At 41.0% G+C, this 433906-nt stretch overlaps 27 protein-coding genes and 1 non-coding gene across 38 annotated transcripts; 14 read left to right on the forward strand and 14 right to left on the reverse strand.

Annotated features, from left to right (window-relative positions):
• Window positions 1-23703: 23703 nt before the first annotated feature.
• xbp1 (X-box binding protein 1) lies at window positions 23704-28051 on the forward strand. The gene is given in 6 exon segments (XM_088336616.1): window positions 23704-24074; window positions 24626-24722; window positions 24848-24964; window positions 25035-25100; window positions 25103-25201; window positions 27087-28051. Coding segments are annotated over 6 exon segments (1191 nt in total). The 5' UTR covers window positions 23704-23838; the 3' UTR covers window positions 27663-28051.
• A 17333-nt stretch (window positions 28052-45384) lies between these two features.
• LOC148366178 (uncharacterized) lies at window positions 45385-53648 on the reverse strand. 2 transcript variants are annotated; one of them, XM_088336621.1, is made up of 4 exons: window positions 53373-53648; window positions 50293-50553; window positions 49981-50079; window positions 45385-47249 (listed from the first exon to the last, which is right to left on the reverse strand). In XM_088336621.1, the coding sequence occupies exons 1-4, from the start codon at window positions 53548-53550 to the stop codon at window positions 46564-46566; spliced, it is 1224 nt and encodes a 407-aa protein (XP_088192747.1). In that variant the 5' UTR covers window positions 53551-53648; the 3' UTR covers window positions 45385-46563. The 2 variants fall into 2 exon arrangements, with proteins under 2 accessions (XP_088192747.1, XP_088192749.1); XM_088336623.1 differs by lacking the exon at window positions 49981-50079.
• Window positions 53649-55038: 1390 nt separating this feature from the next.
• Window positions 55039-58365, reverse strand: LOC148366179 (uncharacterized). Its single transcript, XM_088336630.1, has 2 exons — window positions 58050-58365; window positions 55039-55981 (listed from the first exon to the last, which is right to left on the reverse strand). Exons 1-2 carry the CDS (start codon window positions 58234-58236, stop codon window positions 55101-55103), a joined length of 1068 nt encoding a protein of 355 aa, XP_088192756.1. The 5' UTR covers window positions 58237-58365; the 3' UTR covers window positions 55039-55100.
• A 2923-nt stretch (window positions 58366-61288) lies between these two features.
• On the forward strand, window positions 61289-74074 carry LOC148366180 (uncharacterized). The gene is made up of 4 exons (XM_088334997.1): window positions 61289-61474; window positions 64058-66254; window positions 69945-70156; window positions 72575-74074. The coding sequence occupies exons 1-4, from the start codon at window positions 61459-61461 to the stop codon at window positions 73846-73848; spliced, it is 3699 nt and encodes a 1232-aa protein (XP_088191123.1). The 5' UTR covers window positions 61289-61458; the 3' UTR covers window positions 73849-74074.
• A 4714-nt stretch (window positions 74075-78788) lies between these two features.
• LOC148366181 (uncharacterized) lies at window positions 78789-81727 on the forward strand. The gene is made up of 2 exons (XM_088336632.1): window positions 78789-79080; window positions 80831-81727. Exons 1-2 carry the CDS (start codon window positions 78903-78905, stop codon window positions 81559-81561), a joined length of 909 nt encoding a protein of 302 aa, XP_088192758.1. The 5' UTR covers window positions 78789-78902; the 3' UTR covers window positions 81562-81727.
• Window positions 81728-88658: 6931 nt separating this feature from the next.
• LOC148366182 (uncharacterized) lies at window positions 88659-95608 on the reverse strand. The gene is made up of 3 exons (XM_088336628.1): window positions 95373-95608; window positions 93655-93936; window positions 88659-89786 (listed from the first exon to the last, which is right to left on the reverse strand). Exons 1-3 carry the CDS (start codon window positions 95530-95532, stop codon window positions 89113-89115), a joined length of 1116 nt encoding a protein of 371 aa, XP_088192754.1. The 5' UTR covers window positions 95533-95608; the 3' UTR covers window positions 88659-89112.
• Window positions 95609-98507: 2899 nt separating this feature from the next.
• On the reverse strand, window positions 98508-102903 carry LOC148366183 (uncharacterized). The gene is made up of 2 exons (XM_088336633.1): window positions 102478-102903; window positions 98508-99659 (listed from the first exon to the last, which is right to left on the reverse strand). Exons 1-2 carry the CDS (start codon window positions 102665-102667, stop codon window positions 98974-98976), a joined length of 876 nt encoding a protein of 291 aa, XP_088192759.1. The 5' UTR covers window positions 102668-102903; the 3' UTR covers window positions 98508-98973.
• Window positions 102904-109091: 6188 nt separating this feature from the next.
• Window positions 109092-113778, reverse strand: LOC148366184 (uncharacterized). Its single transcript, XM_088336636.1, has 2 exons — window positions 113559-113778; window positions 109092-110972 (listed from the first exon to the last, which is right to left on the reverse strand). Exons 1-2 carry the CDS (start codon window positions 113716-113718, stop codon window positions 110299-110301), a joined length of 834 nt encoding a protein of 277 aa, XP_088192762.1. The 5' UTR covers window positions 113719-113778; the 3' UTR covers window positions 109092-110298.
• Window positions 113779-118206: 4428 nt separating this feature from the next.
• On the reverse strand, window positions 118207-124813 carry LOC148366185 (uncharacterized). The gene is made up of 2 exons (XM_088336635.1): window positions 124591-124813; window positions 118207-122006 (listed from the first exon to the last, which is right to left on the reverse strand). The coding sequence occupies exons 1-2, from the start codon at window positions 124748-124750 to the stop codon at window positions 121333-121335; spliced, it is 834 nt and encodes a 277-aa protein (XP_088192761.1). The 5' UTR covers window positions 124751-124813; the 3' UTR covers window positions 118207-121332.
• Window positions 124814-131158: 6345 nt separating this feature from the next.
• LOC148366186 (uncharacterized) lies at window positions 131159-137648 on the reverse strand. Its single transcript, XM_088336631.1, has 2 exons — window positions 137159-137648; window positions 131159-133038 (listed from the first exon to the last, which is right to left on the reverse strand). The coding sequence occupies exons 1-2, from the start codon at window positions 137463-137465 to the stop codon at window positions 132365-132367; spliced, it is 981 nt and encodes a 326-aa protein (XP_088192757.1). The 5' UTR covers window positions 137466-137648; the 3' UTR covers window positions 131159-132364.
• Window positions 136754-155359, forward strand: LOC148366187 (uncharacterized). Of its 4 annotated transcripts, XM_088336624.1 has the most exons (5): window positions 136754-137416; window positions 142915-143079; window positions 144528-144855; window positions 150062-150343; window positions 153913-155359. In XM_088336624.1, the coding sequence occupies exons 4-5, from the start codon at window positions 150166-150168 to the stop codon at window positions 154887-154889; spliced, it is 1155 nt and encodes a 384-aa protein (XP_088192750.1). In that variant the 5' UTR covers window positions 136754-137416; window positions 142915-143079; window positions 144528-144855; window positions 150062-150165; the 3' UTR covers window positions 154890-155359. The 4 variants fall into 4 exon arrangements, with proteins under 4 accessions (XP_088192750.1, XP_088192751.1, XP_088192753.1 ...); XM_088336625.1 differs by lacking the exon at window positions 142915-143079; XM_088336627.1 differs by lacking the exons at window positions 136754-137416; window positions 142915-143079; window positions 144528-144855 and adding an exon at window positions 147403-147566.
• Window positions 140555-147819, reverse strand: LOC148366188 (uncharacterized). Its single transcript, XM_088336620.1, has 3 exons — window positions 147443-147819; window positions 144522-144803; window positions 140555-143040 (listed from the first exon to the last, which is right to left on the reverse strand). The coding sequence occupies exons 1-3, from the start codon at window positions 147618-147620 to the stop codon at window positions 142247-142249; spliced, it is 1254 nt and encodes a 417-aa protein (XP_088192746.1). The 5' UTR covers window positions 147621-147819; the 3' UTR covers window positions 140555-142246.
• A 5883-nt stretch (window positions 155360-161242) lies between the features above and the next one.
• LOC148366189 (uncharacterized) lies at window positions 161243-165001 on the forward strand. The gene is made up of 2 exons (XM_088336629.1): window positions 161243-161449; window positions 162286-165001. The coding sequence occupies exons 1-2, from the start codon at window positions 161371-161373 to the stop codon at window positions 163290-163292; spliced, it is 1086 nt and encodes a 361-aa protein (XP_088192755.1). The 5' UTR covers window positions 161243-161370; the 3' UTR covers window positions 163293-165001.
• Window positions 165002-175837: 10836 nt separating this feature from the next.
• Window positions 175838-185793, forward strand: spinb (spindlin b). The gene is made up of 6 exons (XM_088336638.1): window positions 175838-175969; window positions 178709-178910; window positions 178985-179033; window positions 179099-179349; window positions 181863-182096; window positions 183887-185793. The coding sequence occupies exons 2-6, from the start codon at window positions 178859-178861 to the stop codon at window positions 184084-184086; spliced, it is 786 nt and encodes a 261-aa protein (XP_088192764.1). The 5' UTR covers window positions 175838-175969; window positions 178709-178858; the 3' UTR covers window positions 184087-185793.
• Window positions 185794-186999: 1206 nt separating this feature from the next.
• On the reverse strand, window positions 187000-211019 carry LOC148366191 (phosphatidylinositol 3-kinase regulatory subunit alpha-like). The gene is made up of 16 exons (XM_088336637.1): window positions 210704-211019; window positions 206025-206481; window positions 203521-203743; window positions 201048-201119; window positions 200856-200972; window positions 198631-198832; window positions 197140-197222; window positions 194714-194831; window positions 193541-193639; window positions 193281-193461; window positions 192053-192178; window positions 191836-191978; window positions 190520-190696; window positions 190368-190442; window positions 188655-188825; window positions 187000-187605 (listed from the first exon to the last, which is right to left on the reverse strand). Exons 2-16 carry the CDS (start codon window positions 206214-206216, stop codon window positions 187416-187418), a joined length of 2169 nt encoding a protein of 722 aa, XP_088192763.1. The 5' UTR covers window positions 206217-206481; window positions 210704-211019; the 3' UTR covers window positions 187000-187415.
• A 3605-nt stretch (window positions 211020-214624) lies between these two features.
• shld3 (shieldin complex subunit 3) lies at window positions 214625-217869 on the reverse strand. The gene is made up of 4 exons (XM_088335182.1): window positions 217781-217869; window positions 217242-217334; window positions 216675-217157; window positions 214625-215275 (listed from the first exon to the last, which is right to left on the reverse strand). The coding sequence occupies exons 3-4, from the start codon at window positions 217128-217130 to the stop codon at window positions 215072-215074; spliced, it is 660 nt and encodes a 219-aa protein (XP_088191308.1). The 5' UTR covers window positions 217131-217157; window positions 217242-217334; window positions 217781-217869; the 3' UTR covers window positions 214625-215071.
• A 178-nt stretch (window positions 217870-218047) lies between these two features.
• On the reverse strand, window positions 218048-223611 carry LOC148366193 (serine/threonine-protein phosphatase 2A catalytic subunit beta isoform). Its single transcript, XM_088336639.1, has 8 exons — window positions 223173-223611; window positions 222141-222179; window positions 221878-222048; window positions 220248-220421; window positions 220082-220171; window positions 219854-220015; window positions 219582-219700; window positions 218048-218629 (listed from the first exon to the last, which is right to left on the reverse strand). Exons 1-8 carry the CDS (start codon window positions 223272-223274, stop codon window positions 218557-218559), a joined length of 930 nt encoding a protein of 309 aa, XP_088192765.1. The 5' UTR covers window positions 223275-223611; the 3' UTR covers window positions 218048-218556.
• A 1993-nt stretch (window positions 223612-225604) lies between these two features.
• Window positions 225605-231710, forward strand: srp19 (signal recognition particle 19). The gene is made up of 5 exons (XM_088336640.1): window positions 225605-225837; window positions 226904-226979; window positions 227061-227132; window positions 227223-227331; window positions 231257-231710. The coding sequence occupies exons 1-5, from the start codon at window positions 225800-225802 to the stop codon at window positions 231385-231387; spliced, it is 426 nt and encodes a 141-aa protein (XP_088192766.1). The 5' UTR covers window positions 225605-225799; the 3' UTR covers window positions 231388-231710.
• A 5106-nt stretch (window positions 231711-236816) lies between these two features.
• Window positions 236817-252703, forward strand: rsph14 (radial spoke head 14 homolog). The gene is made up of 6 exons (XM_088336644.1): window positions 236817-237062; window positions 239064-239166; window positions 241872-241990; window positions 243987-244218; window positions 249260-249396; window positions 250316-252703. Exons 1-6 carry the CDS (start codon window positions 236888-236890, stop codon window positions 250585-250587), a joined length of 1038 nt encoding a protein of 345 aa, XP_088192770.1. The 5' UTR covers window positions 236817-236887; the 3' UTR covers window positions 250588-252703.
• Window positions 252704-257075: 4372 nt separating this feature from the next.
• On the forward strand, window positions 257076-294068 carry LOC148366196 (dematin-like). 2 transcript variants are annotated; one of them, XM_088336641.1, is made up of 16 exons: window positions 257076-257175; window positions 278102-278142; window positions 278209-278289; window positions 278369-278503; window positions 282487-282543; window positions 282616-282781; window positions 283975-284019; window positions 284087-284239; window positions 284301-284419; window positions 284487-284592; window positions 288904-288962; window positions 289026-289068; window positions 289155-289162; window positions 289234-289290; window positions 289359-289439; window positions 291234-294068. In XM_088336641.1, exons 2-16 carry the CDS (start codon window positions 278125-278127, stop codon window positions 291345-291347), a joined length of 1242 nt encoding a protein of 413 aa, XP_088192767.1. In that variant the 5' UTR covers window positions 257076-257175; window positions 278102-278124; the 3' UTR covers window positions 291348-294068. The 2 variants fall into 2 exon arrangements, with proteins under 2 accessions (XP_088192767.1, XP_088192769.1); XM_088336643.1 differs by lacking the exon at window positions 289155-289162.
• Window positions 294069-294799: 731 nt separating this feature from the next.
• LOC148366197 (actin filament-associated protein 1-like 2) lies at window positions 294800-317080 on the reverse strand. 2 transcript variants are annotated; one of them, XM_088336646.1, is made up of 15 exons: window positions 316927-317080; window positions 311617-311751; window positions 311460-311545; window positions 307068-307188; window positions 306774-306994; window positions 305767-305946; window positions 304177-304248; window positions 304038-304101; window positions 302281-302516; window positions 302120-302217; window positions 301952-302054; window positions 301826-301883; window positions 300633-300802; window positions 296637-296747; window positions 294800-295251 (listed from the first exon to the last, which is right to left on the reverse strand). In XM_088336646.1, the coding sequence occupies exons 1-15, from the start codon at window positions 316940-316942 to the stop codon at window positions 295225-295227; spliced, it is 1698 nt and encodes a 565-aa protein (XP_088192772.1). In that variant the 5' UTR covers window positions 316943-317080; the 3' UTR covers window positions 294800-295224. The 2 variants fall into 2 exon arrangements, with proteins under 2 accessions (XP_088192772.1, XP_088192771.1); XM_088336645.1 differs by having other exon boundaries at window positions 301826-301886.
• A 4154-nt stretch (window positions 317081-321234) lies between these two features.
• LOC148366198 (ras-related protein Rab-14-like) lies at window positions 321235-332530 on the forward strand. Its single transcript, XM_088336647.1, has 8 exons — window positions 321235-321392; window positions 321739-321798; window positions 321868-321921; window positions 328045-328222; window positions 328297-328363; window positions 328441-328528; window positions 330171-330201; window positions 330268-332530. Exons 2-8 carry the CDS (start codon window positions 321747-321749, stop codon window positions 330443-330445), a joined length of 648 nt encoding a protein of 215 aa, XP_088192773.1. The 5' UTR covers window positions 321235-321392; window positions 321739-321746; the 3' UTR covers window positions 330446-332530.
• An 805-nt stretch (window positions 332531-333335) lies between these two features.
• On the reverse strand, window positions 333336-376913 carry mak16 (MAK16 homolog (S. cerevisiae)). 2 transcript variants are annotated; one of them, XM_088336650.1, is made up of 11 exons: window positions 376798-376913; window positions 373219-373356; window positions 338976-339043; window positions 338785-338834; window positions 336675-336784; window positions 336544-336608; window positions 335619-335770; window positions 334166-334295; window positions 333975-334097; window positions 333832-333897; window positions 333336-333752 (listed from the first exon to the last, which is right to left on the reverse strand). In XM_088336650.1, the coding sequence occupies exons 3-11, from the start codon at window positions 338988-338990 to the stop codon at window positions 333534-333536; spliced, it is 930 nt and encodes a 309-aa protein (XP_088192776.1). In that variant the 5' UTR covers window positions 338991-339043; window positions 373219-373356; window positions 376798-376913; the 3' UTR covers window positions 333336-333533. The 2 variants fall into 2 exon arrangements, with proteins under 2 accessions (XP_088192776.1, XP_088192775.1); XM_088336649.1 differs by lacking the exons at window positions 373219-373356; window positions 376798-376913 and having other exon boundaries at window positions 338976-339215.
• LOC148366200 (L-rhamnose-binding lectin ELEL-1-like) lies at window positions 339309-351200 on the forward strand. The gene is made up of 7 exons (XM_088336655.1): window positions 339309-339381; window positions 344967-345293; window positions 346585-346620; window positions 346700-346750; window positions 348292-348433; window positions 350866-351020; window positions 351092-351200. The coding sequence occupies exons 2-7, from the start codon at window positions 345272-345274 to the stop codon at window positions 351109-351111; spliced, it is 426 nt and encodes a 141-aa protein (XP_088192781.1). The 5' UTR covers window positions 339309-339381; window positions 344967-345271; the 3' UTR covers window positions 351112-351200.
• On the reverse strand, window positions 353896-353968 carry trnai-aau (transfer RNA isoleucine (anticodon AAU)). Its single transcript has one exon. It is a non-coding gene; the product is annotated as a tRNA-Ile (tRNA).
• LOC148366202 (actin, cytoplasmic-like) lies at window positions 362636-369493 on the forward strand. Its single transcript, XM_088336648.1, has 8 exons — window positions 362636-362777; window positions 362848-362963; window positions 364202-364312; window positions 364388-364472; window positions 364544-364705; window positions 364767-364958; window positions 365062-365243; window positions 369343-369493. Exons 1-8 carry the CDS (start codon window positions 362636-362638, stop codon window positions 369484-369486), a joined length of 1134 nt encoding a protein of 377 aa, XP_088192774.1. The 3' UTR covers window positions 369487-369493.
• On the forward strand, window positions 375763-386139 carry LOC148366203 (RING finger protein 223-like). Of its 4 annotated transcripts, none has more exons than XM_088336653.1 (4): window positions 375763-375956; window positions 381522-381732; window positions 381880-382103; window positions 385239-386139. In XM_088336653.1, exons 2-4 carry the CDS (start codon window positions 381583-381585, stop codon window positions 385471-385473), a joined length of 609 nt encoding a protein of 202 aa, XP_088192779.1. In that variant the 5' UTR covers window positions 375763-375956; window positions 381522-381582; the 3' UTR covers window positions 385474-386139. The 4 variants fall into 4 exon arrangements, 3 of the variants coding, with proteins under 3 accessions (XP_088192779.1, XP_088192777.1, XP_088192778.1); XR_015850555.1 differs by having other exon boundaries at window positions 375770-375956; window positions 381522-382103; window positions 385239-385526; window positions 385667-386139; XM_088336651.1 differs by having other exon boundaries at window positions 375770-375956; window positions 381522-382103.
• A 35059-nt stretch (window positions 386140-421198) lies between these two features.
• ier3 (immediate early response 3) lies at window positions 421199-421977 on the forward strand. The gene has a single exon (XM_088335183.1). The coding sequence runs from the start codon at window positions 421245-421247 to the stop codon at window positions 421677-421679; it is 435 nt and encodes a 144-aa protein (XP_088191309.1). The 5' UTR covers window positions 421199-421244; the 3' UTR covers window positions 421680-421977.
• Window positions 421978-433906: the final 11929 nt, after the last annotated feature.

The raw sequence follows: 433906 nt of genomic DNA on the forward strand, positions 1-433906 counted from the left end.
CTGACTTCAGGACCCACCATTCCACTCTATCGACGAGCTGTCACCCAAATCAGGAAAATAATTCCACCTTTTAAATGTATCCAATTAAAGGATTGGGCAGTTTAAAGCAGAGATAGTAAAATATATTCACCTTTTTTCTTAAAAAAATGGCCAGCAGAAAACAAACAGCTTCAAATACTGTATATACTTGAATAAAAGCCTGAATCGGTCAAGAACCGGAACAGGATCAGGACCCAAATGCGTGACGTTTCTCACACAAGTCTTTTATTTTACGGGAAATGGGGAATGATGCACGTTAGGCAGCAGTCTGGCGTGAAATGATAGGAAGCCAGAGAACGACGAGATCGATACCAATTGCCCGAGCAAATATCGGACAGATGGGGTCGATACCGGACAGGATGAAACAGATAGGATTGATATCAAAACAGGGTATCAAAATTAAACAGGACAAACTAGACGGGAACGAAACTGGAAAACGATATTAAACAGAACAAAATGAACTGGAACAATACCGGACAGGAAATACCAACAGGAAACAGGACCGAGTCAAAACCCACGTCATGCTGGGCAGAAGTTTGTTGACGGACTGACAAAAGGCGAGTAAGAGCATGGAGCTTGAATAGAAGGGAAGCCAATATGTCAACGAGCCGCAGCTGGGGCCATACGGGCGGGGCCAATCGGCGTGAAATGACAGGAAGCCAGAGGCCGACGAGATCGATACCAATTGCCTGAGCAGATATCGGACAGATGGGATCGATACCAGACAGGACGGGACAGACAGAATTTATATCAAAACAGGATATTGAAATTAAAAAGGAAACTAGACGGGAACGAAACTGGAAGCAAATATTAAACAGGACAAAATAAACGGGAACAATAGGAATAGGAAATACCAACAGGGAACAGGACCGAGTCAAAACCCACGTCTGAGTCAGGATCAAAAACAGGTCGGAGCTGGAGACAAATGGGGAGATCAGGAACGGACGGGTAGAAAAACGGGTGCAAAAACGAGCGCAAAAACAGCTTGAAAAACTTGACAGGCGGGAGTCAGGGTCAAAATGCTTGCCTTGTAACAACAGAGGTTTGGTGACGGACCAGCAACCGGAGAGTGACAGTACTGGGATTAAAAAGGACAGGGAACCAATCAGGTAGCCCGCAGCGGCTGGCGCCAAACGAGCGGGCACAGGTGAACCAAATCAGTAATCATGACACTGGGATCAAATTGATACTAAAATTCCAAGTATTGCCCACCCTTACTTTAAACTCAAGCAAGTCAGATTTTTTGAAAAAAAAAAAAAAAAAAAATACAACACAACAAAATGTCAATTTTCAGCGCCACAACAAATAGACTACGAAATACAAAAATAAACTTTACTTCTTCTTTTTTTTATGTTAAAAATAAGCTAACCATGAAACACATTATCCCTAAAATACAAAATAAAATTAACTTTTTATACACTCAACAAATTTAAAGTCAACAGCACAGATTTCACAGAGAAAAAGTCAAATTAACCAATGACGAGATGGAAAAAAAAGCGTCTTGATTGGTTGGGAGCCGGCTCCCGTTGATCACTTCTAAGAGCCGGCTTATGGAGGTGTTTCGTTTGCGAACGACACATCACTACTCAATGTTTTTTTCAGGAGGCGCTCTGCCGCGGTGACGTCACCGGAATAAAAGTTTGACTAAGTTCAAGAGCGTTTTTGTGGTAATAAGATAGTCAAATATAATATTGAATTTTAAAAAAATTACAGTCCATTCTCAATCTCGCTATAATGTATTTCTTACTTGACTCTTGTTCAAAAAATTTCGACCTAAACATAGCTAATTATCAAACTCATTGGTTGTGACATAGATGCCAACCTGTTGACTATAAAAAGTATTAGATTTTTTTTTTAATTTCACGCACAAAATACAATTGCTTCCCCAGAATATTATAAAAACGACCTTGTTTTTCAAAATGCAAATATAATGCGATCGTTGTATTCGGCTTATTCGCGCACATAGGCTTGTGCAATAATGACAAGGGATCATTTACTTATTTATATTTTAATTTGGTTATTTTTATTGAACATAACTTATTATTATGGTATTACCCATAACTTGTAATCGTATACTGTGTTGTGTTATCTGGAAAATGTTCTTTCAACATCAGGATATTTACATTTATTTGATTATTTTGCTTGTTACAATGACTATTTTATTTTATTTATTTTTATTTTATTTTATTTTATTTTGTTTTATGTAATTTTATTTTATTTTATTTTGTTTAATTTATTTGATTGAATTTAATTGAATTGAATTTATTTATTATTATTTTTTTTTATTTTTTTTTTTTAAATTTGCCTTTTTAAAGTCATTTTGCGCATTTTGTCACATTATAATTGGCAATGTATTGGAGAAAAGCAGCCATGTCAAACATATGGCCTGGGAGCTGGATCCGGACCATTGGATGATTTCATTCAGCCCGCTATAAATTTTTGGGTATCTCAAAAAAAGAAGCGTGTCAGGTGGTCATTTCTATCCAAAAGTTATAATTTTTTTAAATAAATGCAACCAAAAGCTCTCTTCGCATGCTTGAGTTTGTATAGCGTTGTGAGTTGGTTCAAGTGTAAAACTGCATTCACTTAACTGTTAAAATAAAGCAGTTAACACATTCAATGCCAAACATGAATGTCTTTTTTACTATAGTTTGTGAATAGAGGCATACATGCCAACCTTTTGATATTCAAAATCAGTACATTTATCACACACTCAGTTTGACCGCGCAAAACACAATCCATGTCCAGAATATTTAAAAAAAAGTCAGTAGGCGATACTTGGGAGAGAAAAGCTGTAGTCTCTTGTCTAAAGCACTGGTGTCAAACAGGCGGCCCGCGGGCCGGATCAGGCCCGCTAAGGGAGACAACACTCAGAGAAGCGCAAGAGAAAAACAAGCTGCAGGTTGAAATATGTCAACTTGATGTTGCCAAAGCCAGGTGCCTCTCACAAAGACACTGTACTTGTATTTATGTCTCTCTCTCTCTCTCTCTCTCTCTCTCTCTCTCTCTCTCTCTCTCTCTCTCTTTCTCTGTCTCTCTCTCTCTCTCTCTCTCTCTCTCTCTCTCTATCTCTCTCTCTCTCGCTCTCTCTCTATTTATTTTTCTTTTCCACCCCTTTTCTTCCACTCTGTGTCTCTTTCACTCTCAGTGTCCCTCTTTTTCTCTTCCTTTGTTGCTCTTTGTCTCTTTCTCTCTCTTTTAACCTCTTTTGCTCTAACTTCCTTTTTTCCTTTTCTCTCTTTTCTCTTTCTCTCTTCCTACCCTTTGTGCTTTCTTTTCTCTTTTCTTTCCTTCTGTCTTTCTATATCTCTTTGGATGTCTTTCTTCCTCTCCCTTTCCTTTCCCCCTCTCTCACGACTTTTTATCTTTTGTTTCTCACGCTCTATCCCTCTCTCTCTTTTTCTTTCTTTGTCCCGCCCTCTCTCCTTTTCCCTCCCTCTTTCTCTTATTTCTTTATCTCTTTTTCTTTCTCTTTAATCTACTAGTCCGGCCCCTGACAGAATGTTTGTTGTGGCCCCCGAGTTGAAATGAGTTTGACAACCCTGGTCTAAAGCGATAGTGGGGCCCAAGGCATAAGCGGGCTAAGCAGCTGCTTAGGGCCCCACAACTACTAGAGGGCCCCCAAGAGTGGTTAACTTTTTTGGAGCCAACGTTGTCCCCAATGTCACTCTGGTGTCCACTCAAAAATACTTCTACAAAAATACAACAACAAAAAACTACACAATAACTACAAAACCAAATATCAAATATAGTGCTTCAAAACAGCGACATATATTATTTTGCTTTCATTGTGAAAATAAAACAATAGTATATAATTACTACAAAAAATTCTACAAAATTACTACTGAAATACTGCTTTGGAAATACATTAATTATACTTCTACTGAAATACTAAAAAAATATAAATACATAATACTATATTATAAAAAATACTAGATAAATATTACTACAAAAATCCCACCACAAGAGGTTTACACACGAAATTCAGCAAATTTCACCTAGAGCGATACTACAAAAATTATTCTAAGGAAATATAACAAAAATACTACAAAAATAAAACTACAAAAAAACTGTACTACAAAAATACTACAGAAATACTACGGATATACAACAATCATTTTTATATGGAAATACTACAAAGAGATAGCACAAGAATACAAAAAAAATACGACAGTAATACTACAAATATACTATCATCATAAAACTACTGTAATAATACAAAAATACTACGGATATACAACAAAAAATCTACTTTCGAAATACAACAAAAGTACTACGGAAATACTAACAAAAGTACTTCGGAAATACTAACAAAATACGACAATCGAAATACTACATAAAACTACTTCATAAATACTACAAAAATAGTTCAAAAATAAAACTACAGTAACACTACAAAAAAATACAGAACTTCGATAAAAATCCGACTGCAGAAACACAAAAAAATAAACTAAAAAACCTACAGTTATACTTCAAAACTAAACAACAAATGAAATGCTTCAAGCAGGGACCTGATATATTATTTTGCTGTAATTGTAGTACTTTGAAAACCAATTTGATGAAACTGTGATTCGTCTGTCCCTGTGTGCCCTGCGACTTGTCAGGAACCAGAATGGAATCTCGGACCCAATTGCGTTTGTTTTCAAGGAATCTTTATTGGATTGAGCTGACAGAGCTTGCTTAGGAAGCCGAGGATTGTCGATCGCTAATAGCGTTGGACGGAATGGCAGTTCCGTGACAGGTAGGCAGGACAGGGCAGGAGAGCAGGTTGTAAGCATGGGGCAGAAACAGGTCGACACCAAAGGCAGGCAGGAATAAAACAGGAAAGGTCTTTGGTACTGGAATCTGGCAAAACACACAGGGAGACACAAGTACGGTCTGACACCCTCCTCTGGCCGCTGACAGTTTAAGAGGAGAGTTCCAGCCAATCAGAGGGCAATTGCCACAGGTGTCTTCATTTTGGCAATCATGACTGGCTGGCAACCAATTCAGGGTGTCCCCTGCCCACTGCCCGAAGATAGAAAGGATAGGCTCCGGCACCCCCGCGACCCTACTGAGGATAAGCGGTGCATATAATGGACGGATGGATTTTTACACTGCTTTTACTTTCTGATTCTATTTTCAAAATAACCTGCCTCGGAAGGCATCATAGTGCTCATGTTGACATTGTTAGGTTTGTGTTTTTGTTACATTACTGCTTTTAACTTTTGCTCTAAAAACCATCGAATTGGAAATCGTAATATTAAACTATCAAGACATGTACCAAAAAAAACGACACTACACTAGAATCGGATCGATACAAAAATTTTATTATTTTCCCATCCTCGCTTTGAAGCCAAGCAACTCAGAATATCTGAAAAACACAGTTTTCACATGAAGATTAAAATAAAATTGTGTAAACATTCCCGAGCTTCTTAGCTCATTTATCAGCTCTAATGAAAAGGGCACTCCCTAATTTGAGCGCCAACCCTGTTGGCTTTTTCCACAATAAGAATGTTTGCCAACTAAATAAGAGTTAAAAGAGTTATAAAAGTGTTTTAATTGCTGTTCTTAGCACGATCCTGGCACGATTACTTCCCATTTCACCTTAGAACTGCATCTGCACAGGATTACATTTCATGAACATGGCTATGCGATGAACTGAGTTAGATCCCCGATGAAAGAAATGGCGAGCACTTCATCTCTGTTTTTGTCAAGATTTATAAATAAGATAGATATTTAGAAAAATATTGAAAGATAATTTGGCTGTCAAGAACCAGAACAGGATCAGGACCCAAACGCGTGACGTTTCTAACACAAGCCTTTTATTTTACGGGAAATGGGGAGTCATGCACGTTAGGCAGCAGTCTGGCGTGAAATCATAGGAAGCCAGAGGCTGACGAGATCGATAACAATTGCCCGAGTAGATATCGCACAGATTGGGTCGATACCGGACAGGACAGGACAGACAGGATTGATATCAAAGCAGGATATCGAAAGTAAAAAGGAAACTAGACGGGAACGAAACTGGAAGCAAATATTAAACAGGACAAAATAAACGGGAACAATAGGAATAGGAATAGGAAATACCAACAGGGAACAGGACCGAGTCAAAACCCACGTCTGAGTCAGGATCAAAAACAACAATTGCCCGAGAAGATATCGCACAGATTGGGTCGATACCGGACAGGACGGGTCAGACAGGTTTGATAGTGAAACAGGATATCGAAAATAAACAGGACAAACCAGACGGGAATGAAAACTGGAGAGAATAATAAACAGTACAAAAATAGACGGGAACGGAACTAGAAACTGATATTAAACAGGACAAAAATAAACGGGAACAATACCGGACAGGGAATACCAACAGGAAACAGGACCGAGTCCAAACCCACATCTTGTTTCGTTGACGGACTGACAAAAGGAAGAACGAGAGCACTGAGCTAAAATAGACGGAAAGCCAATCTGTCAACGAGCTGCAGCTGGCGCCACACAGGCGGGGCCAATTGGGCGCCATGGCAACCGTGACATTGGCTTTTGTCAGTTTTATTGTAAGCAGTACCTACCGTTGAAATGTAAAACAAGTCCAGTTTTTTTAATTTCACTTATGCATTAGTTGTCACTGACTGCAGGCAAGACATAGGACAGGGGTGTCAAACAGGTGGCCCGCAGCCCAGATAAGGCCTTCAAAGGGATTGAATCCGGCCTGTGAGACAACGCTCAGAGAAGTGCAAGAAAAAAACGAGCTGCAGGTTGAAATATGTCCACTTATTGTTGCCAAAGCCTGGTGCCCCTCACAAACGCTGTACTTGTATTTCTCTCTCACACTCTCTCTCTCTCTCTCTCTCTCTTTCTCTTCCTCCCTTTTTCTCTTACTCTCTATCTCTCTTTTTTCACTCTCTCTCTCTCTCTCATTTTCTCTTTCTTTGTTTCTCTTTGTCTCATTCTCTCTCTGTCTTTTTACCTTCTTATGCTCTCTTCCTTTTTCCTTTTCTCTCTCTCTCTCTTGCTTTCCCCTTCACTCTTTCTCACATTCTCTTTCTACCTTCTATTTTCTCTCCTTCTCTCATTCTCTCTTTCTATTTCTCTTTGGATTTCTTTCTCTCTCTCTCGCTTTCTTTCCCCCTCTCTCACTATTTCTCTTTTGATCTCTTTTCTTTTCTCACATTCTCTCTCTCTCTTATCTCTCTCTTTCTCTCTTCCTCCTTTTCTCTCTTTCTTTGTCCCATCCTCTCTCTTTTACTCTTCATCTCTTTCTTTTATTTCTTTATCTCTCTCTTATTCTTTCTCTCTAATCTACTTGTCCAGCCCCCGAGAGAATGTTTGTTCTATCGAGTGGCCCCCGAGTTAAAATGAGTTTGACACCCCTGACATAGGACCTAATTAATTCAGGTCGTTATTTTCAAAATAAGATTGTTTAAACGGTGAGCAGTTCAATCCGGCACGGATGATCTTTCTTTTTGGAGAATACTGCCCCCTGTTGTACAATTGAAGAAGACACACTTATGGTACTGTGTAGCCTTTGCTTTCCTCATCAGTCCGAAGCCAATACTTTCCAAGCAGTAATAAATAAATTACTGTATTTCTCATGTAAAATTAATTTAGTGAAATTGACACTTTTAGTATTTTTTCTAGTATCTATATCACTGGTTCATCAGATCGTGGGCGCTGCCCTTCCTCTTTCCTCCATAAAACTTGCGAGAAAAGTAACACAAGTGGGTCTTCTTTCTGTTCTGGTCCTGAAATGTTCAAGGCTTCTTTTGTTATGTCCTACGCCTCTATAGCTACAGAACTAAATTTAAAGGGTGTCATGATTACTGATTCGGGGCACCTGCGGATGACACCTAAATTTTTAACTGAGTCACTCTGTGTGATGTGACATTTGTCAATGTTCACAGCAGTTTTTGCGAATAAGTCACGGCATTTAGATGGACCAATGACTAACATTTCGGTCTTTTCAGAGTTAAGACGCAAGAAATTGAGTGACATCCACTCTTTTATCTCAGTGAGGCAGGCCTCCAAATTTCCACAGTTTAGTGTGGAAGATTCCTCCAACGGAAGATAGAGTTGAGTGTCGTCTGCGTAGCAGTGGAAGCTGATATTGTACTTGCGAATAATGTCACCTAATGGAAGCATGTAAATGTTGAAAAGAAGGGGGCCAAGCACTGAACCCTGCGGAACACCGCAGGTAACATTAAAGGGCTCAGATGTCATTTCACCATATTTAACACAGTGCGTCCTATCTGAGAGGTAGGATCTGAACCACGAGAGGACGGTTCCTGAGAGACCAATCCATTTTTCCAACCGTTCTAGTAGGATATTGTGGTGCACTGTGTCAAAAGCAGCACTAAGATCCAGCAGCAGCAAAAGTGATGAAGCGCCAGAATCCATTGACATTAGGAGATCATTTGTTACCTTGATCAGAACTGTCTCAGTAGAGTGGTTAGCCCTTAATCCTGATGCATGGATTCAAAAAGGTTATTCTCGGATATGAAAGCATTCAGCTGCTGTGCCACTACTTTTTCGAGTACTTTAGAGAGGAAAGGTAGGTTTGACACAGGTCTGTAATTACTTAATATTTCTGGATCAAGGTTGGGTCGTTTCAGTGTGGGTTTAATAACGGCGGACTTAAAAGCTGCTGGAACTACACCTGAGGAGAGTGATATGTTTATAATATTTAGAACTGAAGGTCCAAGGACGCCAAAAAGACTTTTAATAAGTGAACCTGGGAGCGGGTCGAACTGGCAAGTTGTCGGTTTGGCCGCATTTACCACCTGTTTGAGATCATCAAGTGACAGTTCACTAAAACCGGCCATTTTCCCAAGGCAGCCACCCTGTCGTGCATCTGTAAATTTCAGTCCTTTAATATGTGTGGTATTAATAATTTCTTTAGCAATTTCTTCCTGTATGCATTGAATCTTCTTAGTAAAGAAGACCATTAAGTCCTGAGCAGAGTGTGTCGAACTATCTGCGATAGTCTGTTGCCTTGTAAGCGATGCTACAGTGTCAAAAAGGGCTTTGGGGTTGTTCTTTTGAGACGCAATCACCTTCGAAAGGTAGGCCGATTTTGCAGAGGCAAGGGCCGCTTTATACTTTAACAAGCTGTCACACCAGGTTTGATGGAACTTGTAATCTATGCAGACAAAATTATAATTATGGGAGACTTTAACATTCATATGAACTCCCCACTCAATTCACTTACTATTGCGTTTAGGTCTCTAATTGATCCATTTGGCTTTAATCAACTGGTTGATTTGCCAACCCATAAAAATGGGAACACGCTAGACTTGATTCTGACTCGAGGAGTTTTAACCTCAAACATTATGGTGTTACCGTGTACTACCGTTATCTCGGATCATTATTTAGTTACATTAAAGGTGCTAGCTAAGTGTAGTGTTAAAAAAGCTGAAGTATTTAGCGGACGCAATATAAGCACTGGCACAGTTTCTGAGCTCTTTGAACTCCTTCCTGGAGCAGTTGCGTCCTTTCCTACATACAATGGCTCGATTGACTCACTCATGAATGAGTTCAATACCACCCTGACTAGTGTGCTGGATTCAATAGCGCCCATAAAACTAAAATCACGTCCTAAAAGACGCCTTGGTTTACTGATGAAACTAGAACCCTTAAACAAGAATGCAGGAAATTGGAAAGAAAATGGCGCGCTACCAAGCTTGAGGTGCCGGTCTTCTGGTGATCCCGAGAGCAAAGAAGTGTTCTGCTGGATCGAGAGCGTTCTCCATCCGGGCACCGGTGCTGTGGAATGCTCTTCCCCCTGAGATCCGATCTGCAACCTCAGTGGAAATGTTTAAATCTAAACTTAAAACTCACTTCTACTCCATTGCATATGAATAATAACCTACTCTTCTTGTCGGCTGAAAAATAGTCTGTGTAACATAGTGTACTAATCTGTGAAGCCCTTAGAGACTTATTGTGATTAAGGGCTATACAAATAAAAATGACTTGACTTGACTTGACCTGATTGGCTGTTGGACTCCTTTTAAACTCCCGTCTTCTGAAAGGAAGCCGTCAGACCATCTGCGAACCTATGCTCTCAGCTAGGCAAGCTTTTGTACTCTCCGACACAATCCTGCCCTGTTTCCTGCCTGATACCCGTTGTCGACCTTTTTTTCTGGATCTGTTTCTGTTTTTGCTCCTCTGCCCCGGCCATCGACCTGTTTTCCACGCTGCCAAGGACTACCCTCGCTTGCCACTTCCGAGTTCCTGCTATCGGCTACCCATGACCGACGATCATCGGATCGTGGATTCAAGCACTGTTCTCTTTCTTAATAAAAACTGAGTAAAACGAACGCAATTTGGTCCCGTCTCCGTTCCTGGTCCGTGACAAAGGTAGGTCTTCGAAAATGAGTCCAAGTGGCAAAAATATTTTGGCACCAATTTGAGAAAAATGTCTTGAATACAGTGGAACCTCGCTAGTTCGCGGTTACTGTATACCTGTATTCGTTTTTTAAGCATTTTTGAAGGGGAGCCGCTACTTCGCGGATTTTCAGTTTTCGCGGGTACCGAGGGATTACTGTATAGCAAAATGAACTTCTATTTTCGAGGTACCGTATTTTCCGCACTATAAGGCGCACCGGGTTATAGGGCGCACCCCGAAAAAATAGTTTTTGGTCCTATATTTGACATACATAAGACGCACCGGATTATAAGGCGCTACAATGGGAACGTGGACAAAACAGTCAGATAGTTCAGTCAAGCTTATTACCCCCTTAACATTCAAAAGCTTGCAAAGAAGCAAATACGTGTCGTAGACACGTGCGGGTGCGGTGTCCGTACCATGTCACTCAAATGCATCGTTCCATCATTCGGAAGGTTAAAGTCTTGGGATTCAAGAAATGCCAACCATTCCTTAGTATCTATTTTCTTTTTCGCTCGCAACTTTACTGTGCATATGACAATAAACACTTGGAATTGAGTTTAATTTAGAAAAAGACCCATCACCAAATCATCTAGATCACTCTGAAACAAGATACTGGGAAAATATATAGCCGGAGTAGCTCACCGAAGTCGTTGTGTTCAATAATAATGTGCAACCATGGTCCTCTTATATCCGTGAGTGTAGTAAATCCAGGAGAATAAAATATTTACAAATACAGAATAGTAAAACATGTTTCCTCTATGCCGTAGACAACCAAACTTGCTATTCACATTCATCTTTTTTGGCCAATCAGGCTTTGTTTTTCCCCTTTAGCCTATGCGAGCCTGTAAATGATAAAAAGGATCCGCCCCCTTTACCTCCGAAAAACTTTAGCCAATAGTGATCGATTTAACTGATGATTGGCACATCTTTTTCGGCCAATTGCAGGCTTTGTTTTGCCCCTTTACCCTATGCCAGCCTGTAAATGATAAAAAGGATCCGCCCCCTTTACCTCCGAATAAGTTTAGCCAATAGTGATCGATTCAAATGATGATTGAGACGTCTTTTTCGGCCAATTGCAGGCTTTGTTTTTCCCCTTTAGCCTATGCAAGCCTGTAAATGATAAAAAGGATCCGCCCCCTTTACCTCTGAATAACTTTAGCCAATAGCGATCGATTCAACTGATGATTGACACATCTTTTTCGGCCAATTCCAGGGTTTGTTTTGCCCCTTTAGCCTATGCGAGCCTGTAAATGATAAAAAGGATCCGCCCCCTTTACCTCCGAATAAGTTTAGCCAATAGTGATCGATTCAAATGATGATTGACACATTGGTTAGCCAATAAAACGCCAGTATATAAATCCCAGCATACACCGCGGACTACTTGGCGTTTGGGGGGAAACCTAGTCGGCGGCTGCTGCATTAGTTGCAAGACTTTGCGACTTAATATTGATCCATATATAAGGCGCACTGTGTTATAAGGCGCATGGTCAGCTTTTGAAAAAAATAAAGGCTTTGAGGTGCGCCTTATAGTGCGGAAAATACGGTACACGTTAAAAACTGAATTTAAACCCTTTTTCTGTGTTGCTAGAAGTTATAGTATCACTTGTTGGTGTTCTACTCATTAATGATGTCATGACAGCTTCCCAGTGGATTCAGAGTGGTGACATCATGGTAAACATGCAACATTGTCATCATGAGAAAAGCATCTCACATCATCGTCCTGGGGGCCCCAACGGCGTACCCCCTGATCCCCCCAACCATCCATCCTCAACCTAATTGCTTTATGTAATGACATGGGGCCGTATGGGAGGCCCCATCTTCATCCCCACCTCCTCTTCATCGTCCCGATTCTGGCTTGAAGCATAAGGTCAGTCGCAACAAAGGGTCAATTGAGTCCCGTTTGAATGCTCGCCGTGGCCGTGACTAGCGTGCAATAGTGCCGCTTGTTCGACAAACGTGCGGTTGGAAATCGGAAGAACTTGCGCGATCAAACAACTTGCTTTTCAGTGCCTGATGTTTCTGGGGATGTGATCACTCGATTTCGGTGACTACGGCCATCGCTTTCCCGCGAAGGCACGAAACGTCATCCCTCTCTGACCAGATGTTAGTGATAGGACATCGTCTTTTTTTTTTTTAAAGGAATTAGCGCGGGCAGCATGGCGGCACAGTGGTTAGCGCGTGTGCGGCACAGTTCTGAGGTTGTGGGAACCTCCTGCGTGGGTTAAAATCCAGCTACCGGCCTTCCTGTGCAGAGTTTGTATGTTCTCCCCGTGCTTGCGTGGGTTTCCTCCGGGCACTCCGGTTTCCTCCCACATTCCAAAGAAATGCATTTTAGGTGAACTGGCCTGTCCAAATTGTCCCTAGGTGTGACTGAGTGAGTGAGTTGTCTTTCCCCGTGTGCCCTGCGATTGGCTGGCAACCAGTTCAGGGTGTCCCCTGCCCACTGCCCAGAGATAGCTAGGATGGGCTCCAGCCCCTTCGCGACCTTAATAAGGATAAGCGGTACAGCTAATGAGATGAGATGAGGAATTAGCGCTTTTTGAGGAGTTACTTTTTGCACGAAACGTCATCCCTCTCCAACCAGATATTAGTGATAGGACTTTGTCTTTTTTTAAAGAAGGAATCAGTTACTATTTGCCCTTATCTCACAACACTTACCAAACTGCTTCACCGTATGGGGCCGCCTACACACGCTCATTTGCAGAAAAGGAAGCAACACTAGGAAGTTGTGCTTCCTCGATGTGTGGACAGAGATATGATCAAAGCCACTCCTGCCATCTAATGCTTATTTATCATACTGAAAGCTTTCCCAGAGGCTTGATACTTAAAACTTGCTAGCTATGACTGTGAGAGGAGGTTGTATTCAGGATTCAAGAGTGTCTTTCGTTAAAATGCTAATGATATATTCTTAATAGACTGCAGTGTTCACCAAATTGGTTCAAAACCGGATACCATCAAATCAAATATACGGTTGCAGCCATTTTAGTGGCCCTTTGGAGATACATCAACTGTAAATGAAAAATATCAACTTTTCAGGTAAGTATTCGGTCGATTCTACTCAATCTGACTCTATGGCTTGCTTTTATGACACTGTTCGACAATTATTTGACAATAGTGTGAGTTTTCATGATAGAAACAAGTAAATATGAAAGCTACAAGTGGTGCAATGCATTATTGTATGATGTAGTATTCAAAATTGCACAACTACATAGTTTCTCCCCCATGATTTAGGATCTAGTATCGGAACTATCACACCGTCATTGCCAAGGTCCAGTTCATCTCTGAAGGGTGGGATGACGCTTAGCACTGAAAAACAACGGTGACCAGATGATGAAGGTGCTGTTTCTGAGTCAGATCAGAAGGTTTCTCCTGCTACCGGTAAGCAGGGAGGCCAGTTCTATCTGTCTCGTGTGGGGGGAGCAAAGGACTACTGCGTATTTATTTCTGTATTTCTTTGTCTTTCTTTTTTTCTCTCTCTCTTTGTTTTTCTTTCTTTCTCACCTTTTACTCTTTTATTTCTCACTCTTTCACACTTTCCTTCTTTCTTTTCTTTCTCTCATTTTTCTCTCTCTCTTTCACTCTTCCTCAGCCTCATCCTTACCCTCTCCTTTTCTTCTCTATCTGTCTTTTTGTCTTTCTCACTCTTTCTTTCTCCCTCTTCCTTTCTCACTCTTTTTTCTTTTTCCCACTCTCTTTTCTCCCTATTTCTCTTTTCCCTCTTTTTCTTTTCCCTTTCTCTCTCTCTATTTACTCCCTATTTTATCACGTTGTCCCTCTATTTCTTTCTTTTGCTTTTACTATCTTTTTTTTCCTCACTCTCTGTCTTTCTTTCTCTGTCCCTTATTCATTCTTTCTTTCTTTCTTTCTTTCTTTCTTTCTTTCTTTCTTTCTTTCTTTCTTTCTTTCTTTCTTTCTTGCTCCTGCTTTCACTCTTTTCCTTTATCTTTCTCTCTCTGTCTCCCTCTGTCTCTCTCGTTCTCTACTGCTCTATTTCTCGTTCTCTACTGCGCACTCTCTCTCTCTCTCTCTCGTTCTCACTCACTCTGTCTATCTGTCTGTCTTTCTTTCTCTTTCCCTCGTTCTATTTTCTTTCTCTTCCTTTCACTCTTTTCTTTTCTCTTTCTCTCTTTCTCTCTCCCTCTCTCTCTCTCTCTCGTTCCCTACTGCTCTCACTCTGTCTGTCTGTCTTTCTTTCTCTTTCCCTCGTTCTATTTTCATTCTTTCTTTATTGCTATCCCTTTAACCTTTTTCCTTTCTCTCTCTCTCTCTCTCTCTCTCTCTCTCTCTCTCTCTCTCTCTCTCTCTCTCTCTCTCTCTCTCTCTCTCTCTGGCTCACTCTCCTTCTCTATTGCTCTCCTTTTCCTTTTCTTCCCTCTTTATTCCACAAGTCCGGCCCCCGTGACAATGTTTCCCTACATGTGCCCCCCTGTGCTAAAATGAGTTTGACCCCCCTGTCTTAAGGATTTTGGGGGTGTTCATAACACTATATCATTAACGCCAGTGTTGCAGTTTCTATTTTTGACCAGCAGGGAGCACTACAACCGCATGATAGTGTTGTAAACGTGTATCTGCAGAGGGAAGAATAGTGAAAAAGAAACATTCAAATAAAGGTGGTGAGAAAGGAAGGCCATAAAAAAGTACGTGTGGGGAAAAAGGAATGGCGGAAGGTTGGAAAAACAAAATAAGATCAAGAGGATTAAATGAAGTTACAAAGGAAGAAAAGAAGGAAGGGACTGCCGTTCTCTACCAGGTCACAATAAACACAAACCGATCCCCAGGACTTCTAACCAAGTAACGAAAACGTATTTTGCTAGCAATTTGTGTCAACCCAGTCGAAATCCTGAACCCCAATCAAGTGTTCGACCAAGTTTCTTGCGGATGTGGGAAGGCCGCAGGTCCTGCAAACAACACCGCAGTGCATTATGGGACATGAGCGGAATTGATTTTGGGGGAAGGCAAACAAAATGCAACTTAACCTCCTTTATTTCCCCAGCTGGGCTCCGTCCCAGGGTGTGCCATGGTTTATACATCCCCCGGCCTGCCTCTTGTTTACTGAAAGGGAGGCTCTTTGTTAGTGCCTCGTTCTTCAATCAACAGCTTTGTATGCAGGGGATTATCCGGGTTCTTGCCATCCTTGAAAATGCTTGAATTTTCATATGTTTTCATTGATTGAAGAGTGCTTGAATTTTGGGTGAAGTTATACTACTTTGAGATTGTTGCCATGCTTCACAAAAATCTACTTAGAAATGACTCTGCTTTGATGATTTTGCTTCGCCATTGCATTTCTTCCCTTGTGATTAACGTCAGCTATCATTAGTTTGTATGGCATCGCCCCCTACGGTCCATGCCCAAGAGTACAGGTGAATGATACACCTAAACGTTTATTACTGTATGTCACTATCACCCGGATCGGGAACACCTGTGCTCAGGATTTGGCGCCAACAGCCAGGACAGCTGATTGGCGCACCCTGTCCATTTAAATCCTCAGCTTCCGGAAACAAGCTGTCTGATTGTACTATGCTACCTGTTGCCATCAAAGCCCGTACCTCCGACTTGTTGCCTGCCTCCTGTTTTCTTCTACATGATCTCCGTTGCCGACCCATTTGCGAATTTGCCTACGACCTGCCATGCCCGTCTCACTCCTGATCACTCTTCCGAACACGACGACGCCCTTCTTCTCCAGCCCCGACCAACAACACGACGATTACGCCTGTCCACGACCATTCCCGCCAAGCCTTCGCCCGCCTGTCAAGCTTCGTCAATCCGTCAAACAACGTATCGAAGAATCACGTCTTGTCGTTCCTTCCTTCCAATAAAAACCAAGAAACGAGTGCAAGTGATCTCAGTTTTCCTTCCGTCTGACACTGTAAGGATTATTTATCGATTATGGACATTTCCCATTGGCGAATTGTAATGGGAAGAACTTCCTGTAACTGAAAATGTAAGATACATATTAGTGTTGTTTTACCCAACACCTTTATGAGTATATTTAACAATCATATGTCTTGATAAATGCACACACAAGATTAAAAATCACACATGTAAATCGCAGATATGTTTGACGATCTGCAAAGTACATGTTTACCACTGATAACATCAATTAACATCCTATATGCCGACATTTCTTGGGTAAATTTTATGTAAAATATAAGTATAACCTCATTCCCCTTGTTTTATAACCTTATCTTCTCTGTTCCTTTATCTTCTTGGGTTTTTTACCTTACTGTGAATGTGTGAAACTGGAGTGTCATGCCCAATTTCGTTGTAACACAATATGTTAACCCATTTTGTAACAATGACAATAAAGGTCTATTCTATTCTATTCTATTCTAATTACCAAGCAAAGATTAAAAAGCTTCTACAAGATGCTCTCTATTTTCCCTGATTTATTAGATATTGTTTGGCGAGGATGTCTTTGGTCTCCTTTAAAATATGAAATGGAATGATCTGTATTTTTATAGCGCTTTTCAAGTCAATGACTTCCCAAAGTGCTTTACAATGTGCTCCACATTTCCCAATAGCGGCCGTGCAGCCATGTAAGGCGCTAACCTGCTTATTAGGGGTATTAGGGGTTCAGTGTCTTACCCAAGGACACTTCGACATGTAACACGGACGGGCCGGGATTCGAACTGGGATCCCTTGATCCCAAAACGAGCGCTCTACCTCCTGAGCCACTGCCGCCCCATTAAAAATAAGGCTAGCCAAAATAAGTTAAATGTGAAGTTATGAAGGACTCTTCTGTTACCACCTCTTTGAACTGATGCTATCTGGCAAGGCTACTGGTCTCTTAGAACAAGGACTAACAGGGGCATCACCACCCTAAACAAGTACACAAGACTCTGTAATATAGATATATTTTGTATGGATGGAAAAATGTGTGTTCATATCTTATTTATCAAATTATTTAGGACTTTTGCAGCAAGTCAAGTCAAGTAATTTTTATTTGTATAGCCCTAAATCAAGGCAGCACGGCGGCACAGTTCATGTCATGGGAACCTGTCATGGGTTCAAATCCAGCTCCAGACTTCCTGTGCGGAGTTTGTATGTTCTCCCCGTGCTTGCGTGGGTTTCCTCCGGGCACTCCGGTTTCCTCCCACCTTCCAAAAACATGCATTTCAGGTGAATTGGCCGGTCCAAATTGTCCCTAGGTGTGAATGAGCGAATGAGTTGTCTGTCCCCGTGTGCCCTGCGATTGGCTGGCAACCAGTTCAGGGTGTCCCCTGCCCACTGCCTGGAGATGGCTGGGATGGGCTCCAGCCCCCCCGCGACCCTAATGAGGATAAGCGGTACGGCTAATGAGATGAGATGAGACTAAGAGAACCTTGAAATCACATCTGAGGCTAATTGGGAGCCAATGCAGGTTAGCCAAAATCGGTGTGATGTGATTGGACTTTTTTGTCCTAGTTAAAAGCCTCGCTGCGGCATTTTGTACCAGCTGAAGAGACTTGATTCTGGACTTCGGGAGACCGGAGAGTAGTGCATTACAGTAATCGAGACGGGAAGTAACAAACACATGAATTATAATTTCCGCATCCGACTGCCCTGTAAATATTTTTGCCTATTTATGCTGATATAATTTTTTCTCAGGATATTCTTTGTATCGTATTCTTCCTCTTTTTAGTCTTTGTTACCTGTTTAACCTGGAGTGCCATGTCTAATCTCATTAAAAACAATGCTCACTATGTTTTTATCAATGACAATCAAGACAATTGTAGTTTTCATGGTGCCACTTGTTTGACATAAACTGTAAAAGTTAACCCGGTCTGAGGTGAACTTTACAACAGTATTGTTTAGTGTGTCAAGGAACAGTGAGTAAGGCGTCATAAAATGAGGCAAGCCTACTGTGTTTGGGACTCAGCCGGTACTTCAACTTTTAAGAACTGGTCACACAAAACTAAGGAGCCAGCACTGATCTTTGAAGTTTTTCTTAAGAGCCAACAGACTCCAGAAGTTCCCTGATAACTTTTGAGTGAACCAATGTCAACCCAAAAGACTAACAATGACAGAGTACTTCATTGACAGAGTGTGTGACATTGAGTCTCAGTTCAAATGCACCTACTCAGTGATGGGCTAAGAAGTCTGTGAAAGGAGACAGTGGAGAGCAGACAGAATTATGAAGACCAAAGAACACACCAGGTAGGTCAGGGATAAAGTTGTGGAAAAGTTCAAAGAAGGAATGGGATACAAGACAATTTCTTAACTTTTACACATCTCAGGAGCATATAAAAGTGGAAAGAGCATAAAACCACTGCAAACCTACCAAGCCATGGCCGTCCTTCTAAAGTTTTGGCCTAAACAAGGAGAAAATCCTTGGTCATCAAAGATGAACTATACAACAGGAGTTGGCCAATGACCTGAAAAGAGCTGGGACCACTGTTTCCAAGGTTACTGTAGGTAATACACTGAGAGGTCATGATTTGAAAAAATGCATGGCAAGAAAGGTTCCCCTGCTTAAACAAGCACATGTCAATGCCCATTTTAAGTTTGCATATGACCATTTGGATGATACAGAGGAGTTATGGGAGAAAGTTTTGTGGTCAGATGAGACCAAAATATAACGTTTTGGTCATAATTCTACCAAGGGTGTTTGATTCAGATTCAGATCTACTTTATTGTCATTCTAGTACACGTGTATACAGAACGAAATGTCGATACATCTGACCCGCCCAGTTTCCTTGAATGTACAGATATAAGTAAAAGTTGTATTGTATTATGGCTACGTATAGTATTTTACCATAGTGCCGATAGTGCAAGAGGAGTAGCTAACCAGATGTGCAAAATGGGCAGTCAGGTTAACAAGTCAGGTAAACAGTAACATTAACACTGTAACAATAACGCTGTAAGTACAATAGTGCAGAGAGCAATTGTGCAAGGAGTGGCAAGCTATAAAGAACTGCCAGTAGTGCAAAAAGTCAAATTAGCAGCCGTTTCGATTTAGGTCAACTACCAGTATATGTTAGATTGACCATTTAACAGTCTAATGGCCAGGGGGACTAGACTACTGCGGAACCTGGTGGTCCTGCACCGCACACTGCAGTACCTCTTTCCAGAGGCTAGCAGAGTGAACAGTCCATGATGGGGGTCAGAGGGGTCCCCGATAATGTTCTTAGCATGGGATAGGCAGCGCTTCTGGCCAATGTCCTGAATGGAGGGAAGTGTAGTCCCGATTATTTTCTCTGCTGTCCTCGTTACCCTCCTCACACTACCCCAGTCGGTAGCGCTGCAGCCTCCACACCACACAGAGATACAGCTGGTCAGGATACTCTCTATGGTGCCCCTGTAGAATGCGATGAGGGAAGGTCGGGGCAGGTGGGCTCTCCTCATCCTCCGCAGGAAGTACAGGCGTTGCTGTGCCCTCTTAACCAGTGATGCAGTGTTCACGGACCAGGTGAGTTTGTTTGTAATGTGCACCCCTAGGAACTTGATACTGCTGACAACCTCCACAGCCTTGTTGTTGATGCAAAGTGGGGCATGGTTGGGCTGGTTTTTCCTAAAGTCGACAATGATCTCTTTAGTTTTGTCAACATTCAGGACCAGGCTGTTGTCCCTGCACCAGCCCACCAACTGCTCCACCTCCTCTCTGTAGGCCAGGTCGTTGTCGTCCCTGATGAGGCCCACCACTGTTGTGTCGTCAGCATACTTCACGATGTGGTTTGTGGCGGACCTAGGGACTCAGTCGTGTGTCATCAAGGTGAACAGCAAGGGGCTCAGGACACAGCCTTGGGGGGAGCCCGTGCTGAGGTAGATGACATCTGAGATGTTCTGACCTATCCGCACTGATTGGGGTCTGTCACTGAGGAAGTCCAGCAGCCAGTTCCGCAGGGGGGTGTTGAAACCCAGGAGTCTCATTTTGTCTACCAGATGTTGTGGAGGTAGAAGAATAAAGAGTACAATCCGAAGAACACCATACCTACTCAAAAGCATGGGGGTGGTAGCATCATGCTTTGGGGTGCTTTTCTGCACGTGGGACAGGAGGAGTGCACTGCATTAAAGAGAGGATGACTGGGGCCGTGTATTGTGATATTTTGGGGAATAACCTCCTTCCCTCAATCAGAGCATTGAAGATGGGTCGTGGCTGGGTCTTCCAACACGACAATGACCCGAAGCACACAGCCAGGAAAACCAAGGAGTGGCTCCGTAAGAAGCATATCAAGGTTCTAGCATGGCCCAGCCAGTCTCCAGACCTGAACCCAATCGAAAATCTTTGGAGGGAGCTCAAACTCCGTGTTTCCCAGCGACAGCCCAGAAACCCGACTGATTTAGAAAAGATCTGTGTGGAGGAGTGGGCCAAAATCCCTCCTGCAATGTGTGCAAACCTGGTGAAAGACTACAGGAAACGTTTGACCTCTGTAATAGCAAACAGAGGCTACAGTACCAAGTATTCATATTCATTTTCTCAGGTGTTCAAATTCTTTTTTGCAGCCATATCACACAAATAAATCGTTAAAAAGTCATGCATTGGGATTTCTGGATTTTTCTTTTTAGTTTATCTCTCTTACAGTAGACATGCACCTACGATGAAAATTTCAGACCTCTTCATGATTTCTAAGTGGGAGAAATAGCAAAATAGCAGGGTGTTCAAAGACTTATTTTCTTCAGTGTACATGAGTCTCACACAAACACTTCAACCGAAGTGCCAAAGTGCTTTCCTGTTGAATGCCCCACGTCATAAAAGTGGATTGGATACAAAGCTCAGCAAACGTTTACTCTTTCAAGTTTGGGAACTGGAGGATTTCTGGGTGAGGGGGTTTTCTAATAGCTGCTAACTGAAAAAACGTGTTTGTCCTCCTCGACAGACTTGAATGGCTTCATGTTTTACACAAATTCTTACTTTCCGGTCTAAGCTGATCACAAATACTTTGACCTACATTTCGTCGGATTGTTAGCGAATTCACGCAGATCAACAAAAGGGAATAACAAAAAGAAAATATGTAATGAAGCAAAAGGGAACTGGGTCAGGTATTAATAGCAGGCTTTCCTGAATATTAATAATTATTTGGTAACGTTGATACACATGATATGTATTTGTATAAAGAAAGTATGTCAAACTCCAAATTTTTAGCTTTATTTTTCTTTCATGATTACTGATGTGACTCAGCTGCGCCTGCTCATTTGATGCTAACCGCCACGAATTCTGATTGGCTCCCGGTCACTGTTTGAACACGGTTCTGCCAATCCCCTGTTGTCAGTCCGTCCGCGAACCTCAGTGTACACTAGGCAAGCCTTTGTCAACCCTGACTCCCACCTGTCCCGTTTTTGCTCCCGTCGGTCTACGGCTATGACCTGTTTTGATCCTGACCACGTCTGCTCTCCCGTCCCGGCTTACGACCCATTTTTGATCCTGACTACGTCTTCTCTCCTGTCCTGGCTTACGACTCGTTTCCGACCCCGACCACGCTTTGCTCTCCAGGTCCTGGCTACCGACCAGTTTTTCCGTCCCTGACACCGCCATTGCAATCCGAGTGCGAGAGTGACTTGCCTCCCGCGTTCAGCGAACACCGTATCGTGGGCGCAGCCCTTCCTCTTTCTTTCAAAAATAATGTCATTGCACTGTTTTTATTTAATTTATTATTGACATTGGCCCAGTCTCTAAGCACTACTTAATTTTAAATTAATTCTTATTTAATCTTTTCTTATTTATCCTGGCACGTTGGCCTTATTAAGTATTTACTACGTGTTTATCCCTGAGTGCCATGTCTAATACACAACTATGTTGATATCAATGACAATAAAGACAATAAAGAAAGTGTTGTCTTTTTCCACAGCATGTTTGGGTACTTATCCAGGAAAGTCCCGTGTGTCGCAACACCTTTCATTTGAGTTTCAAAGCAGTTCACCAGATTGCATCATTTTCTCCAAAATCGGGGGTGTCGAACTCATTTTAGCCTGGGGGCCATGTGGTAAAAAGAAACCCTCACAGGGGCCGTACTAGTAGATTAAAGAGGAAGAAAGAGAGAGAACAAGAGAGAGAGAGGGGGAGGTAGAAAGAGAAGGAGAAAGAAATGTGAGAGAGAAACAGAAACACACAGAGAAAGGGAAGGAGACTGATGGAAAAAGAAAGATAATAGGAACGAACGACAGAACGACAGAAAGAGAGAACCAGAGAAAGAGAGAAAATAGAGTGAAAGAGGCAGAGAAAAGAAAAGAAATAAGGGAGAAAAACAGAGAGACAGAGAAAGAGACGGTGGAAATAGAAATATAATAAGAAAGAACAACAGAACAACAGAAAGAGAGAACCAGAGAAAGAGAGAGAAAAGAAGAGAGTGAAAAAGACAAAGAAAAGAAAAGAAGGAAGAGGGAGAAACAGTAGATTAAGATAGATGGACAGAGATATAGAGAAAGGGGGAGAACCAGAGAAAAAAACAGAGAGAGAAAGCAAGAGAGAGGGAAAGAGACAGAGTGAAAACGATGAGTGACATAAAAAAACACAGAAAGAATAAAAGGGAGGTATATAGAGAGAAAAAGAGACACCGTGATATAGAGAAAAAGAGAGAGTGAGAAAGAAAGAGAGAGAAAGAGACAGATAGAAAATAAAATATTATAAGAAATAAAACCGAACAACAGTAAGAAAGAACTAGAGAAAGAGAGAGAGAGAGAGAGAGAGAGAGAGAGAGAGAGAGAGAGAGAGAGAGAGAGAAAGAGACACAGTGATATAGAGAAAGAGAGTGACAAGAGCGATTAAGTCAGAGAGAAAAATAAAAAAGAAGAGAGAGAAAGATAGATGGAAAGAGATATAAAGAAAGAAAGAAAGAAAGAAAGAAAGAAAGAAAGAAAGAAAGAAAGAAAGAAAGAAAGAAAGAAAGAAAGAAAGAAAGAAAGAAAGAAAGAAAGAAAGAAAGAAAGAAAAAGGAAGATAACTCCAGTTGCTTTGCGATTGACACCTGGCTGTCTCAACATTAAGTGGACACATTTCAAATTGCAGCTGATTTGTCTCTTGTGCTTCGATGGGTGTTTTCTCGCGGGCCGAATTAAAAACCTTGGCGGGCCTAATCTTGCCCGCAGGCCGCACGTTAGACACTGGTGTTCCACGTGAACGCACCACCCCACCTTCTGAAATATGATTTTTGTATGAATGAATGAATGAATGAATGAATGAATGAACGAATGAGTGAATGTGATATAAAGCATCACATCAAACATGTAATAACTCACCATTTAAATTTAGATTTTCTTGAGCATTTCCACAAGTTTGTTGTTCCGGAAGATGATGAAAGTCTCCATGCAAATTAGGTAATCATCTAGTCCAATCACAACGCACACTGCAGTGACGTCACAATTATTTCTCAGCCAATCAAATATCACCACGATAGTAGAAAACTCAGCGAAGCTTTGGATCGTATAGCAGAAAAAAAAACGAATCCCCGCCGACGTCGGAAGACCGATCGGCTTGTTTATTTTCAGGGGTTCGCTCGGAGAACCGGGAAAGCTATCGCACAATCATGGTGATGGTCACGACGACGAGCGGGGGCGCACATAAACTGCTCCTCATCTCCGGGAAGCAGAGCGGCGGCACCGCGACGGCGAGCTTCGGCCGCCCCATCTCGGTGGTCCTGCCGCCGGCGTCCGCTTCTCACCAGGCGTCGTCGGACTCCGAGTCCAGCAGCTCGGCGGGGCCGCCGGTGCGCAAAAGACAACGTCTCACGCACTTAAGCCCCGAGGAGAAAGCGCTTAGAAGGTTCGTCTTTACATATCTTTTTAGATATATATTTATATATAATTAGGCTATATGTCAAATGGTGTTTATGACGTTTATTAATATAGGTCAGACGGAGTCATTCAGTATTGATTAATCACACAAAATGGCGGTGACCATTTGCCCACCTGATTAAATAATCCGCTTATTCTACTTATTTTTCTACATTTTTTTTTCCGCCCCCACTTTCACCTTTTCAAATAGTCTACGAGTATTTTTCATCTTACATTATGCTTTTATTTAACGGTCTTTAATTTAGCTTTAACTTCAGTTTTGTGTTTACATTAACTGTTTGAAAGTTCTATTTTCTGCAAGTTAAAAGTTCCGTCAATATATTTCAGTCATTTACCCAAATCGTTCTATCAATCGGACTTTAAAACTCTTATCTTGATCGAGCAGGACTTTGACGTGCATGCGTGGCAAGAACATGGCGGGTGTCAACTATTACTTCACCGCTCCATCACGGAAAGAATGTCCTCACTTATCCCCTGTATATTCACCCTCCTCCACTTTCTCCTCCTCCCCCCACGCAGGAAACTCAAAAACAGAGTTGCAGCCCAGACGGCAAGGGACAGAAAAAAAGCCAAAATGGGTGAACTGGAGCAGCAGGTCCTGGAGTTGGAATTGGAGGTATTTGCCGTCTTTGCGGAATCGCCAAGGCTGTAATTAGTTTTGTCGTTTCGATGACTCTCATTGTTTCAACCGACGTAAAACAGGAGAAACTTGTATTTCCATTTGCATTTTTTCTCCTCTAGAACCAAAAGCTCAACATTGAGAACCGGCTCCTCCGGGAAAAGAACATCAACCTGCTTAGTGAAAATGACGATTTGAAGCAAAGACTTGGCTTGGATGCCATTGACACAAAACAGAAGGTGCGATTATTGATTTAAAGCGTTTCACTTCACGCTCTGAACACCAATTCATGGTTTTCCCTCTTTGTAGGTTCAAGTGTTGGTGTCTAACGGGAACGAAGCAGTTTTGGGAATCGGGTCTTCTGAGTCCGCAGCACTCAGGCTACGTGTGCCTCTGCAGAAGGTGCAGACCCAGCACTCCCAAAACATGAAAACTTCCCAATGGATACAGATGGTCCTGATGCTCCAGACATTGAGGTATTTATGCTGATCATAATCCTGAAAGGGGGATGCCACATGTGCGGTCCCCTTCTCAAGGTTTCTTCATTTTCCTCATGTTGAGGTTTTTGAGTTTTTCCTTGCCCTCATGTTGGTTCCAGATCAGGGGATGGTGAAAAAATAGTCTGTGTAATAACCTGTGAAGCCCTTTGAGACTCTTTGTGATTAAGGGCTATACAAATAAAAATGACTTGACTGAATCGTAGATGGTACAAATGTTATCCGTGAAAAGATCACATTTCGGTACCCTCCCCTAGTAGGGGGAAACAAAACCATGCATGTCAACCTTTTGGCATTAGAAAACAGTAGATTTTTATCTATTTTATGAGCTGTTTAGGCTTAATCTTGCTTCAAAAGAAAGCAGCGGTAGATTTCAAATACTAGTCTCGGTGTTACGATTTTTTTATTTGAGTTTGATTAAAAGCATTCGTTTTTCAGGGGAGAAAAGCAGTAGTCAAATCCATAAAGCGGTAGTGTTGGCAAGAATGCAAAATCACTTCATGTAAAGTTAGATTTAATGGCAACATAACTTAACTTTTCTTGTGCAAATAATGCGTAAAAGTACTGTAATTATTCGGTTTTACGGTAATGTTACCATATTTGTGCAGTGAATCATCGAAAGTTGTCTAGCAATCGCAAAGCATTGGACGCAATTGGAATTGGATCCCGGGCCCTGGTTGTGAGAGCGCTGAATCCTAACCACAAGACCAGTGTTTTTTAAGCCAGGGCATGTTTTTTACATTGGAAAATTTTTGCGTCACACCACTAACCAAAAATGTTATAAAATGACACTGAACAGTATCAGTAGCCTAGATGGTAAGGCGCCCGCTTTGAGACTGGGAGGTTCGGGTTCGCGCCCCGGCCGAGTCATTCCTAAGACTTAAAAAGTGGTCGGCGGCGCCCTCTGTTGGCTGCGGCTGCATCGGCTCGCTACAACGGGTCAGGTGCAATCGACATTTCGTTCTGTGTACATTGTTACACAAAATGACAATACAAGGAAATTAAATTATTATTATGTTTAATTACAACATAATTTATAACACCCTAAGTTTCTACAGCAAAGACACTTGACAATTACATATTTGCAGAAAATGATTCATAAATGTTTTATAACTAGACCACCAGTATTATAGACGACATAGGAAAAGGCACTAGGTTTCATCTCGTTATCAAACTATTCTTAGTCATGGTACCAGAGACGAATATTGGAGAATGGAGAAATAAACACACAAAAGCACAACTGGGGAAAGAACTCTTTGGTGTAGCTGATGATGACTTTGAAGGCCATTAAATAAATCCATTGTAAATGTTGTGTTTGGAGTGAATTGTCTTTATTGTCATTGATATTAGACATGGCATAGATGGTTAAACATGTAATAATTTAGAGAGAAAATAAGATCAAAGACTTTAATTATTTTGGCCTATTTAACCTGCTAAAGAGTGAGAAAACTTAAAACAATAGAACAATGTTGTTGTGTAAAAGAACAGTGCATTCTAACATTGGTGCGACGAAACAATGCAATAACGCTTGTCGTGAGAATACACTTTTAAGTTTTGCGAGCTTGTTTAGGGTGGTGATGGCCATGTTAGAAAACTGCCTTTGAGCCTGTTAGTCCTTTTGAGTTCATAGTTTACGTTTTCAATAAAGGATTTGTATCATGGCGCTACATATTAAACTGCATTTGTCACTTGCATGCTTAGTTTAAGATGAGAAAAAATATATATTTTAATAAAAAATAAGGGGTGTCAGTTATACACTAATAACTAGGGTGGTAGTAAAGTTTTAAGAGGCTTGGCTAAGTCCACTCTGCATTAGGGTGAAAGTTCACCTGGCTAATCTCTTTCTGCCCCTTTCCCTCACCAGTCTGATCTGCTCCTGGGCATTCTGGACATCCTTGACCCGGAGCTTTTCCTCAAGTCTTGTGAGAAGGAGCACGAGGAGCCACCGGTGCTCCTGGTTGGTGGGCGGGATTCAGTACCTGCCGCCTCACCTGCATCTCTGGGGTCCTCACCAATTGAGCTGGAGACCCTTAATGGACTGATCCACTTGGATCACATTTACACCAAGCCGGCAGAGGTTGCCATGGAAGACTTTGAGGAAAGCGACGACGACAGCGTCACGGCTTCCTTTCCCGCTGCTGAGGAGGAGGCTGAAGAAGAGGTGGTCGTGGTGGTGGAGGATGTTTGCGTGAAAGATGAGCCAGAAGAAGTGGTTATACCCTCACAGATGGAGGATTTCCTCTGCATACCTACAGCCGCCTGCTCCACGACGGCCCTCAGCAGCCTGGACAAGGAAGCCTGCCTAACAGATGCCTACAGCGACTCCGGTTACGAGGGTTCCCCGTCCCCCTTCAGCGACATGTCGTCCCCGTTGTGCTCCGAGAGCCCCTGGGACGACGTGTTCGCCAATGAACTCTTCCCCCAGCTCATCAGCGTATGAACATGCTCACAATTTGCCCCCAAACTATATTTTGCCTACAAAGAGTGCTAACGTGTAGCGTCAGAGCTAATAGCTAAGTGTCACTTGTTTGTATTTCTGGCCCAAAAAACACGTTCTCCCTTTTAACTTTTACAGCAGGTCTGTAGCGTTCGCCATGTCGCAATGGCTCATGGGAGATGGAGTTCGCTTCGAAATTGCTGTCCAGTATTGAAAGTATGGGGTGAAGTTGTGAGTGGGAAGGGTTTTGAGGGGAGGGGGTTATATAAATATGAAATACTATTTATTTGTGTATTCTGCTTCGGGGTCGCTGTATGAAATTAAGATTTGAAATGTTGTCTGCTTTCCTTGTAGTCTTTCTGCGTTTAAATAAACTCTGCATTGCAATTTTAGACGTCTTTTGGTTTGAAATGATTGTACCAAGTATGTGTTTTCACTAAGACTGCGGTGTTAGTTCCAAATAATTCGATATCCTTTGAATATTAATAATGAATCATAATATATTATTCCCCTTTACTAACGAGCAGATAGTTCGTACATCACAATTCATGGATCCTGCCAGGGTCTTCGGGGCACCACTTTCTGTGGCCTGTCTTGGGCAAGTACAACACGGCGGCACCCATTCCTCTCCAGGACAGTTTTTAGGTAGGGGTTTGCTTTCCCACCAAACAGTATTGGTTACGAGTAGCATGAGAATCCTGGCTTAGATACAGCACCTTCATCATCTGGTTGCCGTTTCAGAGATGAGCCAAGCCTGGTAGCAGCGTGTGACAATACTGATTTAAAAACCGAGTAATTCATCGTAAAATACGCATTGTTTAGAAACAACCGATGTGATGTTACAAAAAATAGCAATCTGCCTGAGACTGTTACCCAAGATATGCTTCAGTGTGTTCGGCAGGAGCCGGAATGCCACCTTGACTGCGCAGAATGAACATTTGAGAAATCCTCTGCAAAATCCACATGCTTTTAAATTTCTCATTTGAATTTGAAAACATGATCTTCAACAGGGCAGCATGGCGGCGCAGTGGTTCGCGCGTTCCGAGCTCATGAGATCGAACCTCCTGTGTGGAGTTTTCATGTTCTCACCGTGCTTGCCTGGGTTTCCTCCCACATTCCAAAAACATGCATGTTAGGTTAGTTGGTTGATGAGGATTGTCTGTCTCTGGCTGGGAACCAGTTTAGGGTGTCCCCTGCCCACTGCCTGAAGATAGCTAGGATGGGCTCCAGAATCCCCGCAACCCTACTGAGGAGAAACGGTGCAGATAATGGATAGATGATCTTCAACGTTCATACCTTTTTATTTCATGTGCCTCAAACGTGTACTTAGATATTTAAATCTCAGGAAATCCATTTTTTTAAAACACCCAGTATTTTTCCTTGCACCTCTTCCTTTGCCATGTTTACGGTTTTCAAATACATCTTGAAATCTATACCAAAATAGATCACATCAAAATCGTAAGACGAGCTCTTTCCCAAATTCTGCGTGAAACTGACAAAGTACGGTGACCTCGTGCAGTAGTTTGTCTTGGCTATCTTCCGCTTCTGTTATGTAAGTTCTGGGAAGGAGGCCTGCTTGTGTTGCATAATGCGGGTAAAATAGCAAAAGTTGCTCTTCTAGAGAAAATGGGTCCAACTACAATTACGTTGCATATTTCCAAATATTTGTACATTTTCTCTCTAATGGTGGTACATAAAATTGTAACAGTAACCATTGGGATCCCCATTGAAAAACAATTTTATGACATTTTCCACCAAAACAACACACTCAGCCACACATTCATACCATCCGGGATAGAAGAAAAATACTATAAAATTAACATTTTTTGAAAAGGGGTGTGGGGGGTTTAAGTGGAAACTATAACAATATGGATAGTGTGTGTATACATAGACACACATACATAAATACACATTGGTATGCATACACTTACATACAGGCGCTCCTCTACTTACGACCATGCGACTTATGAAAAACGGAAGATGCAAACATTTTTTTGTTTTGTCAAAAAATATCCGGACATTGCTGTCTAGGACATTTGTGGAAAGATCTGAAAAATCTTGCACACAATCACCATCAAACTTTAAAGAACTTTTTAAGGTGGTCAAAATGTCATTGATTACAAAAAAAGGTAAAGGAACTATAATATACACATGGAGTTCTTAAATATTTTTAGGTTGAGAGATATATCTTTGTTTGTCAGGCTCACCTAGGCTCAACTTTGTCGGCCATTTTGTTTCAACAAGTGCCGCAAAAGGTTTCTTTTCTTCCTTTTTTATCTGGCTTTTTGCCCTTTTTGTACACTCTTGTGTCCTTTTTTATTTTCTTTCATTTTCCTCATTTTCTTTCTTTTCCCCTTTTTCTATGTATTTTTTTCTTATCGCTTTCCTTTTTTCTTTCCTTTCTATTCTTCTTTTTTCTCTCTTCTCCTTTTCTATTTCTCTTTCCTCCTATTTTCTTTTTCTTTTTCATTCTTTTTCCATTTTCCCCTTTTCATTTCCCCTATTATTCCCTTCTTTTTTTCTTCTTTTTCTTCTTTCTTTCTCTTTTTTGTTTTTTCCCTTTATCTTTGTTCTCCTTTATTTTCCTTATTATATTGCTATGTTTTTATCTTGTCCTACTTCTATGTTTTGTCTCTCCTTTCCTTCTCCCCTTTTTTCCTTTGTTCATGGTCTAGTCAAAAAACTAGAAGAAAAATGTTGCATTTTTGGTAACTGATTCTCAGTACAGGGAGTTTAATCGTTTTGGGGATTTTTTTAGCACTCTATTTTGGTGGCACTACACAATAGTCATTTAGTAGTAAAATAATACACACTGTCCCTTTAAAAACACCACTGGTAGATTCAAATCTAAACATTTTTTGTTAAGAGTGATAACATATTGCTAAATTATTACTACTACTACTAATGGGATCTTTATGACTTCGGCCTAAGCTAAAATGACTTGAAGTCATTTTAAAGGGTAAACTCAAGTATCTGCAGCTCTGCGGAAGTTCCCCCGCCAGACCACATTGCATGTATCGGTAAGTGATGCATCTGTTCAAAGTATATTTATTTTGGTGTGACCACTAACCATTGGGAATGCCAACAATTTTAATTGGCTGTCAAATTCCATTCTGACATGGGTGTTTAGGGGTGCTTCGTTTTCACTATTAGAAGCCTGACTTGATACGGTGCCTAGCAAAAGTATTCCCCATTGTCCCTTACAGAACAGCCCAAGTTCCTTAAGGTTCGTTTGTGCACAGTATTTTTCATATCTTTCCTTAAATTTTCTATTGGATTGAGGTCTGGACTTGAGCTTGGCCATTCTAATACTTTTATATTGTTTTTTCAAACCATTACATTGTAGATTTTGCTTTGTTTTGGGTCGTTGTCCTGTTGGAAGGTGAACCTGCGCCCAATTTTTAGGTCTTTTGCAGACTCTTGCAGATTTTGTGACAGAACCGCTATGTATTTGGCTGCATCCATCTTCCCATCAACTCTAACGATCTTCCCAGCCCGTGCTGAAGAAAAGCAATCCCAGAACACGATGCTGCCACCACCATGTTTGACGGTGGCGTTTTTCAGGTTGTGCAGTGTTACTCTTACGCCAAATGTAACGATTTGCATTCAGCCAAATAAGTTCAATTTTGGTCTCTTCTGACCAGAGTACCTTGTTCCACATGGTTTATGTGTCTCCCGTGTGGCGTTTGATGGTATACTTTTGAAAAAGGATACTTCTTACCACTCTTTCATAAAGGGCAGATTTATGCTGAGTGCGAATAATAGTGGTCTTATGTACACCTCACCTCAGTTGATTATGCCTGCAAAATATCCAATGTGATCGTGAACCTCTTGGTAGATCTTCTGATTAGTTTTCTCCTTGTTTGGGCCAAAAGTACAGAGGAATGGAAAGGTCTTGGTAGGTTTCCGGTGGTTTTGTACTCTCTCCATTTTTATATTGTTGCTCGCACAGTGCTCAGAAATGTGCAAATGTTGCAAAATCTTCTTGTATCTCATTTCTACTTTGCCATTTTTCACAACTTTATCTCTGACCTGTCTGGTGTGTTCCTTTGGTCTTCAGATGCTGCCTGTTCTCCTCTGAGCCCATCACAGAGCAGGCACATCTAAATAGAGACTTAGTAATAGTCATTTAGGTTAACATTGGAGCATTCAGAAGGTAACTTCTAGAGTCAGTTGGCTGAGCTGAGAGAACAGTGGGACAATATTTTTGCAACACCTACGTTTCATGTGTTTTGTTATTAATATGAGATAAAATAATTAATGTTTGTGTCTCACATGTTGTTGATTCTTCGAAAATATTTCTTTTTTTAATGAAAATATGGCAAAAAAAGTTCTTGGAGAGGCCAATACTTTATCTATGTACTGTATATTCCGCAACGTTTTTGTTGTTCAGCTTGGACAGGGTTTGTAACAGTGTTTTGGGACTTCAAGGCTATTTATGACAAGTTTAGCCAACACTGAGAGCCAAAGTTTGAGAAAAATGGCAGCTGATCAAACAACGCCGGACGTTCACGCAAAACAAACAAGATGTGAAAACTGCTGACAAGGACGCGATAGTCACAGTCGAGCTAGTCAATAAAACAATTTAAAAAAAAAACAATTCAATTCATATGTTGTTTTTTAAATAAACAATTTGAAAATGGGGAAAATCTTGAAATCAAGAGCAGTCATTTAAAAGTTTGCTTTGAATAAACAATAACACAATACCGCGTTTCCTGAGCCTTTAGTGCAGGGGTCTCAAACTTAGTATACCTGGGGGCCGCCGGAGCAGGGAACAAAACTTTGTGAAAGTCTTGGCGAAAAAAAATGAGAAGGTGTAGCACTGGGGCCCGAATGAAGTAAGCTTTTAAACCTGTGGATTTCTTCTTGGCTCTTGGAACCACTATTAGACCACCCTTTTTCAGCTAATGCTTCGAGCAGGAACATAGGAGGTAATGGTGGGGACAACTCCAGGCCAAATTTTGTACAATACCAACGCAACCCTTGAATCACATCTTAAACCGAACAGGAGCGAGTGCAGGTCAGCTAAAACCGGGATAGAGTGATTGAACATTATTGTCTTTTGAGACGTTTTGTGATTGAGGGCTATACGAATAAACATGACTTGACAAATTTGGTCACTTTGAGCCTCCGTCGTTTTTGTTCTTCCTTGTGCTTCGTAGCACTCGTTTTCGGTTGCACGACACAATAAAGTGTCCTTCCAAACACACGTTAAGAGTATTACTAGAACATTTATTTTCCATCTTCGCAACATTGCTAAAATTCGCCCTATGCTGTCCCAGTTTGATGCGGAGATTATAATTCAGGCGCTTGTTACCTCCCGTCTCCATTACTGTAATGCACTACTCTCCGGTCTCCCTAAGTCCTAAATCAAGAACCTGCAGCTGGTACGAAATGCTGCAGTGAGGCTTTTAACTAAGACAATAAAGTTTGATCACATTACCCCGATTTTAGCTTAAGATGTGATCTTAAGGTTCTGTTGGTAGCATACAAAATCATGTATGGACTTGCTCCCTCATATTTTTCAGATTTAATTTCCCCCTATGTTACGGTCCGGAGCCTTTGCTCTGAAAAGGTTGGTCTGCTAGTGATCTCAAGAGCCAAGAAGAAAACCACAGGTTCGAAAGCGTTCTCCATTCGGGCCCCGGTGTCGTGGAATGCTCTTCCCATTAAGATTCAATCTGCAACCTCAGTGGAACTGCCTAAATCTAGGCTTAAAACACACTTCTATTCCATAGCTTATAACTGACCTGTATTTAACGTTGACAATTTCTGTGTATTATTTGTTATTGGAACATCCAGTGCAGCCTGGTCATCCTAGAAGAGGGATTACCTCATGTGCGGTCCCTTCTCAAGGTTTATTTATTTTCCTCATGTTGAGGTTTTTGAATTTTTCCTTGCCCTCATGTAGGTTTTAGATCAGGGGATGGTGTCATAATAGTCTATATAGTCTGGTCTGTGCAGCTCTTTGAGACTCCTTGTGATTAAGTGCGTCACAAATAAGCATGACTTGCTTGACTTAAAGCAACATCTAGTCATCGAATATTACACAGTGTTCTTTTGAGACCTTAGAAATAATTAGGTGATGTTAAACAAGTTAGCATAAGGATAGACAAACAACTGTTCTTTTTACCATGGAGCCGCTGACCTGTTACCAGGGTCGGGTAGGGTTATTTAAAATGACTACATTTTGTGCAGGCTTGGGGAGTAACGGAATACATGGAACGGCAAAAATGATGTTGGCAAGCTGTTTGGATTTATTTTCATTTTGTTTCTGTCGCATTTTATGTTAGTTCAAGTACAATGTTCATTCAAGCAGCGCTTAAATGGCAGATACTCTTACACCATTTTTGTTTTTCGCGATCGTTTTCTTCTTTGACTCAAGTGTTAATGTCCCCGTTATCCACTTTTTATTTCCCTCATCACTAACCGTTTTGGGAGACATCATTATGGGCCGAAAATAGAAACAGAACAAACAAAATCACAATAAAATGAGATGTTGTCCCTCTCAAGTACTGTTGGGATTGAGAAAGAAGGAGATTGAGCAGGTCATCATCGCATTCTACTATTAAAGAGTGTAATTGACCCACCATTTATTCTTCTACTTTGCATTATTTTGCTAAGGCAAAGGCCCGCAACCCACTTAAAATGGGTCCCGATCCATCAGCTGAGAAACACTGCCCTACAATACATCACTTGTTGCATTCAGGGTTGGGAAGGGTTACTTTAACTTGATTACTTTCAATTACTTTTGGATTACTCCAATACCAAATATGCTAATAAAAGACATAAGAAACTAAATATGAATAAAATGACTTAATTTTGTGCAGGCTTGGGGAGTAACGGAATACATGGAACGGCAAAAATGATGTTGACATGCTGTTTGGATTTATTTTCATTTTGTTTCTGTCGCATTTTATGTTAGTTTTGCCGGAGATCAAAGCCAGGAGAGAAAGCTTACCACGTGTTGTGAGTCATCATTTTATTCACATTTAGTTTATTTTGTCTTTTATTAGCATATTTGGTATTGGAGTAATCCAAAAGTCATTGAAAGTAATCCAGTTAAAGTAACCCTACCCAACCCTGCCTGTCACATAGCAAACAAGACCGCACAGGCTTGTGCATAAATAAACACATGCTAATTTCCACACATGCTAACACTTGCTTCATATTTACTTGTTTAAGCATAGTCTCTCTCAATAAAAATGACATTAGCATGTCCAAAAACACAAGTTGAGCTGGATAATGTTTGGTTTTTACATTGCTAGAAAACTTTAGAGTTGTTTATCATTCAACAACAAGAACCTAATACAAATCTCCACAATGTCAATATAAATTAGGACCTTCTTTTTCGACCAAGAAGTAGCTTTCAAGAGAAAAAAAATCCTTAAATTGTTAATTCATGAGTGGACACATGTACAGGAAGCGAAACCATAGCAACGAAGGCCTTGTGTAAGACATGACGCACTTCCACTAAGTATCACCCCAGAAGTCTTCAATATGTCGAGTTTGCTTTCTTAGAAGTTTTCACTTCCAAACAGGATTAAATCATGCATCTCATCTGAAGTGTCTTGGGCACATAGTATGCTTGAGGTGTGTTTTAAAGAGCAGCTTTTCTCCTCTGTTGTTACGGTAACCAGGGATAAGCATCTATTTAGTTGGCTACCATGACGAAGTCGCCGTGCGTCACGGCCGCAATGTTCCACTGCGCCCGGCAGAAAGGAGGAAAAACATGTGACGGGATCAAAATAACAGCCTTTTTTTACTTTCAAGCTACATAAATTCATATAATTTAGTTAACAAATCTTCAAGAAAGACTTAGATGTGTTTAAATAGCACGCTCAAATGAGGTTGGTTGTCAAACTAGACATAAAACAAGGAGACTTTCACATTTTCTCCTGAAAATAATCAAATAGATTAGGATTTACAATGACTAATGTTGGAATTTAACTATCAGAATGTACCGTTTACCAAATAGTTCAAATTAGTTATCTGACTCTATTAACCAAATACAACCTACATTCATTCAACAATTATGCGCGCTCAGGGGCAGGGTGTTTATTGGAGAAGGCTGAAGTGGTGACTTTGGAGTCTGTGTGAAGACTCCTTCTGAAGTCCTTTAGCTTTCTCTTTTTGGCTCACGTCTCCCCGCAAGATGGCGTCTCGGCTCCTCCCATGGGCGTGCCAAGCGGTTGTTTGCGCCCAACGATCTTACAACACAGCGCCTTGTCGTCAGAAAATCCACGAGTCCTGTTGTCAAAATTTCCCACCTAAAATATTATGCATTTCGAACAGCCTGCCCTGACATTGGACTACAGCCCAGTCGGTGAAAATCTTCATTGCATTAAACTGAGTCAATCGTATAAAATCCTTTATTGTCGAATGTATAAAATCCTTTACTAATGACATGTGATTCTAAGTAAAATTCATTATGACACAGCATCAGGGCCAGTAATTAGATCCAAAATTAGGTTTAATACTCTCTATTCTGATTCCCAGCAGACAAAAACAAAAGTAATGACCCAAAATCCCCAAGGTATCTCCACAAACATCACCATCAACCACAGAGAGCTAGAACCTGCACCAAAATGTAAATGTCTTAGGGCTGTCATAGCAGGAGAGGGGTCAGAACCAGAAATCATGGCCAGGATATCTCAAACCACAGCTGGAGGGACAAGAACATAGCAGTAAAATCAAAGACCAGACTAATGCAAGTGCTGGTTACTTCGATCTTCTTCTAGACTCTCACAGAAAAACTGGAAAAGAAAATCCAGGCCATGGAGATGCAATTCTACAGGAAACTTCTAGACATCAGCTACTTGGCCCATGTGACAAAAGAAACGAGGTGCAACTCCATCGGAGGGCAACACGAAGAACTGTTGTCAACTAGGCGCAGACAAGAAACTTCAATGGTATGGTCATGTCGCAAGATCATAAAGACTGACCAAGATAATTCTTCAGGGCACAGTCCAAGGGGACAGAAGAAGAACTGGGCCCACAGCATTAAGGAATGGACTGGTGCCAACTTTGCCACAACCCAAGAACAGGCCAGGGACCATCAACAGTAGAGTGGCTCAGGAGGTAGAGCGCTCGTCTTGGGATCAAGAGATCGCAGGTTCGATTCCCGGTTCCTCCGTGTTACATGTCGAAGTGTCCTTGGGTAAGACACTGAACCCCTAATGCCCCCAATAAGCAGGTTAGCGCCTTACATGGCTGCATGGCCACTATTGGGAAATGTGGAGCACACTGTAAAGCGCTTTGGGAAGTCTTGACTTGAAAAGCGCTATAGAAATTCAGATCATTTCATTTTCATTTCATAGAGAAAGCTGTCCAGAGTTGCATCCTCATTGGTGCCAACAACCCAACTGCGAACTGTGATTCTGATTCCACTTTTCCTGAGCATAAATTGCATCATTGCAACCTCTGTAAAGCTGGCTGTGTTCCGCGTGCACGTACGTGGCTCTCTTACATGCGCTCGAATAAACTCTTAGTTTTTCTTTTTTTGGAGGGTTTGCGTTGGCTTTTGTACTACATAAACAGTCCTTTTCTTACTTCCAACATTTTCATCCTCGAATAAATGGAAACAACTAGCACTCTCCACCATCCCCCAGTCTCCATTCGTACAGCTTATGCGCTGAGTGGCCAGAACCACTATTATCCAGGCTGGGTAAAAAAAATACAAAAACTCACTCAGCATTGTTAACACACACTTAATCTGGTTTTAAACTCTTTAAGGACACCTCAAACTAGGCAACTCATCTCGACCAATTTTACACGTGAGGTTTAGTGCAGGGATGTCAAACTCAATTGCACAAGGGGCCAAAATTCAAAACACACTTAAGGTCGCGGGCCAACCAGGATAAACATTTATTGAACACACTTAAACTGAATGTTTTTGGAACATAAATATGAATAAAAACCGACAAGAATATTACATTTAAACCTTAAATCACTTATACAGTATTTATTATTTTGCTGGAAATAAAAATATCTTGTTAAATTATACAACTTAGAACTTCACTTAAACAACTTAACATTGAAATAACATTTAAATTCCTTTGCTCCTTTGTCAATGTATATATTAAAAAAAAATTAAATATCCCAAGAGATTTTGCTCTCCTTAATATATCTCCTGTCAAAAGTAAAAATGTGAAAATGCTACACAAATTATTTTGTAAAAACGTCGCAACATTCTGAGAACAGGGAGCCTGATGTGCTTACCTTTGGCGCAGACGGAGTAGGGCGAGAGATGGGAGGGAGTGCTTGCACTTTTTGCATAGCTCCACCCATCCCTCCCACTCACCCAATCAAATAACTTTAAGTTCTCTTCCGGTGTTTTGGCGTATTTACAATTTGTTCCGTGGATTCATCAAAAAGTATCTCATTACTCAACACAGATTATATAGTCAGCTTTTATATAAAGGATTCTTTAGCGTTGTACAGCCAAAACGAGTTTTTTTTGTGTGACACCTTGATTGTAAATCGTAGTGAAAACGTGCCCTATATATTTTGAAAAGTACTACTTAACTATCCAGTTTTGGTTTGGCTTTGCGTGTATCTGAACAGGACTAATGGCTCAAGTTTTGAACGAGATGGAGAAAATTTGCATGCAATTATATTTGTCTCTGAGCCATAGGTACTCATGGAAAGAGCCATATATGGCTCGTGAGCCATAGGTTCCCGACCCCTGGTATATATAGTATATGTCATATATGAAGGAATAGGTACAGTGACAAAAACGTCAGAATATGATGTCCAGGGATGAGACTGCGTTGTACATATTGACGGGCCATTAATAACAATAATATAAAATGGTCTTGCGGGCCGGATATGATTACACGGCGGGCCGGATATGATTACACGGCGGGCCGGACGTGGCCCGCGAGCCGGGAGTTTGACACATGTGGTTTACTGTGAAAATTACATTTAAACGGTATAATTTGTTAAAAATTCTCGACACAAGTCCTAACGGGGTATAAACCGCACCCCTAGCCAAGGTGTGAGAAAAATTGAGACTCATAGTATGGTATTATGGCCTCTATAAATCAAATATCTGCACCTCTTATCCTCAGTAGGGTCACGGGGGTGCTGGAGCCCATCCCAGGCACCCCCGTTGCCAGCCAGTCGCAGGGCACACAGAGACAGACAACTCACTTGCTCATTCACACCTTCAAACCTGACATGCATGTTTTTGGAGAATGTGGAAGGAAACCCACATTAGGCACGGAGAGAATATGCAAACTCCACCTGAGGAGGCTGCAGTAGCTGGACTTGAGCCTTGAACCTCCGTACTAACCACCCATAGCCTCGTAACAGCTAAATAGCTGGGTGAGCTAGCAGAGCTAAACCACTGCCCAATCAAGTTCTAGGGGCGTACGCTCACTACACGGTTATTTTGGTCGGCCCGACGGCTTTGTGGTCGAGCTCGAGTGACAAGTTAGCGCGAACCCGAGCGAGTTGACATTTGTCACGCCGACATTGATAAGTGAAAGCGCACGTGCACAGGAATGTTAAAAGGATTCGCTCGCGACTCCCATTCGGTTATATTACACGAAGAGGAATGTAGAACTTAAGTGTTTACCATTGTTTTGTTGACATTTGTGCGGAGGAATTTGACCTGTGAGCAAATATTCTTCCGACTTTGATCCGCACCGTTCCGCCATATTGGGTAACACGGAAAGTCAACAGAGTAGTTTTTCTGGTAAGCTGATGAAGAAAACAGCATGATTCACGCACTTGACTTCAACTAGGCAAAAATGGCTGATACAGTGGAACCTCGGTTCTCGACCATAATCCGTTCCAGAACCCTGTTCGAAAACCGATTTGGTCGATCACCGAAAATCGTTTTTCCCATTAAAAGTAATGTAAAATCGTTTTAATCCGTTTCAACACCCTGAATATTTACCACGAACGTAAACATGAAGCTAACCCAGGCTAACCGTATGTTCGCGTTAGCGTAATCTTCCGTACGAAAGATTACGCTAACATGAACGTGTAAAAATTAAAAAAGGATTATGAATAGGATTTCTTGCCTTTTTCAACCTCTTCCAAAACTTGCGGCAGTTGCTTGCTAATAGCGCTAACTTCCTTAGCCGCATCACGATTTCACAGCCTCCTTATTCTTTACTATCGTACTGATAGTAGATAATGGCCGAACAACTGGGGGGGTTCCCGGACTTGCCAGCGGGAGGGGTCCCTGATGCACAGTACGTGCTTTACGGGGTGAGTCGGTCGAGGAGGCCTCGGAACGACTTTGCCAGGGACTGGCTCACTCTCGCCGCCATCAAGGACGCCATCTGGACCTCCAGAAACCTGCTGGTATGGAGGTGCAGGCAGATCCCCCCCCGTGGCTGTGCTCCAAATGGCTGCAGATACCATACAATCTGCGAGCGGCGGGCCTAGGACGCAGCCATAAAGAAGACTCGTCTGCACCCACGAGGAGGGGGGAGCCGGAGCTACACTGTGGGAGTCCCGGCAGCAACGGCCTGGGTTGTGGAACCCAGAAGGGAGAGGACCCACGCAGAAGGGAAAGGACCCACACAGAGGACTGGAAGAATGCTGCTTGGGAGGGTGGGATGGCAGAGCTATGCCCTTGCACAATAGTATTGCCTTTTACACGCTGGTTAACTACTGTTAAAAGAAAATAACTCTGAAATTGTTTAATTGATGTTGAAAATGTCAGGAAAAAATGTTAAAACGTCATATCGTCACGTCATATTGTCAAATATAAAAAAATTGTGAATATGCTTGATGGCTGTGTTTTGCTGCTGTTGGTGTCGGTGGATTTGTTCAGACCGAGGACAATCGACTTTGGCCTGGACGGATCTATTGACACTAACAAAGATGTTATATAATGAAATTGTGAATATGTTTGATTTTCGAGAAGGTTTGTTCAAACCTCACTTTGTGTTTGCTGTTAAAAACGTAATATTGGAATATAATATTGTGAATGTGCTTAATTGCTGTTGAGATTGTCATGATTGTTTTCTGTTTTTAGTGTCAATAAATTTGTACAAACCAAAAAAGATAGTAGATTTAGCCATGCTGTATTCAATAGCAAGATCAGATATTAGTACACCTCTTTCATATTTAGCTATTATGTCTTTCTTGAAGGCAATAGTTGTACAAACAACTTGTCATGTTTCACCTGTCCTGCTTGCACCGACCTTCTTCGGAGGCATAATAGGGGCTAGCGTACCGGCATTGAACTCCGATTTTTTGACCGAACAGCGAAGGAAGAATTTCTCGAAATTTTTGGTCGAACTCCGATTTGTCCGAACTGAGAGGCGTTCGAAAACCGAGGTTCCACTGTATATATTTGAAAAATGTTCGCCCGGTTCAAACAAAAATGTATTATTAGCGTCTCTTAGTGGTTAAATAAAGAACTCCATTTATTTAAAAAACAACAACACCATATTGGTTTTAATAATGAGCAAAAATACAGCAAACATGGATTTTTCAAGAGTTGTAGGTCGAGAAATTTGTATTTATGTTCGATAACAATAGGCTCAACTAGAGTGGTGACGTGACCTTCTGCCATTTTGTTGATATGAGTACCCTCATAAAACAAAGCATTTTTTCCGATTTGATCGCTTACTTTTTCTTGGGTTTATGTCCATTCTTCATCATTTTTCCTTCTTTACTTTTCCCCGTATGTTTTATTCTTCCAATATTTCTCTTTTTTTTTGTATTGTTTCTTTTCATTACTTCTTTTTTTTCCCTTTCCTTCTATTTTTTTTTTAAATTATATTTATTTTCCTCATTCCTTTTTTCTGTCACGTTTTTCCTTTTATTGGTCCCCTACCCTTGTTTTTTTTCCTCCTTTCTTATTTTCCATTTTTTCCATTTTCTTTTATTTTATTCTTTCTTTCAACAGACTGGCCACTTTGAGTCTCCATGGCTTGTTATCTTCCTTGAGCTTTTTATCACGTTTTCGTTTGCACTACACAATACAGTGCCACCTGGTGGTCATATAGTACACATTGTGTGCAAAAATTAGTTTCGATAACTTTCTACAATTATCATTTTGTTTGTTAATATTTATGGGATTTTCAATGACATTCATGGATTTGTTTGTACTCAAAATGATTTTTTTATATTGTTCCCTATTATTTTTATGTTGAATTTAATTGAAATTTGGAATCTAATATTGCTTGTTTTACTTATTTTGTATTTTAAATCATTTTGTGAGTATTTTCTTCCATCTTATTCTTAAAAATTTAATACTTGTATTCATTTTCCTTTGTGTCAATTTTAACATCATTCAGACCTTATGAACATGCCTTGCCAACTGTTGGGCGTGTTAATGAAAAACCGTCGTTAGTTACAGTTGTTAATTACTTCATTTAAAGTGTAATTCTGTTACACCCAGAAGTAGCACGTTACACTGAAAGTAACTATCTAGTTACAAATGACTATCTACTGTAATCACATTTAAGCCGAACCCCTAAAACTGCGATTACCTTATGTGCTGTCCCTTCTCAAGGTTTCTTCATTCAACACATGTTGAGGTTTTTGAGTTTTTCCTTGCCCTCATGTAGGTTTTAGATCAGGGGATGGTGTCATAATAGTCTTTTTTTGCAATAAACTGCAGCCCTTTGAGACTCCTTGTGATTAAGGGCGTCACAAATAAACACGACTTGACTTCAAAATAGCCACATAATAAAAGAATAAAAAAGGGCTTGGAGAAAACAAGAAGTAGAATAAAATGTGTTCACCAACCTGTGGAATCGTTGAACCCCTCATTTTTTTGGGCTTGTGCAATATTGAGTGACTCCATATCCAGTTTGTCTCTGGGCTTAAAACCACTCAAAGATGTCCTTCTCCGTTTCTGGGTAGAGTCCAAGATGCTATCTTTATTCTCTAGGTAAGGTGTATTGGAAAAATAATTCAACAAATAAAAAAAAAAATAAAAAAATTCAACTCACTTTTACTGTAAATCCTGTACTCACATTTGCCCCATTGATTTTCTGGTTCCTGTATAAGAGCCCCCACATGCTGCCTATCAATTGCTACTAGTGAAACACTACCAAATATGTTAATTTTATTGTACAGGTTGATCAAAAATCGAGCTTTTGTGCATAGTTCATGGTGACGGCAAACAAAAATTAGGCCAAAATACTTCAAATAAGAGAAAAATTGATTTTTTTTTCAGTGTATTGTTATTCCATTCTCCAATGTTTCAATCAAGCAATGTTAGATCCTAATGTTAGTTAGGACCATGCTTCTAGACCCCCATTGAAGTCCACCCAACAGGGTCTCACAAAACTCTGTGTAGGCCAGAATCCATCTTTGCCGGGTTTACCAGGGACTTACATGCTTGCTGTGGAAATAGTTTTGTTACTTTATATATTTTAGATTACTCAAATTGACTTGCTCCAGTATTTTATTTTTTAAAATCAGAAGTACACTTTAAGTTTTATACAGATTCAGAATTAGAGCTTTATCACCACCTGCTGGAAGATGGGGGAAAAAGTACGACGTGCAAGAAAACACGACCACTATAATGAACATTGTCGTGCATCTTGGTTCTTAAACACCACTCGGTCAGTTTTACTCGTTCTTTTTATGCCTTTTGATGGGCGAGTTTGGTTGAGGGCAAATACTTTAGACCAGGGGTGTCCAAACCTTTGAGAAAAAGGCCAGATTTAGATTTGGCATGCTAAAATTGTGTGAGGGCCGACTATTTAGCCTGGCGTTCTTCGAACAGTCTTTCCTCAATTCACCCTCTGTGAAAGGTTTGCAGTTCTTGGCGATTAGCGTCGTGACCTCGTAGCTCGCCTTTGTAGCATTTTCATTTGACTCGCAGGGTCGCGTGAAAAAGTACTGTTATCTTGTTAAACAGCTTCCAGTTGCTTCACCTTTTCACAGTGTTTGTTTCCAGTTAGCTTTTTGCTGACCGCAAGTTTGTCTGTGGCAGTGCCTCTTGATATTATATTTTTTTAAAACAGACAGACTCTTGGGGAAAATTAGGAGGACGTAGTTTTTTCTTTCGGATTCCCGCGAAAAAAAACCCACTCAAATTTCCACTTGTCCTTGAAGCGGCGGCCCTCACACTCAACTCTTTTTTGTTTTGTTTTTAAATTTACAGTCGCAATGTCGGAAATGGGTTGGCCTAAGATTCTCACAAAAAAAAAACAAGAGCAAGGTGGCCAAAGGGCTCCTGCCATCATCTGGTGAAATTTATACTGCGGTCAACATTATTGGTGGGCCACATATTATTAATTTTATAACAGAGGCTGCGGGCCAGTAAGAATTTGATCATGGACTTTGGACATGACTGGTTTAGACACAATTCTTATCGTTCTGTTAGCTTGTCTGCCTTTAAATGCTAACTTACGGCCTTTTTTTCTTCTTCGTTGGTATTTCTCCAACGAGAAAAAGAACTGGAGTCGTAGTGGAACTGAGCAAGCGTGTGGATAAGAGAGTACTCGGTTGGTTTGGACACAAGGAGAGGATGGATGAGGAGAAAATGTTGAAGAGGATCTAAAGAGCAAAAGTAAACGGAAGGCCGCGATTGACCTGGATGGATGGATGGTGTTATGAGTGCACTGCAGGAAAGAGGTCGAAATATAGTGGAAGCTAGAGCTCTTGTTGGTGATAGGAATGAGTGAAGAGGTGTTGTGAAAGGATAGTGGGATGCTTGGACGCCTTCTCAGGGTTACCCCTGCCGCACCTGTATGATGCGGCAGGGGTAAACCGGTGAAAGCTGTCGGGCCCTGCTGTTGAACCGAAGAGTGTGTTGCGTCACCCTGAACCGAGTAACATGGCCGCTTTCTTGTGTCCCATTTCATCTGGAGGGACAAAAGCATGACGGACTCTGGTGTCGAGGTGCTTAACTTGTTTGGGTTATGGCTATTTGGGTTGGCCATGGTCAATTTATTGTTTTTTTTTTTTAAATACTTTTTCATTTTCTTTGTTTTTGTGTATGTGTTTGTCTTGCTGTTGGTCACCCCTCTCGATAGAGATAAATAAATAGATAGATAGATATCTCCAATGATGGAACGACATACGTCTGCTATCTTGGGAGGGTATTTAGCGCAATTTCACTTTAGAGAACCTCAAAATTGAGCAATTCTCTCTTCAAAGGAATGAACATAAAACAACTTAACACACAACAACCTTGGAGTTAAAATCATAATTTACTACAACAAATATTGATAAATACAGTGAATCAAAAGTACGGGGAAAAATAACAAATCCAGAATCAAGATAATCTCTATTCTAAGGACAAGTGAGAAATGTATTAAATAAAATCTTCATTCAACTCTTAGATGCATAAGTGGGGTCCAAAACGACCCCATAGATTTTTTAAGCTTCAAAATTACACAAAGTTGTAATATTCTCATATTCCAGGTATTCTTAATAAAACATGCGTATGGCGTGATGCAATTAGTATTTTCTTTGTCCATAAAAACGCACCCCTTTTTCTCAGTCGTGCGTCCAAGAGTGAAAAAAACGATTTTGAAAATCTGCTGACTCGTGAAACTGAGTGTAATATTTTTCTTGGTAAATTTGAAAGACCTCAGATATTTAGTAAAGTTATTGTTGTTTTACACATGCTCTGACTAAACTTTGCATTAAAACTGGTTTCATTTTTGCGTAAACAAAGAGATTTTACACAGGACATATATGTATTGATAACATTGGACACCATTAAGGGATGTCTCATAGGATGCCAGTTTGTTATTTTATACTTGTCAACTTTACGTGTGTTTTATACGGTTTTTGATCAATTTTGTATGTTTTTTTTTTTTCATTTTTTGTGAGAGCAACACCGTCTTTCCCATTTTGGCTCTAATTCGGATCGTCGCAATCACAGGTAGCAGAAAACAACGTCATCGTAGATTGATAATATTGTCGCAGTGTTCTACATCGTCCGACATGCTTTGAGTAAATGGGTGCTACAACTGTGTTTGTACGGTCTTTTTTTCTTAAATCGTCTAATAAGCGCAAATGCAGTCATTAATAAGGTTGATGTTGACAGGTATGTTATTTTGACTATTTTACTTAACCCTTATTTTGATGATTATGCAGTTTACATCCATGTCACTATCTGCCAATTATGTTGCCGTTCTTTGATATCCACACCCTTTAGGGTGGATGTGCTTTTTGTAACTGAGATTTCATTAATATAACTAGGCTCAGGGGAGGGCTTTTTAAAAGTTTTCTGTAGTCTTTTCCTGTTCTTCTTACAAGTTCGAAATGCGTTGATGTCTTCTCTCTTTATTTTATAGTGTCTACTATAGACTGATCGGTATTTCCAATCATTAGAACAATAAATATGGCCTTGGGTGAAACGTATTGTTAAAAACCCAACCAATGAAATCTGGCCTCATTGGCAGATCATTTTAATGATTATGTTTGGTTATTTTTTAACCAACCATGAGATTTATAAACTAAAAAAAATATTCAAATTGTTTTACTCGTGAAAATAAAATTAAAGTCTGGACTTCACAATTTAAATTATGCAATCCTAATTAATTTTTTTACTAGGAAATATATAAAAGCATTTAAAAAAAAAAAAGTTTTTCCCCTGAAATGAAATGATCAGCATTTATATAGCGCTTTTCAAGTCAATGACTTCCCAAAGCGCTTTACAGTGTGCTTCACATTTCCCAATATCGGCCTTGCAGCCATGTAAGGCGCTAACCTGCTTATTGGGGGTATTAGGGGTTCAGTGTCTTACCCAACGACACTTCGACATGTAACACGGACAAGCCGGGATTCGGACGGTGATCTCTTAATCCCAAGACGAGCGCTCTACCTCCTGAGCTAAAAAACAAGAAAAAGAATAAGCGAAATTATCTGTAAGGGAGGGAGATAATGCGATTAAATCGTAATCTTCCAGTTAAGGTGATAAAATTGAGATCTATTTTTGTCCATATCACCCAGGCAGTCATCTCTAACTATATGGCTTTACCACATTGTGCATTTTCATATGCGACACCATGTTAGCCTCAACACAGAACCTCCTCCCACAAACGGGGCAAGCGAAGGGTTTTTCTCCTGTGTGTATCCGCACATGCGTGAGCATCAGGGACTCTTCGGAGAAAGCTTTTCCGCAAAAGCGGCAGGTCCACTTTTGCGCCGACGCGTGCGTTTTCATGTGCCATTCCAAGATCGGCCTCTGCTTAAATCCCTTGTCGCAAACGGGACATTTGAAAGTCTCTTCTCTGTGCGTGTGCAAGTGGTCGCTGAATTTTTTCGCGCAGGAGAAATTTTTACCGCACACTCGGCAGACGAGAGGCTTGGGCACGGTGTGCGTTTCCATGTGAGCGATCAAGACGATATGGGAAGTAAACCTCTTGCCGCAAACGGAGCAGCTCAGGTTTTCTCCCCTGTGCTTCCTCATGTGTTCAGCCAGGTGGCATTTCTGAAAGAAGCCGTGACCGCAAACGGAGCAGGTGAAGGTTTTGTCGTTGATGCGGGGGTTCTCCTCCAGCGCCGACCAATCGAGAGATTTGTCGTCTTCCTCGCTTTTGACGAGGGTGTCGGTCAGCAACAGGTTGTTTATACTTGAATCTTGAACCTCTTCTTTTATACTTGGGGGCCCTTGGTGCTTTGAACTGGAGCTCCCTTCAAATTCTTCTGTAGGTTACAAGCAACAACAGTGGGAAGTCGTCACAATCTTGTTGTGGAATGTGGATAATATCTAATGATAAGTACCGTATTTTCCACACTATAAGGCGCACCTAAAAGCCTTTATTTTTTTCAAAAGCTGACCATGCGCCTTATAATGCAGTGCGCCTTATATATGGATCAATATTAAGTCGCAAAATCTTGAAACTAAGGCAAGCAGCCGCCGACTCGATTTTCCCCCGAAGGCGAAGTCGTCCTCGGTGTATGCTGGTATTTATATACTGGCGTTTCATTTCCGAACCAATGTGACAATCATCATTTGAATCAGTCACTATTGGCTAAAGTTATTCGGAGGTAAAGGGGGCGTCTCCTTTTTATCATTTACAAGCTCGCATAGGCTAAAGGGGCGAAACAAAGCCTGCTATTGTCCGAAAAAGATGAATGTGAATCACACGTTGGGTTGCACTACGGCATAGAGAAAACATTTTTTACTATTCTGTATTTGTAAATATTTTACTCTCCTGGATTTACTACACTCACGGTTGTAAGAAGACCATGGTTACGTATCATTATTGAACGTGATGGCTGCAAGAGAACTTAGGTGAGCTTTGCGGCTTTATATTTTCCCGGTATCTTGTTTTAGAACGATCTTGATGTTTCTGTGATGAGTCTATTTTTAAACTAAATTCAATTCAAAGTGTTTATTGTCATGTGCACAGTAAAGAACCCCGTTTCCCTGCACAATAAAATTCTTACTCTGCTGTCCACACAATTGCCAGCAAAAAATAAAATGGAAACTGAGAAATGTTTGGCATTTCTTAAATCCCAAGACTTTAACCTTCCGAATTATATTTGGAACGATGCATTTGAGTGATTGGTGACATCGTACGGACACTGTTTCCGTATATGTCTGAGACACGTATTTGCTTCTTTGCAAGCTTTCGGAATGTTAAGGGGGTAATAAGTTTGACTGAACTATTTGACTGTTTTGTCGACGTTCCCATTGTAGCGCCTTATAATCCGGTGCGCCTTATGTATGGAAAATATAGGACCAAAAACTATTTTTTGGGGGTGCGCCCTGTAACCCGGTGCGCCTTATAGTGCGGAAAATACGGTATGTAGGCATCTGGTGAAGGTCGTGGGATGACGTTGTTGCAAGAGGTCACAAGCTGACATGCTGAGGCGACCTTCACGAGATATCCTAACTTTATTTGAGAACACTATAAGAGCCAATGTTGAACGTGTCCCAGATTTAATAAAGGTGTTCCCTTTTTGCCATATCTCCTCTCTGCGTATTTTTTGAGGATACGCCCAACGACGATCTCCCCAAAATCTCGAGTATTGAAGTTACAGTTCTATCGGTATAGTACAAGTTACATATACAGCCCCGTGTCGTAATGTTGGTGGTTCGGCTCTTGAAATGGAGATACAGCGAGGGAAGTTAAGGAAGAGTCTTTACGTGAATACATCACAGGTAAGCAAAAATTGGCGCAGGGTGCTTCCCGTGTTTTCATTCGGTAACGTTTCACTTGAGGTCAGATTTGTAAGGTATCCTTTTGTTTATCCAGTTTTATGCTAAGTACAGTACTAAATAACGAGCTTAACTTCCCAAATGCACAATAATGAACAACAATAACCCCATTACCGTTCCTGTAAATTTCGCTCAAAATCCTAATCCAAGACGTACCCAAAGTCAACTGAATGCTGTTCTTGAAACATTTGGAGATATAGATACTTTTAGTCTCTTTTAAAAAGGTAACACTCTCAAGTTTAGTCCCAAACTAAAACAATCACTGCAAGCGCTACTAACATTGAGTAATCTGAGTTAGAACACACAGAAATAGAAGGTTTTTATTCTCGCCTGAATTGTTTTTGATATTAAAAGCCTGCAAATGAGTGTAGCATGGGCATCTTAGCTGGTAAACAACTGGGACAATAGCTTGATGCCTTGCCTGGACCCAAGTCAAATTTGATTACAACCTGAAAAACTAAACATTGTATTTTACACATTTTTTCCAAGGGTAAATTTAGGCATTGCCAAAAGTGGCCATCTTTAAAAGACCAATTTACAACACTAAAACCTTTTCAATTGTGTATTTTACTTTGGCCAATTTTTTAGACATTGTGAAAGAGTTGTTAACGTTTGAATTCTCTTTCCAGGTCTCTAAAGTGCAAACTTGCGCCAAAAAAAATCGTGCTTAAAAATCAATCGCCAGTGGCGTTACGCTCACTTATTTCAGGGTCTAATTTGAATAAAATAGGGAAATCTTCATATTGATTTATTCAGAATTTTATTGGCTAACCAAAGTGTAAATAATCTTTTGAATCGGTCACTATTAGCTAAAGTTATTTAGGGATAAAGGAGGCTGTCTTTTTAAGCAATGCAAAAAGAAACAAAAAAATATTTTCTATGAATTCAAATAAAACTAGCTGAGTACTTCCACTTTGTTTTTTATGCTCTCAATCACAGCCAAGCTTAATTGATGAACTAGTGTTATGATAAGAGCTCATTTATAATAATAATAATAATAATTTCCTTGTATTGTCATTCTGTGTAACAATGTACACAGAACGAAATGTCGATTGCACCTGACCCGTTGTAGCGAGCCGATGCAGCCGCAGCCAACAGAGGGCGCCGCCGACCACTTTTTAAGTCTTAGGAATGACCAGTCTCCACCTGAACGTACCTCTCTAAAACAAGTTAATTACACATTTTACGTTATCCCTTAATCACACGCACGGTTTTCCATCGCGGACACTGGCATGTCGGGACACGTTAGCTGAGCTGTGCCTCTCCAGCTGCAGCTCTCTCCTGCTTCAGTGGCTCCGCCCCCGGACGCTTATCCAATCAGAAGGCAAAAGGTGGGTAGCAAGAGGATAGGAGGGGAGGGAAGGAGTTTTTTAAAGTTTATTTCATGAGAGCAAACAGTGAGTGGGGAACAAGGAAACAAGAGCGAGAGACTTAATAATCGGCTGGAGAAATGAAAAAAAAAATGCCAATACCGATATCCGTTAAGCCGACAAGTGGGCAGACCTCTATATCAAGACTCACCTTCAGAGTCTGTACCACTCTTCAAAATTGCTTCGATGTCATCACTGTCAGACAGCGGAGCAAAGAAGGGTTCGCCTTGGGCTGCTCCACTATGGTCTTCTTCGGTGTCCATCGTGTGTTGCAAACGACACAATTGGTCAGTATTCATGGGGACACCTGCCACCTCCTCTCCAATTGTGAGGGGCCGTGGATGCTGCAAAGTGACAATGCCCTCCTGCGGCTGAGGAGCAGGTTGTTGGACTTGGTGATGCGGTTGAGAATCTGTAGGACAAAAGAGACACGTGTTCAGTTTATATCAAGGTGATCATTGCACTTCTGTGTTTTTGGTCTTCATCAATCTCATATTAAAGGTAAGCGTAAGATCCTGGCATTTCTTAATCTTGTTTTTTCCTCTACAAAGTCTTTATTACATGTTTGCCCTGGAATGTTATGTTTTATCTCATTACACAATGTTTCACAATGCTGATATATCAATTACAATAAAGACATTTCAATTCAAGCAATCAAGCTTAAATAGTTTTTTTTTGCTACTTTAGTTTCCAAACGGTGTACAGAGACCCCTCACTACTTTTTACCTCATTTATTGCTGGTTTACACCTTCACGGATTTTGAATTTCATGTATTTTGTCTTTTTTGTCATTGATACCAAAGTACAGTGGAATCTCGGTTCTCGACCATAATCCGTTCCAGAACCCTGTTCGAAAACCGATTTGTTCGATCACCGAAATCATTTTTCCCATTAAAAATAATGTAAATCGTTTTAATCCGTTCCAACACCATGAATGTTTACCTTGAATGTTTAACGTAAACATAAAGCTAACCCAGGCTAATCGTACGTTCGCGTTATCGTAATCTTCCGTACGAAAGATTACGCTAACGTGTAAAAAAAAAAAATCAGGTCGTTTACAAGTCATTTAGCACCCAGGTCTCCACAACAAGTGGTGAGCGGTTCATTGGAAAGGGGGCTCCGTTCCAACACCCTCAATGTTGGGCTCCGTTCCAACACCCTGACTAAACTTAAAGCTAATCCAGGCTAATCGTTTGTTCGCGTTATCGTAGTCTTATGAACAGGATTTCTTACCTTTGTGGTGGTCATCAGAAGGCGCTCGCACACCTCCTTCATATTTCGCTATTATTTCTTTCCTAAATGCAATAGTTGTACGCACTACTTTTCTTTTTTCACCTGTAGCAACTTTGGTGCTTGCACTGACTTTCTTCGGAGGCATAATAAGGGGCTAAAACACCCGTACGCCGCTCAGCATCGCACCCTAGCGTACGCACTCACGCATTACCGGCGTTCGAACTCCGATTTTTTGACCGAACAGCGAAGCAAGATTTTTTGACCGAACAGCGAAGCAAGAATTTCTTGAAACGATTTGTTCGAACTGAGAGGCGTTCGAAAACCGAGGTTTCACTGTATTGTGTTCTGCAGACAGCAGGGACTGATTAGGGAGGGCGCTCTTTGAGGGTGTGACTCTGTGTGTGCGACTGTGATAGGCTGGTGTATTATGTCAATCAAACAGCAGCTTCTGTTGTAAACAAAATGGGTTGCATGGTGACCACTGGCTTTTAGCGGCTAGTTACACTGGAAGGAATTCATCAATTAAATCAGAGTCAAAGGAAAGTCAGAAGAGCGCAACGAAATTGTTATCACCAGCAGGTGCTTGGTGAGATTATTACAGGGTTCCAGAAGCGACTCGGAAAATTGCAAGAGCAATGGCGTTGGTATAACCTACTGCTAACGACTAGGCTAACAAAACAACTCTTCGAAGCCACCGCTGCGGACCCTCTATCTTGCCATCACCAGGTCCATTAGTCATAAAACTAATGACATGGATCTACGAAGTGGGAAAGCGCTATATTGAGGACGGTTGTTTTATTCATCGCATGTGACTCAAATAGAGGACAACCGATGCCAGCTTTCTAAATTGCTTTCTTACACTGAAATGAGAAGACCTACAATTTTGTTATAATTTTGCAGTTTGCTGTGTTTTATGGAAAAGTGGCTCACGTCTAGCATCGTGGATGCTAATGTGGAGCTACCCGGCTTCAGCGCTGTGAGGGCAGACAGAGACACAAAAGCCTGCTGGAAGCGGAGAGGAGGCGGACTTGCTATCTACGTGGACACGAGGTGGTGTAACCCTGGGCACAAAGATTTCCATCTGCTGCAGGGACATCGAACTTTTGGCCTAGCGTGTGACGTCATCCACTATGCTGTTGCTAAACTACAAACACACCACCCCGAGGCCATCCTGTTACTCTGTTAATAATCAACACAAAGATGCTGCTAGAAGTGTGAATTTCCCTACGAGGATGAATAAAGTATCCATCTACTTTTGTTTAATTACAATAAAACCAATTATTCAACTGCAATTGTGTGTTGAGTGTATTATTTGTAGATCTATAAGTCATTTTGTTATGGTCGAATACCGAGTCGATAATTACGTCATTTTGAGGAAAGTTTAACCCCTTGGGTGGGGGATTTATGAAGGTGCTACGCCATTTCGCTTTTTTTCCACTTTTCGCGGGTGGTTCTGATGCCTATTGTGTGCAAAAACTGAGGGGTCTCTGTCTATAAAACCTTTACAGGATTCCTGCAGCTAAAGGCAAGTTAAATTCAATACTGTTTATGACTTTTAAGGACTTTAAAAATCAAATTTAAGAACAAGGGGACAAAAAAGATACAATTGAAACAAACAGTTAAAACACATGCGTCTGCTTTAAAAGGACCGACTGAAACTACGTCCCAGTTTGGATGGTTCCGTTATTGTGGTCACTTGAATTATTAAGAGACAATTCATAGATGTTACTAAATATTTTAAGTTCAAGCATGTATAAATCTTAAATTTTTCACATTTTTAGGACTTTAGAAAATTGGATTTAAAACATTTTAATGCCAATTAAAAGGGAGCCAATCCAACCCCAATTAAGGCCTTATTTTCTTTTAGAATAACGAATTTGGAGCCTTTTAAGACTTTTCAAGGATCCACAGGAACCCTGCTTGAATCTTTATAGTTATCTAAGCAACAAAACGCTTCAAATGAACTAAATTCACCTAAATGGTGACATTTTAAACGCACCTTGGCCGTGCATAGCCATCTGCGTCTTGCAAACAGCTCCCAGTTGAATTCGGAGTTGCTCGCTCTCCTTCATCGCTCGACAAAGTTGCTCCTCATACGATGCAACGGTTCTTTCAAACAGTCCGAAGATTTCATCGGCAGCCGCAGCCATTCGATCCCTTATTAAATCTTTCAACATTCTGACGGTTTGAATTTACACTAAAGTCCAAAATCGGCTTCGTTGTAGACATGCACAAATATAAATGGAGATGAAGAACTTGTTCTTCGTTGGGTTACTCCAGGAGTCAATCGGCGATCATGTCAAACGACTGCCACCTAGAGGCAATGTATATAAAACGGCTAAACTAATAAAGTAGTAAAAATCAAATGAACATTTTAAAGCAAGTCATGTTTATTTGTATAGCCCTTAATCCAGGGTTGGGTAGGGTTACTTTAACTTGATTACTTTCAATTACTTTTGGATTACTCTAATACCAAATATGCTAATAAAAGACAAAAGAAACTAAATATGAATACAATTATGACTCACAACACGTGGTTCTCCTTTGATCTCCGGCAAAACGAACATAACATTCCCGGCTCCTCAGAGTTATATTTCCGAAGTGTCCTTGGGCAAGACAGTGAATCTCTAATGCCCCCGATGAGCAGGTAGTTGACGCTGCTATGGGTTAATTAGTGTGTGTGTAAAAGGGAAAGTGTGAAGCACATTGTAAAGCGCTTTGGGTGGTCTTCATTGACTTGAAAAGCGCTATATAAATGCAGATACAATATGATGATGACTAATTAACATGTAAACTGGCATGGTGACTAGCTTAGTAGGGTGCTCGGGAAGTCAAAGATGCGACAAACTGTCTTCAAAATGCATTATTTCGGGAACTAATTGGAATATGCCAATGACATGTACAATATATAGATTCTATGCAAAAATGTGTACTATTTTCTCACTTTTTGTGTTTTAGAATTTAGGTACACCTTTAAAGGTCCTGCTGTTTTCGCTATGTGACAATGGTGCTACGATATTCCCAAGTACTGGTCCTCCATTTTGACTTTTCTGATAAATCTGTTAAGGTTTGGGAAATTTGTCATCAAAGCCTTCGTCTTCAGTTTCAATAATGAGGTTAGGTGAATGAGGCTGTGGTCGCTTTTCTTCTTCAAGGTCGGGTTGCTGATCTGCCGGCTCAGAAATTGAGCTCAGCTGGAAACAACCAAGCCCGAACCACAAGACATGAATCACAAGCAAACATGGGGAGTAAGTAGTGCGTTATGTTGGCAAAGAATAACATCTTAAAAGTCAGAAATATTACTTGCCCTCATGTAGGTTTTAGATCAGGGGATGGTGTCATAATAGTCTGTGGTTTGCAATAATCTGTGGTCTGTGCAGCTCTTTGAGACTCTTTGTGATTAATGGCTATAAAAATAAACATGACTTGACATCCAATATATAGTTCCCAACGTTTTTGAGCCACACTATTTTTTCAAAAAAAACATTTTGAAGCACTGTCCATAAAAAAATAATAATAATAATAATAATCCTGGCATTGTTTTTCTTTTAAAGCTTAAATTATCTTGTTGCTTAAGTTGACATTGAATTACAAAAGAAAACAGTAAAACCTTTACTACCACAATAAACAATAAATTAGAAGCGTATTTCAGAATTTTAATAAACATTCAAGTTCACACACATAGAGCTGTATCTTACACATTCACAGTAAATTTGAAATAACATTTTTAATCCGGAGTGTAATTAAGTCCAGTGTGTGATCTCTTGTGTTTAATCATATTCACCTTTCGCGTAAACCTCTGACCACAAGTGGAGCAGCTGAAAGGTTTCTCTCCGCTGTGTGTTCTCATATGCAGCACCATAATAGATTTGAGGTAAAATCTCTTGCCACAAACCGAACAACTGAAAGACTTTTCTTCCTTGTGTGCGCGCATGTGTATATTTAAGTTGCTCTTATAAGAAAAAGTTTTTCCGCACATGGAACACGGGAACGACTTCTCTCCGGTGTGCATCGTCATGTGTGCGATCAACGCCACTTTCTGAATGAAGCCTTCGCCGCACATCGAGCAACTGAAGGGCTTTTCCGCATTGTGAGTTTGCATGTGCGCGTTCAGACTACTCTGGTAAGAGTAGCTCTTAGCGCACACTGAGCACGCAAAGGATTTCTTCCCTGTGTGTGTGGCGGCATGCGCTATCAGCGCCACTTTTCGAACAAATTTGGCGTTGCAAACGGAGCAAGCGAAGGGTTTTTCTCCGGTGTGTGTCTGTGTGTGACGGGTCAAGCTGCACTTGTAGGCGTAGGTCTTGCCACAGACCGAGCATCTAAAGCGTCTTTTGCCTGTCTCTTTCTCTGAGGGTTTGTCGTCATCCGTGTCACTGGTATCTTCTATAACGTTGCCATGCAACAGGGGAAGTCCTCTGTAACGGTCTCCGATCGAACTGTCAGACGATTTGCGCACTTTATCTTTGTTGTCTTCGCCTTCCACCACCACAACTGTCAATGGAAATTCATCCTCTTCCTCTTTGACGTTAGGGAGCCGTCCATCCTTTTTGATATCATTAACATGAAGGGGCTCTTTTCCTTGACCGTCAATCTGATTGCGGGTATCTGCAAGACACAGACGAATCAACTTAAAAAAATAAAGGCACACTAATCTCATCTCATTAGCCGTACCGCTTATCCTCATTAGGGTCGCGGGGGGGGCTGGAGCCCATCCCAGCCATCTCCGGGCAGTGGGCAGGGGACACCCTGAACTGGTTGCCAGCCAATCGCAGGGCACACAGGGACAGACAACTCATTCATTCATTAACACCAAAGGGACAATTTGGACCGGCCAATTCACCTGAAATGCATGTTTTTGGAACGTGGGAGGAAACCGGAGTGCCCGGAGGAAACCCACGCAAGCACGGGGAGAACATGCAAACTCCGCACAGGAAGTCTGGAGCTGGATTTGAACCCACGACAGGTTCCCATGACATGAACTGTGCCGCACAAGCGCTAACCACTGCGCCGCTAATATTTTATGGAAACATTTGAGATACTTAATATATTTAGTCTTAATTAATTTACTTTCTGATCATTCATGTAATTGAGTACGTATTTTTTGTCTTCATATATCCATTCATTTAGCTGTTTATTCAGTCTCTACATTGTTTCGAATTCCTTTTTTCAGGGGTGTTTTTAGTTTGCAGTTAAAATGTAAATGGTCTGCATTTATACAGCGTTTTCAAGTCAATGAAGACCTCCGAAAGCGCTTTACAATGTGCTTCACACTTTCCCTTTTACACACTAACTAACCGATAGCAGCATCAGCCATACAAGACAACTACCTGCTATCGGGGGCATTAGGGATTCAGGGTCTTGCCCAAGGACACTTCGAAATATAACACGGAGGAGCTGAGAATCGAGCCTGCGACCTCTTGATCCCAAGACGAGCGCTTTACCTCCTGAACTACTGCCGTCAAAAGGTTTTGAGTGTTTTAGGCAAATTTTTGGTAATTTTTGCGGAGAATGCCTTGGCATTGTTTGGCAGGTTGGTTTAGCAATGGTACAAATGGCAAGCAGCCAAAATGGGGGAACTGGTACAAATAACAAACAGAGAGCTAACAGGGGCTAAAGTAGCTGGGACACGGCAGGCTAGGCAGCCGCTAAAAAAGGCTAACAGGGACCGATCGGCAGGAAAACAGGAGGCTGGTCGACCAAAAGCATGCAGTAGGTAGCCAGGATAACAGGAAGCAAACGACAACAAAAAACTTCCATGCCAACAAACACGAACCGAGCCGTAAAAATACCAAATGATTACGGCAGGCTTGCTGGAAGCATAAATAAATGAAAAACTATATGTGTATGGATATGTCTCATGCCACTGAACATTTTAAGGAGTTGGAAGTCCAAAAGTAACCGTAAATGGCTGGGTTAACATACTTTAAGTTCACGTCCAAATAATGTATACTGACATGCGTCGTGCGAGGTTTTGGGAGAAACTGCTATTGTCAAAAAATTGGCATGTATCGAAAAAAAAATTATCAACACTTTTTGACTAATACAAAGCTCAAATAGGCCTTCTTAAATATTCATCTAGAAATTTTATGTATATACAGTTGTGTTATTTTTCTCTATGAACAGTTTTAGGATTTGTAATGTCCTAAGGGGCAGGGGGAGGAATAAATAAATGGAAAACGATATGAGTATGGATAGGTCTCATGCCACTGAAAATTTTGAGGGGGGTGGAAGTCTAAAATAATTCATTAATTACCGATTTATCACACTTTGAGTTCACGTCTAAATAATGTACACTGATATACATGTGTCACCGAAACAAATGCATGCAACGAGGGTTAATAAAGAAAAACAATTAAAATCCAAAGGATATAAAAACTTTTATTGAAATAATTAATTTAAAGGGTGTAAAAGGAGTAGGAAAACGTGTGATTCAAGTATGCAATGTAACAGTAAATATTACGTTTTCGAAGAAACACGAGGGTCGATGTTATTTTCAGTTCTTACCCAGAAAACTGAGAATTATCAACGCATTGTAATCCATGCATTAGCATTTTAAGATCGCTCTATGAAAAATCTCCATTTGTTTGCAGATGTTTGGAGAAATTAACAGGAAACACGAATATAAAAACGTAGAGAATGAAAAGTGGGAAGCTGGTAGTGAATGACATATTACCTTCGATACGGAACACAATTCGGGTCTTGGAAACCGCTTCTGCATTTCTTTGTTTTACGTCATTCTCTTCTTTCTTTGGACAAAGTTCTTCCTCTTCCTTCTCGTCCAACTTTCCCCACATTCCTCCCAAGAATTTACGATAAAATGCTGGAGACGCTAATGATGCACTGTTGTTTGGAGAACGCATCAAATGACTAATGTCGTCTGACTGGTGACGTCATAGTTATTCACAACGACTGTAGTTCAATGACATTTGTTTCCCTAATAAAATACTTTGGATGATAATATCACCGATATAATGAAGGACATGGAAATATATATTTATTTTAAACTCTTTTGCCCATCAAAAAATAAAATAAAATACCTATTCACTGCTACGCACGCGTACATGATGGGCTGCGTTTGGGTATCTACGGCACGCCTTTGGGGTCAAAACAAATGAAACAGTAAACAATAAGGTGCACATACAGTAAATAATTGCAATGATAAACTGTGATGACACATGTTTCCTAATTTTAGGGGGAGGTGTACATTTTAATTGTTTTGAGTTTTTTAGGAATTCTCAGACAACCTGTGTTTTTCTTGCATTACTTTTAAAACTCTGGTACCCCATTCATTTGTTAGGCATGGGCATGTGCGACTGTCTTTCTCTTTTGGCACTTTTTGGGCTTCTGCGCTTGCCGTACCTTCAGCTATATCACCTCGTGCTGAAGATGAATGTAGTCGTGCACAGACGCCCTGACTTGTTTGTATTGTTTACTGAATGCAGGCAATAAACCGAGTGACTGTGAACCCTTGTGTCCCGCATGATTGAGGGTCGTTACAGGGGCTCAAGACCCACTTTTTTAATATGGCTTTTAATTCATCATATCATTTCTATTTTTGATCTGTTTAACTTGTAGGGCAGCACGGCGGCACAGTGGTTAGCGCGTGTGCGGCACAGTTCTGAGGTCATGAGATCAAACCTACCTGTGTGGAGTTTGCATGTTCATCCCGTGCTTGCGTGGGTTCACTCCCACATTCCGGAAAAATGCATGTCAGGTTGATTGGCCGGTCCAAATTGTCCCTAGGTGCGAATAAGCGAGTGAGTTGTCTGTCACTAGGGCTGGCAACCAGTCCAGGGTGCCCACTGCCGGAAGATAGCTGGGATGGACTCCTTCACCCCCGCGACCCTACTGAGGATAAGCAGTGCAGATAATGGATGGATGGATGGATGGAACATATGCCATCTGGTGGCAGGGTTAATGACCCAGTAGTTTTTCAAAAATATATTGTATATATTTTTCTTCATTTTCTAGAAAGAGTACTGGTTGTTAATAGCGAATACATTTCATTTTAGAGAATATACTCTCATGCTTTGTGAAGTAAAGGTACATTTATTTGTATAGGTCTTAATAGGTCTCAAAGGGCTGCACAGTCATACATTTGTGGTAATTACAACAGCCCCTGATCTTAAACCTACAGGAGGGCAGGGGAAAAAAACAATTTGGGGTAAACTGAGAAACCTTGAGAAAGTACCACACATGAGGTAAATCCCCCTTACAAGACTGTGAAGCTGCAATGGATGTTGAGTGGGCACTGTTGTAATAGGGTGGTGGGCCGTCAGGGCCTGCAAGGCCTTCTGTGTTGGCCCAAAGTATATCTGAATAATACATCCATCCAATTTCTGCACCGCTTATCCTCACTAGGGTCAGGGGGGTGGTGGAGCCCATCCCAGCTGAGCAAGGCATATCTGAATCATATGATGTTAATTATATTTTTTCCCACAAATATTTACAAATTGTCTGTCAGCTTCCGTTCACTGCTTTCCCCCCGGTTGCATTGCTTCCAAATGTGTGCTTTCATATTTAAAGGGACAATGTGTAATATTTAGTGCTTCCTAGTGAAACAAAAAAAAAATCATTCTGTTTAAAAAATATTGATTTGAATATTAGGCAAAATTACAGGAACTATCATACCAATGTTAATTTTTATTTAAAAAAATCATAGGTTGGGAAATTTGTATTTATTTTACATGTTGAAATCCCCACCTAGGAGTCGCCCCGATGTTTGTTTGGCATCTTGCTGCTACACCGTACTCTTGGTAGTGGTTTTCCATCGCATTACACAATACTGTGACATCCAATAGTCAAATATTACACACTGGGGCTTTGAGCATTAAACCAATCACATTTCAACCCTTACTTGTTGCCAGGGTCAGAAACCGCCGGTAGAATCTGTTCAGCATAGTAAGTGAAATCTTGGAGAAGATAGAATGATAGATTCTGTGCATTTGTTGAGGAAAATTGGGCTATATTTTTAAATAATATTGCAACTCTATTAGGTTATTATTAATGCTTTTGATGCTGTATGTGTCACTGCTGTGGCTGCAGTAAATGTATTACCCGCTGTGAAATAGTTTGAGGGTAGGAATGATTGGGCCTACTGAAGGCCTGGATGTGAAATCCACGGCCCACCACAATTAACAATGTGGAGTTATCTGGCTAGATTTTCAAGCTAGCCAACTCGGTTTTTTTGCTTTCTTCTGGCTATTTAGTAGGTTTTGTTTTTTTTACTGTTTTAGCCGGATATCAGGTTCCCTTTGAGTTTTTACCTGTTTACCTTCTAGCTAACTATCAAGCTACCTTTTGAAATTTTAGAAATTTGTATCAAACTGGGAGCCTTTAGCACTAATTAGCAACAAAGAGTAGCTCCCGTCTTGAAAAGTTTTGGAGGAATAAAATCTTATTAACAACCAGGGTCGGGTAGGGTTACTATAACTGGATTACTTTCAATTACTTTTGGATTACTCCAATACCAAATAGGCTAATAAAAGACAAAAGAAACTAAATATGTATAAAATGACGACTCACAACACGTGGTAAGCTTTCTCTCCTGGCTTTGATCTATTTGATCTCTGGCAAAACTAACATAAAATGCAAAAGAAACAAAATGAAAATAAATCCAAACAGCTTGCCAACATCATTTTTGCCGTTCCATGTATTCCGTTACTCCCCAAGCCTGCACAAAATTGAGTCATTTTATTCATATTTAGTTTCTTTTGTCTTTTATTAGCATATTTGGTATTAGAGTAATCCAAAAGTAATTGAAAGTAATCAAGTTAAAGTAACCCTACCCAACCCTGTTAACGTACGGACTGACTACTGTAGTTGTTTTCTAGTCACTTTTAATACAGCCGCTAGAGGGCAGCCGGGCGACTTATATCTCAGAACACCAAACAAAGAAGAACAGCAGCGCTCCACAGTGCAGCATGAAAATCAGACAAGAGACGTAAATATTTACCAGAAGTAATTTTGCATACTTCAATTTGCGAGCGACTAGCAACGTTTATGAAATTTGCATTACAATTAAATCGTACGAGGACCACGGTGGTCCGCTAAAACGACTGGACGCTGTTGAAGGATCCAAAATGCTGCACAACAAAGGTCTGAATATTAATTTTCTTCCTTTTTTATCGTTGGCAGTGTTGGGTAGCGTTACTTTAACTGGATTACTTTCAATGACTTTTAGATTACTCCAATACCAAATATGCTAATAAAAGACAAAATAAACGAAATATGAATACAGTTATGACTCGCAACACGTGGTGAGCTTTCTCTTCTGGCTTCGATCTCCGGCAAAACTAACATAAAATGCGACAGAAACAAAATGATAATAAATCCAAACAGCTTGCCAACATCATTTTTGCTGTTCCACGTATTCCGTTACTCCCCAAACCTGCACAAAATTGAGTCATTTTATTCATATTTAGTTTCTTTTGTCTTTTATTAGCATATTTGGTATTGGAGTAATCCAAAAGTAATTGAAAGTAATCCATTTAAAGTAACCCTACCCAACCCTGTATTTGATGAGTGTTTGTGAAAAATGATTTAGGTGATCGAACAAATCGTTTTTTGATCAGGGTTCTGGAACGGATTATGGTCGAGAACGAGGTTCCACTGTATTTGGTATTGGAGTAATCCAAAAGTAATTGAAAGTAATCCAGTTAAAGTAACCCTACCCAACCCTGATCATTGCGTTGCAGCAATCATATTCTTTTGGAACTTGGAGTCATGGTGTTACTCAGTTTTGCGCCCGGGCGAACATTAATTTATAGTTTTGTTGTGTCGGTTGTGTTTTTTTTTTTTTGTTTGTTTGTTTTTGCAATCACCTGTATGCATCGAGATCAGTGGTCTTCAACGTGGGGCACGCAGGGACCAGGTGGTCCCCTAAGAACACCCGAGTAGCCCTCCACTTGGTTCTGAAAATAGCTCGTCAGTTATGTATCTTTGTGATTATCTAGAAAAATTGATTTCTTACTGGCTTGAGAAATCACTGCTATGATCATCCATCCTTTATCTGCACCGCTATCCTCAGTGGGGTCGCGGGGACGCTGGAGCCCATCCCAGCTATCTTCGGGCAGTGGGCAGGGGACACCCTGAACTGGTTGCCAGCCAGTCGCAGGGCACACAAAAACAGACAACTCGCTCACTCATTCAAACCTAGGGACAATTTGGACCAGCCAATTAACCTGACATGCATGTTTTTGATCAGTGTCTTTAAATGCATGACATACACGTCAACCGCGTTGGGCATGTTACTTTAGTAAGGTCATTAGTTATAGTTACTCACTGCTCCTTCCTAAAAGCAATGTAGTAACCGAACCACTTTATAGTAAAAATAACTAGTTACAGGGAAAAGTAACTGTTTCCATTACTTTGAAAAGAAGATTCATGACAAAGAATTTGAAATTTTCTGAGCAGTATTTGAGTCAGTTGAACAAAGAACAGACAGGTGATTGTGTTAAATAACTGATATTTATTGCACCTTACCTGTATCATAAAATAAAAAGTACAATCACGAAAGTAAAAAATAGAGAAATAACAAGATAAAAAGAATACATTTTACACACACATATATATATATATATATATATAAATATTAAAGAATTTATATTATAAACACATTAACACTAAAAAACACAGGAAATACAATTTATAATATATTAAATATATATAAATATTTATAATTCTACAAAAAAAAGATAAAATACAAAACAATTTAATCTTTTCTATGTTGAACAAATTTAAAGTCAACAAAACAGAATCCCCCCGAAAAATCATTATTGACCAATCATGGGAGAAATAAGGCGTTTCGGAGGAAACCAGCTGTTGATTGGTGGGGAGCCAGATCCCTTTGTTTTCTTACAAAAGCCAGCTCATAGAGATGTTTAGTTCACAAACGACAAGGTTCTGACAAATATAAGTCTCACGTTTTTCGCGACTTAGCCCTCACTTGCCTTTTCTTTTGGAGCATTAGTAAATACTATATTCATAATTGCTCTCTGACTTTATGGTGGTCGCTTCTTTGAATGTTGACACGATCCAAAAAGACGTGATGTAAACAACTCTGAGGAGAGCGGAAAACCTCTGAATACGGCGTCAGGTTTTGCAGCCAAAGTAGCTCACCGCTTTTGACAGTTAGTAACAGTAACGGCATGGTAACGGCGTAAAAATTAATTAGTTTACTCCGTTTTAAAGTTATTCTTCCTGCTTCAGTGGCTCTGCCCCCGGTTGCTTATCCAATAAGGAGGTGCAGGTGGGTAGCGTGCAAGACAGGATAAAGGGAGAGAGAGGCTTGGCTGCATCTGGGCCTAAATAACCCAGTTTTGAATACATTTAATCGTCTTATTAATGAATTAAAATACTGATGCCGATATACGTCAAAATTCCCAAATATCTGTGCTGAAAATCGGCCCGACCGTTAATAGGTCGACCTCTACTTGTCAGCCATTTTGATGGTGCAAGTGTGATTCCTACAATCCATTGACAATCCTGTCGCACATTTGTGCCCAGAATATTCTGTTATAATAAAACTTGGAAAAACTGGTCATCTCAGCTCCAGCGATTATTTTACTCGTTTCACAAACCCAGATGGAAGAAAAATCGTGGAGGGAGAAAAAGACCTTCTTTAAATAAAATATAAATACTGTGGTCCAACTATTGTATGTATTTTCTTGTGTTTTACAGATGTTCAGTATGTGGCGGGAAATTCCGAAGAGTGCAGCCTTCAGCAGCTCCTAATCAAAAAGGAGGATGAGGACTTGCATCTTCTTCATAAAGAAGAAGATAGACAGACCCCTTGCATTAAAGAGGAAGTTGTTAAGGTAGAGCTCAGCAATTTTCCACTGACAGGTTTGTCTGTGAAACGTGAGAATGACGACAAACCACCTGAGATGCCACAAAGCAATTTAGACAACCCTGACGGACCACCATCGGACAGCTTTTTGGCTCCACTGTCTGGCAGCGATGACCTGGAACTGACAAGCGATTCCGACTCTGAATGCTCAAAAAAGGTCCCTTTTAACACTAACCACAAACGTCAAAAACCCAAATGTTTTCGATGCTCGGTTTGTGGTCAAGCCTTTGTCCAGGAGAAACATTTGACCAGACACATGAGAACGCACACGGGAGAAACACTTCGCTGCTCGGCCTGTTTTAAAGGGTTCCTTCATAAGCACGCCTTGATTAAACACATGGAAATGCATAGGAGCGAACGAACTGCTAAATGTTCAGTTTGGGAAAAGGGATTTATACAAAAGTTACGCACAGCTATACCTCCAGTTACAAACAACCACGCTGCAGTCGTTACCCAAAAACTTGTTGACAATGAAATATTTTCAGACAATCGATTTCTCGGTTCACCTGCTGTGCTTGATCTTGGGAACACTCACAACACTGATGCAGAATGCTTCGGCGCGACTTCTCCAGCAAATTCTGAACAACCCAACACCATGTCGGACAGTTCGAGTGACACCGCCTTCAGCACAGCCTCAAAGCAATTGAAAACCGAAAAAAACGTTATTAAGAGGCAGGGTCGAGTGACTGTGGAAGAAAAGAAGGAAATAATAGCTAAACATGAATCTGGAGTGCGTAACAGGGATCTCAGCAAAGAATTCGGCGTGCCCAGCTCCACCATTTCGACAATCCTTAAAAACAAGGCGAAAATAAAGGCAGCTGACGTGGCTAAGGGAGTGACAATTTTAACAAATCAAAGAACACAAATCCTCGAAGATGTCGAGAAATTGTTGCTGTTGTGGGTGAATGAAAAAGAGGTCGCTGGTGACTGCGTTCGTGTGGCTACTATTATTGAAAAGGCAAAGAGGTTGCACCAGGAGTTGGTAGTGGACGCCAATGACCAACAGGAACATTTCAAAGCCAGTCATGGCTGGTTCGCAAGATTCGTCAAACGGACCGGGATTCAAACCTATCGAAAAGACGTTGCCAGTTTTAACACAAATACCGCTAGGAAATTCGTTGACGAATTTGAAACGTTTGTCAAAAGTGAGGGATATCTTCCGAATCAGGTTTTTAATTGCGGCGAAGCGAGGTTATTTTGGAGAAAAATGCCCAAAAGAACATCTCTTACGAAAGAGGAGAAAGCGCGGACGGGACACAAGCCGATGAAGGACAAGCTCACGCTCTTATTGTGTTCTAACGCAAGCGGCGATTGTCAGATAAAGCCGCTTTTAGTCTACCATTCGGAAAATCCTCGAGCTTTTAAGCGCAATCATGTGACAAAATCCCAACTCCCCGTGATGTGGAGAGCGAATCCGAATATCAGGGTGACTCGTTTTTTCTTCATGGAGTGGGTAACCAAGGTCTTTGCACCATCCGTTAAGCTGTATCTGCGTGAGAACGGTTTGCCCCTTAAATGTCTTCTCATCCTGAGTAAAGCTTCTGCTCACCCTCTAAGCTTAGAAGAAGAACTGGACATTGAATACGATTTCATCAAAGTCAAATTTATGCCGTCCAATGCGACTCCTTTGCTGCAGCCCATGGGTCACCAGGTTGTCGTTCATTTTAAGAAATTGTATACAAGGGCACTTTTCTCAAGATGTTTTCAGGTCACAAAGAGCACCAATTTGTCACTTTCAAGTTTTTGGAGGGATCACTACAACATCTTCCACTGCATTAACATTATGGATGAATGCTGGAGAGACTTTTCCACTCGTGCTTTGCAATCCGCGTGGTTGAAACTTTGGCCGACTCAAGCGCAAGAGATGGACTTGGTGACGCTCGACGCAGAGGAGGCTGAAATCGTGAATGAAATTGTGTCCATTGGCAGAAGTTTGGGCTTGGAGGTTGATGGACAAGATGTGAATGAACTGGTAGAGGAGGTGGTCGACCGTTGCAACGAACTCACCACAAAGGAACTTCTTGAGCTGCAGGATGAACAGATATAAAGTTAAAGTTCTTTTCTGATTTATGTGCTTTTGTTTTTTGATTGAATACCGGGCCTGCGAGAAGCCAAACCTGTGAAGTTCAATGAGGAATTGAGGATTAGCACGATGCATCTGTGCTCATGACAGGTTTATTCTGCTTACTTATGAAGTTATACAGTGGAACCTCGGTTCTCGACCATAATCCGTTCCAGAACCCTGTTCGAAAACCGATTTGGTCGATCACCGAAAATCGTTTTTCCCATTAAAAGTAATGTAAAATCGTTTTAATCCGTTACAACACCCTGAACGTTTACCATGAACGTAAACATGAAGCTAACCCAGGCCAATCGTACGTTCGCGTTAGCGCAATCTTCCGTACGAAAGATTACGCTAACATGAACGTGTAAAAATAAAAAAATCAGGTCGTTTACACGTCATTTAGCACCCGGGTCTCCACAACAAGTGGGGAGCGGTTAAAGGATAAAGAAAAGATTTATGAATAGGATTTCTTACCTTTGTGGTGGTCTGCAGAAGCAAAAGAAGGGAAACTCGCACATCTTCATATTTTGCTATTATTTCTTTCTTAAATGCAATAGTTGTACGCACTACTCTTCTTTTTTCACCTGTAGCAACTTTGCTGCTTGCACCGACCTTCTTCCGAGGCATAATTAGGGGTTAAAACACTCTGTTCACCGATATTAAAAAGAAAGCAAAAAGGAGTGCGCGCTCACGTGACAACAGTTCTTCACGAGGGGTGGGGGCAATCTACACCCGTACGCCGCTCAGCATCGCCCCTAGCGTACCGGCGGTCGAACTCCGATTTTTTTGAACGAAAGGCGAAGCAAGAATTTTTCGAAATTTTTGGTCGAGAGCCGATTTCTTCGAACTGAGAGGCGTTCAAAAACTGAGGTTCCACTGTATACTATTTTATACACTGTTTTACCTTACGTAAAGTCAAATATACTTGTCCTAAATGCGAAGTCTGGCAGAAGGGTGTCGTAAACCGCGCTTTGCGTTGGAATGTGCCTTTTGTTCCATTCTGTGCAAAGAGCAATTACTTATCACCTCGCCTGGGGGGTTGGAGTGTGTGTCTTGCCCCATTCTGTCCGGAGGGCGATGATCTTATCACCCCTCCTCCCATTCTTCAAAGGAGGTTTGGGAAATCTGCATCGGCATTAGCGTGGACCAATCGGCTGTGTTGAAGAAGATGATGATCGAGAATTCGTCTCATATGTGTTCACAGAGAATGCAGGAATCAATGGCGTGAGAGGGAGCTCTTGTTTATTGGTGCAACAATCTCAACAAGAAAACTCAAAGAATCTCAGATATGCGTGGGTCTTTATAGTTTCAACACAGCATGTGTAAACGGTGTAGCCCGTCCCTTTCACGCGGCATGCACAGGGTTCCGTCCTTATTTGGAAGTGTTTTTAAGTTTATGCCAGTTTATGTGACCTTGCCCTTTGCCGTTATCTCATGTCCTCCCTTAAGGAGGATTGTTAATACTAATTCGTCCGCCTAGACCTTCCCGAAATGTAAGCAACATTTCTCCCAACTGTAAGCAAGTCTTTCTACATGTCAGCAAGTCTCCTGAACAAATGTATGCAAATCTATTCTACAAATGCAAGTTTCTATTCTACAACAGCAGCAGCTTGGTCATGGGGCGTGAACATTTCATCGGCATTGTTATAACATGGGAAAACCCTGGAACTCCCTCGTCTTCTCCACACGATTGTAATTTGGCACAACAGAAAGACCCGATCTGTTCAACTCTTTGATTAGGCTAAATAAATTCATATGTGGACTATACTCGTCGCTCGGCTGATTAAATTTCTCCGGCTTCTGAATATGCTCCAGCTGTAAGGGTTTAGACCAGACACGTGAAGTGTCTTCGGAGTCAGATTTAATAAATGTTAAAACCTTACACTTACAACAAAGAATGTAATTTTTGTTTGTTACTGAGTGATGATTGTTTATTGGATGGCATGTTTGTTTGTTATTTCGACTACCGGTACGGTGCTCAACCTACATCATTCCAACTATTGACCAATAGTTATTACTGCTTTGATTCGTACATCCATTTGGGAGGATCTGCTTTTTATAACCTTTAAAAATTAGATTTTTTAAAGTGAGGTTCATCAGAACAGATTGGAATTTTTGCATCTAGGGGCTATTTGTTTGTAAAATTGTGCTTAATAATAATAACAGCATATAATCTACAAGTTCAAAATTCATTGATGTACTCATTATTTTGAGTGTCAAGTCATGTTTATTTGTATAGCCCTTAATCACAAAGAGTCTCAAAGGGATGCACAGACCACATATTATTGCAAACCACAGTCCATTATTACACCATCCCCTGATCTAAAACCTACACGAGGGCAAGGAAAAACTCAAAAACCTCAACATGAGGAAAATGAAGATATCTTGAGAAGGTACTGCACATGTACAGTAATGCTAATTGTAATTCACCCTGGTCAATCCTGGAAGGGGGATTACCACATGTGAGGTCCTTTCTCAAGGTTTCTCTTTTCTCCTCACACTGAGGTTTTTGAGTTGTTCCTTGCCCGCATGCTGGTTTAAGATCAGGTAATTGTGTAATTTTGTAATTGTAATCCTGTGCAGTCCTTTGAGACATTTTTGTGATTAAGGGCGTCATAAATAAATGTGACTTGACTTGATTTGAGGTAATCTCCCTACCAGGATGACCAGGCTGCAACAGTTTTTGCTATAACAAACAACACACAGATATTGTCAACATGAAATATAGGTCATTCATAAGGTATAGAATAGAAGTGTATTTTAAGCCTAGATTAAAACAGTTCCACTGAGTTTTATTGCTCATAAGATTGACAACGGGTTCCAATTATTTTAGATACTTATTGTACTCCTCATACATGACTCAGAGAGATGCAAGTTAAAGCCAAAGGAAACCTTTATTGTCAATCTCATCATCACTAATGCAAATTCACTAGTAAAAACATTTATTTTATTGCCTTCGAATGTGAAGTGATACATTACATGATATCCAAAAAGCTTTCCCGTAACCATAAGGCCATTTAAAACAAATATGTGCAAACATGGCATTTTTGTGTAACTTTGTTCCCCCCTGGCATGTTTTATATTACTGTTTTTTATTTTATTTGTTTAAATATTTTTCTTTATTGGTATTTTGATGTGATGTACAATCTGAATGTACTGTTTAGATGTTTGTATGGAAATGCTTCTGCGTTTGTTCAATAAAACATTTTTTTAAAAACAAAAGACTTGAATGCTTTTCATGAGGAAAATTAACACCGGAAATTGGTACGTCGCCTATAAATTCCCCCAGAAACGCGTAAAAAGGGTTTAGGGGGGGGGTTTAGGGGTTTTAAGGTTTATTTAGCTTGTTCATAAATCATTATCCATTATCCGTTATCGGTCAGTTCATAATACGCTACAAAGCCCAGGAGCCGGGACACTTACTCTCAGCCAAAAGGCCAAGCTAAGGTCCTAGCCCTAAAGCCTTGCTGCGATCATTGCGAATGCACCGTTCCCGGAGGTACTGCAATACCGGGCCGTTGCGTGGAGTGGACAGAGCAAGAGTTCCTAGGGTACTCTGCAAAAAAAAAAAAAAAAAATCCCTCAGAAGAAAAGCTTACGTGCTAATCAGAGAAGCAATCAAACTGACGGTGTTGTCAAAGGCTAACGTGAATGTTGCAAGTGTCTCGGACTGTTTTCAATATCAAAATGTTGCAAGAATTGATAAGGGAGCGACTCGCTGCAGCTGCAGACGAAATATTCGGATTGTTCGAAAAAACCATCGCGTCGTATGAGCAGCAACTTTTTCGAACCAAAGAGGAAAACCAACAAAACGATCAACCGCTGGAGGACGTTTGCTACAGACAATATGAGATCTGCAGTTTAGGTATGTCCACTAAGATGTGCAACAATTGTGTTTTTTTTTCCACAAAAAAAAAACAAAGTAATAGTTTCTTTTCATTATACGTATATGCACTGCTGGCAAGGCGATATATTACATATAAAATACTTAACAGAACCACATTCGGGGGCAAAACATAATAGAAGCATATATTTATTAAACACCTTTTATTGGGAATCAGTGATTCCAAACATAAATACCTTTCTGCTATTTTCACGAAAACAAACATCTAATTACGTGATGATTTTTGCAATCAACTTTTGTTGGTATCAAAATCAATTAAAAGTCCAGAGTTATTTTCATAAAAATACCACTTCCCTCAAAAATACTTGTATACTCAAATCTTATAGTCAGTTATACTGATACCTCATCTCATTCGCTGCACCGCTTATCCTCAGTAGGGTCGCGGGGGTGCTGGAGCCTATACCAGCAATCACCGGGCAGTGGGCAGTGGGACACCCTGAACTGGTTGCCAGCCAATCGCAGGGCACACAGGGACAGACAACTCGCTCATTCACACCTAGGGACAATTTGGACCGGCCAATCCACCTGAAATGCATGTCTTTGGAATGTGGGAGGAACCCAGATTACCCCGAGGAAACCCACGCAAGCATGAGGAGAACATACAAACTCCACACAGGAAGTCCGGTAGCTGGATTTGAACGCACGCAGGAGGTTCCTAAGACCTCAGAACTGTACCGCACACGCGCTAACCACTGCGCCGCCGTGCTGCCCTACCATTTGAACATAAAGTTATTTCCTATGCCTGAAACATTTTTTTAGAACTACATTTAAAACGACTGATTATTATATTAATACAGTATTCAGTTTCAATACCAATTTATAATAACTTTGAACTTAGTCATGTCAGATTTAAGACAGCCAATACAGATGCAATGTTAAGTACTGATACTTTTAAGGAAATCCTGGCAATGGCGCATGTACCTGTTATCAATGTGTATTTTCGTGTTTTTTCTTGATGTATTTTGTTTTTTGTTGTGTATTTCTTTGAGTAATTTGTTGTGTTCTGTTTTTTGTCATTTTGTCAGGTACTTTTTCATTAATTTTGCGGTGTATTTCTTTTATGTATTTTGTCACAACAAATTCTTATTCAAAAGAGGAGCCAACCAGTTGCCTGAGCTTTGAACTTATTGCTCGATCAGTGATGAATGAATCAGCTACAACACAGTTCAACCAATACATAAAAAACTCAACAAGTTCGCCCTTTATTTTATATGATATCAATACTCGCCTATGTGCAATATTTGATCAAACAATTACTTTGGACAAGATTGGGCCAGCCTGGAGCCATGCATTCATTTTTCGTCAATGTGCAAGTTTTTGCTCAAGTCAAGTCATAATTATTTGTATAGCCCTTTATCACAAAAAGTCTCAAAGAGCTGTGCAGAACACAACAACAAAATAACTAGTAAAACATAACATCAGCTTTATAAAATATTTTTGTGGGAACGGGAATATTTTCAGCAAAATGTGGAAAAAATAAATATGTAACTTGGCTTAAATGAATCCAAATGCCAAATATGATTATACCAACGATAATAATATTGTAATGTAAAGTTCATACTTATTTAAAAAACTAAAAGGGAGCCTGATAGTTAACCAAAAGAGTAAAAGCCGTCTAAATAGCCAGACCGAAAGCTAGATGGCTAGTTAGAAAGGAGGCCAAAATCAAAGGAAAAAAAATGGAAGATTTTTTTTTTTTTAATAGTTACGTCCTTACAATCAATAGTACATTTTATTCATCTCTGTCTGACTTTCAAAAGAGTGATCATTTGGAACTTTCTTTGTGCTAAAACTGACAACCTGTATTAATTTTGTTGAGTGTATTTCATCAGAAAACTAATATAATTTTGAACTTTCAAATGTCGTAAAATACTACTAATTAGACAATAAAACAATAGGGCAGCTGCTGGATTTAGTAAATTTGTCTCATAATATATGGTGTAGCTCTTTCCCAAAATAAAATGAATATATTTTCCTTTTATGGCTCTTTGAGTCATGTTCCCGACCCCTGCTATAATGTATGAACGACCTGTGTTTCATCTTGACGATATCTGTGTATTTCAACATCCATTGCAGCCTGGTCATCCTTGAAGAGGATTTACCTCATGTACGGTCCCTTCTCAAGGTTTCTTCATTTTCCTCATGCTAAAGTTTTGAGTTTTTCCTTGCCCTCGTGTAGGTTTTAGATCAGGGGTGTAATAATAGTCTGTAGTCGGTAATAGTCTGTGGTCGGTACACAAATAAACATGACTTGTTTATTCTTGAGAATGATCAGAAATTATTCACATGCCTTATCAAGATAAATATTATGAGAAAAATAAGTATTGAGGTTGTATACATTATGCCGAAACTTATACATGGTGATCCTGTGTTTTTCAGAGGTTGAACAGCTGATTGACCAGAGAAAAATTCTGCCTGAACCGCAAAGTGGCAACCGCAATCTTGAACAACCTGTTCCGCAGAATCAGACTGTAAAGGAGGAAGAGTTGCCATCGGATACAATCTCTGTGAAAAGCGAAGATACCGAAAATGCACCGCCTGAGAATTCACAGGTTTCCCCGAGCCCAGTTGGAAACCACTGTGAGGGCTCGCCACCAGACGATTCTTTGGAACCACCAAGTGATCCTGACAGCGGGGATGCCGATAAAAACGGGATATGGTCTGAGGAGGAAACGACTCTGGACGAAACCCCTCCTCAAACACACGCCACAAGCAGCGCGCAAAATGCTTTAGTTTGTACCGTATGCGGCAAGATGTTCGTTCTGGAAGAATCTTTTGAAAAACACATGAAAACACACATGGTGGAAAAACCCTTTAGCTGCTCATCATGCGACAAGAGCTTCACTTCGAAGAAAGGGCTGGCAAAACACTTAAAACGACACTCGAGTGAAAAGCGCTTCAGTTGCCCAACTTGTAGTAAAACGTTTAATGTGAAGGAAAATCTAGTTCACCACTTGAGGATACACACGGGAGAAAGACCTTTCAGTTGCTCACTATGCGAGAAGACCTTTGTTTCTAAGAAATCGTTAAAACACCACATAAAAAGGCACATGGGCGACAAAGCCTTCATTTGCTCAACGTGCGGGAAAACGTTTAATTTAGAAGATAATCTGGTACAACACATGAGGACACACACTGGAGAGAAACACTTGAGTTGCTCAATATGCTGCAAAAGATTTTCTTCCAGGACGGGTCTGTTAAAACATACGAGAGCGCACACCGGGGAAAGACCGTACGGCTGCTCTGCGTGCGAGAAACGATTCACATCGAAGGAAGGTCTGGTGAATCACACGAGAGTACACACGGGAGAAAAACCCTTCGTTTGCCCAAAATGTGGTAAGGCATTTAGCGCCAGGAATAACATGGCACAGCACATGAGGACGCACACCGGAGAAAAACCTTACACATGCTCCACTTGTGGTAAAACATTCTCTTATAAAAACAGTCTGGTGGTGCACATGAGAAGACACAGAGGAGAAAAGCCCTTCGGTTGCTCGTTCTGTGAGAAAAAATACACAAGTAACTATGCGGCGATATCGCACATGAGGACGCACACGGGTGAAAAACCTTTCACTTGTCCGTTTTGCAGTAAAACTTTCAGTCAAAAGTCAAACATGGCAGTTCACATTAAATTACACACAGGATCAATATAATCCTACAACATCGTGGCATGTAGTGAACAATAAATTATATGCAGTATGGAAGAAACAAAGATGAAACCTTTTCATTTATATTATTTTTCATGAAAGTGTGTTTTGCTTTGTACATGGTCAAGAATTGTCTTCTGTCGCTTGTTTGCTTTTTTCTATGAAGTTATTTGATGGCAGGCTGATTATTTTTGTTTTTACTACAGGCCACAGAAATAAATAAATTAGTTGGGTGCATTTCAGTTTACCTTATTTCAATATGAGTCGTTCATTCTTCATGAAACATATAACTGTCGTAGACTAAAATTCTAGACGTGAGTCAAGATTTGTTAAAATTCGTGGTAGATTTTTTTCCAAAAAGCGGTAGGCATATTTAAGAGGTGAAAAGCGTAAAACGGCAGTGTTTGCATTTCAATCTAGAAAGGATGGTTATGTTCGTGTGAATCGGCAGAGGTATTTTTCGAGAGAATTTTGAAAGTCTATTGCTGTCGTTGGGTATTGCCTCCACTTCTACATATAACATGGCGGAGGTGTTGACCTACTACAGACTGAAAAAAATGATCAGGCTAGTCAAGAATAATTTGTTATCATTTTATGAAATAGTGAAGTATAGAAAACAAAGTTTTCCATGGATTTAAACTATTGTTTTAAAAAGTACTCATTAAAAGGAAAAAAAATATATCTGTGGGAACAAAAATAAATTTCAGTTTTTCCTCTTTCTTTAGTACGTTTCTCAGATTAGACTTGAAATTCTCCATGCAGTTTGTCATTTCTCGAAACACATTGAACAAGTGGCAAAACACCATGTATTACCCGCAAAAGCCTTTTTAGTGATATATTTTCAGTCTATCGCTCAGTGAACCTTTCAGTGCTGTCAGAATGACCAGTCCGCGTTTGAATGTTTACAGACAGGAGAGTCAAATTGGTTAGTCGTATTCTCAATTTTATGGTTACTGGTGGAAGGCTTTAGTGCTGAATATGGTTCACGTAAATTTGGATGGCAATTGTAAATGAAACCTTTTGAGTGTAGGAGATTTCAAGAGACGACATAAGACTTAGTTTTTACAATTTATTGACAGAGCATGTCATTGCAGTACAGAAATCAAAAGACATGACAGAGTATCAAAAAGAAAGATTATGAATGTGAACAGAAGACAATTAGCACAACTAAACTTGGTTAGTCAGGATTCTTTTTGTTCACAAGGGAAAACGGAACCTCCCCCAACCCTGTGATGTCTCTTTCCAGTCCTCCATCCATCCATCCATTGTCTTCCGCTTATCCGGGGTCAGGTCGCGAGGGCAGCAGCCTTAAAACGGAAGCCCAGACGTTCCTATCCCCAGCCACCTCCTCCAGCTCATCTGACGGGATCCCGAGGCGTTCCCAGGCCAGCCTTGAGACATAGTCTCTCCAGCGTGTCCTGGGTTGCCCCCGGGGCACTCTACCGGTGGGACATGCCCAGAACACCTCCCGAGGGAGGCGTCCAGAAAGCATCCTTATCAGATGCCCGAGCCATGTCAAGTGGCTCCTCTCGTTGCGGAGGAGCAGTGGCTCTACACAGAGTCCCTCCCGGATGACTGAGCTTCTCACCTTATCTCTAAGGGAGAACCCAGACACCCTGCGGAGGAAACTCATTTCGGCCACTTGTATCCGGGATCGTGTTCTCTCGGTCATAACCCACAGTTCATGACAATAGGTGAGGGTAGGAACGTAGATCAACCGGTAGATCGAGAGCTTTGGCTTTCGGTTAAGCTCCCTCTTCACCACGACGGACCAGTACAGGGTCTGAATGACGGCAGACGCTGCACCTACTCTCACTTGTGAACAAGACCCGAAGATCTTGAACTCCTCCACTTGGGGCAAGATCTCATCCCCAACTCGGAGGGAGCATGCCACCTTTTTCTGGCTGTGTGCCATGGTCTCGGACTTAGAGGTGCTGATCCTCATAACGGCCACTTTACACTCGGCTGCAAATCGCTTCAGTCAGAGCTGAAGAATATGGTCTGAGGAAGCCAACAGATCCACGTCATCTGCAAAAAGCAGTGACTCAATGCTGTGGCTTCCAAACCGGACCCCATCATCACCAAGGCTGCGGCTTGAAATTCTGTCCATTCCAGTCCTTTGTGGGAAAATAAATACAAAATATAAAGTGTCAATGTACAAAACAAACATACAGTATATTATATGCATTATTCTAAAGACAGCACTGTACACAGTATTACAGTTTCCATACGTGTTCTGTCTCCCAAAAGTCTTAACGATTGACGACAGTGGATCCCCAATATTTTAGGCTGTACCCCTCAACCATCCTCAGCCATTGTTAGCGGGCCATGGTTGAGAACATGTTCTACAAGTGTCTGATCTCATCAGGAACTCACCCATATCCTCTGTCTCTTCTTCCCGGTGTTCGTTTTCCTCGTGAAAAGCTGTCATTCTCAGACATCATAAGGTTGGGGTCTGCTCTAGTTTTACTGGATATACTTGCCAGTCCTGTCATGATTACTGATGTGACTCAACTGTGCCCGCTCAATTGGCGCCAACTACCGCGGGTTCTGTTTGGCTCCCTGTCAGTATTTGAACCCAGTCCTGTCTGTCCCCTGTTGTCAGTTTGTCTGCGAACCTCAGTGAACAATAAGCTAACCTTTTTTGACCCTGACTACCACCTGTCCCGTTTTTTGCTCCCGTCTGTCTCCTGCTTCGACCCGTTTTGATCCTGACCAAGTCTGCTCTTCCGTCCCGGCTTATGACCTCTTTTGTCCCGGACTACGTCTACTCTCCCGTTCTGGCCTCCGACTCGCTTCCGACCACGCCTTGCTCTCCCAGTCCCGGCTACCGACCCGTTTTTCCGTCCCTGACACCGCCATCGCTCGCTACGGGTGATCCACTTCCGCGTTTGGAGCACCAGCCGAGTACAAGAGCGACTAGCTTCCCGCGTCCCGCGAACACCGGATCGTGGGCGCACCCCTTTCTCTTTCCTCCAATAAAACTTGTGAGAAACGTAACGCAATTGGGTCCTGTTTCCGTTCTGGTCCTGACAGGCTCATGTTAAGATGCACCTTTGACTTATATCAGAGAACCAGTTGGTAATTGGTGGATGTGAAGCTTACCTTTATATTCGTTTGTGAGAAAGAGATTTACCTGGTAGCAAATTAACAATTCAAAACTGATTTAGGAAATAAGTCATTAAAATAATTAGAAATGAGCACACACGTGTTGACATTTTCTAAAAACATGTTCAACCATTTTGCATGAAAAGGTCTATACAGTACAATGAATTAATGACTAAATATTGCAGCTGTTGAGACGATTCAATTGTGACCAGTGATGATAATCCATTGTGACCAACGTGTCAGATGCAGCTGATAATGTAGGAAACAGCAGAGAATCGTACCAAACCAGGGATGTTCAAGAAATATCTGTTACTTTTTCACAGAAATGAGAAGCTGCCTTTTGGATATGTGCTAGTGTTACAGTGTTGTGAGAATTTCAAGTCTGAGCAGAAAAACACACAGTGGCTGTCTAAACTTTTGAGAAAGATTTGGTAAACTGAAAATGAGTGAGGGCCGACTATTCAGCCTGGCATTCCTTAAACAGTGATTAATAAAATCACCATCCCTGAAAGGTTTGTGAAAGGCTTGGCTATCTTGTAGCATTTCCATTTAACTCAGAGTCTCGTGAAATAGCGCTGATTTGCCTTATAAACAGCTTCACCTTTTAACAGCATTTTCCTTGGTTAGCTTTTTTTAAACTTTCTTCCACTCAGTCGCTTTACTTCCACATCCTCTCACATTTAGTGACCCTATAACAAGGGTTTGCAAATCTCCCGCCCCACTTTCTTTGCCCTGCTGTTTCTTAGGGAGTAGAGATAGAGAGGAGGGGATCCCCAGTCCCCTCGCTCCACTTTAGTCGCCTCTTACGACACGCAGCGGACCACGGCAGGCCCCTCACCACAGGACAAATAAGGGGTTGGGTTACAGAATTTCATAACCGACTTTACCAGTTCTGTTGTGGAATAATTCTGACGCATTCATCACAAATATATCTGGCAGCAGTGGGATTCGAACCCACGCCTCCGGAGAGACTAGAGCCTTAATCCAGCGCCTTAGACCGCTCGGCCATGCTACCACTTTGTCAGTTACAGGAATGAGTTTTGTGAAAGGATAGTGGGATGTTGGACGCGTTCGTACGATGCGGCAGGGGTAAACCAGTGAAAGCTGTCGGGCCCTGCTGTTGAACTGAAGAGTGTGTTGTGTCACCTAGACCCGAGTAACATGGCCGCTTTCTTGTGTCCCGTTTCATCTGGAGGGACGAAAGCATGACCAACTTAGGTGCTGAGGTGCCTAACTTGTTTGGGTGTTTGGGCATTTGGGTTGGCCATGGTCCAAAAATGTTTGTGTGTGTTTTTTTGCTATCTTTTTCCCCTTTTTTATTTTCTTTGTTATTGTATGTGTTTGTCTTGATGCCGGTCACCCCTCTTGAGAGGTATGACCAAGGTAGATAGATAGACAGATAGATAGACAGATAGATAGATAGATTTTTTTTTAGTCAGTATGTTTAGTCTAACAGTTCCTTTTGGTATTATATTCTTTGAAAAACAGCCACAGTCTCTTGGCAAATTAGGCAGATGCAGTTGTTTTGGATTTTAGTGAAATAAATAATCCAATTTCCACTTGTTCTGGAAGTGGCGGCCCTCTGAGTCAAATCCTTTTTTTAAATTTACAATCGTTATGTCGGAAATTGGGTGGGCTAAAATTCTTACAGAAATTAAACAGTAAGGTGGTCAAAGTGCTAATGCCATAATTGAGTAAAAATATGTTTGGATTTAGCTAAAGCGATTGAGAAATACTGTATAACTCCCCCGAAACCAGGTGGCGCCCTAGTATTATTTAGCAAACCGAGACCGGAAGTTGATGTGTTTCTTCACCCTTCCCCCGGAAATGATTAACACTGTTTCTCGTCGGTTCTCTAATCAAACGCTTCAAAGGCTAATTTGCTAAGCTAACAAAGCCAAACAATAATAAAGTTTGGGGTGCTCGTTTTTCAGTTGCTTAAAACTGCAAAAATGTTGAAAGATTTAGTAAGGGAGCGGTTGATTGCGGCCGCGGACGAAATATTCGAACTGTTCGAAAACACAATCGCCTCGTACGAAGAGCAACTTTATCGAGCGAAAGAGGAGAGCGAGCGACACCGAAGACGACTGGAGAATGTTTACAGAAATCAATTGAATTTACGACTCCATGGTATGTTCTTTATATTTGTGAAGACCTTCAATAATCAATTTTAACGTTATATGTCTTTTTTTAAATCGTACACAGTGTTTTGACTTGCAGGTTTTGAACAATGGGTCAGAACTGAATTAAAGTGTAAAATGAAATATATGTTTATTAAAATAGAAGCTGCAGTAGTTGGTGGCCTGCTTTATTACAGCAACCTAAAAAAATAATTTGTTGATGTATGTGAAACGATTCTTAATCAAGGTTCACAGTCACTCGGTTTATTACATGCATTCAATAAACAACACAAATAGATAGATAGATAGATAGATACTTTGTTCATCCCCGAAGGGCAAATAAGTCAGGACGTCTGTGCACGACTGCATACATCTTCAGCACGAGGTGATATAGCTCAAAGTATGCCAAGCAAACAGCATGCAAGCACATTGATAGTGTAAAACCTTAGTAATAACAATGGATTGATGGGATAGATACTTTATTCATCCCCGCTGGGAAATTCACATTTCCAGCAGCATCCCATCGCTGAGAACAATACAATAATAAAGCAAAAGGAATACAATATACAAATACCCAATGTGACGTGCTAATACCCACTGTAGCATGTTGTATAGAGTATTTAAATAGTGCTACATAAAATACACACTGCAATAAAAGTACGGTAATATGCAATGTAGGGAGTGTGGTTTAATGTGGGCCTTTACTCTGCCGGGTGGAGTTAAAGAGCCTCATGGCATGAGGAAGAAAAGATCTCTTCAGTCTGTCCGTGGTACAAGACAGTGACAGCCTTTTTAAAGCTTTTAGGTACAACTATGTTAGCTCCCTTTAGGTGAGCCTCATGCTCTTTTCTCGTCTTACGAGTATTTTGAAAATTGATGATTAAACGCAGGGTTGGGTAGGGTTACTTTAACAGGATTACTTTCAGTTACTTTTGGATTACTCCAATACCAAATATGCTAATAAAAGATTAAAGAAACTAAATGTGAATAAAATGATGACTCACAACACGTGGTAAGCTTTCTCTCCTGGCTTTGATCTCTTTGATCTCCGGCAAATCTAATATAAAATGCAACAGAAACAAAATGAAAAGAAATCCAAACATTTTATTCACATTTAGTTTCTTTTGTCTTTTATTAGCATGTTTGGTATTGGAGTAATCCAAAAGTAATTGAAAGTAATCCAGTTAAAGTAACCCTACCCAACCCTTATTGTCCCACTGTCATGCTATTGTTTTGTGCAATGTTTGTTGCTTTCCCCTGGTACAGTCGGTGCAAGTAATTTTCCCTGAGGGGACCACTAAATTCAATCCCATCTAACGACCCTAAGGAAATCCTCAAACATATGATCGTGAAAAGTCTCATCTCATTGGCTACACCGCTTATCCTCAGTAGGGTCGCGGGGGTGCTGGAGCCCATCCCAGCAATCATTGTGGGCAGGGGACACCCTGAACTGGTTGCCAGCCAATCGCAGGGCACACGGGGACAGACAACTCACTCGCTCATTCACACCTGGGGACAATTTGGACCGACCAATTCACCTGAAATGCATGTTTTTGGAATGTGGGAGGAAACCGGAGTGCCCGGAGGAAACCCACGCAAGCACGGGGAGAACATGCAAACTCCGCACAGGAAGTCTGGAGCTGGATTTGAACCCACGCAGGAGGTTCCCAAGACATGAACTGTGCCGCCGTGCTGCCCATGATCGTGAGAAGTGTTGAAGTTAATGTTTTGGCCGTGACACATTAGCTTGTGTTTTGCAGATGTCGAGCCGCTGACCGGTGGTCGGGATGAAATTCAGCCTCTGCTGCAGCTTGGGAGCTGCAGTTCTGAGCAAGCGGTTCCAAAGCGCCTTCGAGTTAAGGAAGAAGAAGAAGAGGCGGGCTGCAGCAATTTGCACCTGAATGGTGTCTCTGTGAAAAGCGAACATCATAAAGACAAACCTGGAGAGTTGTCACTGCTTCCTAAGTGTTTAAGTGGAGACTGCTGTGGAGAAATGCCACCAGACAACTACTTGGCTCCACTATCAAACAGCGAAGACGACGGGGAAACGAGAGACGCTGATGTCGGAATTGACAACAAATATAGGAAATTTTCTCAGGGAAGCAAGACTCTTCAAAAGACACCTTCTCAAACGTCCGCGAGCGCACAGAGATACACTTGTGTTTGCGCACTGTGTGGGGAAATGTTTGCTTTCGAAGAGTCTTTGGCGAGGCACATGAAAACGCACACTTTAGAAAAACGCTTCAGTTGCGCAAAGTGTAGTAAAAAATTTGTTTCAAAGGGAAACTTAGTCAGACACACGAGAACACACACGGGGGAGAAACCATACAGTTGCTCCACATGCGGTAAACGATTTCATGTCAAGGATATTCTAGTACAACACATCAGGACACACACGGGAGAAAAACCCTACGTTTGCTCCACTTGTGGGCAAGGGTTCTCTCAAAAGCATACCCTGGTGTCGCACACGAGGCGTCATAGAGGAGAATGACCCTTCGGTTGCTTTTATTGTGAGAAAAAATACTCGAGTAATTATGAGGCGGTAGTGCATATGAGAACCTACACAGGAACTGAACCATTCAGGTGTTCAGTCAGCGGGCTGCTCTGACTGCACAAAGGCAGGATAACCATTAAAGATTTTCCCTTCCTTATGACTACTACACTGTGACCCATTTATTTATTCATTATGAAGTTCTCTAAATAATCATTTTAACTTAAAAGGACAGTTTGTTTCATTTGACCACTCGATAACACTATATGATGTACACCAGGTTTCTCCAACATGGTGTCCACAGGCACTAGTGTCTCCCCTAAGGACAGCTGAGGTGCCTGTGGACCTGTTCTGAAAATAGTTTACCAGTGCTGGGTGATTGTGTTTTTCCAGTAAGTTATTTTTCTTCTTCTGGACTTGACTTTTTTTTTTAACTCTACTTTCAATAACTAACCTGGTAATAGCATTTTCATCATTTTCATAACATAAGTTATTTCATAACTGCAAATGGTTAGGAATTAAATATTAAAATGTATCGTTTACCAAATTGTTCGAATTAGTTATCTGACTCCATTAACCAAACACAACCTGCATTCACCTACCAATGCGCGCTTGTTTCTTGATGGAAAAGATGAACAAGAAAAGCTGACATTTTCACACGGGGGCAGATTTAATTTCTTTGACAATTTAACTCTGTAAACTCCACCAAAATCGGTCGAATGAGTGTCGTCGGCGTCTCTGGCGAGCCTTTTCTGAAATCCTCTCGCTTCTCCTCTCGGTCCACGTCTTTCCGCAAGATGGTGTCCCGGCTCCTCCCATGGGCGTGCCAGGGAAGCCCCACGTGGGCTCCACCACCTCGCCTCGATGTCTGGAAAACTCAAAACAGCAGAGCCTTTCTCAAAACATTGCCTGCCGTTCTCCGTCATCCGGGCCCCTCCGTGTCTGGATGCGCTGATTATCTTATAAGCCTCACGTCCTGTTCCAGCCATTCCTGTAAACAATATTTCCTAGCAGACCAGGGTGCCCTGAACTTTCACTGCTCATTGAACTTAAGCCTACTAGGTGAAAATCTTCATTGTACTCAATAAATGTAACTTGTATTTAATCTTATAAAATCCTTTATAGTCAAATGTATAAAATCCTTTAATATCAAACAGGATGCCCTTGCACTAATTGGCAACAAAAAGTAGATCTCAGTTTGAAATAGGTTGGATACCCCTGGTGGTATCTAGAACAACCAAAAATGCATGCTAAAAAGCATAAGGAAGAAAGTAAACTATGGAGACCAAAACACACCATTTTATTTCTGTATTTGCCCAGCCTTTTTAAAGCTCTTAGGTACAACTATGTTAGCTCCCTTTAGGTGAGCCTCATGTTACATACATGAGTGCTCTTCTCATCTTACGAGTATTTTAAAAATTGATGATAAAACGCAGGGTAGGGTTACTTTAACTAGATTACTTTCAATTACTTTTGGATTACTCCAATCCCAGATATGCTAATAAAAGACAAAAGAAACTAAATAGGGCAGCACGGCGGCGCAGTGGTTAGCGCTTGTGCGGCACAGTTCATGTCATGGGAACCTGTCGTGGGTTCAAATCCAGCTCCAGACTTTCTGTGCGGAGTTTGTATGTTCTCCCCGTGCTTGCGTGGGTTTCCTCCGGGCACTCCGGTTTCCTCCCACATTCCAAAGACATGCATTTCAGGTGAATTGGCCGGTCCAAATTGTCCCTAGGTGTGAATGAGCGAATGAGTTGTCTGTCCCTGTGTGCCCTGCGATTGGCTGGCAACCAGTTCAGGGTGTCCCCTGCCCACTGCCCAATGATTGCTGGGATGGGCTCCAGCCCCCCGTGACCCTACTGAGGATAAGCGGTACGGCTAATGAGGTGAGAGATGAGATGAGAAACTAAATATGAATAAAATGACTAAATTTTGTGCAGAGGCTTGGGGAGTAACGGAATACATGGAACGGCAAAAATGATGTTGGCAAGCTGTTTAGATTTATTTTCATTTTGTTTCTGTCACATTTTATGTTAGTTTTGCCGGAGATCAAAGCCAGGAGAGAAAGCTTACCACGTGTTGTGAGTCATCATTTTATTCATATTTAGTTTCTTTTGTCTTTTATTGGCATATTTGGTATTGGAGTAATCCAAAAGTAATCCAGTTAAAGTAACCCTACCCAACCCTTTAGCTGAGTTTTAGACTGATATCAGTATGACTACTCAATATCAACACTAAATACCGATAACACATGTTTGTTTAAAAGTATGATTTTTTTTTTTAAAGTAATCTTCAAGTTTTATTTTAATTTAAAAATGTTGAAAAATGAATTTATAAATACAGGATTTCTACTTTATTACATCTGACCAGATTAGTCGTATTGATACACATCGTTATCAGGACCAATTTAAAAAAAATGTTGTTTGTTTTTTAGGTTTCATGGCAGCTTGCTGATGTTGACCCTTAGCACACCTTAGCGGCACCATGACGGACAGCTGTAACCCAGTAAACGGTAGTCAACAAAAACACGTACTATTTAACACTATTGGCGATGACTAGTCGGGTGAGGGGGCTCACCTTGTCTGAAAGCACTAGAGAACTTGAACTGACCCATACCTTCCCACTGACATTGTAAACGGAGTATCCCCATACACCAGTCCTGATCTAAAATCGTACAAAAGTCTGGATGCTGACCAGTTCTTCGTAACTGGTACGCTACGATAAACGCACCCCCGGTGAAAAATGGACCTTGGAAAGGAAAGTACTTTTGAGAATGTTAAAAATATTTACTTAGGCAAATTTACGTTTTATTTTCTGAACATATGTCCCCCGTTCAATCTAATAATTTACCAGTTCATTTCGGCATATTAAGCTTTATGGTAGCGCACTTAAATGCTCAATAAATTTGATATTCGGAAGATTAACTGTTTTGAATGGCTTGTTTACGTAGTGAGAAATGGCAAATGTAAGACACTGACGTAGCTAGTTAGCACTAGCTAAATTATATTGTTATGTTGGCTGTTTTATATTGAGTGTCTTTGACGTGACTGGTACAGTACCTACTTAACATAAAATTGCTCGGAAATACATCAAACGTACCTTGTCAAGAAATTTTGCTGCAAATCCTGGAATACTTGAGAGCTGTCACTGTTGCACCTCGGCACAATAGAGTCCTTTCGTTTGATGATTTGTAGATAAACATCGTCGTCTTCTGTCTTCCTCAAAAGGGCTAAAATTCCAAATCAGGCTTAGAACCTTTGGCACCGCCAATCAATAAATCACCATCGTAAAAAGTGTTGATTATATTTTTCTCTCGTCGTTATTGATATGTATTCTAACTTAAATCCTAATTCAAGTGGGAAAGTGCTTCTGCCGTCCGTCATGGCTCTCATTCTGCTGGGGAAGGCAACGTGCCGTCACGTGCGAAGGGTCAATATTTCACGCTTGAATCCCATTTCCAATATCAATATCAAAACGAGCACTCTCTAGCAAACTGATTGTGACTTGTTCTTCTAAATAGTTTGTAAATAAATCAATTGGAACGTTGTGTCTTAGCTTATCAAGAAAAGGTTAGTAGTTTTAGTAGTATCACTTAGTGCAATGTGGGTGAGCAACAAATATTTACTAAGATTTTAAAGGAAAACAGTATATCCCCGAAATATTTAAGAGAAATAATGTATTATTTCCCCTTTTAGATAGATAGATGGATACTTTATTCATTCCCGGAGGGAAATTCACACTTCCAGCAGTATCCTTGTGTTAAAAAAATAAAAGATATAGAATAAAAAAAAAATACCCAATATAACGTTTTGCTATAGAGTATTTAAATAGTGCTACGGAAATACACACTGTAATAAAAATAGGGTAACATGCAAATGTGGGGTGGGGTTTAATGTGGTCTTTTACTCCCCCGGGTGGAGTTAAAGAGCCTCATGGCATTAGCTGTATACTTTGCAAAATCCTCTATAGATGTAATCACAAATAGTTTCAAAACTGAATAAACCAGACACTGATGGCACAGCCCTCAAATCTATCCCACAATGCTTAGCGTTGATTCTAGGGTATGTCATCAAAAGTGCTGTTCAGAAAATGCTACGGTCTTCTACTTCAAGTTTAATGGCGGTTAGCATAAAATGCTACAATACTCGGAAGCTTTGCATGCTGGGGATGGCCCAGATAAAAACAGCAGGACCACTGGAAAGAGCAACAGGAGACTCATCTGATTTCACAACAATATTAAAAGCACATAGAGACCGGTAGAAGAAAAATGCAAAGACAAAATCTGCATTGCCTTTTTTATCATAACTTATCTAATAGAAAAAGAAAGCTGTCAATTGACCATTCTTCTTTGAAAGAGCACTCGGTTAGCGGTGAGATGTACCCCGGCATGCTGGAAAACCAGTTGATGGCTATATTCAGTGAGAAAGAGTCGTTTTCCAACAGAGATGCGGCACCACCACACTCGAGCCTCAGGTTTAGACAGTTTCTGAACACAAAACTGACAGATAAATGGATGGGCATACTGGCCGTTGTGTAAACAACAAAAAATGTAATTTTTACCATCTGTAAGAAAATTAAAGGCCTGCCTTGTAAGCATCGGGCCATTTGTGACATTCTATTCCAAGTCCTGAAATAAAGAAAACATGTATTCACTTTCTGTGTTGTGCTTGCGCGTGTGTTCATTCAAACTTGCTGGATGGCCATAACTTCCTACACACACTGAGCAACTAAAAGGTATTCCTGTTGTGTGGGTCTTCTTGTGGTCAGCGCATGTTCTTACCTCAATCTGAGCAGCAGAAAAGTTTTTCTCCTGTGTGTTTCCTCATAAGAGTTAGCATGTTTTCTTTCTGCAAAGACGTTTTGGCACAGCTGGAGCACCGAAAAGGTTTTCCCCTGGTGTGTGTCTTCATGTGCAATTCTATACTTCCATTTTGTGAGAATGTTTTACTGCAAACTGAGCAAGTGAAGAGTTTCTCTCCTGTGTGTACTCTGTGTCCTGTACTCCTTAAAAATTGTAAAGGTATCCCTTGTTAGAGACCAGTTACTCAAATCCAACAAAAGATTTACTGATGAAGTGTTTGAGGAGTGACAAGATTGGATAAAATGAGAAATGAAGTTGTGAGTGACAGAACTGGAGTAGTAGTGGAACTCAGTAAGTTTGTGGGTTAGAGAGTACTCGGTTGGTTTAGACACATGGAAATGTTGGATGAGGGGCGAATGTTGAACATTTTTGTTGTTATTTTCTTTGTTTTTGTATGGGTTTGTCTTGCTGTCAGTCACCCCTCTCGAGGGACATGACCAGGGTAGATGGATAGATAGAAGAATTGTTTGCCACCCAAATATCTATTTTATAAGAAAAGGTATCAACGTTGTATCAAGGTGAACAATTATATACATTCTGGGTTTCTATGGAATGACCGTTTAATCAAATAAACAGTTCTAGACTTCACACAGCACATTTCTAATTAAAACCTTTTAGAAACCAAGTATTTTAAGTGCACGAGAGGCTTGAGGAGTTAGGGAAATTTAGTTTTTTATTGCCAAAGCCAGGCATAATGTTGAAATTAGGCATGTAAGCATTGAAAAAGTTCTTAATATTAACCTTGCTCTTTAAATGTCTTGAATATATTTTTATCCTACACTTGAGCGATATTTGTCAAATATGCTATATGAACAATATACAGCACAGATGAAGTTACCGTATTTTTTGCACTATAAGGCGCACCTAAAAGTCTTGATTTTTTTCAAAAGCTGACCATGCGCCTTATAATACAGTGCGCCTTATTTATGGATCAATATTAAATCGCAAAGTCTTCCAACTAACTTGCACGACTAGATTTTCCCCCGAACGCCAAGTAGTCCGCAGTGTATGCAGGGATTTATTTACCGGCGTTTCATTGGCTAACCAATGTGTCAATCATCATTTAAATCGATCACTATTGGCTAAAGTTATTCGGAGGTCAAGGGGCGGATCCTTTTTATCATTTACAGGCTGGCATAGGCTGAAGCGGCAAAACAAAGCCTGCAATTGGCCGAAAAAGATGAATATGTATAGCACATGGTTGACGGCATACAGAAAGCATTTTTTTACTATTCTGTATTTGTAAATATTTTATTCTCCTGGATTTACTACACTCACGTATATAAGAGGACCATGGCTGCACATTATTATTGAACACAACGACTTCAGTGAGCTACTTCGGCTATATATTTTCCCTGTATCTTGTTTCAGACTGAACTCGATGTTTCTGTGATAAGCGGTGCAGATAATGGATGGAATGGAGTGTCTATTTTTAAATTAAACTCAATTCCAAGTGTTTATTGTCATATGCACAGTAAAGTTGCGAGCAAAAATAGAAACTAAGGAATGGTTGGCATTTCTTGAATCCCAAGACTTTAACCTTCCGAATGATGGAACGATGCATTTGAGTGACATCGTACGGACACCGCATCCGCACGTGTTCTCGACACGTATTTGCGTCTTTGCAAGCTTTGGGAATGTTGAGGGGGTAATAAGTTGGACTGAACTATCTGACTGTTTTGTCCACGTTCCCATTGTAGCGCCTTATAATCCGGTACGTCTTATGTATGTCAAATACAGGACCAAAAACTATTTTTTCAGGGTGCGCCCTATAACCCGGTGCGCCTTATAGTGCGGAAAATACGGTACTTCCTCTTACCTGTGAGCAAAGACGCAAAAAATGAGACAGAATTCAGATAACAAATAGCAAGTTAAAAAAAGTGCAAATAAAAATATTTAAGTGCAATGTATAGCCGAATTCTAAATAGAACTGTTCTGCATTATTTTGGCCGATGGAGAGTTCAGAGTCCTGACCGCCTGATGAAAAAGCCGTCATTGAACCTGCTGGTTCTGGCTCTGAGACTGCAGTCTTTTCCCTGACAGCAGCAGGTTGAATAGAATGTAAGATAGGTGCGTGGGGTCACCTTCAATCCTGGTGTCTTTGCAGGTGAGGCAGGAGTTTTACATGTCCCAGAAGGGGCGTGAAGGGGACACCTTACCACTGTTCACTATGCGCTGCAACACGGTGCTGCCCCTCCAGAATGAGGGCATGGTGCATTTGGGGGAATTTTCTTTCCTGAGTTTCGCAGAAAGTACAAGCAACTTCTGACAGACTAGTAAATATATTTTTAAACTGTTCTGTAACATGAATTGTGTTTATTTGGTAATAGCAACAATTATCGTTTACAGAAATGAAAAGTCAGTGACTAGCCCACAAAGCAGATTCCAAAATTGTTGCTAAAATTGTATCCACAATTTAGATAAAAAAAGTGCATTCATTGCTCTTAATATAAGACTAAACATGTGCTCCACGCATACCTCAAAAAACAGAAAAGGACATTCCACCAACAGAGAAAAACAGCAGCGGCCATAGTATTGTGCAAAACAATTATATATTCGTATATATTAGTGTATTATGTTTAACAAAGAGAGCATGTACCAGAACTGTACAGCCCATTCTGTACTTTACAACTAAAACACATTTACAGAAATAAACAAGTAAGACAATAAGCGCAACTGTTTAACATTTTTCATTCTATATGTGCACGCATGTGTATCACTAATTTGTCGTTACGAACAAATCTCTCACCACATTCTAAACAAAGATAAGGTTTTTCCTTAGTGTGTATTCTCATGTGCGTTACCAAATTCGACCTGACGCTAAATCGTCTACCGCACGTTGAGCAGGGGAAGGGTTTTTCCCCCGTGTGCTTCCTTTTGTGTATTACCAAACTTGGTTTCCGTGCAAAGGTCTTCCCACAAATTGAGCAACCAAAGGGTTTTTCCCCGGTGTGCGTCCTGGTGTGACTTTCCCAATGATCTTTTCGAGTGAACGTTTTATCGCAGAATGAGCAAACAAAGGTTTTTTCCTCTAAATAAGATCGATCCATTTTGATGTGACAAACTGAGCAGCTGTGGGGTTTCGTTTCTTGATGCGTTTTGTCACCGGTTGCTCTTTTTCGGAAGCAATTCAAAGGTCCACAATTATTTTCCTTGCTCGTTGAAGGTTCATCTTGAACTTTTGTGATGAAGAACTGAGATTGGAGGTTTTCCATTGCTGGTTCTCTACTGGTACTGTGATGGGGAACGTAGCCCGATTCCTCTCTGTACTGTTCGTCAGCCCCCCTGCGCTGTAGAGGGGGCTGTAGATGCACTTGCAACTGAGGATTGAGGTCTATCTGAGGCTCGTTCAGTCTCTGGACATCTACAGTAAGCAACACAAATAGTCAAGATCACATCAGACAATAATAGATACCGTAAATTCCGGACTATAAGCCGCTACTTTTTTCCCAAACTTCCAACCCTGCGGCTTATTCGGTGATGCGGCCAATTTATGTAATTTTTCTAACGGCCGCCAGCGGTGCCCGAGTACAAAAAGTAAGATTTAGACTGCAACTTCTTAGTTTGTGCACAAATTATATTGGCGTAGACATATCCTCATCATGCAAATTGCAAAAAGAAAGGCACATGACGCAACTTTCAAGCTAAACACAATCGAGCAGTCCGATATAGAAGGAAACAGGGCTACCGCACGTAAACTTTACATAGCAAGCGTGATGCTAGCGTGTTTTTGAATAAGGGAGCGTGGGACAACGTCTATATGACAAAGTCTCTTTCCCATACTGAAGGGACATAACTTTGATGACATCAGTCATAAGGAGGAAGATGAGGACGGTTAACCGTGCTTACTACAAGTACGGTATGTTTTCTTAACAGAGTTGTTTGCTGTGTTGCTAGTAGCATTTTGCTACCCTTCACAGGCACGGTTTGGGATGAAAGTTATATTATTATTAAAGCTTTGAAAACTCACTCGGTGTACCATCTTTCTTTGTAAATATGTGTAAGCATGTATAATATGTATTTGCAACTGTATATTTTTGTAATGTATTTATTTTAGAAACTTATTCTGATATGTTTTGTACGAGCAAATGAGAAAGAAGGGGCGGGGCAAACGCGGGCTGACGGGAAGTGGAGTAAAGGTGAGACGTGTTTGTGGACGCGGCCGACAATAGTGGATATATATTTTTCCCACCCTTACTTCTGGAAATATACACTTTTTTCCTTGGATTACTTTCAACGGCTGTAGGAGAAAATGTAGGTTCGATAATCTTTTAAGTCTTCTTTCGTGATTGAATTAAGTACATCGGGAACCAGCCATGAGGGGGAGCCTTTTATTTCGTCATCCCAAAAGAACTCAGAGAACTCCAGACATAATGCTTTTATAGCTTCAGTTTGAGTACAACCCAAAAGGCGGCCCTAGTCCTCAGTAATCAACACGGAAGATGCTGTCGTACCCTTATTAGGACATGTTGTTCGCCTCTGTTTGCTCAGAGAGTCCTTGAAGAAAGGCCTTGCAGGTCTCATGCCCTTTTAGGGAAACTCAACTATCTTGTCAAGGATCTTCTCGAATGATGTCAACATTCCCTCACTACTGTAAGCAATGTAAGCATGTCTTTCTACATTTCTAAATGTATGCAACTCTATTCTACAAATGCAAGTCTATTTTCCACAACACGGCCACCTGGACTTTGCAGGTCTGCATTAAATGTTTAGTACCGGTATCATTTTCCGTTCATTTTGCAGGCTGTGTTTTATATGGGTTAATTTCGTGTTTGTATTGCGTTTTATCAATGTGGGCGCATGCGGCTAATATACAGGTGTATGTACAAAATCGGTTTTCCTCCCGAACTGTGGTGGGTGCGGCTTATAATCAGGTGCGCTCTATAGTACGGAATTTATGGTACATGGAATAATAAAAAAAGTTTTTTTTCACACAGCAACTGAATATTTTTTAGCAGTGACCGAACTAAAATCTACCAGGAGGTAAGGGATAAGATTGTTACATTGTTCTATTCTGCGTACGGCTTACTTAGTTCCCTTGGGCAGGAGTAAGTGTGAAGCGCTAACCCTTGCTGCCAGAAGTCAAATTGCGGAGAAAAAGATGATAAGAACAGCCATTTATGTCACCTCCGACTCAGTCTTGCTATTAAACGCTGCGATTCTGATCCCAGTGAGCCGATGAGACTTAATGATTGCTACCCACAATCTTCCGCCCAGGAATGGGATTTTTCCGGCCTCAGGATGTTTCATGTGTTTTTTTTTTTAATTTGGCCTTTGCTAATTTTCCTCAACCTCCGCCGGAACAGTTCTACTGCCTGACCAAAGACAATCTTGAGACATCTTGATCGGTTAATTGAACAGATTGTGAATTGGTGCGATCCAGGAAATATTACTCTCATTAAAATAACACCCAATTGCTGAACTGCTCTTCAAAGGTTTCCCTAACGCAAACTTAAACAATTGAATTTGTTTCTCCGTGTATCACATGTTCCTAGCCTCCTCTCTATTCTAATAGTTATTACTTGGTCCTTATTGTCGTGTTTTATTCACTTTTCTTCGATAGATTTTTCGTAAATAAATTCCGATAAATCGTTGAGAGCGTCTTGATTATAATATACAGAAACTTGCCGCGTGCAAGTAGTGAAAATTAAATTGTGCGTGTAACCACACTTAAGATTATGAGATTGATCACAAGGTTTGACAGCGATTTTTCCTGGTAAAAGAATCTATAAACTAACGTGTTGCTCTGAAAGGACCCAAATTTAATATAACAGTGCAAACATCGAGTTTTTCTCAACAAATTAACTTGGCAATTTATTATTAAAATAATTTGTTGACCTCCCAAAACACGCTATAATAAAGGATTTAACTTAACTTTGGATGGTTGGAAAATAAGTATTATTTGGTCATGGTCAGTTTCATTTTCAATCAGCGGTCTGCATCCACTGCTACTCCACTGGACCAGCTCGTCATACTACACCAAAGGTAAACACATTTTTTTTTACCTTTACATGAACCATAATTTGTAGAGGTACAGCAATGTTAACTTTGCGTTGATGGATCAAAGGTGAGAGGGCAGCGGGAAAAACTGGAGCAATGAAAAACAAATTAACGAAACTTTCAGGTGAAACAGAAGCAGGTAGCTTGAGCTGGAACACGTCGATGCCCGGGTGAACGCACAGAGAGCAGATAAAGGTGTGTCCACTGTGCACATGGACCTATGCGGCTTATAGTCAGGTGCGGCTTATGTATATACAAAAGGTTTGTTCCTTTAAAATAATTTAATTAGTGCAGCTTATGGTCTGCTGCGGCTAATAGTCTGGAAATGACGGTGTATTTATTTATAGTATTTTATATATATATATATATATATATATATATATATATATATGTATACTCCGGAGCCATATCCCTAGTGGGAGGTGGCTAGAGTCAAGAACACTTTCATATTTCTGACTCTTTCTGGGAGGTTGATACAGAGGAGGGGATTCCCAGCCCCCTTGCTCAACCCAACTGATGTGTTGGGAGTCATTAGGTGACCAAACCCCCCAATTCCAACTCCTAATGCCGAGCGCCAAGCAGGGAGGCAATGAGTACCAATGTTGTAAGTCTTAGGTATGACTCGGTCAAGGCTTGAACCAGCAACCTCCCAGTCTCGGGGCGGGCGCCCTACCCCAAGGCCACCGAGCTGGTAGTATTTAATAGTATATGCATGGATGACACATGACTAGAACTTACAGATACCATTTTGTTATCTCAATGTTTTCATCTGGAGTATCGTAGTTCTGAAAACCATTATTTCAGGTTTCAATCCCTGCTTTACGCCAATTTCTTTTTGCGAACCCCACCTCGAAACAGATTCATGTTTGTACCAGGGTTCTCCTTTATTTTCTCCCATATAAATTTTCAAGCCTGTCCAAGCAAGCAACTAAAGGTTCCATTTCCCTGCATGCTATTTCATGTTTGACCAGGCTCTTCTGTTGTGTAATTATGCCAACTGAGCATCCAAATGGTTTTTCTCTTTCGTGCATTGCTGTGTGCATCTTCGAATGCTCTTTTTGGAAGAACATGTTCCTGCATGGTGAGCAACGATACGGTTTTTCACCTGTACGTGTTCACACATGTCGAACCGTACAATTTTTTTAGGAAGACTCGAAAACAAATGTCACAGCTTAAACCTTTACGTATTTTTGAAGTTTCCGTTTTGGAGCAGTTCAACAGTTTGTGGATACCTCTATAGTCGGTAAAACTGTCGGGTTGCACTTCAGTGCGGTTGTCCGATCTCGGGGGTCTCAGGTCGTCAGGTGGTCCGGCGTGAGGGCGGAGTTGTGATAATTGTTGTGGCAGATATTTATACCCTTCGCTCTCTATTGAGAGTCCAGGTAGCAGACACTCGCTAAGATCAGCTTTGTAGTCTTCCTCTTTAAAAAGGAAAGAATGCGGACGCTTCGCAATGGAAGGCCGATCATGTAGCGGAGAGGATTTTTTCCCCTGGCAAATTATCTGTTGGATATCTGCAAAACAAAACAAATATGCTTTTGGACAAGACGTTTTTTTTTTTTAATGCGCAACTGAATTTAAAACAGTCATTCATAACATTGCACGGGGCGGCAGTAGCTCAGGATGTAAAGCGCTTGGGATCAAGAAATCACAGGTTCGATTCCCGGCCTATGAGTTGAAATAGATCAAGAGAAGATTAATATGTGAATAATAGAGAAGAAAGACAGATAAAGACAAGAAAGAGAGAAAGAAAAGAAAGAAGGAAATAAAAGAAAGAGAAAGAAAAATACAGAAAGACAGAGAGAAAAGATAAAGACAGAAAAAGAAAGGCAGAGAAAGAGAGGGAAAAAGTCATCTGCCCATTCCTACCTCTCACCCAATCACATTGCTCTGGGTGTTTGGCCGGCGATTGTGGGTATGGGTGTTTACTGTTTGTTCTGTGGGTTTTCATCATAAGGTGTCCCAACAGTTGACATAATTGTTTACTGAGCTTCCATATAAAGGATACCTTAACTACGTGCAGCCAAAACATATATCAGTGTGACAATGTGATAGTAAACTAGTTGAAACGGTGACATATTTATACTTGACGGAACCCGTTGAGGGCAGCACGGCGGCGCAGTGGTTAGCGCGTGTGCGACACAGTTCTGAGGTCATGAGAACGAACCTCCTGTGTGGAGTTTGCATGTCCCCCCGTGCTTGCGTGGGTTTCCTCCGGCCACTCTGGTTTCCTCCCACATTCCAAAAACATGCATGTCAGGTTAATTGTCCGGTCCAGATTGTCCCTAATGAGCGAGCAATTTGTCTGTCCCTGTGTGCCTGGCTGGCAACCAGTTCAGGGTTCAGGGTGACCCCTGCCCACTGCCTGAAGATAGTTGGGATGGGCTCCAGCACCCCCGCGACCCTACTGAGGATAAGCGGTGCAGATAATGGATGCATAATAATGGAACCTGTTGTAATTATTGTGTTGTTACTGCTTCAGGTGGTTTACGATCGGGATTGCTGAATTCACATTTGGGACGATTCAGGAAAATAGCAAAGCTTTCATTTTATCAATCAGAGAGAGGAAGGAGCCTTAGGTTCCCGACCCCTGTTCTAGCACGACTCGTGAAAAACATGTCTTAAAGGAAGACAGAGAAGGACGAGTCCTCACGTTTCATTTGGACAGTTTGGACCGGCCAATTAACCTGACATGCATGTTTTCGGAATGTGGGAGGAAACCAGAGTGCCCAGAGGAAACTCACGCAACCACGGGGAGAACATGCAAACTCCGCACAGGAAGGTTCGATCTCATGACCTCATAACTGTGCTGCACACGCGCTAACCACTGCGCCGCCCCAATTGGCTAAATCAAAGTCAAAATGACGTCTGTATTTCTTTCTCTGGTGGGCAAGATGATCTTGAGGTGTTAAATTGTTATAAAAGGCGTTTTTCGTGACGGTGAACCAACCTTCGACGGGAATGACAATTTGACTCTTGCAAACGGCTTCCAGTTGTCGCCGGTGACGTTCGCTTTCCTCTCGGGCTCGACGAAGTTGCTCCTCGTACGAAGCGATAGCCGTGTCAATGGTTTTCTCGAAAAGTCCAAAGATTTCGTCGGCGGCTGCCATTAGTCGCTCTTTTACCAAATCTTTCTACATCTTAAAGCTTTGGCGGTAGGACTGTGACACAATAACACGAGTAAAGGGCGTGATTGTTTTTGGTCACTTCCGGGTGGTGTTCTGCTGAAAATTGTCCCCCGCGGCATTCAATATCCCCTCTAGCGCAAACGTTATTAAAATAACTCCAAATCTAGTTTTGGGGGTATTGGACGTTAAAACATTTTTATACCTTGTACAAATCATTTTCGAACAAGTTGACAATATTAACTTTGGCGAAATGACACTGCTCTGCAGGAAATGAGCCCCCCCCTCGCCTAAACGTCACTGAAACGACTAACCCTTTACTTACCAAGGGATGCACAGGTAACGAGCAGGGTTGGGTAGGGTTACTTTCAATTACTTTTGGATTACTCCAATACCAAATATGCTAATAAAAGACTAAGGAAACTAAATATGAATAAAATTACTAAACTTTGTGCAGGCTTGGGGAGTAACGGAATACATGGAACGGCAAAAAGGATGTTGGCAAGCTGTTGGGTTTTTTTTTTTTCATTTTGTTTCTGTCGCATTTTACGTTAGTTTCGCCGGCGATCAAAGCCAGGAGAGAAAGCATACCACGTGTTGTGAGTCGTCATTTTATTCATATTTAGTTTCTTTTGTCTTTTCTTAGCATATTTGGTATTAGAGTAATCCAAAAGTAATTGAAAGTAATCAGGCTAAAGTAACCCTACCCAACCCTTGTAACGAGTCAAGTCAGGTCATGTTTATTTGTGCAGCCCTTAATCACAAAGAGTCTCAAAGGGCTGCACGGACCACAGATTATTGCAAACCACAGACTATTATTACACCACCCCCTGATCTAAAACCTACACAAGGGCAAGGAAAAACTCAAAACACTCAACATGAGGAAAATGAAGAAATCTTGAGAAGGGACCGCACATGAGGTAATTGTGGGCAGAACGGCGGCGCAGTGGTTACCAGGCTGCATGGGATGTTGCAATAACAAATAATACACAGATATTGTCAACATAAAACATAGCTTATTCATATGCTATAGAATAGAAGTGCGTTTTAAGCCTAGATTTAAACGGTTCCACTGAGGTTGCAGAACGAGCTACCTCCGGGAACGGTGCATTCGCAATGATCGCAGCAAGGCTTTAGGGCTGGGACCTTAGCTTGGCCTTTTGGCTGAGAGTAAGTGTCCCCGCTCCTTGGCTTTGTAGCGTATTATGAACTGACCGATAACGGATAATGGATAATGAATTACGAAGATAGAACAATAACCCTTAAAAAATCCCCCCCCCCCCCCCCACCAACTTGGTGACGGCAACAACTCCGATCACATTCAACTTAAGAATATCCTCAGTAGGATACGTCCACAAAGACATTGGAGAGACCACATAACAAAAGTAACAAGGTTCAAACATAATATATAATGGCAACTGTGTAAAATGTATCTCATTAAACACACATTATACATCACAAAAAGGGGAACCTATATATCCTTTAAGACCATTTCCCATTCTTAAACAAATTGGACCTGTGAGAATTCTGCTCGAGTTCAAGTGCACGTTTCGGGAGAGTCAGGATTATCTTTCTCCTATGTGGATTTGCATGTGCGAGTTCAAATACTGTTCGCGGGGAAACGTTTTGCCGCAAACCGAGCAGCTGAACGGTTTCTTTGTGTGCATTTTGATATGAAAGGACAGGCTAACTTTCCGTGAGAACTTTTTGCCGCAGAATAAGCAACAGTAGGGTTTCTCCTCAGTGTGTACTTTCATGTGCGCGTTCAAATTCGGTTTCCTTGCGAATGTTTTGCTGCAAATTAAGCGAATGAAGGGTTTATTCCCCGTGTGCAACGTGGCGTCTGCGTGCTTTTCCCGGGAGACTGTTTCGCTGCACGTATCTGCAAGGGTTTCCTTCTTCCTATGCAATATCGAGTGTTTGTTCAAGAGTATTTTCTGTGAGAACAGTTTCAGGCAAACTGGGCATTGAAGAGGCTTTTGGCCATGCCGTGTCATGTGGGCATCCAGGCCCTCTTTTCGTGAGGTTTTCCCGCAAAGTGAGCAAGTAAACGGTTTTTCACCCGTGTGTGCTTTCAAATGTCGAAGCATTTCCCATTTTCGACCAAAACTATTACGCGTTTCTGAGCATTTCGACTTTTTGTTGGTACGGTGTGTACTAGTTTTGGGGTGTATTTCGGTTTCTATATTTGTGAGTGGTTGATCTTGAGCCTCTTCAGTCTTCATAGAGCTGACGGGAGGTGGCAACTCGCTAAAATCTTCTTCCTCCTTTTTCACTTTCATGACAGAGGCTTGCTGATGCTCTACGATAGAATGCTGTTCATGCAGCAGATTGGTTTCTCTCTCTGGGCAATTTATCTGCTGGACATCTGCTGAATAAAAAATGAACTCAGTCTATATGCCAGACAATCTAATATTTCATTTTGTATGACAAAAATCAGGGTTCGTTCACCTTTTTAATGGCCAAATTCAAACACTTTTTAAGGACTTTCAAAGCCAATTTTATCATTTCTCCACAACCATTACGAAGAAAAATCTGATGTGAATCATGTATTTTGCAGAGCCACAAATATATCTGTGATTTACATATGCATTTATTAAGACATATGATTTTAGATCTTGAGTAAATCACAAATATATTAGTTTTCGGAGACTGATCTCTTCCCATGTGGGTGTTGCGTAAAAATAACGGTAAAATTAATAGCCTCAATTTTCACTTGCAGGAAGTTCTTATTAAAATTTTCCACTGGGAAACGCTACCTTATTTTTTTGCATAGCCCATAAATCTCCTTAATTTATATGTATTCATTTTACTAATACATATTTGATAGTGCCTTGTTTGGATGTAGAATGATTCTGGGGGCGAAGACGCTTCATTGGACAATGCCATACTGACTAATACCAGCTGCCGTTAATCATGGGTGGAAAACAATGCAATGGCAAAATGAGGACACCAGAGAGCTCTGTCTGAGTCATTTTAAAACACTTGTTGAGAAACATGGCAACAATTTCAAGCATTTAAATGCACTTTACCAAACTTTTTATACATGTCTAAAGTTTCTTAGTTCTATTACGCTGGCAACTGTGTTGACAGCAAAGTAAGAAATTCATTTTGCAGGGTATCGTGGTTCTTTACTAAGTACGTAAGCAGGCAATGACAAGAACTCAGTCAGACTGCTAATTAACTGCTGCAAATAACAAACAGGAAATCGGAACGAAATACTAAGAACATCTAAAAATATAATAACATAAACCGGTTGAGAATCGTCGCCATTCAAACCCCAGCTCAAAACAATTTCAAACTACCAAAGCGCTCACCTGCACTAACTCAGAGCTACATGCTAATGTAAACAAAACTGGGATGAGCTCAAGCATACGCATCAAAACCTAGTTGAAATAAGTCGCAAATGGAGCGACGAAAGGGGTTTTACTCCTGTTGTGTGTTCTCTCTTCTGTGTGTCTTTATGTGTGTCTTTATGTGTGCCTGCATGTTCCGTTTCCGTGAGAAGAGGCGGCCGCAAATTGAGCATCCATAGGGTTTTTCTCCCGCGTGCGTTTCCGCGTGCAAGTCCATGTTCCCTTTACTATAGAAGGTTTTGCCGCAAGCGGAGCAACGATAGGGTTTCTCCCCCGTGTGCGTTTTCATGTGCAAGATCGCGGTCTCTTTCCTCGTGTAGGTTTTGCCACAAAAGGAGCAAGGATAGGGTTTCTCCCCCGTGTGTTTTCTCATATGGCGGTGCAAGTGGTCATTTCTCTGGAAACTGGCGGGGCACAGGTCGCAATGGAAACGTTTAGGCACTTGCAAAGTTTTCTTTTTCAGAGGAGTGGTCTTCTTTTTGGACGGTTTCAACTGCGAGTTGGTACCTTCGTGCACCGCGTTGCCGTTGGGCATTTGGGGGTCCACGCTGACAGGCGGCTCCGCGTCGTCCTGTAGCTGCGAGGACTGATTGGTCAAGACTCGGTTGCTTACAGAGATCCCAGGCAGTGGCGACTTGCATTCGTCGGCTTCCAGGTTTTCCTCCTTAAATGTCACAGGAAGCGGGGGCTCCTGAATGCAACCCTGTTCATTCATCTGAGTGGATCTAGTTTTCTTGCAAAGAATGTGCTGGACATCTGCAGGACACAGTATCATACAGTTATATTTTATCAATGCCATACTATGCAAAATTCCAGATTTCAGAAAAAGTCTGCCAAGAATTTCAACTCATTCATGCGGAATATCCTGGGACATTTTGTATTACCGTAAATTCCGGACTACACAGGGCACCTGGCAGCCGCATGCTGAAATTTAAGAACCAAACATGTTTTTATACAAGACCGGTGTTCATTTTACCTCTGAAAAGTGATGGGTCCCGGGGACTCGCATGCTCAGAAATCTATGGGTCCCAACAGAGATCTAGGGGTCCCCAAAATTTAGTGTGCTCCATGCCCTTACAAACTGTCGCATTTTCCCTTACAAAATACAAAGAAATCTTTTTTTTTTCCTCAAACATGTTTATGTAGTTTAACATGTTATATTGTACATGTGTTTCCTTATATCATGTATATTGTTAATGAACATTTTGTTGTGAGACACCGAGTTCCCGACATGAGTGAGGTTTATTATAAAAAAAGTTCAAAAATGAAGTCGCTTGGACGTTCACTGTAGAGAGAAAAAAATACATGCAAATCTAACTAGGTAGAATAATACATTTTTTTATTCAAATTATTATTGTTGGTAATATACAAATTAAGAGGGATCACCACAAACCTGTCTTTCTTCATTTTTTCCTTTTATACTTCCCTTTTTTCCTTAACTTTATACAACATAATCATTCGTAATATAATGCATCAAAGGAAGTGAGCCGTTTGAGAGCCGGCTCTTTAATGAGTTGAGCCGAAATAGCCGGTTCTCTAAAAAGAGACTGACTATACAACTCGAACTCGAGATCGGCGTGCAGACGAAAACTCGAACCGCAAGACCAAAACAACACTGGTGGATCTGCCTAACGAAAAGTTGAGTGTGGTAAATCTTTGTTAAAAAATGCTAATGACAATTTCGTGTCAAAAAAGTTGCGTCCCGGGGACGCACGTTGATTTGACACGATGCGTCCCCAGCAAAAATAATGCGTTTAGGACGCGGGCAAACGAGAACACTGCAAGGCGCGCCGCATTTAAAGCCAGGAGCTAAAACAGCCATAAAAATGAAGGCCATTTTCAGTGCCGCTCCGAGTTGTTTACATCGCGTGTTTTTGGATCATGTGACCATTCAAGATGGCGATAAAAAAAGACGAGCACATATCTACTACTGGGCCGAAAGAAAACGCCAATAAGGCCTACATTACTTAGAATGTGAACTCTATAGTTCTAGACAACAGCGCCAGGGCAACCATACCAAGGAGATTAGGTCCAGATTGCAATCCAGACCTGTTTTTTGTGCTGTCATCATAAATTTGTTGCCATGGCGACTGACCAATTTGCATTCGCTTGTCATCGTTCCTCGAGAATTAAAGGAAACTCCTGCGACCTAAAAAAAATGATGCTGTTGATATGAAACAGAAGTGTAACGTTTTTGAATGACCATTTCCACTGCTGTTCAATTACGATGTATGAATTAAGGACTTGATTTGTGGGTGTTAATGTTAAAATATTGTGAGGATGTTGAAAATATGAAATAAAGGACAGTTAAACCTCCCGTTTTGCACTTGTAATGTATTATCTGAATAATGTTGACTAAAACATGGATTTAATTTCTCTCAAAGGGGGTCATATATGTTTCCAGAAAATAGCGCGTGTCAAAGAACAGTTATATGTTTTCCTCGGTTTCTCTTAAAAAAAATAAAATAAAAATAAGAAGTCGCACTGTATTTGAATCTGGAGTTTTAAAATATAGCAAAAGAAGTAGCGGCTTGTACTCCAGAATGTAAGGTCGTCATGTTTATTATTAAAAGGGTCAGAAATGTGAAAATGATTAAAAATACATTTTTTACATATTACCAATCCCTTTAGCATGTCGAGCCAGGCAAATTCGCTTCAAGTGAATGAACTTAACTGTAACTAATTACTGTGTTTCAGTAACGAGCCCAACGTTGCTAGGACGACCAATCCAGTTCTTTCTTGGGCCTCCCGGGATGCTCGCTATCCAGTTTTAAAATGAAAACAAAGGCGAATCGTCACGTGACGTGAACTAAGCGTGTTAATTGGCTAAATAGATAATTCAAAATGACTACCGTCGTTTCTTTTGTTGGACTAAAACGTGGAGTTGATTTTCGATTTTTTTTTAAATAAAAAGTTTCACATTCTAAATCCATTACACTTCAAGAATGTGCTAAAGGTACATTGTAGATAAAAACAGACAATTTCATTGCTTTATGTTGATGACAGTGACAATGAAATTTGAATAATTGTCACGTGACGTGAACTAAGCGCGTCAATTGGCTAACTGGATAAATCAAAATGACTACCGTCGTTTCTTTTGTTGGACTAAAACGTAGAGTTGATTTTTTTTAAATAAAAAGTTTCACATTCTAAATCCATGACACTTCAAGAATGTGTTAAAGATACATTGTAGATAAAAACAGACAATTTCATTGCTTTATGTTGATGACAGTGACAATGAAATTTGAGTAATTGTCACGTGACGTGAACTAAGCGCGTCAATTGGCTAACTGGATAAATCAAAATGACTACCGTCGTTTCTTTTGTTGGGACTAAAACGTAGAGTTGGTGTTTGATGTTTAAAAATAAAAAGTTTCACATTTTAAATCCATGATACTTCAATAATGTGCTAAAGGTAAATTGCAGATAAAAACAGACAATTCAATTGCTTTATGTTGAGGACAGTGACAGTGAACTTTTAACAATTGGGCCTAGAGTGTTTTTAAGTGATTGTGTAAGGTTGTAAACGGTAATAAACGTTTATAATCGTCAAGAGTGAATTAAGTGAACCAACCTTCGACGGGAATGACAATTTGACTCTTGCAAACGGCTTCCAGTTGTCGCCGGTGACGTTCGCTTTCCTCTCGGGCTCGACGAAGTTGCTCCTCGTACGAAGCGATAGCCGTGTCAATGGTTTTCTCAAAAAGTCCAAAGATTTCGTCGGCGGCTGCCATTAGTCGCTCTTTTACCAAATCTTTCAACATTTTAAGGTTTTGGCGGTAGGACTCTGACACAATAACACGAGTAAAGGGCGTGTGATTGTTTTTGGTCACTTCCGGGTGGTGTTCTGCTGAAAATTGTCCCCCGCGGCATTCAACGTCCCCTCTAGCGCAAACGTTATTAAAATAACTCCAAATCTAGTTTTGGGGGGATTCGACGTTAAAACACTTTTATACATTGTACAAATCACTTTCGAACAAGTTGACAATATTAACTTTGGCGAAATGACACTGCTCTGCAGGAAATGAGCCCCCCCCTCGCCTAAACGTCACTGAAACGACTAACCCTTTACTTACCAAGGGATGCACAAGTAACGGGTGTAATAATAACTTTTGTCTTGTTGAAATTCCTGCTGAAATATGTTGTATAGTTTTTGTGTAAGTGTCCTGCAATGATGAGTCCAACAGTGCCACCTGCTGGTATGAGGTAAGGCTTGGTTTGGGTTTTGATCTTGTGACTGGAAGGCGGATGCCGTTGGCAGTCTACAGTGCGCTGCTAACGGTAAGGCACGATCTTTTGGTGCTCCGCAAAAAGTTAATTTTAAACATTAAAACCACAGCTGACAAATCTCTGAAACATGTACATTAATGTGATTGATGTTGTCAAGCTGTTTGGATTTATTTTCGTTTCGTTTCTGTCGCCATTTATGTTAGTTTGGCCGGACGTTGCATGTTGTGCTAAAATGCTAATTCCTCTTATAGTGTTGAAAGCCAGCAGAGGAACGAACCACGTGTTGTGTGTGACTCATTCATTTGCAGGTAAATTGTACCCGTTTTTATACTCGTTATTGTTATTATTTCTATTTTCTCATATATATATAAAAAGGATGATGTTGGTTAAAATCAGTTTAAAGAAAAATATGTTGAATTCATTGCAAACGTTAAAAAACCTCGATACAATCTCTTGTTAAAAGTATCTTGTTAAAATGAATGTAAAAATGTATTGTGATGGTTGATATTCTAAATTGTATTTCATGTAAACTGAAAAGAAAGCTATTTGATATGTTTAGGGCAGTCTACAGCACGCTGCTAACGTGTTGAAAGCCAGCAGAGGAGCTAACCACGTGTTGTGTGTGACTCATTCATTTGCAGCAACTGTAATAAAAACCTCATCCAGTCCAGCGTGAATGTGGATCTTTGGTGGGACGGGTCCACCGCGGTTACACAAGTAACGAGTCAAGTCAAGTCATGTTTATTTGTGACACCCTTAATCACACAGAGTCTCTAAGGGCTGCACGGACCACAGATTATAGCAAACCACAGACTATTATAACACCATCCCCTGATCTACAACCTACACGAGGGCAAGGAAAAACTCAAAAACCTCAACATGAGGAAAATGAAGAAATCTTAAGAAGGGACCGCACATGAGGTGATCCCCTTCCAGGATGACCAGGCTGCAAGGGATGTTGCAATAACAAACAACACACAGATATTGTCAACATAAAACATAGGTTATTCATACGATATAGAATAGAAGTGTGTTTTAAGCCTAGATTTAAACAGTTCCACTGAGGTTGCAGAACGAGCTGATTTTATTGTAATTATCCATTGATTCAAAATCTTCTGTATAACAGTAAAATGAACTATCAAATTATTAATGTATAAAACAGGAGAAACACGTTTACAATTTAAAGTGTCATATCGCAAATCAATGTTTTCAGCTAGCCCAAATATGATTTATATACAAAGTTAAATATTTCCGTGATTTACTGTTCTATTACATTCCCCAAAATATGAAATAGTAAGTTGTTTTAGGCAGCACGGCGGCACAGTTGTTAGAACGTGTGCGGCACAGTTCTGAGGTCATGGGTTCAGATCCAGCTACCGACCTTCCTGTGCGGAGTTTGCATGTTCTCCCCGTGCTTGCGTGTATTTCCTCCGGGTACCCCCACATTCCAAAAACATGCATGTCAGGTTAATTGGCCGGTCCAAATTGTCCCTAGGTGTGAAAGAGCGAGCAAATTGTCATTGTATGCCCTGCGACTGGCTGGCAACCAGTTCAGGGTGTCCCCTGCCCAATGCCCGAAGATAGCTGGGATGGGCTCCAGCATCCCCGCAACCCTACTGAGGATAAGCGGGGCAGATAATGGATGGATAGAAGTTGTTTTAGTAACGTTTGCGCGAGGGGGAACATTTCACGGCAGGGGAACAATTTTCGGTACAACACTGGCGTTCAACTACTTTTTATGCGAGAGAAGTAAAGGGGCGCCTTCGAGTGGCGGCATTTGAAACTACAAGTGTCATGGAACACACATATATTTTGATTGGCTGCGTTGCCCGTGTCGTTACAATCGAAACTGGGGGAAGCATACAAATGCAAATTGTATCAATCTTTCTATCTACCCAGGTCATATCCCTCGAGAGGGGTGACCAATAGCAAGACAAACACATACAAAAAACAAGAAAATAAAAAGAGGAAAAGTAGCAAAAAACAAACACAAAAATTTTTTCGGACCATGGCCAACCCAAATGCCCAAACACCCAAACAAGTTAAGCACCTCGGCACCCAAGTCGGTCATGCTTTCGTCCCTGCAGATGAAACGGGACACAAGAAAGCGGCCATGTCACTCGGGTCAGGGTGACACAACACACTCTTCTGTTCAACAGCAGGGCCCGGCTGCTGGTTTACCCCTGCCGCATCATACGGGTGCCTTGCCCATCCCTTAAAAAGCATCCAAATATCCCACTATCCTTTCACAACCCCTCTCCACTCATTCCAATTAACAACAAAATGGTAGCGTGGCCGAGCAGTCTAAGGCGCTGGATTAAGGCTCCAGTCTCTCCGGAGGCGTGGGTTCGAATCCCACCGCTGCCAGATATATTTATGATGAATATGTCAGAATTATTTCACAACCAAACTAATTAAGTAGGTTTGGAGTAAAGCCTTATGAAATTCTGTAACCCTTCACATACTCTTATTTGTCCTGTTGTGAGGGGCCCGCTGCATGTCGTAAGCAGTGACTTAAGTGGCAGAAGCGAGGGGACCAGGGATCCTGTCCTCTTTATCGCTATTCCCTCAGAAACAGCAAGGCAAAGAAAGGGACGGGAGACCGAAATGTCTTGCAAACCCTTGTTATAGGGTCACTAAATTTGAGAGGATGTGGAAGTAAAGCGACTGAGTGGAAGAATGCAAATTCACTAGTAGAAAATTAATTTCTTTTCTTCCAATTTGAAGTGAAACATTACGCGATAGCTATGAAGCTTTCCCGGAACTAGAAGGCCATTAAAATAAAAATATCTGCAAACATTTTGGCATTTTATGCAACTTTTTGTATCCCCCCCTGGCATGATTCATTTGACTGTTTTGGAAAAAAATAAAATAAAAATTATTCTTTTGCAGTTTGAATGTGTGCCGTTTATCGAACACTGTGGTAAGATGTTTGGTCTGAATGGCAATGTATGTGTGAATGTTCATCTCTCATCTCATTAGCCGTACCACTTATCCTCATTAGAGTCGCGGGGGGGCTGGAGCCCATCCCAGCCATCTCCAGGCAGTGGGCAGGGGACACCCGGAACGGGTTGCCAGCCAATCACAGGGCACACAGGGACAGACAACTCATTCGCTCATTCACAACTAGGGACAATTTGGACCGGCCAATTCACCTGAAATGCATGTTTTTGGAACGTGGGAGGAATACCGGAGTGCCCGGAGGAAACCCACGCAAGCACGAGGAGAACATACAAACTCCGCACAGGAAGTCTGGAGCTGGATTTGAACCCACGACAGGTTCCCATGACATGAACTGTGCCGCACAAGCGCTGACCACTGCGCCGCCATTCTGCGTGTGAATGTTCAATAAAGCAAAAATTAAATACAAAAATAAAATGAAATACTCCACACTGGTCAAAACACTACAAACCAAGCTTTTGCTTCTGCCAGTTTGGTGTTAAAATGTCATTTGTGCGCCAGAATTGTAAAAAAAAAGAAAATAGTCAATCTAAATGGAAGTTTTCCGTGTCACCCCTGATGAAAGGTAAAGAGCGTTGTGGTTAAATGCATCAAAGCGAAAAGATTGGACCAGGGCACTCGTCAGAAATACTCAGGTTTGTAGCACACACAATTAAACGTTTATGAATGTTGCAATCAAGTTCATATTACTTATATCGGTAGGAGTATCTTTTTATTTTCTCAGCTTCAGTTAACTAGTAATCAGTAGTAACACATTTGGTATGAATTTAGCTTTCATAATTTTAAAAATCAACATTTTTAATACAAAAATGAACATTTCTTAATTCTCTTTCAATTTTCAGAGTTTATCTAAATGCAAATATCCTAATTTGCTATAACCTGGCGTAGTAAACTACAAAAGATTCTTAGTATTTTGCAGCTCTGCATTTCACTCCACATCCACATTTTAATTAAAAGCATAACTTGCAACAAATAGGGCTCAACATAGATTGAAAATGGATGTTCAACTCATATTTATTGTAAATTCAAAACCAAAAACGCAATCTCCAGCAAGAGAAAGACATATTTGTGGGTAGGGTTAACCTAAATTTTTATTTCAAGTATTTGTTATTACATAGTAGTTTGCAGTGAACATGCATCATTTACCAGTGATTGTTCATGACTGGGAAAAAAACGTAAACCATTGGCAAGATTGGCTGTTCGGTACAGTATATGCTTTATTTGTTTGAAGATATTACTTCAGTTTTCTCAAATACAGTACGTCTTTTAGTAGTTTACCAACTTGGTGACGGCAACAACTCCGATCACATTCAACTTAAGAATATCCTCAGTAGGATACGTCCACAAAGACATTGGAGAGACCACATAACAAAAGTAACAAAGTTTGTACCAGAACATGTGCAATCATAATATATAAAGGGAACTGTGTAAAATGTATCTCATTAAACACACATTATACATCACAATAAGGGGAACCTAAATATCCTCTTAAGACCATTTCCCATTCTTAAACAAATTGGACCAGTGAGAATTCTGCTTGAGTTCAAGTGCACGTTTCGGGAGAGTCAAGATTATCTTTCTCCTATGTGGATTTGCATGTGCGAGTTCAAATACTGTTCGCGGGGGAAAGTTTTGCCGCAAACCGAGCAGCTGAACGGTTTCTTTGTGTGCATTTTGATATGAAAGGACAGGCTAACTTTCCGTGAGAACTTTTTGCCGCAGAATGAGCAACAGTAGGGTTTCTCCTCCGTGTGTACTTTCATGTGCGCGTTCAAATTCGGTTTCCTTGCGAATGTTTTGCTGCAAATTAAGCGAATGAAGGGTTTATTCCCCGTGTGCAACGTGGCGTCTGCGTGCTTTTCCCGGGAGACTGTTTCACTGCACGTATCTGCAAGGGTTTCCCTCTTCCTATGCAATATCGAGTGTTTGTTCAAGAGTATTTTCTGTGAGAACAGTTTCAGGCAAACTGGGCATTGAAAAGGCTTTTGGCCATGCCGTGTCATGTGGGCATCCAGGCCCTCTTTTCGTGAGAAGGTTTTCCCGCAAAGTGAGCAAGTAAACGGTTTTTCACCCGTGTGTGCTTTCAAATGTCGAAGCATTTCCCATTTTCGACCAAAACTTGCAGAGCAAACGTAACAGCTGGATCTATTACGCGTTTCTGAGCATTTCGACTTTTTGTTGGTACGGTGTGTACTAGTTTTGGGGTGTATTTCGGTTTCTATATTTGTGAGTGGTTGAACTTGATCCTCTTCAGTCTTCATAGAGCTGACGGGAGGTGGCAACACGCTAAAATCTTCTTCCCCCTTTTTTACTTTCATGACAGAGGCTTGCTGATGCTCTACGATAGAATGCTGTTCATGCAGCGGATTGGTTTCTCTCTCTGGGCAATTTATCTGCTGGACATCTGCTGAATAAAAAATGAACTCAGTCTATATGCCAGACAATCTAATATTTCATTTTGTATGACAAAAATCAGGGTTCGTTCACCTTTTTAATGGCCAAATTCAAACACTTTTTAAGGACTTTCAAAGCCAATTTTATCATTTCTCCACAACCATTACGAAGAAAAATCTGATGTGAATCATGTATTTTGCAGAGCCACAAATATATCTGTGATTTACATATGCATTTATTAAGACATATGATTTTAGATCTTGAGTAAATCACAAATATATTAGTTTTCGGAGACTCATCTCTTCCCATGTAGGTGTTGCGTAAAAAAAACGGTAAAATTAATAACTTCAATTTTCACTTGCAGGAAGTTCTTATTAAAATTTTCCACTGGGAAACGCTACCTTATTTTTTTGCATAGCCCATAAATCTCCTTAATTTATATGTATTCATTTTACTAATACATATTTGATAGTGCCTTGTTTGGATGTAGAATGATTCTGGGGGCGAAGACGCTTCATTGGACAATGCCATACTGACTAATACCAGCTGCCGTTAATCATGGGTGGAAAACAATGCAATGGCAAAATGAGGACACCAGAGAGCTCTGTCTGAGTCATTTTAAAACACTTGTTGAGAAACATGGCAACAATTTCAAGCATTTAAATGCACTTTACCAAACTTTTTATACATGTTTAAAGTTTCTTAGTTCTATTACGCTGGCAACTGTGTTGACAGCAAAGTAAGAAATTCATTTTGCAGGGTATCGTGGTTCTTTACTAAGTACGTAAGCAGGAAATGACAAGAACTCAGTTAGACTGCTAATTAACTGCTGCAAATAACAAACAGGAAATCGGAACGAAATACTAAGAACATCTAAAAATATAATAACATAAACCGGTTGAGAATCGTCGCCATTCAAACCCCAGCTCAAAACAATTTCAAACTACCAAAGCGCTCACCTGCACTAACTCAGAGCTACATGCTAATGTAAACAAAACTGGGATGAGCTCAAGCATACGCATCAAAACCTAGTTAAAGTAAGTCTTTCCAATGAAAACACTTAAAAAAAATGCATGGATGTCAGTGAAAAACTGTTACAATACATGGCAAATTAAAGTTTGGGGGCGCATTATACGGTAGTTTATTACCGCATTAATGCAATAATTGGTCAGTCGAAAAATATCTCTGACCATAATTGCGAAACATGGGATGCAACGGGAATAGAAACCAGGTTGCGGCGAGGAGCACACAGAATCGTAACCACTGCACCACCAGTACTATGCGAATTAGCTTTATATAATATCACTCGTTTTATTCACAGTACCAGAGAGGAATGTTAGTGAATAGAGAAAACACAACCTGAAAGATATGAATGCAGAAAAGCACAGCGAGGGAAACAACTTCTTGGTGTATCTGATGATGAATCGGACTTTGAAGAATATTAAACAAATACTTTGTAGATATTATGTTATGTTCATAGTTAACGTTGCCACTTAATGAGTTTGTCACTTACAAAGCTTAGTTTGAGCTGGAAAAAGTAAAACAAAATTTTATACCGGCTTTGAATGAAAAATTAGGCCGTGTGCTTTAAACATGAAGAAATACGGTACCTTACTTCAACTAGTCAGTTCAACCCCTAATTTGGAGTGGTCTGCACATTACAGGTTTTTTTGTAAACCTAAAGTGTTGTTTTGGAGCTAGAACAGGATCCAGTACCAAAAGAGTTTTTTCCAATGTGTGTTAGCATGTGCGAGTCCGCGTGTTCTTTATCCGAGAACGTTTTGTCGCAAATGGAGCGACGAAAGGGGTTTTACTCCTGTTGTGTGTTCTCTCTTCTGTGTGTCTTTATGTGTGCCTGCATGTTCCGTTTCCGTAAGAAGAGGCGACCGCAAATTGAGCATCCATAGGGTTTTTCTCCCGCGTGCGTTTCCGCGTGCAAGTCCATGTTCCCTTTACTATAGAAGGTTTTGCCGCAAACGGAGCAACGATAGGGTTTCTCCCCCGTGTGCGTTTTCATGTGCACGATCGCGGTCTCTTTCCTCGTGTAGGTTTTGCCACAAAAGGAGCAAGGATAGGGTTTCTCCCCCGTGTGTTTTCTCATATGGCGGTGCAAGTGGTCATTTCTCAGGAAACTGGCGGGGCACAGGTCGCAATGGAAACGTTTAGGCACTTGCAAAGTTTTCTTTTTCAGACGAGTGGTCTTCTTTTTGGACGGTTTCAACTGCGAGTTGGTACCTTCGTGCACCGCGTTGCCGTTGGGCATTTGGGGGTCCACGCTGACAGGCGGCTCCGCGTCGTCCTGTAGCTGCGAGGACTGATTGGTCAAGACTCGGTTGCTTACAGAGATCCCAGGCAGTGGCGACTTGCATTTGTCGGCTTCCAGGTTTTCCTCCTTAAATGTCACAGGAAGCGGGGGCTCCTGAATGCTACCCTGTTCATTCGTCTGAGTGGATCTAGTTTTCTTGCAAAGAATGTGCTGGACATCTGCAGGACACAGTATCATATAGTTATATTTTATCAATGCCATACTATGCAAAATTCCAGATTTCAGAAAAAGTCTGCCAAGAATTTCAACTCATTCTTGCGGAATATCCTGGGACATTTTGTATTACCGTAAATTCCGGACTACACAGGGCACCTGGCAGCCGCATGCTGAAATTTAAGAACCAAACTTGTTTTTATACAAGACCAGTGTTCATTTTACCTCTGAAAAGTGATGGGTCCCGGGGACTCGCATGCTCAGAAATCTATGGGTCCCAACAGAGATCTAGGGGTCCCCAAAATTTAGTGTGCTCCATGCCCTTACAAACTGTCGCATTTTCCCTTACAAAATACAAAGAAATCTTTTTTTTTTTTTCAAACATGTTTATGTAGTTTAACATGTTATATTGTACATGTGTTTCCTTATATCATGTATATTGTTAATGAACATTTTGTTGTGAGACACCGAGTTCCCGACATGAGTGAGGTTTATTATAAAAAAAGTTCAAAAATGAAGTCGCTTGGACGTTCACTGTAGAGAGAAAAAATACATGCAATTATAATTAAGTAGAATAATACATTTTTTTATTCAAATTATTATTGTTGGTAATATACAAATTAAGAGGGATCACCACAAACCTGTCTTTTTTCATTTTTTCCTTTTATACTTCCCTTTTTTCCTTAACTTTATACAACATAATCATTCGTAATATAATGCATCAAAGGAAGTGAGCCGTTTGAGAGCCGGCTCTTTAATGAGTTGAGCCGAAAAAGCCGGTTCTCTAAAAAGAGACTGACTATACAACTCGAACTCGAGATCGGCGTGCAGACGAAAACTCGAACCGCAAGACCAAAACAACACTGGTGGATCTGCCTAACGAAAAGTTGAGTGTGGTAAATCTTTGTTAAAAAATGATAATGACAATTTCGTGTCAAAAAAGTTGCGTCCCGGGGACGCACGTTGATTTGACACGATGCGTCCCCAGCAAAAATAATGCGTTTAGGACGCGGGCAAATGAGAACACTGCAAGGCGCGCCGCATTTAAAGCCAGTAGCTAAAACAGCCATAAAAATGAAGGCCATTTTCAGTGCCGCTCCGAGTTGTTTACATCGCGTGTTTTTGGATCATGTGACCATTCAAGATGGCGATAAAAAAAGACGAGCACATATCTACTACTGGGCCGAAAGAAAACGCCAATAAGGCCTACATTACTTAGAATGTGAGCTCTATAGTTCTAGACAACAGCGCCAGGGCAACCATACCAAAGAGATTAGGTCCAGATTGCAATCCAGACCTGTTTTTTTGTGCCGTCATCATAAATTGTTGCCATGGCGACTGACCAATTTGCATTTGCTTGTCATCGTTCCTCGAGAATTAAAGGAAACTCCTGCGACCTAAAAAAATGATGCTGTTGATATGAAACAGAAGTGTAACGTTTTTGAATGACCATTTCCACTGCTGTTCAATTACGATGTATGAATTAAGGACTTGATTTGTGGGTGTTAATGTTAAAATATTGTGAGGATGTTGAAAATATGAAACAAAGGACAGTTAAACCTCCCGTTTTGCACTTGTAATGTATTATCTGAATAATGTTGACTAAAACATGGATTTAATTTCTCTCAAAGGGGGTCATAAATGTTTCCAGCGAATAGCGCGTGTCAAAGAACAGTTATATGTTTTCCTCGGTTTCTCTTAAAAAAAATAAAATAAAAATAAGAAGTCGCACTGTATTTGAATCTGGAGTTTTAAAATATAGCAAAAGAAGTAGCGGCTTGTACTCCAGAATGTAAGGTCGTCATGTTTATTTTTAAAAGGGTCAGAAATGTGAAAATGATTAAAAATACATTTTTTACATATTACCCATCCCTTTAGCATGTCGAGCCAGGCAAATTCGCTTCAAGTGAATGAACTTAACTGTAACTAATTACTGTGTTTCAGTAACGAGCCCAACGTTGCTAGGACGACCAATCCAGTTCTTTCTTGGGCCTCCCGGGATGCTCGCTATCCAGTTTTAAGATGAAAACAAAGGCGAATCATCACGTGACGTGAACTAAGCGTGTTAATTGGCTAAATAGATAATTCAAAATGACTACCGTCGTTTCTTTTGTTGGACTAAAACGTGGAGTTGATTTTTGATTTTTTTTAAATAAAAAGTTTCACATTCTAAATCCATGACACTTCAAGAATGTGCTAAAGGTACATTGTAGATAAAAACAGACAATTTCATTGCTTTATGTTGATGACAGTGACAATGAAATTTGAATAATTGTCACGTGACGTGAACTAAGCGCGTCAATTGGCTAACTGGATAAATCAAAATGACTACCGTCGTTTTTGTTGGGACTAAAACGTAGAGTTGGTGTTTGATGTTTAAAAATAAAAAGTTTCACATTTTAAATCCATGATACTTCAAGAATGTGCTAAAGGTAAATTGCAGATAAAAACAGACAATTCAATTGCTTTATGTTGATGAAAGTGACAGTGAACTTTTAATAATTGGGCCTAGAGTGTTTTTAAGTGATTGTGTAAGGTTGTAAACGGTAATAAACGTTTATAATCGTCAAGAGTGAATTAAGTGAACCAACCTTCGACGGGAATGACAATTTGACTCTTGCAAACGGCTTCCAGTTGTCGCCGGTGACGTTCGCTTTCCTCTCGGGCTCGACGAAGTTGCTCCTCGTACGAAGCGATAGCCGTGTCAATGGTTTTCTCGAAAAGTCCAAAGATTTCGTCGGCGGCTGCCATTAGTCGCTCTTTTACCAAATCTTTCTACATCTTAAAGCTTTGGCGGTAGGACTGTGACACAATAACACGAGTAAAGGGCGTGATTGTTTTTGGTCACTTCCGGGTGGTGTTCTGCTGAAAATTGTCCCCCGCGGCATTCAATATCCCCTCTAGCGCAAACGTTATTAAAATAACTCCAAATCTAGTTTTGGGGGTATTGGACGTTAAAACATTTTTATACCTTGTACAAATCATTTTCGAACAAGTTGACAATATTAACTTTGGCGAAATGACACTGCTCTGCAGGAAATGAGCCCCCTCTCGCCTAAACGTCACTGAAACGACTAACCCTTTACTTACCAAGGGATGCACAAGTAACGGGTGTAATAATAACTTTTGTCTTGTAGAAATTCCTGCTGAAATATGTTGTATAGTTTTTGTGTATGTGTCCTGCAATGATGAGTCCAACAGTGCCACCTGCTGGTATGAGGTAAGGTTTGGTTTGGCTTTTGATCTTGTGACTGGAAGGCGGATGCCGTTGGCAGTCTACAGCGCGCTGCTAACGGTAAGGCACGATCTTTTGGTGCTCCGCAAAAAGTTAATTTTAAACATTAAAACCACAGCTGACAAATCTCTGAAACATGTACATTAATGTGATTGATGTTGTCAAGCTGTTTTGATTTATTTTCGTTTCGTTTCTGTCGCCATTTATGTTAGTTTGGCCGGACGTTGCACGTTGTGCTAAAATGCTAATTCCCCTTATAGTGTTGAAAGCCAGCAGAGGAGGCTAACCACGTGTTGTGTGTGACTCATTCATTTGCAGGTAAATTGTACCCGTTTTTATACTCGTTATTGTTATTATTTCTATTTTCTCATATATATAAAAAGGATGATGTTGGTTAAAATTCAGTTTAAAGAAAAATATGTTGAATTCATTGCAAACGTTAAAAAACCTCGATACGATCTCTTGTTAAAAGTATCTTGTTAAAATGAATGTAAAAATGTATTGTGATGGTTGATATTCTAAAATGTATTTCATGTAAACTGAAAAGAAAGCTATTTGATATGTTTAGGGCAGTCTACAGCGCGCTGCTAATGTGTTGAAAGCCAGCAGAGGAGCTAACCACGTGGTGTGTGTGACTCATTCATTTGCAGCAACTGTAATAAAAACCTCATCCAGTCCAGCGTGAATGTGGATCTTTGGTGGGACGGGTCCACCGCAGTTACACAAGTAACGAGTCAAGTCATGTTTATTTGTGACACCCTTAATCACAAAGAGTCTCTAAGGGCTGCACAGACCACAGATTATAGCAAACCACAGACGATTATAACACCATCCCCTGATCTACAACCTACACGAGGGCAAGGGAAAAACTCAAAAACCTCAACATGAGGAAAATGAAGAAATCTTAAGAAGGGACCGCACATGAGGTGATCCCCTTCCAGGATGACCAGGCTGCAAGGGATGTTGCAATAACAAACAACACACAGATATTGTCAACATAAAACATAGGTTATTCATACGATATAGAAGTGTGTTTTAAGCCTAGATTTAAACAGTTCCACTGAGGTTGCAGAACGAGCTGATTTTATTGTAATTATCCATTGATTCAAAACCTTCTGTATAACAGTAAAATGAACTATCAAATTATTAATGTATAAAACAGGAGAAACACGTTTACAATTTAAAGTGTCATATCGCGAATCAATGTTTTCAGCTAGCCCAAATATGATTTATATACAAAGTGAAATATTTCCGTGATTTACTGTTCTATTACATTCCCCAAAATATGAAATAGTAAGTTGTTTTAGGCAGCACGGCGGCACAGTTGTTAGAACGTGTGCGGCACAGTTCTGAGGTCATGGGTTCAGATCCAGCTACCGACCTTCCTGTGCGGAGTTTGCATGTTCTCCCCGTGCTTGCGTGAATTTCCTCCGGGTACCCCCACATTCCAAAAACATGAATGTCAGGTCCAAATCGTCCCTAGGTGTGAAAGAGCGAGCAAATTGTCACTGTATGCCCTGCGACTGGCTGGCAACCAGTTCAGGGTGTCCCCTGCCCAATGCCCGAAGATAGCTGGGATGGGCTCCAGCATCCCCGCAACCCTACTGAGGATAAGCGGGGCAGATAATGGATGGATAGAAGTTGTTTTAGTAACGTTTGCGCGAGGGGGAACATTTCACGGCAGGGGAACAATTTTCGGTACAACACTGGCGTTCAACTACTTTTTATGCGAGAGAAGTAAAGGGGCGTCTTCGAGTGGCGGCATTTGAAACTACAAGTGTCATGGAACACACATATATTTTGATTGGCTGCGTTGCCCGTGTCGTTACAATCGAAACTGGGGGAAGCATACAAATGCAAATTTTATCAATCTTTCTATCTACCCAGGTCATATCCCTCGAGAGGGGTGACCAATAGCAAGACAAACACGTACAAAAAACAAGAAAATAAAAAGAGGAAAAGTAGCAAAAAACAAACACGAATTTTTTTTCGGACCATGGCCAACCCAAATGCCCAAACACCCAAACAAGTTAAGCACCTCGGCACCCAAGTCGGTCATGCTTTCGTCCCTGCAGATGAAACGGGACACAAGAAAGCGGCCATGTCACTCGGGTCCGGGTGACACAACACACTCTTCTGTTCAACAGCAGGGCCCGGCTGCTGGTTTACACCTGCCGCATCATACGGGTGCCTTGCCCATCCCTTAAAAAGCATCCAAATATCCCACTATCCTTTCACAACCCCTCTCCACTCATTCCAATTAACATCAAAATGGTAGCGTGGCCGAGCGGTCTAAGGCGCTGGATTAAGGCTCCAGTCTCTCCGGAGGCGTGGGTTTGAATCCCACCACTGCCAGATATATTTATGATGAATATGTCAGAATTATTTCACAACCAAACTAATTAAGTAGGTTTGGAGTAAAGCCTTATGAAATTCTGTAACCCTTCACGTACTCTTATTTGTCCTGTTGTGAGGGGCCCGCTGCATGTCGTAAGCAGTGACTTAGTGGCAGGAGCGAGGGGACCGGGGATCCTGTCCTCTTTATCGCTATTCCCTCAGAAACAGCAAGGCAAAGAAAGGGGGACGGGAGACCGAAATGTCTTGCAAACCCTCGTTATAGGGTCACTAAATGTGAGAGGATGTGGAAGTAAAGCGACTGAGTGGAAGAATGCAAATTCACTAGTAGAAAATTAATTTCTTTTCTTCTAATTTGAAGTGAAATATTACGCGATAGCTATGAAGCTTTACCGGAACTAGAAGGTCATTAAAATAAAAATATTTGCAAACATTTTGGCATTTTATGCAACTTTTTGTACCCCCCCCCCCCCCCCCCCTGGCATGATTCATTTGACTGTTTTGGAAAAAAAAAAAAAATTCTTTTGCAGTTTGAATGTGTGCCGTTTATCGAACACTGTGGTAAGATGTTTGGTCTGAATGGCAATGTATGTGTGAATGTTCATCTCTCATCTCATTAGCCGTACCACTTATCCTCATTAGAGTCGCGGGGGGGCTGGAGCCCATCCCAGCCATCTCCAGGCAGTGGGCAGGGGACACCCGGAACTGGTTGCCAGCCAATCACAGGGCACACAGGGACAGACAACTCATTCGCTCATTCACACCTAGGGACAATTTGGACCGGCCAATTCACCTGAAATGCATGTTTTTGGAACGTGGGAGGAAACCGGAGTGCCCGGAGGAAACCCACGCAAGCACGAGGAGAACATACAAACTCCGCACAGGAAGTCTGGAGCTGGATTTGAACCCACGACAGGTTCCCATGACATGAACTGTGCCGCACAAGCGCTGACCACTGCGCCGCCATGCTGCGTGTGAATGTTCAATAAAGCAAAAATTAAATACAAAAATAAAATGAAATACTCCACACTGGTCAAAACACTACAAAACAAACTTTTGCTCCTGCCAGTTTGGTGTTGAAATGTCATTTGTGCGCCAGAATTGAAAAAAGAAAATTGGGAATCTATTTGGAAGTTTTCTGTGTCACCCCTGATGAAAGGGAAAGAGCGTTGTGTTTAAATGCATCAAAGAGAAAAGATTGGACCAAGGCACTCGTCAGAAATACCTAGGTTTGTAGCACACAAAAACGTTTATGAATGTTGCAATCAAGTTCATATTACTTATATCGGTAGGAGTATCTTGTCATTTTCTTAGTAATCAGTAGTAACACATTTGGTATGAATATAGCTTTCATATTTTTAAAAATCAACATTTTTAATACAAAAATGAACATTTCTTAATTCTCTTTCAATTTTCAGAGTTTATCTAAATGCAAATGTCCTAATTTCCTTTAACCTGGCGTAGTAAACTACAAAAGATTCTTAGTATTTTGCAGCTCTGCATTTCACTCCACATCCACATTTTAATTAAAAGCATAACTTGCAACAAATAGGGCTCAACATAGATTGAAAATGGATGTTCAACTCATATTTATTGTAAATTCAAAACCAAAAACGCAATCTCCAGCAAGATAAAGACATATTTGTGGGTAGGGTTAACCTAAATTTTTATTTCAAGTATTTGTTATTACATAGTAGTTTGCAGTGAACATGCATCATTTACCAGTGATTGTTCATGACTGGGAAAAAAACGTAAACCATTGGCAAGATTGGCTGTTCGGTACAGTATATGCTTTATTTGTTTAAAGATATTACTTCAGTTTTCTCAAATACAGTACGTCTTTTAGTAGTTTACCAACTTGGTGACGGCAACAACTCCGATCACATTCAACTTAAGAATATCCTCAGTAGGATACGTCCACAAAGACATTGGAGAGACCACATAACAAAAGTAACAAAGTTTGTACCAGAACATGTGCAAACATAATATATAAAGGGAACTGTGTAAAATGTATCTCATTAAACACACATTATACATCACAATAAGGGGAACCTAAATATCCTCTTAAGACCATTTCCCATTCTTAAACAAATTGGACCAGTGAGAATTCTGCTTGAGTTCAAGTGCACGTTTCGGGAGAGTCAAGATTATCTTTCTCCTATGTGGATTTGCATGTGCGAGTTCAAATACTGTTCGCGGGGGAAAGTTTTGCCGCAAACCGAGCAGCTGAACGGTTTCTTTGTGTGCATTTTGATATGAAAGGACAGGCTAACTTTCCGTGAGAACTTTTTGCCGCAGAATGAGCAACAGTAGGGTTTCTCCTCCGTGTGTACTTTCATGTGCGCGTTCAAATTCGGTTTCCTTGCGAATGTTTTGCTGCAAATTAAGCGAATGAAGGGTTTATTCCCCGCGTGCAACGTGGCGTCTGCGTGCTTTTCCCGGGAGACTGTTTCACTGCACGTATCTGCAAGGGTTTCCCTCTTCCTATGCAATATCGAGTGTTTGTTCAAGAGTATTTTCTGTGAGAACAGTTTCAGGCAAACTGGGCATTGAAAAGGCTTTTGGCCATGCCGTGTCATGTGGGCATCCAGGCCCTCTTTTCGTGAGGTTTTCCCGCAAAGTGAGCAAGTAAACGGTTTTTCACCCGTGTGTGCTTTCAAATGTCGAAGCATTTCCCATTTTCGACCAAAACTTGCAGAGCAAACGTAACAGCTGGATCTATTACGCGTTTCTGAGCATTTCGACTTTTTGTTGGTACGGTGTGTACTAGTTTTGGGGTGTATTTCGGTTTCTATATTTGTGAGTGGTTGAACTTGATCCTCTTCAGTCTTCATAGAGCTGACGGGAGGTGGCAACACGCTAAAATCTTCTTCCTCCTTTTTTACTTTCATGACAGAGGCTTGCTGATGCTCTACGATAGAATGCTGTTCATGCAGCGGATTGGTTTCTCTCTCTGGGCAATTTATCTGCTGGACATCTGCTGAATAAAAAATGAACTCAGTCTATATGCCAGACAATCTAATATTTCATTTTGTATGACAAAAATCAGGGTTCGTTCACCTTTTTAATGGCCAAATTCAAACACTTTTTAAGGACTTTCAAAGCCAATTTTATCATTTCTCCACAACCATTACGAAGAAAAATCTGATGTGAATCATGTATTTTGCAGAGCCACAAATATATCTGTGATTTACATATGCATTTATTAAGACATATGATTTTAGATCTTGAGTAAATCACAAATATATTAGTTTTCGGAGACTCATCTCTTCCCATGTAGGTGTTGCGTAAAAAAACGGTAAAATTAATAACTTCAATTTTCACTTGCAGGAAGTTCTTATTAAAATTTTCCACTGGGAAACGCTACCTTATTTTTTTGCATAGCCCATAAATCTCCTTAATTTATATGTATTCATTTTACTAATACATATTTGATAGTGCCTTGTTTGGATGTAGAATGATTCTGGGGGCGAAGACGCTTCATTGGACAATGCCATACTGACTAATACCAGCTGCCGTTAATCATGGGTGGAAAACAATGCAATGGCAAAATGAGGACACCAGAGAGCTCTGTCTGAGTCATTTTAAAACACTTGTTGAGAAACATGGCAACAATTTCAAGCATTTAAATGCACTTTACCAAACTTTTTATACATGTTTAAAGTTTCTTAGTTCTATTACGCTGGCAACTGTGTTGACAGCAAAGTAAGAAATTCATTTTGCAGGGTATCGTGGTTCTTTACTAAGTACGTAAGCAGGAAATGACAAGAACTCAGTTAGACTGCTAATTAACTGCTGCAAAAAACAAACAGGAAATCGAAACGAAATACTAAGAACATCTAAAAATATAATAACATAAACCGGTTGAGAATCGTCGCCATTCAAACCCCAGCTCAAAACAATTTCAAACTACCAAAGCGCTCACCTGCACTAACTCAGAGCTACATGCTAATGTAAACAAAACTGGGATGAGCTCAAGCATACGCATCAAAACCTAGTTAAAGTAAGTCTTTCCAATGAAAACACTTAAAAAAATGCATGGATGTCAGTGAAAAACTGTTACAATACATGGCAAATTAAAGTTTGGGGGCGCATTATACGGTAGTTTATTACCGCATTAATGCAATAATTGGTCAGTCGAAAAATATCTCTGACCATAATTGCGAAACATGGGATGCAACGGGAATAGAAACCAGGTTGCGGCGAGGAGCACACAGAATCGTAACCACTGCACCACCAGTACTATGCGAATTAGCTTTATATAATATCACTCGTTTTATTCACAGTACCAGAGAGGAATGTTAGTGAATAGCGAAAACACAACCTGAAAGATATGAATGCAGAAAAGCACAGCGAGGGAAACAACTTCTTGGTGTATCTGATGATGAATCGGACTTTGAAGAATATTAAACAAATACTTTGTAGATATTATGTTATGTTCATAGTTAACGTTGCCACTTAATGAGTTTGTCACTTACAAAGCTTAGTTTGAGCTGGAAAAAGTAAAACAAAATTTTATACCGGCTTTGAATGAAAAATTAGGCCGTGTGCTTTAAACATGAAGAAATACGGTACCTTACTTCAACTAGTCAGTTCAACCCCTAATTTGGAGTGGTCTGCACATTACAGGTTTTTTTGTAAACCTAAAGTGTTGTTTTGGAGCTAGAACAGGATCCAGTACCAAAAGAGTTTTTTCCAATGTGTGTTAGCATGTGCGAGTCCGCGTGTTCTTTATCCGAGAACGTTTTGTCGCAAATGGAGCGACGAAAGGGGTTTTACTCCTGTTGTGTGTTCTCTCTTCTGTGTGTCTTTATGTGTGCCTGCATGTTCCGTTTCCGTAAGAAGAGGCGACCGCAAATTGTGCATCCATAGGGTTTTTCTCCCGCGTGCGTTTCCGCGTGCAAGTCCATGTTCCCTTTACTATAGAAGGTTTTGCCGCAAACGGAGCAACGATAGGGTTTCTCCCCCGTGTGCGTTTTCATGTGCACGATCGCGGTCTCTCTCCTCGTGTAGGTTTTGCCACAAAAGGAGCAAGGATAGGGTTTCTCCCCCGTGTGTTTTCTCATATGGCGGTGCAAGTGGTCATTTCTCAGGAAACTGGCGGGGCACAGGTCGCAATGGAAACGTTTAGGCACTTGCAAAGTTTTCTTTTTCAGACGAGTGGTCTTCTTTTTGGACGGTTTCAACTGCGAGTTGGTACCTTCGTGCACCGCGTTGCCGTTGGGCATTTGGGGGTCCACGCTGACAGGCGGCTCCGCGTCGTCCTGTAGCTGCGAGGACTGATTGGTCAAGACTCGGTTGCTTACAGAGATCCCAGGCAGTGGCGACTTGCATTCGTCGGCTTCCAGGTTTTCCTCCTTAAATGTCACAGGAAGCGGGGGCTCCTGAATGCTACCCTGTTCATTCGTCTGAGTGGATCTAGTTTTCTTGCAAAGAATGTGCTGGACATCTGCAGGACACAGTATCATACAGTTATATTTTATCAATGCCATACTATGCAAAATTCCAGATTTCAGAAAAAGTCTGCCAAGAATTTCAACTCATTCTTGCGGAATATCCTGGGACATTTTGTATTACCGTAAATTCCGGACTACACGGGGCACCTGGCAGCCGCATGCTGAAATTTAAGAACCAAACTTGTTTTTATACAAGACCAGTGTTCATTTTACCTCTGAAAAGTGATGGGTCCCGGGGACTCGCATGCTCAGAAATCTATGGGTCCCAACAGAGATCTAGGGGTCCCCAAAATTTAGTGTGCTCCATGCCCTTACAAACTGTCGCATTTTCCCTTACAAAATACAAAGAAATCTTTTTTTTTTTTCAAACATGTTTATGTAGTTTAACATGTTATATTGTACATGTGTTTCCTTATATCATGTATATTGTTAATGAACATTTGGTTGTGAAACACCGAGTTGCTCGACATGAATGAGGTTTATTTTAAAAAAAAGTTCAAAAATGAAGTCGCTTGGACGTTCACTGTAGAGAGAAAAAAATACATGCAAATCTAAGTAGAATAATACATTTTTTTATTCAAATTATTATTGTTGGTAATATACAAATTAAGAGGGATCACCACAAACCTGTCTTTTTTCATTTTTTCCTTTTATACTTCCCTTTTTTCCTTAACTTTATACAACATAATCATTCGTAATATAATGCATCAAAGGAAGTGAGCCGTTTGAGAGCCGGCTCTTTAATGAGTTGAGCCGAAAAAGCCGGTTCTCTAAAAAGAGACTGACTATACAACTCGAACTCGAGATCGGCGTGCAGACGAAAACTCGAACCGCAAGACCAAAACAACACTTGTGGATCTGCCTAACGAAAAGTTGAGTGTGGTAAATCTTTGTTAAAAAATGATAATGACAATATCGTGTCAAAAAAGTTGCGTCCCGGGGACGCACGTTGATTTGACACGATGCGTCCCCAGCAAAAATAATGCGTTTAGGACGCGGGCAAACGAGAACACTGCAAGGCGCGCCGCATTTAAAGCCAGGAGCTAAAACAGCCATAAAAATGAAGGCCATTTTCAGTGCCGCTCCGAGTTGTTTACATCGCGTGTTTTTGGATCATGTGACCATTCAAGATGGCGATAAAAAAAGACGAGCACATATCTACTACTGGGCCGAAAGAAAACGCCAATAAGGCCTACATTACTTAGAATGTGAGCTCTATAGTTCTAGACAACAGCGCCAGGGCAACCATACCAAAGAGATTAGGTCCAGATTGCAATCCAGACCTGTTTTTTTGTGCCGTCATCATAAATTGTTGCCATGGCGACTGACCAATTTGCATTTGCTTGTCATCGTTCCTCGAGAATTAAAGGAAACTCCTGCGACCTAAAAAAATGATGCTGTTGATATGAAACAGAAGTGTAACGTTTTTGAATGACCATTTCCACTGCTGTTCAATTACGATGTATGAATTAAGGACTTGATTTGTGGGTGTTAATGTTAAAATATTGTGAGGATGTTGAAAATATGAAACAAAGGACAGTTAAACCTCCCGTTTTGCACTTGTAATGTATTATCTGAATAATGTTGACTAAAACATGGATTTAATTTCTCTCAAAGGGGGTCATAAATGTTTCCAGCGAATAGCGCGTGTCAAAGAACAGTTATATGTTTTCCTCGGTTTCTCTTAAAAAAAATAAAATAAAAATAAGAAGTCGCACTGTATTTGAATCTGGAGTTTTAAAATATAGCAAAAGAAGTAGCGGCTTGTACTCCAGAATGTAAGGTCGTCATGTTTATTTTTAAAAGGGTCAGAAATGTGAAAATGATTAAAAATACATTTTTTACATATTACCCATCCCTTTAGCATGTCGAGCCAGGCAAATTCGCTTCAAGTGAATGAACTTAACTGTAACTAATTACTGTGTTTCAGTAACGAGCCCAACGTTGCTAGGACGACCAATCCAGTTCTTTCTTGGGCCTCCCGGGATGCTCGCTATCCAGTTTTAAGATGAAAACAAAGGCGAATCATCACGTGACGTGAACTAAGCGTGTTAATTGGCTAAATAGATAATTCAAAATGACTACCGTCGTTTCTTTTGTTGGACTAAAACGTGGAGTTGATTTTTGATTTTTTTTAAATAAAAAGTTTCACATTCTAAATCCATGACACTTCAAGAATGTGCTAAAGGTACATTGTAGATAAAAACAGACAATTTCATTGCTTTATGTTGATGACAGTGACAATGAAATTTGAATAATTGTCACGTGACGTGAACTAAGCGCGTCAATTGGCTAACTGGATAAATCAAAATGACTACCGTCGTTTTTGTTGGGACTAAAACGTAGAGTTGGTGTTTGATGTTTAAAAATAAAAAGTTTCACATTTTAAATCCATGATACTTCAAGAATGTGCTAAAGGTAAATTGCAGATAAAAACAGACAATTCAATTGCTTTATGTTGATGAAAGTGACAGTGAACTTTTAATAATTGGGCCTAGAGTGTTTTTAAGTGATTGTGTAAGGTTGTAAACGGTAATAAACGTTTATAATCGTCAAGAGTGAATTAAGTGAACCAACCTTCGACGGGAATGACAATTTGACTCTTGCAAACGGCTTCCAGTTGTCGCCGGTGACGTTCGCTTTCCTCTCGGGCTCGACGAAGTTGCTCCTCGTACGAAGCGATAGCCGTGTCAATGGTTTTCTCGAAAAGTCCAAAGATTTCGTCGGCGGCTGCCATTAGTCGCTCTTTTACCAAATCTTTCTACATCTTAAAGCTTTGGCGGTAGGACTGTGACACAATAACACGAGTAAAGGGCGTGATTGTTTTTGGTCACTTCCGGGTGGTGTTCTGCTGAAAATTGTCCCCCGCGGCATTCAATATCCCCTCTAGCGCAAACGTTATTAAAATAACTCCAAATCTAGTTTTGGGGGTATTGGACGTTAAAACATTTTTATACCTTGTACAAATCATTTTCGAACAAGTTGACAATATTAACTTTGGCGAAATGACACTGCTCTGCAGGAAATGAGCCCCCTCTCGCCTAAACGTCACTGAAACGACTAACCCTTTACTTACCAAGGGATGCACAAGTAACGGGTGTAATAATAACTTTTGTCTTGTAGAAATTCCTGCTGAAATATGTTGTATAGTTTTTGTGTATGTGTCCTGCAATGATGAGTCCAACAGTGCCACCTGCTGGTATGAGGTAAGGTTTGGTTTGGCTTTTGATCTTGTGACTGGAAGGCGGATGCCGTTGGCAGTCTACAGCGCGCTGCTAACGGTAAGGCACGATCTTTTGGTGCTCCGCAAAAAGTTAATTTTAAACATTAAAACCACAGCTGACAAATCTCTGAAACATGTACATTAATGTGATTGATGTTGTCAAGCTGTTTTGATTTATTTTCGTTTCGTTTCTGTCGCCATTTATGTTAGTTTGGCCGGACGTTGCACGTTGTGCTAAAATGCTAATTCCCCTTATAGTGTTGAAAGCCAGCAGAGGAGGCTAACCACGTGTTGTGTGTGACTCATTCATTTGCAGGTAAATTGTACCCGTTTTTATACTCGTTATTGTTATTATTTCTATTTTCTCATATATATAAAAAGGATGATGTTGGTTAAAATTCAGTTTAAAGAAAAATATGTTGAATTCATTGCAAACGTTAAAAAACCTCGATACGATCTCTTGTTAAAAGTATCTTGTTAAAATGAATGTAAAAATGTATTGTGATGGTTGATATTCTAAAATGTATTTCATGTAAACTGAAAAGAAAGCTATTTGATATGTTTAGGGCAGTCTACAGCGCGCTGCTAATGTGTTGAAAGCCAGCAGAGGAGCTAACCACGTGGTGTGTGTGACTCATTCATTTGCAGCAACTGTAATAAAAACCTCATCCAGTCCAGCGTGAATGTGGATCTTTGGTGGGACGGGTCCACCGCAGTTACACAAGTAACGAGTCAAGTCATGTTTATTTGTGACACCCTTAATCACAAAGAGTCTCTAAGGGCTGCACAGACCACAGATTATAGCAAACCACAGACGATTATAACACCATCCCCTGATCTACAACCTACACGAGGGCAAGGGAAAAACTCAAAAACCTCAACATGAGGAAAATGAAGAAATCTTAAGAAGGGACCGCACATGAGGTGATCCCCTTCCAGGATGACCAGGCTGCAAGGGATGTTGCAATAACAAACAACACACAGATATTGTCAACATAAAACATAGGTTATTCATACGATATAGAAGTGTGTTTTAAGCCTAGATTTAAACAGTTCCACTGAGGTTGCAGAACGAGCTGATTTTATTGTAATTATCCATTGATTCAAAACCTTCTGTATAACAGTAAAATGAACTATCAAATTATTAATGTATAAAACAGGAGAAACACGTTTACAATTTAAAGTGTCATATCGCGAATCAATGTTTTCAGCTAGCCCAAATATGATTTATATACAAAGTGAAATATTTCCGTGATTTACTGTTCTATTACATTCCCCAAAATATGAAATAGTAAGTTGTTTTAGGCAGCACGGCGGCACAGTTGTTAGAACGTGTGCGGCACAGTTCTGAGGTCATGGGTTCAGATCCAGCTACCGACCTTCCTGTGCGGAGTTTGCATGTTCTCCCCGTGCTTGCGTGAATTTCCTCCGGGTACCCCCACATTCCAAAAACATGAATGTCAGGTCCAAATCGTCCCTAGGTGTGAAAGAGCGAGCAAATTGTCACTGTATGCCCTGCGACTGGCTGGCAACCAGTTCAGGGTGTCCCCTGCCCAATGCCCGAAGATAGCTGGGATGGGCTCCAGCATCCCCGCAACCCTACTGAGGATAAGCGGGGCAGATAATGGATGGATAGAAGTTGTTTTAGTAACGTTTGCGCGAGGGGGAACATTTCACGGCAGGGGAACAATTTTCGGTACAACACTGGCGTTCAACTACTTTTTATGCGAGAGAAGTAAAGGGGCGTCTTCGAGTGGCGGCATTTGAAACTACAAGTGTCATGGAACACACATATATTTTGATTGGCTGCGTTGCCCGTGTCGTTACAATCGAAACTGGGGGAAGCATACAAATGCAAATTTTATCAATCTTTCTATCTACCCAGGTCATATCCCTCGAGAGGGGTGACCAATAGCAAGACAAACACGTACAAAAAACAAGAAAATAAAAAGAGGAAAAGTAGCAAAAAACAAACACGAATTTTTTTTCGGACCATGGCCAACCCAAATGCCCAAACACCCAAACAAGTTAAGCACCTCGGCACCCAAGTCGGTCATGCTTTCGTCCCTGCAGATGAAACGGGACACAAGAAAGCGGCCATGTCACTCGGGTCCGGGTGACACAACACACTCTTCTGTTCAACAGCAGGGCCCGGCTGCTGGTTTACACCTGCCGCATCATACGGGTGCCTTGCCCATCCCTTAAAAAGCATCCAAATATCCCACTATCCTTTCACAACCCCTCTCCACTCATTCCAATTAACATCAAAATGGTAGCGTGGCCGAGCGGTCTAAGGCGCTGGATTAAGGCTCCAGTCTCTCCGGAGGCGTGGGTTTGAATCCCACCACTGCCAGATATATTTATGATGAATATGTCAGAATTATTTCACAACCAAACTAATTAAGTAGGTTTGGAGTAAAGCCTTATGAAATTCTGTAACCCTTCACGTACTCTTATTTGTCCTGTTGTGAGGGGCCCGCTGCATGTCGTAAGCAGTGACTTAGTGGCAGGAGCGAGGGGACCGGGGATCCTGTCCTCTTTATCGCTATTCCCTCAGAAACAGCAAGGCAAAGAAAGGGGGACGGGAGACCGAAATGTCTTGCAAACCCTCGTTATAGGGTCACTAAATGTGAGAGGATGTGGAAGTAAAGCGACTGAGTGGAAGAATGCAAATTCACTAGTAGAAAATTAATTTCTTTTCTTCTAATTTGAAGTGAAATATTACGCGATAGCTATGAAGCTTTACCGGAACTAGAAGGTCATTAAAATAAAAATATTTGCAAACATTTTGGCATTTTATGCAACTTTTTGTACCCCCCCCCCCCCCCCCCCTGGCATGATTCATTTGACTGTTTTGGAAAAAAAAAAAAAATTCTTTTGCAGTTTGAATGTGTGCCGTTTATCGAACACTGTGGTAAGATGTTTGGTCTGAATGGCAATGTATGTGTGAATGTTCATCTCTCATCTCATTAGCCGTACCACTTATCCTCATTAGAGTCGCGGGGGGGCTGGAGCCCATCCCAGCCATCTCCAGGCAGTGGGCAGGGGACACCCGGAACTGGTTGCCAGCCAATCACAGGGCACACAGGGACAGACAACTCATTCGCTCATTCACACCTAGGGACAATTTGGACCGGCCAATTCACCTGAAATGCATGTTTTTGGAACGTGGGAGGAAACCGGAGTGCCCGGAGGAAACCCACGCAAGCACGAGGAGAACATACAAACTCCGCACAGGAAGTCTGGAGCTGGATTTGAACCCACGACAGGTTCCCATGACATGAACTGTGCCGCACAAGCGCTGACCACTGCGCCGCCATGCTGCGTGTGAATGTTCAATAAAGCAAAAATTAAATACAAAAATAAAATGAAATACTCCACACTGGTCAAAACACTACAAAACAAACTTTTGCTCCTGCCAGTTTGGTGTTGAAATGTCATTTGTGCGCCAGAATTGAAAAAAGAAAATTGGGAATCTATTTGGAAGTTTTCTGTGTCACCCCTGATGAAAGGGAAAGAGCGTTGTGTTTAAATGCATCAAAGAGAAAAGATTGGACCAAGGCACTCGTCAGAAATACCTAGGTTTGTAGCACACAAAAACGTTTATGAATGTTGCAATCAAGTTCATATTACTTATATCGGTAGGAGTATCTTGTCATTTTCTTAGTAATCAGTAGTAACACATTTGGTATGAATATAGCTTTCATATTTTTAAAAATCAACATTTTTAATACAAAAATGAACATTTCTTAATTCTCTTTCAATTTTCAGAGTTTATCTAAATGCAAATGTCCTAATTTCCTTTAACCTGGCGTAGTAAACTACAAAAGATTCTTAGTATTTTGCAGCTCTGCATTTCACTCCACATCCACATTTTAATTAAAAGCATAACTTGCAACAAATAGGGCTCAACATAGATTGAAAATGGATGTTCAACTCATATTTATTGTAAATTCAAAACCAAAAACGCAATCTCCAGCAAGATAAAGACATATTTGTGGGTAGGGTTAACCTAAATTTTTATTTCAAGTATTTGTTATTACATAGTAGTTTGCAGTGAACATGCATCATTTACCAGTGATTGTTCATGACTGGGAAAAAAACGTAAACCATTGGCAAGATTGGCTGTTCGGTACAGTATATGCTTTATTTGTTTAAAGATATTACTTCAGTTTTCTCAAATACAGTACGTCTTTTAGTAGTTTACCAACTTGGTGACGGCAACAACTCCGATCACATTCAACTTAAGAATATCCTCAGTAGGATACGTCCACAAAGACATTGGAGAGACCACATAACAAAAGTAACAAAGTTTGTACCAGAACATGTGCAAACATAATATATAAAGGGAACTGTGTAAAATGTATCTCATTAAACACACATTATACATCACAATAAGGGGAACCTAAATATCCTCTTAAGACCATTTCCCATTCTTAAACAAATTGGACCAGTGAGAATTCTGCTTGAGTTCAAGTGCACGTTTCGGGAGAGTCAAGATTATCTTTCTCCTATGTGGATTTGCATGTGCGAGTTCAAATACTGTTCGCGGGGGAAAGTTTTGCCGCAAACCGAGCAGCTGAACGGTTTCTTTGTGTGCATTTTGATATGAAAGGACAGGCTAACTTTCCGTGAGAACTTTTTGCCGCAGAATGAGCAACAGTAGGGTTTCTCCTCCGTGTGTACTTTCATGTGCGCGTTCAAATTCGGTTTCCTTGCGAATGTTTTGCTGCAAATTAAGCGAATGAAGGGTTTATTCCCCGCGTGCAACGTGGCGTCTGCGTGCTTTTCCCGGGAGACTGTTTCACTGCACGTATCTGCAAGGGTTTCCCTCTTCCTATGCAATATCGAGTGTTTGTTCAAGAGTATTTTCTGTGAGAACAGTTTCAGGCAAACTGGGCATTGAAAAGGCTTTTGGCCATGCCGTGTCATGTGGGCATCCAGGCCCTCTTTTCGTGAGGTTTTCCCGCAAAGTGAGCAAGTAAACGGTTTTTCACCCGTGTGTGCTTTCAAATGTCGAAGCATTTCCCATTTTCGACCAAAACTTGCAGAGCAAACGTAACAGCTGGATCTATTACGCGTTTCTGAGCATTTCGACTTTTTGTTGGTACGGTGTGTACTAGTTTTGGGGTGTATTTCGGTTTCTATATTTGTGAGTGGTTGAACTTGATCCTCTTCAGTCTTCATAGAGCTGACGGGAGGTGGCAACACGCTAAAATCTTCTTCCTCCTTTTTTACTTTCATGACAGAGGCTTGCTGATGCTCTACGATAGAATGCTGTTCATGCAGCGGATTGGTTTCTCTCTCTGGGCAATTTATCTGCTGGACATCTGCTGAATAAAAAATGAACTCAGTCTATATGCCAGACAATCTAATATTTCATTTTGTATGACAAAAATCAGGGTTCGTTCACCTTTTTAATGGCCAAATTCAAACACTTTTTAAGGACTTTCAAAGCCAATTTTATCATTTCTCCACAACCATTACGAAGAAAAATCTGATGTGAATCATGTATTTTGCAGAGCCACAAATATATCTGTGATTTACATATGCATTTATTAAGACATATGATTTTAGATCTTGAGTAAATCACAAATATATTAGTTTTCGGAGACTCATCTCTTCCCATGTAGGTGTTGCGTAAAAAAACGGTAAAATTAATAACTTCAATTTTCACTTGCAGGAAGTTCTTATTAAAATTTTCCACTGGGAAACGCTACCTTATTTTTTTGCATAGCCCATAAATCTCCTTAATTTATATGTATTCATTTTACTAATACATATTTGATAGTGCCTTGTTTGGATGTAGAATGATTCTGGGGGCGAAGACGCTTCATTGGACAATGCCATACTGACTAATACCAGCTGCCGTTAATCATGGGTGGAAAACAATGCAATGGCAAAATGAGGACACCAGAGAGCTCTGTCTGAGTCATTTTAAAACACTTGTTGAGAAACATGGCAACAATTTCAAGCATTTAAATGCACTTTACCAAACTTTTTATACATGTTTAAAGTTTCTTAGTTCTATTACGCTGGCAACTGTGTTGACAGCAAAGTAAGAAATTCATTTTGCAGGGTATCGTGGTTCTTTACTAAGTACGTAAGCAGGAAATGACAAGAACTCAGTTAGACTGCTAATTAACTGCTGCAAAAAACAAACAGGAAATCGAAACGAAATACTAAGAACATCTAAAAATATAATAACATAAACCGGTTGAGAATCGTCGCCATTCAAACCCCAGCTCAAAACAATTTCAAACTACCAAAGCGCTCACCTGCACTAACTCAGAGCTACATGCTAATGTAAACAAAACTGGGATGAGCTCAAGCATACGCATCAAAACCTAGTTAAAGTAAGTCTTTCCAATGAAAACACTTAAAAAAATGCATGGATGTCAGTGAAAAACTGTTACAATACATGGCAAATTAAAGTTTGGGGGCGCATTATACGGTAGTTTATTACCGCATTAATGCAATAATTGGTCAGTCGAAAAATATCTCTGACCATAATTGCGAAACATGGGATGCAACGGGAATAGAAACCAGGTTGCGGCGAGGAGCACACAGAATCGTAACCACTGCACCACCAGTACTATGCGAATTAGCTTTATATAATATCACTCGTTTTATTCACAGTACCAGAGAGGAATGTTAGTGAATAGCGAAAACACAACCTGAAAGATATGAATGCAGAAAAGCACAGCGAGGGAAACAACTTCTTGGTGTATCTGATGATGAATCGGACTTTGAAGAATATTAAACAAATACTTTGTAGATATTATGTTATGTTCATAGTTAACGTTGCCACTTAATGAGTTTGTCACTTACAAAGCTTAGTTTGAGCTGGAAAAAGTAAAACAAAATTTTATACCGGCTTTGAATGAAAAATTAGGCCGTGTGCTTTAAACATGAAGAAATACGGTACCTTACTTCAACTAGTCAGTTCAACCCCTAATTTGGAGTGGTCTGCACATTACAGGTTTTTTTGTAAACCTAAAGTGTTGTTTTGGAGCTAGAACAGGATCCAGTACCAAAAGAGTTTTTTCCAATGTGTGTTAGCATGTGCGAGTCCGCGTGTTCTTTATCCGAGAACGTTTTGTCGCAAATGGAGCGACGAAAGGGGTTTTACTCCTGTTGTGTGTTCTCTCTTCTGTGTGTCTTTATGTGTGCCTGCATGTTCCGTTTCCGTAAGAAGAGGCGACCGCAAATTGTGCATCCATAGGGTTTTTCTCCCGCGTGCGTTTCCGCGTGCAAGTCCATGTTCCCTTTACTATAGAAGGTTTTGCCGCAAACGGAGCAACGATAGGGTTTCTCCCCCGTGTGCGTTTTCATGTGCACGATCGCGGTCTCTCTCCTCGTGTAGGTTTTGCCACAAAAGGAGCAAGGATAGGGTTTCTCCCCCGTGTGTTTTCTCATATGGCGGTGCAAGTGGTCATTTCTCAGGAAACTGGCGGGGCACAGGTCGCAATGGAAACGTTTAGGCACTTGCAAAGTTTTCTTTTTCAGACGAGTGGTCTTCTTTTTGGACGGTTTCAACTGCGAGTTGGTACCTTCGTGCACCGCGTTGCCGTTGGGCATTTGGGGGTCCACGCTGACAGGCGGCTCCGCGTCGTCCTGTAGCTGCGAGGACTGATTGGTCAAGACTCGGTTGCTTACAGAGATCCCAGGCAGTGGCGACTTGCATTCGTCGGCTTCCAGGTTTTCCTCCTTAAATGTCACAGGAAGCGGGGGCTCCTGAATGCTACCCTGTTCATTCGTCTGAGTGGATCTAGTTTTCTTGCAAAGAATGTGCTGGACATCTGCAGGACACAGTATCATACAGTTATATTTTATCAATGCCATACTATGCAAAATTCCAGATTTCAGAAAAAGTCTGCCAAGAATTTCAACTCATTCTTGCGGAATATCCTGGGACATTTTGTATTACCGTAAATTCCGGACTACACGGGGCACCTGGCAGCCGCATGCTGAAATTTAAGAACCAAACTTGTTTTTATACAAGACCAGTGTTCATTTTACCTCTGAAAAGTGATGGGTCCCGGGGACTCGCATGCTCAGAAATCTATGGGTCCCAACAGAGATCTAGGGGTCCCCAAAATTTAGTGTGCTCCATGCCCTTACAAACTGTCGCATTTTCCCTTACAAAATACAAAGAAATCTTTTTTTTTTTTCAAACATGTTTATGTAGTTTAACATGTTATATTGTACATGTGTTTCCTTATATCATGTATATTGTTAATGAACATTTGGTTGTGAAACACCGAGTTGCTCGACATGAATGAGGTTTATTTTAAAAAAAAGTTCAAAAATGAAGTCGCTTGGACGTTCACTGTAGAGAGAAAAAAATACATGCAAATCTAAGTAGAATAATACATTTTTTTATTCAAATTATTATTGTTGGTAATATACAAATTAAGAGGGATCACCACAAACCTGTCTTTTTTCATTTTTTCCTTTTATACTTCCCTTTTTTCCTTAACTTTATACAACATAATCATTCGTAATATAATGCATCAAAGGAAGTGAGCCGTTTGAGAGCCGGCTCTTTAATGAGTTGAGCCGAAAAAGCCGGTTCTCTAAAAAGAGACTGACTATACAACTCGAACTCGAGATCGGCGTGCAGACGAAAACTCGAACCGCAAGACCAAAACAACACTTGTGGATCTGCCTAACGAAAAGTTGAGTGTGGTAAATCTTTGTTAAAAAATGATAATGACAATATCGTGTCAAAAAAGTTGCGTCCCGGGGACGCACGTTGATTTGACACGATGCGTCCCCAGCAAAAATAATGCGTTTAGGACGCGGGCAAACGAGAACACTGCAAGGCGCGCCGCATTTAAAGCCAGGAGCTAAAACAGCCATAAAAATGAAGGCCATTTTCAGTGCCGCTCCGAGTTGTTTACATCGCGTGTTTTTGGATCATGTGACCATTCAAGATGGCGATAAAAAAAGACGAGCACATATCTACTACTGGGCCGAAAGAAAACGCCAATAAGGCCTACATTACTTAGAATGTGAGCTCTATAGTTCTAGACAACAGCGCCAGGGCAACCATACCAAAGAGATTAGGTCCAGATTGCAATCCAGACCTGTTTTTTTGTGCCGTCATCATAAATTGTTGCCATGGCGACTGACCAATTTGCATTTGCTTGTCATCGTTCCTCGAGAATTAAAGGAAACTCCTGCGACCTAAAAAAATGATGCTGTTGATATGAAACAGAAGTGTAACGTTTTTGAATGACCATTTCCACTGCTGTTCAATTACGATGTATGAATTAAGGACTTGATTTGTGGGTGTTAATGTTAAAATATTGTGAGGATGTTGAAAATATGAAACAAAGGACAGTTAAACCTCCCGTTTTGCACTTGTAATGTATTATCTGAATAATGTTGACTAAAACATGGATTTAATTTCTCTCAAAGGGGGTCATAAATGTTTCCAGCGAATAGCGCGTGTCAAAGAACAGTTATTTGTTTTCCTCGGTTTCTCTTCGGGGGGAAAAAAAAAAAAAAAAAAAAAAGAATAAGTCGCACTGTATTTGAATCTGGAGTTTTAAAATATAGCAAAAGAAGTAGCGGCTTGTACTCCAGAATGTAAGGTCGTCATGTTTATTATTAAAAGGGTCAGAAATGTGAAAATGATTAAAAATACATTTTTTACATATTACCCATCCCTTTAGCATGTCGAGCCAGGCAAATTCGCTTCAAGTGAATGAAAACAATATAATTGTCCTTTTTTAAAAAAAATTGCGTTCAACCAATGCATTGCTGTCTGGTGTGCTAACTCCTACACCCTCGATTTTTGTAAAGAATAGTTTTTTGGATTGTACTCTGGACCAGTTCAAATTCAATTGCATTACTAGATGAGTCGCAGAGAAATACCAGAATAACAAGCGAAAAATACTGCCTTGTTTAGTTAAAGATGCGTCCTTGTTTTTCTGTAAATAATACCATAGTTCCCTGACCCACCCTGAAACCCACCTTGTGCATCTCTCTCAATCCTCTGGAAAATGTTTCGTATCTACCGTTTTTCATAAGTCGAATGGTTGTAAGTAGGGGAGCGTCTGTATTATGACTGTTGAATAATTCTGCATCACTTATAATGTCACACAACCTCAATCCACCAGTAGCAATGGGTGGACATGCTTATATCAGCCCAACAAGCAGAGAACAGGATATCTGAATTTCTCCTCATGCAGATATTCTCCCTACAATTTACACTTGTATCAAAGCCAAATAGACAACTTTAAAATAAAATACTCAAATCACAAAGTCTCTTTATATGCGCATGTTTGGTTTTGTATCACAAGTAGCAAACGGTGGGCAGTGCTTGGGGAAGGGGGCGTGGCTTACATAGCACCACTTAAACTCCATCAATCGGGCAAACGTAAAACAAGAATTTGTGGTAAAAGTGTGCTAAATTTTGGTCCTTTCAAATGGTATAAGTATTTTTTTCAATAAACCACGCCTTGAAAAAAATAAAAATGTCTTGTACAGTACCCAGAAATGGAGAAGGAGATCTTCGAGTGGTTTGAAGCCTTGAGACAAAATGGATATGAAGTATCTTGGATAAGTGTTTGTTTGCAAGTCAAGAAACATGAAGGTTCAAGTCTTTGAGAAGAACACTACTAAATGAAATATCAAATTTAATTTAGTGCTTAAATCATGGACCTAATATAGTATTTTGCTTTAATTGTGAGTGTTTCAAAACCAGCTTGTACACATAAATCTATTTGAAAACAAATATTAGGAAATGTAGAGGTCTGCATAAGCCCAAAAATTGTTATCACGATAAAAAATTGCTTATGAAGTTCACTGCTTCTCACAGGTGGTGTACACAATTTCTTTTTCTATTATTATGTGACTGTTTTAAAGCGTTTTTAGGGGGTTGGCTCCCCTGTGTGTTTATATATGGTCATTTGAAACGCCATAATTTCAGGGGCCAGTAATTTGTCGGAGGGGTTCAAGTAACAGAGTTACACTTTAATCTTTTAAATAAACCAACTAGTAACTGTAACTAATTACTGTGTTTCAGTAACGAGCCCAACGTTGCTAGGACGACCAATCCAGTTCTTTCTTGGGCCTCCCGGGATGCTCGCTATCCAGTTTTAAGATGAAAACAAAGGCGAATCGTCACGTGACGTGAACTAAGCGTGTTAATTGGCTAAATAGATCATTCAAAATGACTACCGTCGTTTCTTTTGTTGGACTAAAACGTGGAGTTGATTTTTGATTTTTTTTTAAATAAAAAGTTTCACATTCTAAATCCATGACACTTCAAGAATGTGCTAAAGGTACATTGTAGATAAAAACAGACAATTTCATTGCTTTATGTTGATGACAGTGACAATGAAATTTGAATAATTGTCACGTGACGTGAACTAAGCGCGTCAATTGGCTAACTGGATAAATCAAAATGACTACCGTCGTTTCTTTTGTTGGACTAAAACGTAGAGTTGATTTTTGATTTTTTTTAAATAAAAAGTTTCACATTCTAAATCCATGACACTTCAAGAATGTGTTAAAGATACATTGTAGATAAAAACAGACAATTTCATTGCTTTATGTTGATGACAGTGACAATGAAATTTGAGTAATTGTCACGTGACGTGAACTAAGCGCGTCAATTGGCTAACTGGATAAATCAAAATGACTACCGTCGTTTCTTTTGTTGGGACTAAAACGTAGAGTTGGTGTTTGATGTTTTAAAATAAAAAGTTTCACATTTTAAATCCATGATACTTCAATAATGTGCTAAAGGTAAATTGCAGATAAAAACAGACAATTCAATTGCTTTATGTTGATGACAGTGACAGTGAACTTTTAATAATTGGGCCTAGAGTGTTTTTAAGTGATTGTGTAAGGTTGTAAACGGTAATAAACGTTTATAATCGTCAAGAGTGAATTAAGAGAACCAACCTTCGACGGGAATGACAATTTGACTCTTGCAAACGGCTTCCAGTTGTCGCCGGTGACGTTCGCTTTCCTCTCGGGCTCGACGAAGTTGCTCCTCGTACGAAGCGATAGCCGTGTCAATGGTTTTCTCGAAAAGTCCAAAGATTTCGTCGGCGGCTGCCATTAGTCGCTCTTTCATCAAATCTTTCAACATCTTAAAGCTTTGGCGGTAGGACTGTGACACAATAACGCGTTGCTGGGTTTTCAACTGCAGTCTTATAGGTGAGGAATGCGTGAGAGCGCCGTCGTGTGGCGGCATTTTAAACTGCATACCTAGTGGTGGAAATTCTGGAGTTGTGGTTATGGTAATACTGTACTGTCTATGCGACTTGATTCATCCTGAAAGCAAATTATTACTAATAATTATTATAAAAAAATAAAAAAGAAACCGTACCTGTAGCATAGTGTGGGTGTCAACGTGGGGCTGCTGCTAGGGCACGTCTACTTCCGGGTTGTTTATTTTTTGTACACAGTTTTTTTTTTATTCCAAACAGTCAGGTTTATTTATTTTACTTATTTATTTTTGGGTGTGATTTTTTTGTATATCGTAAATTTTATGTTGAATTAATGAAGTGCTTTAATTATATTTAATTGAGTTGTATTAAAGTATATTAAAAAAACTACTACTTCCTGGTTGTGCCTTCAGGATGAATCAAGTAGCATAGACAGTATTATGGATGAGTGAAGTCCATCCAAAATCTGATTTTAACAAACTAGTGAATGCAATTCTGAAGCAATTTGTCTCCATAATAGCTAAAATTTTGGAATATAAATGACTAAATCTCAACATATCTCCACCCGTATAGCCTTCAGGGGATGTCATTTCTGGACAGCAAATGTAATAACTCCATACTACAACACTTATCAAAATAACATGTCACACTGTGGTACATAGATTTAGAACAATATATTTAAAATTACCTATAGACCCTTTCATTTGTTTGTAAACAATGTGTGCATATATATATATATATATATATATATATATATATATATATATCTCATCTCATCAGCTGCACCGCTTATCCTCAGTAGGGTCGCGGGTATGCTGGAGCCCATCCCAGCAATCATCGGGCAGTGGGCAGGGGACACCCTGGACTGGTTGCCAGCCAATCGCAGGGCACACGGGGACATACAACTCACTCGCTCAGTCACACCTAGGGACAATTTGGACCGGCCAATTCACCTGAAATGCATTGTTTTTGGAATGTGGGAGGAAACCGGAGTGCCCGGAGGAAACCCACGCAAGCACGGGGAGAACATACAAACTCCGCACAGTAAAGCCGGGAGCTGGATTTGAACCCATTTAGGAGTTCCCCACGACCTCAGAAATGTGCCGCACACGCGCTAACCACTGTGCTGCCCTATATATATATATATATATATATATATATATTTGCTCTTACAACTGACATAACACAAGATACTAAAAATAAATCACATACTTTGAGGGATAATGATTTTTTTAATGTAACTTTTCCATTTTAAAGACATTATTATTCTTACAGTGCCAAAGACGGATTTATACGTCATTTACGTTTTCTCCGCCTACACTCAAAAATGTTATTAAATGCTAGAATAGAATAGCCTGTTTTAAAGTACAATTTAGTTATACATTAAACATATTTTACAATTATAAAAATCATACTTAAATTAAGCGACAGGACATTTTGCTCATCTTGAAAAAATAAATTCGACCAAAATAAAAATAATGAATCAAAACTCGACTTCTAGCAGTCAAATAATACACCCTGTTCCTTTAAGAAATATTTTCCACCAAATTAAGAAAAACATAAGTAAATGAGCCAAATTGTTTAAAATCTGCTAGAAGATTAAAAAAATGTCTCACTTAAAGGGACGGTGTGTAATATTTAGTGCCTCCTAGTGGTACAAAAAAACTTTCATTCAGTAAAAAAAAAACAGTGATTTGAATACCAAGCAAAATTACATGAACAATCATAATAATGTTAATTTTTATTATTTTAAAAATCACAGGTCAAGAAATTTGTATTTCTTTCACATAGCGGAATCCCTACTTAGAAGTCACCGCCACGTTTGTCTGACATCTTGCTGCTGCTATGCCCTTGGCACTGGTTTTTGTTCGCAATAGTGCCATCTAATGGTTAAATATTACACATTGGGGCTTTAAGTATAATTGAGTTACAATTTGTCAGTAAAAATATTGTAAAATTAAAAACAAACATAAGCAACATTTTCTGTCACTAAAGTCAGATTATTTCTCCAAAGAGAATAAATTAGTTTTAAAATTATGTAAAAATGTAAAATCCCCCCAAAAATTGTAACAATGGGAGATGATCATATTTTTTTGCAATTACAGTACACTTCCGTTAAGAATTTTAGTAAAATTATTGTAAGAAAAAAAGAGAAAAAACAGTAAAATTAGTGACATTTTCTGACAATTGGGGTAAGACTATTACACATTTTTTGCAATATGAGTGTAATTTTGTTGTAAAATAACGTAAAAATATCATAAACTTGGACAGAAACTAAAAAAAGCATCATTCTCTGTTTTTTTTAAAGGAAAGTATAATTTCATTATAAATTGATGTAAAAATATTGGATGATTACCCTAAATAAACGTCATTTTCGGAACAGGGGGTAAGAATATCTTTTTATGCAAAAAATGAAGTGAAAATACGTCAATGGCACTGAACAAGTTATCTTGGTTTTCTAAAACAGTAAAAAAAAAAAAATCAGGTTTAAAGTAAGCAAAAAGATCTAGCCCATTTTAGGAAGAATCTTCATTTTTACAATGTAGCTAAAACTATATTTCTTATCGAGCCATCGATTCAACCTAAAAAAAAGATAGTTTTGCTTATTTTAAGAGCCAAAAATTTCCTGTGAGCTAGATAATTTCGTCTTATTTTAAGAACAATTTTCTTATTTTAATTAAAAAACACCATAAAATACCTTAAAGAATAAAAAATGTACGAAGAATTAGTAACATGTTTCCCCGATGAGGTAAAAAATGTTTGCAGTGTGTACCCATTCGTCGACTCAGCACGCTAGCGACGGCGCTTCTGGCTAGCATGTCCAATGTTTGACAACAGTGTTTAACATAAACAGGGTTGGATAGGGTTACTTTAACTTGATTACTTTCAACTACTTTTGGATTACTCCAATACCAAATATGCTAATAAAAGACAATTAAACTAAATATGAATAAAATTACTCAATTTTGCGCAGGCTTGGGGAGTAACAGAATACAGGGAACGGCAAAAATGATGTTGGCAAGCTGTTTGGATTTGTTTTCATTTTGTTTCTGTCGCATTTTATGTTCGTTTTGCCGGAGATCAAAGAAATCAAAGCCAGGAGAGAAAGCTTATTGTGAGTCATCATTTTATTCATATTTAGTTTCTTTTGTCTTTTATTAGCATATTTGGTATTGGAGTAATCCAAAAGTAATTAAAAGTAATCCAGTTAAAGTAACCCTACCCAACCCTGAACATAAACCAACACAAAACACAAAAAGGTGAAAAACTTAACATCCCTGATGCAAATTAAACATTTAAAAAAGGCAGACAATAATGCATTAGCTTTGCATTATGAGTTTAAGTGTATCTTTTCTGAAGAATAGAATGGTGAAAGAACAATCAATGCACTCTAAAAACACTTGGGTCAAAAATAAACCAACATCGAGTCTAAAATGGAACAATTCATTACTTGAATTGCAAATAAAAGACAGGTTTTTTGGTTGTTTCCAGACATATTCCCTTATAAAAAAAAAGAAAACTCTAAAAATTTGCTCAATTCTTTTGAGTAAAATACCTTTTTGGAACTGTCTATCTCATAAAAATTATCTTTTTTTTTTAAATTTTACACGAAAAGCCAATTTCATTTGAATTACTTTGATAAATTTTATTTACCATAAATTCCGGATTGTCAACCCGATTAAAAGCTGCATGCTCAAATTTAAGAACAAAACTAAATTTTATTGTACAAGCCACTCCGGATTTTAAGCTGCAGGCTTGAATAAATATAAAAACAAACTAATACACGTCTATTTCCCCCTCCGAGTTGTTTATGTGACCATTCAAAATGGCGATGACAAAGTTGAGCACATATTTACTACTGCGCCGAAAGAAAACGCACATGAGTGCTTTCTTGTTTCAAATGTCATCCCTCTATTTCTACACAATAGTGCTAGGGCAACCATACTGTTGAGAATAGTGCCAGATTGCAACACAGACGTGTTTTTTTTTTTTTTGTCGTTCTCATTGGTGGTTGTCGTGCTAATGGACCAAATTGCATTTGCTTTTTATTGTTCCTCGAGGATTAAATGAAACTTCAGCGACCTGACATTGACACCGGTGATATCGAAAGAGTAGTTTAGCAGTTTTGATAGATAACATCCACCGTGTTCAATTCAGATTGAGGACCTAGTTTGGGGTTGAATAAATTGAAATATTATATAGTATGTTGTAATATTGAAAAAAATATTGTCAAACCTACTGTTTCGCTCCTGCTATGTATCATATAAATAATGGCAAAAAATTGAATATTTTTTCTCTCGAAGGGCATCAGAAATGATTGCAGACATCACTGCAGTGTTTTATATTTAAATCACATGCGTTGTGGCAAAAAGTGATCGTTTTGATCTTAAACTCTGCATCATACGCTTTTCTTCTAGTATTTTCTGAGTTGATGAGGGTCAGTACAAGTGACTGAGACACAATAGCGGAAGTTTTGATTAATTACACAGTTAATTGGACCTCAGTGAACTTCTCATTCATTTTATTGGTCTATTGTTGCTGGGGAAAATGTTTTTCCCGCCATGAAAAAAGGTATAAGCCGCACAGTGTTTAAGATGTAGCAAAAAAAGTAGCAGCTTGTAGTCCGAAATTTACTGTAGCTAAAAAAATTACAAAACTTTAAAAAGGTTTTTTTCTCATAACAACCCAGGAGATCGGCTCAGATAATTAACTGGTCCACATTTGACCCAATTGGGGTTATTTTTGACCCAACAGTTTTTGGTGTGGTCTTCTTAAAAAGCTGTGGTGAGATGGGAATGTGAGGAACTTCAGCAAAATCTTATTCAACCTTTTTGTGTATCTGCATGTGTCTCGTCATATTGGACCTTTGCGCAAAGCTTCCGCCACAAACCGAGCAAATGAAAGGTTTTTCTCCAGTGTGTACTCTCATGTGTTTGTCGAGACTTTCCTTCCGAGAAAACGTGGTCCCGCAGAATGAACAACTAAAAGGTTTTTCTCCCGTATGTCTTCGCATGTGTTTTTTCATACTTTGTTTGACGGAAAACCTTGCGCCGCAAACTGAGCACCTGAAGGGTTTCTCCCCCGTGTGCGTTCTCATGTGTAACTCCACGTGTTCCTTGCGAGAGAACGTCTTTCCGCAAACGGAGCAACAAAAGGATTTCTCCCCCGAGTGCGTTTTGATGTGTCTCATCCAATGCGACCTACACGTGAATCTTTTCCCGCAAACTGAGCAGCTAAAATGCTCTTTGAGTGTGGGACGCTTGTTACGTTTTCGGGTCTTTTTAGGAGGCTTTTTTGGAGAGCCTTTTGCTTTTTTGTTGGAGTCGGAGTCGCTTCTCAAACTTTCGTCCGTGTCCTCACTTTCTGAAAGCGGTGCCAGAAGGTCCTCTTGAGGTGATCCTTCTCCGTAGTCTTTATTAGGACTACTATGATGAAACTCTGACCACTCAGGTTCTTCTTCTTCACTATTGTCTTCCTTCTTCACAGACACGCCGGTCTGGGAGAACTGGTCAGGATCTTGCTCCTCCTTTTCTTCTTCAAAAGGGGGAAGCTTCAAATGGTCCGGTTCCAAACTGGCTGTCCTCGCTCTATCCTCAATCTGCTGCTGGATGTCTGCAGGGCACACACACACACATGGATTTGATCACAAAGGTCTAGCATGAAACTGTAGAAAAGTGGTCAGGAACCTTTTTGATTCAGAGTCAAAACCAATGTTCATTCTAAGCTCCGCGCGTGCCCAATCGCGCACTGCCCGCATATTCTCAGCGCAGAAGAAAATCTAGCCAGCGCACAAAAATCAGGGCTCCAAATTGCTAATTAAGAAGCGAATTAAGTCAAAGTTACAGTGCATGAAGGTAAAAATACACGGGTTTCCCTGACGCTGTTTTCTAAATGCGGTATTTTTAAGTCAATGTCGAAGTCGAACGAAGTTGAGTAAAGTCTGTAGAGTTTTTCGAGTTCTTCGGCTCGGCTCACTAAAGAGAACCGGCTCTTTCGGGTCCCAAACGGCTCTTCAGGTTGTTTTTGCTTCTTTGATCCCTACACGACCAAATGTTATGTAAAATTGTGCACAAAATGACTTAAAGGAAGGGGGGAAATATAACAAAAAAGAAAAAAATACCAAAATGAAAAAGTAGTGAAAAGCTGAGAAAAAAATAAACAAAAGGAAGACAAAAAAAGAAGGAAAAATTAAAAAAAGAAGCCAGAAAAAAAAGAAAAGAAGAAACAAAGTAAAAAAAAGTAAACAGAGAACAAAAAAAAAGTAACAGCTAGGAAAAAATAAACACAATGAGATTTTTTTAAAGGAATTAAAAAAACAGGGGAAAAAAGAAAAAGTCTGTGTTGCATTCAAATAATTTCCAATTACAGTGGAACCTCACTACTTAGCGGTTCCACCTTCGCGGGTTCAGAGCTTCGCGGGTCTAAAAAATACTAATAATTAAAAAAAATATATTAGTATTTATTTATTTTTTTATTTTAAGCATTTTTGAAGGGGCGTCGCTACTTTGCGGATTTTCACTTTTCGCGGGTGGTTTTGGTCCCCATTAACCACGATAACTGAGGGATTACTGTATACCAAGTCAATCTTGTTGCCAACATTGTACTTGCACTAAAAAATGTGATTAAATACAGTTCTGTATCATGCAACCGACTAAATAAGCCCCCAAAAATGTTAATATTATGCGACAAAAGATACCGGGAAAAAAAAGAAATGAAAATCTTGTGAAAGAATTCTTGTAAAAACAAATGACGTTTGTAGACCGTACAACCTTTGCAATAACACATTAGTCAATTCATTCAAAAGTGAAAAAATGTTTTGCATTGCCGGAAACTCGGAAAAATGTAACGTGTCAAGTTTTGGACATGTTTGATAATGTCTCAGTTGCCACACTTGGGATTGCCTTTGCCCACTGTTGTTTCAAGCGTTGCTCACCGACTTTGTGTGAACGCTCAGACCCGAGGAAAATTACAGGGAACATTAGTTGGGACCCATAGATTTTTGAGCATGCGAGTCCCCGGGACCCATCACTTTTCAGAGGTAAAATGAACACTGGAGTGTGTCACTTTTCAACATTTCTACTATTTGTTGTCACCTTCAGAATCAACAGCGCTCCCCAAAGGATCTTCCATGTCATCGCCGTCTGATAGCAGAGCTAAGGCGTTTTCATGTGTTGAGCTTCCCGTGTGGTCTCCGTCTTTACTGTCGTCATCACTTTGACCATCTGGGTCGGCTCCGTTGAGCGGTATCCTGCTGACACCGGCCTCCTCCTGTTCTTCTTTGACGTAGCGCAGCTTTGAATACTCCCGCTGGGAAAAGGAGTTCCCCGATTTCACGCCCGGGAGCTCACCTTGACGAGCGATCACGTGGTCGACGTCTGCGGTAACATAAACGCGAATTACCACAAATCAATGAAACCCCTGCTTTAGGTAAGTCTCATGTTATGCAATATATATATACATTTCTTGAAGTATGAGTATTACAAAAAAATGTACTTCAAATAAAGGATGCAATTTTTTGTTTATTATTCAAACCAATAGTGTTTTTTTAATGAATTACGTTTTTTAGAATAGTAGGAAATGCTAAATGTTACACAATGTCCCTTTAAAAGGAAATTCACATATTCAGAAGTAAACTCAATTAAAATATCCACAATTACATATTTTAATGGTTTTCAGAACCGGCTCATTTCTTCCCAGTTTGTTAAGTTTAAACTTTAGTACCGTAGACACTCGAAATAAGGAGAGAATACATTAATATTGTTTTAACTTGTAAGCCGAACAGGGAAAGAAGCCTTCAGATAAGGAATTCTCCATCCTTTTAAAGCCCTCCCTGAGCCCCCTCTTTATATTCAATTTTCAAGGTTACAAAAAATAAGTCAACCCTAAGGTGTGTGGATATCAAGTGTTTGAGGGGGTTTCGTCATTTCTTGGGTGTGGTCGAGGTTTTCTTTTATTCTACGATGAACATGGTGAAAGTAAGAAAAGGACTGTTTCAAATACAATCCAAATGCCAACCAAAACCCCACAAAAAGAAGAGTTTATTTAAGCATATCTAAGAGAGACACATACAGTGCTAACCAGAATATCTTAGGTTTCAGTATATTACATGCCAAATAAGTTACTAGTAGGTGCAATAGATTCTCAGAAAACAAAGAAGACCCAGCATTAATAATAGGCACGCTTCAAAGGCTGTGCAATTGGGCAAATAGTTAAAAAAAGCAGTGTCTGCTGTTGACTGTACAAACTCAAAACTATTTTGTATTCCCCAAAAGGTAGGATTTAGCAATCCTAATATGTATTGCATGACAACAGTTTTTATATAACTGTTTCACATCTGTGTGGCATCGAGTCAACCAACGTGTGGCACCTTTCAATTGTTACTTCACTTAATGATTGCTTAACAACATTCCACAATCCATTTATATTTCTTGGTTTTACTTCACAAAAACCATTTGTGATATCATTCCACAAGTTCTCGATTGGATTGAGATCTGGGGATTGGGCTGGCCACTCCATAATATAATTTTTTGGGGTTTGGAACCAAGACTTTGCTCGTCTACTGGTGTGTTTGGGGTCATTGTCTTGTTAAAACACATTTCAAGGGCCTGTCCTCTTCAAGTATCTTGACATACACGAACTGATCCATGATCCGTGGTTTGAAATACATGGGCCCAATACGGGAGTAAGAGAAACATGCCCAGACTATGATACTTGCACCACCATGATTCACGGTCTTCAATGTGTACTGGGGTTAGAATTCAGAGTTTGGGGGTCATCTCACACACACTATCTGTGGCCCCTGGACCCAAAAAGGACATTTTTACATTCCTTAGTCCACAAAATGTTCCTCCATTTTTCTTCAGGCCAGTTGAATGGTTCTTTGGCAAATTGTAACCTTTTTCTGTACATGCTTTTTAAAAGAGGGACTTTGCGTGAGATTCTTGAAAATAAGTTTGCTTCACACAAATATCTTCTAACTGTCACAGCAGTTACAGGTAACTGCAGACTGTTTTTTATCATTGGCTGAGCCTTTGCCAATCTAGTTATTCTCCAGTCCATTTTAATAGTCTTATTCCGTTTTCTTCCACGTGTCTCTGTTTTTTGTACCCATTTTAAGGCATTCAAGATCATTTTAGCTGAACAGACTACACTTTTTTGCACATATTTATAAGTTCTTCCCTCTTCAATCCACTTTTTAAATCAAAGAACACGGTTCTTCGGAGCAGTGTCTCGAACGACTCATTTTCATCAAATGCATGTTCAACCTGTGCTGGCTTCATCGTCCTTATAAAAGCGCCACCGGATTCTCACCTGATTTTGTTTTTGTTCCCCAAAATTGATTAACTCAGAGATTGGTTGCCACACTGCCATTGATTGAACTATTTGCTCAATTGCAAAGCCTTCGGAGCGTGGCTATTATGAATGCTGGGTCTTGTTTGTTTACTGAGAATCTACTGCACCTACTAGTAACTTGTCTGGCAAGTAACTAATAAATATGTACTGAAAACCAGAGTATTCTGGTTTGTCACATTGCACTGCTATTTTTCTGAACAGCACTGTACGTGCACGCTCTGCACAAGCAGCCTAACAGAGACTGAAATGAGATTTCAGCCAGAAGTTTGCGTCAGAGCTAAGATTTTGAAGTAACGGACACCATCTTTAAATCCAATGTGCTGTACAGATGCATTTTGGAAATAAAAATTGAACCTCCACGTGACGCCAATAGAGCGTCCCAATTGGTTGAGAAGAAAATTCAAGATGGAAGCAGTCTATTTGTTGTTGTTTCGACATCAAATTAACTTTTCATTTAAATTAAGCCATTCATTTGTTGTGCGCGTGTGGCATATCGTCTTTCTCGAGCTATAAATATTCTGGATTAAATTGAAAGAGATCGACTACGAAATTAACTTTGGGCTTGTCTTTTGAATACGAAATAGAATTGATGTAGCGTTTCTATCCCTTATAAAAAAAGATCAAATGTAGTGTGTGATGTGTGGACGTTTATACAACCAACCTTCCGCACGTAAGACAACTTGTGTCTTGCAAACAGCTTCCAGTTGCCGTCTGTGTCGCTCGCTTTCCTCCCTGGCTCGACAAAGTTGATCTTTATACGACGCCATCGTCGTTTCGAAAAGCAGGTAAATCTCATCGGCGGCTGCGATCAGTCGCTCCCTTACCAGGTTTTTCAACATTTTGATGATGTTGACACGTTATAAATCGAAAATAGTCCAGATTTTCTTTCGGCTATGCTAACTTTACTCCCCTTTCTCGTTTCTAATGGCGCTATGCGTAGATACCAAACAATCTAGATCCCGTTTGGACCTGGTGACTCGGTTGCTACGTGACGTATGCAAGTCTGCCATCTTGAAGGTGTCACGTTCGCCATGGGAACAAACGTAAACCAGCGAGTGAACTGGTTTTAGCGACTTAAAAAGGAAGTTGTTGAAATCGAAGTCTTTTATTCACACCGCTTGAATAATTTGAAAACTGCCAGGTACCAAAAGCTTTGACTTAGAATTGTTTTTCATTGTCATTGATAACAACGTAGTGAACGTCTGATATTGTTCATATTGTTAGAATATGATATAATGAAATTGGGAATGTGTTTAATTGCTGTTAAAAATGTCGACAAAAAATGTTCAAACCTCATATTGTTAGAAATTTATATAATTAAATTGTGAATATATTTAATTGCTGTTAAAAGTGTCAATAAAAATTGTTCAAACTAAAAAAAGCCCGTTTTGAGGGGTGCTCAAGCACCCCCCAAAGAATTATAGCATTTTTAAAACTCTCATTTCCTTAATAAAGGAAGGAAAGGCTTGAATATGATCAAAAACGCTAGCTTCATTTTCTTTTTTTAAGGTATAACGAAACAAAAAATTGGACAACTCAGCGTCGAAATATTCCACTGCCTTAAAAAATGGTTTAGTCCATTTGGAACCTACCACTGCTCTCGCCCCCCTCCTCGCTTCTCTTTCGCTTGACTAGTGTCACTTGTGGCATAACGGCGGAGTCTGTGGAGGCTCCGGTGTATTACGGTGAGAGTATGTTATATCACTTTTTAAGTGAAATAAAACAAAAACAGCAAGACACTCTGCAAGGAGATCAGGCGTGAAGGATAAAAAACACACAAAAAAGAATGTCAGGATAATTGGAAATAAATGTACAAGGTAGTGCTTGTAGATGTAGACTGACCTGAATTGTAAGTGCATCGAAACAATGGTATGACAAAAAATGGGGCAACGAAAAATTGTGCAATGACATTAGCTGTAACATGTTTACAAAATAAGTATAGAGAAATATAAAGAATAATATCAATATTTTCACAGTTTTGTGTGCTTGTTTATGGTGGTCATGTCCCTAGGGAAGAAACGTACTTTATAATGTTTATTGTTTATTCAAATTTAGATTAAATTTGTTGGTCACTTCCACTGACTGTAACATTTACACACACACACAAACGCAGAATGGCAAACACAGATGCAGCACCTTCCTCATCTGGTCGCCGTTGTTTTTCGGCATAAAGCCTCTTCTAAGTGATGACCTCGGCATTAGCGGGCAGCGGAATGTGACAGTACTAATACTAGATCCGTAATCACTCGGAAAAAACTATACTGGACTAATTAATGCCTCTCACAACAAAAAGCAGTGAAATCTATCAACATTTGAAAGATATTTTAATTATTTGGCTTTTCTTTTTTATTAGAATTAATTATTTGGTCACTTTGATAATTGTTCAATGCAAAAAAGTTTGGGCACAAATTGAGTAACATTTATCTATCATGTATTATCATTATCATCATCATCATCACTGCTGCTGTGATATTGTTACATGTCACTGCCCGATATTGCAGAGGTACGGCTCATTTCGGAAGAGTGGGATGACGCTTCACACTGAAAAACAACGGCGACCAGATAATGCAGGTGCTGAATCTTATTCAGATCAGGAGGCTTCTACTGGCATGTCATGTTTATTTGTATAGCCCTTAATCACAAAAGTCTCAAAGGGCTGCACAAGCCACCAATTTCACATAAAAAAGTCATAAAAACTTCAGGACGACTTTCTGTTTTTTGCCATTCTCTAACATTCATCTCTGGTACGTGGCAAAAATTGTGGAATAATGCGAAATCGAATGCCTTTTTGTAGGTCATCTATATCACTGGTAGTGTCAAACATACCTGCTTAGAATTTTAACACTGAGTTCAAGGTTCGATGACTAGTTCATTGTCAACTTAACGTTTCAAAGTTGAAAGATTCATAATATCGCATCTTGAACCTTTTTCTATTAGCACTGCTAAATGCAATGCATAATTTCCACTGCTACTGGTAAACACGAAAACCAGTTCCGTTTCATGTGGAGAAGCTAACACCTACCCCAAAAACAGCCTGGAGAGGGATGGGCACCGCCAGGCTGTGCTTGCTCAAGAACCATGAACATGATTATCATTTTTATTATTATTAAATTATTTATTAATGTATTTATTTGTGCATTTGTTCCATCACAGTTGGTTTTCCAGCTAATGTTTGGTCACAAGTTAAGCAATAAACTGATTTTTCTCCTCCAAGTGTCCACAAATATTCTACTGACGTGAGCAGCTAACTTCCGCCTCTCTCTTCTTCGACGCGTTTTAGAGAAATGCTACACTCCCGCCACCAACGAAGAAGAAAAGCGGAAGTTTAGCTCAGCAGCCCTTCGACGAGAAGGAATTCGTGCTGTCTTTGTAAACAAATTCAAAATGTTGAAAGAGTTTGTAAGACAGCGACTGATTGCGGCGGCTGACGAAATCTTCGGTCTGTTCGAAACGACCATCGCGTCGTACGAGGAGCAACTTTGTCGTGCCAGAGAAGAGAGCGAGCGGCATCGACAACAACTCGAATACGTTTGCAAGAATCAAATTGGACCACCTGATGAAGGTCTGGTATCGAAATCATAGTGACATACAGTGGAACCTCGGTTCTCGACCATAATCCGTTCCAGAACCCTGTTTGAAAACCGATTTGGTCGATCACCGAAAATCGTTTTTCCCATTAAAAGTAATGTAAAATCGTTTTAATCCGTTACAACACCCTGAACGTTGACCATGAAAGTAAACATGAAGTTAACCCAGGCTAATCGTACGTTCGCGTTAGCGTGCTCTTCCGTACGAAAGATTACGCTAACATGAACGTGTAAAAATAAAAAAATCAGGTCGTTTACACGTCATTTAGCACCTGGGTCTCCACAACAAGTGGTGGTCTGCAGAAGCCATGCTCTATTCACTCGAAAGAAGGGAAACTCGCACATCTTCATATTTTGCTATTATTTCTTCCTTAAATGCAATAGTTGTACGCACTACTCTTCTTTTTTCACCTGTAGCAACTTTGCTGCTTGCACTGAACCTTCTTCCGAGGCATAATTGAAATGAAATGATCTGCATTTATATAGCGCTTTTCAAGTCAAGACTTCCCAAAGCGCTTTACAGTGTGCTTCACATCTCCCAATAGCGGCCTTGCAGCCATGTAAGGCGCTAACCTGCATATTGGGGGTATTAGGGGTTCAGTGTCTTACCCGAGGACACTTCGACATGTAACACGGAGGAGCCGGGATTCAAACTGCGATCTCTTGATCCCAAGACGAGCACTCTACCTCCTGAGCCACTGCCGCCCCCTAATTAGGGGTTAAAACACCTCGTTCACGGATATTAAAAACTAACACAAAAAGGAGTGCGCGCTCACGTGACAACAGTTCTTCACGAGGGGTGGAGGCAATCTACACCCGTACGCCGCTCAGCATCGCCCCTAGCGTACCAGCGTTCGAACTCCGTTTTTTTTTTAACGAAAAGCGAAGCAAGAATTTCTCGAAATTTTTGGTCGAGAACCGATTTGTTCGAACTGAGAGGCGTTCGAAAACCGAGGTTCCACTGTATTTACTTTAGGGATCGACCGATATGGGGTTTTCTGTGATGATACCGATGGTTGGTTTTAAGAGGAGGCCGATAACCGATATTTGGAGCCGATATTCCTTTGCTGTAAAAACGTAAACATTGGTGTAAGAAAATGTCGATCATGCATAAAGAAACGATGGATATTTGTTATAATTTCAAATAAAACTTTAGTAGCTCTCTGAAATATTTTACAGTTAATAAATTCAACACGACTAACATAACTAATCTTTTACCTAATCCAAAAGTTTACAGTGCAGGACATAAAATTAGGCTTAGCAGATACTTGTATAAAAACTCTGATTATCTAAAAGTCAAGTCATGTTTATTGGTATAGACCTTAATCACAAAGAGTCTCAAAGGGCTGCACAGACCACAGATTATTGCAAACCACGGACTATTATGACACCATCCCCTGATCTAAAACATAAATGAGGGCAAATAATACACAAATATTGTCAACATATAATATAGATTATTCATATGCTATAGAATAGAAGTGTGTTTTAAGCTTAGATTCAAACATTTCCACTGAGGTTGCAGATCAAATCTCGGGGGGAAGAGCATTCCACAGCACCGAATTGGCTCTTGGGATCACTGGTAGACCAGCATTTTCAGAGCGAAGGGAAATTAAATCTGAAAGATATGAGGGAGCAAGTCCATGCATGATTTTGTATACTACCAACAGGACCTTAAAATCACATCTTAAGCTAACAGGGAGCCAATGCAGGTTAGCTAAAATCGGGGTAATGCGATCACACTTTCTTGTCTTGGTTAAAAGCCTCGCTGCAGCATTTTGTACCAGCTGAAGGCTCTTGATTTTGGACTTCGAGAGAGGTGTAGTAGTGCATTACACTAATCGAAACGGCAGATAATAAACGCATGAACTATAAAGTGATGTCTAAAATAATTAAATAAAAAATTTACAATCAACATGACTCAAATAAACTTTAAACAAAAGTGCATTGAAATTTCATCAGAAATGGCGAATTAAAAAGTGTGGGCACTCCAGTTTTGGAGCCAGTTTACCAAACTAATGTTATGGTAAGAGCTAATCACTTACACATTCGTGTGCTTTTAATGCTCTCAGTCAATAATAAACAAACATGCTTGTTTGATGAACTAGAATTATGATAATAGCTAATGTATCAGTCGCCACCGGAATGGGCCTTTCTAAAACAAATTAACTATACTTTTTACGCTATCTTTTAATAGCAGACACACTATACCGGACACAGGCATTTTGGGACGGGTTAGCTGGCCCAAAACTTTAACATTTCGGTTCCTGCTTCCGTGGCTCTGCCACAGGTCGCTTATCCAATCAAAATGAGCAGGGTGGGTAGCGAGGGGGAGAGTTAGAGTCCCGACTGCATGAGGGTTAATCGGCTCCGTCAAATTCTCAAATATTGGTGCTGATAATTGGCCTGCCCAATTATATTTTATTTTTTATTATATATTAATTATATTTTGCGAATACCGGCGTGTGAAATGCATTTTCGAGTGTAACTTTGTTCCTAAAACATGAGAGATGGAATCAGAATTGATCATTAGAATTCTTCGTCGGTCCCCATACCCTGCCCACAGCATCCATTGGAGCATGGTCATGCTGTATGATTACTTTTCGAGGGTTTTTAAATTTTCCTCTTACTAAGATAGATGGATGGATGGATGGATGGATGGATAGATACATCCTCGTAGGGAAATTCACATTTCCAGCAGTATCTTTGTGTTAAAAAATAAAATAAGAGATATAGAATACAAAAATACCCAATATAACGTGTGGAATAAAGAGCATTAAAATAGTGTTCTGAAAAATAGACGCTGTAATAAAAATAGGGTAATATGCAAATGTGAGGTTAGGGTTTAATGGGGGCTTTTACTCCCCCGGGCGGAGTTAAAGAGCCTCATGGCATGAGGAAGAAATTATCTCCTAAGTCTCTCCGTGGAACAAGACTGTGACAGCAGTCTGTCGCTGAAGCTGCTCTTTTGTTTGGAGATTATGCTGTGTAGTGGATGTAGTGAATTGTCCATGATTGACAGCAGCTTGTTCAGTGCCCTTTGTATTAAGGTATTCCTAGGTTTTCGATCACAAGATGTTGTAGAGGTTGCCCGCGTAGCTTTCTGTGATTAAGGGCTGTACAAACGTACATGTGACTTGACCTGATGTTTCCTCAGTCCACTACTTGCCCTCTTGATTGAACCTTATTTAGTATTGTTAACTGAGAATCCATTAGCGTGTTAAAATGATCCTCTTCAATTGTCTCCATGCTTCGGTTTTTGCATTGTGTTTTTTGGTTATGGAGTCAAACATGAAAAATAAGCTCGGGTGATTAGCATATCTGCACAATAGCATCACTAAGGGGAAAATTGCCCAAGTTTATCGTCTCAGAGTGAATGGTAAATGGTCTGGATTTAGATAGCGCTTTTCAAGTCACTTAAGACCTCTCAAATCGCTTTACAATGAGCTTCACATTACAGCAAAGACCAGACAATAGTAAAGAAAAAAAAACATTATGGTAAAATAACTGTGCTAAACTTTGTTTTGTTTTGGGTGCATTTTAGGTGTTCAGCAGATAATCGATCCTCCCGAAGAACTTCCCACGAAGCACCAATGGAGAAGTTTCACCTTGGAGCAAGAGAATCTACAACCCCACTTGAGTGAAAAGTCAGAGGATAATCCAAACCCCCACTATGTCACGGCAGAACTGAAAGCTCCCAAACACCCTCCGTTTGAAGAAAAAGAGGAGGCTCCAAAGTTTACCCTCGTTAAAGTAGAAGTGGAAGAGCTAAACGTTAAGTTCCCATTGGCTGTTGATCTAGTGAAGAGTGAAGCCAAAGAAAATGAACCTGAGATGTCACCAAGACATCGGCACAGCACCATTGGAGACTACTGCGAAGAACCGACAGAGGACAACTACTTAGCTTCGCGGTCAGACTGTAACAACAGAGAAAAACTATTAGAGAGCAATGAGGGCGCAACAAGGCAACACGAAAATACTTTCCACAAAAACATGCGAGCAGACACGCAAAGGAATGTTATCAGCTGCCCGGTTTGTAGTAAAATTTTCAGTCAAAAAGGAACTCTAGGGTTACACATGAGAATACACACAGGAGAAAAACCCTACAGTTGTTCTCTCTGCGCTCGAAGATTCACTCTAAAGTCCCACATGATATCACACATGCGAACTCACACGGGAGAAAAACCCTACAGTTGCTCCACTTGCGGGAAAAGGTTCTCGCTCAAGGAAAACATGCTCAAACACACGAGGATACACACGGGAGAAAAGCGCTTCAATTGCTCGTTTTGCGGCAAAACCTTCACGATGAAGTCGCACATGGTGACTCATATGAGAACGCACACGGGGGAGAAACCGTTCAGTTGCTCAATTTGCGGTAAAACTTTCACCATGAAGCAAAACATGACCTCACACGTGAGGACGCACACTGGGGAGAAACCCTTTTCTTGCCAAACTTGTGGGAAAGGTTTCTCTCGGAAGAACACTATGGTCAAACACATGAGGAATCACACAGGAGAGTAAGCCTACCTTTATTCGGACGGTTTTGTCTGTTCAGTGCCAATGAAAATCGAAGATGATAACGTGTAAATGTGCATTGTTTGTTTCGTTCTTAAAGTGGAAGACAACCCAAAAGTGTTTCTGGACATGATATTTATGAGCTACAACTCGTCTCAACATTTTCAATAATACACTGTTTGCAGTGTTCAAGCACAAAGGCAAAATCTGACTGTTTTTGTTCTTGGGGTGGCCATTTTGGAACTTGGTTTGAAAGATGATCACATTGATTGCTCAGGTAACATTCAATCACAGTTCACCTACTTTCTGAAGCAGAGCATGGAATGGCTCGTTTGCATTTTACTTATTTAAATCAATGTTGTTTTTTAATCAATTAAGTATTCCAAAATCTCATTGTAGAAATACAATATTCATAAAGGTGATTCTGATTTTGAAAAACTCTCTGCTGTGATCAATAAAAACAGGTGCATATTGCATTCACCATAAATTCCAATCTACAGAGCACACCTGATTTAAAAGGCATGCACAAATTTAACAAAGAAACTAAACTTTGGTTTTGGATAAGCTGCACCGATCAATCACAAACCAGTGGGGAAATGTCAAGTACAGAAAAGTAACACATTGTGCCTTGATTCAGACACTCCTTTGCGGACTTAGTCCCGAGCTGCCAATCTAAATTAAATTGGCATTAACAAATGCAGGAGTATGACAAAAACATTCTCAAAACTCAATATGCTGCACTGACTAAAATTCAGATGCCCGTACAATCACAAGATAAGCCATGAGACTGATGTTAACATACCTGTCAACCTGTACGGTTATGCCGTACAAAGTACCGTAAATTCCGGACTATAGAGCGCACCTGATTATAAGCCGCACCCACCACATTTTAAGAGGATAACCGTTTTTTTACTTACACAAGCCGCACCTGCATATAAGCCACATGCGCCCACATTTAAATATGTAACACAATCACGAAATTAACCCAAACCCGACTTTGAGTCCCACAATTGTAACTGAATATGAAGTTCACAGTCCAAACACAACAGCCGGCAAATTGAACGTAAATTGATACCGGTACTTAAAATATGACGCAGACCTGCAGAGTCCGGGTCCCGTTATAATCCAAGGGAAAATTATATTTCCAAAGGTAAGGGTGGGAAAAATATATATCCACTATTGTCCGCTGCGTCCACAAACACGTCTCACCTTTACTCCACTTCCCATCAGCCCCCGTTGTATTCGCCCCTTTTTGATTCGCCCGTGGAAAACATATCAGAATAAATCTCTAAAATAAATACATTACAAAAATATACAGTTGCAAATACATATTATACATGGTTACACATATTTACAAAGAAAGACGGTACACCGAGAGAGTTTTCAAAGCTTTAATAACAATATTATAACTTTCATCCCAAACCGTGTCTGTGAAGGGTAGCAAAACGCTACTAGGAACACCCTCGCAACACAAGGAAGCGGGTCTATTAAAAGTCAAGTCAAGTCATTTTTATTTGTATAGCCCTTAATCACAATTAGTCTCTAAGGGCTTCACAAGTTATTACATATAAGAAGATTAGGTTACTCGTATGCTATAGAGTAGAAGTGAGTTTTAAGCCTAGATTTAAACATTTCCACCGAGGTTGCAGATCGGATATCAGGGGGAAGAGCATTCCACAACACCGGTGCCCGGATGGAGAACGCTCTCGAACCAGCGGAACACTTCTTGGCTCTTGGGATCACCAGGAGACCGGCGCTCTCGGAACGAAGGCTTCGGGCCGGGACATAAGGGCAGATCAGATCTGAAAGATACGAGGGGGAAAGTCCATGTATGATTTTGTATAGTAGTAGGAGAACCTTACAATCGCATCTTAGGCTAACAGGGAGCCAATGCAGGTTAGCCAAAATTGGGGTGATGTGATCGTACTTTTTTGTCCTAGTTAAAAGCCTCGCTGCAGCATTTTGTACCAGCTGAAGACTCTTGAGTCTGGTCATCGGAAGACCGGAAAGTAGTGCATTACAGTAGTCGAGACGGGAGGTAACAAACGCATGAATTATGATTTCCGCATCCGACTGAGAAAGTATAGGACGAATTTTAGCAATGTTACGGAGATGGAAGAAAGCGGTTCTAGTAATTTTCTTCACATGTGTTTGAAAGGACAGATCAGGGTCGAAAATGACACCTAAATTTTTAAGTGAGTCACTCTGTGTGATGTGGCAATTGTCCAAGTTCACTGCGGTTTTAGAGAATAAGTCACGGGACTTAGAAGGACCAATTACTAACATTTCAGTCTTTTCAGGGTTAAGACGCAGGAAATTGAGTGACATCCACTCTTTTATCTCAGTGAGGCAGGCCTCCAAAGTTCCACAGTTTAGTGTGGTAGATTCCTCCATCGGGAGATAGAGTTGAGTGTCATCTGCGTAACAATGGAAACTGATGTTATACTTGCGAATAATATCACCTAGTGGAAGCATATAAATGCTGAAGAGAAGGGGGCCAAGCACTGAACCCTGCGGAACACCACAAGTTACACTAAATGGCTCAGATGTCAATTCGCCATATTTAACGCAGTGTGTCCTATCTGAGAGGTAAGATCTGAACCATAATAGGACGTTTCCTGAGAGACCAATCCATTTTTCCAACCGTTCTAGCAAGATAATATGGTCCACTGTGTCAAATGCAGCACTAATGTCCAGCAGCAGCAAAAGTGATGATGCGCCCGAGTCCATTGCCCGTAGGAGATCATTGGTTACCTTTATCAGAGCTGTCTCAGTAGAGTGGTTAGCCCTGAATCCTGATTGCATCGATTCAAAGAGATTGTTATCGGACATGAAATCATTCAGCTGCTGTGCCACTACTTTTTCAAGTATTTTAGAAAGAAACGGTAGGTTTGACACAGGTCTATAATTACATAAGTTTTCTGGATCTAGGTTGGGTCGTTTCAGTGTGGGTTTAATGACAGCGGACTTAAAAGCAGCTGGAACTACACCAGAGGCGAGTGATATGTTTAAAATATTTAGAACTGAAGGTGCAAGAACGCCAAAGAGACCTTTAATAAGTGAACCTGGAAGTGGGTCGAACTGGCAAGTCGTCGGTTTGGCAGTATTCACCATCTGTTTAAGATTTTCGAGTGACAGTTCACTAAAACGGGACCAAGTCCCTGGACAGCCACCATGTCGTGCATCTAGGGATTTGAGTGCTTTAGTATGTGTTGAATTAATATTGTCTTTAGCAATTTCTTCCTGTATGCTCTGGATCTTCTTAGTAAAGAAGACCATTATGTCGTGAGCAGAATAGGTGGAGCTATCTGGGATAGTCTGTTGCCTTGTAAGTGATGCTACAGTGTCAAAAAGGGCCTTGGGATTGTTCTTTTGTGACGCAATCACTTTCGAAAGGTAGGCTGATTTTGCAGAGGCCAGGGCCGCTTTATACTTCAACAAACTATCACACCAGATTTGATGGAAAACTTCAAGCTTGGTAGCGCGCCATTTTCTTTCAGTTTTCCTGCATTCTCGTTTAAGGGATCTAGTTTCATCATTAAATAATAATAATAATAATAATAATAATTTCCTTGTATTGTCATTCTGTGTAACAACGTACACAGAACGAAATGTCGATTGCATCTGACCCGATGCAGCCGCAGCCAAGAGAGGGCGCCGCCGACCACTTTTTAAGTCTTAGGAATGACTCGGCCGGGGCGCGAACCCGAACCTCCCAGTCTCAAAGCGGGCGCCTTACCATCTAGGCTACTGAGCAAGGTGTGCGTCTTTTAGGTCGTAATTTATGCCGGATGGGCGCAACTAAATCCAGGGCATTGGCCAGGGTAGCGTTAAATTCATTTAGGAGTGGTTCGATGGAGCCTATGTAGGAAGGAAAGGACGCAACTGCTCCTGGAAGAATATCGGAGAGCTCAGAAACTGTGCCTGTGCTTATATTGCGTCCGGTGAATCCTTCAGTTTTTTTGGTACTACATTTAGCTAGCACCTCAAATGTAACTAAATAATGATCCGAGATAACTGTAGTACACGATAGCACCGCCATGTTTGAGGTTGAAACTCCTCGAGTCAGAACCAAGTCGAGCGTGTTTCCATCTTTATGGGTTGGCAAATCAACCAGTTGATTAAAACCAAAAGCATCAATTATAGACTGAAACGCAACAGTGAGTGAACTGAGTGGAGAGTTCATATGAATGTTAAAGTCCCCCATAATAATATTTTTGTCTGCGTAGGTTACTAGTTCAGACAGAAGTTCGGCGAATTCGTCTAAGAAAGTTGTGTATGGTCCTGGTGCGCGATAGATAGTTATTACGTCAATTGACAATAGGGGGGACCGCATCACAAGAGCCTCAAACGTTTTGTAATTATTAGAGGTACGTGGATTAAATTTAAGCGATTTTTCAGAGATTAGCGCGACACCGCCACCCTTTTTCAACGTGCGTGCTATATGGCTGCTCTCGTAATCTGGGGGAGAAGCATAATTTAGAGCTAAATACTCATCCGGGCGTAACCACGTTTCACAGAGACCAATACAGTTAAGTTTATAATCACGAATAATATTATCTACAAGTAAAGCTTTAGGAGCGAGCGATCTAACATTCAAAAGACCAAATTTTAGCTTTGAATCATTTGACTTAGCTGTAGCCTTTGTAGAGATCGTCACGAGATGCCGGTTGTGTGCGTTGGGCTTCGGTTGTCGGTTTACTCGTAGAATCGACGAAGAAATGATGGTTGGATTAGACAGATCTTCATGTCGTTGCTCCATCAACTTCACACGCTTCCCTGCACGACATCCTCGCTTCTGTTTTCTATCTTTTCGCCGTCTTCGTCTCCGATTTTTCTTCTTTTTCTTCGGTGGAGCGGGAAAGCAGGGCGAACCCGAGTCCCTTTGGAGCTCATTTGGGATGTCGTGGGTGGTATAAAAAGTGCCCGAAAAGTCGAAATTTAGACACCCACCTAGTCGGATGAGCTCCTCCCGACTGTAGGTCTTATTGGCCACGCATGTATCCAAAAAGGAAAGCAGGAGGACAGTTGTAAGTAGTAGGATAACCGGGTAACAATCAGCCGCAACGTAAACACGCGCCGCCATGTTGGAAACCAGCACAGTCTGAAAAACAGTCTGAAAAAAAATACGGTATTTGTAAAAATCATGATAGACCGTGCTCATCTTCCTCCTTATAACTGACGTCATTAAAGTCGTCTTCCCGGGTATGGGAAAGAGACTGAATAAGCCGCAGGGTTGAACATTTGGGAAAAAAGTAGCGGCTTATAGTCCGGAATTTAAGGTACGTTTTTTATGCATTTTAAGACAAGTACGACGTACTAGAAAATCTGTACGGAAAAACGCAAGTTTGTCAAATCGCATGTGTCTGGCGATAGATTGTGGCTACCTGCCATAATGTAAAGGTTAATGTTAGTGCAGCCTGCGCGAGTTTAATACAGATGCTACATTTGTGCTTATCAGTTAAGCAGTGCTCAAACAAAACACGCTAACGTTTGAGATCGGTGTAAATTCACCATGTTGAGGTTTTTCCTTGCCCTCATGTTGGTTCCAGATCAGGGGATGATGTAATAATAGTCTGAAAAATAGTCTGTGTAATAACCTGTGCAGCCCTTTGAGACTCATTGTGATTAAGGGCTATACAAATAAAAATGACTTGACTTTAAAATCACAAGGAGTCTCAAAGGACTGTACAGACCACAGACTAGTATGACACCATCCCCTGATCTAAAACCTACATGAGGGCAAGGAAAAACTCAAAAACCTCAACATGAGGAAAATGAAGAAACCTTGAGAAGGGACCGCACATGAAAATCCCCCTTCCAGGATGATCAGGCTGCAATAACAAATAATACACATATATTGTCAACATGAAATTTATGTCATTCCTAAACAAAAGAATAGAAGTGTTTTAAGCCTAGCATAAATTTCAACAGATTAGCTGTTTCAATTATCGTTTGCAAAACTGATCGCAGACTATTTTTTAAGTTGAAATGTGGAACGAGGGTCCGACGGGGCGTGGAAAGAGACAGTCAATGCTGTTGTACTGAAGCTTAAACGACATTGACTGCATCTTACATGGAAGTGTCTGCGACCCAACGTCACTCAGACCCTAGTAACTCAGGTCTGAAGGAACTAGGATCTAGTTCCTTCAGACTCTCGTTCCATCAGACCCTAGTTCCTAGTAAATTGAGTTTGAAACTCCTGCTTTGATTAATTCTGGATCCGCATCCAGTTCGGGTAGCTCCAATGAAAGAAACATGATAAGATTTGTTTCAATCTCGCCACAGGGGGCAGTCGTCTGTTTTTAAGTGAAATCCACCCCAAAAGCAACCATCGAAGAAGAAAGTGCGGAAGTTGGTGCCTCTGTTCCGAAAAACAGTCAACGCCAACCGAATTAAGTTGAGCTGACGAATATACGTCAAAAAAATTGATTAAAATAATAAGAAATCAACTTATAATCTCACATATTGGATATCTAAAGGAGTAATGGCGTCCGAGGATGAGAGCAAACAAGACCAACAACTTGAAGCTGCTGACAACGACCGTACCCCGATTTATGTTCAAGGTCAGTCCGCTAGCCTACTTTTTAAATTGAAATATAAATCGGAACAAATTACAGTTCTTTATTATTTTCAAACGACATTTGAAGCATGAGAAAAGTTTAAATTCTGCAACTGAATAAAAGATAGTTTACGTATTAAAAATTGTCCAGATTGTATTTTCCTTTGCAATGTCTAACCCTACCATAAATTATATCGATGTCAAGCTTACAATACTTAAAGGGACAGTGTGTAATCTTTTCATGACGCTGTATTGTTTTGTGCAACCGAAAACGAGTGCTACAAGGCACAAGGGAGAACAGAAACCACAGAGACTTAAAGGGACCAAACATTTGGCTTTTTGCTTTGTTTGGTCCAGCATTTTGCTAAGAGTAAAAAGGGAAACGAGGAAAATAAGGAAAATGGAATAAAGACAACAGATAAATAAGAAAATGGAAGGGAGGAAAGAAGAGGAAACGGTAGAAATAAATAGAAGTATACAAGAAACGAGAGAACAAAAAGAAGGGAAAAATAACAAAAGAAACAAGAGAAAATTAAAAAAAGAAGAAATAAGAAAAAAGCAAGAAAAAAAACAGAAGGAAAATGAAATGGACCCGTCTTTGGTTCCTAGGTGAGACTCATTTTATGTCAAATAAATACAAACTTCTCCACCTACGAGTATCTACATAAATGCACATTAATATCATTGTTCAAGTATTTCTGCACCTTATTCGAATCAATATTGTTTTTTTAAATGAAGTGTTTTACCACTAGAGGCGCTATATAATACACACTGTCCTTTTAACAATTTTAACCCCAATTTTGAGATACAATATGTCTGAAAATGTCTCACTCTATTCAGGCATCACAGATGGTCATGATACACCTCCCGAGAAATCTCAAGGTTCGGCATCAAGCTTTGAGCGCAAAGATCCCCGATGCCCCAATGTAAAAGCAGAAGTAGAGGGTCTTCAGCGCACTCACGTGAAAGAAGAAGAAGAGGACTTCCCACTGACCATCATCTGCGTGAAAAGCGAAGATGACGAAAAAGAATCAGTCGAGTGGCCAAAGCTACAGCATCACAGTCCACGTGGAGGACCGCCGCTACCAGAAAACAAGGAGGAACACGATCCGGACTTTGATCTACTCAAAGAGACCAGATGCTCGGAAAAAACCCCGTCGGGCGATGCGGAAACTGACAGTGAGAAACCGTCCTCTAAAACCACAAAAACATACGTGGGAGAAAAACCCTTTAGCTGCCCATTCTGTGGTAAAAAGTTTGCCCGAAAGGAACATATGCAGACACACGTGAGGATACACACAGGAGAAAAACCTTTTACTTGCTCAACTTGTGGTAAAGCCTTCCCTCATAAGGAAACCATGATAGCGCACAAGAGATCTCACACCGGAGAAAATCCTTTCCGTTGCTCCATTTGCGGTAAAACGTACTCTCGACAAACGCACGTGAACGCGCACATGAGAAAACACACGGGAGAGAAACCTTTCCCTTGCTCCGTGTGCGGAAAAATGTTCTCTCAAAAGCCCAATATGGTCAAACACATGAGAATACACACGGGGGAAAGACCTTTTTCCTGCTTGTTTTGTAACAAAACGTTCCTTCATAAGTCGCATCTGGAATCGCACGTGAAAATACACACCGGGGAAAAACCCTTTACCTGTGCGGTCTGTGAGCAAACCTTCTCCCAGAAGCAGAATCTGGTGTGCCACATGAGAACGCACACGGGAGAAAAACCTTTCAGTTGCCCGATGTGTGGCGGGAGCTTTTCAAAAAGTAAGACTCTGACCGCGCATATGAAGAGGACACACAACAACGAAATAACAATGCTGGGTGATAATCCCCCGCAGTAGCACAACAACTCGAAACAGATTTTCATGAATATATTTAAATCATTTATGTGTTCTAGGAATAGACTCATGTTTGTTATCAATAGTGTTATTATGAGACAGTTACCAAACGCTTAGGAAATCTGTCCACATTATTAAAGGGACAGTGTGCATTGTTTAAAAGAAAATGATTGAATCAGAAGAAAAATACATCAACTATTATATGAATGTACATTTTTTTAAATACTGGTAGGTGGGGAAATTCTTATTTATTTATTTATACCCATCTTGTTGCTAAGTGTACAAGCGTTCTTTTATTTTTTTTGCTTTTTTCTGATTGTTTTCCTTTGTTTTGTTTGTATATTCTTTTTTCTGACTTTTTTTGTGTGTCTCATCTTTTTTTTATTCTTTTTGTCCTCACTTTTTTCTTTGTTTGTCCAATTATTTCTATGTATGTTTTCTTCTTTTTTCTTTGATTTTCAGATTTTTTCTTTTTGTCCTTATTTGATCTTTCTTCTTTTTTTTTTATCTTATTTTCTATTTTGTTCTTTTTCGTTCTGTTTTCTCCCTTATCCCTCTTGTTTTCTCTTCTATTTTATTCCCCCTTTTTTCTGTTTCCTCTTTTTCTTTTTTTTCTCTTTCACAAAAAGCTGGGCAAAAAAAAGAAGCAGGGAAAAACGGTGCATTTTGGTCACTTTGAGTCTCCGTAGTTTGTATTTTTCCCGGTTCTTTTTTTTTTGCGTTCACTCGTTTGTTTCACTACACAATACAGCGACATCTAGTGGTCAAATAACATCCCTGTAATTCCTGTTTCAAATACAATGGCTGTCTACAGATTGCTTCAGACCAAGAGTCTTTAGGAACACGGTAGATTTTAAAGATCTTAACTAGATATGAAGCGAACGCTCAAATTCGAGGGTATAACGTGAGAACGGGCACTTTCTCAATGATTCATCAATCATCGTTCGGGTTCTTGCCAAATCGAGGTAAATAGTGTCACACATCGACTGAATCCGCCTCATGCGCTTTTTAACTTATTTGAAAAAAATAAACTAAAATTCAAAAATGGCTTCCTCCTTTCTTCACCTTACATTTGATCACAACAGTTAAATAGGTCGTTTATTTGATTATTTAAGTTCATCTAAAGGTTGGGAATTAAGGTCAAATGCAGTAGGTTTGAACATTGTGTTTTAGTTAGGGCCTCTTAGTGGTTATAAAACGTAATGACAAGACAATATTGTTTTAAATATCCATTAAGTGCACCGCTTATCCTCAGTAGGGTCGCGGGGGTGCTGGAGCCCATCCCAGCTATCTTCGGGCAGTGGTTGGAGACACCCTGAACTGGTTGCCAGCCAATCGCAGGGCACAAAAAGCCATACAACCACTTGCTCATTCACACCTAGGGTGATTTCAGACCGGCCAATTAACCTGACATGCATGTTTTTGGAATGTGGGAGGAAACCGGAGTACCCGGAGGAAACCCACGCAAGCACGGGGAGAACATGCAAACTCCACACAGGAGGTTCGATATCATGAACTCAGAACTGTGCCTCACAAGCGCTAACCACTGCGCTGCCGTGCTGCCCTTGTTTTGAATGCTAAGCAAAAATATATCAACTATCATGTACCTGTGATTTTTTGAAATACTTGTAAGTAGAGAAAAGTGTATTGATTTTACATATGATTGATACTCACCTGTCTGCTATCTTGCCCCCCAAAAACCAAAAACATTGGTTAAAAAAAAAGAGAAGAAAAACGGTGGAGTTTGGTGACTTGTGAATGTAGGTTTTTTTTCCGTTGTGCTGTTTAGCACTCGTTTTCGATGGCACTACACAACTCAATGACTTCTTGTGGCTAAATATTACATAGTGTCCTAAAAAGTAACACCCCATAAAGGATATTATATTGCTGCATATAAAAAAACTCGTATCTGGTTCTCATTATGAACAATACAGATGCTGCCATACTTAGGAACGATTGTTCGTAAGTTGAATTTGTTTGTAAGTTGCTTCAGTGCTATATTTGGTATGTTTAAGGTTTATATAGTATGTTTAAGGCTTGTATAAGTAACCTGTATTGTTTTCTACTAAAAAATAAACATTTCACAAAATAATATACTCTATAAAGATAAATAAAGTTAAGTTTAACTTACTTTTGGAAGATGCGCTTCAAAGGGTCCTCCGTGGTAAAAAGTGGCCGAAAAAAAGCGTTCCATTTTCTCAACCGCATGAAGCTTTCTTATTCCACTTTCATTTCAGAAGAAACGGCTCGCCTCTTCTTTACACCGACCATATGGAATGGGTGCATGAGATATTAAACAATAAAAATGTCAAGGTTCTAGAGATACAGTATAGAATGTTTACACACTAACTGGGAAGAGGAAACGGATTTCTTCTTCGGGGTGGATGCTGGGTGACCTCTCACAGCGCCACACGCCGGTAGTGGCGGAAAGGAGCACTACAGTAACGTCCTGTACTCGGAAAAAGGTGCACACAATGCAAAATCCAACTTACAGCAATAATTAATTAATAATAATTTCCTTTGTATTGTCATTCTTTGTAACAATGTACACAGAACGAAATGTCGATACACCTGACCCGTTGTAGCGAGCCGATGCAGCCGCAGCCAACAGAGGGCGCTGCCATTTTACCAATTAGGTATGACTCGGCCGAGGCGCGAACCAGCGACCTCCCAGTCTCAAAGCGGGCACACTACCATCTAGGCTACTGAGCTGGTAGCAATGTCTGTGTCTGGATATTTTTCAACATCCTGAAAAAAATGATTATATCTACCGTTTTTCGTAAATTGAATGGTCGTAAGTAGGGCATATTTATGGTTGGTTGGTGGCACCATTTCCTGTGGTGTGTCTTGGGCGAGGACAACCTGGTGGCGCCCATCCCTCTCCAGGCCAACATATGTTTCCACCCGGTCTCGAACCGGGGACCTTTCACGTGTTAGGCGAATGATCCAACTACTTTACTATGGAAACATACTGTATTTGACATTTTTTTTATTAAACTGTTATTTCCACAGATAATTTATAAGAATATACCATGGGAGGGGGGGGTCCTGCCTGGGCCAACTTTGAGAAAAAATATTTGAAAATATTTCAGAAAACCTATTTAATAATAATATTCATTTCTTACTTGAAATACATATATATTTGGTGTTTGGAATTCAGTTTTTCTGGCATCAATTTTTTTTATTATTGAGATCAATTTTAATGTGCAGTACTAATTTTGGTAAAAATAGAAATAAACATGCACCATTCATACATAATTACTGTTGTGATGAATATCGGCGATTCTGGACATGCTTTTCGGATGATGTCATCAAAAAATGTCTCTTTTGTTACCTCGTTCCAAAGTGTGACTCTGTGTGTGTTTTGTAGGATTGGTGAAAAAATTGGATTAATGATTAATTAATTTAACTTAACTTAAACTAATTTGGGCTAGACAAAGATGGCGGCGCCCTGTTCGGCTGTGGCTGCATCGTCTTGCAACTTTTTTTTTTTTGCACGTCGGCCATAAGATCCAGTCTTCGACTCAGTTTTGATGGCGCACAAAGTCGGCTCGAACTGCAGATTAAGATACGATCGCAGTTTTCTTTTTTGCTGGATATGCGATCATCCAGACATCAAGCGCTCGGTGTTTATTAGCCACAGACTGCTATGTCAACAAGACCCAGCGGCCTACAAGGCAGCGAAGCAGAGTGGCAAGACAGCGGCGTGACCGCCGAACGAGGACATCAAGCGCTCGGTGCTACGACCACTTGACATCAAGCGCTCGGTGCTACGACCACTCGGGAGTGTTTATTAGCCACGGACTGCTATGTCAACAAGACCCAGCGGCCTACAAAGCAGCGAAGCAGAGTGGCAAGACAGCGGCGTGACGAGGAAGCGGGCCGGGCTAACAGCTAGGCTAAAGGCTAACCCTTCTAACATTCATTTTGCTCTCCAACGTTCGCGCTCTGGACAATAAACTGGACCATTTAACAACTGGAAGTGGCATCGAACCGCGAGATGACAAACTGCTGCGCTAAAATTCTGACGAAGACATGGTTAATCTTATCTATCCCGCCTGACGTTCAAAGAAACTGTGCGGGTCAGATGTATCGACATTTCGTTCTGTATACACGTGTACACGAATGACAATAAAGTAAATCTGAATCTGAATCTGAATCTAATCCCCACAAATTTGAAAAAAAATAATCAAAGAGCCTACTCATTGCGTGTTTGTTAGGACAAAAACCAAAAACTAATGCTATTAGCAAAAAACACACTTTTGAGACAAATTTTATTTTTGTTTTCTTTTGAGTTCGATGGTTTCTCTTCAGTTCACAAACTGGAAGTACAGATCGGAGTTCAATTTCAGAACTAACATCCACTAATAAGTGTGACTGACATAGCTAGGTCTAATTTTTGCTTATTCGGTATTTGCAGGAGTGATTCGCATGTCTGTGGCATAGCTCTGAGTTCATGGGTTCAAATCCAGCTACCAGCCTTCCTGTGTGGAGTTTGCATGGTCTCCCCGTGCTTGCGTGGGTTTCCTCCGGGCACTCCGGTTTCCCTCATTTCAAAAACATACATGTCAGGTTAATCAGCCAGTGTGAATGAGCAAGTGAGATCTCTCTCTGTGCGCCCTGAGACTGGCTGGCAACCAGTTCACGGTGTCCCCTGCCTACTGCCTGAAGTCAGCTGTGATGGCCTCCATTGTGTTCCTACCACTTAAGGGAAGTTGAGTCATGTTTATTTGAATAGCCCTTAAACACAAAGAGTCTCAAAGGACTGCACCTACCACAGTTTATTGTAAACCACAGACTATTATGACACCATCCCCTGATCTAAAACCTACATGAGGGCAAGGAAAAACTCAAGAACCTCAACATGAGGAAAATGGAGAAACCTTGAAAAGAGACCACATATGAGGTCACCCCCCTTCCAGAAAAAAAGCCAAATTTCTCACTTCTTTGGCCTTCTAACAAGTTTAGCAATTTCAAACACCGTCATCCGATACTGCTTGTATCAGATATCTGAGACCACGCAATTTAAGACTTTTCAAGACCTTTTTTAATGTTTTTTGAAATCAAATTTAAGACCAAGTCCACAAAGAACACAATTGAAATATCTAACCATCCATCCACCTATCTATTTTATGCAGCCCTTATGCTCACTAGGGGGTGCAGAAGCCCACAATTGACAAAAATCAAACAAATTTTAAAAAACACATGAAATAAAGGCAATCTTAAGCAAATTATTATTCAAATTCTTTTTAAATCACATTTTGGTCCAGTTGAATAATTTACATCTGGAAAACATAGCATAGAGATGGATAACCTGGAGCTACAAGTGGTGGGAAACAGCTATATTCCTGACTCTGGTAATCTCTTACCCGATGCTGGTGTGCAGCTAGCCAGCTTAGAAGATTTAGACATGGAAAACGATACATAAAAAGGATGTTTACAGGACTTCCTGGATCTTCAGTCAAGTCTGGCAGATAACTACTAATTTCATAGAACTCTTCTGCTACACGTATGAAGTCTTTTTAGCCTGATGCATGAAAAATGACTTTGAACAAGTTCAAACAAATAGAAATCTTATTAATGTCTTCAAATTTAAGAGACGTATCACTATCAATTAAGGCCTTTTTATAAGAATAATGAATTGAATGTTTTTTAAGACTTTTTAAAGATCTGCGGGAACCCTGCTCCAACACCCCCGAGACCCTTGTGAGGATAAGCGGTGCAGATAACGGACGGATGGTATTTTCAGGATTCAATTTGAGGAGAATGTGGAAAATCACAAGTTGTCAAGACCCCTTCAAATGCTTTGGATGGTCATCCAGCACTTGGATAAGGGTTATGTCCCATGCTTTTGTCTGGGAGGGCTCACCCCTTGCCTTGATCCCTGTGTTAAACAAAACAATATTGGTTTTACTTAAAGGTGGGGAGCGTCCTTTGAAGTGTCCTTCAAAAACTTCTGCTATAATGGATAAAACGAAATATTTGCACAATTACAGATGTTCCATAATATAATACATAATTGTGTGCCCAAAGGGTGTAGACTCGAGCAAAATCTTGTTAATCCTTATAATTTAACGTGTGACAAAGACATATTCAAAATTAAAACGAGAAAAAAAGACCCTGCCCACAAAATAGGGGAAATCAACTTCTCAGTGGTAAATGGTTTGGATTTATATCTACTGGACTGTCTCAGAAAATTAGAATATTGTGATAAAGTTCTTTATTTTCTGTAATGCAATTAAAAAAACAAAAATGTCATACATTCTGGATTCATTACGCATCAACTGAACTTTTTCAAGCCTTTTATTATTTGAATATTGCTGAATTTGGCTTACAGCTGAAAAAAACTCAAAAATCCTATCTCAAAATATTAGAATACTTCCTCAGACCAAGTAAAAAATAATTTTATAACAGCAAAACTAAATCAAACATTTGAAAATGTCCATTGATGCACTCAGTACTTGGTTGGGAATCCTTTTGCACGGATTACTGCATCAATCCGGCGTGGCATGGAGGCAATCAGCCTGTGGCATTGCTGAGGTGTTATTGATGCCCAGGATGCTTCGATAGCGGCCTTCAGCTCATTTGCATTTGTAGGTCTGGTGTCTTTCATCTTCTTCTTAACTATACCCCACAAATTCTCGATGGGGTTCAGGTCAGGGGAATTAGCAGGCCAATCAAGGACAGTGATGCCATGGTCAGTGCACCAGTTACTGGTGGTTTTGGCACTGTGGGCAGGTGCCAGATCATGCTGGAAAATGAAATCCTCATCTCCATAGGGCTTTTCAGCAGATGGAAGCATGTAGTGCTCTAAAATCTCTTGGTACACAGTTGCATTTACTCTGGACTTGATGAAACACAGTGGACCAACACCAGCAGCTGACATGGCTCCCCAAACCATTGCTGACTGTGGGAACTTCACACTGGATTTCAAGCAACTTGGATTTTGCTCCTCTCCAGCCTTTCTCCAGACTCTGGCGCCTTGACTTCCAAATGAAATGCAAAACTTGCTTTCGTCTGAAAAGAGGACTTTGGACCACTCTGCAACTGTCCAGTGCTTCTTCTCCAAAGCCCAAGTCAGACGCTTCTTCCGTTGTCTTGAGTTCAGAAGTGGCTTGACCATGGGAATACGGCTATTGTAGCCCATTTCCCGGACACGTCTGTGAACTGTGGCTTTTGATACCTGGACTCCAGCTTCAGCCCACTGTCTTTGAAGCTCCCCCATATTCTGGAAGCGGCTCTTCTTCACAATTTTGTTAAGGCTGCGGTCATCTCTCTTGGTTGTGCAGCGTTTCCGGCCACATTTTTCCCTTCCAACAGACTTTTTGTGGATATGCTTTGAAACTGCACTCTGTGAACAGCCTGCTCTTTGAGAAATTTCTTTTTGTGTCTTACCCTCCTGATGAAGGGTATCAATGATGGTCCTCTGGACAGCAGTCAGATCAGCAGTGATTTAGTTTACTGAACCAAGCTGAGTGTTTTTAAGGCTCAGGAAACCCTCGCAAGGTGTTTCGAGTTAATTAGATGATTCAGGTGATTAGTTGAATAGCCTACTTGTATACTTTTTCATGATATTCTAATATTTTGAGATAGGATTTTTGAGTTTTCTTAAGCTGTAAGCCAAATTCAGCAATATTAAAATAATAAAAGGCTTGAAATAGTTCAGTTGATGTGTAATGAATCCAGAATGTATGACATTTTTGTTTTTTTAATTGCATTACAGAAAATAAAGAACTTTATCACAATATTCTAATTTTCTGAGACAGTCCAGTATATATGTAACCGCGGTGTACCTGTCCCACCAAAGATCCACATTCACGCTGGACTGGATGATGAGGTTTTTATAACAGTTGCTGCAAATGAATGAGTCACAACACGTAGTTAGCCTTCTCTGCTGGCTTTGATCTCTTTGATCGTTGGCAGCTCGTTGTAGACTGCCCAAAACATATCAAAGAGCTTTCTTTACATTTTAGAATATCAACCATCACAATACATTTTTACATCCATTTTAACAAGATACTTTTAACAAGAGATCGTATAGTGTTTTTTTTAACGTTTACAATGAATTCAACATATTTTTCTTTAGTCTGAATTTCAACCAACATCATCATTTTTATATATCTGAGAAAATCGAAATAATAACAATAATGAGTACAAAAACGGATACAATTTACCTGCAAATGAATGAGTACAACACAACACGTGGTAAGCTTCTCTGCTGGCTTTGATCTCTATAAGGGTAATTAGCATTTTAGCACAACATGCAACGTCTGGCAAAACTAACATAAAAGGCGACAGAAACAAAACGAAAATAAATCCAAACAGCTTGACAACATCAATCACATTACTGTGCATGTTGAGAGAATTAGCAGCTTTGGTTTTAATGTTTAAAATTAACTTTGTGCGGAGCACCAAAAGATCGTGTCTTACCGTTGGCCACTCGTTGTAGACTGCCAAAAACCCCGCCTTCCGGTCACATGTCAAAAGCCAAACCAAACCCTACCCCATACCAGCAGGTGGCACTGTTGGACTCATCATTGAAGGACACCTACATAAAAACTATACAACATATTTCAGCAGGAATTTCAATAAAACAAAAGTTATTATTACACCCGTTACATATATATATATATATATATATATATATATATATATAGTGCTTTTCAAGTCACCAAAGCGCATTACAATGTGCTCCACACTAGTGAAGAAATAAAAACAGCAAAGATCAGGGAATAGTAAAGCTCAAGAATAACCAATAAACAACAGATTACAGAAATCCTTAAAGCTACAAGTCCAAAACCCAGGAGTAGGCAAGACTGGGAATCAAGCCTGCTATTACACCACTATCGACTGCAAAATCTAATACTCAAAGTAACTCTTGATATATTAATGTTCCTTAGGATATTTATTTAAAAAAACACACAGTACTGGATCGTTTTTTTTTATTCATAAAATTTAAGAAAATGTTTAATTAATTGAATACTTTTTCAGGTTCCTCAATGGCTTTTCAGTAAGGGTGAGCAGGTCAATCTGAATATTTTAACTGAGCAAGTACTCATGGGGGGTTAGTGCCCACCCACGGACGCGCTCTGCCCACCAGTATAAAACTGGACGTCGTGGTAAGTAAAGGCAGTCTGGAAAATAATGAGAAATAAAGACAAAGGAAGATTGTGAGGCTTATTTAAGGCTTTTTTTTCGTTTTTTTTTGTCTATTTGTGGTCCATGTAGACCAAGGGTGTCCAAACTTTTCAGAAAGCGGGCCAGATTTGGTAAAGTGAAAATGTATGAGGGCCGACTATTCGGCTTTGCGTTCTTTGAACAGTTTTTAATTCATGAATTCATCCTCAGTGAATAGTTTTCAGCGCTTGGCGTTCAGCAGCACGGCCTCGCAGCTCTCCTTTGTACCATTTTCGTTTGACTCGCAGGGTCTCATAAAAAAGTGCAGCAGTGCCGTTAAAACAGCTTCCATTTGCTTGCCCTTTTCACAGTGTTCGTTCACGATTAGGTTTTTGTAGCACGTTTGGGCTGGCAGTGCCTCTTGAAATTACATTTTTTAAAAACAGTCACAGTCTCTTGGCAAATTAGGATTTGTTTCAGATTTGGGTGAAAAAACTACTCGAATTTTCTCTCAGTCAGTTTTCTTTTTTATTTCCACATGTTGTAAATAGGGTGGGCTTAAAATCTCACAGAAATCCAAAAGCAAGGTGGCCAAATGATTTTATATTGCTTTCAACATAACTGGCGAGCCACATATTATTAATTTTATGACAGAGGCCGAGGGCCAATAAAAATTTGACCACGGGCCGTAAATGGCCCCCGGGCCGGACTTTAGACAAACCTGATGTAGACCTATTGTACATGAAGTATATCAGCTTCAATTAAAAAAATGGTCATTTCAATGAAAACTACTAATTCAAATTAATGTCAGGAACTTTAAGCGAAAGAACAAAGTTAAAAAAAAAGACAAATTCATAAATTTTTTACTATTTTTTTAGTAAGATCAATATCATTAAAATAAGTCAAAATTTGGCTCATTTTTCTGCTTTTTATGCATAAAGCAAATTAAGTAATCCCCTGATTACCTTATGTGTGGTCCCTTTTCAAGGTTTCTTCATTTTCCTCACGTTGAGATTTTTGAGTTTTTCCTTGCCCTCATGTAGGTTTTAGATCAGGGGAGGGTGTCATCATAGTCTCTGGTTTGCAATAGTCTGAGGTCTGGGCAGCTCTTTGAGACTCCTTGTGATTAAAGGCGTCACAAATAACATGACTTGACTGTAAGAGGACATTTTCTTGAACAAATTGGCACACTCCAAAAATCTTTGGGTAAAAAATAACCCAATATTTGGTTGCCGTGCATGTTTTAAACAAAATATCAACCTTGCTATTATTTTGAAAAAAAAATGACAAAACTGCTTTACTTGAAGGGGCATTTCCTTGTAAAATGTCATTAGTGTTGGGTCAAAATCATTTTTTTTCATGGGATTTTTAATTAACAAACAAAACGGGTCAACAAAAAAGCATTTTAAAGCGCTTTGAGGAGTCTTCAGTGGTTTGAGAAGTGCTATATAAATGCAAATTAAATACAAAAAAAGAAAAAATAAGTTAAAAGCTGGGAAAAAGGAAAAAATAGTAAAAAAAAAAAAAATCAAAAAGGAAAAAAATAAAGAAGTAAAATGGAAAAAAGCAAATAAGAAAAATGCGGGGGCAGGGTGTAAAAAGCTAGGGGATTAAAGAAACAAAATAAAAAAGGAAATTCGAAAAAAAAAAAAAACAGGTTTTGTGGGGTCACTTTGTTCAATACATTATTAATAATAATAATGTAATATGCCCTGCGATTGGCTGGCAACCAGTTCAGGGTGTCCCCTGCCCACTGCCCGGAGATGGCTGGGATGGGCTCCAGCCCCCCCGCGACCCTAATGAGGATAAGCGGTACGGCTGATGAGATGAGATAATGTAATATTCTGCACAAAATAGATGAATACGTTTTTCTACAAATCTATTTATTCTACTCAATTAAAATAACGTTGATTTTTCACTCTACTGTGACATTTTAACTCATTTAAACTTTTTTTATACTAACTTTAATTAGAATCCCTGCATGACACAACGTAATGTCTATCAAAGATCTGGACTTTTCAGTGCAACGACAGATACATTATAAGAATAAACTATACATTTTTAAAAAAGCTAATAGTGAAACACATCCCTGAAAAACACTAGAAACAGTACTGTACAAAACCATATTGGGGTAATAATACATTCACGCTGGACTGGATAATGAGGTTTTTATTATAGTTGCTGCAAAGGAATGAGTTACAACACGTGGTAAGCTTCTCTGCTGGCTTTGATCTCGTTGGCAGCTCGCTGTAGACTGCCCAAAACATATCAAATAGCTTTCTTTTCAGTTTACATAAAATACATTTTAGAATATCAACCATCACAATGCATTTTTACATCCATTTTAACAAGATACTTTTAACAAGAGATCGTATAGTGTTTTTTTAACGTTTGCAATGAATTCAAGTTTTCTTTAGTCTGAATTTCAACCAACATCTTCCTTTATATATATATATATGAGAAAATAGAAATAATAACAATAATGAGTATAAAAACGGGTACAATTTACCTGCAAATAAATGAGTCACAACACAAGACGTGGTAAGCTTCTCTGCTGGCTTTAATCTCTAAAAGGGGAATTAGCATTTTAGCACAACATGCAACGTCCGGCAAAACTAACATAAAAGGCGACAGAAACAAAACGAAAATAAATCCAAACAGCTTGACAACATCAATCACATTATTGTGCATGTTGAGAGAATTATCAGTTTTGGTTTTAATGTTTGAAATTAACTTTTTGCGGAGCACCAAAAGATTGTGTCTTACCGTTGGCAGCTCGTTGTAGGCTGCCAAAAAAAAACACCTTCCTGTCGCAAAGTCTAAAGCCAAACCAAACCTTACCACATACCAGCAGGTGGCACTGTTGGACTCATGAAATGAAATTATCTGCATTTATATAGCATTTATCAAGTCAATGACTTCCCAAAGCGCTTTACAATGTGCTCCACATTTCCCAATACCGGCCTTGCAGCCATGTTAGGCGCTAACCTGCTTATTGGGGGGTATTAGGGGTTCAGTGTCTTACCCAAGGACACTTCGACATGTAACACAGACGAGCCGGGATTCTAACTGGGATCCCTTGATCCCAAGACGAGTGCTCTACCTCCTGAGCTAATGCCGCCCCATCATTGCAGGACACTTATATAGAAACTATACAACATATTTCAGCAGGAATTTTAATAAAACAAAAGTTATTATTACACCCGTTACACCTATATGAATATTTGATAGGGGTGCGACTAACAGCTCAGCTTCAAAATAAAAGTTACGTTTTTTGCAAACCTCTATAATAACACACATTAAACATACATTTTTCACAGAAACGATTCAAATCTAAATTTACGCTCTTTTGCGCGTGACACATAACACAAAAAAAACAATTACTTTCATCACACCCTCGTCCACCTCCGCTTTAACTGTGAAAGTCACCGGAGCTCCACTTCCGGCATCCTCCCGCTGTTAGCACAGCTAGCTTAGGAAACCGCAGGCGGAGGGGAAAAAAACGGATCGATAGGAACGCAGAGGTCGACTGCGACTGAGGCGCGACGCCGAGCGTCGTGTCGGTAAGATAACAAACTCATTCGGCGGCTCGCTTTGGGGAATGGAGCCCCGAAAAACTCACTCTTGTCACCCCGGAGGTGTTAGTGTTGTCAACCCGCCGCCTCCTTTGTTCTGTACACACGCTGCGCATTTTTTCGCTCCAATGTTTCCGCAATGGGACGGACATGATTCCTCCCACATGCGCAGGCTACACGTTAGCATAGTTAGCTTTCTGTTCGTCTCGTGTTTTCGTAAAAGGGGGGGAAATAGACAAAATTGTGTTTACTTTTCCTTTGTATGTGTACCGTTCGGTACATTCCGAACATGAGAGGGAACCGGTGACGTCAAGATGGAATACAAAGTGTCGTTTGGCGCAGGAAAATGACGTTATTGTTCATTAAGAGTAAATGGTTGCCAAAAAGGCGTTAGTTATAGTTCCTCACTACTTCTTCCCAATAGTAACGGAGGTACTTTCTTGTAAAAGTAACGTCTTACCAGGGGAAGTAACGGTTACCCCTTTTGATAAGTGTATTTTTGGTAAAATGTCATGTCATGTTTATTTGTGACGCCCTCAATCACAAAGAGTCTCAAAGGGCTGCACAGATTATTGCAAACTACAGACTATTATGACATCATCCGCTGATCTAAAACATACATGAGGGCAAGGAAAAACTCAAAAACCTCAACATGAGGTAAATGAAGAAACCATGAGAAGGGACCGCACATGAGGTAATCCCCCCTTCAGGATGACCAGGCTGCAATGGATGTTGCAATGACAAAAAATACACATCTATTGGCAACATGAAATATGAATTATTCATAAGCTATAAAGCATAAGTGTATTTTAAGCCTACATGTAAACAGTTCCACTGAGGTTGCAGATGTAATCTAAGAGGGCAGAACATTCCACAGCACCAGGGTTCTGAATGGAGAACGCTCTAGAACCTGCGGATCGCTTTCTGGCCCTTGGGATCACTAGTAGACCATCATTTTCAGAGCGAAGGCTCCGGACCGGAATATGGGGGAAATTAAATCTTAAAGATATGAGGGAGCAAGTCCATGCATGATTTTGTATAATACCAACAGGACCTTATAATCACAGCTTAAGCTAACTGAGCCAATGCAGGTTAGCTAATGCAATTCTCTTTGTTGAAATGTTGTGTAATAGTATGGTATAGACAAGAAAATGTCCTTAAACTACTGAGAAGTAAAAAGAAAGAATTATTAACTTTTTTATAAGTTGATCTCTTAATGTTAATCCCCTGTGTACAATGCATGTCATAAAAACCGTATTGGCGTGAATGTTACCCAGGACTTGAATCTTACCGAGGCGAGTCAGACTCTGTCGTTTGTCCAATGCTTTTTCTTTAAATGTTCGTGCATCAAGTCCAGTTTATTTGTGACACCCCTAATCACAAAATGTCTCAAAGGACTGCACGGGTTACAATGACAACATCCCCTGATTTTAAACATGTAAGCAAGGAAAAACTCAAAACCTCAATGTGAGGATAATAAGAAACCTTGAGAAGGGGCCTTACAAGTGGTAATCGCCTTTCCAGGATTTCCAGGCTGCAATAGATTTTGCATTGGGTAACTTAACACCGAGTTACTGTCATGATACACTAGGCCTGCTTTGCAAACACGGCAATTTTGCCGTGTTTTTATTAGCTGAATCCAAGGTAAAATGCTTTTAAAGGTTTTGGTACATGCCCTCGATGGTGCCGTCATTACAGTATGTTACTGCTTGAGACAGACGCTATTGCGCATGAGCGACTCTCTGCAGAGATTTTAATCATGTAAAGATGCCTCACTCTGTTGAAAAATGTGTCTGCCGACAGTAAGCGACAATGAAATTCATTGGCGATTCCTTCTATTATCGATTTTTGTCAACATTGTTGCAGCCAGAGTATACGCAAGTCTCGTCGGAGAGAGATCAGTTCAAAATAAGAGGATAAAAGTTACCATGAAATTCGGACTATAGAGCGCACCTGATTATAAGCCGCACCCAGTAAATTGTTTAAGGAAAAATAATTTCGTACATAGATAAGCCGCATCTAACTATAAGCCGCATGTGCCCACATTGAAAACAAATACCTATGTGTACAATGTCACCATTCACTGAAATACGTCATGCCACATATCATTGGAAAGATTTAACTCATGGGATTCAAGATAAGAGGACCATTTCAAAATATACTCATCAGAGAAATGTCACGTTCAGTGTGAAATAAGAATCACAAAAACTATAAAGCTGAGGTAACTCAACAGTACATCCTCTGGGTCATCTTCAACGTTTTTGAATGTCTGCAAAAATGGCTTCCTTACATCAAGGACAATCCATAGAATCCAACCGTGTAAAATGTTTATTCAAAAACACACGATAATGCCGAGAGATGAATAGGAATCCGCCTCAAAGATTTCTTTTTCGTTGGACATTGCTTCTTGTAATCCTTTCGTTCACCACATTATTTCCGTTTACAAATAAATTCCCATTATTCCCAATTTGGTAATTAGCCCCCCCCTTTCGATTGACACCTTTTCCATGGTTAGGGTCTGTTCATGCTAGTTTTATTCATGCACAAAGAGTACGTTACATTAAACCTCAAGAGATATATTCCACCTGTCTTACTCTTACCTTTACTCCTCAGGCCCCCTGGCGGCCGTTAGCAATAATGCATAAATTAGCTGCATCATTACATAAGCCGCAGGGTTGAAAGCTTGGGGACAAGTCAAAATTTTACGGTATTTTTTTGTGATTTCAGGTTGGACAGAAGCCACAACTTGATCTTTCTAAGAGTGAGTCCACCCTGCTTAGTGTGACTCATTTAAGGGAAAGCCTAATACCTGGTGCCCCTCCCCCCCTTTAGTACCCTTCCCTCCCCCCACAAGCGGACCTCTAACCAGGTGCATGTATGAAGACCCCTTTTAAGAGCGAAGAATCCGTGCGGCCCCAAGCGCACAAAGGTGAGTTTCAGCCTTACTCCCGTAGGCGTCCCTCGGTGCACCACCAGGCAAACGGTGATACATTTGTGCTGCAGGACATTCTGGCGTGTCGGTCAACATAATGAAGAGAAGAAACCCCCAAAAGTAAGACCAGATGAAGGCTACCATAATGGTAAAGTGGGACTGAAATGTTTGGTCTCCTCCGGTAGGAAGCAGAAGAGCAGCATGGGGCCCAGTCCAACCATGTCCCCGGTCAAGACGAACATCGTGGGTTGCCGGATCCAACACATTTGGAAAGACGGCAGTAAGTCGTCGCAGTGGAAGGGGACGGTCCTGGACCAGGTCCCGGTCAACCCGTCCCTCTACCTGATCAAGTACGACGGCTTCGACTGCATCTACGGCTTGGAGCTGCACAGCGACCAGCGGGTCATCGGCCTCCAGGTGCTGGCTGACCGAGTGGGTGAGGAAGCATTGAATTTCCCGCCAGTGAGGCTTCCACCGATTTTGCGTCATAATAGCAGTGTTCAACTACAGTGGCCCCTCTACATACGAGATTACAGTCATTTCTGGAGTATAAGTCTCTCCTGAGTATAAGTCGCACCAGGGCAAACATACATACCGTAAATTCCGGACTATAGAGCGCACCTGATTATAAGCCGCACCCACCGCATTTTAAGAGGAAACCCGATTTTGCACGTACACAAGCCGCACCTGTATATAAGCCGCATGCGCCCACATTAAAACATGTAACACATTCACAAAATTAGCTCAAACCCGGCTTTGAGTCCGACGATTGTAACTGAATTTAAGTACACAGTCCAAAAACCACAGCCGGCAAAATGAACAGAATATGATACCGGTACTTAAGGTTTGATGCAGACCTGCAGAGTCCGGGTGCCCGTTGAAACTAATCCAAGACAAAAAAGTCTATATTTCCAAAGGTAAGGCTGGAAAAAATATATATCCACTATTGTCTGCCGCGACAACAGGTCTCACTCGCCTTTACCCCACTTCCCGTCAGCCTGCGTTTGCTCCGCCCCTCTTTTTTAATTCGCAAAACATATCAGAATAAGTGTCTCAAATAAATACATTACAAAAATATACTGGAGCAAATACATATTATACATTGGTTACACATATTTACAAAGAAAGACGGTACACCGAGAGAGTTTTCAAAGCTTTAATTATAATATTATAACTTTCATCCCAATCAGTGCCTGTGAAGGGTAGCAAAACGCTACTAGCAACACGCTCGCAACACATTAAACGGGTCTGTTAAAAAAAACATACCGTACTTGCAGAAACCGCGGTAAACCGTCCTCATCTTCCTCCTTATAACTGACGTCATCGAAGTCGTCTTCCCCAGTATGGGAAAGAGAATTTGTCATATAGACTTCGTCCCTCGCAAAGTGCAGTTTACATGCTGTAGCTCTGTTTCCTTCTTTAACGGACTGCTCCTTTGCGTTCAGCTTGAAAGCCACGTCATGTGCCTTTCTTTTTGCAATTTGCATGATGAGGATATGTCTACGCTAATTTAATTTGTGCACAAGCTAAGAAGTTGCAGTCTTCCTCGGCGCATATATTCCACCGGTCTAAATCTTACCTTTTGTACTCGAGCGCCGCTAAATTGGCCGCATCACTGAATAAGCCACAGGGTTGAAGGTTTGGGAAAAAAAGTAGCGGCTTATAGTCCAGAATTTACGGTAATTAATTAAGAAGGGATAAACCTATGTCGTACCTGGTGTATTCGTCACATTTTTATGGGAAATGTTCGTTCATCCATCCATTTCTGTGCCTCTTATCCTCACTTGCGGAGAGGGGGCTGTATCCTATCTCACCTGACTTTGGGCAGCTAGCAGGGACAGCCTGAACTGGTTGCCAGGCAGTCTCAGGGCTGGGAGAAATGTGTTAGATAAAAACACCAAAAACATACATGCTATCTTGAAAAGCAATTTTAAATTAAGATAAAATAGAAAACACAGTATTCTAATGTTACACATAAAGTACTCGCATATCTTAGACACTCAAATATGTCAGTATTATGACTGATCAGGGAGATGTTTTATAGCTAACTAGGGTTCATCTGGATGATTGTGGGAGGCTGGGAACGGATTGAATGGTTTTCAGTTATTTCTTATTGGGAAAATGTATTCAAGATACGAAAAATTCTAGATCCGAGCACAATCTTGAAACGGATTACATTCGCATAAAGCGGTGCCGCTGTATAGCGAGGTGCTCGTATATAAAAGGTATGACCGTAACTCCAATTTCTCGTAACCAGAGCAGTTTGCACGTAGAGCACGGGTGTCAAACCGGCGGCCCGCGGGCCAGATCAGGCCCGCGAGACAACACTCAGAGAAGCGCAAGAGAAAAACAAGCTGCAGGTTGAAATATGTCAACTTGATGTTGCCAAAGAAAGGTCCCTCGAACAAAGACACTGTACTTGTATTTCTCTCTCCCACCCCTTTTCTCCCACTCTCTCTCTATCACTCTCTGTGTCTCTTTTTCTCTTCCTTTGTTGCTCTTTGTCCCTTTCTGTCTTTAACTTCTTTTGCTCGAACTTCCTTTTTCCTTCTTTCTCTTTCTCTCTTCCTACCCTTCGCGCTTTCTTTTCTCTTTTTTCTTCTTCTGTCTTTCTATTTCTCTTTGGATTTCTTTCTTCCGCTCCCTTTCTTTCCCCCTCTCTCACGACTTCTCTTTTTATCTCTTTTGTTTCTCACACTCTCTCCCTCCCTATCTTTCTTTGTCCCGCCCTCTCTTCTTTTCCCTCCCTCTTTCTCTTATTTCTTTATCTCTTTTTTCTTTCTCTTTAATCTACTAGTCCGGCCCCCGACAGAATGTTTGTTCTATCGTGTGGCCCCCGAGTTAAAATGAGTTTGACATCCCTGACGTAGAGGGACCTGTGTGTCAACTGAACTCAAACTCACCATCTAAGTAACGATTTGACACGGGGCCTTTGTCGTTTGACGCCAGCACCGGCCCGCGTCACAGACTCGCTGCTGGCCGACGCCATGATCGGCAAGGCGGTGGAGCACATGTTCGAAACGGAGGACGGACCCAAGGAGGAATGGCGGGGGATGGTGCTGGCCCGGGCGCCCATCATGACGTCCTGGTTCTTCATCACGTACGAGAAGGACCCCGTCCTCTACATGTACCAGCTGCTAGACGACTACAAGGAGGGCGATCTCCGCATCATGCCTGACGCCAGTGAGTGAAACGTGACCTGAAATTGCTAGCTGAGTACATTGTCGTTTTTTTTAAAATACGGCGTACTATTACTGTAATCCAGGGATGGCCAACCTTTTCGAAGCAGAGAACTACTTTTTGTTACTGATTGACGCAAACGACTACCATTTTTTTATATCTATCTATCAATCTACCATTGTCATATCCCTAGAGAGGGGTGATCAACAGCAAGACACATACACAAAGAAAAGGAAAAAGTAGCAAAAAACACAAAATAATTGACCATGGCCAACCCAAATACCCAAAACCCAAACAAGTTAAGCACCTCGGCACCCAAGTTGGTCATGCTTTCATCCCTCTAGATGAAAGACACAAGAAAGCGGCCATGTCACTCAGGTCAGGGTGACACAACACACTCTTCTGTTCAACAGCAGGGCCTGACAGCTTTCACTGGTTTACCCCTGCCGCATCATACAGGTGCCCTGCCCATCCCTTAGAACGCATCCAAACATCCCACTATCCTTTTACAACACCTTTCCACTCATTCCTATCACCAACAACAGCTCTAGCTTCCTCTAAACCCTAGTTATAGGGTCACTAAATGTGAGAGGATGTGGAAGTAAAGCGACTGAGTGGAAGAAAGAGGGGATTGGAAGGATGATGATTTTTATATACATTTCTTAAAAAACAATTGTGTTTTTACTGTTATTCCCAGGTTGTAATTATTAGCCAACCACTAAACTATAATGTCAGAAATCAAATTTACTCGAATATCAAATAGCAATAACCCATCACTAGTAAGCTATTTTCAGAACCTTTGCGCGGGCTACCCAGGTGTTCTTCGGGGGATACCTAGTGTTATCTTGTCCGTTTGCAAGGTGGAGGGACGGAGATCGCATACCTATCATGTGTTCTGTTTATTTTTTTCTTATGTCTTTTTATCCTTATAACAATTTATACGCTGTATAAAAATTTTCATACGTGAAAAAAGAGCAGATCTCATCTTGCCCACATTGTCGTCGTCGATTGTGAATATTGTTGCAGTATTCTCTGTAGTTTGTCTTGCTGTGAGTTAATAGGTGCTGAGTTGTGCTTGTAAGGTTTAGTGTGGATAAACAAGAGGAATTTGCAACCATTGGCTGAGGTTGACAGGGATAAGGTTGAGAAGAGACTGTTGCCACGCGAGCACTTACTGTCACCTTTAATGAAAGTACGCACACAAATGACTGCACCATTTTTTCTTTAACTGTAGTAGTTTGCATGAGCAAACTGGACGAACTGATGCTGTCAGTGAGCAGTCACGAGCAAAGAGCAGTCTTTAGTGGAAGCCTCTGCGACTGCTCATGTGGTGGATTGTCTTTCTTATAGCGAGCAAGATTTGTTGCATATAAAACTTCATCCATCCATTATCTGCACCGCTTATACTCAGTAGGGTCACGGGGCTGCTGGAGCCCATCCCAGCTATCTTCGGGCAGTGGACAGGGGACACCCTGAACTGGTTGTCGACCAGTCGCAGGGCACACAGGGACAGCCAATGAACCAGACATGCATGTTTTTGGAATGTGGGAGAAAATCGGAGTGCCCGTGGGAAACCCACGCAAGCACGGGGAGAACATGCAAACTCCACACAGGAGGTTTGATCTCATGACCTCAGAACTGTGCCACACAGGCGCTAACCACTGCCCCAGCGTGCTGCCCGCATATAAAACTTGTATCCCGAAATTCTTGCTTGTAGAGGTGGTTGTTTAAAGTGGTACCGCTGTACATGGAATCAGACCGGTGGAGGGTCATAATGGGATTTTTTTCCGCAGGCGAGAGCGCATCATCGGAGCGCGAGCCGGGCGAGGTGGTGGACAGCCTGGTAGGAAAGCAGGTGGAGTACGCCAAAGACGACGGAGGCAAGCGCTCCGGGATGGTCATCCATCAAGTGGAGGCGAAACCCTCCGTCTACTTCATCAAGTTCGACGACGACTTCCACATTTACGTCTACGACCTGGTCAAGACCACATAAGACCTCCGTCCCCTAAAAGACAGACAACCTTGCGGTTCTCCCGAGGACCCGCCAGTCACGTGGATGTCGCACAAGAAGTTGTCAACCGAGCTTGACGGGACCTCGTCGGAAAGTTGTTGTCATTTTAAGTTGTGTGGCTTTTGTCGGAGTTAGACTTCACAAGAACCCGTATGCCGCCCGCTCATCGGATTACATCCACGACATCGAAGGAGCTCCATGGACCCTTGGGATTGTTAGCACATGTTGTCCAAATTCATTGTAATTTGTTGACAAGCCATCAGGGTTTTTTTGTTACGTTTAAGTTTTATCGGCACCGTTCCAGTTGACATTCCTCAGAGGGGGTTGTTAGCAAGCTAACCGGAGACCGTTGATGACAGTCAAGGAGTCTTATGTAGGATAGCAAACACCATTTATGACCGAGCAGCTAACTTAGTTAGCTTGAGTATCTGGCACAGAAGTTGTCGTTTGAATTTCTGTTCGTAGGTTATGGCTAGCTAGCCAGTCTGACACCACAACTTCTTAACTAGCTTCCTGGACCGCTAGCGTCACTAGATTGCACTAGTGTCATACTCCAAATTAGTAAGTCCTCATTCAGAGTAAAACTGGATTCATATCTCAAGGTCGCTAGTGCTATTTGCGTTGTCAGTTTGCAAAGCTAGCGATCAAGATAAAGACAAAACAGGGAATTTGTAGCAAAGCTAATCAGAGGGCCAGGGAAGCAAACGTTGAAAAACCTTGGACTGGTCAGCTCGCACTCGCCAGTCTTGTAGCATTCCAGAAATTATTCAGCTTTTACAAAACAGGACATCTCATTCTTCACTAATGTGTCTCACCATTAAGTTTTTGGATGTCATCTAGAATATTTTGAATTCAGGCTTTCTAGAACAGTATTCTGTTCTCCGATAGCAAGGGTGCAATGTGGTTTACTGTTGCTATGATGGTTGGTCCTTTAGCTTTTTGTTTTCAGGATGTATTTGATTGGCTTTCTAGACCGTTTCTATTATTTTTCAGCTTTTTATAATAAACAACCATCGCAGAAAAACAAGGTGGAACAAGCATTTGGTTTAGCTGATGGACATTCAAATTCCCAATTCTCCTTTTGGAGGGTGTAATAGCAAAACTTCTGGGAATCAAGCTATCACAATGTTCTTGGTTGTTCTAGAATATCCCTTTTGCTGTTCGGCTTACAAGACCACGCTTTGGTGTCTGGACACGACATGGTCTGAGTTTTAATGTTTTAGAACATGTCTTGTTTTTTCTACTTTAGCACTCGTTTTTGTTACTGGACATTGAAAATGTCCTCAGTTAAGGGTGATGGATGAGAATGCATTTGGTTCTCGGACCTCATGTTCTAAAATTGGTTCGTGCTATTACAATCCATCAGCTATGGGACCCCCGAGAATGCATTATCTTTCCGTTCTTGAACAATCTTTTCGGACCTTGCAAAAAAGATTAGGCAGCGCAGGCTAAAATTCTCAAGACTTTCATACACAACTGGAGAGGTTGCTGAAACATGCGTGTTGTGGATTCATGTGCCATATGTGCCACGTTTTTCTGTACTATGTTCTCTTAAGTTCTTGCATGTTTATATATTTTCTTGTGTTCCCTTTTTTTTACTGTTGAGGACTTGAAGTCGTCGTGAGTTTTGGATGTCGTGTGCCAACTTCATCTTCAAGCTGAGGAGAAAATAAACTTTTTCAATTGTTATTAGGTTTAGTCTTTTGAGTGTTTTAGGTGTCCTTAAAAGAATAAATATAGAATTATTTTCTGTTAATTATGCATAACAATACCCTAACTCAGTACAAAGAGCCTTTATAAATGTTTTTTCCACTGTGCCTATCTTTTATCAACGCTGTTCTGGGATTTGCAACACATTAGGTAAATGTCTGGGGAGGGGAAGTAGAGAGGGTTGGACAGTGACTATGTTGGTCATTGCAGTTCTTTGTTAGTGTAGCAAGAAAACAAAACTATCAATTTAAGGAGAGTCCAAAGGTCGACCCAAACCCCCTAAAAAGATGAAAAGATTTATTCAAACGCACCTAAGATGTACACTTACTCATAACCTGTGGCTGCGATAATGACTGAGCCAGAAGAGGGAGGCAGAGAGTAACAAATCTTCAAATTCTCAGTCGGCACATAAGCCTACCATGCAAAAGATCCTTGGTTTGAGACCATGTGGAAATTTATGTTGGCCTGGAGAGGGATGGGTGCCACCGGGCTGTACTTGCCCAAGACACACCACAAAAAGGGTGCCCCTACGACGCATTACATTTGAACAACCCTTTTTGGATGCATAACGTATATAATCAAGTAACTGAGAAAGGAAACTACCTGAAGGTACATTGTGTTACATTTGACCACTAGATGGCACTGTAAATGGTAAATGGTCTGCATTTATATAGCGCTTTTCAAGTCAACGAAGACCTCCCAAAGCGCTTTACAATGTGCTTCACACTTACCCATTCACACACACACTTACACACCAATAGGGAATCAGCCATGCAAGGCGCCTACCTGCTTATTGGGGGCATTAGGGATTCAGTGTCTTGCCTAAGGACCCTTTGACATAACACGAACCGAACCTGCAATCTCTTGATTCCCAAGACGAGCGCTCTACCCCCAGCCTAATGTCGCCCCGATTCTCAAAAGCAAACTAAAACTAATGCCAAATAAGCTCTGTGTTGCAGCAAGATGCCAGACAAACAAGCGGCGTCCACTAGGTATGGATTCCACTAAGTAAAAAATACAAATTTCTCAACCTATGATTAGAAAATTTCAATTTCATGTATTCTTGCCATTAATTCAATTAAGAAGAACACTAAATAGAGATTTTTTTTTACCACAAGGAGGTGCTAAATATTTCACACTGTCCCTTTAGATAAGCTACAAAATGAGGCAACCATATTGACAAAGTAAGGAACATAATTAGTTTTATTCATCCCGTGTGCTGAAACGTAAACGTGTTTTGCATCATTTCAAAATAAAAGCATGAAGGAAATACTGAAGTGATGTTGAAATGTTATCACCCCGATGGGTAACGGAAGCAACGTGAGCACCTGAGTCCTGGACAAAAGTCTTTGGAATGATGCGCTTCACATCTCACAGTGAATCTTCGCCGCCTCGGTACCGGGATCGAGTCGGCCTCCAGTGAAAAGGAGGCGCGGTCCAAAATCCGTTCGCGTCACAAAGCGAACCGAGGAGACCGAAGTCGGGAATCGAACTTCCGGGGAACGGAAAACCGAAATATTCTCTGTAACTCCATTGAGTGGGTGAGGAAACCCCGATCGTGAAGACGCCGGAATATGGACCCTTGCGGGGGGAAGTGCGCGTCAGCGCCTCTGCTGGCTGTAGACCGGGAACGCGAGCGTGACGTTGAGCGAATCGTTGTGCTGCACCAGCGAGGTGTGCTGGTAGTGCAGCACCAGTTCCTTGAGCGAGGCGTACAAGTTGTAGGGCTCGGCGAAACCGAAGCCCGTGCTGGTCTTGTTGATGACGCAGTGCTTGACTTCGCCCTCCACCCTGGGAGCGTACAGAAGCACACCGCCTGGGTGTCAAATGCGCGGTCCGCAGGGTTTTCCTTGCGCCCGCGAGAGAAAATGAACTGCACTGGATTCTGCCAAAGCCAGGGTCCCCTCCCTTTCTTTCTTTATTTCTTCTCTTTTCTTTTTATCTTGCTAGCTTTCTTTCCTTCTCTCTTGCCCTCGCGTTATATTTTTCCCCTTCACTTTTTCTTTCTCTCCATCTCTGTCTCTCTATTCCTTATCTATATATCTATCTATATATATTATATATCTATATCTCTACCTATATCTATATATATCTATATGCTCAGTAGCCTAGATGGTAAGGCGCCCGCTTTGAGACTGGGAGGTCGGTGGTTCGCGCCCCGGCCGAGTCATTCCTAAGACTTAAAAAGTGGTCGGCGGCGCCCTCTGTTGGCTGCGGCTGCATCGGCTCGCTACAACGGGTCAGGTGCAATCGACATTTCGTTCTGTGTACGTTGTTACACAGAATGACAATACAAGGAAATTATTATTATTATTATTATTATATCTCTACCTATATATACCTATATATAGGTAGAGATATATCTATCTATCTCTATATGTATGTATGTATATATATATATATATATATATATATATTAAATATTGCATGCTGCACTAGTTGATTAAGGTTGACATCTGTGGACACTGTCCGTCTGCAAACAAGTGTCTTAATCGCAGCACAATGTGTTACTTTTTTGTACTAAAGATTTCCCCACTGATTCTACAAACATTTCAAATGACTCCAAAGGGAATCTTGTTCATCCATTCATGCGCGTCACTAAATAGGTGACGAAATATTTGGCTACCGAAGGAATTCATAGTTACTCAGGCCGTCTACCAGCGCTGCGTTGAATTTCCTCACTTTGACATTTAGAGACCTTGGCAGAAATTGCGATGGGGTTTTAATCAAACAGTCAGATTCCCTGGACTGCACGAGTGAGACGAATTTACAGTACTCCATTGTTGGATAACGTTTCCCCCAAAAAACAATATTGAAAATTGCAGGCGAGGAATACTTACATGACGGAGCAGGCGTAGCATCCGGGCTTGCTGCTTTCTCGGACCAGGAAGGTTCCGTCCATGGTTCCACTCAGCAACGTCTCTGCTTGGGTGCGGTTGATGTTGCCTAAACGCCACAGACGCTCGTCGTGGTGAGGAAGGTCCTCCTCGTCCTCTACCGTGCTGTACTCGCTGGGGAACACCACAACACACGAAAACAATCAGGTCGGAGTGGTTCTTTAGATGGAACTTGGCTAATTTGCTAAAATCTATGACGGGAAAGTCACATGAATGACTGAGACTCATTTGAGGTCGCTTCCTGCAACATCTTGGTGTGTTTTGACTTCCTGTTGCATGTTAGTTAAACACTATTATTACCATATTTTCACGACTCTAAGGCACAACCTAAAAATAGTGTTATGTGATATTTCATATATAAGGCGCACCGGACTATGAGATTAGTGGAATCAACACTACAGTAAGGGCTAGGATTGCACTACAAAAAAGTACCATAAATAAATGTCGTATTTGTGCATTAATTGATCAGTCCAAATACAGCAATATATATGATATATGATGCAAGGGGAATCAAACCCGGGTTGCGGAGGACGGCAAATCCCAGATCATATCCACTAGGGATACAGAAAACACACGTTACGGCAGGGGTAGGGAACCTATGGCTCGGGAGCCATATATGGCTCTTTTCATCCCACATGCCGACATTTCTTGTGTAAATACCATGTAAATTATAACTATAGCCTTATCCCCCTTGTTTTATAACCTTATCTTCTCTGTTCCTTTATCTTCTTGGCTCATACCTCATTGTGAATGTGTAAAACTGGAGTGTCATGCCCAATTTCGTTGTCACAATATGTTAACCCATTTTGTAACAATGACAATAAAGGTATATTCTATTCTATTCTATTCTATTCTATTCATGGGTATGTATGGCTCCGAAATAAAATGTAACCGTTGCACATCTATCTCTCTGTGGCGTTCCAAAGTCAAGTGATTTCCTCCCGATTTTGGTCCATATAAAACCGAAGCAACTTAATGCAGAAGTTCGAAAAGAAACCATTTTAACTGATGAATAAAAACGCTGACTTTGATTGGGTGAGCAGTACAGGTGGGCGGATCCCTGCACACAGCGCAAGGCACTTCCTTCTCTCTCACTCTCTCGCTCAGTGCAGTCTACACCGAAAGTGAATATGACGATATGCTTATCATTTGCAGTAATTTGAGACATTTTTACAAAACAACTTTGCATGCACATTGTTTTGAAACCGTTATTAAGGACAAATTTCATGGGAAAAAAATGGCCTCAACACTCTTAACTGAAGGTGGAAGACAAATGGTAAATGGCATATTTACATTGATTTGGGACACAGGATATTGGCATTATTATCATTTCATACATTTGATTAAAACATCAAATGACACACAGTGAAATAAAATGTGCTGAAGAATTAGCTTTTGTCTAGAGAGTGTGTTTGGCAGTATTTTTCAATTTTGTCTGAAAATATATGATGTGGCTCTCTCAATTTCTTTCGAAAACATTTTTTGCTTTTATGGCTCTTTGGGACAAAAAGGTTCCTGACCTCTGTTCAAAGGAATAAGTGTGCCTGATATATGAAAGCTATATTACATAAGATTTTTTAGGGGGGGTGCACCTTGTAGTGCGGATAATTCGGGTGTGTGCCATGACTTCCGGGTGTGTCCCCTGTATGGACTTACTCTTCTGTGGTCTCGTTCTTGAGTCCAAGCCAATCGTTCAGTTTCCTCTGCCGGACCCCCTTTTGAGTCAACCACCTAGGTTCACACATATGCATGTTAGCTTAGCGTCGTAACGGCAGCGTAACCGTTAGCTTGGGCGGCAAAGGGCGTACATGAGGTACAGGTCTCTGGTCTTGCGCAGCTGGATGAGGTCCGGCTTGATGCTGTTCATCTTCTTGTCGATCTCACGGTAGTCGGCGGCCTGTTTCTTGAGGTCAACCTCCAGGTGGCGCTTGCTGTCCACGATCTCGCTTATGCGCGAGCGCAGCTTGTCGTAGTTCTCCATGATCCTGACAGAACAGTTGCAAAGAAGTGATTAAAGGTATTCTCAAACTGCTTTTTTGTTCAAGTAGGAACAGAACGTGTAGTTCCTCCCCACAAGTGTGCCAATATGTTGCAAAATATTACACAGGACAGACTTATTTAATCTAGTCTGGCTTGTTCGCTGTACCATCATTGAGGGAACACAGGACTTTCAAAATGGCGAATCCTATTACTACAACATGTGAGGCCACCTCCTAAACAGACAGTAATTGTAGTGAAAAGCAATTGTAAACAGCTCATTTCTGCTCGATTGTGGCTTTTTGTTTGTGATTTTGCTGAGTGTGTCCGACTAGCTCCCGTTAGCGTCGGGGCTACCGAGGGCTTTCCCGTTTTGTTTGGTCCCAGGTGGCGCATACTGGCTGCTCCTTAGTTTAATCCCATTCGGCTTCGTGTTTATCGCCGTAGCCGTTGCCACCTTTCGTTGTTGGTTCCTGGTTAGCCTGGCTGCCCACTGCATGTTTTTTGGTAAGCCAGCTTTGTGTTTATCCGCTGAGGTTCGAACCCCCTATTGTTGATCAGTCCTGGTTAGCCTTTGGTTGCTGGTCCTAGGGTTTTTGGCCACTTACCCCTTTTTTGGCTTTTCACCCATTATTGCACCACCTGCCACACAACAGCTAAGCATTCTCCACAAAAACTAAACTGTGCTCAAAACATTCGTAACCTCTTTGACTAATTAAGACCTAAACAATAAAGCGACAGAATTGCTAGGGTGCTGGTGTTCCTTATGATGATGACACAGCTCAGGATGACAAAGACAAGACATGCTGTTTTTAAAATGCATTGTCTTGGGGAAATAATTGAAATATACAGCCGAAATTTATGTCGATTTTATGCAAAAACCATGTACTATTTCCTCACATTTTGCATGTTTAATAATGTCTGAATACCTTTAAGAGCAGTGGTCAGCACTTAAGTCATATTCAATTGTTGAGCAAGACTTGCCAGGATACTGAACCAAGCCTACATTGCAGCAGCTATGCTAGCAAATGGAGTACCAGAAGGACTAAGCTTGCTTGCAGGGGGAGGACATTCTCTTGATATGGGCCTAATTAACATGACAACAGCCCTCAGGCTTCCGCTTGAGGTTTTCTCCGCAACAGCCTACCTCTGGATTTCCTTGTCATTGCCCTCACGGCGGAACTTTTCGATGTACTCTTTGCTGAAGCGATCCTGAGTCTGGCACTGCTCCTCGAAGATCTTGATGGTCTCGTTGAAAGCTTCGATGGCCGTGCGCTTCATCTGGATCTCCTGTGAATGGACGGCACTGTCACGACCGATCTTAAGTGAAAAGCGAAAATCTGGCCGTGTGTGTGTGTGTGTACCTGAGAAGTTCTGGTGTATTCCTCATAGAGCCTGTCGTACTCACGGTTCTTCTCTTGGTACTGCAAGTGATACTCTTGGAGCTTCTTGCCTACAGCCTCAATGCTGTCCTCCTTTACTACCTGATCCTAGAGGGACATCATTTGGAATTGAAAATTATGTTTTCAATCAAGTCTGAAGAAGGAAACGACCACAAGACAAGTAAAAAAATGCAAAGTTTGTTCCTAAATATAAAACCTAAAAATTCAGGTATGCAATGTTTAACTTTACAGTTTAACTACACCGAAGCTGGTCAAGCTTGTACAAAGTTGGTTATGCATTTCAATGAAAAGACCATTTTAAAGACCAGTGTTTCAGTGAGATTTTTTTTTTTTCAAGCAAGTAAGCCCAAATTGGTGTATTATTGAGAATCAATGGCATTGCACACTGCAAAAAATAAACAATTAAAATACAGTAATTCCTCGCTATAATGGTTTTGCTATTTCACGGATTTCCATCCTGTTCTGCATTCTGATTGGCTAAACAGTCTTATTATAATTTGACGGTACAGTAGTTATTTGTAAAGATAAACGTCTATACAATACTTTTATTTGTTTAACAAATGCTGGACCCTGCAAATAGGTTCCTTCTTTGGTTTTACTGTATAATAAAGTAATTTCATAACAATTGTAAAATAAAGGTTTCTAATTTACAGGTACTTTCTGAACATAATCCCTGTGCTAAAAGAGGGATTACTGTACTACTGTATTTTATCATGTTTTTTAAATAAATAATGACACAAAAAATATCTTTCTTTTTTTGTAGTGCATTAAAAAAAAATTGGTGGGGGGCTAGAATAAAAATGAGCATATTTTTTTCGGATATGGAAGAAAATTATGCTCATTTAAATAGTTTTTTCTCATTTTAGATAAGAAAAAAATGTTCCTAATATTGACAAATTATCTCCATTGTAAAAAATGACTTAAAATGAGAAAAATGTTCCAATTTGATAATATTTGGTTACAATGTAATGAAAAGGAAAGCGAGTGGATTTTGGATCCAAAGTTTGAAATGTCAAGTACCCAGTGAAGTGGTTTTAAGAATCACATAACAGACGATCCAAAAGACAGGTTTTGGACTAATTCATTAATAAAAACTGATAATAAAATGAATAACAAAAAAAAAATTACAGTTCTAAGTATTTCAAAAACAATAAACAAGCAATCACTTGGACGCATTTGACGAACGTACCTGCTGGTGCTTGGAAACAGGATAGAGCAGCTTGACATCCAGCTTGGGGTTGTACTGCGCCAGAGACTCGTGTCGATAGTGATTAATGAGTTCCACCACCGAACTGAACGTCAGCGGGTCCGAGAAGCCGTACTTGCCCTCCCGGTGGAAGATCTTGATGAGCTTGTTGTTGCCCCCTTTCCTGCATGTGTGCACACCTTTGGTTAGACTACGCCCATCACCTCAGTGGTGGAGGTTATGATAATGAGGAGGACATTTACCTAAGCGTGAGTGTGTAATCCCCGTGCATCTTGGTGGAGGCATCGCGCACCAGGAAGGTGCCATCGGCCGTGTCCCGCAACTTCTCATTCACCTCCTCCCTTAATTGTGAAACGCAAGATTAGCAGCAACCATTTTTCTTTTAAAGTGTGTGTGTATGGTAGGACTGCAACTAATTGGTCGAATAATCAGATCAGGTTTTTTTTTCTTTGCTTAAACTTGGCATCAAGTTGATACAAGTATTTGGAAAATCATAATAAACCCATGGATATTTTATATACATATTTTATGATCATACTGCGGATTCATACAAAAATAAAATTTAAAACCAATAAGCCGCCGTGCTGGGTAAGTAGAGATTTCAATCCATAAATAAACCTGTGCATCAGTTAGGGACAGGCAAATAAATAATAAACCAAAATCAAATAGAAAATTCACCTTGAAAACCAAGAATGGGCTCATTAGCTGCAGAATTGTCAATTGAACAAATATTATGTGACTTTTGGTAAGTTCTTTCAGTGGTCAACTGCAAAGCCTGGAACATATGAACTTCAGGATTTTCAACAGTTTGAAAACAAACGCTGTTAACAACTGATGTTTGTCGTTTTTAACGTTTTAACACCTAACGTTTGTTCTTCGGCCTGCGTGCATTTTATTTAGAATACATTTCTCAAACGCAGTCTGCTCAAGCTCTCTTTTATAGATAAACATACGTGAATATAATGTACAACCATGCCCTCAAAACTGGATTGGCTTAAATGTTACCTAGATCTTACAGAGGTGAGTCGGATTCCAGTTTTTACAGCTGTCCGGCGTGCTCTTTAAATGTTCCTATGTCACTGAACTACCGCCGTGATACGCAAAGTCTGCTTTGGAAAATTTGCAAGTAGTCTTTTTATCCGCTGTATCCAGGCTAAAATCCTCCCAAACTTTAGAGGTTTTGGCACTAATAGTCAATGCTGATGCCGCCATTTCTGTATGTTTATGATACCACTCAAGACAGGGACCCTATTGGCTGTTGCGCATGAGATTTTATTCGTGTAGAGATGCCTCACTCTGTTTAGAAAACAGGTCTAGCGACAATGAAATTCATTGTTGACTATTTACTATTATCGATTTTTTGTCATCAATGTGGACTAATAATTGCAGCCCTAGTGTATGGCAGAGAGTGTTACCTGGAGATGTCGCCCCAGTACCACTCAGCATCGTGCAATGCCATGCTGTTGTTGAAGGTGCATGCAGAGGCGGATGCAGAGGCCGGTGTGGATGGCTTGGCGGGTTTTGGAGGTAAAGCTGAAACAAAGATGGACACGCCGTTTAAGTTCTTGTTTGTTGTTTGATAGAGTGCTGGAAATGTAGTTTAAACCTGGATGTTTCAAGAAGCAAAGTCCAGAAAAAAAGAAAAACAAAGAGGAATCTAAATGTTTTTCTTTACAGAACAGTTTTGCATATTAGTGACTTCTTTAATTGAGCTATATAGAGATTTTAAGGCACATTTTCTTTCTCATTTATTTTTTATCATTTAAGGTTGCTGTATTGAATCTCGAACTTTTTCAGTCGCGGCCGCCGTCTCCTAGCTTGTAATCCTTGCAGCCTCTATCAGCTCGTTCAAGATGTGTGTGCAAGTAGATACATTTTCTCGATTCCCTTGAATAAACTATTCTTTTTGTATCTCTCTTGGAGTTGGGTTAGCGTTTGGTCTGTACTCAAAGCAGGTCTTTTCTTTTATCGTTTTCATGCCACACTAACAAATGGAAAGAAAAAAAACCACGGGAATGAGCATGACGTCACTCTCCAGCAATACCTTCCAACATCATTTCCTACTACCTAATCTGCCCCAAACAGCTTTGCTAAAATTGAGATGAAAGAAGATGCAGTGGAAGATGAAGCACAAGGGCACGTTAAACTCAGTTGGGCAATGTAAGCACATTAACTCTCAACTTTTGTAAGGACACCTTATACAATGCACCTCACCTTTAAGCTTTTTAACTTTCAGGTGAAATAAGACAAAATACTACAAAACACGACTGGCTGGCAACGGGTTCAGGGTGTCTCCTGCCCACTGCCCAAAGACAGATGGGATGGGCTCTACCACCCCCGCAACCCTACTGAGGATAAATGGTGCAGATAATGGATCGATGGATGGACTACAAAACACGAAACCAAAAGTCATTCATTATCTAGCCACTTATTATCACAAGGGCGGCTGGGGTGCTTGAGTCCATCGCAGCGGACTACAGGTTGTGGGATAGTTGGCAGCCAACGGCAAGGCACAGAGACCGACGGGCATTCAATAACACAATTGATCTGCAGTAGATGTCTTTGTTATATGAGAGGAAACGAGAGTGCCCGGAGAAAACTCACTCAGGCACAGGGAGAAAATGCAAACTCCTTGAGGGAGCCAGAATTTAGCCCAGGACCTCTGAACTATAAGGCAGATGTGCTGAATCAGTCATCTGCTCTGCTGCCCAAATCAATAATGTAAATGAGCAAAACAAAAAGGGGTAAAAAAATTCAGATTTTTTGTATACAGTGTTGCTTCACATTTGACTGTTGATACATTCCTAGAACCACAACAAATCATGAACTTGCACAAAGTAAGGCTTAACTTTTTGGGTGGGAAAATAATTATTTTTCTTTTAAGGCCTCATGAAATCCCAAACCACATCCTAAACATTCGTTGCTAACCCTTAATAATTGCTACCTCTTGTACAACCATTAGTGGACGAATCAGCAAAAAAAGGCAACCGCACAGATAAACAGAAGCCCCTGCGAAATGATTGACAATTTCCTATACATCAAAAACACTGCCACAAAACACTTCTTTTAGGACTAAGACCTCTTTTTATCAAACTCTTCCTCTCATTGCAAAGCTGTTATTTGGCACCAGAAATGTACTTTGAGTATGGAGCAAAAGCACTGCTTCTATGCACTGCGATTAAATCCACAATAACCATAGAAGGAAACTAAAAAAAAACACCCAGACATCATTTTAATTTTCTAGCATGTTACTCCTTTTGGACCAGGTAGCATCCTACCTGGACTCTTCATGTTGATGTAACAACACATCATGTCTCGCCCCTTGTGAGCTCCGCGATGTTCCATGTGTATTCGCCTTCAGCGCACGCTGGTCTTAGCGTCGTTTTTTTCGGGCGGCGAACATATGCTCGCTTTTGTCGCGAGTTCTCTTCTGCCACTTCCTGTCGGCGCGGCCAAGAGGCAGCCGAAAGCAGAGCGGCTTGGAGATGTGTGACATCACCGTTCAACCTCCGCCAATCCTGGGGCAGATGTGATATCGCCACGGCAACATCATCCCCTTTCACCAGCCCCATCCAACCTCTACTGCACCCCGGTGAAACGATGATGTAATCATTTCAAAAGCCAATTATTGACTCAGCTCGCCGTTTCTAGCGAACACACCGCCACTTTGGTTTCCTACTGACTGGCTCATTGACTTATAAGTGACATCATCATGACAATGTCAAACTGCCTGAGTGACATTTGTCAGTTATGTGAGCGACAAGATAACGCATCAACTAATTGAATACTTTGGGAATGTTACATTTAGGGCAAGAGAGTGGGTGTGTTAGTATATATATACCTGGAGCAGCCTGGTTCACACTGAGCTCAGTGCAGATCAGAACCTCCAGGACCTGGGTCAGAGGGTCAGCACCTGGCTCACAGCTGTAAGCACAATAATAAGAGTCAATTCCATTACACTTCAGCAGAGGTCTGCAATCTATTTGTACCGCGGACTGGTTTAATGTCTGAAAATATTCTTGCAGCTTAACCCAATAACAAAATTAAATTGTAATAATAAAAGGCCTAAATCCACTATGTAATCACTAGAGCGCTAGGGTTATAGATCAGTGTCTCAACTGGTAGGTCGAGAACCAAAAGTGGATCAGGGACCCGTTTTAGTGGGTCCTGGGCCTTTGCGAAATAAGGCAAATAATAGAAAAAAGTAACAGGACGACATTTAAACTCTTAAAAAACGATGGCGATAATTCACTGGCGCCCGCTTTGAGACTGGGAGGTTCGGGTTCGCGCCCCGGCCGAGTCATTCCTAAGACTTAAAAAGTGGTCGGCGGCGCCCTCTCTTGGCTGCGGCTGCATCGGGTCAGATGCAATCGACATTTCGTTCTGTGTACATTGTTACACAGAATGACAATACAAGGAAATTATTATTATTATTATTATTATATGCAAGTTGACACCCCCCATTACACACCACAGAAAAAAAACAATGTTGAGCATGGTCAAAGCCAGCCACCACGCAGAATACATGAGATGTGGACTGTTAGATTGCAGACAAAGCCACTGATTTGAAGCGCTTTGAATTTCATTGAAAATGCTGTTATTTGAGGATTAAAGAGTATATAAATACTTGAAGTCCTTTAATTTTGCAGGTCATATTGTTTTGTTTTTTAAAACTGTATATATATTCTAATATATGTGGTTTCAACTGCACAATCCTTTCATTGGAAAATTGTGAAAATGAGCATTTTTTTTCTTGATCTGGGATACGGCTTGTAATTAGGGTGCAATGGTGGGTCCTAAAGTCGGACCTGGTAGAGAACAAGTGATCTAGATTACATAGGAAAGGGCCTTAAATTTTATCGCATTACACTAGTTTTACTCATGGTACCATGTGGTACAAGGTGGCTTTGGTTAAACTGTATCCAATAATCCTTTATTAAAAAATTGTACAACGTGGGTGGCGCATTTAATGAAAATAGTGTGATGATCAGATAAAACCGAATGCCTTTTCTTATGTCTACAATCCTCCTGTTCTAGTGGTTAGCACTCTCACCGCCACAATTTGGGTTTGCTCCCCGACTGATCAATCATTGTCCAAATATGGTGATTTACTATGGTAAAACCTTGTGTATGATGTGCAAATAAACTGAGTTTTACCTGGGTAAGGATAAAAACGATACATGCAAAAATAAGGCATCTTTTTTTTTCATTCTGTGCAGACCCGGTACCAAACGACCCTTTCCCTGGTTCCCCAGCCCAGTGGTTGCTAACCACTGCAATACAGTACTTTCAAAATGGATGTGTGTGTGTGTGTGTGTTCACATTGACTAACCCTGCGGTGGTCTGTCTGAAAAGCAGCGGACTGAAAGTTTCGGCCAGACTTCGGACACTGATCTGGTTGCGGGAGGCGTGCACAGAAATTCGAGCGAGGTGTCGGACTACGCTGAGCAGGGTAAGGCCGTACTGGGCGGCGCATGTCGGAGAGCAGGCTATGCCCAGAAGAACTCGGGAGCACTCCTCTGGGTCTCGGACCTCTGAGGTAGACAACAACAGTGAGTTGAGCATACAGGCTGATACAAGGCAAAGGACTAAAATGACTTTTAAAAACAACATTAAACTGATTAAACAAAATGTATGAGTGAAATTAAAATAATCAGCAGATAAATAGCCATAAAACATTCAATTAAAAATGGTCAAAAACACATAAATATATCAATTTTGGAGTTAGAAGTGCTGTAATATAAATAAACAAATCCAAAATAAATAAAAGTTTTTTTTAATGACATATCAAAATAAATCTCAAAAACAGGCATGATCGAAGTCAAGAACCACATTAAAAACTAAGATATGACATAAAGAACAATGCAATTATGAAAAGCAACAAGGGGCCTGAATAAGGAACTACATAAAAAAGGTCTAAACAAAACCAAATACATATCACAATAGGTCAAAAACAAAAACTCAAGAAGACTGATTGTATTTTTATCAGACTGATAATGAAAATATTCACCTCAAGTCATTGATACTGACACGAGATATAAAAACCACTGGTGCATAAACCCCTCCATCAAAAATGACACATTAGAAAAAGAAACAGTAGCGAATGAATAACTTCTGTTTCCTGACTGTAAAACAGCCAGCGTGTTTTAAACTCAATTAAGTTGGGGGCCGCTAAAACTTGGATACGGTTGCGGTTGGGCCAAATGGGGTTTTCCACAAAAAGAGCACTGATAAAAACATTCTGCTGTTCTTAAGGGGACAGTGTTTTGTATTTGTCCACTTGATGTCACCGTAATGTGTAGTGCAACCAAAAAAATGAGTCAACAATTACAGAGACTGAAAGTCAGCAAAGGGCACCCATTTTCAAAGAAAAACACAATAAGGGAAAATTACTTTTTTTGAAAAGGAAGAAAAAAAGGGAAGAAAAAATAAGAAAAAGAGACATACAAGCAAAATGGGGAAAAAAAGAAAAGTAGGGTTGAAGAAAGCAAAAAAAGGAAAGTGGAGCAAAAGAAAAAAGTAAAGAAAAAAAGAATTAAAAAGAAGAGAAGGGGAGAGAGGAGAAGAGAAAAAGACAAAAACGAAATAAAATGCAATTTTCTCTCTTCATTTTTTCATTTTCTTTTTTTATTTTATTTTTATTTTCCTTTTTCTCTTGAGATTTACTTTTTGACTTATTTTTTCAATTATGTCTCTTTTTCTTTTCTTTTTTATTCATTTTTTCTTTTCCCATTTCTCTTATTTTCAAAAGTAATAAGGTGCGCGTTGGTCACTTTGAATCTCAGTATTTTGTCTTCTTCTGCTGTGCTATAACACTCGTTTTCAGTGGCACGAGAGAATACAGCGACATTTAGTAGGAATATAATACACACTGTCCCTTTAACTTTCACATTAAGGCGGGGACTTCAAACTATCAACCTGGATGTCGCAGTTGGCCCCCGGCCGCGAGTTTGAAACCCCCGCACTAAAGGAGGTGTCGCCAACTCCTGTTATTACTATATTGTTACAATATTATTACCAGGTTGCAATTATAAATAGTAGGGTTAAAAAAAGCAAAGTCAACCACTAAAACATTGTTTTGAAAGACACTGATAATGTCAATAATTTCTCATGTAAGTTAGAAATCAAATTTCCTAGAAAATTACTATGACTCATCGCTGGTGAGCTATTTTCAGAACCAGTCTGCGGGCTACTCAGGTGCTCTAAGGGAGCAACCTTGGGGCACCAGATTGGAGAGTCCTGCACTATAGGGTAGCTGAAACAGGTGTAAGCCACCATTGCGAGTACCAATACCCCAAAATTAAGCTGGTATTGCTACTTGCATAACTATCAAGAAAGCACGGGAGAAGTTATACTCTAAAAACTAATCAAGAAAGGATCAAAGTCCTACTAAAACACATTATCACTTGAGGCAAAAGCTCCACAGCTAACCAAATAAATGACAATCTAGGACCCCAACAAAAAGAGACACCAAAAAAACCCAAACCATTAAAAAAGAAAAATGTTGTTATCATTGTGAAACAAATTGATGGTACAGCCCAAACTTTGATGACACACCTTGCACTGCGTGGATCAGGTCAGCCTGCAACAAAGATGGCAGCACGGGCCCAGGAAGTTCCTGCAGGAAGCGTACCACACCATCGCACAGGGCAGACATCTCCATCTGCTCCAGGTCTGAAACCAAACCCACACCACACCGAGGTTACAAAAGGTGGCACGACGGCAAAGGAGCGCGCTTGAATTCCTTACCGGCTTCTGCCAGTTGCCTTATGTCCAAATTGCCTGCACTGATGCCGCGGTAGACGCCAGGATTGTCCAAGCCTGCGTACCAAACAGTCATATTTTTGGGGATTCAAAGTTTTCAAATTTACAATATAGATTTATTCAATAGTTATCTATTTACCATCAAAATAAAGGATCAATGTAAAGTATTTAATAGGACAATGATTCAAAACTGCATGTGCAAAATAAAGGAAGAAACTCTTGTTTTTGTAAAATCCCACTGGATTTTAAGCCGCAGGCTTTAACAGCTTAAACTAATCAGTGGGGAAATGTCTAGTACAGAAAAGTAACAAATTGTGCTTTGATTAAGACATCCGTTTGCGGACTGTGTTGGCAGCTGTCAATCCTAATCGATTAGTGCACCAGAGTCAATATTACTTAAAATTGCATTAACACATACGCAGGAGTGCGAAAAAATATCCTCAAAACAAAACTGAATCCACGGTAATGACTGAAATTTAAAAAATTGTACACACGCTGATCAAGCTCTCATGACAAAGTGATAGAGAGGAGAAGTATTGCAGGGTTCCTACAGTATAAGGCATGTTAAATTCAACGTTTTTAATACCTTGTGACATAATATTTAAGACCAAGTCGACAAAAAAAAAAAAAAATTGACGGAAACAAAACAAAAAACACACAAATATTTCTTGCACACAATACCTGGCAAAGCTTGTAGCTAAGACACGCGTCTGGCCGTACTGAAACCACATCACCATTTTGATAATCCTGTTATTTTAGTTGTGCGATGTTGCCACAGGAGTAAATCAGTGAATTATTTAAAAAGACAACGGAGAATTGTTCCTAAAAAATATACATCTTTTTAAAGTGTTCACATTTTTAAGACTTTCGAAAATTGATTTAGAGACATTTTATTTCCTATTAAGGCCTCAGAATCCATCGCATCCACTACACAGCATTATCTCCAGACAGAAGAGCAGTTTCAGCGACAGACTGCTGTCACTGTCTTGTACTACGGACAGACTGAAGAGATCTTTTCTTCCTCATGCCATGAGGCTCTTTAACTCTACCCGGCAGAGTAAAAGCCCACAGTAAACCACACCACCTACATTGCATATTACCGAATCTTACTGCAATATGTATTCTGTGTAGCACTATTTAGTTATTCTATATAACACGCTACAGTGGGCATTTGCACGTCACATTGGGTATTTGTATATTGTATTCTTTTTGCTTTATTATTGTATTGTTCTCAGCTCAGGGATGCTGCTGGAAATGTGAATTTCCCTTCGGGGATGAATAAAGTATCTATCTATCTATCTATTTTTACAATAATGAATTCAATGCCTTTTAAGACTTCAAAGATCTGCAAAAACCTTGTATTGTTACGACGACATAACCAAATCATTATACATAATTTCTTAGAATATTTCTAACAAGTAGTGTTAGCTGAATTAATATTTTAATGTGGCAGCAGGTGCCAAATTATCGAGTACAGACGCTCCCCTACTCACGACCATTCGACTTACGAAAAACGTTAGATACGAACATTTTTTAGGGATGTTGAAAAATATCCGGATATTCCTGTAAGTTAGATTTTGTATTGTGTGCACCTTTTCCGGGTAGATGACATTACTGTAGTGCTTCTTACCGCCGCTAACGGCATGTGGCTTTGCGAGAGCTCACCCAGCATCCACCCCGAAGAAATCCGGCTTCCTCTTCCTAGTTCGTGTGTAAACATTCTATACTTTATCACCAGCGCGCTAAGAACTTTGACATTTTTATTGTTAAATATCTCCTGCAACCATTCAATATGGAATGTATAAAGTGTAAAGAGGAGGCGAGTCGTTTCTTTTAAAAAGAAAGTGGAATAAGAAAGCTTGGTGCGGTTGAGAAAATGGTTGGATCGCTTTTTTTTCGTCCACTCTCTACCACGGAGGACCTCTGGAAGCTCATCTTCCAAGAGTAAGTTTCACTTAACTTTATTGATCTTTATAGAGCATATTATTTTATGAAATGTTTCTTTTTTAGTACATAAACATACAGGTTACTTATACAAGCCTTAAACATACTGATATAAACCTTAAACATACAAAACGTAGCACTGAAGCAACTCACGAATAAATTCAACTTACAAACGATCGTCCGGAACCTATCTCGTTCGTAAGTAGACTAGCGTCTGTATGTTTTTCCTTGACTTAAAAACCATGATGTTAGGCTGTTACCAGTCTGTTAACTGTCAGCCCGATAATTATTGTGTACCCCCTTAGTAAGTAAAGGATGTAGGCATGTTTAATGACATGACATGCTTTCGACCATCCGCCTCGTGAAAAAAAGAGAAACAAATAATAAGCTGAATCGTCTTGTGAGCCGTGGTGTTTAAAATGTAGAAATAAAGTAGCGGTTTTTAGTCCGTCATCTACGGTGAATTAAATGTTACAGTGTTCGACTTCGGTCATTGCTGCCTTGGTGTACGCACCTTTGCTCTCAATGGCCTCCATCAGTCTGCTCAGGAGGGGCGGAGCCGTGTCAGGTGGGGCAAAGTGTTCCGGAAGATCTGGCAGCGAGAAACCTTCGGATTCCGAGTCGGTTCTCATAGAGGAGGCCGATGGCGGCCTGGGTGGCCGGGGCTTGGGTGTGGGTGGCGACATCCTCTTCCTGCCCACGAATTCCACGTAGGTGCCTGGGAAGTCACCCTTTTCCTGTAGAGAGATCCATGAAATACTTGAATTTGGCGGCCATGTTGGCAGGGGCAACTTCCAGGCAAAGCACGGACAATGAAAATGACGCTTGCTCTTTTTGTTAACAAGACTCTTTCAATAACATTTTCGGCAATAGACGTCAGAGATTTTTCCTCTGGTGAACAGGGCTGCAACGATTAGTCAACGTTGACGACAAAAATAGATACGAGAAATAGTAGACAATGAATTCCATTGTCGACTATTGTGGCCAGACATTTTTATTCCAACAGTGAGGCATTTCTACATGAATATAATCTCTGCTGGAGTCGCTCATGAGCAATATTGTCTGTCTTGAGCAGTAAGAAACAGAAATGATGGTTTCAACAGGAGGTATGCGTACCAAAACTTTTAAAATATGGGAGTATTTTAGCCTTGACACGGCAAATTAAAAAAAATACTTGCAAAGTTTGCAAAACAGACCTTGCGTATCATGGCAGTAACCCGGTGACACACAAACATTTGAAGAGAAGCACAGCAGGCGGTTCAACGAACAGAGTCAGACTCGCCAAGATTCAAGTAACATTCGAGCCAATATGGTTTTGATGACATGCATGATACACTTTATATGTGTATATTTCTCAATAAAAGAGAGCTTGAGTTTTATGCCAGACTGCGCCTGACAAGCGTATGTGAAATTAAATGAATGCAGTCCGAAGAACAGACTTCAGTTGACAAAACGTTAAAAACGACAATCGTTAGTGGGTAAAATACCGTTTGACTTCAAACTGTTGAGGATCGTTAAGTACTTGTGTTACAGATCCACCAAAATGTACTTCCCAAAATTCACATATTTATTTAATTTACTGTTCTACTGCACCTAATTAGCCGATTCTTAGGTTTACAGGAATACATTTTTAATATGGTTTTAATTTATTATTTATTTGCCTGTCCCTAAAAAATGGACAGATTTATATCTTTACTGACCGAGCACTGCGACTTAAAAAATACACAAATTTGTTTTTTGTACTCCTCTACTGCTGCTAATGTGCCTGTTATTGCTTTACAGGGATAGAAAATATTCATTTTAATTTATTATTTATTTAACTGTCCCTAAAAATGGACAGGTTTATTAATGGATTTAAGTCACCAATGACAGAGCACTATGACTAATTTGTTTTAGATAGGGATTTCTTATTGATTTTTTTAACAGACTTATCCACAGACAGACTGAGATCATTTCTTCCTCATGCCATGAGGCTCTTTAACTCCACCCGGGGGAGTACAAGCGCACATTAAACCCCACCCCCCATTTGCATATTACCCTACTTTTATTACAGTGTGTATTTTCCGTAGCACTATTTAAATACTCTATGGCAACACGTTATATTGGGTATTTTTGTATTCCATCTCTTTTGTTTTGTTATTTTTTTTTTTCAACACAAGGATACTGCTGGAAGTGTGAATTTCCCTAAGGGGATGAATACAGTATCCATCTATATCTGAATGAATCTGCAGTTTGTTCAATAAAAAGTTTTAATTTTCATGGTACAGATTTTTCCTGTTTTTATTATCATTGGCAACATAATTAAATCAACATCATGCAAAATTAAAGAAAAATTATTTGGCCAATTGTTTAAACAGTCGGTGACCGGTCGACTATTAAAATAGTCCATAGTCGCTGCCCTGCTGGTGAACCGATGACTGTACTATTGTTAAGACAATTCTGGCTAACAAGAATACAAAGTACCCTCATGCCCTAGCAGAAGAATGTTCTCATGGACCAATAATGAATTTCTTAAAGTTGTAACTGGAGTTCAAGGCTATTTGGATGTGTTAATGACAAAATTTTCTCCATTGCCTTCGATCCTTGTTTTTCTACACATTCACTTACATGATTACATCCGTCCAGTAATAAAATCAAGCCTGACTTAAGACAAGCCACGAGACTATGTTGACTATTTTTGCACCAAATGCATATTGCACAAACCCTTACGATACCGACTGTATGTAACATCCTACATGCCGTCATTTCTTTGTGTAAATATTGTGTAAATTATAACTATAACCGTATCCTCCTTGTTTTATAACCTTATCTTCTCTGTTCCTTATCTTCTTTGTTTCTTTACCTCACTGTGAATGTGTGAAACTGGAGTGACATGCCCAATTTCTTTGTCACAATATGTTAACCCATTTTGTAACAATGACAATAAAGGTATATTCTATTCTAGGTATATTCTCTTCTATTCTATTCTGATAAGATGGCGTTGTCTGCGTTCTGGTTACAATTTCAACAACATATTACCTGTGTGGTTTCGTTGAAGCCAGGCAGCCACCCTAACTCAGAGGGTCGCTCCTCAGCTCCAGTGGCGCAACCAAGCACCAATAGCGCCCCTTTGCTAACCAGCAGCATGTCCCCCACGTGCAGGTCGATGTCCTCCTGACGCTCCTTCTTGTAGTCGTACAGTGCACGGTACTGGAAGCCTTCCGATGCCATGACGGCAATTGGGCGGCTATGGCTTGGCCGTGTGAGTGAGAAAGTAAAATTGTAGAAAAAAAAGGAAGTCCCTGAATGTAAATTTTGCCTGAGAGGAAGAGTTTAGCACGGAGGACCGTCTGGGAGAAAATATGGCGTCTCCCCCGTCTCCATGTTCGTTAAAGTTCTGTCATCCGTTGAGCGCCAGATTGTGTGCAGTGTCTCCATTCATGAACAGCAGTCTCAGTTGAGGTGGAGGCCACATCAGGCAAAGGTCGGTAAACCTCTGAAAAGACAGGAAGTCAAGGAGTGTTATAACTGAAAATAAAAAGGTGACATTACCACCAATAACATTCATTCAAACCCTCTAAACTTCCAAATACTACCCGAAAATGATCATGTAACTGGCTGCTATTATTTATTTTACATCAGTGGTCGGCAACCACCAGGCTGTGGACCAGTACCAGTACCGTGGGTCATTTGGTACCAGACCACACAGAAAGAAAAAGGATTTGCCTTATTTTCTGCTTAAACCGTACTTATTCGTGACTACAAGCCTCTTTTTCACCAGAAAAAAAACTGTCAAAGTTGTGTTACTGTCTATATCAAGGCTTTACAATAATATATTAATGTAGTTGCGCAATGATTGATCAGTCGACAAATTTTGCCGACCTCATTATCTCAGCAGTGGATGCAACAGGAATCGAACCCAGACTACGGCAGTGAGAGTGCAAAATCCTGTATACGAGACTACTAAATTGTAGATGACAAAAGGAAAAGGCATTACATTTTATTTGACCATCTCACTATTTTTACCCAATGTACCACGCTGTAAAGGAATATAATGGGATAGTGTGCAGCCAAAACAACATTGAAAAATGTGGTACCGTGAGTAAAATAGTGTGATGATGAGATACAATCTGATGCTTTTTTCCATGTCATCTATATCCCTAGTGGTCTGGTGATTACACGGTGGATTTGGGTTTATTATTGTCATTATTATTACTAATCTTATTATTGAGCCAGGCCGCAAGAATATACAGGGAGTGCAGAATTATTAGGCAAGTTGTATTTTTGAGGATGAATTTTATTATTGAACAACAACCATGTTCTTAATTAACCCAAAAGTCTCATTAATATCAAAGCTGAATATTTTGGAAGTTGGAGTGGGGCTTTTTTAGTTTTAGCTATTTTAGGAGGATATCTGTGTGTGCAGGTGACTATTACTGTGCATAATTATTAGGCAACTTAACAAAAAACAAATGTATACCCATTTCAATTATTTATTTTCATCAGGGAAACCAATATAACAGCTCAACATTCACAAATATACATTTCTGACATTCAAAAACAAAACAAAACAAATCAGTGACCAATATAGCCACCTTTCTTTGCAAGGACACTCAAAAGCCTGCCATCCATGGATTCTGTCAGTGCTTTGATCTGTTCACGATCAACATTGCGTGCAGCAGCAACCACAGCCTCCCAGACACTGTTCAGAGAGGTGTACTGTTTTCCCTCCTTGTAAATCTCACATTTGATGAGGGACCACAGGTTCTCTATGGGGTTCAGATCAGGTGAACAAGGAGGCCATGTCATTAGTTTTTCTTCTTTTAGACCCTTTCTTGCCAGCCACGCTGTGGAGTACTTGGATGCGTGTGATGGAGCGTTGTCCTGCATGAAAATCATGTTTTTCTTGAAGGATGCGGACTTCTTCCTGTACCACTGCTTGAAGAAGGTGTCTTCCAGAAACTGGCAGTAGGACTGGGAGTTGAGCTTGAGTCCATCCTCAACCCGAAAAGGCCCCACAAGCTCATCTTTGATGATACCAGCCCATACCAGTACCCCACCTCCACCTTGCTGGCGTCTGAGGCGGACTGGAGCTCTCTGCCCTTTACCGATCCAGCCACGGGCCCATCCATCTGGCCCATCAAGACTCACTCTCATTTCATCAGTCCATAAAACCTTAGAAAAATCCGTCTTGAGATTTTTCTTGGCCCAGTCTTGACGTTTCAGCTTGTGTGTCTTGTTCAGTGGTGGTCGTTTTTCAGCCTTTCTTACCTTGGCCATGTCTCTGAGTATTGCACACCTTGTGCTTTTGGGCACTCCAGTGATGTTGCAGCTCTGAAATATGGCAAAACTGGTGGCAAGTGGCATCTTGGCAGCTGTACGCTTGACTTTTCTCAGTTCACGGGCAGTTATTTTGCGCCTTGGTTTATCTACACGCTTCTTGCGACCCTGTTGACTATTTTGAATGTAACGCTTGATTGTTCGATGATCATGCTTCAGAAGCTTGGCAATTTTAAGAGTGCTGCATCCCTCTGCAAGATATCTCACTATTTTTGACTTTTCAGAGCCTGTCAAGTCCCTCTTCTGACCCATTTTGCCAAAGGAAAGGAAGTTGCCTAATAATTATGCACACCTGATATAGGGTGTTGATGTCATTAGACCACACCCCTTCTCATTACAGAGATGCACATCACCTGATATGCTTAATTGGTAGTAGGCTTTCGAGCCTATACAGCTTGGACTAAGACAACATGCATAAAGAGGATGATGTGGTCAAAATACTCATTTGCCTAATAATTCTGCACTCCCTGTAGTCAGACATTGAACCTGTCAGTGGAACATAAAAGGTTGCCGACCACTGTTCTTGATATTATTCTTTTCCTATATTACATTACTTTATCTCAAACTCTGCACGACAGCTGGGTGGTTAGCGCTCAGGTACAGGGTTCAATTACAGCTACCCCAGCCTCCCTGTGCGGAGTTTGCATGTTCTCCATGTGCCTGTGTGGGTTTCCTCTGGGCACTCCGGTTTCCTCCCACATTGCAAAAACATGCATTTCAAGTGTGAATACACGAGTGAGTCTCCGTGTGCGCTGTGGCTGGCTGGCAACCAGTTCAGGGTTGGAAGCAGCTCCAGAACCCCCGTGACCCTAGTGAGGATAAGTGGCGCTGAAAATTGATATCTCAAACTCGAGAGCTACATTACATACTACATACATTTTCTAGATGTATTGTCTGATTAAAGTTATTACAACTTAAAATCTGGAATTCTATGTTTTTCTAAAATTGTAATAGTAAGCCATTGTAACTTCAAAACACTCAACTTTCCTCTATCACGATACACTATTAAAATATTTCATGCTAAGAAAAAAGGAGAGTCAATTTCGTTACACTTTTCAAAATTTTGTAAAAGGATCGACTATATGTGCCAATTTATTCTTAGAAGAGACACACTTGTACAAAAGGTTTAAAAAAGTAATTCCTTCATTAATGGTTATATTCACTTTACCAGTACACTATAGGAATCTCATAGATCATTCTCGGATAGCGGCATCACACATTTTTGCAGACATTACTTTACATCTAGGCCAACTAATATCAGTGAAATTGACAATTATAGACATTCAAACTCAAGGAGCTTTTTTTCATCATTTCTATCAAAAATAGGAGAAAGGTCCATGAGTCAACTCGGGTAATTGTGATCCACTTTTCACTACTTGATCACATAGAGTCATGTTTATTTGTATAGCCCTTAATCCTTATTGCAAACCACAGACTATTATTACACCATCCCCTGATCTAAAACCTACCAGAGGTCAAGAAAAGACTCAAAAACCTCAACATGAGGAAAATGACGAAACCTTGAGAAGGGACAGGAGGTCATCCCCCTTCCAGGATGACCAGGCTGCAACGGATGTTGCAATAATAAATAATACACAGACATTGTGAACATAATAATAATATAGGTTATTCATATGCTATAGAATATAAGTGTTTGAAACCTAGATTTAAACAGTTCCACTGAGGTTGCAGAAATTAAATCAATTTAAATTTTCCTCATTATACTTTCCAGCTAGTTAGTGGAGACAAACTAATCACTTGTAATAGTTTTTCTTTTACTTGCAGCAAAGGGGCTTTGTATCTTTGCTCGTACTGAGGGTTTTGGAGTATTTCCTTGCCCTCATGTAGGTTCTAGATTAGATGATGTAATAATAGTCTGTAGTTTGCAATAGCCTGTGCAGCCCTTTGAGACTCCTTGTGATTAAGGGCGTTTACACGACAACACAAGACCCAGATACAAATATTTAATCATCTAAAGCATTTAAAACGTGATAAAATATTTAGTAAGAGTTGCCTCCGTCCAATATTAACGATTCACTTTAAAACATCGTTTATTTTCCAGAAAGCTTGATGCAGATCTCATTTTTTAGATGTTACGACCCCGTATTGTTTTACTGTACCTTTTCTAGCGTTATCATTTTTTTGTCGCAATGGCTGTGACGTCACGCATCAGCTGACCTACTTTGACGTGCACTAAAACGTTCAAATGATAAACGGTTTTACAATACTATCGTGTATATGCTTATTTAAACGTTTAAAATAATAAAACGGAACAAAAGTGCAAAGAGAAGCGAACACGAAAAAGAATTCGGAAGCAGGAAACCACAATGCGTGCCTTGTTAGCTTAGCCCGTTAGCTGCTGGCACTGTTCTCTTCACCTTTTTAGTTCAAATGTCGAGCAGGACGCGAAGTTAACTTCTTGGTGCGGTGGTGATCCCGGAACTCCGCAGAAATTAATCCAAAAAGAGAAAATATCCAGCAATTTAGTTTATTTTCACTTGGATTTTTCTTGCTCGTGGTCTTCCCGACTGGATTTGGCAGACAGCTAGACAAGTTAAGTTAGCGTAGACACGAAGCACATCCGGCTGGACTGTCATAGTATAACAGATTGTAACCGAGATAAACTAATCAATTGAATATAGTTGTACAATTATATATTTGTATGATATTTGATTTGATAAAATACCACTGTTTATACTCATACATTCGTCTTTTTGTGTGAAGAAAAGAGTGTGACGCTGATGCAACACAGTCCATTATAAGTGACTGGGGATTTTCAAAATAAAACTTAAGAGACCAGATGTTTAATCATGGCACCCGATATCGTAATCTCTTTTCTATTTCTAACACGAATGGCTGCTTGATTGGCAACATATAAATCTTTTGCGCAATAATGTGTTGTCCATTCACTTGTGTGTTCAATGATGAAGACTAGAAAACGTCACAATCGGGTGGGGGAGGCTAGGTCCTGACGTCACATCCGTTAACCTAGATTTTTCATGAGGCAGCATAAATAGCAACAAAGGAGCATGCAAGCGTGGGGGGTGCATGAAGGCACAACTGTCATGAGATCACAATACCTGGCTGATTTTATACATTCACTAGTAAAAATATCCTCTTATTAAAGGAACTTGATGAACACTTGTGCAAATTTGCTGCCACGCTATCACATTCAAGAAGGGTTGTGAGGGTTACTTTAAAAACCTAATCAGATACACTTACTAATTCCCTGTTGAAAAAGGTGTTCAGTGACGTAATCCAAATACCATATCATTGCAGTAATGTAACCTGATTACTTTCGATTACTTGTGGTTTACTCCAATACCAGAAAGCTTTAAAAGACAAAATAAACTAAATATGACTGAACAATAAAAAGGGAATAGAGGAAACCAAGATCAGGTAGTTCCTTGTATTACCTGATAGTCAAACAAAAAGTGTTCACATTTTAACTACGTAGTATACTTGATTGAGCAAAACTAAAGCTTTCTTTTTCACATGGTAAATGAGAAATGCTTTAAGTTCACATTAAAAATACTTCAATAACCCAATATTGTTTTAAAACCCGTAAGTGTTCACTTTCTAAATTTTCAATTTGTGACTTCTTGTCATCTCTCTCTGTCTCTCCAGTGTCAGTAATCGAAATTATCCATCCACTGCTTATCCTCAGTAGGGTCACAGGCATGCTGGAGCCCATCCCACCCATCTCTGGGCAGTGGGCAGGGGACATCCTGAACTGGTTGCCAGCCAGTCGCAGGGCACAGAGAGACAGACAACTCACTCGCTCATTCACACCTAAAAACAATTTGACGCGGCCAATTTACCTGACATGCATGATTTTGGAATGTGGGAGGAAACCCACGCAAGCACAGGGAGAACATGCAAACTCCACACAGGAAGGTTCGATCTCACGACCTTAGAATTGTGCCGCACATGTGCTAACCACTGTGCCGCCGTGCTGCCCTAATTGAAATTATGATGGACACAATTAATCTATGAGTGCACACATTCATGGCCATCCACAACCTTGCCCTTCTCTACCTCCTTCACATTGCCATGCCATCCCGCTCCCTCAGATCATCCTCCTCACTCCATCTCACTATACCGACTTTCCGTCTCAGCTCCATGGGGAGCAGAGCTTTCAGCCGCTCTGTCCCCCAGCTTGGGAACTCATTGCCTCCTGACCTCCGGAATTCTGCCACACTGTCTACCTTCAAATCCGGACTCAAAACCCACCTCTCCAGACTGCCTTTTCATGATTGTCTGCCTCAGATTTTAACTCTACTGTGTTTTTATTAGCTATTTCTTACTTGCTTGTTTTGATTCTTGCTTTACTGTTGTGTGGTACTCTTTGTACAGCGACCCTGGGTGTCCTTAAGGGGCTTTGAAGTAGAATGTGTTATTATTATTATGTATATGTAAATGGAAGACACATGTGAGTGAGTGCATGAAGTGAATCAATGGATGCTTGAAAGAATGCAGTGGAAGAGGGCACATGCTTCCAGGCATTAAATGTCGTGTCATTTCATTTGTTCATACTTGTTTGATGATGTTGTCTCCTTGGTTGAACTTTGATTACATGGCACCTTTTTGTTATTTTTATGAAGTTTTTGGTCATATAGTCATGTTTTGTACTCAGGCACAGGGGCACCTGAAGTGAGAACGCACCGCTGCACATGTGTGGGATGAACGAATGAATAAATGAGAGAGAGAGAGATTTAAATGTATTTTTTTGTAACTAACGGAACACAAATCATTTTTTTTGTTTCCTGATTACGTAACGCCATTACATGGATTCCGTTACTCCCCAAGCCTGCATGCAAATGTGGGTGGATTACATTAAAACTATAACACCCTTTTTATTGTCTCAACGCCAACGACTTGGCAGCTGCCAGCTTGGCCTAACAATGTAACACAGCTAAAATAATCTCTCATGCAGTCGAGTGTTTGTAAGAAAATATGCAGACCTGAATGTTGGCTCACTGTGTAAAAAATGGACATAAATGTTCCCCTACCCACAAAATTTATTTATCTATCTACTATCTACCCTGGTCATATTCCTAGAGAGGGGTGACCAACAGTAAAACAAACACGTACAAAAACAAAGAAAATAAAAAAGGGAAAAAGTAGCAAAAAAACACACACAATAATGTTTGGACCATGGCCAACCCAAATGCCCAAACAAGTTAGGCACCTCAGCACCAAAGTTGGTCATGCTTTCGTCCCTCCAGATGAAACGGGACACAAGAAAGCAGCCATGTCACTCAGGTCAGGGTGGCACAACACACTCTTCTGTTCAACAGCAAGGCCCGACAGCTTTCACTGGTTTACCCCTGCCGCATCATACAGGTACCCTGCCCATCCCTTAGAACGCGTCCAAACATCCCACTATCCTTTTACATCACCTATCCACTCATTCCTATCACCAACAAGAGCTCGAGCTTCCACGATATTTAGACCTCTTTCCTGCAGTGCACCCATAACACCATCCATCCACGTGAATTGCAGCCTTCCTCTTGGTCTCTTTTCTGTTCTGTTTTTGTTCACAATTTCATTTCTCAATTTAACCAATCTTGTCACTCCTAAAATACTCCTAACATACTTCAACATTCACTCCTCATCCATCCTCTCCATGTGTCCAAACCAACCGAGTACACGCTTATCCGCACGCTTGCTCAGTTCCACTACTACTCCAGTTCTGGCTCTTACAATTTCATTTCTCACTCCATCCAATCTTGTCACTCCTAACATACTCCTCAAACACTTCATCTCAAAAACATTTAATTTCCTTCTCCAGTCTGCGTTCATGCTCCAAGTCTCTGCACATACAACACAGTCGTCACAATCACTCTCATACAGTCCCCTCTTAACATCCATACTCATACTCTCAGAGCACCCGAAACCTTGTTTCCTTAATTCACTCTGTGCAATACCTCGCACTCCATTCCACCAGCTGCAGCCACATCACAACCCCAGTACCTAAAGCTTTCAACTTCTTCCAGCACCTGTCCATGCAACCTTTTTTTTCATTCACACGTGATATCCTTTATAAGAGTGACAGTTCAAGATTTACCCCCCAAAAAACCTTATGCCTGAGCTGAATAATGTTTCTTTCGTCCAAGAATTCATTTCTTTTTAAAATTGTCTTTGAATTGGAAGGTATTTGAGTTTGGAAGTGTTAGTGACTTCATTTTCTCCTTTGTCTTCCATTGTTGTTTTTGTACACATTAAGTTACATGTAAGAAACTTTCTGTCCAGTTGTTTAAAAAATAATGCCTGACTTAAGACATAATTTGAAAAATGTCTCATTTATTGTTAAAATATAAATACAGTCGATTTACAACAGTAATGTCAATAGTGTGCTTAACCATTAAAAGTTCATAGAACACATAAACTATAAACATTGTTTTAAAATAATAAAACAAAGAATATGTGGTCACTTCATGTGCATGTTTAAAATGAGCTACAAATTTTACAAGTAGACATACATTTCAAATAAAAATATCCCTTTAAAATTTTAAAAATCCAAGTTCATTCCACATTAAAGTGTTAACTCTACACATTGCCTGTCCGACACAGCTTCAAATAACCTTTGACATTTGTAGGGTTCAGGTTTTACTGTCAATAAATTATTTCATAATTTTCAACCATGTTTTCAATGCAACTTGCAGGAGGTGATCTGAAACCGCTCGTTGCACATCCAAAGTGTAGTATCTTGTTACCATGGCAAAGAACGGGCTGCAACAAAGTCAGAGGCAAAAGATGTCCCCCAAGTTGTGCACGCGCAGCCTGATGTTGCCTGACAGCTGCAGACGTTTTTTCAGGAAGTTGCCCACCTGCTCCGAGTAGGCCACGTCACAGAACACCCAGATTTCAGCCTGCTCGCGCTGGATGTTGGCGTTGCACGTGGGCAAGCCAGTGCGCCGCGCGGCTCTACTCAGCGCCCGCCAAACCTGCGGAGGCGAGTGAGATATAGGATGAGCAAACATCAATAGACAATGTTCCCTGATGGAAAAAGAATGGATGGTATTTGTGGAAATGAAGTATAGTAATCCCTCGCGCTTCGGCTATCGCTCGTTTACTGCTTCACCAATATTAAATTGTCTTAATTGTCATTGATATCAACGTACCGTGCATTGTGTTCTGAGCAGACAGCATGCAGTGAAGGTTATCACAGGGAAAGGTTGAGGAGGGTTTTGTGTATTGGGTGACTGTGTGCTCAACTGTGATAGGCTGGTGTATGCTATCAAACAAAGGGGCGAGGGCACAAGTCAATCTGGCCACCGAAACTGCGGCATGGCGTCAGCTATCTTTTAGCAGCTGGCTACATAAAAACAAAAAAAACTATTAAATCGGACTCTGAGGGAGGTCAGAAGAGTGCAAAGAAATGGGGATCACCAGCAGGTGCTCAGTGGATTATTATCAAGGTCAGAAGTGACTGAAGCGGCGTCGTGAGAAAAGGCAATATCGGTGCCGCAGGTCCGGCCTACTGCAACGGCTAGACTAACAACTCGTAAGACACACCTGCTAAGCCTGTATCTCACCAACGCCAGATCTATTACCCATGATACGGATGACCTGGAGCTACAACTCGTGGGAAACCGCTTCATTTGGGAGAGTTGTATTTTGATCGTTACGGAGAACTGGCCCAAATCAAAGATACCTGATGCTACCGAGCAGCTAGCCAGCTGCTCTCTTAATCACTTTCTTGCACTGAAAGTAAAAGCCCTCTAATTTCGTGTGCAAAACTGTGATAGCCTGGTGTATGCTGTCAGTCAAACAGGTGGGCGGACCCTCGAATTCGATGTACTTTTGTCTAATGACAATAAAGACCATTTATTCAACTGCAATTCTGTATTCTGTTTTTATATGTAGATCTATAGTTGGTATTGTGTTACAGTCTTATACTCTCAATCCGTAATTACGTCATCTGGAGCTAAGTTTTCCCGCTTGGAGAGTTTTATGAAGGGGTTACACTACTCCGTGGTTTTTCACTTTTCGTGGGTGGTTCTGTTCCCCATTAACTGCGATAACCGAGAGATCTCTGTACTTTTGTATAATGACAGTAAAGATTATTCATTCAACTGCAATTATGTGATTTTACTTGTAGGTCTATAGTTGTTATTTTGTTACAACTGTATACTCTTGTTTGGTGACGTCATTTTGAGGTAAGTTTGACCCTTGGGGACTTTTGTGAAGGTGTGACGCTACTTTGCGGATTTTCACTTTTCACGAGGGGTTCTGGTTCCCAATAACTGTGATAACCAAAGATTTACTGTAAATCCAACATAGGGAGAAAATAAAAAAGAAACTGACTACAGTTAAAAATACACACTGCACCAATGTTTGTACCTCTTCAATATCTTTTGTGGCTCCACAGTTGTGCTGACTGATGACCCATTTACACCGTTGGCGCGGGTGCAGCGCATGGACTGTAACAGCCCGTTTTAAATGTTTAGAGAGCAATGGCAAGCTCTGGCGCACATCTTTGGGAGCCAACACCCTCCAGGACCGATGATTCGCTGCAATAGACACACTTGTTTCTTCAGCGGGGGACAGGGTTGCAGTTCCAGAGACACTTTCTTTTAAAGCCTCTTGGTGACGTTTTACATCTGCCTGGTTGATGACAGGGGGTTGTTTTGCAGGTCTAATGGGCAAAGAGCATCGTGGTGATGTGTGCGAGAACCACGGCTTGAAGACAGGAGTAGGCCGGCAAGGGAATGGCTCCAGGAGCTTTTCTGTGGTAGCAATTAAATCACTAAGTCTGCTGGAGCTTTCAAGATGATGGTGAAGAACAACATCCTCCATCACACCTCATCTTCCTTAAAACATATTCTGGAACAAGTTTGGAAGACAATGTCATATTTGCAGTGACTTTTGTTAGATTTGGGTTTAGGAATAACAATTGATTTCCCTTACCTTTAGTTTTGGAAGCAATCATGGAAGCTATGAATATGATAGCGTGAACATTGGCAAAACAACATGATGTATCTCACTTATGGACCGTGATCACTGTTTATTGAATATGGAGGGGAAAAATGAAAATACAACAAAAAATACTTTCTTCAAAAAGTTAAACTGACATGGCATCACATTAAAACAGAAGTCTGATTGGACCCAACGAAATCTAACAGACGCACTGAAAACAGGAGCGTACTGAAATCCTAATCAAAATCTGAAAACAACTTTCTAGATGCTTTTAGTACAATTAAAAACATAGGCTTACGGCATAACGCTAAATTGCTCACTTTAAAATACAGTAATCATTTTGGACAGTAATAAAACTAGTGTATCGTGTTTACAGTGCTGGACGGATAGGCGCTAGATAGCCATGCAAAGTTTAGGATTTAAAGGATTTAGATTAAAAATTTAAATTAATTAAACGGCTAACAGTTAAACAAGAAAAAAGATTAGCAATATCAATCTTAAACATAAATACAGCAATTTGGTAAACATACGTTCACGCTAGCAACGGGATGTTGATTGTTGCTAGCTGAGGCGGACGTCGCGTCGATTCTCGCGACACTTGACTGGCTGAGGAGTTACGTCGCACGACGCGTGCGCAAAACAAATCAATGAGAAGTGTTTCAGTCTAGCGATGACTCCGTGATCACGCTTTAAGTAGACTTGCAGTTGTTTATTTCGTAAATTCTATTTCCGTCCGGATGATTGTTGCCCATGGTTTTGCCAGTTTGAGATATACAATTAAAAAAGCCCAAGACATCTTAATTTGCCAACAAGACATTTTATTTGATACTTGTGTGGTCTCAAATGACAATAATATAGTTGCTGACTTGATGAGCAGCGCTGCAGGTATAACTCACAGCGGGACTACTTGAAGCAAATGGTATTTCTTTCAGTCGCCCTTTTCTAGTTCCAAACAGGGGAAAAAAAAGCACAAATGTGACAACGTGTGGTAAGATGTGATTAGATGGGGAGTTAAAAAGAAAAAAAGAAAGAACTAGGGAGGGATCATAATATGGCACATTTGGTCCACCTTGCAAGTTTTATTATGTCTTAAAAACATGAACAGAAAAAAAGTAAAATCTCGGTTGCACGTGTAGCACAGCGTTGACGACAGCAGAGTGGAAACACGAGTGTTTGTGGACAGGGGGTCGGGAGGGATAACTTCATCTGGGGGATAGGACTCGGCCAATTTGCTTCTTTTCTGCTCGGTACAGTAATGAGTATGTGGGGAGGAACTTGGCGACCGACGGGGGACGGCGCTTAACATTCACAGGAAGTAGTCGGGAGTGCGTCTGGTCACGTGGGGCTCGCCGCGGCGGGGGGCCGGGTCGAACTGAAGGCTGAGGAGGAGAAGACAGACCGGGTTTAATGAAAAATTAGATGCAAGGGTGTCAAACATACTGCCTGGGGTGCCAGATCAGGCCCGCCAAAGGTTTGAATCCAACCTGCGAGACAACGCTGAACAAAAGCGGGAGAACAAACTGAAGTATTCGATATGTCCACTTGATGTAGCCAAAGCCAAGGGCCACTCACAGAGCATCAGTATCTGTGTTTCTTCCGGTTCCTCTTTTTTTTCCTTCACCTCACTCTTTCTTTCTTGCCCTCATTTTATCCATTTCTTTGCCTCTTTTTTCCCCTCTTACTTGTTTTTCTTCCCCTGAACCTCTCTCAACCTCACCCCCCTCTTTCTCTCTCATTCTCTTTCTGTCTCTCATGCTTTTTCTCGTTCTTTCTTTTCTTTCTCACTCTTTATCTCTGGCGCGCTCTTCCTCCTTTTTCTCTTTCACTCTGTTTTTGTTTTCTTTTATTTTTTAATCTTGATCTTTCTTTTGCTCTCTTTAATTTTATGTTTCTTTTTCCCTTTCTAATTGTATGTCTCTCGTTTCTCTCCCTCTTCAACCTAATATCTCTCGTTTCTCTTTTTATCTCTTTATGAATGAATGAAAACTTTATTCAAACATTGAAATAAAAAAACAGAACAAAAACAAGAACTCAACAACAAAATAATATTACATGAACACAAACTGAAGTTTTAGATATGTCCAATTGATGTGGCCAAAGCCAAGGGACACTCACAAAGCAACAGTATCTGTAATATTATAACTTTGTGCATCTCTTTCTCTCTAATTGTATGTATTTCGCTTTTTCTGCCCCCTCCATCTCTCTTTAATCTACTAGTCCAGCCCCTATCACATTTTCTATTGGCTATGTGGCCCCTGAGCTCAAATGAGTTTTACAACCATGAATTGAATGCACGGGTGATTGATCAGCAATCCCGTGCGTAGGACTTACAAGGAGTACTTGAGGGTGTCATCCAGTTCCATGATGGCTGCCTGGTTCCCACAGCGATAGCAGTAGTTGGGCGCACTGAAGATGGTCACCACGTTCTTGTCGTGGCCCCAGTTGTAGCCCTGAGCCCAGAACGCAAACTTAACATGCTGCTTACGCCAAAACTGTAGCCTGGCAACAGGGGCGCCGCGAGCTCACGGCGCTCCGTCACCATGGAAACTGCATTTACAGAAAACACTCAAAAATAGAGGTTTCAAAATAACAGAGCGGGCTACCTCCATGACCAGCTGATGGGCACGTGACACCAGTGTCAATCCGTTGGCGTGGTTGAAGGTTTCTGAGATGTCTTGACCGAAGGTGTAGCCCGCACCCCGGGGGGAAATACCCCAACCGCCGCGGTCGTCGGGGTCCGACCAAAGAAGGTCGCACATAGGGCCCTGCAAGTGAGAGGTCGGTTAAGCACACCGACACATTTCCAGGATTCATCAGGACAGGAAACTCACCTCATGTGGGACCTCCTGCAGGCGGTCCAGAGCTCGTATGTGGTCCAGGGTGTCTATAGAGGGCGACAGACCTCCATGGAGACAGAAAATCTGCAAGAAAAACAGAACTAGGAAATGAATGAACCCCATTTGAGAGGTGGGAGGCCGGCAACCGCGCCCCACCCACCTGTCCGTCGACCAGTGCGGTGAGTGGCAGGTAGTCAAACAGGTCTGTGAAGTACTTCCACACGTTGGCGTTGCCATACTTCCTCAGGCACTCGTCATAAAAGCCGTACACTTGCGTGATCTGCCGGGACTCGTGGTTCCCCCTCAGGATGGTGATCCGCTCCTGGAAACGCACCTGAATGCACCACAAAATCCACTTAAGTCTATTCAAGCTTCCAAAATGGTCATTAATGCATATTTACATAAAGGATATGTGGGTGGATCCCTTAACAATTAGGGTCGTAGGGGCACCATTTCCTGTGGTGTGTCTAGGGCGAGTATAGCCTGGTGGCACCCACCCCTCTCCAGACAAACAACTATACACCACTTATATTGCCTATACCCTTTGTAATCATCTGTCACTATCCCTAATATTTAAATAATTCACAAACTATCCCAAAAACAACTGCCCAAACAAAGATAATATACTCATGTTATTTTCAGAGGTACAATTGTATCTTATTTCTCTTTTGCACTAAAGACGTTGCTGATATAAGCATAGGTGGCTAAAACATTTGGTCTTCGGCTTGATAAATACATAACCAGGAGTATGGTTCACCTATTATTCTAAGAAAGATACAAGCTAAAACTGTAATCATTGTTCCTGCATCATTTTGCCATCACTCAGCATCATAATCTTTTGAGATTTTTTTCAGCACAGATTAGATTTAAATCCTTCCTAATTTAAAATTATTAGCGATTCTTGTTTTTAAATTCATTATGTAATTTTTAGCAATGTGCTCAAATACGTTTGATGAAGTTACCAAACCAAAGTCTCAAAAACCAAAAGAATGGATTACCTATGTACAACAAAATAAAAAGGTTTTAAAGTATCTCCTAACATGAGGATATTGTGCTAAAAGGTAACCAATGTTGTTTTTTTTCCTTTGCTACCATTGAATGCAACTTATTTATCACACTATTGGAATATATAAAGAATTTAAAAAAAGAAATCTATAATAATACGTTTGTGTTTGCAAAGAAGTGTGCACCCTTCTTTAACAACCATGGATGTGATTGCGCCGTAATTGCAATGTTGTCATTTTTATTTGCAGCAATAGAGCATTTCATGGTCCACAAAATGCTTCAGGGACACGCCGAATAGAGTACTACAGCAAAAGATTTTTAAACTAACTTATTTTGATTCCTTTCTCTACATACAGGGCATCACACGGATGAGTGGTTAGCGTGTCAGCCCTACAAGTCAGAAGTGCCAGGGAAAAATCCAGATATCGGCCTCCCTATGCAGTTTGCATGTTATTCTTGTGACTGGTTTCCTCCTACATTCCAAAGACATGCTTGGCAGGTTGATTGGTGTCTTCAAATCGCCCCTAGTAATGAGTGAACGTGTGAATGGTTGGCTATCTTTGCCCAGCGACCGGCTGTTAACCAGTTCACTGTGTCTCTTGCTCACTGCCCAAAGATGGTTGGGATGGGGTCCAGCATCCCAGCGACTGTACTAAGGGCAAAGGGTGCAGAAAATGGATGGAAGGATATCCACATACAAAACCTGCCGTTTTAACAAGGTGGGGATGTCAACCTTTTGTAAATCCTGCACCATGCAACAAATGAGCTGATGTCTAGGGACGGACCTTTAGTGTGACGAGCAGCGTGACCGTCTCCACCGAGTAGTATCCTCTGTCCACATAGTCACCCATGAACAGGTAGTTGGTGTCAGGAGACTTGCCGCCAATCTTAAAGAGTTCCATCAAGTCGTGGAACTGGCCGTGCACATCTCCGCACACAGTTACCGGGCATCGCACCTGAGGACAGGAAACAAGCCCCGTCGATCCATCAAGTCCTTATGCGATTATATGACTGTATTATTATCAGTACGGTATGCTAGAAAACTCACCTCCTGAACGTTGGACTCCTTGGTCAGAATCTCCTTGGCCTGAAGAAAAAAAGTTTCAAAGTCATGAGGCATATTAAGAAGTGTGTACTGTAAAGTAATAAACGGAATGCCAACCACGTGAGTATGCATGTGCTCAGCAAGTATCAAACACACAACCGGCCATTTTACTATGTTGTGTCTTTTTTTCCTGCTTCAGTCGTTTTAGATTTAACAATGATACAGTGGTATGACACATGGTTAAATACATTTAATGATAAAGGGACGGTCTTAGTTTTGATTCAATTTTGGGGGCGTAGGGGTGGGGTTAACATCAAAGATTCCTAATGAAGGCAAATTTAAGTAGAATCCGCTGTCATTTAAAAATATGTCAACAAAAGGGGAGATTTCAGGAGTTAAAATGACGTCGGCGGAATAAACGATACTGATTAGAAGTGATATTTATTCAGCGACATTTAACATCCCGTCGACATTACATAAACGACATTTCACATACAGATCAGTCTTTGACGTTTGTTTGTGTACGTTTTCTTGAGTCTATAATTTAATACAACCCATATTGTAGCATCTTAATGAGCCGTGTCATCTTTATGCAATAATCCGGTGATCGATAAAGGCAGGGCGCGGTACTCAATACTACTCATGTCCGCATATAAAGCAATTTCACAATTTACCAGTTCCGTGTTATAAGACACTTGATACATTTGAAATGAATTGTGAAACATTAGTCGAGTCAGGACTTGTAAATGTGAACGCGAGCGGCAAAAGCGGCTCCGTCTATTGAGTGGGGCGATGGCATATTACGCTCATCGAAACGACGAAGATCGGGACAACCATGACTTGACAAACGTTTGAACGCCAAGACGTCTTCCAAATTGATCCGCTACGATCGGTGTCTCGTTTCGACGGGAACCCATTGAAACCGCTCGCAACCTCCGCACTCCAGAAATTAGTCGTATCCATTTTCGGAATGTAGGCCAAACGCGAGGCCGGTGGAATATCAAGCGAAATTCATAGATTCTCCGCCATACTCACCTTCTCGCAGAGCGTCCTGACTTGGTTTTCCGAAAGCTGCTTGCACTCGTTTAGCTGTTCGATCCATTGGTCTAACTCCTTCGTGAAAGATTTGTCTTCCATGACAGCCGCAGTAGCTCCGCTAAACTAGCTGCGTTTTGCTACCTTGAAAAAAAAAGAGAGGCCTGTTTCGACGCTAGCTAAGTTAGCCTTTAGCTCGCCGTATTGTTAACCCGACACAGTCCAGCCAAACGGGTCACAAAATCGACAATTCCACAAACAACTAACGAGCTGCTCGGTCAAAATTGATCATGATAAACCGACGAGGAGAGATAACAGGCGAAACGGTGTGGATTCGAACGCCCGCGGAGCGTAAGGAGGTCAGATAGTCCCCGTTGCGGCAGACCGTAGCGGCAGAAGGCGGCGGCTAGCCGATGTGCTAAAAGGGCTAGCTACAATAACATCCGGGCATTTCAGCAGCAGCTGAGGGCGGTGCGCAGATGACGTCGTATAGAGGAACAGTGCAGAGGTGGAGTGTGTGTTTCATTCCCTCGCTATTCCACGCTTCAGTTACCGCTGTTTCACTTTTTCGCGGGGAAAAATATTTGATTTAAAAAAGGGATTACAAAAAAAGAATGCTTCACCCCACGAGGAACGTTTTGGACAGCCAAGATGATTAGTGATTGGCCAGTACCTCTTGACTTTCCTCATGTTGAGGTTTTTGAGTTTTTCCTTGCCCTCATGTAGGTTTTAGCAATAGTCTTTGATCTGTGCAGCCCATTGAGACTCTTTGTGATTAAGGGCTATACAAATAAACATAACTTGACTTGACTTGACATCTCTGATGCCGATTGGCCAGTTCATATCATATTGTCTATCATACTGTACTGTGGCCTTACACCTGCTTTACATTCTTCTGCATCTCACTGAGAAGAGTTTGTGTCCCGCTCCATTCATCTCATCTCATTAGCTGCACCGCTTATCCTCAGTAGGGTCGCGGGGGTGCTGGAGCCCATCCCAGCAATCATCGGGCAGTGGGCAGGGGACACCCTGAACTGGTTGCCAGCCAATCGCAGGGCACACAGGGACAGACAACGCACTCGCTCATTCGCACCTAGGGACAATTTGGACCGGCCAATCCACCTGAAATGCATGTCTTCGGAATGTGGGAGGAAACCAGAGTGCCCGGAGGAAACCCACGCAAGCACGGGGAGAACATACAAACTATCTCTCTCTCTCTGTCTCTCTCTCTCTCTCTCTCTCCCTCTCTTTATCTCTATCTCTATCTCTATCTCACTCTCCCAGTCAGTAAGTCTGCAAGTCCTTTTAATGAACGCACAGCCCCACCCCCCCAAAAAATTTACCAATTTAGAATATGTTGGTTGGTTGGATCCCTTAACCACTAGTGTTGTAGGGGCACCATTTCCTGTCGTGTGTCATGGGCAAGTACAGCCCAGTGGTGCCCATCCCTCACCAGGCCAACATATTTTCCACCCAATCTCAAAACCAGGGACCTTTTGCATGTATGTGAATGTGCTAGGTGTAAATTTGCTCTCTCTCTCTCTCTCTCTCTCTCTCGCTCTCTGTCTCTCTCTCTCCCTCTCGCTCTCAGGTTATCGAAATTAAACAGGGCAAACTAGACGGGAACGAAACCGATATTCAACAGGACAAAGTAACCGGAACAATACCGGACAGGAAATACCAACAGGAAACAGGAACAAGTCAAAACCCACGTCTTGGGGGGCAGAGGTTTGTTGACGGACTGACAAAGGGTGAGAAAGAGCACTGATCTTAAGTAGAGGGGAATCTAATCCATCAGCAAGCCACACCTGGTGCCACATGGGCGGGGTCAATTGGGCGCCATGGCAACCGTGACACAACAGACACAAAAGTAACAGACATTACAGTAACTTCTCATTTCATTGACTCAATCTAGTGGAGTAGAGGTACAAGTTGCCAAATAAACGGGACCATGATGTCAAAGAAACTTTTTGAAACACACATTAACATAGTTAACTAGCTGTTGTATTTATATTACAACTATGCAACATCAATTTCATTTTTCATACAATCAAGTTATAAAGGGGCAGTAAGGCGGCTAGGTGGTTAGCACGTCCGCGGGACAGTTCTGAGGTCATGGGATGAGATCAAGCTACCAGCCTTCCTGTGCGGGATTTGCATGTTCTCCCCGTGCTTTCGTGGATTTCCTCCGGTCAGTCCGCTTTCCACCCACATTCCAAAAACATGCATGTCAGGTTCATTGGCAGGTCCAAATTGTCCCTAAGTTTGAATGAGCGAGTGACTTGTCTGTCCCAGTTTAGGGTGTCCCCTGCCCACTGCCCGAAGATAGATGGAATGGGCTCCAGCACCCCCGAGACCCTGGTGACGATAAGTGTTGCAGATAATGGGTGGATGATTACGTAATTAAGAGGGGGGAACGATACATCAGCTCAAACCGGAATTGAATTGACGGAGCTGAAAACGATGCAACACAGTCAGTCTCAAAACAGTTGTGGAAGTGAAGTGTTGTGCGTGAAGAGGGGACGCTTGCGAGTTTTTTTCTTCTTCAGAAAAACAAAATAATTTCGTTGTATTGCCTTTTGCAATAAAACACTGAGGACTGCCAAGGGGCGACACGATCGCCGAAAATGGCACATTTAACGACGAACCCTGCCGACAAGGAACGGTGAGATGTTGCCCTAGCTAGCGAAGCTAGCATTAAGTGGGATTTACCACTATCAGGAATTTACTTCTAATATTTTAAATTTACCATAAATTTTGATTTACATAATTGTTTTAGGCTTTATATTTTGATCAACCGGTTACCGTGTAATTCAGATGTATATTTTAATCCAAAGGCGCTGCGGAGAAGTTTGTCCCTAAGTGTTTTCCGTTGAGAGGCAGCCGTCTAACATGACGTGTTCCAGAAGACCCCTGCAAAACTTAAAATCGGTTTTAAATACTCGAATAATGTTGCAATCTGAGTTTTAAACTTTTGTTCTTACAATGTAGCCTAACTACACGGCCCCTCATGTAAGCTACACCACTGTTATGTTGTTTTGATAAATAAGCATTGTAAACTGTTATGCAAACGTATACGACAATAAACAACCGGTCTATCTATTCGCTTTTAAATTTGTTTGTAATAGGAAAAAGTACATTTTTGATTAGCTGGGAATGAAAACACTACATAAAGTAGTGTTCACCCGAGTCTAAGTAACCCAAAGTCAAAGCTGTTGTTGCCAAGTCTCACAAATTGCCTCCATCCGTCCATGTCTGCGCCACTTTACCCCACTGGGGTCGCGGAGTTGCTGGAGCCCATCCCAGCCATCTTCGGGCAGTGGACAGGGACTTCCTGAACTAGTTGCCAGCCAGTCGCAGAGCACATAGAGACAGACAATTCATCCGCTCATTCACACCTAGGGACAACTTGGAAAGTCCAATTAACCTCATATGCATGTTTTTGGAATGTGGAAACTGGTGTTCCTGGAGAAAACCTACAAAGGAACGGGGAGAACATGCAAAAAACGCACAGAGAGGCTGCAGTAGCTGTAATTAATCCCTGGACTGCAACGTGGGACTGTGTGCTAACCACCCAGCCGACAAATTACATTCCATTTCATAACACAATGTTGTTGAAAATTTACTTATGGGCCACATTGACTGTTGATACCGATATTTATTATAGATTTTGATCATATTGTGTGCAGAAGTGTTTAACAGGTTCTGATGCATTTCGTTCTTTGAATCAGGTTCATCTGCGTTTATCCAGTCTACATCAACAGCAAGAAAACACTGGCTGAAGGACGAAGAATCCCTGCAGAGAGGGTAATAAAAACAACCTTTGTAAAAGTTTTCATGTTTAAATTTCCCTGGTTTGATGAGAATACATCGGGCCTTTACATACAGGCAGTGGAAAATCCTTCCTGTACAGAGATCCGCGATGTCTTGGCAGCAGCGGGCATGAACGTCCTGGTGGAGGTAACCACTTTGTAATTCCTCCTACTTGTGACATACTTTGTATAATAAGTCCCATGAATGGGAAATTTAAGTCATTTGTTCTTTGTACAGAACAAAATGCACCCCAGGGAGTGGAACCGTGACGCCCAATTTAAAGGTCGAGTCAGAGTCCAGCTGAAGCAGGCGGACGGCAGCCTGTGTCAAAACAAGTTCTCTTCACGTAAGTGGACCCATTTGGAAAGTGCATGGGAAGTAAGAAGCAACTTTGTATGATCAGTACCAATTGGCAAGATTATGTCCAAAATTTGAATCCAATTCAGCTGTTTCCAACATAAAATAAACTTCGATTCACATTAAAAACTTGCTGTAGATTAAGTGTCAGAAGGACAACTAAATATCAGTCTAGGACCACAATTCGAGATAAAACTATAGCAGCGTAGACCAAGAGCAAAATAATAGTCAAAAAATACCCGAACCTGAACAAAACCTATGTTTGGAACCAGATTCAAATGTAAAAAGAATTACCAAGATGAGGTTCCAACTCAAATATGGATTTCCTCTTTGAATTGAATTGTCTCTAATGTCATTGATATCAATGATGTGAAACATTGTCCCTTCTCAAGGTTTCTTCATTTTCCTCATGTTGAGGTTTTTGAGTTTTTCCTTGCCCTCATGTAGGTTTTAGATCAGGGGTGTCATGATAGTCGATAGTTTGCAATAATCTGTGGTCTGAGCAGCCCTTGGAGACTTTGTGATTAAGGGCTATACAAATAAACATGACTTGACATTGAATGCTCCAGGGTATAATGTGGAATAGATGGACTTTGAAGAGAAAAGCGATAAAAGACTGTGAGGAATAATATTTACAACATAGTGCTTGGAAACTGGCTTAAGTAATATTAATAATGCAATTAAAAAGAATAGTGTATGGTAACAATAGTTAAATGAAAAGAAGTATAATAACATTTAGCAGCAAAAAAAAAAGAGTCACAAGGCATATATTTTTTCTGTTTCATGCAATAGTGTATATTTTCAGTTTAACCCTTTGGGCCAAAAATTAAAAGTATTTGTGCGAAAACGACTACTGACGCTCCCCTACCCTACGACCATTCGATTTACGTAAAACGGTAGATATGAAAAAAAATTCCGGGATGTCGAAAAATATCCGGACATTGCTGTAAGTTAGATTTTGTATCACGTGCACCTTTTTCCGAGTACAGGACAGTACTGTAGTACCCCTTTCCGCCACTACTGGCATGTGGTGGCGCAGTGAGACGTCATCCAGCATCCCACCTCAAAGAAGAAATCTGCTTCCCCTTCCTAGTTCATGTGTAAACATTCTATACCGTATCTCCAGCGCGCTAAGAGCATTGACGTTTTTACAGTTTAATGTCTCGTGCATCCATTCAATATGGTTGGTGTAAAGTTTAAAGAAGAGGCAAGCCGTTTCATTTGAAATGAACGTGGAATAAGAAAGTTTGATGCGGTTGAGAAAATGGTTAAATCGCTTTTATTCGGCCAAATTTTACCACGGAGGAGGACCTCTAAAAGAAAATAAAGTTAAACTCATCTTTATTTATATTTAATAGAGCATATTACTTTATTAAATGTTTATTTTTTAGTACCAAACAATACAGGTTACTTAAACAAGCCTCAAACATACTTGTATAAACCTTTAGACAAACAAAATATAGCACTGAAGAAACTTTTAACTTTAACTTATCTCTTTCGTATGTAGGGCAGCGTCTGTTCATCGTAAACTGGAAGCAGAGAATAAAGCCTTGATCCATGGCAGTGGGATTAAAAAAAAAGTTAAAAACAGTACAGCAGAATCCAACCCAACTCAGAACCATAAGTGGAATTCTCACAAGAATATAGTTTTTTTCCAAATCTGGATTCAAATAGAAAATGAGGAAGTCATACTTGGGGAAGGACTACAATCAGAAGTAAAACTAGTGGTGGAATGATCTGAAGGACTATGATTATAATTTGATCAGGGCTATCACTTGAACCAAGAATGAGGTTCATCATAGTAGTATGCTAATATGGAAAATCAAGAATCACTGGTAAGCTAACACAATGGGTCTTCCAAAAATTTGCTAAATTGACATATACTGGACTGTCTCAGAAAATTAGAATATTGTGATAAACTTCTTTATTTTCTGTAATGCAATTAAAAAAACAAAAATGTCATACATTCTGGATTCATTACACATCAACTGAACTATTTCAAGCCTTTTATTATTTGAATATTGCTGATTTTGGCTTAAAGCTGAAAAAAACTCAAAAATCCTATCTCAAAATATTAGAATACTTCCTCAGACCAAGTAAAAAAAATAATTTTATAACAGCAAAACTAAATCAAACATTTGAAAATGTCCATTGATGCACTCAGTACTTGGTTGGGAATCCTTTTGCACGGATTACTGCATCAATCCGGCGTGGCATGGAGGCAATCAGCCTGTGGCATTGCTGAGGTGTTATTGATGCCCAGGATGCTTCGATAGCGGCCTTCAGCTCATTTGCATTTGTAGGTCTGGTGTCTTTCATCTTCTTCTTAACTATACCCCACAAATTCTCGATGGGGTTCAGGTCAGGGGAATTAGCAGGCCAATCAAGGACAGTGATGCCATGGTCAGTGCACCAGTTACTGGTGGTTTTGGCACTGTGGGCAGGTGCCAGATCATGCTGGAAAATGAAATCCTCATCTCCATAGAGCTTTTCAGCAGATGGAAGCATGTAGTGCTCTAAAATCTCTTGGTACACAGTTGCATTTACTCTGGACTTGATGAAACACAGTTGTCCAACACCAGCAGCTGACATGGCTCCCCAAACCATTGCTGACTGTGGGAACTTCACACTGGATTTCAAGCAACTTGGATTTTGCTCTTCTCCAGCCTTTCTCCAGACTCTGGCGCCTTGACTTCCAAATGAAATGCAAAACTTGCTTTCGTCTAAAAAAAGGACTTTGGACCACTCTGCAACTGTCCAGTGCTTCTTCTCCATAGCCCAAGTCAGACGCTTCTTCCGTTGTCTTGAGTTCAGAAGTGGCTTGACCATGGGAATACGGCTATTGTAGCCCATTTCCCGGACACGTCTGTGAACTGTGGCTTTTGATACCTGGACTCCAGCTTCAGCCCACTGTCTTTGAAGCTCCCTCAAATTCTGGAAGCGGCTCTTCACAATTTTGTTAAGGCTGCGGTCATCTCTCTTGGTTGTGCAGCGTTTCCGGCCACATTTTTTCCTTCCAACAGACTTTTTGTGGATATGCTTTGAAACTGCACTCTGTGAACAACCTGCTCTTTGAGAAATTTCTTTTTGTGTCTTACCCTCCTGATGGAGGGTATCAATGATGGTCCTCTGGACAGCAGTCAGATCAGCAGTGATTTAGTTTACTGAACCAAGCTGAGTGTTTTTAAGGCTCAGGAAACCCTCGCAAGGTGTTACGAGTTAATTAGATGATTCAAGTGATTAGTTGAATAGCCTACTTGTATACTTTTTCATGATATTCTAATATTTTGAGATAGGATTTTTGAGTTTTCTTAAGCTGTAAGCCAAATTCAGCAATATTAAAATAATAAAAGGCTTGAAATAGTTCAGTTGATGTGTAATGAATCCAGAATGTATGACATTTTTGTTTTTTTAATTGCATTACAGAAAATAAAGAAGTTTATCACAATATTCTAATTTTCTGAGACAGTCCAGTAGATAGATAGATAGATACTTTATTCATCCCTGCAGGGAAATTCACATTTCCAGCAGCATCCCTGTGCTGAGAACAATACAAAAATAAAGCAAAAATAATACAATATACAAATACCCAATGTGACGTGCTAATACCCACTGTAGCGTGTTATATAGAGTATCTAGATAGTGCTACACAGAATACACATCCCAATAAAATACGGTAATATGCAATGTAGGGGGTGTGGTTTAATGTGGGCCTTTACTCCGCTGGGTGGAGTTAAAGAGCCTCATGGCATGAGGAAGAAAATATCTCTTCAGTCTGTCCGTGGTACAAGACTGTGACAGCAGTCTGTCGCTGAAGCTGCTTTTCTGTCTGGATATAATGCTGTTATATATCATGGGGAATCAAACTTTCTGTCTTTTTAATGCGACTAAAACAATTCCTTTCGATGTCCCAGGCAAGGATGTGATGTTCTACGTGTCGGAGATGATCCCCAAGCTGAAGAGCCGCACGCAAAAGGGCGGCGGAAGCGAGAGCAGCTCCCAGCAGAGCGATGGTGGAAAAAAGACCAAGAAGAAGAAAAAATGAAGCCTGTTCATTTTTGCATTCTCAAAATTCATTTCATTTAAGTTCAAAACGATGATTTGCCTCCAGCTGCAAATGACTATGAACTCCTCTCACTTTTTTTCAAATCTGAAAACGTTAACAAAACCTGGAAAAGTATGGCCGCCCATCACGCAGGAGAATTTTTAATCTAGGGTGTCTTCGGTTTTATTGTTAGGATGAAAAAACAAGAGGTATTTTTGGGTTTGATTTATGGAAAGGGTGGAATAAGCATAAATTATGAATTGTTTATCACCCTTAAATGATGGAAATCACCCGTATGGAATAAAACTCAATTTCATAGAGAATATCCTCTGCAATTTGAATCTGTGTTATGTAATTGGTAAATGTTCTGCATTGATATAGCGCTTTTCAAGTCAATGAAGACCTCCGAAAGCGCTTTACAATGTGCTTCACACTTACCCATTCACACACACACACTCACACACCAATAGCATCCATTCAAGGCGTCGACCTGCTTATTGGGGGCATTAGGGATTCAGTGTCTTGCCAAGTACACTTCAACATCTAACACGGATGAGCTGGGAATTGAACCTGCGACCTCTTGATCCCAAGACTACCTCCTGAGCTAATGTCTGAATAAAATGAACAAATAGACCTTATTCAATTATCTGAACGCTTACCACTGTCAACAAAACACTGGAATCATGTCGAAAACCTGAGTACCAAAACCAGAGTTGAACCTGAACATGACTAAAACCTGAACCAAAATTTAATTCAAAACATCTATTCTGTGAATGAGTTTATGGTGTTTGTGAAATTACAACCACTTTTTCTCCTCAAAAATGCACATACCAAAATCATATAAGATATTTATGCAGAAATTGTAAAGATAAGCAAAAATATTTCTCAAATTTTCCTTTGATAACTTGACTGTCGCTGAAATGATTGCGATCATTTTCTGGAATTGTAAACAAAAAAATGTCATCTTTATTACTAATCAACTGAAATATTGCAAGCCTTTTATTTTTTTAATACATGATTTTTGATAATTGTTTACAGCCTACAGGTATGCTTATGATATTGTAGTATTTTAAGATGGGATATTTGAGTTTTTACAATGATCTGCAATGACAAACCATTAAAATACTTTCAATATTTCATCCATCCATTACCTGCATCGCTTATCCTCAGTAGGGCCGCAGGGGTGCTGGAGCCCATTCCAGCTATCTTCAACACACTGTAAGACAATACTTTTCCCCCTTAGGTTTTAAAATACGCAATGTTGTGGCCACTTTTTGAATGAAGTCGGAACTAAGCCCTATTTTTAATAAAGTCCAAATAAATTCAGGAAAATTAATTAAACAGACTAGATATAATGTACAATTACAAATAATACAAAGGAGTCAAAAAGTATCTGCAAATACACACACATAAGTATTTTTAAGTGGGAGTGTGTCACGTACACCTTTGCTTATTTAAAGTAGTAAAAAAGATATTCAATCACTTTGGTGGGCAGTGGGCAGGGGACACCCTCAACAGAAAACACACTCATTCACACCTTGGGACAATTCAGTCACACCTTGGGACAATTTGGACCGGCCAATTAACCTGACATGCATGTTTTTTGGGATGTGGGAGGAGACCGTAGTGCCCAAAGGAAACCCATGAAGGCACGGGGAGAACATGCAAACTCCACAAGGGGAGGCTGCAGTAGTTGGACCTGCGCACCGTGGGGCTGTGCGCAAACCACCCATTCGCCGTGCCGCCCCTTCAATATTACAGTTGATATGTAATGCTTCCAGAATGTGAGACATTTTTTTTCTTGAACTGCATTACCGAAAAACAAAGAACATAGTCAACTATTCTACTTTTTGGAGACGGTCCTGTGCATGGTGACAGTTGAGTTGAATAAACTCAAAGCGGATAAGGATAATAGTACCTGCCCTCTTGTGAAAAGACAAATCTCTTAATTAATTTTCTACAGGTCAAATTCATGTGTGATTAAAAATGTGGCATTCTGCTATGATTGATTAACTGAAGCTTTATTTAAAAAAACAGCAATGAATTATCAAGCAGGAACAACAAAATATCTGCACAGAAAACACGTTGATGTACGATACAATAATATACAAAAACGTGCCCAAAGGGATTGATTCAAGCCAATGCATTTAAATACTTACCTCTATTCCATTTCCCCCCTGCAGGGAAGACCTATTCAAAATCAAAAGCATAACACAGCGTTTTAACCCACAAAGGAAAATTTGAAAAACAAATGGCATTTCGTACTTCCAATTTCAACACAATAATATACCAACAAAGGTAAGGACAAAGTACCAACATTACAGAATAAATTAAGACACCATCACAGTGTATACTGTGACCAGACCAGCAGTTAGTAGATAAGTTACAACCTGCGAATATTTTTGCCATGTTTTCGTTGTAAAAGCAGACTGTTCCGGGGTTTCACACCACATACAGACTGAAGGATTTTTATACATTTGACTGTTGGGGCGGCAGTAGCTCAGGAGGTAGAGCGCTCGTCTTGGGATCAAGGGATCCCAGTTCGAATCCCAGCTCGTCCGTATTATATGTCGAAGTGTCCTTGGGTAAGACACTGAACCCCTAATACCCCCAATAGGCAGGTTAGCGTCTTACATGGCTGCAATACAAGGCCGCTATTGGGAAATGCGGAGCACATTGTAAAGCGCTTTGGGAAGTCATTGACTTGAAAAGCGCTATATAAATGCAGCTCATTTCATTTCACTATAAAGGATTTTATACGATTGAATACAAATTACATTTAATGCAAAATATATTCACTGGCTGGGCTGTGGTGCGAGGTCAGTGCACTCTGGTGGAAAATGTCGTTTACAGGAACGGCGGGATAAGATAATCAGCACATCCAGATGCTGGTGACGCAGAAAGGCCCTGATGATGTAGAAACGCTTGGTGTTGTTTTGAGTACCCCAGACATCGGGACTCTTCTGCGACATGGTGAAGCCCAGGGGGCTTCCTTGGCACGCCCATGGGAGGAGTCAGCCCGCCATCATGCGGGGAGAAGATAGCTAATAGGAGAAAGCTAAAGGACTTGAGAAAAAGGCTTCCCAGAGACTCAAACGTCACTAATTACGCCATTTTCGATGGAGTACACTTAGTTAATTTGTTAATGAAAATAAATATGTCCCCGTGTGGAAATGTCAGCTTCCTGTTCATCTTTTCCCTCAAGAAACGAGCGCGCATAAATTGTTGGGTGAATGTAGGTTGTGTTTGGTTAATGGAGTCAGATAACTAATTCAAACAATTTGGTAAACGGTACATTTTGATAGTTAATTCCCAACAAGACACACAAAAACCCTTACGCGTTGTTCCAATTCTATGTATTTAAAGTTCTCTATAGGCTCTCTCCTTATGATGTGATGATTCATAAGAGGCACCAGAACTTCACGAGGTAAGGACAAAAGGCAAAATATAAGCTGAATCAAAAAGCAATAATATATAATAATAGTAATAATGAATATATTAATACAAATGAAAATGCTTATAATAATTGAACATGAGTATTAAATCAATGGATAGACTCACGGTTAACGAATCCGTTAGCAACATGGGTCATCAGGGCACCAAAGAGGACGCAACTCTGGACATCATTCTCCATTGTGGACGGTTACTGGCCTGTTCTTGGGTCGTGGCAAATTCAGAACGAGTCCATTCCTTAATGCTGTGGGTCCAGTTCTTCTTCTGTACCCTTGGACTCTGCCCTGGAGAATTATCTTGGTCAGTCCTGGTTATCTTGTGACGTGACCATACCACTAAAGTTTTCGTTTGTCACATGGGCTAAGTAACTGATGCCTAGAAGTTTCCTGAAGCATCACATCTCCAAGGCCTGGATTTTCTTTTCCAGTTTTGCTGTGAGAGTCCATGTCTCGCAAACGTAGAGAAAGATGGAAGTAACCAGCGCTTGAGTCTGATCTTTGAGTTCACTACGATGACCTCGTCCATCCAAATGGGTTTAAGCCTGGCAAGTGTGACCGTGGTTTGAGCTATCCTGGCCCTGATTTCCGATTTCATGTGACAGCTCCAAGATATTTAAATTTGGTGACAGGTTCTAGTTCTCTGTGGTCGATGGAGATGTTTATGGTGATACCTTGGGGATTGTTGATCATTGCTTTAGTTTTAGATTTCCATCCCATACTGACATGATACTTTTTCAAGGCAATTGACCAGATATAATAAAAAAGAAAATAATTATGACAATGCTAATAGTAATGAATACTTTCAAGGCATATTTTGAAAGTATTTCACGATAGTATAAGGCGCCTTAACTCTGAAAAGACCGAAATGTTAGTTATTGGTCCATCTAAATGCCGTGACTTGTTCTCAAAAACTGCTCTGAACATTGACAAATGTAATATCACCCAAAGTGACTGAGTCAAATATCTAGGTGTCATATTTGACCCCGATCTGTCCATTCAAACACATGTTAAGAATATTACTAGAACAGCTTTTTTCCATTTTCGCAACATTGCTAAAATTCGTCCTATGCTGTCTCAGTCAGATGCGAATATTATAATTCACGCGTTTGTTACTTTCCGTCTCGATTACTGTAATGCACTACTCTCTGGTCTCCCGAAGTCCAAAATCAAGAGCCTTTAGCTGGTACAAAATGCTGCAGCGAGGCTTTTAACTAGGACAAGAAAGTTTGACCACATGACCCCAATTTTAGCTAACCTGCATTGACTCCCTGTTAGCTTAAGATGTGATTTTAAGGTTCTGTTAGTATTATACAAAATCATGCATGGACCTGCTCCCTTATATCTTTCTGATTTAATTTCCCCCTATGTTCGGGTCGGGAGCCTTCGCTCTGAAAACGCTGGTCGTCTAGTGATCCCAAGAGCCAAGAAGAGATCCACAGGTTCGAGGGCGTTCTCCATTCGGGCCCCGGTGCTGTGGAATGCTCTTCCCCCTGAGATTCGATCTGCAACCTCAGTGGAAATGTTTAAATCTAAGCTTAAAACACACTTGTACTCTATGGCACATGAATAACCTATATTTTATGTTGATAATATGTGTATTATGTGCCCTCATGTAGATTTTAGATGAGGGATTGTGACATAATAGAATGTAGTTTGCAATAGTATTTAATCTGTGCAGCCCTTTGAGACTCTTTGTGATTAAGGGAGTCACAAATAAACATGACTTGACTTGATAGTATAAGATACAACATTCAGCCACTTCATAAAAAGGGCGGTGGCTTAATTTTATACATTTACTTTTTACATTTAAGACATTACAAATGCCATACTAATACATTCCGATATGATTCCTTATTCTAAATAAACGACTACGCAAATGTTGAACTAATCGTCTCCAACCCTCCTGGGATGTTTACTCTCGTTGCCACGCAACGGTTGCCACGTGAAGCGTCAACAACGCAGGATGCGTGACGTCACCACTTCAAAGCAGAGACGCGGTTTCAGAACCATCGTCCCCTTTCTGTGTTGCACTTCTGCTGGATCTAGAAATGACGGGAGTGCATTTAGACCCTAGCCGGGCTCCGGTCGCCTTCGGGCGGCTGGCTATCCCGGAGCTGTTCGCCCAGCTGGTGGAACCTGACGCCCCCACGAGGCTGCGCGCACTCGCGTCCCTCTGCGACCTCACGCACGACCCGGAGCGGCTTTACCAGGTCGTCAGTGAAGGTGCGTATCAGGGTTTGCTGATTTGAGCACTGCAAAAAAACAAACAAAAAAAAAACAAACAAACAAAAAACAGCATTCAAGCTTGTTCAGGTTGACTCACAAAACAATTAGAGGAGATCGGGTACAGTCAAGTTTATTTGTACCGCCCTTAATAACTAAGTCTGGAAGGGATGTAAACGATAGAAAATAAAAGAAAAAGAACAAAAGAAGCAAAATAAAGCTACATAAATAAAAATGAAGAGAAATATTGAGAGAGATAAAGAAATTGAGGGATATAGAAAAATAATCACAGAAGAGAAAAAGAAAGACAATGTGAGAGCAAGAGAGAAGGAAGCAAAAGAAAAATGAAAGAAAAAAGAATGGAAAAAAGAAAAAGAAAAGAAAGAAAAAAGAAAGAAAAAGAAACAAAAGAAAGTACGCAATACTGGGTACGGTTGTAACACTGGTAGTAGACAGTTAAAATAGTGCATGTACAGCTCGTTGGCCACTTTTTCGTTTTTTATTCGTTAATTTTTTTTAAAATATCAAATAAAGTGTGTTCCACTTCATGATTGTGTCCCACTTATTGTTGATGCTTCACAAGAAATTCCAGTTTAATATCTTTATGTTTGAAGTCTGAAATGTGGCAAAGGGTCACAATGTTCAAGGGGGCCGAATAGTTTCGCAAGCCACTGTATATGGAAATACTACAAAATACGACAGAGAGAGTACAAAAATACCAAAAGAAATAATACTATAGTAATACTACAAAAATACTATAATCTGAATACCACTGTAATAATACAGAAATACTACAAAAATGCTACAAATAGACAACCAAAAATATACTTTTGAAATATAAGTACTACAGAAATACTAAAAAATACTACAATGGAAATACATAAAACTTACTTCAGAAATACAACAAAAATAGTACAAAAATAAAACTACACTAACACTACAAAAAAACTACAGAGCTTCAATAAAAATACTTAAAAAATACAAAAACCCTACAGAAATACTTCAAAACTAAATAACAAATCAAGTGCTTAAAACAGGGACCTAATATGTTATTTTGCTCTAATTGTGGTCGTTTCAAAACCAATTTGATAAAACTCATTTATTTAGAAAAGAAATATAACATGTTTCAACTCCAAATAGTTGCCCACCCCTGGAGTAGAACATGGAATTTATGCAAATTAACAAGCTATAGGGCCCCAAATGTAATTTTGCTTAGGGCCCCATGAAGGCTTGGGCCAGTCCTGGTCTTTAGCATATATTACCTGAAACAAGTAGCCCGGCAGCTAGTTTGTTAGCATGCAGCACTATAGTGCAGAGTTCCAGGGTTCAATTCCAGCTCCCGTGGCGTCCTCGTGCATAGTTTGCATGTTCTCCCTGTGCCTGTGTGAGTTTCTTTCCTATCACATTCCAAAAACATGCATGTCAGGTTAATTGACAGTGAATTGTCAGCTGTGATGGGGTCCAACACCCCTGTAACTCTTGTGTGAGGATAAATGGGCAATAAATAGATGGACGTGAAACAAAAACCAGTGAGTAAGAAGTTGGAAATCTTACATGTTTTTGGACCATAAAACTGAGACAGTATCAAGTCAAGTCATGTTTATTTGTGACTCCCTTAATCACAAGGAGTCTCAAACGGCTGCACAGACTATTACAGACTACAGACTGTTATTACACCATCCCCTGATCTAAAACCTACATGAGGGCAAGGAAAAACTCAAAAACCTCAACATGAAGAAACTGAAGAAACCTTGAGAAGGGACCGCACATGCAGTAATCCTCTGTGTAAGGTATACATGAAAAGGGGAGTATCTTAAATCAGTGGCATGAATAAAACTCTCTCAATTGGTCTTTGACTCTTGCAACAACTCCGAGTTACGACTGTACCCGGTCACCCCTGTTCAATTTATATACCCCAAAAATGTTCATGTAAATATTTAGCTTTGTTTTTGTGCACCAAGTGGGAAGAACACAAAATTTTGCGTTATATTGGTTATGAAGGTTTTCTGGATCAGTTGGAGGTTCTGTTGAAGGATGGGGATGCAGCAGTAAGGACCAGAACCTGTGAACTCCTGCATCTTATTACCAGCCACAACATCGCAAGGTAAACACTTGTTGAAGGAACATATCAGGATAACCATTGTCACCCTTCAATAATCAGGAAACGATTATCTAAAAAAAAGTACAAGGTTTTTTAAAATATGGGTTAAAGGTACAGTAATGCTCAAAAGATTCTGAAAAAATCTCTTTTTGAAATACATATTTGCATACCTGTCAAACTCAGCCCCTTGTTAATGATTGCAATTCCCCTTAAGTTAGTTGCCTTAGTTCAAACAAATAGCGTTCTCAGGTAGGGACAAAAACATCTTCTTTCTGCTCCGTATGTCAGGGGGACCAGAACAGAGCAGGAGACCCCAGAGCGTTCGTTACAAGTCTTTTATTTGGGGAAGCGTAAGGGTTAGCGGGAGACGCGATGACCGTCGAACGTCAGCAGCAACGCCGTGAAGACAACTTCGGAACACGTAGCCAATCGTAGCGTGGGACGGAAGCAGGTCGAGTTTACCGGGACTGGAGAGAAGATCGTAGCGTGGGACGGAAGCAGGTCGGATCGGAGGCAGGCAGGCAGAATCAGGTAAACAAGAAGGCACAGGTAATCGGGAGAGTCATACGGGGTACAGAAGTAATCCTCCGACGAAGAGGTCTCCGCGTAGCATGCTTAAAAAGGGAACATAAACCAATCAGGAAGCGCATTCCAGCGCGCCAGATGATTACCCCAGGTGGCTCCACTTGGGTAATCATGACACCGTATTGAAACAAGATTTTTCCTTTGTCATGCGACCTTCTCAAAAAAGGGAAAAACTAAATAAACTGCATTAATAATTAAGATACACTAATGCACATTTAAGGGTGGTACGGCCGCTGAGTGGTCAGCGCGTCCGTAACACGGTTCTGAGGTCATGGGCTCAAATCCAGCTACCAGCTGTGAAGGTTAAAATACAGTTCTAGGTTTTTGATGGCCCTTCCATCGGAGGCGCGTGCTTCCAGAATCAGCCCAGGAAGGAATCACGCTCCACCTATGGCTAGAGGCTCATTTATCGGAAAGCACAGGCATAGAACAACACTTCTGATTGGCTTAAGGGAGGTCACATGAATACAAGAAAAGAATCTGATTGGTTTAGACAGAAAACACATGTTTAAATGAAGTGAATGATGCTGGTTGCTAGATGGCGTGTAATCATGATAAATGAGCAGTAAGGAAAAGAAAAGAAAGGAATGTAAGGAGGAAAACTCTTAAGCAGGCTTCCTGGCACTTCCCAGCACCAAAGCGAAGGCCATCTTAATTGATAGTTAGCGGTCCCCAAGAGGATACAATTATTGCAAGAATACAAACAGGACCTGCTTGTACTAATACGATCCCATACTGTAAGTTAACACCCAATGTAAATATCTTCGGCCTCTACATACCCACACTTTCTTGTGTAAATATTGTGTAAATTATCTTTCTATCTTTTTTAAATTGTTTTTTATACTCACAGCAAAATGTGAACCTGGAGTGCCACGTCCAATTTTGTTGTCATAATATGTTCAACCCATTTTGTAACAATGATAATAAAGTTATATTCTATTGTATTCTATTCTATTCTATTCTATTCTATTCTCATCTCATTAGCTGCACTGCTTATCCTCAGTAGGGTCACAGAGGTGCTGGAGCCCATCCCAGCAATCATCGGGCAGTGGGCAGGGGACACCCTGAACTGGTTGCCAGCCAATCGCAGGGCACACAGGGACAGACAACTCGCTCGCTCATTCACACCTAGGGACAATTTGGACCGGCCAATCCACCTGATATGCATGGGAGGAAACCGGAGTGCCCAGAGGAAACCCACGCAAGCACGGGAAGAACATACAAACTCCGCACAGGAAGTCTGGTAGCTGGATTTGAACCCACACAGGAGGTTCCCAAGACCTTAGAACTGTGCTGCGCACGCGCTAACCACTGCGCCGCCGTGCTGCCCTCTATTCTATTCTATTCTATTCTATTCTATTCTATTCTATTCTATTCTATTCTATTCTATTCTATTCTATTCTATTCTATTCTATAATCTTTGGCGTTAAGGTACTTTTGAGGATAAAAGCATACAAAAGCACATTCAAACTATAATCAAACTATTGTTTCCATTACACCAACCTTCCTCTGCGAAGTTTGCATGTTCTTCCCGTGCTTGCGTGGGTTTCCTCCGGGCACTCCGGTTTCCTCCCACATTCATAAAAGATGCATGTCAGGTGAATTGGCCGGTCCAAATTATCCCTAGATGTGAATGAGCGTGTGAACTATTTGTCTCTGTGTGCCCTGCGACTGGCGGAATGGGCTCCAGCACGCCCGCGACCCTACTGAGGATAAGTAGTGCAGATGATGAATGGATGAATGAATAGATAATGCACGTTTAGTCGTTTATTGTGTAGTCATTCCTCATAAGTGCCACTAGATAAGAGCAAAGTGATTCTTTTGTCCAACAAAAGTTCTTCACTTTTTCTTGAATTAAAATGAGAAAAATCGGTTCATTGCTTATCAGACTCCCTTAATGTATTTGAAAATCCATCCATTCAGCCATCCATCCATCCATCCATCCATCCATCCATCCATCCATCCATCCATCCATCCATTGATTTCTCCTATCCTCAGTAGGGTTGCGTCGGTGCTGCAGTCCATCTCAGCTTTCTTCTGGCAGTGGGCAGGGGGCACCTTGGACTGGTCACCATTGGTGCTTTCTATGCTAAAAGTCAAAACTGATTCGTTTCTATCTCCAGACAGGCCCTCCTGTGCTCACCCCTACTGCCCCGTCTTTCTCAGCTACTTGATGACCCGTCCCCACTCTGCAGAACACGCGCCCACCGCGTAATGAACAGCCTGGCGCTTCTGCCCGCAGGTAGGCAAGTCCCCTTGATGACGCCAACAATCCACACTAAACACTTTATTTTTTCACCTCATCATGAATGAATGAAAACTTTATTTCGAACATTAAAATAAAAACAGGATGAAAACAATGGGTCAACAACAAAATAATGTCACATAACTTGTTCAAAAAGGGGTAGTCAGAAGCAGATGCTTATTTTCCCGACCCCTTTATCTTCCCTATTAAATACATTTTACAAATCCTCTTCTCCTCTTCTGTCTAATATAACAAAATCTCATGGATATACTTATTACATAGGTCAGATATAGATAATTATAATAATTCACATATTTTATACACTTATCTTGATAATACCCATCCCTCGACGTCAAAATGCCGCTCGTTACCAAATATCACTGCGGCACCAATGATAATAACAACAATAGAAATGAAAAAAATATTTATAATAACAGTTATGATATAATAATAGCAACAATAAGAACAGAGTTAACCATAGTTTTAAACGCAGTATTTCCAATCTCACTCATATCCCATTTTCTTCATCCCTGTATTTCACCAGTAATGTTTTTTTCTATTTAAATTTGAACACATGAATAGTTGGACATTGTTTAATCTCATCTTGTAAATTATTCCAAAGTTTGACTCCACACACAGACACACACATACTTTTCCTGGTTGTTCTCACCCTTGGGATTTTGAATTTACTGCAGCCCCTCAAGTTATAATTTCCCTCTTTCCGAGTAAATAACTTTTGGATGTTTTTTGGCACCATGTTTTTGTTGACCGTAAATAACAGTTGTGAAGTGAATTATTTTATTAAATCATCCAATTTTAATAATTTGGACTGCATGAATTAAATATTAGTATGATCCCGATACCCTACCCTGTGTATGGTTCTTATTGCACGTTTTTGGAGGATAAAAAGGGGCTGTAGTGAACTTTTGTAATTATTGCCCCAGACTTCTGCACAATATGTTAAGTATGGCAGAACTACAGAACAATATAATAAATACAATGCATTATAGTTTAAAATCTCATCTCATCTCATTAACTGCACCGCTTATCCTCAGTAGGGTCGCGGGGGTTCTGGAGCCCATCCCAGCAATCATCGGGCAGTGGGTAGGGGACACCCTGAACTGGTTGCCAGCCAATCGCAGGGCACACAGGGACAGACAACTCGCTCATTCACACCTAGGGACAATTTGGACCGGCCAATCCACCTGAAATGCATGTCTTTGGAATGTGGGAGGAAACTGGAGTGCCCGAGGAAACCCTTGCAAGCATGGGGAGAACATACAAACTCCGCACAGGAAGTCCGGTAGCTGGATTTGAACCCAGACAGGAGGTTCCCGAGACCTTAGAACTGTACCGCACACACGCTAACCACTGCGCCGCCGTGCTGCCTAGTTTTGTCACGTGGTGGACCAGAACAGAGCAGGAGACCCCAGAGCGTTCGTACAATTCTTTTATTTGGGGAAGTGTAAAGGGTTAGCGGGAGACGCGATGACCGTCGAACGTCAGCAGCAACGCCGTGAAGACAACTTCGGAAGACGTAGCCAATCGTAGCGTGGGACGGAAGCAGGTCGAGTTTACTGGGACTGGAGAGAAGATCGTAGCGTGGGACGGAAGCAGGTCGAGTTTACCGGGACTGGAGAGAAGATCGTAGCGTGGGACGGAAGCAGGTCGGATCGGAGGCAGGCAGAATCAGGTAAACAAGTCCAGAAGGCACAGGTAAATCAGGAGAGTCAAACGGGGTGCAAAAGTAATCCTCAGACGACGAGGTCTCGGCGTAGCGTGCTTAAAAAGGGAACATAAACCAATCAGGAAGCGCATTCCAGCGCGTCAGATGATTACCCCAGGTGGCTCCACTTAGGTAATCATGACAAGTTTAAAATAAATTTGGCTTTATCAATTATTAAAATGCTTTTAGATACCTTAGTTTCTATGTGTTTGATGTGTCTGATGTATGTATAACTGTGTGATGAGGTGTGTATCATTTGTTGGGTAGGCGCGAAAGCCTTGCAAGCTCTGGTTCCAAAATTGATGCTGAAGCTGGAAGATCAACAGGAGGAGAAGGAGGAGGAGATACAAGCCTTGCTGTTGTCCACGCTCAGTTGCTGCTCCCGATTGGACGCCGGGCCTGCTTTGTCCCATCGTGGGGTTGAACTCATCGGGCACAAACTCTCGCACGCTTGTTCTAACATCCGGAGGGAGGCGGCGGGCGCGATGATGGCACTGAGGTTTGTAGGGCTGTGGAGGTGAACTATATCATGGGAAATGTAGTCATGATGACTATGTGCTGCTATCAGTATAAGCTTTTATACCTGTTAAATTCAGTCAATTGCTTCCCTTGATAATTATTGCAACCCTTATTACTGCGGCGCCTATCTACTAACAATCAAACATTCTGTGTAGGATAAAAACAAAGATAATCTGTTTATACGCTTTTATTTTATTTGCCAAATTGACAACACAAAAAATTCTTTCAGCCTCTTTTTGAGTTCTTTCCCCACTTGCAGTAAATTTAGTGTTGCTGATTATATGTGGCAGTGCGGGATTTTGTAGACAATACAGTATATGATCTACAGACAGTCATTACTCAGTTAACCTATACTTTATGTTGAGAATATCTGTGTATTATTTGTTATTGCAACATCCATTGCAGCATGGCCATCCTGGAAGGGGGATTACTTCATGTGCAGTCCCTTCTCAAGGTTTCTTCGTTTTCTTGATGTTGAGGTTTTTGAGTTTTTCCTTGCCCTCATGTAGGTTTTAGATCAGGGGATGGTGTCATAATAGTCTGTGGTTTGGAAAAATCTGTGGTCTGTGTAGCCCTTTAAGACTCTTTGTGATTAAGGGGTATACAAAATAAATAAACAAACAAACACTTACTCGTTCATTCATACACTCATTCACACATACACTCATTCACACATACACTCACACACTCATTAACACATTAACTCATTCGCACATACTCATTCACTCATTCACACCTACACTCATTCACACATACACTCAGTCACACATACACTCATTCACACATACACTCACACACACTCATACACTAATTTACACATTTACTCATTCACACATACACTCATACACTCTTACACTCATACACTCATTTACACATTCACTCACACTAACACACTCACACACTCATACACTCATACACTCATTCACACATACACTCATTCACACATTCACACATAAACTCATTCACACATGAACTCATTCACACAGACACTCGCACACTCATACAGTCGCACACACATTCACGTATTCACACATTCACTCATTCACACATTCACACATTCACTCAAACACTCACACATTCACTCATTCACACATACACTCATTCACACATACACTCACACTCTCATACACTCATACACTCATTTACACATTTACTCATTCACACATACACTCATACACTCTTACACATTCACTCGTTCACTCATTCACTCATACACTCAAACACCCACACACTCATTCACACACTCATTCACACATACACTCACTCACTTGTAACATGGAGGAGCCAGGAATCGAACCTGCGATGAGCACTTAACCTCCTTAGCTACTACTCTTTTTAAATCAATATATATCTTAATGAATTATATATGTTTTCTTTCTACAACTGTATTTACTATTTTTTACAATTGGGAGGCACTAAATAATAAACACTGTCCCACTAACAACTATGAAACATGAGCACATGAAAAATAAGCATATCAGGAAGTCAACAAGTACAAATCACATCGAGTGCCTATTTCAAGCGCCATTATCAAATCACTATTTCAAGGGGTAAATATTGGTATCAGTCTGAAAAAAAGCGATATTGTCATGGTTGCCAATTGGCTCCGCCCGTTTGGCGCAAGCTGTGGCTCGTTGACTGATTGGCTTCCATCCTGTTTAAGCTCAGTGTGTCAGGAGGACCAGAACAGAGCAGGAGACCCCAGAGCGTTCGTTACAAGTCTTTTATTTGGGGAAGCGTAAGGGTTAGCGGGAGACGCGATGACCGTCGAACGTCAGCAGCAACGCCGTGAAGACAGCTTCGGGACACGTAGCGTGGGACGGAAGCAGGTCAAGTTTACTGGGACTGAAGAGAAGATCGTAGCGTGGAACGGAAACAGGTCGGATCGGAGGCATGCAGAATCAGGTAAACAAGTAAAAAAAGACACCGGAAAATCAGGCGAGTCAAACGGGGTAAAAGGTAATCCTCCGACCAAGAGTTCTCCGCGTAACGCGTTTAAAAAGGGAGCATTAACCAATCAGGAAGCACATTCCAGCGCGCCACATGATTACCCCAGGTGGCTCCACTTGGGTAATCATGACAGAACCCCCCCCCCTCAAGGAACGGCTCCAGAAGTTCCCCAGGAAAAAAAAAATAAAAATAAACCCACGGCACGTCACAGGGTAACACAGAAAAATCAGGAGAGTCAACTCAGAAGAGTCGGACTCAGGGCGGGCATGTTCAGAAGACTCGGACTCAGGGCGGGCAGGTTCAGAAGAGTCGGACTCAGGGCAGGCAGGTTCAGAAGAGTCGGACTCAGGGCGGGCAGATTCAGAAGAGTCGGACTCAGGGCGGGCAGATTCAGAAGAGTCGGACTCAGGGCGGGCAGATTCAGAAGAGTCGGACTCAGGGCGGGCAGATTCAGAAGAGTCGGACTCAGGGCGGGCAGATTCAGAAGAGTCGCACTCAGGGCGGGCAGGCAGCGGAGTCGAAGTCGAACAGGCAGGCATGGGAGTCGAACAGGCAGGCATGGGAGTCATTGCGCAGTCATACGGCCGGAGGTGCCTTAGCCAATTTTGCCACGTCGGAAAGGACTTGCCGAACTGCACATTCTGAAGGGGAATTGCGCTGCTGATTTAGGCTTTTCATAGCGGTCAGGGGGCAAATGTACGAACGCGGGGTCCATTCTGGTCGGAGGATTCTGTCACGGAAGACCAGAACAGAGCAGGAGACCCCAGAGCGTTCGTACAATTCTTTATTTGGGGGAAGCGTACAGGGTTAGCGGGAGACGCGATGACCGTCGAACGTCAGCAGCAACGCCGTGAAGACAGCTTCGGGACACGTAGCCAATCGTAGCGTGGGACGGAAGCAGGTCGAGTTTACCGGGACTGAAGAGAAGATCGTAGCGTGGAACGGAAACAGGTCGGATCGGAGGCATGCAGAATCAGGTAAACAAGTAAAAAAAGACACAGGAAAATCAGGCGAGTCAAACGGGGTAAAAGGTAATCCTCCGACCAAGAGTTCTCCGCGTAACGTGTTTAAAAAGGGAGCATTAACCAATCAGGAAGCACATTCCAGCGCGCCACATGATTACCCCAGGTGGCTCCACTTGGGTAATCATGACACAGTGCTCTTTCTCACCCTTTGTCAGTCTGTCAACAAACCTCTGCACGGCTCGTGTAACTGGTATCGATCTCGTTGTTCTCTGGCTTCCTGTTCCACGCCAGATTTCTGTCTTTCTTGTTCTGCCCAGCGATTGCCGAATCACTGGCGTTTGTGTTAACGTGCATGACTGCCCCATTTTCCGTCAATTAAAGCTTGTGTGAGATATGTTACGCATCTGGGTCCTCCTCCTGTTCCGGTTCTTGACAGATAGTGAATATCTTTTTTTTGTTTTAAGTCATACGTTCCACGGGATGCTAACGTTAGCATAGCGCTAAATCTCCTGCCCGCTGCTATCAATAAACAGCAGCTTGCACACCCTGACGGAGCTTTTATAGTCGCCGACGACTTTAATCAGGCATGCTTAAGGACTGTACTTCCCAAATTCATTCAATACATGGACTAAGCAATTTGGGAAAAAACACTGGACCGTGTGTACAGTAAACATCTAGTTGGATCCGGTCATCTCTGTCTGTCCCTCGCCCCCTCATACACCCCCCCCTCCGGAGGAAAACAAAGCCTATGCAACAGGGACAGTACAAACATCTTCTTTGTTCCTTTATCTCTTTGTTTTCCTTATCCTCACTGTAAAATGTGGACCTAGAGTGCCACGTCCAATTTCGTTGTCACAATATATCCCATGTTGTAACAATGACAATAAAGGTATATACTATTCTATATTTTCATGCACTGAAGTTGCACATACATAAAAGTATGTCTATTTGACTTTCTTAATCTCGATTAAGAAAAGTTAAAACAAGTTAAGTCATTTTTATTTGAATAGACCTTAATAACAATAACTCTCATTTGTTATTAATATACAAATATATATGAGTAAAGCTAAACAATGACAATTATTTAAACATGTAGGTAATGAGGAATAATCTACTGGTAGAAAGTAAAATCATTTGAAAAATGTATTGAACCTTAATGGCTGTCATGTCCTGCACAGTTGTCATGGCATCCAGCTAGCCCCGCCCCTTGACACCGGCTGAGACGCATTGAACTGATTGCTTGTGGAGTACTTTTGGGACTGCCTGTGGCCAGACCATTGCTTTACGATTTTGAAGACCTGTTCATGCCTGTTTGATCCGTGTAAATGCCTAGTTTGTAATTTTGATTACCTGTGAACCTGTTTTGTTTTGTCTTTGGTCCGTTTGTGTGTTGGACAACTTTTATTTCCTAATTAAAGTGACAGATCGTCTACGCGTATGAGTTCCGACTTCCTGCTTCCTTCCGGTCCGTTTCCTGACAATGGCAGACCGTTCGTCTCTATCGTTGTCACTGTTTTCCACTTCCCCTTATCACTCATTTCTTGGGATTCAATAATATGACAAATGGGCAATAAAACACAGTAGATCACAATAAAACTAGATGTGGTCTTGCCCAACACAATTGGAACAGAACAGGATTAGGTAGAGGGCATGTTATATGTGGAAGTGTCCTTGGGCAAGACACTGAATCCCTTACGCCCCCAATAAGCAGGTCAGCGCCTTGTATGGCTATCGCTGCTATCGGTGTGTGAGTGTGTGTGAATGGGTAAGTGTGAACCACATTGTAAAGCGCTTTGGCAGTAGCTCAGGGGGTAAAGCGCTCGTCTAGGGATCAAGGGATCCCAGTTCGAATCCTGGCTCGTCCGTGTTACATGTCGAAGTGTCCTTGGGTAAGACACTGAACCCCTAATACCCCCAATAAGCAGTTAGCGCCTTACATGGCTGCAAGGCCGCTATTGGGAAATGTGAAGCACATTGTAAAGCGCTTTGGGAAGTCATTGACTTGAAAAGCGCTATAGAAATGCAGACCATTTACCATTTTGCCTTATGTTTGAAGCCAAAAGCATCATTGGAAATGTAGTCACGACAGTTTGTATGCCGATCCAGTGTACCGGTGGAGGGCAAGCGTCAGGTGTGCGAGGCAGCGGTACTTCCCGTTTTGGCAGACCTCCTTCGGGACCAGGACGTGGACGTGCAGGCTAACGCCGCAGGAGCTATCATGAACACGGTGGTCATCACTACAGGTGAGGTACGCCCAAACACACGATGTCACAGAGAACTTCGACCAATGTTCCCTCTAATTTTCCACGGGTCTGAGCTTTCACACAAAGTCTGTGAGCAACGCTTGAAACAACAGTGAGCAACAGCAATCCCAAGTGTGGCAATTGGTGTGTCATTAGTAGTACAATACACAACTGTATTTAATCACATTTTTCAGTGGAAGTACAATGTGGGCAACAAGATTGACTTGGTATAATTGGAAGTTATTTGGATGCAACACAAACTTTTTCTTCTTTTTCCCTGTTTTTTTTTCAAATTTTTCTAATTCCTTTAAAAAAATCTCATTGTGTTTATTTTTTCCTAGTTGTTACTTTTTTCTTTTTGTTCTCTATTTACTTTTTTTCCTTTGTTTCTTTCTTTTTTTCTGGCTTTTTTTTCTGAATTTTCCCTCCTTTTTTCTGTTCCTTTTGTTTCTTTTTTTTCTCAGCTTTTCACTACTTTTTCATTTTGGTATTTTTTTTCTTTTTTGTTCTATTCCCCCTTCCTTTAAGTCATTTTGTGCATAATTTTACATCATATTTGGTCATGTTGGGATGAAAGAAGCAAAAACAACCTGAAGAGCCGTTTAGGACCCGAAAGAGCCTTTTAGTGAGCCGAGCCGAAGAAGCCGGTTCTCGAAAAACTCTACTGACTTGACTCAACTTCGTTCTACTTCGACCTTGACTTCAAAATACCGCATTTAGAACACAACGTCAGGGGAACCCATGTATTTTTACCTTCATGCACTGTAACTTTGACTTAATTCGCTTCTCAATTAGCAATTTCGAGCCCTGATTTTTGTGAGCTGGCTAGATTTTCTTGTGCGCGGAAAAGCTCTGAGTATTGCGCGCACACGCAGCTTAGAGGGAACATTGACCTCAACCAATCTGGTCCCTCCCGTAGGCAAGCATCAGTGTTTGGAACTGGACGTCCTCCCGGTCCTTCTGCAGCTCCTCTCGGAACGCAAAGAAGACGTGGAAGAAGAGAAGAGAAGGAAAGCGCTGAACCTGTATTCTCTAAGGGCTCTCACATCATTGGCCGAAGCTCCCGAGGGGCGTCGGCGCTTGCTGTTGCAGCTCCCTCTGCTGGTGCGGAGGAGCGAACCCCCTGAGGAGGACGCTGACATCCGACGCGCTGCTCGGACGGCTGTCAATGTTGTTACTTGGACTCCTTGAGGAAGTTGGGCTTGCTTCTTTCCATTTTTAATGCTAATATACCAACCAGAGGTTAACCGATATTTAGAAATTTGACGGATATCGGTATCGCAGTGTTCATTTTACCTGTGAAAAGTAATGGGTCCCGGGGACTCGCATGCTCAAAAATCTATGGGTCCCAACAGAGATCTATGGGGCCCCAAAATTTAGTGTGCTTCATGCCCTTACAAACTGTCGTATTTTTCCTTACGAAATACAAAACAAATTTTTTTTTCAAACATGATTATTCATGTAGTTTAACATGTTATATTGTACCGTATTTTCCGCACTATAGGGCGCACCGGGTTATAGGGCGCACCCCCAAAAAATAGTTTTTGGTCCTATATCTTCCATAGATAAGGCGCACCGGATTATAAGGAGCTACAATGGGAACGTCGACAAAACAGTCAGAAAGTTCAGTCCAACTTATTACACCCTTGACATTCTCAAAGCTTGCAAAGACGCAAATACGTGTCGAGAACACGTGCGGATGCTGTGTCCGTACGATGTCACTCAAATGCATCATTTCATCATTCGGAAGGTTAAAGTCTTGGGATTCAAGAAATGCCAAACATTCCTTAGTTTCTATTTTCTTTTTCACTCGCAACTTTACTGTGCATATGACAATAAACACTTGGAATTGAGTTTAATTTAAGAAAAGACCCATCACAGAAACATCGATATCACTCTGAAACAAGATACTGGGAAAATATATAGCCGGAGTAGCTCACCGAAGTCGTTGCGTTCAATAATATTGTGCAACCATGGTCCTCTTAAATCCGTGAGTGTAGTAAATCCAGGAGAGTAAAATATTTACAGATACAGTACAGAAAAGTAAAATACTGTTTTCTCTATGCCGTCAACCCAACATGCTATTCACATTCATCTTTTTCAGCCAATTGCAGGCTTTGTTTTGCCCCTTTAGCCTATGCCAGCCTGTAAATGATAAAAAGGATCCGCCCCCTTTACCTCCGAATAACTTTAGCCAATAGTGATCGATTCAACTGATGATTGACACATCTTTTTCGGCCAATTGCAGGGTTTGTTTTGCCCCTTTAGCCTTTACCTCCGAATAACTTTAGCCAATAGTGATGGATTCAAATGATGATTGACACATTGGTTAGCCAATGAAACGCCGGTATATAAATCCCAGCATACACCGCGGACTACTTTCGTGTTCGGGGGAAACTTTAGTCGGCGGCTGCTTTCCTTAGTTGCAAGACTTTGCGACTTAATATTGATCCATATATAAGGCGCACTGTATTACAAGGCGCATGGTCAGCTTTTGAAAAAAATTAAGACTTTTAGGTGCGCCTTATAGTGCGGAAAATACAGTACATGTGTTTCCTATATATTGTTAATGAACATTTTGTTGTGGGCAGCACGGCGGAGCAGTGGTTAGCGCTTGTGCGGCACAGTTCATGTCATGGGAACCTGTCGTGGGTTCAAATCCAGCTCCAGACTTCCTGTGCGGAGTTTGTATGTTCTCCCCGTGCTTGCGTGGGTTTCCTCCGGGCACTCCGGTTTCCTCCCACGTTCCAAAAACATGCATTTCAGGTGAATTGGCCGGTCCAAATTGTCCCTAGGTGTGAATGAGCGAATGAGTTGTCTGTCCCTGTGTTCCCTGCGATTGGCTGGCAACCAGTTCAGGGTGTCCCCTGCCCACTGCCCGGAGATGGCTGGGATTCATTTTCTCCTTTTTTACTTCCTATTTTTCTTAACTTCTTTATACAACATAATCATTAATGCATAGAAGCAAGTGAGCTGTTTGAGAGACGGCTCTTTAATGAGTTGAGCCGAAAAAGCCGGTTCTCTAAAAAGAGATGGACTTTCACTACTCAACTCGGCGTGCAGACGAAAACTCGAACTGCGAGACCAAAACAACAATGGCGGATCTGCTTGACGAAAAGTTTGGAGTGAGGTAAATCTTTGTTAAAAAATGATAATGACAATTTCGTGTCAAAGAAGTTGCGTCCCGGGGACGCACGTTGATTTGACACGATGCGTCCCCAGCATAAATTATGCGTCTAGGACGCAGGGACGCGGGAAACGCTCCTTTTTTTTATGCAACAGGCCGAATAAATATATTTAAAACTGGGTTATTTATCTTTCCGTCTCTCCGGCCTTCTGTCACACACACTACACACCCCACGCCTTTTGATTGGATCAGCATAATATACTATAAGAGTGTCTAAAATAATAATAATTCTCATGGGTGCTTATGGTGAGAACTGACTGTTTTGTGGGGTGTGTTTTCCATCATACAAGTATCTTTGGACCTGCTAAGTATACTAAACTGTTATAAAAAGTCAAGGCATGAGAGGTTGAGCCAGATGCCTCCAACATCAAGCTTCCGTTTGTCTGCCCTAACTATGAGATGTGCAGAACATGTCTGTTTCGTGTTCTTATCAAGATGTATATCCATATGATTGTATCCCCAGTTATTTATTTTTTGGGGTTTTGGTTTTACCATCATAACCTTTCACGACCAGAACGGAAGTAGGACCCAGATGCGTAACGTTAATCACGAGTTTATTGAGATAGAGGAAAGGCAGCGCCCGCGATCCGGTGCTCGCTGGACGCGGGAAGCAAGCCGCTCTCAGAATCGAAACGTGTTCCGAATGCGGAAGTGGATCTTCCGGAGGGGGAGATCGTAGACGGAAAAACAGGTCGTTAGCCGGGATGGGAGATCAGAACGTGGTCGCGGTCAAAAAACGAGTCGTTAGCCGGGACGGGAGATCAAAACGTGGTCAAGGTCAAAAAACTGGTCGTAGCCGGAGACAAACGGGGAAAGCAGGAATAGACAGGTGGAAAACGGGTGAAAAGCGGGACCGAGGGGAGTCAGAGTCAAAAATTGCTTGCTTGTGAAAACAGGTTCGCTGACGGACTGACAACAGGCGAGTGAAAGGACTGAGCTTAAGTAGGACGGTGAACCAATCAGGCAGCCAGCAGCTGCCGCCAACTGAGCGGGCACAGGTGAATGTAATCAGTCATCATGACACATTGTTTATAAATAATGATCCTGATTTTGATGAATTTGCATAATATGATGGTGACAGCAATATAATAACAGCGTTCCACAATAACAATAGACATATGGTTGATAGTGATAACTAAAAAGTAGTAGTCATGATAATCGTTGTGATAATAATAACAAGCTAACTATTAGCTTTACCCATCTATTGACTGTCTGAGGCTTTCACTAGATGCACTCGGATAAACTTCCTTTTTCATCTTTTCTGGGGCTTCCTTTGGCATTTGAAACAGTCTTTTTCTTACTTTCACCATTTTCATCCTGGAATAAAGGAAAACCACAATCACGCGTGATATCGCTATCATTCATCACCACCCCAAACAAGTGCACAAGGAGGTATAAAATATGTATCTTTTTGTATGAATAGAAAAAATAGCATCTTATGCCTATAAAGACAATTCTAGTTCTAATATTGAATTCATGTCCTCAATTTTCATGTCACGGAGAGTGAGTTCATGCCTCGAGGAGTCATCTTATCTGCTCTGATGAGACCTTCAGGGACCTATTGAATTATAATGGACTTTGAATGACTGACCTGCTGCATTCAATGGACACATATCAGGGTCAGTGCTTTGAACGCCGCCCATAAAATTTCATCCGTAATGTCTTGTTTCTCTCTTTGGACCACGGGTCTCAAATTTCATATACTTGGGGACGGCTGGTGCTAGGGTCTCGGCGAGGTTGGGCCAAATCATGTTTGTCACAAGAAAAGCTCTGATAAATATATCTCACGTTCTCAAATATATTTCACTCATTTTTGTACACAAAATAAGATCTAAATATGAAATAAAACATTTAGAATTCATATAAAAAAATAAACCAATCAATCAGTACATACAATACATGAATCCAAAATTTGTGTGGGTTGCAGTTACCGTATTTTCCGCACTATAGGGCGCACCCCCCAAAAATAGTTTTTGGTCCTATATCTTCCATAGATAAGGCGCACCAGATTAAAAGGCGCTACAATGGGAACGTCGACAAAACAGTCAGATGATTCAGTCGAACTTATTACCCCCTTACATTCCCAAATATTGCAAAGAAGCAAATACGTGTCTCAGACACGTGTGGATACGGTGTCCGTACGATGTCACTCAAATGCATCGTTTCAAATATCATTCGGAAGGTTAAAGTCTTGGAATTCAAGAATGCCAACCATTCCTTAGTTTCTATTTTCTTTTTCGCTTGCAACTTTACTGTGCATATGACAATAAACACTTGGAATTGAGTTGAATTTAAAAATAGACACTCCATTCCATCCGTTATCTGCACCGCTTATCACAGAAACATCGAGTTCAGTCTGAAACAAGATACTGGGAAAATATATAGCCAGGGTAGCTCACCGAAGTCGTTGTGTTCAATAATAATGTGCAGCCATGATCCTCTTATATCTGTGAGTTTAGTAAATCCAGGAGAATAAAATATTTACAAATACAGAATAGTAAAAAAATGCCTTCTGTATGCCGTCAAACCACGTGCTATACGCATTCATCTTTTTCGGCCAATTGCAGGCTTTGTTTTGCCGCTTCAGCCAATGCCAGCCTGTAAATGATAAAAAGGATCCGCCCCTTGACCTCCGAATAACTTTAGCCAATAGTGATCGATTCAACTGATGATTGACACATTGGTTAGCCAATGAAATGCTGGTAAATAAATCCCAGCATACACCATGGACTACTTGGCGTTCGGGGGAAAATCTAGTCGGCGGCTGCAAGTTAGTTTGAAGACTTTGCGATTTAATATTGAGCCATACATAAGGCGCACTGTATTATAAGGCGCATGGTCAGCTTTTGAAAAAAATTAAGACTTTTAGGTGCGCCTTATAGTGCGGAAAATACGGTACATTAAAAGGACAGTGTTTTATTATTTGGCCACCAGATGTTGCTGTCTTGTGTAGTGAAACCAATAACGAAAGCACAAAGAAGAAATAAAACTATGGAGACTCAAAATGGCTTTCTGAATACTTTTTGCTCAGGCTTTTGAGAAGAAAAGGGGAAAGCAAAAAGGATAAAAAAGGCAGGAAACTGAGAAAAAAAGTAGAAAAAAGGGAAAGGAGAAAGAACAAAAAATGAAGAACGGAAGAAAAACACATGAAAAAAGAGAAAAGGAGAAAAAAGCATGAGAAGGGAGAAAGAAAAATGAAAACATGGAAAAAAGAAAAATAGAATAAAAAAGAGGAAAAAAGTTAGAGAAGCGAGAAAAAGGAGAAAAGACAGATCGAAAACAGAAAAAAGAAAGAAAAAGAATAGAATGCAACACCAAAAAGAAAAAAAATGAAAAAAATGGAAATTGACTTTTCATTTTAGAGAACCGGCTTCTTTGGCTTGGCTCTTTCGGCTCCCAAGCGGCTCTTCAGATTTTTTGTGTTACTTTGATCCATGAATTACAAATGATTATGTGACATAAATATACCAACAACTTAAATAAAGCAAAAGAAAAGAAGAAAACAAAGACAAAAAGCCAAAAGATACTAAACAAGGAAAATAATTAAATCAAAAAAGGAAAAAAGCAAGAAAAAATAGGTTAAAGGCTAGCCCAAAAGAAACAGAAGAATATAACAATAAAAGAAAAGAGAAATGAAAGAAGCAGAAAAAATGAAGAAAAAGAGGAAAAAGCAAAAAACAAGAAAAAGAAAGTTGAGAAAAAAGAAACAAAATAAAAAAAATAAAAAAGGTGAAACGAGGAACATAAGACTTAAGGTGGAAGTAAAAGATGCTGAAAAAAGTAACAAAAGAAGAGAAAAAGGAATAACAAAATACAAAGAACAAAAACAGGGGAAAAAAAACAAGAAATAAAGAAGGAAAAAAAACGGTTTTTGGGGTCCCTTCGATCAGTACGTTACCAATAATAATAAAATATTATGCACAAAATTAATGCCTTTAAAAAAAATCTACTATTCTACTAAATCATAACTCATTTAAACTTTAAACCTTTTTACACCGGGCAACTTTAAATTCAATAGACCAAACCAAATGTCAATTTCAATCATTGACTTTTCATTTAAACAACAAATAAACCACATAATACAATAATAAACAGTTAAAAAATAAAATTTAAATAGAAGCTAATCGAGAAACACATCCCTGAAAACACAGGAAACATAAATTGCATTTGATATGCCCCTCTGAGGGCTCCCGCACCCCCGCGACCCTACTGAGGACAACGGACGGATGGACGGATGCCCCCCTGAGACTGGTGACGCCACTGTATAAAATACGAAATAAAACATACTTTCCAAACGCTGTTTTTTATATTTAAAATCGAAACATTTCATGAATCATGACGCACAGCATTCATTTATGCCATAAAATATTAAACATGTATCACGTATTAAAGCCCCCCCTTCACTATCACCACCGCCACGACCCCCCCGACGCTACGGCTAATGGACTGGTCCACGAACGCGCGCGCGCCCGTGCCCGCGTTACAAGAGAAGGCGGGAGCGAGTGCGGAGCTTCACTCGCTCGCCCGCTCGCTGGATGCTCCTCGCGCGCGCACGACGCGTGGAACGCGCACGTACAGACGCGCGCACGCAGGTAAGAAAATCACCTTTCTTTCATTCGGTCACGTGATTCACCTCAATGTCTGTTTATGGACGCGCGCGAATCAAGAAAACATAAATTTGCCAGAATTTCGCTCCCCGGCACGGACTTGACGATATTGCGTGAAGTGAACTTGATGAATAATGCGCATGTACACGTGACGACGCGACAAAAATAAATTAAAAAAAATAAATATAACTCGTGTGGGTTGATAACAAAAAGGCGCGCATGTAAGTTTGTCGCGACCGTGAACGCACCTTAACTCCAGCATCATCGTCATTGTGGCGATGATTGACGTCTGGGTGAGAATACAGTGGCGAAAAAACTCGCGTGGGGGGAGAGTGGGTGGGATTAAGGAGGAAAGAAGGATTTTATGTAACATTCGGTCACGCGCATCGACACGCACAGGTAGCTAACTATACACCAAAAATAACGGTAAAACCAACGGTGAGCCGTCAAGGCCGTCAAGGCCTGCAAGACCTTCTCTGCCGGCCTATAAAATATCAGAATCACGTTATGTTGATTATATTTTGTCCATGAATACTTATTAAATATAGCAATCCCTGGGTTCTCCCCGTTAATGAGGACCAGAACCCCCACGAAACGTGAAAATCCGTAAAGTAGAGATAGCCCTTCATTAAAGCCCCAAGGCTCAAATTACCTCAAGATGACGTCCTTCCTAATTGAGAGTATACCAATGTAACAAAACAAATATAGATCTACAAATAAAAACAAAGAACTACAGATGAATGAATGAATGGTCTATATCAGGAGTCGGCAACCCATGACACGCGTGCCAACAGTGGAAATGCGCATTTTTTTCCTGACATTTAGACATTTTCAGTATCCCACTGTGTTATTTAGAGGATTTACAGTAGCGCCCCTCCTCCTCTGCTTCATTGTGAGTGGCGCGGCGCCGAGGAGAGATCAATGTTTGAACCCAGCCACAGAAATATCGGCACATTATAAATGAACGAATCATGACAGCTCCTCCAGCGAGAAAATCTCGTTCTTTCGTGGACAGATGATAGGGGCTTTGTGCAAAAAATGGCCGTGCTGTTTGTGCATTATGCCTCGAGGGCATCGTACCTCGCACATCAAGTGTTACACGTCATTACAAAACGAAACATGAACATGAATTCAAGGATGAGTCTGACATGGCAGAGACATTAAAACGCGCTGTGTCCAGGTACGGCAAACAAACACCGACCCTGAAGACCTTTGTCACTGCTAAAACCACCGCCACTGAAGTATGCTATCACATTGCTCACTGCATAGCAAAGCACAGAAAACCATTTACTGATGGCGAATATTTTAAAGAAGCGTGTGTGTACGTGTATGTGTGTGTGCACGCGTTCCTTTTGTTTTGCTGCTGTTATTTCAAGTTTTGATATTGTCTGCAACAAGATATAAGTGATGAATGGTATGCTAGCTGTCCATATTACTTGTTTTTTGATTGTAGTTTGTAGTTGATGAAGAATGGTTGATTCTGGTTAATTCTTGTGGTAAAACATTATACAATAACGAAAATTGGAGGGCTTCTCCTTTAAGTGTACGAAAGTTATGTAGAGAGCTGCCGGCTAGCATAGCGGACCTTTGGGTTGCGCTAGGTCTCTGTGATGATACAAAATACAACCTTCATGAATGGAGTAGTTTCACACTGAGTTGTAGTTCTAGGTGATCCGTTTGGTAATGGATCTTGCGTTGCTGAGATACAGTCTCAGCAGGGGGGCCTTATTCTGTAGCCATAGCAGTTGTCTGGACCTGCAGCACTCCTATTGCTTTCTCTTGTCAGTCTCTTACCGGACCCGATAACAATCCACGGAGCACCCGGTGATGATCAGCATTTCTTTTTGCCCCCGCTGGCTGACTTTTCTCAGGTCTGGATTGAATTGCTATATTTCTTTTTAATGTAATGTGCTGCTAAAATACCAGCTAAACTGTAGCTGTGCTTCGGAGTTTTTTTTTTGGGTGGGTGGACATATTGTCTCTTTGACTGATAGCACACACCAGCCTATCACAGAAAGTCACGCCCACTCAACACGCACAGCCCTCCATCCCTGCGATAGCATATGCTGTGTATTGTCTGCTCGAGTAAGTGCACAATGAAAATCCGCAAAGTAGCCAAACCCTAATAACTAAACCACGATAGAGCAAGAGGTTACTGTAGAGCCGTTCAACTGTTCACAAAAATCTTTTACACAAATGATAATATCTAAAAATATTTAAAAAATAATATTAGGCAAAACAACTTGATATAAATAAATAAGATAATATACCAAATAAAAAAGACTTTAAAAATAAATAAATATTTGAGTGTGAAAATCCAATAAACACTCAACCAAAGGTACATGCAAGATGCTTCCACTGTCCTTTAAGCTTCAGTTCAACAACAGTGACGATCTCTCCCTACACCTCGTTCCGCATTTCAGGTTAAAGGTGCTGTCTCATCTCATCTCATCTCATTAGCTGCACCGCGTATCCTCAGTAGGGTCGCGGGGGTGCTGGAGCCCATCCCAGCAATCATCGGGCAGTGGGCAGGGGACACCCTGAACTGGTTGCCAGCCAATCGCAGGGCACACAGGGACAGACAACTCACTCGCTCATTCACACCTAGGGACAATTTGGACCGGCCAATTCACCTGAAATGTATGTTTTTGGAATGTGGGAGGAAACTGGAGTGCCCGGAGGAAACCCACGCAAGCACGGGGAGAACATACAAACTCCACACAGGAAGTCTGGAGCTGGATTTGCCGCCGTGCTGCCCCTAAAGGTGCTGTATGAAACTTAAAACTTTTCAACATGTTGACCTCATTTTCTGGCTTGTGTCATCATTGCAGCCTCTGTCGAGCTCCTTATGTTGCGCGTGCAAGTACGTGCATTTTTTAGGAACATTCGGATAAACTCTTTACAATGTGCTTCCCACTTACCCGTTCACACACCCTCACACACCGATAGCAGCATGAGGTGCTATCCTAAAAAAAGAGCAGTCACCTGGTGCATCATTCTCCACAGCAGGGGTGTCATACAGGCGGCCTGCGGGCCGGATCAAGCCCGGTAAGGGATCGAATTTGGCCCGTGAGACAAGGTTGAGGGAAGCGCAAGAGAAAAACGAGCTGCAGGTCGAAATATGTTCACCTGATGTTGCCAAAGCCATGTGCCGATCACAAACGCTGTACTTGTATTTCTTTCTCTCTCTCTCACTCTCTCTCTCCCTCTCTCTCTTTCTTCCTCCCTTTCTCTCTCATTCTCTATTTCTCTTTCACCCTCTCTGTCTCTTTTTTTCTCTTTCTTGGTTCCTCTTTGCCTCTTTCTCTCTTTGTGTCTTTTTACCTCCTTTTGCTCTCTCTTTCTTTTTCTTTCTCTCTTTCTCTTGCTTTCCCCTTCTCTCTTTTTCCCCTTCTCTCTTTCTCTCTTTGTATTTCTCTTTTGATGTCGTTCTCTCTCTCTGAAAAAAGTATCTATCTATCTATCTATCTATCTATCTATCTATCTATCTATCTATCTATCTATCTATCTATCTATCTATCTATCTATCTATCTATCTATCTATCTATCTATCTATCTATCTATCTATCTATCTATCTATCTATCTATCTATCTATCTATCTCTCTCTCTCTCTATCTCTCTCTCTCTCTCTCTCTCTCTCTATCTCTCTCTCTTTCTATCTCTCTCTCTCTCTCTCTCTCTCTCTCTATCTATCTATCTATCTATCTATCTATCTATCTATCTATCTATCTATCTATCTATCTATCTTTCTTCCCCCCTCTCTCACTATTTCTCTTTTTATTTCTTTTGTTTCTCACATGCTCTCTCCCTCTCTCTTTCTCCGTTTCTCTTTCTTTGTCCCACGCTCTCTCTTTTTCTCTCCCTCTCTTTCTTTTATTTCTTTCTCTCTCTTTTTCTTTCTCTCTAGTCCGGCCTACGAGAGAATGTTTGTTCTATCGTTTGGCCCCCGAATTAAAATGAGTTTGACACCCCTGCTCCACAGGATGTGCTGCATCCAAATTTCATTTTGGTAGTAGGCTAAAATACTGTAGATACATACAACATATGCTGTGTTTAGTATGGGGCTAATGTAAGGCTTTTAATCTTTGGGGTCTCCTGACACTTTTATTTTTTTGGTCCAATAGGGCTCTTTGGACATTTTGGGTTGCCACCCCGCATTAGAAAAAAAACATTGTGTCCTTATAACTCAAACACAGATTACGTGCTTGAGTTATGTTATCATTACCGCATGTTGTCGCTTAGTCGGGGAAAGCAGAAATTCTGCCCAACCTACGAAAAGGCTGGCGGCTTATCTGCGAGAGCAGCAGGGGGGCTGACGAGGGGGCGTGCGGGGGGTCCGATGCAGGAATAAAAGTGCAGCCATGTTGTGCATGTGCTGGCGTTTGTTTAATTTAATGGAGGACTCAAAATAATTCCCGTGGAGTATTAAAATCATTGACTTAATTGACAGACGGTGAAACATATTTGCCTGCTTGTAAGCGGCTGCTTAGGGCCCCGAAACCACTAGGGGGCCCCGAGAGTGGTTCACTTTTTGGTGCCAACATTGTCACTTTGTGTGTCTACTTAAAAAAACTTCCATAGGAATACAACAAAAATACTACACGATCACTACAAAACTATATATTAAATACAGTCCTTAAAAACAGGAACCTCATATATTATTTTGCTTTCATTCTGAAAATAAAGAAAAAAAACAGTATAGAATTACTACAAAAATACTATTACAGTAATACTATATTACAAAATACTTCAAAATTATTTACTCGAAGAATACTACAAAAAGACAGTAATATTACAAAAATGCTGAAGAAATATGACAAAAAATATTAACCAGAATAGATGGTAGACCCAAACGCGTAACGTTTCACACAAAGCTTTGTTGGAGAATCGAGGAAGTCAGGTGCAGGGAAACAAACAACAGCGATGGCCGTGTTCGCTGGGCAGGAGGAGCAAGGAGCTCACGCGATCGGAGCGTGGTCAATGTGCAAAAAAACGGGTCAAGTAGCCGAAGCGGGAGATCGGAGCGTGGTCGATGGACAGAACGGGTCAAATAGCCGGAGATGATCGGGAAGTCAGGGACAGACGAGCAGTCGGGGGAAAAAACGGCAAATCAATCAAGTCAAAAGAGTTTGCCGCTGTCGCCTCTATCTCGGTGTCGTTTTTTTTCCGTTGCAAACGAAGCGAGCGGTTTGATGCTACTGTGCGCATGCGTCTGCCGCTTGGGGATTTCCCATCATGCATCATTCCATGGTAGTTGTGTAGTGAAAGGAAGTCCGTCTCTTTTTAGAGAACCGGCTTTTTCGGCTCACTTGCTTTGATGCATTATATTATAAATGATTACGTTGTATAAAGAAGTTCAGAAAAAAAGGAAGAATTAAAGGAGAAAATGAAAAAAGACAGGTTTGTGGTTATCCCTTTAATCAGTATATCACCAACAATAATTTAATGCAGAAAATGAATTCATGATTTGAATAAGAAAATGTATTATTCTACTTAATTATATTTGCATGTATTTTTTCCTTGCACAGTGAATGTCCAAGCGACTTCATATTTGAACTTTTTTTTATAATTAACCTCATTCATGTCGAGCAACTCAGGATCTCACAACAAAATGTTAATTAACAATATACATGATTTAACAAGGCAGCACGGGGACGCAGTGGTTAGCGCGTGTGCGGCACAGTTCTAAGGTCTTGGGAACCTCCTGTGTGGGTTCAAATCCAGCTACCGGACTTCCTGTGTGGAGTTTGTATGTTCTCCCCGTGCTTGCGTGGGTTTCCTTCGGGCACTCCGGTTTCCTCCCGCATTCCGAAGACATGCATTTCAGGTGGATTGGCCGGTCCAAATTGTCCCTAGGTGCGAATGAGCGAGCGAGTTGTCTGTCCCTGTGTGCCCTGCGATTGGCTGGCAACCAGTTCAGGGTGTCCCCTGCCCACTGCCCGATGATTGCTGGGATGGACTCCAGCACCCCCGCGACACTACTGAGGATAAGCGGTGTAGCTAATGAGATGATATAACAAAACACATGTACAATATGACATGTTAAACTACATAAACACGTTTGAAAAAAATATGGTGTAAGATTTTTTTTGTATTTTGTAATGGAAAATCCGACAGTTTGTAAGGGCATGGAGCCCTGGAGCTTGACAGGTATGCGCTTTTCCCATTGAAGATTAAACTTAATAGCATCTACTTCGGAAACCTTCCCATCAGGTCAATCACAACGGAGTAAGCCGATGACGGCAACCGTTAAAAAGACGGTAGAGTTTGGGTGTGCTCAAGTGCGTGTTGGGCCGAGATAAGCCTTGAGGGGACCATATAGACACAAGTACTGTTGAAATGTTCCAAACATAACCGAAAGACTCTCACACACTGCTGTAACAATCTCACGTGGCATCGACGACTGTAAAACCCCAACAATAAGTCATGTTCGCTCAAGCGCCATTAAAACACCGACACACGACTGAATCATCACAGATTTTTGTTTTAATGTTCATACACTCTCCTAACATTCCCAAGGGCCCTTAGCACATCTACACAGTACTAGATGTAAGATCGAGTCTATAGAAATCGAGCCGGACCTGACCCAGCCTACTGGTATAAAAGCCCAAACAAGCCCGAGTAAAGTAAACCTGAAGCTGCAAATAGATAGATAGATAGATAGATAGATATATAGATAGATAGATAGATAGATAGATAGATAGATAGATAGATAGATAGATAGATAGATAGATAGATAGATAGATAGATAGATAGATAGATAGATAGATAGATAGATAGATAGATAGATAGATAGATAGATACTTTATTTATCTCCGTAGGGAAATTCACACTTCCAGCAGTATCTTTGTGTTAAACATAAAATAAATCACTTCAAAAAATAAATAAATAAATAAGCAAAAAAACAACAACAACATAGACGTTCACCAATTTAGGCTATCCCAAATCCATGGGTATGTTCTCAAAACACACGTTGATTCTCAAAGTTTAGTACTCCACAGTCAAGAACAAAGGAATAATCCAATTTCTACCGCAACCTTGATGTGGAGCTCAACGAAGGATCAGATCCTTAATGGATTCGCGGTATGGGTAGATCGCCACTCGGATTAATAGTCCAAGGAATCGAGGAATTTTCCGAAATGCAATGGCTTTTCCAAAATATCTCCAGGTTCAAGGTATAGTGACATCAGAATAATGTCACTCAAGTAGAAACAAAATGTAGTCATCTACATAATTACTTGAGAAAAGTAAGTGCATGCAGTGTCGATCCTCCACGAAAGATGAACCAACTCCCCTAAAAACAGCTTGAGAGAAGCCTGGCCCAACTAAAATACTACAACATGTTCTCACAGGGAAACCTACTGAAACATTCTGACACTCGAGTCAGGTCGATCTTACCTCTAGTCTCTTTTTAGGGCTCTCTTTATCCACTCTTCCATAAAGGGCAGATTTATGCAGAGTATGACTAATAGTTGTCTTACGCACAGATTTTCCCAACTCAGCTGTGTGTGCCTGAAGTGATCATGGGTCTCTTGGTTGCTTCTCTGATTAGTTTTTTTCCTTGTTTGGGCCGAAGGTTTGGACTTAGGTTATGATAGGTTTGCTGTGGTTGTATGCTCTCTCCATTTTTATATTATTGCTCGCACTGTGCTTCGGCAGATGTGTTAATTTTGTGGAATCTTCTGGTATCCCATTCCTGGTTAATACCTATACACAAGGTTATTCCTGACCTACCTGGTGTGTTCTGCTGTCTTCATAATGCCTTCATAATGTCAAGAACCGGAACAGGAGGAGAACCCAAATGTGTGACGTTTCTCACACAAGCCTTTTATTTTACGGGAAATGGGGCAGTCATGCTGTTAGGCAGCAGTCTGGCATGGAATGACAGGAACCAGAAGCTGACGAGATCGATACCAATTGCCCGAGCAGATATCGGACGGATGGGGTCGATACCGGAAAGTACTGGACGGACAGGATTGATATCAAAACCGGATATCGAAATTAAACAGAACAAAAATAGACGGGAACGATACCGGACAGGAAACACAGACAGGAAACCGGACAGAGTCGAAACCTACGTCTTGCTGGGCAGAGGTTCGTTGACGGACTGACAAAGAGTGAGTGAGAGCACTGAGCTTAAATAGAAGGGAAGCCAATCTGTCAACAAGCTGCAGCTGGGCAGGGGCCAGTTGGGCGCCATGGCGACCATGACACATAATGCTTGGCTGATGTGAGAGAACAGGGGGCAATATTTTTACAACACCTACTTTTCAGTTTTTTCATTGTAAATATATTCATAAAAGTTGAAATAATTTGGTTCCACTTCACGATTGTGTCTCACAGGTTGTTGATTCTTAGAAAATATTTTCTTTTTTTTATCGTTTGAAGCCTGAAATGTGGCAATATGACTAAAAGTTGGGGTGGGGGAGGCAAAATGGTCTCTAGCACTGTATGTGTGAGAGGCACCTGGCATGAGTTTGTATGTGCTAGCGTACTATGTATTGCATACAGTATTTTAATAAGTACACGTGTACTTTTGCCTGTGCACGTGAACAGCTTCAAAATGGGTCATCCTAACCTGCTGACTCACGCCTTCAATTTGATGACTCGAAGCTTTTTACAATTGCTGTGAAATCTTCCCGAAACCCCCAAATATTTTCATGTTAGGGTGCGAAGATGAGGACCATGTCCCGCGACGCTTTCAGGGAAGTTTAGGAATTTTTCGGCTCCTCGAGCATCAGCGGAATGCTGGCAGATAGCAGCCCGGTTGCTAGGAGACAGCCGGCAGCACTCCACCAGTCAGCCGGCAGCTGACTAAAATAGAACCTGCAGCTTTTACACGCAAACAAGCCAAAAGCACACTCGCATATCCTACGGGTAAATTCCTACATTTCCCATAATGCATTTTTCCAAAACATTGTAACAAAAAGCATGAAAAATATTATTTTTGTAATTTCTTCGGACCAGGCGAACATATGAGTATGTGTAGAAAAGAACCGAGTCTCTAGGTCAGGGGTGTCAATTTTGAGGTCCGCGTGCCGGATCGGGCTGGTCAAGGGTTTTATTTCGGCCCATGAGATAACACCATGAAGCACAAGAGGAAAAAGAGCTGTAGTTTGAAATATGTGAACTTGATGTTGCCAAAGCACGGCACCAGTCCCAAAGCAACAGTAGCTGTGTTTCATTCTTTCTTTCTTTCTTTCTTTCTTTCTTTCTTTCTTTCTTTCTTTCTTTCTTTCTTTCTTTCTTTCTTTCTTTCTTTCTTTCTTTCTTTCTTTCTTTCTTTCTCTCTCAGACTCTCTCTCATTTTCTCTTTTTCCCTCACTCTCTCTCTCTCTCTTTCTCTTTTTCTCTTTCTCTCTCTCTCTCCCTCTCTCATTTTTATCTCTTTCTCTATCTCTTCCTTTCTCTTTTTTCTCTCTCTCTCACGGACTCTATTTTTCCTAGTTTTTCCTCTTCTCTTCTCTTTGTCTCTTGTTTTCATTTGCTTTTTCTCTCTGTGCTTTTCTCTCTTCCATTATAAATCCAGACTATTTACCATTTACCATTATCTCTCTTTTTTCCCTCTCTCATTTCTCTCTATCTTCTCTCTTTTCTTTCTCTTTCTTACATGCTCCATTTTTCTTCTCTCTCTCGCTTTTTCCTCTTCATTCCTCTTTTTCTCTTGCTCTTTCATTCGCTTTTTTGCTCTCTGTTTTCTTTTCATTTATCTCTCTTTTATTTTCTCTCTCTAATTTTTCTCTCTTTTCTTTCTCTCTCTGTCACTCTCTCTCTCTTTTAAAGGCTCCATCTTCTTCTCTCTCTCTCTTTCCTCATCTTTCCTCTTTTTGTCTTGCTCTTTATTTCTCTTTCTTTCTTTCTTTCTTTCTTTCTTTCTTTCTTTCTTTCTTTCTTTCTTTCTTTCTTTCTTTCTTTCTTTCTTTCTTTCTTTCTCTTTCTCTCCTTCTTTTTTCTCTTTCTTTCTCCCTCCTACTTATGAACGAGATCTTCCGTAAGTTGAATTTGTCTGTAAGTTGCTTCAGTGCTATATTGTGTATGTTTAAGGTTTATATAAGTATGTTTAATGCTTGTATAAGTAACCTATATTGTTTTGTACTAAAAAAACATTTCAAAAATAATATGTTCTATAAAAATAGATAAATTTAAGTTTAACTTACTTTTGGAAGATGAGCTTCAAGAGTTATGTGACTTCCGTGGTAGAAAGTGGCTGGAAAGAAAGCGATCCAACCATTTTCTCAACCGCATCAAGCTTTCTTATTCCACTTTCATTTCAAAAGAAACGGCTCGCCTCTTCTTACACTTTACACCAACCATATTTTAATTAAACAATAAAAATATCAAAGTACTTAGCATGCTGGAGATACAGTATAGAATGTTTACACGCGAACTAGGAAGAAGAAGCCGGATTTCTTCTTCGGGGTGGATGCTGGGTGACCTCTCACAGTGCCACACGCCGGTAGTGGCGGAAAGAAGCACTACAGTAATGTCTTGTACTATTTTTTGACATCCCGAAAAAATGTTCCTATTTACCGTTTTTCGTAAGTCAAATGGTCGTAAGTAGGGGAGCATCTGTACTCAATTATTTAAATAAACCAGCTAACGCATTCAGTGCCAAAAATGAATATATTTTCTGCAGATTGTTTGTGAATAAATGTGTTATGATAGATAGAGATAGATAGATAGATAGACAGACAGATAGACAGATAGATAGATAGATAGATAGATAGATAGATAGATAGATAGATAGATAGATAGATAGATAGATAGATAGATAGATAGATAGATAGATGGACAGATAGATACTTTATTCATCCCCGTAGGGAAATTCACACTTCCAGCAGTATCCTTGTGTTGAATATAAAATAAAAACAAATAAAGAAATAGAAAAATAAAATAAAATAATAATATGAATAAAATAAGCAAAAAAAACAACAACATAGACGTTCACCAATTTAGGATATCCCAAATCCATGGGTATGTGCTAAACGTCGATTCTCAAAGTTTAGCACTCCACAGTCAAGAACAAAGGAATAATCCAATTTCTACCGCAACCTTGATGTGGAGCTCAACGAAGGGTCAGATCCTTAATGGATTCGCGGTATGGGTAGATCGCCACTCGGATTAATAGTCCAAGGAATCGAGGAATTTTCCGAAATGCAATGGCTTTTCCAAAATACATCCAGATTCAAAGTACAGTGACTTCAGAATAATGTCACTCGAGTAGAAGCAAAAAGTAGTCATCCACAGAATTACTTAAGAAAAGTAAGTGCATGCAGTGCAGATCCTCTACAATTTTTTTTAGGTGCGATCTTACCTTTAATCTCTTTTTAGGGCTTTCTTCTATCCACTCTTCCATAAAGGGCAGATTTATGCAGAGTATGACTAATAGTTGTCTTACGCACAGATTTTCCCAACTCAGCTGTGTATGCCTGAAGGTCATCCAAAGTGATCATGTGTCGCTTGTTTGCTTCTCTGATTAGTTTTTTCCTTGTTTGGCCGAAGGTTTAGACTTAAGTTATGTATGCGCTCTCCATTTTTATATTTTTGCTCGCACTGTGCTTCGGCAGATGTGTTAATTTTGCGGAATCTTCTTGTATCCCATTCCTGGTTAATACCTATACACAAGGTTATTCCTGACCTACCTGGTGTGTTCTGCTGTCTTCATAATGCCTTCATAATGTCAAGAACCGGAACAGGAGGAGAACCCAAACGTGTGACGTTTCTCTCACAAGCCTTTTATTTGACGGGAAATGGGGCACGTTAGGCAGAAGTCTGGCGTGGAACGACAGGAAGCCAGATGCTGACGAGATCGATACCAATTGCCCGAGCAGATAGAGGACAGATGGGGTCGATACCGGAAAGGACTGGACAGACAGGATTGATATCAAAACAGGATATCAGAATAATGTCATTTGAGTAGAAGCAAAAAGTAGTCATCCACAGAATTACTTAAGAAAATTAAGTGCATGCAGTGCAGATCCTCCACGAATAATGAAGCCCCCCTCCCCCCCTGCATGAGAGAAGCCCTGGCCCAACTTAATGATTGACATTGAATGCCCGAACCGAGCCCAGGATCTTACCTCTACACCAGGGGTGTCAAACATGCGGCCCGGGGGCCAGATCAGGCCCACTACGGGATTGAATCCGGCCCACGAGACATCGCTCAGAGAAGTGCAAGAGAAAAACGAGCTGCAGGTCGAAATATGTCCACTTGAGCCTCGAACAAAGACACTGTACTTGTATGTGTTTCTCTCCCTCGCTCTCTTCCTCCCTTTTCCTCTCTCTCTTTTCCTCCCTTTTCCTGGCTCTCTAGCTCTCCCTTTTCCTCTCTCTCTCTTTTCCTCCCTTTTTCTCTCTCTCTCTCTTTTCCTCCCCTTTTCTCTCTCTCTCTTTCTCTCTTTCCCTCCCTTTTCTCTTTCATTGTCCCACCCACTCTCTTTTTCTCTCTGCTTTGTCTTATTTCTTTCTCTCTTTTTCTTTCTCTCCAATATACTAGTCCGGCCCCCGACAGAATGTTTGTTCTATCGTGTGGCCCCCGAGCTAAAATGAGTTTGACACCCCTGCTCTACACACTACTAAAATACTACAACATGTTCTCTTATGTTGTCGGTTATTATAATATGTATAGTAGTCAGCTGAAGTACCGGTAGTCTGAATAAGCATAATACTGAAAAACAAAGCTAAAAATTGTTCTGTTGAAATTAGTTTCCTGATCCGGCCCACCTTAGAACAGAAAGTCTGGATCTGTCCCCAGGGGCCGAACTGTGTTTGACACCCCTGCTTCCAAACATTGTGGAACGATAAAATACTAAAACATCTTTCTTTTTTTGTCTTTTTCCCTCCTTCTCTCTTTTGTCTGGATGTAAATTAGCCCGTTAGCTCGTTAGTAGCGGTCACTGCTCGTCTTCATGCCCAGGTCCTGAGACCGTGCAGACCTTCTTCTTTTCAGATTTACGCATAAACAAAGTGAAGCGTCTAATTTAGAAACAAATGCTGACCTTTACAGGTTTTTATTTTACGATGGGTGGGTTCAGGGTCTGTAGGATTAAAGAGGAACGGATCATCGTGAACTAATTGGTAGCTTAGCAACAGGGTTGGGTAGGGTTACTTTAACTGGATTACTTTCAATGACTTTTGGATTACTCCAATAGTAAATTTGCTAATAAAAGACAAAATAAACTAAATAGGAATGAAATGACTCAATTTTGTGCAGGCTTGGGGAGTAACGGAATACGCGGATCGGCAAAAATGATGTTGGCGAGCTGTTTGGATTTATTTTCATTTTGTTTCTGTCGCATTTGATGTTCGTTTTGCCGGAGATCAAAGAGATCAAAGCCAGGAGAGAAAGCTTACCACGTGTTGTGAGTCATTATTTCATTCATCTCATCTCATCTCATCAGCCGTACCGCTTATCCTCATCAGGGTCGCGGGGGGGCTGGAGCCCATCCCAGCCATCTCCGGGCAGTGGGCAGGGGACACCCTGAACTGGTTGCCAGCCAATCGCAGGGCACACAGGGACAGACAACTCATTCGCTCATTCACACCTAGGGACAATTTGGACCGGCCAATTCACCTGAAATGCATGTTTTTGGAACGTGGGAGGAAACCGGAGTGCCCGGAGGAAACCCACGCAAGCACGGGGAGAACATACAAACTCCGCACAGGAAGTCTGGAGTATTTCATTCATATTTAGTTTCTTTTGTCTTTTATTAGCATATTTGGTATTGGAGTAATCCAAAAGTAATGGAAAGTAATCCAGTTAAAGTAACCCAACCCAACCCTGCTTAACAATGATTTCTTTAAGTCAAATGTGACCACGGATTGGGTTGGTGATATTATGGGACGTTGGTGGCGCCACTGGCTGGTCTCTTAATGCATCAACGTGATATTCTGCTCTGGCTTATCGGTTTTCGTAACGATTGGTTGTTAGTGATCTTTCTCTTGAGACTAGCAGGAAGTACACGCGTCCTTTGTGACCTTGGACTAGTCAAATGTAAAGCTTTGTTTTTGCCCATAAATGCATCATAGCGACCTTTTGGGATTTTTTTTGGAACAATTGAATTAATTAGTAAATCGTTTTCTCAAATCTGGAATTTACGATAAAGATCGCTTTAGCCATGGTTAATTTTGGTTTGATTTTATGATATCAAGTATAAATATCTCCAAGATGGACAAAACTTGATCATTTGTAACTTTGGCAAAACCTGAGTTTTATAGTATCATCATTTTGATAAAGAACCCTCTGCAGCTCCGCCAAGTGAAGGGTGTCACGGTTGCCATGGTGCCCAATTGCCCCGCTCTTGTGGCGCCAGCTGCAGCCTGTTGACAGATTGGCTCCTTGTCAGTATTTAAACTCTGTCCTGTCAGTCCCCTTTTGTCGGTCCGTCTGCGAATCTCTGTTTTTAAATACGGTAAGTCCTTTTTCGCCTTTCCTGGTTTTTGGTCCCGTTTGTCTCCCACTACAACCTGTTTTGATCTCGACCACTTCTGCTCTCCCGTCCCAAATTACAACCTGTTTTGATCTCGACCACATCTGTTCTCCCGTCCCGAATAACCATCCGTTTTTGATCTTGACCACGTCTATTCTCCTCTCCTGGCTTTCGACTTGTTTCTGATCCCGACCACGTTTTTGCTCTTATATCCCGGCTACTGATCCGTTTTTCCATTCCCAACACCGCCACCGCTCTCCACGAAAGTCCCACTTCCGCGTTTAGAGCGACCTGCTTCCCGCGTCCAGCAATCCCCGGTTCTTGGGCGCAACCCCCTCCCTTTCTTCTAAAAAAACTTGTGAGAAACGTTATGTGAGTGGGTCCTGTTTCTGTTCTGGTCTGACAATGGGAGGTTTAACCACACAATAACCAAATAAACACAAATGGCCCTCTACATGATAGGTGCTGTCCAGAATGTGAACATTTTCTGCTTGCTGACGCTATTTTTGGTTTGAAACATCATTGTCGCTTCTGTCAAAATTCTTGTGTGACGACGAGCAAATACGTGCATTTCTCAGATGCGCTCGAATAAACATCTTTTTTCGTCTTTTTGGGGGTTTGGGTTGGCGATTGGACTTTATTTGAAACAGTCCTTTTCTTACTTTCACCATTTCCAGGCTACACTAACAGAAAACCGTGAGCAGGCGCATGAAATAACTTTCCCTCAAAAATCTTTCTATTTACACACTACAAAAATAGAACTACAGCAATACTATAGAAATGCAACTGCAGTAATACTCCAAAAATACTACTACAGAAACAACCGCTATTAAATCAATATTTGCTTGTGCTAGCCCACTTTAATTGCTCTGGCAAGTACCATCTAGCCATTCTTCGTCCTTTTCAAATTTAACAGGGGGTGGCACTATCACCTGTCATGAACCAGAACAGGATCAGGACCCAAACGCGTGACGTTACTCACACAAGCCTTTTATTTTACGGAATATGGGCAGCAGTCCGGTGTGGAATGACAGGAAGCCAGAGGCCGACGAGATCGATACCAATTGCACGAACAGATATCGGACATAGGGGGTCGATACAGTACAGTACAGGACGGGAGAGACAAGATTGATATCAAAACAGGATATCGAAATTAAACAGGACAAATGAGACGGGAACGAAACTGGAACCCGATATTTAACAGGACAAAACCTGAACAATACCGGACAGGAAATACCAACAGGAAACAGGACCGAGTCGAAACCTGCGTCTTGCGGGGCAGAGGTTTGTTGACGGACTGACAAAGGAAAAATGAGAAAACTGAGCTGAAATAGACAGAAAGCCAATCTGTCAATGAGCCGCAGCTGATGCCACACGGGCGGGGCCAATTGGGCGCCATGGCAACCGTGACACCTTGGGGAATTACCGCCCCCCTAGCCAATTAGAGTTTGTAAAAACGCTTTCCTCAAGCCAGCTAGAAGGCCCTGGTTTCACCAAATCGAAATCTGCCCGGTTCAAGCACCAGCTTTTTTGACACATATTTTATACTACAGGGCCTGCAGAACTGATTGTGAAGGCCTCCAGGTAGATATATAACCCTGGCCACAAGTAATGGCTAAAATGTGGTTGCTTGAAAATGAAAACACACATTTCAAAGCAACAGAAAGTATTTCAGTGTTCAAGGACCAAATATAATTAACATCACACGATTCAGATGTTTTTTAGGCCAACAGAGAAGGCCTTGCTGGCCCTGACGGAGATGAAAAAAAAAAAACCTTACACACTCACATGTTCGAGAGCCAGGATTACACGCACTTCACAGTCTCCCAAAACGAAGTGACATCAGCCCCCAGACGGCCGAGGACTCATGAATAATAGCTATAACTCATCCATATTTAATAAGTGGATCATGCATGTTTAACTAAGTGAAAGCATGGATCAATAGAGAAGATGAAAAGACAGGCGGGCGTCAATCAAAGTTCATGTTGTACCCAACATATTGTCTCTGAAGAGCGTGTGTGTGTTTATAACACAGGTAATAGACAATCTTTTGTTCTCTTCTGGAATGACGGCATTCTGGAATCCTCTCTTTGTGTTTCATGGGACCATCCAGAGCTGCAAGCCCATTGTGATGTACTTGTGTCTGTGTATCAGTGCGTATGTGTGTTGTTATATAGTATAGTTATAAGGATGAAGATGAGCACGGTTTGCCATGATCTTTACAAGTACCGGATTTTTTTTAACAGACCCGTTTCCTTGTGTTGCGAGCGTGTTCCTAGTAGCGTTTTGCTACCCTTCACAGACACGGTTTGGGATGAAAGTTATAATATTATTATTAAAGCTTTGAAAACTCTCTCGGTGTACCGTTTTTCTTTGTAAATATGTGTAACCATGTATAATATGTATTTGCAACTGTATATTTTTGGAATGTATTTATTTTAGAGACTTATTCTGATATGTTTTCCACGGGCGAATCAAAAAGAAGGGGTGAATACAACGGGGGCTGATGGGAAGTGGAGTAAAGGTGAGACGTGTTTGTGGACGCAGCGGACAATAGTGGATATATATTTTTCCCATCCTTACCTTTGGAAATATACATTTTTTTCTCCTTGGATTATTTTCAACGGGACCTGGACTCTGCGTCATATCTTAAGTACTGGTATCATTTTACGTTCAATTTGTCGGCTGTTGTTTTTGTACTGTGTACCTTATATTTAGTTACAATTGCGGGACTCAAAGTCGGGTTTTGGTTAATTTCGTGATTGTGTTACATGTTTTAATGTGAGCGCATGCGGCTTATATACAGGTGCGGCTTGTGTAAGTACAAAAGCGGTTATCCTCTTAAGATGTGGTGGGTGCGGCTTATAATCAGGTGCGCTCTATAGTCCGGAATTTACGGTACTTTAATAGAGGATTCGTCACGGACTGTTGAAACGATTTGTCGACTAATCAGATAAATAATGATGTTGAAGTAATGATGTGGCGATTGATAATTAACACAAAGAAAAATTGGTTTAATGAACTTTGACTTCTTTTGAACATATGCGGGCCGATACGAAAACGAAATAAAAATGCCCTATCTAAAACCAACTTAGCACAATGTGTCAAGACCAGAACGGAAACAGGACTCAATTGCGTAACGTTTGCCACAAGTTTTATTAAAAGAAAGAGGAAGTGCTGCGCCCACGATCCAGTGTTCGCTGGACGCGGGAAGCAAGTCGCTCTCGCATTTGGACTGTGATCCGAGCGCGGAAGTGGATCTTCCGTAGCAAGCGATGGTGGTGTCAGGGACGGAAAAACCGGTCGGTAGCTGGGACTGGGAGAGAAAAGCGTAGTCGGGTGGGAAAAGAGTCGTAAGCCGGGACGGGAGAGTGTCACGAACCAGAATGGAATCTCAGACCCAATTGCGTTTGTTTTAAAGGAATCTTTATTGGATTGAGCTGACAGAGCTTGTTTTGGAAGCCGATGGTTGTCAGTCGCTAGCAGCGTTGGACGGAAGGGCACTCCGTGACAGGTAGGCAGAATCGATACAGCTTAGCGGGCAGGTCGGCGGCCAGGGCAGGAGAGTAGATCTTAAACATGGGACAGAAACAGGTCGAAACAGGAGGCAGGCAGGAATCAAGCAGGAGAAGTCTTTGGTACTGGTAATCTGACGAAACACACAGAAAGACACAAGTACGGTCTGACAGTCCCCTCTGGGTGCTGACAGCTTAAGAGGGGAGTGCCGGCCAATCAGAGAGCGCGCTCCTGCGCGCCAAACGATTGCCCCAGGTGTCTTCATTTTGGCAATCATGACAGAGAGCAGACGTGGTCGGGATCAAAACAGGTCGTAGCCGGGAAAAAAGGGACAAGCGGGAGTCAGGGTCGAAAAAGGCTTGCCTTGTATAAACAGAGGTTCGCAGGCGGACTGACACAGGGGATTGACAGGACTGGATTTAAATAGGGACAATCATATCACAATGCTCAGTCAGTAGAGACATATATCAAAGAATCAAAGAATAAGCCTCTGTCTATTGTTTTAGGGACGGCAAATATATCAATTAAAATCTAGTAAATATTTTTCTATCCCTGTAAACTGAGAACAGGCTCACTAGCACCAAAACAGTAAACAAAACAAATATGTGCATTTTTTGAAGTACATCCAGTGGTCAACTGCTAAGTCTATAACAAAAGTACTCAACGATGCTCAACAGTTTAAAATGTTAAAAACTGCCGTTTGTTATTTTGTACGTTTTAACAACTGATGTCTGTTCTTTGGAGTGTATACATTTAATTTATAATATGTTTGTCAGGCAAAGTCTGGCATAACGCTCAAACTGTTAAAGTTTTAGGGATGGAGCCATGTGGCGGAAGCAGGAACTGAGGCATGGGGTGCTAGAAAAGAGGGATTGCTTTATTTAACGAAAGGAGGTAGAAAGTGACAAACATGGCTTCACAAAAAAATGGAATGTCCAAACACAACAAAACCAGAAACAAACTGAAAAATGCAAAAGGCAAAATAACAAAGAAACCAGAAACAAACACAAACAAACATATACGAAAACAAACACAAACACGAACACACAAGCAAACAAACAAAGGAACACAGATACAAACACAAACAAACTCATTAGAACAAACAAAGAAAAAGAACGAAAGAAAAACAGACAAACACACAAACAAAGGAACAATGGAAAAACAAACAAACACACAAACAAAAGAACACAGACAATCAAACAAACACAAACACAAACATAGGAACACAAACAGACACACAAAACAAACAAACACACAAATGCACACAAAAAAACACAGACAAAAACACAAACTCAAAAGAACAAATAAAAACAAACACACAAAGGAAACCAAATAAACAAAGAAACAAAGAAGAACAAACAAAGGAACACAGATACAAACACAAAAACACAAAAACAAACACAAACACATGCAAAGGAACAAAGACACAAACAAACACAAAAAACTAACCCAAGAAGCCGTAATTGACATACGGCAGGGGTCTCCAACCTTTTTTAAGCCGAGGTCTACGTTTAGTTGCTAATTAGTTCAAAAGGCCCCCAGTTTGATATGCATTTGTAAAATAACAACTTAACACCTTATTACTACCTTGTTACCATGTTATTACCAAGTTAATTATTTGAAGTAGGGTTAAATACTCAGTCAACCACTAAAAAAATAATTTCACTAGAAAATCACAATGACCCAGCACTGGTGAGCTATTCTCAGAACAGGTCTGTGGGTACCTCAGCAGTCCTCAGGGGGGCACCACGTTGGAGCCCCCTGGCTTACAAAATGACCTACACATACAAACGAGAGCAAACCTACGATAGAACTTCATATTACCGTAAATTCCGGACTATAGAGCGCACCTGATTATAAGCCGCACCCACCACATTTTCAGAGGAAAACCGATTTTGTAGCTACACTAGCCGTACCTGTATATAAGCCGCACGCGCCCACATTAAAAGAATGTATCACAAACACAAAATTAACCCAGACCGGACTGCAAGTCCCGCGATTGAAACCATATGTCGGAAAATGATACCGGTACTTAAGGTTTGACGCAGACCTGCAGAGTCCGGGTCCCGTTGAAAGTAATCCAAGGAAAAAGGTGTATATTTCCAAAGGTAAGGGTGGGGAAAATATATATCCACTATTGTCCGCCGTGTCCACAAACACTCACCTTTACCGGTCCCCACTTCCCGTCACCCCGCGTTTGTTACGCCTCTTCTTTTTAATTGGCCCGTGCAAGACATATCAGAATAAGTGTCCAAAATCAATACAAATAAATACATTACAAAAATATACAGTTGCAAATACATATTATACATGGTTACACATATTTACAAAGAAAGACGATACACCGAGAGAGTTTTCAAAGCTTTAATAATAATAATATATATATAATAATATCATCCCAAACGGTGCCTGACAGGGCAGTTAATGGTAGCAACACGCTAGCAACACGCTCGCAACACAGTAAACGGGTCTGTAAAAAAACATACCGTACTTGTAAAAATCACGGTAAACCGTCCTCATCTTCCTCCTTAGAACTGAAGCCATCAAAGTCGTCTTCCTCAGTGTCGGAAAGAAACAGTGTCATATAGACGTCGTCCCACGCTCCCGCAGCAGGACTCGCACTCTCACTGTCGCTGGAACTTTCGTCCACTCCTGATTCTGTGCCCTCCTCTCCGTCACCAGACCGGCTTTTCGGAACCCGTTGGTGATGGTGGATTTTTTGATGCTGCCCCACGCTGTCAGGATCCAGCGAAAAAGTTGCCTTTCGCATGCGGCCAGTTTTAGTAAAGTTGCAGTCTTCCTCGGCGCATATATTCCACCGGTCTAAATCTTACCTTTTGTACTCGAGCGCTGCATCACTGAATAAGCCGCAGGGTTGAAAGTTTGGGAAAAAAGTAGTGGCTTATAGTCCGGAATTTACGGTAACCATTTTTTAGCAATAATTCTTTTCTTCTGTGTTTTTAAGCGTGTGACAAATCCGCCGCCACCATGATGATGATGCCAAAGGTAAACAAAGATTCAAGTTAGCTGCTAGCATTAGCGTGACACATCTGACTTAAACCTTGGACACAGAGGCCTCAGACGTCCCCGGGCAGTGTGCTGTCACTACGAGGTGGTGCCAGCGGGCCCGGATCGCCCGCTGCTGCCATAGTGGTAGGCGCCAGGCTTGGTTTTTTACGTTATCAATAGTTCTTTCCCGTTTTATGATTCCACCCGTTTTTTCCCCGCATAGGCCCGGGTGGACAACAGCGTGATGGTGTATAAGGACCTGGCGGCACTCCCTAGGGACAAAGCCATACTGGACATCGAGAGACCAGACCTGATGACGTATGAGCTGCACTACAACTACAGTCCACTGGAGGTGTCGGTGAGTCACTGTGTTTGATTTGCACAAAACAAGAGATTCATTTCTTGTCAGAGATCGACATTATTAAGACTATTTAGTGGCTATATTTGCATAGATAAAATACATGTATATAGTTTAATTCTACATGATGGTGGCAGACAAGAACTTACGTCCTTCCTGGGTGAACTCCAAACAGAGAGAGAGAGTGGTTTATTTTGCGTCAGAGAAATCAGTACACACAAGAACATGACTTCAAAATAAAAGAATACAAGATTGATAAACGTACAAGAGATATAATTACACTCATTGTTGAAACGTTACTTTATGTGTGTGTGTGTGTATGAGAAACATTGTTTTTATATTTAGTAATATAAAAACAAGCTAATTACCTTGAGACAGAAATTCAAGAGATTTACATTGAAAACCTGACATTTCTGCTGCTTGATATTACTGTATTTTCTGGACTATAAGGTGCACCTAAAAACCCGACTTCGTCAGAAATTTTAAAGTGCGTCTTATAAGTCGTTGTCCTTTATATCCCGCTAAATACATTCTGACAGTATTTATGCATGTGCGTTACTACATGAGGTTTTATGATATACAGCGGAACCTCGGTTCTCGACCATAATCCGTTCCAGAACCCTGTTCGAAAACCGATTTGTTCCATCACCGAAATCATTTTTCCCATTCAAAATAATGTAAATCGTTTTAATCCGTTCCAACACCCTGAATGTTTACCTTGAATGTTTAACGTAAACATAAAGCTAACCCAGGCTAATGGTACGTTCGCGTTATCGTAATCTTCCGTACGAAAGATTACGCTAAAATGAACGTGTAAAAATAAAAAAATCAGGTCGTTTACAAGTCATTTAGCACCGGGGTCTCCACAACAAGTGGTGAGCGGTTCATTGGAAAGGGGGCTGCGTTCCAACACCCTGAATGTTTAACGTAGACATGAAGCTAACCCAGGCTAATCGTACGTTCGCGTTATCGTAATCTTCCGTACGAAAGGTTACGCTAACATAAACGTGTAAAAATAAAAAAAAGGATAAAGAAAATAATTATGAATAGGATTTCTTACCTTTGTGGTGGTCAGCAGAAGGCGCAGGTGGACGGTGGAGCTATTATTTCTTTCTTAAATGCAATAGTTGTACGCACTACTTTTCTTTTTTCACCTGTAGCAACTTTGCTGCTTGCACTGACTTTCTTCGGAGGCATAATTAGGGGCTAAAACACTTGGTACACCTATATTAAAAGCGAAAGCAAAACGAAGCACGTCCGCACGCGATAACAGTTGGTCACGAAAAGAGCGATCTGCACCCGTACGTGGCTCAGCATCACACCCTAGCGTACGCACTCACGCATTACCGGCGTTCGAACTCCGATTTTTTGACCGAACAGCGAAGCAAGAATTTCTCGAAATTTTTGGTCGGACTCCGATTTGTTCGAACTGAGAGGCGTTCGAAAACCGAGGTTCCACTGTACCTTTAAATGCATTCAGACAGTATTTATGCAAGTGCGTTACTACATGAGGTTTTATGATATATTACCGTAATTATGCAATGATTGATCAATGAAAAACATCGCTGACTATAATCACTAAGCATTTTATGCAATGGTAATCGAACCCGGGTCACAGTGGTGAGCGCGCCGACCCTCATCTACTGGATCTGAAGTGATACAGATAACATATGAAAAGGCATGAGCGTTTATCTTGTTATTACAGTATTTCTACAGTGCCAGAAACCGATGCAAGAAAATTGAGAAACAGAAATTCATCATTGGATACGCCAAAGAGTTGTTTCCCTCGTCGTGCTTTTTTGCCTTTATTTATATCTTTTAGGCCACTTTTGTCATGATTACTGATGCGAGGCACCTGTGCCTGTTCCTTTGGCGCCAACAGCCCTGGTCGCTGATTGGCTTCCTGCCACTTTTTTCTGTTACCAGCGTTAGACCGTCTGCAAACCTATGCTCTCAGCTAGGCAAGTTTTGTACTCTCCGACATTATCCTGCCCTGTTTTCCTGCCTGATACCTGTTGCCGACCTCTTTTCCTGACCCGTATCTGCTTTTGCTCCTCCGTCCCGGCCATCGACCTCTTTTGCCCTGTTTCCTGCCTGATACCTGTTGCCGACCTGTTTCTGGACCCTTTTCTGTTTTGCTCCCCTGTCCTGGCCATCGACCTGTTTTCTCACTGTTAACGACTACCCTCGCTCGGCGAAGTGATACTTCCGTGTTCCTGCCATTTGCTACCCGTGACAGACGATCATCGAATCGTGGAGGCAAGCACTGCTCTCTTTCTTGATAAAAACCGAGTAAAACGAACGCTATTGGGTCCTGTCTCTGTTCCTGGCTTGTGACAGCTTTTCCGTTTTCCCTATTCTTTAACATTTGTTTCGTGCACTGTAAATAATGAGATCAAATATAACGCCTTTTTATAGGTCATTTGTTTGCCTAGTGGTCTAGTGGTTGAGCTTTGGCGTTCTCACCTGGTTCAATTCCCGTTACATACATTTTCCGATTTTGGTCGGTAAGATTTTTGGAATTGAATTGTCTTTAGAGTCATTTATATCAACGTTGTGAAACATTTTATGCAAAGACATTAGACATGGTGAAGATGTAATAAATACTTCAAAGAAATAAACAAGTTAAAAAACTATCAGTTTAGATTGGCAAAAATATTGACAACCTAGTACTCAGGAACCGGCCTAAATTCGAATAATCTATCTATCTATATATCAAAGCCATATCCCCCCCGTGGGAGGTAGCTAGAGTCAAGAACACACTCCCATTCACCAAAAATTCATTCCCATTCGCTCTTCCCAACCTGACACCGAACACCAGGCCCACAGAACAACAATGGGTGAGTTGCTGTGTCATACAACCCTTCATCCGAAGAGAAACCCGACAGCATTCACTGGTTTACCCCCTCCGCATCATATGCGTTGATATCAGTCATTCTTAACTATCCTTCGCCATTCACACCTATCCCTAGCACATAGGTGTCAAACAGGCGGCTCGCGGGCCAGATCAGGCCCGCTAAAGGATTGAATCCGATCCGCGAGACAACACTCAGAGAAGCGCAAGGGAAAAACAAGTTGCAGGTTGAAATATGTCAACTTGATGTTGCCAAAGCCAGGGGCCTCTCACAAAGACGCTGTACTTGTATTTCTCTCTCTCTCTCTCTCTCTTTTCCACCCCTTTTCTCCCACTCTGTCTCTGTCTCTTTCACTCTCTGTGTCTCTCTTTTTCTCTTCCTTTGTTGCTCTTTGTCTCTTTCTCTCTCTGTGTCTTTTAACCTCTTTTGCTCTAACTTCCTTTTTTCCTTTTTTCTCTTTTCTCTTTCTCTCTTCATACCCTTCGCGCTTTCTTTTCTCTCTTCTCTCCTTCTGTCTTTCTATTTCTCTTTGTATGTCTTTCTTCCTCTCCCTTTCTTTTCCCCCCTCTCATGACTTTTTATCTCTTTTGTTTCTCACGCTCTCTCCCTCGCTCTCTTTTTCTTTCTTTGTCCGACCCTCTCTCCTTTTCACTCCCTCTTTCTCTTTTTTTATCCCTCTTTTTCTTTCTCTTTCATCTACTAGTCCGGCACCTGACTGAATGTTTGTTCTATCGTGTGGCCCCTGAGTTAAAATGAGTTTGACACCCCTGCCCTAGCACATACTCTTGTATTTATTAAATTTAACGACCAAATATCCAACCATATTTGGGCCTTCCTCTCGTTCTATTCGTTCTATTTCCCACCACTACTGCACTATATACACTTTTAGTCAAAACGACCTTAGGTTCGCAGGACGGTCTGACGGCTTCCTCTTGGAAGCCGGGGGTTTAAAAGGAGTCAATGAACCAATCAGCGCTCAGAGCTGTTGGCGCCAACGGGGCATTCGCAAGTGCCCTGAATCAGCAATCAAAATACGGTTTTTAGTCTAGAAATGAACTGATTTTCATATTTTTGGTCTTTACTGGTCTTCAAGTCTGGTCTTATTTGTTTCTCCACACATTTTCATAGTCTCCGTTGCAGAGGTCCCTGTCTCCAAGCTCGTTCTCCCCTCCGACCTCTCCCGAGGTGAGACCAGGCTCACGGTTAACCATACTGTATGTCTTTCTGCTTCCTCCTGATCCGTCTCAACTTTTCCAGGAATCCAGAGCCTGGCCGGAGAAGATTTCTCCTGCCTGCTCCTCGCCGGCCTCCGGCGACAGAAAACGCATTAGCGGGAACACCACGCCATCGCCGCATACGCAACGTGCACTCCTCGGACAAAACATACAACCTTCTAAGACAATGCAACATTTCCATAGGCCTGGTAAACTTCTTTTGATTATTTGTATTGTAAATCTAGCCCACTGCCTATTTTAATACAGTGGCCCCTCTACACACCAGCTACTTTTGTTATGAGAAATTGGAGATACTGTCAGAACCAGAACAGAAACAGGACCCAATCGCGTGACGTTCTCACACCTGCCTTTATTATACGGGAAATGGGGAGTCATGCACGTTAGGTAGGCGGTCTGGCGTGGAAAGACCGGAAGCCAGAGACCGACGAGACCGATTCCAATTGCCCGAGTTGAAAATTAACTGGAGAAACTAGACGGGAACGAAAACTGGAGAAAATAATAAACAGGACAAAAACAGACGAAAACTAAACTGGAACGCGAAATTAAACAGGACAACAATAAACGGGAACAATACCGGACTGGAGATATCACAGGAAAACAGGACCAAATCAGAACCCCCGTCTTGTGGGGCAGAGGTTTGTTTGACACTGTTGCTCTTTGTCTCTTCTCGGACCTTCAGTAACTGAAGGATTTTATACATTTGACTATAAAAGATTTTGTATGATCAAATACAAATGACATTTAATGCAAAAGATATTCACTGGCTGGGCTGTGGGGCAGGTCAGTGCAACCTAGTGGAGAATGATGCTTACAGGAACAGCGAGGAACTGGGACAAAGGGCTGATAAGATAATCAGCACTTCTCGACGCAGAGGGGCCCTGGTGACGTAGAAACGCTCGAGGATGTTTTGACCATTTCAGACATCGAGACGAGATGTTTGGAGCCACGTGGGGACTTTCCTGGCACGTCCATGGGAGGAGCCGGCACACCAGCTTGCGGAGGGACGTGGGTCGACAGAAGAAAGGCAGAAGATCGAAAGAGGAGGCTTGACGGAGACTCGAGCGACACTCATTCGGCTAATTCGGCCATATATTCGATGGAGTTCATTTAGCTAGATTATTTAAGAAATTAAATCTGCCCCAGTGTGGAAATGCCGGTCTCTTGTTCATTTTTCCATCAAGAAATGAGCGTGCATTGTTAGGTGCATGTAAGTTGTGTTTGGTTAATATCTAATTCAAACAATTTGGTAAACGGTACATTTTAATATAAAATTTCTAACATAACTGATCAGGTCATTTTGTTTAAATGTTAAAATATAAATACGCTATGTGTGTTATTTAGAATTGGGGAGAAGTTATGACTGTTTCCGTTGATGTTTCAGACAATGGCAGCAACATCTACAAAAAACCTCCGATCTACAGAAGAGGTCCGTCAATCACCTTCCGGTCATTAGCCGTTAGCATCATTAAGCTAATCACGCTACGTTGGTGCAGGTGCCTCATCCTCAGCGATCCCTTCAGGAAAGCACTTGGAGGATCTCATCATCGAGTCGTCAAAGTTCCCCGCCGCTGAGCCCCCCGATCCAAACGCACCCTCCAAAATAGAGACAGAACATTGGCCTTGCCCCCCTTCGTCGGCTGTTTTTGGTGAGCATCCGTTGGGTTTCTTCTTGTTCCCTTTCCTTCATCTTCTGGTCCTCACAACCAGAGAAGGAGAAGGCAAGTCGCAAGAGTGCATACAGTCAAGAAGAAAAAGAAGAGGAGGATGAGGAGGAGGACGATCAAGTTTGGGGTCTGAGAGCTCTTCACAGGCAGGAGCTAGAGAAGGTGGGAAGCAGTAGATTTCGGGTGTCGGTCATGGTGATGGTGATATCGCCTCCATTTTTGTCTTCAGATCCAGTCCAATCTCGGCAGGATCCTCCTCAAGGAGGAACTGAGCAAGTCGGCTTCTCCTCTGAGGAGGAAAACACGCTCGCTGCCGGACCGCAGACTACAAACAGGTACTAATAACCAGTGTTGGGATCGTTGCTGTAAAAGGAATTAGTTATAGTTACTCACTACTTCTTCCAAAAAGTAACTGAGTTATAAACTGAATTACTCTCCATGGGAATTCCGACTATTTTAGAGAACTTCCGAGTTCCGAACAGCTCTTAAGGTTGTTTTTGTTGCTTTCTTTAGGAATTAAATATTAAAATGTACCGTTTACCCAATTGTTCAAATTAATTATCTGACTCCATTAACCAAACACATTCTACATTCACCTAACAATGCGCGCTCGTTTCTTGATGGAAAAGATGGATAATAAACCGGCATTTCCACACCGGGGCAGATTTAATTTCTTAAACAAATTAACTGAAGTGAACTTCATTGAATATGGCTGAATTAGTTGAATTAGTGTCGCTCGAGTCTCTGTCAAGCCTCCTCTCTCGATCTTCTGCCTTCTCTCCTTGGCCCACGTCTTTCCGCAAACTGGTGTGCCGGCTCCTCCCATGGGCGTGCCAGGGAAGCCCCCACGTGGGGTCCACCCCCTCGCCTCAATGTCTGTAAAAACTCAAAACAGCAGAGCGTTTATCAAAACAATGCCTGCCGTCCTTCGTCAGAGTCCTGTTATCAAAATTCCCCAGCCAAAACATTCCGCATTTGGAACAGCGTGACCTGAAGCCCACTCAGTGAAAATCTTCATTGCACTCAATAGATGTAACTTGTATTCAATCGTATAAAATCTTTTATAGTCAAATGTTTAAAATCCTTCACTTTTAATCCCCGCATTACCAATTATTATGTAACATTATGCATGAAATGTCTTGAAAAGGGGGGGGAATAAAGAAGAGAAGACAAATATGAAAAAAAATAAAACATGAAAAATACAATGACAAAAGGAAAAAGAGAGATAAAAGAAGAATAACCACTTGTCATGAACCGGAACTGGAGGAGAACCCAAATGCGTGACGTTTCTCACACAAGCTTTTATTTTACGGGAAATGGGGCAGTCATGCACGTTAACCCAAATGCCAGTGATTCGGCGATCGTTGGGCGGAAGACGTAAGGCAGCAGTCTGGCGTGGAAAGACAGAAAGCCAGAGGCCGACGAGATTGATACCAATTGCACGAGCAGATATCGGACGGATGGGGTCGATATTGGACAGGACGGGACAGAAAGGATTGATATCAAAACTGGATATCAAAATTAAATTGGACAAACTACACAGGATTGAAACTGAAGATTGATATTAAACAGGACAAAATAGACGGGAACGATACCGGACAGGAGACACAGGCAGGAAACCGGGTCAAAAACCCACGTCTTGCGGGTGCAGAGGTTCGTTGACGGACTGACAAAGGGAGAGTGAGAGCACTGAGCTTAAATAGAAGGGAAGCCAATCTGTCAACGAGGCGCAGCTGGCGCCACACGGGTGGGGTCAATTGGGCCCCATGGCAACCATGACACTGCTGATACTTTACATTTTTATATAAACACATTAACACTAGCTGAAAAAACGATGGGAAGGGGTGCTGGGCGGGAGCTCACCTGGTTTGGTCGGCTCTTGTGGCTCACTCTTGGTGCACGTCCAATCCCACTTCAAACTTTAAAATTTTAACAATAAAAAAATCAGAAGCGAGAAGAACAAAATGGAGGGTCCATTAGACTCTTTAATAGTAGATGGCGATGACGACCTGCTAATCTCTTCTTCTTTCTCAGTCCCAGTAGTGTTTGAGAGGGACCACATCTCATTTTTTTGTGATTTTGTTTGTTTTATTTCCTTTTTCATATACTAACAGTCCTAAAAAGGTTAGTTATAAGGGAAAGAAAAAGTGGAAAACTGGGACATTAACAATTGAGAAAGAAACAATTTGAAAAGAATAACTTCTCAGAAACGGTATAATACTTTATATATGGTGATTTTATAGATTAACAAATGATTTTGATAATGATGTATGAAATGATCATTTATTAATATGATTGATTAAAGAAGCGTCCAAAGTTATTTTGGTAATGGTTCTTTTTGTCATGATTACCGATGTGAATCACCTGTGCCCACTCATATGGCGCCAACCGCCGCGGGTTCTGATTGGCTCCCTGTCACTATTTGAACCCAGTCCTGTCAATCCCCGGTTGTCAGTCCGTCTGCGAACCTCAGTGAACACTAGGCAAGCCTTTTTCGACCCTGACTACCACCTGTCCGTGTTTTGCTACCATCTGTCCCCGGCTACGACCCGTTTTTGATTCCGACCACGTCTGCTCTCCTGTCCCGGCTTACGACCCGTTTCTGACCCCGACCACGTTTTTGCTCTCCTGTCCCGGCTATCGACCTGTTTTTCCGTCCTTGACACCACCATCGCTCGTTACGGAAGATCCACTTCCGTGTTCGGATCCCAAACCGAGTACGAGAGCGACTTGCTTCCCGCGCCCAGCGAACACCGGATCATGGGCGCAGTCCTTCCTCTTTCTTTCAATAAAACTTGTGGTAACGTTACGCAATTGGGTCCTGTTTCCGTTCTGGTACTGACACAATTTGGGAGTACATAATGTATGTTCATCAAGCTGTTTTACCTATGTGTACAACTTAGACCACAATGTTATCGATGCTGTTGGGAATTAAACTATTAAAAATGTAGTGTTTACCAAATTGTTAAAATTAGTTTATCTGACTCCATTAACCAAACATAACCTTCTTTCACTCAACAATGCATGCTCGTTTCATTTCGGGAAAATATTGGCAAGAGACTGGCATTTCCACACGGGAGCAGATTTAATTTCTTAAATAATAAACTAAGTGAATTCCATCGAATTAGCCGAATTATTGTCGCTCTTCGTCGAGGCTCTCTCTCGATTGTCCCTCGATCTCTGATCTTCTGAAGTTCTTCCTCTGTCCACGCCTCTCTCCCACGCTGGCGTGTCGGCCACCCCCATGGGGCGGGCCAGGAACGCCCATGTGGGCTCCACCTCGTCGCCACGATGTCTGAAGAAACACAAAACAACACCAAGTGTTTCACGTCATCAGGGCCTTGTTCTCCAAACATCGCCCGCCACCTGCGTCAGAACTCTGTTTTCAACAGAACTAAACAAAACATTCACATTCGGGAACGACGCGACCTGTCATTGAACTCAAGCCTTCTCTGTGAAAAATCTTCGTTGCATTCAACAAATGTAACTTGTATAAAATCCTTTATAGTAGAATGTATAAAAATCCTTCAATGCGTAGGCAGAAAAAGGGCCGGGGCGACTGTTTTAGCCAATCAGAATGCAGAACTCAATGCTGACTGAAAAAACCAAACAGCGTCAAAGTGTACCGCGATACAGCGAGGGATTACCGTACTGTGTTTTATTATGAACTGTAAATTACATAATAGTCAGGCCTTGTCCAATGTTCCCTGTAATTTTCCACGTGTTTACGTGTTTTTTTCAACTTTTTTTAAATTCCTTTAAAAAAAATCTCATTGTGTTTATTTTTTCCGAGCTGTTACTTTTTTCTTTTTGTTCTCTATTTACTTTTTTCCTACATTTCTTTCTTTTCTTTTTTTCTGGCTTTTTTCTAAATACTTTTTAGTAGATCAGGAGGTAGAGCGCTCGTCTTGGGATCAAGGGATCCCAGTTTGAATCCCGGCTCGTCCGTGTTACATGTCGAAGTGTCCTTGGGTAAGACACTGAACCCCTAATACTCCCAATAAGCAGGTTAGCGCCTTACATGGCTGCAAGGCCGCTATTGGGAAATGTGGAGCACATTGTAAAGCGCTTTGGGAAGTCATTGAGTTGAAAATCCCTATATAAATGCAGATCATTTCATTTCATTTCATTTCATTCCTTTTATTTCTTTTTTCTCAACTTTTCACTCCTTTTTCATTTTGGTATTTTTTTCTTTTTTGTTCTATTTCCCCCCTTCCTTTAAGTCATTTTGTGCATAATTTTACATCATATTTGGTCATGTTGGGATGAAAGAATCAAAAACAACCCGAAGAGCCGTTTAGGACCCGAAAGAGCCGGTTCCTTTTAACGAGCCGAGCCAAAGAAGCCGGTTCTCGACAAACTCTACTAACTTTACTCAACTTCGTTCTACTCCGACTCGACTTCAAAAAAACGCATTTAGGACACAACTTCGGGGGAACCCGTGTATTTTGACCTTCATGCACTGTAACTTTGACTTAAGTTGTTTCTTAATTAGTCATTTTGAGCCCTGATTTTTGTGCGCCGGCTAGATTTTCTTGTGCGCTGAGAATGTGCGAGCAGTGCGCCATTGCGCACGCGCGCAGCTTAGAGGGAACACTGGCCTTGTCCATAAAACCTGAAGTTTTCTATTCCCGGTCATTCTGCAGGTGCTTCTACTTCCCAATCTGTTTCTTTCCCAGCATCCTCTGGGGCAGGCCTACCCAGGGTGAGTATAGACGGGAGTGAGTGTGTCCTTGATGTTGCGTTCACGTGCTCTTCTAAATTCCAGTTGCAGTCTACAGAATTCACCCCGTCGGAGAAGCTCACCACAGGTAACCCCCAGGGTCCTTCCACACCTGCGTGCTGCGTTCAAGTGTCCTAATGAGTGCGTGTTTATGTGCGTGTGTGTCTCCCGCAGGTGTTCAGGTAGCGTGTGTCTTCATCATTGTGCCGGCCGTCGGCCATGTTGTGGTGATGTTTGTGTGTTTGTGTGTTAGAACGGCGAGGCCGCGATGGACCGGGGACGTTCGCTACCGAGTGTCCTGGAGCTCAAGGTACAAAGTGTTATTCCGGTGATGTGCGTTTCCTGGGCGGTTGCCTTGACAACTACCTCTTTTGACAGATTTACCCCTACGAGACGTTGGTGGTCAACCAAAGAGGACGGATCAAACATCCTCCGGGGGTGGACAGAACGCGACTGGAGGTGAAGTGTTTTGGGGAGGCAAATCCAAGCGCAGACACACTAGCTGAGTTAGGGGGGTAAAGGTTATTAATAACTACCGTATTTTCCGCACTATAAGGCGCACCGGGTTATAGGGCGCACCCCCAAAAAATAGTTTTTGGTCCTATATTTTCCATACAGGGCAGCACGGCGGAGCAGTGGTTAGCGCTTGTGCGGCACAGTTCATGTCATGGGAACCTGTCGTGGGTTCAAATCCAGCTCCAGACTTCCTGTGCGGAGTTTGTATGTTCTCCCCATGCTTGCGTGGGTTTCCTCCGGGCACTGCGGTTTCCTCCCACGTTCCAAAAAACATGCATTTCAGGTGAATTGGCCGGTCCAAATTGTCCCTAGGTGTGAATGAGCGAATGAGTTGTCTGTCCCAGTGTGCCCTGCGATTGGCTGGCAACCAGTTCAGGGTGTCCCCTGCCCACTGCCCGGAGATGGCTGGGATGGGCACAGTCCTTAAATACAGCTCTCTAATGATGAACTGGTGTGGGTTCCTACAGCCTGTTGGCGCCCTCTGGAGGAGGGTGGCATGCTAGATACTAACATAAAGAAAGATAAATGCTAACAGGAAGGGGGGTTAGCATCCAGTTTACAAATTGTACTTCACTGTGATGATGTACTGGTGTGGGGCTTCCAGTTCTTCTGCCTGTTGGCGCCATCTGGAGGACAGTGGTGTGCTGTATCATAACACTGGACTTTTATTGACATTATACAAATGTACAATAAAAGCGTAAGAAAGCTATTTAGAGAGTGGCTGGCTAGCTGCACACTAGCATCGGGTATCCTCAAAATGAGCCTGCTTTCTACGAACATTATAATTCATCCTCCCTAAATGTAGCAGTTTCCCGTTTCATGGGAAATTAATCCGGCGTTGGTGAAATACAGGCTCTGCAATGCTAGCTTATAAAGGGTATTACGTAGCTTAGCTGTAGGAATGGGCCAGACCCGCAGCCTCAGTCCCTTCCCGGACCTGTTAACAATCCACAGAGCACCCGCTAGTGATCACCATTTTTTTTTGCAGTCTTCTGACTTTCCTCAGAGTCCGATTTTAATCGATGAATTTCTTTTCGATGTAACGAGCTGCTAAAAACAAGCTGTTGCAGCTCTTTCCAGTATTTATTGGTGGATACATTGACTTGTGAACCAGCCTTTCTGTTTGACTGAAAGCATACACCAGCCTATCACAGTCGAGCACACAGTCACGCCCACCCAACGCACATACAACCATACACAGGGTTGAGTAGGGTTATTTTAACTTGATTACTTTCAATTACTTTTGGATTACTCCAATACCAAATATGCTAATAAAAGACAAAATAAACTAATTAATAAAATGACTAAATTTTGTGCAGGCTTGGGGAGTCACGGAATACATGGAATGGAAAAATAATGTTGGCAAGCTGTTTGGATTTATTTTCATTTTGTTTCCCTCGCATTTTATGTTAGTTTTGCCGGAGATCAAAGCCAGGAGAGAAAGCTTACCACGTGTTGTGAGTCATCATTTTATTCATATTTAGTTTCTTTTGTCTTTTATTAGCATATTTGGTAGTGGAGTAATCCAAAAGTAATTGAAAGTAATCAAGTTGAAGTAACCCTACCCAACCCTGACCATATAGCATAGCAACCAATAGCATTTGCTGCTTGCTGTCTGCTCAGAACACAATGCACGACACGATATATACAGTATATATACATTTTTTAATATGGCTCTTTCAACATTTTGGGTTGCCAACCTCAAGCTAAAAAATCTATATTTTCATATGTTTTCAGAGACATTTGTCACGGGAAGATTTTGTCTGCGTGTTCGCAATGACGCCGGAAGAGTTTGAGGATCTTTCTCTGTGGCGGCAGAATCATCTGAAGAAGAGGGCGGGTCTCTTTTGACAGCCACGCCCACCCCGGGGAAGACACGCCCACTCCACACTAGCTGAGAATGAAACTACCATTAGCGTTGGGGAAGCGAGAGCGAGTGTTAGCATTAGCGCAATTATGCTAAAATGATGCTAAAGATTTTGGCTTTCAACTTTAATGAAGAAAGCTAATAATAAAGAGCAAAAGTGTCAAACAGAAGGCCCACGGGTCGAATTGGACCCGCCAAGGGCTTTAATCTGGCCCGCGAAACAACCCTGAGAAAAGTGCAAGAGAAAAACGAACTGCAATTTTGAATATATCCCCCCCCCACAAAGACACTCTTGCTGTTTTTCCATCTCTCCTTTTTCTCTTATCTCGCTGTCTGTTTTTCTTCTTTCTTTCACTCACTCTTTACTCTCTTTCTGTCTCTGTCTTGCTTTTTGTCTCTCCCTGTCTTTCTTTCTGTCTTTTTCTCACTCTCTTTCTCTTCTTGTTTTTTCACACTCTTTCTCTTTCTTTCCTTCAATCTTTCTTTTTGCTCTCTGTTTATTTTACTCTTTCTTTTTGTCTGTCTTGTTCTTTATCCCTCCCTCTTTTCTTCACTTCTCTCTCTTTGTTGTTTCTCACTCTCCTTTTTCTCAGTCTTTCTTCCTTTTTTCGGTCTCTTTCACTATTTTTTCTGTCTCTCTTTCGCTCTTTTTTTTCTTCTTCCATTTCTCTCAAACTCTCTCTTTGACCCTTTGTTGCCATACTTCACTCTCTTTCTTTCCCTCTTTGTCTCTTTTTCTCTCTGTGCATCCATTTCTTTCTTTCTGTCTTTCTATTTCCATCTCTTTTTGTATTCTCTTCTCTCTTTCTTTTACTCACTCTTTTTTGATCACTTTCTCAATTACTTCCCCCTTTTTCCTTTCTTTTTGTCTCTTTTCACCCTCTCATTTTCTCTCTTTCTCTTCTCTTTTTCTTTCTCTGTCCCTCTCTTTGTACCACCTCCCTTGAGTCCCTTTCTTTTTCTTTCTTTATTTCTTTCTAATCCACTAGCCCAGTAAGTTTCTTTCTTTTTTTTTTCTTTCTTCCTTTCTTTCTTTGTTTGTTTCTTCCTTTCTTTCTTTCTTTCTAATCCACTAGCCCAGTGAGTTTCTTTCTTTCTAATCCACTAGCCCAGTGAGTTTCTTTCTTTCTTTCTTTCTTTCTTTCTTTCTTTTTTTTTCTTTCTTCCTTTCTTTCTTTGTTTGTTTCTTTCTTTCTTTCTTTCTAATCCACTAGCCCAGTGAGTTTCTTTCTTTCTTTCTTTCTTTCTTTCTTTCTTTCTTTCTTTCTTTCTTTCTTTCTTTCTTTCTTTCTTTCTTTCTTTCTTTCTTTCTTTCTTTCTAACCCACTAGCCCAGTGAGTTTTTTTCTACAATGTGACCCAAACTTCTATAGGCTCCTTATTTCTAATCTTCTCAGGCACGGTCTCTTTAAAACTCCTATTTCACCAAATTGTCGTCTTAAGCAATAATTTCACCCAATCTTTCAGAATGTCCGAGTAACTCTGATTGCGATATGCTATTCTTGAAGACACATGTTGATTACATTTTTTGCACTGCTAGCGGTTAATTGGTTGGTTTGCAGTGCCTTGCAAAAGTAGTGCCCCCCCAAGCATGTCCCTTCAAAGTAATAGATAAAAAACACAAACTAAAATTCAACCTCATGTGAGACAGGATCAAGAAAGAAACCAATTTTTTTCAACATTTTATATAATGCTAACAAAAAAGAAAAAAAAAGTAGGTGTTGCAAAAGTATTGCCCCCCTTTGAGTTATTACTTTGTACAACCTCACTTTGCTGCAATTACAGGGTATGCCTCTATAAGTTTTGCACATCTGTAACTTGTGCCCCAATCTCAGGTCTCTTGCAGACTCCCTAAAAACGTATTTCAGAATCACCATGTATTTGACTTCATCTATCTTCCAATCAACTCTAACAATCTTCCCAGTCCCTGCTAAGAAAAGCAACGCGAGAGCATGATACTGGCACCACCAGGTTCGACGGTGGGAATGGTGTCTTCAGGGTAATGCGCAGTGTTACTCTTGCGCCTAACGTAACATTTAGCATTCTGCCCAAGAAGTTTAATTTTGGTCTAATCTGACAATAGCACCACATGTTATTTGTTTATCTAATGTTGCTTCTTGCAAACGCCAAACATGGTATTCCTTCAGAAAGGGCTTTTTGCCACTCTTCCATAAAGGGCAGATTTATGCAGAGTATGACTATTAATTATATTGTGCACAGATTTTCCCAACTCAGCTCTTTATGCTTGCAGTTTAGTCTATGTGTTCATGGGCCTCTTGGTTGCTTCTCTGATTAGTTTTCTCCTTGTTTGGGACAAAAGTTGAGAGGGAAGGCCAGTTCTTTGTAGGTTTGCAGTGGTTTTACATTATCTCCATTTTGATAGTATTACTTGCACAGTGCACCGAGAGATGTGTAAATGTTGCTAAATATTCTTGTACCCCATTCATACTTTGAACTTTTCCACAGCATAATCCCAGGCCTACCTGGTGTGTTCTTTGGTCAGGGCAGCCAATATTTTTTGCAACACATACTTTTCAGGTTTCTTTTGTGAAAATATAAAATGATGACATGATTTGGCTCCACCTCACTATTTTGTTTTCCAAGTTGTTGATTCTGAAAAAACATTTTCAGTTTTTTTTTTGATTGAAGTTTAAGGCCCAAAATGTGGCAATATGTCAAAGATTTCTTGAGGGGACAATACTTTCGCTAGGCTTTTCCACTGACCAGGACGAAAATAGTAGGATTTCCTTTTAAATGGACGTCAGAGTTTGCAGACGCAGGATGATGACATCACGTTGTGTCACGTCGGCCATTTTGCATCTTTGCCAAGCCAACCGCCATCATTTTTAAGATATAACAAATAATAGATAAGTGATTTTTGAATAGTTTTGGACTAAATCCCAGTCTTTAACTACATGTTTGATTTCAGGATGTTTTTGCTCCTTTATACCGATTCATTCTTTGTTTTTCGCCTGCTGCATGCGTGATCTTAACATGAGCAGATGGCTAACCAATCAGCATCGAATGCAACATCACTACGTGCTCTCGTCTCCGTTACACGGACGAATGACTTCCTATCGTTCCGATTCATAGTGCTGTCGTTTCTTAAGTGGATGATGAATGTGATGTGAACGATTAACGGAAATAAACACACGATAAAGTTTATATTTGTCAAACTCTTACTCTTGAGATGAGATTTAGAATTAAAAAAAAAACTTTATTGAAAAAAAAGTGATGTTTTTGGTTTTTATTAAGGGTAGGAAGCGCACACACTCACTGATCGTAACAAATGCTTCGGACGCGTTGAAGTCTGTTATTTTCAGGGTTGGGTAGGGTTACTTTAACTGGATTACTTTCAATTACTTTTGGATTACTCCAATACCAATTATGCTAATAAAAGACAAAATAAACTAAATATGAATAGAATTACTAAATTTGTGCAGGCTTGGGGAGTAACGGAATACATGGAACGGCAAAAATGATGTTGGCGAGCTGTTTGGATTTATTTTCATTTTGTTTCTGTCGCATTTGATGTTCGTTTTGACGGAGATCAAAGAGATCAAAGCCAGGAGAGAAAGCTTACCACGTGTTGTGAGTCATTTGATTCATATTCAGTTTCTTTTGTCTTTTATTAGCATATTTGGTATTGGGAGTAATCCAAAAGTAATTGAAAGTAATCCAGTTAAAGTAACCCTACCCAACCCTGGTTACTATGTGTAGAAAACAATAAGTTAAAGGGCACACTTGGCACAGTCATGTGAAAAAACAGATAATATCAATGAAATGTTCTCATGGAAGTCATACAATTGCATCTGGTATCTGACGCCTGGTCTTGTTATATGGTAACATTGTTTTCACGGTCTCAGGCAGCAGCTTTGGTCTCCCATTCCTGTAGAAACAATAGATTTTTGTTACATAGGACCAGTGTTCCCTCTAAGCTGCGCACATTCTCAGCGCACAAGAAAATCTAGCCAGTGCACAAAAATCAGGGCTCAAAATTATTAATTAAGAAGCGACTAAAGTCAAAGTTACAGTGCATGAAGGTAAAATACACGGGTTCCCCTGACGTTGTGTCCTAAATGCGGTATTTTGAAGTCGAGTCGAAGTAGAACGACGTTGAGTAAAGTTAGTAGAGTTTGTCGAGAACCGGCTTCTTCGGCTCGGCTCACTAAAAGGAACCGGCTCATTCGGGTCATAAACGGCTCTTTAGGTTGTTTTTGCTTCTTTCATCCCAACATGACCAAATATTATGTAAAATTATGTACAACATGACTTAAAGGAAGGGGGGAATAGAACAAAAAGGAAAAAAATACCAAAACGAAAAAGGAGTGAAAAGCTGAGAAAAAAAGAAACAAAAGGAAGAGAAAAAAAGAAGGAAAAAATTAGAAAAAAAGACAGAAAAAAAGAAAAGAAAGAATTATAGAAAAAAACACGGAAAAAAGAAGAAAAAGTCAAATTTTTTCCAATTATGTCAAGTGAATCTTTTTTCCAACAATGTACTTCCACTAAAAAATGTGATTAAGTACAGTTCTATATCTTACAACCGACTAAATAAGCCCCCCAAAATGTTAATATTATGTGACAAATTATGTCAGGAAATAAAAAGAAATGGATATCTTGTGAAAGAATTGTTTGTAGGCCGTACAACCTTTGCAATAGTACATGAGTCAATTTATTCAAAAGAGAAAAATCATTTTGCATTGCCGGAAACTCAGCAAAATATAACGTGATGTCAAGTTTTGGACATGTGTGATAATTAATTAACTTGCCACACTTGGGATTGCTGTTGCTCACTGTTGTTTCAAGCGTTGCTCACCGACTTTGTATGAACGCTCAGACCCGTGGAAAATTACAGGGAACATTGCATAGGACCCCCTCAATATGACATCCCCGCCTTTCGACTTTATAGTGTGGAACTAAATTATTTTTTTCGGCCACTCTTTACGGCATACTTCTAACTACAAGACTTAAAAAACAAAATATTTAGCCTTTGATGAGTTACATGCCTGTCCGCTATTGACCGACATCATATAAAATGCTTGTCTGCTTTTGTTTGCGTCTTGGCATCATGAAAATGCCAAATTATGTTGGCTGAACTACCTCCCACAATGCCTTTCCGTTTCTTTATTAAGTTCGGAATCACATGAGTTTCGTAAAGACTTGAGAGTCTGCGATAATTACAGCACATTTTGTACTCTATTTACTATGGGTCCCAAGATTTGCAACTGGCTGAGTTGGACAGGTATGAGATAAACTGGACTTTTGGATTCTCACCTTCCTCCTCTGGAAAACATTCCCGTGCTCGATGAAAAGTGAGGACGGGGCCCGTCTCAGCGAAGTCTTTACCGACGCCGTGCGACGCAGCAGGGGGTTCAGAAGACTTGCCTAGATCGGAAGCAGCCAGGGCAAACCAGTAGAGAATGTTAGAAACTACCAAGGCGAAGACAACAGTCAAAACTTATTTATGTTCAGTAGGAACGAGCAAAAACTAGCATGGACTAAGAAAACCAAACAACAGAGACTAGTAAAAACAAAGAAAGCCGGAGGGAAAACAACCAACCAACAGTTGGACGGAGAGCAGGGTAAACAAGGAAAGATCATGTCGTAAATGGTTTGGATTTATATCACGCTTTTAAAGTCACTGAAGACCTCCCAAAGCGCTTTACAATGTACTTCACACTAGTGAAATAAAAACAGCAAAGACCAGAGAATAGCAAAGCTCAAGAATAACCAATAAACAACAGATTACAGAAATGCTTCAAGCAACAAGTCTGAAACCTAGGAGTGGGCGAGACTTGGAATTTCTATATGGTAAATGGTCTGCATTTAGATAGCGGTTTTCAAGTCACTGAAGACCTCCCGAAGCGCTTTACAATGTGCTTCACACTAGGGCTGCACGATAAACCGAAATCTCATCCGATATTGCGGTGTGACGTCGTGTCCTTATGTAATTTCAACACGTATGAGCAGACAGAAACCCTGAAGAAGCATTTCCAGAAGAGGGCGCTGTTTTCTTAATAAAGCATGTCAATATGATTCATCCTCTTGTCTTCATTTTAAGGTCCGTTTTTGTACTTGTTTTATACATCTCAAATGGAAATGTGAATAAAACAAAATATCATTTTTCTGTAGTTGGGAACATCTCATCTCATCTCATTAGCTGCACTCCTTATCCTCAGTAGGGTCGCGGGGGTGCTGGAGCCCATCCCAGCAATCATGGGGCAGTGGGCAGGGGACACCCTGAACTGGTTGTCAGCCAATCGCAGGGCACACAGGGACAGACAACTCGCTCGCTCATTCACACCTAGGGACAATTTGGACCGGCCAATCCACCTGAAATGCATGTCTTTGGAATGTGGGAGGAAACCGGAGTGCCCGGCGGAAACCCACGCATGCACGGGGAGAACATACAAACTCCGCACAGGAAGTCTGGTAGCTGGATTTGAACCCACACAGGAGGTTCCCAAGACCTTAGAACTGTGCCGCACACGCGCTAACCACTGCGCCGCCGTGCTGCCCTAGTTGGGAACAATCTAGACAAATAACATTCAAAGTTAAATGAAATATCATTCAAAACAACAAAGTGGCATGCCATTTTGAACCGAGGACAACAGGAGGGTTAAGTACTCTCCCAAAAACAAAACTAGCTGTCAGGACCCACTTGCATTACGTTTCTCTCAGTTTTATTGGAAGAAAGGAAAGGGTTGCACCCACGATCCGGTGATCGCTGGGCGCGGGAAGCAGGTCGCACTTCCGCGTCGAGCGATGGCGGTGTCGGGAACGGAAAACAGGTAAGTAACCGGTACAGGAGAGCAAAAACGTGGTCGGGGTCGGAAACGAGTCGTAAGCCAGGAGAGGAGAGTAGACGTGGTCAGGATAAAAAAACGGATCGAAGCCGGGGAACAGACGGGAGCAAAAACAGGTGGGAGTCAGGGTCGAAAAAGGCTTGTCTGGTGTAAACTGAGGTTCGCAGACGGACTGACAACAGGTGACAGAAAGGAGTGGGTTTAAATACGGACAAGGAGCCAATCAGAATCTGAGGCAGTTGGTGCCAAAGGAGCGGGCACAGGGGCATCACATCGGTAATCATGACATTAGCACGGATAATAAACTTTTCTTTTAAAAGCAGACATCGAAATACTGGTTTTAAAAAAATCGACTTTTGTTTAGTGCAGCCCTACTTCGCACTTACCGATTCACACACACACTCACACACCGATAGCAGCTACAGCCATGCAAGGCGCCTACCTGCTTAGCGGGGGCATTAGCGCTTCAGTGTCTTGCCTAAAAGCACTTCGATATTTTAACTCAGAGGAGCTGGGAATCGAACCTGCAACCTTTCGGTCCCAAGCCGGGCGCTCTACCTCCCTTGATCCGATCCAAGTAAAAACATGATCGTTGTAATTAATTCCGATACTTTTTTGCTTTGACGTGTCATGATCATTTAATAATTGTATCTTCCTCCCTTGAGTTTATAAATGCAGCCCAACGATTTTAGGAACTAAAAACGTTTCATTTTTTTAATAAAATATGGCAGCACGGCGGCGCAGTGGTTAGCGCTTGTGCGGCACAGTTCATGTCCAGCTCAGTAGCCTAGATGGTAAGGCGCCCGCTTAAGGCGCCCGCTTTGAGACTGGGAGGTCGGTGGTTCGCGCCCCGGCCGAGTCATTCCTAAGACTTAAAAAGTGGTCGGCGGCGCCCTCTGTTGGCTGCGGCTGCATCGGCTCGCTACAACGGGTCAGGTGCAATCGACATTTCGTTCTGTGTACATTGTTACACAGAATGACATACAAGGAAATTATTATTATTATTATTATTATGTCATGGGAACCTGTCATGGGTTCAAATCCAGCTCCAGACTTCCTGTGCGGAGTTTGTATGTTCTCCCCATGCTTGCGTGGGTTTCCTCCGGGCACTCCGGTTTCCTCCCACATTCCAAAAACATGCATGTCAGGTGAATTGGCCGGTCCAAATTGTCCTAAGGTGTGATTGAGCGAGTGAGTTGTCTGTCCCCGTGTGCCCTGCGATTGGCCGGCAACCAGTTCAGGGTGTCCCCTGCCCACTGCCCGATGATTGCTGGGATGGGCTCCAGCACCCCCGCGACCCTACTGAGGATAAGCGGTGTAGCTAGCTAATGAGAACTACATTTAAAACTTTAAAGTTCAACTGTGTAATACAGTATTTGACCACTAGTTGGCACTGTATTGTCTAATGCGAACAAAACCCAGTGCCAAATAAACACAGCGTGGCAGCAAGTTGCCAGACAATCATGGCGGTGACAACTAGGTATGGCTTCCGCTATGTAACAAATATTTATGAAAAAAAAAAAATATATGTATGATAGCTCATGTATTTTTGCTTATCATTCAAATTATATTTTTTGTTTTTGGACTACTCGGAGGCACTAAGTATTACACACTGTCCCTTTAACAGTATAAAAATAAATACAAATAGTTATATTGCAACCGTTTTAGAACAAAATCCAAGAGACTTAAACCAAAAAGCAATGTCACAAGAAAACAAACACTGTATAAGAAGGTCAACTAGGGAACCAGAGTACCTTCGATATCACAATATTTTCAAAATAAACTCAGAAGTGCAAATAAAGTGTCAATTCTCTCTGGTTGTCTCTGTTGCCACACTGGATTTACAGGTTTTGTTCAGGAACAGCAACATGTTTAACTCGTCACTCTCTGTAAAGTGAGCTTTTCCCCATAATTTTATGTAAATGTTTGGTGTTGCCACAGTTGAAGACCACTTTACCACAGAAATGACACGTGACATTTTCCTTTTCTGTAGTTAAAAACGAAAGTCCACACCCCTTTGCGCTTCCCAGTGTCATTTTTATCTTTTGGTGGACAGCTGGGGGCACAAATTTGACCCTCTTTTCTGCCTGGCAGGCAGGATGCAGCAGCAGACCACGTAACGAGAGGTGCTAAAAAGGTGCCTGTCAGTAACACAATCGGGCATAAACCCGGCGAGAGGGGTTAGGGTGAGAGAGACAAAGGCTGCGCTGTCCACAATTAGAAACGGCACTGCGAGGAAATTGGTTGAGGTGTGAAGTATCGATCCCAGGAAAATAGTATCGATCCGATTCAGTTATTTCCTATGAATAATATCAATATTTGGATTGGTCCACACACACCCCTTACCAAAATCCAAAAGAGACTAATTGAAAACCAGTACGAGGCATGAATGCCCATCATAAAAAATGGAACTGAGTTTCCTGTTGACAAAATGGTTTTTTGGTCTATATGTCAAATAATTTACCTGCGCCCGCTCACTGCACACGGTGAGCGATTGTCTGAAGGACGAGCGTTTATTCTTATTGGCCGCCGACAACAGGTTGGCCTCGGAACCGGTCCTCAAGGGGACGTCTTTCCTGCCCGTCAGCTCCAGTTTCTGAACAACACGGGGTGCTGCTTCACACCACTTTCTACCTGGAATACACCACACACGCACAAGAGATAGGAAGCTAAGTCAACTAGCTGTAGCGATTGGTTATTTGATAACCTGGGTGAAGTCAAAAACATGCAAGAATTTGTGACGATTCTACTAGGTTATAACTATGCTAATGTAGATCTATTGTTTGAAATTGCTATATTACTAGTCATAGAGTAAGGCTGATGCTAGCTAGCCTACACAAGCCAGAGTGGTACCTCTACTTACAAATATTTCTACATACAAACGCTTCAAGTTACAAAGTACCTTGAGTTTTTCAGGATACAAAGTCGAAAATACAGTAAAGTACGTGCCGCCATTCGCCTCTCCCAGAGTTCTAACTGGCACCTGGTGTGTATGCGTGAAACCAGACATGCTCTTCGTGTCCCCTTCCCGCTCTGTAAACCACTTACTGTATGGTAACGTGACAAAGAGCTATCATTAATATTGTACCCCACGAAAGACATGCAAAAAAGTGGACAAGGAGAAAAGAAGAGGAAGAGACTTTCCGATGGATTGTCAAAGGCCGGCAAAAGCAGACGACATTGGATCAGTTTTTCAAGAAACGCCAGGCAAAAAACACTTCTGAGGACCAGTGAACAAAGAAGGCAGTTAAACGAAAAATAATGTTTTATCATTTCCTTTATCGTTTGGGTTTTGCCTACATTATGTGCCTCTCGTGTTCTGTTTATTGTGCGGTAATATCATTTCAATATGTATTTGTTTGATGTTCTGATGCTCTTTTATGATTTATTTTAAAAAATATCAGCCTTTTGCGGGGCTTGGAACAGATTTTGACAATCATAAAAATCTTCCCGCCAATGCCAAGACCAAACCAAAGCCCCAGTAAGGTACTACTTTTAGGTGACGGTAATCTGAGTAAATTTTTAAATGAAGTAACTAGTAACTGTAACTAACTGTTCATCACTGTTCACAAACGCATTCTCAATGCATGGTTTATGCTAAGCATTGCTAATACTAAATTGATTGAAGTAAATTCAAGAATCTGAAAGTCAACTCACTCTGGCTGCTGAAGTTGGCGTTAGTGTACGTCACAGCGGTGCCCTGTGAGCTTTGAAACTGCTGGGCAACCCAGAGAACACATCAATCATAGAGGATTTACAAGCGGCAGACAAATATGGTCCTACCATGTGCTCCAGCACGGGAGTGTTGGAGTAGATGGGTTGCGGTGGCGGAGGACTGGAGCTGGCAGGGAAAGGCTGATCCATGTACGTGTTCAGGGTGCGTCCACTGAAAACGCAAATAGCACAGATGTTAACTGTCATGTGTCACTACAGCGAGGCTAAGTGACATACCCGAGATTTGAGATTTGCCGTTTCTTGCCGTCCCCGTAACAATCCGCCGCCTCCCTGAGGAGGTGCGTCCAGTGCCACTTTTCAACTGCTGACTTCACCTGCGGGTTGCCCATTTTTGTTACCTCACTTCCTGTTCGACCAGCCTCCCGCCCAAAACTGACCTCAAGGACAGCCAGCTGCTCCCCGAGCATGCTCAGCGAGATCCTGTGCGGTCGCTCGCCATCCGGCACCGCTTTCACTTCGCAGCCTCGCAACCGTACCGTGTACTGAGGGGAGCCGTTCCGTGTAGGGCGGGTCCCGCCCCCGGATGCATCCTCCGCAAACATATTGAGGATTCCTGCTTCCACCTGACACAGGAGACTCTGCCACTGACAGTTCATCAGCACGCTCACCACACCTGACCGACAATAAACCGCAGAAAAAACAATGGAATACTGAATAGATACGTAGGAAAGTACAGTAGGTAGGTACAGTAGGTAACTACAGTAGGAAGTTGGGTAAGTAGGTAGGTAGGTAGGAAGGTGGGGACAGTGGAAGGCACAGTAGGATGTGGAGGTAGGTAGGCACAGTAGGTAGGGAGCTATAGTAGGGAGACACAGTCGAGTAGAGAGGTAGGCAGGTACAATAGGTAGGCACAGTAGGTACGGAGGTAGGTAGGTACAGTAGATATGGAGGTAGGTAGGTACAGTAAGTAGGAAGAGTAGATAGACACATTAGGTAAGCAGGTAGCTAGGTACAGTAGGTAGGTGCAGTAGGTAGGTAGGTACAGTGGTAGGCACAGTAGGGTAGGGAGGTAGGTAGGCACAATAGGTAGGGAGGTACAATAGGTAGGCACAGTCGGGTAGGAAGGTAGGCAGGTACAATAGGTAGACACAGAGGGTACAGAGGTAGGTAGGTAGATAGGTACAGTAAGTAGACAGAGTAGATAGACACAGTAGGTAAGCAGAGTAGGTTGACACAGTAGGTAAGCAGGTAGGTAGGTACAGTAGGTAGGTACAGTAGGTGGGTACAGTAGCTGGATAGGTAGAAAGGTAGGTAGGTACAGTAGGTAGGTACAGTAGCTGGATAGGTAGGTAGGTAGGTACAGTGGAAGGCACAGTAGGGTATGGAGTATGCCGTGACTTAATCTCAAAAACTGCTGTGAACATTGACAAATGTCACATCACACAGAGTGACTCAGTTAAAAATGTAGGTGTCATATTTGACCCTGATCTATCCTTTGAAATGCATGTAAAGAAAATTACTAGAACCGCTTTCTTCCATCTTCGTAACATTGCTAAAATCCGTTCAATACTGTCTCAGTCTGATGCGGAAATTATAATTCATGCGTTTGTTACCTCCCGTCTCGATTACTGTAATGCACTACTCTCTGGTCTCCCGAAGTCTAAAATCAAGTCTCTTCAGCTGGTACAAAATGCCGCAGCGAGGCTTTTAACTAGGACAAAAAAGTACGATCACATAACACCGATTTTGGCTAACCTGCATTGGCTCCCAGTTAGCCATAGATGTGATTTCAAGGTTCTCTTAGTATTGTACAAAATCATACATGGACTTGCTCCCTCTTATCTTTCAGATCTGATTTGCCCCTATGTCCCGGTCCGAAGCCTACGATCTGAGAGTGCCGGTCTCCTGGTGATCCCAAGAGCAAAGAAGTGTTCCGCTGGTTCGAGAGCGTTCTCCATCCGGGCACCGGTGCTGTGGAATGCTCTTCCCCCTGAGATCCGATCTGCAACCTCGGTGGAAATGTTTAAATCTAAACTTAAAACTCACTTCTACTCCATAGCATATGAATAACCTACTCTTCTCGTCGGCTGAAAAATAGTCTGTGTAATATAGTGTAATAATCTGTGAAGCCCTTTGAGACTCTTCGTGATTTAGGGCTATACAAATAAAAATGACTTGACTTGACTTGACTTACCTTTGTTCTTGTTCTTTGGTTGTGAAGGTTCTTGCTGGTGGGGGTGAGTCAGAAGTGCACTGGACTGAACAAACAAGCCAAATAACGCTATAAAATGAAAAAATGAAAAGAATCGGGGTTCGTGGTATGCAAAACTTACCCTTCGTGACCACGCAAGAGATCCTGAGCCAGTGTTCTGAACTTCCCCGTCAACGCTCAGTTCCTCGATCACCTATGATCCCAAAACAAATCGATGAACAGAACTAATTTACTACTTACTTTGATAAAGTTACACCAGCGAGAGTGGCTCAGCGGGTAGAGCGCTCGTCTTGGGATCAATAGATCGCAGTTCGAATCCCGGCTCCTCCGTGTTACATTTCAAAGTGTCCTTGGGTAAGACACTGAACTCCTAATGCCCCCAATAAGCAGCTTAGCGCCTTACATGGCTAACTCGCTATTGGGAAATGTGAAGCACAATGTAAAGCGCTTTGGGAAGTCTTGACTTGAAAAGCGCTATAGAAATGCAGATCATTTCATTTCTTGCTTCGGTTGTCAGCCCGTCAAACGAACTTCTGCCCCACAAGACGTGGGTTCTGACTCGGTCCTGTTTTCCCGTTGATATCTTCAGTCAGGTATTGTTCCCGTTTATTTTTGTCCCGTTTAATTTTGTGGGCTTCAGTTTTGTTCCGGTCTATTTTGGTCCTGTTTATTATTTTCTCCTGTTTTTGTTCCTGTCTCGTTTCTCCTGCTAATTATCGATATCCTGATTTGTTGTCAATCCTGTCTGTCTCTTCCTGTCCGGTATCGACCCCATCTGTCTGGTATCACTTCGGGCAATTGGAATCGGTCTGTCCTTCCACGCCAGACCTGCTTCCTAACGTGCATGACTCCCCATTTCCCGTTAAATAAAATGCTTCTGAGAGAACGTCACGCGATTGGGTCCTGTTTCTGTTCTGGTTATGACACTGTCATGTTGTCATGGAGAAGTGAAAGAGCATTCCAGGGGGAATCTTTTGGAGGCTCTGGTGAAATCCAAGGGCAGGAGGATTAAGGTGAATTCTGCAAACTCATGGTGGCCACACAATATAGTGACACTTAAGGGACATTCACTTTACGGTGTATTCACTTTTGTTACTAGGGGTTTAGCTACTAATGGTTGAGTTTTTAAGGAAAAACAGTTTTTTACACTGCTATATAAGCTTTACACAGACTACCTTTTATTGTGTCAAAGCAATGTTTCTTCAGTGTTGTTTATGAGGAAATCCCTGCAGAAATGTACTCACTTTTATGACAGACTGTATACCCTTTTCTCGTGCTAATGTCCATTTGTGTACTGCTCAGGGTTGTGTAGGGTTACTTTAACTGGATTACTTTCAATTACTTTTGGATGACTCCAATTCCAAATATGCTAATAAAAGACAAAAGAAACTAAATATGAGTAAAATGATGACTCACAACACGTGGTAAGCTTTCTCTCCTGGCTTTGATCTCTTTGATCTCCGGCAAAACGAACATCAAATGCGACAGAAACAAAATGAAAATAAATCCAAACAGCTTGCCAACATCATTTTTGCTGATCCATGCGTTCTGTTACTACCTAAGCCTGCATAAAATGTATTCATATTTAGTTTCTTTTGTCTTTTAGCAGCATATTTTGTATTGGAGTAATCCAAAAGTAATTGAAGGTAATCAAGTTAAAGTAACCCTACCCAACCCTGGTACTGCTACACAGTGCTGTGTGCTTACTGACCCGGCGCCACTCGTCGGCCTGCTGGAGGCTGCTGTATCCCAGCACCAGGCTGTCGGCCCCGAGCAGCAGAAGCTTGAGTTGGTGAGGAATCTTCCGGTTGCTTTTCAGCTTGTAGACCGGTTGGCAGCCGCGCAGGCTCAGCTGCAAATGAGGAAGGAGGTCCCGGGCGCATTTGTAGCACTGAAACAGAAAACGTATGCTGAAGGAAAAACGAACGCTTAAAAAAGGACTATGTGCGGTGGCGGGCCGTGGAGTTTACACCAAAGCCTTCGGCTCCAGTCTGAATTGGTTATGTGTCTCTATTAGGGGACTCGTTTTAAGGGACTATCAGTGTTCTCGTTTGCCCGCGTCCCTGCGTCCTAGACGCATCATTTTTGCTGGGGACGCATTGGGTCAAATCAACGTGCGTCCCCGGGACGCAACTTTTTTGACACCAAATTGTCATTATCACCCGATTACTTTTTCTTTTTTTAACAAAGATTTACCGCACTCCAAACTTTTCGTCAGGCAGATACGCCATTGTTGTTTTGGTCTCGCGCCGATCTCGGCCAACGAGATCTCGTTGTTTCGAGATGACATCATTGTTTTAGTGGTTGTCGAGTGAAAGAGAAGTATGCCTCAGTAAAAACAGTTGGTATTAGGTGCAAATCAACAAAAAAATGGTAATTTCTTCAGTGTCGGTAATAAGTCGAAACATAATGCAGAATGTGATAACAACGGCAATAATTCCGGCATGTAAAAACAGTGGAGAAATTCTTCAGATCGTGAAGGCAAAGAAAACACGTGCGTTGAAGCGAACGATTCGACGAAAGAAAATAAAAGAATACTCCTAGCAAGAAAGGGACTTTGCTCCCAAAATGGACTATCTACCCATAGATCCATCCATTTGCATATGATTCATAACATTTAGTTTACAAGGTGATAGTAAGCACACAGAAATGTAAACCATACAATTCAAGCGCAAATATGAACAAAAAACAGGACCAAAACTGAAATTTAAGACTCACAAGCAGGAAGTGGTTCCTGATGATGAAGAGCTGCTTGGTCCACTGTCCCAGCCACCTCCTCCTCCACAGGTACCCGCACAGTCGAGACTCTGGAGGGGGCCTGAGACAAGGCTGAGAGGAACTCCACTGGATGTAGTGAGCTCTGTCCTTTATGTGGTCCTCGTCCTCATCATCGTCCTCGCCGTATGACTCGTAGTAGCTGTTCTCTGACTCCTCTTGGTCTGGAGGAGGTTGTCATAATGTCAGATTCAATGTGTGTTTGTTTATTTGTGTGTAATTGTGTATGTTTAATACCCAGATGACTTGTGCTGTCAGCTTTGAAGGGCAGTGCTTCCTCATATGTATCTTCCTCCTCTCTATTGTTATTGGGAAGAGCTTGAGAACCCCTTGAGGGCGGGTGTGGTACTGCAGGGACCTTAAAAGTAATTGAAACCAGAGGTAAGACCTTAAGCCCAAGTCCGAATTGACCCAATTTTTCGCCCCGGGGCAGGCCTAAATTTGTCAATCATTACATTCGGGTTCGGGCTGGTGTTCTCTCTGCTGACTTTTTCAAAAAACATATAGGTAAATGTCTGGATGAATACGTAATGCCCTGTCACTGTCAAAGATAGTAGCGTTGGCCATGATGTGCAAGAAACACCAAGATTAAATCAGTATCTTGTCACAACTCACTGTGATTTTGCTACGCTACAGGGTTTCAAGTGAGTAGCTTTAGCCACAAGAGACGATGGTCTGCAAAAAACAAAAGTCACCTCATCACAACACGAGCTCATTCTGTACTAAACTCTTGTAATGTCAATCCAAATAACTCCTTCCTGTCTCTGTCTATTATCCACCCCTCATTGTTCTTCCTTTTCTCTCTGCCTCTCCCTCTCACTTAATACGCCACACTAGATAGATAGATAGATAGATAGATAGATAGATAGATAGATAGATAGATAGATAGATAGATAGATAGATAGATAGATAGATAGATAGATAGATAGATAGATAGATAGATAGATAGATAGATAGATAGATAGATAGATAGATAGATAGATAGATAGATAGATAGATAGATAGATAGATAGATAGATAGATAGATAGATACTTTATTCATCCCTGTAGGGAAATTCACACTTCCAGCAGTATCCTTGTGTTGAAAAATAAAATAACAAAATAAAATATAAAGAATACAAAAATACTCAATATAACGTGTTGATATAGAGTATTTAAATAGTGCTACACAAAATACACACTGTAATAAAAGTTGGGTAATATGCAAATGTGTGGGTGTGGTTTAATGTGGGCTTTTACTCCCCCGGGTGGAGTTAAAGAGCCTCATGGCATGATTCTTTAGAACTTACTGCGACTGTGGTGATGGTCGGAATTAACATTTTTCCGCCAATAATAGAAAAGTTAATGTAACCTCCGCAGACACCGAAATACAAAAGCTGTGAATGTTCATAGAGTCTTGTTCATCAGATGGGGCGGCAGTGGCTCAGGAGGTGGAGCGCTCGTCTTGGGATCGAGAGATCGCAGGTTCGATTCCCGGCTCCTCTGTGTTACATGTCAAAGTGTCCTTGGGTAAGACACTGAACCCTTAATACCCCCAATAAGCAGGTTAGCGCCTTTTATGGCTGCACGGCTGCTATTGGGAAATGTGAAGCACACTGTAAAGCTCTTTGGGAAGTCTTGAAAAGCGCTATATAAATGCAGATCATTTCATTTCATCTTATGTCGTTGTCACCACAAATCACCTCCTCTCCTCCCGAGTCCTCACAAATAAAATGTGAAATTTGGGGGTTTTTTGGTCCTGCAAATTCAGGTGACTCGACTAAAACGATTTAAAAAAAATTAAAGATCAGTAGTTTAACTGCCCCACTGGGGTGTGCAAATCAAAACACGTATGTGTATCCATCACGTACACCAAACGTTAATCAGCCGCCATCAGTGACCACTTCCTGCCTCAGTAGAGCTCTCGACCAATAGGAAAGCAGATGGATCAGAGATGGCCTGGTATATAAACATCCTGCCGCGTGCACACACACATGCACAAATACCGTCTCCTCCCAAACCTCAGGAGAACCCTGTCATTAGCTGACCACATCACAACGCAGCCTGCTGTTCTTCTCCGCTACCAGAAAAGAAAGTTCTGGTTTTGGCCCCGTTTTTTATGTTTGATGTCCGTCTTCTGACAAGAACTTAATGGGTCCACCAAAACCTCAAACATGAACCCTGCGCCGGATTCGTCTCCATACGTTTGTTTTGTTTACTTTTCTCGGCTTTGGTCGACTCTCTCGGCTCTCAAAATGGAGCGGCCGGTGGTTAAGTGCTATCGGGTGAACTCAGTTCACTGTTTAGCTGGTCTAGTTAGAAATGTGTCAAAAACATGTTTTAATAACGACTGTGTTGTCAAATTACAAAACAATATGTAGAATTTAGCGACTAAATGTTTAGCGGCTAACAGTTAGCAACTTGACCTTGGCCAACGCTGTGAATACAGTACCCTAAATGCAACCAGGGTTGGGTAGGGTTACTTTAACTGGATTACTTTCAATTACTTTTGGATTACTCCCAATACCAAATATGCCAATAAAAGACAAAAGAAACTAAATATGAATAAAATGATGACTCACAACACGTGGTAAGCTTTCTCTCCTGGCTTTGATCTCTTTGATCTCCGGCAAAACGAACATAAAATGCGACAAGAGACAAAATGAAAATAAATCCAAACAGCTTGCCAACATCATTTTTGCCGTTCCGTGTATTCCGTTACTCCCCAAGCCTGCACAAAATTTAGTCATTTTATTCATATTTAGTTTCTTTTGTCTTTTATTAGCATATTTGGTATTGGAGTAATCCAAAAGTAATTGAAAGTAATCAAGTTAAAGTAACCCTACCCAACCCTGAATGCAACAAGTGATGTATTGTAGGGCAGTGTTTCTCAGCTGATGGATCGGGACCCAAAAGTGCGTCGCGGACCCATTTTAAGTGGGTTGCGGGCCTTTGCCTTAGCAAAATAATGCAAAGTAGAAGAATAAATGGTGGGTCCATTACACTCTTTAATAGAATGCGATGATGACCTGCTCAATCTCCTTCTTTCTCAATCCCAACAGTACTTGAGAGGGACAACATCTCATTTTATTGTGATTTTGTTTGTTTTGTTTCTATTTTCGGCCCATAATGATGTCTCCCAAAACGGTTAGTGATGAGGGAAATAAAAAGTGGATAACGGGGACATTAACAATTGAGTCAAAGAAGGAAACGATCGCGAAAAACAAAAATGGTGTAAGAGTATCTGCCATTTAAGCGCTGCTTGAATGAAATTCAAGAAATAACATTTCTTTTAGTACGTAGCTATTTTTAAGAGGTTTTAGAGGGTGGTTCATATGCAAGTACTGTATGTACAATACTTAAAGTAGTTTTGGTTTTGCTGGTTATTTATTTTTTATTTTTTTCGAAAAAATAAATAAAGGTGTGTCTATTCTAAAAAGTCTGCTTAAAACTGCACAATCCTTTCGTTCGATACATTTGAGAAGTGGAAATTTTTGAGGGTGGAAAGGTGGGTCCTCAAATCAAACCAGTAGAGAACCACAGCCGTAGGGGGTACGGCACGGGCTAAATGATGGTCCACACAGTCTTGACAGCGACACGATGGTCAAAACGTCATCAACAGAATTACTAGAAAAGCGCGTGACAGGCATGAGCTCTCACTTGGTCTCGTCAGGCCCTCGTAACTCACTCTTTTGTTTCATGTCCAATCCCATATCAAAATTTTCATGCAAAAATGTCTACTTGTCTCAGATCTCTCTCGTGGATTTGTTGTTAGAGAGTAAGGAGGGAAAAGAGAAAACCCTCAGAAACTGTAAAATATATATTGTGATTCAAACAATAGGATAATTTCTAAATTGACTAACAAATGATGTCATGATTACTGATGTGACTCAGCTGGGCCCGCTCCTTTGGCGCCAACTGCCGCGGGTTCTGATTGGCTCCCTGACAGTATTTGAACCCAGTCCTGTCAATCCCTGGTTGTCAGTCCGTCTGCGAACCTCAGTGTATACTAGGCAAGCCTTTTTCGACCCTGACTCCCACCTGCCCCATTTTCGCTCCCGTCTGTCTCTGGCTACGACCCGTTTAGGTTCTGACCACGTCTGCTCTCCCGTCCCGACTCACAACCCGTTTTTGATCCCGACCACGTCTGCTCACCCGTCCCGGCTTACGACCCGTTTCTGACCCCATGTTTTTGCCCTCCTGTCCCAGCTATCGACCTGTTTTTCCGTCCTTTACACCGCCATCGCTCGCTACGGAAGATCCACTTCCGTGTTTGGATCACAAACTGTGTACGAGAGCGACTTGCTTCCCGTGCCTAGCGAATCCCGGAACGTGGGCGCAGCCCTTCCTCTTTTCTTTAATAAAACTGTTTCCGTTCTGGTCTAGACAAATTATTGTTATGGTGATGAAAGATTTTGGGGTAAGGGTCTCCTATAAACGTTTGGCGTCTTCCTTATTTGGGGCGGTCGGGGTGGGGGATAATTTGTTTTTCTGTGATGTGATGTTTGTTGCAACATGATTAAGAAGAAAAAAAATAAACAAGAAAATATAAAAAAAATACAACTGACGACAAATACTGTGTGACTTTCATAAGGACACAAACTGCTTCAAATGCTTCTATTTGGCATTCAAGTGTCAAGATGAACTTACCGGATGTCTCGTCCATGCATCTGAATCTCTCGTCGCCTGGTTGGTGGATGACGGACAGCTCATGATGACGTACTCGGCGTCCTCCACTAGCAGAAACAAGGCAAGTGAGAACTTGACAGTAGGCGAATTGACCATCTAAACAACGTTTGGGTCCAACCTGGAGCTTCTGGCGTCTGCAGTGAGGACACCAGCTCCGAAATGGACTTCTTCTGGGCCTGAGCGATGTAGCTCAAGTTCTCAGAGTCCAGAACCGAAAGGAAGGATTGAAGGTCCCACATCAGTTTGGACAAAGCTGTGCCAGACGTGGACGAAATCATCTTTGTCATAAATCACTTAAAACATGTTGACAAGTGTTTCAGATACCAAACACTTCGCCTTGCCTGTAGACCAGGCGTATTGAACTGTATTCCTCAAGGGCTGACGGACAATGGGTCACCGAGGACCAGAATTCTATACTTCTAACTTGTAAGAATGAGAAAAATCCTATAGTTTTCTGACTTTTCATCGGGCCTAGATTATCCGGATTAGGTCATTTCAATCCAAAATTCTGAGTTTTTCAAATAATTCCAAACCAAATGCTCCCTGTGAGCATTAAAGGGTATACTCTCAGCTTTACTAGGCTCAGCCTAGTAGTATGATCTGATGTAGTCTGATCTTATTGCCTTTTCTATTTTGTATTTCTTCTTTTATTCATTTCAAAACTGTACGAAAAAGTAGGGGAAAAACATTTTTTTTAAAGCTCCCACTTGAGTTTGTACACTGTGGTGATTATATTATGTAGTGTATACTACTATGCATGATAAAGCATATTACTAAAAAACTACAGTAACCTAAAAAAATTGAGATTGACCTTATTTTACTGATCTTACAGAAAGTCTGGATTTGTCCCCTATGTTGAGCTGACTTTGATATCCCTGGCTTAAAGGGACACTAAGTATTATTTGTCTATTAGATGTCCCTGCATTCTGTAGTGCAATCTAAAGTGAGTGCCACAATGCACTAGTAAGATTACAAACGATGGAGACTCATATTTTTTCAAAGCCTTTCAAAATGTTTTTGCTTTTTGGGGCTACCCTTAGCAGCAAGATGGCGGACAATCATGTCAGCCCCCTCTACATGAGGCTCATTTCGTCCAGTCAAGTAAAGTTATGTTTATTTGTATAGCCCTTAATCACGAAGAGTCTCAAAGGGCTGCACAGACCACAGATTATTGCAAACCACAGACTATTATGACACCCTCCCCTGATCTAAAACCTACATAAGGGCAAGGCAAAACTCAAAAACCTCAACATGAGGAAAATGAAGAAACGTTGAGAAGGGACTGCACATGAGGTAATCCCCCTAGAAGAAAGGGAGGGGGTTGCGCCTACGATCCGGGGATTGCTGGACGCGGGAAGCAGGTTGCTCTGAACGCGGAAGTGGGACTTTCGTGGCGAGCGATGGCGGTGTCGAGAACGGAAAAAAACGGGTCAATAGCCGGGATAGAAGAGCAAAAACGTGGTCGGGATCGGAAACAAGTCGAAAGCCAGGAGGAGGAGAGTGGATGTGGTCGAGATCAAAAAACGGATCTTTATTCGGGAGGGGAGAACAGACGTGGTCGAGATCAAAACAGGTCGTAACTCGGGAAGGGAGAGCAGACGTGGTCGAGATCAAAACAGATTGTAGCGGGAGACTAACAGGAGCAAAAAACAGGACAGGCGAAAAAGGGATTCACAGACGGACCGACAAAAGGGGACTGACAGGACAGAGTTTAAATACTGACAGGGAGCTAATCTGTCAACAAGCTGCAGCTGGCGCCACACGGGCGGGGCCAATTGGGCGCCATGGCAACTGTGACACCAGGGTTGACCAGGCTGCAATGGATGATGCAATAACAAATGATAAACAGATATTGTCAACATAAAATATAGGTTATTCATATGCTATAGAATAGAAGTGTGTTTTAAGTCGGAATGGAGAATCCTCTCGAACCTGCGGATCTCTTCTTGGCTCTTGGGATCACTAGTCGTGTAAAATACAGACCCATTTGTTGACCTAGGAATATTTCATAAAATGCACATTGATATGAGAGTTAGCGAATGTTTGTTTATTTTTCAAATCATTGTTTCGATGAATGATTTTTTACCACTAGGAGGCGCTAAAAGAAAAAAGTACCGTACAGTTATCTAGATAAAAAGCTATTGAGTGGTCCGAGTAGGAGGAATGATGCTTATTTAGTTAATGCTTTAAGCAGTGACATTGCACACAGACATACACCCCCGGTCGCCATGACGACATGCCTTATCTCCCTGACAATCACATTCTTATCCGAATATCAACATCACTTCCTGTTTGTGGCTTTGATGCACACAAACACACAAAATCCATGTCCGATACGCACAATACAGGAACCGGGCGCAATTTTTGTGTCAGTCTGCATGTGTATGTCAAAGATTTAAGACGCTTTACCATAAAAAGCAAAAGCCTGAAATTAGCACAAAGATGGGAATCCTCTACAACTCTCCAGTGCATGTCAGAGGGTGTGGAGCAGCTTTTTCTTTCATCCCACGTTTGGTAAATATAGCGAAGGAGAAGAAAAAAAAACAAGAAAATAAGGAGGAAGGATAAGAGTAGGTTGGTATTTGTCAGCATCCAATCAGCATCGAGCTTCGTCCCGCCGGGACGCGGTCCGTAATATTATGGTGATGCTTTTGAACGTGCGTCAGATGACTTATCCCAAACTCTTGGACTCATTGTCGGCCTTGAATAAACTCCTCTACCGCTTTAAGAACACGGACGTGATAAAGTACTTCAAAGACAACTAAGCAAAGGTCTTAGAAGATCATAAGGAACACACTGAGACTCTAACTTTAAAGGTCTCTTACAAGAATACATCGAACCTTTATCTGTGAAATCAAAGAGGAAATCTAAAGAAACTGACAAAAGAACCATCGGAAACATCTACCTAAAAATACTTCTTTGAATTACAATGTAAGACTTCTGAAGCTGTGTATCTCAACTGGTGGGTCGCGACCCAAAATAGAGTTGTGGACCCGTTTTCAGAGGGTCGACAGCCTTTTCCCAGGAAAATAAGAAGACGAAAATGGAGGGTGATCACACTCACAATCTCTTCTTCCTGATCAGTCCTTAGGCGTGTCCCAATTGTGGTTTAGAGGGACCACATCTAATTTTATTGTGATTTTGTCGGTTTCATTTCCTTTTTATGCCCCTAATACTGGGTGCCAAAAAAGTTAGCGATAATGTCATGATTACTGATTCGGGTTGGCGCCATGAGCCCTGGTCGCTAATTGGCTCCCTGACACTTTTTAAACCCCCCGGCTCCCTGTTACCAGCGTCAGATCGTTCTGCGAACCTACGCTTTCAGCTAGGCAAGCTCTGTACCTTCCGACAATCTCCTGCCCTGTTTTCTCCTGCCTGATACCCGTTGCCGACCTGTTTCCGGACCCGTTTCTGCCCTGCTCTTCCGTCCCGGTTATTGACCAGTTTTCCTGCTGCCTACGACTATTCTCGCTCGACACGTTCTTGCCATCAGCTACCCGTGTCCGACGATCATTGGATCGTGGAAGCAAGTACTGCTCTCTTTCTCAATAAAACTGAGTAAAACAAACGCTATTGGGTCCTGTCTCCGTTTCAGGCTTGTGACATATAAAGGGAAGGGAAAAGTGGAAAACTGACAACAACGATTGAGTCGAACAAGGAAACGCCTGTGAAATATGAAAATGATTTATGGGAATCTACCTTTGAAACACTGCTGGAAGTTACAGTAAATTGTTTAAGAATGCTATATTTTAATCCTTTTAATAATTACATAATTCAATCATTATCTTGTTATTCTTGATTTTGGTCTTCGGTGGTACTAAGGTGGAATGGTGTGTCCTGATATGTCAGACCAGTTGAGAAGCAATGTTCTGAAGGATATCAAAACCTTCCTTAAAAGACTCCAGGGCCATGAAACTTAACAATAAAAAACTTAAAAAAACAAACAATAAACTGTACTAGAAGCTTCTTAGGAAAAAATGTCTTTGAGAAGTCCTCAAACCCTGGTCCTCAGGAGTCATTCTCTTCAATCTTCAAGGGATTCCTTTTACACTTTCCAAGAAAGTACAGAAATTTCCTTGTGGATGTATGAATAGTCAACTTGTTGTCCCCGAATCAAGTCAAGTCCTGTTTATTTTTCTATCCTTTATTTGAAATGTTTTAAGGGCTGCACAGACTACCAAGGCAGATACAGTTGAGTGCCATCTGCACAGCAATGAAAACTATTATAATAATTTTCTGCATTATAAAGGCGCAGATCAAAAATGAGTATACATTAATAACTGAGAAGTTAAGCAGCATTGACATGGTGAACCTCCTATGTCAACATGATAAATCGACCTGCTTTATTCCTTTTTTGAGGGGTCCTGGGAGGGGCATGTAATTCAAATTTTGGTTAAAGAAAAACAGATCCAATTGAATCGACCTGTAAAGTTAACCGGTCATTTTCGGGTTAATTCAGAAGTTTAAAATAAAAATCGACATGTTCCTATGTAAATATGTGAGTCAATCTAGATATCTTAAGAATCCTCACAATAAATGGACCTGCCAGTGATTATTTATTTCATCCCAAAAATAAACACTGTAAAACTACAGTACACATAACACTTCTATGTAATGCAGTCTAGCAAACATAACTGAAGCTGAAGACCATGTTTTGGTCTGTTCATGCATCTTGACCTTGGAATAATATCACCTACAGAAGCATAGAAATACTGAAAAAGAAGGGGACCAGGTACTGAGCCTTGCGGAACGCCCCAAGAAAAACTAAAAGTCTCAGAGTTTCATATCACTGTATCTATCTGAGAGGTAGGATCCAAACCATGAGAGGACAGTTCCTGAGGGACCAATCACTGAAACATCTGTCAGGAACATAGAGTGCACGTTTTTTTGTGAACCGTCAGTGTCGTTGAAGAAAAATGTAACTTATTATCGAAAAAAAGAACAGGCAAGGAATATACATTGGGAAGATAGATACTTTTCGCTAATGCTCCATTTTTTACTGTTTTCTAATAGTAAATAATACTACTGCCTTATGTGTATTATGAAGTATGGTACTGTAGAGTGAGTTTTTTTTTCAAAGTAAAGAAATTCTAGTGCTTTTGTGAAGGGTTGCTTGCATATCCATTCATTTTAATTGGTGAGGTTGAATTCTTATGCAAGAATTTGGTCACAGAATTATTGACATTAAACTTCCAAGTAGTTTTTGAATCTTCTAAGTCTGGTCATAGTAACTAGTTGAAGAACGTTGTATTACTACTAGTAATCGGTATCTAGTAATATACTAGATAAGCAACCGTGCTAAACTTAAGAGAACAAAATGTTGAGTGACATAAAAACAATATTACGCTTTAAATTCTCTCATTCTAAACGAATTAACACACGCACAAAAATATACAAATATTAATAATAATTATTTTGCGAGACTTACCTTTCTGTTTCTCCATGTTATCTCTTTTAACAGATGATGTTTCTCACTCTCATTACTGGATGTATTTAGGATTAAAACATCGCAAAAGAAAAATAAAAGATAAAACAAAGAAAATCAAAGTCAGACAAAAAGTTGTGTTGTGTCCTCCGAGTGATCTACTTTCTTTGCCACCTTGTAGTGAGTTGTCGTTCGTGAATGACTTGGCTTAATGAACCGACTCATGGATGTGTACAACGGGAGCCGGATTCCCACCAATCAGGAGCTGAATCCCTTCAAGACGCTCAGGCTCATTCAACACTGTCAACACATACATAGCTAACACCAGAGGTGGGCAAGCTACGGCCTGCGGGCCTTTAGGCTTTTTCATGTGACCCACCAAACAAAAATGGTCGATATATAATAATAATATATATATATATTATAGTAAATTAAGTACTTCTCATTAAAAAATATTTTCCAAAAATACTGCTAAATTACTACATAACTTATTATCAAGTTTAGTGCTTAAAACAGGGACCTAATATAATAATTTGCTTTCATACCAAAAAGGAAAAAAATCTTTAGAAATACTACATAAATACTACTACAGCAATACTATAAATAAAAAAGGGACCGCACATGAGGTAAAAAAAACTAAAGAAATGTTACAACAGAATTACTAGAAAATACAACGGCAGTAATATTACAAAAATACTGAAGAAATACTACAAAAATACCTCTACCACACACTAATTGGGTTTTTTTCAGTTTTTTGATCTTGGTTTTCTTTTTTTCTTCTTCTCCCCCCACATTTTTTTCTTCTTCTGTTTCATTTTCCCTTTCCTCTTTCCTTTTTTTTCCTCTTCTTTTTTCATTCTTTTTCTTTTTTATCTTATGTTCTACTTTTTACTCTTTTTTGTTTAAATTTGTTCTTACTTTTCCTTATTTTTTCTTTGCTTCCCTCCCTTTTCAGTAGATTTTTTCCTCTTTTCTTGCTTTTTTTGTTCTTATTTTCCTCCCTATTTATACCTCTTTTCTTTTATGTTTTCTCATTATTTTTCTTTTTCACTTTTCTTGCCTTTTTCTCTTTCTATTTTTGTTTCATTGTCCTTTGTTTTTTTTCTTAATTGTTTTATTCTTCTTCTTTACGTCATTTTCATGTTTTTACTTATGTTTTTCCCTTGTTTTTGCTTATTTTTTCTTCAGTTTTTCGTGGATTTTTTCTTATCTTTTATCCCTCTCTTTTTTTTCTTATTTCTTTTTTTTCTTCTTTATAGCTTGTTACTTCTTTTGTCTTCATTTTATTTTATTTTATTCTCTTTTTTCCCTTTTAATATTTTTTTCTCGTTTCGATCATTTTATTCTTTTTTCTGTTAATTTAAAAGAAGAAAAACAATATTACTTTTTAAATTTATTCTTCTTTTTAATTTGATTTCCAGATTTTTACTTCTTTTTTCTTGCTCTGTTCTTCCTGCTTCTACTTTTTTCCTAATTTTATCATTTCCTTTTTTTAATCTTTTTGTATTTTTTCGCCTATTTTTTCCCCCTCTTTTTGACACATTTTGTGCATGATGCAACACAATAGTTGGCAATATATGGATTGAGGCAACCAAAAAGACCTGAGAGCCGTTTGGATGCCAAAAGAGCCGACTTTTATCAGTGAGCCAAGCTGAAAAAGACGGTTCTCTAAAATGATCCGGAATTTCCATCTCTACTGCTTTGAATCTGAAATAGCAGGGGCGGAGTCAAGCAGGTGACGTCACTCTAGGGCGGGTCATATCAGAGCACAAGCAAAAACAATATACGGTACATATACGGTATATGTCTAAATTTACGAATTTAAAGAAAAAACTTTTTACCCCGACTAAAGGTAACTCAAATAGGTTTTTTTCCTGGCAGAAATGAATTTCTTCTTGTCTGTGATTTCAATACTAGACAACTACCAATTCAAACAAATTTTGCGAAACTGGAAAAGACTTTATGTGCACAACTATTCAGCAATAACGGAGATGTATTACACAGAAATAAGCACGGTTGGGTAGGGTTACTTTAACTGGATTACATGGAACGGCAAAAATGATGTTGTCAAGCTGTTTGGATTTATTTTCATTTAGTTTCTGTCACATTTATGTTCGTTTTGCCGGAGATCAAAGAGATCAAATCCAGCAGAGAAAGCTTACCACGTGTTGTGAGTCATCATTTTATTCATATTTAGTTTCTTTTGTCTTTTATTAGCATATTTGGTATTGGAGTAATCCAAAAGTAATTGAAAGTAATCCAGTTAAAGAAACCCTGCCCAACCCTGGAAATAAGTAATTAATATTTGGACTATTGGTATAAGGAGATCATATGGTCATTTTCGCATCTGATGGACGATAACGGTGTAGTATTAAGTTGTAAACATTTCAAAATCAAACAGACTTCAATCCACATAAATCTGAATTTAGCAAATTGGCGAATGCCGTTTGAAAGCAATTTGTCTCTATAACAGTTGAAATTCGGAAATCTAAACAAATGAACCCCCACAGACCGCCACCTGTTATACCGGAGATGTCAATTTTGGACAGCGAATGTAATAAATACATTTAATTTGAAACTTTTGAAAGACCCCTCAAACTACGCACCCTCAGGGATATTGCCCTTGTATTGAATTAAACATGTCAAAAATATTTATTTTTCTTTTTACTTGATTTATTTACTTTCTTTGCTGTAGCGAGACTTTTAACTAGGAAAGTTTGACCACATTACCCCGATTTTAGCTACCTGCATTGACTCCCTGTTAGCTTAAGATGTGATTTTAAAGTTCTTTTGGTAGAATACAAAATTGCAAATGGACTAGCCCCTTATTTCTTTCAGATTTAATTTCCACCTATGCTCCTGCTCAGAGCCTTGACCCAGAAAAGGCCGGTCTACTGGTGATCCCAAGAGCCAAGAAGAAATCTGCAGGTTCGACCGCATTCTCCATTTGGACACTGGTGCTGTGGACTGTGCTGCCCGCTTACATTTAATCTGCAACTTCAGTGGAAGGGTTTAAATCTAAGATTAAAACACAATGATTGTCAGGACCAGAACAGACACAGGACTCAATTGCGTTACGTTTCTCACAAGTTTTATTAAAGAAAAGAGGAAGGGCTGCGCCCACGACCCGGCGTTCGCTAGGCGCGGGAAGCAAGTCGCTCCCGTGTTCGGATAACAATCCGAACACGGAAGCGGATCTTCCGTAGCGAGCAATGGCGATAGCTGGGACAGGAGAGCAAAAACGTGGTCAGGGTTAGAAACGGGTCGTAAGCCAGGACAGGAGAGCAGACGTTGCCGGGATCAAAAACGGAACAGGTGGGAGTCAGGGTCGAAAAAGGCTTGCCTAGTATACACTGAGGTTCGCAGACGGACTGACAACAGGGGATTGACAGGACTGGGTTTGATTAGGGACAGGGAGCCAATCAGAGCCTGCAGCGGTTGGCGCCAAAAGAGCAGGCACAGGTGATTCACATTGGTAATCATGACAATTATATTCTATAGCTTATGAAGAACCTATCTTTCATTTTTACAACGTCTGTGTAATTTTTTGTTATTGTAACATCAGTTGCAGTCTGGTGATCCTTTTTATTTTATTTTTTATTATTTTTTTGGTTTGAACAAATTTATTGACACTAATAACAGCAAACAAACAATGTGAGGTTTGAAAAACCCTTCTCGACAATCTTAACAGCGTTCAAGCATATTCACAATTTCGTTATGTCTGGCAATATGACGTTTTAACATTTTTTTCTGACATTTTTAACATCTTTGTTAGTGTCAAGAGATCCGTCCAGGCCAAAGTCGATTGTTTTTTGGTCTGAACAAATCCACTGACACCAACAGCAGCAAACAAACAATGTGAGGTTCGAACAATACTTTAATTATTTTTTATTTTATTTTTATTGTTTGTTAGTGCAACATCCATTGCGCCCTGGTCTTTCTGGAAGATGGATTACCTCATTTGCGGTCCCTTCTTAAGGTTTCTTCATTTCCCTCATGCTGAGGTTTTAGAGTTTTTCATTGCCCACGTGTAGGTTTTAGATCAGGGGATGGTGTCATAAAAGACTACAATTCCCAATATTCTGTGGTCTGTGCAGCCTTTCGAGACTCCTTGTGATTAAGGGCGTCACAAATAAACACGACTTGACTTTTTTCCCTCTGTATTTCTAAAGCACTTTCTGTTCCTTTGAACTTGATGACTCTGTATTGTTGTTTGGAATGATGCCAAAATAAATACATTCATATTAAAAACAAATATATCCTGTTTGGTCCCTGCATCTAAGTCACCGAGTCACGCGGATTTACGAGATCATCTCGCGATATTTCACGAGTTTTCATGGGCGGAGAAGAAGTATTGCGGAAGAAAAAGAGGAGGCTTCTTGTTGGAGGCTAACAAACCCATTTTGTTCGTCTGAGCTCCCGCTGCTTTGTCATCTTTCAACGCTTAAAACAAAAACACGGAAAGGAAGGTAAAAAAGTAAATATATTTGAGGAATTATTTTGTTTCTTTGCTTGGTCGTTTAGTATACGTCAGTCTTGATAGCACTATATAGAGCACTAGCGTTTAGCTAGCTATTCGTTAGCACTACTAATATACATTTTTAAAAATATTTCTTTTTGAATTATTATGGGTATTTTTTAATGTTCCGTAAAATATACTTTTTTGTGTTGAATGTTAAGTAAAAATTAAAGCTTGAGGGAAAACACTCGGTTAAGTGTTAGCACCCTAATATAAATGGCCTATTAACGCCGCCCATGACTTTAATCATAATCTAAATTTCATCAGGTTGTTTTTGTTCGTGTTTCCTGTCGTAGGGGCAAAGATGACCGCTGCGCCTTACAACTACTCCTACATCTTCAAGTATATCATCATTGGTAAGACGACATGACCACACCCTCCACACAGCATCAATAGATAGTTTACCTTCGTGTCTCTTCTCTTAGGTGACATGGGCGTGGGGAAGTCATGTCTGCTGCATCAGTTCACAGAGAAGAAATGTATGTTACCTTTTTAATATACAATCGTGTTGCCAAAGTACAGACGCTCCCCAACTTACGACCATTCCGACTTATGAAATGAAAATGAAATGATCTGCATTTATATAGCGCTTTTCAAGTCAAGACTTCCCAAAGCGCTTTACAGTGTGTTTCACATTTCCCAATAGCGGCCGTGCAGCCATGTAAGGCGCTAACCTGCTTATTGGGGGCATTAGGGGTTCAGTGTCTTACCCAAGGACACTTCGACATGTAACACGGAGGAGCCGGGATTCGAACTGCGATCCCTTGATCCCAATACGAGCGCTCTACCTCCTGAGCCACTGGTAGATACAAACATTTTTTTCGGGATGTTGAAAAATATCCGGACCCTGCTGTAAGTTAGATTTTGTATTGTTCACCTTCTTCCGTGTAGAAGACAGTACTGTAGTGCTTCTTTCCACCTCTAACAGCGTGTGGCGCTGTGAGAGCTCACTCATTATCCATCCCGAAGAAGAAATCCTATTTCTTGTTCATGTGTAAACATTCTATACTGTATCTCCAGCGCGCTAAGAACTTTGACATTTTTATTGTTTACTATTTCGAGCATCCATTCAATATGGTTGGTGTGAAGTTTAAAGAAGAGGCCAGCCGTTTCTTTTGAAATAAAAGTGGAATAAGAAAGCTTGATGCGGTTGAGAAAACAGTTGGATCGCTTTTTTTCGTCCATTCTCTATCACGGAGGACGACCTCTTGAAGAGTTTTTTTCAAAACCAAGTTACACTTTACCTAATTTAAATTTATAGAGCATATTATTTTATAAAATGTTTATTTTTGAGTACAAAACAATACTTGTTACTTATACATGCCTTAAACATACTTATACAAACCTTAAACACACAAAATATAGCACTGAAGCAAATTACGAACAATTGTCCGGAATCTCGTCCGTAAGTGGGGCAGCGTCTGTATTGTGGGCTATTTTACTTTGAATATCTTGGGAATTAATAAGGATGTAAAAATACAATCGGTAAATTCACAAAGCTTGTAATCTCAATTTTACACTGAATGTTAAAAGATGCTCAGTGTGAGCACTATTGGTCACATGACACACATAATGTCGATAGTCAAATTCTTTCCAAACGTGTCAATGGTTGCAACAGCTTGCTATCCGTGCATTCAGCTCATGCACGTCTCTTGGAATAGGGGCCACATAGACCAATCCTTTCACAAATCCCCACCAAAAGAACTCCGATGGTGTGGGATCTGGGTGGCCAGAGCATGAGATGGTGATCATTCCTAGATCATGCCAAGGCTTTCAAATGTCTGGCATTGTTGTGTTCAGAAACTGTCTAATCCTGAAAACCAGAATCAACTTTATTGTCATTGTGTGGCTACAACAAAATTACAGTTGCACTCCTGTTGACAAAATATACAATTTAAAGACTAATAACTGAAAAATATAAAGCATTCAATGCTAATATATAAAGTATTAACATCCAATACAAACACTATACACTACTGGGATTTGCACTTAATCCGTATATTCCACCTAAAACTGCAAGTAATCTGTTGTTTACTTGTTATTCATGATCTTTACTTTTCTTTGGTCTTTCCTGTTTTTATATCTTCACTCGTGTGAAGCACAATGTAAAGCGCTTTGGGAGGTCTTCATTGACTTGAAAAGCGCTATATAAATCCAGACTATTTACCATTTAACAAAGTTGACATGACAACTAAAATACCTTCCGTTGCACAATATTTTTGGAAATTAAGTCAAAGTGTAGTTTCGCTTGGCTGCTGAGGATACAGCTGTTTAAAAATGCAACTGATTTTGAAACTTTTGTGAGGCTTGTCATGTCATTAGAAGATTGCCCTGCTTTAGTTGCTTTATTTTAATCACCGTCTTGATTGCTACTTAGCAACGGCAGCAATTCCTATGCTTTTTTCGTATTTCTTGAAACTTGCAAGCTTATTATGTTTATGCTTCCCCTTTTGCATCACTGCAAGCCTTGGGACCCATAGCGAATAAATACAGTACAAACAAATACAGTATTGTTTCGCCGGCTGCTAACGTCTTTGTGAATTACCCGGGATTCTGAACTGAACGAAGAAAGATAAAATCTTAGTGGGAGTACAGCCAACAGCATATCTGTATTTTCATGATGTCGTGACACAAATCAATAGCCGACCGGCATTTTATATCGACCAGTAGCAGACATGTATCTTCGAGACAAAGTCGTCATATGTTCTGACACTGCTAAGTTTGAATATTATACTTTTGTGGGGTGGTGAAATAAGTTGTCCTTGATGTCACATAGTGAGGCAAATGCCATAAAAGGGGGCCAAAAAAACATCTTATTCCATACCTTACAGTTAAATTGACTTAAGCACTGTATTGCGATGGTGTACTTCAAAGTGTGACTCTTAACTTGAATTATATCCTATTTTCTATTAGAATGGATCAACAAGGTTCTTTGGTTAGATTGATCTGATATTTCAAAATTTGATCCAATATATTTTAAAAATATGTACAGCTAAGACTCCCTCACCAGGCCTGGGCCGGTATGAGAGTCTTACATTAACCTTGAACCAAAATGTCACAGTATCACATTATAAAAATTACAACCCCAAAATGGAATTTGAAAGGCATTTAAAGGCAGTAAAATAAAACCGCAATTCCCCTCCCGGTTGAACCTCACCAGTTTGGTTTTTGATACAATATTTATTACTTGGTATATTAATAAGCATTTATATGAATATTGGCGTTCTTCTATTGCAAGTCATTGTATCAAAACAATGTTGAATGCACTGTTAAAAATGTTCAAGCTCGTAGTAATGTCCGTGCATGTTAGAGAAAAGTAAATGGAAAAGATTTAACTTTTAAAGGAGCCGCTTGTTTATGTGCTCACTCAGCTTGTTTTTACGATTCTCTTTTTTGCTCCAATATACATGATGAGGCGGTATTGGTGGTAATTTAAATCTTGGCTGCTTTAAAGGAAACATAATCTGCTTAATCAACATTTTGAATCTTTCGGCCATTTTAAAATTTTAATTTCTCACTTAAAACATAGTTGACTTATTGTTTGCCTCAAATTTAAAAAACGTATATTGAGAGAAATGGAAATAACCATAGAAAAGAACAAAAGTAATGACCAACAATCCCCAAGTTTTCACCACAAATATCACCATCCACCACAGAGAACATGTTGCTGAATGTTAATATCTTGGAGATGTCATCAGAACCAGAAATCATGGCCAGAGTGCCGGTCTTCTGGTGATCCCAAGAGCAAAGAAGTGTTCTGCTGGTTCGAGAGCGTTCTCCATCCGGGCACCGGTGTTGTGGAATGCTCTTCCCCCTGAGATCCGGTCTGCAACCTCAGTGGAAATGTTTAAATCTAAGCTTAAAACTCACTTCTACTCCATAGCATATGAATAACCTACTCTTCTCGTCGGCTGAAAAATAGTCTGTGTAATATAGTGTAATAATCTGTGATGCCCTTTGAGACTCTTCGTGATTTAGGGCTATACAAATAAAAATGACTTGACTTGACTTGAAACCACAGCTGCACTTGCCAGACTTAAACCCATCTCGAGATACAAGAACATCGCAGTCAAATCAAAGATCAGACGTGCTGGTTACTTGCATCTTCCTTTATTCTTGCAAGACATTGACTGTCAAAGCAAAACTGGCAAATAAATCCAGGCCACGGAGATGCCATGCTACAGAAAATTTCTAGCCAACAGCTACCTAGCCCTTATCACAAACGAAATGATGCGCAACAGCATCAGCGGGCACATTGGACCCTATGAAGAACTGTTGTCAACAATGTGCATACAGAAACTTCAGTTGTATGGTCACGTCACATGATTGTCACCAAGATAATTCTCCAGGGCACAGTCCTAAGGGGCAGAAAGAGCGGAACACTGAAAAAGAACTGGGCCTACAACATTAAGGAATGGACTGATTCTGAATTTGCCACGACCCAAGAACAGGTCAGGGGCCATCAACGGTGGAGAAGGCTGTCCAGAGTTGCGTCCTCATTGGTTCCCAGACAACATATGCGGTTAAGGGATCCGTGAACCGTGATATGTCCAGAAGCACTTAAATTGTAGACATCTGGAATGCAACTGGAACATCTAACATTCAGTCTCCTGATCTTTTTCCTTGCATATTTTAATGTTCAGTCATAGTGTCTGCTCTATGAACACATTGCAAGTCCAGGATCGAACGTGACGGGTTGCTTTGTGGATTATAAAATAACTGAGAAGAAAATGCATAACCATTGCATTATAGGTTAGATCAGGAGTCTCCAACCTTTTTCAAACTTAGAGCTACTTTTTTTGTGACTAGTTAGCGTAAAGGAGACCTAATTTGATATGCATTTCTTAACCCATGGATGCATTACCTACCAGAACATTATTCCATTTGTTTGTCCCACCCCTAGTAAACAGTTGTCAAATACATTTGCGTTTGAGTTTGAAATTACCTTTCATTATGACCTTTCTATGATGTTGAAATGTCAAAGAACAAAGTGTCCTGACAAAGGACTATTTGCAGCAACTCATGGCGTCATACTCACAAGCACAATGGAAAAAAATGTAAAAGATCACGAAAAGAAAAATAAGTTTGAATTGATCGTTTTTCATTACTGTATTTTCTGCTCTATAAGGCTTACCTTCTTTTGTAATATGATTTTTTTTTATATATATAAGGCCAGGGGTCTCAAACTCAGTTGAGATCGGGTCTGCTGAAGCTAGGGTCCGGGTGAGGTTGGGGCAAATAACAATTACCACGATAACAGCGCTGATAAAAACATGCTGCTGTTCTTGAACAGACAGGGACTGTATTATATTTGTCCACTAGGTGTCGCTGTAGTGTGTTGTGCAAAGAAAAATTAGTCCCTTGAAGACCATAAACTATGGAGACTGAATGTGAGCAAAAAACACCCCTATTCTTCCCATTTTTACCCAGCCTTTAAAAAAGGAATATTTAATAGGGAAGAAGAAATAAGACAGAGGCTAAAATGGAAAAAAAGAATAGAAAAAAAATGTAGGGGAAAATAAAGCTAGAAAGGGAAACTGGAGAAAAAGAAAGAAAAGCAAAGAAGACAAAAATGAGGGAAAATGCAATTTTCTTTTTTTTTTTCTTAAATTTCACTTTTTTTCTCAATTTTTTGTTTTTCATTTTTATCTCTTTGGTCCTTTTTTTCTTATATCTATTCTTTTCAAAAGTAATAAGTTGGGTTTTGGTCACTTTGCGTCTATGTATTTTGTCTTCTTCTGTTGTGGTTTTAGCACTCATTCTCGATGGCAAGATATAATACAGTGACATCTAGTGGGCAAACTATACACACTGTCCCTTAAACTTTCATATTAAGGCAGGGGCCTTAAACTTTCATCCTGGGGGTAGTAATCGGCAGCCAGGATAAAAGTTTAAGACCGCCGTATAAGGCGCATTAGTCTTTAAGGCACATTGAATTAAAACTACAGTAAAAGCTAGGGTTGCTTAATATATAAATACATTTATATTAAAATAATGTATTTCATAGAACGTATATCAACATTTGATTTCACGACAAAAAATAATTCATTTATAAATGGTTACTGTGTTGTCCCTACTCCCCAGTATCCCTTTTTTGCCATCTACATAGACAAACTATGTCCCGACTACTTGACGGGATTTGTAATGAGTGTTCAAAATTTGGTGTCTGGGCTACTGTCTCTATTTTTTCTTTCTTTTGAGCAACGAACAATTAACATGTTAATGACGAGAGTAGTTGAGGATGACTAGTCTCTATAGGTTTCTCAAAGGCCGAACAGTTAGCTTATGCAGTGTCATTTTATTTTAACAATGTATTTCAAATTTTATCCACTGTATTTTCTGGTATATGGGCCTCACTGTATTTTTACAAGACACACATTTAAATTTCTGGCCAATTTGGGGTTTTTAGTTGCCCCTTATAGTGCGGAAAATTTGGTAAATGTGTTATATCTTTTCTAAAATGCACAATCATTTTCAGATTTTAGAGCTTAGTGTTTGCTACAGAAATATACAAAGACCCCAACCCAACTGAGAACTATTTGTGGCTATCTGAAGCTTTTATTTCTTGCGTTACTAATGAGGAGTTTCATCACTGTGCACAGTCATGGCCGACTGCCCTCACACCATCGGAGTCGAGTTTGGCACCAGGATCATGGAGGTCCACGGCCAGAAGGTGAAACTTCAGATCTGGGACACAGCAGGCCAGGAGCGTTTCAGGGCCGTCACCCGGTCCTACTACCGGGGGGCCGCCGGGGCCCTCATGGTCTACGACATCACCAGGTAGAGGGTGGCACCCTGTGATGACATCTCCAGGTTGCGTTTAGGTAACTCGATGTTGGGGGGTGTTTATGCAGGAGAAGCACCTACAATCATCTCAGCAGCTGGCTGACAGACGCCAGGAACCTCACCAACCCAAACACGGTGAGAACCACTCCATGTCTTTCTATATTCAAAAGGGAATCCCAGCAATACTGGAATGTAAATATGTTCTCGTGCAGGTGATCATCCTGATTGGCAACAAAGGCGACTTGGAGGCGCAGAGAGACGTCACATATGAAGAAGCCAAACAGTTTGCTGATGAGAACGGTGTGCACCTTTTAGTTACTCCGGGTTGAAGTCAATTTTTGTAAAATATGAATGTCCATTTTGGAGTGCTACGAGCTTATATGCTCGCAATCATAACAGGGGAGCTTCTTGAGGGTTTGTCCTCCCCGCATGGCAATGGTCTATTTCAGTGATTGGCAACCTTTTTTGTACCACGGACTGATGTAGTGTCTGACTATATTCTATTCCATTTTTGACAACAACAAAAAAATATATAATAGTAAGTCAAAATTCACTGTGTAATCACTGGACAACTAGATAACACAGGAAAATATATTAAATTCATCTCATCACACTAGTTTTAATCACAGTAGCACGTTGTACAGGGTTGTTTTGGCTGAACTCTTTCCCACAATGCTCCATTACAATGTGGCACCGTAATTAATAAATAGTGTGACGATGAGAAAACATGATGCCTTTTCCTTTATCATCTGTTGCAGCCCGCAAGCTGTAGGTTTTCCTAGATATAATACAAAGTGTTACAGAAATGACTTAAACCAGAAAAAATGGGAACGTGAGTGTGCTGGAGCAAAGAATGGAGTCAACATAAGGAAACGGTGTAACAAAAATGTGGGTGTATTGAATAACAAAAATGGGATGACAGAATAGGAACCCCAACAAAATAATTCTCTGAACCAGACCATGGGAAGTATGCTGGGCAAAAGTACTTGATATAACAGCTAAGAAGGAAACCAGCTCAACTGCCTGACTAAATTGATAACTCAAAAACAAGAAGCAACAAAGGCAATGCCAGTCCAGGGCAACGCATGCTGTAACATCTGCAATTCTAACAGTTATTAGTTAGGATTCAGCGCTCTCACCGCCGGGATCTGGGTTCAATTTTCTTTGCATCTAAATCTAAGAAAATGAATTCAGCATTTTTATGGCCAAAGTACCCAATAAAAAATGCCCAATCTTGGAAAGCTAAGCATGGGCAGGGCTTGGTTAGTACTCAAGAGGGAGACAGCTTGGAAATACAATATTTTTCTCTCTATTTATCTTCTCTTTTTTTTCTCTCTCTCTTCTTTTTTCTCTTCCTCTTTTTGTCTCCTTCTCTCTTCTTTTCTCTCTCTTCTATCTCTGTTTTTCTTTTTCTTTCTTTTTCCCCTCACTTTCTCTTTCACTCTTTCCTTTTTCTGTTTTTCTTTCTTCCTTTTCTCTCTCTCTCTCTCTCTGTCTTTCTGGCTCGCTCTCTATTGATAGATAGATAAATGGAATGAAGGAAAACTTTATTTTGAACATTATAAAATAAAAACGGGACAAAACAATGACTCAACAACAAAAATAATGTTAACATCACATTTTCGAAAAAGGGTATAAAGAAGCAGACGCTTAATTATTAATATTTGTTGAGTGGCGAATAATTGCTCATTTAAGATGATATACAACAATAAAACCTCAGTATAACGCGTATACAAACTTTGAGTTTATTTTTGGTTGAAGAAATGTTTGTTTACATAAATAAATATAATACAAACAAAGAATTAGGCATTTTTTCGTCTTTCGGTACCGTTCCACAGCCCGGTGGTTGCCGACCAATGGTCAATTTGACTATCGGTTGATGAAGCAAGAAGTTGTTTGATGTCTGCATTCTCAAAACCTTGATTTGCATTTTGTGATTTAGGTTTGCTCTTCCTGGAGGCTAGCGCCAAGACGTGAGTACAGGCACCCGTTCACACTCTCGCACAAACACACACTATGATATTGTTGTGGTGGTGCAGAGGCGAGAATGTAGAAGAGGCCTTCCTGGAAGCAGCCAAGCGGATCTACCAGAACATCCAGGACGGCAGTCTGGACCTGAACGCCGCCGAGTCGGGAGTGCAACACAAGCCGTCTGCACCGCAGGGGGGACGGCTAAGTGCGGACAGCCAGCCCCCCAAAGAAGGATGCTACTGCTAACCCACCAAAGGACGGACACGAGGACAGACGGGTAGCTTCTTTTTTGCTTTGCCGGTTCTCCGGGTCTGGAATTGCTAAGAACTCACTTGAATCCCTGATGTCTCGCTATGGAACCCCAATGCAGGATGTCCTCTAATTTCAACACATCTAGTCCAGTGGACTCATTCCACCCCAAAAAAGAAATGAAGGTTTCCTGCATGTGGATATGAAATTGGACCTGTCATATTCCAAAGGTTTTATGACAAAACCTCCAAACGGCAGAGTTCCTTAAAGTCTTCTCCAGCTCTACACTTTAAGTCCAGATGGTCCCGAACTGTTTTGTTTGTTTTGACTGAAGGAACTTCCTTATATTTATGCCAACTCTCATTCCCATACCAAAACGGATTTGTTCGATTCAGAAAAAAACATGATTAGCATCAGTACAGGTGAAAAAAAAAGATAATAATAGTAATACAAAAGACATATTTACATATCTTCTGGACTGGAAAGTATTGCATATCCTTTCAAGTTCAAAATCAATGTGGACTAAATTACGTCCTAAGCAATGTTTCCTTTTTTGATCAGAAAGAACTTGAATAATGACATTCTCTGTCAATTTACCAGATAACGTTCTATAAATATTGCATCTCTTTTTGGAAACCTTTAGTCTTTATGTTCACGGACTAGACGCTCTCATTCTCGGACCACACAAGTTGCCTCAAAAACTCGTGCAATGGATACCAAATAGCTCCCTTGAAGAACGCTCCCTCTGCTCTTGAAGTTCTTCCACCTATTTCAAGTCCACCAAGTCCCCGTTACGCGGACTAAGTATCTACTATAGTCCGGTTTAGAAGAAGATACAGATGCCATCCTTCTGGACTGGAAGTTCTCAGACATGTTTACCTCCATTGTCATACAACAAGGTCTTCTTAGATCCAAGAAACCCAGAACTATAATAATCTCAGACTGGGTCAAAGCTCCAGCCAGTCCACCAGCAATGCTTAATATCTGAAGTTACTTGATCTTTCATTCCCACACCATAAAGATCTCAAATTTGCCCAGCCGCCCTTCTTTGTCCAAGCCTGAAACGGAGCTAATGATGGAAGAATGATACAGGGATTCAGACAGTCCACCAGGAGTTGTTCTTCTGGTCTGAACGATCTAATAAAGACCCACAGGTAGAAGGACCAAAGTCTATATCTTGTTTCTCTAGATTCTGCCTCAGAGTTGTAATGATTCCAAATCCCGGTCCAAAATCTGAAGTTTCAGTAATCCTCATCTCATGCAATTCGTGCACCGTACCACTTCCGTGTGTTTCAATTGCACCTTCCATAAAATCAGTGGCCCAAAGAGAGGACCGACATATTTTGAAGTAACATCAAAAGACTTTTCAACCATCTTAATGGTCTTTTTTTTTTGTTTTCAGGTTTTGTGCAAGTCCTTAAATTGAAGGTTAATTTTCTATTGACCAAAAATGTTCCACTCATCTTTCCCGAAGTAGCATTCCAGATGCGTTTGGCGAGTTTGCTTAATTTCCGGGCATCTGCATATTTTGAGGCTATACCAGCACAGTCAAGTCATTGGCTCTTGGCTTCCCGTTAACGCTGAAGAATTTTCTGTTTGCTGCTTTGATTGGTTGACGGCAGCCCTGACTTCAGTCGGCATCTTTCCTGTGTGTGTGTGTCTAAAAGTATACTAGCAAACGTTCATCATTTTAATCCAACTTTTCTCAAACACAAGTCCTTTAATGTTAAAATCCAGCACTTAAATTCGAGGTCTGCATATTTATCAAATATTTCATCAGGAAAAGCTTAAATCGCACGCCAATCAAGTGTTAATTTATTCTAAACAAAGCTAAGTTTTAAGAGAACTTTTTTAGATGGCTCATTTTGACAAGTAGCATTTACAGTCGGCAGGGGGCGCCGTCTTCACGTCAAACGTAGACAAAATGTGATTATTTGACTTATTTATACTGCACTCAGTTCCCTTCGCGTGCGGGATTAGCATCTATGTAAATAACAGTAAATAGATTCCACGTTTGGTCATCTTATTATGGGATGTCATCACGTTCTTTAAGTGTAAATGGACATTAAAAAATTAAATCAATATCATGAATCATGTTTGTTTTTCTGTGGTGTATCAGTTTGATGTTGAAAAATTAAATAAGTTTCATTTATATCTGATTGGTTAGTTTTACCCACTTCGGATACCAGATACATTTTTTTTATAGTGTCAAACTTGGGAGTGGGATTATCTGTGAGTTAGTTGTTTTTTGTGGCCAAAATCCAAGCACTTTTTAATGGCTTTCAAAGCCAGTGTTTTTAATCTCTCCAGTACAAATACTGGTGTTGATCATGTATTTTGAAGGGCCTTGAATGTATCAGTGATTTACTAATGCAATTCTTGATATCACATGTGCATTTATCAAGACTTTTTAAGATCTGGAGTAAATTGTGAATACGTTTTCTTTTTAGACACATCTCTCCACAAATATATGTTGGGTAAAATTGATTATAGCTTGCATATTTTCAATTGCTTACTGTTACAATTTCACTGGGAAACGCAATCTTTCTCTTCCATGGCCCATAAATGTCTGTCCCTAAATCCTTGCACTAATAATCATTTCATATTGCCCTGTTTAGGTGAAGCATGCATCTGTTCTGCAGGGGGCGATGAATCCTCATAGGACAATGGAATACCAACTAGTGCCAGCTACCGTTAATCACGAGGGGGAAAAATGCAATGGTGAAGTGAAACATCCAGAGCAGTGTCTGTTCTTAAAAATTACGATTATTTCAAGCACTTTTCGATCTTTAAAAACACTGCGTTGAAATTCAAGCATCTAAGGATTTCAAGCACCCATACAAACCCAGCATGTATGAGTTGACTATTTTAAGCAAGTGACAATTGGTCATTAAAGCAACATTTTTAATCGGACACATCAGAAATTACAAATGCAATCTGAATTTCCATTAGCATTATAAAAATCCATCTGTGCGGCTCGTGAGCATCTTTTGCAGGACTATTGATAACGGCAGATTCTGACTGCAATGCCATGTTTTTTGACCGATGTGACACAAAAACACAAAACTACAAACACAAAAATCTTCTACGTGGCGAAATTTTTGTTGGCCGGCTGCTCCGTTTCCTGCTCGTACTCTATCTCCACGTACGCTCGCTTTTTGCGCGCCGCTGAGCCGTTGGCGGGAGATTTGCCTTTGTCGCGAGACTTCGTCTTTATCGTTTCCATGTCTTCATCCTCTGTCGACATTTCCTCGTCGCTCTTCTGATCTTCCTCGTCGCTGCTCGTCCTCAGGTTGTTCATTTCCTGAAATTAGAGGCGACATTAGAACCAGAATGAAATCGTAATTTCTAAGAACTAGTCACGCGTCAAGCGGGCTTAGTACCTCAAAATCACTAAGATCGCTTTCCTCTACTTCGTCGGCAGCGACAAACTCCCTCTTGCCGACATCCTGTGTGGTACGCAACACCAACTTAAGCCAACAAACCGGCAACCGTTTTTGTACCGCGACCCGATCCCCTCACTCACCTCGTCATCCCGTTCCGCTTCCTTCTCGTCTTCATCGCTCTCCTCCTCGGACTCGCTCTCCACGTCCTGCTTCTGCATTGCTTTGTCGAACGCCACGATGGGGAAGTTGTAGATGTCGCCGTACTGGAAAGGAAGACGATACAATTGAAATAATGCGACGTCGGGGTAGTCGGGCTGAGCCGGTTTCATACCGTCCCCTGCTTGAGCCTCTCCAGCAGCTCCTTCTCGATAGCGTTGTCAAGCTGTGCCGCGATCAGGGCTTTTTCCTCTTTTCGCCTTTCCCGACGCTCGACCTTGCGACTCAAAGGGACCAATTTCCTCCTGGAGATGAATGATTGCAATACATTGAGGGCAATCAAATATGGCAAAAGTGAATACGAGAAAATCAAATCCCGTATATTCCAGACTACAGAGTGGACCAAATTTAAAAGGGTTCGTAGTTTAAGGTGGCCTTAAAAACCTCAAAGTTATTTCTTCAATAAGTGCTAACAATGCTTAACCAAGTTCAAAGAGCATATATATTATTAAAGGACTCCTGCCCTGTGCAGAACTACTAAGGTAGCTGTACGCCGGGTAGTTTGGCAGACGCGTTTTGAGTGCCATAAATGATGTGAAGTAGATCATTGTCGACATCAAATGATCTAAAGCGGGGTTGTCCAAACTTTTCAAAAAGTAGGCCGGATTTGATAAGCTGAAAATGTTTGAGGGCTGACTTCAATAAATTCACCCTCCGTGAAAGGTTAGCATTGCTTGGCGATCAGTGCCACAACCTCGTAGCTCACTCTTGTAGCATTTTCATTTGACATGCAGGTGCTGTTAAGACAGCTTCCAGTCAACTTGATATTATATTCAAATAAACACGACTTGAAAACAACCAGTTTCATGGAAAAATAGGCAGATGCGGTTATTTCGGATAAGGAGGGGAAAAAATACTTCAGTTTCCACTTGTCCTGGAAGTGGTGGCCCTCACAGTCAACTTTCCTTTTTTTATTTACAGTTGCCGAGTCAGAAATGGGGTGAGCTAATAGGGCTCAAAGGGCTACTGTCATCATCTAGTCAAATGTAAAAAAAAAAAGTGTCAATTTATAGGTCAACATTACATGATTAATTTTATGACAGAAGTCGAGGGCCAGTAAAATTTGATCACGGGCTATAACTGAAGAAAGGATGCCTGGAGCAATCTTCTGGTGAACTAAAACAATTGTCTTAATAGTACATACTCCGCCTTTAAGGGCGAAACTCAACTTTGTTTTACACAAGCAACAGCGAATTTCAAGATGCAAACTTAAACAGTCATAAAAATAATCTCATTCTCATCCACTTTTTTTTCAAATCAAAAAGGGAAATGTCGTGGACAGAATAGTAACACACCGTGCCACGTTTAAAACACGCCATCTATTCATGCACGCCGCCATTTAGGTGACGAGTCATCAGTCTACCGACGGGAGTCAAAGCTCCTATGTTTAACTGTACACTTAATCAAATTTCTTCATTTTGACATTCAGAGCACTTGGCAGAAATCGAGTGGCATGTCATCTGCCACCACAGGCCTCACAATCCTTCGTTTTAATGATACGGATTCCCAGATATGTAGTCCGGAATTTACGGTACATTCGCTTGGCTTAATGCCACTTGTGTACTTACCGCCTCTTAAGGACTAGCTTGCGCATGCGGATCAAGTACTGCGTGATTTTTGTGAACCTCTGTTTGCATTTGTGTCGGATGAAGCGAGGCCAATAGAGGAGGTTCTCGTCGATTTGCTCCAAAGCTTTCTCATAGTTATTGCTCAGCTTTACCTGCATTGACACAATAAGACCGTGAGCATTTGTTACACACATTTGTACATCCCACAATTTTTTTAAATGTACTATTAAATTCAATGTCAGACATTTCTCTCAAACGGGAAGAGTTGGAGCCAGCCGATTTTACCCATTTTTGAAGGTCTACAGAAAATTTTGTTTTGTAGCTACAGTATAAAGGCACATAAAAACGCTTCAACCCTCATTTGTTCTTAGTTTTTACCGTTGTTTGTAAACGACAGTTGAACATTGCCAAGTTTCTTGAAAATACACATTTTCAAAAAAAAACAAAATATAAGCTGGCAAAATAACATTTTAATTGCAAGAACACCGAACAGGCACGAAACATCATCCCTCTCTGCCCCGACAGTGACAAAGGGTCTTGGCCATCCCCTTTTAGTAAGAAAAGCTCTGTTGGCGCATTGGTCTGTCCATCCATCCATTAATTCACTTTTCTCACCACACTGCGTCACTACGTCTACACGGGGACTGTCTAAACACTCAATTGCTGGATACAGGAAGTAAATTTTATGTGTGGACAAAGATCTGATCGAAGCCACTCCTTCCAGCCAATGGTGATTTATCATACTGAAATGTTCCCAAAAAGCTTTAAACTTAGTGGTGATCAACACCAAACCCTTTACAATAATTTAAAAACAAACAATTTTTTTAAAAAATGTGTTTATACGTTTTGACATTGTTTAAGTTGGTGTTTGTAGCAAAGCATGAAATGTGTATTATACAACAAACTGTCAGTCGGGCTTGCTCACCTTTTCCCACAATCTGGCTGGAAACGCTGCTCGCTCAATCACTTTCATGTATAGGAAACACTGACCTACAACATACAACATTAGGTTACAAGATAACCCATTTTATCCATTCTTGGCGGCGAAATGTTTACCTTTCTCTTCTCGAATGGTGGCATACTGACTGTTGGCCAGGGGACACGACGATCGGTTGCACAGGCCAGTGATGTTGAACTCATTGCGACAGAAACTTTGACTCTTTGTCCTAATAGAAGGGGGAAACTTTTGCTCGTTTTCAATGGTCCAGGAAGACTCTCTCTTACATGTTAACCCATATGTCGTGTTAGGGTTTCAAGTTTTAAAAAAGAAACTGATGTGTCTCAGAGACCATAAAATCAAATTACAATGGGACTATACTGTGTAGTATTAACCATATGGAGTGGTACTCCTTTCATTTCAATTGTCAGGACCAGTGTTGGTAATAACGCAGATATGCAACAGTGCCATTTTTTAATTAACTGGGGAACCCACATTATTTTTCTGGACGTTACACGGTCATTATCGTTACGGTCTATCAAAAGCGATGCGTTACTTAGACTGCAGAACGCCAATGGTCCCCTTGACACCGTTTTCAGCAACTACTCCAGGTTGTTTACGTTACATCTCTTTAGATCATGTCAGCATTCAAAATAGCGACTACCATATAGTTACATAGCGATTAGGAATACAGTATTTGCGGATACGCCGAAAGAAAAGGCTAATGACGGCTGAGTTATGACAGCACAAGATTCGTGTCATTCGTCAACGAAATGTCTGTATAACCCGGTTCTTGGTAGGCTCCCCACCAATCAACAGTTGGTTCCCTCAGATGAGTTTTTTCCCATGTGGTCACAATGCATTTATGGCGGATTCCGTGTTGTTGATTTATTTTTTTTAGAATAAGGTTAAAATTGTTTTGTGTTTGATTGTAGGATTATAAATATTTGAATTATATTTTCAGTGTTAATTGGTTTATACAAAAATCAAGAATTGTTTTTGAGAAGGGACAAGTATGCTCAATGTTAGTCCCCAAAGGGGCTTTTGCAGAAAAAAAATATTCATAAAATACACATTATTTACAAAACGGCACCATTGCAGGGGCTACAGGTGGTCACATATCTGACATCTGATTAAAAAAACTGTTTATGTTTAAAAGAGGACCCCGTTTCACTCTTCCTTTAGTTCAGTGGTTAACAGTTCCAGGCTTTAGTGCCTTGTACCGTAAAAGCTGAAGATTTCTGCCTTGAGAGTTTTATAAAAACTTAAAGTAGTAGGTTGTCTTCCTTTATCTATCTTCCTTTTGTTATTGCACGTTTCATTTTTTGTGGGATGCTCTGCCCCCTGAGATTCGGTCTACAACCTCAGTGGAACTGCTTAAATCTAGGCTTAAAACACACTTATGTTCGATAGCTTATACTGTAAATGACTTATGTTTCATGTTGACAATATCTGTATTATTTGTTATTGCAACATCCATTGTAACCTGATCATCCTGGAAGGGGGATGACCTTATGTGCGGTCCCTTCATTTTCCTCATGTTGAGGTTTTTGAGTTATTCCTTGCCCTCATGTATGTTTTAGATCAGGGGATGGTGTAAAATATAGACTAATTCCCAATAATCTGGTCTGTGCAGCCCTTCGAGACTCCTTGAGATTAAGGGCGTTACAAATGAACATGACTTTTTTCCTCTTTCACCGCACCTTTTAAAGTCATGCAATGCATATTTTTACATAATAATTGGCATTATAGAGATTAAAGCAACCTCAAGAGCTATTTGGGACTTCGAAAGAGCTGCTTTTTTTTAGAGAGATAAGCCCCCCATAAATGAATCTCTAAAAGTAGTCAGAATTCCCATCTCTTCAAGTAAACTCAACGACATCACCTGCAACGTTTCGTATTTTCCCCTTATCATTTCAACATCTTTGACATAGTACAAAATATTTTGAAAATAACGGAATTGGTGACTTTCCATGATAATTGGTTACCTTTACTTTAAAAGTACTTCAGTGACTAACTCAGTTACCTTTCGGGAGAAGTAGTGATTATTAACTCATTCCTTTTTAACAGTAACGTGCCCAATACTGGTCAGGACTGAGTTTAGACCTAGGGTCATAATTGACCCGCAAACAAAAGGTTAGTGGTTCAAATTCCTAACACAAAATAAAGGTTAAGTTATATGCTAATGTTGACACGATTTATTAGGCGATGTATGAAACTGTGACTTACTTGACTTTGTAGGAGCAGAACTGCCGGTTGCCTATAATGTCCCAAATCACCTGCACACATCATGACACAACTGACATTTAACTAAAACAAATATTTGAAGAGTATTATTGTCCAAGTCTCACAAATGTCACCATAGAACGCAACCACTGTCTCGCATAGGTTAGCATGATGCTAATGCAAAGATCACTTACGTCGTCGTGTTGCATGTTTTCTGACTGTTCGTTGCGATGATTTAATCTTCAGACTTCTTCTAAACAACCTGAGAAGTAAGAGAAATGACTCGAAAGAATTTGAGGGAGATTCGATTTAACTTGGTACGAAGCACATGGGCAAGCACCAAGCCACCATTTTTGTTTGCTTGCGAGAATGCGTGACGCGTCGTTCGTGAACGAAAAGCGTGTTTGAGTAGGCTCCCCTCTGATCGAGATTCACGCTCTCTTTTTTTTCTCGTACTTTTCACGATATTCCCCAATGCTTTTATCTTCTGTGACTATGATCATATGTACTGCAGTTTGGTAATTGAAGTTTGGTACCCTTGGGCTTCCATAGAGCATAGGGTGCACACTCAAGAACTACATTAATGGGGATACAAAGTAGGTAAGTAAACAAGAAACGAATGAAACCGGGAATTTATTGATATTCCATTCAAAAATCAACATTACTTATAGGGTTAACTTAACCAAATAACCTCCACAGGGACCCGAGAAAGAGTTGGCTCTTTTCAGTGAGCCGAGCCGAAAAAGCCGGTTTTCAAAAAAGAGACGGAATTCTACAACCCCGGTCATATTTTCGCGAGGTTCGAGGATGCGCACGGGATATCGCGAGATCAAGTTGAATGCAGGATATTTTCAGTTTTATTACTTTATATTGTATTTTTATTTATATGTATATCAGACTGAACATCTCCCTTGTTTTTGAATACTGTATTTTTTCCCAAGAATTTTGGCAGTAAAACTTCAAAAAAACGACCGCAATGCATTTTGGGGCACAGAGCATAAAGTTGTGTATTTTTTTTTTTAATGTTTCTTTTTTATTGAACATCATCATTTCGAACATAATCGCCATAAAATGGCCAAAAGAACACTACGAATAAGAGAAAACAATCACATAAATAAAATTAGATAAAAAGAAAAATAATAATTATGACACGTTTATTCAATACAAGGTGGGATTCTTAAGTACCGGTAAATTATATCCTGTTTGGACTTTGGGAATGTTGTTAAACTTAAAGGGACAGTGTGTCATATTTAGTGCCTCATAGTGGTACAAAATAACTTTCATCTAGTAAAAACAAAATAAAAAATGTTGATTTGAATACTAAGCAAAAATAAACGAAGTTGCCTCACAATGTTAATTTTGACCCCAAAAAATCATAGGTCGAGAAATTTGTATTCTTTTCACATCATGGAATTCCCACTTAGATCGGCGCCATGTTTGTCCGCCATCCTGCTGTGTATCACTGGCCCTCGCTCGTATCAGACAACCCAATGCCACCTAGATGCAGCCTTCTTTTTAAAAACATTGAAACAATGTAAGCCACCAAGAGGACCTGGAGCGACTAAAGCACTCTATTAGTGTAGCCTGAAAATGGGAAAAGTAAGAGAAGGCCTGTTTAAGTACAGTCTAAATGCCAACCCAAATCCCCCAAAAAGATGAAAATAAGAAGAGTGCCAGTAATGTTTACCGCAGTATAAAATAATTTTGTACAAAAAAAATATCACGTGTTTACCAGTAGCCCTTTGGCCACCTTGCCCTTAGCTTTCAGTGAGAATTTTAGCCCCCACCCCATATCCAACATAGCGACTGTCAATAAAGGAAAGCTGACTGTGAGGGTCACCGCTTCGAAAACAATTGGAAATTGGCGTGTTTTTTCCATTGAAATCCGAAACATCTGCGTTTGCCTATTTTGCCTAGAGACTGTGTCGGTTTTCAAAGAATATAATATCGAGAGGCACATCCAGGCGAAACACGCAGACTACAAAAATCTAACTGGAATAGAACACTGTGAAAAGATGAAGCAACCGGAAGCTGTTTAACGGCACTTCAGCTCTTTTTCACGAGACCCTGCGAATCAAATTCAATTGCAACAAAGGCAAGCTACAAGGTCGTGACGGACAAATTATAGTGTACTGATTAAAGTATACTGAACTATCAAAACGTTAAATCGATTTCACTTAAAGTGTGTGTGGCCACCCCTTCAGAATAACTAAACAAGGTTTTTCATCTGTTTTTTGAACATCATGATCTAAAAACCTATGCGGTGCTCCAAAAAGGCCAGACAAGTTTTGAAAAGATTAAACTCAGCTCTTTGATTCAATTGGTGAATCATTTTTTTTTTAGAATAATTGATTTACCACCCATATTCACTACATATTGCAAGAGTATTTGGCAGAGGTGTAGAGATGATGGATAACAGTGGAACGGAGTTGCAGGTAAGTCAGTTGTTTTCACACAGGGGCGGATGTTTATTTTTCCTAACAGCAGAACTAAGTGTAAAACAGGCGACTGCCAAAGAAGTGACGTTGGAGTGTTTGGGAAGACTTCTCCGCTTCGTTTGCTTTCTCTTATTGGCTCACGTCTCCCAGCAAGATGGCGTCTCAGCTCCTCCCATGGGCGTGCCAAGGAAGCCCCCTGGGCTTCACAATCTCCTACACCAGAGCCTTGATGTCTGGTGTCCCAAAACAGCGCCTTGTCGTTCTGCGTCAACAATGTCTGGGTGTGCTGATGTGCTATCAGCAGTACGTCCCGTAAACAACATCTTCCACCACTTATGCATGCCCTAAACTTTCACTACACATTGAATCAAGGCACAGTCAGTAAATATCTATTGCATTAAACTCAATAAATGTAACTTGTAGTCAATCGTATCAAATCATTTTTAGTCAAATGTATGAAAACCTTTAATATGGATGTTAAGAGGGGACTGTATGAGAGTGTGATTGTGCAGACTGTGTTGTATGGTGAAGAGCGTTGATGCAGATTTGAGAAGGAAATGTTTTTGAGATGAAGTGTTTGAGGAGTATGTTAGCAGTGACAAGATTGTATATTGAGAAATGAAATTGTGAGAAACAGAACTGGAGGAGTAGTGGAACTGAGCAAGGGTGTGGATAAGAGAGTACTCAGTTGGTTTGGACACATGGAGAGGATGGATGAGGAGCGAATGTTGAAGAGGATCTACAGAGCAGAAGTCGATGGAAGGAGACCAAGAGGAAGGCCGCGATTGACGTGGATGGATGGTGTTATGAGTGCACTGCAGGAAAGAGGTCGAAATCTAATGAATCTAGGAATGAGTGGAGAGGTGTTGTGAAAGGATAGTGGGATGTTTAGACGTGTTCCAAGGGATGGGCAGGGAACCTGTATGATGCCACAGGGGTAAACCAGTAAAAGCTATCGGGCCCTGCTGTTGAACAGAAGAGTGTGTTGTGTCACCCTGACCCCTGTGACATGGCCGCTTTCTTGTGTCCCGTTTCATCTGAAGGGACGAAAGCATGACCAACTTTGGTGCTGAGGTGCCTAACTTGTTTGGGTGTTTGAGCATTTTGGTTGGCCATGGTCCAAAAATTTTGTGTGTGATTTTTTTTTTGCTACTTTTCCCCATTTTTATTTTCTTTGTTTATTGTCTTTGTTTTTTGTATGCGTTTGTCTTGCTGTCGGTCACCCCTCTCAAGGAATATGACCAGGTTGGATAGATAGATACAGTGGAACCTCGGTTTTCGAACGCCTCTCAGTGTCACGAGGTGAGACCGGACCGGACTAGAACGGAGGCAGGAAGGGAGAACTCAATTGCGTGACGATCAAAACTTTTATTTACCAAAATAAAAGTCGTCCAAAAACTCCGGGACAAAACAGAACAAAAACATTCTTACACTCAGAATGGTCAGGTACAGGTTTCCTCCGACTCAAACTAAACAGGACAGGGCATAACAGAACGGAAAAGGTGTAATGAGCCAACACCCGCAATACCCACAACCCAACCTTAAGTAGCACACAAGCAATTAGCTGATCTGCTTCAGCTGGTGCCCAGGGGGCGGGGCAGACCGGTCGCCACGGCGACCATGCTGGCCATGACACTCAGTTCGAACAAATCGGTGTCCGACCAAAAATTTCGAGAAATTCTTGCTTCGCTTTTCGGTCAAAAAATCGGAGTTCGAACGCCGGTAATGCGTACGCTAGGGTGCCATGCTGAGCGGCGTACAGGTGTTTTAGCCCCTTATTATGCCTCCGAAGAAAGTCAGTGCAAGCAGCAAAGTTGCTACAGGTGAAAAAAGAAAAGTAGTGCGTACAACTATTGCATTTAAGAAAGAAATAATAGCCAAATATGAAGGAGGTGTGCGAGCGCCTTCTGCTGACCACCACAAAGGTAAGAAATCCTATTCATAAGATTACGATAACGCGAACGTACGATTAACCTGGGTTAGCTTTAAGTTTACGTTAAACACTCAGGGTGTTGGAACGGAGCCCAACATTGAGGGTGTTGGGACACAGCCTCCTTTCCAATGAACCGCTCACCACTTGTTGTGGAGACCCGGGTGCTAAATGACTTGTAAACGACCTGATTTTTTTGATTTTTACACGTTCATGTTAGCGGAATCTTTCGGAAGATTACGATAACGCGAACGTACGATTAGCCTGGGTTAGCTTTATGTTAAACATTCAAGGTAAATATTCAGTGTATTGGAACGGATTAAAACGATTTACATTATTTTTAATGGGAAAAAGGATTTCGGTGATCGAACAAATCAGTTTTCGAACAGGGTTCTGGAACGGATTATGGTCGAGAACCGAAGTTCCACTGTATTCGCTACACACATTTCTATCTTACCGAATCTGGCCCTCTGTCTGAAAAGTATGGACACCCTGGACCTAGTAATGAAAAAAACTGGCCAGATATTGTACATCTCCAGGGTTTTGTACAATCCTCTGTTGTTCTCCTCGCAAGCTCAAAACTCATCGATGTATTCTCTTCTTATTAAACTACCGTAAATTCCGGACTATAAGCCGCTACTTTTCCCCCAAACTTTCAACCCTGCGGCTTATTCAGTGATGCGGCCAATTTATGTCATTTTTCCAACGGCCGCCAGCGGCGCTCGAGTACAAAAGGTAAGATTTAGACTGGTGGAATATATGTGCCGAGGAAGACTGCAACTTCTTAGCTTGTGCACAAATTAAATTAGCGTAGACATATCCTCATCATGCAAATTGCAAAAAAAAGGCACATGACGCAACTTTCAAGCTAAATGCAATCGAGCAGTCCGATAAAGAAGGAAACAGAGCTGCTGTACGTAATCTTTACCTTGCGAGCGTGTTGATAGCGTGTTTTTGAATAAGGGAGCGTCGTCTATGTGACAAAACCTCTTTCCCATATTGAAGGAAGACGACTTTGATGACCTGTTATAAGGAGCAAGATAAGGACGGCTTACCGTGATCTCTAAATGTAAGGTATGTTTTTTCAACAGTACCGTTAACTGCGTCACAAGCGTGTTTCTAGTAGCGTTTTGCTACCCTTCACAGGCACGGTTTGGGATGAAAGTTATAATATTATTATTAAAGCTTTGAAAACTCTCTCGGTGTACCGTCTTTCTTTGTAAATATGTGTAACCATGTATAATATGTATTTGCAACTGTATATTTTTGGAATGTATTTATTTTAGAGACTTATTCTGATATGTTTTCCACGGCGAATCAAAAAGAAGGGGTGAATACAACGGGGGCTGATGGGAAGTGGAGTAAAGGAGAGACGAGTTTGTGGACGCGGCCGACAATGGTGGATATATATTTTTCCCATCTTACCTTTGGAAATATACACTTTTTCCCTTGGATTACTTTCAACGGGCACCCGGACTCTGCAGGTCTGCATCAAACATTGATAACCGGTATCATTTTACCTTCATTTTGCCAGCTGTGGTTTTTGGACTGTGTCGGGTATGGGTTCATTTCGTGTTTGTGTTGCATTTTCTCAATGTGGGCGCATGTGGCTAATAGACATGTGCGGCTTGTGTATGTACAAAATCGATTTTCCTTCCGGAATGTGGTGAGTGCGGCTTATAATCAGGTGCGCTCTATAGTCCGGAATTTACGGTACAAACTTATCTCTTGATACACTTACATGTTAACAGTTTGGATCCCCACAAGATTCATGCCTTATTCCCACCGATTTTAATAATAGCTATTCATGCCAACAGGTGTCGTGCTATACCCAAGCTTCAGTTCGAGCCGCATCTGTCATCACAACCACATCATAAAGCAGATGGACGCCGGAGAAGGAAAAAAAACAAAACAAAGTACATTTATGTTTTCACCGTGCAATTTTCAACACGCTCGTCACATCTGCTGGAGGAGGCCCGCGTCGCCGGCTAGCCCGCGGCGGCGGCGGCTAGCTTGCGTGTTTGCGACGTGCACGTGCTTGTCCGCCGCGGACGTTTAAATAGCCGCCACGCTAACGGCGGCGCCTTCACTGGGTGCCCGCGCCAAGGACGCCGTCATCGGGATGAGGATGCTCGCTTTGACCTGTGAGTTTTTGGGGCATTTTCAATTCATTCAGTGCCGGACGTTTGGGAAATGTAGTTCTTTAGCTCTATAGGCAATAGGAAATATAAGAAAGCTTGATCCTTTAAACTCCTTTAGAAAAACAGTCCAACATTGCTCAGTTTCTCGAAAATACTCGTTTCCAAGAGACCTTCGAAAAACAAGAATGCATCTCAAGTCAAAATTTCGCTTTAGTGCTTTGTATTGTTGCATTTGGGATACCTCCGATATTGAAACATCGCTTTCCATTAACACAAGGCAACATGTTTAATTGCTGTTAAAAATGTCGTGAAAAATTGTTCAAACCTCACATTGTTTGTTTGCTGTTAATAGCGTCGTCGATAAAATTGTTCAAACCAAACCAAAAATTGATGGCGGTAACACTGAACGGATGCGTGAACTGTTTCCTGCGATCGCACACTCTCAATCTCTGGATAGAGGAAGAAAAGCAACACAAAGAAGTCAAAGTCAACCTTATTGTCAATTCTGCAGGATAAACAGAGAACTGAAATTACGTTACTCTCAAACCACATGTCTAGGAGCTAAAATAAACCCCACTATGCTAGCACACAATACACTAAGACACATAATTAGACAGTGCGGACACACAAATCATAAAGTGCATAAAAAAGTGGGGGCTCCTCGATGTGTGGTCGAAGATCTGGTCCATGCCAGGGTGATTTATCATACTGAAATCATTCCCAAAGGCTTGATACTTAAGTCAAGTCATATTTGTTTGTGACGCCCTTAATCACAAGGAGTCTCAAAGGGCTGTACAGATGAAAGACGACTATTACACCGTCTCCTGATCTAAAACCTACATGAGGGCAAGGAAAATCTCAAAAACCTCAAAATGAGGAAAATGAAGAAACCTTGAGAAGGGACCTCACATGAGGTAATCCTCCTTCAAGGATGACCAGGCTGCCATAGATGTTGCAAGGACATCAACAGAAAATCCACAGACATCATGAACAGCTAGAAAATATTAGAATGCATATATAATTATAAAAAAACACAAAAATACCATTGAAAATATAAGTAACACTGATTAGCAACCCCAAAGCCTTTAAAACATATTTTTAAATAAACAAAAACAAACCAATTTTTTACTTTTTGGCGCTCAGGGTCAATACTTCTGAAAAGGTACTTCTACGTTATGGCACTGAATGAGTTGATATAATATCACTTAAAATTTGTGCTCCAAGAAAACACCCCAAAACAGTGTAAAATGAGATAGATGACCTAAATGATATTTGTTTTTATATGTTTCTTCAGTGTTTTTTGCGCTTTTCTTCCTCCCTCACGCAATTGGTAAATGCCCTCCAAACACAAATTCATGAAAAACAATGATGATGCTCATGGTGATTGCGATGCTAACCATGTCTTACAGAGGGGGAGGTTGTCTACGCGTGTCACAATGAAACAGCGGTGATGTCATGTGGTGAGAAAATTCATTTTCCCCCCCCTTTTCAACCTGTAGGGGCACTGAGTGTTTAGTATTTGTACTCATATATATTAGGACATATGTATTTATATTTTTATTAATATAATTATTGTTGTTCATTTTAGGAACTTAAACTTAAAACGTTTGTGTATCATTGTGTGTGTAGGATCACTTTTACTGTGAATTTTGGTATCGATCGATGCCCATCAGATACTTTTTTTTGGTAAATGTCACGATCATTAAATAATTGAAGCATCCCCTCTTGATTTTATACTGTAATTGGGATAAACACCGCATAAAATTTTTAGCCACTAAAATATTTCATTTTATTTATTAAAGAACCAAATCGCAAAATTTAACAATAGGAACAAAAAAATTGAAATATTTATATTACTACTGTTTCAAAGAATAATCCAAGAGAGTCTAACCAGAAAAGCAGCAATGTGACAAAAAATGCAAATACTCTCTATCTACAGAACTAAAATACCTTCGATTTCACCATGTTTTGAAACAAATCCATTTAATTAATTCAATTTAAATCAATTAATGCATATAAGGTGTCCATTTTCCCTCATTGGCTCTGTTGCCATAGTGACAACGAATATACTGTATTGGTTTTTATGAAGGAAGTTATTCAGGATGTTATTTAGGGGGAGTTTTTTCATGTGTTTATGTAATGTTGGGTAGTTGCCACAGTAGCAGATGACTTAACCAAGCCAATTACATCGAGCATTTTCTGTAGTTGATGAGAAAGTCCCAACTGCTCTGTCATTTTTAGCTTGTGGAAGTGGGCACATACATTTTGGCCCTTTCTTCTGCCTGGCAGGCATGATGGAGCTGTTGGCCAGGTAGAGAGAGGTGCTAAAAGTTAACTTGTCAGTCACACTCAGGCATAAGCTTACAGAATGAACCTGGAGCACTGGGTGAGAGAGAGAGAATGGATAAATGACCTTTAGTGCCATTACACAAGTATTAGAAATTCTAGGGCTTTTCCTATCAGTGCAAGTATAACACATTAAAAATGTGAAAATGTGCTAAAGGATTAATAAAAACATTTAAAAAAATATTAATGCCTTAGAAGAAATATGTACATAATCACAATTGCAGTTGTACAGAACATTATGTTCAGGAACGGTGTAGATGGATGGCTTTTGGGAAGAAGCTATTCCTCATTGCTCTGATGAACCTGTAGCGCCCCCTGGAGGGCAGGAGGTCCAAAATATGTAACCTGTCCTTCATGATGTTTTCGGCTCTGCTGTGGCACCTAGTGGAGTAGATGCCCATCAGGGCGGGGAGAGGGCAGGCAATGATGCACTGTGCTGCTTTCACTGTCTTCTGCAGCATCCCCGCACTATTTATATTTGAGAAAATCGGTGGAGGAGTGAAGTATCGATCCGAGGAAAATAGTATCCATCCAATCCAAATAGTGGCTTAGTATCGATATTTAGAACGATCCTGCCACCCCAAAGTGACACAAAAGTGGCGATTTAAAGTCGGAAATTGATGGTAAGTGACATTTAGTGTGTGTTTGTTTCCAGAGTCGGGCTTCAAGATCCACTTGGACCACATCTTGTTCAAAGTAGGTGTGGGCACCCGCTGCGGTGAGGGCAAGCGCCATCCCGAAGACGGCGAGGGGGTCTTCTGCGCTTTCCCTTGGTCCGAGTTGGTGGTGGAGGACTTGTGAGAAAACGCACCTGCATACACAGACACTCGGTGGTGGGCAGTGCATTTCACACCTAAGCCTTCAGTAGTGCTACTTCTGAATCCACCCAACCCATTATAACCATTTTATAGTTATAAAACCTTAACTACAGTTACAGCTGGGTCAAATATGAAAAAAAAGCATTATTTAGGAATATAGCAGCATTTTACTCAGTACACAGAATCCATTCTCATTTTTTTCCTTAAGACGAGTTCAATGACTCTGTTGCACCGGTTATCCGTATGTTTCGGTTTCATCAAGAAGTTCTTTTCTATCGAAGCTACTGCTGAAAGTTGAACCTGTCCCGTTATTTTTCAGGAGGGCTAAAGTCTTTTCTTCACTTTTTTGTTCTGATACTTCCATTAAAAACCCCTAGCCAATCATAGTTGCTGAATCCGCTGACATTTTCCTATGCCTTCTAAAAGGCCCTGGCTTCGCCATCTCGAAGTCTGATTGGCTAGACCAGGAGTCGGGAACCGGTGGCCCGTGGGCCTTAAATAGGTATTTTAATGAGTACATATGGCTCGTAGGGAAAATTTAAACAGTGCAACAATATCAAAATTCACATTATCCTGACTGACGCTCAAATAAAACCAGTACTTGGATGGAGGCTACAGGGCTTGGTCCACTATATATAGGACACAATTTTTATTACAGTTTAGACTCAAGATTTCACGCCAACAGCTCCAGTTTTGGCTGTAAATTGCTAAATCATCCTTTATGTGGAAGCTTATTAAACAATCCATGTTCATTGTTGAGACACTTTGTGAAAAAAAGCCACAGAACACACGTTTTACCCAGAAGCTCCAGCAGAGAATTTAGAGCAATTTAATTGTAGAGCAGTAAGAATGGGTGGAGCTATCCACAGCCCGCGCACACTCTTTCTCCTTTGCCCACTCTGTCTGCACTGAAGGTTAATACGTTGGTATACTCGCTTGCAGTATTTTGTGACATTTTTCCAAAAGAACTTTGTTTGCACCTTGTTTTGAGACCAATGTTTGGGACAAAAGGAAGCCTCAACACTCTTAAGTAACTGCAGGGAATGGGACAATTTTAAGTGGTATAATTATACTGATATAGGACACAGGCTCTGGCATTATTATTATTTCATAGATTTGATCAAATCATCTAAAATCACACTGTGAAATAAAATGGGTTGTTTGTCTGGAGAGCGGGTTTAAAATATATGGAGAGGCTCTCTCTCCCTAAAAAAATCCAAAGATTTTTACTTTTATGGCTCTCTGGGTCAAAAATGTTCCAGACCCCTAGGCTAAACCAACAGCTTCATTAAAACTGATGTATGCCTCAGGGCCTGCAGAACTGATTGTGAAGGCCTCGGGATAGATTTCTGACCCTGGTAACAAGTAATGGCTAAAAGGTGATTGGTAAAATCAGAGGTGTCAAACTCGTTTTAACTCGGGGGCCACACGATAGAACAAACATTCTGTCGAGGGCCGGACTAGTAGTTTAAAGAGAAAGAAAAAGAGACAAAGAAATAAGAGACACAGAGAGTGAAAGAGGGAGTGGGAAAGAGAAAAAAAGACACAGAGAGTGAAAGAGAGAGTGGGAAAGAGAAAAAGAGACACAGAGAGTGGGAAAGAGAAAAAGAGACACAGAGAGTGGGAAAGAGAGTGGGAAAGAGAGAAAGAGAGACACAGAGAGTGAAAAAGAGAGAGTGGGAAAGAAAGAAAGAGACACAGAGAGTGAAAGAGGGAGTGGGAAAGAGAAAAAGAGACACAGAGAGTGAAAGAGAGAGTGGGAAAGAGAAAAAGAGACACAGAGAGTGGGAAAGAGAAAAAGAGACACAGAGAGTGGGAAAGAGAGTGGGAAAGAGAGAAAGAGAGACACAGAGAGTGAAAAAGAGAGAGTGGGAAAGAAAGAAAGAGACACAGAGAGTGAGAAAGAGAGAGTGGGAAAGAAAGAAAGAGAGAGAGTGGGAAAGAAAGAAAGAGACACAGAGAGTGAGAAAGAGAGGGTGGGAAAGAAAGAAAGGGAGAGAGAGAATGGGAAAGAAAGAAAGAAAGAAAGAGAGGGAAAGAAAGAAAGAAAGAGAGCAAGAGCGAGAGAAATAAATACAAGTACAGTGTCTTTGTTCGAGGCACCTGGCTTTGGCAACAACATGTTGACCTATTTCAACTTGCAGCTTGTTTTTCTCTTGCACTTCTCTGAGTGTCGTCTCGCGGGCCGGATTCAAAACCTTAGCAGGCCTGATCTGGCCCGCGGGCCGCCTGTTTGACACCTGTGGGTTAAATGCTTAGATATGAAAGCACACTTTTGGAAGCGCAACAACGGGAAAAGAAATGAAAGAAAAACTGACAATTCATAAACAATATATGATTAACATCACATAATTCAGATCGTTTTCAGGCCATCAGAGAAAGCCTTGCAAGCCCTGTGACTCCAATTTCAGATGCAAGAACCGACGTTCCTGCGAGGTTCCTGTCACCGAGATGGTGTTCGGAGAGTATCCCTGCAAGGAGGGCACGCGCTATCTGCAGGTGGCCTACAACTGCGTGGCACAAGCGCCCCCACTGCCACCACCACCCGCGCCTGCTAAAGCTGACAGTATGACGATACACACAAATATGAATATAACATACCACACGAAAAACACACTTTTTGGTGTTATTTTTCAGGTGATGACAAGACCGCTTGAGATGGTTTTCAGTATGGACGCTACTATTTTTCTGATGATTCACAGAAACATGATGTTGTCGTGTAGCAGAATTAAAATTGAATAAAAACGTTTTAATCATTGACTTGTGTGGTTATTTTCTTTTCAAAATACTCAGATACAGCACCTTCATCATCTGGTCGCTGTTGTTTTTGGGTGTAAAGCATCATTCTGCTCTTCAGAAATGAGCTAGACTTCGGCAGTAACAGGCATGTGACAATACTGATACTTGATCGTAATTTAAAACATTTGGCTCCGAAATTTAGAGTATCACATGGTACAATACGGGCAGCACGGCAGCGCAGTGGTTAGCGCGTGTCAGGACCAGAACGGAAACAGGACCCAATTGGGTTGTTTCTCACAAGTTTGATTAAAGGAAAGAGAAAGGGTTGCGCCCACGATCCGGGGATTGCTGGACGCGGGAAGCGGGTCGCTCTGAATGCGGAAGTGGATCTTCTGTTGCGAGCGATGGCGGTGTCGGGAATGGAAAAACAGGCCAGTAGCCGAGACAGGAGAGTAAAAACGTGGTCAGGGTCGTAAGCGAGTCGTAGGCCAGGAAAGGAGAGTAGACGTGGTCGGGGACAAAAAGAGGTCGAAAGCCGGGACGGGAGAGTAGACGTGGTCAGGATCAAAAACGGGTCGAAGCCAGGGGACAGACGGGAGCCAAAAACAGGTGGGAGTCAGGGTCGAAAAAGGCTTGCCTAGTGTTAACTAAGGTTCGCAGGCGGAGTGACAAAAGGGGACAGATAGGTGTGGGTTTAAATAGGGACAGGGAGCCAATCAGAGTCCGAGGCAGTTGGCACCAAAGGAGCGGGCACACCGGTAATCATGGCAGCGCGTGTGTGGCACAGTTCTGAGGTCATGGGATCAAACCTTCCTGTGTGGAGTTTGCATGTTCTCCCCGTGCTTGCGTGGGTTTCTTCCGGGTACTCAAGTTTCCTCCCACATTCCATAAACATGCATGTCAGGTTAATTGGCCGGTCCGAATTGTCCCTAGGTGTGAATGAGTGAGTGAGTTGTCTGTCTCTGTGTCATGCAACTGGCTGCCAACCAGTTCAAGGTGTCCCCTGGCCACTGACCGAAGACAGCTGGGATGGGCTCCAGCACCCCCGCGACCCTAATGAGGATAAGCGGTGCAGATAATGGATGGATGGACATGGTACAATACGCATTGTATCACTTGTGGCTTTCATATTTTTGGTTTAAAAAACGAAACTTTGTGGTGATGACATCACATCCTTCGCTATTGTGAAGCTAAAAGCTCAAAGCCGATTCGTCCAATAAAGAACTTTCCCCATTTATATATTTTTGTATCTATATTCAAATTATTTATCTATTTGAATGACTAAATAACTACACGGATACTTGTGTTTATACGTGCTAATAGACACATTGTAATTGTCGTTGTGAAGCCATCGCCAAGATTACATTTAGAGCTCCCCTAATGACATTTAGACGTGGTGCATTCAGGGTAGTAGGGAACTTCTAAACCCATCACCAAGTGCTGCACATTATTTTTTTTCTTCAATTGCAATATAGTAATCCCTCGTTTTTTGCGGTCAAAGGGCACCAGAACCTTCCGCGGCATGCAAAAATCTACCAAGTATCCTTCCCTCGTCATCTTCGACTTAGCAAAAGTCGGCTGGGAATAATGGATCACAGCTGCATGGGTGCAGCTCATTACAGCCGAAAAGAACAGAAAAAAGCCGTCACACATGACACAATTTTGCTCTCTTGACCCCAGCATAAGTCGACTTGGGATAATGGCCTGTGGCCAAAACAGAGGATTTCATTTCAGGCGGGATGCAATGGTACGCTTCAGCAGAGTGAACAAAAACAAAATTGTGCTCTTCCAGTGGAGTGAAAATAATGGATCGCAGCTTCAAATATAGATTTCATTTTAAACGGGCCAGAACGTCACGCTTCCCAACAAAAGCCCCCTTCTGCTGGTCTTCGCTTGCAGCAGTAGACATCTGGGGATGATGGATCGCACCTGCATGGGTGCAGTTCGTTTTAGGCAGAAGAAATGGTAAAAAGATCCGCGACCCAAGACAAAAATTTGTTCTATTGGCCCCCGCTCTCATCAATAGTCCACTGGGGATAATGGCTTGTGGCAAAAACAGGATTTCATTTCAGGCGGGCCACAATGGTACGCTTCAGCAAAGTTAACTGAAAGAAAAAATAATCCGCTCTTCCAGTGGAGTGAAAAAAATGGATAACAGCCTCGAATGTAAATTTCATTTCGGACGGGCCAGAACGTCACGCTTCCCAACAAAATACCCTTCTGCTGGTCTTCGCTTGCAGCAATAGACAACTGGGGATGATGGATCGCACCTGCATGGGTGCAATTCATTTTAGGCGTAAGGAACGATCAAAAAGCCACCACTCAACACAAATTTGCTCTATTTGCCCCTGCTTTCTTAAATATTTTTCAACCTGTGATGCCTTGAGGGAGCGGAGTTGGTTGGTTGGATCCCTTAACCCCTAGGGTAGTAGGTGCAGCATTTCCTGTGGTGTGTCTTGGGAAAGTACAGCCTGGTGGCGCCCATCCCTCTCCAGGCCACATATCTTTCCACCTGATCTCGAACCAGGGACCTTTCACAAGTTAGGCGGATGTGCCAACCACTGCAGCACAGAAACACAAAATATTGATTTGGATGGTTGGATGGATCCCTTAAACCACCAGGATCGTAGGGGCAGCATTTCCTCTGGTGTGTCTTGGGCAAGTACAGCTTGGTGGCGCCCATCCCTCTCCAGTCCGACATATGTTTCCACCTGGTCTCGAACCAGGGACCTTGCGCATATTAGGCGAATGTGTTAACCACTGCACTACAAAAACACAAAATTTTGATTTAAATTGCTTGGAACCCCTTAACCACAAGGGTCATAGGAGCACTATTCCCTGTGTTGTGTCTTGGGCAAGTACAGCCTCTTGGCACCCATCCCTCTCCAGGCCAACAAATGTTTCCACCTGGTCTCAAACCAGGGACCTTTCGCCTGTTAGGCAAATGTGCTAACCACTGCACTACCAAAACACAAAATATTGATTTGAATTGGTTGGTTGGACCCCTTAACGACTAGGGTTGTAGGGGCACCATTTCCTGTGATATGTCTTGGGCAAGTACAGCCTGGTGGCGCCCATCCCTCTCCAGGCCAACATGTTTTCACCTGGTCTCGAACTAGGGACCAACGGCATGTTAGGTGAATGAGCTAACCACTGCACTAAAGAAAGACTAGCCAAGTACAAAGAAATGAATAGCAAGGGATTTAAGTACGGTACTACTGAAACCCATAACCCTTCTTCTATTAAGGGTTTAAAGAACTGTGATGATAAATAGTGTACCTGTCCTTTGTCTTAGTCTTCTTCACCTGCTTCCCCCAAATTCCCCTGATCTTTCCATTCCCTTGCATGTTGTTACTCGTAAACCTGTTAAGAAGCTGGAAGAGGTTCTTAGTCCCGTGGGGGGTCCTGGAAAGGCAGGGAAGAGATCCCCCTCTGAGAGTCGCCTTGAGCAGAACACAGCTGGCAGGAGAATTCCAACCAAAGACATGGACTCCACAAGAACATCAGAAAGCTTCAGGGCCTCAAAAAAGGCGGACCAACAAGACCCTGGAATGTTAAATGTAGGGGATGCTCGGACCATGTTGAGGCTTGTCTCCAGCAGAAGACAGCGTGTCTGTGACAACAAACCTAAAAATGAACACATGAAGACAAGTGTACATTTACACACCAACGAGGTACTGATTTTTCATTCATTTTCTGCACCGCTTATCCACAGTAGGGTTGCGGGGGTTCTAGAGCCCATCCCAGCTCTCTTCCGGCGGTGGGTAGGGGACACTCTGAACTGGTTGCCAGCCAACCGCAGGGCACACAGGGACAGACAACTCATTTGCTCATTCACGCTTAGGGACAATTTGGACCCAGCCAATTAACCTAACTCGCGTTTCTAAAGGAGGATAACCACTCAGGCACAGGGGAGAACATGCAAACTCTGTACGGAGAGGCTGGACTTGAACCCAGGACCTTCGCACCGTAGGTCTTCGTGCTAATCACCCGGCAGCCATGCCGCCCAAAAAGGTATCTTTGTGATAAATGTCTTGTATTTTTGGCCTGTCACAGTTCACAGTACCCGCAACCGCCTAAGTCGTCGGGGCACCACTTCCTGTTGTGTGTCCTGGGCAGAGCCTATCCCTCTACAGGTTGTATTTTTGGTTAGGGGTTTGCTCCCCACACAAAACAGATAGTACTGGTTTCCATAGTTACCAGTAGCGGGAGAAGCTTCCTGATTTGACTGACACACAGCACATTCATCATCTGGTCGCCGTTGTTGTGAGTGTAGAAGTCCTCCCGCTCTTCATAAATGAGCCAGACCCCCAAACCCTTATGATACTGATACTAGATCCCAAATTTCTGGGGAAAACTCGTTTCTGGGGGTCAGGAAGAAAAAAAAAGCTTTGTTTACATTCACATCGTACAATAAGTTTTGTTTCCGTAGTACAGTGGTTAGCACATTCGCCTGCCATGCTAAAGATCCCTGGTTTGAGACCAGGAGGAAACATTTGTTGGCCTGGAGACAGATGGGCGCCACCAGGCTGTACTTGCCCAAGACATACCACCAGAGGCCAGCCCAAAGCATAAGCGGGCTAAGCGGCTGCTTAGGGCCCTGAAACCACTAGGGGCCCCCCCAGAGTGTTTTTTTGGTGCCAACTTTGTCCCCATTGTCCCTTTGCGTGTCCACTCAAAAATACTTCTACAGAAATACAACAAAAATACTACACAATGACTACAAACTAAATATCAAATATAGCACCTAAAAACAGGGACCTCATATATTATTTTGCTTTCATTCTGAAAATAAAAAATGGTATAGAATCACTACAAAAATACTACTACAGTAATACTATATACTAATGAAGAATGATTTACTCCAAAATTACTACAAAAAACAACTATAGTAATATCACAAAAATACTGAAGAAATATGACAAAAATACTACTATGGAACTACGACCACAATTCTACAAAAATACTACTAAAATACTGCTTTGGAAATGCATTAATTATACTTCTACTGAAATACTAAAAAATGTAAATACATAATACTATAATATAAAAACTACTCGAGAAACATTACTACAAAAATACTACTACAAGAGGTTTACGAACGGAATACTAAAATTACACCTATAGCGATATTACAAAAATTCCCCTATGGAAATATCACAAAAATACAACAAATATAAAACTACAGTAACACTGTACTACAGAAATACTACAAATATACAACAAACATTCTTATATGGAAATACTACAAAACACATCAGAGATAGTACAAAAATACGAAAATAAATAATACTGCAGTAATACTACTAAAATGCTATCATCATAAAACTACTGTAATAATACAAAAACACGACAAAAATACTCCAGATATACAACAAAAATCTACTTTTGAAATGCAAACAAAGTACAACTGAAATACTAAAACAATACTGCTACGAAAATACTACATAAAATAACATAACATTACAAAAACCTACAGAACTTCAAAAAAAATCCGACTTCAGGAATACTACTTGTGTAAATATTGTGTTAAATATTTTTTATCTTTTTTGTTTTTATCCTTGCAGTTAAACGTGAAACTGGAGTGCCACGTCCAATTTCGTTGTCACAATTTGTTCAACCCATTTTGTAACAATGATAATAAAGATATATTCTATTTTATTCTATCTATTCTATTTTGTTCTATTCTGAACAGGACAAACTAGACGGAAACGCTACCAGACACTGGAGATCCACAACAAACGGAACAAAATAGCCGGGAACGAAACTGGAGATCAATATTAAACAAGACAAAATAAACAGGAGCGATAACGGACAGGAAACACAAAAAGGAAACAACCCACGTCTTGCGGGTGCAGAGGTTTGTTGACAAACTGACAAAAGGTGAGTGAGAGTACTGAGCCTGAATAGGAGGGAACAAACTTTGTGGCAATGATGCTACATCCTTCGCTTCATTCTGCTAAATCCTCCTGTTTGAATAGTACATTCATCAATCAAATGAGGATCAACCAAATAGACATTTGTATCCACTCATGCCTGTACATTTGTTTTTATTTTGACTTCCCGTTTGTCAGCCAATCACATTGTTACCGCACTGGTGGAGGAACCTGTTAAAATGCCCGAAGCTACCTGAGTTGCAGCGTTAGCAGGTTTGCCCCTCCCCGGCTTCGCACTTTAACAATATCCCAAAAACAGAGTTGTACCAGCTGTCTCCGCACACCTCCATGCACCGGGAGGCGGAGACATTTTACGACGGACTGAGGAAGTATTTTACTTGAAGGCGTTCGAAAATCACTAGAATGCTCCGAGGGAAACCAAAAAGACTCACCTGTATACACCAGGTAAGCGATTGAATGCACCTGATCACATAGGAGACATGCGGACACAGACTTACCTAAATCTTCATGAAGAGATATAAACGGAGTAAAGGCATACAGTGGCGCGTCCAGGATTTTTTCCTAGGGGTGGGCAGTTGGGGCCACTTCAAATCTTGAGGTGGAGCACCAGAATTAGAAGCCATCATTTCAGGTTATTGAAGTAAGAAGAGAAAACTATTAGAAAGACTTAAGGACACAGGTACTGATATACTTTGGTGTATCGTGTAATATTTGATGTTACTAAGGATTTAATGTCCGTAGTCCATAATTGGCCATGACGGGTGCTGGGCGGTTCAGAGGTTCAAGACGAGCTATCGCAGCCTCCCCGTGTGAAGTTTGCATGTTCTCCCCGTGCCTGTGTGGGTTTTCTCCCACAATCCAAAAATACATGCATGTCAGGTTAATTGCCCGGTTCAAATTTTCCTGGCAACCAGTTCAAGGTTAGGGGCGGCAGTGGCTCGGGAGGTAGAGCGCTCGTCTTAGGATCAAGAGATCGCAGTTCAAATCCTCTGTGTTACATGTCGAAGTGTCCCTGGGTAAGACACTGAACCCCTAATACCCCCGATAAGCAGCTTACATGGCTGCACGGCTGCTATTGGGAAATGTGAAGCACAATGTAAAGCGCTTTGGGAAGTCTTGACTTGAAAAGCGCTATATAAATGCAGATCATTTCATTTCATTTCATGGTGTCCCCTTCCCACTGCCTGAAATTAGCTGGGATGGGCTCCAGCACTCCCGCAACCCTACTGAGGATAAGCGGTGAAGATAATGGATGGATAAAGTGCATAACTGTCCAGTCAACATTTTGAGTTCCACAACAATTTGTCAGGACCAGAACAGAAACAGGACTCACTTGCGGAACGTTTAACACAAGTTTTATTGAAGGAACGATCCGGTGTTCGCTCTCGTACTCGGTTTGTGTTCCGAATACGGGAGTGGATCTTCCGTGGCGAGCGATGGCGGTGTCGGGAAAAAACGGGTCGGTGGCCGGGACAGGAGAGCAAAAACGTGGTCGGGGTCGGAAGCGAGTCATAAGCCAGAATGGGAGAGCAGACGTGGTCGGGATCAAAAACGCGTCGTAAGTCGGGACCGGAGAGAAGACGTGGTCCAGATCAAAATGGGTCGTAGCCGAAGATAAACGGGAGCAGAAACGGGACAGGTGAGAGTCAGGGTCAAAAAAGGCTTGCCTTGTATCATGGAGATTCGCAGACGGACTAACAACAGGGGACTGACAGGAGTGGGAAGTGAGGCATTGATGTTGCATTGCTCAGATGAGTTAGAGAGCTGTCCCGGATGTCATTATAGAGAGATCCCTCTATGTGACTCTCCGATGTATCAACAAGAGAGTCAACAAGTGTCACGGCTGTTCCCAAATCAGATTGTGGGGACTGTAAACTATCTGACATCTCATCGAGACACAGTTCTGAGGACATGCGATCAAATCCAGCTACCAGCCTTCCTGCGTGGAGTTTGCATGTTCTCCCCCTTCTTGCGCGGGTGTCTTCCAGGCACTCCGGTTTCCTCCCACATTCCAAAAACATGCATGTCAGGTGGATAGTCTGGTCCAAATTGTCCCTAGTTGTGTATAAGTGAGTGAGTTGTCCGTCTATGTGTGCTCTGCAACTGGCTGTCAAGCCATTGAGGGTGTCTCCTGCCCACTGCTTGAAGACGGCTGGGATGGGCTGTGCTCCAGCACTCCCGCGACCCTACCGAGGATAAGCAGTTAGGATAATGGATGGATGGATGAATACAGAGTGATGAAAATTAATGCGTACAGGCCCATGACGAAAGACGTAATCATGTCATTGCTCAATAGGCTGGGCGGGGCCGGGGGACTACTGCGGAGGTAAGGAGCAATGCATAACTAATAATTTGGTGATGAGAAGGAGGCACCCTAGTAGAAAATGTTGTTTACAGGAACGGCGGGAACGGGACGAAGGAAAAGGACGATTTGAAATGAGTCAGCGGACCAGCGTTTTACCTGAAGCATGTGAACGCCTGCATGGACCAGCTGGCAGAGATGGGAAGCAGCGTCGTGGCCGTCATAGACTTTCTGGACTAGTTTACAGGCTGGGGGCGTTGCTGCTGTCATGCACTTTCCGGACAAATTTTCAACATGTTACCTAGTGTTTACTATGTTTGTGTACTGTAATGCTAAATGTAATTCACCCCGGTCATCCTGGAAGGGGGATTACCCCTTGTGAGGTCCCTTCTCAAGGTTTCTCTTTTTCCTCACGTTGAGGTTTTGAGTTGTTCCTTGCCCGCATGTTGGTTTAAGATCAGGTAATTGTGTCATTGTAATCCTGTGCAGTCCTTTGAGACATTTTTGTGATTAAGGGCTATATAAATACATTTGACTTGACTTGACAACTGATGCTACAGAAATCTAACAATGTACTGGCAAGCAGTGTGGCCACTGCCCCGCACTGGCCACCACCTGGTGGCACCACTGAAAGCAAATCTAACTGACCGGCCGATTATACAAAATGGCTAAACTCACAAACATTACAGACATACACCAGAATGCACTTGACACACTAAAGAACGCACCATAGACTCAGCTTAATGTATTGCAGACGAACAAGCCCAAGTCAAATTATGTTACGATGTTAACTTTGTAGATATGAAATGAAAAGATCTGCATTTATATAGAGCTTTTCAAGTCAAGACTTCCCAAAGCGCTTTACAGTGTGCTTCACATTTCCCAATAGCGGCCGTGCAGCCATGTAAGGCGCTAAACTACTTATTGGGGGCATTAGGGGTTCAGTGTCTTACCCAAGGACACTTCGACATGTAACACGGAGGAGCCGGGAATCGAACCTGCGATCTCTTGATCCCAAGACGAGCTCTCTACCTCCTGAGCCACTGCCGCCCCAGATCATATCCATTAAACAGACCCGTTGGCTTTTCGCATAATTCATCAACAAATCGAAAGGATTTTTGTTAGTTTGACTCTACTAAAACTAGGGATAGCCCGATCCAAACCATTAGATCGGTATTGAGTCTGATCTGTGCTAAAACGACTGGATTGGGATGGAAATAAACTCCAAACACAACATAAACACAAAATTCAGATGAGATTGCCACCATGTTGCAATTTCTTCTTTGTTGAACTGACAATTTCGTCTTCATGTTTGGAGGCTTCCTTGCAGTTGTGCTGGGTACATCGATGAAAATGACAGTCTAACTTCCGTAAACTTATCAGATCCAAATTGTATTTTCGACTACTCGGTTGTAGTGAATCGAATTGGGATAGGATCCCTACTTCGGACAAGGTCCTGTGACTCCAACCAATCAGGTTTTACAAGACTGACAAAGTGTTTGCCTGGAGGCCTTTTGGTTGTTGTCAACAACTACAAGCCCCTGGTAAATTCTGTAGAGTCAAAACAGAAGAATGTAAAAACGCAAAAACAACAAATACAGCTATGGTTTAGGGTTTTCTTGCAATTGACATGATCCTGATTAGTTCATTGGTTCTGGTGGACAGGTTTAGGTGGACTGAATGGATTTCTAAACAATATTATGTCTTATGCGCTGTTCATTTAGTTTTTTAACAGAGACATAAGCAATTCAGATAATGGATGGATAAATGCCTACAGATGAGTGCAGCTTATTGTAAGTTCTGTGCTGACATTTTCCATATTGATTTCCTGTAGTTTTTTTGTTCCTGCATGAGCAAGGTCCCCTCCCCAGTGTTGCCTACCAATTGATACTAGTTACACACAACCAAATATGTATATATGAGCTGGTCAACTGATTTCAGTATTTTATTTTTTTGTTCAAAACTCAGCTCGGATGCGGGGACATATTTTAGGGAGAATATCTCCATGAGGAGAAATTCAGCTAATTCAGCGTACTCTGTGCTTGAGACAGTGCATCCATAACTGTATCCTGTTGTATTTCACATGCCCATCCTTAGAGGTTATTTTCACATTTTTTATTTAATATCATGTGCCTTACAAAAAAGAATGTCTTTTCAATAAGTTTCAAAATGTCCTCCCCCAGAGATTAAGATAAACTTCTTCATCGACAAACTCTACAAACATAAAAATGCTGTATTTAGACTAGTAAGAGCCCCTTCTAGATAAAAACTTTGGCTTGAATTCCATTGTAAGGATTCAAGGGTATGATTAAAAATCATTTTTGCAGAGGTCATCAACTTTGGATCCTGACTAGAAAGAAGTAATAGGACAAGGGAAAGTGCTGCCCTTGAGGGACCCAAAGTAAAATTGGTGAGCTCAGCCATCTTGGGTGCTTCATCTCCTGAAGGAGGTATGCAAATGTACAAGTCAGAGAAGACTAGATAGCAGACTGTTGGGAATTAAATATCAAAATGTACCGTTTACCAAATTGTTCGAATGAGTTATTTGACTCCATTAACCAAACACAACCTCACCCAACAATTTATGTGCGCTCGTTTCTTGACGGAAAAGATGAACAGGAAAGCGGGGCCAGATTTCATTTCATTATCAATTTAACTCAGTGTACTCCATCGAAAACGGCCGAATTAGTGTCGTTGGCGTCTCTGGGAAGCCCTCTTCTGAAGTCCTTTTGCTCTCTTCTTATTGGCCCACGTCTCCCCGCAAGATGGTGTGCCGGCTCCTCCCATGGGCGTGCCAATGAAGACCTCTGGGCTTCATCTCGGAGAAGAGCATCGCGACGTCTGGAACAACCAAAACAACACCGGGCGTTTCTACGTCATCAGGGCCTTTCCTCGTCTGGATGTGCTGATTATCTTATCAGCCTTACATCTTGTTACCGCCGTTCCTGTAAACATTTTCTACTAGGGTACCCTGACAGCGCACCACAGCCCAGCCAGTGAATATCTTTTGCATTAAATGTAATTTGTATTTGATCGTATAATATCCTTTATAGTCAAATGTATGAAATCCTTCAAGACCAAAAAAGTAGGGTCTGGCCTGGTCATCCCATGTTGAAACGAGTGCAGGGTGATTCGTGACTTGGAATTTGAGCCGGCATCAGAAGATCGGGGTTTGACTTCTCATAATCAAAATCCAGCATGGGGTTTTCTGGTCAACGTTCAATATGAGGTCATCTTTCAGAAATGGTCAAACGAGAAGGAGTCTCCGCCCTGGTGGTTGACAACGGCTCTGGTATATGCAAGGCGGGTTTTGCCGTAGATGACGCCCCACGCATCGTGTTCCCCTCTATTGTGGGGCATCCTCAACATCAGGAGGTAGGACAGTGTCGTTAGGATTGCAAGTGGATCAGAAGATGGAGGAGAGTCCGTTTGTGTGTTGCAGGCCGCGACTGCAGTTGTGTGCCAGGGGGACTCTTTAGTGGGCAATGAAGCTCAACAGAAGAGGGAAGTGCTACAGATCAATCATCCTATCGAACATGGCATCATAACCAACTGGGATGATATGGAGAAGGTGAGGCCTTCATCTCAAAGGAACTTTTGGATAAAGAAACTTACCGATGTAGACCACATCAGCTTTGCTTAGTTTATGGATGGTTTGATATCTGATTAGATTCTTCATCAGGTAAGTCATAGTAATCAGAAAAGGTTGACTCAAACCTGGACTATTCTCATGGGATTGTGATAAAGGGCTGTAGAAACAAACTGACTCTACTCAAAATTTTCATTGGAGACTTTTTACTTTTAACCCCAATAGCGTCTTCAGGTTTTCAGGTCCTCGGAGCTTCGGTCTGCAACCTCACTGTAAGGGTTTAAATCTAGGCTTTAAACACACTTCTTTTCACTAGCTCATTCATGATATTGACTTCAGGAAGCTGTCAACTGGACATTTTGTCATAATCTGTATTTCATATTGATAATGTCTGTGTATTGTCTGTCGATGCCCTTGCAACATCCATTGCAGCCTGGTCATCCTGGAAGGGGGATTAGGTCATGTGCAACCCCTTCTCAGGGTTTCTGTTAAAGTTAAAACTTATATAAACTCTATGTTGGCAAAATTACTCAAATAAAAACAAGCATTAAGGTAAATAAAATTCCCAAGCGGGAGAGCACTGTCGAGTAGCCCATTAGGGCCAGGACCTCGGCAGCACTGGCACCTCCCGTGTGTGAAGCTAACTTTTATTCACACAGGAAACAGAAAAATACACCGGAAATGCGACTTCAAAATAAAAGAGTACAAGACTGATAAATGTACAAGAGATGCAATTAGACTGATTATTGAAACGTTACTTCATGTGTGTGTGTGTGTGTGTGAAAGATTGTTTTTATATTTAGGAATATAAAAACAAGCTATATTCACACAGTAAATTCTGAGAAATATTACAACCAAAACGACCAACCTATCAGTTTCTCCATTCCTCGTGCTCAGGTTTTCGTCTTTTTCCTTGCCCTCATGTAGGTTTTATATCAGGGGGTGGTGTAATATAAGTCTGTAGTCTGTGCAGCCCTTTGAGACTTCTTGTGATTAAGGGTGTCACAAATAAACAGGAATTGAATTGAGCTATGATTTATGACAAGAAATGGTGCACCTTCCACTGTCAAGTGTGATGGTCTCCAATTTATCTGTAACTGAAAAAAGTATATGAACAGTGGAATCAGATTTAATGTCTTAATATCTGAGGCCTTGGTCTGACAAATATCTGTTGCTCAATAAATTAATGGATGAAGCATTTTTTTGGGGGGAAATCCCAGATCTGGTATCACACTTTCCACAACGAGCTCAAGGCCAACCCTGAGGAACACCCTGTCCTGTTGACCGAGGCACCACTCAACCCTAAGTTCAACAGAGAGAAGATGACAGAGGTTAGTCCTGCTCCTTCTACCTTCCCCAACCACATGCACAGCACTGTGCGTTCAATATTCTTGGTGATTCTGCAGATCATGTTTGAGAACTTTAACACGACCGCCATGTATGTGGCCAAGCAGCCCGTAGTTTCGCTGTTCTTATCGGGTCGCACCACAGGTAAGCCGCCGTGATGTTTCTGTTGGCTTGGTGTTTCGGTTTGAAAGGTTTATGACAACAGCTCCTTTCAGGTGTGGTAATAGACTCTGGTGATGATGTCACCCGCATGGTGCCGATCTACCAGAGCAAAATTCTCTCCGATGCCGTTCTGTGCTTGGAACTTGGGGGGAGAAACCTGACAGACTACCTTAGAAAAATGATGACGGAACGAGGCTACGATCTCCCCACCACCGGTAGTATCACGTTATTCATATTTTGAGCTAATGCACTTGATTGGGAATGGTCCTTTCACAGGTCAGCATGACATTGCTCAGGACATAAAGGAGAAACTAGCTTACGTTGCGCTGGATTTCACGAAGGAAATGGAAAAAGCCAGTTCTACCTCTGACCTAGACAAGAGCTATGCGCTTCCTGATGGCCAAGCTTTCACCATCTGCAACGAAAGGATCCGATGCACTGAGCCGCTCTTAAAGCCATCTTTACTCGGTATTAACTGACTTGATTCCGTTTTGAACTCAAACGATAGATATTTAGATACCGTTCTGTTCCTGTGCACAACTTTCTGTCCCGTTTTCATTTTCACGTTCAGGAAAGGAGTCTCCTGGTGTACACCTGACAACCTACAACAGTGTCATGTTGTGCGAGGAGAAGATCCAGAAGGAACTGTTTTACAACATGTTGCTGTCAGGTGGCAACACCATGTTCCCTGGTATTGCCAACAGACTGGAAAAGGAGATGACTGCCCTGGTCCCACCCTCCATAAAGTTTAAGGTGTAGCTTCTTGATGCTTAGGACAAATATGATTCAGCTAATCCTAGCAAAAACAGTCTTTCATAAACTCTGAAATTTGGGAGCACAGAAAGGTCAAACCAAAAATTGAAACCAAAACACTTGATTTCCAGTTGCACAAAGGTCATTGGACAAGGTATATCATTTTTTGGTTGGTGTTTTTTGTCCGGATTAAGTATGTTTTCTAAAGAGTTGGTAATACACCAGACCCCCAAATTATGGCATCCAAGCCTTACAATCTTTTCACTTTGCATTGTGGAATAAGATGTTTTTTTGGCCTCTTATTACGGCATTTTCCCCACTACACGCCATCATTACCAATATAAACTACCGTAAATTCCGGACTATAGAGCGCACCGGATTATAAGCCGCACCCACCACATTTTCAGAGGATAACCGCTTTTGTACTTACACAAGCCGCTCCTGTATATAAGCCGCATGCGCCCACATTAAAACATGTAACACAATCACAGAATTAACCCAAACCCGATTTTGTGTCCCGAGATTCTAACTGAATATAAAGTACACAATCCAAAAACCACAGCCGGCATAACGAACGGAAAACGATACCGGTACTTAAAGTTTGATGCAGACCTGCAGAGTCCGGGTCCCGTTGAAAATAATCAAAGGAAAAAAAAAGTATATTTCCAAAGGTAAGGGTGGGAAAAATTTATATCCACTATTGTCCGCTGCGTCCACAAACACGTCTCACCTTTACTACACTTCCCGTCAGCCCCCGTTTGTTTTCGCCCCTTCTTTTTGATTCGCCCGTGGAAAACATATCAGAATAAGTCTCTAAAATAAATACATTACAAAAATATACAGTTGCAAATATATTTTATACATGGTTACACATATTTACAAAGAAAGACGGTACACCGAGAGAGTTTTCAAAGCTTTAATAATAATACTATAACTTTCATCCCAAACCGTGCCTGTGAAGGGTAGCAAAACGCTACTAGGAACACACTCGCAACATAGAAAGCAGGTCTGTCAAAAAAACATAACGTACTTGTAGAGACCACGGTACACCATCCTCATTTTCCTCCTTTTAACGACGTCTGCAAAGTCGTCTTCCCCAATAGGGCAAAGAGACTTTGTCATATAGACATCGTCACACGCTCACTTATTCAAAAACACGGTAGCAACACGCCCGCAAAGTAAAATTTACATGCAGTAGCTCCGTTTCCTTCTTTATCTGACTGCTCGATTGCTTTAAGCTTGAAAGATGCGTCATGTGCCTTTCTTTTTGCAATTTGCATGATGAGGGTATGTTGTTGCAGTCTTCCTCGGCGCATATATTCCACCTGTCTAAATATTACCTTTGGTACTCGAGCGCCGCTGGCGGCCGTTAGAAAAATTACATAAATTGGCCGCATCACTGAATAAGCCGCAGGGTTGAACTTTTGGGGAAAAAGTAGTGGCCTATAGTCCGGAATTTATGGTATACATCTCAAACTTTGCGGTGTTAGTGTGAATGTTGAGTTACGTCTCTAAGATGCCTGTCAGCTATTGGTCGATGTCAGACAAAATGCTGGTCTGCTTTTGGTTTGTGTGACAGCATTTTAAAACTACATATAAGTTATTGGCTGAACTACCTCCCACAATGCCTTTCTCTTTCTTTATTCAGTTTAGAATCTCGTGCGCTTCGTAAAGACTAAGCAAGTATTTGTTTACTATGGCTGTGTTGTCAACCTTAATAGAGCCAGGGCACTTTTCTTTTATTGAAAAAAATCCTGCGGTACACCACCAGTCTTTGCCGTTGCATCTCTGGTAGAGTTAAATCCAATCACAAGTTAGCTTTCATTAGACCGCACAGGCATACAAACCGGATAATTTTCCACGGCACGGCAATTAATTACTGCACAGTGGTTGAAAAACACTGCACTAAGGGTCCAAGGTCAGCAGGAGTTAATGTTAAAGAAGCAAAAACATAATAACCATGGAAACAAAGCTTGCAATCATCAAGAAATACGAAGAGGGCGCAGGAATCCCTACCCTTTCCAAGTTGCATGGACATGAACAATCCACGAAAAACAAGGAGGCGATGAAAGCAAGGGATTCTTCTTAGAGCATTAAGGTCTTTGCAAGTGGGAGGTTCAGATTATTTTTGTTTTTTGTAGATACTATATACTATGTCTGTCACGAAACGGGTCAAGAAGCAGGAAGTTGGAACTCATTTGCGTAGACGGAGAAAGAAAAGTTGTCCAACACACAAACGGACCAAAAACAAAACAAAGCAGGCTCAAATGCAGGCAAAACTACAGACTAGGCATTTAACGGGATTAAACAGAATTTACAGGAATCTCTCAGAATGTTACACCGAAGTGCAACAAAGTCCAACAAGCAAAACGAGAATAAACAGGTATCAAACAGGCATGAACAGGTTTTCAACAAGGGTAAACATCGATCTGTCCAAGGGCAGTTCCAAAAGGCACGTTTAAGTACCTATAGGAGTACCGTATTTTCCGCACTATAAGGCGCACCGTGTTATAAGGCGCACCTTCAATGAATGATATATTTTAAAACCTTTGCCATACATAAGGCGCACCGCATCATAAGGCGCTATAAGTGCATGCTGGTTTAAGATCAGGTAATTGTGCAATTTTGTAATCGTAATCCTGTGCAGTCCTTTGAGACATTTTTGTGATTAAGAGCTATATAAATAAATGTGACTTGAATTGGCTACGGTAGAGGCTGTAGTTACGTTATGCAACCATTAGATGGTGCCGCGCTAAAGGGAATGCCAACAAAACAGTCAGATAGGTCAGTCAAACTTTATTAATAGATAACAAACAAGCTTCCCACAACTTCATTCACTCCCAAAATGAATAAACAGCCATTTTATTATTTTCTCTGAGGTAAAGCATTTTCGTGACCCATCTTTAACATCTTTGAACGACAGCAAGGCATAACATTTTACTTTTCCTCCATTTAGTCAACACGCAAAAAAACGTCTGATACTGTTATGGTAAATTAAACGTTAGTGCAATCGCAATATAGTGACACTCGTAATGTGCAAAAACAATAACTAGTGCAAAACAATAACAATAAAGCAATAACATAATAACTGTAAAATGTAAAACGTAAACAGCTCATCCTCATGCTTCTTCTACTTCCGCAACATCGATTCATTCATGTTAAACTCTTTTGCTGCTGCTCTATTCCCGTGTTCTACTGCGTGACTGATCGCCTTGAGTTTAAACTCCGCGTTGTAAGCGTGTCTCTTAATAGGAGCCATTTCAGGGTCTTTATACAAACGCACAAATAAAAGAGAATCGTTGTTTAATATTTCCCAGTATGCACAGCGCACTTCTTCTTCTACGCGAAAAATGGAGTCGGTGGCTGCTTCTCTTAGTTGCGAGACCTTGCAATTCAATATTGATCCATATATAAGGCGCACCGGATTATAAGGCGCATAGTCAGCTTTTTAAAAAAAATCTGATTTTATGTTCTCCCCGTGCTTGCGTGGGTTTCCTCCGGGCACTCCGGTTTCCTCCCACATTCCAAAGACATGCATTTCAGGTGGATTGGCCGGTCCAAATTGTCCCTAGGTGTGAACGAGCGAATGAGTTGTCTGTCCCTGTGTGCCCTGCGATTGGCTGGCAACCAGTTCAGGGTGTCCCCTGCCCACTGCCCGATGATTGCTGGGATGGGCTCCAGCCCCCCGCGACCCTACTGAGGATAAGCGGTACGGCTAATGAGATGAGATGAGATGAGATTTTATGTGAGCCTTATAGTGCGGAAAATACGGTAATCAGGAAAATGCAGGTCAGCCGATGTCAAGGGGTGGGGCCAGCTGGGCACCATGACAACCGTGCAGGACATGACAATGTCTTTATTTTAACGTTTTATTTGGAAGACATTAGCTAATTACCATAAATTTCTATCTCTCGCTATAGAACAGTTTCACTTTGCGATCCCTACCTCAGCACGGAAGAATGTCATATCTTGAGGTCTACTATATTTATATTACAACCCATTTTTCTAGTTTGGGGACAACCTAGCAAGGGTAATTTTGAAGGTACCGAGACTGCACAGAAACAGCATTGCATCTAAAATCAGATCGGTCTCTCTGCAGATAATTGCCCCACCAGAAAGGAAGTTCTCAGTCTGGATCGGCGCCTCCCTGCTGGCCACCTTCCCTTCCTTTGAGGAGCGTTGGATCACCAAGAACGACTACAAAGAATTTGGACCTTCCGTCGTACACCGCAAGTGTGACTAGGAACTGTGGCGGCAGAATCTTTAGCTTTTCGGGAAACAATGGCTTCCAAGATTTTTGTGGGAAAAGATTATTGATTGATTTGATTTTAGAGAGAACCAATGTTCCCTGTCATTTTCCACGGGTCTGAGCTTTCACACAAAGTCGGTGAGCAACGCTTGAAACAACAGTGAGCAACCATAATCCCAAGTGTGGCAAGATAATTCATTATCAAACATGTCCAAAACTTGACATTTTGCTGAGTTTCCGGCAATGCAAAATTATTTTTCTCTTTTGAATGAATTGACTCATGTATTATTGCAAAGGTTGTACGGCCTACAAACGTCATTTGTTTTTACAATTCTTTCACAAGATATCCATTTCTTTTTATTTCCTGATGTATTTTGTCGCATAATATTAACATTTTTGGGGGCTTATTTAGACGCTTGTAAGATACAGAACTGTACTTAATCACATTTTTAGTGGAAGTACAATGTTGGCAACACGATTCACTTGATATAATTGGAAATTATTTGAATGCAACACAAACTTTTTCTTCTTTTTTCCTCCTTTTTTTTAAATTCCTTTAAGAAAAACTCATTGTGTTTATTTTTTCCGAGTTGTTACTTTTTTCTTTTTGTTCTCTATTTACTTTTTTCCAACATTTCTTTCTTTTCTTTTTTTCTGTTTCTTTTTCTAAATTTTTCCTTCTTTTTTCTCTTCCTTTTGTTTCTTTTTTTCTCAGCTTTTCACTACTTTTTCATTTTGGTATTTTTTTTCTTTTTTGTTCTACTCCCCCCTTCCTTTAAGTCATTTCGTGCATAATTTTACATAATATTTGGTCATGTTGGGATTAAAGAAGCAAAAACAACCTGAAGAGCCGTTTAGGACCCGAAAGAGCCGGTTCCTTTTAGTGAGCCGAGCCGAAGAAGCCGGTTCTCGACAAACTCTACTAACTTTACTCAACTTCGTTCTACTTCGACTCGACTTCAAAATACCGCATTTAGGACACAACGTCAGGGGAACCCGTGTATTTTTACCTTCATGCACTGTAACTTTGACTTAAGTCGCTTCTTAATTAGTCATTTTGAGGCCTCATTTTTGTGCGCTGGCTAGATTTCCTTGTGTGCTGAGAATGTGCGAGCAGTGTGCAATTGCTTAGAGGGAACACTGGAGAGAACTTCTCATCTCATCTCATCAGCCGTACCGCTTATCCTCATTAGGGTCGCGGGGGGGCTGGAGCCCATCCCAGCCATCTCCAGGCAGTGGGCAGGGGACACCCTGAACTGGTTGCCAGCCAATTGCAGGGCACACAGGGACAGACAACTCGCTCGCTCATTCACACCTAGGGACAATTTGGACCGGCCAATTCACCTGAAATGCATGTCTTTGGAATGTGGGAGGAAACCGGAGTGCCCGGAGGAAACCCACGCAAGCACGGGGAGAACATACAAACTCCGCACAGGAAGTCTGGAGCTGGATTTGAACCCACGACAGGTTCCCATGACATGAACTGTGCCGCACAAGCGCTAACCACTGCGCCGCCGTGCTGCCCTGGAGAGAACCCACCCTAGATAAAAGTCTTTAATTTTGTATTATGGATTTCCAGTTGTATAAAAAATGATCTGTTGTAAACCTGGTGTCCTCAAAAGTAAACCAGGAAAAAAACGCAGCAGACAGTTTTGGGTGCAGGGGCAAATAATATTTCATTTCTGACATGCAATAAAAAGAATTCCCGGTTCTCTAAATAAGTTGATTGTTTTAACACTGTGAGTTCTTTATTCATTTGTGTACTTATTGTTGGATTTCTAACGATAAAAATGTATCAAACGTTTACCAAAATGTTCAAATTAGTTATCTGACTCTATTAACCAAAGACCATTTACATTTACCCAACAATCACGCGTGCTCATTTTTTGAGAGAGCATAAAAGAAAATAATCAAACAGCCTTCAATTCTGCACGGGGTTGGGTTTATTCACAACAGCAGATGAAAGTGTGCCCTCCGGAGACGATTCTCCCACCCCGTTCTCCCCGCATAATGGCGCGCCGGCTCCTCCCATGGACATGCCAGGGAAGTCCCCACGTGGGCTCCAACACCTCGCCTCGATGTCTGAAATGGTCAAAACATCCTCGAGTGTTCCTACGTCACCAGGGCCCCTCTGCGTCAAGAAGTGCTGACTATCTTATCAGCCCTTTGTCCCAGTTCCCCGCTGTTCCTGTAAGCCTCATTCTCCACTAGGTTGCACTGACCTGCCCCACAGCCCAGCCAGTGAATATCTTTTGCATTAAATATAATTTGTATTTGATCGTACAAAATCCTTTATATTCCAATGTATAAAATCCTTCACAATGCATTTAAAATGTTTTGGAGTAACTGACACATATTCATGGTACCAGCCAAGATCCTAGATACTAGTGTTCTGTTTCATTTTGTACTCTTTGTTTGTGTGGTGTTTAGGTTTCTTCAGTGGAGTGTTAGGAAAACAACTCTCCATAAATCTGAGAGTGTGTGTGTGTGTATGTCTTGATTAAAATATATCGAACTGCTAAAATTGATTTCAGGCGCAACCCAAGTGAATCGTTTACATCACTGCTTCTCAACTGGTGTGACTTAAGGACCCACCATTCCACCCTAATGACAAGCTGCGGCCCAAATCGAGAAACGATTTTCATCTCTCAAAGGTATCTGATGAAGGGATTGTGTAGTTTAAGTACCGTAAATTCCGGACTATAGAGCGCACCTGATTACAAGCCGCACCCACCACATATTTAAGAGGAAAACCGATTTTATACATACACAAGCCGCACGCGCCCAGATTTAAACATGTAACACAAACACAAAATTAACCCAAACCCGACTTCAAGTCCCGCGATTGAAACTAATTGTCCTTCATTAAAGTCCACAGTCCAAAAATCACAGCCGGCAAAATGAACGGAAAATGATACCGGTACTTAAGGTTTGATGCAGACCTGCAGAGTCCGGGTCCCGTTGAAAGTAATCCAAGGAAAAAAGTGTATATTTCCAAAGGTAAGGGTGGGAAAAATATATCAGATGAACACATTTACTCACGCAACTCCTTTTTCTTTAACCAACTTTTTAACCCCCTCTTCTTTCCTTGTCTGTCCCTCACCTTTAGCGGTCCCCACTTCAACTCGGCACCCCGCGTTTGTTCCGCCCCTCATTTTTCGTTCAAAACATATCAGAATAAGTGTCTAAAATAAGTACAAATAAATACGTTACAAAAATATACAGTTGCAAATACATATTATACATGGGTTACAAATATTCACAAAGAAAGACGGTACACCGAGAGAGTTTTCAAAGCTTTAATAATAATAATATAGCTTTGACAGGGCAGTTAATGGTAGCAACACTCGAGCGCCGCTAGCGGCCGTTAGAAAAATGACATAAATTGGCCGCATCACTGAATAAGCCGCAGGGTTGAAAGTTAGGGAAAAAAGTGGCGGCTTATAGTCCGGAATTTACGGTAAATATTATAGAATATATTATCCTTTTTTTCCAAAAACAAAATTGCCAGCAAAATTAAAACGACTTCAAGTACCTTATATACTCGCATATAAGCCTCCATTGCATACAAGTGACCCCCTAAAACATATCAAAATAACTTCCAAATATCTATATATCTATCTATAAAGTGTATAGTTAAACATCAATCATTATTCAATTGTCTCAAGTCAATAAAGATTAATATACTAGTAAAAAGTATCAAGTTTTTTAAACCATTTACCTGACCTTCCTGCAAAGCCTCAACGGCAGACACTCATCCGTTATTTTCATTTCGCCATTGTTTTATTCTTGGACTCGATCGTTGTCGTCACTGTTCTCCATTTTGTCTTCCCCTTGTCACTAAATTTCTTGGGATCCATTATTCTGGACAGAAAAAGGAAACAAAACCATCATAATCACAATAAAGTGAGATGGGATCCCTCTAAAACACGGTAAGGAACGTAATCGACCCTGTTTTTTCTTCTTCTTAGGATTTTTTTGCCTAGTCAACCTCATGAAAATGGGTCCTGACTGAATAGTTTACGCTGGTTTACATGACTAGTAACAAACATATACTGGATAGCTGTTGTTTGCAAGTACCTCCGTTCCAATAGTGAAGCAGGAGCATTGTCATTAACTAAATCAGGGGTTGCAAACTCGTGGCCTGGAGACCAATTACAGCCCCCAGGTTGATAGTGTAAGGCCCCCGCCTTAATATGAAAGTTAAAGGGACAACGTGTATTATTTTCCCACAAGATGTCGCTGACAAAGGAAACTGAAAACGAATGCCAAAAGCACGACATTAGACAAAATACGAAGACCTCAAAGAACCAAAAAATGAGATATCAGAAAAGAAAACAGAAAGACCTAAAAAGAAAAGAGAAAAGGACAAAAAAGAAAACAGAGATGAAAATATATAAGACAAAAAGTGAAAGGGAGAGAGAAATGTAAAAAATGAAAAGACAAAGAAGAGAAAATTGAAAATCTTCAATTCCTTTCTTCTTTTTCTTTCTTTCAAATTGTCTTTCTTTCTCCCCATTTTCATTTTTTTTCACGACTTTTCTTTTTATTCGCATTTTCCCCTTTTGCCTCTTCTTCTTATTTCTTCCTCCCTATTTATTATTCCTTTTCCTCGAAAAGTCTTTTCCCCTTCTTTTTGTCTCTGTTTGAGAATGCCTGGGTAAAAATTGGAAGAAAAGGGTTATTTATTTCTAACATTCAGTCTCCATATTTGTAGTCCTCCTTGGACTCATTTTTAGTTGCACTACACATTACAGCGACATCTAGGAGACAAATATAAAACACTGTCCCTTTAAAAACATGTTTTTATCAGCGCTGTCTTTATGAAAACCGTTTGACCTCAATTTCTGCGTCCTGTGTGTTTACAAAATGTGCAATGATCAATTAAATAAATGATTTAAAAAATATATACTTTTACAAAAACCGTTTCATGACTCCCTCTGCCGGACTAAATTGGTACTACCATCCTGCAACTTCACAACGCTCTCCAATGCACTGGTTTGCATAACTTTAGGTCAGGGGTCTCCCCCTGAGGACAGCTGAGGTGCTGGGTCATTGGGATTTTCTAGTCAAATTGATTTTATTTTGTGGTTGACAGGGTCAATTTAACCCTTCTCTCGATATCTCTTTCCCTCTGTCGCCCTCTCCTCTTCTATCTTACCCTCTTTTTCTCTTCTTTCTATCTCTCTCTCTCTCCCTTTACCTCTTTTATCTTTTCTTGTCTTTCTTACCTTCTCTCTTTCTCTTTCTGTGTTTCTTTCATTCTTTCTTTTTCCATTCTTTCTATATTTCTTTCCGTCTCTTTCTCTCTCTCTCTCTCTATTTCTTTCTCTCTCTCTTGTTCTCTTTCTTACTCACACTCTCTCATTTTCTCTTTTTTCTCATCCTCACTGTCTTTCCCTCTTTCTCTTTACCTCTTTCTTTTTCTCATCTTTCTTACCCCCTCTCCTTTTTTCCTTTTTTCTTTCACTCTTCTTGTTTACCCCCTCTCATTCTAACCCCCTCTCTCTCTTTCTTTCTCTTTCATTCTCTCTTCTTTCTACATCCAATTATGAACCTGGTTATAACATAGTAACAACAGAGTGAGTAGTAGGAATCAAATTGTTATTTTAGAAATGCCAACGCTTTGAATAATTGATTTAAACCCTGGTGGCATTCACTAGAAAAAAACTGATGAAATATATAAAGTAAAAAGAAAAATAATAATGATCAAATCACGAGGTGCATATTCTTAAGTATATTATATATAATTTGCATATCGCAGCCCTTCGAGACTCCATGTAATTAAGGGCTATAAAAATAAACATGATTTTATTTGAATGTTTATCATATTTAAAGATTTAACCCCAAAACACAAATTAGTCAATCAAATCTTGAAAAGAGGGATTACATTTTCGATATTTCCTGGTAGATACAAATTTTGCGACGCATAAAATTACATTTATTGCTCGTTTGTCGATGAGTTGTTGCAGCCCTAGTCCCGGTGCCAACCCAGTGAACAACTACTATGTGGAAAATGGAAAGTTGACGTCTAAATCTCTCAATGGCACTGAATTTAATATGGATCTCTGACATTCAAAACCGGAGCAGGAACAAAAGTTTGGTCTTGGTGGGGACATTGCAGCATTCATTTTAAATGATCCCAAAATATTGATGGAGACAAAACAACGATAGCTCAAGATTGGTGGGGACATGTCCCCTCAGGCCGTTCCAAAGACTACGCCTATGGTTGCAATCAAGTTGACTGGACTCAGGTGCAGTTCTGCAGCATGCAAACAGCTGCCGGGGCTTCATTGAGCACGTTATATCAACGAGGAACCTCCAAGACACCAAAAAGGCTTGCGAAACATCACGGGACAAGATTACCCAAATCAGTAAAAGGGGACAGTTCGATTAAAGCAATCTTCTCAGAATCTTGCAAGGACCTCGAATTGCAGAAATAAATCGGGACATCTTTGATAAAGGTACATTTTCAATTATGTTAATGAGAATTCAGTAAAGTCATTTTTATTGTCATTGTGAATTATTGTCATCAGTTTTTCAACAAATTCTGCAACGCTCATTTGCATAAAAAAACCGAGGTATACGAAATAACCCCTTATTTTTCATGTCGCGAGTAGGGCTGTAACTAACTATTTAAATAGTCACCGACAGAGGGCGGTAGAGTAGACAAACATATTACTCTAAATTGTTTGGATTTCTATAGCGCTTTTCAAGTCACTGAAGACCTTCCAAAGCGCTTTACAATGTGCTTCACACTAGTGAAGAAATAAAAACGGCAAAGACCAGAGAATAATAAAGCTGAATAATAACCAATAAACAACCGAATACAGAAATCTTTAAAGCTACAAGTCTAAAACCTAGGAGTGGGCGAGACTGGGAATTTCAATATGGTAAATGGTCGGCATTTAGTAAAAGAAGTTACCGGTACTTCAGAATAATATTATTCAAGTAGAAGTAAAAGTATTTGGTGGAAAATTACTCAAGTACTGAGTAACTGTAGCAACGTCGTATCATTTTTTTCAAACAACCAATCATATAATCAAATTGTCACAGTCCATCTAATCAACAAAGAATACATTAAATTAACAGTAAGATAAAATAATAAACGTAAATTCAAGTACTTTATTAAAAAACAAGTATAAATTAAAAAAATTAAGCACATGTAGCAACGAGCCTCACATTTTAAAGCCACAATCTTTATCTTGGACAGTAAGCAGAACGACAAGCTAGCCCATGAATTAAAAAAAAAAAGACATTGCATTTTGAAGCGGGTGTATCGCACCATTTTTAGGGGGAACATACGTTTGATGTGAGGCAAGGGGTGCTCCTCTCCTGGGTTTCCATAGTCGGAATTGCTAAACGCCATTTTGATTGTTTCATCCATGAACAACTTTTAACCCGGCTAAAATTGAATAGGGTCACGTGACGAGACGGCTACGTTTGATTGGTTAAACATTGTAGACCCTGCCGGAAGTCTCCGTCATAATGGAGACAGAAGTGTACGGGGATTAAGTAACGAGGTAACGACACTTAATGTTGCCTAATGTAGCAGAGTAAAAGTTTTTTTCCTCAAAAAATGTAAGTAAAAGTAAAGGGATTTAGAAATGCCCCTAACTTAAGTAAATGTAACGGAGTAAATGTACTCCGTTACTACCCACCTCGGGTCACAGACTATTAAAAGGAATAATCGAATAATTATTCATTTTTCTTGAATTTAACGTGAATTTGTCATGTGGCAAATGATAATCACAAGAGAAATGGGTACAATGAAACTACAACTTTAATTGAATATACCGCAGATTTGTTCGAAAATTTAGATAAAAAAAAAATGGGCACAGTGTTCGCTTAGTCAGTAGACTCAAAACCATTTGGGGACCGTCTAATAAATTGAAATTAACTTAACAGTTTTTAGTTCTGTAAACCAAGAACTGGCTCATTAGCAGTAGTAAAACAGTAACTAGAACCTACCTTGCGTTCGTTCAGTGGTCAGTCTATAACAAAAGATCTTCACAATTATCAAGTTAGAAATTAAATAGTTTTAACTGACTCTTATTCAGTCTGCATGCTGTTGGAATTAAATATCAAAATGTACCGTTGACCAAATTGTCCGAATAAGTTATCTGACTCCATTAACCAAATACAACCTACAGTCGCCTAACAATTTATGCGCGCTCGTTTCTTGAGGGAGAAGATGAACAGGAAGTTGACATTTTCACACGGGGGCAGATTTAATTTCATTAACAATTTAACTAGGTGTCCTCCATCGAAAACGGCCGAATTAGTGACGTTGGAGTCTCTGGGAAGCCTTCTTCTGAAGTCCTTTGGCTTTCTCTTCTTGGCCCGCGTCTCCCCGCAAGATAGCGACTTGGCTCCTCCCATGGGCGTGCCAAGGAATTGTTTTGCGCCCACTGATCTCAAAACGCCTGCCGTCCTCCGTCAGAGTCCTGTTATCAAAATTCCCTAGTCAAAATATTCTGCATTTGGAACAGCGTGCCCAGTCAGTGAATATCTTGCATTAAACTCAATTAATGTAACTTGTATTCAATTGTATAAAATCCTTTATAGTCAAATGTATAAAATCCTTCAATGCATATAATTTCAAATTTTTGTTAGTCTCCTTTTTTTTTGTGGCGAAATATACGCGTCAAAACTAAATTGGTTCAGATGTTACTCGATTCTACCAGAGGCGAGTCCGACTCAGTTTCCTTCAACTGTCCGATGTGCTTTGAATGTTGGTGTATCACTGATCTACCGCCATGATACGCAAGTACTGTAGCCCCTTTTTATTTGCTGTATCTTGGCTAAAATTCTCAAACTTGGTTGATGACAGTCATGACTGTATGTTACTGCTCGAGACATGAGCGACTCTCAGCAGAGATGCTAAATCATGTAAGATGGCTCACTCCGTCGGAAAAACTTGTCTGGTTACACTAGCCTACACTGGAGTTAATTCTTGACCATTTTTTTCTTTTTGTTTGTCGACGAATCATTGGAGTCTATCGCGTCCTCTGTGATGTAGGGAATGATGTCGGCGATGAAACGACGAGCGGCCATGTTACATTTCTGACCTTCCAAAACAAGACTTTCACCTAATTCTCAAAAACACCATTCCCTTACCCACTTATGTTATCCAGCCTTTCATTTCTGGCTTCAGGGTTTGAGTCTTGTAACATCTTCCAGATATTTTGAACGGTAATATATTTTCTAGTTTCATTTCTTCTTCGTTCCTGCCCAACGGTAAACTGCCACCGACTCATTTGCCTCAGAGGAAAGGTGAGTCTTTCCTTCGTCATTAGTTATAAATACATTTAAGGTTTCCCCCCCTTCATTGCATTTATTTTTTACAGGGTTTGTTGTTAATTAGGTAGTTGCCTTGCATTGCTGACGCTGTTCTTGGTCAGTTTGTGTGTAAAGCGCTTTGGGAGGAAAAGCGCTATAGAAATGCAAAACATTTTCATTCAAAAATTGGCTAAAAAAAGAGGCGCATGGTGGGTAGTGATTGAGACAGGAGAGAGGGAGAGAGGCTGGGCTGCATCTGAGCCTAACTAATTGCCTGCCGAATAAATATAAATGCCAATACAGATATTGGACAAATTCCTGAATATCGGCTAGTTAGATTATCTTTCGACCTCTGATTTTTAATTTAATCCGCCACATTTTCTGGTATGCAAGGCACATTGGATTTTAAGGAGCGCTTTCCGGACAATTTTGGGTTTTTAGGTGCGTCTATAGTCAGGACAATACGGTAGTTGTGTTGCACACTCCAAAGAAGAAGCGAGGATCCGCAGATACTTTGGTTTTAATGGTTACTGGGGACCAGAAGTACTTACTTCCAGAATACATCATTAAAAAAGGTAAATGTCTCATTCTGTTTTATAGTAGAGCAGGTTTACGGGTTAACATGTTTTGCAGCCTATACAAGGAGCACAGTAGTTTAACTGAACAATCGGTGTATTTTCCAGTCTCCCTTGAATTTAATTTTTTTTTTTTTTTTTTTTTTTTTTTTTTAATTCTCTAACAAATTTCCCATGGTTAAAATTTTTTTTTTTTTTTTAAATGCTATAATTTGCCACAAAAATAAATAAAACTTGCCTCATTTTTTTAGCTCAACTCTCCATTTTTGGACCTGATAAATGGCTTCCACCTCTTTTCAGAAATGTATCTGCAAAAGAACGTGACTTTATACTTTTTGAGTGATGTTTATTGTTGAAATCTCTTAATGCCTTTTTCGCCTACTGTAGAGCACGGGTGTTAAAGTCAAAGCCCGCGGGCCAAATGTGGCCCATCACATTATTTTATTCGGCCCGTCTGACCGTGCTGAGAAATAGAGGAAACCAGGACTTGCAGTTTTAAATGTGTCCACTGGATGTTGCCAAAGCCAGGTGCCACTTGCAAATCTCAGTATTAGTATTTGCTGATTACTATTAATCAACCAGAGAACATTGAGGAAACCTATCCAGTTGTTGTTTTAATTAAATAAGACTGGTGCGTTGTTTAAGCCAATACATTTTATTAAAATACACCTGGGTATCTTAGCAGAAGTTTAAAAAAAGCTTAAGCTTCTTTTTACCATAGATATTGAATCAAGTCATATATTTATATAGCCCTCAATCATAAGGAGTCTCAAAGGACTGCAGACTATTCTGGCACCATCCCCTGATCTAAAACCTACATGAAGGCAAGAAAAACTCAAACCTCAACATGAAGAAAATGAAGAAACCTTGAAGGCACCGAAGATCTCTGTCCAAATTTGCTATGAGTATTGTGAGCTCTGAAAGGCCCGACTGAAACCACATCACCGGTTTGATGGTTCCATTATGGAGGACACGCCAAGTTGCCACGAACGTAAATCGGTGAATTATTTAAAAAAACATTTGGTAAATGTTACTTAATCATTTTTAGTTCAAACAAATATACATTTTATTCATGTTTTCACATTTTAAGACTTTGGAAAATTGGATTTAAGACATTTTAATGTTAATGAAGGACTTATTTTTAGAATAATGAATTCAATGCCTTTCCAGACTTTAAGGATCCGCAGGAACCCTGTTCCCATATTCAGGTGAATCATTTCATAAAAAATGAAAAAGACTAAACATCTTTAAATCAATTATTTTTCTTTTTTTTTAAATTTGTGTTTATGTTAAATTTGTCACTTTTCGGTCTTCATGAGTTCACAAAGTTTATTTAACTTTGGGAATAAATGCAATTTTCATTTTTTTATTTATTTCACAAATGCAGTTTATTAACACAACATATTAATTCTTGGCGAACGAAAAAAATATCGACGAGAAAAAAACCTTAATGGTTTTATAATCAAATCGTACATCCCAAAATCATAATTTAATTGTGAGCCTCCCAAAAGACCCCAACCCTCCAGCTAAGGCAGAATTTTTTTCTTTTTTTAATGCCATTTAATTTGCTAGTCCGTGAGAATGTTTTTCTACATTGTGGCTTTTTAGCTAAAGGAGTTTGAGTAGAGCGGTCAGTTATTTGTAGTCGCTCTAGTGAATCAATTTATAGGGGTTTCACAATAAAGGGATAGTGGATAAAACCATTTTTGGCATGGGGGGATTGATAAATGCCAATATACAGTAAATTGCTCTAATGTATAAAATTAATCTGATCATTTTATATATATATATATATATATACATATATATATATATAAAATTTTATTAAATTTTTTTTTACATTTCCAGTGTTTAATATTTGACCACTAGATGGCCCTGTATTGTCTAATGCAAACAAAAACTGGTGCCAGAGAGCACATCATAGCAGCAAGATCCTAAAATAAAAACATGGCTCTGGCCTCCAGTCAGGGATGTAAAACAAAAGGGAAATCTCAAACCTATGATTTGTTTTTAATAAAAAAAAAAAATTTGGTATATTTTTGCCTATTAGTAAAATCATTTTTTTACTGTCGTGTTTGTACCACTAGAAGGCACTAAATTGGGGACTGTCCCTTTAAGGTATTCTCATACTAGCAATTTCTGTTATAAAGTTGACTAATTTTCTGTTTCCAGGGATCCAAAGTGAGGCTTAACCCAATAAATTGAAGCAGACGTTTCCCCTCCAATCGTCTCCATGAATCCCTGCTCCGATCCAGGTTCGCCACCAAGCCCGCCTCCTTATTCGGCCCCAGTGGTCCAAAGACTCGGCGACCAGTCCCCCGCCACGCTTCAGCTCTCTCCATTTCCCGACAACGGCCCCGCTGCGTTCCCGGCCTCCTACCAGGTTTGCGTGGCCGTCCCTTCGCCCGGCCTACGGCCCTCCCCTCCGCCGCCCTCGTCGGCCATCTTGGAGGACGGGGCCCCGGACCTGGAGTGCTGGGTGTGCTACAGTCACTTCAACAACGTCTTCCGCTGCCCCAAAATGTTGCAGTGCAAGCACACTTTCTGCTTGGAGTGTTTGGCTCGCATCAACGTGAAATCCACGCAGCCGGCCGCCATCCGATGCCCGCTCTGCCGGCAGATGACCACTTTGCCCGCCTTGGGTTTGCCACAACTAGCTACCGACGATGACGTGTTGGCATCCCTGCCGCCCGCGATGCAACGAGTCTACAGCATCCGTTTCCAGCGCAATAAGGGGAAGCTGCAAATAGGGAGGTCAGTCTGCATCAAAAATGATATTTTTTTAATTAGAAAAAAATGGAACCCTTTTAATTGATGTCTTTTCTCCTTTTTTGAGTGTCTATTATACCAGTAGTTCTCAACCGGTCTGAATTCAGGACCCACCGTTCCATCCTAATGGAACCAAACAAGTCATGTTTTTGGATATCCCTTTATCACAAGGAGTCTCAAAAGGCTGCATGGATTATGATTACACCATCCCCTGATCTACTGTAGAACCCACATGAGGTTAAGGAAAAACTCGAAAAACCATGGACCAAGAAAAAGCCTTCTCAAATTGGTCTAATGAAAGATTTGTGCAGCGATGGTATAATTTTTTTTTTTTTCCCCAAAAACCAAAACTCCCTTGTACCATATATACCTACGTATAAGCATGGCCGACCCGAGCCTTCATGGGACCCCAAGCAAAATTAGACTTGAGGCCCCTTATTACTTGATCATTTGCATACCTACTAGAACTAATTCCATTTTCTACTCCAGGGGTGGGCAACTATTTGGAGTCGGGTGCCACATCGGGTTATAAAATTTGCTCAGGGGGCCCAGGTTTGGAGACCCATATATTTTCATTTATGAATATACATGCACATTACATTTCTTTTGATATAGATTGATTTCATCAAATTGGTCTTGAAACGATCTCAATTCTAGAAAAGTGATATACTAGGTCACTGTTCACTTCATTTGATATTAAGTTTCAAGCTTTATAGGAGTTGTACTTTTTTAAAGTGTTATTTTTTTCAGTATTGATGTAGTTGGATTCAACAACAGAAATACAAAAAACGTATTGCTACAAATACAAGATTTTTTTTGTAGTTCGGTAGTATTACTCAAATTTTATTTTTGTACTATTTCTGCAGTAACTTTTGGTAGTTTTTCCATAGTTGTAAATTCTTAGTATTTTTGTAGTATTACAGTACTTTTATGATTTAATGTTTTTGTGGTAGTACTCTATTATATTTTAGTATTTCATAGTAGAAAATCCTATATATATTTGTAGTATTTTTGTCGTATTTCCATGGTATAATTTTTGCAGTGTTTTAATGCTTCTGTAATATGTTGTGATTTTGTTGTAATTCTGGGGTAATATTTCCGTTGTATTTGTAACTTTTTTTTTTTTTCCCCCAAATGAAAGCAAAATAATATGAGGTCCCTGTTTTTAAGAACTCCTATTTGATATTTAGTTTTGTTGCGCTTTTGTAGTATTTCTGTAGAAGTTTTTTGTTGTTGTAGACACACGAAAGTGATAATGGGGACAGTGTTGGCACCAAAAAAGATAACCGCTCTTTGGGGCCCCCTAAAGGTCACGGGGCCCTAAGTAAACCACATGCCTTGGGCCAGCTCTGCATATAAGCCTACATCGCGCACAAGCAAACCACTAAAACTAACTTAATAGCTACATACTAAAAATAAATTTAAAAAATGGTAAAGCATGGATCTTGACAAGTTTATATTTATGTAGTTAATATACTTATGGAAAGCTCATAAAATGTTTCAACTATTTACTGTACCTTCTAGCAGACATTCGACACCATTTTATTTCGCAATCAATCGTTCTTTGTCACTTTTTTTTTTTTCTCCCCTTGGCACTAACGTTTTGGGGACTCATTATGGGCAGAAAAAGGAACTAAAACCAATAAAATGAGATGTGGTCCCCTTCAAACGTCCAAATTGACTGAACAGGAAGACATCACCATCTACTGTTAAGGAGTATAATTGACCGTTGATTTATTTTGCATTATTTTGCCAAATCAAAGCTCCGTGACTCAAAAAATGGATCAGCGAGATGCTTTGGGGTGCCTACCCACCAGTTGAGGAACACTGCATTAAACTATAAACTCAAAGTACAGTGGGATCGCGGTTACTGGGGACCAAAACCACCCGCGATAAGTGAAAATCCGCAAAGTAGTGGCGCACCTGAAACATTTTTTTATTTACTTTATTTTTTTTTTTAAATATTTTTTTTAGACCCGGTTAATGGGGACCAAAACCACCCGCTAAAAGTGAAAATCTGTGAAGTAGCGACCCCCCCCCCCCCCCCCTTCAAAAAAATAAATAAAAAAATCTCATCATCTGCACCGCTTATCCCTATTAGGGTCGCGGGGGGGCTGGAGCCAATCGCAGCTGCAAATCACATTAGTTCTCGCAGCTAGCTGCGTTCTTTATTGACGCACGAGCCGAGTGATCCGCCGCTAAGAGTCGTACAGCTGGGCGATTTTACGTCCGCCCGGGACGATCGGAGACAAATTCACGACAGGGTTTTTACTTGCGCACACCGCGGGTGTCGTTCGGTCACTCCCGCGAGCGAGCCCCTAACCCGCGGCGCGGGTACTTTCGGGTGCGATACGCACGACACCGACTCAGTTACAGGGGTCCCGCGCATTATCTTGCGATTACACTATTGCACTATTGCAGTATGTCAGTGATATTGATTAGATTTTGGTTCCTCGTGCAGACCTAACTAGAAAACTCATTGACAGATAAGTCTTTCAGAGTGAATTTTTCATATAAACCATTAGACCGCGAAGCTCTGAAGCCGCGAACCGCGAAGTAGCGAGGTCCCACTGTATTGGTACTTGGCCAGTATCGATACCAGTCTTGGAGGTATTTTACAATGAAGCTGATGCCACACATTGATATTTAAGATAGGACTCATGATATAGAGGAAAAACTATAATGTAGTGCTTTGACTGGCATAAGATATATCACACTTCTTTTTATTGCAACAATAAAAATTTCCCAAAGAGTTGTAAGATATCTTTCAGTTTTGCGCACTTGTTTAGGGTGGTGACAGCCCTGGGGAAGAATCTGTCCCTGAGCCTGCTTGCTCTTGTTTCAGGGGACCTGAGGTCAAATAGTTGGTGGCCAGGGTGAGATGAGTCCTTCATATTGTGTATGGCTCTGCGGTATCGCAAGTCAGCAGTTTCTTTCAAATTGGGCAGAGAGCAGCTAATCATCTTTTGGGCTGTGGTGATGACTATGTCCCCCGGGTGCTGTGTTGTGTTCAAGGTTTATTATCACTTAAGGGGAATTGTAATCGTTGATCAGGGAAGAAATTGGCTGAGGTAGACTGGAATGTATAAAAACTGACACTTGTCCACCTTCCATCCAAAGGTTATCTGAAGGTCAGCGGCGCTGCACGGTGAGGTCCTTGGATGTTGGTCTACCAAGCCCTCAAATCCAAAACGTTGGCCAACCTACGGACGGCGGTGGCGTTGGCGGGGTTTTGTTCAGGCTGACCGGACGCCCGGTGTGTCGAGCGTTGCTCCTCACCTTGTTGCTCTCCATGACCACGGTGCTCACCGGCATAGTCGTCTTCCTGCTCACGTACAATCCCGAACACTTCTAGGACCATTTTCGTGGCCGCTCGGATTCTCCAGCATCATTACTGCTTGTGAGTTGGTGAGTCTTAATGGTGACTGAAAGCTTGGTACCGTGGCAACCAAGATGCTGACTTGGAGATGTGGCACCAAGTCTGAAGACATCTCGAAGGGTTGTGATCATCCTCATGTCAATGACTATTACTTTCCATGTCATCCAAGTTGGGGAGTCATCATGCCTTCTTCTGGGTGAGTAATCCGTTTCCATGGAGACGAAGATGCTGTAGTATTCTATGTGCAATCAGGCTGCCAGTCATCTCCAAGGTAACAAAGATGCTGAATGACTTCTAGGAAGGCTGTCATTGTCTCCAGGGTACTCTGGTTTTTGGACACTGGTACTTGTTTCTGTGGTAACCAAGATGCTGACTTGTTGCAAGCCCTTATCCTTTAAAAGAAGGTACACGATCAATACTCTGAGTTGCTGTGACTACAAAGATACACTTGTTAAAGTAAGAGGCGATGAAATCAGCCCAATAAGTGTTCTAATTTCAATCATGGATCTGAAATGTCTTCTGTGTGACGTCATGTTTTAGACTTTTTTTACTATGTAATAGAAAAATCTTAAATATTTAATATTTTATTACTCTGTACTTTTTTGATGTTTTAAAAAGCTGTAATAAATGTGATTTCAATTATTTGGTTGATATTTTTAAATCCTTCTTCCTGCTGAGGGTTTTGTACAGCAGGGGGTGCTGTTGTAGCACGGAGTTGATAGCATGCTTGGGATCAGAAGGGTAGAGTAACCAAAAATTGTATTCCGGTAAAAGTACCGTTACTTACGAATAATGACTCGAGTAGAAGTAAAACATTGTCATCAAAATAGTGACTTGAGTAAGAGTAAAAACAAGATGGAAAAACCAAACCACTTTAGTACTGAGTTACTAGCAACGTCTTATTGATCTTTAACAAGAAAAGACATTCAATCATCAAATCAAAGTCCATTAACAATAAATTGCTTTTAAGATGAAAATAGATCAAAAGTGAGGTAAATTTAAGTGCTTTAATATACAATAGTATCCAGGGTTGGATAGGGTTACTTTAACTGGATTACTTTCAATTACTTTTGGATTACTCCAATACCAAATATGCTAATAAAAGACAAAAGAAACTAGATATGAATGAAATTACTCAATTTTGTGCAGCCTTGGGGAGTAACGGAATACATGAAACGGCAAAAACGATGTTTGCAAGCTTTTTGGATTTATTTTCATTTTGTTTGTCGCATTTTATGTTAGTTTTGCTGGAAGTCAAAGCCAGGAGAGAAAGCTTACCACGTGTTGTGAGTCATGATTTTATTCATATTTAGTTTCTTTTGTCTTTTATTAGCATATCGGGTATTGGTGTAATCCAAAAGTAATTGAAAGTAATCCAGTTAAAGTAGCCCTACCCAACCCTGATAGTATCAAAGATATTTAAAAATACAAGTAGTACATTTTAAGCTTCAATATTTTTTTTTAATGGGCTTTGCAGGCAGAACCAAGCTAGCCCAGGAGTCAGCAACCCAAAATGATGAGCCATATTGGACCAAAACGATGACAAATTTTTCAGGAGCCGCAAACAATTAAACCTTTCATAAACCTTGGATTGTCCACAACACAAGATTGGCTTACTATTAAAATGACTTAATTGGATGTTGCACATCCCGTAGAGAATGACATGACTGTTGTATAATACAGACTCAAGTTTGACTTGTTACTATTTAAATAAATTACGGACTGTTCCGTTATTTTGATAAAATGTAGGCATTGCAAATGAGAAATCAGAATTTTAAGGATTTTTATTTTCAGCATTGAAAAATACAAAATAATGTGCCCCTTATCCGGGCAAGTGTGCAAAAAAACGCAGCATGCATTCATAAAAATAACCTTTTTGAAAAAGGTAAATAAAATCACGTCAATACTGTTTAATTTCTGTGCAGCTATATTTCCCTTGGAGGTCCATGGTGCTTCACACACACACTCCAGTTTGCTACCTGTGACGTGGATCCTTGAAAGGGGCGGGGCTTGGGCTGCACAGGAGGAGAAATGCGGGATATTTAGGTGGGGAGGATTTAAGTAACTGGTTCAATGTAGTAGGAATGCAGTTTCTTCACAAATTTACTCAAGTAAAAAGTACAGTACTTCACTAAATGTCCCAAAACTTAAATGTAACTCATTACTACTCAACCTCTGTTCCAAACACCTCATGGGCGACCAATATGAGTAATTGCATGTCTGGCCTGTCAGTGTGTCATATGGGATTCACCACCCTCCCAGGCTCATACGGTGCCTCATTAATGTAGTTCACAGACCCCTTGCATGTCACCGATGAATGGTTGCCAAGGCGATGGCATGTTTTGTGTAGATACTTCCTAACATGTACACTCTCGCCGCTAACTGTATGTGTATCGTTTAAGACTTGTGTGCACTTGCTTATCAGGGATTTATGGATTCGGAGTTGTATTTTGATAACATTGATTTAAGGGAAAGTGTGATATTTGGTGCCTCCTAAAGTTAAAATTAAAAAAATATTTTTTTTTTTTTTAAAAATGTATCAACTATTGCATAAACGTGCATTTTTTTTCAAATACTCAAGGTGATAAATTTGCATTTTGCATGATATGTGGTTCATCTAGGGTGAGAATCTTGCTGCTACGGGTACTATGAAAAATACAAAAACCTTGTTAAAGGTTGGGCAAAAAGAAGTAAAATGGGGTTTGAGTCTTATGTGGTATTTTTACTACACAATACAGTGACATCTAGTGGTCAAATGATACGTCACGGTTCATGGATCCTTTCACTGCCCAGGTCGTAGATCCACCCCTTTTTATATGGTGTATTTTGGGCAAGTACAGCCTGATGGCACCTATCCCTCTCCAGGCCAGTTTATGGGTATGGGTTTGCCCTTTCACGTGAAAAATATAGTACTGGTTTCCATGGTTAGCAGTAGCATGTGAACTGTCTTTATCTGACTCTAATACAGCACCCTTGTCATCTGGTCACCGTTGTTTTTCAGTGCCATCCTGCTCTTAAGAGATGAGCTGGACCTCAGCAATGTTGGGCAGTGGCGTGTATGACAATACTGTCCCTTTAAGCATGAAATGTTGCTTCAAAAATTACTCGTTCTTTGGTAGATTTGGCAAAATATGTGTTTACTTTAGGTCAAATTTTACTTAATTCTTTAGTATTTAAAGTGAGCGAAATCATAATTGTTATTTTATTTTCCAAGTATGGAAAATTGTCCTTAGGGCAGTGGTTAGCATATTTGCTCAACATGCGCAAGGTCCATGGTCCTATTTGTCGGCCTGGAGAGGGATGAGTGCCACCATGCTGTAGTTTCCCAAGAAATGCCAAAGGAAATGGTGCCTTTGTGACTCTAGTGGTTAAGGATATACACAGACACACACACATACCTAGAATGAGACGCAATCTGTCATTAGCTCAGGAGGTAGAGCGCCCGTCTTGGGATCAAGAGGTCACAGGTTCGATTCCCAGTTCCTCTGTTAAGTCGAAGTGTCCTTGGGCAAGAAACGTAATCCCAATGCCCCTAATAATTGCCTTGCATGGTTGACTCCCTATTGGTGTGCGAGAGTGTGTGTGAATGGGTAAGTGTGAAGCACATTGTAAAGCTCTTTGGGAAGTCTTCATTGACTTGAAAAACGCTATATAAAATGCAAATCATTTACAATAATGAAAATTTTGTTAATAAAACCCAATATCTGCCAATGAGGTAAGAGCCATAGTTTTGCATTGTAGTGCAGCTAAAAATGTTACATATCGAATGTGTGGCTGGCATCTGTGGCAATTCTTGGCAGTCCCAAAAAAAAAAGCATTGTATTTGAGGTTTTAGATCAGGGGATAGTGTAATAACTCAATTTTCAATAGTCTGTGCAGCCCTTAGAGACTCCCTGTGATTAAGGGTGTCACAAACAAGATTTGACTCAAGAAATGTGTAATATCAATATCTGACTTAAATCTAGACATAATTAAAGTACTGTTTTGCTGTCTTAACATTTGGTAAAGCCTCATTTGAATTCTATCACTCTGAATTGTATGTACGGTATGCAATTTTATGTTGCAGGGACAGACTGAAAATGATTTTGGAACTTTTTGGGGAGGGGCATTCCTCATAAGACAAGAAACTCATTACACTTCCTTGTTCAGAGACGTGGTTAGTCTAATTACCTGCCGGTGGCTTTTTTCCGTTACTTTCCCTGGAGAAGGTACTGCTCATGGCGGCTGGTGTCAAAGGTGTTAGCTATGGAAACTTCTACAGCCTGTCTCATTTGGTTTGAACATTTATGCATGCATACTTGTATGCAATGTTGGACACATAACTGAAAAAAGTAACTCGCTAATTTAAAAACCAATTGACACTGAAAAGTAGGGTGCTAATCTAGTCTGAATTGGATATAAAATCATGTATACTCGGATAAGCCAACCCACTTAAATTGCTTTTAAAAAGCTACACAATAAAATAAATGGGTGTTCATCAACCTGTGAAAGCGATGAACCCTTCATATTGTTTTGGCCTGTGCAATCTTGAGAGCTTGCAAACGAACACTTAACCAAAACACTCCATATCCATTTTGTCTTTAGGCTTCAAACCCCACAAATATCTATATTTCTCGGTACTTTCCGAGACGTTTGCTTTTTTTTTTTCCCCTCCAAACATGGCGTATTGCCAAAATAATTGGCCACAATACAGCGCACTTTTCCTGTAAATTCTGTGCTTAGGTTTGCCCCATCAATAAAGTTGGTTTGAGGTTCCTATTTAAGCCACGTACCCCTACCTACGTCCTATCATTTGCTACTAGTGACACACAACCAAATATACGCATATAAGCTGACCCCCCTGACTTGAGTATTTGTCACAAGCCAGAAACGGAGACAGGACCCAATAGCGTTCGTTTTAATTCAATTTTATTGAGAAAGAGAGCAGTGCTTGCTTCCACGATCCGATGATCATCGGTCATGCTGATGGCAGGCAAGCGGAAGTGGCACTTCCATGTCAAGCGAGGGTAGTCGTAGCCAGCGGGAAAAACTGGTCGATAGCTGGGATGGAGAAGCAAGGGCAGTAACGAGACCAGAAAAGAGGTCGGCAACAGATAGCAAGCAGGAAATGGGCCAAAACTGGTCGATAGCCGGGACGGAGGAGCAAGGCAGAAACTGGTATTGGGCAGGAGAATGTCAGATTGTGCAGAGCTTGCCTAGCTGAAAGCATAGGTTCGCAGAACGATCTGACAGCTTCCTTTTTGGAAGCTGAGAGTTTAAACCGAGTCAGGGAGCCAATCAGCGACTAGGGCTGTTGGTGCCAACGGGGCAGCCACAGGTGCCCCGAATCAGTATTTATGACAGTATTCTGTTTTTATCCTGGTAAATTTAGCTTAGATGGGTGTAAATCCGGTAGGGAGAATATCTACATGAGGAGAAATACAGTGACCCTGTGTCACCATAACTGTATTTAGTTGTAGTTTTATCAACATGCCTACTTTTACTAACAGAAGAAGGGTTGAATGTGACTGAATCATGCAAACTTGTTCGGCAGTTGTAGAACATTGAAATTCATGACTTACATTCCCAAAAAGTTACACAGTAATTCTCTGTAGTAACAACATTTGTGTTATCCTATTTGTTACAGTACTTATCAAGAAAGTTGTGTTCCAGGAACGCGTATCTTTGTAACACATTAGTCCCAGCGCTGTATCCATGCATGCATATTTGTAACATTTTGTGTTCCAGTGGGGTTAACACGTGTGTGCATCTGTTGTATGCGTGTCAGTCAGTTCAAGTTGGAAGTGTCCTGACCGCAAAGCTACGCCCGCCACAAAAATGTTGCTTCGGGCTGTCACTCTGCAGACTTCCTATTTGCTGTACAGTGCGTGTGAGGAAAGTGTTTGAACTTCCAAGAAAATGAATAGTAACGAAATGGTTGTTATAGTGTCGGATCAAATTTGTCTTTCACACGATTCGAGTGCAAAGCATCGCATTATAGCAGGAATATCTTTGCCGTTTGTAGACCGAGGTGTCGACGGTGTGAGTCAGAATGGATTGAAAATATGCCTCACCTCCTAAAAATACGTTTTGACTTTCAATTGAACAGCAGTAAAACTATTTTCAGACCTGCAGCCTATTGGTTATTAATTTTACAGGATGTACTGCATACTCTTGGTAAAGCATGCAAAAGCCAAACAGAAAATGCAAGGGAGATGAGGGAAAAACCATATGGCAGAATGAGCAATGGAAACATGGTCGGGAAATGAAACATCATGAAACAAAACGGGGCAAATGCTTTTTTCTAAACATGGAAAGACATATAAAGGAAAGAAGTCTTCTCCACTAATACTTAATTAAAACATTTATGAAAGGCCTTGGTGCCCGGAAGTCTGGGGAATAGCTTAAAATTGTATCCTCTTGGGGCCTGCTAACTTAATCAAGATAGCCTTCGCTTTGGTGCTGGGAAGAGTTTGCCTCCCTTTGCCATTATCTTGACTTCTCAGTGACATATTGTACCTTTTTGTGTTATGAAGTTTCACTTACCTTATTGCTCATTTATTATGCTCACATGCCATTTAGTGACTAGCATTATTCACCTCATTTAAACATGTGATTTCTGTCTAAACCATATTTTTTTTCCTTGTATTCATGTGATCTCGCTTAAGCCAATCAGATGTAGTGTTCTATGCCTGAGTTTTTCAATAAATGAGTTTCTAGCTGCACAGCGGTGCAGTGGTTAGCGCGTGCGCGGCACAGTTCTAAGGTCTTGGGAACCTCCTGTGTGGGTTCAAATCCAGCTACCGGATTTCCTGTGCGGAGTTTGTATGTTCTCCCCGTGCTTGCGTGGGTTTCCTCCGGGCACTCTGGTTTCCTCCCACATTCCAAAGATGGATTGGCCGGTCCAAATTGTCCCTAGGTCTGAATGAGCGAGTGAGTAGTCTTTCCCTGTGTGCCCTGCGATTAGCTGGCAACCAGTTCAGGGTGTCTCCTGCCCGATGATTGCTGGGATGGGCTCCAGCACCCCTGCGACCCTGCTGAGGATAAGCGGTGCAGCTAATGAGAGAGTATCTAGCCATAGAGGGAGTGTGGTTCCTTCCTGGGCCGATCGTGGAAGCAGGTCTTGGGAGCACGCGCCTCTGATGGATCAATAACCTAATTTCCAACTCAGTATTAGGATGAAGAAAAGAACAGTCTCAAGCTTTAACCTTGATAGGCACCTCTTTAAATAGCTTTCAAATTTCTAAGTATATTTTAACCTTTAAGTTAAATTTTATATAATTTATTTGCAGTAACTGCAGACCGAAGGACAAGGTGTTACTCGGCGACTTGTAAATCCATGCATAATGAGTTTGTCGAAACAATAGGGAATTTGCGAATACTTAATAAAGCCATTTTACCGTGTAACAGTGGCCTTACTGTTTGCAGATTTCTCATGTGATCACAGTTGTACTAACCTCTGAAGAATTTGTAGGTAACAACGAAAAAATACTGGATTTCAAAATGATACAGTATGCGACCAAGAACATTGGAATGAATAACCCAGAAACAAAGCCATTGCATCATTGCTGCTTCACTGCCAAATCGCGATCAGTGCCAGTGAATGTCTTATCGTAATCCCTTTAACTCCTGGCTTCGGCAATAATTTAAAGGGAAACTAGCTTAAAAACTCAGAAGGTCATAAGTGAAGGAATCTCACTGGAAGAGTGCAAAACAAAACCAGAAATGTGCAAGCATAATAAACAAGGCAACGAATGAGAATTTCATCAGAAAGACCAGGCAAACAGGAAAAAGCTAAGACAAGGAAAGGAAACAAGATAAAAACAAAGCATAAAAATGAGGAACTGATGAGTAAAGCATGGAATAGGAAGCTGCAAAAGAGTAGAAGCAATGAAAGATTGGCAAGGGACTCCAACAATTAGATAAGGAAGCAAGAGAGACATAAATAGGAAACCAAGTGGCACAAAAAAACAAAGCTAGATAAGAAGACTGACTGAAACAAATGGCCATGAGAAGAATATAAGAACATAGAAGAATCGTCTAGGTTGCACATTTAGGTAAGAATCAAATACAAAAATCCTAAGACATGGTATGGATTTACATGAGGAAAGGCATCAACAGAAGGACAGAATGAAGAAGTTGAGGAAAAACAAGCCATAGAATGTAGGTGGAAATCATCAAAGGAAGAACACATGGAGAGAATTCGAGTCGAGGAGAGAAGACCAAAAAGGAGCATCAAAGGACTTAAGCAGCAGAAGCAAGGAACAGAAGTCAAGCAATCAAAGGTAAAAGAACTTCTGCAGCGCTCGCGTGCGTCTAAAAATAACATCAAACCACAACAACAAAAATGGAGCCAGTGGCCTGGGGGGAGCAGACCACACCCACATAGGGCCTATTTAAGCAGCCAGCGCGAAGGTGATCTCCAAAAAGCAGAAGACCATCATGACTTCCTGTCCCCCCTGCCAAGTCCTCCATGTACTTCCTGTGCGTCGGCCATCGCGGCGCAGATGCCGAGTCTTGTACCCGCCATCTCGCTGCAGGCGATGGACCCCGAAGGAAAACCCGGATCAGGCTCTGCGATGGGTCCGGCTTCTTGGAGCTCTAATCTTCATGCAGATACTCAATGAGGAGCCAAGTCCGGGTGAGTGAAGGTTTTGATCTTCATTCTTTACAATAGGTCCTACCTAGGAAAGGGAAACTTGTACTCCTATTATTAGTCCTTCCAGAAATCTCCAGTCCATAAGGAATGTTAAGATCTCTAAAGGTCATCCTTCATGAGAAGGGTTATCCCTGCATAGAAAGGTTGTGTTCAGGGGAAGTAAAGGGTAGATGTTATCCAGTGAGGACCTCAGTCCACAGCAAAGTTTCTAGCCCAAGAAGAAGGTTCAAGATAATGTGCTACAGATTATTTTCCAGACATAAAAAGTGTTTTATCCTTGAAGGTTCTAGTGACACTAATTTGTGCATGCCATTTCTGTTGATTCACTCAAGGTACGACGAGCAACCGAAGCGATGAAGGTATCCAGATCAACAACTGTGAGCACAGTTTAACGCTAGACCAGCCATGGGGAGTCAGAGCAGTGTCCGGACCTTCTGAGCCTCCAGTGGACCATCTCGTCAGCTGACACCACTGAAGGATGCAGAACTCTTTGTTCCAGGACATTTCAATCATGTAACATATGTAAATATCACAAATCCCTTAACCACTTGAATCATTGGGGCACCACTTCCTGCGATGTGTCTTGGGCAAGTACAGCCCGGTGGTACCCATCTCTGTGTAGGGGTTTGCTCCCCTCTATGAAACAGATAGTACTGGTTTATTACTGTTTTTACACCAGTTTTTTTTAATATATAATAAATGCTGTTTGTGTTCAAGCATCAAGACATTTTCTTTGTATTATACTGGCAGCTTTGTGAGAGATTTCTTTTTATGGGTATAAAAATGAAATGAAATGATCTGCATTGTAAAGCGCTTTTCAAGTCAATGACTTCCCAAAGCACTTTACAATGTGCTCCACATTTCCCAATCGCGGCCTTGCAGCCATGTAAGGCGCTAACCTGCTTATTGGGGGTATTAGGGTTCAGTGTCTTACCCAAGGACACTTCGACATGTAACAAGGACGAGCCGGGATTCGAACTGGGATCCCTTGATCCCAAGACGAGCGCTCTACCTCCTGAGCTACTGCCGCTCCTTACGTATATCTCGCGTAAGAATATCTGAAGTCTGCTTCGAACCATATTGGCTGTCTTCCCATTCATATTGCCTCGTAGCTTCTGGAGATGTTTTGAAGGTTTATTGATGATTAAATGTGGTATTACATCTCATGCTACTAAGGGAAGTTTCACCTCTGCCCCTAAAAACAGAAATACTCATAGTACTAGCAAGCTATAAGCAATTCAAAGGGTCCTTTTTAAACGGATGTCAGATATGTGACCACCTGTAGCCTCTGCAATTGTGCTGTTTTATTTTATTGTGTATTTTATGTGTCTTTCTGGGGACAGACATTCGCCAAAATTTTATCGTATTTGGTATGGGTTTATGGAGCATACGAGTCCCTTTTCAAATAAACGAAACTTGAATTCAAGGTCATGTCATGTTTATTTGACCCTTAATCACAAGGAGTCTCAAAAGGCTGCACAGACCACTGATTATTACACCAACCCCTGATCTAAAACCTACATGAGGGAAAGGGAAAAACCTCAATATGAGGGAAATGGAGAAACCTTGGGAAGGGACTGCACATAAGGTCACCCCCCCTTCCAGGATGACCATGCTGCAACGGATGTTGCATTAACAAATAAAAGTAAACATTAAATATATAATAATTAAAGTATAATATGAATTAAGAAATTAAAAAAAGTTCTATTTATTTGTGACGCCCTTAAAGTCTCAACGGGCTGCACAGACTAACTACTTCAACACCATAAAGGGAAATATTAAACGTTCCACTTTTTTTAACACTTCGTATGGCGCGCCCAACTGTTTACACTTGGGAAAAGTAATTGCTCACTTTTTTGAGTTACAAACTTATTTATTAAAGAAAAGTCAACAAATCGGACAAGGCAAAAATACTTCGATTGCTATGAAATAGTCCAACGGGCTGAAGCGTGAGCGCCTTTCTTATACCGTTACATGGATTCTGATTGGAGGATAGAATAAACCACCTGCACGTAAGAGTATTCTGATTGGACGATTTCTTTGTTTACATGGTGTGATATACATTGGACACCCTAACCTGACAATAAACACGGAAATAAGTGAGTACACTCTTCCACTAGGGGGCAAGCTAACATAACAATATACTTGAAGGCCGTAACTTTTCTAGCAGATTTCTTTCCCAGGAGCAGAATGATTCATGTGATACACCACAGCAGTTTGATAATAGATAGGAGTCACCTGAGAAGGTTTTTAATCAGAGCCACATTTTTTGGTTCCTGAGAACTTACTGAGTATACTATTGTCAGGTTTTCAATGTAAATCTCTTGAATTTCTGTCTCAAGGTTATTAGCTTGTTTTTATATTACTAAATACAAAAACAATGTTTCTCATACACACACACACACACATAAAGTAACGTTTCAAAAATGAGTGTAATTATATCTCTTGTACGTTTATCAATCTTGTATTCTTTTATTTTAAAGTCGTGTTCTTGTCTGTACTGATTTCTCTGACGCAAAATAAACCACTCCCTCTCTCGGTTTGGACTCCATCCAGGAGGGACGTAAGTTCTTGTCTGTCACCATCATGTAGAATTAAACTATATACATGTATTTTATCTGTGCAAATATAGCCACTAAATAGTCTTAATAATGTCGATCTCTGACAACTATAAAGATATAATTCAAGCCACCCATGAATTCATTTTTTCATTTCATGGACTTTTTATAATGGAGGATTATGGAGGATCTATTGATACTTTTATAAAAAAGGAGCAACGTATAGACTTCGTTAAAGAATAAGGGTAAGACAATAAAATGTTATTTTTCTATGCTAGAGTCTGGTCATCCTGGAAAAGGGATTACCTCATGTGCGGTCCCTTCTCAAGGTTTCTTCATTTTCCTCATGTTGAGGTTTTTGAGTTTTCCCTTGCCCTCATGTCGGTTGTAGATCAGGGGATGATGTCATCATAGTCTATAAGACTCCTTGTGATTAAGGGCTATACTAATAAACATGACTTGGCTTGTAAAATGAGTTTGTTCTGTCCATCAGATGATGAATAAGAAATAGCTTCATTTATTTGTAAATCTGTGCCTCAAAAGACACAAACCTCACCCCACGTCACCGGTCCACCTCATTGGTAAGAACTCTTGTAAAGCCCGCTTTGAAGTAAAACAGATGTCTTCCCATTCATATTACCTCATGGCTTCTTGAGATGTTATTGAAGTTAGACTAGTGATCAAATGTACTATTAAAGTTCACGCTAATTCTGTGAAATTTCTCTGTGGACGGAATTTGCAAAGAAAACAAAGACTGCTGCCTCGAGCTTTTTTTTCAGCCCCAGTCATGTTCGAGATCCGTTTCAAATTTCATGCTTTTGTGAAGTCAAAATGCCTTTTCGGGGATCTTCAAAACATGACGTGTAGCAGCTGGCTTGCCAATTTTGGCCCTATTATGAGCTGTTCTTAATATTTAGAGCCTGCGAGGATGGTAACTCGGGCAGCAAGAGTTTTTCAACTCTCTTAATCATTTGCTTGCATGTCATGATTTTAAGTTGAATTCATACCTGGAAACCGAAAGGGATGGGCGCCGCCAGGCTGCACTTGCCTGAGACACACCACAGGAAGTGGTGCCCCAACGACCCTGGTGGTTAAGGGATCTGTGATTCCAGGATCAGCAAGGTGGTACTTAATGTAGCCCAAAAAGACCACAGCAAGAATTTTGGCCCACTCTTCTTTGCAAAAATGTTTCAAAACTGCCATATTGGAGGGTTTCCTAGCATGAACTGCCCATTTCATGTCACCCCAGAGCATCTCAATTGAACTTAAATAAGGACTTTTACTTTGCCACTCCAGAACTTTCATTTTACTTTTTTGAGTTTCAACATTAATTAAACACAAACTATTTTAGTACTTTAAAAAGTAGTAGGAAGTATGGAAGCTTTCAGCTTTACAGATCATTAAATATCATACCTGTCAACCTGTACGTTTTTGCCGTACAAAGTACGTTTACTATGCATTTTAAGACGTGTACGACCTACAAGAAAATCTGTACGGAAAAACGCAAATTTGTCAATGATGGGTACCATCCGGTATACACCGACTATCACAAAACGGCAAATCAATCAAGTCAAACGACTTTGCCGCGGTAGCCTCTATCTCTGAATCGTTTTTTTTCGTTGCAAACGAAGCGAGCGGTTTAATGCTACTTTGCGCATGCATCTGCGCCTCGGATTTCATGTGGTAGTTATGTAGTGAAAGGAAGTCCGTCTCTTTTTAGAGAAGCGGCTTTTTCGGCTCAACTCATTAAACGGCTCACTTGCTTTGATGCATTATATTACGAATCATTATTGTTGAATAAAGAAGTTAAGAAAAAAAGGGAAGTATAAAAGGAGAAAATGAAAAAAGTGTCATGATTACTAACTCAGATCACCTGGAGCAATCATGTGGGCGCCTTCTGATTGGCTGGCACTTCTCTCTTAAAGGCGCTGCGTCCGGAGAGCAGTGTCGGAGTGTACACTTGTAACTCTGTGTGTTTCTCCTGATATCCCGTTCATATAAGAACTCTGCTTACCCGTTTCTGCCTGCTTCCGATCCGACCTGTTTCCGTCCCACGCTTCGATCTCCTCTCCAGCCCCGGTAAACACGACCTGCCTGACTTCCGCACTACGATTCCGGACTCGTTCCGAAGTTTTCTCCCCAGCGCCGCTGCTGACGTCTGACGGCCATCACGTCTCCAGCAAGCTCTGAACGCTTCCTTAATAAAAGACTTAAACGAATGCTCTGGGGTCCACTGGTCTGTTCTGGTTTCCTGATAAAAAGACAGGTTTGTGGTTATCCATGTAGTCGGTATATTACCAACAATAATCGAATGCAGAAAATGAAGTAATAATTTGAATAAAAAAATGTATTATTCTACTTAATTCTATTTGCATGTATTTTTTCCTTCTACAGTGAACGTCCAAGCGACTTCATTTTTGAACTTTTTTATAATAAACCTCATTCATGTCGAGCAACTCAGTCCCTCACATCAAAATGTTAATGAACAATATATATGATATAGCAAAACACATGTAGAACATAACCTGTTAAACAGCATAAATAAACACGTTTGAAAAAAAATAATTTTGGTGTAAGATTATTTTGAATGGGAAAATACGACAGTTTGTAAGGGCATGGAGCCCTGGAGGTTGACAGGCATGTTATTACATAATTTCACACGTTATTTTCACACGAAACCTTATGTGTGGAATTATTACAGTAAAATCCAGACTATAAGCAAACTTTTTCCCAAGCTTCCAACCCTGCAGCTTATGCAATGATGCGGCTCATTTATGCATATTTTCCAATGGCCGCCAGGGGCGCCAGAGCAGAAGAGGTAAGTGTGAGACACATGGTATGTATGTGTCGAGGATGATGCAGGTTTAATGTAACTTTGCTCTTTGAATTAGCATGAACAGGCCCTCATCATGGAAAAGGTGTCAATCAAAAGGGAAGGGCTAACTACCATTTTGGAAATAATTTTACGAGTCTGTATATTTGAAAACGGAAATAAGGTGGAGAAATGAACAGATTACAAGAAGCGACGTCTAACGAAGCAGACATGCTTTTAGGCGGATTTCTATTTATCTGTCGGTACTATGGTGGGTTTTGGAGTACATATTTTACACGGTTGGATTCTATGAATAGTCCTTGAGGTAACTAAGCAGTTTTTGCCGACATTGAAAGACGAAGACAGCCAGGGGACGTAATGTTGAGTGACGCCGACTTTAAAGTTTTCGGGTATCTTGTTATCTTAATATACTGACATTACTACGCACGTGAGTCATGTAACGTTAGTATACCGTACACTTATTCAGCCTGTTGTTCTCAATATTCTCTTTTTAAAAATTGCTTTTCTAGATGACATGTATGTTTTTGGTGTTGGATTTTTATCAAATAAATTTCCCCCAAAATGGTGACTTATACTCCAGGAGCGACTTACATGTTTTGTTCCTTCTTGATTATTATCAAATAATTAATGTGGCTGGTGCGATTTATAACCCAGACTTATAGTCTGGAAAATATAGTTAAAAAATACTACAAAATTTCTACAAAACTCAACATCAAATTTTAAGTATCTCATAATAAAATGTTAATTAACAATATATATGATATAACGAAACACATGTACAATATAACATGTTAAACTACATAAATAAACATGTTTGGAAAAAAAAATGATTAAAAGATTATTTTGTATTTTGTAAGGGAAAATACCACATTTTGTACGGGCATGGAGGCCTGGAGCGCGACAGGTATGTGAATGTAATGTTGTAATACCATGAACCAAGTCCAGCTAAATAGAAAAATAAAAACATGGCGTGGCCTGAAACCATTAAGTATGCGTTAAAAGCATGAAGTAATCCCAGTTGAGCCCACGCACACCCAGATAACCGCTCAAACACACCTCAATATTTGTGCATGCCAGGTATCGCTTGAAGGCAAAGGTGACCTCCATTATCACCCAATGATGTAACTGAAGTACAAAGGTCGCAATGTCATCTTTAAAGAGCTAATGGTTTTCTATGTGTAAAGTACCAATCCCTATTTGTTTGACTAGTGTGTTTTGTTACTGATGAGTTCAAAGGATATGTATTTCTAAACTACTGTACCTTAATCACATACCTGTCAACCATCACGGCTCCATGCCCTTCAAAACTGTCGTATTTTCCCTTATAAAATACTAAGTAATCTTACACCATTTTTTTTTCAAACGTTTTCATTTATGTAGTTTAACATGTTATATTGTACATGTGTTTCGTTATATCATATACCGTATTTTCCGCACTATAAAGCGCACCTAAAAGCCTAAAAGCTGACCATGCGCCTTATAATACAGTGCGCCTTATATATGGATCAATATTAAATCGCAAAGTCTTGCAACTAATGCAGCAGCCGCCGACTAGATTTTCCCCCGAACGCAAAGTAGTCCGCTGTGTATGCTGGAATTTATTTACGGGTGTTTCATTGGCTAACCAATGTGTCAATCATCATTTGAATCGATCACAATTGGCTAAAGTTATTCGTAACCTCGGATTGGCTAGAGGGCCGAAACAAACCCTGCAATTGGCCGAAAAAGATGTGTCAATCATCATTTAAATCGATCGCTATTGGCTGAAGTTATTCAGAGCCTCGGATTGGCTAGAGGGCCAAAACAAACACTGCAATTGGCCGAAAAAGATGTGTCAATCATCCGTTAAATCGATCGCTATTGGCTGAAGTTATTCGGAGACTCGGATTGGCTAGATGGCCAAAACAAACCCTGCAATTGGCCGAGTTTAGCAATGGCGTAGCAAGCTTAGCAAGCTTGCTAAAGTACACCATAAAGAAACATGTTTTATTAGTCTGTATTTGCAAATAATTTACTCTCCTGGATTTACTTCACTCACGGTTGTAAGAAGACCATGATTGCGTATCATTATTGAACGTGAGAACTTAGGTGAGCTATGCGGCTTTATATTTTCCCGGTATCTTGTTTTAGAACGATCTTGATGTTGCTGTGATGAGTTGAGTGAATTCAACTCAATTCCAAGTGTTTATTGTCATATGCACAGTAAAGTTGCGAGCGAAAAAGAAAATAGAAACTAAGGAATGGTTGGCATTTCTTGAATCCCAAGACTTTAACCTTCCGAATGATATTTGGAACGATGCATTTGAGTGACATCGTACGAACACCGCATCCGCACGTGTCTACGACACGTATTTGCATCTTTGCAAGCTTTGGGAATGTTAAGGGGGTAATCAGTTGGACTGAATCATCTAACTGTTTTGTCGACGTTCCCATTGTAGCGCCTTATAATCCGGTGCGCCTTATCTATGGAAGATATAGGACCAAAAACTATTTTTTGGGGGTGCGCCCTATAACCCGGTGCGCCCTATAGTGCGGAAAATACGGTATATTGTTAATGAACATTATATTGTAAGATACTGAGTTTCTTGACATGAATGAGGTTTATATTTAAAAAAGTTCAAAAATGAAGTAGCTTGGACGTTCACTGTAGAAGGAAAAAATACATGCAAATAGAATTGAGTAGAATTTTCTTATTCAAATAATTAATTCTTTTTCTGCATTAGATTGTTGTTGGTAATATACTGATTAAAGGGATAACCACAAACCTGTCTTTTTTTCATTTTCTCCGTTTATACTTCCTTTTTTTCTTAACTTCTTTATACAACAATAATGATTCGTAATATAATTCAAAACAAGTGAGGCGTAAAAACAAATGAATCCTATGCTTTATTTTTACCTATTCAAATATACATGTTTTTAAAGAATTATCATTTTTTCCCACTAGTAGGCGCTAAATAATTTACCATGTTCCTTTAAAGGTGGTGTCCGTAACTTCAAAAAGTCTACTTGCTGATGCCATCTTCTGGCTGAAATCATCATAAGTGTGTGTCAAATTCCTTTTCTTGCTTGTGAAAATATGTGACTTTTTTAGAGGCGCTCGGATAAACTCTTCCTTTATCATCTCTTTGAGGGTTTGGGTTGACATTTGGACTGAATTTGTAACAGTACTCTTCTTACTTTCACCATTGTCATCCTAGAAAATATGAAAACCGCGAGCATGCGCGTGAAATCACTCTCCTCCCCCCATCCCTCCGAACTACTTTTCCCCAGCGCAATGTTCTCTGTGGCCGGAACACAGAGTATAAAAGCAGATAGGCGCTGTGGAAAACAAATATATAAAGGCTCTTTGAACTCAGTTGAGCAATGGTTAACAGACACTTAATAGGAAAAATATCCACTTAAAAGCTTTAAGGACACCTCAAACTACGCACCCCACCTTCAAAAATCTACGGGTAAAACAGCAACAAAGTATTCATCTCATCTCGTTAGCTGCACCGCTTATCCTCAGTAGGGTCACGGGGGTGCTGAAGCCCAGCCCAGCAATCATCGGGCAGTGGGCAGGGGACACCCTGAACAGCCAGTCGCAGGGCACACAGGGACAGACAACTCGCTCGCCCATTCACACCTAGGGACAATTTGGACCGGCCAATCCACCTGAAATGCATGTCTTTGGAATGTGGGAGGAAACCGGAGTGCCCGGAGGAAACCCACGCAAGCACGGGGAGAACATACAAACTCCGCACAGTAAGTCCGGTAGCTGGATTTGAACCCATGCAGGAGGTTCCCAAGACCTTAGAACTGTGCCGCACACGCGCTAACCACTGCGCCGTCGTGCTGCCCACAACAAAGTATTATTAATGTTTAAAATATAACACTAAAGAAATGAAAAGTAGAAAATATTGCATCGGGACTGATATATTTTAAAGAAAATTGTAAAAACGATCCATAGATACATGAAATATTGAATACAGTAATTCAGTACAAAAACAAAGAAAAAAGACCTAATTAATTAATAGGAATATTTTGAAAGAAAACACAAACAATGAGAGCAAAATATTCTAATGAAACATCAGTCTTTAACTATTATTAATACGTCTTTACCACTAGGAGGTGCTAAATATTACATGATGTCCCTTTTACTTTTTTGGACTTCTCCAGTACCTTCAACACCATACAGCCTCTGCTACTTAGAGAAGGGAGTAGGCTCACACCTTGGAGCATGGATTACGGACTACCTTACAGACAGACCTCAGTATGGAGATAGGGGGGTTGTACATCTGACTCTGTGGTCAGCAGCACGGGAGTGCTCTCTCCGGTCCTGTTCACCCTGTATACGTCGGACTTTCAATACAACTCTGAGTCCTGCTACGTGCAGAAGTTTGCTACGACACTGCTATCGTGGGATGTATCAGAAGTGGACAGGAGGAGGAGTACAGGAAATTGAACCAGGACTTTGTCCAATGGAGCGACGCTAACCACCTGCACCTGAACACCACCAAGACCAGAAAGATGGTGGTGGACTTTAGGAGGCCTAAACCTCACCCGGAACCTGTAACCATTAAAGGAGAATGTGTAGAGTTTGTCCAGACCTACGAATACCTGGGTGTGCAGCTGGACAATAAACTGGACTGGACTGCCAACACAGACGCTCTATGCAGGAAAGGACAAAGCCGACTGTACTTCCTCAGAAGGCTGGCGTCCTTCAACATCTGCAAAAAGCTCCTGAAGATGTTCCATCAAACTGTTGAGGCGAGCGCCCTTGTTCTATGCAGCAGTGTGTTGGGAAGGCAGCACTAAGAAGAAGGATGCCTCTCGTCTTAATAAACTGGTGAGGAAGGCGGGCTCTGTTGTTGGCACAGAGCTGGACAGCCTGACAACTGTGGCTGAGAGACAGGCACTGAAAAAGCTGCTGTCAATCATGGACAATTCACTTCATCCACTACACAGCATCATCTCCAGACAGAAGAGCAGCTTCAGCGACAAACTGATGTCACAGTCTCGAACAGACTGAGGAGAGCATTTTTCCCTCATGCCATGAGGCTCTTTAACTCCAGCCAGGGGAGTAAAAGCCCACATTAAACCCCACCCCCCACACCCTGTTTTTGTCACAGTGTCTATTTTTTTGAACATTACATAAAATAAAGAACATTTATTCTTTATTTTACACAATATATTGGGTATTTTTTGTCATCTATATCTCCTATTTTATTTTTTAACAAAAAGTTACTGCTGGAAATGTGAATTTTGCTACGGGAATGAATAAAGTATCTATCTATCTATCTATCTATCTATCTATCTATCTGTCTATCTGTCTATCTATCTATCTATCTATCTGTCTGTCTGTCTGTCTGTCTGTCTGTCTGTCTGTCTGTCTGTCTGTCTGTCCGTCCGTCCGTCCGTCCGTCCGTCCGTCCGTCCGTCCGTCCGTCCGTCCGTCCGTCCGTCCGTCCGTCCGTCCGTCCGTCCGTCCGTCCGTCCGTCCGTCCGTCTGTCCATCTATCCACCTATCTAACCGAATTCACTAGGTCAGAGCAAATTTCCATCACACAGGTACTAGAATAAACTGGTAATTACACCATATAGGAAGATTCTATGATTAATTTTCCAACTTATATAGATGATAAAATCCCATTTTTATCTATTCACAACAGCCAAAATAGTGGTAGTCAAAAACGATTATGCTTTTAATATTACAGTGTTGTGGAAAGAGTCCTATTTATAGTCTGTGGGTTAAAGTCATCCGTCTACTTCGGTCACACACCCACATTGGGTTATTTTTGTTTCTATTTTAGGAAACAGTTGGTGCACTACCCTTCAAATGTCAATCATTGCTCTTACTCTTTCTAATTAATGTCAACACATCATTTTGTTCCATTTACCTATTAACACTCTTAATTGACAACGTTATGTCATCGTTTCGGTTGGTTATATAATCAACCAGCAGCAGTTGGACCCAATTTTCAGGTTCTGGGACAACGTAAAAATCCCTTTTGAAATTCCCCCAAATCCAGATTTGAACTTGAGACTTTTGATGCTAGTTTTTGAATTTTTAAGGCAAGCAAGTCAAGTAGTTCACCATGCATGTATAAGCCAAACATCAGCTTCACATCCTGCAGACTCAAAACATTTGGCCAATAAAATGAGCCATTTCGGGAAAGAATGGACGGATACACTTGTTGGGTTAATTTGGCCCGGTTTCCTTTGTGCAAACAAGCTTTCGCTGGATTATGAATGAAGTGACGCAACTCACTAAATGTAGTAGTTATATTTTACTGCTTTAAACGAGGTATCAAAACTTTTAATCCTTAACATAACAACCAACCCTAACGCCTAAACCTATATTTATTTAAAAAAATGTATTTCTTGATAGACAAAATCATTTCAACATAACAGACAGTCGTACATGGTTTTGTTTCCCCCCCCCCCCATTTCAAAGAAAAAAATAGATAATACAAACTTCAATATTTGCAATTATACAATATACTCAATATTAATGAAGATTCATCCCCCCAAACGTACAAGCCTCTGAAATACCAAAACTTAAAAAAAAGGGAAAAAAAAGAAAAAAATCAAGACTAAACTAAACAAGAAGGGAAATAAATAAATAAATATATATATATAATAATAATAATAATAATAATTTCCTTGTATTGTCATTCTGTGTAACAATGTACACAGAACGAAATGTCGATTGCATCTGACCCGATGCAGCCGCAGCCAAGAGAGGGCGCCGCCGACCACTTTTTAAGTCTTAGGAATGACTCGGCCGGGGCGCGAACCCGAACCTCCCAGTCTCAAAGCGGGCGCCTTACCATCTAGGCTGAAGAAAATAAGTATTTAAACATCCTGCTATTTTGCTATTCCTCCCACTTAGAAATGGAGGGGTCTGAAATTTTCATCTTGGTGCATGTCCACTGTGAGAGAGATAAACTAAAAAGAAAAATCCAGAAGTCACGATGCATGATTATTTTATTTTCTTCACTTTATGTATATTTGATATATATATGTTATATATACGGCAGCACGGCAGCACAGTGGTTCAAATCCAGCTCCAGACTTCCTGTGCGGAGTTTGTATGTTCTCCCCGTGCTTAAGTGGATTTCCTCCGGGCACTCCGGTTTCCTCCCACATTCCAAAAACATGCATTTCAGGTGAATTGGCCGGTCCAAATTGTCCCTAGGTGTGAATGAGCGAGTGAGTTGTCTGTCCCCGTGTGCCCTGCGATTGGCTGGCAACCAGTTGAGGGTGTCCCCTGCCCACTGCCCGATGATTGCTGGGATGGGCTCCGGCACCCCCGCGACCCTACTGAGGATAAGCGGTGTAGCTAATGAGATGAGACACAGGTGTTCAAATATTTATTTGTAGCTGTATCACACAAAAAAATCATGCATTGTGATTTCTGGATATTTCTTTTTAGTTTATCTCTCTCACAATGGACATAATCATAATAATAATAATAATAATAATTTCCTTTGTATTGTCATTCTTTGTAACAATGTACACAGAACGAAATGTCGATACACCTGACTCGTTGTAGCGAGTCGATGCAGCCGCAGCCAACAGAGGGCGCCGCCATTATACCAATTAGGTATGTCTCGGCCGAGGCATACCTAATGCACCTACGATGAAAATTTCATGGAGGGGTCCCTCCATGATTTATAAGTGGGAGAAATAGCAAAATAGCAGGGTGTTCAAATAGTTATTTTCATCACTGTATGTATATATATATATATATATATATATATATATATATATATACATACATATGTATAAAATGTGGGTATCTGTATATTTGAATATGTTTATGTGAATATGTATGAATATATATATTTATCCAGGTGAAAGCATTCATATGGGATTGTATGAGTTTATATACATAAAGGATTGTATACGTTTATTTGCATGTATATCGGTTTATGTATGTACATATATTTATATTTGTTTTGTTTTTGTAAAGTGGTGAGAGCTCATAAGCTATGCTTCTTCTCACTCCTTTCTGAATATGTCTTGTTTTCTATTACTTCGTTTTGTCAAGTCAAGTTTATTTGTGACGCCCTTAATCACAAGGAGTCTCAAAGAGCTGCACAGACCACTACATACTATTATGAGACCATCCCCTGATCTAAAACCTACATGAGGGCAAGGAAAAACTCAAAAACCTCAACATGAGGTGAATGAAGAAACCTTGAGAAAGGACCGCACATGAGATAATCCCCCTTCCAGAAAGACCAGTTGGCAAAGGATGTTGCAGTAACAAATAGTACACAGATTTTGTCAACACGTTATTTATAAGCTAGAAAATATGTAGCTTCCTCATTTTCTTTTATTCCATTATCACATCTTTTCATTTCCCGAATTTTTTTGACAATGATCAGGAAGGCTTGCACTGCTTGCGATGCATATTCAGAATAGATAAATGACAGCAACAACAACCCTTGTGTCTATTCGATATACCGTATTTTCCGCACTATAGGGCGCACCGGGTTATAGGGCACACCCCCAAAAAATAGTTTTTGGTCCTATATCTTCCATAGATAAGGCGCACCGGATTATAAGACGCTACAATGGGAACGTCGACAAAACAGTCAGATGATTCAGTCCAACTGATTACCCCCTGAACATTCCCAAATATTGCAAAGAAGCAAATACGTGTCGTAGACACGTGCAGATGCGGTGTCCGTACGATGTCACTCAAATGCATCGTTCCATCATTCGGAAGGTTAAAGTCTTGGGATTCAAGAAATGCCAACCCTTCCTTAGTTTCTATTTTCTTTTTCGCTCGCAACTTTACTGTGCATATGACAATAAACACTTGGAATTGAGTTTAATTTAAAAATAGACACTCCATTCCATTCATTATCTGCACCGCTTATCACAGAAACATCGAGTTCAGTCTGAAACAAGATACAGGGATAATATATATAGCCAGAGTAGCTCACCGAAGTTGTTGTGTTCATAATAATGAATAATAATGAGAATAAAATATTTACAAATACAAAATAGTAAAAAAATGCTTTCTGTATGCCGTCAGCCACGTGCTATACGCATTCATCTTCTTCGGCCAATTGCAGGCTTTGTTTTGCCGTTTAAGCCAATGCCAGCCTGTAAATGATAAAAAGGATCCGCCCCTCGACCTCCGAATAACTTTAGCCAATAGTGATCGATTCAACTGATGTTTGACACATTGGTTAGCCAATGAAATGCTGGTAAATAAATCCCAGCATACACCGCGGACTACTTGGCGTTCGAGGGAAAATCTAGTCGGCGGCTGCAAGTTAGTTGCAAGACTTTGCGGATTAATTTTTTTCCATAAATAAGGCGCACTGTATTATAAGGCGCATGGTCAGCTTTTGAAAAAAATAAAGGCTTTTAGGTGCGCCTTATAGTGCGGAAAATTGAACGTTTGGTCAGGAAATCTGTTTCGCATTGTCAGAAAATGATCCAACAATGTCAAGACATGTGAAGTTAATACTGTGTTTTAAGTCAATCATATAAATACTGCATGTTATTTGACTAATACTGGTGGAATATGAGTTTGGGGATCAAAGGTTGCAACTCCACCACAGGGGGTCTTCCCCTCCCAGGAGACCGGACCCGAGAGCTGGTAAACATCTCACCTCGCGAGGTTAGTCTGAATTTGTCCAGCCAGAAGGCAATAGGGCATATCATAACAAGAAGAACTGGATCAAAATCTTGGCAAGTCTCAGCTCAACAAGCTGCCAGAGAACCTTGCCAAGTCAGCAGCCAAGCTTTATCAAGTTAGCGGCCAAACCACTGGGACAAAGCCAACGACTTCAGAGAAGCCTCGGGCCACCAACAGTCAATCTCTCCTTCAACACTCTGCATCCTGTGGTCCTCTTCCCAACTGGGTCTGAAGCTACAGGGATTCCTCATCGCTCTGCAGCCGAGGACTTAAAGATTGGGCCTTCATCTTCATCGACGCAGAACTTCGCAGAACATCTCGTTGTTGCTAGTTATTGGTATTGGTGTGACGTTAAAGGGGGAACTCTATCAAAATACAATAACGCAGGGGTGTCAAACTCATTTTAGCTCGGGGGCCACACCATAGAACAAACATTCTGTCGGGGGCCGGACTAGTAGATTAAAAACAAAGAAAAAGAGAGATAAAGAAATAAGAGAAAGAGGGAGGGAAAAGGAGAGAGGGCGGGACAAAGAAGGGTGAGAGGGTGAGAAACAAAAGAGGTAAAAAGTCGTGAGACAGGGGGAAAAGAAAGAAAGAAATACAAAGAAAAATAGAAAAACAGGAGAGAAAGAGAGAGAGAAAGAGAGAGAGAAAAAGAGAGAGAGAGAGAGAAGTAGAGAGTGAGAGAGCGAGAGAGCACGAGAGAGTGCGAGCGAGAGACCGAGAGAGCACGAGAGCAAGAGTGAGCGAGAGAGAGCGGGAGAGAGAGCGAGAGAGCGAGAGAAATACAAGTACAGCATCTTTGTTCGAGGCACCTGGCTTTGGCAACATCAAGTTAACATATTTCAACCTGCAGCTCGTTTTTCTCTTGCGCTTCTCTGAGTGTTGTCTCGCGGGCCGGATTCGATCCCTTAGCGGGCCTGATCTGGCCCGCGGGCCGCCTGTTTGACACCTGTGCAATAACGTAATAATCAAGACAACCTTGTCTATCCAAATGGCGCCAGTTTAAGTTTTCAACTTCTAGTTTGGTTTTATTTTCTCATTATTGTTCTGTTTTCCTTTTAAGCTTCTTCAGTAGATGATTAGTAAACGGAAAGTCCAGAAATCCAAGAGTGTGTGTTTCTTGATTAAAGTATATTGAACTATCAATAACGGTAAAAAGAATTCACCTTAAGTGTGTGTAGCCACTGAATGATTTTATACATTTGACTATAAAGGATTTTATACGATTGACTCATAATGCAATGAAGATTTTCACTGAGTAGGCTTTCGTTCAATGACAGGTCAGGCAGATGCAGAATATTTTGTCTAGTTCTCTTGATAACGGGACTCTGACGGAGGACGGCAGGCGTTGTTTTGAGAAACGCTCAGTGTTGTTTAGAGTACCCCAGACATCGGTACGCTCGTCTAACCCAGGGGGCTTCCTTGGCACGCCCATGGGAGGAGTCGGCACAGCATTATGCGCGGAGAAGATGGCCAATAGGAGAAAAGCTAAAGGACTTCAGAAGAGGGCTTCCCAGAGACTCCATCGTCTCTAATTCGGCCGTTTTTGATGGAGTACGCTTAGTTAAATTGTTAGGGAAATAAAATCTGCCCCTGTGTGAAAATGTCGGCTTTCCTGTTCATTTGCCCTCAAGAAACGAGCGCACATAAATTCTTGGTAAACGGTACATTTTGAGGGCAGCACGGCGGCGCAGTGGTTAGCGCGTGTGCGGCACAGTTCTGAGGTCTTGGAAACCTCCTGTATGGGTTCAAATCTAGCTACCGGACTTCCTGTGCGGAGTTTGTAGGTTCTTCCTGTGCTTGCGTGGGTTTCCCCCGGGCACTCCGGTTTCCTCCCACATTCCAAAGACATGCATTTCAGGTGGATTGGCCGGTCCAAATCGTCCCTAGGTGTGAATGAGCGAGCGAGTTGTCTGTCCCTGTGTGTCCTGCGATTGGATGGCGACCAGTTCAGGGTGTCCCCTGCCCACTGCCCGATGATTGCTGGGATGAACTCCAGCACCCCCCGCAACCCTACTGAGGATAAGCGGTGCAGCTGATGATGAGATGAGGTATATTTTGATATTAAATTCACAACACCACCCAGAATAACTAAACAAGGTTTTTCTTCCATTTTCCTGACATAATGATCTAAAAACGTATGTGGTGCTCCAAAAAGGCCAGACTGTCACGAGGGACCGGACCAGAACGGAGGCAGGAGGCAGGAAGGGAGAACTCAATTGCGTTGACGATCGAAACTTTTATTTAGTAAAATAAAAGTCGTCAAAAACTCAGGGACAAGACAGAACAAACAGGCTTTAACTAAAAACGTGCAAACACAGGTTTCTTCCGACTCAAACAAAACAGGACAGAACAAAACAGAACGGGAAATGCAGACAGAAAATGCAATGAGCCAGCACCCGCAAAACCCACAACCCACCTGTTAAGTAGCACCCAAGCAAATTAGCTGATCTGCTGCAGCTGTGCCCAGGGGGGCAGGGCCAGCCGGTCGCCACGGCGACCATGCTGGACACGACACAGACAAGTTTTGAAAAGAATAGACTCGGCCCTTTAATTCAATTGGTCAAAAAAATTGTTTGTTAGAATAATTTCCCTACCACCCTTATTCACTACATGTGACAGAAATAAACCAGAAAACCGGGAACTTGAGGGTTCTGGATCAAAGAATGGGGTCAACACAAGGTAATGGTGCAATGTTCATTTTACCTGTGAAAAGTGATGGGGCCCGGGGACTCGCATGCTCAAAAATCTATGGGTCCCAACAGAGATCTAGGGGTCCCCAAAATTTAGTGTTACCGAGGTTGAAATCGTAAATAATATAAATATATATATCCATTCAGTTTTAATCATCAAATTATGAATTCATTTTCTGCATCAAATTATTGTTGGTAATATACCGATTAAAGGGATAACCACAAACCTGTCTTTTTTTTTTTTCCCTTTTTTCTTAACTTCTTTATACAACATAATTCATAATATCAATCATCAAAGCAAGTGAGCCGTTTGAGAGCCGGCTCTTTTCAATGAGTTGAGCCAAAAAAGCCGGTTCTCTAAAATAAGACCGACTTCCTTTTCACTACACAGACGAAAATTCGAACCGCGAGACCAAAACAACAATGGCGGATCTGCCCGACGAAAAGTTTGGAATGCGGTAAATCTTTGTTAAAAAAAAGTAATCGGGTAATAATGACAATTTGGTGGCAAAAAGGTTGCGTCCCGGGGACGCACGTCGATTTGAGACGATGCGTCCCTAGCAAAAATGATGCGTCTAGGACGCAGGGACGCGGTCAAACGAGAACACTGATGGTGTGACGAAAAGGTAAGTGTATTGAATAACAACATTAGGATTTGGGAGGTCTTCGAGTGACTTGATAAGCGCTATATAAATACAGACTATTCAGAACAGAAGTTATACAAAACTGCCGGGACAGACAAAGAGACTCGCGGAAGTAAGCCAAACAAAAGGACGTAACAATACCGCTAATAAGGGAAACCAGATAAACTGCCAAACCAGATTTCCCACAGTAACAGCAAGTCTCTAACTCGGGAGTATCAAACAGGCGGCCCGTGGGCCGGATCAGGCCCACCAAGGGATTGAACCCGGGCCGCGAGACAATGCTGAGGGAAGCACAAGAGAAAGACGAGCTGCATGTTAAAATATGTCCACTTGATGTTGCCAAAGCCAGCAGCCTCTCACAAACACTGTACCGGTACTTGTATTTACCCCTCTCTCTCTCTCTCTCTCTTTCTCTCACTCTCTCTCCCTCTCTGTCTTCCTCTGTTTTCTCTCACTCTCCATCTCTCTCTTTCACTCTCTGTCTCTCTCTTTCTCTTTCTTTGTTCCTTTTCTTCTCTTCCTCTGTGTCTTTTTACCTTATTTTGCTCTCTTTCTTTCTCTTTCCTTTTCTCTCTCTCTTCTCTTTCTCTCTCTTTCTCTTGCTTTCCCCTTCTCTCTATTTCTCTCCTTCTCTTTTCTCTCCTTCTCGCTTTCTAATTCTCTGTGGATTTCTTTCTTTTTCTTTACCTCCCCCTTCTCTCACTAGTTCTTTTTTATCTCTTTTGTTTCTCACATTCTCTTTCTTTCTTTCTTTCACTCTCTTTCTTTCTCTCTCTCTCTCTTTCTCTCACTCTCTCTCCCTCTCTGTCTTCCTCTGTTTTCTCTCACTCTCCATCTCTCTCTTTCACTCTCTGTCTCTCTCTTTCTCTTTGTTGCTTTTCGTCTCTTCCTCGGCGTCTTTTTACCTTATTTTGGTCTCTTTCTTTCTCTTTCCTTTTATATCTCTTCTCTTTCTCTCTTTCTCTTGCTTTCCCATTCTCTCTTTCTCTCCTTCCCTTTTCTCTCCTTCTCGCTTTCTAATTCTCTGTGGATTTCTTTCTTTCTCTTTACCTCCCGCTTCTCTCACTAGTTTTTTTTTTTTATCTCTTTGGTTTGTAACATTCTCTTTCTTTCTTTCTCTTTCTCTTTCTCTCTCTCTCTCTTTCTCTCTCTCTCTCTCTTTCTCCCTTTCTCTCTTTGTTTGTCCCACCCTCTCTCTTTTTCATTCTCTCGAATCTACTAGTCCGGCCCCGAGAGAATGTTTGGTCTTTCGTGTGGCCCCCTCTAACGATACTGTTCCAACCAAAGTTAATCCCAAGTCTGGTTTTGACCCTGGAACATTTAACAGTCCATTAAATATGACAACCAGGTCCACAAGTCTGGTTTTAGAAGAACATCCAATCCCAAACTGGAACCTGGAATTTTTAATCACGGGCTCACATTCAACCCTGGAACATAAAACTGCGAGCCAGACATACCAACCACATACCCAGCCCCATTTTTGCTATTTCCACAGATGCAGGAATCCAGGAAAAAAAAACCTTGCCCGGTCTGGCAAAATATCAATTCTGGACGGGTTATGATGTCCACTGTGTCTCCAGACCGGAAAAACTAACAAGGATGATTGGCCGACGCGATAACCAATCAGGGGTTTGGTGGGCTTTCCGCGGGTGGGAGTCAGTCCGTCCACGTTTCCAGGAAAGGAAGTGATCTCACAGATGACTGGCGCTTGTGAGTTATTGTCTGAGAGCGAAAAAGCAGCATCGGTTCTACCCACTCCGGAGCGGGGGCGGACTCTCTCGGGGAGAACAGACCATCTCCGGCTGGACCAAACAGAAGAACTCATGAAGCATGAATGAGTCTCCCTTTAACTGGGATTCGTGTCAACAATTATGTAATATGTTGTGATATTGAATCAGTTTTCGGTCGGTTTATCTTCCTTTTGTTTGGATTAACTCGTTGAACTAAACCTTTGGGCAAAGTAAAAGTAAAAGATTTAAGTTCAATTGAGATGCTCTTGGGTGACATGAAATGGGCAGTTCATGCTAGGAAACCCGCCAATATGACAGATTTGAAACATTTTTGCAAAGAAGAATGGGCCAAAATTCTTCCTTTGGTCTTTGTGGGCTACATTAAGTACCACCTTGCTTATACTGGGATCACAGATCCCTTAATCGCCAGGGTCGTTGGGGCACCACTTCCTGTGGTGTGTCTAGGGCAAGTGCAGCCTGGCGGCGCCCATCCCTCTCTGTACTCGTTTCCATGGTTAGCAGTAGCAAGAGAAGCATCCTGAGTTGCACTAGATACAGGTGTTTAGTTTTTGGGTCGCCATTTTTTTCAGTGTGTCACTCTCCAAGGCCTAAAATATCAATCATTATGTTCGTGTCGGGCAGGGCTTATTATCCACCCGTTATTGTTTTTCTTTGTCTCTCTGCCTCTCTCACTTTAAGTGCTGTGATAGATTCTTAAGAACAAAGATTTGCTGTTGTTGTCAACAAGGATTCACGTCGGTGTCTTAAAGGTAAGCTAAAACCGAGCCTTACCTCCAGCTCAAAGGTTGCATGTGGTTTCAGACCCCACCACCAATCGAATATTACAAAATGGAGGAGGCACCGGTGAAAAGGTTATACTGCTACTCTGGTTAGAGAGCAGATTTTCAACCCGTCAAAATGCCGGACGGCTTTGAATGGTCCCGTTAACTCAAAAAATATCTGTTAATGATGAAAAATTGTCAGTAAATTCAACCTCTGCAGACACAGACATATAAAAGATGTCAATGTTGATATGGTCTTGTTTAACTTAGATTTCATTAATAAAGACAGGCTTTACTTTGTTAGCATAAATCCCATCTCCTTCTCCAGAGTCCTCAAAAATTAAATATGAAATTTCGGGTTAATTGGTCGCGCTCGGGCTAGGTCGGGCTTCAATACCCTCAGACTCGAGTCGGGTCGGGCTGTATTTTTTAAGCCCGATCTTACCTCTGAACAGAAAGCAGTTGAAGACCGATCCTCCCATGACCAACACGTGACCCCCTCATGACCTTCCTGTGACCTTCATGCAAAACGTGACCCCTGGCATGCCCTCACCTGGACGACACCCGGTTCGGCACGTAGGCCCGTTCCCATGGCAACGGGCCAAATTTTGGCCTATCAAAAGAGCTTTTGAGCGATTACCGCACAGCTACTGACCCAAATGCTTCTGGCGTTGTGGAAACTGGGCAACCACGCGCTGGGACAAAAACAAATAACTGTTTTTTTTTTTTTAAAGGTGTTATTTTAATGATTTTGCCGATCTGCAGCCTTGGGGGAGGTCAGGGCGGTTATATGATGAGCGGAACGGATCGCGCAGATGCGGTGAAACACTAAGACAACAAGATTTTCCCGCCATGCAATGGCCGCTCGCTTCCAGTCAGAGTGGAAAAATCCCAGTGAGATAGTCCACAGCTAACAGAGCTCCCATTCTGAATTCAAAAAACGCCTGTCCTCTTTTTGTGTTTTCCCTGTAAACACACATTTTCCTCTCCAGTTTTGCCAGAAGCTAAGTTTTGAAGGGATTACCATCAACTTTAAAGGCCTAGCGTGTAATATTTGACTACTGGATGGCACTGTGTTGTCTAATGGGAAGGAAAACAAGTGCCACGGAGAACAGCGTAGCAACAAGATGCCAGACAAACATGGCGGTAGGGCCTCCACCACTTAAATGGAATACCGTATTTTCCGCACTATAAGGCGCTCCTAAAAGTCTTATTTTTTTTCAAAAGCTGACCATGCGCCTTATAATACAGTGCGCCTTATATATGGATCAATATTAAGTCGCAAAGTCTTGCATCTAAAGCAAGCAGCTGCTGACTAGATTTTCCCCCGTCGGCCGCGGTGTATGATGGGATTTATATACCGGCGTTTCATTGGCTAACCAATGTGTCAATCATCATTTGAATCCATCACTATTGGTTAAAGTTATTCGGAGGTAAAGGGGGCGGATCCTTTTTATCATTTACAGGCTCGGATAGGCTAAAGGGGCAAAACAAACCCTGCAATTGGCCGAAAAAGATGTGTCAATCATCAGTTGAATCGATCACTATTGGCTAAAGTTATTCGGAGGTAAAGGGGGCGGATCCTTTTTATCATTTACAGGCTCGGATAGGCTAAAGGGGCAAAACAAACCCTGCAATTGGCCGAAAAAGATGTGTCAATCATCAGTTGAATCGATCACTATTGGCTAAAGTTATTCGGAGGTAAAGGGGGCGGATCATTTTTATCATTTACGGGCTCGCATAGGCTAAAGGGACAAAACAAAGCCTGCAATTGGCCGAAAAAGATGAATGTGAATAGCAAGTTTGTTTGGTTGTCTACGGCATAGAGAAAGCATGTTTTACTATTCTGTATTTGTAAATATTTTATTCTCCTGAATTTACTACACTCACGGATATAAGAGGACCATGGTTGCACATTATTATTGAACACAACGACTTCGGTGAGCTACTCCGGCCATATATTTTCCCAGTATCTTGTTTCAGGGTGAACTTGATGTTTCTGTGATGGGTCTTTTTTTAAATTAAACTCAATTCCAAGTGTTTATTGTCATATGCACAGTAAAGTTGCGAGCGAAAAAGAATATAGAAACTAAGGAATGGTTGGCATTTCTTGAATCCCAAGACTTTAACCTTCCGAATGATATTTGGAACGATGCATTTGAGTGACATCGTACGGACACCGCATCCGCACGTGTCTACGACACGTATTTGCTTCTTTGCAAGCTTTCGGAATGTTAAGGGGGTAATAAGTGTGACTGAACTATCTGACTGTTTTGTCGACGTTCCCATTGTAGCGCCTTATAATCCGGTGCGCCTTATCTACGGAAGATATAGGACCAAAAACTATTTTTTGGGGGTGCGCCCTATAACCCGGTGCGCCCTATAGTGCGGAAAATACGGTACACATTACTCGATGTATGATTTTTCTGAATAAAAATTAAAATTGGTGTAGTGAATATGGGTGGTAAATAAATTATTCTAACAAACAATTTATTGACCAATTGAATTAAAGAACCGAGTTTATTCTTTTCAAAACTCGTCTCGCATTTTTAGAATAGAATAGAATAGAATATACTTTATTGTCATTGTTACAACATGGGATATATTGTGACAAGGAAATTGGACGTGGCACTCCAGTTCCACATTTTACAGTTAGGATAAGGAAAACAAAAAGATACACCACATACGTTTTTAGATCATGATGTCAGGAAAACGGATGAAAAACCTTGTTTAGTTCACTCGACATTGTTCTTCTTCGCTTGACTGCCCCATTCCCGTAAAATACAGCTTGTGTGAAAACGTTACGCGTCTGGGTCCTCCGTCTGTTCGGGTTCTGACACCCTTCTCATTTACTATCTCCGGACCCGTTACCGTCGGAATTTTTTTTTTCTAGAATACAATATTTCGCACAATATCCTCATCTCTTGTTGTGAGACGGACAATTTGTCTAGAAAATCTGCTAACTGACCAGGCAAGAGTACCCAAGATGGGCATTTATCTCATTCGGACAAATTTGGCTGCGTTTGGGTTCAGATTTTTTGTTCAAATACCTGAATTTTTGGGTCTAACACGGATCTCTTCCAAATGTTTGAGTATTGAGATATCAGTACTGTACTGTAAATACTTTTTTTCATGAATATTTTCTATTTTTCTAAATATCTAAATGTCAACATGTTTATTTCTTTATTTATTTGCTTCCCTCGCATATTCAAAAACCGTCAATGGAGAAATGTCATGATTACCGATGTGAATCACCTGTGCCTTGGACTCTGATTGGCTCCCGATCAGTACTTGTACACACTCCTGTCTGTCCCCTGAAGTCAGTCCGTCTGCAAACCTTAGTGAACACTAGGCAAGCCTTTTTCCACCCTGACTCCCACCTGTCCCGTTTTTTGCTTCTGTCTGTCCCCCGGCTTTGACCCGTTTTTGATCCTGACCACGTCTACTCTCCCGCCTTGGCTTTTGACTTATTTTTGTCCCCTACCACGTCTTATCTCCTTTCCTGGCTTACGACTCGCTTACGACCCCAACCACGTTTTTGCTCTCCTGTCCCGGCTACTGACCCATTTTTTCCGTTCCCGACACCGCCATCGCTCGTCACGGAAGATCCACTTCCGAGTTCAGAGCAACCTGCTTCTCGCGCCCAGCCATCACCGGATCGTGGGCGCAACCCTTTCTTTTCTTCCAACAAAACTGAGAGAAACGTAACGCAAGTGGGTCCTGTCTCCGTTCTGGTCCTGACCAAAAATGAATGATTTCATTGGCTCTAGTTAAAATGTGCGTTCAGCCTTTTATAAGTAAAAAGCTTGATATTTTCTTACGTAGGCAGCACGGCGGCGCAGTGGTTAGCGCATGTGCGGCACAGTTCAAGTCATGGGAACCTCCTGCGTGGGTTCAAATCCAGCTCCAGACTTCCTGTGCGGAGTTTGTATGTTCTCCCCGTGCTTGCGTGGGTTCCCTCCCACATTCCAAAGACATGCATTTCAGGTGGATTGGCCGGTTCAAATTGTCCCTAGGTGTGAATGAACGAGCGAGTTGTCTGTCCCCGTGTGCCCTGCGATTGGCTGGCAACCAGTTCAGGGTGTCCCCTGCCCACTGCTGAAATAGCTGGGGATGGGCTCCAGCACCCCCGCGACCCTACTGAGGATAAGCGGTGCAGCTAATGAGATGAGATGAGAAAACTGAGAGAAACAGAACGCAAGTGGGTCCTGTCTCCGTTCTGGTCCTGACCAAAAATGAATGATTTCATTGGCTCTGGTTAAAATGTGCGTTCAGCCTTTTATAAGTATAAAGCTTGATATTTTCTTACGTAGAACAAAATGTTTGGGGCCTTAATACACAATTCTCTTCATCTGTCGTATGTTTTTGAGCAAAAATGAAAAAACGAAAACCACATTTCCATTTGCTACTGTAGTTTTTCACCTTTAAACTTTAAACCTGATGATTTTTCTGGTAAACGGTGCTCATGACACACAGGAACCGCAGTTTTTCACAGCCCACTTCCTGCCAGAATTACATCTTTTGTTTTGACCCGAGGTGAATTCCGGTGCGTTTGTGTGAGTTTGTGTCTGTTAGTGTGCATATTTGTGAGGGTTACACCCCCGCCGGTGTCATCAGCATCAAAGTTCCTCTGGTGCAATATCGCTGGGGTCGGAAAAACACCGGCGAGCAGAAATCCCGGCTTGTGTTTTTACCCTCAACAAGCGTCGAGTTTGAGTTTTAAGTGTTGACAAAACCGATGTTAACATTTATGTATCCTCTTTGTTATGTTTCCTTGAGTCGAAATGTGTCTTTGATACTCGGGATGTGATGTTTTCAAGACTAAAGAACGACAGTTCTATATTGCAGTGGCGCTGTGATGAAGGAATGACAGATACCGAACTTTACTAATGATTTAGGAACGAAGGGATAGCACCGCATTCCTGGCATGTTTAGTCTTGATCTTCGTTTTCTTTCATCCGTATCTTGAAAGCAAACAACGTTTGAATTTTTAATGAGAGGGGATTTTTTTAAAAAACAAACAATAAATCCATTACAACAGAAACATAATTTGATATTCAAATGTTTCAATGATAGTAAAGAATCCTCCATTCAGTAACATCAGAGAAAGGAAAACGTCTATCCAGTAATAAATTACGAATTTAAATACATAGATTATATGATTTTGAAGAGACAGTGTGGAATATTTAGCACCTCCAAGTGGTGAAAACAAGTTAATTCATAAAAATAATGATTTAACTGTAAGCAAAAATTCATGGACTATCAAATAAACATGAGTGGTTTAAATCAGGGGTGTCAGAATCATTTTTAACTCGGGGGGCCACACGATAGAACAAACATTCTCTCGGAGGCCGGACTAGTAGATTAGTGAGAAAGAAAGCGAGAAAAAGAAATGAGAGAAAGAGAGGGAGAGAAAAAAAGAGAGGTTGGGACAAAGAAAGAGAGAAAGGGAGAAAGACAGAGAGATAGAGAAGAGAGAGAAAGAGAGATAATGGGAGGAACAAGAGAGTTAAAAAGAGAAAAAGTGAGAGAGGGGGAAAGAAAGAGAGAGAAAGAAAGAAATCCAGAGAGAAATAGAAAGAGAGAAGGAGAGAAAAGAGGAGAGAAAGAGAGAAGGGTAGAAAGGAATAGGGAAAAGCAAGCAAGAGAGAGAGAGAGAGAGAGAGAAAGAGAGAAAAGGAAGAGAAAATGAAAAAAGGAAGACAGGGCAAAAGAAGGTAAATGACGGGGGTGAGGGTCAAACAGAGTTGCTGGTTACAACCGGAATGTTTGATGTTTGATCTTACATTACACACAGTCCAGTGTTTTTCCGAATTGCTCAGTCCACAATTGAATGGATTTGGGAGTACAGTCCATAAACATGCCTGATTAAAGTCGCCGTCGACGATAAAGCTCCGTTGGGGTGCGCAAGCTGCTGTTTATTGATAGCAGCGGGCAGGAGATTTACATTTAAGATTTTGAAGGTATTTATTCAATCATATATAAAAAAAAACTCATAAATACGTATTTATATTTTAACCTTCAGGTGAACCGAAATGAATGATCAAATGTGTGATTTTTTCCCCTTTGAGTGCAGTTGAGAAAGAATGTGCAGGCCAAGGGGCGTGTCTTTGCTCTGACGTCACCGCGCCGTAAAGTATAAAACTCCCTATTCCGCATCCATTCCTCACACGCTTAAAGACGCTAAACAAGAGAGAAACTCTACGAAAGGAAAAGCCACAAAATGTACTCCACAAGCTCCACGACGCTCCTTTACAGACGCAACACGCAGCCGGAGGTGTTCACCTTCGAGCACATCCCGTCGGCGACCAGCTCCCCGGTGCCCACCCGGCCCAAGAAGCGCTGCACCCGGGTCATGTACCCCGCCAAGGTCCGCATGTACCTGCCTCCTCCGGAGAAGAGCGCGGCCAAGCGTTGGCTGCTTCTCCTCGTCTTGGTGCTCCTGTGGCAGATCTACACCGAGGAGCCCTGCGCAGACACGCCGAACAGCAATGCCTGCGGCCCGGATGATTACCAGGACTTCCCGGCTGATAGCACCGTCGCCCCGGCGATCTCCTCCAGCGAGGTGGACACGCCGGTCGTTGACTCCTCCGGTACCACGGGCAACAGCTACATGGTGGCCCTGCTCGTCTACCACCGCCTGGGGGGCGACAACTAAGCCGACCTTCAAGCGGAGCATGACGGGAAAAGAACCGGCGGTGGGCGGTGAGTCCGCTCTCCGGTGGCCGTGGAAGCCGCTCCCTACGCCCGGCTGATGCCTGACGGCGGCCCGCTGAAGCCTGGAAGGAGCCTGAAAGCCAAGAAATGACAAAAACTGTGAACTTTAACCAGAAACTTGAATTTGTCGTCAACTGCACTTTGTAAACTGACTATTGTCTTGTCTTTTTTTAGTTATTTATTTAATATTTTTATTTGCTATTTATTGATGACCAACTTGAATAAAAAAATGTAAATGCATATAATGGGTTTTTATTGATTCCGCAACATCGCTACCACTTAACTTTACACTTTTTAAAGTATTTTTTTCCGTTAAATTTTATATTTCGGATAAAATCTTTTAACATTGCACACAAGTCCATCTTTTCCCCCGGCATAATACAGTAATCCCTCGGTTATCGCGGTTAATGGGGACCAAAACCACCCGCGAAAAGTGAAAATCCGCGAAGGAGCGTCACCCCTTCAAAAATGCTTAATTTTTTTTTTTTTAATTATTTCATTTAATATTTTTTAGACCGTTAATGGGGACCAAAACCACCCGCGAAAAGTGAAAATCCGCGAAGTAGCGTCGCCCCTTCAAAAATGCTTAAAAATGCTTTAAATTCTTTTATTTTTTTATTATTTTTTTAGACCCGCGAACGTGAAACCGCGAGGTCCCCACTGTATTTTAATAAATTTAGGTAGAGACGCTGCCGTGCTTCAGTGCTATATTTTGTATGATTATGGTTTATATTATGTTTAAGGCTTGTTTTGTACTAAAAAAATAACTTTCTAAAATATGCTCTATAACGTTGAGTTTAACTTTTGGAAGATGAGCTTCAAGAATTAGGAGCCCTCCTTCTCCGTGGAAAAAAAGTGTCGGAAAAAAGCGGTCCAACCATGTTCTCAACCTTATCAAGCTTTCTTATTCTACTTTGATTTCAAATGAAATTGCTCGTCTCTCCTTTACACCAACCACATTGAATGGATGCACGAGATATTAAACAATAAAAATGTTAAAGTTCTTAGCGCGCTGGAGATACAGTATACAGTAGATGTTTACACACGAGCTAGGAAGTAGAAGCCGGATTTCTTCTGCGGCGTGGATGCTGGGTGAGCTCTCACAGCGCCACACGTCGGTAGTGGCAGAAAGAAGCACTACAACAATGCCCGGATATTTTTCGACATCCCGAATAAAATGTTCGTGTCTACCATTTTTCGTAAGTCGAATGGTCGTAAGTAGGGGTACGTCTGTATAAGAATTTTTGGTTATTTTAACTATATTTGCCAGGAAAAAATATAATGTATGTTTGAAATTAAAATAGAGAATTGTAGCTTGTCATGTTAGACAAAGAATAGCTATCAAAATTAGAAAAAAATATGATTTTCCATCTGCCAGATCAGATAATGTTGCCTATTCAGAAGGGATTTTATTTTTACTTGAGAAACAAGTTCAAATATCCAAAAGGGGATACTAGAAAAACATGTTTTGTGAGAACCTTTTCGCACCAGGGAATATTTGGCAGTTATCATTTGAATAAAGTAATAAGATATGATTGTGAGCGCGTATATTTTTACATTTTAGAATAAATATTGATCTTTGAAAATCCTTGTGTCATTCGTTTTCAAATCTGTTATCTACTGTACAGGTAATACTTGACACTTTTATTTAAATACGTTTTGATCGATTGAAATAAATTATTTCTATCTTGTGTCATTGAAAGTTTGAAAATATGTGTTCACAATAAGATTTCATACAATACTCGCCCGAAATTCTGCTGACTTTTTTTCAAGACTGAAGTATAAAAGATACACAGCTCATACTCTACGGTGGAATCTCTACTTACAAATAATAATAATAATAATAATTTCCTTGTATTGTCATTCTGTGTAACAATGTACACAGAACGAAATGTCGATTGCATCTGACCCGATGCAGCCGCAGCCAAGAGAGGGCGCCGCCGACCACTTTTAAGTCTTAGGAATGACTCGGCCGGGGCGCGAACCCGAACCTCCCAGTCTCAAAGCGGGCGCCTTACCATCTAGGCTACTGAGCTGGTTGTCTCTACATACAAAAGTTTCAGGTGACAAAGTGCCTGAACAGGAAAATATTACCTCTAGTTACAGAGGCGTTTCAGGATACAAAGTCAAAAGTACAGTACTGTACATGCTGGTATTCACAGCTCCCAGAGTTCTACGCGTGAATCCCAGATTGCTCTTCGTGTCCCCTTTCCTCTCTGTAAACAGTCTACCATATAGTACCACTACCAAGAGCTATCATTCACATTCATTGGACCGCACGAAAGACATGTAGAAAAGTGGTCAAGTAGAAAAGAAGAGGAAGAGACTTTTTCCGGCCATCGAAACAACGCAAGAAATAATAAAAAAGGTATGAAAAGACACACTGGCAGGAGGAGATCAGAGAAGACAAGGAGGTGGATGCAGCTATCACTCCATCAGCCCAAATGAACGGTATTTTACAAAATATTATAAAGTCTCAGAATTTGTGGAAAGGAATCATCGGACTTTCACTCATTGTGAGGATGTCTGCCTCACGCTTGTCAAAAGCCGGCGTCGTTGGATCAGTTTTTCAAGAAACGCGAATCATAAAAACACTGCTGAGGACCAGTAAACAAAGAGGCTAGTTATAAGGCACATACATATTTTAATTATTTCCTTTATTCTTTGTTTTTTTTCCATGATGTGCCTCTCATTTTTATAGTGCGGTAACATATTTTTAACATGTATTTGTTTCAAGTTCTGAAGCTTTTTTATGATTTCATAAAAAATATATCAACTTTTTACAGGGACCATGAACAGATTAGCACATTTACATTCAAAAGGCGTCTCTACTTACAAATGTTTCCGATTACAAAGCTACTCTCAGAACGGATTAAATTTATAAGTAGAGGTACCGCTGTAGTCTACTCCCGAGGTCACCAAAATACCCGAGTTTCCCACAAACTGGTTCTGAAAATTGCTCATCATTGTAATTTCCTAGGAAATTTAATCTCTGTGAGAAATCATAGACCGGTTCAGTGTCTTTAAATCCATGATCGATTCTTCCGAAATTATTTCTAAAACTAGCCTGTTATTCGCATTTGTAAACCGTTCAGTTGCCATAGATAGGATGTTTTAGTAGTTAACTGAGCCTGTTTTAGCCTATTTATTAGTACAACCTGGTAATAACATAATATTAATATGTAATGTTGCTATTTTATCATTTCGATAGTAGCTCTCAGCTTTAAAAAAGGCTGGTAACCCCTGATCTACTCAGTAAGTGGCGCTTGTGACGCAACATTCAGCCTTAAAAGGAATGCGTGGCCCATTTGGAAAGGGTAGTGCCGTCGCACACTGATGATGTCATCACTCTCGTGTCCCACCAGACATTTTTTGAATGCTGAGACGCTTGGTCGGCTTGGTGTGGCAACATTTCACCTTTGTTGAACAAATATGTTTACATTGTTACGGGAGAGCGCTTTCGTACAGGCAGTGCTCGTCGTACAGGCAGTGCTCGCCCTGCGTGCCAAAGTACAAACTCTGGCAGGCCCATTCCAGAATAGACTAGATGGTCATGAGACCTCGTAGTGACGGGATGGCACATGTAGCTGGTTTTGTGATTGCCGGGGATGCCAGGATATTTTTCTGTTGTCATAACATTTACCATAGCAGTTGTGGTAGAGTCTGTTGCGTCAAACAGGCTGCACACAAATAAACCTGACAATGGAATCATTTAAAAGTTATCTATACCCACCTAGTAAATAAACGATGAAATGACATCCATTAGATAACAGGGTTCCATCTGAAATACGCCTTTATTTGGTTAAAAGGTAAAAGTTCAAATTACTTTTGGGGGCGGCAGTGGCTCAGGAGGTAGAGCGCTCGTCTTGGGATCAAGAGATTGCAGTTTGAATCCCGGCTCCTCCGTGTTACATGTCGAAGTGTCCTTGGGTAAGACACTGAACCCCTAATACCCCCAATAAGCAGGTTAGCGCCTTACATGGCTGCACGGCCGCTATTGGAAAATGTGAAGCACAGTGTAAAGCGCTTTGGGAAGTCTTGACTTGAAAAGAGCTATATAAATGCAGATCATTTCATTTCATTTCATTTTGGGGCCTCATTTAGGGCCACACTGTCATGATCTGGAACGCAAATTGGAACTTGGCATAACAGATGGTTATTACCCTGACCCTTTACAATGACTGTTTGGACAGCACACAGCGTCGGGTCATTGCCATTTCCACTTTCATCTAACCTTCTGTCAGGTTTGTTTTTTGTTTATGGTTTGGACATTTTTGTAGCTAGTTTAAGACCTGGTTTGTTTTTGTTTGTTGTTCCAGGTTTTTGTTAATATATACCATCCTATGTTGATCCACCATACCACTGAAGTTTCCGTCTGCGTACATCTGACAATGTCAACAGTTCTTCGTCACATTAGGACTGGCCAAGATCATTCTCCGGGGCACAATCCAAGGGAGCAGGTGAAGAGGAAGACCGAAATAGAACTGGGTCCACAACATTATGACCCAAGAACAGCCCAGGGACCGTCAACAGTGGAGAAGGCTGTCCAGAGTTGCGTCCTCATTGGTGCCTCGACGACCCATGCGGTTTAGGGATCCGTGAACCGTAAATTTTGATCACATCTCCTTTCTGGCATCCCTGCATTTGGGTCCAACTCAGCATACGTGATAGAAAAACCCGACCACCATAGGACCCCGCGGGAAGCTTCCAGATCCGTGTCCCGGCGGCGAGGTAAGGGTCCCTCTTAGAAAATTTCAGGTAGCCAAATCCTGGACTAAACTATTGGTTGTTGGGTGGATCCCTTAACCACTTGGGCCGTAAGGGCACCATTTCCTGTGGTGTGCCTTAGGCAACCACAACTTGGTGGCCTCCAGTGGGCAGGGTTGGGTAGGGATACTTAACTTGATTACTTTCAATTACTTTTGGATCAATACCAAATATGCTAATAAAAGACAAAAGAAACTAAATATGACAGCACGGCAGCGCAGTGGTTAGCGCTTGTGCGGCACAGTTCATGTCTTGGGAACCTCCTGCGTGGGTTCAAATCCAGCTCCAGACTTCCTGTGCGGAGTTTGTATGTTCTCCCCGTGCTTGCGTGGGTTTCCTCCGGGCACTCCGGTTTCCTCCCACATTCCAAAAACATGCATTTCAGGTGAATTGGCCGGTCCAAATTGTCCCTAGGTGTGAATGAGCGAGTGAGTTGTCTGTCCCTGTGTGCCCTGTGATTGGCTGGCAACCAGTTCAGGGTGTCCCCTGCCCACTGCCCGATGATTGCTGGGATGGGCTCCAGCACCCCCGCGACCCTACTGAGGATAAGCGGTGTAGCTAACGAGATGAGATGAGAGAAACTAAATATGAATAAAATGATGACTGACAACACGTGGTAAGCTTTCTCTCCTGGCTTTGATCTCTTTGATCTCCGGCAAAATTAACATAAAATGCGACAGAAACAAAATGAAAATAAATCCAAACAGCTTGCCAACATCATTTTTGCCGTTCCATGTGTCCCTCCCCAAGCCTGCACAAAATGTAGTCATTTGATTCATATTTAGTTTCTTTTGTCTTTTATTAGCATATTTGGTATTGGAGTAATCCAAAAGTAATTGAAAGTAATCAAGTTAAAGTAACCCTACCCAACCCTGCCAGTGGGGTTATATTATACTGTATGTTAGCATGAAACACATGGTTGTTCTCCAACCACGTATTTGCATTTGGTTACCGCCAAGGCAGGCATGATTAATCAATGACAAAGGAAGTTTGCCTGGAAACAGGAGTGACAATTCCTGGGAAATTTGTATGACCTTTGAACTTCCGGTTTGTGTTCCGTTGTGTCAAGCAACTCTTTGTGTTAACAGTGAGTCTCTTTTATTGCCGGTCTTTCATTATAGAGCCACACTTTTATCACTTTTATTGAGCATGAATCAACTTTGTCTGCCTGAAATCAACAGGGGCATCCCTGGACAAATATTTACGTTGGCACAACAACCCATTTGGTACTTTTCCTTTTTAACTGCAGTAGCTCAGGAGGTAGAGCGCTCGTCTTGGGATCAAGGGATCCTAGTTCGAATCCCGGCTTGTCCGTCTTACATGTCGAAGTGTCCTTGGGTAAGACACTGAACCCCTAATACCCCCAATAAGCAAGTTAGCGTCTTACATGGCTGCAATACTAGGCCGCTATTGGGAAATGTGAAGCAGGATGTAAAGCGCTTTGGGAAGTCATTGACTTGAAAAGCGCTATATAAATGCAGATCATTTCATTTCATAACCATGTACTCGTCAGACCGCAACGGCCTTTTTCACTCCTCTACTTGATTTTGTATTGTTCACCTTTTTCCGAGTACAGGACATTACTGTAGTGCTTCTCTACGCCGCTACTGGCGTGTGGTGGCGCTGTGAGAGGTCATCCAGCATCCACCCCAAAACAGAAACCCGCTTCCTCTTCCTAGTTCATGTGTAAACATTCTGCACTGTATCTCCAGCGCGCTAAGAACTCTGACATTTTTAATGTTTAATATCTTGTGCATCCATTCAATATGGTTGGTGTAAAGTGTAAAGGAGAGGCGAGCCATTTCTCTTGCAACGAAAGTGGAATAAGAAAGCTTGATGCGGTTGAGAAAATGGTCGAATCGCTTCTTTTCAGCCACTTTTCACCACAGAGGAGGAAGTCGCCTAACTCTTGAAACTCATCTTCCAAAAGTAAGTTGAACTTAACTTTATTTATCTTAATAGACTCGCAGACCTGGGCACTCCGGTCCTGGAGGGCCGCACGTCCTGCCAGATTTTTAAGTTTGCTCTTCTTTAACTCAGGTGATACAAATTATAACCTCGTTAGCAAGCTAGCAAGTGCTCGTTAACAATACTGGTGATTGGAATCACCTGTATTGGATCAGAGAAACCTCAAAAATCATGCAGAACATACGGCCCTCCAGGACCGGAGTGCCCAGGTCTGTAATAGAGCATACTATTTTATGATTTTTTTATCTTTTAGTACCCGAACATTGTGATTAGATTGCTGTAGAAATCATATATATTATATATGTTAATCCCACCCCTACCTTTTTAAATATTTTTGTTTGTATGTCTTTAGCCAGGTTTTTTGGGGGGGGATACCCGTAGCAGCAAGATGGCGGAGAATTAGGTAACCTCCCTCTAGGTAAGACTCGTGTTATGTACAATAAATCAAAATTTCTCTACCTACGTGTATTTAGAAACAAGGCACTGTTGGGAATTAAATTATTAAAATGTACCGTTTACCAAATTGTTCAAATTAGTTATCTGACTCCATTAACCAAACACAACCTACATTCTCCTAACAATGCACGCTCGTTTCTTGATGGAAAAATGAACCAGGGACCAGCATTTCCACACGGAGGCAGATTTAATTTATTAAACAATTTTACTAAGTGAACTCCATCGAATATATGGCCGAATTAGCCGAATTAGTGTCGCTCGAGTCTCTGTCAAGCCTCCTCTCTCAATCTTCTGCCTTTCTTCCTCTGCCCACGTTTTTTTTTTTTCGCAAGCTGGTGTCCCGGCTCCTCCCATGGGCGTGTCAATGAAAGCACCCACGTGGGGTCCACCCCCTCGCCTCGATGTCTGGAGAAACTCAAAACAACACAGAGCATTTATCAAAACAATGCCTGACGTCCTTCGTCAGAGTCCTGTTAACAAAATTCCCCAGCCAAAACATTCTGAATTTGGAACAGCGTGACCTGAAGCCCACTCAGTGAAAATCTTCATTGCACTCGATAAATGTAACTTGTATTTAATCGTATAAAATCCTTTACAGTAAAATGTATAAAATCCTTCAGTACATCTATATAATAGTTCATGTATTTTTGCTAATTATTCAAATCAATATTCTTTTTTTTAATGTATGACATTTCTTTACCACTAGGAGGCACTGAACAATATACTATCTTTAAGTACAGCCCTAGGTGATTAGGGATCAATTCATTGATTTATTCTCATATGGATTCTTAATGTTTAGATCTTATTTTGTGTGTGTGTGGATCCCTTAACCACTAGGGTGGTTGGGGCACCATTTCCTGGGGTGTGTCTTGGGCAAGACCAGCCTGGTGGCGCCCATTTTTCTCCAGGCCAACAAGGATTAAAAAAAAGATATTCCGAATCAGTGCAATGTTTTTAATCTAATGCTTTTGTTAGAAACCTGATTTGGCACAACCTCACCTGGACGCCCGATCTATATGTATCCAATTAATTTAGGGGTAAATCGTAATGTGTCACATTGCAGGGTTTTGGGGGAGTTTATTTATAGTCCAAACACTGTAACCATAAGCAGTGTTTTTTTGTTTGCCTGCGTCCCCACGTCCTAGACGCATCATTTTTGCTGGGGACGCATAGTGTCGAAACAACGTGCGTCCCCGGAACGCAACTTTTTTGACACAAAATTGACATTATTACCCGATTACTTTTTTTTTTTAACAAAGATTTATCGCACTCCAAACTTTTCGTAAGGCAGATCCGCCATTGTTGTTTTGGTCTCGCGGTTCGAGATTTCGTCTGCACGCCGATCTCGGCAAACGAGATTTCGTTGCTTCGAGATGACGTCATTGTTGTGGTGCTTGTCGTCGAGTGAAGGTTAAGTATGCCTGATGTCAAAAACAGTATTAGTTAAAAAACACAAAATTGGTCCTTTATCAGTATCATTAATAAGTCGAAACATAATGCAGGGAGTGATAACAACGGCAATAATTCCAGCAAGGAAAGCACGTGTGTTGAAGCGAACGATTCGACGAAAGAAAATAAACCAAAGAATACTCCTAGCAAGAAAAGGACTTTTCTGCCAAAATGGACTCAATTATATTCCTGGTTACGCTATGAGGGGGATGATAATGGAGGCTACATGTTCTGTGATGCGTGTACCCAGCGTGACAAAAAAACTGGATTGCATAAATCATTTCGCAATACGAACTTTCAGAAGAGCACATTCGATCTGCACCACGACAATGAAAACCACAAATTAGCTTTGGAAATTCCGTTGCTGCAATTGGACTTTGAGAAGGCATTACAACTGTGGCGGGACAGCAAACCACGAAGAATATATGAACTGAAAAATCTGAAGTGATTAAAACTGCATGAATATATCGACTAATATTTCAGCAATATTATTTTGTATAATGTACAATATTGTTGTGAACTGAAAACTCGTGAAGTGATAACTGATTTGTATTATCAATAAACAGTGATGATTAAAACTGAATGAATATATATATTTATATGATATATTTGTCACCGATTTACAATTTCAATATAACACTAAATTTTGGGGACCCATAGATATGTTTTTTTGTGATTTTTGAACATGCGAGTCCCCGGGAAGTTGCGTGCTATAATATAAACGTCACCGAAGCAGCAAACACAAACATTCGCCATCCGAAAGAACTCGGTGTGTTTGTGTTCGCGTGGTCGTTATCAACGCTTTTGTGGTGCATTCCCACAAAAACACATGCAAAGCGGAATGTTTGGCCGGTTGTTTGGGAGAGAGATACTAAACAAAGGAGGGACTCATCAAAGAGATGCCAATCGCAGGATGGCCTTGGGGGAGGTCACGTGTTGAGTCATTTATCGCCAGGAGAGTGAACTACAAAGTGGAGCAAAACATGAATCAATAGTGGTTTTTAGAGTCTGTTGTCATGTTTTGCTAGCAAATGTGTTTGTTTACTGGTTGATTGTTTCGTTAGAATATTTCATTTACCGGTAATTGAAAAAAATATATAGCATGTCAAGCAAAATTTCATTTTTCCCATTTTCCATGTCAACTTTATTTCATGATTCTATTTCTTTTTTTTTTGTTTCCAAGTACTTTGAGAACTAACTGAAGTATTGTTTTTTTGTAGTGCAAGAAAGGTAGAAATAAAACACTTTTAATTCCACTTAAACAAGGCATGTCCAAAGTCCGGCCCAGGGGCCAAGTATTCAAGTTTTTAATGGCGGCCTCTGTCATAAATTAAAGATATGTGGCCGGACAGTAATGGTGACCACACTATAAAATACATTTGTATTTAAAAAAAGAAATAGAAATAAATCAATCACAATTTCACCAAATGATGGCAGTAGCCCTTTGGCCACCTTGCCCTTGACTGCCTGGGTGAATTTTAGCCCATTCCTCTTCCGACGATGATATTTGAAAAAAAGGAAAGTCGACTGTGAGGGCTGCCGCTTCCAGGACAAATGAAAATTGGAGTATTTTTTTCACAGAAGTTCAAAACAATTGCATCCGTCTCATTCGGCAAAGAACTGTGGCTGTTTTCAAAGAATATAATATCAAGATGAAACATGCTGACGACAATAATCTAACTGGAAACAAATGCTGTGAAAAGGTGAAGCAACCGGAAGCTGTTTCAACGGCACAGCAGTGCTTTTTCATGAGGCCCTGCGAGTCAAATGAAAATGCCACCAAGGCGAGCTACGAGGTTGCGAACTTGATCACCAAGGACTTTTCACGGAGGATGACTTTTTTAAGGAGTGTTCAAAGAATGCCAGGTTGAATAGTCGGCCTTCACACATTTTCAGCTTACCAAATTTAGCCCATTTTCTGAAAAGTTTGGACACCCCTGACTTGTTTATAAAGCAAATAATTGTTGTCGATGTTTGATTTTTCTCTCAAATAAACCAAAAATAAATACATAAATACAATTTCCTTTCAAAATATTGAAAGACTTGTACAGAATTTGTAACGTTTTTACTCACTGCTGCCATCGCCTGGCTTGTGTTATCACTGCAGCCTCAGTCATCTCATTCACAATGCGCGTGCAAGTACGCGCATTTCTTAGAAGCGTTTGAATAAGCTCTTTCTTGAAGTTTAGGTTGGCATTTGGACTCCACTTGCAGCAGGCCTCTTCTTACTTTCACCATTTTCATGTTACACTTCCAAATAGAAAAAAAAAAAAAAACCTGCACTCCTCCCCATTCCTCCTATCTCGCATGTTTCCTAACCTTCAACCTTTTTAAGGACACTTCCAACGAAGCAACCCACCTCTACCTGACATAAAAATGCAACTTTTACTGCTCAACTTCACATTTAAATGCACAATTTAAAACTAGACTACTCTAATCCATTATTTCTTCAAACTTCAAGGCCTCAGTACATCGCCGGTTAAAAAATATACCGCGATCCAGACCACATTGTCTCAAATCTTTTTTTTGTTATTTTTATAAATTATTATATCAATTATTATATATTATAAAAATTATATATATATATATATATATATATATATACACGGTTGGGTAGGGTTACTTTAACTTGATTACTTTCAATTACTTTTGGATTACTGCAATACCAAATATGCTAATAAAAGCCAAAATAAACTGAATATGAATAAAATGATGACTCACAACACGTGGTAAGCTTTCTCTCCTGGCTTTGATCTCTTTGATCTCCGGCAAAACGAACATAAAATGCGACAGAAACAAAATGAAAATAAATCCAAACAGCTTGCCAACATCATTTTTGCCGTTCCGTGTATTCCGTTACTCCCCAAGCCTGCACAAAATTGAGTCATTTTATTCATATTTTGTTTCTTTTGTCTTTTATTAGCATATTTGGTTTGGGAGTAATCCAAAAGTAATTGAAAGTAATCCAGTTAAAGTAACCCTACCCAACCCTGTCCGTTACTCCACAAGCCTGCACAAAATTTGGTAATTTTATTCATATTTAGTTTCTTTTGTCTTTTATTAGCATATTTGGTACTGGAGTAATCCAAAAGTAATTGAAAGTAATCAAGTTAAAGTAACCCTACCCAACCCTGTAATATATATATATATATATATATATATATATATATATATATATATATATATTAGGTTTAATCAAAAATGGGTTATTTCCTCCCCTTGCCAACACTTCCTCCTCCCCCATTCATTCCCGATGAGTGAGTCATCCTTTTGTTCGGAGAGACGAAAAGACGAGTGTGAAACAGGAAAGCGAGGGGGAAGACCTCAAAAAAGCCCAAGAGGTTCCCAGACTTATGCAGAACGGAATAAGTTGCAGTGATCTTGTTGCATCATCGGGGTTTTTTGGCTAACCGCAGAAGGAAAAATCAATTCGATTGGCACCCTAAACACAAGAACCGGACAGATATGAAAAACCAGTTTGGCGGGAAGAGAAGAAAAGACGAACGGCTGAAGATTCCCAGTTCATCA

This window comes from Urocampus carinirostris, chromosome 5, assembly GCF_059441175.1.
Source record: "Urocampus carinirostris isolate Australia breed hairy pipefish chromosome 5, RoL_Ucar_1.0, whole genome shotgun sequence".
In the NCBI taxonomy this organism is placed as follows: domain Eukaryota; kingdom Metazoa; phylum Chordata; class Actinopteri; order Syngnathiformes; family Syngnathidae; genus Urocampus; species Urocampus carinirostris.

Coding starts and splice junctions, on each gene's coding strand:
- LOC148366178 (XM_088336621.1), bottom strand. CDS start 53,550: ATGTTGAAAGATTTAATAAGGGATCGAATGGCTGCGGCTGCCGATGAA. Junction 50,554..53,372: donor GATGGCTATGCACGGCCAAG/GTGCGTTTAAAA, acceptor TTTGTCCTACAG/ATTCTCAACCGCATCACCAA. Junction 47,250..49,980: donor AGTGTCCGCGATGGAAAACC/GTGCGTGTGATT, acceptor TGTAACCTACAG/AAGAATTTGAAGGGAGCTCC.
- srp19 (XM_088336640.1), top strand. CDS start 225,800: ATGGCACATTTAACGACGAACCCTGCCGACAAGGAACG. Junction 225,838..226,903: donor AACCCTGCCGACAAGGAACG/GTGAGATGTTGC, acceptor TCTTTGAATCAG/GTTCATCTGCGTTTATCCAG. Junction 226,980..227,060: donor GAAGAATCCCTGCAGAGAGG/GTAATAAAAACA, acceptor CTTTACATACAG/GCAGTGGAAAATCCTTCCTG.
- spinb (XM_088336638.1), top strand. CDS start 178,859: ATGAAGACCCCTTTTAAGAGCGAAGAATCCGTGCGGCCCCAAGCGCAC. Junction 178,911..178,984: donor GCGGCCCCAAGCGCACAAAG/GTGAGTTTCAGC, acceptor TTTGTGCTGCAG/GACATTCTGGCGTGTCGGTC. Junction 179,034..179,098: donor AAGAGAAGAAACCCCCAAAA/GTAAGACCAGAT, acceptor CTCCTCCGGTAG/GAAGCAGAAGAGCAGCATGG.
- ier3 (XM_088335183.1), top strand. CDS start 421,245: ATGTACTCCACAAGCTCCACGACGCTCCTTTACAGACGCAACACGCAG.
- mak16 (XM_088336650.1), bottom strand. Junction 334,098..334,165: donor AGAGGCTCAAGCAGGGGACG/GTATGAAACCGG, acceptor CTTCCTTTCCAG/TACGGCGACATCTACAACTT. Junction 333,898..333,974: donor AAGCGGAACGGGATGACGAG/GTGAGTGAGGGG, acceptor CGTACCACACAG/GATGTCGGCAAGAGGGAGTT.
- LOC148366196 (XM_088336641.1), top strand. Junction 284,593..288,903: donor GGACCGCAGACTACAAACAG/GTACTAATAACC, acceptor GTCATTCTGCAG/GTGCTTCTACTTCCCAATCT. Junction 288,963..289,025: donor CTGGGGCAGGCCTACCCAGG/GTGAGTATAGAC, acceptor TCTAAATTCCAG/TTGCAGTCTACAGAATTCAC.
- LOC148366198 (XM_088336647.1), top strand. CDS start 321,747: ATGACCGCTGCGCCTTACAACTACTCCTACATCTTCAAGTATATCATC. Junction 321,799..321,867: donor CTTCAAGTATATCATCATTG/GTAAGACGACAT, acceptor CTCTTCTCTTAG/GTGACATGGGCGTGGGGAAG. Junction 328,529..330,170: donor ACAGTTTGCTGATGAGAACG/GTGTGCACCTTT, acceptor TTTGTGATTTAG/GTTTGCTCTTCCTGGAGGCT.
- LOC148366202 (XM_088336648.1), top strand. CDS start 362,636: ATGGTCAAACGAGAAGGAGTCTCCGCCCTGGTGGTTGACAACGGCTCT. Junction 364,473..364,543: donor CTTATCGGGTCGCACCACAG/GTAAGCCGCCGT, acceptor AGCTCCTTTCAG/GTGTGGTAATAGACTCTGGT. Junction 365,244..369,342: donor CACCCTCCATAAAGTTTAAG/GTGTAGCTTCTT, acceptor GTCTCTCTGCAG/ATAATTGCCCCACCAGAAAG.
- LOC148366180 (XM_088334997.1), top strand. Junction 66,255..69,944: donor ACAAAGGAACTTCTTGAGCT/GCAGGATGAACA, acceptor GCTAACGTGAAT/GTTGCAAGTGTCTCGGACTG. Junction 70,157..72,574: donor ATATGAGATCTGCAGTTTAG/GTATGTCCACTA, acceptor TGTGTTTTTCAG/AGGTTGAACAGCTGATTGAC.
- LOC148366184 (XM_088336636.1), bottom strand. CDS start 113,718: ATGGCAGCCGCCGACGAAATCTTTGGACTTTTCGAGAAAACCATTGAC. Junction 110,973..113,558: donor AATTGTCATTCCCGTCGAAG/GTTGGTTCACTT, acceptor TGTGTCCTGCAG/ATGTCCAGCACATTCTTTGC.
- LOC148366189 (XM_088336629.1), top strand. CDS start 161,371: ATGGCGTCCGAGGATGAGAGCAAACAAGACCAACAACTTGAAGCTGCT. Junction 161,450..162,285: donor TACCCCGATTTATGTTCAAG/GTCAGTCCGCTA, acceptor CACTCTATTCAG/GCATCACAGATGGTCATGAT.
- LOC148366197 (XM_088336645.1), bottom strand. Junction 307,189..311,459: donor ATGCATGGACGAGACATCCG/GTAAGTTCATCT, acceptor ATTACTTTTAAG/GTCCCTGCAGTACCACACCC. Junction 302,055..302,119: donor CGGCAAATCTCAAATCTCGG/GTATGTCACTTA, acceptor TTGCGTTTTCAG/TGGACGCACCCTGAACACGT.
- LOC148366182 (XM_088336628.1), bottom strand. CDS start 95,532: ATGGCAGCCGCCGACGAAATCTTTGGACTTTTCGAGAAAACCATTGAC. Junction 93,937..95,372: donor AATTGTCATTCCCGTCGAAG/GTTGGTTCACCG, acceptor TTTGTTTTGCAG/ATATCCAACAGATAATTTGC. Junction 89,787..93,654: donor CAGTTTTACCGACTATAGAG/GTATCCACAAAC, acceptor TGCTTACTGTAG/ATGTCCAGAGACTGAACGAG.
- LOC148366183 (XM_088336633.1), bottom strand. CDS start 102,667: ATGTTGAAAGATTTGGTAAAAGAGCGACTAATGGCAGCCGCCGACGAA. Junction 99,660..102,477: donor AATTGTCATTCCCGTCGAAG/GTTGGTTCACTT, acceptor TGTGTCCTGCAG/ATGTCCAGCACATTCTTTGC.
- LOC148366181 (XM_088336632.1), top strand. CDS start 78,903: ATGTTGAAAGATTTAGTAAGGGAGCGGTTGATTGCGGCCGCGGACGAA. Junction 79,081..80,830: donor ATTGAATTTACGACTCCATG/GTATGTTCTTTA, acceptor TGTGTTTTGCAG/ATGTCGAGCCGCTGACCGGT.
- LOC148366179 (XM_088336630.1), bottom strand. CDS start 58,236: ATGCGTTCTCCAAACAACAGTGCATCATTAGCGTCTCCAGCATTTTAT. Junction 55,982..58,049: donor AATTGTGTTCCGTATCGAAG/GTAATATGTCAT, acceptor TGTGTCTTGCAG/ATACCCGCAATCAGATTGAC.
- shld3 (XM_088335182.1), bottom strand. CDS start 217,130: ATGGAGGATGTTGTTCTTCACCATCATCTTGAAAGCTCCAGCAGACTT. Junction 215,276..216,674: donor CCACAAAAGATATTGAAGAG/GTACAAACATTG, acceptor TCGCCTCCGCAG/GTTTGGCGGGCGCTGAGTAG.
- LOC148366200 (XM_088336655.1), top strand. CDS start 345,272: ATGAGGATGCTCGCTTTGACCT. Junction 346,621..346,699: donor CTTCCTCCCTCACGCAATTG/GTAAATGCCCTC, acceptor CATGTCTTACAG/AGGGGGAGGTTGTCTACGCG. Junction 351,021..351,091: donor CGCGCCTGCTAAAGCTGACA/GTATGACGATAC, acceptor GTTATTTTTCAG/GTGATGACAAGACCGCTTGA.
- rsph14 (XM_088336644.1), top strand. CDS start 236,888: ATGACGGGAGTGCATTTAGACCCTAGCCGGGCTCCGGTCGCCTTCGGG. Junction 237,063..239,063: donor TTACCAGGTCGTCAGTGAAG/GTGCGTATCAGG, acceptor TTGGTTATGAAG/GTTTTCTGGATCAGTTGGAG. Junction 239,167..241,871: donor ACCAGCCACAACATCGCAAG/GTAAACACTTGT, acceptor TTCTATCTCCAG/ACAGGCCCTCCTGTGCTCAC.
- LOC148366203 (XM_088336651.1), top strand. CDS start 381,583: ATGAATCCCTGCTCCGATCCAGGTTCGCCACCAAGCCCGCCTCCTTAT. Junction 382,104..385,238: donor GGGAAGCTGCAAATAGGGAG/GTCAGTCTGCAT, acceptor TTCCATCCAAAG/GTTATCTGAAGGTCAGCGGC.
- LOC148366187 (XM_088336624.1), top strand. CDS start 150,166: ATGTTGAAAGAGTTTGTAAGACAGCGACTGATTGCGGCGGCTGACGAA. Junction 150,344..153,912: donor AATTGGACCACCTGATGAAG/GTCTGGTATCGA, acceptor GGTGCATTTTAG/GTGTTCAGCAGATAATCGAT.
- LOC148366188 (XM_088336620.1), bottom strand. CDS start 147,620: ATGTTGAAAAACCTGGTAAGGGAGCGACTGATCGCAGCCGCCGATGAG. Junction 144,804..147,442: donor AGTTGTCTTACGTGCGGAAG/GTTGGTTGTATA, acceptor ATGTTACCGCAG/ACGTCGACCACGTGATCGCT. Junction 143,041..144,521: donor GAGCGCTGTTGATTCTGAAG/GTGACAACAAAT, acceptor TGTGCCCTGCAG/ACATCCAGCAGCAGATTGAG.
- LOC148366191 (XM_088336637.1), bottom strand. CDS start 206,216: ATGGCATCGGAAGGCTTCCAGTACCGTGCACTGTACGACTACAAGAAG. Junction 190,697..191,835: donor AATGACAAGGAAATCCAGAG/GTAGGCTGTTGC, acceptor CTGTTCTGTCAG/GATCATGGAGAACTACGACA. Junction 190,443..190,519: donor ACCAGAGACCTGTACCTCAT/GTACGCCCTTTG, acceptor GTGTGAACCTAG/GTGGTTGACTCAAAAGGGGG.
- LOC148366185 (XM_088336635.1), bottom strand. CDS start 124,750: ATGGCAGCCGCCGACGAAATCTTTGGACTTTTCGAGAAAACCATTGAC. Junction 122,007..124,590: donor AATTGTCATTCCCGTCGAAG/GTTGGTTCACTT, acceptor TGTGTCCTGCAG/ATGTCCAGCACATTCTTTGC.
- LOC148366193 (XM_088336639.1), bottom strand. CDS start 223,274: ATGGAAGACAAATCTTTCACGAAGGAGTTAGACCAATGGATCGAACAG. Junction 222,180..223,172: donor TCAGGACGCTCTGCGAGAAG/GTGAGTATGGCG, acceptor TTTTTTCTTCAG/GCCAAGGAGATTCTGACCAA. Junction 220,422..221,877: donor CGCTGCTCGTCACACTAAAG/GTCCGTCCCTAG, acceptor TGGTGCATTCAG/GTGCGTTTCCAGGAGCGGAT.
- LOC148366186 (XM_088336631.1), bottom strand. CDS start 137,465: ATGCAGTTTAAAATGCCGCCACACGACGGCGCTCTCACGCATTCCTCA. Junction 133,039..137,158: donor AATTGTCATTCCCGTCGAAG/GTTGGTTCTCTT, acceptor TGTGTCCTGCAG/ATGTCCAGCACATTCTTTGC.